The sequence below is a fragment of the Xenopus tropicalis genome, chromosome 6 (assembly GCF_000004195.4).
Source record: "Xenopus tropicalis strain Nigerian chromosome 6, UCB_Xtro_10.0, whole genome shotgun sequence".
Taxonomy (NCBI): domain Eukaryota; kingdom Metazoa; phylum Chordata; class Amphibia; order Anura; family Pipidae; genus Xenopus; species Xenopus tropicalis.
Genome location: NC_030682.2, coordinates 96,341,196 through 96,893,365, shown reverse-complemented (window position 1 = coordinate 96,893,365; position 552,170 = coordinate 96,341,196). Strand labels below are relative to the sequence as shown.

At 38.7% G+C, this 552,170-nt stretch overlaps 6 protein-coding genes across 14 annotated transcripts; 3 read left to right on the top strand and 3 right to left on the bottom strand.

Annotated features, from left to right (window-relative positions):
- Nucleotides 1–11,602: 11,602 nt before the first annotated feature.
- Nucleotides 11,603–21,390, bottom strand: c6orf62 (chromosome 6 open reading frame 62). Its single transcript, NM_001126806.1, is given in 5 exon segments — nucleotides 11,603–12,819; nucleotides 15,583–15,717; nucleotides 16,844–16,966; nucleotides 17,722–17,898; nucleotides 20,668–21,390. Coding segments are annotated over 5 exon segments (690 nt in total). The 5' UTR covers nucleotides 20,797–21,390; the 3' UTR covers nucleotides 11,603–12,693.
- A 14,002-nt stretch (nucleotides 21,391–35,392) lies between these two features.
- Nucleotides 35,393–40,248, top strand: gmnn (geminin, DNA replication inhibitor). Of its 2 annotated transcripts, none has more exon segments than NM_001039736.1 (7): nucleotides 35,393–35,413; nucleotides 37,113–37,175; nucleotides 38,194–38,295; nucleotides 38,373–38,511; nucleotides 38,609–38,691; nucleotides 39,068–39,178; nucleotides 39,740–40,246. In NM_001039736.1, coding segments are annotated over 6 exon segments (660 nt in total). In that variant the 5' UTR covers nucleotides 35,393–35,413; nucleotides 37,113–37,118; the 3' UTR covers nucleotides 39,908–40,246.
- Nucleotides 40,249–41,331: 1,083 nt separating this feature from the next.
- Nucleotides 41,332–129,114, bottom strand: ripor2 (RHO family interacting cell polarization regulator 2). Of its 3 annotated transcripts, none has more exons than XM_031903254.1 (23): nucleotides 129,025–129,114; nucleotides 97,447–97,573; nucleotides 94,919–95,074; nucleotides 94,289–94,367; nucleotides 92,392–92,415; nucleotides 86,871–86,924; nucleotides 84,620–84,769; nucleotides 80,059–80,122; nucleotides 78,918–78,961; nucleotides 77,445–77,570; nucleotides 76,756–76,904; nucleotides 74,928–75,057; nucleotides 73,747–73,893; nucleotides 71,767–72,456; nucleotides 65,827–66,011; nucleotides 59,235–59,403; nucleotides 57,591–57,726; nucleotides 55,136–55,297; nucleotides 53,888–54,046; nucleotides 53,080–53,270; nucleotides 50,732–50,815; nucleotides 47,020–47,110; nucleotides 41,332–45,255 (listed from the first exon to the last, which is right to left on the bottom strand). In XM_031903254.1, exons 1-23 carry the CDS (start codon nucleotides 129,092–129,094, stop codon nucleotides 45,155–45,157), a joined length of 3,288 nt encoding a protein of 1,095 aa, XP_031759114.1. In that variant the 5' UTR covers nucleotides 129,095–129,114; the 3' UTR covers nucleotides 41,332–45,154.
- Nucleotides 129,115–164,870: 35,756 nt separating this feature from the next.
- On the bottom strand, nucleotides 164,871–269,569 carry cmahp. Of its 2 annotated transcripts, none has more exons than XM_012965384.3 (15): nucleotides 269,448–269,569; nucleotides 220,628–220,834; nucleotides 204,410–204,501; nucleotides 203,945–204,054; nucleotides 203,000–203,190; nucleotides 200,783–200,930; nucleotides 199,180–199,261; nucleotides 194,220–194,357; nucleotides 190,671–190,806; nucleotides 185,636–185,776; nucleotides 184,544–184,718; nucleotides 180,422–180,538; nucleotides 178,671–178,786; nucleotides 172,371–172,498; nucleotides 164,871–164,988 (listed from the first exon to the last, which is right to left on the bottom strand). In XM_012965384.3, the coding sequence occupies exons 1-14, from the start codon at nucleotides 269,549–269,551 to the stop codon at nucleotides 172,387–172,389; spliced, it is 1,869 nt and encodes a 622-aa protein (XP_012820838.2). In that variant the 5' UTR covers nucleotides 269,552–269,569; the 3' UTR covers nucleotides 164,871–164,988; nucleotides 172,371–172,386. The 2 variants fall into 2 exon arrangements, with proteins under 2 accessions (XP_012820838.2, XP_002936491.2); XM_002936445.5 differs by lacking the exon at nucleotides 269,448–269,569 and adding an exon at nucleotides 220,923–221,000.
- A 52,229-nt stretch (nucleotides 269,570–321,798) lies between these two features.
- Nucleotides 321,799–484,925, top strand: carmil1 (capping protein regulator and myosin 1 linker 1). 5 transcript variants are annotated; one of them, XM_031903488.1, is made up of 39 exons: nucleotides 321,799–322,757; nucleotides 330,996–331,093; nucleotides 380,280–380,330; nucleotides 390,159–390,218; nucleotides 395,164–395,285; nucleotides 396,051–396,148; nucleotides 396,317–396,387; nucleotides 396,471–396,544; nucleotides 400,851–400,926; nucleotides 402,140–402,228; nucleotides 404,133–404,227; nucleotides 406,057–406,143; nucleotides 406,553–406,656; nucleotides 407,697–407,774; nucleotides 408,201–408,277; nucleotides 409,185–409,289; nucleotides 410,728–410,797; nucleotides 413,380–413,391; nucleotides 415,808–415,889; nucleotides 418,748–418,847; nucleotides 418,930–418,984; nucleotides 420,250–420,422; nucleotides 422,578–422,646; nucleotides 431,049–431,142; nucleotides 434,386–434,484; nucleotides 437,726–437,854; nucleotides 438,959–439,087; nucleotides 445,164–445,339; nucleotides 451,481–451,568; nucleotides 453,016–453,165; nucleotides 460,263–460,280; nucleotides 464,255–464,321; nucleotides 465,175–465,371; nucleotides 466,639–466,748; nucleotides 469,177–469,621; nucleotides 472,471–472,549; nucleotides 472,867–473,100; nucleotides 476,073–476,213; nucleotides 482,571–484,925. In XM_031903488.1, exons 1-39 carry the CDS (start codon nucleotides 322,718–322,720, stop codon nucleotides 482,732–482,734), a joined length of 4,206 nt encoding a protein of 1,401 aa, XP_031759348.1. In that variant the 5' UTR covers nucleotides 321,799–322,717; the 3' UTR covers nucleotides 482,735–484,925. The 5 variants fall into 5 exon arrangements, with proteins under 5 accessions (XP_031759348.1, XP_031759347.1, XP_017950310.1 ...); XM_031903487.1 differs by having other exon boundaries at nucleotides 321,800–322,757; nucleotides 482,568–484,925; XM_018094821.2 differs by lacking the exon at nucleotides 413,380–413,391 and having other exon boundaries at nucleotides 321,801–322,757; nucleotides 482,568–484,925.
- Nucleotides 484,926–499,066: 14,141 nt separating this feature from the next.
- scgn (secretagogin, EF-hand calcium binding protein) lies at nucleotides 499,067–533,123 on the top strand. Its single transcript, NM_001079314.1, has 11 exons — nucleotides 499,067–499,178; nucleotides 499,830–499,897; nucleotides 507,534–507,626; nucleotides 515,978–516,067; nucleotides 516,797–516,853; nucleotides 519,777–519,854; nucleotides 523,013–523,068; nucleotides 525,201–525,246; nucleotides 531,135–531,194; nucleotides 531,418–531,486; nucleotides 532,575–533,123. Exons 1-11 carry the CDS (start codon nucleotides 499,109–499,111, stop codon nucleotides 532,701–532,703), a joined length of 816 nt encoding a protein of 271 aa, NP_001072782.1. The 5' UTR covers nucleotides 499,067–499,108; the 3' UTR covers nucleotides 532,704–533,123.
- Nucleotides 533,124–552,170: the final 19,047 nt, after the last annotated feature.

Sequence of the window (552,170 nt, the reverse complement as noted above, 5' to 3'; positions counted from 1 at the left end):
AGGATATAAATGTCACAATATAAGGCTGATTTGTAATTAACACAGATGGTTACTGCATGGCAGCTCTGAAACCAGTGTAATTAGCATCAGACTTTAATCATCAGCTGGTTAGGATCAGCTTATATGACAGACATGATGACCCCCTAAGCTTGGCTTCACAACAGCTGCTCAGAGAGCACTGAGCATGTGAGTGTCGCAGACACTTCTAACAAGTGTCCAGCATGGTCACCCCCTGTGACAACTTTAAAGGACTGGATTATTACTACTATAGAGATGTTGAACCTTTAGGCTGGTTCAATAAGTTCATTATACAAAATATGGCATGTCTAGCCATATTCATTTTTGGGTTTAGTTCTCCTTTAAATTCTTACTGGCATTTCTTTTATCATGATTCTTTTTTTGTCAGATATCTCCTTGTAGATCATCTTGTACCTCCCTGATTTTTATGTCGGTTGTGCTGCACAATGCAAAATTATTACAGATGTTGCAAGATTTATCAGATTGGGGTTTAACTGAACGAGAGTTAAATATTGAGCCTCAAAAAGACAATCATAGATGTGGTGGAGCAGTATGAGGCTAGTGACACGTTTTCTCTACCTTTGTAGAAATGCAGATGGATAAAAGGCTTTGTTTTGCACTCCAGTTTATTTTATTTTTTCAATGTCATAATCGACTGGAAACTCATTAGACTGTCAATAACAAAAATGGCAACATTTTTATTCAACCAATTAAAAACTTAGTATATTGTTAGAATCACTGACCCAGTATACCAGATAGTTACTCCTTGCATTAGAATAGAAGACCTGTGACTTTGATTCAGATAAAGTAGCAACATTATTCATTGCTATGGATTTCCCTAACTTTTTTTTTTTTTTAATTACTATACAAATATAATTTTAGTTTCTGATTTCAGTTCCTTATTTTTCATGTGTGATAAAGGGCAGTACACCCCTTCAACATGGGTTCAAAGAACAGGGATGTGCTTTACTTTTTGCCTATTGTTTTAAATGAGTACTTTATGGACTTATTTCTTGAGCTAAACAGGGAAGTTGAAGTTACGCCTCTGCCATGGGCAACAGTGTGCCAGAAAATACCTTGCTAAAACATAGGATTTGCCCAAAATTATTTTTCATTATACAGTTGAACCCTGATATTACAATTTCAAGGGGACCCAAAAAAAACCTGTAAAGCAGGGTTTTTCTGATTGTTAAAAAAAAAGTTCAGGAAAACATACTAAAGATCGAGGAAATGTTCCCAATAAAATGCATTTGAACGTGAAGGGGCATTAAAAAAAAAAGGGAAAAATCCAGGTAAATGTAAACCGAAGGGTTTTGGTATAGACTGTACACATGTTTTACCCATGGCGATTCAGTAGGTCTAAAAGGCAAGGTATTCTTGGTCACTTTGTTGCTTGCAGGACAGGCAATGTCTAATATACCATTGCCATTATGGACACACCTATCTGTAATCTAAAACAATCACAACATAGGGTGAAGGGAGGAGATTGTTTATACGTAATGGCTGATTAATGGTAAGATAAGAAGTGTAAAGGCAAAAAAATGCTGTTACTGCTTTACAGTAATTTTATTTTTTTAAAAGAATGGGCAGAAGGCATTTTCAGCATAAGTTCTATGTGTATAGTTTATGTTGAAAAAGGTGTATTCTGCCCCATCTAAATATATACAAATATACAATTGGTTACTAGCTTTAAAGGCTTTTGGGACTTTTAGCTGCAGAAAATTCTTGCCATATTATGTCTAGTTACGACTGCTAATTTTGACAAAATGGATTTATTTAAAATAAACATTTTCAAATGAATGTGAAGGCTATGTTTTAATCTGAAGTAGAAATGCAGTGCAGACAATAGGTATTTTGTATAATGGCAGAAGATTCCATTGAAGTCTCAGCACAAATAGCTTGTTTGAATATCTTTTTCCTGTGATGCCTTTGCATGGCTAGGTAACTTATTTGACCCGTATGAACACTTGATCTATGAAGGCAGCATCCAAAATATGAATATGGGGGCCAGTGGAAAGGGATTTCTACATACAGCTGAAAAATACATATGCCTAGGCCAGGGTTCACAATTTTAATGTTTTAAGGATATCTTTGCAAAAGGGCAGATAGATCAGTGAGTCACAATAAATTGCCATCTGTTCTTAATTCAGTCAGATCTAGCAAAGAAATGTGCTTGCCAGATGCAAACTGAAGTAGTCCAACCAATTTGCCTGGGACCAAGAAATGCATCTTACAGTCAGGCTAATGTCAGCAACTGTGTTGTGTTATAATAACAAAGTGTTAATAAGTGTAAAATATTGTTGGGATTCTGCTATTCTGCAAAATGCATTTAACCTGTACCACCCACACTTCATAATATGCAGCTTTGTCTGTTACAATTTTTGTTGGCTTTGATGCCAAAGCTGTTTTTCCCTCATGTACCCACTGCTGTGCCACCTAAGCTTCCTTTCACTAATGCAGAGTTCTCCAGAAATGAGTTAGGAAGACCAGTCTTGCACAGTTTGATTAGTCACACTAACCCCTTTTTCATTAAAACTCTGACTCTTCCCTCTATTTAAAAATGGTACAATGTAATCCTTACCATGTGTTTCCTGGGCCTAGATTGTAAGCTCACAGAAGATATCATTATGCCATTTTGTTTGTGTAAATTTTGCCAGGTTTTCTCTTACTCCTAATTTTTCACTCTAAAATGTGTTGGTGCTTTGTAAATAAAAAATCCTATTTAGTTTTACACTCAAACTTTTTCTTCTAGCAGTGCAGTTCTGCAACTGGTTCTGGTGAATTGTGCTAGAGCACTGCGCAAAATCAATTTTTTATAGACCTGGATTTGCAACCCGTATTTTTACTCGCTCTAACCTGCTGCCCATCCTGACCTGAAACCCACTGACCACCATTAAACAGGAAGTGCTGCAAACCAGAAGTGCGTGGGATAGAAAAAACAAAAATGTTTAAAGGAATAATATCCATATTTCTTATATTACCTATAAGACCCGCATCCCAACCCATAACCCACTGACCTGCATCAGAAAATCCAACCCGTGGGTACCTGCTTTATATTTTGCGGGTAACCCACGGGTACCTGCAGGTATCTTATGCCTTCCTGTTAATTCCTTTAAACATTTTTTAATACAATTTCTGCTGTAATTGATTCTTGATCTTCAAGGAGATCCTGATTCATATGTACAAGAATTAGTCTCCTGCTGTGCTATGAGTAACCAATAACGTGAGTCTCCTTGTGGCCTTATTTAGTCACATAGAGTCCTATTAATCAAAATTCAGATTTGTGTAATTGCTGTATTTTTCTCCACTCTAACCTTGAAATGTATAAAAATGCAAATGTTACTTTATTTATTCAAAATCTTAAAAATAATGTTAAAATAAGTCCAAAAAACAGTGATTGGAAAAAAAGAAAAACTCTTATACCTAAAATTCATATTTTGTCCCTCATCATTTTTAAGGATTCGACAAACTAAAAAACAAATCCAAGAAAGCCATAAATGTAACAATTAGCTAACGTTTTGCCTAGGACAGCCCCCACTGACCTGACATGACCTTGCAAGCCTTTAGGGCTTGCCGCGCGTCAATTCTTCCTTGAAACGGGCGACTAATCTCCCCGAAATGCCATCCCACTGGCTAGAATGTAAATCGTCGGTGGGATAGCATAAGCGGTGGTGCAATTTGCCAAAGTTGCCGAAGTTACCTTGAGAGGAAACTTCGGCAAATTGCACCGCCGCATATGCCATCCCACTGGCGATTTACATTCTGACCAGTGGGATGGCATTTCGGAGAGATTAGTTGCCTGCGACTAATCTCCCTGTGTGTCACAGCCTTTAGACGCTGAAGTTTTACTTGGGGGAAAAACAATATAAATGTTGATAAGTAACTCCCTTAATCTTCTTGCATCTCAGACACACACAAGAAATGAGTTAATGGAACTGCTTTACTTGGGTGGAAATCTTTTAGTGATTTTTTTTCAAATATACAAAAGTCTGGTGCTTTGGTTTTTATACAATCATGCCAACAAAATCTACTTTTTTAATTTTTATCCTTCATGTCCCATACTGCCACAAGCTTGGTGTGCTGTCCATGCCTAAGGCTGATACCACGAGGGACTGATTCTTTGCCTGTGGAAGTAACAGAGGCTGAGAATCAGCCGCCTTTTTTTACCTGCCGGCACAGGTGAAGGATATCTGCACAGAAACACATTTCAGCCTAACAGTGCATTTCACTGTTTTCCTTTTCACTGATTTCCATTGAGGGGACACAGGCATTGCAGGCTTAATTCCCTCTCTTTACAGGAGGCAGGGCATTAAAAACAAAACCTCCAAACCTTATGTAATCCAGCCATCTATTTCCTGCATCCCTCAGTGCCTAAAAAAATTAATAAAAACCCTCAGTGCTTACAAAGCCAATAAAAGAGACTACCTATTGGAGGCAACATACATAGGACAACTGGAACTAAGCCAAAATCAGCCAAGGCCAGCAAGTTCTGCCTGGGGAGAATAATTTAATGGTGAGGGAAACACAGGCAGCCTGGCAACATCTTAAACCACTCTGTTACATCCAAAAAATGTTATATACCAGTGCTGTCAAAGTTCTGTGGTACTGAGGGCTGGAATTTTTATGGCCTACGTGGTGGAGGGATGATAACGGAAGCCTTTTTAAACCACACCCACTTAAAAATATTTTTAAGACCATATCCACATTAAATGTGGTAAAACACTGTTTACTACAGGGATATCACCCACTCTATGGAAAAAAATTAATTGCCATATTAAGCTGTACCCTTAGGGCAGGTAGAGCATTGCAAACACAGAGCATGGCACACAGGCAGCAGAAGGCAGGCAGAGCATAGCACACATAGGCAGCGGAGGGCAGGCAAAGCATGGCACACAGGCAGCAGAAGGCAGACAGAGCATGGCACACAGGCAGCAGAAGGCAGGCAGAGCATGGCACACAGGCAGTGGAGGGCAGGCAAAGCATGGCACACAGGCAGCAGAAGGCAGACAGAGCATGGCACACAGGCAGTGGAGGGCAGGCAGAGCATGGCACACAGGCAGTGGAGGGCAGGCAAAGCATGGCACACAGGCAGCAGAAGGCAGACAGAGCATGGCACACAGGCAGCGGAGGGCAGGCAAAGCATGGCACACACAGAGCATGGCACACAGGCAGCATTGATCTGAGGGGTGAACAATGGGAGGGGCTTACAAGTGTGAACAATGCAGCAGGGCCAGTTAATCTCAGTACTGATACCATTTAAAGCTTACTCAAAGGTAAGCAGTTACAGCACCCAGGCTGAGAGGGGAGGGGGGGACAGCATTGTTATAGTATAATGTGGATAGATAGACATGTTGTTTTCTTGCACAACTGTTCCACCAAAGTCACCTTGTATGTTTCTGGCAATAGGATCCTTTACTGGCACCAGCTTGGCGAATGATTAATGAACCCAACTATCTAAAGAACTATAAATTGTAAAGAAAACTTCAAAACCCTGACTGGGTCTAGCAAGTGAGGCACCTTTTTCAGATTTTGATGCTAAACAGGAGGATGGAAATATGGACACCGTCTTAAAATAACATGAAGACCCTGAGAACATTAAAGTATTAGGGGAAAACCAGTGCGGTCACATCTTGAATGCGTGCACTCCTCCTGTGTAAGGATCATGAAACTGCAAAGAACACCGCTTTTACTTTCAAACTTTTGTGATTACCCGTGACACCATCTGTATCTGTTCCTGGTTGGTCCCATTTTCCCATCAGACACCTTTGAATACAATTGTATCTGTTATAGGAAGTCTGCTGCCCTGATCTGTATCCTTGGACCACCCTCTATGACCACTTTAGGGTCTGCTCCACCACTTTCATTGCTGCCACACTGCACATCCCTCCTTGATGATTTATGTGCTGTTGTGTTGTCGGACTTTGGTCTTTACTGCTGTGGGACATGCTGCAGGGAGCAAAAAGACATGTTAAATAGAACAAATCTCTAGGACATTTATAGGAAGTTGGGCTGCCTATGTTGACCCCTGTCTAAAAAACTGCTCCCCAACATGAAAGGCTGGCATCTGTCATGATCAGCTGCCACTCAGATGAGAGAAGCATCCTTTCATTCTAAAGTCCAACCACCACAGAAAGGGTTGTACAGGGAACATACACTCTTGTCGTACTCCAGCTATATCTTCATTTTTAAGCTTCCAAAGATGAAAGCGAACTCTCTCCATTAATGAGACCATCAAACCTCCTGATCTTGGCTGACTGAACATGCTACCTGAACTTAACATATCATCACTTGCCTTAAGTCTAGTAGGGAAAAAATAATTCTGAGCATTTATAGGTTTTAGTACCCATCCTAGAGAGTGTAGGATTTACATCAGTGACTTCAGGTTATTCCCTGCTGTCTCCTGATGTGTTTCTTTCATCAAACAGACACACCCATAAATAGTGAGTCTACTACAGTGAAGACCTTTGTGAAAACTCTAGGTAGCAATGTGAGGAAAATTAGAAGGGGCCAGACCTGGTGTAATCGCAGGCCGAGAAATAGCTGAACCACTTGTCTCTGCTTTCGCCTGTGTCTGTAATAAGGACACTGCCACATGGGGCGCATTCTCTGCCTCACGTATGCAGTTCTGCACCAAAATCCAATCTGTTCCTGCACCCGGGCCGACACAATGCAGTCACATCAATAAGCTTTTTGAAGCATATGGGCAAATGCAGGCCAAGGACCCACGCCATGTGGCAGTGCCCTAAGAAGCATTGTTGGCTGACACATGGAGCAGATATTGGCACACACCAAAATCCGTTCCATCTGTCCGCACTGAACAGAGTGACTGTACTTAGATCTGTGTAGGAAACTAGAATGGGAGTAATACAAAGTATTATCCACAGTGTATCTTTTAGCCTTGTATTGCAGTGTATTATTGGATATTTGCTTGGATAAATCGTTGCATGTTTTCGGCTGTAGCTGTGTTTATCACATAAAACGGACACATACAAAGCTGTATTAGGAATCTGGCACACGGGGAGATTAGTCGCGACTAATCTCCCCGAATTGCCATCACCTGCTATCCCACCGGCGAAAATGTAAGTCGCCGGTGGGATGGCACGCGCGGGGGCGCAATCTCGGCAAATCCCCGAAGTTGCCTCGCGAGGCTTTTTCGGCGATTTGCCGAAATCGAACCGCTGCGTGTGCCATCCCACCGGCGACTTACATTTTCTCCGGTGGGATGGCAGGTGATGGCAATTCGGGGAGATTAGTCGCCCACAAACAGGGAGTTTTGTGTGCCAGAGCCCTTATAGTGCAAGTCAAGTTACTCACTCTCTCCCTCTCAGCATTCAGTCTCCCTTCACTATATTGTAGGGGAAAGGGACAACACATAAATGTATTTGACCTGTCAATCAACATCTGACTCCAACTCCAGCACACAAAGACTGATTGCTGAGAGGGGGTTAGTGAAGAGTAGCTCATTTCAGAAACAGTACAGAATTTGTTTATGTTTAGAAAGATAATTACACATTTTGAATACCAGAATGTGTAACGCATATATTTCTGGGAACTTACGTGCAATCTAAACTATTCTGGTACTGCTACTGGAAATTCAGTAAAGCACCTCTGTTTTTAAATCTTTGCATGGCAGAAATTCCAGGCATGCCCTGGAATAATGGGACTTTCCAATTCAGTCTACAATTTTTGTTTTGTTTTGTTCCATGGAATGCCCCTAAAAAGAGAGCACAAAATACTGAAAATGTATTTGCAGTTGAACTGCATTTGAAAAAAATCAGCTGTCAGTATCCCTTCTAATAAAAGTTCATTCTAAGCAAACAGTTTGGCACCTGTATGTCCCCATCATAAACTTTCCATGCACAATGCCTGTCACATCCTTGGATTCTGGTATTGGGAGGCTTGGAGACACTCACTTCCCTAGAAGTTGGGCATGTCTCCCCCACCGAAATGGCATTATTTGTACTGCATATATCCCCTCCACTTGCCAGCACCATCACATTTTCCTAAAGCAAATAGCAGCTTGCACCCGATGGCCATTGTTCCTCTGATACATGTAAAACTGCAAACAGCACAAACACACAGACCCTTATTCAGTATACATTTCATCAAGAATACAGGCTCACACAGGCACAACTGTCTCTGATAAAAGTTCTGCTTTGTTTGAGCTGAGCTCAGGAGAGAAAGTTAGGAGAAAAAATTGAAGCGAACAGTGAGAGCTGAGTTTCTATGGAAACCAGCAATGTCACCTCTTCATTGGCTGCTAGACTGGAGGGCGTGTTTAGTAATCTGATCTTAGAGCAACTGAGCATGCCCACAAGCTAGAAGTCAAAGCAAATTCCTGAGGGAGGGGGCTGAGGAGAAGGAAATCTAAGTGATTAAGAGGATGCTACAGCCTTACTATTAACCTCTGGACAACCAGTGTGGCAGTCATTGAAAGATTTAAAATAGGCTGTTCACTGATTAAATTTTTGTGTGTGGAATTTACATGTACTTTAATGAAGAACTAAAGCTCAAATTAATCCAGACATGTCCCACCATGTTTCAGGCTACTTAACCAGCCTATGGCCACAACAGCTTTTAGGGCAATGACACATGGAGCATTTTGTTGCCTGTTGGAAGCCGTTCTCCCAGTGAGTGTTTTAACAGCTTAACATACCTTCTCGTAGACTAACATGTGAATTGGTGCTTCCTAGCCAATTAAATCTTGTAATTGCACATAAATGTTTCCCTCCCCATTTTCATGTGATGCTACTGGCTTAGAAGCACCGTATTAAAGGTTAGTCTTATGAGAAGCTATTTTGGGCAGTTTTGCTACATCCTGGGAGTGCGATTTCACAAGGGCACTTGTGCCTAAAGCGTTTTTTTTTTTAATGTTGGTTAACAGCACATGCTGGGATGCTCTTTTTTGACCAATTTATATTATATTGTACGCATACAATGTAACACTCATGAGGGCTTAGGCTGATTAATAATTCCTTTAGATTAACATAACAAAGCAGTAAGGTCAGTATCAATGAATACTCAATGCTGGAGCATCAATTACTATTACTGATGTATGCTAATATTTTCATGATTTTTAACAACCCCTAAGCTTAGCTTCTGTAGAGCCATGGGCTTGCAAATATTAGCCTAACAGGATGCAATTTTAGGAGCTGATATTAAGGGCTAAACTCCATAAGTGCCTTTGTCAGATCGACATAACTCATGTCGGATGGGTCAAACTATGATGGGATGATCCCATCCAATGTGTAAACTACATGTAACTCTTGCCATCAGACACAACGCGCCTGTTGGGATGTGAAGGTTGCATACTGTGTCACTGAAGAACACAGATCAGAAGAACTAATGGTGTAAGAAATACTTTTTTCATTTAAATACATCAGACTTTATCTGATCAAACATTACAGTCTGTTGGAGATCAGACTTTGTCGGCTTCTACAAAATTGTGCTATTGCGTGGTAAATCAGATAAAATCTGGCCCACAAAGGTTTAGCCCTAAAGGTGGAACAAGAATTTGTATGATAATCACCGAGTGCATGGTGGGAGACTAGGCGATATAGATATCAATCTGTGAAGGTGCACAAACATCTCAAACATTAATGCTGAATCAGCAGATAGGGGTAAGAATTCCTTTGTTTTTAACTGCATATCCGACTATTCACCTCTTAACATTAGTAGAGTGGATGAACAAAATTTCCTATGACCAATGGTTGTGGGGAAGATTGTAATTGTCGCGTGTATGGTCACCTTAAGAGCTTAACACTGTGGAAGATTTATTAGGTGTTGGATTAAGAGATCACATCCTACAAGATGTAGTTGCATGGGTTAAAAAAAATGGGACAAAGGAAATCCTGATGTGAAAACTACTTGGAACATTTGCCATCCGATGCAACACGCCTGGGAACACTGCATGCTGCATTTGCATCTGACCAGATAAAAACAGATGGTGCCTGAAAGACTTTTTTCTCATTGAAATACAAAATGATGAAAATCTCCCATGAAGTTTAGCCCTGGCTCAGCACATCAATAAGCTGTTTCTTGATATCCTCTGATACAATTTAGTGCATCTTCAAGCTGTCCATATTTTAATAAACATACCATCTATAACAGATTTCGGTGGTGTCAGATCAATAAGACCAGAAAGCACCATTATCCTTATTAAACTCTAAACTCACTGAATTCAGAAAATGTGAAGAGGGTAAAAGCCCTGTATGTAAAGGTAGAACCACTCATCCTGGTTATCATGGTTTAGATTAGCTGCACTAATCCTGGCCTTTATCCAGCCTTGAGGAATGCAGCATGTGTATTTTATGTATGCAGCAGCAGCATTACTTTGAATGCTCTGGCAACCCTAGCTGTAAATCTACAGCTATTATGAATAATCCTTTAAATGGCTCATACGCAGAACTTTACAGAGATTGGTCTCTACCATGCATGCACACATGGGCGGGGGAGGGTCAATTATTAACAGTGGTTGCCATGGGTTTTTGCCCAACCTGTTGCTCTGTAAATTTGATTACCCCCAAAAGTTTGACTGTCCAGTTGTATCTTGTACAAGCAACTGCATTTAGTAGAATGAGATCAGTCCCACTTTGAGGCTTGCTTTTGGGCCTGGCTATGCCACATTAAACCACAAAAAAAGCAAATGGCACTCAGGGCTGCAAACAAGGGTAAAACCCTTTAAAAGTTTATTGCGGAGGTGCAATGTTTCAGGGCGACATGACCCCTTTATCAAGGTTAAAGGGGTCACGTCACCCTGAAACGTTGCACCTCCGCAATAAACTTTTAAAGGGTTTTACCCTTGTTTGCAGCCCTGAGTGCCATTTGCTTTTTTTGTGGTTGTACTGGTTTTGGAGGGTGCCGATCCCTCCAGCAGTGTGCACCGGGCATATAACTTGAGTGCTAGGGTGTGCGGATAAGGTCTCTGTGGTACTATGCCACATTAAACACCTTAGTGGCAACTCCCAATTAGCATCTAAATATTATATTCTCGTTGATAACTGTTTAAGAATGTGAAGCTTAGGAACTACTGTTCTCGACTAGGATTGTCCAACTTTTTTACTGAAAAGTATTAACCATCTGGTATATGAAACAGGTCTCACGATACTTTTAAGTGTAGTTTTGCCTAAGGTCTATAAAATCCCTGGGGAACCGTTAAGCTGGTCACACAGTGAGATCTGCTCATTTGGCCACTTATGCACTGGGCCAATGCCTGGATCATTAGAACAGCCTAAAGGGGAAGTGACAGATGAGGACTGCATTAATACACCGATGCGGCCCTCGTCTCATGGGTATTTCTAACCTGCCCAATTAAGATATCTGTCTGATTTTTAGACAGTGATTGGATCTGGCAGTCCCTCCCAAAGAGCTCCAATCCAGTCTGAAGGGGTTAGATAGGCAGCTTTTATATTATCCCTTTAATTGCAACCTTTACAGGCTCCCCAGTTGGAAACTCTTTGTTCTGGTCAGGTAACCAATGAAATTAGAAAAAAAAACCATCGACCAGCCATGCTGCGCAGTCACTACATAGCACAGGCACAGCTTAAAATGCTCACTGGTATAGAAGGTAAATATTGCAGCGTGATCAGATTTCAACTCATTTATTTTAATTTCCAATGTAATCCAATTTCAAACAAAAGCTAGATACAATTTTAAACCAGGTAAGCACTAGTATTAGCCAAAGGGAATAGGCCTATACAAGTTGATTCATAAAAGGTACTGAAACCTTTTAGAAAAGCCTTCTCTTAAACAATACAGTAGTCAACCTTATCATTGCACAAAATAAAATGATTCTTTGAACCAAATTTCACACTTCAAACTTCTTTTACAATTTGTAACGGTGTTCTGACATTACTTTATTGAAACCACCAAGGGTTTTTCTTTTTTCTATAGAAATATTACTTCATTTTATGAAAAAGTAATATTTGCACAAATCACCAGCAGGTTTCTATTTCAGTTCCTATCTTCAGAAACATGGTTTCTGAGGTGTCAACGAATTTTAAGTCGTTTTCATATAGTTACTGCAGACTCCTAGACTTATGTCAGTACCCACAGGTAGGGGAACTCTGTTATGCAGCAACTGGGAGAATATACCAAAGTGTAAAAGTGCCATTACTCGTTCACTGCCCTGCAAGCTGAACTACGATATGAAAGCAAATGCTGAATAAAGTTTCTTTTTCAATACATCTGAGCCAGTCTTCATTGTAAGCCAACATAGGGTATGCTTTAAGAGATTCAGATAGTGCTTTCATAATACAGTGAAGCAGCAAAGCTATTTATACAACTTACATTCATTTTTTTTCACCCTCAATACTGTCATCTAAATGATGTTAGGGGAATGACCAGTGCAAATGGGAAGACCACTAAACAAAATACCTTGTCATTTCAGATACATTTGATTCAGTGTGCCACAGTCCCATCAATTCACATTTTGAGAATCTATAACAAAGATGTATTAAACATCCTCTCTTTTCACAAGGTCCACACACAACAAAGTAAAAAGCAAAAAAAAAAAAAAAAAAAAAAAAAAGTTCTGACACAAAATGAGGAAAAAATATCCAGCATGAAGATTCACAACATACAAGTGTTCTGAGCATGAGTCCATGTTCTTCTGTAATTTAGAAGAAAATAAATTGCTGCTAATAACTGATCTTCCCAGTTTGGCTGGTCAAAACTTTATTCTGGCATGTAAGGGCGAAGGTGATCCTCAATAGTGCCAACCACCCAATGAGTGAGTTGTTCCTGTGGCAGATAGAGACAGATGCTGCATAACTTGAAGATTGTGGCTTTGCTTTTAGGAGTCTACAAAACAAAAGATAAAATGTTTATTAAAGAAAATATAATTAATGTAGTAACTGTCAGATTTTAGTATACAGATTAATACAATTTGAAAACAACATTTCTTTAATCCATGCTGATTCTGCCTCTCTACAAAGGAAAAATGTTAAATGCCATTTGGCTCCTGGTATCAGTGACCCTTGCAACCAGATATCAAAAATGATCCTGCCCAACCCATGCATTTCTCTCTCACACACTGTCAAACCAGGCTGATGTGAGCTGGAACATATTTAATATAAGTCCTGAGTGTGTATAACTATGATTTTTACAATAAGCCAGCCATTAAACCCCCACAGAAAACTCTCCTTTAAAGCAAAGTTTTTACAAAAATTTCAAACACATTGAATTATTAAACATTAAAAGTGCTTATTCCCATTTTATTTTGTGCTTCCACTTTGTTCAGTTTCAAACTCAGAACATACAAACACTGTTTATAACTATGCATGAGCAATACTGTTAGATCACTCATGACAAGGTACTTAAAAGGGTAAGGAAATGTGTTCGCAACCAGTAGTTATTCACAGCAGTTCCCCTGACGTAACATTCTAACTTATTTTGACCATCTGGGTGCCTGGAATTCTCAATGACTATTGCAAGTGTTGCCTATTACAGCCCCTAGTTTGCATGTGAGCCAATCAAGACAGCAGTTATACAAATGCAGGAAAGATCATGGTGGATGCAGCTCTCAACCAGGGCAACCAAAACAGGCTGCTGTGTGTAACAGTATTTCCTTCTCTTCTAATAAATGGTTAGTGCAGCCATAAATCATGGAGAAATACAGTAAATATGAGCAATGTATTTGCAAAAGTTGCCCATATCTTGACTGCATATAGGTAAAATACACAAGACACCCTGCCAATAATATCCTTATAATTTACAAGAGCCATGCATAGCCGGTAAATGATATCGTTACAAACAGTGCAACTAATTTCATAAAGCAAGCAGTTCTTAATGATGTAATTAGCGTAACATGACTCAGTTTATTATAATAATTGAATACTACCTCCTGTTGTAAAATAAGGATAAGGCACAACAGCCTTTGGTCATGAACTGCTTGGTGACATTTTATAATAGGGGTACATTAATTACTGTATAAACTGCACAGACATATCTAATCCTGCTACAGCTGTGGCAAAAAAATATTCTGTCATCTCCCAGAGAATATAAATGAAAAACTAAACCACCACTTCTGCTTCCGGCAGCCTTAATTCCCACTAAAATATCATCCACTTATACTCATAGGCTTCTCTGCACCAAAGCCACACATGCATAAAGGAAATGTCCAAAACATTAGATCACAAAGCCTTGAAAAAAATCTAAATGTGTGCAGTGTGGAAATCTTTCTATAGATTAAAGGAATACCGTCATGGAAAAACTTTCAAAAAACAAACCATTCTTAATATTTAATTTTGAAATTTCACATGGGACTAGCCATATTCTTCATTCCCCAGGGTGCCACAGCCATGTGACCCATGTGCTAATAAACTTCAACAACACTACTGCTGAGCTGCAAGTTGGAGTGATTTCCCCCTTTCCAGCAGCTGATCAGCAGAACAAGTCCAGCTTGGGACTCCTCCAGTTACATGGGAGTAGAAGAAACAGTGCAATTTAGAAATAAAAATACACCATAAAAGTCATGTTCAAGTTGTACACTTGCTGGAGACTTTTGGCAGCCCTAAAGATGTTTCCAATATTAGACCAATCAACAACATGTTCTTCTACCAATGGGTAGATCAGTGTCCCAAATGTTTGAACTTTTTTTTTTCATGTTTCCTGGCAATGCCCAGTTTTACAAGGGTTCCGGTAGGAAATCTTAAGAGTACAAAGAAAACACTCTCGCACTCCCCAACATACTGTTTGCAAGCCATTGTTAATGAGGATAAGGATTTTAAACATGAGTAATCATTCCACCCTCCCTGTCATTTTGGAGGAAACTAAAATGATATATTACTACCTGGAAATGTTTGACGCAATTTGGGGTCCCTGGATGAATAAAACTTGCCTAAAATGAGTATACTTTGACTTCCCCTAGATGTGATAACCCCCAGGCTCCTTTTCAGCTTTCTTTTCTCTACTTCCTATTCTGTTCTTGTTTTCTCCTGCTATTTACAATGTTAATTTGGAAAACTTAAAAGAAAAAAATTAAAGATTTCTGTTAACGCTGTTCTGTATATTACTGAACTGTATCAACAGCCAGATTGGAAACAAAAGTGTGCACCTGTGTGTAAAATAGACGGTGGGTGAAAATACAATAGGTTACTTTACAAGGACCTGCGTAAGTCAGTTTTAATTCTTGGGAGAAATGTTATCTTTCAGCTGAACAATGACCCCAGGCACATGGCCAATGTAACACTAAAGTGGATAAAAAAAAAAAAATCTCAATGTCTAGCAATCCCAGTAAGAGTTTCAATCCAGTTACAAATCTGTGGAACTATATGGAAAATGAAGGTACACAAGCATCTGCAAACAGCATATTTTCATTTCTTTACCAAAATTAAATGTCACATTAAAAAGTCTAAGTGGCTCACTCCTCCTAAAACAATTCTGTCTGGGTGACATAACATTGTAGGCAAAAACAGGCTTAGGCACAACACAGGACATGCAAAAAAATATAAATGTAATCAGAAAATGCAATCAAATAGCTAATTCGACAAATGTTTTATCAAGTGTCAACAAGCACTGCTGTTTATAGGTAACAATATATAGTATAGTGTAATGTCGAATTACCTGCAAATGTTGTCTATCAATAAATAGAAACACTGACTGGCTAGGATTGTTTAAAACAATACCAGTCTTGTCTTTCCGGCTCAGAATGTGCAGAAGATGTTTTTCATAATCGCCATGATGAAATTCAAACTTGGCCTAAAAGATCAAAAAAGTCCATAAGTGGAAAACATGCTTGACACAGAATACACTTTGAAAAATCAAAACTAGTTTCTTCTGATGCAACCCCCCAAATATAGATATGGTATGCCCCCCTGAATAGTGTCATAATATTTACTGAGTTATAAGTCAAATATCTAATAGTGTTTTGAAAACATTGAGGCTATCCACCCTTGTGGAGCATGCATGTACTTCTTTCTCCCCATTCATGCCAATAGGAACACAGGTCAAAAAATGTCATTACAGTAATGATGCTTCATTGTTATTTGTATATGACAATAAACTTGAATAGCTGCTCCTATGTTTTCCAAATATTACATTGCAATAGCACCAGTGACCCTTACTAATTCCCTTCATATTTACAATATGCAGTCTTACTTCATCTGAATGTATAATCAATGACTTATTTAACATGTCATTTTGCCTTTTAAAAATAAAGGTGGCAGCATAGTTTACAGCCCCAAAAGTCATACCACCAGTTAAACAGATATGGGATTTGTATCCAGAAAGCTCAGAATTATGGGCCATCTCCCATAGAAAATTTAATAATTTGCATTTTTAAAAATTAAGCATTTTGGACAACAGGTCCCATACCTGTACTAACCAACTGTACACAAAGGCGCTAAAAAAAAAGCAATATACCAATCTTCCTTTAAAGGTTCAGTAAAACATGGACTGTTATATTAGTATGAATACAAGTATCCAAACTGGTTGAACTGAGAAAAATAATCTCAATCATGGGGCCACATTAATGATATACTTTATATTAATAGAGTGAAACTAGAGTTTTTAGGGATTTTTAGAGATATTTATTGAAGGGTAAAGTAACAGTTCTGCCTGTGATAAATATGCCCCTAAAAATCCTATAAACTTTAAGAATTTCACTCAATGTGACAATTATTTCTATTACCTCTACTAGACTGTCAGGAAGGTGCCATTTTTATTCCAGCATTTGTTTTTTTGCCAAGGTATTTCTTTTTGCATATATAGAAGCATTCACAAGTTTCTCAGTATGAATTCCCTTATGTAGGAGTTAAGTACTTTTTCAGCTTTCCTTTTTTTTGTAAAACTGGCTAGAAAAAACCCTTTTCCAATCTTTATTTACCTGAACTGGCCTGTAGGGCTCTTCAGATCCCTTCCATCTTGAAAAAAGAAGACAGACAATCTTCTCGATGTCGTTCCTTGGCCAAAGAATAAAGTCCATCTCTTGAGTGCATCCAATAACATCCTACATTAGGAGGTACAACATCAAAAACCAATTAAAAAGTAATTAAAAACTTATCACCAAGAATCAATATATATGAGAAGCTTTAAAGGAGAACTAAACCCTTAAAATTATTATGGTAGAAGTTTGTGTGTGTGTGTGATATATGTGGGTGCTTACGGCACCAGCCTAAAGTTTCAGCTTCTCTATGCAGCAATGATCCTGAAAGGAAAATAGGGGCTACTGGGGGCATCTTTGGAGGCCCTGCTAAAGGGCTGTGGGTGCCTTTGGCTGGTACAGAAGCCCAAAACATAATGTGCAACATTTCTGCCCTACTTGGTTAGTTAGGCTTTAGTCTCCTTTAAAGTCTGCAGTATCCGTTTTTAAGGCCTATGAGCAAACTGCAACATGACGTAAGGTTTCTTAAAGGATAGCTCACAGTATTACTTAATAAGTCCAATCCTATGCATGTTCAAGTCTCTCAACAAAACCAGAATAGTTGCTAGGGTAAAAGTGGACCATATCAACCAGATAACGGCCGAAAGTCCAAATGTAGAACTGCCGAATCAAATGCTAATTCTAATATGCTAAAAAAATAAAAAACAATTGCAAGTTGTCTAACCACATAATGCTAGAAGTTAAAGCTGAACTACACCTTTAATGAAAAACTACGCCTATTAAAGTTGCAACTCAAAAAAGTTTGTTCTATATGTAATATACAAAAGAAATAAAATACATACACACAAAATATATACCATAGCAACCAAAGTTTTTTTTACCCTGCGCATGGACTGGTAGCGAGGTGCATGAAGCTGTACTATATCCTTCTGTAGAAGCTCAAGGGAACTTTCCAGGGAATAGCTGGAATCTCGCACACCTTTCAGAATATTCTCTTCATAGTTATTGGTCATAACTGGAATCACGTCAGCCACCTCAAATAAAGCTGACTTCTTTTTCTACAAAATAAAAAAAAACACAAAACATATTTCACTATATATGCCTGACTCATTTGCAGCTTTTTTTTTTTTTAACTTCTATACAGTTTGCTCAAGTTATAAACAAAGCAACTGCCTCGCACCCAACTTTATTAATAAACTTTTGAACAAGGTCGTCTTTACTACGTTTTAAAGGAGAAGGAAAGGCTAGTAAAGAGTTAATCTCAAGCTGCAGGCATACCTTCAGTTGTCTCAATAGTGCCCTTAAGTCTCCCCATATTTCACCTGTTCAGAAGATCTGAAGCCAAACAGGAAGAAAAAACGCTGAGCTGTGTAAAGACAACTCCCAGAATGCATTGCTCCTGCACTGACACTACGACCAGCTAACAAGTAAGCGCATGCGCACTGAACATACCCTGTGAGTGCACTTTCCATGTAACAAGCTTGGGAAGAGTAGGTCGGGGAGGGAGAAGGTTCGCGCATGCACGTTTCCTTACGCGGCGCCATGTTGGATATCCAACATGGCGGCCGCAATAGAAGTGCAGGCAATATACTGGCTTTCAAGGTAATAAAAGGTAGCGATCAGCTACAGGGACATGAGGCCTTTCCAGTTATATGGGGGGGGGGGGGGGTGTCGCATTATTAACCCTTTGCTTCTCCTTTAATCCATCAGTTTATTGCTTACACCAACATTGATTGTACAACATGGGAGATAGTCAGCATTTTATAAATAAATGTTAATTTTAGAAGTTGCTAGGTACACATGAAAACTGTCCTGACTACAGATTAAATCTCAACAAGGATATTCCTGCAGTCCCCCTGGTTTTTCAGTATTAACCAAGCACCTGCCAGTGGGCAAGTAAAGATTCGGTCATAATTTTTAATGTACTTTTTATTTCTAAGTTACTGTCCACATCGCAAAGAAATTATTCTATAATTTCAAATTTTATTCTTGAACCAAAATATTTTTTATTTGTAATATTGGGGTGCATTGTGCCTGAGTCCGAGCTTTCTGAAGGAGCCAGCGCTACACATTAGAACTGCTTTCAGGTAACCTATTGTTTCTTCTACTCCCATGTAACTGGAAGATTGCTATTCTACCACTTTTAGCAATATAGGGGTCAGGGAGCGGCTATCTTGCTTTCCCACTGTTCGGCTGCTGGGGGGAAAAAAGAGGGGGGTGATATCACTCTAAAGTGTGGCATTTTAAAATTAAATATAAAAAATGTATTTCCGCTTTTAAAAATCATATTTCAATACAGGATTCTGCTGGAGAGGCTCTATTAACCAATGTGTTTTGAAAATAAAGATGTTTTACCATGACACTATTCCTGTGGGGGGGGGACAAATAGCTATGGGGAAAAAATGAGCAGTAGGAAACAGAAGATGAGATTAAAGGATGAGCTGAAGAAACAGTTGCAAGAGTGAACTATGGAGAGAGGAAAACACACAATAGAGGAAATAAAAAAAGCTGTGTAAAGAGCAGTACAGAAACAAAAAGGTGTCTGACAATGAGGAGTAGAAGAAAAGTGGTGAACACAAAATAAGGCAAGTGGTACACTGGGAGAATTGTTGCCTGCTGTTAGATCTGAGCTACCATGGGCAGCAAATTCCCAAAAATGACATGCCATAGTATAATATTATGATCACTACAATTAAAACAGTACTTACAGCGGATCCAGCTTAATTGTGTGAAATTGCTTCCCTTCACATTTTCCTATGACTAAGTCAGATCTCTACAAGAAACCTGTTTTGCTTGCAATACTAATGTTGTGCTAGGGCAAGTAACTTTCAGGACATTTTGTTGCCGGCATTTGTGCAGATTTGCCCAACAAATCGAATGTGCCATTGCCATAAAAAAATAGCAAAAAAGGGAAAGGAGATATGAACATAAAGACAAAGAAAAAATGAAAGGTTAACACTGGATAATGAAAAAAGTGAAAAAACAGAAGGTGAAGAACAGAAAACAGCTAAAAAGTGATAGTGAGCGGTCCACTGCTGTGCACACCTTATAGCCATGTTGTTATGTACCTATCCCTAATATTGCTTGTTGATGCAAGTTAACTCTTAAAAAGCTTTTTCTAAACAGCACCTTGGAAAAGTAACACCAAAAAATAAAAGCATAAAATATAATGTACTGTTGCCCTGCACTGGTATAAGTTGTGTTTGCTTCAGAAACACTACTATAGTTTATATAAATACTCTGCCGTGCAGCCATGGGGGCAGCCATTCAAGCTGGAAAAAAGGCACAGGTTTCATAGCTGATAACATAAGCTCAGTAGAATATAATAGGGCTCTCGGTTATCTGCTAAGTAACCTGTGCCTTTTCTCCTTTGAATGGCTGCCCCCACACTTCAGCAATCAAATCTCTCAAACTGGAGTAAAGAGCCCCTTGAACAAATCTGGATCAGACTGGAAATTTCAAATGCACACGAGCCAGCACCATTTTAATTAAAAATTAATGATTAGCCCACTTAGGTCAACTTTGGATTAACCTCAATATTATAACATTTACATTATCTTTTGCAAGCAAACAAATGCAAAGTCATATGACACAATGGACTAATTCCCAATTGCAGAGAAACCTGTCATTTACTTACGTAGAATCCACCTGTCACTGCTAGTAAGATTGCCACTGAACTAAATATGATGCTGTACAGGCCATTCTGGAACTTAATCGCTTCTGTTTTATGCCCTATCCACTAAACATCTTGCTAGTGCAGTTATCAGTCAAGAGGTGCAATTACAGGACAAATCTTATAGCCTTTTGCTCTATACCCCTGTGATTACCTTGTCCTTGAACACAAAGGCGATGTACATCTTGAATTCAAACTGGTCAGCTAAAGACTCTTTCTTCTTCCGTAGCTGAGAGCGCAGTCTGTTAAGAGCCTGCTTCTTGCGAGAGTTTGGGTCCCCCATATTTTGTTTTGAACAGCTGGTGCAAACGCTTAGAAAGCTTGTTGCTAATTGCGGGCAATTTTTGTGCGTTTAGGACACCAGTTCAGCAGAAACAAGCCATGTTACAACCTTTTCAGTGATTAAATCAACTGGGCAGAACAACCCAAAGCACTTTTCAGACAATGTGTGTTAAGCCTTACTATTAGGGTCAGGAAATATAAAGGGCTGTACAGCCATGACATACTGGGTGGTGTTTTCTGATGGAACTAAAAGAGGCATTTTTTTAAACATAAAAAGACAAACCAGTTAAAACACCAGGGTATAATATTGAAACAAAAATATAAATGTATTCCCTGCCACTAACCTGTACCATAAACTCAAAACCCATCCTCCACAGGCATGTCAAGTCTCCCTGCCAAAGAATAAACTCCAGACTAAAACTTAAGCCATCCTCAAGCCTGCATTACAAACTCCAATGATGTCAGCTCGCTTTAGGTCAACAGCCCCTAGCTCCCCGTCTACAGCTTGTATACCGTGAGAATCTATATTATTTATCTGTGTGGTAGGGGGAGAGGAATTGTTCACAGCACAAGTTGAGTTTCCCCACGATTCCGGGGATTTGGCCAGAGATGGGGACCATGTTGGAGTGCAGCTGACAGCCCCTGGGAAGGGACACCATGATGCCAGTGAGCAAGTGCTACAGAAGTATACTGGGCCGAAACAGGCTTGTACCACTACGCAGTTCCCCTATCACTAGTCACTGACATGTCCGCCCTCCCATTATAAAGCTTAGCGGCGAGTTGGAGCGATCATGTCGCCACACGTGATCATTCCGAACTCTAGCGCTAAAGAGAAATCCTAAGTGAGGAGGAGATACTCTGTTCGGGGGTGGCTGTTCTGCTGTCCTAGTCGCGCTGGCTGCCTGACATGTCTGTCCGGGTGTCTATGAGAGACTGGGTGTGGGTATTAGGGAACCGGGGCAGCTGTCTCTGTAGGGGGAGGCTGGCGGTGGTGAAGGTGAGTGCTCCAGGGGGATCCATGTCAAGAAAAGACCAGGGACCCCAACGGACCCCACTGCGTCAGACCTGCACTGCTCAGTGGGCTGCGCACCCTAATACACCCCGACCCACCCATAGTCCGGACTGGTGCCGCGCTGTGACGGGGTAAGGAGATGACGAGAACGATGAGGCTGATAATCAAGAGCAGGCGAAAGGCCTCGGTTCCACGCAAACGTTCAACCCTTAAACACAACAGCCTAAGCACAGCTAAAGCCGACAGGGAGCTTGCAGGATAACCGGCGCACACTCCGAGGAGGCGGCGGGTGTAGCGACCGCACGGCCCTGGCACCTCAAACTACCACCTTGCGTGCGCACAGAGACAAGATGGCGGCGGCTACGTCACCAAATAAATTATCCCGCCTTAAATTCTCAGGGTGGATCCATTTAACAATCAGTGGGTAGTGCAAAAAAAATGCTGAAAAACATTGAAATCCCTTCTGTTACTATTTTTTGCGAACGTAGCAGAGCTATTTTTCTGTGTTTGTTAGAAATAAAACCAATGCACACGTCGAATTGCTATATAGTACTTAGTCAATGACTTTCCTCCCCCCCTACCCTATAGATGGTTTCGTCCATTGTGTAGCGAGAGCTTGGAACTCCCTTTCGCGCACATAACGTGTTGTGACGTTAGCTCACATGACGCCTGGTGCAACTCCTGGGCGTTGCTGCCTAGCTTTCTTGTTTTCCGTGGAAAACTTTATTGTTACTCGTCAAAGTGAGCAAACTGAGTGTTTAGCCTCTTGCACTTCTCTAACCAGGGATGGGCTACGAAATCTTTTGTTGCACAACACGTGACCCCTAAAAATAATGGCAAATTATATTTTATTTTAGTACAGACCGATAGTTAATTACCTACATTGTTTTTGGTACACCTTTTGTTAGGATTAGTTTTTAAGGTGTGTGCCACAAGGTGCGTGTTCAAAGTGGTGGCTTTGCATGAAGTATTTAGGGGCTGATTTACTAATCCAAGAATGGTCCAAAGGCGTCAGAATGCATTTTTCGTAATGATCGGTATTTTGCGATTTTTTCGTAAATTGTCGCGACTTTTTTGTAGCCGTTACGACTGTTTCGCAAAATGTTGCGACTTTTTCGTAGCATTACGACTTGCGCGAATTGTCGCAACTTTTTTTGTAGCCTTCGCGCTGAGTACGAAAGTTTCGTATTCATTCAAGCTTCTGTATCGTGACTTTTCTTGGGCCAGGTTGGAGCTGCAGAGTGCCCCATTGAGTCCTATGGGAGGCTTCCAAAATCATGCTAAGTCTGAAAGTTTTGCCCGCAGTTTACGAGCGCTCAATACGAAAAAGTTGCGACAAGATACGAGCAAATCGTAACGGCTACGAAAAAGTTGCGACAATTCGTGCAAGTCGTAATGGTTACGAAAAAGTCGCGACAATTTACGAAAAAGTCATAACGGCGACGAAAAAATTAAAAAAAAATACGAAAAAGTCACAAAATGTTCGTTTTCCAATCGGAATTTTTCCCATTCGGATTTGGATTCGTGGGTTAGTAAATCAGCCCCTATGTGTATATAAATAAAAACCTTTCTTACTTGTCCATACATTTATGTAGGTACTGTCACCATGGAATATGTACTGCAGATCGTTAAACTTTGGTGTGTTCAGAAACAATGCTCTTGAATGACTGCTTTCCCAATTTTTCTTTTAAGTTATTCCCCACACTAACATCAACCTCATATTGAGTTTTGCACTATACTATTGAGTTTTGCACTATACTATTTTGAATACCATTGTTCTTTATTACTCATTTATGATACTTGTGATTGCTGGATTCCTGAATTCTAAATAAAAGAGGTTATAAAAAGAATCTATGTAGGCCCCAAGCAAACCTGTGCATCACATAGCATAGGTGCTGCAGCTGAGCATAGAGATGCCCTGTTTGGAATCACTGTAACTTGGGTAGCCACCTTCTCTGGAAAAAATAGCAGTCTTACTATATACTGATGCTTGATCAATTCCGGATTACCCATTTGGTGCTCTAGGCACTAGCCTGCTTAGTGTTAGCAGCCCGGGAACTCAAAATTTAAATGAATGTTGCGGATGTGATCAGAGCACCGATTGGAATGTGTCACTTAAAAGCCCCACCTCTCCAGCCTGCATCATTATACATTAGTAAGGCAATTAAGGCTCTGGTGTTTTAAGCTGAGCACATAAAGTACTAGTTTTATTGAAAAATTGGCTGATGTCCTGTATAATTTATTCAGAGCCTCACCTCTTCAGCCTGCATCACTGTCATACTTGACTGATTATACATCAGTCAAGGTGCGTGCCCAAAAACCACTAACCTGCCAATGGATATGTCTGGTCTAAATGTTGGGAGGTATGGCACTGTGCTTGACAGGAATGCAGGGAGTTATTGTTTCAACATTGTGCTGCAGTCTTCAGCCCTCAGCTTATGATAGGAATTTTAGTTCAGCATCTGGGGACTGGTATAGCAGTCATGGAAGTGGTCTTAAAGCCACTACTAGAGGCTCATATAACCTGTAACCTGATAATATTCTACAGCTGAATTATATACAGTCTTCTTCAGTTCCAGCATTCATTTTTTTACTATCCCACACCAATTGCGATGTTCTTCATAGTTCTCATGATGTCTGTGTGCTTGTGAAATTATGTGTGTCATAACTTGTGCCCATGCATATGAGAATACTCATAAAGGTCAAACCAAAAGGAAATAGTATTATTATTTGCTTAATGTATAATACATACAAAATCGGTGCAAATTATCCTCTAGTGGCCAAAAAGGAAAATATTAAACAAACATAAATCTGCACCAATATCAAAGTTAAAATATGTTTGCTTTATTACAATGCATTTAAAAATTATTCAAACCCCCAACATGTTTCATGTTTACCCAGCACTTAGTCATGGGCTCCCATGCATATGAGTGCACATACTGGAGTAAATATCACACTGGCCTTATAAAAAGCTTACAGATATATTGAAACATTGTCATAGCAGTCACCCTACTATAGTTCCTCAAGTATCCACAACAGCAAATCAAGCTAATTATACATGATAAGACCACTCACATGTTAAATTTGTCAAACCAGTGGATCTTTGCCACAGTTTGAGGGCTAAATTGATGGGCCAAATTGCCATTAAAGCCAAACCCAATTACAGCTTTGGGTCTACCTTGGACTGGACGCATCCCTACATTTTGGGAATCTATGAAACCGACTGGACTGCTGATTCAGTAGTACTAGTTACCTTCCTTTCCTTATTTTAAAATGTGCTTAATTCTAATGTAACGGAGTGTCTGTAAAGTATATATGTGTAATACTATATAATGCCAGCATGTGGCACTATTCCTGTACACATGCATACCTTTAGCAACACAGAAATTACAAATGAAAGCCAAAAAGCTATGCAGTTAGCCCAGCTCACAATCAATTTACAAGTGGACATTGGAAATCTATTAACCATGTGTTGATTTAAAGCAGAGAAAGACAATATAGTGCTGCAGGACAGCCTAGAATTATGGGATTATATGGACAGCATGGGAATTGAAGGTACGTTGTATGGGCTGCAGAAGGGAAAGGAGAGAGTGTTAATTTTCCCTCCTAGCCAGGTAACTAGGTGGTAGCCACACCTATGGATTCATCCTTGTATGTGAGAAGGAGAGACAGCTCTTCTTTGGGAGTAGGACCAGAGGTGTCAGTCAGGGGGATAGTAAAATCGGGGAAAACTAAAAGATTACCCCCTCGTTAGTAATGTTACAAGTAGAGACGTAATTGCACACAGGCACTGCAAGATGTGCTCATGCTCAGGGTGTATTTAGGTTTGGTGCCGCACTAGGCGTGACGTCAAGTTGACGGAGTTGACTTGTCTGTAGGGCACAGGGTAGAAAAGCTGCCTACCTGTGGAGGTAAAACCCTTACAGGGTTGCCACCTTTTTGTTCACCTGATGATGTGGCGGGGGGTGGGACCAAAATGGGATGGGCCTATGACATGAATAGGGGTGAAGCTGTTTTACTATCAGACAAGTAGGGAGAATCAGAGAGGAGGCAGGGTGAAAGAGTTAATGGGCAGGATGGAGGTTGAATGCCCCCCCCCCATCCCCTCCATTTGCCAGCACCATCACTTTTTTGTAAAAGAAATAGCAGCTTTTACCCAGTGGCCATTTTTCCTCTGATACATTATCACTGTATATAGCATATGTACACAAAGACCCTTACTCAGCCTAAATTTCATCAAGAATGCAGGCTTGCACAGGCAGAAGTGTCTTTGTTTGAGCACTGTAATGGTCAAACTGAGCTCAGGAGAGGAGGTTAACCAAAAAATATTAGAGCAAACAGCTAGAGCTCTTTCTTCATTGGCCCTAGACTGCAGGGTGTGTTTAGTAATCTGAGCTGAGAAAAACTGAGCATGCCCAGGAGCCAACAGTTAAAGCAAATTCCCGAGGGGGGGGCGAGTGGGTTACAGGAGGAAAAGGAAATCTAAGGGATTAAAGGAACAGTAACACCAAAAACTGAAAGCATATAAAATATAATGTGCTGTTGCCCTGCATTGGTGCAACTGGTATGTTAGGCCCTGAAAGACTACTATAATACTATAAACAAAGCTGCTGTATAGCCATGGGGGCAGCCATCAAAGGAGAGAAGGTACAGGTAACTTAGCAGATAACAGATAAAACCCCTATTATATTCTACAGAGTTTATCTGTTATCTGCTATGTATCCTGTGCCTTTTTTCCTTTCTTCCAGCCTGAATGCCTGCCCCTATGTCTACACAACAGCTTTGTTTATATAATCTATAGTAGTGTTCCTGTAACAAACACACCAGTTTTGACAGTGCAGGGCAACAGTACATTATGGGGCACATTTATCAAGGTACGATTGCTTCCGAATACAAAAAAATCATATTTTTTCTAAGTTTTTGTACTGTGCGTATTTTTTGCGACTTTTTCGTACCTTGCGACACAAAGGGGCTGATTTACTAATCCACGAATCCGAATCCGAATGGGAAAAATTTGGATTGGAAAACAAACATTTTGCGACTTTTTCGTATATGTTTTGCGATTTTTTTCGTCGCCGTTACGACTTTTTCGTAAATTTTGTAATTTTTTTTTCGTATTGAGCGCTCGTAAACGGCGGGCAAAACTTTCAGACTTTGAATGCTTTTGGAAGCCTCCTGTAGTACTCAATGGCACTCTGCAGCTCCAACCTGCTCCATGATACTGAAGCTTGAATGAATCCGAAACTTTCGTACTTTGCGCGACAGCTACGAAAAAGTTGCGACAATTCGTGCAAATCGTAATGGCTACAAAAAAGTCGCGACAATTTATGAAAAAGTCGTAACGGCTACGAAAAAGTCGCGACAATTTACGAAAAAATCGCAAAATACTGATCATTACGAAAAAAACGCATTTGGACGCCTTCCGAGCGTTCGTGGATTAGTAAATGTGCCCCAAAGTGTGAAAATTTGTGCGACAAAATCGTATTTGTCGCGCCGAGTACAAAAGTTTCAGATTCATTTAAGCTTCGGTATTGTGACTTTCCTTTGGCCAGGTTGGAGCTGCAGAGTGCCATTGAGCCCTATGGGAGACTTTCCTTGGGCCAGGTTGGAGCTGCAGAGTGCCATTGAGTCCTATGGGAGACTTTCCTTGGGCCAGGTTGGAGCTGCAGAGTGCCATTGAGCCCTATGGGAGACTTTCCTTGGGCCGGGTTGGAGCTGCAGAGTGCCATTGAGCCCTATGGGAGGCTTTCCTTGGGCCAGGTTGGAGCTGCAGAGTGCCATTGAGCCCTATGGGAGACTTTCCTTGGGCCAGGTTGAAGCTGCAGAGTGCCATTGAGTCCTATGGGAGACTTCCAAAATCATGGAAAGCATGCACGCCCAGAACTGAACTTTGACTTGGATGATGGTGTTAACATCGGGAGAATGTTTTCTACAGGGAGAGAAGGCCAAAGTGGGTAACTCCCTGAAAAATGGGGGGAGGGGATTGACAGCGTTAAAACCCACACTCCTGCCTGATGCTCCTGTTAATCTGATCTTCATTGTTACTGCTTAAAACGTATGGTACGGGATCTTCTATGTAAATTACATAAGTTGCTAGGCAAGTTACAGAAGGTCCCCATGCACGGGCCGATTCTAGCTGCCGATATCGGTCCCTTAATCGGCCCGTGTATGGGCACTACCGATGGGCCTTCCCGACCAATATATGGCCTGAAATCGGGCAGATATCGATTGGGCAGGTTAAAAAATCTAGTCGGATCGGGGACCGCATTGGCTCGTTGATGCGGTCCCTGAACCGACTGCCCCATTGCCGCCAATATAATTCGATCGTTTGGCCCTGGGGGCTATTGCCTAATCGAATTAGCCTACACGTTTCCCAATATCGCCCACCCGTAGGTGGGGATATCGGGTGAAGATCTTCACGTGTATGTGAAGTGTTAATGTACGTTAGTGTGTTAATGTACGTTTATTCGTAAGTTATACAACTTATGTAACTTTACGCTAGGTGATCAGGCCCCCCGTTGTATCAGAAATGACTGGACTCGGTGGCATAATGTGCTTACAAACTTCAATAACCAGAAAGGCCCAACCACCTTACATTACCTTGTTTTTGTCTGTTCTGTTTCTGGGGGAATTCTCTTTTTTTAACCAAACCTAAAAAGAGTGATTTGCTTGAGGACAAATCCTTAATTTAAATGTATGAAAAATAAAGCCATTAAAGGCTGCAAAGGTGTTAGAGAGAACAGAAGAAATGTCCTGAGGGGATAAAATGGCATAAAGAGATCATTTAGCAACTCAGCTGGAGGTCCTCTAGCGAATAAGAATACTGAACAAACTTGAGGCTTTTTGACGTTAACACTTTATAATGTATAGTAGCTATTTACATAACTTATGTACCTTCACACATAACACACACAGGGAAATGCAGTAATAGGCCTCTTCCTAGGACCTTGGGCTATAAGATTTTTAAAAGGCTTTATATAAAGCTTTCACATATACTAACATCAAAGAGATGTATATCTTAACTTATATGTTTGTTCAATGAAAGGGATGTTTTGATTTTATTAGTAAAATTGTACAAGAGTCAAATGCATTATCAGCTAAAAGAAATGCAAAATAAAGGGGCACATTCATTAAAGTACAAATCCGAATCACAAAATCCGATAATTTCTGATGATTGCAAAAGTCACAAAAATTGCGTTTGTTTGAATACGAAGATTTCGTACTTACGATCCAAAATTTTCGTATTGAAATGATCATTTGCGAATGGTGATCCGATAGTCACGAAATTTTCGTTTCCGAATGATCGTAAACAGCGGAAAACCTTTCTGACTTTGATCCTTCAGTGCATGATTTTGGAAGCCTCCCATAGGACTCAATGGCACTCTGCAGCTTCAACCTGGCCAAGAAAAGCTTGAATGAATCCGAAACTTCCGTCCTTGTTGCGACAAAGTAAGAAAAAGTTGTGCAAATTAACAAAACTTTAGAAAAAATACAATTTTTTTGTATTCGGGCCTGTCGTACTTTAATGAATGTGCCGCATAATGTTGGATGTATAGATTTTGTGACTAAATACAAATAATTATAAAAGGGATAACTATATTACACAAAGGAAGAAGAAACCCAAATACTTGTTGGCATCATTTAACAGAAATGATATACAGAGAAGATTAGATTTAGGGGCACATTTACTTACTCACGATCGTTCCGACGGCGTCCGATTGCGTTTTTTTCGTAATGATCAGTATTTTGCGATTTTTCGGAAAATTGTCGCGACTTTTTCGTTGCCATTCCGAATGTTGTGCAAAATCTGGCGATTTTTTCGTAGCGTTAAAACTTGCGCGAAAAGTCATGACTTTTTCGTAGCCTTCGCGCCGAGTACGAAAGATTCGGATTCATTCAAGCTTCAGTATGGTGACTTTTCTTGGGCCAGGTTGGAGCTGCAGGGTGCCATTGAGTCTTATGGGAGGCTTCCAAAATCATGCTAAGTCTGAAAGTTTCGCCCGCCGCTTACGAGCGCTCAATACGAAAAAGTTGCGACAAGATACGAGCGCATCGTAATGGCTACGAAAAACTCGCGTTTTTTCGCGCAAATCGTATTGGTAACGAAAAAGTTGCGACAATTTCCGAAAAGTCGTAAAGGCGCCAAAAAAAAATCGCAAAAAATACGAAAAAGTCGCAAAATTTTCGTTTTCCAATCGGAATTTTTCCAATTCGGTTCGGATTCGTGGGTTAGTAAATGTGCCCCTTAGATTTGGGTTGTTTAATTTATCTGGGTTGTTGGGTTGGGTTGTTTAATTTACATATTACAATAATGATTGTTCCTGCAACCATGGCCAATCAGCAAGATGACCGATATTGGTCATCTCGTCAACCCACCATGCACGCACTGAACATACCTAGCATACATGCACTGAATATTGCACAAAACCTTGTTTCGTACGATAATATCAGTGAGTTTAAGGACACCATACACGTTAGAATAACGATCTTTACTGTGACCACTGGTTGCAGAAAAGATCATTCGTCCACTTCACTAACATTAAGAGCTGAATTGTCAGATATGCAGGTAGAAACAATAGAATTCCACCCCTACCTGACAATTCAGCATTAACCTGCTATTGATAGCATAGCTTTGTATAGACATCATTTGGTCTATTTGGCATTTTGTACTTGCTATTTGTATTTGTTTGCTTATCACACAGCCATTCAACCTCTAGTTTGCCATAAAAGTGGCTCAGTGCATGATTTTGCACCTCTTAGGGCTCATGCAATTGCATCTGGGCTATTAGTAAATGATTCCTAAGGCCAATGGCAGGGGGAGAAAAAGCCACACCATTGTATTCTGCTACATATGTGTGCAATGACAGTTGTGGAACTGGGGTGTCAGGGCACACAGGGCAAACTTCAGTGTGAATACTTTTATTTCCAAGCTGAAATTCCCCCTTCTGCAGGGTATGCAAAGTGGGGCCTACAGCCCTTAATGGCTGCTTATTGCTGCACAGGAGCTTTTATTTGTACAGGTAGAGGACCAGTAGGGACAATCATGCTTATACAGAAAAAAAAGCTAATGCTTGGTCACTTTTATTTACTATGAAGTATCCAAGTGAGATATTTCTGAACTGTGCACAGTAACTTATGCTGTGATGAGCAGCCTATGCATGAATATATGATTCCAATGCTTGCTTTATATTATGCTATAACTCATTGCTACCTAAGGGGGTGGCCATCTGCCCTAGGAGCTTCTTCTCAGTTTGGACATTATAGAGCTCACCAGGAGCATTTTCTGGCTCAAAAAGTATTGTTTCCCCCAACTGTATTAGTCGGCACCTTCAGTGGGGAATAACATTTTCCTGTAACAGGTGATCTTTATTTAAATACCCCCACTTGATTATTAACACACATGCTAAAGGCATATTACAATTTTGCTTAATTTACTTTTTGAAAACATTTCTTATTAAAAATCTCTTTAATATATAATTATTAATAATGTGTTTCTTCTTGTCGAGGGGTCAAATATTTTACATACTTCCACATAAGATAGTCTCTGTCTAGTAGTATTTTCTTCACTTCTTTCATGTATGACAGCTAATGTAATTTCCTCCTTTAAGTACTTGTTTTGTAACCTCTGTTTTTCACCGTTTTCTCGGTTTGCCAGTGATACCACTTAGATATACATCATGCCTAACAACCTGTTATTTAAAGCAACTTACCCTTCACATCAGCACATATGTAGACCAGCTAGCACTCCAAGGGGTCTTTTCATCAAAGTACCAGTTTGAATCCCGAATTGGGAAAAATTCGGATTAAATACGATAATTTCTGATGATCACAAATATCACGAAAATGCTTAGGAAAAAATAGTATTAGTCACGATAATATCGTATTGGTGATCCCAAAGTCACAAAATGTTCATATCCGAACAATCGTTAACAGCAGGAAAACCTTTCTGACTTTGATTCTTCTGTGCATGATTTTGGAAGCCTCCCATAGGAATCAATGGCACTCTGCAGCTCCAACCTGGCCCAAGGAAAGTCACGATACTGAAGCTTGAATGAATCCGAAACTTTCGTACTCGGCGCAACAATACGGTTTTGTTGCACAAATTTTGCCGCAAAAATACAAAAAAGTTGCAGAAAATACGCGCAGTATAATCAAATACAAATTTTTTGTAATTCGTACGTGTCTTACTTTTAATAAATAGGCCCCCAAGTTTTGCTTGTGAGACTGCCCATTTGCAGTGATCTTAATTAAAGTGATTTTTCACCTTTAAATTAATTTTAAAGACAATAATATTCTGAGATAAATTGCGCTTCCCATTTTTAATTGATTAGATTTTTGTTCAGCAACTCGCCAGTTTGGAATTTCATATTGTCTATGTACAGTAATTAACACTTTATATTTTGTACAATAATTTGTCCACCAGAGTGCACTGTTTTCTAGGAGTTTATGAATCAAATTTCACACTTCCTCATTCCCTGAGCAGCGTTGTTAATACCATTAATATTAATAGCAATAAGCAGACAAATAAACAAAATCAAGCAAAATCAATCTTATATTTTGAGAATAAAAGTGAAAGTAAAAACCCTCTTATATAGCATACCATTTCCATATGGGATAAAGGATTCAGTATTGTGTATAATGTTTTGCAAACTGTTTTGTGGGGTATAATGATCAAACAACATTTTTGTGCATATAAGCTTATCTGCATATCTTTGTTATTTTTGTCTCACACACCATGTTAATATACTCATTTGCTTAAAAACAATAGGATGCAGTGTTCTCCTTAAGTATCTATTGACGTGGAAATACAATAGGTTTCTGTAGGAAATGCTGTTCCCTGAAACCACAGTTCATAGTTGCTTTCTGTCTCACAATATGTTGGTACAGCAGGGACATTCTGTCTAAGGTTGCCATATTTTCTGGAAAATGTTTTTCCCTATTAATAATTTTGGCGTCCAGCGCCATTTTTCTATCCAGGCTAGTAAAATACTGGCCAGGTGACAACCCTATTTCTGCCATGAGGAAAGGGGAGCACTAGGGAAACGGCTCACAAATGATCTGCACTTGCCAGGCACAACACATTTGCTGAAAATACCTTTTCCTTAACCAGCATTGGGATCACCGCATTAAAAACACTTTACATGCAGTGACTATCACAGGGAAATACCCTCTGCATTTTATTGAACTCTTAAAGGAGTAGGAAAGGCTAAGTCACTTGGGGGTGCTAAAGTGACTTTAATCGCTTACCTCATACCCTGGGCTGGTGCCCCTGTTAGGAGAAAACAGCACCAGCCCGGGGTACCTGCGAGCGAGCGCTTCCTACTTCCGGCTTCGTTTCACTGCGACTAACACAATAGGCGCATGCGCAGTAGAGTGAAAAGCCGACTTCTCTCGATACAGGAAGGAGGAAGCACTACAGGTACCCCGGGCTGGTGCTGTTCTCTCTGAACAGGGGCACCAGCCCGGGGTAAAAGGTATGCGATTCAAGTCACTTGGGGGTGCCTAACATTTTGGCACCCCCAAGTGACTTTGCCTTTCCTTCTCCTTTACGTGTTCTACATGTGGCAATCACCATGGGAGATTTGTTGCTCTTAAATAGCACAGATGTGAGTGGGCCCTTATGGTTACCACACCACTTGGCCTTGTATGCCAACATATGGCCATTCTCCATTATTGTGTAGCACACCCGTGAGTGTTGGCTGAGAGATATTTGAGCATGTGTGTGATTTGGGCTGTGCACAATTCTGTAGGCCTCCTGAATGGCAACTCCCGGGACCTTGCTGCCCCTAAGTGAGCGCTTACCAGGTAGCTGGAGATCCGCCTAGGGAGGAATGACCAGGAGATTTGAGATCGCTGATAAATCCAAACGAAACTTCATTATTAACTCCAAGCAGCATTCAGTAGTATTATATGCAAACACAGGTATCTCTCACTGATATCCAAACCAGGAACTTCTTTTACTCCAAATAATCTCCCCTCTTTGGGAATATGCTGTGACCTGAGCTAACTACTGCCAGTGTCAGGCTGGGGTGCCAAGGGCCCACCAGAAAACCTTAGGCCCACTCTCCCCTTCTCTGTTCACTCACTTTCTTTAGTCTTCTAATTACTTCTTTTTACATACTATTTTCTATCCTTTCCTCCATTTTGTCTGTTTCTTCTCATATAGAGTAATGGCCATGGTATAGGCATACAAGGCAAATGGTTGGGTGAGCAGGAGGGCCCACTGACATCTGGGTCCACCGAGTGTTTTCTGGTATCCTGGTGGGCCAGTCCCGACACTGACCACTGCATTTACCTGAACTACGGCCAGTAATGCCTGGAGGTAATAACCTCACTAATCCTCGCAGGGGCCTGAAGCTGCCCAACTTAATAACCCTGTCCTTTCACTCCTAGAGTGACTCAAACATATCTAAGTGAACTATCTAAACTGGCTCCTGTAGATACCTCTCAGTGATGTGAAGTCCCAGGAAGAAGACCTCATGAACATGTGAGTCATCCACTTTTATATTGGAGAACACCTCCACCTAGTGGTCACTCCTGAACTGCAGGGGAAACTTTCTTTTAACCTGGAAAGAATAGTTATAGTAAGCACATTATTAGGACCACCTTTAGGTGTCCACATCTAAATAATCACTTGCTTTAGGGGAACATAAGTAAAGGGACTTGAATCTTAGGGTCCCTACAATTGTATGAGCCTTGTGGCGAATTAAGACCATGTGCACACCTGGCGCAGTTAGTACAAGAGATACTTGAACTCATTTGTGCTCTGATGGTGCAGAACCTAAACCATTTTTAGAACATTTACTACTGGATTTACTTTTACAATTATTTCCACCAGTTTTGGAATTGCACATTTAGGGCGAGATTAGTCGTCCGCGATAAATCGCCCTTGTCGCGGGCGACTAATCTCCCTGAAATGCCATCCCATCGGCGAAAATGTAAATCGCCGGTGGGATGGCATACGCGGCGCCGCAATGTCACGGATGATTAGTCTCCATGTCTGCCACAGCCCTTACAAAGCTTCAAAAAGTTTATAGCAAACGAAAAGTAATATCATAGTAGTCCTCAGTGTAGTAAGAAAAATATTGTTGGAAGTTGTAAAATGTCATTAACAACCAACAATTTCAACTGAATATAGGAAAATACAGGAAATACTGGGATTTCTGAGATGTCATTGTGGTAGAGAATGGTGTGAAAGGATTATGAATTCTTAAGAAATTAAATCTTACTGAAGTTGACTGGGAGTCAAATGTTTTTGAAGTTTAGCAAACAGGCAAAACTGGAAAACATTCTTAAAACTACTTACTACTCTTAAAAATAGTCACATAAAACAAACAAGATCCAGCAAAATGAACCCCCTCTGTCATTTGGCACGTTCCTGTAATTATCATCGGTTTTATTATTGCAACTTAGACATTCGTTTCTTTTCCCATAGCCTTCGCCACAAATGTTCCTGGCAGTGTAAGGGTTACAATACGGTAGCCGCTCGCTGAGTGGGGGAGGCGATTGGCAGGTCACGTGGTGAGTTGGCGCTTTACTATAAAAGAGGCGGTGCGCGGGAGTGGAGGGAGCAGTGGTGCGCGGGTTTGTACGTGGAACAGTTGAGGTGAGTTGGTGGGCACGGTATATTTGCGCTGAGGTTACACACGTATAGACCAAATGAATTAGTGGTTAATGTTTATTTTTCGCCACTTTTAGTTTCAATGGCTGCAAAGTGACTTCTTGGGCTTTTACCAATTTCGGGATAATGTTAATATGCTATATAGCGTACGCTAAATGTACTGTGCCTGTTTATATTAGGGATGAGCAGGCAACAGCTAAACCGTCATATTCTGGTGTTCTTATTTTAATAGAAGGTACGACATTAGGTAGAGGATATATGTAAACGCTTAATCGCTTAACTTGGCTGCAGTGCATTCGCCTCGGTTTGCTTTTTGGCGGTCTGAGCTTGGCGTGCTGCTATTGGCTGGCGCGGCTCTCGCCCCGCCCTGTTCCTACAGTAGCCCCTTACAATTAGTCCCACGTTGCTGCTTTTTTGTCGTACGTATTTCTGCCTGCCTTGTCGGTGGCTTGGATACACCTGTCTCTTATTTACCGTGGGCAATACGAATTATAGGGAAAAGCGTGTGATTGAAATCACTGGAAAGGTGAGCGGATTCACAGTACAGTGTAGGGCTTGACTTGTAGCGAACAGAACTTGATTTCAGGGCTGCCTTATGTACTGCGTAGTTATCGCTGTAATATGGGTGGCTGGCACCCTTGGCACAGACTTTCATCTGGCTTGGGCGATGCGTTTCTCTCCTCCTGTTGCTGTATGGCTGGGTAAGCAGGGCGCCATGGCTATGCAATGCTTGGGCCTCAGGCATACGGGACTGCACAAGGCGCCGATTTTACTGGCTGTAAATCCTGGCATCTGCTGATCCTAAAACTCCTTGTGCTGTGGGGGCTGTTTGCTTCTGAGGCTGTATAGCTAAAGCACTTACAACTTCTGGTATTTGCTTACTCTGTAGCTTTATTTCAAAGGGTAACTCCTGCTGAGTACATAGTAAGCACTGACTGTGCCCCATGCATTGGTGTAGGCTGCAGCTCTGCATTGATACAGCTGTTACACAATCTGTGTCCTATAGGCACCAGTACTTATTCTATCTCTTCCTGGGCACTAAATAAAGCATGCCTATCTGTTAGAGCTGCTAAACATGTATTGTAACTGATATATATATATATATATATATTACAGCTCCATCTTTATAGGTTCACCCTCTTGTAGGTTGTCTTAAAAATATCAAATGACACCATTACTATTTAGCAGCAAATTTTCCAAGATTTATTGTGTACAGCTGCTTGATATTGACTGGAGTTCTATTTTATAGAACAATGTGTTCTTATGGACAGCTAATATGTAATTAGTCAAAGGCTTGATAATGTCTGTTACTGAATAGTGAACCCATAAGTCACATGTGAAATATGCCTTTTTTGGATTATAAAATGTACCCCTGTATTTTTACCTTACTTGGCCTGAAGCCGCACAATGTGGAGAAGTCTGGTTTCTAGCACTAGTGTAATATAAAATGGGCTATAGTATTCTGTGTAATAAGGCAAGGAAATGGCTGCTATAGATACCTGCAGTTTTCCTTTAGTGGGGAAATTCTATAACTTGTGGTTATCTGGATCCAGCTGTGGCATTTGTTAACAATTCCTGTATTTTAAGTGGCTAAGCTTTTTAGGGTTGTCTTTAATAGTTCATAATACTAATTAGCATGCTTGCTTTTGAATTTCTCTGAAGTAATTAACTTAACTTATTGCAGGCTAATATGAATACCAACATGAAGCAGCGATTGGATGCTGAGCAGCCTACCATGTCTATTAAGGTAAATCTCATAATACACCTTGGACTTCACACGTCTAGACTTTTTTTTTTCTGTACTGCACATGTGCAAGGGATCCCTGGCAAAATGTGGTGGCACTTGCACAGGGCCCTAGTCTGGGTTAACATCATTCTGCAGAGGTGCACCAGCTGGGGGGGGGGGGCAAATAGCAATTTGCCACTTGGAAGGCACTAACAAATTGTCCTCTAGGCTGCAAGTTGGGCATCTTTATAGTTGGTCCTTAATCTGTGCCTTTTGAATCTTGTGTAAATTGTGCTATATATATATATATATATATATCTATAGGGACCAGTACTTGGTTGGTCTTTGCATCAACTGCTTTTATGTTGGAGACTACTGGTAAAGCTAGTAGAGTATCTCATACAGTAATGTTGACTTTTTTTTTTTTACACCTTTTCATATCTACAGATAAGTTAATCGGTGTTCTCTAAAAGGTATCTTAGAAAAGCTGTTTTCCCAGGCAATAGAGGCTTATAGAAAATGTACCTGTTATATGAGCCATTGGTGTCAAGTGTTGAAATTTAATGAGAATGCAAACTAATCCATAACTTTGAAGGCTTGGCTGTTTAGCAATACTGGTTCCCACAGTCTCTGGCATTTGTTCTGTGGAGGGACAGTGAGATTACAATCAGCAGTAAAACCTGACCGTGGGAAAGCTGAGCTCCTGTCATGTGAATGTGTGAATCAGTTACTTTCTCACGGTATTGTAGTAAAATGTTTCTAGTCTTTTTCTGGCTATCTACTACTTGTTTGCTATTCCACAGTTGCAGTGTAGTGAACAATTTAAATTCAACTGGCTATTGAACATAATACTTGTGTTTACATTGTAGCATGGGAGTTGGGTGACACTACGCAAAACAAAGGCTCTAGTTTGAGGTTAAGTACTAGAGGGCACAAGAATAATACAGCCTTTATGCCTGGGAATCAGTCATAATATAATATAGCAAATATTGTAGAACTTAAAATCTGCCAGTATTAATCTAGACTGTTCTTTCCGCAGAGCTACTTAGTGAATAAAACAAACGAGGCGCTTGCACCAAGAAGAACACTTAAAGTGATTCAGCCCTCTGCATCTGGGTGCCTTGTTGGAAGGACCAAAGAGGTATTTTTGTGGCATTCTCTAATAAAGCAACACTTAAGTGCTGAACTTTATGTTAAACAAATTGTTCTTTATTTCAGCCTGTCAAAAACTCGACAAAAAGAAAGCTATGGAATGATCAGCTGACTTCAAAAAAGGCTAAAGTTGAGGTGGCTGTTGATCTAGAGCACAGAGAAAACAAAGATTGTTCATCTGAAGCTTATGACCTTATGATAAAAGGTATGAGGAACCTACACCTTGGCTCTTTAAGTTTGAAAGGGGCTGCAGCCCATTTTGGCATTTTACATATTTATAATTGTGTTTTTAACTATTTCAGAAACCCCTACTTATCTCTACTGGAAGGAGGTTGCAGAGGAACGAAGAAAGGCCCTCTATGAAGCATTACAGGAAAATGAGAAGGTATACATTGGATAAGATGTTGCTCATACAGTTATGGGACCTGTTATCTAGAATGCCCGGGACCTGGGGTTTTCTGGATAAGGGATCTTTCTGTAATTTGGATCTCCATAATTTGAGTCTGAATAAACCCATTATGATTGTTTTGCCTCCAATAAGTATTGTCTTAGTTGGGATCATGTACATGGTACTGTTTTATAATTACTTAGAAAAAGGAAATCATTTAAAAAAATTAGAATTATTTGCTTATAATGGAGTCTATGGGTGATGGCCTTTCTGTAATTCGGAACTTTCTGGGTAATGGGTTTCCAGATAAGGGATCCTATGTGTACTGAAGTTCTTTCCAGGCTGTAGCTTATTAAAATTTTTTATTTTTTAGCTGCATAAAGAAATAGAACTTAAAGATGAAGAAATTGGACGTTTGAAACAAGAAAATGATGAATTAATGGAACTTGCTGGGCATGTACAGTACATGGCTAATATGATTGAGGTAAGATGTTTTTGTAAGATGTGTGTTTTAACTTTAGAAAATGTTTTCTCATTCACCATCTTATGATTCTGTTGCAATTTTTGGGTGTTTAAACCTCCCATGGCCTAATCCACTGCACAAAGACCAATGGGGCAATTAGTTGCATAACTAATTGCTGTGGCTGTAACAATGCTGCCTTGTCCTGTGCAGCATTTTGCATGCGTATGCTTGTACATTTGTGTGTGGAACTGGCTTTTGTGACAATTGACTGCCCTGTTGCCCTTTAAAGTACTGCAGGTACTAGTTACAGATAAGCTTTTAGAAAATTAGCTATGACTGCTTACCCTAAAGCATTTGTGTTATCTGTACTGACCATCCATTTAAACTAGCAGTCCATGCTAGTTGATGCAAGGACAGCATCCTCTGCAGTCTAGTTGTAAATCATATCTTGTGAGCAGCAGGGTTCACTTGTAAACTTTTTTTACTTTATGTATCAAAGAACCTATTCTAGGGTATGACTTGGTCTAACAACTCTAACAAACTGAGAAATTTATTAACTTGGTTTTGACCTGTACTCTTCAGAGACTCACTGGAAATGCACCACGAAGCCTTGAAGACTTAAAGAATCTGGATTTAGAAGAAGCAAGGTTTGAAGATGAAGCAGACATGGCAGACGGAAGGCTTGAAGATGAGACAGACATGGCTCAGCCCTCAACTTCTGGTCAGAATATGGATGAACAAACTGTCTAGGCTGTGAATTACAAAATTTGAGACTTTTTTAAGAAGTGGCCTGTAACATTTCTAAAGATGTCCTGATCAGTGGAGGGTGGGCAAAGTGTCCCTTTGTATTTGTCCATGCTGTTGGGAAGGGTTTCTTCATTTCAGTGAAACAGACCTTAAACTGCAAGTTTTGGCATCTGATGAAAGAAAGTTCTGTATCTTGCTATATCTAGCTGCTTGCCAATTTTTTTAAAATTGGTCACTTGTCTAACAAATACTATGTATTTCTTTATTGTAAATAGTTTTTAACTTGCCAGCCTTTTATGTGAGGTGATTGTACATACTTGAATAAACTTCAGTTTGAACATGTGCTTTAGCTACCTTAGACTGAATCCATTGAAGTGGAAGCCTAATATGCTGTCCTGGCATTTGAATAGGGTAGTTGGTATGGGGCATCTGTAGCAACAAATCTGCAGAGGCAGTTTACTGGTTCTGCTTAAAAAAGGGATTGCTTTTTTCATGGGTTAAAGGAGACCTATTGGATACATTGGGGGGGCTGATTTTGTAGATAATTACATTTATGGTGCTGGCTTGGCTTTGGGCTAAAATTGAATACGGTCTGCAAAAATGGCCCCTTTATTGGAGCTCCCTATAGTTCCTCTGGCATCAATGTTCAAATGAAAGGTGGGCATGTCCTAACAGTTCCTGACTGAAGCACAGTAGGGGGCAGCCAATCACAGCCCTGCTATCACACAAGCAAAGGCAGGGTTCAGTTCCCCATCAGTTCAGCGTAGCTGCTGATTAGTTCCTATCCTACAATGCAATGTATGGAGAGCTGCCGGCTCCCCCTGCACATCCAAAGAACTCGGCCAACAGGAAGGGGAATGTGTGGTTTTTTTAAGTTTTATGTATGAACAGTAGAAATAACTAAAGTAAAAGCTTAAGCTTTAAAGCACATTCTGCCGGTCTACACACCTAGGGGTATATTTATCATGCTGTGTCAAGTAGAGTGAAGCGTTACTGGTGTTGCACAGGGAAATTAGATTTTAACAGTTAGCAGCCAATCAGATGCATTACTTTTCTATGAGCAATATCACCAGTAATGTTTCAATCCACTTTTTACAGGGTATGATAAATATACCCTCAAGTCTGGTAGGTGACATGGACCTTGTCCGTTGGCAACACTTTGCCTGGACATGGTCCCACCAGACGGAGTTACATTTTGAATGGACTGCAAATCCCAAAATGCATGGTAAGGACATGTCTCTTGCGTGCGCACACACACTGGCATACCATGCAGTAGTTAACCATTATCTTCAGCAAATGAATGTTCCTCTAAACCTTACAGTTGCAAACTCTTGTGTAATGCCATTCTTTCATTTAGCTTTCCCATTTTAAAGCTTTTAAATACAACCTTTTAAAGTTGTAACTTAATGATACAATGTACAGCTAAATGTAGTAGTTCAAAAATAATCTTTATTGTTACTTTTACACAATGGAACCAGGCTTAGTTTAAATACAGCAAATCTAAAGAAGGCACAATAGCACAGGCCAGTCCAACAAGGTAAGAACCATCTCATGCAAAAGTACAAGACACTGGCTGGAATTTGTTCATCTGGGGGCTGGAATGGTCCTCATTTACTCAGAACTGCAGAATACCAGGACCTCCAAGTGTTTGTTTTGGCTAATTAGCTAACAACTAGCACACAACTGACCAATCCTTGAGAAGCAATAGGTCAGAGCAGTATTTGTTTTACTTACTGTAAGAATCTAAAACAATGTTTATTATGCTAGTGCTAGTAAACAAATACACATTTTTGCTTCCTACTCATTAACATCTGTGAAAAATACTGGAATATATTAATATTGGTATGTGCATATTAAAGGAGAAGGAAAGGGTTAAAAGTGCAACCCCATAACTAGAAAGGCCTCATGTCCTTGTAGCTGATCGCTACATTTTTTTTTACCTGATAGCTTGTATATCGCCTGCACACTCTGACTTTCATAAAAGCTATATTTCCCCTATTGTGGTTGCCATGTTGGATATTTAAATTAGTCCAACATGGCACCGCACAAGGAAATGCGCAAATTTTCTCCCTTCCCCCTAGACGTGAGCCTCTCCTGCTTGTGAGATTCAAAGCGTGCTCACAGTGTATGTTAAGTGCGCATGCGCTTAATCAGGAGCTGGTCTTGGTCTCTGTGCAGGAGTGAGGCATTATGGGATCTTTCTTTACATAGCTCAGCGTTTTTTCTTCCTGTTTGGCTTAATATCGGGAGACTTAAGGGCACTATTGAGACAACTGAAGGTATGCCTGCAGCTTGAGATTAACTCTTTACTAGCTTTTCCTTCTCCTTTAAGGACTATAAAGACTTGCAAACGCAGTTGTTGTTTCCACATTAATCGCAGTATTTGCAAGTCCATAGCTTCATGGATCTGTAAGTCTTTAATTTATGTACCCAGGCATTTTAAAGCCTTTGTATTCTAAATTTAGCCTAACATTGTATTCTAAGCAGCAAACTAAGCTGATACCCTGCTGACTGTGCACATACTGGACTTAACAGCACTTCAGTTATTCCTAGACAAATCAAAAGTACTAAAACCATTTGTTCTAGATTCAAGGTGCGAGAACCTGATGTAGCTATCAAAGGATTCTGATTTTTCAAGGGCACTGCTCTCGCATAAGAAGCACTCACTCCCTCTTACTGTCATGTGTAGATGACAGGTGGGCTGAATAATATTTACATTAAAATTACATCATACTATAGAAACACTTGAAAATCCCTGAATCAATGGAAACATAATGAAGATACAAAACAGTGCATTTTTAAGAATTACAGTTAATACAATTTTATCTTAAAGCAGATAAGGCTAAATTCTGTAAACACATTTAACAATATCTAGGTATTTATATATAAATATTTTCAGGTTTTTAGAAAAAACTTTTGCTTAACTAAGTGCCATAAAACATAGAATAGGGCCGATCCTATAGATTCTATTTTTTCCGGTCGACTGTTAGATCTATACAGCATGTTTGTTTCCAAAATGGCGTAAAGAGTCAGCTGATGGCACACAATGGGTTATAGCATTGAAGTGCTTTCATCAGTAATGTAATAGTATAATCCAAATAATTTATTTACATAAAAACATTTTATAAAATGCATTCATCTAAAAGGCTATTTACAGGCTACTGTTAAAGAGTATCACTTAAAAGATCATTTAATTCAGAACTTTCAGTAACTCGTAAAGGAAAAATGAGCTAGGCCTGATAAAAGAAAATACAATTTTTACTTTAGGGCAAGCATGTGTTATTTCTTATGTAACTAATGTTACTGTACCCAACTGACTGATTTCATAAGGCCACTTATATATAAGACTAAATGACACACTATGAATAGGTTGAGTTAATTAAGCATTATATAGTTAGCAGTGAATCTGTGCTAGGTTAGAATTGCTTCATGTAGCTCCATTTATGTAAACATTCCAGTAAACCCCCCAAAAAAGGCACACCACAAGCGTTCTCTACTTTATCTGGGATTTTATAGCTCAGCCCACACTTCATTACTGCCCATTTTGTACATAGCATTCCGCATGTGCTGATATAAAAGTGTAGCATAGTAAATGAAGTGATTAACCAGATTTATAAAATGATTTTTTTAATGCCTTGATTCCAGGATGATGCAGCAAAAAGCAACTTGGGGTAAAAGAAAATCATTATCAAATCTTTATCGATGCACCCAATCCAGGATTTTATAAAATCCTTGCGCTTTATGCAGAATTCAAACTTGCCTGAACCCTACATTTTAAGCCACACCAAATTCAAACCCAAAATATCAAAACGCTTTAAAATTGTGGACGATTGAAATCAAACTTGAATCTTCAAATAAGAGCTTGTATTTGCCAATTAAATCTTTCTTTTATGATATAACATTACATGGAAAATAAGGTTTCATGGGAAACCATTCACCAAGCATATAGATTCAATGAAATGGATTAGTAAAATAAGTCATCAAAATATGTATGTGAAACCCATGTTTACAAAGATATTGGTTGTGATTATGTGAAAGGGTATTTGATTGTGTATCTAAATCAAATATATAACTTTTAGGCATCGGCTACTCACATTTTAGGTACAATGTATATACTGTATTCAGTACTCATTACTTCACAAACAAAGCAAGACTATACTGAGAAATAGGAGTGCATGTATATACATGGGGGAAGTGTCCCAGGAAGGGAGAGTTCCTTTGGTGGCAAAATTGTTTTTTACAAATCCTTAGATTCAATATGCTCAAGTGACATCAACAGAGAAGCATTATGTAGTATTAGAACATCAGGTATTATCAATCTATCAGACATACAGAATCATATGGCAAATGCAATGTTTCATAATTTTCTGTAAAAAATAAGGACATAATGGTCATTATGGCGAAAGTGAATAACAGTTGCCCATGAATTCAGATTGGCAAATTTCTGTGGGTGGATACTCACTTGTACGTGGTGGTGAAAACACCCAACTCCATGTACTATTTCTGTACTAGATTTAAGCACAGATCATGTATGTTTACATTGTCACAATATGAGTGTCTACTGTGTATCACCATAACCTGAATAAAAATGGTTATTTAACTGTTATTTACTACAGACTACATAGTAACATAGTAAGTTGGGTTGAAAAAAGACATACGTCCATCACGTTCAACCATAATGCCTATATATAACCTGCCTAACTACTAGTTGATCCATGTATTATAAATTCAGTTATGCAACATCATATTTTATATACAGCAGAGATATGGTTCTGATAATAGAACCGGTAGGGTTTCCTTAAGGTATGTGATGCTTCAGAGGTCTAGATAGGTATTATTCTGAAGACAGAAAAGGTTTGTGTTCGAGGCTGTGCATTATTGGACACGTTTCTACAGGTAAGTTACTGGGAGGAATAGCACTTACCATGGTGTTACCAACAAACAGATCTATTAAATTAATAATACATAAATATGGCCCATAATATCCTATTTTTCCAGAAGTAATAGTGATCCATTTCTCCAAGGTTCATTTGAATTGTGATGCAGCCAAGGAACGTGATTACTAAACGGTCAAGCGGAGTAAACTTTTTGATAAGTTCCCAATCCTGAAGCTTTCCTCCAAAGTTTCCATATCAAAGTCAATAAATGTTACCATTATGTATTAAAAATGTTTTTTTTTGCCTGACTTTGTTCTTGATGCCTGCAAATACAGTTCTTAATACTGTCAACTTTTATAACGTCATTAGGTTTCTAAAAGGCAGTGGCGACAGCAGCTGCTTGGTGATCTCCTTCACAGGAAATCTCCTTGAGCGCTTTATCAAGTTTTTCATATGCAAGTTGCCCATCTTCTCCTTGATGTAGATAAAAAAGAAAAGTTATAAACTACATACACAATTGCTTGCTGTCACAGGGGCTACTGACTAGGCACAGAAATGTGCATATGAGCTTAGTTTCTTTCTATGGGGTTTAAGGAAAGGAACTCTTCTATACAAAAATACCAAACTTAATACTTAACATTTTTCAGTGGTGAAAACAGTTATCCCAAATGAATTACCCTCTGCTTGCAATTTCCATTGGGGATTAATAATTTGGAGGGGTATTAGAAATAAGGAGCGATGGTGTTTGACTGCTCATTACATTCTTCTAAATTTACACATTCATGTTCTTTAATAAAAGCATCTATAGTAGAACCACAATTTTACATCCCGGAATTTTATGTTTTTCTGAAATTTACACACTTCTTCTATGGATGTATGTCTTTATTTATGAAACGCTACTTATGTACACAGCACTGTAGATTAATACTTTAATAATGCTCTGTAAAGGAACAGAGGAGTCACCAGGAACGTACAGAGACACGAGGGAAGAGATGTAGTGAGGAGCAGAGGAATGGAGGGCTTTGAAGGTTAAGTGAAGGAGTTTGTAAGATATTCTTTGTTTAATGGGAAGCCACGATAAGGACTTTAGCAGGGGAGGGGCCTGGACTAAAGGAAGAGAATTTTGGCAGCAGTACTTAATATTAGGGATGCACTGAATCCCGGCTTTTTTTTAAGGATTCAGCTTTGGCCGAATCCTAATTAGCATAAATTAGTGTATGCTAATTAGAATTCTGAAAGGGTTAAATTGTCAGTGAAAAATTTTTTTTAACCCCTTTCGATCATAATCAGCATATGCTAATTAGGATTTGGTTCGGGATTCGGCCGAATCCTTCAGGGTGGGTTCGGGGGTTTGGTGCATTAGGGAGGCCGGTTAGTAGCAGGTGACAGTAGTCAAGTCGGGATAGGATGAGAGCATGTATGAGCAGCCTAGCTGTTGCAGTAGAAAGTAAGGGACAGATTTTGTCAATATTGTGTAAGAAAAAGTGACAGGTTTTGAGAGTGGTGTTAATATGGTCAGAGAAGGAGAGACAGGAGTCAAAGATCACCCCCAAACAAAGCGTGCCATCGATAGAGATAGTAAAGGGAGGGGTAGGACCAGGCTTAGACGGAAATATCATTAGTTCAGTTTTTGTTAGGTTCAGTTTGAGGTGGCGTTGGTTCATCCAATTGGAGATAACTAGGAGGTAGAGATTTGAGACTCAGTTTCAACTGTTAATGAAGGGGTCGAAAAATAAATTTGGATTTTATCAGCATACAGATGATATTTAAGTGGAACTGGAGATGAGGTTTTGTTTGCATAGGAGACAGCAAAGGATCAGTTATAGAGGTAAGAATAGATCCAGGATGCAGCCTGACTAGGGATACCAATCAAATGCAGAATTTGCATCAGGAGGGAGTGGTTGAACATATCAAATGCAGCCGATAGGCTTGACACAGGCCTGTTTGAACAAAGAGGGAAAACTTCCAGAAGCCAGCGAAGAGTAGAAGATGTGAGTAAGAAGTGGAGTAAGCTCAGCAGCACAGTGTTTCTCATGTTCCCATATAGACGAGCTGTGTTTTTTTCTTTCCTGGATTTGTTTTCCTGGAGTTTGATGGGTTCAATTTGTTAGGTAAAACTGGGAAACTATTGCACTAACTAGAAATCCCTCTGGATTTCCCAGGTGAATATTTAATGAATCACTTAACAATATGAATAGCTGATCTATCTCCCTTTGTAAAATGTTTAAATTAACTTACCAAGCGATAATAATGTTTCTGAGGCAACTTTCCTAATTCCTTCATCATCTGAATGACATAGAGTAACAAGCATTTTAATACTTTCTGTAGCCTAAAAGGCAAAAAAAAATGAATAAATATACTGAGTTTAGCAGTTAATCATATATGAAATATAGTTAATATTAATTAGTTTTCAAGACTCATATTCAAGAATGCATATACTGGACTAAAGGTAAGATTAGTAGTCTTAACATGACTGATTTATTAGCATTATAATTTTTCAGTTACAATGGGGAAATTTTGATGTGTATATACTTAGATCTCATATTAAATAAACTCAATAATTACATTAAGTAACTCCACTACATTGTGATATAACAAAACCAAATGCCATGCAGCAAAGTATTTCAGTCAGTAATGGAAGATGATGTTTGTGGAGCAATTTTTCCTAAATTATTCTAAAAACCTCAAATATATAACATATATATAACATAAGATCAGTAATGTGAGACTAGAAAAATTTTACAATCAGTTTGTATTTGGAATGCATGGCCCAGAGTGACGGTGCCTGTTATACCCACAGGATGGATTTCTTTATGCTAACAAAATACAGCAACAGTTTGCAGATAATTTTACAAGTGTCTTGTGGATACTTGTCATCACCACCTGGTCTGGTAAAGCGGCAGACAAAAGAAAAACTGAGCCAAGGAATAAATACCTAACAAAATTGGAGCCTTTGATTTGGCAATCAAGATAAGCCAAAAAACGTTAACTGAAAATGGCATGAACTCTTAGCTTTTGAATGTGTCTAATTTGTGCCAACTAAACACAGATGGCTTTGAGAATGGCTATACAGCTATGGAAGCAGAAAACTGATGACTGGAAAACATGCCTTGGTTTGGGTGTGTAAATAGTAGGATAAATGGAATCTCTGCTCTCTGAAATTAGCGTTTTTACACAATGTATTACACAAACTTGTTCTTAAAGTTTCTGTACTTTAAGAACAAGTTTAATATAAAATAAACATTTCTAAAACTTTTTCATTTATGTACTTGAGGAACAAGTTTACTTTAAGTTTTTTAATTTAAAAAATATTTCTAAGCCTTTTTCATTTTTTTCTGCTCTACCAAACAATTAGAATTTTTTGGGGCATTTATTATTCTTTCCAGTGATTTATCTCTTGTATGGAAACAAGACATTTTTTTCTGCTAAATGCAAGTTTCTCATAGAAGAGCATCTTGAGATGTCTGTCTCCATTTTTGCTGACCGCAACAAGCACATTTTTTTCGAAAAACCGAACTGTCATATGAACTGATGCGCAACATAAGAAGGGTCAGTTCGAAACTACAGATCTATACTGATCAAACCAAAGCATCTTCAAGGGTGCTCTGATCATTATTTAGGGTTACTGGTCGGTTGTGCAGGAATCTGGCCTATGTGTCACAACCATTCCGTCTTATAAGTACTATCTTTTGAGTTTGGACTAATAGCAAACATGAACCCTAGCAATTTGCTCTTTTGTGTTAGTAGTTCTGAACCCATTGTTTTGCCTTAAGACCATATTAGCTGTTAATGTGCCATTGGGCAAAACGAGAATGCCCAGAGTATTTGGTTGCTTGGCCGTTGGGCCTAATAATTCCATCAAAAGGGGAACATGGGCCATGGAAGACTACTGCATATTTTTCTTTATTTTTAAATATATATATATGGTACACAAAAGCAGGGATAATTGAGTCATCAGTTATAAACGCTGCCTGTTGCCATCACTTGTGTGACCCATGAAAACTTATGATCATGTATCCCCTGTTTATGAGGCTATTGGATTGCCATGACCCATATAAAACACTTGGCCTGTGGCTCATACCATAGACCTCAGTTGACAGTGTTCAGTAGTTGCGCTTTATTGGTAAATAAAAGTCCAACCCAGACCAGAAAACCACATATAAATAGACTGGAAAGATAAGTTGTTTTTGTTCTAGTCTCTGAAGGATATAAAGAATGACAGCAACTTTTAGGTGCAGGTAACAAGGTTATATTTTTCATCAGTTTTGTGGCATTTTCTATATAAGTGGTTGCTGGGTAATATGCATAATGAGACAGAGCTGCACCTTTGAACAATTTCAGAAATTCACATCCAGCACCTCAAGGCTGGTTTCCCACGATCTTTACTCCATTCTTTCAGTTGCACTGTAATCCTACATAGGGGAAATTGCCTAGAGCATTAAAGTAATTGTATGTGACTTCATTACATGCCTTACCTTTGTTTTGATTGCTGATTATATTTGCCATCACATTGCTACTTTTTGTCATAATATTTTTTGTAATACAAAAATAACTTGTTCAGAAACAAATTCTACTACTCAACACACATTCACTTTTAGCACTCGTTTATAGCAATAACAAGAATAATTAGCTGTACTGTTTAAAATATTAGGTACTCGTTTTTTTAATTTAATTTTATACATAGCTGTGCAAAGAGGCAAATTTAGTGGGTGACTGGCATGAAGATCTGCAAAAAAAGTGCTATCCTCCATGTGTTTTATCCACAGTGGAACATTTCACCCAGAATTACAATGCAGTTGCACTTACTGTACTAAATAAAGTACGTGAGACTGGTTTAGGGATGTGTGCACAAAATTTGCAGCTTTTTTTTATAATCAGGCACATGGTACAGTAGCTACAATGAAGATATGCTAGTGCAGGGATCCCCAACTTTTTATACCCGTGAGCCACATTCAACTGTAAAAAGACTTGGGGAGCAACACAAGCATAAAACATGTTCCTGGGGTGCCAAATAAGGGCTGTTATTGGCTATTTGATAGACCCTATATGGACTGGCAGCCTACATAAAGTTCTGTTTGGCAGTACATCTGGTTTTTATGCAACCAAAACTTGCCTCCAAGACATGAATTCAAAAATAAACACCTGCTTTGGGGCCACTGGGAGCAACATCCAAGGGGTTGGAGAGCAACATGTTGCTCACGAGCCACTGGTTGGGGACCACTGTGCTAGTGTGTATGAAATCTACAACAATTGTGCTCAATTCAGATGGCACAAATTATGTGTTCCCCTTGCTGTATCATAAATAAGTGAATGTATTATTTTGTACTATCTATTATGTTGTCCTAAAGTTTATCACATTTTTTATTTGTTTGACCTCTTTTCCTTTTATATTTCAATACAATATTTACAGGTTTTGAACTACCTTGAATTTCTTACTTGAATATTGTAATGTCCCTCTCCAGCCAGTTTAGTCATTTCATTCCGTAAATCACACATAACTGAACAACTGAGTAATCTCCACTGAAATTGACCGTATAACCACCCTCTTTCAGTAACTAATACCTCTTCTTGCTATAAAAACTAGGTTTCTGTTTGTTTTTCCCACTGCTTTACTGCATTGCTTGCCTAACTGTCAAGACAGCTGAAATTATGACTCTTTAGTCCTTTCCCTCTGCAGTCAAATTCAATATGTCATTCTCCTCCCTGTCAGTCCACAAACAGTAATAAATGCTTTGAGAAAAATGTATGGAAACATTTACATAGAGCTGACAGTTTTACAAGGTTCCCATTTTTATAAATAAAATGTTCATTTGAGTATAATTATTGCCTTAAATGTTTGCTATTCAGTTCTCTTAAGTTACTTCTCTTATTCAACAATGCTTAAAATGTGTTAAGTAAAGCATTCTGTCATGCCTTGCTACTTTAGATTTTTTGACTAAATAACACTGACCTGAAGGCAACGGAGAGCCATGCATGCTGCCTTTTGCAGAGGAGCTTTAGAGTGAGTTAATGCCTTGCAGTAATATAATAGAGCCTGGAAAAGCAAAAGGGAATATTTTTAATTAATAATTGTCAATGCATTACTTGCCACCATGATCTAAGCTTCTCCAAATGCTTTTGAGCATGTACACTATACACCTATCACGTGCCTCTCACATGCCTGTACATGGACAGATAAAGTTTAGCTGTGGACATATATTTTTTACAAAAGACCATAGGGTTGATTCACTAAAGCGCGATAAACGTTATCGCATGCTTTTTTGCGTTAAAAGTATTATCACATGCGTTAAGTCGCATATCGCATGCGCTAAATAACACATGATCGCAAGGCGTTAATTTTAACGCATTGCGTTAATTCTTGCTCAGAAATAATACTAACGCATGATTCACAAACACATAGACGCGCTAAATATCGCATTAGTGCGAAAATTAACACCTACTTGAGGCAGGCGGTAAATATAGAAAAGTACAGTTCATGAGCTTTTGGCAATAAAATATGGACTTTGCAGTGTGATTGATTCAAGTATGTGTTGGCCCTAGAGTGATGCAGCCTCCAGTTTGCAGGGAAATGGTTATTTTCAGAACAGTAGTTTTACTAAAGTAATGGTGTGTATGGCTAATATGCTGTGCGTTTTTTCGCACGCGGCAACTATTTGTGCGCAATGCATTAATTAGCGCGCGTTGTGACAAATACTGCACGAAAATAGTCTTTGCGACTTAAATAACGCAAACAGCATCGCATCTAAATTAACGCAAGTATCCTTTTAGTGAATCATGTGCTGGTGAAAATCTTGTTTTTTCTGCAAAAAGCTCACACAAAAAATCCACGAAAAATAAAGACGCAATAACATTTTTAACGCATGCTATAAATAGCGCTCGTTTTAACACACTTTAGTGAATCAACCCCCATTCCTTCTAAATTACTGCCCACTCAACTGCTACTATTTTTATAGTGTTACCAATTATACAACTGTTGCTAAATACAAAGTGGACCCCTACTGCACTATTTTTTTTATAGTATCATTTTTATTGTTTTATGAAACAAAAAGGAAGGAAAAGGGAGGAAAGGGGGAGCAACAGAAGATACAATAGTTTAGCACATGTCAAGTTTACATACAGTGATATGCATACTAATACAGGTATGGGATCCCTTATCCGGAAACCCGTTATCCAGAAAGCTCCGAATTATGGAAAGCCCGTCTCCCATAGACTCCATTTTAATCAAATAATTCAGAATTTTAAAACTGATTTACTTTTTCTCTGTAGTAATAAAACAGTACCTTGTAATTGATCCCAACTAAGATGTAAATAATCCTTATTGGATGCAAAACAATCCTATTGGGTTTAATTAATGTTTTATTGTTTTTTTTAATAGACTTAAGGTATGGAGATGCAAATTACAGAATACCCTTGGTCCTGAGCATTCTGGATAACGGGTCCCATACCTGTACACAGTGGTTTTGCCACTAGTCGAATTTACATTCCGTGATTTACATAGTAATAGGCATTTGCTGTGGGTGCCATACTGTATACCTTATACTAAGGTGATATACCCGTTGGCTTAAGATGCATAGATTAGTTGTCTAATGGCCTTACCCCACCTCCGGTACAGCAGGATTTAGCTCCAGCCATGGGGACCAGATTTTTTCGAATTTTGCTTAGACCAGAAGTTTTGGATTAATGGGCATTCCCAAGCTAAGTATAGAAAGGAGGACCCTGTATTTTGGCATCTGGGGCATGTTACCCCTACTGCACTATTGGTCCTTCCTTCTAAAGTAGAAAGAATATAATGACAGGGTCATTTAAGTTCAGGTTTATACAATTAGAGGCCCATTTATCAACATTCTCACATTTGTTGTTTTAGAGGTTTTTGAAACCATGAAAAAATTAATTTTAAAAAAGCAAACAAAAATGCAGAAAACATAAAAAATTCTATTTTTTCTTTTTGTCACACAAATAAAAGCATAAAAAACCCTGAGAACCTCTAAAAAAGCACAGGGCAAAGAAAAAAGGCCAGCTGCCATTGATATCACCTCGGCAACCTTGAGATGGTGTATTTTTACTTTCTAATTTGTCAAGTTGTGACATAATATATGGTGAAAATCTTGTTTTTTCTGCAAAAAGTTCACACAAAAAATCCATGAATCATGTAAAAATAAATTGACCGTTATTCAGTTTTTTCCCACTAGTTTTATGGTGACATTACCCATTTGTATATATCACAACATGACTGGAAAGCTTAGATTTCCTTTTTATTTTATTTATTTATTGTATTGCAGCTCATTCATTTTAACCCACCTTTTCTCTGAACTGATCAGATTTGGATGCAGTGGAGGAGAGTAAGGTCAAAGCTTTATTGACATCGCTGTCATTTTCAGTAAGGAGCAAGGTCAATGCTGTTAGGATTTCCTGCCAAGGAGGTGAACTGAATGAAGATAGATCTTCCACTTTGAATGAAATTGCATCCATAGATGTCTGCACCACTGATGCTAAGAAAACGTATTTATAAATGTTTATTTTAACTCATTTAATAATGTAATTGTTTAGAAACTTTTAAAGATACATTTCAGTTATTGCAAGATAATGAAGATAAGCACACTAGACTAAATGCAGTGCTAAGCCAGAAACACTGACCATATAAGTAAGAATTGAATATCACAGCAAGAATAGTTATTGGCATGGTAAGTAGAAAAGGCAGAGACAATTGGAGACAGCTCATTATTACAACACTTTTCATGTAATGAAAGTATGATATGGGCTTAACATCTGTATATAGATTTATTAATGTATGTATTCTGTATTTTTCCAACATGTCATTAGCTTACTTTGAGTCTATAAATACCTTATTCATTATTTAAAAATGGGGGCTTGGGTTTACTAAATTCACCTAAATAAAACAGAGATTGCAGCTCAAAGTAGTTATAATTGTACAAATAGTTGTACTGCATATCATTCCTCAAATCACACAGTATATCCAACATGATTTGGATCAACCAACTATTAGCTGCTCAAGGTACAGTCAAAGCAAAAAGCTACAAGATGGCGAAGACACAGAGGTTTAATTGCCAATAAAACAGTATTAGCTTGATCATAAATAAATATTTACCTTCCTTAGCCAGCTGAATCAAATAACTTTTAAATTCACCAATATTATGGCTGTTGAAGAAATCATAGTACTGGAACACCGTGATGGTTTCTGTGGACAGGTTAGCGGACAGAATAGCCTCTCCTTTGTCAAGAATATGAGTTAGCAGCATTCTGAAAACTACAAAAACAACATAAATGTTGTGCAGAACTGCAAATATCCACACACAAACATTTAAAATGTAGGACTTTTGTTTTGATCAACAGGCAGTTAGATCAAATGCAGGAGTATATTTTACCCATAAGTACATTGGAGCATTTTTTATGTTATTATGAGAAAATATATACCTGCTTGTTTCAGGATGCTTACTGCAAACCACCATGGCAGCTTCTGGCAATATTTTTCCATTTATGTGGGTGTGATGACCTAGCTCCTAGTTCTGAATTTGGGGTGTAAATCAAATGAACAACCCTTTGTTTGCTGCCCACAGCACCCTGGCTACAACAGTTGCAACAAGCTAGAAACATAGCCCATATATAATTGGCATGTATTCTTTAAAGGAATACTGTCATGGAAAACATGTTTTTTTCAAAACACATGAGTTAATAGAGCTTCTCCAGCAGAATCCTGCATTCAAATCTGTTTTTAAAAAACACAGATTTTTTTTTTATTTCACATGTGGCCAGCCGTATTCTTCATTTCCCAGGGTGCAGCCATGTGACCTGTGCTCTGATAAACTTAAGCAGTCACACTTTATGCTGAGCTGCAAACTGGAGTGATATCCCCCACTCCCAGCATACGATCAGCAGAACAATGGGAAAGTAGCAAGATAGCAGCTCCCAGTAGATATCAAAACAGCACTCAATAGTAAGAAATCCAAGTCTGACTTGGGACTCCTCCAGTTGCATGGGAGTAGGAGAAACAATAGGTTACCTGAAAGCAGTTCTAATTGTAGCGCTTCTAAAAAATCTGAAAGCTCAGACTCAGGCATAATGCACTGAGATATCACACCTACACACCAATATTACAACTAAAAAAAAGAATAAAGAATAAAATTTTAAATGATAGAGTGAATTATTTGCCATGTAAACAGTGTAATTTAGAAATAAAAAGTATACCATAAAAATGACAGTATCCCTTTAAAACATTTTTTAAGACTGTGTGATCAACCAACTCTAGTTCATTACCTTTATGGGCCAAATAAAAGCATACATTAATATAATAACTCAAAAGAGAACATTTTTAAGAGTATTAGCACTATGGGTATACCTGTTTCTGCATGCCCAGGGCACTCCTTGTTAATCGTTTGGCCAAAACTTGCATCCAACTGCTTCATCATCCTTTCAGCAGACGTATGGTATGTGTGTCCAGGTGTACAGCATTTTATCCACAAGGATAACAAATAAGGCATGCTTTTAAATCCAGGGATAACTTGAAAAAAGAGCAATAAACTTGTCAAAGCCATATTTCTAATTGTTTGTAACAGAACGCAGAAAGAATGGTTTCACTTCTGTTTCATTTGTTTAAATGGGGAGTAAAGTATAATTGTTTAATATTGGACATGTTTATAAATATGCAAATGAAATGTATATGGGCATCTGTGCATGGTTGAGGGTACAGTAGGTAGTTTTTGCATGGGTTCCTGGAGTGGTCAAGTTATGCCCCTGTGTATCTAACTGAAATGTACACTGCAGCAGCAGCCACATTGTCGATCCTCATACTGTACAGGAAAATCTTTTAATGAAATAGAGGACTTTTTTACAGATGTAAAGCTGTTGTCATTTTGTTCATTCAGTGACCCTTACAAGTGAACTAAAGCTTAAGAAAGAAGTAGGCTAGAAATGCTGCACATTGTATGTTGCGATCCTCTACCAGCCCAACATGACCATGTTTCTTTAGCAGATGCCCCAGTAGCGCCCCATCTTCTTTCCTGTTAATTCACTGCACATACTCTGTGCTGCTGTCAGTTACTGAGGTTAGGGACCACTTTAACAATATAAGGCTGATTATTAGTCATTTTTTCAGATCCTCATTACATTGCAGCTTAGAAATCAGTACAGTTAGCATCAGAATTTAAATAATCAGTCCTGTAGCATCAGCTTTTATGACAGCAAATGTCATTTTCTTCCTTAAGCTTAACTTCTCAACAGCTGATCAGACCACACTGACAGGGCCGGAACTAGGGGTAGGCAGAAGAGGCAGTTGCCTAGGGCGCAATGATTGGGGGGCGCCAGGCAGGAGCCTCTCCTGCCTACCCCTAGTACGCGATCAGCAGTTGTGCGCTGCGCTACTTTGCATCGCACACACCGCGCCTCCCCCACTCCGCCCCCCCGCACGAACTGCGCATGCGCGTCAAAACACAACACATAGGGGGGGGGTCCCGGCCCGCCCCTGCACACTGAGCATGTGTCATTGACATTCCAACAAAGTCCAAGATGGTGACCCACTATGCACACTTTTGAAGGCCTAAATCATTACTGTAATTAAGATTCTGAAGCTTTATGCTGGTGCAATATGTTCATTATATAAAATACAGCATTTCTAACCATATTTGTTTTTATTGGTTAGTTTTCCTTTAACTGCACTGGCCACAATGCACCTTTTACATTGCTGTCTATAACTTGTAAATGTTGATTGATTTTTTTTATCTGAACTTAGGAGTCTACCCTTTTATTTAACACTCTATAAGTAAAAATAGGCATTGTATTAATCCCTAAACCCTGGCTGGCTTTTGATTTTCTATGGTATGGATGACTGAATACTATACTGCACCCCCACTTATTCTTTAAAACCTAACTGTGTGTGCTTGGAGAGCCAGCTTTTGTTTCTGAATCATTTCACATGACGCTATATTTATTTAGCAACTACTGAAGTTTAGAAGAGACCAGAAAAACAAAAGGCCCTTTGGAAAGTGAATCAGCAGCTTCTGTCCTTGTGAAACTGTGCATGGAAAACCAGTGATGGAAAATAGTTACTGAGAGTCAGGCTATAGCCCCGGGCTATGATCAGCAAAATTACATTGTTAAACAGAAGTGTACCACTGAGCGGGGTTGCTTGCATGTGACGATGCAGAGCTTTCTTAATGGGACAGCATTAAACAATGTTTTCCCTTTCTACAGCCTGCAGTACTATGGGTCACCTCTTATAGCATGAAGATTTGTATAAATTCTGCTGCATAAGCAGCATGTGCAATAGCTTACAGGGGCATTTAATTAAAGGGTTAATCACAAGTTACTTATCGTAAAAGATACAGTTAAAGTAGATGTAATTCCAATATGTTAAAGAGTATATGGAAACAATTAGAAGTATTTAAGTTTTAGTACTGAAACAGTAACTTTAATACATGTCATGCCAGTGCTTCTAGTTAGATTACCTGCATTGACACTCTTCTTTTGCAGTATTGCTAATATTGCAAATATGGGCTAGATTCAATATGATGAGAAAAATTGATCTTATAGAATTTCAAATTCTCGGCAGTAGTGCAGACTTACCATGGGTGACAAATCTTACCATCTGCCATTGCCCTAAAATTCAAAAAAGCAAGCTGTCCTGCCACATAATTACTACCCATTAATAAAGATAAAGATTAAAGGTTGTATGTAGAGTTATCTGTATTTTTTGCTATCTTTTTGTCTGTCCCATTAGAGTACTATCTTCCTGTGCATAATTATAAAACACCAACATGCTGTTCTGTGTAGAAGGCAATGCTGATGCTATTACTTACCTTCCAGAACTGAGTTCATGTTGCCCATAGAGTCTCTGCTGATTTCAGATAGCTGCCGCAGGATTTGACTTTGCTTGCTTAACTTCTTCAGTAGGTCTTTCAAAACAAATAATATGGAACTAGAAAGTACGATTTGCTGGTAAATGCAAATAAGAAATAAGCATAAGAAACATGCAGCAGTATGTATGGCATAATTAGTCTAATAATTGTCTTTCCCCTTGCCAGTCACTCAGAGCTTTGTACCCAAGCAGCACTGAGATTCCTATCTCTAGTGTTCTAACCATGGCACTGACAAATCCCTGTTGTTTTTAGCTTGGTCATAATAGAACAGAACAAGTATCTTATAGGAACTGCTTCAGCAGTTGTACCTGTAGCAGGTGCTTATGTACTGTAATGGTATTTTGGTAAATTTCTGTATATACAAGGTTGGCTCTGCATATCACAGGGATGTTCACTGATTTTTCAGAAAATATTTTATATGTTATGATAATATGTGCTAAAGGACAGAGTATGTGCCTGAGCCTTCTTGCTTCCCTTAATACTTAACTCCCTTGGAAACTTAAGTATGAAGTTCTCAACAATCTCCCGCAACTTTCATGTGCTCTAATACAAATTTGCTTTGATTCTGTTATAGCGAGACTGTGTTTGTTGGCAAATATTGGCTGAGTGTGCCTGCACTCAGGCAGATTCAATGCTTCTGGGTGCAGACACAAGCAGAAGATTTTTCAAGCATATGGGCAGATCATCAGATCAATCCCTCTCATGGGGCCTCACCCTATTGGGACAGTGGGCTGTTTATGCCCCATCAAGGAAGTAGAAGATTCAATATTATATCAGGACTATAAAATCACGTGACCTCTCAACAGATAAATGCAGCTTTAATCTAGTGAATGTACAATATAGGACCATGTGCCCAATTTATTTTACTGATTGTACTCTTAAAGTAGCAAAATCATATTCTTTAAAGCTGGCCATACACGTGGCAATCTGATGATGTTTCGTGCGACCATCGGTCGCACGAAACATCGTCAGATGTGCCACACACCATTCAGGGCTGAATCGGCAAGTAAGGAGGTAGAAACAATAGGATTTCTACCTCCTTCTGCCGATTCAGCTCTGAAGGGAGATTTTGATCAGGCGCCTTCTATGGCGCCCGATCAAAATTTTCCAACTGGTCCGATCGGCGAGTCGGCCGATATCAGAAGCTTCCTGCGATATCGGTCGACTCGCCGACATACCATACACGCACCGAATATCGTACGAAACGAGGTTTCGTACGATATTATCGGTGCATGTATGGCCACCTTTATAAACTAGTTTTGTGTTAAGAAAGATGAATTAGTGATCACTGAAAGTTAATCATTTGCTTCTACATAGCTTATAAAGCTGGCAAAGACTAAAAATACAAGATAAAGACACACAAGCTAGATGACACAAACAAACATACAAAATTATATAGCTGAGGATTATGGAGTTTATTGTGCAGACAAGGCTTGAGGGCTGTAAAATGTAAGGCTATTTCTGCAAAAACAAACATCGTTTTTTAAAGTAGTGTTTTCACATAAAATCCTAGTTATATGCCTAAAAATTAAACTCCTAAAGAAGGAAATAATTACAAATATTATAGTTCATTTGCCATCATACCTGAATAAGTTCAGAGCAGTGCTGTAAATGTTTGACCAGTGTGATATCAAGGCTTTCGTTTCCTGTAGTGAGTGGCAGGGGGCTGCTTGCAACACTGGTACCAACCCCAGTATCTTCTGTTAATGCTTCACTTAAATGACCCCTTGCCTCTGGATGCCCAGCTCTGTAACTGTAAAACAAAGACCTGATTAAAATGCTGTAGGCTATACTGTGGTTAGTTTGTATGGAGAATAGAATAGTATAAGCCAGTAAGTTTTCTCTATCATGCGTGCATATGATTAATATATCTTCAAGTACCGTGTTAGCCCGTCAAAAATTTATATGTTAAAACATTTGATATGAAACATAAAGTGGCGTAAAGGTAATACCTTTATTGGCTAACTAAGATAATCACAGCAAGCTTTCAAAGCATTTCAGTTCCTTTTTCAGAGGTAATCAGCTTTAAAAAAGGAACAGAAAGCTTGCTGTGATTATCGTCTTCGTTAACCAATAAATGTATCACTGCTTTTGTTATGTTTCATATCAAATGTTTTACCCTATGGCAAATATATTTGAATTAATCCTTACTAATCTGAATTTTTACACTGATCACTAAAAAAAATACAGTTACTTAAAGAGATGGGGAACTCAACAATGACGTTTCAGCATGCTGAAGATATTAGCTTTCTAAATTTCATTAAATTATAAACACTTTTCTTTTTTTAAATATAAAACATATTTATACATAAATATGAGTAATTGGGGTAAATTCAGTTATATATTACTGAGAATAGCAGCAGAAAAAGAGTATTTTCCTTACTTACCATTCATGATTTACTTTGAAGCAGGAGGAAGCCAATTTATAGAAAATAATCAATGTGTAATGTGAAAAGAACAAATTAGTGTTTTGAAGGAAACCATGTACATCAATAGATGTGATCTTTTGAGGGAAAGCTTGTGAGTGTGTACTTTGAGATAATGCTGACGTGTTTTATTGCAATACATCCTTTGTTTGTTCAATAGGCAGTATATTTCGTACATGCTATAATGGATCAGTGGCTGCCACAGAGCCAGAAGACTTCAGCATTCTGGTGTGCCATTGTCCGTATAGTTGTTTAGTTTTAAAGTGACAACATTTAGCCTGTGATTGTATTATTAGAGGGGGCAGAAATGAAGATAACCACAACAAATAGGGATGAAAAGATTTCTGAAATATTTTGGGTGGTGATTAAAGAGAGCTAAGTTATGGTTCATAAAGGAGAGATAACTAGCATCAGCATATAGAAGGGTGCTATAGAAAGCTAAAAATTGGCTAGGTGGTCAAGGGAAGCAGTGCAATGCTAAATATACCAATGGAAAGCACTTGCAAAATCACATATTTTCGTTGTGCTAGGGTATGCAAACATATACAGGTATGGGATCCCTTATCCGGAAACCCATTATCCCGAAAGTTCTGGATTACGGAAAGGCCATCTCCCATTGACTCCATTATAAGCAAATAATTCTAATTTTTAAAAACGTCCTTCTTACTGGCATTAATATGAATTGCATAGTAACCTGAAGTTGCCTTGCCAGGAAGCATTTGCGATGCATATGTTTGCCCACCAGCAATTTACATTAATACTGGTGGAAAGAGAATTTTGGATGCTTTGTTGCCCACGTGACATAGGCAACCAAAAGTAAAACAGGTATCCATATAAATAATTTGAAAATGAAGTCACAAGGACTGATTTATTAATATGGTGCAAATGTACAGTTGTCCTTATAAATTAATTTGCTTTCAGTTCCATAAATAAAAGACAATTGCTGGTGGGTTGCTAGAAATTATTTCTCTGAAGCTGTTTCTTAGCTAAGGTGGCAAATAAAGGACAAAATCCATCTTAACACCTAAAGGTGGCCATACACATACCAATTACGATCTTGACGTTCAGGGCTGAATCGTCAGATATGGAGGTAGAAACGCAGATTTTGCTCAGGCACCTTTAACGGCGCCCGATAAAAAATCTTCTGTCCTACCCGATTGAGGAGACAACTGATTTTGCGCCAATCCGCCATACACGCAACGAATATTGTGCAAAACAAGGTTTGGTACGATAACATCGGTGCGTGTATGGCCAGCTTAAGGACTGCATCGAGCATTCGTGTGGGTAAGCATGGCAGTCAGAGACATGCAGTTTCCAGGTTCATTTTATATATTACTATGTTTTGTTCATGCAGTAATGTTTTCTTTTCCTCCCTTACTCAATTGTCTCGTCTTCATGACCTTTACAATTCCTATATAAGCGTTTCAAAATAAATAAACACCACAAATATAATAGCAGAATGCTAGATATTATTTTGTTTCTGTAAGACAAGTATCCTAAAATAGAAATGTTATATTTTACAAATACAGCAAATGTGTCATTCTTTATATTATAAAGTAAGTATAGATTATTTCTGAGCACTTCTTAATTGACATACTAGCCTGGTCTTTTTTTTTTACAAATTTAGGGTGGTTTCTTTGCTGGTATGCCACCCTTTATACTTTATGCATTAAATAATGAAGACATGGGAAGAAATGATTTTTCAGGACTTACGTGTGTTATCACATTTAGTGGGAAACGTCTGAGTATAATAGCAGCTGAAAAAACTGTATTTCTTATCTTTAAATGTATTGTACTTGTTATTACTCAGACCTACAGGTACACAATATTGTACTGATTGCAAAATGGACAGTCATGAATACATGGTGGTTTTATGCATTCATGAGCATGAATGTAATAATCAATCTCATACAGCAAAGTATTTTTTGCTAATCTGTTGGGACTTATGTACTTTATGGGTTGTGTTATATGAAAGGTGTAAACAGCACTCTGTGAAGTTATATATCCATTTAGTAATATTTGACTAGCTTGATGTTAACATAGGGTAATGCAAGACCGTGAGAAAATTACACAGTATGTTTTCCCTCCACAGCTTGAAGTGTGTATTGTAATGCAAAGTGCTAAAGACACGCCCAACAGAAAACCTACTAACTCAGAAAGGTTTATTTTTTAACAATATACTTGCTGTTAATTGGGTCCAGTGGAAAATCATTTATTATATATAACCATTTCTATTGATTCTATGTTACTTATTCAACTCTTTTACCAATAAAGCAGGGATGCCTAAAATAATCCTTCACTGTCAGGCAAGACTTTACATCTTGAAAATGTTTAAGAAATATATGTTTTTATGTATTTCTGTGTGTGTATGTGTGTGTATATATATATATATATATATATATATATAAAACCAATAATTTATCTCAATATTTTTGATTTTTTAGAATCATTATCATCGCATTTTTGGTAACAAGTACATTAATATTGCTCTGTAAAATGAACATTACGCTAAAGGGCGAATGTAAGGTGACTTGATATGCTGACTTGTGTCCATTAAAATATGCCTTGAACAATATTGTGCTGCTGTGAGTTAATGCTTAGCCACTGCCATCGTGATAGTTCTCAGCAGGGGCGGGCCAAGCCAACCGGGTGCCCTAGGCAACCCGGTCGGCCAACTCCGCCCACCTCCCCGCCCCCCGAATGGCGCATGCACACCAAAGCACAGGAGGCGGTGCAGGGGGGGGGGCGGTGCGATGAGATCGGTCATTGCCTCCGCTGCTAATGACAAGCGGCGGAGAAAATTACAAAGTAGCACTAGGGGTAGGCAGGAGAGGCTCCTGCCTGGCGCCCCTCAATCGTTGTGCCCTAGGCAGCTGCCTCTTCTGCCTACCCCTAGTTCCGGCCCTGGTTCTCAGGGAAACTGATTGAACCAAGGGGTGGTTTAGGGTAACCATAGGGCATGAGGTAAGAACATGGATCTTTTGCACCCTGTGGCTGACAGTGCTTGCTAACTTGGACCTCTGAATGACTCCGTGCCTGTCCCTGATAAATACAGTGCTACCTGTGTTTAGCATAAAAAAGTGCTTGAAACATAGCACTTCATGGATATTATTTTGCACACTGCAACCTGCACCATTGGCAGTAAATTAGACTTCTTCTAGCAGTTAATTGTACAAAAAAAGGTATTTTCCAAGGTCTGGAAGGATGTTCTTTGCAGGGAATCCCCAGTTAGTAGCTGTGTGGGAGGCTGTTCCTCTCTAGACAGAGCTACCGTTTAAAAATTCTGGAAGCCTAAGGTTTCTCAAAGCCTGGCAGGTAAGGAATGGATCATTTCAAAGTGTATATAATGGTCAGAGAATGTACTGGTAGCCTCTTTGTAAGCTCAGTTTGATAAGTGGAACTTTCAAGGGAGGTGGACAACAATAAAGAAGTTACAAGATCTTTACAAGATGTTGGACCTTTTATCTGCATTTGATATAACTGACCACTTTCTCCTCAGCATATTTTGCATTTTGCGGTATCAGTAATCAGGCTGCATCATAGAATCATAGCTCTCTTCTTACTTTTCTAACTCTGTACTTGGTCCATTGTTAATCTCTCTGTAGACTCTTCTTTGGGAGATCTCATACACTCACATATATTAATCAGTCATTTATTAACAGCTGAGATTGAGAAATCAAATCTCAAAATTCCTAGCAATCTCCAGCTGGATGAACCAACCAACTTAAACTTAACCTAACGAAACCTGAACTGATCATCTTTCCACCTAAATCTGGGCCTACTTTTACTAGTTCTACTGATGGCATGCTCATTAACCCTGTCAACTCAGCAGGGGCTGAGGTGCCATGAGTTGAGTTATCAGGGGCCAGCAAAAAGCCTCTCCTGGTAACATGAATAAAAACCAAAATTCCAGTTGAATCCAGCTTTTCTAGTGCAAAGAGTGCTATTATACTCTCTGTGATAGTGATGCTCCTCGACCCCCTCTGTTGCGAAAAAATTAATGTGGGGGTAGCGAGGGAGGCAAAAACAACTTGGACCCCTGGGGCAGAGCTGCAACCCAGCAAATTGCTGGGGCTAGTCTTTTACTTCTACTTCTTTGACCATATTAACCACTATCAAAACTTCTTATGCAAAAATTCAAAATCAGTCTTTCACAAGCAACAGCTAAAATGCTCATACATGCGCTCATTCTATTCTGTCTGGATTACTGCAACCTGCTACTAAGCGACTTCCCAAACTCCCAAGCTTCCCAAATTCTCCTCTCCTGATTACTGCTGAAGTCCTGAAATCATGACTTTCCATAAAACAAAGAATAACTTATAAACTCCTCATACTCTTCAACGCCTTTTATTATTATGCACCCCACTACATCTCTTTTCTTGTATCTCCATATACCCTGTTCAGAGCAACTGCTTAAGCACATCCCACATTACTACTGCTTTTTCCTGACTTAAACCTTTCTGCCTCTTTTCTTACATTTGGAATGCCTTCAATGAATTCCTCTGGAGAGTATCCCCCCTCAGTCTCTTCAGAACTAAACTCAAAGACTGCCTCTTGTATAACATTTGACCTAGTACTGGCATTTAAAATGCAGTGACAACCAGTGTAAACTGCAGCACTTAATATCCTATTACCCACCCAGATTATAAGCTCTATGTGGCATAGATCTCCTTACTCTTGTCTCTTTGACACTTAGGCGGGCATTTACTAATGGTCATATTTTTTTTCACAATTCATTTTCTTGTGTTAAAACTTGATATTTTCGTGAAAAAAACAAGTTTTTCCCATTAATTATGCGTCAAAATCATGAAAAACACTAATACAAAATGTCACCATCTAAAAGCTGTCAAGGTCATGTAGAAGTCAATGGGAGTTGTCCTAGGCAAATTGTGTTGTTTTTTTTTTGTTTTTAAGTCCACAAAGATTAATTGGAAAACGTTTTTGTGTTCTTTTTGCTTTTAATTTGTTCATTCTTTTTCAATTCGGATCTTTTAATAAATGACTAGACATTGGTGTTTTTCAAGGAAAAAAACACTCTAAAACCACGAAAATCAGAATGTTGATAAGTGCTTGCTACTAATGAATCTGAAAAATTATATTTAATGGTGACATTACGTCATGTATGAAATGTAGAGATGAGGGTTTTGTCATCTTAGTGATTACTAAGATAATTATCTTGAGTAAAAAACCATACAAACTAGGTAACCATGCATTTACATCTGTGGCTGCTTTGGACCCTTGTTTAATAAGCTTTAGATACATAACAAATGAAATGAATATCACAGCATAAAACAAAGTTAAAAAAACTAAATGAAAAGACTATCAATAAACTGATGCCAAAATGCTGCTTATTTTGGTCCTTTTTGTTACTGAGAGTTTATTCCACTGCAAATATTCATCATGCTAAAAAGAAAAGACAGAGAAACAGAGAAGACAAAACATGAATATTAGTAGAATACTCCAGGTACATACAATTTCAAGGAAGATTAATTATCAATTTTATTTAATTTATTTATTAGTGACATTTTGTCGAAATGTGAGTAGCCCAAAGTTTAGCCCTAATTCAACAAGGGAATAAGAAAATATTGCATATTTTGCTGTTCAAGGATTTCCCCTTGACTTTCCAAACAATGCAATCAAATGTTAACAAGGACATTTTTGGGATATATAGATTTCTTCTTCCTTGAAAAGAATGTGAACCAGGATTATTTTATACACGCCATGTTTAGCACTCCTTACATAAAACCTACCTGGGCTTCTCCACATCTGTGTCTGAAAACACAGAGTCTGCACCTCCACCATTACAAATCATGTCATCATCATCAACATCATCCTCATCAAAGTCAGAGGTGTTCAGGAAATCAAAGCTTTCTAATGCACTCTCAATAGTTAGACTTATACTCGAAGACCTGCTTCGGTTTACAGCTGGCTTGCACTGCAAAAGTAGAAGGGACTAGTGAAGACCAAGGCTATTTTTCAAAAAAACAGACATCAGTGGATAGTTGATCTGTTTCTAATTTGTGAAGTGATTTTGGGGTGTTAGTAATCTTTTAATTTTCTTCTGATTTAGTTTACCAGCATTTCATGTAATGTTGGCCAAACAAGCATAGATGTTTGTAGAACTTGGCAACACTTGTGAAATTGCACTGAACCATGTTATCAGCCTACAAGTTGGAGCAATATAAGGCAATGCAATCTCATTGAGATCCAGATCATCCTCTGACCTCAGATATATCAAAATGCACATTATTGTTTTATATCACAAAGTTGAATGCATGAGAAATGTTTTTCAACTTCCTTAGCTAACACATCTTTCTCAATTTTTTTTAAATTGTAAATGCTCCTAATAACAATAATAACATTTTCAGAGGAATATGCAAGGCTCCCATAGACTTCAATTGTGGGAAAACTAAACTACCAAATATTGTCTGTTTAGTTTTTCATTTTTAGTTAAACACGCACACACACAGATGTAGCCATTGGTTTAAATAAAACTCGGTGTAGACGAAGTTTGAGTGCACCACACACATATGCAGTGATTTGCAGTTCAAAACTAGTGGTATGCTGGGTAGCTAAATTAGTAAGTTGCAAACAGTATCAAAAGAAAAAAGATAAACACATGCTGACACCTCCCCACATAGTGTTTACTAAGTACTTATTGAGAAAGCAGAATTTAGTACTATAAAATTTAACTTTTAATGGTCTGCATTAGAAACAGCTATTTTCTCCCCTAGTGTCCTTTTAGCCCTCAAGTATATTGCTGGCTCTCTATTGTGCAGTTGCTCACACCTCAGTCACATCTGCTACCACTAAGTACCATTCGATCACTACTCGGGCAGTCACTAAAATCCCAAATTTTTGAGCTGAAAGTAATGTTAAAACTTCTTTAAAACTTGTAAAAAATCCTCTTTATTTTTCCCAAACAGGAATTGCTCCAGCAGCCATTTTAGGAGCATTGGCACTCATTCTTGGAAAACAATAATGTGTTGTGAAATAGAAAACAATGATGGGATTTACTTCCCCTTGAAAACATATGAAACAGAAAACAATGAGGGGATTAATTTCCCTTGAAACTGGGTGAAACAGAAAACGATGAGGGGATTAACAATGAGGGGACTCAATGGTCCTCGAAAGATCAAACCTGACAAATTTTTTTTGGACAAAAAAAAGTTAACTAAAAATCATGAATCATGAATTATGGAATTTATTTTTGAAAATTTTTTTAGGGAAAATTTCCGAAAAACTCAAATTTTTGGAGAAACAATATCAGAAAAATTGAGTACTGACAAAAACTCATTCATTAATGTCAAAAATATCCAGAAGTAAAAAAATCGACTTTTTCTGAAAATTGATTAGTAAGTGTGCCCCATAAAGATAAAAAAGCTTTATCAAAGGCACCATGCAGCTGTCAGTATGGCTTTAAATGCACCCAGCCACACCTCTTCTGCTGAAGCTTGCCAATTGGAGTCACAAATAGCTTAGTTTGAAACAAAAGGGCCAATGTATAGTCAGTAATTTAAATAACAGTCAAACCTGCACATTATGTTCAGTGAGAAGTGACCTCCCCTTCTCTTGGCAGGTTTCAGATCATTTTTTTTAACAATAAAACTATTGAAAAGACGCATGAAATAATCATGAAAAATTTCAGTTAGCATAAGAAAAGTGATTTTTTGTCAAAATCAGATTTATTTTCTCACTTTCACCTTTGATAAATATATCATTATGGGCACTTAACTATGGTACAATTGCATCTTTCCATTATGGGCACTCAACAATTATTCAATTGCACCATGCTTTCATTATAGTTAGCAACTGATTAAAAAGTGTATTTGGGTTATGTTATAAAAGGTGGCCATACATGGGCCGAGTTGCTGGATGGGCTTGGGGACCAAATCTCGTACATATCCACTCATTTAGCATTCTCACCAAATTAGCGGATGTAGCAGTGTATGGCCAGTTTGCCCAGGTAGAGTAATCTATAGTGGCCACTAAGTAGGTTACATTTACAGTACTAGCCTCCTGTTTAAAAACAAACATTTTATTGGTTGCCATGGGTTACTGCACCTGGGTAAACTTAGTGCCTTTTAATACATATTACTGTGTGATGCATTTATTATTTATTAAGATTTGTGAGTTTTGTTTTTTTTAATATTTTTGCATGTTTTTGGAAAGCTTTACCACCTGTCACAATTATTCATCACTTCAAAACGTTCCCCAGGCCCTGATATTCATATTATTAGTAACTATGGTAATCTAACTGCATTAAATTAGTAATTGCTAACTACATAGTGGTAACTGTTTAAAGCAAAGAGGGTTGGAGAGGTCTTCTCTCAGTTTCATTTGGAAAGTCATAAGGTAAATTAATAAATCACACTTAAAGATGAAGATGAATAGAAAAATATCAAAGTAATTTTATTAATCAAACATAAAAACATGTATAGGAAAGAAATTAGAGATTGTTAGATAAAAATGACAGTAATGTTTAAAAATGGATCTTATATATATTATTGAGCATGCTGTAATGTAAACAGGCAGTATTATATTTGAGATCTTTGAAATGATCTTTGAGGATGAATAAGTAGCATAGCAACATATGGTTTTCACTTTGCCCAGGAAAAGCTTTGCAGGGGTCAAACAAACTGTGAGTGTTAGAATGTCAACATGTTTTAGAGAGGAGTATCATATGGATATAGTTTGAACATAGGTTAGACCAGGTTGGATCATTATGATGTTATTTGATATATCAAAGTGGGAAGGAGGAAGTGATATGGAATAATGATAACGGGCCAGATTCAGTTTAGTGAGAGAAAGTTATCCAATGATTTATTGCATAAAAACTCATTGACGAGATTCAATTCTTTTTCCCATAGACTTGAATATAGTTTTCACATGATAAACCATTAAATAAGTTTTTCTGAATTGCATTGCATCTGAAATTGAATCCTGACATGATAAAGCTTTTTATTACTGAATTGAATCTATTCCAAAGTTGGTGGTAAGAAAAGTGAGAATTTGATTGGGAAAAAAAAACTTGCAGTTTTTTGGGTTGACCAGTCACACAAGCCGCTAAGGCCTTCCATACACAGGGCTGTTTTAACCAGCAGCAGGCTAGTGTAAAATAATACGGAACAGCCCAATAAGGGCAGAACTGGTCTGCATTTGGGAATCCAATCAGCATAGTGTCCCGGCCATGATTAAAACCCAGTAGGTGAGGTTTGGACTTTAGGGAATTCCATGTAAATACAAATTCCTTCTGCTTTGCATATGAGTGAGGAAGTCTCTCCTCAACAAAAATGATTTTCTGGTGGATCCACTTTGCCACATATACTGATTGCAAAACCCTGCATTGCACTGATAAGCTCCAATAAGGGTGAAATCGGTCTGGATTTAGGATTTCACCATACATGCCCTCACCTGTGGGTGAGGCATGGTCTTCCTTTCCAGAATCCCTTCAGATATTAATTAGGTTGACTGAAAATTCCATTGGGCAAAGACTGGATCAATCATTGTATGCCAACAGCTCTGCACAGGCCCTAAATGTGATCTGCTTGTTACCCTGGTGGCCAGTTGATCAGATCAGCCTGATTTGGCATAACTGGATAGGCAAATCAGCTAAACATCTGCTTGACTACTCATATGGTAACCACACAAAACAAGTAGCTCATCTCTTTCTGTATACGGTAAGCTTAATACTGTAGAACAGGCATGGGATCTATTATGCAGAATGCTTGGCGTTTTCCATAATTTGGATAACCATACTTTAAGTATACTAAAAAACATTTAAACATTATATAACCCATTTGGATTATTTTGCCATCAATATGGATTTATGCAGCTTAGTTCCCACAAGGTACTGAAAATGGAAATAATTTAAATAAATATTTGCTTAAAATTGACTCTGTGGGAGATGGCCTTCTTGTAAATCATAGCTTTTTGGATATCTGGTTGCCCCTTAGAGCCCTTTCACTTTACATTGCTCATCCTCAATGCAAGTTTGTTCTTAATTTCACTTGGTGCTTCTACGTTATGTATCCTGAATATGCAAGGTAGGGGTATGCGAGTGGACAGTTAGGTCCCACCCACCTGCCGCTCATATTTATATATATATGTATATACGCTTTGGGTCCCACGGGAGAAAACGCTTTACAAATGTTTGTTGCAAACAGTGTTTCAGTGTTTGCATTCAACTTTGTGAACTTGTGAACTCAGTTTGTTTAAATCATTGCTGTACTTAATTATGTATTATTTTGATAATATTTTTCACTCATACATTCAATAAATATGTACATCAAAACAATTTTCCGAGATAAATATACAAAGAACTATATACATAATACACATATACTAACAAAAAAAGTCTTCATGGTGGCACTTTGTTAATTGCCTCAGAGACTTCCTATTATTGACCTATTTGTGATTTGGCAAAACATCAAGGTTGTTTGGTCTTGCCTGCTCCAATGTAAAGAGTGAAGAGTATTTGGGTATTTTAGCACTACAGAGTTATCCCATACAACAGCATGCAAGCACAGGTACAAACAAGTGCAACGCAGTTGCCAAAAAGGAAATAGTCACCAGCTACAACGGTAAATATATTGCTACCTCCAAAATTGTTTGCAGGAGTGCTTTTAAGGTGCAGAGCCGATTTTATTAGTGAGGCAAAATATGTGGAAAGTGTTATGGGGCACAGCTTTTCCTTGTGTCAAAACAAACACTACAGAGGATAATCTTAGAGAAGCACATAAGCGGGTGGTGACCACTGAACCACGAACATGTCAATATTGGACTTATGTCCTGTAATGGTTATGGGGAGGAACTGAGTGTTGTTAATTTTCAGGGACATGATAACCTATCATTGGAGACAAATGAAGTACATCTTAGGCAAGATTATTTTGCTATTTAATATAAGCCTAATCGATAGGGGCTATTTAATTAAGGTGTATATTTCTGACATGCTGACATGCTTCTGTCCTCTACTGCCTATAGTCTTATATGTCTACTTTAGTTTTACTTAACCCACCATTCTGTTTCTAGGTTTTCCCTGCAACCTAGCTTTGCAATACTTATTAAGGATTAAAACCCTGGACATTACCATGAGTATGAATGAGTTTGAATTTATTTTAATTGTATTCATCTCCTAAACGAGTATTACTGACAATTGTTGGTCTTCAAAAAGCTCTGACACTCTATGATAAAAGCAACGTTCTTTTATACATTTATTTTAGAGATCAATGTGTGTGGATTTAACCCCTTTTTACCAATGCAGGGAAAAAATAAGTTGAGCTCAGAATAGTTGAAAGGCTATTTGTTCCTAGTGCACTTTGATTTTATGAAGTAGCATAAAGGATTTCTCCCATCTGCAGCTCTTAGATTTTGCAGCTAAAATTCAGTTGACTGCTTAGTTGACTATTTGGAATTGGTTACCATAGGTTATGTGGCGCACAGCATAGATTTAAATTGCTTGCACTTTATTCTTAGTAATTCAGTCCCTTTAAATCATCATCGGTCCTAGCTACTAAATCTAGGTTCCTGTGTAAACCAACACATGGAGATAAAATTAAAACCAGGATAACCAAGATCTCTACTCTCCACCACATTCACACACATTAAGAGTAAAAACCGGTTCATTTATAAATGAAAAAACAAACAGTTGGTCACTTGGAGTTCACTTACTTTACATGGCATTCACTTACTTTTAGAACATCTTCTAGGTGTGTAATTTCATGGTACAATTCCTGATATTCTGTATAGTGGTCTTTACATGGCTCAAGTTCTAAGAGGAGCCCTTGCAATGACTCTTCTAAGCTCCCATCTAAATAGGACCTACTGGCTTCGGTTTCACTAGCAATGGAGCACTCAGACTGTAGTCTGTCTGCTGTAGTACTGATTTCACTTGAGGTTAGCCTCTTTACCAGCTGCTTGGTAATATTTCCTTCACAAGTGTCCAGCTCCACAGGCTTCAGCTCAGAAGCCTCATCTGAGTCTTGTAGTATTGACACTGACACATCTGAATTTCTAAATAGGTTATTAGTCCCACAGAATGTGGGATTTTGGCAAGACAAGTCTAACTTATTTTCTGATGAGGTTTCTTCATTTTCACCAGTTTGTTCTATGTGGGACTGAGAGTCTGGAGAGTTAATACTTGGATCTGGAGATCCTCTAGAACTTGAGTTATCCATAGATGGATCCTCTGAAGATAGTTCACTGAGATTATGCTCTGGTGGTGTAACAGTGATTTCAGGGTTTGAATAGCCAAGAGAAGAAGAGGCTGTTGATCTGGGTGGAGTACAGTCACCATTGGGCAAGTCTTCAAAACTAAGGGAGAGGGCCCTCTTTTCAACAGAATTCCCACCATTTTCAAAAATGTCATCTTGCAAATTAGACTGCAAAAAAAAAAAGCAAACATATTAGACAGTGATTGGTACAATTAATTAAACGTTTAAAGGATGTCAGAATGAGCCCCAAAACTCTCATATGAAGAAATTATAAAAATAATGGGGTTATGTAATAAAAGGTGCAAATTTTGATGCAGGTCTAGTCGCCTATAGCAACTAATCAACAGGTAACATTTCCTGGTTTAAAACCAGATAGTGGTTGTTATTAGTTACTGCACCTGGCCAGTGCATTTCATTACATTTGGGGGCAATCGCCCAGTCTTAAAACAACTTGTTTTAAACCTGCATATTTACACTTGAAATGGCAACCGAACAACAATAAGGTTGCTATAGGTTTATCTAATTGCACAGGGTTAGGTTATTCAGAAGTATGTACCTAAATCCCTGTTTGGATGTAAAGTCTCACCCCAATATATGATGATGGACCTGCGCAAGCTCCAGGTATTTTAGACTGCTGCCAATGTCCAGTTTGCATTAGCTAAACTTATTAGTTAACACAATGATTGTTGACATGTTTACCAATGGCCTGGTTAAATGAAAGAAGTTTAATGCAGATCAATATGTTTATACATAAGGCTGCTTTACCTTCAGCTATGTACAGACACATTTTATCTCTTGAGTTTTAATTGTTCTTTTTATCATTTAAAACTTCTTTTGTGTACTGCAATCAGGCCCAGATGGATTCAAAATGGGCCCTGGCATTTCAAGTACAAAGAGCCCCCCCTTGGACTGCCTAGGCCATCTTACTGCAGCCCCTCTGGCATTTGCCAGAATCCACAGATTGCCAGTTTGGGCCTAACTGTAGTCCAATGTGCTTAAAGCAAAGCTCTCAGAATGTTGATCCCTGACATAATGGTTTTATGACTAAATAAAGTAAAAATAAAACCTGTAAAAAGCTAGAAATATCTGTATATATGTATATCTGTAAATACAGAGATGTGATTTAAAAAGATAAATACAGATTCCAGTCTCTGAAAAGGATATGGCAAATTAAAACTAATTACAAAATAGCAAATGAAACAAGTTAGGAGAGATGACAGGTTAAAAAAATAACAGAAACAAAAAACGGTCATTTCAAAAAGAAGACCTAAATACTTTTATTCTATTTGTATTGCTGTGACGACATTCAGAATACAAATATCTGCTTTTTACCAGCAGCTATTCAGAGGATGGAGGAAAACAAACACTGATAGAACAGAAAGCCAAAAAGGTCATGCATAAACAATCACACAGCTGGTGGACTCCAAAAGCACACACATCTGTCCATGAATAACTCACATATCTCCCTTGCCCTGATCTAGGCCTCAGCCTGAGAGAAGGTAGGTCACTAAAAGAGCGACTGCGCCGGAGCTTGTCAAAGAAAGTCTCCTGAAGCGCATCCATAATTGACATTCGCAGCCTGTCTTGTGGCGGGTTCAGCCATTTCTTTAGAGGTTAAGAGCACATGGTATGTTAGTAAAAGCAAATTATATATCAGTGACAGTTTTACCGTTCTGAAGGATGAGGAATTAATAGCTGTTGGTTGTTACAGATAGAGGAAAAAGAGCGATAAAGAAAATAAACAAAGAATAAAAAAAGTGGCCTGGAGTGCAATTTTAATTTATATCAGATGATACAGGTGCACTCTTTGGACCAGATTCAAATCAATAAAAAGATATGTTAAAGGTATGTTATGATTTATCACGTGAAAACACGGACGAGATTCAATTTGAGGAGAAAAAACTTTTCTTCTAATTAAGCTTCAGTTTTCCCTATAGACTTCGTTTTCAGAGATAAGTCTTTTTCATTTAATAAAATCTGGCCGATAAACTGAAACAAGTGGTAGTGGGCATTTTAATAAATCTCATGATAGGCCTATAACTAAGTTTACAATAGGGACATGAAACACATGGTCACTAAATAAATAATAATTCAATTCTATGTGGAGGTTAGCTTGAGTGTCTGCTATCACTTGTTTCTTTATATAGCAATGGAAAAAGATTGCTTGTTTACTGGCTCATTTAAATAAGCCATGAATACTGAACTATAAAAAAAGGAAGGCATTTAAGGAAAAAATAAAAAGTATTAAAGGGCAAAACCTAGTATAAAATGTCATGTTGTAATATTCCAGTGAAGTAGAAAATTTCTTCACATGAAGTAGTTAAGCATTGCCATATAACCATAGTAATCTAAAATTCTAAAACTCAGTAAATCAGCAAATTAGGAAACTAAAATAAAAATTCAGTTTGATGAAGAAAAAAACTGATTTTAGGGTATATGAAGTAAACATTCAATCAAATCTATGGGAAAATCTGACACTGAATTGAGAGAAAAGATTTTCTCCTCCAACTGCAACTGGCCCAATGGAGCAGATTTAGTTCTATGATATTGGTAAAGTTAGTAAGTAATACGGAAAAAACAATAATAATACTGGTAGATTTTTTCAGTACAAACATCTTAATGATATCGCAAAGACTTACGAAGAAGGAATGCTCTTTAAAGGTTGGGGTTTCTGGTGTTCCTTGACTGTATATGGAGACTCTTCTTTGCAGGGCTGTTGCTTTGTTTATATTGCCAGTGGATGGAGTCAGATCCTCTGTGTCAAATGGGCTGCCAGTCAGTAAAGATTGAGTTACATTACAATAAATCTAAAATTATATATAATCTTGTAATCAGGCTTAAGATCAGATTTAATTTGTATTACTATTACTATTATTTGCTTATGCTGCATACAGTATATAAAATGACAGGCTTTTGCTCATGTCTTTATTGTGAGAAGCACTTATAAACAGATCTTGGGATAATCATCTAGAAGGACATTTACCCAATTTTTTTGTTTCTGGACTAATACCTGTATTCTTTGACTTGGATAGAAATTCTTAACTAGTGCAATGCTCACTATTTTTATACACAGCCTATACCCTATAATGTTACATCTTTTTCATACAAAGCATCACAACTAGCAGTGCTATTGTCATGTCCATAAGTAGGTTTTTTCTTTTTGTCCATTACTGTGGAAATCACAATGACCAAGGACTGTCTCTTTTTTCCCTCACTATTTCTTAACGGAATGGGTCAGGAGATGTTATTTCATTTAATTTTTCTTTTATAAATACACATATTTACCATTTTGGCCACTTACATTGCCAATTAACACAGTGACACTGTGACACTGGTGTGTAGGCAGCCATCTCAGTGCATTGTGCCTGATTCTGAACTTTCAGAAGGAGCCAGCACTGCACAATAGTTTCAGATAATCTATTGTTTCTCCTACTCAATGTACTCAGTGAGACTCAAGTCATATAATACCAAAACAGGGTTTCTCCCTCTTGGATTCTATTCTCACGTCTACCACTATGTGGCGCATGGTTTAGCAATGCAAACGATTTCTGAGTTTTGATGTCTGCGGTCTCCAGCCTTCAGAAGGGAAGGGGTCAGGAGAGCAGAAATCATTGCCTCTCATTGTATTTCATGTATTTGGGGCTAAAGTTCACACTGCTTCTTACTGTATTTAATGGATTTGTGGTAGGAGAAACCTGCACTGGCACATGGAAAAGCTACCTAAGCACTGCCCCGGCAGTGAATACTGTGTGTATATATCTCCATCTCCTTTACTGTACAAGCTAATTCAGGATAATGACATATGGGGCAGTTATGGGACTATGTATTTTAGCCTGAAGTCACCCTAGATTATTGGGAGGCAGTATAGACAGTTATGCCTGTTTATCCACTTTTTATAATTCAGGAGTACCAGTAGTGCTATTAGCCTATGGAGGTACTATTAGTTCAGGCAGCTGAATTCTTCATCAGAAGTGTCAAGGAGCTGCTATTTTGCTACCTGCCCATTTTTCTACTGATTGGCTGCTGGGGGGAAAGGGAGTGGTTGACATCACTCTAACTTGCAGCACAGCAGTAAAGAAAGGTTGCAATGTATCAGAGCACAAGTCACACGGCTAAGGGCAGGGTCAGACTGGCCCACTGGGAGCTTAGGTTAGGGTCAGATGTGGGTCAAGTTTTACTCTACCTGCACATCATTAAGGACACAGTTGCTGATGTACAGCTGTATAATCTGTGACACAACAGTTACTGCCTTGCACTGTAACATGTATTTTGGTGCATGGGAACCAGGCCATAAAGTGACTCAGGTCACAGACATCTGACACTCTGACCTCAAACAGTTTTTTCTCTTTGTCCCATATTTATTTTTGAAGCAGAAAACTGGTTTTCCACTTAAATACACTGGAAAAGGTTTCAGGGCAGGTACATGAGTTATGAACTGTCAGAGTGTGTTATGTTAATGGCACTTACCACCATGTTACTTCAAGGTTAAGCTTTATAGTGCCAAGGTCATTGATATCAACAGCCACGGCTTGAGGTCTGGCAGCGAATAAGTCCTTTGTTTCACAGGTTACGCTTCCAACCAGGATATGAGTGGCAAGCCCTTTAAGTTCTGTAACCTGCAAGCACAGAGTTTATAGCCATAAATGAATTGACTCTTTAGAATTAGTAAAATGAGCATATCTATGGATTACTGTGCTTCCAAAACATGTTCAGCTACTGGCTATGGATTTAACTATGTCTTGAGAATCTAAAGTTCACTCTGTTTTTGCAAAAAATTAAATAATAAATGTATACTGTCAAACCCTGAAGTCCACCTTTTTATGGACAAAAGGCTAGTTCTGTGCAGTTTTCTTTTGCTAAAGATATCCAGATATCAAAAAGCTAATGCTCTATTGACATTCTGGCGTAATTCTGACATATGCACTATAATAAATAGACATACCAGAGATTTAAAATATAGAATTTACTTGCTGTGTATTATACATTCTACAGCTTTATTATATCCATTTTTTTCAATAAATATGCCCCCTTCTGATTATTTGAACTTTAAAATAAACCGGCCTCAAAATTAGGGAGAGAATATATTCATCTGCCTGTTATCTCTCTGTGCTTTGCTGTTGTCAATTACACTACTTATATAAGAGTTACACATTTACCTTAATTGAAATCAAACTATTAATTAAAGGGAGGAAGAACATCTCCTCTCCATCCCAGCTTTGCTTGCCATTAACTTCTATTTTGCCTTTCAATTTCCATCTCTGGCGTCCATATCGCATGAAAATCTTCAAAGAAAGGAAATATTCAAATTGTTACTGTATTTAACACACTAAGCTCAGCAGTAAAACAGACAGATGCTTAAAAAAAGGTATTTTCTAGGAAAAGGCTGTTTTTTATCACAAAGAGATGGAATACATAATAAGTTCAGGCTACCGGCCATTGCCTGGGTCCCATATGTTGGAATATATATGTGGAAAACTAGAGCAGCTAATATTTAACCAGAGTTGCCAAGTTTAAAAAAATACAGCAAAATTTTGTACTATTGTGTTGTATTATCATTTAAAGACAAACATTCCATAGCACTGTAAATGGCAACATCATTGCAGTGTATTTTGGGCAAAGGGTCCTGCAAACAAGGAATATGGGGCTCTAATGAAAAAAAAAACTGACCCTTGGATATATGGCCACACCCCTGTCCTACCCCAGTCAAGCTCATCATACCAAGATCAAGATTACAATCCCCCTCAAATCAAGCCCAGCCCCTTCCAGACATGTGTACTTCACTTTTACCTTTCTTGGGGCTTCTGACTGTAGTACTTTTTGTACCCCCCTGCCTCCACTAATGTAATATGATGTACAGTTTGGTATGTGGGAACCAAATTAAAACTGCTGGCCCATTTTGTCAGTAAAGTAGAGCTACTGTATTTTTCCCCTTATCTCCAGTAAATACATGCTGGGTTCTTAGCAGATTTAGATGTCAGAATGTAACCACATCCTTTATAGGATATTCTTTCTATATATAGGAATTTCTGTGTTTCCTGCTTCCAATAAGGATTCATTTGCTTTAGTTGCTAACTAGGGTGATCTAAGTAAAATGTCTGCTTGTGTGTTATTAAACACCCACACCACATTAATAAATGTACTTCATTTTCCTGTGTTATTAATGGTAGTGATTCACTGAGCACAGAGCTATTTCTGTCACTTTGATTTACGTGTTGCACAGGGTATAGCAGAGAAGGCAGCAGTAACTTATGTGACATTATAAAGGCACAGGAAAAGAATGCAATGTAAAACTGACAATTCAATTACCATTTTTAAGGCTCATTAACGATTTGCGATTTGCAAAGTAACATAGAATTCTGTACATAAAAATAGACTACATCTTTTAGTCAGCAAAGCACATGTGATTAGTTTATTCTATGCACAGAACATTTATTTTCTGCATACTTTTATGTACATGATATATACCGATACACTTGTATGAGCATTCACCTGGAGCAAGGAATATGGTCACTACCACTGCATCAGTACAAACGTGCAGAGAAAGAGTTATTAAGGTGCTACAAAACAATTTTTTTTTTTTTGTATTTTTTAATCATGATTACAATGAAGATAAAAGAACAAATGCTAACCTCATATTGGTCTCCTGGACAAAGTCGGGCAAAGCCTGCTAGACCTATGTAAAATAATACAAAATTATGAATTAATACATTTCCAAGGTCCATGCAATTGAGGTGGCTATAAATGGGAATACAGCAGTGTCGGACTGGGGTGACAAGGGCCCACCAGAAAACCCTTAGACCTTAGGCCCACTCTCCCCTTCTCTGTTCACTCACTTTCTTTAATCTCTTAATTACTTTTTTTTTACATACTACTTTCTATCCTTTCTAGGCGCCTAGGGCCACCTGGCATCCTTGTGGGCCAGCCCGACACTGGAATACAGTGCATTTCTGCGTAACTCAGGTTGTATGTAGTCTGCATTATGCATTTGGTTACAATTTCAGTTTCAAAATGTTCTAATATTTCCTTAAATTAATAAATATTACAGTGGGATTCTAAGATACATGGGATAACAGTGCTTTTGATTTCTTCTTGTCTACAGGTTCCACAATAAAGCAGATACATGGTGATGTATACTTAAGCATTCCTATGAGTGTTCATGTTACATGTTATGCAAGGCTGTCCCTGTTCATGTGCTTGCTACACCTCTGTGGCATTGATGTGTGCTATAATTTGTTGTCCTAGTTACAAACAAAGTACACAATAGGCTCCTACAGCTGAATTCCCCTTTGGGCTCTGGGCAATATAGTTAGACACTGTTTCAAGAGTTATTTTATGTGGTAGGACAGTAAATATTTTAGAAAGAGAACAATGTAAGCTTTCAGACTCTCTTATGTCTTCTGTAAGCATGTGATCATCATGTGTTCTCTAGATGGCAGCAATGATTCATAGACAGAGGTTCCTAACATACAGTATATGCAATACTTTTCATAAGTACTTAAGGTTACCAAAGTATAATATTTTCAGCTTGCAGCTCAACAAACACAGTGCAAATTAAAACATATGATCAAAATCCTATTATTACTGTTTGCATTTTTAAATAATTTTTTTATTGGAATAAGCACAATCGCAACAGGTAGATCATACATCATAAAAAATGAAGGTATTTAAAATGTATTTCTTTTTGATGGACTGACTTTATCTTTATTTAATCATAATATAGAAGTATTTGATTTAGTCAAGACAAAAACAAAGTATTTTACATTTATTTACCTTTCATTTTGATGTAAAATTCTCCTAAAAGGTTTTCCATCTCTGATTCAACAGTGCACATATTCTGTGAATTTTTTATAAAACAATATAGTTAAAGATATTATATTGCCAAACATTTCAGATATTAAAAAGCATTTGCAATTAGTCATTGTTGGACTGGCCTGCTGGAATATCAGGATTTTGTCCAAATGTACCCTGGTCTGGACAGGCCCTTTGACCCTTTGCCCTGGAGTATTTAGCATTAACTCACTACTACCCTTTCTCAGTCCTGTTTGTGTTTTTATGTAATTCCAACAGTGAGAAGGATAGGAAAAAGTTATGGTGGTCAAAAATGGGCCAATAAAAGCGGCCGACAGAATCTTCTAATATATTAAGCTTTTTCTGTACATTATAAAAAAGCACAATATAGTTGGAACTGCACTTAACATAAGAACATTATGGAACTCCAGAGAAGACTAAGTTAATAAAGGATAAAGGGTCCGAAATAAGGAGTGATATTTATAGCATGCGTTAAAAATATTATCACTTCTTATTTTTTGAGACTTAACGATCGATTCACTAAAAGGACACGTGTCATAATTAAGAAGCGATGTTCTTGTCGTTATTTATCTGCCGTTGACCGATTTCAAACATTATTTTCCGCCGCGTGAGTTGTTTTCCACCTCGCCCGATATATTTCGCCACGTGCGATATTAACGCACGATATTACGCATGTAACCATTACTTTCTGAAAACTACTGGTCTGAAAATTACCATTTCCCTGAAAACTCCCTGCATCACTGTAGGGCCAACACATACTTGAAAAAATACGACTGCCAAAAGCTCACAAACCGCAATTTTCTTTAAGTACTGCCTGCCCCAAGTAGGTGTTAATATTTGCACAGATTAATGCGATATTTTGCGTGTTTAACGCTTCATATGCTTTTGTGAATCATGTGTTAGTACTATTTCTATTCACTAATTAACGCAATGTTTTTTGCGCATGCGATATGTGTCTTAACGCATGCGAAATGACTTTGATGAATTGGTACTTAATTATCACGCACTTTTTAATGCAAAAAAAGTAGGAGATAAATGTTATCCACCTTTAGTGAATCGGCCCCATAGAATTAATTATAAACATAGGCTAGCCAAGCTGGGGTTGTTTAGTTTGGTGCTTGTATGATGATATGATCACTATGCATAAATATACAGTACAATGGCACCATACAATTAATTTTTGTGTTCCCTTATGAATGTGCTCTGGTATGTATCTTCAACGCAGTATGACAGGCCAAGGGCTCCTCAGGATACTTGTCATTACCATCATGGGAAGCAACTTGCTGTGGCAACAGCGTGTGAACCATAGGATCAAACATATTTTATTCACAAAAAATATCAGTAGACCTTTTATTGAACTCTTACTAAAAAAGGGTAATTTAATAGCAGTTCCAGCTCTTAGCAATTTTCATGTGAACAACATAGCACCTATGTTTCCAGGTTCAAGGTTACTCGACGGGAAAAACACACTTTTTCGCACAGTAACCTTAACCCACAAAAAACACTGCTGGGGGACAGGTTCTTAAACTATAATGTATCCAGTAAAAATCAATAACTAATTACCTATGTTTTGTTGTTGTAATTGATTCATTTCACAGAAAGATCAATGAATTAATCTGTTTATTGATTAAACTCTGATTTGATTAATTGAAACGGTAAATTATTATAAATAGCACTTGTTAGTGCCTACATAACCTCCAACCCTTGCTTGAATTGGGGCAGGATTGGGCAGGATGCCAACATGCTACTTTTTAAAAACAACTACTTTTCATACTTAAGCTTTATTTTGACTTTTTCTTTAAAAGAAGTGTCAGAATTGACAGTACAAGGCATAAAAAGGGTTGTGATTGCAAGTAATGAAAAGGGAATGGGTCTGAGAATTAAACAATAAAAGCAGAGGGCTGTAAGAGTTAATAAAGCAGACCAAGGTATTCAAAAATCATTCTGCCAGATACCTGAGAGGACTCTCTCTTTATTACGGTCTCGAATCAGCCATATGTAAAAGTCTCGCAACTAGTGATCAGCAATTTTTTTTTCCAAGGCATGGATTCGTTATGAAATTCCGCATTTGGCTATTGCAGATTTTTTTCATTAAACTGCTATGGAAATTCGCATGGTAGCCCCAATTTTTCAATATTTTGCAAATTTTTAAGCATTTCTCAATTTTTTTAGCCAAGCGAAATGGGACAGATTCGCTCTTGAAACCTATGATGCCTGGTTCTAAGCCCTGGCTGATAACTGAATGATAAGCCATATGGCTATAAGTTTAATTTAATATGGCCTAGCTATGATTTGGTCTAAACATGACTAGCTTATTATACTCAATTTGTCAGTATATTGGCAGGACACTACATCGATGTTTAGTGTGTATGGAACCAATGAATTTAATCATCTCTATATTATGTTTTATAGTTATTTTACATTATGTCCTTTTTGTAAAATCTTTTGGTATTACTGCACTGTTATACTTTTTATAATATTAAATACAGGTATAGGACCCATTATTCAAAATGCTCGGGACCAAAGGTTTGCCGAATAAGGGGTCTTTCTGTAATTTGGATCTTCATACCTTAAGGGGCTGATTTACTAAGACACGATTTCGAATCCGAATTGGAAAAATTCCGATTGGAAACGAACATTTTGCGATTTTTTCGATAATTTTTTCGTATTTTTTGCGATTTTTTCGGCGTCTTTACGATTTTTGCGTAAAAACGCGAGTTTTTCGTAGCCATTACGAAAGTTGCGCAAAGTCGCGATTTTTTCGTAGCGTTAACACTTGCGCGCAAAGTCACGCCTTTTTCGTAGCATTAAAACTTAAAAGGTGCGACGTTTCGCGCAAGTTTTAACGCTACGAAAAAATCGTGACTTTGCGCAACTTTCGTAATGGCTACGAAAAACTCGCGTTTTTACGCAAAAATCGTAAAGACGCCGAAAAAATCGCAAAAAATATGAAAAAATCGCAAAATTACCGATCATTACCAAAAAAAACCGCAATCGGACGCATTCGGCCCGTTCGTGGGTTAGTAAATGTGCCCCTAAGTCTATTAAAAAATCATTAAAACATATATTAAACCCAATAGGATTGTTTTGCATCCAATAAGGATTAATTATATCTTATATAATTATATCTTATACATGGCACTGTTTTATTATTACAGAGAAAAAGGAAATCAATTTTAAAAATCTGAATTATTTGATTAAAATGGAGTCTATGGGAGACAGGCTTTCTGTAATTCTGAACTTTCTGAATAACAGGTTTCCGGATAACGGATCCCATACCTGTATAAAATTTAATATGTTTGTCTTTGATGCTCTAAGAGAACCTTAGCCCTAGCGTGTAAATATGTGCCTTAGTCCTCTGCATTTTGCATGGGGATTAACCATTTGACTATTGGTAGGAAGAGTGTGCTTATCAGTTACATTAACCCTTTAACTACTAGACTGCTTGGCATCTCTCATTGCCAGTGTGAAGTACAGGAGTGGTGGCAGCATATTTTATGTGAGTTTTGTAGGTAATGGTTGATCTTTGAGGTGCCATGATGCTAGTCTAACCTGTGTAAGAGACTGAGCAAGTGACCCCAATAGCCTGGAAGTGACATATTTTGTGACAACTGAGTTTCTTAAAGGGGGGGAAAAGTAGAAAAGCACATACATGGTGAAGAAATAAAAAATGGTGGGTGGTAGAAAGGGTGAATATTAGAGAAAAAATTAGCTAAAAGATATAAAAGGGGAGGAAACAGGAAACAGGAACATATGATGAATGTGGAGGGGTTTAGCAATTAAATTTTGGAGGGTAATGAAAGCATAAAAAGTTGGGAAAAGTAAGGGATGACATAAAGGAAAATTAAAATAAACAAAGGGTTAAAAAAGGGGCTAGGGGAAGGTGGGGAGGATAAAGAGACCAGAAACAAGTAAATAAGAGATTATAAGCAAAAAAGATAGCAGAAATGGAGGAGAACAGATAAAAAGGGGAAAGAAAATCGAACAGAAGATAAAGGTATAGGGTTATAGAGAATGAAGGATACAGTAAGTGAAAAGAAAGAGGAGAAGAGAGAGAATTTAAGTGATATACAAGAGGTTTGAAAGTACTGAAAAATATAGAAAATGAAAGAATAGAAGGAAAAGCAGAGAGCATAGGACAACAAAAGTTAAGCATGGTGTTGCCATTTTATCTACATCTGTAATGTTATATAGTTGTAGTCCTGTAACCCATTGACTGACAAGCAGAACATGTTGGTGGGCGAGGCTTATTCTTGTCATACATATAACATAGAATCCCTCCACTTTTTTCAACCCAATTCAAGCCCTGCCTCTAATTTATGTCATTTAGTGAGTACAATGTCTAAAACAAGTTTTTAATGTTAAAAAGAAAATAATATTCTATTCTATATTTCTTTAAAAAATCAGGTGGTGAACTAGGTACTTTTTTTTCAGTAAAATGAACCCAGAAGTCATTCTTCTGACAGCAGCCCAGCATATATAATACCCATTCAAGAAGCTAAATGGTTTTTGTTATACATACCTCAGTATATTCTTTATAACTTTTATTGATTTCACACAAACTCTCTCGAGCTGCCTTACTGGAAGGTGATGAAGCAAAAGCCTGCTTCATCTTACTTGCACCCTCCCGGAGTCGCCTCTGAATACAGTAAGCTTCATACAGCTCATCCACCTTGCAGGAAACAGACAGAAGATAAAATATTGATTCAGAACATTTCTTAAAAATACCACTGAATTCATTCATAGCGTCATCAACAACAGGAAAGCAGTAAAAAGTTTTTGCTAAATCCCAACATTTTTTAAGGAATCTGATTGGGCGAGTCCTTAGTATCCATCAAAACTGCACCCAAACCATTAAAATCAGGTGACTTTAAAGCTTTGGACAACTTTGAAATGCAAAGTTTTTCTTCAAATCACAACACAACATTAAAGAAGATTTGATATTTGCATTGCTTGTAGTGACAGTGAATGGACAAGGGTCAGCAAAGCCCTGTATTGTGGCAGCTGTAACCCTACTGCACTGAAAAATACTCATACAGAACTTTATTTATTTGTGTAAATAAAATCATTTAAAAAATCTAATGGGGAAAAGAAATCATTTTTGCAATATGCCTTTAAAGACCCTATTTCTGTGGGATCATTGTAAGGATGTCTACACAAATGTTTTGATACGAATAATGTCAAAATGCATATAAACCTTTCATTCAGGCCCATTAACACACAGCCATGGTATCTACATTTTCACCATTGCCACATCTCATTTATAGTGTGCAGTAATGTGTACATTGCTATTTGTAGTGACAGTAAACGGTCAAGGAAACATCAGTAAATCCCTCGTGTGAATTGTGGCAGCTGCAATCCAGTTGCACCGAAAAACACACATGCATATCTGTCAGTGTACGGCCCATCGGTTGGCTCAGTCACATCCACAGTAAGGAAGTTGTGTATGGCACACTTAGAACCATATCTAATTTTCTTCCCCAAAGTGCTAATTTTGCAATGAGCAGCTCAATTCACAATTTCGTGAACAGGATTAACCTACACGAATAGATATGTACTGTATATGGCAACAGGTGGCACTGCAGAACTAGGAATATGCACTGTGTGCCTGAACATGAACGAGCATTCGGCAGCTGTAAATTAAACCCTGGCATTTATTAGAAAAATGTCATCTATTTATAGGACCACTTTACCATGGAATTAAAGGGTTGTCACAGGGGATCAGCACAAAGGAAGCAGCAAGTACATTTTGTAGAGTTTCTTGCTTACCAATCTATTACATTTATTGCATCTGCTGGAGAGGAGATAATCCTATACTTTTTGTGTCCACATCAAATGCAGTGACGCATGAGCTCTCCTACTATTTTAAACTGGCAAGAGAATGCAGTGTTTTGTATAGCAGTGGCTGCAGGGGGCAATAAACAAACTGAAAGCAACTTCGTTTTATATTTAAAAGCAGACTCTAGCTAAATTCATTGTGATAAAACCTAGATATCAAGAAAAACACATTTTCAATGGAGATAACCTGGCACCAGGCAACATCCTGATATCAGAATGAAATTTCTCTTAAATTAGCGTCACATTACAGGACACACAGCGTCGTCATTCACAAATAAGGAAATGCAGCAAAATATCAGGAAGGTGCCGTTGCAAATATACACAAGATTAAGGGAGTATGTACTGTATTGATAAGAAGATTTCCTCTTCTTTAATGTCAGACAATAAAAGATAAATAAAAAAGATGTTGTGCATACAGAAGATACTTGCCAGCAGATGCCAACAATATGGTAGCTTACATTCATATAGGTGAATTTAGAGAAGGAATCTGATGTGGCACAATATTCCTTCATCATTTACAGACATGCAAGATAAAATAGCTATCAAAGTATATGAAATATAGTACAGACATGCTTAAAGCAATGCCATCACAGATTCAGAAAAATATAGTAATACATGGTGAAATCAGTCTGTTTGGTGTGATTTGTGACCCATTTGGCCGCCCACTCACTGAGCCAAATCAGGCTAACACTTATATACTATGGTGCCTTCTATAATATAACTTGAATGTAACAGAGAGTGGTCAGGTTCATATTACTTCCTTTAGTTAAAACGCTTCATATCATCTACGGATCATGTTAAATACCAAGATCTTATGATCCTCCATTGCCCCATGTCTAAAGTTATGTACTTGTTATACAATTTATGTTGCAGTTGGATTTGAGAGCTTTTTTCAGCATATACCACAGAGAGATCATATTTGCATCTCTAATTACCTTGCTAATGTGAAACTCCAGTCTTCGTATGTACCTTTCAATCGACTTTATTTGCTATAAAAAAAAAAAAGAAGTTAGCATATTACATATCATATAGTAGGTATATTAAGCATGAAAAAATAATGGTGTCAAGATGCTTGATAAATATGCTATATTACTGGCAATCTTGCCAATCTTGCTATTAACTCCCTATTTTTATGAGCTATGGAAGCTAGGAGCATTTTTGAGACAAATATCACCTAGAAAGTACTGGCACAATGGTTTGTTAGATAATGGCAATGCAAGCAAATGAGAGCTGTTTACCTGCTAAAGGGAATTTAAAATTAATTAAAGTAATTAAAGAGAATTACCTTTGAAGAAATGTTTAAATATTACAGACCCTGAAAGTTTCTTTCATTCCCCCATCCTGCAATTGCTTCTGAACCTGCCCACGTAATGCTAAAGAAGGAAAAGCAGGTATAAGGGTGAAGACACACAGAGCTACTAGTAGCAGCTGCTTGTCATGGCTACTAAAATAGACAATGCTGGTCAAACTGTCTCCAGGTGTGTTTTAGCAGAGGGAATTCTCAGTATTGTCTATGGAAGGGTATTTTCTGGCATTTAGTTGCTGTGACAATTAGCTGCTACTAAGTAGCTCCGTGCGTCTTCGCCCTAGGGGGTTCTGTGCATGAACCTTCCATTCTGCTTCATTTGCATATCTTTAATGAAATTGGTTGGCAAGGTTCAGGAAATCAGATCAATGACACTGTTTTTGGCCCACATCAATATGCTGTACTTCATGTGCCTTATACAACTGTGCAGATAAGTAGCTTCTCAGCCATGAAACATGCTTTGTGAGAAAACATGGGACATGTGATTACACCTCCCTATTAAATTACACCATGAACATATATTTTGGTGCTACTGGATTTTTATATTGTCCACTTGGTCATTGTCTTAAGATTTGGATGGATATTCTTGTACAACAGCAAGAAAGTGTGTGTACGTTTTTATATTAAGAATCCATAGGAAAAGACCATTATTAAAGGACATTTAAAGCCTACATTTGCCTACGATGTATATCAGTTGGGCATGTCTCCCCCACCCAAATGGCATTATTTGTACTGTATATATCCTCTCTGCTTGCCAGCACCATCACATTTTCCAAAAACAAATAGCAGCTTTTACCGGGTTGCCATTTTTCTTCTGATACATAATCAGATACATTTAAATCTGCAAACAGCATACACACACACAGACCCTTATTCAGCATACATTTCATCAAGAATACAGACTCACACAGGCAAAACTGTCTTTGATAAAAGTTCTGCATTGTTTGAGCTGAGCTCAGGAGAGAAAAAAATTGAAGCAGACAGCTAGAGCTGAGTTTCTATGGGAACCAGCAATGCCAACTCTTCTTTGGCTGCTAGACTGGGGGGCGTGTTTAGTAATCTGAGTTTAGAACAACTGAGCATGTCTGGCAAGCCAGAAATCAAAACAAATTCCCGAGGGGGGGAGCGATTGGGTTTCAGAAGAAGAAGAAAATCTAAGTGATTAAGGAAATGTTGCAGCCTTACTATTAACCTCTGGACAACCAAATTCAAATTTTTGTGCGTGGGGTTTAAATGAACTGGTCTTACACTGTGTTATAGATGTAGGTGGTTGATTAAAAAGAAACTGCTAGGCTAAGTATCTAGAGCTTGAAAGGTACCGTATTTTTCGCCATATAAGACGCACTTTTTCTTCCCCAAAACAGGGGGGGGAAAGTTTGTGCGTCTTATAGGGCGAATGCGTCTTCCTCTATGTGCCGCGGCTCTCTGCCGCATCCTCGCTTTTATAAGGTTGTGCCTGTGCGTACTGATGTCACACGCACAGGGCGCAACCTTATAAAAGCACAGACGCAGCTGGGAGCCGCGGCACAGAGAGGAAGACATCACGGAAGCCGGAGGCCGCTGGGGGGAAATGGAAGGTGCCCTGAGGGAAGCTGAAGTATGCTGGGGGTGCCATGGGGGAGCTGGAGGATGCTTGGAGGCCCTGGGGGACGCTGAAGGATACTTGCTGGGGCCCTGGGGGAAGCTGAAGGATACTTGGTGGGGCCCTGGGGGAAGCTGAAGGATACTTGGGGGGGGCCTGGGGGAAGCTGAAGGATACTTGGGGGGGCCCTGGGGGAAGCTGAAGGATACTTGGGGGGCCCTGGGGGAAGCTGAAGGATACTTGTGAGGGGGGCCTTGGGGGAAGCTGAAGGATACTTGGGGGGGGGGGGCCCTGGGGGAAGCCTCATTATGTGCGAGCCCAGAGACAATTAACTTTATACAGTTGATATAAAATATTTTACTAGTATTTGCTTCAGAATCTTTTTTTTCTAGATTTTTCTCCTTTAAAATTGGGTGCGTCTTATATTCCGGAGCGTCTTATAGGGCGAAAAATACGGTATTTGATGATTAACTAAGCCCATTTTAGAATTAGCTAATAATGTGTGTTCTTTATGAAAACGGAAGGCTGTCTGTCATAATTTCCTTTGCCATATGAAGATGTTGCAAGCAGCAGAATATACCCAGATACTGCTTGCTTACTTAAAAATATAAGCACGTCATCAAGTAAAGTATATGATTTCTTTACAAATCTATTTAGAATGGCAATAGCTCTGTTATAATCTAGAACCGGATGGATCGATTTCTTGGTGTAGCTCTCAGATATGCTTGGAAGGAGCTTTTGGGCAGGAAAGGGCTGGCCACAATTGTAAAAGGAACACCCAAAGTTTTTCACATACAAGTGCTCACATTTTAAAGAGGGACAGAATCAATTCAAAGATAAATGAACTCTCAATTTTCTCTATTAATAAATTAATGTTTCTTGGTAAGGGGTGTTTCTATATTTTTATCTTGCCAATTAAGCCTGGCTGTTAATTGAGTTTTGGTCACACATGCAACAATATTTCATACATTTTTAAAAAATTAAGACCAAACTTTTTGGTTAATACTGTGTCTGTGACTAAACTAAAGAATAAACAAAACTCTGCTGACCATGCATGTATCAGTTGATTGCTTTTTTTATGCACAAATTGGCCCAGCTGGCAAACTGGCACATTGTACTAGTATAGATAACAAATGTGAAAGATTTTACCCCCATATGTAGTAAAAGGCACAATGTTTGCCTACAGCTAGTAATCCATTGATTGGTTGCTATGGGTTACTAGACAAGTAGTAAATAAAAGTGGGAAGACAGCCCTGTCTCCCTAACTTAAAACATCGAGGTAGCCCATTATTGACCCTTATTTTTAATAGTTTAATGAAGGCAAAAAATGCTTTCTTCTCAAATTGAATCTTGCTCATAAATTTTCATGGGATAAGGCAGTGATCCCCAACCAGTGGCTCAGGGGCAACATGTTGCTCCCCAACCCCTTGGATGTTGCTCCCAGTGGTCCCAAAGCAGGTGCTCATTTTTGAATTTCTGGTAAGGAGGCAAGTTTTGGTTGCATAAAAACCCAGTATAATGCCAAACACAGCCTTCTGTAGGCTGCCAGTCCACATAGGGGCTATTAAGTAGCCAATTATTGCTCTTATTGGCACCACCAGGAACCTTTTTCATGCTTGTGTTGCTCCCCAACACTTTTTCAATTTAAATGTTGCTCACGGGTATAAAAGGTTGGGGATCCCTGGGATAAGGCATTGAATAAAAAATTCTCATAAACATAATATATAATCTTTAGCAATGCTGTAGGCCCTTATTTTATTCTGGGTAATGGAATAAAAAGGAATAGCAACTCTGGCACATAAGGGATGGTAGTGGTAGGGGGTTGATAGAAATGCTGTTTTAATATATATAGGTATACTGATATACAGTGTATTGTATATCTAATATAAATGCATTATTCACTTACTGGAAAGAAAAGCAAATATTTGCTGATTTTGTAATTCTTGGCAGGCAAGCAGTGTACATGACAAAATGGACAGAACTGGTGTAACACTATAACATTAGAAGGAATGTATGAAGGACTTGTGAAGTTTTGATTACAAGGAAATACTGCAATATACTAGAAAAGGAACATAATCAACACTATAACAGGAACTATCCTCAAAAATAAACAGTACTATTTTTGCCTAGAAACAACGTGTAATTTTTTGTAAAATAGAACAGTACTAGAACAAGAAATCTCTCAAATACGTTTGACTGCAGTTTTACAGCTTACACATGGAATTTTGCCCTCTGTACCCTGCACCATTTTGGATTTTATCTTGTGGAATACCTCTAGCACATGAGAAATTAACATAAGACATTCATCTCTAGCCCATTCTTTTATGATGAGCCAAGAAAGTGAAGGCTCCCTAAGCAAATAACAACAGTAGAAGACAAAGGATTCCATCTCCTCATTGCCCACACCAATAACTTAGAGGGTACTTCATACATGAAAATTACAGTATATATGTAGATGAGACTGACAGATTTAAAAAGCCACTGTAAGAAGTAGAAACTGCAGCGGAAACACAGGCAAAACTTCCTTTTCCAGCCTTGCTCCTAGCATCCACTTTCTTTTAACCAAAGGATGGCACAGGCTCATGCCAAAATTGTCCTAGTCCTTTCACAAGTACATTTCCCGAGTGTTCTATTGTGGGTCCTACAAAAGAGATAAAAAATTGTTCCATTCTGCCCCTCTGATACATCTCTAGTTGATTTCTGTTTAATACAGAATGGCTTGTTGGGCAGACCTAGATTAGATGGTTCACCCATGATTTATATACTTTACTTTGTTTATAATCTGAGCTATAGGATGTAATGGACTTTACAATCATTTAAGAACAGCACTCTGAACTGATTAGAAGATTCCTTTCTGTGGGCTGTGCCAACTCTGTATGATAATCATAAGGTCCAGGAAGGTCTCTCACACTCCACTGATACATCTAATGGAACAAGGCTGGGTTGTCCCTACCTTTCTTGTTTTACTGTGTGGCCATTTATTAGGCTATTATTATTATTATCATTTTAACTTTAATTTATATAGTGCTGAAATATTACATAGAGCTTTCCAGAGACTGAGAGTAATTCAAGTTCCTGTCCCATTGGAGCTTACATTCTAATTTCCTTATTACAGTCACACAACACATACTAGGGCCAGTTGTACCAGCAAACAATGAGCCTACGTGTTTTGGAATGAGGGTAAACACCAATGCATAAATAGGCAAAACATATAAATACCTCCCTGGTCAGAACTGAACTCAAGGGACTGCAAGGCAACAGTGATAACCACTGAGGCACCCAATCTGCTTTTATGCGCTAACCCCTGCAGCTCCATTACAAGGTCCTGCATCAGAAAATCACCTTATCCAACCTTATTCCAACTCATATACAAAGGAGAAACCTACACTTTAGTAACATTCAGCTAAATTAAAGAGAAATTAAATGGCAGCAAAATAAAATAAAGTGGTAATTGTAAGCTGTTAGATGTCAGGATAAATATCTTCTGACTCTAATTGGTTTGATTGATTAATAATTTTTGCAGTCCAGAAAAAAAGAAAATATAGGAAATTTTGATGAATCAGCTTACCTTGTCAAGATCATAGAGGACCCCCTGCATTAAAAATAAAATAAATATATATTATGAGGTTTGCAGATATTTATCTTTAAAAACAGCAAATTTCATCACCAATATTCATATTTCTGTTTCTGATTATAATCACCTGATACCTTCAATCATTGCTCCTGTTAGCAGAAGACCAAACCTTCCTGGCATACTTTTCATCTTTCCTCTCTTTTCTGTTTCTTCTTTTTTCAGTAACCTTGGTCCAATGCATGCATAATACAGTGATAAAGCCATCTTTTTTTTTTATTAAAGGGATACTGTCATGGTTTTTATGGGACACTTTTTATTTTACTCAATTTTTTTCACTCTATTTTTATAATCTCAGTGCATTGTGCCTGAATCTGAGCTTTCAGAAGGAGCCAGCGCTACACATTAGAACTGTTTTTTAGATCACCTATTGTTTCTCCTACTCCCATGTAACTGTAAGTCCCAAACTGGACTTGGATTTCTTACTATTGAGTGCTGTTCTGATATGTACTGGGAGCGGCTTTGCTACCTTCCCATTGTTCTGCTGATCGGCTGCTGGGAGGGGGGGATACAACTTGCAGCTCAGCAGTAAAGTGTGACTGGAGTTTATCAGAGCACATGTCACGTGGCTTTGGCACCCTAGGAAATGAAGAATATGGCTAGCCCCATGTGAAATTTCTGTGAAATCTGTGTTTTTAAAAAACAAATTTCAGTGCAGGATTCTGTTTGAGAAGTTCTATTAACTGATGTGTTTTGAAAAAAAACATGTTTTTCCTTTAAAGTTTTTACTCTACATATGCACACTTGACAAAGGAAGGGAAGCAGGAAGAGGATCGCTCCATAGTGCTAGCTGAAAAGCTGGTGCTCTACTCCTGAAGTCCCTACCAACGGTTGAGCGATATCGGGCAAATTTAGGCTAATTCGGTTAATGGTAATGGGTGCAGTCGGTTCGTGCACAGCATCAAGGAGCCGTTGCGGACCCCGATCCGACTAAATTTTTTAACCTGCCCGATCGATATATGGGCGATTTCAGGCCAGATGTTGTTAGGGCAGGCCTGTCGTTGCTGCCCTTACAGGGGCCGATAAGCTGCCGAATCGGTCTAAGGGACCGATATTGGCAGCTACAATCGCTCCGTGTATGGCCACCTTAAAATTTGGCAGTGATCTTTCCTTCTCTTTGAAATGGAGGCCCAAAAATACTGCACTGGGGCCTTTGTCACATTAATTTTACTAAGTTTGTCTTTAAAGCCTGTGACAGGGCATTATATTTAATTTTATGCTTTTAATTGAATTTAGTCTGCATTAACTTTAGCATTACCATAATATTTTTCACCAAAAATAAATACATTAAAATAAAAATGAAATTGCCTAGTGTAATGTGGTGAGGTTACAATTAAGGCTATCCTTTTTCATTTGTAGGCTGCATAGTATTAATGCTTGTTTTTTTAAAAGTGTACCGCAGGTACATATTGCTGGTATAAAAGGTGATTTGTAACCTTTGGCCCAATAAGATCGTTTTTTAATGATCAAACCAACTATGCTTGTCTGTCCCTTCTGCCCTTGCGCAGATCTGTCCATTCTTGACCTATGTAAAGATTTGTTGAGTAAAACCCCATAAGAAGGGATTGCTTAGTGATATTTCATGACCCTCCCCTGTTACACACATACTATATTGGGTGAAATTCAGTCAGATGAGAAAGTAGTCTTTGTATGTCTATTATGTTGAAACTGAATTTGGCACATTCTTTAAAATCTTTAACATAATAGACTCTCTGATACACTTAGGCTCTATCCGTATTATGCCTACACTATAAAGCAAAAAACCTTCTATAACCTAAATATATATATATATATATATTTTTTTTTTTTTAGCTAATTTTGGAAGTCTACTTACCAATCTTGAGTTTCTTTTCATGTCTTTTAATTGGGAAGTCAGCTTGTCTAGCTCAGCTTGGTGAACTTCTAGATATTCACTAACAAAACAAATCAAATACAGTAAGAAGACATCCAAACACAACTGGAGATCCAAATTAAAGGCGAAGTAATCCTTTTATTTCAAAATCCCCTAAAATTACTCTAAAAGCCCCCCAGAATAACATACCTTTCTCCCTGTATATGGATTTATTTTGTTTCTCTATTTCAAACAGCTGAACTGCAGCTCTTTTACTGACTTCCTTGTCTAGCATTAAGCTCTGCCTCATTTTGCTTGAGTCATAGTCTTTCTGACTATGATGACCTTAAAGAGGTGCTTACTGGGCATGCTTGCTGCCTCTGCATCAATCAGTTAGGCATGTGCAGTAGGCAGCTCTCTGAGGAATTAGGAGAAATGTTTTCTCTCCTTGAATTGAATCTCACCTATAAATTTTCACATGATAAATTGCAGGTCTCTCCTGATAAAGGTAACTCTACATTTATCTTTTCATCTATGGATTATTTTAATTACTTACAGACTAAGTAAATGTTATGACCGTATGTTAAAAAGTATACTTGCAGATGCAAGAAGGAGAAAGGGGAAAGTACTTACTCAAGTCCATTCTTTAAAGCTCCATATATTTCTTCCACCCTTTCAGGCTGAGGCTCTTTAGACGTGCTATTACTCTTGTGAACTAAGTTATGCATTTTCTTCTGCTTTGCTTGAGGCTTCTTGGGTACAGAAGTGCTTCCAAGGAAAGAGTTACATCTTAATGAAAAAGAAAATGTATCACTGCAAATATAATTCTACAAGATTTACTAACAAGTATAATTATTAGGAAAAACAAGCATTAATTATCATGGAGTATAATAGAACCAAATACCTAACATCTTAAATAATTTAAGGGTTCATTTACCAAAGCAAGTGCATTTTGAGTGCAATTTGCCATGTTTCCCCATAATGTGAGCATAATTGCATCCATGAGGTGGCAATGTGCCTGATGCAACTATAGCTGATGTAATACATAAGCATCATTGTAAACAAGAACCGTTGGTTGCTACTTAGGTACTTGGCACCAAAAATCAAGTTTGCTGCATTTGTTGATCAGGCAGCTGTGGGAAACCTGGAGCTATCTGCAATAAGCATTTCAATCAGGAATTACATGCCTATAACTTACAATAAAATATTCCCTCTTGAAATGTTGGTATGCTTGCCTTTATTCTATTGCATAGGGAATTTTGCACAGTGAATGGTGCTGTGAGAGGCTTATAGCACTTTACAACTGCAGCAGAGTTACAAGTCATTGAGAGCAGATACATTTGTTTGGTGGCTGTAGCTCCAGGCTTCCCCGAATCAATAGACACCTGAGGCTGATTTATCAAAGTCCGAATTTCGGATGTTTTTAAATACGATTGGCAAAATTATTAACAATAATTTCAGATGTGCGTTAATTGTGCGAAAATTTGTATCGTGGTCGTACAAAAATATCGTGGTATGATCCAAAAGTTCCGAAATTTTCGTATCTGACCGATCGTAAACAGCACAAAAACCTTCCTGACTTTGATCCTTCTGTGCATGATTTTGGAAGCCTCCCATAGGACTCAATGGCACTCTGCAGCTTCAACCTGGCCCAAGGAAAGTCTCCCATAGGGCTCAATGGCACTCTGCAGCTCCAACCTGGCCAAAGGAAAGTCACGATACCGAAGCTTGAATGAATAACGAAACTTTCGTAGTCATTGCGACAAATATGATTTTGTTGCGCAAATTGACGCAAAGCACGAGAAAGTTGTGAAAGTTAACGAAAATACTGGTCCCTGCTATGGCAGCCTTGGTTGGCTAGGCTGGTGAAACACTGACTAGGTGGCAACCCCAACAGTGCTGTGTGTACAAGTAGCACCATATTAATAAAACTATATACATACATACATACATCATTTCATTTTTTTAGTCATTTGTAGTCAGCTGAGCAAAGCTACCTGCTAACTAATTACAATAGGCAACTTCACTAGTGCAATTTACCATGTATGTCAATAAATGAGACCCACTGCTGTTGGATTGCCAGTGTCTATGAATTGAACTTTTCTCTTGTTGAAAATTAGGGTTACTACCTATCTGGTTTTGAACTGGACAGTATAATTAAGAAATCATTTTAGTATGTAACCACAGTAGATTAACTTACCAGTAACCACTTACCAGTAACCATCATAACCTATGATTAAGTGCCCAGTGCACAAAATGCATTAGACCTGTATGTGGTCAAAATTAAGATGGATCAGTAGGTGAGTAGCCAGCTCACAAGAATACAAACACCTTTAGGGTTAGACCAATGTCACAGGTAGGATCTGCCAGACAGAAGGCCTTGCTATCTATTTAAAGTAAAGGTGAGCTTATTTGCGGTGTACAACTGTAGCAACTGAACAGTACAACAGTATGACTTTCTAATGTAATGTATTTGGTCACAGTAAAAAAATGTCAAAAATTTTCATGAAAAACTTTTTAGTTTACTTTTAATTTTATTAATTATTTTTTACTAGTGTTCAAAAATGTGGATTTACATCATACATTTGCAGACCTTTGCCATATTCTTGGTATAACTGTATAGGTATAATGGGAAATGAGCCAATAATAATTTCAGCTTTTTTAAAGTATGCATGAGAACCACAAAACTGTTTGTAGAAGAACTCAATTTTGATTTGGAATATTACAAAATAATACATATACAATATACAAATACACATTTTATCAAATTTGCTTCCATACAATGTTATAATGAACTGAATGTAATGCAAAAACAACAACTAACATTATACAACACATAATGTTGTATAATGTTAATGGTCCCTTTTGTGCTGCGTTAATAAGAACTATATAATGGCTGCACAAAGGGGGTTCATAATAATCTTTGTTAGGGAATTTTACAATTCTACAGGACAATATAAGATGGCCCTTTCATTAATGTGCACAATTAGGGAGTTATTATAATCTGAGTAATTATGTTTAAAAGGTACACATATTGCTTTACATTTGTCAGCTACAGTCATTGGAGCAGTTCATCATTTAAACAATGTATATATTTGTTACAATCCGTACAGAAGTTCACCTTATATCCCTGGATTAGCTCAAGCGTAAGAAATTCTTACCGAGATCTGCGTTCTGGAATCCCACTAAAACCAGCAAATGACTGACTTCTAAGAATTCCATTAGGGCCTCCAGGAGGAATGGACTGTGAACCTATAGACATGATATCTGGGGTCCTGAAAGATCCGTCTGCAAAAAAAAAGATAATAATATGAGTTACTGGACCATGATAGTCTGGATATTATCATGTTGCAAATGAGATGGCTATTATGCTGGCTAGACTGTATATTCTGGGAAATTAGGTATATTTTTATCGGTAAAATGAATAATATAATTTGTCTAAATATGATAAGAAATGGTAACAATAACAACATATTTTAGTGCAAGATTATAGCATCAGCAGTTTCTTTTTTGGTGCAAGAAAAAAAAACCAAATAAGAAATATTTGAAAACCAGTCTCCAGCATTCTGTGCTTAGAACCAGAACTTGGCCTAGAAAAAACCTAGCAGTATTTTGTTTGGGCTACCTTTAATGCAGATATATATACATGGCCATCCCCCAACATCTACAAATAAACTATTTCTTGACAACAAATGGTAACAAAACTTTTATGTTATATGTAAAGCTTTCATTCTATAGTTCTGTTATGAGGCATGAGAATGAGATATGACTCCTGTTTACCTTTGTGCTTTACAACTAAAACCATTGTATTCAATCCAGCGTATCCATTATCAGCTACTTAAATATGTACGCTATATTCCTATTTCTTCTGCCCCATGGCTGAACAGCAGTTTATTTATTGAGATTGTAGTAGGTTTAGCAAACATACAATTTTTAACAGTGTTTGTTAACAACTTTTGAGTTTTAAAAACACCCCATTTGTTCTTTGTTTACTCAATGTAAACTGAAGGACATATATTTATATATATATATATATATATATATATATGCTTTCTTGTATTGCACAATAATTATGGGAGATAAAGAAAAAGTAAAAAAAATAGTATTCTTTTCAGCAATGTTTGCCTTAAGGATTGCTTTTCTTCTGTATAAAATTTAGTGTGCCAAGTGGAAAGGTTTCCATGGCAGCAACCACTACACCATATTAATCAGAACCTGCAAGCGCCAAGTCAATTTCTATTTGGATTTAAAGTATAAAAACCACCAAGATTAACAAATTGTGGTACAGGCTGAACCTTCATTGAGAGTAGCTAATACTTATATATATATGTGTAGCCCACTTTTGTGACAATGCTGCTACTGCTGATACTTTTGCCGCTACAGGAGCCCTATGCCCCCGCTTACTATGGGGGAACAGGTATACTTTGCTGATTGGCGTGCCTCCACCCAGGGTAAGTATAGGTGAAACTATAACTCCCATCCCTGGGAAACTTGGTACTGTACTATACTCCTTGGACAGGGACTCCCTGCAACTCCCGGCACCTTGCCCCTCCCTTTGGGGTAGCTGCTTACCGAGCAGTTGAGGATCCTCACTGTATGAAGAGACCAGCACACTGGTATAATGTTGAACCACAAGAACTTATTTATTGCAGACAGGCAGGATATTCAGAAGCACACTTAGAAATCAGGGTACACACTTCTCTTTTGGAGAACCTCTCTCCCTGGGGCTACTCACGGTACTCCCGCCAGGTGACCCTCCATGGGAGATCCCCCCAGTACTCACGCCAGGAGACCCTCTCTAGGGCCCACCCCGGTACTCACGCCTGAGCACCCACTGGATTAGGAATCTCCTAACTGACCACTATTACTCCCTGACTCCAGTGATGTAGTACTGGGGGATCTTAATCCCACTTGCTCCAGTTGGGGCTATGTCTGCCCAGCTAATTAACCCTATCTATCACTCCTAGAGTGATCTCTTATCACCCACTGCTATTTGAACGCAGGCCTGTTATTCACCCCTCCACAGAGGGAGGTCCCAGGCTGGAAAAGCTAACAGCACATGGCTGCATTCCCTTTTATATCTTAACACACCACCCAGTGGCTGCTGCCTGAACTACAGGGAAACTCCTTTTTAACTAATTATATCCCAGACCACCTTAGGTGTCCCAATACTACAGTGCCACCCTCTGGGGCCTATTCTAGAGGAACACATCCTAAGGGGCCCAATTTTGGGGATCCCTACACACATATATATATATACAGTATATATACTTTTAAGGAAGCATTTGGTTCCCAGAAAAATAGATGTGGAATTAGACCATATTTCTATAGGAAGCATCCAAATGACACCACTTCAAAATGCTTGTTTTGAACATTTCTTCCTATATCAGGTCCTCCCAAGGCTTGTGCCAATCTGCAACACAAAACTTTTATTTTTCCATGACCTTTGTCTGTTTCCTCATTTATCTGATTCAAATTCTGTACTGCTTATCTTCCACGTTTTTCTCCTGATTGCCTGTTCTTATCCCAATGCTCTTATTGCCTGGTTTCCATAGTTACACAAAGCCGAAATCTCAGCTTCCGATTCCTCTGTTGTTTATAATTCCAAGATGAGTATACTCTGGCTTCCACTAATAAGAATAAAATAGTAAGTATAATTACAGGATACATTTACAGATCTTGAAGTAATTAGTAAAACAGCCAGACCTGGTAGATTGCTAGCTGATATCAACATAGATTGGTCAATGCAATCATTGGTAGCTCAGATTTTCCAACATAGCTGATAAATAGGGGGTTTCCATACACCTCCAAATTAGTCATAAGACCATCAGAGCAATTATATGTGTGGTAACCCCTGCATGTTTTATTTGGGGAAAAGAAATGTTTCAGGGGCACATCCATCAGGCATACAGCTCAAAGAATGGTAACACAATTTAAGGGCTAATAATTTACATAATTAATTAATAGGGTACAAGGCCCAATGAAACCCTGGTAAACACAATGTTTCTCTGAAAGGCTGTGCCCCTGAAATGTTGATTTTTATTAAATAAACCATGCAGGGGTTACGGTGGCCATACACGGATATAAACCATTGATTCAGGCCCTTTAGACCAAATCCAGCAACTTATCTGCCCATGTATGCGGCCCTATGGTGGGCCTATCTGACTATATGTGACCAAAATCAGATATCGATTGGGCAGGCTTGATTTTTCTCTCAGACTGAGGACTGCATTGCCTCATTTATGTGATCCTCGCTCCTACTTTTCCTTTCCCCTTCAGTGTAATGCTATTGTTTGGCCAAACAATTGCATTAGCACAATATTGCCCATCCAAGGTGGGCATATCAGGACAAAGATCTGTTTGTTTGGCAACCTTGCCAAACGAGCGAATCTTACCAGTTATTGCCACCTTTACTCTACTCTGATGTGCTGGTATTGAGAGGTGGCCAAACCTCCAGACTATGCACCAAGCAGTATCTGGGGGAGAGGTTGGGTGTGATGGTAAGTTTTTACCAAGTTTCTTTACTGCTGCCATGATCATTTGTATAGGAGGGGCAATTAGCTTGCAGATGCAGAGATGTAGTTATGATGATAGATAGAAGCTCAGTGGAGGTTGGTGCACCACAAACACCCTAGCTGTGTTGGATATAAAATGTGATATTGTGGTAAAATGTGGTATTGTTCTACAATGGTGTTTTCATGCATTTGCTACTTCTGCTCAAAAAGTGATGCTGCATGCAACACAGTAGGTTTAGATTTTGGTTACTTAAATGATAATACAAATGCTAATGCAAATGGTATACTTTACAGCAGTCTAATTACCTCTTATAAATCTTAAACAATTCATTTGTATTGTTGGTACTTTTCTACTGCCTGGCGACTTCCTGATCCTACTGGCCCCACACACACATGTTGCTCATATGTTTCTTGCCTTTAGCTTTACATAAGTCAAGCCACACCAGACCTTTTGAAGTGAGTCTCTAGTAATGAATCTATATTCTGCAAACAATCCACATTGTAAATAGTAGAATCATTTGAAAACTAATGTACATAATTATTTAACCCTATACTAATGGTTTTGGATTGTCTATTTGGATACATTGCTTGTCAATCATTATCAGATATCTGCACTATGGATGCAATACCTTCAAGGACATTTTGAGCAAATCTGAGTGTATACTCAGACTGAGAGAGAATTGAGTATTTTCTGGCATAAATAATCTCCCATTTGCTGCTAAACTAAAAGCCCATTGAACTCTCAATTTACACTGCCAGCTTTCCATGTAGTTTCATCCAGGGTTCCTCAAACTGTTCCAAATTTCACTTTTGAGCACAGGTTCAAAGCATTAACCCCGTTTAACAAGATTCAATGCTGTAAGGAGCCATAACATAGTGAGTAGAGAAGAGTGCTTTGAAATGAATAATTCTAAGCAAGAAGTACTACAGTTAGTTTATTTGCTGTACTGCAAAAAATGTTGAATATTCACTACTGACAGACTAGCTATATCTTACTCTTTATAACTTAGACATAGTTTTCTAAATGTGAAATATGAACAATTCTTAGTGAAAATGAAAACCAAATACAAAGTAAATAATCCAAGGATCTATGTGTATTCACTCCATCATTAAAATAACACATTGGAAAAAAAGGTGATGCATAAATAAGGGATTCTATTGCTATAAATATTTATTGGAACACTATTTAAGCCAACTCTGGGCACTGTTCTATGTAAATGGAATGTTTTATGATGAGTGTTTTAATAGAACAGCTGCAGTAACTGTTGCAGGATACTCGGGAAATATTACACTCCATCTAAAGCTAAAACTGACATAATCTGCAACAACGCAGTAAATGATGGCAATTTAATGTGGATGGGTACAGTGTTTGTAGAGAGCCTGGTTGCTATGGCTACAGTTGCTACAAGAGACAGCAGAAGCAGTTCCAAAAGAGCGAGAGAGAGGGAAAGCCACACTACACATAATGCTACACGGAGGGATTGGATCATTTCTGATGAGTGTTACAGTAAATGCATTGCAAGAGATTTAATACATTTATAAAAAATGTTACTTGGTTTTCCACACTACAATATCCTACTTGAAACCTAGAAGCAAGCTGGGACAGCGGAGCAGTCTCTTGTGATTCAAATGGTCGTGCACCTTGAAAGGAATCAATTAACTCTGCTTAGAGCAAAAATAAAATCTAGTTATAGTATGCCATCTGCCCAAACCTAATGGCTCCTTTTTTAAAGATTGTGCTGTGATTCAATCATCTGTCTTTTAAAATACTTTGTCCTGAATGATAGATTAATGAAATAATGTCATGCCCTCAAACTTGTTTCCAGCATGGACTTTCCTATGCAGAATCAACCTACTTGCCATGTAAAAAATAACATTGGTTTTGACAAAGCCTTGAGGTCGTTCTGACAAATTAATTGTTCTCAATTTTAATCTTTGGTGTGGAAATGACTGCAACATTCAAACCCTCAAAAGGTCATGTGCTTGGAGGAGTTATCTGTGTTGCAAAAATGGGAGCCCCTTGGACAGCCATAATTAATTAGGTGGCTGACTCCTTTAGTCAAAGTCACTGCCAGTCTGTGTGGGCATTTGGGTCTGGCAGTTCAAATACTTTAGATGTGTGGCTGTGCACTCTTTACACTTTAAAGTCTGCACAGATTCCAAAAAGATGTCACTTTTAATTTGTTTCTTCCTCTGTGAAGCAAGGAAGCTGCATGTGCCAGTATTTGTGAACACTATTGGGAAGGCAGTGTTGTGGTTAGGCCAGGAAAACAACATAAGACGACTTAGAAGGGTACTCATTAAATGCCTTTGGCAACCTGTAATATACAAATTGTGTGTTATTATTATTACAACAACAACGTATTCCTCATTGCTTTGCACAGCATGCAGAATTCATTAACTTGCTCTTGCTCCAATGGAGTCTACATACCACCAAAGAAACACTGTCCTGCCCATTTCTAGCAGTATTCCGCTCTCTGATCCTACCTGAGGGCAGCCCATGACGTATTTGTGTAGAGATACTCTCCCTCAGGAATTTGTTCTCATAACCACTGAGTAGATTCTTTGCATCAGTGAAGAAACTGTCCATTAATAATGCATAACATCACTGTAGTGTCACGTACTGGGCCTCCCAACATTCCTCTTTAAATAGATACACTTATGAAAAATACATCATGTTTGTCTGCGCACGGCTAATGAAATACACCTAATACAGAGCTGTGGGAAATTGGTCCTCATACAGCATACCTATAATAAGAGCAATTTTAAGATCTGGTGTCATTGTAAAAAAAACTTAAAATTATATTTATATTTTTAATTTGTAATTAACAGGACAGGGGCAGGACGTGTTGCCCAGAATGCTTGGACCCTGAGGTTTTCAGGATATGGGGTCTTTCCATTATTTGGATCACCCTTCTCTAAGAGGTAGATTTACTAAAACTCTAACATTTCTCATTTTTTGAAATTTGAATAAACTAATTTCCGTGTATAGCTGACATTTACTAAAAAGTCTGAATTGAAACATTTTCGACTGTTGCACCGAAACATTTTTCGAATTGTCGCACAAAAAAATCAGCATCCAAAACCTCTAAAGTTTTTAAGCAAAACAAGGATCCTCCAAGAAAATGAAGGGACACCTGCCATTGACTCTTACATGATCTTGGCAAGTTTTAGCTGGCTATCTGTCAGATTCAAATTATTAGCCATTTTCAAGTAAAAAGTTGAATTTTTTTGTGCCTTTTAGGGCTAAAAAATTCGACATTTACTAAATGGCCCCTAAGTCTCCAAACAATCATTTAAACATTAAATAAACCCAATAGATTGTTTTATCCCCAAGGATGAATTATATCTAATTACAGAAAAAAAGGAAATCATTTGTAAATTTGGAATTATTTGATAAAAATGGAGTGTATGGGAGATGGCGTTCACATAATTTGGAGCTTTTTGACAAACAGTTTTCTGGATAACGGATCCTATACCTGTATCACCTTTATAGCATTTTGCTATTTAAATACATCAAATGTGTTTAAAAAACAAAACAAAAAAGAAATAGCGATAACTTTTACATCATACAGCAACTCAATAGATTTTGCAAAATCCACACTCAACACATAATAATGTTTGTCCCTCCCACACACTAATTCAAAGGTAAATGAACACACATAATATATTGTTTCAAAGCCTCACATTCAGGTTCTCTGCCATTCCTGCTGTTTCCACCTACATAATGTTTCCTACGCTCTCCACTTTTTATAAATCTGTGCAGGCACTCTTCTATATTCTGCCCTGACTTTGAAAATATTAATTCTCTATTCATTTGGCTACACTTTTAGATATTAAATACTTTTTTTCTTAAATCAGTAGGACATCACAGATCAAACCTTAACAGCAAATTCTTGTCGTAGCTTAAAACGAACAATATCCGAAAAGAGAAGAAATGCCCATCAAGGTCAATATCTCACTCATATTCTCATTTATAACTTTAGGGTGATCCAGAAGGCAGCCATAAGATATATGAAGAGGTATATGTCTACTTGAGATAAATATGACAGTTGCACCAGTGGGAGAATGTTTTGTTGTAGCAGCCACATATACATTATAAAGGTATCTTAAGTGTTCCCTCATCTAGACCTTTTTCTTTCTTCCTATACCTATATTCCTATATTTCTTTCTATACCTGGCTGCACTTGGCAACCTTCCAGTTGTGTTTTTTTTATTCCATGTGAACCCTACTGCATCAAAAATTAATTTTCATTCTACTTCCTGCACAAGTGCGTAATACTTGACTCTTCTAGGTCAAAATACTTTGCTTATCATTTTTACAGGTACCTTCTCATTCCAAGTCATGGTTCTCATAAGGCCTCCAAAACACAGTTAAATTAGATGTGGAAAAGCCTAGACAATGACCTTAGGCAAACTGAAACTGGGAAAAAGCCAAGTGGCCTGAAAGGGGCCTTTGAGAGTGAGAACAGGGGGAAAAGTAGGACCTGCAAAACCCGAGACCCTGTGAGTTATACTTTTTTTAAGAGAAAAGGTCTTGAAGGGTTTTTTGTAAGGGCTTGAGCAATAGGCCTTTACCCCATTGTAGACAGGGAAACCACCTGTGCATTAGATAGAGCCAGACAGGCTTTGGATTTTATTTTCTGTATTTTGTATTCTTTTTTATCTTTGGAGCCTCAAATAAACTGGCCAAGGGCTACTAATTTTGCATTGAACTGTCTGTGCATCTGTTTTGGATGTGTGAAAGTTTATGCAAAGGTCTATCTCCCAGTGAGACCACAGTCCAACTACCTGAAATCGCTACAACATTAAGACAAGAAATATTTATGCTCACAGTTAACAATGTAATCAGTGTCTTCCTTAAGTTTAAAACAGAATGTGAAGTGTCTTGTAACATTTCCTACCATCAATGTTATAGAAATGTTATAGAAACAAAATCGACTGAAATTAAGAAAGTATATAGCAATAATTATGAGTAGAAAAAACCACTCTGTATTGGATACCATATTTTAACAAGGTCAACATAAGATTTATACCTTTAAAATGAAAGTCTTTTGGACTAGAATAAAAGTATGAAGATGCTACTCTCAGCTGGCTGAGTCCTTGCTTATGCCCTGAAGCCAAGAGAGGGAAGAGTGCTTCTTTGTGCTTAGTGCTGCTGCATTTAAACTTAAGAGAGTGTCTCCAGGCCATAACAGTCTTCGCATGAGCTAACATGAAGCAGTGCATTATGCAAGTACAGATTTTCATTTGCTTTTAAGACAATGTAGTACAGTTTTTTTAAATTTTAACTACAGTTTGTTCAGATGTTATGTAATTTATTTATTCAAGTATATATCTATATATATATATATATAGATAATATAGGGGCACCTAATGCTTTTATTTATATTTCTGCTGCAACCTGCTTCTATTCTGCTGTCCACAGCATGTACAACTTGTAGAGAAACATAAATGTGTAGGAAACAGGCACAAAACCCCCAGAAACTCTACTATAACATTTTTATTACATGCACAGCATGTTTTGGCTTACAGGTTGTGCATGTAATAAACGCATTATGGCAGAGTTTAACTTACTTCATACAGACTGAAGCTCTGTGTAATTTATGTGAAAGTGCCCTATACACTGTATCTTTCAGATCCACCCACTCAGCCACCCTTCTCCTGTTTTTATAGTGTGCAGCCCATGCATTTCATGCAGGGTACTGGGCATATTTGATTGCAGGATAAATATTGAGTATACTTAATAACTGTCCTAACAGGATGTGATCTTAATTTCTGACACAGGGTTTCGTTTTTTTAGTGTTTTTTAGCATACCTATTATTTATATGGTGCAGAAAACATACAAGTAATTATTGTCAAAATAATTCTACTTTCTATGAATGGTTTTTAAAAGGGGCCTTCCAACACACACATGTTGAAATTAACATTTGGACAACTTGGAGTCATGAGTTTAGTAAATTTGTAATAACATCAAAAAAGAATAGTCAGACAAGCCTTTGGGCAACAGTACTCTTGGAAGGACTGGACAAAGTTCCATGCTGTTTTCATTTCTGCTGATCTCATACTCTTGCAAGTCCAGATGGGCCCCCACTTCAGAGTGAACTGAGCCTTGACCTGAGTGTTTTAGATTTCTGTAGCATGACAGAATGGATTAGACATGAAATGCATTGCATTTAATGTAGATGATCAGTCCATTTATCAGCTATATGACTGCCTTAGCCTGTTACTTGATCAAACAGATAATACTGACATTGGATACTAGTGACTTGAGCTGCAGAATATTTGTGTGCAGTTAAATGCACAAATTAAGTGGCTTGGAATCTAAATTGTTCTTATAACAAATATAATGGACTTGTGTTATGTGTTAATATGTTATTGATTTTACTGATTTATGGAATTAATTTGAAAATTGTGTATTCTGATCAGGGGCGATTCTGGACATATCGCCGCCCCCCCCCCCCGCTCCCCAGCGCTTACCTTCTGAGCAACCAAGCAATGGTTTTAATAAGAGACTGGAAAAGGCATAGCAGAGGGACTAAATATTCAGACTACTAGTCATTACAGTCAACAAAAAATGGCAGGTTAAAAATAAAATAGATAACATAACAATATTTTTCTATTAAAAATGTAACAGGTTGCAAGAATTATCATTATCATAACATATAAGTTAGGACATTTATACAATTGATTGGGAAGTCACAATAAGTTATGATAGTGGTGCAGTAAAACATACAAGTCAAGCCCTTTCAAGTCAGAAAATGATTCGGACGTCAGACAAGATATCTAGCAAATGCTTGCCTCATTCTCTGGTTTTACGCAGAACTACTCCTCATGTTGAGCTTCCAATCATGTGAGCTACGTCATTCTTAGCGTCACCTTATTTCTGAAAAACTCTGTCTCTGTCAAGCAACGTTACCTTCAGATGTCATACATTTAAACATATCAGAACAGCAAGGATTTTTTTACTCATAAAATACTTTGTCTGATATTGAGGTATTTTTTATTGCTGCTAAATGTTAAACTGTTCCTAATGCTGCCTTATTAGCATTCACCTACATTTTGTTGCTTATCCACATACTGGGATTGGCAGCCTTTTTTAACCTTAATACCTGCTTCTGCTACAAATCCTGTTTAGCTTATTTTACAGGAAAAATAAAATTGTGGGCATTCATATATAAGGGTTTTTAGTTGGTTTCAATGCTTCACGCCAGTTGCTTTAATACAGTTGTTCTTGGCTTTAGGGGAACAACAGTAATGTTGTACTTGTCTACACCAGTGGGTATCTAAGTGGGAATCGTCTAATCTTTTAACTTGCAGGTAGGTTGTGGAATGAGTGGCTTGTCCTTCCAATCAAAATGTTTGCTCTAACATGACACAATAAATTGTACAACTAAGTTATCACCTCATCTTATACTTGATCTCCCCCTTAATCACTCAAATTTGCATCTTTGACCAACCAACTTGAATCTGCCCCTGAGCCTTAATTCCACATCCTGCCAAGTTACCCTTTCACCTCTCCTCTGGGCTCTGGTCCACATTGGAAGCAGACTCTGGAATAGTCTCTTACTCTAGAGCATTGCTTTGCAACTTTTTACATGTACTTGGGTAGCTACTTGTCATTCCTCATACTTCTCATTTGAGGACTGGATTATATTATAATGATGATTATGTAATGCATTACAAAGAAGTCTATAGAGTCCTTGAGTAAACTGGGGCCTTGATTGCTATTGCTGCAGGAGTGCTTCCTGAGTTTAAGTTTTCTAATCACCTCATATCTGAAACCCCTAGTTTTTCAGTTCTGACCAACTAGGTTTAATTAAAAGGGAACTCACTGTAGTGTAGCTCAAATTTGTCACCCAAGGGCCAACATTCAGGGGCAGATTTATACATTTTCAGTTTTTTCAACAACTATTTGTCCAAACACAGATGGGTGAAGAATTAGGAAACTGCTCCTTAGTGTCAGCAAAACAGAATTCTAATGCAGCACAATATTATTCTGATATGCTAAATCCCTGTAAATTAGAGTCTCATTCTAAATTCATCAAGCATTAAAAAGTAAGGTATATACGGCAAAAGTGAATATTTCTTATGAGCAAAAAACTGCTTTAGTGTTATTATCAACAGGTTGGAGGAATGGGATTTAATCTGTGCATTTCACTTCCTGTCTTGTGCTGCCATGGTTAATTACAGCCTCTTGAACAGAATGTAAGTATCAGCAATTCGCTCACAGTTTATCTGTGTGTGTAAGAGAGGTTGAGTATATGTATATTTGTGCCATAAATGTTCAGTTCACAGTCTTGTGGCTTTTGTACAACCCCCATTATACATACAATATATACATATTTTGGCCGAATGCATTGAGTAATATTTGTGTGTTAGTGAAAAATTTGTCACAAGCCTGGCAGTCAGAGGACTGAATGCCTGCTTGTACTAACTATATGCACACTAGCTAAGCACTATGCTGAGAAATACTTGGGGAGTCACAGATGACCCAGTGACTTTGTACAGACATTTTAACATTTTACAGTTGTATTATATTAAACATTTGATTGATGGGATCCCCTAATATGTATTATTTATCACATAACATTTTCTTTAGTCTTACTCCCAGTCCTGTTAATCCCTATAAAATAGTCATCCATTGCATTCCAGGGCAAAGAGAAAACACAAATAAATGAACAGGCAACAATGCAGCATTGTCAAGCTATAAAGTGATTAACCCAACTTATTGGTATGCTCTTACCTTATAGGGTGTGGGTGGGTGGCAATTGCCCCAGTTTAGCTTGGTAGCTTTTTATTTATCCACAAAGCTTCATAGCAACCCCTCTAGATCCATTGCATCTGATTATACTTCCAAAATGCCTGGGCTACCCAGGCTTAGCCTTAGTGCCAAAGAAAGAGATCAGTCAGCAGCTTGTCTTCAGTTTGTGGCTGGCATAACGCACATTGCTAGCAGCAGCAGCTATGATGTTTAGAGGGAGAGAACTGAAAAGCTGAGGGAGCGAGAGGAAGGAGGGGGAGAGTGAAGGGGGCTGGATCTCAGCCTGATTCTGGTGTCATCTGTACTCACAGAAGTTTGAGAACCTCGCTTACAAACAGCTGTTTGCCTATTAATGTCATAGTGCATTTCCACCGTCAACTGTGTGTTTGTTTTTGTGCAATGTGCTAAAAACTTAGCTTTGTTTTTGGTATGTGTTTTCACTTATTCCTATTGCTTCATTATTTTGTAGCAAAATGCCTCTTGATATAAAAGGGTCTTTTTTTCAAGTTATCAAATTATAACTATAATGTATCAGATTCATCAGAATTGATCTTGATCGAAAAGAAGAAACACAATGTACATTTTTTCCAGTTGTGTCGTTTTGCTACATGATCAAGTGACAAAAAAGATGAGAGCAGGGACTTCGAATCACTCAGTGTAATGTGTACAGAGGTCCCAATGGATTTAATGGAGAAACTGAATATCGTAACATATGGGAAGCAATCTAATAAAACTGTCTTGTTTTTGCATGGACATGAGCTGTGGAGCACTTAGGTTTTAACTGATCAAGCCCAAATTGGTTGATACTAGCTTTCTAGATAGCACACGTAACAGAATGAAAACTTGAGGGCTAATTTATCAAAGGTTGAAGGCTTCAGGGCTAGTTTAGAAAAGGTCAAGATGAAATAAGACAATGCTTCCCAACGTTTCTAATATGCAAGATTCAATGAGAAAAAATCCTGGCAGCCAGGAAAGTGTTTTATCAAACATTTATCAAAGCCTTTTGGATTTTTTAGTGTTTTGGATCATCATAACTGATTCTACAGCTTTCAACTAACAATTCTTTATCATAAGGAGTTCTGTGGCATCCAGTTAGTTTGGGAAGACCCCATGAAAACACAAGTATTGTGTTAATCTGCAAGCAATGCAAATCTTTAAGGGACTTGGTGAATCAGTACAAATTATTTTCTTTGTTGCTATAAATCATTATTAATGTAGAAAATAACTAATACAATTGACTTTTTTTTATAGTAAAAGCTATTAAGCAAGGTGCTCTTATCGTATTGATTATTTATTGTATTTATGTTTCATGTATACACCCTTTCCTCTATTCTTCAGTGCTGTGAAATATGTTGCTACTTTATAAATACTTCATTATGCTACTGCTACTGATAATAATAAAAGTTTAGCCCATGAGTTAAACTAATACATTTGCTTGCCTGGCCTGTGCTCTTTTATAAATCAGACAAGGTTCTTTGTAGGAATTTTTGTGTGAGGCTGCAAAATCCATGTTTTTTGGTGAGAAACAATAAGGTTATCTGTGAACTGTATTCATTAGTTATAATCAGTCCAGGGACATCCATCTAATGGTCAGATGCTTCTAATGGGTTTCCTGACAGCTTGATAACTGACTTACAGATTAATGCCCTTTATTGTGACCTGTCATTTGTAAGGGCTTGGCTAGCTCTCCATGGGCAACGTACTGTATGTGCCGTCCACAGAAAAAGCTCTTTAAAAATAGCATTGCCTTTAAACAGAAATTCCAATTACAACTATATTTTAACTTATATTAACTGTTTAATTAAAAAATGATAATCCAGAAATTGTGTTCTCCTTTATTTATATAGCACTAGCATGTTTACACAGTGTGTTACATAAATTGCTCATCATTTACAAAAATCCCTGCTCCTAGAATCTTACAAAGTATTGAAATAATAGCAGTAATTAAGAAATCATATAAATAACATTCTGCTTGTTTTCATGAAAACATATTTAACTTCTTAATAATGTCCCTTTGATAGGGAAGTGAATATTCAGCTTCTACGGTATTAAATTATATGGCTTTGGCGTTTTGGAGAAGGCTTTGCTTTTTAAACTATTGATAAACATGTTAACCTGGAATAAGTTGCAGGGCTCTTGCAACATGGTTCATAGTGTTTAGAAAATCCCAGTGGAGAAACACCTCAATCCTGCTAAGAAACCTATCTTATTACAAGTTCCTCAGCTAAGTTATTTGCTTCTCCATAGGCTCAGATATACACCCTGTGTGCAACGAGCCTAGAGGATTGCATGGTGGATTGTAGAAATATTATCTGCATTTTATTGTGACAACATAAGGCACACATGTTCACACTGAACTAATGTATATCTAAAGCAGTGCAATCCTTTCAATGGCCTTAAACAAACATTCTGTCCATTTTAGCCATGCTCTTCGGACACATTAAATTATACTGACATCATGTCTGCTACAGAAAGGCTCAGGATTTTTCCCTGTGTATCTTGTTTTGCTAATTCAGTGGAAATGCCAGATAATGCTCCCTCGTTCATTCCATAATTAGACAGGCATAAAAGCTGCATTGTCTTGTTGTTGTGATAGTGCTACATATAAATTATTCACTCTATTGAAGTGCAATCTACTGTGGCCTTCAGAAGCAGGGTCCAAATTAAGCAGGCACAGCAAGAGCAAATCTCAGAGCCACACCAAGTCCTGTTAGTATGGAGCAGAAATACAGTATTGGCCCTTCCACCTTACAGCTACTGAAATACAACAGGTACCATTGCCAATTAAACATCTGCTGCCTATGGATTCTGGGAGTTTTAACTCAAAAACTTGAATATAAACCAAACTAGGGAGTTTGTTTCATTCTGCTAATTTATTTGTTATGGGAATCTATTTAGAATGAAGGAATAATGATGCTTAATCAATGATTTTAGCATAAGCATCACAATTTCTATAAGACAAGGCATAATATCTACATGAACTCATAAGTAAAATAGTGGTAGCATTTTTTGCTTTGTTCTGCCATCACCTTAACTTTATTTAGACAACCAGTGAAGAAATGAGAATAACAGGTACTGTTTTATAATAGAATTATACTGTCTTATAATAAATTAAATCTCTTAGAGTGTTAATTGACTGTGAATCCAACTACTGGAACAGACTGGAGCACCCATTTTACCTGCTTGTGAAAAGGAAGCAATTCAACTTTTGTGTGAGCTGGTCCTACTTGCATTTTTTATTAACAACATGCAAATACAACTTTATTCTTTGTAAATCTGCCCCTCCCTATATTCTCCCTCACTTTCTATACCCAATATCTGTCTCCCCTCCCCCCTCATTCCCCCTTTCTCATGCCTTTGTTCTAATCCTGCCCTTTTTTCACTCTGTCACTTTAACTCTTTCTCCAGTTTCCCTTCCCCCTTCTTTATAATATGTTTTTCTATTTAAGGCATTAAAATAAGGAGAGTAGATATTCGATTGATTATTTGCTCAACTTCCAGTGGTGGAATATGAAAAAAACCTTAGCTGATATAACGTTTCAAAAGTTATATTTTGAAAAAGTTTCACCTAAAAATCACCTACATTTTAATTATGTTAATATTTATATTGGCATTACCATGTTACCGTGTCAGTACCATAAATGCCAAACATAATGTATTGAAGGAGTACAGTTTTAATATACATATTGAATAATAAACCCCACATTGTAAAATATAAGGATAAGTCACAGATGAGTTCTATGACTATGTAAAAGCACAAGGCTGAGGTGGCTACTAATAACCTAATATATAACAACAGGGGGTACATTATTTATTACAATACACAAGTTTCAGTGAGTCATGTGATATATTTTACATCACTGGGCAATGATTATAACTGATGACAGCACTAAGCTCTGTTTATAAGGATATTCATGGTTCTTGTGTATTATATGAAGATATAAAACAGAGCCTCAGTTACTAACTTGTATATAGAACAAAAAAGGTTTAGTTTAATCATGTCTTTTTTTAAATGATCTGTCATTTGGAGGTCACTTTTTGTAATGTTGCAGGGCTGTCAGTCATTTCAACGTCTGGTAGCCTTATCCACTGATCTGGTGATATTCATTAGTGATATCAAGAAGCAAGTTTTCTCTTCAGGCTTTTTGACTACTCAGCCGGGAAGACATGGCAGTGAAAGAAATCTTGTGATGTCAGATACAGTTACACTGTTACAAATATCTATGCTTTTCCTTCTGAGAAAGGTAGAACAACCTGAACAATTGTTTGGCTCTTTCAAATGTTATTGCAGGAATGGCATTTTCTGTATACTGTTATTTGTATATTATATATATACTGCTCACTGCTTGCAATTATGAGTCTCCTGTCAACTCCCTTGCTATAATTGCTATTTAGTGGGCTGATGGGGGACTGTTTGGACCTCTGTACTTGAAATACCAGGGTCTATTTTGAATCCCAGTCTGGGCCTGACAGTGTTATCATTTGGGGCTCGCAAATAGTCAAATATGGGCTCCCTACAGACCACTGCTAGTTTATTCATTACCATTCAGGTAGGAATGCCACAAACACAAAAAAAAATCCTCTTTTGCACCCCATTTGGTTCTAGCCAAAGTAATAAATCCCAGTTCATTTGTGTGTCAAGAATGCACTTGTGTTTGTATCTTGCTCATGTCCTGCAATCCATAGATGCATTCAGCCCTCTGTTTTTAGTTTGAGTAAGCTATAGAATCCAGATTGGTGCCTGGCAACCAAGCCATGCTAAGCGATCACAGGCTGCTTCACTTTACATTCTGCTGTCTTTTTTTTGTGCTACACAAAGAGACTATGTTAAATGCATGTACAAGCAATTACTAGGTGACTGTTCTTTCCTGATAATTTCATTCCTCAAATAAATAAATAAATACAAATGAAGTGATATGAAGGTTGACCTCATGCGGGGTGTTATCAGGTTACAAAACAAGTTCCCTGCGCCTATGTTATTTATTTTTAATCCTGCCCTCCCCCAATGCTTTGTGCTATGTGACTGACAGAGGAGGTATTCAGTGTTCTCTAGTGTATATTCCACAATCCCACACAGCTGAATCCAGCTCAGAGGGTCAGTGCTCCTGGGAAGCAGATACATACATGCGCTCTCACAAGTATTCTCACATTACATAAGGCATTACGCTGGATTTCTCTGGGTTTTTGCCATTAGTAACCTCAGCAATCCATAATACCCGATTAGTGAATCTTAGGTAAAAAAAAAAAAAAAGGTGCAAGCATTTCCTTGTTTTTTTATTTAGCTTTAACTTTAGATTTATAAAATGGAGAAATGGAGACAATATAAAATCACTCCAATATATGTATTTCAATAATGCAAAATAATGTTGTATTGATTCTTTTAGGAAAACATTGATAAGAATCTACTCAGAAATGTTATCTGTATTAGGGCTGTCCCCTTGACATTCTTATGGCCAAAATAAGCCACACTGGCCAACCAAATATGGACGTGTTTGGCATGAATAGCCAGATTTAGATCTGTACATGGAATGCAATAGTTAGTGGAGTAGTTGTTAATAATGGTATCTCTAGTGCATATACTATACATATGTTTTTATATAAATGAAGCAAGCAATAGGTGGAGAAAAAGTATGGAAAAATATTTTGTAAATCATTAATTTTTTTTTACCCTGAAATGTTTGGTTATTAGACTTGGAACCCAGCAACATGACTTATCCTTGGAGAATATTTAGCATAGTTCCTTTGAGAATAGATATGTTTGCATACAGATGATAGCGCTTGTATGGAAAGAAAACATACAAACACATTCAGACAATCATAACAGCACAACAAAGATAACTGATGTTGGTTAAATGTCTGTTGCTTTGTCCTGCTCCTTGACTTTACTGCATATAACTTCATTTACAAACTAATCTTCATTTAAATTTGGATTTTTACTGCACTGGCAAGCTGTCAGGTTACAGTTCATATTTGTTTTCAAGCTACACAAAAGCTTGTCAGCTGGTTTAATCCAGCAATGTAACTGGCAAGGCAATGGAATGCAAAATATGGCCTTCCCAATAAGCCCCTTTAGCCCCACGCCTCAGCCTGTAGCTAGAGAATGCAAACTTCTAGCCCTTAGATGCCAGCCACTCCCAGAAAACTACAAACAATTATGACGTTGACCCTTATAGCAGCTGTTCTCTTAATAAAGTTTTCCCCACATTCACAGACAGATGGTTCATGCCAACGACTCATGTAGCTTGGTCGCTATCCAAGCCCCCTTACCAGAAAAGTGCCAGAATTCTCACTTTAGTTTGTCTTTGTCGAAAAACCACATTACAAATTATTTTTTTTAAAGATCTGAAAATTGCTGTGTATTAACTTTTGCTTGATTTACCCCAATTTGCTTTGCTGTCTTCAGCAAGGCATTTTAATATAAGAAATGGTCCATTTTGGGCAGTTTCTTCTTAAAACAGGGCAATTGGACAGCTCTAAAAATGTAGGAAACAACTGCCACATATTAACCTTGCCTTTTTTTCAAGTATATATAGAAATTAGAACAATGTAATCCTCTGTTTTAATTACAATTTTTACCCCCAGCTGCCTAATTCAATTGTCACAATGTTTTTTTCCACCTGTACTCTGGTTTAATTAGATTAAAACAGGTGACATCCAGACTTTCTAAAAATACCTTTTGCACCTGAAAATGTTGAAATAGAGACCATGGAAGGCTTAAATATCACGCAGTACATAAAGTGAACCCTCACTAGTAAACTAAAACTACAAAATGCACACACTTTAATTTGGAATCTTTTGGTTGAACTTCATTAATGGCTTCATATACTATGTATTTATGTAACCGACGGACTCCAATCTCGGCAACCATAATACACACATAAAACTATACATACAATGCCCATTTTAGTTCTGTACTCTATTCTCATCTTTCAGGCCAAGTTAGCTCTTTGAAACAGTATAGCCAATAATGAAAATATTATTCAAACATTATGCATGATTCTGCATTGAAAATGAGAAATACTCCCATAAGTACACCAATAACTGACAATCAAGATCACAATACTGCCCTGATTATGCTTTTTTACATAGGCTCACATGTGTGATCCTTGCTAGGATGTTACAATCCAAGAGTAGAGTGGAAGTAAATGCAATGAGGATAATAACAAACAAGACAGACATTATGCGGGTCCCACAGATAACAGAATACGAGGGAGTAATTGACAAGGCCTTTGGATTATGAAACAGAGGATACCAAGAGGCATAAGGCAGCAGTTAGCTTTGAAGGCTGAAATGAGAAACCCAGGAAAATGAGTTGTTTTGCTGTTGCTCAGTTAGCAGGCTAGCAAGCCAGTGCAACAATGTAATAGCATTCCTGTTTGAGTTCATTTAATTTTCTTTGTTTCTATGTTGGCTCCAACACAATAAATGTTTTGAAGAGAAACTTTCCCCCTTGTTCTGCAACATCTAAACCACATATAGGCTGGCAGCAAGCACGACCCCCAAGGGCTATTCTGTCACAAATGCTTTGTTAGGTAACTTTTATGTATGAATTTCTTTGCTTTGCATACTCTTTGCACCAAGCACAAAAATAGCCAGTCCAATACTGAGAGACGTTCTCCTGTAGTGATAAACTAGGCGCTTTCAGTTTTCACACCAGAGCCAAGAATGTCCCTCGCATCCCAATGATAAAAGCTGAAAGGGCTGTAAACAGCCAGCGGTGTGCTATGCAAATGTCTGTTCTACTTGTGCCACGACTTAGTACAAAATGTTCAATACTTCTGAAAGGAATGGACTAGGGGATTCGGTAACTTGGACCTTAGGATAGATGAACTTTGTTTTATATTTGCACATAAATGAGAATTTATTTTAATCCCAATTAAACATTTTATTTTACTTACAGGGATAATAAACTGGCTCTAAATTTACACTTTTAAATGATGGAATAAAGAACAGTGGATAACACATACTGGGCCTCCCTGTAAAATCTTTTTAGCCCAAGTACCCATTAAATTGGGGAAGATGGTTTGTTTAGCACTTATTAATTGGAAATAGGCATGAATCAGCCTGGGCCTTCTGCTGTCTCTGTTGTTACACACCTGAAAAGACAACTTATTTGCGAATGCCATGATATGTGCTAAGTGCATGTGCAAATTGCCATGTTTTTGCTCTTGTATACTTGTATTTGTAAATGAGCCCTGAGGTTTTACAGAGGTTTTACAGAATACAAAGATCAATCATTTTCCACTGTGAAGAAAGAAATCTTTTCCCCTGTGCCCGAGTTATTATCAGAGGCAAGACATAAATGAATATGTGATATTTATATATTTTGCTAATGAAAGAAGCAGTGGCCTATTAGATTATTGCATGATGTATATTTATTCTATCTTTCTCATATTTTTAGACATTGTTAATGAGTATAAGGATGAACAAGAAATGTAAGACATTCCATGAACCTACAATTATCAGTATAATTACATTCTTTTCATTTACTTAAAATGGAGTGGGTGGCTTTCGTTGTAAGATATTAATCTTCACTAGCTATTCACTTCTGTTAAAAACTGCCAAGTACTGTAATATCAGCTGCATTAGGAGACATGGCCTGAGATAGGCACGGGATAGGCAAGGTTATTCATGTGTCACCAACAAGTTAATGTGATTGGTTATTCACAGGTAAATTAATCTAGTAATGTGGCTTCAAACACTTATACTAGACCAAAACTGTAGGGTTGGCCCCCACCAGGGAGCTCTGCTTGAAGGCCAGTTCCGACAAAAGTTTGGATATCGGTCATATGTTTAAATGCAGCGATCTAAAACTAAAATTCAGACTGAAATTGTAGGATAAAGCCCTTAAAATACAAAACCAAGGATGTTCTGAACATTAAATAGTTGGCAGACACCAAGGGGCTGATTTACTAACCCACGAATCCGACCCGAATTGGAAAAGTTCCGACTTGAAAACGAATATTTTGCGACTTTTTCGTATGTTTTGCGATTTTTTCGGATTCTGTACGAATTTTTCAGATCCAATACGATTTTTGCGTAAAAACGCGAGTTTTTCGTATCCATTACGAAAGTTGCGTAAAAAGTTGCGCATTTTGCGTAGCGTTAAAACTTACGCGAAAAATGCGCAACTTTTCGCGTAAGTTTTAACGCTACGCAAAATGCGCAACTTTTTACGCAACTTTCGTAATGGATAGGAAAACTCGCGTTTTTACGCAAAAATCGTATTGGATCCGAAAAATTCGTAAAGAATCCGAAAAAATCGCAAAACATACGAAAAAATCGCAAAGTACCGATCATTACGAAAAAAACGCAATCGGACTCCATTCGACCCGTTCGTGGGTAAGTAAATCAGCCCCCAATTGTACAAAAGCAACTTCCATTGTAGGTCCCCCAAGGATATCGTCCGATACACAATACATGCACAGATTTTATCGTTATCTGACCAAAATGTTCTAACCTGGCCGATCAACTAAACGAGTTATCACCATGGTATGAAAATTATCGGGAAGATAACATATGGTCCGATTTATCTGGTCCTGTTTGTGGTGCTGTTAGTGAGGCACAAGCGCTGTAAGTGCCCTTGGCAAAGATCTTGGCACCACTTTTCTCACCCCCATTCCAATCAGCCCTTCCCCCTGTTCCACCAAGGATCCCTGCTCCACTGTTTTTTAAGAATATGAATATTCTATGCTTTTCAAGACATCGGTAAATTAGGATTTGGGTGCAAATTACTCACAGTGAGTGAGTTACTGTGGTTGACCAGATGAATGGGGTTAAATTAAGGCAATGATCTCCAACCAGTGGGTCGTGAGCAACATGTTGCTCACCAACCCCTTGGATGTTGCTACCCATGGCCTCAAAGAAGGTGCTTATTTTTTAATTTTTTGCTTGGAGGCAAGTTTTGGTTGGATAAAAACCAAGGGGCACATTTACTTAAATAACCACAATAATTTCTGAAGTTCTAAAATGTCTCGACAATGCTTTTATCATTGATATCGTTGATGAAAATATCACAATTGCGTTCCTAAAGTCACAAAATTTTTGTGGCGAAAACTTTGTTATGCCACGAAAACCTTCCATGTCTGGCTTTGGAAGCCTTCCATAGGACTCAATGGCACTTGACAGATCAAACCTTGCGAAAAGATAGTCCAGAGGAAAGTGTAAGCAAAGCATTAACAAATTCCGAAATGTTCGTAATCTTTGCACAAAGTACAATTTTTTTGTGGAAATTTAATGAAAACCATGAAAAACTTGTGGAATTTTAACGAACTTTTTGCATACATTCCGAACTGTTCTATAAGTTAGAAAAAATACGAAATTATCTCAAAATTGTTTAGTAAATGGGCCCCCGTGTGTATTTCCAAACAGAGCCTCATGTAGGCTGCCAGTCCACATTGGTGCTACCAGATAGCCAATCATAGTCCTTATTTGGCACCCCCTGGAATTTTTTGCATCCAATCCCACCTGCCTGAAAACATATCTTTCCACAGATATAACTTTTGCACCGTTTATGATTTACACATAAACTGTAAAACATTTGGAAGGTGCAATTATGTTAGAATATTGGCCGGTGGGAATTATGGCATAATGCACAGATTTTCTTGGACTTATCATTTGTCCAGTTAATAAATAAAACTAATCAAGCATTCAATGCAATTAAATGCTTACCTATATCAAAAAGTCCCACAGTCACACAGCTAAACTCATTTAGAAATTCATTAGGTGAGCTCTTCTCAGGTAAGTTTTTTGCACTCTGCAGATCTGACATCTGCTAGGTGGACCATGCTATATTAAGCAACATAGTCATTAACTTTTAAAGGTCAATTACAATTTTTCATTATCACGTTTATATATACAGTATAGTTCCCTTTTAAATCTATTGTGCACATAGAATTAACTTCCTTCTTCATTTAGTAGTTAGAAGACTAATAGGAACTGCTGTAATTGTTTTTCAGCAGTAATAACATAACAAGTACACACGCCTTTCATATAACAAAACACTGTGGTTAGAGTGGGAAGAGAAACTTGTTACTGTTTAGGACCACACCCAAGCGTATAACAGACCTCAAGGTAAATCAACGACAAAAATATTTTTTAAAGTGTTGTATTAAATATTGAACATATACATATAAGGAATACATTAAAATTTAATGATTAAAATTTCTTGATGCAAAGTAATCTGTTATCTGAGAGGATGCTGGGTATAAGAAATTATCTATAGAGCAGTAACAGTTATGACTTTATAGTCTGAGATAATATGGGCTCCTTAGGGTGATAATGATCCAATCAGTATTGCTGAGACTATACTCCATTTAGGTATTTTAGGTTTTAAAAATGCTAGAACTGTATAATTATTACATAAATGCAGGGATTTTTAATCTATGGGTCAGAACCTATAAAATTGTCCATGCTATTTAGGGTGGGTTTCTATGATCCTCTTAAATAATGTGAAATGTCTTTCTACAATAGGATACAGTTATTAGAACAAGTCACATATCTGGTTCTAAGTCAATTTTGGGGTATGAAGCTGATTCAGCAACTTAATTCAGGTCACCTTAGAAATAAGGTTTGGAAACACTGTCCTCATCATATGGAATTACATGGAATCACATGGAATCTCTGTAACACATTAATATCATCTAAAATTCTTTGCATGCTCTCAAAGATTGATATGTCAGCAGAATAAATTAAACTATATGTATCTGTTTGGGGGTGCAATAATTGCATGGTGTTTCTGGTTGGAGATGGCTCAGCTTGCAGTTTCTGAACCTGAAGCAGAGATAGAATTGGCATTTTTATTTACAGTGCTCTAAGCTGGTCAAACTGGTCAGGCATATGGCGATGACGTCACTGAGCCAATGCGCTCTGTGACATTGACGCATGTCCTCTAGACACCAGGGAAGAGGATTCTGGATGCAACCATATTACAAAAAATTGCTCTGAATAATCCTATTTATGATCCTAATCCTGTTTTTGCCTCATGCCTGTCTGACCATACCTGTACACTGTCTGCCCTGACCTGTCACCTGTACTTTGGTCTATGATCCATGTTAATCTCTTTCTGTGCCTTGGATTTGTCTTTCCTGCTAGTAACCCTACCTGTGTCAGTGCCTACATTCTGCCTTGCCATGTATTTGCCAATGTGTCAGTAATGTTGTTCCAGTTTGCTAAACACCTGTGTAGGGAGGTAGTGCTGGGTCCCTGCACTTACCCCCCTCCTGCTGCTGTTCCCTGTAGGGGAGCTGGCACTGAGACTTTGTGCTGTGAGCTGCTGCCTAGCAACAAGGTGAACAGCAAGCTCAGGGCTGCCGGAAGTTGCAAAGCAGCCTGGGAGAGGAAGCCAGAGGGAGGAGACAGAAAGTCCCAGAGCTCCAGAAGCTGCACGTGGGCTCAGAGAGAGGAGCTGCACAAGAAGAAGCTGGCCTTTGGAACAGGCTGGTACAGGGAAGGCAGACCCTGTACCTGGAGAGACAGAGATCCTGTGAGGAGTCCTGACTGGGGGAAACAAACACCTGCAGGGGAATCCCATCTGAGTAGCTAAAGGGGCTAGTAGTCGCACTGCATGCTGTGAGTGCTGGACTCGCCTGAAGATTCTGTGTGAATCACCAAAAGAGATCCCTGGAGTGAGTATCCTTAAAGTGAAAGTAATAAAGGAGCGCTTGAAGATTTAAACTATATAAACTGTTTCTTTTGGGACTGAGCTAAAGGACTGTACATAGTTAGTGAGATAGCTTGCGCTGGCAAAGCTAGTTAGTAAGGCCCTTATTGCCACTTGGATAGGAGTGTTATATGTATTAGTTTCCTCTTTATTTCAGATAAAAGTTATTTCGTTTATCAAGTACTGTGTGTGCATTATTATTGTTCCTAGTGGGGCCACCCGTAGGTGCACTCCCGGATCCCACTAGGTGGAGGCACTGCGCTAATAAGTACCAGGTACCCAGTCTCTCCCAATACCACTGCGGAGTGATTCAGGTTTGTCCCGTGCCATCAGGTAAGCGCCACACGTGGAGTGTAACACTGTCAAAAGTGCCAGAAGTGGTGAGGATAGGGTTACATTTTGGAGGCACTGCTGAGATTCGGCTGGGACCTGGTTGCACAGAAAGTGAAACAAAATGGCGTCATCTACTGAGAGTCCCCAGAGTGTTCTGGACTGGTGCAAGAGTTTGGGCTAAACCCGAAAAGACTGCTGTAGTGGGCCCTATGATACCAAAAACTAAAAGAGGAATTTATTTACAAGATCCTAGATGCAGATGGATCTATTTATAGACCTAGAGTGGTAGCTTCGCGACGAGACCCAGATGGCATCCTCTTAAATGTGCTTGTGGATAGTCCTGGTGAGATTAATAGAGAAACATGTGCACGTGGTGTACAGGCGGAAGACCCATGATTATGGCAAATTGTCTTACCGGATGTCCCTGAGGAGAAGGAACTTAGTGACAGTGAGGATGAAGTGGGAGGCGATCTGGAGAATCCAAATCCCTTGTGCAGTGGCACCCACAGATACCTGCTGCTGGTCACAGCCCAGTGACTAAAAGACTGTTTGATGTGATACCTGAGACAAAGTTGAAATACACTGCATCATGTGAAAGTTTGAACTCTGCTGGAGGAGCCGACCTCTAAGTGATGTTGTTGAGGGCAGCTCAGCTGGTGGAAGTCTTGGCCCAAGTCGGTGAGAATTTGAGACAGCTGGCATACAATGGAAATTATAAGAGACTAAAAATATTCTCAGGTATGGAACCTACTCCTCCAGGTGAAGAGACCTTTGAGGCCTGGAGAGATGCTGCTTTGGTTTGCTATTACCGATTGGCCTGGCTCTGGTCCTGCTTTATGTCGCAAGATCCAAGAGAGTTTGCGAGGGCCTGCATTGGACCTAATTAAGCTCCACCGAGAGGTGTGCCCACAAGATGGTCCTGAGAAGTTGATAGAAGTACTGGAAGATACATATGGACCGGTGGAAGATGAAATTGAAATGTTGTACAAATTTCAGTCTTGCATGCAGAAAGAAAAAGAGAATCTGTCTGAGTACTTGAAGCGACTGCAGCAAATGCTAAAATTACTTGTTTGCCGAAGAATCATTGCTAACAGATCGTGTTGATTCTATGAGGCTACAACAGTTATTCAGAGGGGCTTTATCTATGGATCCCACAGCTGTGATGTTGAGATCTTTCTACAGAGGAAAGAAAGAACCAACTTATCAGGAGCTGATCCGGGAGATCCGAAAGGAGGAAGTTAATGTTCTGCGACGAGAGAAGAAAAGTCGTGGTTCAGAAAGGACATCCAGTGATTCGCAGAAAGCAGAAGAGATTGCTGAGTTAAAAAAACAGGTTGCTCAGCTCAAGGCTCGTGTGTCCGAAAAGGAAGAGGGGTCAACTATGTCTAGAACCTCTTCATTTCCTAAAGCAGGTGGTGCTCGCGGGGACCCACCAAAGTGCTTCCGTTGTGGCCGGTTGGGCCATATATCCCCACACTGTCCGACGCAACGTGAAAATGCTGCAGCTACAGAAGTTATTTCATATGGCTGTGCTGTGAGGAAGCCACCCCAAAAGAGGTATCGGAAGAGACGTAATCAGGTGAGGTGTTACACCTGTGGTTGGTACGGTCATACTTCCCACACCTGTGACTGGGGACGGAATGAAGACTTCACTGATGTATATGTGACATCTTTCCCATGTGAAGTGGATATTTGTGAAGAGAAATCCTGTGGCACGAGGATGGTCTCTGAGCACTCTGGCACCCCCAATAAAAGTAAGAGACTGGGCCTGGGAATGCGTAGACCTTCAGGCAGGGGAAGTGTCAGGGCAGTTAGTGAGAAAGCTTTCCCCTGTGTATCTCCCCCAAAGGTTAGGGAGAATAAGAATGGTGAGAAAGGGCAAGCGAGGACGTTGCCCATTCAAGCAGGGGGAGAATGTAGGGAGGTAGTGCTGGGTCCCTGCACTTACCCCCCTCCTGCTGCTGTTCCCTGTAGGGGAGCTGGCACTGAGACTTTGTGCTGTGAGCTGCTGCCTAGCAACAAGGTGAACAGCAAGCTCAGGGCTGCCGGAAGTTGCAAAGCAGCCTGGGAGAGGAAGCCAGAGGGAGGAGACAGAAAGTCCCAGAGCTCCAGAAGCTGCACGTGGGCTCAGAGAGAGGAGCTGCACAAGAAGAAGCTGGCCTTTGGAACAGGCTGGTACAGGGAAGGCAGACCCTGTACCTGGAGAGACAGAGATCCTGTGAGGAGTCCTGACCTGGGGGAACAAACACCTGCAGGGGAATCCCATCTGAGTAGCTAAAGGGGCTAGTAGTCGCACTGCATGGCTGTGAGTGCTGGACTCGCCTGAAGATTCTGTGTGAATCACCAAAAGAGATCCCTGGAGTGAGTATCCCTTAAAGTGAAAGTAATAAAGGAGCGCTTGAAGATTTAAACTATATAAACTGTTTCTTTTGGGACTGAGCTAAAGGACTGTACATAGTTAGTGAGATAGCTTGCGCTGGCAAAGCTAGTTAGTAAGGCCCTTATTGCCACTTGGATAGGAGTGTTATATGTATTAGTTTCCTCTTTATTTCAGATAAAGTTATTTCGTTTATCAAGTACTTGTGTGTGCATTATTATTGTTCCTAGTGGGGCCACCCGTAGGTGCACTCCCGGATCCCACTAGGTGGAGGCACTGCGCTAATAAGTACCAGGTACCCAGTCTCTCCCAATACCACTGCGGAGTGATTCAGGTTTGTCCCGTGCCATCAGGTAAGCGCCACACGTGAGTGTAACACTGTCAAAAGTGCCAGAAGTGGTGAGGATAGGGTTACATTTTGGAGGCACTGCTGAGATTCGGCTGGGACCTGGTTGCACAGAAAGTGAAACAAAATGGCGTCATCTACTGAGAGTCCCCAGAGTGTTCTGGACTGGTGCAAGAGTTTGGGCCTAAACCCGAAAAAGACTGCTGTAGTGGGGCCCTATGATACCAAAAACTAAAGAGGAATTTATTTACAAGATCCTAGATGCAGATGGATCTATTTATAGACCTAGAGTGGTAGCTTCGCGACGAGACCCAGATGGCATCCTCTTAAATGTGCTTGTGGATAGTCCTGGTGAGATTAATAGAGAAACATGTGCACGTGGTGTACAGGCGGAAGACCATGAATTACTGGCAAATTGTCTTACCGGATGTCCCTGAGGAGAAGGAACTTAGTGACAGTGAGGATGAAGTGGGAGGCGATCTGGAGAATCCAAATCCCTTGTGCAGTGGCACCCCACAGATACCTGCTGCTGGTCACAGCCCAGTGACTAAAAGACTGTTTGATGTGATACCTGAGACAAAGTTGAAATACACTGCATCATGTGAAAGTTTGAACTCTGCTGGGAGGAGCCGACCTCTAAGTGATGTTGTTGAGGCAGCTCAGCTGGTGGAAGTCTTGGCCCAAGTCGGTGAGAATTTGAGACAGCTGCATACAATGGAAATTATAAGAGACTAAAAATATTCTCAGGTATGGAACCTACTCCTCCAGGTGAAGAGACCTTTGGAGGCCTGGAGAGATGCTGCTTTGGTTGCTATTACCGATTGGCCTGGCTCTGGTCCTGCTTTATGTCGCAAGATCCAAGAGAGTTTGCGAGGGCCTGCATTGGACCTAATTAAGCTCCACCGAGAGGTGTGCCCACAAGATGGTCCTGAGAAGTTGATAGAAGTACTGGAAGATACATATGGACCGGTGGAAGATGAAATTGAAATGTTGTACAAATTTCAGTCTTGCATGCAGAAAGAAAAAGAGAATCTGTCTGAGTACTTGAAGCGACTGCAGCAAATGCTAAAATTACTTGTTTGCCGAAGAATCATTGCTACAGATCGTGTTGATTCTATGAGGCTACAACAGTTATTCAGAGGGGCTTTATCTATGGATCCCACAGCTGTGATGTTGAGATCTTTCTACAGAGGAAAGAAAGAACCAACTTATCAGGAGCTGATCCGGGAGATCCGAAAGGAGGAAGTTAATGTTCTGCGACGAGAGAAGAAAGTCGTGTTCAGAAAGGACATCCAGTGATTCGCAGAAAGCGGAAGAGATTGCTGAGTTAAAAAAACAGGTTGCTCAGCTCAAGGCTCGTGTGTCCGAAAAGGAAGAGGGGTCAACTATGTCTAGAACCTCTTCATTTCCTAAAGCAGGTGGTGCTCGCGGGGACCCACCAAAGTGCTTCCGTTGTGGCCGGTTGGGCCATATATCCCCACACTGTCCGACGCAAACGTGAAAATGCTGCAGCTACAGAAGTTATTTCATATGGCTGTGCTGTGAGGAAGCCACCCCAAAAGAGGTATCGGAAGAGACGTAATCAGGTGAGGTGTTACACCTGTGGTTGGTACGGTCATACTTCCCACACCTGTGACTGGGGACGGAATGAAGACTTCACTGATGTATATGTGACATCTTTCCCATGTGAAGTGGATATTTGTGAAGAGAAATCCTGTGGCACGAGGAATGGTCTCTGAGCACTCTGGCACCCCAATAAAAGTAAGAGACTGGGCCTGGGAATGCGTAGACCCTTCAGGCAGGGGAAGTGTCAGGCAGTTAGTGAGAAAGCTTTCCCCTGTGTATCTCCCCCAAAGGTTAGGGAGAATAAGAATGGTGAGAAAGGGCAAGCGAGGACGTTGCCCATTCAAGCAGGGGGAGAATGTAGGGAGGTAGTGCTGGGTCCCTGCACTTACCCCCCTCCTGCTGCTGTTCCCTGTAGGGGAGCTGGCACTGAGACTTTGTGCTGTGAGCTGCTGCCTAGCAACAAGGTGAACAGCAAGCTCAGGGCTGCCGGAAGTTGCAAAGCAGCCTGGGAGAGGAAGCCAGAGGGAGGAGACAGAAAGTCCCAGAGCTCCAGAAGCTGCACGTGGGGCTCAGAGAGAGGAGCTGCACAAGAAGAAGCTGGCCTTTGGAACAGGCTGGTACAGGGAAGGCAGACCCTGTACCTGGAGAGACAGAGATCCTGTGAGGAGTCCTGACTGGGGGAACAAACACCTGCAGGGGAATCCCATCTGAGTAGCTAAAGGGGCTAGTAGTCGCACTGCATGGCTGTGAGTGCTGGACTCCGCCTGAAGATTCTGTGTGAATCACCAAAAGAGATCCCTGGAGTGAGTATCCTTAAAGTGAAAGTAATAAAGGAGCGCTTGAAGATTTAAACTATATAAACTGTTTCTTTGGGACTGAGCTAAAGGACTGTACATAGTTAGTGAGATAGCTTGCGCTGGCAAAGCTAGTTAGTAAGGCCCTTATTGCCACTTGGATAGGAGTGTTATATGTATTAGTTTCCTCTTTATTTCAGATAAAGTTATTTCGTTTATCAAGTACTGTGTGTGCATTATTATTGTTCGCTAGTGGGGCCACCCGTAGGTGCACTCCCGGATCCCACTAGGTGGAGGCACTGCGCTAATAAGTACCAGGTACCCAGTCTCTCCCAATACCACTGCGGAGTGATTCAGGTTTGTCCCGTGCCATCAGGTAAGCGCCACACGTGGAGTGTAACACTGTCAAAAGTGCCAGAAGTGGTGAGGATAGGGTTACACCTGTCTTAACTGTTTCCCAGACATCTTCTTCCTTGGTCCTCAATTCAAACCCTTATGGGAGGCAGGACCCCTGGTGGTCTGTACTGGCACCTTGTCCCCTGACATAAGGGAACATTTACTAATGCACAATTTTTCGGTTCAGATTTTATGATGCCAAAGCCCGATTTTATTTTGCGTAAAACAATGCGATTTTGTCACAATTTATTATGCAACAAAACCATGACAAATCTGAATGCAAGCATACACTATCTTTCATTCCAAAGCCGGAATAAGGAAAGCATCCACAGTAAGTCAAAAGGGTATGTAACAGAACCTACAGTACAATGTTCCTCTCTAGAATACCTTGTAGTTCATTTAATCGGAATTGTAATTTTTATATTTTTGGATTTTAGTAGTGAATCTACTTTTCCTTATGTCTGCAATTTGCACTCCCTACATGCTCAGTAATTCAATACTGGTAACTAGGGAAAGTGCTTTTGCAATCTGGTACAAGAATCAACTGCCAGACCAGCACTTACCATAGCTACTCAGAAACTGGGGCATGAAACTCTGGTCCAGCCTGGAACCATGGGTCTCAAAGCTAATGTAAACCACATCCAATCTTATTTAGGGCCATATCTAAATCTGATTTAATCGTAATACTCTCCTTCAACAGACTACTGGTAGTGCTACCTTCTGATTCACATCTACCACATATGAATAATAGAGGGGATGTATTGCAATCCATAATGTATGCAGTTTTATGAAAATGAAAAAATCTAAAGGTATTCCAAATTAATGTATTTATGTAAGCAAACATTTCCATATAAAAATAGTTAAATAAATGCAGATGTCAAATCATTCATTTCCAGTTTTGTTATCACGGGGAAGATATCAATATGGGAGCAAAATATACAGTGTATATTCTGTCTCCCTTACAAAGACCTGAGAAGATCATTTACCTTCACAAAAGACATCATCATCTTCTTCATTTTCTTCTTGAAGGTGCATATTGTTCTCCGGACCCTGCATCTTGTCTGCAGCTCAGCAGGAACAGTATCTGAGTCAAGTGCTCACCCACATTTGGAGGAGGAACATATCGTTCAGCTAACAGCTTCCTGGCAGCATCATCATCCGCATATGTTCTTAAGATAACAGTTTGATGAAAAAAGTCTTTTCTTTCAGATGGTTGTGGTAATGATTAACATGCCAATGTTCGCGCTGACAGTTGTGACACTAAATTAGTTTACAAAAGGGATTATAATGAGTAAAACCAGTGGAACTGATTAAAATATAACCCACCTTTAGCAATGTCCCCTTTTATTTAATTCACAATGTAGCTTTTCAGCATTAGGGGGAAATAATTACAGAAGAAAACACAATCTCTTTGTCAAAAAGCTACACTAAGGTGGAGATTTACTAATCCACGAACGGTCCGAAAGGCGCCCGAATGCGTTATTTTCGTAATGATCGGTATTTTTGCAACTTTTTCGCCGACGCGAAAAAATCGGATTAGTTTTTCCACCGGTTACAATTGCTCAATACGAAAAAATCGCGACGGCGCCTAAATAGTCACGCAAAATACGATAAAGTTGCGGCACCGACGAAAAAGTCGCGACAAATATGAAAAAGTTGCGACGGTGACGAAAGGATGGCAAAATTTTCGTTTGCAATCTGAATTTTTCTCTTTCGGGATTCGGATTTGTGGATTAGTAAATCTCACCCTATGATTCAAAAAATCTCCCCTTTTATTATTATTATAAAACAAGAATAACAAATACATTATTCTTTATAGGTTCACTGGTATCTTAGGGCTCATGTATGTCATGTACAAAATGTGCACCTTGCACTTTAGTATAGCTGTGCTTGGAGCCAGTCGGTCCTTCCTGCCTTCCATTCTGTATTGAGCGCTCCGGAAAATAAATCAGCGCAATCGTGCCCGATTTGCAATGAAGTGCACCCACAGTTCCATTAATTTTGGCACATCATGGAATTGCTCCATATGCACTGAAATTGCATCAAGCGCATCACCCTTTTGCAACCGCAATGATGGTGGAATTTTGGGAGGAACAGGTCAGGTGATTTTGACGACATAAATAAAAGATGATATCTGATTCAGTTATTAGTCTTCCATATCTCTTATTAGAGAGTGGGTTACTAGGAAACATGTAAAGCTTTTGCTAACCGGGAGTTTTCTACAAGAACAGTGAACAGTAAGCATGGGACAGTCCCTATTTTAGCAGCTCACTCAGCCCGCAGTCTGGGATTCTTATTAAATTGCCCCCCATTCCCCTTTGATTGCACTGAAAGCCAGAAAAAGATACAAAGTTCTGGAACTAAGATAAATTAGATAAGTAGGCTTTTGGCAGAGAGCCCAGAATATTCAACACCTGCACTTAAGGTGGCCATACACGGACCGATTTTTTACTTACAAACGACCGATTCCCGAACAATCCGATGCTATCGTTAAGTTATCGTATAGTTGGTGGTGTACGAACGATCGTCGGCCCACTAAACGAGCCGACATTATCGTCCCCAAAATCGATCGGCCAGGTTTAAAAATTTTGGTCGGTTAACGATAAAATCTGCCAGTTGGTGTGAGTGTCAGACATTTGTCTTTCAACGATTGTTCTCTGCGCATGTCACGATTGCCAGCAGCGGAAGTCAACGACATTCGATCGTACGTAGATGTACGATCGTACGTATTTTACGATAATGATGCGACGAAATCTTTCCCGAATTATCGTTGCCCGTGGATGGCATATCGTATGGGAACTCGATCGCCATACGATCGTTTGTCAATATAATCGTTCATCGCACAACGAGCGAAATCGCCTCGTGTATGGCCACCTTTAGATACAATTGTAACTAATAAGATAAGCAGGTCTCTTGGGGGAACTGAGATTTGCATCTTAAAGGAGCATTTTACCCTCATTAGCAAAATTGTAATAACCCCAAGAAATGTGTTCAAAGGTTACATAACCTGCCAAATTTAGTAAAATGGATGTGGTATTTAGGAGGTGTGGTCACAAAATGGGCATGGCCAAAACATTTAGCTTTTTATCCATCTTTAAATTTTCTAAAGGTTGGGAGGTATGAGTAAGTACAGTTCCTTGTGAGGAACGTTCTGGTGACTTTGGAAAGCCAAAGCAACACTTATGTTTTCCTACCAGGTATTTAAATTCTTGCCAGTAGGAAAGCATTTCAGGAGATTAGTCTCCACCACTAGAGGAGATTAATCACAGGGTGACTAACCTCCTTGTGTGTCATTGGCCTAAATGATCCAATAGACACCGTGAAGCTCAATTATTTTATAATCACAACATCAAGCATAATGTTTACTAGCACCACTTGACCTATTACATGACTACACGCGGGGGCCTATTTATTATGCTGTGTAAAAAAGACTAAATTTGCCACACATTGCCAGGCTTCACCACATAGAAAAGGCGTCATTTTCTAACATGTTTTTTTTCTTCCGCTGGAACTTACATATGTTCTCAGTATACATCCTTTAAAGGAGACATATCCTATAAAAATTAATAATGTACCAGAGAATTATACTCCTCTAGATATAGAAGGAATGTGCTTAAAAAAGTTGTATTTCAGACTGATTTATTGAGAAATTCCACCAAAACCCCACTAGTCCTGCCCACTTCCTGCTGGCTGAATTCTCTGGATGTGCAGGGGGGCCGGCGGCCCTCCGTACACTGCACTGTAAGATAGGGAACTGAAGCCTGTCTTTGCTTGTGTGAGTGCAGGGCTGTGATTGGCTCTCCCCCCTCCTACTGTGCGTCTGGCAGGGACCGTTAGGACACGCCCACTCTCCATTTCAAACTCGGACAGAGAAGTGATAAGATCTATAGGGAGCTCCAATAAAGGGGCCATTTTTACAGATAGTATTAATTTTTAGCACAAAGTGAAACCAGCACCGTATATTATTCATAATTGCCTACAAAATTAGGGTTTTTCCCATTTATCCTATATGTCTCCTTTAAAGGAGAATGCAAGTCAAAATGTAAAAAGCATACTGCCCAATAGTCCTCCTATTGTTTAGTAAAAACGCCACACTTTTGGCTCACCTAATCAAATATTTACTCAGTCACACTTAAGCTGGCCATACACGTGGCGATCCGACGATGTTTCGTACGACCATCGGTCACACGAAACATCGTCAGATCCGCCACACACCATTCAGGGCTGATGTGGCAGGTAAGGAGGTAGAAACAATAGGATTTCTACCTCCTTCTGCCGATTCAGCTCTGAAGGGAGAATTTTGGTCAGGCGCCTTCTATGGCGCCCGATCAAAAATTTCTACTTGGCCGATCAGCGAGCCGACCGATTTCAGCAGCTTCCTGCGATATCGGTCGGCTCGCTGACATGCCATACACGCACCGATTATCGTACGAAACGAGGTTTCGTACGATAATATCGGTGCGTGTATGGCCACCTTTACTTACTTCACATTTTCTAGAACAGGCAGCCATCTCTAAAAAGGTATTCTCCCTTCCTTTCCCTCCTTGCTTCATACTGCACATGTGTTTCATTCCCTCCCCCCCCTCCCCTCTGCCAGATCCGCTTCTGATTGGCTGGTGGGCATGTGTAGCTCAGAACAGGAGACCGGATCAAGTTACACACATGCTCAGAGAATAGGAAGGTTGCTGCTGGCAGCCTACAGGAAGGGAAGAGAGATTTCAGTGATGTCACTGGAGTCTTCACACTGCTGTAGGCTGCCAGCACCATATCTCAGAGAAGCAAGCAGGGATCTGGGAATTTAGATATGCAGTAAGTACTTAAAAAGAATGCCTTTAGACTTACTTTTAATTTATAATAACCTTTCATTGTCCTTTAAGTGTAAAACAGAAGAAATACACAAACATTACAAGGATACACAGATGTTTGGCAGGTATGAAACATATTATAATTTGACCCCTAAAAACCAGGAACCACAGAGTTCTTATTTCTGCTCTTTATTACTGTCTCCTGCTGAACACTTGCTTTCATTTCCCAACTTGAGTGAATGTTTCTCTTTCGAATTAGCTGACCTAATTGTTGGTCATTAAGGATTTTTCACCAATCTCCTATATGGCAGAACTCATCAGCTTTGGTTCCCAATGTGAAAATACTAAACAAAAAGACTAATAAGTCTTCCTGGGCTATGGCCCATAGGTATTCCATATGGACTACTGACCTACTACCTTCGGCTACCTTGGCGGTCCTGGTAATCTTTAAAAGTGACTAATATCACATTAGTATTATTTGGTAAAAGAAAGAGCTAAATAAACACAATAATAAGCTACAGCTATAAGGGCCTTAAACATTATTTATTAATTCATACGAGTGGCCTACAAAGTATTTAACCATCTTTATTACAAACTATGCTACTGTACAATATGTTTTTGCTTTATCCAGCAGGGAAAAACTGACAGCTTCAAGAGATGTATTACTGACAGTGAAGCATTCATCTGCAGCTGTATATTAAACTTCCAGCAGCCAGTCAATTGTGGCTTGTTGCCTACAGATTTCAAGGGATTGATAACTGCGGCCAAGTAACAATGGCCAGACAGATGTACAGGTTTTGTTACAGTCTTTTTATGTCCTGTTTTGGAGTTCAAATAATCCAATGTTTTTAGCATTCAGTATAGTCTAATAGCACCTAAACACTAAGGCCTTACATATGTCTTACAAATGTATACTCCAACCCCAGACAGGCTGAGAGTTTAGGGCTGAATATAAAATCTTTGCATCCCTAGGCCAGGCCGCCTCTTGCCACCCAACTGCTGCTCCCTGCTACTACTGCCACTACCTACTGCAACTAGCTCAGAAGCAGTGTCTCCACTTTACTGTTAACCCTCCCCTGAACCGAACCTGTGTGTCATTCTAAAGAAAAAAAGGACAGGATATTTGGCAGGTAGTGTAGTTCTTAGTGCAGCTCCCTAGCAATATTGCAGTCAGATGGCATTCTGCCCCTCACACATCTGTGTCTGACTCTAATGGCATGCATTACTAAATAGATCATCAGAATATTTGCCTGGTGTTTTGTGTACAGATTGTAGCCAAATATTGCTTCTAGCTGCTATATAGCCTTTAAAACAAGGGACTAATTTCAGGTGTATGTTAATGAGCTGGGGCTTAAAAAAAAAACCCTGCTTTCTCTAGTGAGAAGGGTAAGTGCAACATGGTCTCACTACTGTTTGCTGGGGGACTCTAACATACAATGAGAGGCCTTGATGTAATACATGAGCTTACATATTTTGCCCAAACTGTGGTACTGACACCTTATTTTTTGTAAAAATTATGAGTGCTGGCAATTTTTTGTACACAAGTACTTTGCATGTTCAAGCCACAATAACCTTTTAGTTCCCTTGTGGTTTGGCTTTTATTCTCCTGTAAACTCATTGTGAACTTGGGCTAGTCAAAAGTTGTCCTTACATGCAGTGAAACACTTGTGCCACTAGCCCCTATTCATTGGACATCCCCGAAACTGTTCCATGTATGTAAAATCTTACAGCTGAAGAAATTGTCATTTTGGGGGGGGGGGGGGGGGTCCATAAATTCATACCCTTACAGTCACAGCACTACTTGATGTACCTTATAAACACTTATCTTGGAAAATATAATCCACACACATACCCATACATGAAATATGAAAATGCTGAAATCTTTTTGACATCTTGATGTACTGCAATATTCTTACATCACCCAATGTACTGTAAAAAGGAAGGAAATGCAACATTGCACTTTTTTCATTTTTACTCGTTTTTATCCTAGAAGTACCTTGGAAGCTACACTTCCTTAAATCTAGGTGTTAACTGAAAGAGTATGATAAATGTTGTCTACCTTTATTGCATACTTGTGTATGTATATATACAGTATATATATATATGTGTGTGTGTGTTGGTATATACTGTATATACTGTATGTTGTTATATATACTAAAGTTTTGGTTCCCTTGTATTCATACTGCTGTTAGCTTTACCTACCTTAACCTTATGGATCTCAACTTTGGTAAAAAAAAAAAACAACTCTCCAAAATGAATGCACATTGAGGAAAAAAAACCCCTAAAATGTCAATAAATAGCTAATTTGACTGAAGCTGGTTTAACTTGATAATGCCTTTTCTGTCTGTATCTTCTACAGCCAGAGAGATGTGACACATTCTGTGTTGGTATATGTATATTGTATTTTATACTATTCTTTATTTTATATATGCAAATTATTCATGGTTTTAATTTGCACTATATTTATTCTATAATTTATTCAATAATTAGGCACTTTTCTTTTTTATTATTATCATGAAAGTTGTATCATTCACATCACAATATGGTGCCAGATTTGCCCCTTTTTTCCAGGCCACTGGCCAAGCAAGCAGGTCATTGCTACTTTACAACCTACATGGATGGCAAACACTTGGCATTTAATACTTAAGGTTCGATTCATTGGGAAGCAAGCCTGTCCATGTATGATCTCCTTAAGCCCTTTAGTCACACAATAACCTTTGTTAGCTTGTTATTAAACTGTAGTTTTAACTTTCACAAAACCACAAAACCAGTCCCTGATGTTGCATCCATAGTTTCAATTTCATTGGACTTGATGCATTTACATATCCATCTTCTGTAAGATCAACTTATTACAAGTCCCAAGAATTATATTCTGCAGAGCATCCCAGTGGGTACAGGTGCATTTAACCCATATTGGTGCTAAAGAGTGACTGACTGAGTGCTCTGCATTTATCTGAATTTTACCTGAAGCAGAAGTTTTAGTTCACACAATAATAGCATATGATAGCTATTCTCTTACGTTTGTGAGGAAAGTTTCAACATTCAGGTTTACTTCTGCTTTTTGAGAAACCACATTAGATGGCAGAGAGCTTGGGAACGGAATCTGTGGTTTGTAAGATCCCTTTACCAGGATGCTCCACCTAGCACTTGTTTAGCTACATATAAATAGCAAGGATTCAGTGTTCTTTGTCAGAGATTACATTAGCACATTCCCCTACACTGAAACACATATATACAGCACACACTTCTGCCTCACACTCAGTTCTGCGCTGCCTCCTCAAACCAGGAAATACTTTATTTCTCTGCAATAGATGCTTAAACAGCAAGGATTCAGTGTTCTTTGTCAGAGATTACATTAGCACATTCCCCTACACTGAAACACATATATACAGCACACACTTCTGCCTCACACTCAGTTCTGCGCTGCCTCATGGGCCAAGTGCTCAAACCAGGAAATACTTTATTTCTCTGCAATAGATGCTTAAACTTGAAGTTCAAAAATAAACTTGTGGAGAATGGAGAGAGCATGTCACTGATGTGGGACCTTTGACTCGATGTACTGTTAAAGCTAATTATAGCAATGCAAAAATAATATTACATGTTTGTATTCCTCAAGGAATCCAGTATCTTTTTGTCCTTTTCATGGTTTCAAAAACATGTGGCTAATATTAGCTTATTTAAGAACTGGAAGTAAATAAATTGCTCTTTATAAACATTAACTAACAGACTTACATTAAAGCAAACATTTCCTTGTGCACTGGTCTGATATCATTTATCTGAATGTTAATATGTTGCTATGGTTGTGGAAAAGCCCTTTTGTATTAAAATGCATTACCTCCCATTAACTAACACTGAAAATATAAGGTACAATTAAATCAGGAGGGTAAGGCACTGCCACAGTGCACAATAATTGAGCTTAATACTTGGTTTCTGTCAAGTGTAGCCCATGTATTTGCATATATGGTTATACCATGTGATCTTGGCCTGCACCTTATTCTTGTCTAGCTCCAATCCTGCTCCATCCATGCTCTTGTTCTTCAGCCAGTGCCTTTTCTAGGCCTCTATATTTTCCCTTTCTTCAACCTGATTCTCTGGTTTGGCTTTACCATATCTACTACCATGCATGACTGTGAACCTGTTAATCTTTGGACCCAACTTATTCACCAACAGTTTTGTCCCTCCCTCATAATTTCCATCAAATTATTTGTCTTTTCTTGCAAGAACATCATTTATTTAAACGTGAAGACACCCAAGCAGCAAAAGAAGCTGACTGTTTCTTGTATAGGTTACCATACAGACAATTAATTCAAGGGAGATGTGACCCTGACTTGCTTTAATAAACAAATGAAAGTTCTTAGAACACCTATGTTTTCTCTCACCAGTGATTTCATCCAGTTACAGGAGAAACAGTGATTTGGGTCCTTTACCATATTAACCCTAGAATGTGTCGACACTCAAAAAAACTCCAAAGTACAAAACAAAAGTGTGAGAATAAAAAAATCTTTATTGAAACAACATGTAGAAAAAAAACAGATTTATGTGTTTCGTGCCTGCTTATAGCCTATGTTTTGGGGCTTGGCACCTAAACCCAATGTTTGGTGAGAATCTACTTCTTGAAAAACCCAACATACTGTTCTTCGACTTCAGCTTATTCTTCTTCTTATTCTTAGTGCTCCTCATTTTCTAAGCGCTACTCCTTCTACAGTTTTAGGGGTACAACACCCAAACTTTCCACACTTCTTCACCCTATAGCGGAGCAGGTTGCTTGTGCTTTTCTAAGCGATACCGCCCCCCCCCCCAGGTTTTTGTGGCGGCGCACCAAAATTTTTCAAACTGCTGCCAATCTTACAGCTTTGAGGCTACACTCCCCAAACTTGAGTCACATAGTCATGGGGTCAGCTTGAATGAAAATATGATGATTATTTGATGCCCAAAAGTGGGCGGAGCTGTGAACAGCCAATCAGATTTTACCTATTGACTTGGCGTAAATCTAACCTGCTGCCATTCTCACAGTAATAACACCAGGGTCCCGAAACTTTGCAGAGTTAGGCACCAGGTAACTGCGAATTCAAGGTTAGAAAAAGTGGGCAAAGCCACCAAAGGCCATTCAGATTTTACCTATTGACTTTCAATGGGGAAATTCAACCTGCTGCCATTCTCACAGTATTAACACCAGGGTCCCCAAACTTTTCACAGTTGATCACTAGGGGACTGCAGTTTTAGTTTTGAAAAGTGGGCAGAGCCACCAACAGCCAATCAGATTTCACCTATTGAATCTTATTGGTTTGATGCCAGGGTTCCCAAACTTTGCACAGTCACTGGGTGACTACGTACTCAAGGTTAGAAAAAGTGGGCGGAGCCAACAAAAGCCAATCATATTTCTTTCATTGTTTTCAGTGGGGAAATTTTAACTGCTGCCATTCTCACATGTTTAATGTCAGGGTCCCCAAACTTTGCACAGTTTGTCACTGGGTGACTATGATCCCAGTAAGTTTAGAAAAGTGGGTGGGCCAACAACAGCTAATCATATTTCACCTATAGACTTCATTTGTTTAAATTTAAACTGCTGCCATTCTTTAAATATTAATACTAAGGTCAGTAGGGGACTGCATTTTTAAGTTTTAAAAAGTGGGTGGAGCCACCAATAGCAAATCAAACTTCACCTATTGAATTTTTTTTTTAAAATGCTGCCTTTCTCACACTATTTATGTTAGGGTTCCCAATTTTGCACAGTCAGTCACTGGCTGACTATGTATTCAGGCTTAGAACAAGTGGGCGGAGCCACCAACAGCCAATCCATTTCCACCCATTAGATTTCTTTGGTTTATATTTTTTGTTTAAAATGCTTTAATTTTCCTTTTTTCAAACAAACAAAAGTGTAAGAAGGAGGGGAGAAGAGAGAAAAGAAGGGGGGAATGAGAAGAGAAGAAATGGTAGGGAGGTTATATATTTGCTCACATTGAAGTTAGTGAGACATAGGGGCTCAGTATGGTGGGTCAGGAGTGTCTCCTGTTCTAGGCAGGGGGTCCCCCTCAATGTCCAGCCATGGTTGCCATATTTTATCAAACTTTGCTGGGCATCCTCTGGCAAGGTATGTCAGTTTGATGGAGGGTAAGGCTCCATTAATAAGCTTAATCCATTGTTTTTTCCGGGGGGCTTAGGTCACATCCAGCGGAGAATGATACACTTTTGAACATAGTAGAGTAGGGATCGGGCAAACAGTCTAGAAGCAGTGCTTCCTACTTGATCCTCCAGAATGCCAAGTAGGCAGGCGTGTGGTGAGAGGAGAGGAGGGTAGGCTAGCTGAGCTGACATATGAGTGGTAATATCTTTCCAGAAGTCCTGGATCATGGGGCAGTTCCAGACCATATGCAGAAAATTTGCTTGGTCTGCTTGACACCAAATTGTTTGATGAGAAATTGCTCTACATACGTTTCTGGGTGCTCTCCTTCCTCCTTTTCTGGTAGGCCCACAATACGTATGTTTCTCCTGTGGCAAATTTCCAGGTCTAAACAGCACAAAAATACCGGCACAACAGGTCTTAATTTAAGCGGAATAAACCCTGCTGATTTTTAATAGTAGCAAAAAAATATAACGTTTTGGGGGCATGCCCCTTCGTCAGACATACCAACCAGTGTAGCAGTGCAATATTTAAAGTGCAGCGGCAATGACATCACACATTTAATTAACTCAGTTGTTCCCAATAAAATGTCTAAAAACTAAGGGCTTAAGTAGTAATTAAGTAGTAATTTTCCAGGTCTTCCAGGTGGGCCTGGGTCTGTCTAAGTTCTTTAAAGGGGAAGGAAAGGCTAAGTCACTTGGGGGTGCTAAAATGTTAAGCGCCCCCAAGTGACTTTAATCGCTTACCTCGTACCCCGGGCTGGTGCCCCTATTAGGAGAAAACAGCACCAGCCCGGGGCACCTGGGGTGATGCGCTTCCTCCTTCCGCCTTCGTTAAGCCTTGACTGTGAGTCAGGCGCATGCGCAGTAGAGAGAAAAAGCCGTTGACTTTTCACTCGTTGACTTTCAGTGGGAAAATTTAAATTGCTGTCATTCAGACACTATTTAAACCAGGGCCCCCAAACTTTGCACAGTGGTTTTTACTATTTACCCATTAATGCCCCTTTCAGAAACTGTTTTAATACAGATACAAATGAAGGACAAAATAGGAGCTGCACATATATGTTGCATTTAAAAAGGTGCTTTACCCATTTATTTGGCTACCGTTCCTCAGGATACACCCTGAGGTGGAACACCACCACATACAGTAATTAATACTTGTACTAGACAGTATAAATGCTAGAGGAAAATCATAAAGTAAAAAGCCAACATTAATCAAATCCTAAACAGATTGTTTTTTTGACCTATTTTATTGCAACTGTAGCTAAAAGTTTTAATATGGGATATTTTCAGAGAAGGAATGCAATTCATTTAATCTCACTAGAAAAACAATCCTCCTCTCTATTCAATTCAATTAAAAAGGATTACCTCCTTATTAACCCTGGGCAATAGGAATGTTACAGATATTATTTATGCACGAATAGGCCCTGTCATCCAAAATGCTTGGGACCTGGGGTTTTCCAGATAAGGGGTCTTTCCTTAATTTGAATCTCCATACCTTAAGTATGCTAAAAAATCATTTAAACATTAAATAAACCCAATGGGATTGTTTCCTTCAGAAAGGATTAATTATATCTTAGTTAGAACCAAGTACAAGGTACCGTTTTATTATCACAGAGAAAAAGGAAATCATTTTTTAAAAACTGAATTTTCCGATTAAATTGGAGTCTATGGGACTATGTAATAAAACAGTACCTTGTACTTGATCTAAGCTCCAGGGGAGGCTGTATCACTATTATGGAGAGCACAATTGCGTTCCATTTTAAAAAACAGAATTTCGGCTCTTAAAGTTACCAGGAGTGACTTTTTGCCGCCTCTGGTATCTTTGGGGTTGCTGCCGCCTGAGGCGAGTTTTTTCAACTCGCCTCATGGTAACACATACACTGGCTGTATCTATAGTTAATGCTTGCTTTTATTTGATTTTTTGTAAGGTTGTTTTCCTTTGGTTTTGCATGCACTTCTGGTTGCTATGGTAATTAATGGGATTCCTATTTTGATGCCATTTTCTGCACGGGGGGGGGGGGGGTAGATTTCTTAAGGGTTTGCATTACTTACACTCAAGTTTGTTTTTTTACTCGGATGATGTGATCGAAACATTGACATTTCTTTTGTTTGTTTATTTAGTGTACCCGATGTATACCAGCAATGCCTTGGTGCTCAGGAAACCCTATATACCTGTACATAGTTATAGTGGCTGAGACTTTCATTAGATTGATGCATAGACTATAACAGTTATAATTAGTGCTGAGCAAGGTTTTTCATCAGGCATGGATTCGCTGCGAAATTATCATGGGCAAATATTTTTTGCAAAACTGACACAATTAAGTCGCGGTCACTACAAAAAAATTGCATGCATCGAAGAACTTTTCAGCAATTTCGCTGATAAACGGTTATAATCTCTCCCAACCACACATTTTGCCTAAAATCACATGGATTTGATTTTAAAAAGATGTCTTAGAGAGGGCATTTACTAACTTTGATGATTCAGGTTTTTTTTGCACGCAAACTCGATTTTTTTTCATGAAAAAATCTCTATTTTTTCATAATTTATTAAGTATAAAAGCCAGGAAAAACAGTAATAAAAATCTTTTGTATCTAAAAGCTGTCGAGGTCATGTAGAAGTCAATGGGAGCTAGCCCAGGCAAATTGTAACAATATTTATTTAGTTTGTGCTTTTTGAGGCTTTTCGGATTTTTTTCATTAGTAAGATTTGTGGAAACACATACAAACCACAAAAATGTTGTGGTTTCCATGCTCTTTTTGTTTTCATTTTACATTTAAATTCATTTATGATTTTTGAATATGGATATTTTAATAAGATAATACTAGACATTCATGGTTTTATTGGAAATGAGTTTATTCATTGTTTTAAAAAGATCCGATACCTGGAAAATTAGAATGTTGATAAATGGGCCTGTTAGGTTGTCATGCTGTTTTACTGATCTAAATCACTTTTCCTGAAAAGCCGACCTGACATGTCATTCTGTACAAGTGAGAAGTTTCTGCCTTCAGTGATAAAACTGCTGGATAATGCCATATTACAGTTATGTTCTCAGCTTATTTAACACCACCTGGGACATACATTGTCAGATATTTCCATGTTGACTGTTCCATGTTTACTGTATGCTAACATGCAAATCTACTTATAATTATTTATTATTGTTCACTTGCTTCATATTTTTATTTTGTTTAAGAAAATTACTTTGAGCTTTCCATATCAGTGAAGAGAGATTGATACTGGCTATTATTAGGTATATATTGCAGAGAAGCAGCAAGTGTTTCAAGTGTTCAGCTAATCAGGTGATAAATATGACAACATTTTGCACCTTTATTTAAGACACAGATTTCTTATAAAAAAGATTATCCAGAAAAACACATTTTTGTGCTTTAATAAGATAATTGTTTCAATGAATCAATCATTTTTTGGTGCCAGCATTTTACATTCGAGTTTTCGGATTGTTTCCCCTTAATAAATACTAGTTGTTCGATTTATTAAACCATAATTTGAATTGTGAAGTTGCAGACCTAAAGAGCTCAAACCAAAAAAAACCAAAAATGCTGAACTCAACTGTTGATAAATCACCCCCATAAACTGCATCTATCACCCCTATAGTGTTTCCCCCAGAGGTGCGGGCCAGATAGGGGAAACAATCGTTTTTAAAATATAAACTGCTACCTACGCCGGGGGCCAATCTGAGTAGACACTCCATAGAGGATCCCTAGTACAGGTTTGACCTCTATTTAGGAAATAAATACTTCACTAGTGGAATCTGGTGAAGAGCCACAAAGTCACTAAAGAAATGAAGGCTGGTCAATTTAAGAGTCACTATTTTGGGACTATAAAGATGCTGATCCTTCCTAGTTGTCTTGAGAAAAATTGACACATTTCTTTTTATACATATGTGATTATAATCCTGACATTAACTTTATTAATGCAATCAGATAAAACATTTTCAAGGCCCTCATATTTAATTTACAGTGTAATTATGCAAGCTAAGAGTTTTCTCTTCCCGATGTGTATCATTGCAGATCTGGTTAAAGCTAACTTTATCTAATTATAACAATGTCTACCTCCAGTCTCGGAAATGAGCATTGGAAAGTTTTTATCAACTTTGTATTAATTTTAAGAAGCTTCATTCTACTACAGTGAACCCCTTGTCTTCGTCTCTTGACAGCCCCACACATTCATGTGTTCCTGTAGTGCTACTTGTGCTGCAGCTGCTTAGACAGCCATAGCCCACCTAGTTTCTATAAACAAATGAAGACCAGATAAATTTAAGTATGGGGATATTGGAAATAAAGTAATAATGACAGTTAATGCATAACTGAGGCTGCCACTAATGTATAGTATGTAAACAATAATAAAACCTGGCACACCTGTTTTCTGTTTATTAAAAACAAACGTAAAAAAAGACTAGTAGGTTATTCCAATAAGGTATTGCTTTGGACAATGCACTTAAAATGTTTTTTTTTGTTTCTGGATGTTGCTAATTGTCCTAATTTTGCTTCCATATTGGCACCTGTCCCAGCATTTTTAAGGCTATTTTTATATAAACTACATAAACTAAAATAAAAACTTTATATTTACTTTCTCTTCACCTCTTTGAGACGGGGGATAATGAGGAGGTCCAAAGGCACCAACTTTAGGAGGAGTGGGTGCTAGTGTAGCCATCTGGCTGGTACTTTACCTGCCTAGTCCAGTAAAATACCAGCCAAGGCCAGGGAAGCATTACAAATTTATTGGCAATGTACTGGCAACGGCAATTGGCAGTATTGGCAATGTTGGTAAATTTGTAATAACTAGTGACTTCAGTCCCAGCACACCTTCGATCCACCCCCAGCCACCCCTTTCTTCCCATTTTAGCTTTCATACTCCCCAAATCCTCTTTGGATCCCACACTGGATGATGTGTCTCAGACTCCTTGATGTTGTTGCTCCGCCCCTATGAAATCATAATGCTTCCCAATTGCATTACAATCTGCCCCCCCATTTGTGCCCGCCCTATCCCCTGCTAGTATATCTATTATAAAAAGGTGCCCAAGCAACCAATATGATTATGGAACAGTAATGGTATTGGTTTAATAAGGGGGATTCATGTCTGCGGTAGGGTATCACTCTGATTATTCCTGACTTTTTTGAATGTATGTTAAAGCAATATTTTATCCCTATTAAAGAAAAATACAGTTTATCACAGAACATGTACCTTAAATAACTATTATTGGGGAGAGTGTAGCTTTATTCTGTGCTTCATTCTGGGCCATAGTATCATTGTTTGGGAGCTGGATAATATAAACTCCTAATTTTAGCCCCTACCTCTGCATGTGACATTCTTAACACTTTCAGCACCTCCAAACAGGCCAGTGGAATTCATAATTTTAACAGTTAATGTGAATCCGTTTCCATAAATTTATAGTTAGAATTTAGTTTCAGCAGTGAGGGTTTACTCATGTTTCTTGTACAATTATGCAATGCTATACTATATTTTGCTAGTTAATAGTTCTCCAGTATTAAATTCAATTGCATTACTATTATATAATAAATGTGGTCAGAAATTTGAACCAAGGTCTCAAGGCCAATTCTAAAATATCACCAGGAAAACAGTTGCAGATATTAACAATGGATCTCTGTTGCAATCGTGGATATAATACATAGAACAATCCGGTTTCAGAGAGACGGTTACATAAGCAGAGTGCACCGTACCAACTGCATCCTCTGAGCAGGAGCAATATTGTGACCTAAATAAAGGTGAGAATACGAGACCTGGAAAGGTGGAACAGTACTGAGAATACCTGTAAAAGATCCTCTCTACATTAACCTTATAACTGAACTACACTTCTCTTCTTAGGTACATTGGGAAAATAAACATCATAATGCCACACTAATATAAGACTAATAACTAGTAGCATAACTATAGAAGAAGCATACATTCTGGGGGACAAAGGGGGTGGACCATGGGGTCTGCTTTCTTTATAGTTGTAGATATGCCCCCTGCCCAGACACTCTCCTGCCTAAAAGCAAGCGGCAAGCAAGCAATGCAAGAGGGAAGGGGATTGCTGTTGCTATGTTCACCAGGACCCTCTAAATTCCAGCTACCACAATGTCGCTGGAATTCTGGGAAAAAACTATTCTTGGAGGAAAATGGTAACTACACTTGAAATTGCACTTTGCTCACTATACTTGTGGACTTACATGAACCCTTATAATCTATTCTTTGATTTATGGGAAACCATGATTAGGATTTCAGCAGAGGAGGGGCCTGTACTCTCTTGGATTCTAGCTGCAGTATTTAATACAGACTGTAGTGGGAGAGATGGGAGTTAGGGAGGCTGGTTGGGATAGGATGGGGGTATGCATGAACATCTTAGCTGTTGCTTGTGAAAGAACGGGACAGATTATGGCAATACTGGGTAAGAAAAAGTGGAAGGGGTGTTAATATGGTCAAAAAAGGAGGAGTCAAAGATTGCCCCCAGACAACATGTTGACAGGGTTAATGAGCATACCATCACTAAAGATAGTAAAGGCGAGAGTAGGACCAAATTTAGGTGAAAAGCTTTAAAAGCAGTGAACAGCACCAAATAAGTTCAGAATTTTTTTAAAAAAAGCCTTTATTCCATCATGGCAACATTCTGGATAGTAGGTAAAAGCTGATCAGTTCAGTTTTTGCCAGGGTCAGTTTGAGGTGGCACTGGTTCATCCAGTTGGAGATTACTAGGAGGCAGTCAGAGATTTAAGTCTCAATTTCAGCTGATTTGGATATCATCAATGCAGCTAATGCATTTCCATCTCTGTCACAATTCATTCTAGCTTAGAATGGACATAAAACAGCAAACTAAATTATATTAACACAAGAAATCCTGTTTATATACTATGGAACCTCTCAGCGGCTGATGTAGAACTGGTGTATTTTTATTACAGAGAAGCACAAGCAGGTAGATGCGTCAACCAGTGGTTTTAACTTCCACATTTTTAATGGAGAAAGAAAGTTATAATCCCTGGGGGTGTCTGCAGTAGTACCCCAGGGCTGAGCACTATTCAGCAACCAGGAGCACATGCCCGGGGTACCATGTAAGCACAAGACAATTTTTTTTTGCCGCGCTACATTTTTCCCAATTTTGCATATGTTTTGAAAGATTCACTAATTTTTCGGCAAAGTGAAACGGGACAGATTCGCTCATCACTAGTGGCAAAGATACACTCTTAATATACACAACACAATTGTCTGCTGTCTGTTACCACCATACATAATGTATTATTATCCAAGTAAATCCTAGGAATTGCTAGAAACAGCTTATTGGGAAAAAAAAGTTTCACATGTTATAAAGAAAATGAAGTTATTTGCCAAAATATTTGTCCCACAAGATAGTTGCTGCTTCTTATTAGGTGTTTTACATATTGAAAGTACTATCTCTTAGGGTGGTATAGGCCTAAGAAGTTTGAACGTTGATAAGTAAAAAAACAATGAAAAATATACTTTGATTATTTTGTAAACAATATGGCCAGTTGGCTTCTCGTATAATTGCTTGTGAATCTACATTAAGAGGTTTACAATAGTATAGTCAACAATAAGTGGTAAATGGATACTGAAGAAATGCAAGGTAACACTCTTGAAAATCCCCATGAATAATTTAAAAACAAAAGCTCTTAGGAAGTTTTTATTACAAACGTTGCAGTACATATAGCTTTCCTCACAAGAACATCAGTCTGCCATGCTTCACTATCGGTATTAGTTGCACAACATTCATAGTTTCCTATAAATACGCTAGGTCACCCTCAAGAATACAGTGATTCCAAACACAGATGGCTCTGTATTTTAAGGGCAGCTGAAGGTCCCTGTGCTTTGACATTGAATGCAGAGACCTAGTAGTGTACCTTGGAAGCCCCCCAGCCCACCCCAAAAAACTGGCACAAACAGTCCTTCCTTCTCCTCCCCCTCCCCCCTCCCGGTACGCTTGCTACCTGCTTGCGTCGCTTCAGTACCTTTGGCAAAATTCAAGTAGGAATGGTGCCAGGGAGGGGGGACTACAATACAACAGACCCCCCCTGTCCCCTGAGCCCCCCGTGACTGCAGGGTCTGCTGTATAGGTAGTTACACCTCTGCAGAAACCTATGGCAACTCACTGCAGCTGAAAGGCATGGTGAACTGCACTGGTTTTTGCACTTGCACCCTGCCTTTCAGTTTGTAAACTATAATGTTTGATAGGAAACTAAACTACAATTTTTTTTATGTTTCAAGTTACTTTGCATACAGATAAACCTTAGTGGAGCTTTTCAATAACTGAAGATGTCTTTCCATAACCAGGAACATGGAAACAGTAGTAGAAGTATATAGACTCTTTTTCTTAATATACAGGTATAGTATCCATAACATTTGAATCCTAGCAGTGTTTTGAATACAGGCCTCTCTGTATTGTGGGGAACCATGCATTAAGGCTAAGAAAAGCATTTAAACAGAAGAGACAAAAACAAATAGGAATTCTTTGCCGTCAGCAATAAATTCTATATATGTGTTAATAATACTAATAATGTTCACTGATAACATATACATTTAAAAATGCTGTTAAATATCAACCGCAGGCTTAACTGTTGGAAGTGGGTCAGCATGAGTACTTACTGTTAAAGTGCATGTGGCTGGCTCTCTTTCTCCAAAGTCGATTTCGGATCCATTGTATTCGAGAACTAACTTCCATGGTCTTTCAAAGTATCCACTAATAAAACCAAATTAGAAAAAGAACTGCCATCTAGTAATGATCTAGTTCAAACAAAAAAAGCCACAAAACCTTTATCCAGCTGCAATGAAATGTTCCTCGTCTGTCATGTTTTAAACCGCTTTCGATGACACACGATGGTATCAGCAACAACTTGTGACAGCCAGTCTTCAGGTACCTGGATCCTGGAGACAGATGTTTTATGCATGAGAGAGCATAATTTCTTCCATCAAGGCTTCATCATGATTAGGTCTCACTGTGAAGACTAAAATGAAGGTTAAATGTAATACCAATTAAGGTGGAGTCTCTGGAGACACACAATATTAATGCAGCCATTTATTAAGCCAGAGTATGACACACTGTGGGATTAATTCAGTTCTGATATGGGGTTATTGTCCAAAGCACTGTAGTATTCACCAACATTATTTATTCATGCTAATTAATATTGAAAGCCCCAGCCTTTCAGACAGAGCAGGGGGTATGTAATAGGTGTCTGCAATAGCAGAAAAGTAGAGCTGGGTGGAACTCTCCTTTACTGAGTGTTATTTAAATGGGTTTCGACTTTATTTACTAGGCTAACTGTCTCCGTTGAATTATACATGAAAATGTTCAAGTAGAGACATTTATTTTATTATTTATTTATTTATATTAAAAAATGGCATGAAATAGACACAACAATAAGATTCTGATTTTTCAGTAACAAAACTGAATGTTTAAATGTATTAACACTCAGCACATATAATAGGGGTGTAACATGGCTAGCTTGTGCACTACAGCAAAGTATATTTCTGGGTTTGTGAAGGTTCTCATTCATTTAGGTCATGGTATATCTGTAGTAACAAATCAATTCAGCTTGGACTTGAGTGTTTTTTTCACTAGTCATCCGACTGTCTTTCTCTGTATTTCTGGGGTTTTCCACACCTTAGGGCTCTGGCACACAGGGAGATTAGTTGCCCGCGACAAATCTCCCTGTTCGCGGGCGACTAATCTGCCCGAATTGCCATCCCACCGGTGACAATGTAAGTCACCGGTGGGATGGCACACGCTGCGCAGGCAATTTCGGCAAATCGCCGAAGTTTGCTCGCGAGATATTTTCGGCGATTTGCCGAAATCGCGCTGCCGCGTGTGCCATCCCACCGGCGACTTACATTTTGCTGGTGGGATGGCAACTGATGGCAACTCGGGGAGATTAGTCGCCCGCGAACAGGGAGATTTGTCGCGGGCGACTAATCTCCCCGTGTGCCAGAGCCCTTAAACTGTAGATCCCCAGCTACCTCCCTAGGTGGGATTGTAGCTTGCTGGGGAAACACAGGACCATACCAGGTCTTGAACTGTTGCATGGCAGTGGATAGCAAAGAAATAATATGTAGATGTTAGGTGTACTGTATCCCCCTTGGGAAAATAGGGTGAGCAACTCACCCACCACCTTCACCAGTTGTGTCTCTGTGCAATTCCACCATAGATGATGAATAAACTGGAGGTCCACACTTACTGCGGTTGAACTGCCAGCACAATCTTCTCTCAATCCTTCTCACACAACTTGATGGTTATAGTTCCCAGGCGGCTGGGCCCCAGCCTATCCTGGGGCATCTCTCATGGTTCAAGGACACCACAACTCTTCACAGACTTTCAGTATAGGAGGCAGCCTGCATACCCTAATTCCTGTCTCATGGTTCCCTAACTGGGCGAGTCCCGCCATGACACTGGTCCCTCACTTTCTCCTAGTTGGAGCCTCAACTGCTCGACTCACTACCCTACTGCTAACTCTCACTAACTGCAGGGAGCTCCACATGATCTTACCAATGGTATATTTCTTATTCTTTCCTGCCAGACAATTACTGAGTTGGTCAACCCCAGGTTTCCTGGTGTCATGTGCTATTCCCTTCTGAAAAGAGGAAAAGCACACTAATGCACTGTCTTATATAGACTTCCAGGCAACTTGGCAGCACCTGCTGGCTGGTCCAACCCCCAAGTTAAATTATTTACATAAGCAAACCAAATTTTTTTTAACCCCTCTACATAGAAATGTATTCCTACTCTTACACCTTCATCCTTTAAACATGTTGAATAAGATGAGATCCTAAATAGCCTTTGACCAAGCTTTACTAAAACAATTTATTAACTAGAATTTACAATTGAATTCAAAACTTGGAAAAATGAACATTTTTAGATTGTGGCCATGTCGTCTACATTTGTTTGGACTTTCCTTTTTATTATGTGCCAGAATAAAGTGCTTTGTAGACTGCTTCCCTTTGCGAATAGTCTTGGGAATTGACACCAGGTCTAAAACAAATCTTTTTTTACTGAAGATGTCCATTCAGTATAAAAATATTAATGAGTCCGTTCAAACATACTTGACCTGAAAGGAGAACTAAAGCTTAACTAAAGAAGTAGGGTATAAGTGTTTTAAATATGTTTTGGGCTTCTGCTGGTATTTGGTAGTCTATACAGAACTAAATCATATAAAAAACATCCAATAAAAACAACAGATTCATAGGGTATTATTAATATGTATTTGTAAAGCTTCAACATGTTCCACAGCGCTGTACAATAAACATTTTAAAAGTAGATTCTTTTATCCAAAATAATAGGTACCAATTTAACCGTTTAAACACTTTGCAGTCAAGAAAAGACTAGGGCAAGGAAACTCTGCTGACAAACAGCCTATGACCCCTGCGCCCCCCCCAACTGAAAACGACTTTCTTTTAGCTTTTCTAATGTCTATATTAACATGCAGAGTGTGAACAGAAAGACTGAAAAAGTAACACAATGCTACATCCGTTGCATTATTAACAATAGGGTCTCAATCCCTCTTTATTCATTTGTTCATTATTAGGTGGATTACTGCAAAGAACCGGCTTGCTCTTCAGTGTGTGTCTATGCAAGCTATGCACTTTGTCACAATACATAACTTTGTTAGGGGAATTAGGCAGTGTGCCCTGTATTGGAGCCAGTTATAAGGAAGATTTTACTACGTCACACTAGTGGGCAGATTATAGTTGCTATGGGAACTGTTAACATTGAAACCACAACCATACTGATCATCATCCTTCTATAATGATAGACAGAGTTCATGTTTGGTTTGAACCTGTCACAATATGAATATGATCCTGTTACTTTAATATTTATACCCATAATGTTTTGTTCACATAATACTTGAGAAAGGGCTAGACCCTGATACATGGATTGTGCCATCAATGCTTCGATTACATTTGCAGTTGGAATCACTGTGGTTGTACTGGCCGAATCCTTGTTCATATATCTACAATTCAGAAGTCACTATATTGAGCGGCAACATTGCAGATTGCAAATATATTATGATAAAACAGATATTGTGTTTTGCTATAATTTCATTGGTGGCCCAAAAGATTACTGGTTTACTCCAAGAACAATGGGATTTAGAAATCAAGGGACTAAAAAAATTGAGAAATTGTAAGGAAAAGTTGCTTTGAAAAGTATGAAAATATTTGGCAGTTTGTGAAATAAAACGCTTTAAATGCAGAACATTTAGAAAGTAAGTATGGGAAATGTTGAAATGTATGGCTTCCTCAAGGGGAAGTTAATGGTGTAGCCGACAATATTGCTCTAAGTACACTTTCTACATTATTTGACATCATTGCCTCCCATGCATCTCATTATCAACACCCAGCCCTGACCTTGAAACATAAATTAAAACTAAAAAGAAAGAAGACAAAACAGAAAAAAACCAACAGTATAGTTACTTACATGAATATTGTCTCAAAAATACTAAATAGAACTCTTTTTCCTGTTTAATAGAATTTTATTTGGATATCTTTATTTGACCCCCAGTGGGGTTATATTGAAAATTGCATGCTAAAGTCTTAGAGCATCTAGTAGAATAAGGGCTCTGGCACATGGGGAGATTAGTCGCCCACGGCAAAACTCCCTGTTCGCGGGCGACTAATCTCCCCGAGTTGCCTTCCCCTGCCATCCCATCGGCGACAATGTAAGTCGCCGGTGGGATGGCAGACGCGGCGGGGCCTAATGCCGCGGGCGACTAATCTCCCCGTGTGCCAGAGCCTTTAAGTCTAAAGCAACTGGGCTCTGGGTTTTCTCGAAAACGCTTCACCTCTCATCCGAGTGGCTTCTAAAAAACGGATGAGTGGTGAAACATTTTCAAGAAAACTGAGAAAGTCCAGTTGCTTTAGACTTAATTCTACTAGATACTGTATATCATGACCTGGATGAATGAGAATCTTCATAGATATGGCAAAGCCTTGTCTTTATACCCAAAGGCAACTTAACTGACGATAAATTCCATCAATGCATTTACCAATATCAACAAATTAGCTTTCATCAGACTACTAAAAGTAAAAAAGCTGATTGTTTGCTATAGGTAACTGCAGTGGTGCAGTAAATTTAGTAAATCAGTCCCACATTGTTCTAGATAAAGAAACAATGTGGGAATGATTTCCAGTATGTAAGAAGCATTACACACCATGCAATGATTTACCTAAAATAACTTTCAGATCAAATCTACATATATTTCAGGTACCACAGAAAGGTGACACTACAGAAGCAGTTCAGCTAAAATTATCTTTTAATATGATGCAAAACAGACAACAGTATTCTTAAGATAATTTGCTGTACATCTCCATTTGTATTTTTTTATGTCTTTCTATCTGGTTGACATGGTTTAGCTACCATAGCAACCATTCTGTGGAGATTAAGAAATGACCTAAAAAGAAAATAAGTGATTAATAGTTAGAATAACACTCAAATTAATTCCGTTTGAAGCAGGGGGTCTCTTTCACTTTATAATAAGTTCTAGGTTAGTAAAACAAACTTAATCCCCATATTATACACCTGGGACATTATTATCTAGCAATTTTACTGTTCTCTCATATTACCATCTGGTTCAAATCTGCAATATAAACATTACACAATTCTTTCCCAAACAATCCCACACACCATCTGACAGCTCCACCAAAGCATTTATTTGAACAAATGCTCTTCACTAAAATGCAGTACTGACAAGCATTGTTGGTTATGTCTTTTACTAGTCACAAATTGTAAAGCACTGAAAAGCTTTTTAATGTACATATTATGCTTAAAGCCAACTAGCAGGCAAGGATTATATTCATACAGAAAGATGCACAAATGGTAACTGAATCTGGCTCTTTTGTTGCTGTTGCAAAGTCAACCTTCACCCGGGCACCTATGAGATTTATTAGGATGGACCACATTGCTTGTTTAGATGATTTTTTTGGCTTTCCAGCTTCTATTGTACTACAACACCCACAAAACTGCTGATAATCTTCCTCCATTAAAGGGATCTTGGCAGCAATAATTGTAAAAAAATCCGTTTTAGATGCACTATAAGAACAATATAGATGTAATAATCAAAACATAGATCTATAACTCTGAATAAGGTGGATCAAAAAGGATATATATACACAAAGATCACACAATACTTTTATATAAATTTGTTTAATAATACCAAATGCTTGGCCCAAGTGGGGAACAGAATTGTAACAAAAGGGTCTAGAATTCCTAAAAAAGGGGTTAGATTTTGGCACATTGGGCAGGGTTTGGGCAGATTGGGGGCATGCCAGGTGAGAATATGGGGCCTTGTAAAAATATTCCCATCAAGGGATTATATGTTCATTTTATTTTATAGACTTTACAAAACTGGTGTTTATAATCAACTGTAAAACTGTGAAACGTTTACTAACTGGTCATTGATCCATACCCAGATTTTAAGTACGATATAGCAGGCTCAAGGGACATTATTTCTTGTTTAAAAATTTATTGGATTTAATTTCTCCTGTACGAGATGGGGGCACATAATACTTTCTAACACTTCCATAAAAAAAGTCATCAAGGGTCAGATCAAGGGTGTAGTTCACAAGATAGTAGAGACAAGAGGACCATGAAGGTGCTGCTTTATTAATTGGACAAACAATAAATTTACTAGGGACACCAACACATTATGCAGTGCTTTACAGGAATTATTTAACCCATATAAGTTTTAATGAGCTTGATTTCCTATGGGAAGTGTGGAAGATACAGTGACTTAATAAAATAATTTGGACTTTAGTGTATTACATGTTTTCCATATAAGAACATGGTTCACTGCATCTGTCACAGCTGATTCTATATCACCCACTCCCTATGCAACTGCAGCTCTTATATAGATGCCCTCGGCCATGGCGTGCACTGTTTCATGGTTTGCAGATGCTGCTGACAAAGGTCATACTGGAAATGCATTCAAGAGCTGTTTTACATGCTTGGTAGGCTTGGGAAAAGAATCAGAGAACATAATCAAGTGAGGATTAACATAGATAAGGCTACCTTTATTCATCTAATTGCTGTTGGCTATAATACACAATTTTGTCTATTGTCCGTGAACTTGAAGAAGACACCTGGATGCAGAATGTGTATTTGATTAATGTAGGGACCCTACTGGGTCACTAATCTGGTGTGCAACCCTGTCTGTTTGATTAAATTAACAGTGGCCACTTGAGTGAATGAAAGTCAATCCAATCCAGCTTCTTACCAACCAGAACTTCAAGAACAGGGCACTTGTACTAAAGGGAATTGGTAATTATGGTAACACTGACCCATGTGCTCCACTGACAATAACCTGCATGAATAAAAAGAAGCACAGAAAAGCTAATTGCAATGAAATCTAATAGGTTATAATAGAATCCACCCGATGGAGCTCAGGGATATAACTGTAACAACACAGAGAGAATATTAAACTCAAATTTATTAGGGGTGGTGCTACAAGGCCACAATAAAGTTGAAGACCTCTTTTTTTGCCAATGGGAACACAAACACAACCTGACAAATATAGATTGGTAGTAAGCAAATTTTGAAATGGATATTAAAAAATGCAATTCAGAAATATATTCTAGATATTGAAATGATAACAGAGAGTCAGCATAGCTATTAGTTATTTGCTAAATTTGATTTGCTTCTATGGTTTAGGGAGAATTAATCACCATAGTATAGCCCCCCCAAGGTCTCCACACCCCTTCTGGAGGCCCCTGCCACCTGCCCAACCCCCCCGAGCATGCATACTTTATTGTTAGCTTAGGTGCGTTGGGAGAGGGGGTTCTGCAAGTCAGGGGAGTACTGGTGGGAATCGGGTCTGGGCTGGCAGGGTCCACCAGGGCCAGGGCCCACTGGGTTTTTCCAGATGCACCACCAGCCCAGTCCAATCATGTCTCATTGAAAGCCATATATTAGTATCCTCCCAGGGGCACTTCTACCATGAGGCAATTGAGAAACTCACCTCAGGCGGCAGCGCCCTCAAAGTTACCAGGGGCAGCAAAAGTCGCTCCTGGTAACTATAAGAGCCAAATTTCCATTTTTTAAAACAGAAGTTCGGCTCTTCTAGTGTAGAGAGCACAATTGTGCTGTGATGGTACCCCCCTGGACCTCCTCTGGTTCTGTAAAGGTAAGCGCCGGGGGGCGGCACTGTAGGGGTCTCCTTGGGCGGATCAGGGGGCTGAATACACCCTTGTATCCTCCCCAAACAAAACTTTCACCCTTCTCCTGTGCACCTTTGAGGATATAAGTAGTAGTGGATCAGGGCACTGTTGTTAATGTGAAATATTTAGATTTTGCTAAAGCATAGGCATTGCACTTAACAAATCATTGCTTTAGGTCCAGTTAAAAAAATGTATTATAAACCGGTGCAAATCTGGTAAGAGGGGTAGAATAATGCTGCACACTCTTCTTATTAATGACATGAAAATAACATGTCTGCCTTTGTAGATGCTACAATTTTCAGAGTGGGGGAATCTAAGCTTAACATGCTGTCAGTGCCAGAAGATTTTGATGCAGTGCAATAACCTTTGCCATTTTTTTAACCCTGTTAATCACATCTGTCCTGAGGTGCCAGCTTTCAGTTACACCATGCCACTCACTTATTTAAGTTTATTTTCTCAGTTTGAAGTGAAGCTGCTTTTACCAAGTCTCTGTTACAGAACGATAGTGCATTTCAGAGGCTTTTTTCATGTATAGTAGGGTCTTAGCTCTAAATGAAAAATAAAGAACAGTATAGCATCAAGGCTTTATAACATTAACCACATCAAACATTCAGTGAGGTGGCATAGCTAGAACTTACTGGGTCCCACAATCATTTCGCCAGCCCTCTCTAAAGTTCAGAAAAACTATACTTTTATTATTGAAACTGCTCACTATCCAGGGCATGCTGCGGCAGCCATTATTGTTAAGCCCCCAAGGCAGCATATACTGTAGTGTAGGCTGTTAACTCAGTATAGAAAAGTAATGAAAATGTAGTACCACTTGTGACCATTAGATGTCAGAATGATTCCTACTGTAGTGCAGATAAAATATCACCCTTAACAATGTAAACATATTAGGGTTGATTCACTAAAGTGAGATAACGCTTATCGCATGCTTTTTTGCGTTAAAATTTATGTGAAAAAAAGGCGTGATTCGCTAAAGTATTATCGCACGCGTTAAGTCGCATATCGCGTGCGTTAAATAGTGCGCAACTGAATGTGGTAATTTTACCGCATTGCGTTAATTCTCACGCAGAAATAATACTAACGCATGATTCACAAACACTTAGACACGCTAAATAGCGCATTAGTCTATGCAAAAATTAACACCTACTTGGGGCAGGCGGTAATTATAGAAAAGTACAGTTCATGAGCTTTTGGCAACACAATATGGACTTTGCAGTGGGATTTATTCAAGTCTGTGTTGGCCCTAGAGTGATGTAGCCTCCAGTTTGCAGGGAAATGGTCATTTTCATAAAAGTAGTTTTACGAAAGTAATAGCATGTATGGCTAATATGGCGTTTGCGCGAAAAGTAGCGCGCTGCGTTAATTAGTGCATGCTGCGTCAAATACCGCACGAAAATAGTCTTCATGACTTAAATAACGCAAACAGCATCGCGTCTAAATTAACGCAAATATCCTTTTAGTGAATCGTGCGTTAAGACGTGAAAAATAAGATTAAGTTAAAAATGTTATCGCATGCTATAAATAACGCTCGTTTTAACGCACTCTAGGGAATCAACCCTATTGTATAACAGCAGTGTATCTATATTCCCCCACATAAAATGCCACAGTTTAGCTAATAAGGACAGGTACAATGAAATACGCATGCTGCTGATCACTTTTTTGTTGTAAATGGTGCCTTGGTATTTATAAAATACCTACATATGCAGAACTGTGTAGTGTGGGCATGAAGAGGGCACAGTTTGCTAGTGTACCTATTCCCTTAAAGGATATATTTTAAATGGAAGCAGCAATCTAATCAAAGAGCATTATTAGCTGAACATAAACATTTTTTTAAATTGTTAAAAAAATATCTTTTTTTCTATTACTTATCTTTCTGTTTATGTAGTCTCCAGTGCATTCTTCACTACTTGGACTGACCAAGGATTTGTAGCTGATACAAATGAAAAATGGTTAAAAGTTATATAATATATATTTTATAATATTTTCTTTTACTTTATGTACAAAATGTGGTAGTATTATTCTGACATCTAATGGCCATCTAATGGTACTGCAACTTTTCATGTTTCCATTACCCTTGTATGGAAACAATTAGGGCCTAAGGGCAATGAGAAGTTAGTGGCCCTCAAGCAGCTGAAGAAGACCTTGCCTAGGCCTGACAATCAAAACATTTATGCAGTATAATACTGGTCCAATACGGATCACTCACAGAGCAATTCAGAAGAGCTTAGGGATACTCCAAGGTTAGGAATATACTGAAAAACGACATCAACACCAAGAAAAAGATCCCATAAGCCATTGCCTAGACAAAGGAGAGGTGGACACAGAATTAGACCCACCAGACACAACAAAGAGATTGGTGAGATACAAAAGATCAACATGTTGGTAATATTTGACTCATTGGGGGATACCCCTCCAGATGATTATGCTAATGATAATTGTTCCGGGGATTTGATAAGATAGAGCAGGGGCCCCCAACCTTTCTTACTTGTAAAAAGACTTGGAGAGCAACACAAACACCATAAAAGTTCATGGAGGTGCCAAATAAGGGCTAAGATTGGCTATTAGCATACCTCCAAACCGTCCCACTTTCAACGGGACTGTCCCGATATTTATAGCACTGCCTGCTGTCCCAGATTCATTGTTAGATGTCCCACTTCTCAGCATTGCCATTTAATTGATTGCCGTGCCTGCTCTGCTCCGGGGAAAAAAAGCCCGTCCCCTTAACTCTTGAATCTCCCCTGTTACTTCAAGCTCACAGGTTTACCTTGATGTTTAATTGTCCTGGGAGGAGCATTTGTGACAGGCAAGGGTCACCTATCGGCATTGGCTCACATTCCTCTCCTTGCTCCTGCTCACCGGGTCAGGGGCTGAGGGTGCGCTCTGTCTTTTATCAGGCAGAAGAGGCTGCTGTCTTTATTTGTATGCTGGGCAGTTTCACCTTCCCACCCCTAACATATATCTCACTCCTGGGAATCTCTGGCAGAGCATAGCATGTAGGAGAAGACAGAGGTATTGCTGATCCGGTTCATAAAATATAGCAGACATTTAAAGGGGGCCCTTAGGCTGGCCTTGTTAATATGGCTAGAAATTCTAGTGCTAAATTAATATTGTTTTGCTTTCAACTGATTAAGAATGGAAGGAAATAACAGATTTATGTAATACTGGAAAATGCACAGTGTTGGAATGTCTGAAGTTGATGCCCTTTATCAGTTTCATTTAGTAATTTTACTGGCATGTCTGGGGTTAATATGCCCTTTATCAATTTAATGTATTCATACTGGCACCTTTGAAGGTAATATGTCCTTTATTCTTTTTATTTAGTGATTATACTGGCACATCTGGGGCATGTAAAGTGGATGTGGCATGTGGGGCGTGGTCAAAAAAATTTTGCCGCACTACCCGCGTCACATATTTTTGTCCCTCTTTCTCTTAATGAAATGTTGGGAGGTATGTATTAGGTAGCCTCTATGCACACTATCGGCTTACAGGAGGCTTTATTTTGTAGTCAATCTTGTTTTTATTCAACCAATACTAAGATAGAGGATATACATTTTGACTTTCAAAATGTGATTAATTTATCTTCTCATATTCTAATGGATGATGAATTAAGACTTTTATCTAAATTTTGTGCCGGAAGCTAGCTATGACTATATATTTTTTTCAGTATTGGACCTCAGTAGATTTATACACATGTTGAGCATCCAGGGCTGCATTAAGGTCCAGTGCTGAACTTCAAAGTCATCAGTGTCACTTTCCATAGGGGATCAGAGAACTCTTCCTCTTCACCCTGTTAAGCCTGTGATATCATTCAGCCCAGTTACAGGCAGGGGAACGATCAATTGGCAAGGAAGAAGGAGAAAGGCCTGGTGCTTACTGGGAGCTGGAACATTTGGGAAAAGGAGGACCCAGAGAGAGCCAACAAATGTTGCCAAATCCACAGGCTGGTCCAGCAGAGGTTATAAAGAATTCCCTGTTGCAGCTTCCAGGCAAAGAGAGAGTGAGAGAGCTGCCCAGGAACACTGACCCCAACTCTGTGAAAAACTGTAGTGAGGACAAGTCTTTGTTGTGAGCCTGCTATAAGGGAGCAACAGCCTTGTCCAAAGAAAAGGTACTTTATAGCTACTTGGGGTGTATTAAGTGCTCTTGGGGAAGGAACACATTGCCAGGAACTTAACCAAAGCAATAACATTATCCGTCCAAAGTGGAGTGCAGGAAGTCTATTCAGAATTTAATATTTGTTGCTCATTCATCTTTATATAAAGTTTATAATTGTTTTGTTGCAAAACTATGTGTGTTTTAGTTTCCTAGTATTCCCCTATGTTGTACTACACTGTGCTGTAAATCCCAGTTTCCAATATCTTTCATAAGCAAAGGCTAGGTCTGCTGCATTTCCAAACACCATTTAAAAGGAGTGTGATCCGATTCTACAGGAGTGTGTCGAAAAAAGTGTTACATCAGTATGATATATATATATGAATGTATATACATATTTATATACATAAAATACATATTTTTTTAAAATTAAAAGTTCCTATGTTGCTGGTCTTTTTGTGAAGTCTATGCCTCTATGCATATTTAATCACCTGGCAGGGGAATTTTGAAGCAGTGTGCCACCCTCTGAACATATATATATATATATTTTTTTTTTTACTCAGGATACCAAGATGCCAATTGTTGAAAAAATTATACTCAGAAGGAATACATTTTTATATAAATAAGATTTATTGGAGACACATTTTTCACAAATATTTGAATGTGATTACCACATATTGATTGCATCAATTTAAATTAATATAACATATTAAATGACACATTGTAAATTACATCAGATGATAAAATACAAACTTGATTGAAACCAGTAGGACTACTTTACTCAAGTAGGTGAAAAGTTACTCAGTCTCATAAATTAAACATACCCAAAATATCTCAAATGATATAAAGAAGGGAGAGGTTATCTAAAAATATCTTGATCTGTAATGAATGTAGTGCAATCTTCTCTTTATTAAATGCTTGCCTGCTGCAGCCACTGAGGCTTAGAGATTTGGGTCTTCAACTATCATTAAAGGAGAAGGAAAGGCTAATAAAGAGTTAATCTCAAGCTGCAGGCATACCTTCAGTTCTCTCAATAGTGCCCTTAAGTCTCCCCATATTTCTCCCGTTCAGATGATCAGAAGCCTCATAGGAAAAAAAAAACCGCTAACTCTGTAAAGAAAATTCCCATAATGCCTCTCTCCTGCACCAAGACCAAAACCCCTGTAGATGCAGTTTGTAAGACTATGAGGAAGCTTCCTGCTGATTGGCTCAGATCCACATTCCTAAGGGGGGGGGAGTGAGTTCTTAGCATGAGGGAGGGGGGAGCAGGAGAGGGGAGAGAGGAGAGAGCTGCATGTCTCTGGTACAGGAAAAAAAAAGAGACAAGAAATTATTTTTCTTTTGATAGAGGACTCGTGCAACGTTTCTGTAAGTGCTTATGGCTGTATATATTTTAAATAATATCATTATAAAGTTATTTAATTAAAGCTCTATTAAAAAATCACTAGTTACAAACAAAAAAGTCTCAAGTAAATAACAGCAGCAGATTTTATAGCATTATGGTATGGGTAGTGCAAATCATGTAAATAAATTAGGTTTCAACACAAGGCAAAATTTGGATGAAATCAAGATCAAGATCATAGAATCAAGTTGAACTAAAACATTTGTGACAAACTATTGTAACTCAGACAGACAGACACAAATAAACAAGTGATAAATCAGTTTCATAGTCTTTTCCTTACAGTATTTGTGATATTGTACAAAAATATAAGAGCACATTTATGTCTACGACTGCAAAAATGTACGCGAAACAGCGACTGTAGCCCCAGGGTTCCGCAGCGGCTGCATCAATGAGGCACCTAAGAATCATACGCAGACGCCATTTTCCCCTGAATGTTATGAAATCCCTGCACCGAAAGTCTTTTGCACAATTGTGTCCGATTTATTAAAATGTGCACATGGGGACTGCATGCGTTTCGAGACAATTTCCATCACTTCATCAAACGCAACTGCACTTGACTGCAGTTATGGAATTGTGGGTAAAAAATACTTGTGTATGAAACTTGCACTACAAATGTTGTAAATGTTCCCTAGTCAGACACCTAAAGCAGAAATAATAGATTTGGTTTCATTATTCTTCCTGCTACAGGTATAGGATCCGGTATCTGGAAACCCATTATCCAAAAAAATCCAAATTATCGGAAGCCCATCTCCCATAGCATTATAAGCAATTAATTCAATTTTTTTAAAATTACTAATTTTTAAAAATTTCTTTAAAAATGTCCTTTTTCTCTGTAATAATAAAACAATACCATGTACTTGATCCCAACTAAGATATATTTAATCCTTATTGGAGTCAAAACAATTGGCTTTCATTTATGTTTAAAAGATTTTTTAGTAGTCTTAAGGTATGGAGATCTGCATAACAGGCCCGATACCTGGTATAAAGTAATTAGCAGTAAGCAGCAACTACAAAGGGGCAGAGCACTAATGATCTGGTTGCATAAATCAATAAATAAAAATGAATGAATGCAATTCCACTGCTTCTGCTACAGCTCAGAAATACAATTTTCAGAGCTGCATTTTCCCTATTAAAGCCACTATTGCTTTGTGAGGCTGCAATTTTATTGTTATTGTCACGTATCCTTCTAATCAGACCTATTCATTTTCCAGTCTCTCATTTTGAGTCTGGTTGCTAGTGTAATTTGGACTCTAGCAACCATATAGTTGCTACAATTCCAAACTGGAAAGAAATAATTAAAAAAACAAAAATCAAAAATGAAACCAATTGCAAATAGTCTCACAATATCACTTGCATCATAGTCCAAATGTATTGTGTGAGCAACCCATACCCCCCAAAAAGTCCCGGTTTTTAGAGCACATCCCGCTGTCCCGGATAGTTCCATGAATGTCCTGCATTTCCGTAATAAATTACGGAAATGCGGAACATTCATTGACTTATCCGGGACAGCGCGATGCATTGGCGATCCTTCTTCCCCAGCGGCTCCTCAGTGTATGCGGATCCTTCTGCGGCGGTCCCAGGCCCTTTTATAAAGTTGCGCCTGTGGGTATGTGTGACGTCATTACGCACGGGCGCAACCTTATAAAAGGGCCTGGGACCGCCGCAGAAGGATCCGCATACACTGAGGAGCCGCTGGGGACGAAGAAGAAGGGAGCGCTGTGTATGCGGGGGGAGGGGGCTGTCTCTATTGGGGGCACTGTGTATGGGGGGGCTGTCTCTATTGGGGGCACTGTGTATGGGGGGGCTGTCTCTATTGAGGGCACTGTGTATGGGGGGCTGTCTCTATTGGGGGCACTGTGTATGGGGGGACTGTCTCTATTGGGGGCACTGTGTATGGGGGGGCTGTCTCTATTGGGGGCGCTGTGTATGGGGGGGCTGTCTCTATTGGGGGCACTGTGTATGGGGGGGCTGTCTCTATTGGGGGCATTGTGTATGGGGGGATGTCTCTATTGGGGGCACTGTGTATGGGGGGCTGTCTCTATTGGGGGCACTGTGTATGGGGGGGCTGTCTCTATTGGGGGCGCTGTGTATGGGGGGGCTGTCTCTATTGGGGGCACTGTGTATGGGGGGGACTGTCTCAATTGGGGGCACTGTGTATGGGGGGGACTGTCTCAATTGGGGGCACTGTGTATGGGGGGACTGTCTCAATTGGGGGCACTGTGTATGGGGGGACTGTCTCAATTGGGAGCACTGTGTATGGGGTGGGACTGTCTCAATTGGGGGTACTGTGTATGGGGTGGGACTGTCTCAATTGGGGGTACTGTGTAGGGGTTGGGACTGTCTCAATTGGGGGCACTGTGTATGGGGGGAACTTTCTATGGGGGGAATTGTGTATGGAGGCACTGTGTATGGGTAGTACTGTCTTTTAGGCTATTGGGGGCACTGCGTATGGGGGGGCAAACTGGTACATGGTTATAACTCACTTATAACTGACTGCCTTCTCCCTATATTTGTATTTTATATGTAGGAGTTGCTATATTGTTTCCCTTAGGTAGTACAGTATGAGGGTATAGCACATTTGCGTCTGATCCCGCCATTTCATCTATATAAAAGGAGAATTAAAAAAAAAAAAAAAATGGATGGGGTGTGGTAATTGGGGAGTGGCCACAAAAGTGGGCGTGGTCAAAAATTGCCGCGCTGCGCGCACCAAATCTTTTTGTCCCTCTTTTCATTTTTCAAATGTTGGGAGGTATGCAACCCCTTTAAGGTTAAAGAGAAAAATGTGTTTTTTAGGAGTACCTAAAGCTTACAACCAATCAAGGATCAAATTCAAGGTGTTGCTGAATTACAATACCCCTGCAAGCCAAGGTTATGCAGGAGACTGTAGCGATAGTTGTCATATAATATAATAAAGAGGCACATTCCCATTGTTAGGGGGGCCCTTTATAGAAAATATTACTTTTTTATGTTAAAATTAGGGCTTGAAGAGTTAGCCCTATTTTGGACATTTTAAAATATTCAAAGCAGCTTGAGTTACCCCTTTTTACCCTAATTAAAATTATGAGGCACATGATCACCATTAAAATATGAATTTGAATGATAAAATTAAATAGGCTGTAAACCTGAGAATGTAACTGTATTACAACAATACACACTCTATGCGCCTGCAGTTTATATGTGTTTGATCTTAGGGACCCCATGAACAAAATAAGGCTTTCTGTGAAGGAACATACCTGGAACAAAATTCACAAAAGGGGAGTTGATCCAAATTTATACTGTGTTTGCTGTTCCGAAAAGTCACCAAATTCATGTCCTCTTAACATCAGTGTCAGATTTTCTTTTTACCCTACACTATTTTACAAAAGTTGGAGTAACAACGTTTCTACCAATGTAACTCTTTGTTTTTCTATTTATCACTAACGTCAGCAAAATGGAGTTAATAAAATAAAACGTCAGCAATTTTAGAATGTTGTAACTTACATGATTTGCAACTGGTACTCCAAAGTGATGAACATGGCACACAGAGAGGCACACAAACACAGTGTTCTTGAACTAAGAGTGAGAAAACAATGTTTCTTACACTATTAAAGGAGAACTAACCCCACCAGACAAAAGCCCCCATAGCCTGCCCTTAATCGCCCCCCTGCTCCTTTCCCGCAGAGTCTATTAAAGAGAAAAGTGTCCCTGTTTGTAAAGCTGACCTATCTCATAGGCGCCATATTCTGGATCTTTGGATCCTCTTATTTCCCTTCACTGAGAGACAAAGCTTTCTGGCGCAGGCACAGTTAGAATTAATCCCAGACTCGCCCAACTGCGCATGCACCAGAGAGCTCTTGCTGAAGAAAATCCGAAGATCTGGAAGATGGTGCCTGGGAAGTACCTTGTGCTACTTTGCATCTATAGGTCACTTTCCAGACAAAGGCATTTTTACATCTAATAGACACTGTGGGGAAGGAGCAGGGGGAGGGGCAATTGAGCACAGGCTATGGGGGCTTTTGCTTGTGGGTGGGGGGTAAGCTCTCCTTTAAATTTCTTTAGTCCTAATATTATTTCACTCCATCTTTGTGAATACCCCCCCTGGTAATTAGATAAATATTGGAGGTGATCAGTTCCTGTTGAACCAGAAAGACAATTGCTTTTTGAGATTCTAATTTGAGCTGTTAAATGAGTATGCCATTCAAAGAACTTTTACCAACAATGCCCCTATGAATTTTTAAAATGATGTTTCTGGTTTTTTTTTTCTTTGTTTTAACAAGTTGAGGTATTGAGGTTCAGGTATTTTAAAATAAAACTCTTTACATCCGATGTTTCATTCCAAATGTAGCCAGTCGAAGTGTTGCTTACTTGGCAGAGGGTTCATCTGCAAAAGAGTAACATTTTATTTATTCATTTAATCATCAGCAACTTGCCATTCTGCCAGTAGGTGTCAGTAAATCACCACTAATTCCCCTTGTCTATTATGAAGAAAGGCTGAGAGAGGTTTACTTTATTTTGGAATTTACAGGGAGCATGCCACTATCAATGATTCCCTAGCCTGTATGTAGGGAAATGTCTAAATTATTGGTTAACATCAAACTCTGAGTTTTGGATGTAGTTTTGGACTCCAATTTATAGGCTGTATAGACAATTGTATCTTTACAAGATCAATTAAGGCAATGGCAGAGCTGTCAGCCAACCCCACAAGGGAGATAATGATCCAGGCCTGTTGTTTAGGCCTGAATTCCTCTTTACACTTGGGGGGCAAATTTATCAAAATGTAAGTATGTGTGGAAAAAAATGTGGACGTAAAAAAAACAAAACGTGACTTTTCTTCTCGAATGAGTGCCAAAAATTAAATTGTTCCATTCCTTTTCAATGAGGTTAAAAACATAAATGCAGGGTCGGACTGGGCCGACGGGATACCGGGAAAAAACACGGTGGGCCCCGGCGGCCCAGACCCGATCTCTCTTACTGCTCCCCTGGCCGTCTGAGTCCTGCCCTGATGCGTTCCACTTAAGCGCGTTCAGGGGAGGATGTCGGGCGGGTGGGGGGGCCCCTGCGGGGGGTGCAGGGGACACGGCCAACGGGGGCATCTTGGGGGGTGCTGGGCCCTTGGGGCGGCAGCCCCAGTGGGCCCTGCATCCCCTAGTCCGACCCTGCATAAATGTTTTAAAAACTGAAAAAATAAAGTTCTTAGAGACAATTATCATTGACTTCTGTTGAACCTCGTCAGCTTTTACTTGCTGAGCATTTTCTGGCAACTTTTCACAAAATATTTTCTTTAATAAATACAGACTATTCATGGTTCTTAAGAATATGCTCATGCATATTCACATGTGTGTTTTTTCTCGAATCATGTAACAAGCACAAACTTGAATTTTGATAAATTGGCCCACAAATGATAACATGAAAAAAGGTCTCAAAAGGCCTGGAGTGGAATCATTATCTCCCTCATTACATGAGGTTCATTTACAGTTCTGCAATGGATAAAAAAAAGAACTTGACAAACTGGATTTGTTTTCTTAATGAATAGCTTTCCTGGAAGATGTACAATAATGATACATACACACAAGGCCAGTACAAACATTTTAGCACATGGGTTGGCATGGGTCCAAATGAATGGCTTCTCTGTGGTCAGAGGAGCAACTCTGTGTGACATTAATGGACATGTAAACCCTACATTTTCCTCACATTTCCCCCCACCCAATCCATAAAATTTGTACTGCATAATTTTTTTTATACCTGACACTTTATATTTTCCTGCCACTCATGTTGATCAAAGGTTAATTCTTAAGGTGGCCATACACGTGGCGATCTGACGATGTTTCGTGCGACCATCGGTCGCACGAAACATCGTCAGATGTGCCACACACCATTCAGGGCTGAATCGGCAGGTAAGGAGGTAGAAACAATAGGATTTCTACCTCCTTCTGCCGATTCAGCTCTGAAGGGAGATTTTGATCAGGTGCCTTCTATGGCGCCCGATCAAAATTTTCCAACTGGTCCGATCGGCGAGTCGGCCGATATCAGCAGGTTCCTGCGATATCGGTCGACTCGCCGACATACCATACACGAGGTTTCGTACGATATTATCGGTGCGTGTATGGCCACCTTTAGGCTGCAGCATCCCCTTAATCACTTAGGCCCTCCGTTTACCAGCACCATCGCATTTTCCTAAAACAAATAGCTTTGACTCTCACACATCATCAGCAACATTTATTTCTGTAAACATCACTTGCGCTGTGAAGTTCATACAATAAAGAATGCAGGCTTATGTAACACCTGTTTGGCCAGTAAAGGGTAAATACAGGCTAGTATTAGGCAGGGCATGTGTTACATGCGACCCCCCTTTCCCAGGATGGGCCTCCGCTAAATGGGAGATGACCTTTAGGAGCTATTTTGTATATGAGGATGGTGTTGAACTACACCTCCCTGATGCTGTATGGTGTAAATGTAGTAATTAGGACGCCAGAAGGTTCTTTGCTGAATAACTGTAGAACGTTTATTGTCACAGACAAGGTTGAGTCAGGGTAATACTCACAATACTGAAGTAGATGGTACAGCAGTTAGTAACAGTTGTAGTTATGCAAGGCAGGATAACACCACAGTGGAGGTAGATAAGAAGATGTAGGCAACCCTAAGGATGATCACCTAGTACTGGGCCGGATCCCTACAGCAACGGTGGATCAGGGGTAGATACCTAAGACTGACTGCGGTCCCTACAGTAAGGCAAACAGAGCCTGGGTATTGCTAAACCCCGTTACTTTCTCCTATGTTGGAGCGAATGCTGCTCATGCTAGATAGCCCTGACTATCTCACACTATATAGAGTGTGCTATTACAGGATCTATCCTTCTACTAACTTCACCTCATTCACGGGGCCCTGTCCCCGACTTTCACTAGAGCACCAAGGGGCTACTCTAGGGCAGATGGCTTTACTGGGGCCTATTCTGATCCCAGGCTCGATGGAGATGTTCCCTGAGAGTCAGAAGGCAGCCAAAGAGGAAGCCACCCCTCCTTGCTAGACACTTTATCAGTCTGCAAGGGGAGTGGTCATCCTAACTAAACTAATAAGGCACAAGATAGTATGAACTAGATACATGGTGCTTTGCCCAGCAACAGCACTAGGAAATAGGCAGTAGGGATTTAAAGTCATAGGGACGCTAATACCTATGGGTCCCTACACTTACATAGGCCGAACTTACTTTGATAAAAAGTCCTGCTTGGATTGTGCCCTGTAACAGTTAAACTCAGCTCAGGGCAGGAGGTTAGGAGAAAATACATGTTTCTCCAGCACAGCTAGTGTACAGCTAGGGCAGATTTTCTAGGGAAACCAGCAGTGCCATCTTTTCATTAGCTGCTAGACTGGTGGGTGTGGTTTGGTAACCTGAGTTGAGAAGAACTGAGCATGCTCACTTAGCCAAGAGCCAAAATCAATTCCCAATGAAGGGGTAGAGTGGGTTAGAAGAGGAGAAGCAAGCCTAAGTGATTAAGGGGTTGTTGCAGCCTTACTATTAACCTTTGAGTGAAAGGTATTTAAAGACAATTCTTTTGACGCGGGTTACAATTTTTGGACGCACGCAAATCCATGCCTTCCGCAACATTTTGCCCGTCACTATGTGCAACTAATCTGCCTGGCTAGGAAACATTAGGATATCTTGCAAAACTGAAGAGTTTCCTAGCCAGGCAACTTTGGGCAACAATTTACATTATAGCTGGTGGTAAAACATTTTCAAGAGATTAGTTGCCCACGGTAGAGGAGATTTACCATGGCTGACTAATCTCCATATCTTGCCATCACTCTTGCTTTGTCTAATCTATATTTCTCACTCCTGGCTTTATGGATTATTATAATTATGCTGCCCATCCTGTCTCAGCCTGGCCTTACAAACCTAACCATGCCTATGTGTTACCATGAGAAAGGGCTAACCCCATGCAACTTTATTCACAATACGCATTCCCTACCACTTCACCACTGTGGATGCATTCCATGCATGGCAAATTTCGAATCAGAATCAACCACAGAAAGGGAGAAAATACATTTTGGCCATGAGACAAGGGGAAAACCTTGCCTCGGGTGGCATTTTGAAAGGGGTGGCAAATAGTGATCTGTCCCAATCTTTTCCACCTTTCACAAATTTTTCGCTGTTTCGCAAATCTGTGACACTGACACTAAAAAATGACTCCTCAAAATATGAATGTACATAAAAAAGTTGCCTATAGGTCATGTTGATTGATTTTTGCTGAGAGATTTGCTTTTATAAATAATTGTTACTTGAAGTTCCTAAACCTGACTGTTTTGCCAACCTGACTGTCCCTTCCCAGCCTGTCAGTTATAGCTTCTAATGCTAACAGACTCCTGCTGGACAAATATGGCAGCCCCCTTATAGGAGAACATGGGGGATCAGACAGGTAATATAAAAGCATTGGGTAAATACTTTTATGGCAAAAATGAAGGTCATGCAAAGACAATGTTATGATAGATGTAAAAAAAAGGTTTAATTTCTGGTGTCAGTATCTCTTTAAAGTTTTGTGGATTTTTCGCTGAACAGAAACGCCAGAAAATTAGCAAAAGAAAGCCCCAGGAGCACCCCGGAGAAAATACTTACACACCAATGAACACACCAAAAAAAAGTTAATGGAACAAGTTTATTTTTTTAGGTAATATGACTTATAAAGGGAATATAAAGTCCAAAATCACAAATCTTGTGTGTGTTATTTAGACCAAATGAAATAAATATGCAATTAAAAACTGCATGTTACCCTATTCCCATGATATCTCTGCTCACAGCTCCTGTAAACCTACACAGCCAGTGGCTGATATGAAAACAAAGCAAGGGACTGCTCTCTGCCAGACTTGAACAAAAAAAACAAAAGCAGGAACTGTCCTAGAACGAACTTGAGAAAAAAAGCCCAGAACTCTGTTTACTGGTGCTTCATTGGTCTGTTGCTGATAAGACATACCCCCCAACTGTCCCGCTTTTCACGGGACAGTCCCGCTTTTTATGGCGCGTCCCGCTGTCCCGGATAGTTCCATGAATGTCCCGCATTGCGGGACATTCATGGAACTAGCCAGCACAGCAGGATGCGCTGGCTGGAGCCGGACGTTCCGGCTTCTACTGCGGCGTTGCTCGTTATGTGGCTCCTTGTACAGGGCGCAGGCCCTTTTATAAGGTTGCGCACCGTGCGTACGCGTGACGTCATTACGCACGGGGCGCAACCTTATAAAAGGGCCTGGCACCGCCGCATAAGGAGAGAAGTCGTAGAAGAAGGCAGAGCGCCTGTGGGGTACTGTGTATGGGGGACTACTATGTATAGGGGGCACTGTTTATGGTTGGGCTACTGTGTATGGGGGACACTGTTTATGGGGGGGTACTGTGTATAGGGGGGCTACTGTGTATAGGGGGCACTGTTTATGGTTGGGCTACTGTGTATGGGGGACACTGTTTATGGGGGGCTACTGTGTATGGGGGGGCTACTGTGTATAGGGGGGCTACTGTGTATAGGGGGCACTGTTTATGGGGGACTACTGTGTATGGGGGTACTGTGTATGAGGGGGCTACTGTGTATAGGGGGCACTGTTTATGGGGGGCTACTGTATATGGGGCTACTGTGTATGGGGGGCTACTGTGTATGGGGGGGCTACTGTGTATGGGGGGGCTACTGTGTATGGGGGGCACCTGTGTATGGGGGCTACTGTGTATGGGGACTAGTGTGTATGGGGGGCTACTGTGTATAGGGGGCACTGTTTATGGGGGACTACTGTGTATGGGGGTACTGTGTATGAGGGGGCTACTGTGTATGGGGGGCTAGTGTGTATGGGGGGCTAGTGTGTATGGGGGGCTACTGTGTATGGGGGGCTAGTGTGTATGGGGGGCTACTGTGTATGGGGGGGCTAGTGTGTATGGGGGGCTAGTGTGTATGGGGGGCTAGTGTGTATGGGGGGGCTAGTGTGTATGGGGGGGCTAGTGTGTATGGGGGGCTAGTGTGTATGGGGGTACTGTGTATGAGGGGCTACTGTGTATGGGGGGCAAAACTGGTACATAGTTATAACTCACTTATAACTGACTGCCTTCTCTCTATATTTGTATTTTAATGTAGGAGTTGCTATATTGTTTTCCTTAGGTAGTACAGTATGAGGGTATAGCACATTTGTGTCTGATCCTGCCATTTCAACTATATAAAAGGAGTATTTTTGTTTTTAAATGGGGTGTGGTAATTGGGGCGTGGCCACAAAAGTGGGTGTGGTCAAAAAAATTGCCGCGCTGTGCGCACCAATCTTTTTGTCCCTCTTTTCATTTTTCAAATGTTGGGGGGTATGGATAAGAGAATGTCAGGCACAGATAAGGAAGTGAACACACCCACTGTAAGACACTGAGGAATACAGAGCTGTGTTTTAACCCTGTTTTTACTGCTTTGACATCTAATTTCTTATTAGGCTTTTTCCACACGGGGCAGATTCTTGGCCTGAGGAAAAATGCAGGTAGAGAATCAGCCCCTCCACTGGCATCAGCCTCCTACCTCTCCTGCACCCAGAGGCATTGTGTCTGCCTGTCTGCCTGGGTGCATGTACATGGGGCAGATATCAGCTTGAAATGCCCGAGAATCAGCCTCATGTAGCATCAGTGTTATAGTGCTTTCCTATCTCAGGGCTATATATAAACACTGAGTTTACATTTTGACTTTACATCCCCTTTAAACAAAGAGAAAACCTGAGAATGAGCTACTTTTTGTCTGTTTGCATATATTTTACAAGGTTATGGTTGTTTTTTTTTCTGTGCTTGATAATGATGTCACAGAAGGGGTGGGGCCTGTTTGAAGCTAGTTTGTAATCTTTAAAACCTGTTGCGTGTCTGATCCCTGCTTAGAGAACCCAGGCAGTATATACATACTTGCTTCTTGGTGTACTCACACAGCAATATAACATTCAAGTACTATAACATTCAGATACAAGTATGGCATCCCTTATCTGGAAACCCATTTATCCAAAAGTTCTGAAGCAAGACAGATTTACTAAAACGCAAACATTTCTCATTTTTTTTAATTTTAAAATTCAGATAAACTTGTTTCCTCAAATGTCTTACATTTACTAAAAAGTCTGAACTGAAAAAGTCAGCATGAGAAAAGTTGCAGAAAAGTAATGAAAATCCTGAATTTTTCAACTTGTATGAAAACCATGACTTATTCGAATCGTTGCACATAAACCAGTGTAAAAAATCCGAAAACCTCAAAAGTTTTGCAGAAAAGAAGGATCCTCCACGGAAGGGAAAGTGATATCTGCCATTCACTGCTACATGAGCTCAGCAAGTTTTATCTAGTGAATTGGTGGATTTGGATTTTCAGCCATTGGATGCATAGTAAATCTTTAAAAAAAAATTTCCCGCGACTTTTAGTGCTAAAAATCCAAATCGGGAAAAAAAAATCCAATGCATAATAAATAGCCCCCATAGAGTCCAGTTGTAATTTTTTTCAATGAATTACCTTTTTCTCTGTAATAATAAAACAGTGCCTTGTACTTGCTGGTAACTAAAGCCGCATGAATTTATATTGGTGGTAAAACAATCCTATTGGGTTTATTTAAAGTTCAAATGATGTTAGCAGGTCTGGTGATCCAAATTATGGAAAGACCCCTTATCCGGAAACCCTACGTTCAAAGCATTCCGGATAATAGATCCTACACTTGTACTTTGAAAAGCATAATGATGTACAATTGTCAGTGCTGTGTGCTTATAGTGCAGAGATACACATTTGCTCTTTAACTTACCCATAAATATTCAGATTTACATGATATTGCAGTTTTGCAGCGTGGCATCATTTGCCTTCTCTTGATCCAAGAATACTTCCCAGTCAGGAGGAGTTAGGGGCAGCTTAATTTGAAAGTGGTTCCAAAATCTAAACAGGAGAATATATTTGCATTCAGTACTGTATATTACATTTACTGTATATGTAAATAAATTAAGATACTGAGACAAATTTTTGTTTTTTTCACTGTGCATGATGCTTATCAGAAGTATTATTAGAACACATCCATTAGAGGAACAGAAGGCTGCCCACAGTGAGCTGCAGTGTCAGGATGTTACCCACCCAAATCGAGTTTCATGTTGACTCTACACACTTTCTGCCTTATCGTTTGTATATCTGTATAAATTGCAGTTCTTGCTTGCGCATTGCTTGTTTAAAAGGACTTAAGTTAATTTTTTTTTGGCCATATTTTACAGTACTGAGGATTTTTTTTGTCACTTAATTGAAAGTACTTGCAGTAAAATGAAATCTTATTACACCATATTCTTTCTGTAGTTAAACAGGAAATGTTTACTGAATTCAAACACCAAAATATTACTCTATATTCCAATCACCTTCATGCTGATGTGCCAATGGCACAAAACTGAAGTAAACTTCCATTTAAATACATTTACTTCTTTGCTTTTAAGGTAAATTATACGTGGGATTTTGTAGGATGGGTTTAGGTTGGTACTCACTGATAGGACTAATTTAAAAAAAAAATCTACATGAAATATTTGCCATCCGATGCGACATACCTGTGATGTGAACGCTGCGCCTGCATCCGACAAGATAAAATCTGAAGAGAGGTGTCTCTCACTGAAATACTGACTGTTGGAATTATAATATATATAATATATACAGCGCCTTGCAAATGTATGAACCTTGAACAATTCCAATATTTACTGTATAACACATTTTACACTGAAACCTTGTTCATTGATATTTACATTTCAAAGCACTGAAACTCAGCTTTTTATGTGACATTATTTTTGTGTTAGAAATAATGGTATTATTCAAGCACCACATTTAAATATTTATCAATATACTAATATTTAGTGTAGGGACCCATAGGGTTAAGCTCCCTATGGTGTTATCCCTTATCTTTATCTAATCTGTACTGTTATAGGGCAGAGCCCTCTGTACTCAGCTGAAACACTATCCCTAATAGGTTTAGTGCAGGTTGACCACTCCCCTTGGCAGACTATATAGTGTCTTGCACAAGGAAGTGGCTTCCTCTTTTGGCCGCATACCCTAGTAATAAGTCGGGGACAGGGCCCCGTGAATGAGATAAAGCCAGCACAGTTAGTTATATGTAATAGCACCCTCTAGGAGTGGTGAGCATAGATAGCTTATTTAGTAAGGGCAGCACTAGCCCCATCAAAGGAGACTGTAAGGGTTTAGTCTAACCCAGGCTTTGTATGCCTTGCTGTAGGGACCACAGTTAAGACGCAGGATTCAGGCAGTTCCTTACCCTGAACCATAGTTGGCTGGAGGGGATCCGTTCCAGTAAAGGGCATCCATTCCTGGTATACAGCTAATACTCTGCATATCCTATCAAGTGGGTTATACTGTTCCTTAAGGGTCACATCTGCTGTTATCCTCTGTGACCATCCACTGCTGTGTCTGTGAGTATAATCCCTGCTGCACTACTACACTGTGCCTTTGTCCAAATAAACTTGTAATATAGTTAACTATAAAGAATCCTCTGGCGTCCATTATTCTCTATTTGCACTACACACCTCAGCTAGTTGTAGTTCAACTACACCCTCGCTCCACCTAATTCTCCCATATAGCGGAGGCTCACTCCTTTGTATTAAGTGTCGCATGTAACACATGCTCTCCCTTATATTACTAGCCTGGATTTGTCCTTAAATAGGCCAAATAGGTGTTACATTTGGCGCCCAACGTGGGGCCCGAAGGGTTAAATCCATTTTGAAATTTTCGAAGCCATTACCTGAGGGGCTGAGTAAAAGTGTGTGTGTTGCTTTAAATTTTGCTGACAGGCACTGCCGGACGCGATAGGCAAAAGGCGCCTGCAGTCCTGATCGTAAAAGCATAGTACTAATTGGCCGTGGGTTCGGGCTTGAGGATTCCCCCGTGTAATCCCATTGGTCGGTGGAGTTGTCAATCACCGCCCCTAGATTTTGGCGCTCTTTTCCTACGAGATCCCGCGAGAGGCGGGTTGTTTGTGAGATTTGGCCGCCATTTTCCCGAGATCGTGACCTCACGGCGGCCATCTTAGGTGTGCTTCTCATAGAGACCGGACGCGTGTGCTATCACTCTCCTACTCCGGTACCCTAAGCTCACCTTGTGAAGTGCTGTGCGGCTGCCAGTACCCTCAAAACTCTATCCTGCGCTACCTGTGTTACTACCTACCACTGCGGCTGCAGTTGGGACCGACCATTCGTGCACTTCCAGGACCAGCGGCTGCGGCCTGGGTGACGACGCACGGGGTGCGCAAGGCACCGTGAGTATCCTACGGTTGTAGATCACCGGTTATCTGCACAAAGTGTCGGATCGTGGCTGCGACCGAACAAGATAGCAGAGACTAACACACATTATAGGTGAACCGCCTAAACTACCGGACCCTACAGGGGCCAGATACCATAAACCCTGTACCACCAGCCTAACCCGGATCGCGGCTGCGACCGGGCTGTATTAACCACTACTGTACAAGTAAACCCCATACAATAGACTGGCCATTGATCCTTGTGAACGGTTTCAAACTGTTATTGCCTTTTGGGAAGCGCTACAGCAGGGGCTTGAGCTACATTGCTGCGGCTGCAGCCACATTTTTGCTTGCCCCATTATGGCGACCCGTGCGGAAAGTCCACCGCCAGTCAAGAGATATATGTGGTTGGGAAGTTTTGGAGTGCAGTATGGGGATGAAGGAGAGGAGATTGTGGTGCCCTACTGTGGATGCTGCGGCGAGGAGGTATATGAGGCTCTGCAGGACATAAAATCTAGTTGCCCTGCATGCACAAACAAATGCTGGACTGACCCTATAGTGAGGGTGGAGACCCCCCTCCGAGCTGGGGCTGGTTCCAGTCCCATGAGACCGTCCACTCCAATCCCCATCCCAAAGCCAGAAGGGATTGTTTCACCACCCCAGGCAGAATCATCTGGGGACATATTGTTATCTTCCTCTGACCATTCAGGGGAAGTGTTGGACAATGCTTCTGAAGCAATATGGCCATACAACAGGAAGTCCAAATCTACTACCAGTTCTGTGGGGGCTGAAGTCTCCACAGTGGAAAAACAATTGCAACTGCTGGGGCTCTCTGCCAGGCTGGGCAGAGGCCGTTCTGCCACACCAGAAGGGGCCAGTGGCAAGCCTATCACCAGGTGGTATTCCCAGTACCTGGACAATCTAGGGCGGCAGATACCCCAAGCCAAATGGGGTGCTATGGGAATCGGGGCCCCATGAAAGCTAAATCCTCAGGGAGAGGAAGTTAATACCCCTCCACAGTTGCCTCCACAGGAGCCTGAAGCTACAATCGGGATGCCGGATACCCCGCCACCGCCATACAGTTTCAGCAAAGATGAGACCTGCTGGGTGGCTCCAGGCCGTGCAGATCCTGAGAAGTATAGGGTTGTTTCCCGGGTACAAAGATTAATAAACACTAAAGTTTATGAACTTTGGCAATTTTATATGCCATATGCCCCAGAGTGGGTATACGATGAGGTGGACAAGCACCTTGATGAGTGGATCTATGGGGAACTGACCCGTAGAGAGAAAATTGGGCTTGGAGGCCTGCTTTCCACAAATCCACAGAGACGCCACCAGGATGTGGACTATCTGTCAAACATCGCCCGAGAGTGGTGGTTTGGTCGGACCGTCCTTAAGCACCGGGTCCGGTCCTGCGGAAAGTACCAGGAAGACCGAAATTTTTCACTGCTATCCGACCTCCCCAGTGGAGGCAAGATCGACAAGCCCCATCCGGGCTACTACATTTCTTACGAGGCTACAAAGGCCAAGTTTGACCGCAACCTCCATTAGGTGGGTAGAAAACCCCATGCGGTTCAGGATGCTCCCTACCTGATGGGATTTTCCCCCGGGTGGGAGGTGGGTGCAGTCCCTAGCTGTTACAGGGATTACCCACCGCATTTTGGGCACATCACTTAAAGACTGCCGGTATTGCTGCTATAGGGTGTGACCCGTTTCTTCAGTTATATCCACAGTGGTGGATTTGTTGTTAAGTTTGGGACTCTCCAAATCCTCCAGGAGAGACTGTAAAGTTACAAGTTGGGTGAACAATAAAAAGACTGCTGTGCCCCATCCCACTACAACTTCTATTTTCATCAACCTCATCAAGGGTAGGACCCATTGCCTAATCCACACCTACAGAGTGCATGTCGGGAGATTCATGAACACTGGGTTAGGGTGGAAGGCCTGGACTTAATAAAGTTGATGGGTGGGAATGTGTCTCAGTTTAAATTGTGCCCAATAACAATTTCTTTACAGCCAAGCATGTGCCTGGGGACACCTGAGTGAAGGCAGGATCGTTCCCATGTGTAAGTGTATCTGTTATATCCCTGTTGCAGGTTACAGGTGGTGTAGCAAGGATACCTAAGTGTGTGCCTGAGCACCCCTGTTAGTGGTCAGGAAGGTGACTCAAGATTGTTCTAAGTATTGTGCCTGTTATACCTCTGTTGCAGAGCCAGAAGGTATCTCAAGGATCTTTATAAGTAAGTGCCTGAGTGATCCATAGTGACACTCATGTATTGTAAATGGTTTACAGAAACGTAACTAGTAACGAAACAGTTAATATTTTCTGTGCCTTATCATTTTCATTTTACAGCTATCCAATGTACCGGATACTCCTCAGGAGAGGGTATCAGAAACGGATGTAAGGGTACTGTATTTTTGCACTAAATCAATGCACTACTGTTATTGCTTGAAAAGTGTACTTATTGTTATTTACCATTGCTGGGTCGGAATGGATTCTTCCCCCGGGTGAATGTAGAGACCCATAGGGTTAAGCTATGGTGTTATCCCTTATCTTTATCTAATCTGTACTGTTATAGGGCAGAGCCCTCTGTACTCAGGTTACAGCTGAAACACTATCCCTAATAGGTTTAGTGCAGGTTGACCACTCCCCTTGGCAGACTATATAGTGTCTTGCACAAGGAAGTGGCTTCCTCTTTTGGCCGCATGCTGTGTTCTGGACAGATCCCAACTGAGCCTGGACCAGAACATAGGCCCAGAAGCCATTTGTACCCTAGGGGACCACATACCCTAGTAATAAGTCGGAGACAGGGCCCCGTGAACGAGGTAAAGCCAGCACAGTCAGTTTATTAATAGCACCCTCTAGGAGTGGTGAGCATAGATAGCTTATTTAGTAAGGGCAGCACTAGCCCCATCAAAGGAGACTGTAAGGGTTTAGTCTAACCCAGGCTCTGTATGCCTTGCTGTAGGGACCACAGTTAAGACGCAGGATTCAGGCAGTTCCTTACCCTGAACCATAGTTGGCTGGAGGGGATCCGTTCCAGTAAAGGGCATCCATTCCTGGTATACAGCTAATACTCTGCATATCCTATCAAGTGGGTTATACTGTTCCTTAAGGGTCACATCTGCTGTTATCCTCTGTGACCATCCACTGCTGTGTCTGTGAATATAATCCCTGCTGCACTACTACACTGTGCCTTTGTCCAAATAAACTTGTAATATAGTTAACTATAAAGAATCCTCTGGCGTCCATTATTCTCTATTTGCACTACACACCTCAGCTAGTTGTAGTTCAACTACACCCTCGCACCACCTAATTCTCCCATATAGCGGAGGCTCACTCCTTTGTATTAAGTGTCGCATGTAACACATGCTCTCCCTTATATTACTAGCCTGGATTTGTCCTTAAATAGGCCAAATAGGTGTTACATTAGCAAAACCACATTTTGCAGCAATATCAACTTTAGGTTAGGCAGATGATTAGTGATGAGCGAATCTGTCCTGTTTCGCCGTAAAATTAGATTAGTAAAAAACGCAAAGTGGGTCCCGCTTGTCTTTTTTGCTGCGGGCAACTTTTTTTTGACGCATGCAGCTGTTTTGATGTGACTGCATCCTTCTTGACACAGCTGTGCCCTTTTTTTTACCATGTATTTAGCAGCCATATACAGTAGGTGATTTGCTAATATAAAAACCCTCTCTTGGACATGCCACCTATCTTGATACCTGACAACTTGACCTCTGCAATGATGCACAGTTAAGTTAATCCTTCCTAAGGAGCAATACATTACAGTTACATTAATTAAAATAGATCTGTAACAACTGGGAACCTACTGGTGGTGGTAGATATCTGGATTGCGCTGAATGCGCGTTTGGAATCCAATGTAAAGATCATCCCACAGAAGCCCATGTTTCACCACGTGCCTCATTACAGTAGCTCTGCTGCTTATCTGTAGGGAAAAATGTACTTTTAAACATTCATCAAAAGCTTTGCAATCAGGGTCGGACTGGGGGGTGAAGGGCCCACCGGGGCTCCCGACCCAGGGGCCCTGCAGGTGTCCCTGCCGGCTGTGTCCCCTAATTGCCCCTCCGCAGAGGCCCCCCTGACCGCCCTCGCAGGGCCCCCCACCCGACGTCCTCCCCCGAGCACATGTAATTTAACGCATCTGGGGAGGAGCGGTCCAGACAGGGGGAGTGCAGGCAAGGGTCGGGTCTGGGCCACTGGGGCCGGGGATTTTTCTTTTTAATCAAAAAAAAAAAAACATTTACAAATAAAATTGTATACCAATAATTTGGGAGCCAAAAATGTGCGCCGACATTTAACCCTTCCGTATCCTAATTAGCATATGCTAGGATTCGGTTCAATATTCTGCCAAATCCCTTGCCATGGATTCGGGGGTTCATCCGAACCCAAAAAACTGGGTTCAGTGCATTTCTATATTTCAACATGCTTCTTTGGTTCTGCCTAGGGTTGCCACAAATTTACTGGCAATGTAGCTACGGGTAAACCTGTAATATCCTGAAGTTCAGCCCCTGGCCTGCCCCTTTAAGCCCCTTATCCACCCAGATCCAGTCCCAAACGTACCCTTCCTCTTCTCCTTCCGAGATCCTCCTTGGGATGTCTGTGATATCATAGACCTGCCCCTTTCATCTGCCCCTCCTATGTCACAACCCCTTTTGTTTTTAGCCCTCCCCTCTACTGACCAGTAAATTTATTTTAAAAAGGTGGCAAACCTAGTTCTGTCAGCCATTTCGCCAAATCTTATAAAACATATTATCCTGTGGTAATATAGCCTCAGGTTTTATTTTGAAAGCATATCAGTTACCAAGCTTGTATATTAGGCACTGTTCATATATACTAAATATATATTTTCTAAATACACTAAATAATTTCCAGTAATACCATGAAAATAACAGCAGAAGCAAAACACCTTAATAAATACATTTCATGGTATTGCTGTTAGAATTATTGCAACCTTGAATTAAATAAATTAATATTTAATTCATATTAATAATTATATATATATATATATATATATATATATATATATATATACAGGTATAGGATCCGTTATCCGGAAAACCCATTATCCAGAAAGCTCCAAATTATGGAAAGCCTTTCTCCCATAGACTCCATTTTAATCAAATAATTTAGATTTTTAAAATTGATTTCCTTTTTGTCTGTAATAATAAAACAGTACCTTGTAATTGATCCCAACTAAGATATAATTAATCCTTATTGGAGGCAAAACATTTTTTTTTTTTTATTACAAATTAATGTTTTATTGATTTTTTAAAATCAATAAGGTATGGAGATCCAAATTATGGAAAGACCCCTTATCCGGAATACCCCTGGCCCCAAGCATTCTGAATAATAGGTCCTATACCTGTGTATATATATATATATATTGCTCAGTGAGGCTACAATTTTATTGTCATTGTTACTTTTTATTACCAATGTTTCACTAATGTAGTTATAGATGTAAGCACTGCCCCCTGACTCTCACACACACATTGAAGCAAAGCCTTTGCAAGCCAGTCTTACCTATATGATTTATTTAAAAAATGTATTATTAAAACCTTACTTCTTCATATGAGTGTTCACGTTCTGGTCTCTCAGTAGGGAATGACAGGTCCATAAAATCCACCAAATAATTGTATCCTTTAGGCAAAGGGACGAAGTGTTCATCTGTTTCAATCATCTATAAAAAGCAGATTAGTTATTAAACAGTAAATAGGTAGGCTCTAAAAGTTAAATGACAATTAAGGCTGAAACAGAATTATTGTCATTAGTGAGGTTTCAATAATGTAATATATTTGAAATTACCTTTCTGTACAATGAGTTGTTTTGCTTTTTATCTGTATTTCTGAATCTGATAAGTGTCTATTTTCTATTATTTCATTAAAATGCCTTAATTCACATATATGGCTTTCATCTTGAGTTTATCTTTTAACATTTACAATGTATGTTTTTTTTTGGCCAGATGTGTATTTACAATAGACATTTCAATATTAACATACTAATTCAGTTGCCGCAGGTGGCATGCTTGCTATGTAAACTTCCTGTGGTTGCTAGGCAGCCATTTTTGGTGCCAGGAAATTGTGGGGGTTTAAATTCTGTCACACTACTGTGGGTCTGGTTGCACTGTTTTACTCCTGACGAAGCTCCCTGTGGGGGGTTGAAAGGCTAAGCAAAATAAACCTTTGGAAGATTTATTCAGTAAATCCTGTGAGTGGTATTCTTCTGAATTATTCTTATTATTTCTTCTTAATAACATTTCTAAATACGCAATTAGATTAACAAATTAAGTTACAGTTTGTCATTTCCCATGAACCATGATTACTGCATATTCTCTTATGAAGAATACCAATTGATTGCTGCGCATTAAATACAAATGTTTGTATTAAGCAATACTATATTTACCTTTTCCATAAGATGCTTTTTATTATTAAATATAATATCAATTACTAACAATACATCTCCTTTTTTTACAATAAGTACAATATAATCATTTTATATATGCCTTTTTTAGATCGTTCTTTTTCTTTTACACACAGAACTAATGAAGAAAGGGTACCAATCTTTCCAACAGTGGCAATATTTTCACTAATAAAATGTTCTTATTTTGATATTATAGCAAATAAAAATAAAGCCTAAATAAAGATTGTTAACACTGGTGATTGTTCTCTATACAACCCACCATCTACTTAGAGACAATGATCTGAAACTGAAAATTAACAGCATGTAGAACCAACTCAGGGTTCATCTGCTCAGTCAACAGAAGGGAGTAGTAAGGACAGATAGGGGGCTAAAAGAAATTTAAAGATGACCAATTTGACTAAGGTAAAAAAGCCCAAGGAGGTAGAATATATGAGGTATGTTCAAGCAATATGTATTTTCCTAAAGATATATAAGATTTATTAAATGTTTCTATACATAGGTCTTTGGCAACAAGCTTTGTCTGTATGGATCTAATGGTATTGATGTACAGGTGTGAGGAGACCTATTTGTCTTGTGCTCAGAGCTATACAGATAGCCTAAGGTATAATACGGTGGCTTTCTTTGCAGCCAAACATATGATTTGTTGAAGAGTTGAAGGAGTTGAAGAGACGTGACACAGCTAATCTTAGCCTCCCTAATGTGGCCAATTTTGACCCAAAAAATAGCTATACAGGTATGGGACCTATTATCCAGAATGCTGATGAGATTTTCCGGATAAGGGATCTTTCCGTAATTCATATCTCCATACCTTAAAGGAACAGTAACACCAAAAAATAAATGTGTATAAAAGTAACTAAAATATAATGTGCTGCTGCCCTGCCCTGGTAAAAGTTGTGTGTTTACTTCAGAAAGTCTACTATAATTTATATAAATAAGCTGCTATGTAGCCATGGAGGCAGCCATTCAAAGGAGAAAAGGCACAGGCACATAGCAGATAACAGATAAAACACTATTGTATTCTACAGAACTTATCTGTTATCTGCTATGTAACCTGTGCCTTTTCTCCTTTTTTCCAGCTTGAATGGCTGCCCCCATGGCTACACAGCAGCTTATTATATAAATTATAGTAGTGTTACTGTAGCAAACACACCAGTTTTACCAGTGCAGGGCAACAGTGCATTATATTTTTATTACTTTAAAGCTCTTCCATTTTTTGGTGTTACTGTTCCTTTAAGTCTGCTAAAAAATCATTTAAATTATGAATAAACCCAATAGGATTGTTTTGCATCCAGTAAGGACTTATTCTATCTTAGTTGGGATCAAGTAAAAGGTACTGTTTTATTATTACAGAGAAAAAGGAAATCATTTTCAAAAAATAGAATTATTTGCTTATAATGAAATCTATGGGAGATAGTCATTCCGTAATTCAGAACTTTCTGGATAACGGGTTTCTGGATAAATGATCCCATACCTGTATAAACATATAATACAGTCTTTATTTAGGACTGAATCATAATTGCTGTGAAAAGAAATAAGGAGTTTTTTTTTGTTTTTTTTTAAATTGCCATTTGCATTAAAATGCAGCTTCTTTTTTAATTCCTTCTAGAGACTCCAGACAGTCTGGAGCCAAGAGAACTGCTCTATGATATTTATGAAGAAAAGCCCTTTAAATAAACAGCAGTACACAAGTAATAAAAGTGTGTAAATAGAGAGTGATGATGAAAGTGATGTGCTCCAGATACTAATAAAGATTGTAACTCAATTTACAGAAGCATATTCATATACAAATATTTTTACAGTGATTGCTTGCACAGAAACGCGCACGATATTCATCTAGTTTACTAAAGAAGCGCCTGTAAATTATCTCAAAACTAAAGGAGGAGGAGGGCTGAATTCTTAAAGAAGCCATAGATAATCTATACAGCTTTATAGTTGCAGGGGAAAGACCAGCAATTTCATTTACCAACAACAATAGTTGACCTGACAACCATCTTCATCATTTAGCATCTGGTAGTAGCTACTTCAGTTCTTCTTCTAGATTTATCAAGACAGTGCTGCCTACATGTTCATTGGCCAGACATCCCACAAATCCTCCTTATAAAGCTCACTCTTTGATTACAGCCAGTGCATTAATGGCAAGAAGCTTGATCACCCTATGGCTCCCAAAACATACAGGTTAACTGACTCCAAATAAAACTGACCAGCAAATGTAACAGGGACCTTAGACTGTAAATTCCATGGGGGAAGGGCTTCAGAATACAGTCTTGTTATATACATAAACAATAATCTATCCATACATTGAATCAAGATCTTCCTTTCTAACTGGTCCAGGTACACGTGTGATGAATAACCATGAGAACAGAACATTATGCCCAGATCATAATATGTTGTTAAAAGCCATCCTTGATTAGTGATGAGCGAATCTGTCCTGTTTCGCTTCGCCATAAAATTTGCAAAACGACAAGAAAACTTACGAAACGGCAGAAAATCCACGAAATGCATTTGTTGTGCAACTTTTTTGTCACCCGCGTCTTTTTGGCACTCATCACTAGCCTTGATGTAACAATTCATTCCTAATGCCACAGCAAGGGTTGTCTGACAAGACTGTGGGGTCTCCAAAAGGCACAGACAAATGGGCAACAAAAGCCAAGTCAGTGTCAAGTGTATAATGTAAATTATGTGTGAGTTCATATAATGTAACTCAATGAGTGAACAGGGGCCTTTAGACCATGATAACGGAAGGCCCATGTTTTTGATATTAAAACATTTCAGTAAGTGTCTTGCTTTGGTTAAGCACCAGACAGGCCTCCCAGCCTTAACATTTTGAGTAATTATCTCAAGACACGCAACTTTATGAATGCAAGTGCAAAATTATGTGCACGTAACTTAAATTTAGTATGATATACACACCTATATTCCAAGACAATTTGCAACTTGCATCTATGTACAGTCCTATATACTTGCACTATACCTCAGATGCTTCCACTTTTCTCAATAATATGCAATCTGCAAAGCACAAAGAACATTAACACAAGGGGAGCCCTGGATTAACTCTTGTCTTCAGAAGGTGTCACTTCCAAGGTAACACACCCAACTGACTTGCACCTAACGAATTGCACCCAAAAGTCATTTTCTGTACCACATACATTATTGTGCAGGAAATGGCACTAACCCAACTCCCAATAAGGCATGGAATAAAAATATCAAAATATCATAACTTGACCACCTTTAAAACATTTGGGTAATATGTAAACATGCTGCTTACCCTCAGCACAAGGTTATAGCCCTTAAAGCCAGCCCATGTGAAATATTCTTTAATCCAAGAGGGATAACGAAAAATCTCATCATCAAACGAAGAAGAAAAGACACTAAGGTATATATCAAAGTCCCAGGATTCTTTGAATATTTTGGTTCCGGGGGGTGGATCAATAATTCCATTTCTTGGTAAAAAATGAAAATACAGAACAGATAATTAGAAATGTTAAAACAATGCAAAATCTATAATTGACTGAAATGTTATTCATTTGTTCAGTGTAAAAATCCAATGTATAAATAAATGTAATGAATTTAGAACTACAGATATAACTAGGTATTATTGTTGTTTTAAAGCTTTTCCATAGTACAGCTATACCATAAAGCTTGTAAATGGTGTGCAGATCAATATATTGAATATGTACTGCAAATAGCATTTTTGCTATTAATTGAGACAATGTTATTTCAAGGCAGGTAGCTGAATTGTAGGGAGAGAGGTTGGTAGCTCAATGCGCAAGCTAGAACCAGGAAGCCTCAGATAAGAGGGTCTGACATTTTTTTTTGTAAAGAGTAAAAATAACTGTAATTTGGTGCCTGGTTTATTTAAGGTGGTGGCAATATTCAGCACACATTACATGGGTTTGTCAGCGCAGTTACACTGTACCATAATTATGCACTGACCTGCTCAGTTATTATTCTGCCTCTCTCTGGCCTGCAACTAAAATGTCAGAGATGTCAGCTAAGCCAATATCATTAAGTTGATAACGACCCACTACAGCTATTTTTGGGATCTTAAAACCATTAGTCAGCTGCAACAAGAATGTAAGCTAAATTTGGACTGGCTTCTTTAAGTCCTCATACAGTAGATTCAAATTTGTGCCAGTTTGGGGAATTCCCACTCTAGTCATGCATGCTCATCTGTGCAAACATAAGTGCGAATGTACACACAGAGCTGCCCTACATAAACATTTACGTGCTCACATATTCTCACAAAACTCTCATTTCACACCTGTAACCTGTAAAGTTTTGTGTAATCACAGAAGGTATTTGTGTAATCACAGAACATGTAATAGTAGGGCTTTACTGTAGTAAGAAAAGAACATACTGATCTGTGGGGTCATTTAATAAACTTCCAAGGTCCAGTGTTGCTCCAGGTTTGGGAGTCCATGTAAGAACATCACTTGAATTTCCTATTAGCTTATTCAGTTCGTTTGGATCATTTTTCAAATTAGTCTCCTTTAAGTACCTTTGGTAAATAAAAATTCAAGTTTTTAATGAAAGATTACCAAGAATATGTTTTGTTCAAACAAAAATAATATTGCTGATGATCTTAGGGGTAATGTCAAAAAATTGTGCTACAGGCCTAGTAACTCATAGCAACCAATCAGCAGCTAGCATCTAATGGTAATCTGTTTAAAAGACGCAAGCAAAGTTTGAACCTTTAATTGTATTAGATTCGGCAACTGGCAGTGAGTCAGTGACAATTCAGTGTATTATGCATAGTTAATATTATGTATTATTATTTTTATTCAATAGTTATTACACAACATATTTCATATAACAGTGTGCAGTCTAGAACAGACAGTATAAAATGAATCCGATTAATAAAGGTAAAGTATAGTAGGGTTTAACCAGGAAAGTTCTTCTAGAAAAACGTAGACATTTTTAAACATTCTTAAACATTTTTTCAATGGAAATAACCTTTAATCTGCAATTTATACAGCAACTAGTGTCATTGACCCCAGCAACCAATGCACTATATACCCACAGAAATGAATTATATCTTTTGACCAGCATGTTCTATCAATGTCCAGATGGTGTATTTGATATCATGCCCCACGAACATCTGGTTTCTAACCTGTTGTAGTGAAGTCGTTTGCACATGGATAGGAAACTGGCTACAGTATTGGGTACAGAGGGTGGTTGTTAATGGTAATTCTCTACTTGGAATAAGGTTCTCAGTGAGGTCCCTCAGGGTTCTGTACTGGGCCCACTTTTATTTAACTTGTTCATGAATGACTATGGGGACGGTATTGTAGATGATGTATCAGTGTTTGCAGATGACACTAAACTCTGCAGCCCAATTAATTCCATCCAGGATGTGGCATCCTTGCAGCAGGATCTTGACAAACTGGCAATCTGGGCAGCTAAGTGGCAGATGAGATTTAGGGGCACATTTACTAAGCAATTTTGAGAAAACTGTTTTTTTTACGTCTAGATATTTTCGAGATTTACAAATGAGTTTTTGCCAATACTCGATTTTTCTGATATTGTTGCTCAAAAATTTTTTCCATGAAAAATTAGAGTTTTTCTAAAATAACTCTCATAATTTGTGGTTTGTTAACGTTTAGTTAATTTTTTTTTTGCCCAAAAAAAAAATAAAAAATGTCAGGTTTGATCTGTCGAGTACGGTTGAGTCCTATGGAGGCTTAAAATAGTAGAGGAATAGAATAGTCAGTGACAGTGATTATTGTTTTCTATTTCACAACAATAATGCTCCTAAAATGGCTGCTGAAACAATTCCTGTCTGGGAAAAATAAAGAGGATTTATGGAAACAAATGTCTGTTTAAGTTTTTCTTTTTTTAACAATAGGTTTGCCTCGAAAAATTTTGATATTCTCACGGAAACTCGACATTTCTTACAACCAATAACAGCATTATCGTGACATTTATAAATACAGTAATGATTGAGTTTAATTCGAAATTATACCATGGCTAGTTTATGTGACTTTAAAGGCCACCTTGGGATGTAAAAATATGCAGCCACTTATACCCTTAATGGGACTACAATCCATAATGGAGAAGGACTTTGGAGTACTTGTAGATAATAAACTTGTCTGTAGCAAGCAATGCAAACAAGGTTTTGAGCTGTATTAAAAGGGGTATAGATTCACGGGAGGAGGGGGTTATTCTTCCCCTTTACAGAGCGCTGGTAAGGCCCCATCTAGAATATGCTGTTCAGTTTTGGTCTCCAGTGCTCAAACGGGACATTACTGAGTTAGAGAGGGTCCAGAGAAGGGCAACTAAGCTGGTAAAGGGTATGGAAAGTCTTAGTTATAAAGAAAGACTGGCCAAGTTGGAGTTGTTCACACTGAAGAAGAGACGCTTAAGGGGAATATGTGATAATTATGTATTAATATATAAGGGGATCATACAACAATTTTTCTAATGCTTTATTTACCAGTACAGTGTCGAACTATGGTGCCAGAGGCCCACCAGAAAACCTTAGACTGTGAGTGGTACATTATATAGCTTCAAGAAGGGGTTGGATGACTTTTTAGGAAGTGAGGGAATACAGGGTTATGGGAGATAGTCCTTACTACAAGTTGATCCAGGGACTGGTACGATTATCTTGGAGTCAGGAAGGAAATTTTTTTCCCTCTTTGCCAAATTGGAGAGACTTAACTAGTAGTTAGTTTTTCTGGATCAACTAGCAGTTAGACAGGTTATATTGGCTTCAAAGGTTGAACTTGATGGACGTGAGTCTTTTTTCCAACCTAAATTGCTATGTTACTATGTATGTGCTTAAACGTCCAGATGGTATGTGTCTAGAGCGCAATGGTGGGGGGACACTGGGCATGTACCTCCTATGGCTGCCTAACCCTAGTTATGGTCCTGGAGGATCTCAAATGCTGGTGGTTGTCTTCCCCTCACCACCATCATTATGCACCTGCCCGCACTCACTCGGCCTTCTGCACATAATCATGCAGGGGGTGGGCAAAACTGAGGATGTGTTGCCTTCAATGCCCCTTTGAATAGGCTTGGCCCTGCCATATTCACAAAATGGATTAAGTTTTTTGTGAATTTGATGTTCTTTTAACTCTGATTTACCCCCTATAATAATTAATAAATACCGCATTAATCTGTGCGAATATTAACACCTACTTGGGGCAGGCGGTACTTAAAGAAAATTGTTGTTTGTGAGCTTTTGGCAACACAACATGGACTTTACAGTGGGATTTTTTCAAGTATGTGATTGCCCTAGAGTGATGCAGCCTCCAGTTTTCAGGGAAATGGTAATTTTCAGAACAGTAGTTTTCCGAAAGTAATGGTTACATGCGTAAAATCGTGTGCTAATATAGCAAGCGCCGAAATATATTGTGCGCAGCGGGAAATAATGCACGCGGCGGGAATTAACGCAAGAAAAACACTCATCGCGAGTTAAATAACACAAAGAACATCACGTCTTAATTATGACACATGTCCTTTTAGTGAATCGAGCGTTAAGTCAAAAAAAATAAGAAGCGATAAAATTTTTAACGCATGCTATAAATAGCGCTCATTTTATCGCCCTTTGGTGAATCGGCCCCTAAGTGTTTTATTATATCAACCATGCATTCTGTCAGGGCCCTGTCTGTGCATGGATATTCAGACAGCATACAGTGCAAAATTTGCTAGTGACAAGACACTGCTTAAGGTAGGGTAATTACTGAAATGTCTTATTAAATGACATGGGAAAACCCAATTTACAGAGTCAAACTGGGTCACCAGGAAAAGACCGAGCCGGGCCAGACCCTGAAGCCACCGATCTCCCTCCCCCGACACGCTGAAGGTAAATTTAATTCATGTGCGCTCGGGGGAGGGGGCCGGACGGGTGGTGGGGACACATGCATGGGGGGGGGTGTTTGATGAAGGACGTGGCGAGGACCCCTTGGGGGTGCAGGGGCCGAGGCTGCAACCCTGGTGGGCCTTGCACCCCCTGGTCCGACCCTGCCAATTTACGCTGCATTATGAATGGAAACCAGCATGTTATATGTTTTAGTATAACTAGTAAGAATAGGGGAAATTTTGTGCTTACTTATGTAAATTTGAAATTTTGATTTGATTGATGTTTTCCCTGTCAGTTGCATAAGGGAGAAGAAAGAGAATGATCACATCAGAAAGCTGTCTTCATTCCCAGTATAACATCACAAGCACATATACAATATGATTATGGTACATCAGGAAATTCATCAGACATCTTGTTTCATAAAAACATTCTCATTACATTTTTGTTAAAACATTCCAAGAGAGGATTCTAGTTGGGTTAGACAGACTTGAGGTGCACCATGGGCAATTCCATTATGAAGAACTTATATGAAAAAGAAAGTCCCCGATACATATCTTATCCTTATATATGCTTGCAATAAAAATAAAAAAACATATTCCTTGGATTACTACTATCTGTGCAACCTGAAGCCATGAGGAAATCATTCTCTACCCTGAACTAAGATTGGCAATCCTAACTGGCATTGTACCTGTTGGGGTACTAACCCAGACTGCCCATTCTCTCTGGCCTCTCTGCCTTTCACAGCTGCAGTGAGCTATTACAGAAACTATCCTCTATTTTTGTTACTACTCTTCATGCCAAAGATGTAGGCTCCTGGCAACCTCACAAGTGATATCCCTCTGGCCAAATGTATCTTATATAATTAACTGGACACCCCCTTTTTATCGAATACTGAAAGGAGTCAGTGGTGCAAATACAACCCTTTGAGCCCCACCCTGGCCTATCCTCCTACCGGGATCTATTGAGCACAATAGAGGAGGCGCGCCCACAAGTACCTGCCATTCTCACACTGAGAAAATGTCAGTGATTAATGGCAGTACCATCCCAAAATATTGCACAATTAATTTATTGGCATTTAAAGGATTTTATTCCAGATGAGTTCATTTAAATGTTGTTTGACATGAGCAATGTGGCGTCATGCAGCCCATTTGCACAGATCACTATTAGAGGCAGCATGTGTTTACATGTTCTTACAGTGATTATTACCCTGTAACAACATTAACTGTATGAACTTGCCCAGAGATACAGACTTAGGGGGACATTTACTAAAGGTTGTATTTTTTTTCCTGCAAAAATAGAATTTTTTTCATGGAAAAAAGCAAGATTTTTTCACCATTTATTATGCTAAAAAACAGCAACAAATCCGAAAGAAAACATATGCCATCTAAAAGCTGTCGAGGCCATGAAGAAGTCAATGGCAGGTGCCCTCTTTCTTTGCTTTGTGGTTTTAAGGTTTTCGGGGGGTTTTTACGCGTTCATTTGTGCGACAATGAATAAATTCTTTGTCGTGGTTTCAAAAACCTCTAAAACCAGGAAAATGTGAATGTTGATAAATTAGCCTCCCTGTTTTGGAAACCAACAATTAACATACTTATCTGATGGATGCGCTTCAACAAAATATCCGGCAAAAGGACAATAGATTCGAGGGTTCAAGTCTTTAACAAGCTGTGCTTTATAGTTAAGAAGCTTCTTTCTTTCAGTTTTGATAAACTGTGATTTCCATTCCTCTGCCAACATAAAAACATAACATCAGTGGCGTGCAGTTTGGGTTTCCTACCTTCTTCACTACTAACACCATTATCTATTTACTATTTAAGAGAAACACGTTCTGTATCAGATGCAAACACATATAGCAAATTTTCCAATTGTACCACATTTTCCACAAAATGAAAAAATCTTTTGCTTTTCTGTTTCTGTTTCCATGGCAATTGCTGTTCTAAATTCTGAACCTGCCAAACCCCATCCAAGGTTCTCCTATGTATATGTGCATGGGGTTTGCATTGGACCTATTGCTTCGTTTCATATTTGCATTTATACTGAGGGGCAGATTCATCAAAGTACGAGTTCGTATCCCGAAATGGGTAAAATTCGAATTAGATATGATCATTTCTGATGATTGAAAATGCTTACGATAATATCACGATAATATCGCACTGGTGATCCGAAAGTCACAAAAGTTTCGTATCCGAAACCTTTCTGACTGATCCTTCTGCGCATGTTTTTTGAAGCCTCCAATAGGACTCAATGGCACTCTGCAGCTCCAACCTGGCCCAAGGAAAGTCTCCCATAGAACTCAATGGCACTCTGCAGCTCCAACCTGGCCAAAGGAAAGTCTCCCATAGGGCTCAATGGCACTCTGCAGCTCCAACCTGACCCAAGGAAAGTCATGATAATGAAGCTGTAATGAATCCGAAACTTTCATACTCGGCACAACAAATACGATTTTGACGCACAATTTGTTGTGCAAATTGTTGAAAGGTACGAAAAAATCGCAAAAATTAACGAAAAAGTCACAAAAAATACGCACAGTATGAAAACTTACAAAAAATTTGATTTTTTGGTATTCGGATTCAATCGTACTTTAATGAATGTGTCCCTGAGAGCGGGAGTTGGGAAAGACATCTTTAATAACAGCAACAAATTAAATATTGTTGCATATTTATAACCAATGGCCCACATATCTGTGTGCGTTGAATGAACTGGGGCACTTAACACCCAGCCACAGTTTTATTATTAAACTTGTATCTTTCTCATGCACAATATTATACATGGAAACAGTTCATTTGGGGGTACAACCCCCAAAATATAATACTACATTCCATTTAAAATTCACATTACAATGCAAAACATTGTGTCCCAATTATAGCAATTCATGTTTAATGTCCAACGTCATATCTGCTGAGATAAACGCCCAGATTTTCCACTGCCTTCTGGTGCTTGCAAATCGACACAGGTGTCTGCACTTTGTTTTGAAACCCAGAGACTTGTGACTAAGTCCATGAATACAGGAGTAACTACATTAGTCAGTGCCAAATTGATGAGGTACAGGAGGGGAAAAGGCACATAGGCATCATTCAGACATGCAAGTTATGGAGTGGCATGAGCCCCAGACTGCTACTGAGCCCTATCCTTACAACGTGCCCTATGGCTGGTGATAAGGGCTGAACTATGCCTCCTTATACTGCAAATTTCTGGAGACAGGAACAGAATGTAACATTCTCTGGGGCGCAAGTGCTTGTTAGATGAGCACTAAGTGTGCTACTGTGTGTTTTATTGCTCTGGCACATATGCACTAGGGAAAAGTAAATGACCCCTAATGTCTATCCATAGTCTAGGAAAAGTCCCATGCTGCTGTAAGCAGTGATACAAATGAACCAAATATAGTGGGGAATGTAATAAAAGTAAAATATTTGCAATGCAAAAATGTATGCCTCAGTGCGAACAAATATGACTTTGAGTGAATTGAATATAGCTTTTGTGAAGCAGAAACTGTTTAGCAACCACTTTCAACAGTGGAAGAATGTTTGCAAATGTTATAGCTTGCCACAGTGTATGTAATAGAAGTTTGCAATGTGCAATTTAAATTCACAATGCAACAACAGCATAATGAAGAATATTACATTGCAAAATATGAATTTAATCTTATTTGTGCAAATATTTTTCTGTTTATGATTTTTTTACATTCCCCGTAGAACTTGTTACAAAAAGAAATGTAGCAATTACCATTTAATAGTCAGGTTTTTGTAGTTTGGACCTAAGGCTAATGCCACACGAGGCGTAGGGCGGATATTTTCGGCAAGCGCAAAAGCGCTTGCTGAAAATTCCGCCCTACGCCTCCTACATGTACCCGCACCCGAATGAATGAGATATGCTCGGGTGCAGGCACATGTAGCCGATATATGCATGAAAACGTGAGATAATGCAAAGTCTCGCGCTTTTGCGCTGACCAAAAATATCCGCCCTATGCTTCGTGTGGCATTAGCCTAGACAAAAAAAAAAGAAATTGTTTCCAATACAGGTATAGGACCCATTATCCAGAATACTTTGGACCACCCATGGGTATTCCGGATAAGGGGTCCTTCCGTAATTTGGATCTCCATACCTTAAGTCTGCTAAAAAATCAATAAAACATTAATTAAACCCAATAGGATTGTTTTGCATCCAATAAGGATAAATTATATCTTAATTGGGATCAATTACAAGGTACTGTTTTATTACTACAGAAAAAAAGGAAATCAGTTTTAAAATTCTGTATTATTTGATTAAAATGGAGTCTATGGGAGATGGGCTTTCTGTAATTTGGAGCTTTCTGGATAATGGGTTTCCAGATAAGGGATCCCATACCTGTACTATACCCTCCTCCTTCCCTGGCAGTAAGCATAACTGGATTTGCTTGTGCTCAGGTACTGCTCTGGGGGTGGGGGGAAGGGTGACAAGCAGGTAAATCTACATTTGTGTGTATGCCTCCTGTCACAATTTGCCTGTTGGTTATTTGTACATACTGCTGCAGAATATGGTGGTGCTACATACATTTATTAATAGAACATATTTGTGATGCATATTTGAAAAATGACATGTAGTTCCAAAGTTCCTAAAGCACTACTTAATCATTTTATGCTGCTTAGCTCTTGTTGCACAAATAAATCCTAACTACTATTGTTACTATTCCTACTACTAAACACTTCTTGAAAACCAGGACCCGGAATTAATATGGTATGCTGGAGCATGCTGGGTATGTGAGATTCCTACATGTGCTCACACTTCCCTTTTCATTATTTCTGGTTTTGTTCTTGTTACTAAATGTAGTTTACTTGTAGATGTACATGGGACATGGGACATGTGGTTACTTGTATATGTACCATGATGTAAGTACCCACACTGAGAAAATTAGTCTAAATAAATTTCCCTTCAATACTTTTATACCACTTGAGAGTGCTTGTTTCGGCCACAACATAATATTTCTAACTTATATAAAGGCACAAGTGCTTGACTGCATTATCCCTTAAACATACATACATTCCGTGGATAGCTAGACAGATAAGCTTTATTTTATGGTAAGTTTGGTTTAGCAGAGGTTTTTATAAATCAACACATTGTACATTTTTTGTGGGAAGGTATATATGGAACCCCATGCTCATACCTGTAAATTTCCCACCACTGAATGTCATTGGAAATCCAGATGCTCCCCCAGCAAAGTCACTCATCATAAGAGCAACATTTGTGGGTAACTTGCCACCATTGGGTCGAGTACAATCTACTGTATTTAGGATTTTATTACCTGGGGAAACAAAGCAGATAAATGAAGAATCCATGCACTATAACATTCATCTGTAACTCTAGCCTTTATACAAGCATATTTTTGAATAGCGTAGCAGTACCCTGTGTGGAGGTAGGGAAGCTGCTGTGGCGCTGCGGATATTGGCTCAAAATGCAAACTAAAAAACCGCAAAATTGGCTTAAAATGCCAATATGTGCCACCTGTGCCTTCACCCTGCACACAGTGCTTCTGGGTGCAGGAAAAGTAGGCTGATGCCAGTGTAAGGGGCTGATTCTTGGCCTGTGTTTTTCCGCAGCGTGAGAATCAGCCCTGTGTGGCATCAGCCATAAAAGCTGATTTTTAATACTGCAAGGTGGTAAACAGTATACGGGATCTAACAGGCTTATTCAAGTGTTTAATAACTGTTGTTTACATCATACTAAAAGTTAAAGGGTTCCTCCACCCAAATGTAATTCTAAGCAACTTTCCAATATGCATTTAATACACATTTCAAATAGTTTTTACGTTTATAAATGTAATCGCTATTGAAAGCAGTATCAGAGGAAATAAGCAGCCACATTTACCTCTTTGTTCATAAAATGCATCTATCCCAGGCACTTTTCCTCTTAGCACAGTACTGCCATATTTTTCTGGTGTCCAGATCTCCACTGTACTGGGCACATGTGCAGTACAGAAACTGCCAAAGAAGTTCTATACTGCACATGAGCTTCACAGGGTGACAGTGGTGATGTCTGGAACACCAGAACAATACATAGTGATGAAAAAGTACCCCAGGCTGGTGAATTTTTTAAAGAAGAGGGCAGTTCACAGGGTAGGAAGTAAGCAACTAGGATCACCAGGGGGCAGGTAGCAACATCTAATCACTAATATGTTTGGCTGACATATTCTAATATTAATTCATACAACTGATCTCAAAGTAACAACCAGTGATGAGCAAATCTGTCCTGTTTGTGAAACCGCCAAAAAATTAGTGAAACAGTGAAAGAATTGGGAAATGTGGCTATTGAGTGTTTTTTTAATTCCTTTGTTGCGCCAACTTTTCGCAGCTGTTTCACAAAACAATGGTGAAATACTTGGCAAAAAAATCACTCACTATTAACAACATTTTTTTTTTTCTATAAGCATGCAATGGCTTTACATTGTTTATTAATTGTTTAGGTCATGTATTACTTAACTGAACAGACTATACAGTAATGTGTAGGTATTTTAACTGACTAGAACCATGTGTGACTCATGAAACAGGTTCTTCAGCAATAGACCAACTGCTGACATTTGGTTACAAATTTGCAAGTTACAGCTTTATATAGACTTCTTGTCTATATTTTAGATTTCATTCTCAGATAACACCAGATGCACAGAGTTACTCATAAAAATGTGAAGTGAATTCACCCAAAATGTTCTGTGTGTACAGCATTTAAATCATGGCATGATAACTGCTAAACTGCAGGGTCGAGATAAGGACAATTCAGCTTAGTCATCTTTGGCTCTCTACGCCTTATGTGTTTACACAAAATAACATATGTAACAATTTGTTTTATTACAAACTTGCCTTAGGTTGTCTTTATAGGGGACTTAGGTGACTTTATACAGATCTCCCCCATCATAAGTGAGTGTCTCCATCAAATGTTAAATGTTTATCTATATGCCTATGAGTAAGTGTGTGCGCGCACGAAACGCGTCAGGCGTCTAGCTTTTAGATGGAATAATAAAGACCTGGTTTTAGCAGCATAACGTGTCCGGAGATGTTTGGAGCTCAATTGTGTGTGTTTATCTATATAATTCATAATTTTATTTCTAAATGTATGTTTAAAGTTGAGCATGTTGTTATGTTAATTGCTTCTTGTTTTAGAGTGAGCATTTAACCCTATGGTAATCAAGGTTCACAGTGTAAGAAAGAACTGCTATGTCTCCTTTTTTCTTTTCTAAAATGTAACTGCCAAACCCAAGCTCTTAGTGGAGTGTCACTTACTGTTTGTGTAAGTGAAATATGGTTGCCACCTATCTTGTTTGGACCCAGGCAGCCCAGACTACGGAAGGGCTGTGCGGGTCAAAACTGAAATTAGGAAAACCGGGCAGGACTCAATAAGACTGACACAGTGATCGGCCAATCACAGATCACTGTGTCATAGCCCTGCCCAGTGATGTCACTGTCTTGCCGCTTCCTCTCCCCATGACGTCACAACCACGCCTCTCCCTGCCCATGTGACACCACCGCCTGCCACCTGTACGGCAAAAAAAGAGAGCAGAGGTAGCAACCCTAAAGTCAAGTGTTCTAAATAATTATTTTATTCCCGTGGCACTGGCAGCATTAGCTATTATTGTATATCAGAGTTATTATATATATGCAGTTTGTGTATATGCTGTTATTTTATAACTGTGTTATAACTCTAAGGATTTAAGTTGATATCTAGGCCTGTGTTTTTAGTTTTATAAAGCCAGGTATTGTATTTGCCTTTGTGTCAGTGAGTAAATCACACGCTCCTTCTATAATATTTATATGGACATTTTATGCATAAGCCATAGGCTCCCCGCTCCTGTGGACAATTCTCAAGGCCTGGATCATTTCTGTTATAGGGGCTGCTGAACTGCTGGGCTGGTACAGTAAGCTTAGTATATAAAATACACAATTTCTAGGCTTTACTTTTACATAAGTCTTGAATGTAACAGTCTTGAATGTAACTGTATTTTAGATTTGTTCTATTAATTTACAGAGCTAAAAATGTTGAACAACAAGGAAATGTTTATAAAAAGCGACTCTGGGCAGAAATATTTATCAGGATGTACATTTTGTGTGCTTAGTGTCAGTTACCGACATTTCTCATGAACATAAGAACATTTCCTAAAGCTAAAACTGTATTTATACAATGATAGTGCACAATAGATATTATTCGTCATAGAGTGATTTATCTGCAACACTAACATAAATATAAGACATACACACCCAAAATTTTCCACAAAGGGGATTTATAAATTAATTTATCAACTTACTTGGAGTGGTCCTCTCAGCGCTTTTACACATAAAGTTTCTGCATTTAGTGCTTTATAAACCATTTCAGAAAATTAGAGTGTCAGCGACCCTAAATATGCACTTTCTGCTGTGTCTCTGACCCTCAGTGCTCTTGAGCCTAGTGTTTGCAGTCTAAAGTTGCTCATATCTTATTTTGTTAATAATGAATATATATTGCTCAGAGAAACATTTGGGTAAAGTCACATGAATTTTTTGGGGGGGGTTTAGATTTTTTACCCACGCCTGCCCCTAACCTGCACTTTGTGAAATTGCACCCAACCCTGCCAGCTGTGCTGATTTATGTACCTTCTCCTATGTCATTGGAGGAACAGGGTGAGTGCCTGTATATAAAAGAGCACAGGCCTGGTAGTAGTGGGTTTGGCGTGGTGCAGAGAGAAGTCAGGGAGTCGACAGGTGGCAGTGAATTCAGCCTGAACAGTTGGCCTGATACCTTTGGGACTGTTGTCAGGTGAAAAGGAAAGCCCTGGAGCTATAAGCGCAGGGGCTGCATGACAAGGGATCCAAATAACCAGCAGCCAGATTACACTGGTTTATGTTTAGAGATTGGCAGAACCAGGTTCAACTGTGATTAGGTGAGAAGGAAAGAGTTAAGGCAGGAGAAGGCTGAACTGGGGGGCGGAGAAAGAGAGGGATGTGATGTCAGAAAAGCACTCACTTCCTTATCTTCTGAGCAGGTAGAAACATCCCACCCTCCCTCTTTTTGCATATTTTGCAAAATGTCAGGAATTTTGGTTCTCATATTATCTATTAATAACTGAATGTGGAATTTTTCCTGAATGCATTGTTATATTATGCTTTCTGTATCTTTATACGGTATAAACTTGAAAGTCAGCTTTGTGTGTAATTCATGTTAACAATGATTTCTTGATCCAGGGAATGTTTCTGATCGCCATGGGGTCAGGAAGGAATTTTTTCCCTCTTGAGGCATAATTGGCACAGGCTTCAGGTTGGGTTTTTTGCCTTCCTCTGGATCAAAACAGTGGATATATGATAATATATTTTAAGTTTTATTTGTCACAGCAGCAGTAGAAACTTGCCAGAGTACTGCACAGATAATTTTAGCAGAGGGAGAAAGGAGGTTCTCCCCTGTGACTGCACAGTGGATTGATAGATACAGACGCCACTACTGCTTGTGCTAGGTGACAGCCTACTTGGATTTCCTATCATTGAGACACTGCAGATCCAGGACCGGCAGTAGGGCTGCTGAACTTCTCTCATGGTTGGTAATGCAGCTCCTCCTGGTAGCAGAGTTTGGGGCCATCCTCTCTGTAGGTAGAGGCAGTCTAATACTCATTCAAGTCTTCAGCGAGGAACGGGAGAGCATAGTAGCGACCTCTTATGGAATTATGGCTTTAGAATATTGCCTTGGGTTAGGCTGGCAAGGTCCTATTTATTTGATAAAATGTGAATAAATGCTGTGCCCATTTTCTCCACCTCTGTCTCCTGGTGTTTTCATTAAGGTAGGTAACAAGGGGGCTCAGTGGGGTGCCTCAAGGCGAAGGGTCAATTGAGGAGTCCCCTTGTCATGTAGTAGCAGTCTAATTTTTATACTTTGCAACCTCAAGTTAAATTCATCCTGAGGGCAATGTGTTATTTATTAACATCTCCTTGTACCCTCTCCTGTTATTTTCCATTCAACCCCCTGCCTGTCTGCTAGGGTTTGCAGTAACCTTATTGCCAGGATAGCAAAAACTATGTATGGCAAAAAAAAAGAAATAGGTGAACATATCCTTAAGTTACACTTCTTATAGATTTATAAACAATAATGGGAATATAGTATATTGTAGTAGTTACCTTTGTATTCCACAATAATACATGTGTCCATTTCAGGGTGAACACCATCCATAAGAATCATGAACCTTAGGTTTTCATCTACCTAAAATATCAAGACAGTTTTTTTAATTCTGAGATGTCTATAAATATGTTAATCATTGTGTGTTTGCTCCTCTTTGGGTTGAGGTAAGTAAGGTTAGCAGATCAAAAGCTTTTAATGAGTGATACATGGAATCTTCTGGTAGTTTTGATGTAAAAAATTGCTGATCAAATTACTAATCTTGAAGTGAAACACTAAAATATGGCTATGCCATTTGCAAAGAATTGTGGGAATCTTGCCTGTAGAAGAGTTGATTTTTCCGAATCGTTGTTTTTGTAGTCTGGCAAACTGAGAATACATTAAGGACAGAAGCTTTTTTTTAAATATGATTTCATTAAAACATCCAGGTAATTGTAGAAGCTGGTGGTAGGGATAGGGAGGTCCCAAGGCCAAGAAGCAGATCACTAAGGGAGTTCAAGGGGAAGTGGGGGCTGCAGGGTACCCTCCCTCTAGACTCCAGTTCTACAGTTGGGCATCCCTTGCACTTAACATTTAGGAACAATGTTTGTGTTTAACTAAACTGCCTGGAATCTGGAGATGGGCACCGTAAGTGACTGCTGAAAGACTGGAAATCACATACTGGAAGAAGCTATGATGCACATTTGGTTTGGTCCCTCAAACTTATTTAGAAAGAAACTTTGGTGGGATTGCTGCTTGGGGGAAAGGTCAGTGCCACGGATCTGAGCTCCTACTTAGCATTTATATTTTTGCCAGTTAAAAAGGGAAATTTTGCTATTAAATTCTGCTTGTGCTGTTTTCTGCCTGTGTGCTTCTTTCATGTCCATAATCCTGTCCTATGCTCAGAGATGTCACACTGCTGATGAAGTTTATAAATGGATAGTAATCAAAAAGCATTTCTTTTCAATAAATGTATAATTCCTCCCCATTGGATCACCACTGCATGCCTGCCATATAAACATTCACAACCCACCCACTAGAGATCTATAAGCATCTATTTTACATTAACACTTCTTTCCACGTGGCAATAAACCTTGGCTCAGTAATTACTTTAAGACATAATTTTAGAGCTAGAGTTCATGTAGAAATTATGGGCAACATGGTGACTCTGTGGATAGCAAATCTACCTTACAGTACAGAGGCCTTAATTTGATTGTGGTTTGGGAACTCTGCAAGGAGTTTGTATATTCTCCCCATGTCTATGTGGGGGTTTTCAAGGCTCCTCCCACACTCCAAAAACATGCAGACAGAATATTTGGCTTCTGATATAACTGACCATACTATGTGTGAAATTGATAGGGACCTCCAGTGCAGGGAATGATGTACAATCTTTGTAAAGTGCTGTATAAAAGTGTTAGCACAATATAAATACAAGGAAATATGAATCTTTGTGGAATTAATTACGTGGCATTATTTTCTGCATATTAGATAATGGCAAAAAGATATTTTAATCCCAGAATATTCCTCCCACAAATTGATCACAAACTGCCTACTTTACCAGACACCGTAAAAAAGAATTTGCCAGAATCTTATTAAGGAAAGAAAAAAATGACAAACGTATCTAACCTCTTGCCAGGTTCCAAAAGGGACAACATTGATATTGGTAAGTTTAACTCCACTTTTGTTCAGGTACCAGAAGACAGGGCGTTCAGTCTTGCCAACATATATAGGAATATCTGGTCGTTTTTCAGAGAGCTTCCTGAGTGTAGGATAACTATATAAAGAATGATAATATAATTAATTAATGTGGTTTGCAAATCAGGAGTATAAACTGTATACAATACAATGTAAAAATGTAAAGGTAAACAAAGGTCCAGGACCGGATGGGATTCATCCCAGGGTATTAAATGAGCTGAGCGCTGTGATTGCCAAGCCTCTTCACATAATTTTTCAGGATTCGTTGAGGTTTGGCATGGTGCCGAGAGACTGGCGGATTGCTAATGTGGTGCCGTTATTTAAAAAGGGATCTCGTTCTCAGCCTGAAAACTATAGGCCTGTTAGTCTGACATCAGTAGTAGGAAAGCTTCTGGAAGGGGTAATAAGGGATAGGATAGTTGAATACATTGCAGTTCACAATACTATTAGTTTGTGCCAGCATGGTTTTATGCGTAACAGATCTTGCCAGACTAATTTAGTTGCCTTTTATGAGGAGGTGAGCAGAAACCTTGATGCTGGAATGGCAGTTGATGTCATCTACTTAGATTTTGCTAAAGCGTTTGATACAGTACCTCACAGAAGGTTAATGATCAAATTGAGGAATATTGGCCTAGAACATAATATTTGTAATTGGATAGAAAACTGGCTGAAGGATAGAGTACAAAGAGTGGTGGTAAATGGAACATTTTCTAATTGGGCCAGTGTGGTTAGTGGAGTACCGCAGGGGTCAGTCCTTGGTCCTTTGCTTTTTAACTTGTTTATTAATGACCTGGAGGTGGGCATAGAGAGTACTGTTTCTATTTTTGCTGATGACACTAAATTGGGCAAAACTATAAGTTCCATGCAGGATGCTGCTGCTCTGCAGAGCGATTTGACAAAATTGGAAAACTGGGCAGCAAACTGGAAAATGAGGTTCAATGTTGACAAGTGCAAAGTTATGCACTTTGGTAGAAATAATATAAACGCGAACTATCTACTGAATGGTAGTGTGTTGGGGGTATCCTTAATGGAGAAGGATCTAGGGTTTTTGTAGATCACAAGTTGTCTAATTCCAGGCAGTGTCATTCTGTGGCTACTACAGCAAATAAAGTGCTGTCTTGTATAAAAAAGGGCATTGACTCAAGGGATGAGGACATATTTTTGCCGCTTTATAGGTCCCTGGTAAGGCCTCACCTTGAGTATGCAGTGCAGTTTTGGGCTCCAGTCCTTAAGAAGGATATTAATGAGCTGGAGAGAGTGCAGAGACGTGCAACTAAACTGGTTAAGGGGATGGAAGAGTTAAACTATGAGGTTAGACTGTCTAGGTTGGGGTTATTTTCTCTGGAAAAGAGGCGCTTGCGAGGGGACATGATTACTCTGTACAAGTACATTAGAGGGGATTATAGGCAGTTGGGGGATGTTCTTTTTTCCCATAAAAACAATTAGCGCACCAGAGGTCACCCCTTTAGATTAGAGGAACAGAGCTTCCATTTGAAGCAGCGTAGGTGGTTTTTCACGGTGAGGGCAGTGAGATTGGGGAATGCCCTTCCTAGTGATGTGGTAATGGCAGACTCTGTTGATGCCTTTAAGAGGGGCCTGGATGAGTTTTTGAACAAGCAGAATATCCAAGGCTATTGTGATACTAATATCTACAGTTAGTATTACTGGTTGTATATATAGTTTATGTATGTGAGTGTATAGATTGGTTAGTATAGGTTGTGTGCTGGGTTTACTTGGATGGGTTGAACTTGATGGACAATGGTCTTTTTTCAACCCTATGTAACTATGTAACTATGTAACTATGTAACTATTTCTAAACTATTCCTACACAGGTTAACTATGTAACAATACTGCTAATTACTCATAAAAGATATCACATTTCTTAAATAATCATATATTTATGGCACAAATCCAGTGCTCTCTAGTCATTATTGAGAAGTTATATTCTTTTTTGTGTGTTATATGTTATATTATATAGCATCTTATTTGTCAAAGCCAACACAGGAAAAAAGTTCCAGAGAACCAGATGTGAGATTATGAGATGCTTTAATTAGCAATTGCCACTTCTCAAAACAATTTTGTTTGCAAATAAAAGCTTATTCTCCATTCTGAATTGCTGAAAAACCTTTTGCATTTGTATATACTCACCTAAGATGATCAGAGTGCATGTGACTTATATAAATCAAGTCTGCTTGGCACAGTCTTTCTAGCCAATCACATGGAGGCTCGTGAAGTAACCACCATCCCCGAGCAAAAGCAGGTCCAATTAACCAAGGATCAAACACCATGCGCTTGTTTCCAAGCTTCAGATCCATGCATGCATGAGTAAGATATGTGACCTGCCAAGGTACAATGTACAGCTATAATTCTATTTGTGTTGTACATTTCTTTAAAGGAGAAGGAGAGGTATAAACTAAGTAAGCTTTATCAGAAAGGTCTATGTAAATACAACCATAAGCACTCAGTCCTCTATCAAAAGAAACACAGGATGTCTTGTCTGCCTTTGTGTAAACATGTTCTTTGGTATCAGACTTTCTCTCTCCTAAAAATCCTTCATTCTCAGGGCCAGAGTCTGCACAGCTCTCTCTCTCCCTTCTTCTGCTCCCCTTCCCATAATAATTCATAATAATTCACTCCCCCTCTCATCAGAATGTGTGATCTGAGCTACCAGCCCCAAGAGCTGCAGCACGAAAGCTACAGAGACCAAGCTAAAATGGCAGCTGCTATCTTAAACAAACGGAGGAAATTAATCTGTACATGAATCGGAAGTACTACTTCTCAGTTCAAGCCCTACCAGGGACCCTCAGCTATTGTTTTTGGCCAATAAAACCCTAAGTGATATTTTAGCTGGTCTTGTACATATATCAAGGTGGTGCAAATACGCAATCTCCCTATTTGCCTTCATGCTAAGACTCATGCTAAGACCCATTGTCACTGCTCCAGGTCCTCAACTGGGGGTCAGCTCCACAGTTTGGGAACTACTGCCCTATTTATCAAAACAGTTATATATTCTTTGCTCAGCTCTGCTCTGCCTATAGGCCTAGTTATTTAACAAATGTGTCTCCAGATCATTAGGGCTGCTCCAGATCTTACCTGGACCTCTCCTTTTTCCAAGCATACAACCATACGAGGATCAGTGTCCCAAGGATTTGGAGGACTTAATTCAACAAGTGAAAAGCCATTTTCTTCATCTCTTTCAATTACTACAAAAAAGTATGATATAATCTTTTAAAAATCATACTTCACGTATTTGCTGATCAACTGTAAGTGCAGCCTACTATCCATTTAATTGAGAATCAGAAAAATAAATCACAGTATTTTCAGAGCAATATTGGTCAGTTCTTTGCATGGAAATCTTGCAGCACTGGATAACAACTTTGTGAGTGAGTCAGAAACAGGTCAATTTAGCTTTCCCATCCCACATGCAATGAACATGCATGCTTTGTATAGAGGAGAAGGAGCCCATGGGAATTCAAACCCTTGGAAGTTGTACAGCTGCCAACTGAAGAGCAGCTTTTGTGTGAAAACTGTGTGGAAAAAAATATCTAAATCAATTACCCAGCTCCTCTTGGCAGAAACTGTCTGGTGGATTCACATATTTCATTGAACTTACATCCAGCTTCCAATTATGTTTTGTACAGCGCACCGTCCTGCATCGAAATAAAAGCAAATATACAGCTTTAACAAGTTCAAATCATCATCTACATTGATTTAATTTATTTGTGTCTCTTGCATTATAATATACTTATTCCAATGCAACTTTAATTCAGAAATATACAGTATCTATTATTGAAAATTCTAACTCAACGAAACTAAATAATCTCAAAACCGTTTCTACTCTAATTCAAGTAGCTTTTTCGGTTTAACTGAAAGGTAGGGAATGCATTGGCATTTGAAACCATTAAGGACAATACAATCACTGGAATTCCATTACAATGGGTCTATTAAACTTTGAGGTGTGAAATTGTGATCCAGTTACAATATTACATAAATCATTGAGGCAGGTGCAAAGTTTGCGTGACTAGGAGTATCAATTGTTGTGAAACTACCAGGATAAACAAGTCTCACAAGTCCCCTCCCCTCTTTTTAGAAGTGGTTATTCAGCTTGACATGATTGCCCCATTTACACCTATTACAAAACAAAATTGAGAAACGAACATTCACCTCAGTGAGATTCATGAAGACAGTGTGACTGACTCTTTCACTTGATACTGTAGTATTGGGCCATGAGAAGCAACCACATGGACTGACAGTTTCTAGCACATTTGAAATGTATGATACAATAAAGAGCTCTAAAAATGGTTAGTTTTATTTCCCCCACTTCAGCTTCTTGACAAAAGTCATGTTGATTGCAAAGCAAAATTACTATTGATACATTCTGAGTTTGCAAGTGGACCCCTCACAATGCGTAGATCCTGTGTTAAGGGTGGAGTAGCACAAAGAAAGTGAGGTGATAAAATGCCTTACACAACACCCAGGCATGATTCTGTGTACAGAGCAATGTGGTTGCTGCATATTTTAGCGTATATTTCTCTGCTTATCTTTGGCAAGCATTGTTCATTAATCTAATGGGATCTTACAAAAATGAAATACACTTCTGAGCATATTTGTTTTGTGAGTTCTTTATTGGAAACTGTATTGCACTGTTTTATAACTCCCTCAAAATAGCAGGGAATGAAAAGTGAACACCTTACTATATAATAAAGCTTTCTATTTTTCTACTTTGTTTTGTACTGGAATTCAGATTTTATTTGTATTGTTTCAGCAACCTAATAGGCTTTATAATTGGCTCCTCTAATGTGCAAAATAAAAAAACAACTTTATAGATATTTAATAGATACTATGCCACTACTACAACCATATAGTATTTATTTTGCCATACCTTTTTCAGGGAGTACACATACACAGGCAGTGGCGTAACTACTCTGCACTGCCCAGCAGCTGCTCTCCTACCTGAAAGTCAAGGGGGAGGATTTATATACAACAATAGAGAAACCAGACCCCTCTATTGTTACGCCACTGTACACAGGGAAGAATCAGCCAATAAGAACTGGTAACAGTGTCTGCCAATGATCCTCATTATAGGCAATGTAGGGCAATAGATTGATCACTTTGATATTGCATGTTTGAGCAAATATGAAAAAAAACCTGGAATCTCCAGTGGCGGATTAATTAAATGAGGGGCCCCTAGGCTACATTTGCACAGGCCCCCTTCTAGTCAAAGACCACAACAGGCAAAGGCACCAAGGTACGCATCCACCCAAGCTCTCAGCTCTTGTCACGCACCGCATGCTTTGTCTGCCTGACTTCTTCCAGTGAGGTGCACCCCAGCGACCCGACCAGCACAAATAATGGTTAGATGGTCCCCCTGATCACATGAGCCCCTAGGTGTTAACCTAGGTAAGCATAATGGTTAATCCGCCCCTGGGAATCTACATTAACTGGCTAAAGCAGCAGTGCCCAACCTTTCTTACTCATGAGCAGACATGTAAAAAGACTTGGAGAGCAACACAAGCACCATAAAAGTTCATGGAGGTGCCAAATAAAGGCTAAGATTGGCTATAAGGTAGCCTCTATGCACACTATCAGCTTACAGGAGACTTTATTTGGTAGTAAATCTTGTTTTTTTTAACCAAAACTTGCCACCAAGTCAGGAATTCAAAAATAACTACCTGGTTTGGGGGCACTGAGAGCAACATCCAAGGCACTGGTTGGGGATCACTGCCCTAAAGTATAAGTAAAACAGCTTATCACCCAGCACATCTGCCATCTGTGTCAAATGAAGTACAAGTCATAAATTTTAATTGGATGGAAGAACTATATCACCTATATAATCGTGGCATGGGGTGTAGTAAACATTTATTGCAATAAAGTGAATTAAGGGCAAACCATGTGCTAATATTTGTTCTATCTTTCACACCTATTGTAAAAAAAGTGCAAATAGAGGCAAAATATGCATGTGCTTTGATCCATTATCCTGATATTGTCATAAGACATAAAAGGCATTGACACAAAAACAGTAGCAATTTTTAAAAACAGGCTTTATTTTTTAACATTGCATAGCACATTCCACCTTTCCCAGAAAAGTATATCGTATTTCGGCAGTCAATATATCACTCTTCTGCCTGTTTATAAGGTATATTAGAGACTGAAACAGATGTTCCTAGGTATAAAAGTGCCTGCTCTAACATTTATTTATTTCTTCATTTTATTATGAGTCTCTGTAACAGTCTGTACAGACACCACTTCAAACTGCTATCCCTGTGTTGAATGATGCACCCTCTATTTAAAATATCTTTATATTAATGTCACTTGTAGAACTTTGTTGCTTATACATGGCAAGTATTGCTATCTGGAAATACAGCCTGCATGTTTTATGCTTCTCTAGGTAGACCTTGTTGGCAGTACCTATGTTCTCTGAAATGTTTTGTTGAACACCAACACCTAAGGATAGTCTTGTTTTATGCAGTATCCCTGGTATATTTTGTGATTTTGCCGTTTTTAGGAACTGATAAACCTATTAATGGACTATAAAGGATTCACAAAAGAACACAAATTGACACTGACCATCACTTTAAGAAGGGGGGTTGGGGGAAGGTTTTTGTTCCATACAAAGATAATTAATCCCACAATGCCTTGCACCTGTACACTTGAGAAAGGGCTCACCTCATGGCAGCAATGCACCTTGCTGGAGGTGAAAGGATGAAATTAAATTAGAAATTAGCTCTGGAATTTAGAGGATAAAGAAGAAATTAGATGAGAGAAATGCAGTTTTGTAAGCAATAAAAAAGCTCTGTGAGTTTAGCTGAGAGATTCTTTGCAGATAGAAAGTTGAGTTAGTGTGCCAATGTTTGGTTTTCAGTGGACAAGTGTGGTGGGAGGAGTAAGCTGATGGAAGGACATCATTATAAGGGTAAGAACCCATGGTGCAAGTTAGTCGCCCAAGATTATTTGAATTACTGTATTGTAAAAGGTTCCAGGTTCAGGCAGCCATGTTGTGGCACTTGCATGTGCATAATGAGCATGTGGGGAGTCTATATTATTATGTGCATGCACGCTAAACAACATGGCTGTCCGCATTGGCAGCTCCCTTCCGGTGCAGGTGGTCTAGCAGGTCTAGCAGGGACTGTTTTTTTAAATAAAAACTATGTTCACTCTGTTAACCCACACCCATGGTGGGGAAGCAAATTTAGTGATGGGTTTCCTTTAAAGGACAATGAAAGGTTAATATCAATTAGAAGTAAGTCTAAAGGCATTCTTTTTAAGTACTTACTGCATATCTAAATTCCCAGACCCCTGCTTGCTTCTCTGAGATATGGTGCTGGCAGCCTACAGCAGTGTGAAGCCTACAGTGACATCACTGAAATCTCTCTCCCCTTCCTGTAGGTGCCAGCGGCAGCCTTCCTATTCTCTGAGCATGTGTGTAACTTGATCCTGTCTCCTGTTCTGAGCTACACATGCCCACCAGCCAATCAGAAGCGGATCTGGCAGAGGGGAGGGGGGGAGGAAATGAAACACATGTGCAGTATGAAGCAAGGAGGGAAAGGAAGGGAGAATACCTTTTTAGAGATGGCTGCCTGTTCTAGAAAATGTGAAGTAAGTGTGACTGAGTAAATATTTGATTAGGTGAGCCAAAAGTGTGCGTTTTTACTAAACAATAGGAGGACTATTGAGCAGTATGATTTTTATATTTTGACTTGCATTCTCCTTTAAGCCTTGAGTGATTTGTTACATCTTTTAATAGCAAAAGCCTTCAGTTCTATCATTTAAGTGTTGTCCTATTCTTAATGACCAACTCATTTTACCTACATTCCACCCCTTGATTCACTGATGTGATACTGATACACGTTATAATTGGGTAATACCTGATGCTTGATAGATATGGTACTAGCTTTCATCCATCTTATCAGTTTCACTGCAGTATATAATGCGATTTTCTTCCCAAAATACAGCCCATAACCCATTTACAACAGATGAAAATGTAAGTTGGTTCCATTCAGTTTAGTCCATGCTATAGGTGCCTAACAATTGGAGTAATTTAGCTGCTTTGCAGTCTGTATGAGCGGTTGTAATATGAAATGATCTTTCTACAAGCCAAACGCTGTATTACAGCAGAGAAAACAAACTGTCAGGAGATACTGGATGAGACCCATGATTTCTGGTTATTGTTCCTCTCTATACTGTGGGGGTTCACTCGCTGGTAGGCTGCAAATGAGGCAACTTCACACACCAAGACCGGTGTAAGGGCTTCCTGCCCGCGTTTATTTTTCAGCGGTTGCAGAAGTTTCCCCTCGCAGGGGGTATAAAACAACAGTTGGAACAGAAATATCAAGCCTCCTGGCTAACACAAAAGTAAATGCTTCTCTTTCTCCTGAAGCTGAGCAAATCCAGCAGCGTGTCTCTCTCACACACACACAGGCTCATCAGCTCTCCTGCACAGCTTCAGGTGTACTACAAATAGGCCTAGGGCCTCCTGAAAAACCTGGCCTATGGATTTGGGAATCCACCCACCCTGCTCTTGCGGATTCCCAGTAAGATCAGCCCCGGATCAACAATTTAAAAAACTGCAGAGAAACAAAGTGTTTCTATGCCCCAAACACTGCTGGTCTCACCTCAGTAAAAATGTCTGAGAATCCGTGGCCCAACATACCTGTTGTCAATCACTTTTCCCCAGGAAACCGGGGACCTTTTTGTCACCATACCACAATACATACACAGATATCAACCTGTAGATGGAAGATAAATAAGATTAGTATCTCTCATAAAACCAACAGGTTTTCTTGGTCCTTTAACAATTATTTCTCCACTCCTTGACTTTATGAACCCTTTTCTTCTGTAGGAACAATCCACACCCTATGACCTGGTAGGGGAACCTGTATTTTTCTCTGCGCCTTGTTTTTCTTTAAGCACACATACAATTATATCACAATTATTTTTGCCCTTGTAGTACAGTAGTTTATTACTGCCCCCTGCGCATACAAATGTCTATTCACCCCAGTTGGAAAAGTTTCCTATTTTACATTTTCATCACATGCCTGAAACACTCATTGACTTTCAGGATTAATTTTCATGATTTGTGTGTATCATCTCCCCCCTAGTACTTATGTCAATGCTTATAGGAATAGCATTGCAAGTTGCTGCATGATAAGGGGCAGTTACTGTCACAATGTCAGTGTTAACCATAGCTTTACCCAACATACTGTACATTATAGTGGTATCAGTGTACCCTGTACATAATGCTTTAATGTAGTGCCGTCCAACTTCTGTGGTAGCAAGGGACAGAATTTTTCTGGCCTATGTGGTGGAAGGCCGATAATGGAAGCCAGTTTTTACATACACAGCTACAGGTATCAACCTGTGGACTGGAAGATACGTAAGATTAGTATCTCCCTCTCATAAAACCAACAGTATTTCCTGGTTTTAACAATTATTTCTCCACTCCTTGACTTTGTGAACCCTTTTCTTCTGTAGGAACAATCCAAACCCTATAACCTGAGTAGTGGTGTGCTGGATTGCCACTCTAAAAAGATGTTATAGTAGATTTTAATTTTTTCTTTTACATACACAGATATCAACCTGTGGACTGGAAGATAAATAAGATTAGTATCTTCCTCTCATAAAAGCAACAGGTATTTCCTGGTCCTTTAACAATTACTTCTCCACTCCTTGACTTTGTGAACCCTTTGCTTCTGTAGGAACAATCCACACCCTATGACCTGGTACAGGGACCTGTATTTTTCTCTGTGCCTTGTATTTCTTTGCGCACACATACAATTATCCCACAATTATTTTTGCCCTTGTAGTACAGTAGTTTATTAATGCCCCCTGCGCATACAAATGTCTATTCACCCCAATTGGAAAAGTTTCCTATTTAAAATTTTTCATCACATGCCTGAAACACTCATTCACTTCACGAATTTCATGATTTGTGTGTAATATCTCCATCTGAGTATCATCTCCCCCCAGTACTGGTTATGTCAATGCTTATAGGAATATTATTGCAAGTTGCTGCATGATAAGGGGCAGTTACTGTCACCAATGTCAGTGTTAACCATAGCTTTACCCAACATACTTTACATTATATTGGTATCAGTGTACCCTGCACATAATGCTTTAATGCAGTGCTGTCCAACTTCTGTGGTAGCGAGGGACAGAATGTTCCTGAATTGTGGTGGATGGCTGATAATGGAAGCTAGTTTTGACCACTCCCCTTTTTAAACCACACCCACTTTAAAACACACCTATCACCCATCACTCATATGTGAAAGAAGTTTATTAAGTTGTCCTCCCCTGTGTGTAGCACAGCAACCCCCAGCACATGAAAACACACCTTAGTGACCCCTAACAACTATTTACACATGCTGACAAACTCCCAGAACAAACCCCCACCAGGTTCACCACCAACAGGTAGCATAGGGCAGGTAAAGTATACACACAGGCAGCATAGGGCAGGTAAAGTATGGCACACACAGGCAGCATAGGTCAGACAAAGTATGGCACACACAGGCAGCATAGGGCATGCAGAGTATGGCACACACAGGCAACATAGGGTAGGCAGAATATGGCACACACAGGCAGCATAGGGCAGACAGAGTATGGCACACACAGGCAGCATAGGGAAGGCAGAGTATGGCACACACAGGCAGCATAGGGCAGACAGAGTATGGCACACCCAGGCAGCATAGGGAAGGCAGAGTATGGCACACACAGGCAGCATAGGGCAGACAGAGTATGGCACACACAGGCAGCATAGGGCAGGTAAAGTATGGCACACACAGGCAGCATAGGTCAGACAGAATATGGCACACACAGGCAGCATAGGGAAGGCAGAGTATGGCACACACAGGCAGCATAGAGCAGACAGAGTATGGCACACACAGGCAGCATAGGGAAGGCAGAGTATGGCACACACAGGCACCATAGGGCAGGCAGAGTATTGCACACACAGGCAGCATAGGGCAGGCAGAGTATGGCACACACAGGCAACATAGGGTAGGCAGAGTATGGCACACACAGGCAGCATAGGGCAGGTAGAGTATGGCACACACAGGCAGCATAGGGCAGACAGAGTATGGCACACCCAGGCAGCATAGGGAAGGCAGAGTATGGCACACACAGGCAGCATAGGGCAGACAGCGTATGGCACCCACAGGCAGCACAGGGCAGGCAGAGTATGGCACACACAGGCACCATAGGGCAGGCAAAGTATGGCACCCACAGGCAGCACAGGGCAGGCAGAGTATGGCACACATAGGCAGCATAGGGCAGGCAGAGTATGGCACACAGGCAGCATAGAGCAGGCAGAGTATATCACACACAGGCAGCATAGGGCAGGTAGAGCATGGCAGAATTCGGTAGGTATGGTGTTATCTGGTAGTTAGCCTTAAATTGTTTGTGTAATAATTTCCAACAAATTATTGTGTTTCTGTATATCAGATTGTTTATTCCATTGACGGTGTAATAGATCAATGATGTGTTCTTTAGATTCTGTTGAGTAGTCAAGATGGAAATTGATATATGTCACCTTTATCAATCCATTCCAGGACATATCTAGTCAAAGCTGAAAGACTGAAGTATCTGAAGTCACTAAAATCAAGTCCACCTCTATCCTTGGGTTCTCTAAGTTTATGTAAAGCAATTTTGGGGATTTTATTTCTACAAATACATTTTAATAGATTTGATTCCAATGTTCCTTGTATTTGATTAGGAGAGAAAGGTTTATAACAGGTTAAATCAATTTTGGAAATATGAGCATTTCTACCTTTTAAATTTATGGGAACATTTATCCATTTTTTAATTATGTTTTTAATTGCCGTAAAAAAAATTAAAGAATAGAGTCGGTTAAGGTCCGCTGGTAAGCAAATACCTAAATAGTTGATGAATGACTTGGACTTCTCTATCTTCAGATTATTTAAAATCTTTGGTGAAATTGAATCATATATATTCATTATTTCTGACTTGGAAATAGTTATTTTAAATCCAGAAATGTTCCCAAAGTTTGCAAAAATTTTGAAAATATCTGCAAGATGTTTGTTAGGGACTCTGACAATTAGCAACATGTCATCTGCAAAAACTGTTAGTTTGTTACATATTCAATTAAGTTTCAAGTTTATTGTCATATACAAATAACAATGAAGCATCATTACTGTAATGAAATTTTTTGACCAGTGTTCCTCCCAACAGACAAAAAAAAAAAAAAATACAAATATTAAATATAATAAAAGTGTGCAATAAAGGTACATATTGTTTACCAGTCCTGGTAAACAATCTGCCTTAGATAGAGTTCTTATTAATGGCTCTAATGACAAGTTGAATAATGGTGACGTGTTCCTCTGTGAATGATGAATTGTTTGCAAAGTTCTCCTGCTGCTAAAATTTGAGCTTTCGGTGAAGAATAAGAGAGTTAATCAAATTCATAAAAGGACCAGAGAAACAAAAAACTTGTAGAGTGTCTCAAAGATGATGCCGACAAACATTATCAAATGCTTTTTCTGCATTGATGCCCATTAATGACATGTGAATTTAACGGTTGAAAGTCTATTAGCCAGAATCCTGGTTAAGATTTTGATGTCCTTGTTTATTAATGATATTGGCCTGTATGAATTCATAAGCATAGGATCTCTTCTTTGCTTGTGGATAATCCTTATATAAGTATGTAAACTTGAAGGAAGAATTTGACCATGAAATAGAATATCATTCAAAACCATCAGGTCCACCTGCTTTTTCTGTTTTTAATGAAGAGATTGTAGTGATAATTTCCTCTTCTGAGATTGGCAAATTTAAGAGATCTAAATCATCTTGAGAAATGACTGGAAAATTTTATTGAGCAAAAAAAGATCTCCTCTCTGAGTCATTAGATTCTGTAGGTGAATAAAATTCTCTGAATGTTTCCACTATTTGAATGAGTCTCTTATTATTTTCTTTTCTTTAGTTCTTATGGATGTGATGGGATAATATCTAGTCCAGGATTTAGTAATATTTGATAATAACTTATTTGCTTTATTCCCAAAATTGAAGTATTTGGATTTGAAATATGAAATGTTCATTTTATGTTTTGCATGAAGCCAAAATTTTACGTCTTTTATGGAGTTTTCATAAATGTTTTGATTTGACCTACTAGGATTAGATGTAAAAGAAATATAAGCATCTTTTTGTTCTTTGCTCAGCTTAACAATTTAGGAATTAATCTTTTTTATTGAAGTTGCTTCGAAAGGAAGTAATTTCTCCTCTAATGGTAGCCTTCCAAGTATCCCAGAGTAACATAGGATTATGTTGTCGAATTGTCCAATAAAAATTGTTCCCACTTTTTCTTTATCAACTCTTGAAAATCAGATCTACTGAACAGAAGGCAGGAAATTTCCAGGAAATATATGGTTTGGGAATATACTACATTCTTAGAGATATACTGATAGGAGAATGGTCCAAGTATGTGACCAATTTCAGTATTTTCTGTTGAATTAATAATATTTGTTGAGGCAAAGATGTAATCAATCCTTGTGCCTGAACCATGAGGATGGGAGAAGAAAATAAAATCTATACTTGTAGGATTAAAGATTCTCAATGTATCTTTCAAATTAGTTTGATTTAATAAGTCTATAAGAAATTTGGAATATTTGTTAATCAGGATTTTATTGGGACCAAATTTATCCAGAATTCAAGAATTAAATTATTAGAATTTAGTGAACTAATTCTTTGTGTTAAATTCTGGTAAAATTCAAATGCATTATCATTGGGTGCACAAATGAAACATACAGTATATTCCAAGTATTATTCTGTATTAGTATTTAGACGTGTATAAATCTTCCCTTCTCGTCTTTGTTGGAGAAAAGAACTTCATATTTTAGTCTTTTATTTAGTAAGATAGCTACTCCTCCTTTCTTTTTGTTTGATTCTCAATAGAAGATCTCTCCTATCCAAGATGTTTTCAACTTTTCATTTTCTAAGTTACTTAAATGACTTTCTTGTAATAAGGGTATATCTGCTCATTTAAAATTCTGGATCTTTTAATTGGCGAATTTAAGCCATTTCCATGGGATAATTTTAATTACCTCCATTTATGGAGGTCTAAAAGTATGATACCAGTAAAGATTCAATAGCATCATACAGAATAAGCAAATATAGAAATGCAATCCAGCACATTTAACCAATATATTTTCAAATATAACCTTAACAATATTATTTACATTCTTTGTCATAAGGAAAATATGAAGTGGTAAAACAGTAAAATAATGTTTAGGTAAAACCTACTGACTTCTCTTTTTTCCTGAGGTAGAAAAAAGACCAAATATCTCTTTCAATAAAAGAAGTTAAACCTAAAAATGAATACACCTCCCCCTACTGAGAAAATATCATAGAATAACACATTCTGCAATGTTAATTCCGTGTTTTTAAAAAAATGAAAAAAAAAGAGAAACTTTATTTTAATGGATCATGTCTGCTTCCGTTTGAGGTGAAATGTTTCTCCTAAGTTGTGATCTGGAATGTTGCAGAGCAATATTGTGCTTATTGTCTTTCTGTTGGACTTTCCTAGAGATGTGAGGCCCATGCTCATTAGCGATTTTTGGTTCTTTGCCACTGGAGGAAACTGCGTGTTGAGTATTGTTATGTCTTTCTAGTTTGAGTACAAATCTTTCCGCTTCTATTGGATTGTTAAAGATTTGTATATGTGTCTGTAAAAATACTTTAAGCAAGGCAGGGTATATTAAAACAAATCTTATATTAAAGCAAATCTTATTTCTTGTTGAAACAGTACTTGGCATGCTTTTGAGAAAAGACGTCTTTTGTTAGATCATACGATTGAATAATCCTGAAAAATCAGTATTTTGTGACCATCCAACAGCAAACTATTATATTTTTTGTATGCTTGCAAGATTTTGGACTTCACTGTAAAGTCTAGGAATTAAGCAATAACAGTTCGGGGTCTCTTACCACTGTAAGGGGTATATTTATCATGCTGTGTAAAAAGTGGAGTAAAACATTACCAGTGATGTTGCTCATACAAGCCAATCAGCTTTGCTTTGGTTTTCTAACTGTTGAAATCTAATTGCTGATTGGTTGCCCTGGGCAACATCACTGGTAATGCTTCACTCCACTTTTTACACAGCATGATAAATATACCCCTTAGATTGCAAAGTACCAATTCTAAGTGCATGTTCAATGATGAATTAGATATATCCTTTTGTATACGTAAACCTTTCAGTAACCAATTGATGAGTAGATCAAGTAAGGAATCATTGTTATCTGACTCAACGTTACGTTACAAAACATAAATTACTCCTCCTTGTTCTATTTTCCAAGTCATCTGTTTTATTCTCCAATTTTTTTCTCTAAGTTCTGAATTTTTTGAACCATATGTGAGGATTCATCCTCTAAAGTGGAAATTCTCTCTTCAGCTTCAGTAATCCGTGTATCATGTGAGGTAAGTAAATAAGAAAGTTTAGATATATCTGTTTGAATTCTCCCAACTGCCTTATCTATAGTCTTTTCCAGGTGAGGATTTATTAAATTAGCAACTGCTGTTGCTATTTGTATGTAATTCAGAGCGGTATATGTGTTATTTGCAGAGTCGGCATTGGACTGCAGTGGACTGCAGCAGTGACAGGTAATGCCTTAGTGTTATATTTTACTGACTCTGCGGCTCTGGTGCAGGACTTGCTAGTGGGGGGAGATGGAGCTCTGCTATACCTTCTAGGTGCCGGAACCTGAAGTCATACACAGGGCATTTTTTACAATGTCTTTAGTTATTGCAGTTGTTAAAGGTATTCCTTTGTGATTTGCTTAACCCATAGTACCTTTAATTCCTTGATGCCCAGATTGTTTATGTGTCCATTAAGATGTACTCAAAGTTCTATTTCCTGTTCTTGGCATTTCTGTATCTATGCCAATTCATCAACAAATTCATTATTTTGTTGTCCAGTATGGGCATCCACATGTCCCACTTGTATGTCTCTTCTTTTAACAGTTTTTCATACTATAGACTGCTTTATGGAAGAATATCACTGTACTGATCCAGCTAGCTGTTGAAACTTACTTATTTTGCGATGCTGTAAGTCACTGAATTGATGCTGCTTACAATAGGCCTGAGTGGTGCTCCATCTTTATGTATCTTGGGGAGTCCATATAAGCATGGTGTAGCTTCTCTGGGGTACAGGCGGTGGTATAAAGCTCGATCATTTATATTTATACTAGATATACCATGACCTGGATGAATGAAAATCTTCATAGACATGTCTATACCTGTTACTCAGCTACTACATGTTTTATCCCTCAGGTAAAAGATCAGCAGTGATACTAGACATGCATCCTATTGCTTTCAGTCTTTGCATTCCCTCAGTTGTAGTTAACCAGGGAGTCTGATCTTTCAGTGTAAAGATGTGCTGTGCCTCTACTATATAGTCCAAAACCAGTTGTGAAATACTGTAACTTTGATTGGGCCAGTCCATATAATGTCCATGAAAGTCACACTTTAAGCCACTTCTTAATATACAAACTGGTAAATGCATCTGCCACGTGTTCCAAGTGTCAAAATTTCTGGCACTCCTGCAGTCAAAAGAGACACTACATTATTCAGTCCTCTGTAATCAATGGTTAAGCGCCATGAGCTATCTGACTCTTTTACTGACAACACCAGGGCATTGAATAGACTGACTGCTGGTCTAAAAACTCCCACCTCCACCAACATCTGAATAGTTTCTGTTATCTACTTTTGATCTCCAGGAAGGTAGTGTTATTTCAGGAACACAGGATTTTCTGCTCATGTTTGCTATACATTTAATGTATGAGAGCATTAGGGACACAAAATTCTTTATTCTTGAACCAACAAATGTATTTTTAGTAGTAATATTGGTGTTCAGGCAGCCATCATAGTGCATTGTGCCTGAGACTGAGCTTTCAGAAGGAGCCAGTGCTGCACATTAGATTCAGATAACCTATTGTTTTTTCTACTCCCATGTAACTGGAGGAGTCCCAAGCCGGACTTGGATTTCTTACAATTGAGTGCTATTCTGGGAGATGCTATGTCATACCTCTCAACTGTCCTAATTTTAGAGGGACAGTCTTGATTTTAACAGCTCAGCCCACAGTCCCAGATTCTTACTGAAAAAGGATACAAAGTTTCTCAAACTTAAATAAGTAGCTTTAGGCAGAGAGCTGTGAAAGTACAAGTTTCGCCATTGGTGCATTGTTTAGCGAAAAAAAATCAGAAAAAATTACAGAAACCCCTGGTCCCAAGCATTCTGGTTCTGGGCTTTAACTGTATTTAAGTATATATAAATATATATACCTATAAAAAGGACCAGCACACCAAATCACATCAATATCTTCTTTTTATTCACCGTGCAATCCCATGGTGAATAAAAAGAAGATATTGATGTGATTCTGTGTACTGGTCCTTTTTATAGGTATTTACTGTACATGTTTTGACCTAGCACCCACTTTTTGCACCTGTTTAGAGCGCGGACACATAATTTAACTTTATAAATATATATATAAGCATGTGCTGTGCTTTTGGTACCAAAAAGTGGGCTGTTTTACCCACAGGCTCATACAAGTCTCATCCATCCTCTACAGTGATTTCTGCTTAAAATACAAAATGGACTTCTCAGAGCTGATTTATTAAAAATCATGATTGCAACTTTGATTTATCGATCAAAAAAATAAAAAAAAATCTGCAACACTCTTCATCAGAAGGACATTTTTAGTGGATTCATTCATATAATTGCATACAATTAAAATGGCCAGAACCAACACAATAATGCAGTAAGTTATATACAGTAGTTCAAAAGGTATCTGCATTTCTAAACTTGGGAATGAAATCCCTATCTTAATTTAAGGAAGAGTCCAAATAAATTGGCTCCAGTCCATTACAGGCAGATCATTCCAATTTAATTGAATTAAACCCTTTTTTCTATAATAAAAAACAGTAGTTTGTACTTTATGGTAGCTACGCATAGACACATATAATCCTGCTTGGTTTATTTAATGTTTAAAGACAAAAGTCAAACCCTCTAATTGACCCCCCAGTGCATATATATATATTTATATTGCTATACTACGTATATATTTATATAGCTATACTACTGATTTTTTAAGCACTGAAAGTTGCAGGAAAAAAAGCTGCAAGTTTTTCAAGATTTACTATGCAACAAAATGGCTAAAAATCAGAATCTGACAATTCTCCAGCTCAAACATATGAGCCATGTCAATGGCAGATGTCTCTTCCCTGAAAGATCTTTCTTTGCTTCAAAACTTTAGAGAATTTAGGATATTTGACACTGGTTTTGTGCAACAATTTGAATAAGTCACAGATTTTATGCGACAAGTCGAAAAATTATCTTTGCCACTTTTCTGCGACTTTTCCCACACGTGCCTTTTAATTTTAGATTTTTTGATAAATGTCAGACACTCATGGAAATGAGTTTATTTGAATTTGTAAAAATAAAAAAATGAGAAAAGAGTTTTAGTAAATCTGGCCCTACATGTATATGTTCAGATCACTATTTCCTTGGATGCTCCAAGAAGTCATCCAAGTCTAAAGGGGTGGCCTTAGGTTCTATGTTCTTTTCATTTCCCTGCTATAATGCCAACCAACATGTCCCACAACTCCAACCTTCCTTGTCTATTTCCATAGGTTTACACTTTTTACATTCCTTTTACCAGTTTAGCTGCACATCTTCTGACTACTATTACTAAACAAGTCCAGTTGCTTCAAATTTATTTATACTAGATATTCTGACTATTACATTTATATCCTTCTTAAAGGAGAAGGAAAGGCAAAGTCACTTGGGGGTGGCAAAATGTTAGGCACCCCCCAGTGACTTTAATCGCCTACCTTGTACCCCGGGCTGGTGCCCCTGTTAGGAGAAAAATAATGCATTGCGATAATGCGCTTTTTAACGCATGTGATATGAGTGATAACGCATAAGAAATAACATTGATGAATATGTACTTATTTATCGCATGCTTTTTAACGTAAAAAGGTATGCGATAAGCGTTAACAACCTTTAGTGAATCGGCCCCTAAGTATCTTAATAGAAATTTGGCCCACGACTTAACCTGTGTTTTAGATTTTGACCCCTTATGTCAGGGGTAGGGAACCTTGGCTCTCCAGCTGTTATGGAACTACCAGTCCCACAATGCATTGCAGGAGTCTGACAGCCACAGTCATGGTTAACTAAGGAAAATGCTTGCTGGGATTTGTAGTTTTATCACAGCTGGAGAGCCAAGGTTCCCTACCCCTGCCTTATGTGATTGAATTTGACACCCCTGGTCTAGGCCTTTCCCTGCTTTTCTTACCACTACTCAGGGCCCCCATCAGGGGGGTACAGGGGTTACAACTGTTCCAGGCCCCATAAAAAATCTTCTTTCTTAGGGGGGCCCAGTCTCGTCACAAAGGTTACGCAAATTGCATATGTTACGCAAAAAATGTTGCTTGTGTTCATGGGGTGCCTCATATACTGTAAACGACTTGTACGGGACCCCAAAATTTCTGATGGCGGCCCTGCCACTACTACTACTAGAGAGGCTGTTTCCTAGCTGTTCAGCCCAATCTAAAACTGACATTCTGATTCCCACTGTCCTCGTACAATATCTGCTGGGATGCACAAACCCCAGATCATCCTCCCTTTAAACCAATCAAATGCACATTTTATGGCTTAAGGGAAACTTACTGTAGCCTACGGTATGCATTTCAACTGACTTGCATCAGCGTACCTACAGTTCAATGCATTAAAACCACAATGAAAGGATAAAAAAGATATAACATATATACATAATTACCTGTTCCCGAGGTCCTCAATATCTTTAATAAATGTCCCTCCCTGGTGCTTACACAAGTTCTTGCAGGCTCGTAGTTCTTCTCCATTTTTATATATGATAAAGTTTTTCCCACTATCCTTGTTACGTAGAAAGTTGATTCCTTCTTTTAAACTCTCCTCTTCTGAAGTTGCAAGTTGCAAAAGTGTATGAGCTGTTTGGCCATCATTGCTAAAAGTAAAATAAAAAATAGCCTTATTAGAACTGAATTCTATGCACAGCAGCGGATTGTAAGAAGAAGTCGGGCACTACAAATTACCAGGTAAAAACTGCAGGCATAAAATGTAACTTCACCACCAACATCAGATTCTAATTGTAAACAGTTAATGGTTCAAATATGAAGCTCCTCCTAAGCAGTTGTGCAAGAACAGGGTTCCTTTTTTCTTGGGATATCAGCTCCCAGACACACGGTTACATCAGCATCATGTTTCCTCTGATATCTGTTACTATTAACCACTTAGTAGGAGAAAATTAGTCAAACCCTGCTGCCCTGATGTGTGCATAGTATTCCTTCCTTTCAACAGACATGGTAATGGAAAATTTTGTGTTACTCTCTTTTCATTGTACTGCCCGAAACTTATAATTAGAATGTATTTAAAGCATTATCCATAGAGGAATAAGAAGCAACATCATTTTTAGACTTTATATACTGTATAAAGCAACAACTCTCTTTTATAACAAAAATACTAATGTATTTTTATATTGAACTTACAAATAAAAACAATTTCTTTATGTTTTTTATTTATAGGTTTTTATTATTTTTGCAGTGAATTAAAATGGCTGTAATCTGGTTACCAAGTGCTGCTGGAAAGCATTGTAAACTCCAGGAGGATATTAAAAGCCCACATAACTAAACTAATGCTCATGCTACACAACTGAGAAGTGTTTAAAATTGGCAGTACATCACCAGGACCAGTATTTCCCAGACCCAAAAAAGTACATTTTTGTAAAAAGTCCAACTCCAATACCTAAAAAATATTCAAGTACAAGTACGAGACCTGTAATCCAGAATGCAGGGGACCTGGGGTTTTCTGGGTAAGATGTCTCTCCGTAATTTTAAAGTCTCCAAAAAATAATTTAAACATTAAATAAACTCAATAACATTGGGGATGGGAGATGACCTTCTTGTAATTTGGAACTTTCTGGATAACAGGTTTCCAGGCAACAGATTCTATACCTGTACATCACAAGCTGTTGCTTACTAGAGGGTATCAGCCTTCAAACTTTAAACAAACATTCTGAAATTAGCAATTAATGGGCTGACTTAATATCCTCCATTTTTTAGACATATAAATAATCCCACAATGTAAAAACACATATTCTTTAGTAAAAGCAAAGTGTTGAGAGTAGTGATGAGCGAATCTGTCCCATTTTGCTTCGCCATAAAATTCGCGAAACGGCGAAAAATTTGTGAAACGCATTTGTTTGATGGCGACGTGTTTTTTGTCGCCTGCATCTATTTTTTGACGCCCATGGCTATCTCTTGTCGCCCAATTTGATGCGACCGTCCCCTTTTTTCCGCACCCAATTTCATGCGACCACGCTCAATTCCATGCGCGACAAAAAAAATTCTGCTCGATGAATTTTTCCAAGCAAATTTTCGCTGAAGTTTCGCAAAACAATTCGCCAATGGCGAAATGTGGAAATTCGCTGCGAATACATGCCTGGCAAAAAATTTGCTCATCACTAGTTGAGAGAACTTCCCTAGGCTATATATAGAGGTGTGCAAGCTGGCTGAGGACTAGCTGTTACCTTTGGCTAAAGAGATTTTATTACTTCTTGGCCTTTTGAGGTGCAGCATGGTGTTGTCATGATGGGTCACCAGAATATTTATGCCCCTTCTTTGGGCACTTCTTCAAAGCCTAATTGTTACCCCTACCTTCCCTTTCTGCGCTTTTCCCACTGTTTTCACTACCACCACTGGTTTTATGTCACCCTCTACCTCTGGTTTTAATATGCAACAGGCTGGTGTTTCTCATTCAGCAGAAGCAGCTAAGCAGAGTATGGCAGCTTCCTTATCAGCTGTGTCTGCTGTTCATTCACAAGCTGAGGGCAGTTTGGATTTGCGTTAAGACTCGAAAAATTAGATGCGATAACATTTTTAAACCTATTATGTTAGTTCTACTGAAAAAACTGATTGCCGAACTTCCTGCAGTGACGTATCAAAAACAAAGGCAGGGGATTTGGAATTTTGAGCAGTTTCACTAATAGAAGGAAAAGTTAGGATAGTTATTAAAAAATCAGATCAGGAGGGTAGAGGTAAGATAGTATGGATGGAAAATTTTCATGAGGCTGATTTATGTCCAGATAAATTATCTTAAAGTTTTTTGTGAAGAGCGCTGCAACACATGTCAATTAATTATTCACCAAGATGGGAATTTTTTTTCAAAATATCAGTTTTTACAAATTTTAAAGAGATACCTGCTAGCAGCTTAAGTATGCAGAGACCAATATAAGTTGCATTCTTTTAGAATAGGAGCTGCAACACAAGCAGCTATCTCAGGTTTTGGGGAGGATTTCATTAACAATTTGGGAACAAGTCAGAACAAGTTGTACATTGGGTCTTCTTTAGTTGATTCTTTGTAATGTATTACAGGTCAAAAGCTTAAAATCCGGATCACAGGACACTGGGCCAGGGTAAGGGTTAAACTTAGATTTATCTTTTGACTTATTTGAAATACATTGGAAAGCATTAAGTGCAAGATGGTGGGATATCCTGATATCCTTGTAATACACATGGGGGGAAATGAGCTAGGGGAGAAGAGAACCATCAACCTCAATAGTGAAGCTAAGATTTTGTACAGATAAAAAGCATGCTACCAAAAGGTGAGTTTTGTTTGGTCAGAGATTATTCCATGTTTATGCTGGCTGCAAGAAATTTGAAGGCTTTGGTAAAGTGTAGGAGAAAATGTAATCATAAAGTTTCTGGGCTTGCCAGTGCTATCAATTTAATAGTTCAGAGGCAGTGGAGACAGGCCTTTATAGAGCAGATCAGATACATTTATCTGATATCGCTTTGGATATCTTTAACATGGGATTTCAGGATGGATTGGGAAGAATCAATACGTGGAAAGGGTGGAGGAAAGTAGAGAGTGCATTTAGGACTTCATCCCATGGCTGGGAATAAAACCCATCCTCTGGAACGCTCTTCCCCGTCCCATTAGGTACTGCCAGACTCTCCAAGCCTTTAAATGGTCTCTTGAAATTCACCTTTTCACTCAAGCCTATAACCTAAACCTCCCAAATATTCACCAACCACTGGTTTTCACCTCTCACTCTGCACTTACTGTCACTTTACACACCTACATGAACTCTAACGCCATGCTAGTTACCCTGACCTCATGTCTCAGCCCTCCCTTTTAAAATGTAAGCTCTTGCGAGCAGGGCCCTCCCCCTTGTGTCACTGACCCTTTTTGTGCAAGATAAATGTGGCCATTTTCAACATTTTTTTTATAACCAATACATTTAGGAAAGCTTTGCCATTTGCTATTTTGGAGTAGAAAGATATATTTACCAATTTTGGATTTGTCAGAATGTATACTTTCCAAAAATATATGGTTTTTAGGGGGTCACTTTTTTGCAGCTTTTACCACACATAAAACTGGCAGTGTGTTTATCAATTAGTGTAAATGTAAGCCATGAAATTAGTTTGCAAGGTATATTTTGGGGTCTCTACATGCCATCTATTACAGTAGACCTAGGTATGTTGTGCATCAAACAGTTATTAGGATCTTTTATCGTGGTACCTTACGGTATGTGAAAAACAAGATGCTGCAAAGTGGTAAACCTATTGTTAGTGGAATTTTTGGCCTCAAGCATTGCTTTGGAAATTTGGTTTTGTGGTGCCCTGAGTTTTTGACCTATACAAGTAAAAACCAGCTGGCTCAGAACTACAACCCTGACAATCCTGTGCAGGAATCCTGCGTCACCCAGTCACATGATCCCTATTTCATGTTTTTCTCCTCACAGCAGAGACATCCTGATTCAAGATATTATTGCACTCCAAGTGCAACAATAACAAAAACTGATTTATTAAGGTTTAAAAACATTTTACAAAGACACGGAATAGCAAGCTTGTAATACTGTATGAATTCAAATCCCATTAATACTTTATGATTTAGCATTATTTTAAAATAATAATAAATTATAAGGAATTAACTGTTTTTTGTGTATTGATTAACTTTCCGATTAAATTGTTAATGTTATTTACACTTGAAAAAATGCGATAGATGAACACTATATTTTCACATAGCATATTCAAGTGGCTGTTTCTGTTTACACTGGATTTGTACACAGAGGTCACAATTACTAAAAAAAATCAATACACAGCTTGTTAAACCTTGACCAAATACACAACAAATCACCAGGCATCAGTGTAAACAAGGTATTTAGTCGCTGGTTTTTTTCAGCATTTAACTGTATTTCAGACCTTTTGTCTGACCTAGTAATACTTCTCTCATTCAATACAACTGTTGTTCAAGCCTTTATTTGTTTGTTTAGACAATGAGAGGCTGATCATCCAAAGGCTTCTTTTGATACATATAGACAACACTGACAAATGTTATTTATATCATGACAAATAGCACATTGTCCATTACAAGGCTGAGAACCACCTGCACAAGTCAAAAAGTTCTCATGGAACTTAATCAAATGTAGCATGGGTGGTTTGGGTGCTGTCATCCTATCCTGCTATGTATTATTATTGACTACATCCAGACTTAAGCTAGCCATAAATGTAAAGACTTTTAAAGGTACATTTACAAAGGGATGAACTCTCAATTTCACCTATTGATAAATATGCTCCACAAAATCACATAGAAATGAATGGGAGTGGTGAAACTTCACACAGGTGAACTGTGCAAGCTCTAGTTTCACTCTTTGATAAAAGTTCCCTTAGACAGAGTGGCTTCTTGGGCAGAGTCGACATCATTTTTTGACCATGCATGACCCCTTTATTCTTACAGGCTGGAAAGTCGACATAATAATAGCAACTGGGTTAGCTCAGAGCAGTTGCAAAACCTGTTCTTGTCTCTGAGTAGAGAAAACTACACTGCTTAGATATTATCAATGTGGATAATAGAAAATTGTATTGTTTCCTTGTTTAAATTGTCTATTGTAATTTTTTTACCATGCCACACCTATTTAGTAAGAATTAGCTACATTAATTTATTACCACAATGGTGATCGAGTAGGGTGTTTACTCTGACAAATGTCATTAATAACTTACCCTTGTATCACCTATTGTATATACATACCTGGTTCAAGGAAGTTTATAAGACAGGAACATATGCTGACACCCACAATCCAAACATATTTTATAACCTAGTTACAAAACTTTTTTGAGAACAGAACCTACAGGCAAGTAGCAACAATCCTTCATCTAGGATTCTGTTGTTTGCAACATTCAGTAAAGGAAGAAAGCTAGAAAAAGAGCTGTGTTTTCCAATATGATAGTCATAATTAACACAAAGGAGTTTATCCTTTATCAGTGATAGCTAAAGTAAAAGTGTTTCAGATTACTAGTCTTTCTCACATTACTTGTATATAGATTAAGTAATAAATTATGCATCAGACTCTCCTTAGCTAGATTATAAGACTAGTTGTCCTTTGTCTTGCTCAGCTCTTGCGTTTATCCCTTGTGTTTATTGACAATTCTTCTGATGTCCTTTCTATGGATAGCTGCTAATGTAAACATTCTTTTCTGTAAATGTATGTGACTTAAGGTGGCCATACACGTGGCGATCTAACGATGTTTCGTACGACCATCGGTCGAACGAAACATCGTAAGATCCGCCACACACCATTCAGGGCTGAATCGGCAGGTAAGGAGGTAGAAACAATAGGATTTCTACCTCCTTCTGCCGATTCAGATCTGAAGGGAGAATTTTGGTCAGGTGCCTTCTATGGCGCCCGATCAAAATTTTCCAACTGGTCCGATCGGCGAGTCGTCCGATATCAGCAGGTTCCTGCGATATCGGTCGACTCGCCGACATACCATACACGCACCGATTATCGTACGAAACGAGGTTTCGTACGATAATATCGGTGCGTGTATGGCCACCTTTATCCTCTGTTGTATCTAACAGTTCTCCCAGCCTTATTATCAAAATTTATGTTACACATTTTGTTTTTATTTTTACAGAGAAGGAGCTGTTTCTTTTCTTTAGTTGCTTAAGATTAGTGAGTCTGCTGCCAAACAGGCAGTGTTGCATGGACCTCTTTCTGTTTATGTGGAAGCCAACAGGTGACGTTATGTTGTATTAGATGCATATCCACTATATGTTGATGGGTGATTCTCACTGCCAATAAATTATGAACACTGTCTATCAAAGGATGAGCCCAGGGTTAGAAATGTGGAGAAAATGAAGCAGTGTTGGATTAGGGTGCCAAGGGCCCACTAGAAAACTTTAAACCTTTAGAGGCCTGGGTTTACTCGGATGGGTTGAACTTGATGGACAATGGTCTTTTTTCAACCCTATGTAACTATGTAACTATGTAACTATGTAACTATGAGGCCCACTCTCCCCTTCACTGTTCATTCACTTTCTTTAGTCTCTTAATTACTTCTTTTTACATACTATTATCTATCCTTTCCTCTATTTCTTCTGGTTCTTCTCATATAGAATTGAGTAATGACCATGGTATAGGCATACAAGGAAAATGGTTGGGTGAGCATGAGGGCCCACTGACACCTAGGCCCACTGGGAGTTTTCCTGGTATCCTGGTGGGTCAGTCCGACACTGAAAGGAAGGATTTAGATTAAAGGAACAGTAACACCAAAAAATTAAAGAGCTTTAAAGTAATAAAAATATAATGCACTGTTGCCCTGCACTGGTAAAACTGGTGTGTTTGCTACAGTAACACTACTATAATTTATATAATAAGCTGCTGTGTAGCCACGGGGGCAGCCATTCAAGCTGGAAAAAAGGAGAAAAGGCACAGGTTACATAGCAGATAACAGATAAGTTCTGTAGAATACAATAGTGTTTTATCTGTTATCTGCTATGTGCCTGTGCCTTTTCTCCTTTGAATGGCTGCCCCCATGGCTACATAGCAGCTTATTTATATAAATTATAGTAGACTTTCTGAAGTAAACACACAACTTTTACCAGTGCAGGGCAGCAGCACATTATATTTTAATATATTTTACTGTTCCTTTAAGCAATAAAGCCCCACTGCTGACCTGGGCTGTGGGACTTGTTTTGGGAAATGCAGATATAAGTAAAATCAGGTTATATCTAGTAGGTGTTTCATTCCCTGTCCTGTGGAAATCAGTTTAACAATACTTTATATCCAAAATTCATGACCAACATAACATAGTTTCTTCTAGAAATAGGAAATTCATTTAAAGAGCAAATAATATTAAACAAAAGTTTAGCAGTCAGCAGAAGTAAATGAGAATCAGTTATTTTAGGCTATTTTTTTTATTAGGAATGCACCAAATCCAGAATTCAATTTGCAGAATTCGAATTCAGCCAATTCCTTATGTGTTTTCCATCATTATAGAAAGGCATGAGGCTAGGGGGATAGAGGGGACATTATTTAAAATAATACACAAGTTTTAGCAAGTCATGTGATAGAAATGACTGTATATGACTAAGCACCAATTATAACTGATGATATCACTAAGCAAGGTGTTGGGTCCTGTACTTAGTAGTAGGTTCCCCACGTAATTCCAGCAGAGTCTTAGCAATTATTTCATCAGAGAAAGAAGCTTTATTAGTCAAGCACATAATACAGAAGCATTCGGTAGCTTGGAGACCTCTCTCTGGCTGGACGTTACAATGTCTTTTATCATCTCTTATCCTATAGCAACCTACTGTATGTATCTTAATCTTATTGGATAATAATCACTTAGTCATTATGGTTACACAAAATAGTCTCTAGGCAAACTTTATTTGAAGCAATATCTTATTTCTAAAGTTTGTTCTAAGAAAATAGCCAGCATTCGTATCTTAATTTCCTCTTATGTATTTTTAATACTGTCACATAGCTAAAGTACATTTCAAAGCTGTTAAAATCAGTTTTGCTAATAGATACATGCAAATTGCATCATTTTTATCATAAATGCTATAATGCTATATTAATAAATTGCCATCTTAAAGGGTTTATGTGGGCTGCGGCCATTGGGCTCTAACAAAGATTTATAAGGATATAATTTACAGGATATTCATTGAAAATTCCATGAAATGTACCATTGAATTCAATATGCAGAAAAGTAAAATGATGGTAAACATTTCTGGAGTATGTCAAAATACAAATCTGGATTTTGGTGTAAAACATTTTTCATAGCTTAAAGCAGCAACATGAGTGCAATGAAAAGGGCTTTTGTTGAACAAATATTTTGCCTATTGTTTTAATCACAAAAAATGTATAGATTTGTTATTTCTTGAGTTAAACAGTGCAAACTTTATGCTTATTGCACTGGTTTCTGAGCTGCTGTGTACTGTGAATCTGAATGAATTACTAATCAGCCTTATATAGTGACATTTATATTTTATGCATACTGTATATTGTGAGTCGGTCCCTAAGCTCAGGTAAGTGACAGCAGCACTGAGCATGTGCAGTGAATGAGCAGAAAAGAAGATGGGGAGCTACTGGGGCATCTTTGGGGGCACAGATCTTCCCTGCTAAAGGGCTGTGGTTACTCTATTTATTTAGGTAAGTTTTAGTTCTGCTTTCACCTGCTCTTTGTTATAGCTTCTGAACTTCACTGGTACCAATGTGACAATAGTCAGAACACAGTGTTATAAGAAAATAAAAAAATGTTATCACCTTTAAATAGGAACAGACCAGTCAAAAACCAGGAATAAGCGGATCCCTTCAGGGTCAACAAGAAAAGAAACTTGTTTCCTGATAAGTCCAGGGGCTGCCAGGCTCCAGAAGTGGAACAAAAGAATGCAGTCAAGCAGACAAAGGGAGAGAATTTAAGGAGACACCTAGGAAGGGGAAAATTCAAATTTCAAATTTTCAAGTGCTGAGTGTTACAGAGACAAGAGGAAGAGGAAGGTCCATACCCTGTACATCTTATAATCTAAGTGTGTAAGAGGTTGGAAAAATGTTTAAAAATATTGTAAGGTTTTAATTATACACGTGTGAATTATTATTGAAATGTTTGTCTATGAAAATGTTTGTGAATTTGTTGTAATGTGGGAAAAGGGTGATTGTGTTATATAATGAGTATGGAAATGTAGGACTCCAACCACCAGGGGAAAGCATAGTGCAGAAGGTATAAAAGGCTGCTGCATAGGAGACACAAGGTCCAGACCCAAGAGCCGTGGCAGGAATTAACATCACCTGCAGGGGGGGTGAGTTGGACCCAGTCAGAGAGACAACCACAGTTAGTTAGGAACAGCCAGAACAGGTTAGCAACTTTTATAGCATACACTAGATGTATGAGGTAGTCAGGAATATAGAGTATGAGCAGTGGTCACTCCATCTAGGAGGAAGTGGGATTGGTTCCCAATGGATACTCCATCAGTTAGGGACAAAGTGCTAGACCAGGACCAGTTAGAGGTTCTGTGGGCTTTGGGTGAATTCCACCAGCATGGAAAAGTCCAGTCCTGTTAAGTAAGAGAAGCTCTGGAAGAGAAGAATGCCAGGTGGGGAAATTGGTGTCCCAGTATTGTGGTGAAAGGGACTAGTGATGATCTAACGGAGGGGAACTGTGTTTCTCAGAAAACTCCTATGGAGAATAGGGGACGAACTGTATGGAAGGTGATGGGATGTATAATTTTACTGATGTGCCAAAAGTTAATAAAACGGAAATCAAAGTGCTTCCCTTCATTTTGGAAGATACTGGGATGCCTTAACAGGAGGAAGACAACCATAATTAAGCTCTCTGCACTATTAATACATTAAAAAAGGGAAATTTGGCTCTTAACATTATTAGTAGAGGCTTTGTGACAGCCCTGATAAAGTACCAACCAAGGTCCCATTCTCACCTTGTCTTATGGCTAAAATGGCACTGCAGTACAAACATACTTATTGTTACTTAAAAGATATTACAAAAATCCTATAGTGAAACAAAACCCAGAGCTTGCCTTTAATTTTGAGGTTTGAAACAGCGACCTAATTTGGCACTCAGTCCATGAGGCCAGCTATTGTGCTATGCAAGGCATTATTACAACATTTTATTGAATATACCCTTAAGAGCAAGGGGCAACTCCTCAATATATACTTTTTCAGTCGAGACAAGGGGGATTTACTGCAAGTATCTGCAAACTAATTACAATCCATCTAACTGGATTTTCTAGAAATGTCCTAAATGTTTCACATGAGCTGAAACTCACAACAATTGCTACCCATTCAATGTCAATCATTTTCTGTAAAAAAACATTGTCAAGACGAAAATCTACAAGAAAGATCTATAATTTTATCACTGACTGCTACAGATAATATTTTTTAGCAAGTATGTGAAGTGTCGCTCACTTCCTTATCATAGTTGTAAATGTTTTTAAATAATTTTCTGCTGTCTGTAACTATTGTGGACTGGTCACTGGAGAAACATTTTAAGGGAGAAATATTTCCCCTAGGTTCATCTCTTACAACTAGTGATGAGTGAATTTTTTCGGCAGGCATTTATTTGCAGAGTATTTCCGCATTTCGCCACTGGTGAATTGTTGCACAGAAATGTTTTTATTGTGCGTCAAATTGGGCGTGGTTGCATCAAAATAGATGGGGGCGACAAAAAAAATTGCACGACAAATGCGTTTCGGGAATTTTTCGCCATTTCGCGAATTTTCTGCCCATTTTACAAATTTTATGGTGGAGCGAAACGGGACAGATTCGCTAATCACTACTTACAACCTTATGTACAGTGGTCCTGAGTTGGTTGATTCCCCTGCCTATTTGTGTCTGTAAGTTACCCTCCCATATAGACTGTAAGCTTTACGGGGCAGGGACCTCCATCCTCTTGTGTCTTTGACTCTTAACTTATTGTAACTGTATCTTTTATTTATTTGTGTTTATTGTAATACTTTGTATTTGTCTATTATCTTAATAACCCCCTGTTTGTATTAATCTATTCTACTGTACAGCGCTGCGTACATAAGTAGCACTTTATAAATAAAGATATACATACATACATACATACAAGTCTCACCAGCCCAGAGATAGTGGGGGTCATTTATAAAATAAGTGCAGCGCAGAATTATTTGTGCACTGAACATATTTGCCATTGTTAACCAGGGAACAATAAGCTGCTGTTTAGTCACGGGGGCAGCTATTAAAGTTGGAAAAAAAAAGGAGAAAAGGCACAGGTTATATAGAAGATAACAGATAAGCTCTGTGTAATATATTGTTTTTTTACAGAACTTATCTGTAGCGATGAGCAAATCACTGAAAATTTTGCGAAACACATTTTTTGCGCAATTTTTTTTGTCGCCCATGTCTTTTTTGATCGCCCACGTTTTTTTTGTCGCTCGTGCTTTTTTGACACGACCGAGCCCTTTTTTGACGTGACCATGCCGACTTTGATGCAACGCACCCTTTATTGACGCAGTCACGCCCCTTTTTTATATGACCGTGCCCAATTTGATGTGCGACAAGATTTTTTTTCACAGACAAGCAAAGGTGTTATGTGGCCTGTGATGCACCATCTATAATGAATTTAAAGTTCTGCCTGTCATGCACACGAAAATTGTCTGGTGAAACTACTGCTGAACCTCTAGATATCATGGCTCGGATTAAGGAGGCTGGGGGAAACAATTTTACAGTCTTGTAAAAAAACAACTCCGCCCATGTGTGTTGGGCTACCTGCCCTGGGAGGGAGCCCCCGGTACAGGCAGCCATGTTGGTTGGCGCGAATGCGCATAATAATATCCCTGCTTGCTTACTATGTGCCTACACCTGACGTAGGAGCGGTGAATGTGAATCACCCTACTTCGTCACACACGTGCGCATAATGAGTGAGTTGCGCCCCAACCTGGCTTCCTGCGCAGGCGACTCCCTCCCGGTGTGAGTAGCCCACCGGGCTCCCTATGGAGTGCGTGCTCTACTAGCCAGCACCTCTGGTGGGGGAAACAATATAGGGGTGATAGGTGCCCTTTAAGGAGTCTTCAACATCAAATATGCTGACATGAGGAAATCTTGCCAAGAGAGAATTCTCCAGACATGGGAATTGTCTGTGGGAGTAATTTCAGAGGAAAAAGAATAGTAATGAGTGAATCTGCCCCATTTCGCTGCACCAAAAAATTCACAAAACTGGTAAGAAAAATTCAGTGAAAAATTTGCAAGATGCATGCCTGCCAAAAAAATTCACTTATCACTAAAGAAAAAGAACTTGAGGAACAATTTTCTTCATTTAATTTTGACTTAGTAGAAATGTTAATAAAAGCAGTAAGAAATGAGTTGTTACTGACAGAGGAAGGAACGCTACTGCCTTCTACAAGCAACCCTTTTAAAGCATTAAAGGTGAGTGTCACTTTTTCACTTCATGAAACAAAGATACTTTTTTGCCTATGGAGTGGGAAAAGGCAGATGTGAAATTCCCTATACAGATGAAAACACAAAATCTGTATCCTCTTGCAAAGCAGACAGATACATTTTGGAAGAGACCACCTAAAGTAGACGTGGTGGAGGCTAAACTGTTTTGCCAGTGGATGATGCATCAGCTCTTTTTCATCCAATGGATAGGAATCTGGAAACCTTTTTACAGAAGAACTATTAAATTACCTCAGCGGTGTGTACATTGGTGATAACACTTACATCTGTGTCTAGAGCCCTACAGTCTTGGATTAATAATGTTGACAGAGCTTTAAGATAAGGAGTGGAAAGTATAATTAAAGCACTTGCTTTAATTAGCAGCGGATTTGTAGCCAGTTGACCTGGCCAAGGCATCCTCTCGGGCAGTGATCCCCAACCAGTGACTCAGGAGCAACATGTTGCTTACCAGCCCCTTGGCTGTTGCTCTCAGTTTCCCAAAACCAGGTAGTTATATTTGAATTCCTGACTTGGTGGCAAGTTTTGGTTGAATAAAAACAAGATTTCCTACCAAATAAAGCCTCCTGTAAGCTGATAGTGTGCATAGAGGTTGCCTAATAGCCAATCTTAGCCCTTATTTGGCACCTCCATGAACTTTTATGATGCTTGTGTTGCTCTCCAAGTCTTTTTACGTTTGACTGTGACTCACGTGTAAGAAAGGTTGGGGATCACTGCTCTAGGGCTTTAGTTCTGTCAGTGGCAGCTAGAAGAACTTTATGGTTAAGATCATGGATAGCAAATAAAGCTTTAAAAAACAATTTGTGCAACATTCCTTTTGAAGGTGAGATGTTTTCAGAAAAAGAGATGATCAAGAAAGTTACAGGGGGAAAAGTTTTTTTCTTCCACAGGAAACAAGGCAGACTTTTCAATCAAGTAGCTTTTAAGATAAGACCAGGCAGTCCTTTTGGAACAAGTCCTCTTTCAGGGAACAAATATACTATAAGCCGTGAAAATAATATACACAATCAAGATCCTGGATACGGGTGTCAGAGTAACTTGTTCAAGAATAACAGAGGTAGAACTACTGTCGCAAAGAGTGCAAGGAGGCCACCCTGACTCCTTCATCACCCAGACCCCAAAGATTACCGGGAGGTTGGTGAATTTTGTGGGACAAATTCAATAATGTATTTATGGGTGCTACAGACTGTAGAACAAGGTTATCTTTTGGAATTTAATACAGTTCCAGACCAAAATTATCTTTTAGTATCTTGGGTGCCAAAGGACAAGTTGATGAGACAAATTCTGTCAGATTATATAATAAAGATGCTGGAGCAAGAAGCAATTGTGCCGGTGCTGAAGAAACAAGAGAGGAAAGGCTTCTACTCCTATTTGTTCACGCTTCAAAAGAAAACAGGGGGTTTTTGACTAGTGTTGTATCTGAGAGGAAGATGGAGTTTATGAATACATTAATTCAGGAAATATTTCCAGGAGATTGGTTGCTTTCAGTCGATCTAAAACATGCTGAATTTCACATCCTGATATTGAGAGCACATTAGGAGTTTCGAAGATTCTGAGAAGGCTGACATCAGTTTGCAAAAATATTGACAACTTTTTAAGGAATTCAAGTATATTATTATTTGGATGACCTTTTGGTAATTTCAGGGTGCCCTCAAGGATTGTTGCAACACAGAGATCGGGTGATGACATACTGTATTTACATAGTCACGGATGGGTTGTGAATTTCAGCAAGAGCCAATTACAGCTGACTTGAGATCTGGTATAGCTGTATCTAAGAGCCAGGTTCAAAACGGGTTTTAGTTTGGTTCCTTGCCCCAAGACAATAATGTTTTCTGGGTGTTACTGAAGTGTTACTGATTTTAAGAAGGTCTTCATGTTCGGCAATACAAGTATCAAGTTTTTTGGGCCTTTTAAGTTCCACCATACCAATAGTACAGTAGGCAAGGAAGAATATGAAAATCCCACAGGTACAATTCCTAGAACAGTGAGATGGATTGAAACAGAGTTGGAATCAGAGGATTTTTCTTTCTCGAACTTTAACAGAGGCGTTGCTTTGCTGGACGAAAGAAGAGAATCTGTCAACAAGAAGAAGATTAGTTGTGACACAGTGGAGACTTCTAAATATAGATGCCCGTTCCACATGTTGGGTAGCTATTTATGGCCTACATGCAACTCAGAGCTATTGGAGGGAAGATTAAAGTTTTCTCTGTACATATGCCCCTAAAACCTTTGGGGCATCTCTTTGTAGGAAAACCATTAAAAATAAAGGTGGAAAATTTTGCTACAGTTTGTTACCTAAAAAACCTAGGGGGCACACAATCAGCTGATGAAGGAGCTGGAGACAGTTATGAAATGGGCTCAGACAAATCTGGAAGATTTGACTGCTTTGGTCCTTCCTGGAAAGGAAAAAAGAATAATGAATTTCTTAAACAGAAATCTAATAGTCATGAATGGGGATTGGATGAAGAAGTCAGATAACTGAGAAATGGGGTTGCCCAGCAAACGATCTGATTGCAAAATGAGAACAAAAAGGTGGAAATTCAGACAGGACAGAGCTAAAGTAATAACTATTCTTCCAGACTGGCCAAGAAGACCCTGGTATCTGTTACTGAAGAGGTTGCCAATAGTGCCCCAAGTGTCACTACTATTAATGCCACAAACAACAAAACAAGTAGGACAATGCCCATTCCAGTACAGACCACTTTTAAATCTACATGTTATTCACTAGATCAGCGTTTCTCAACCTTTGGGTCGGGACCCCTTTGGGGATCGAACGACCCATTCACAGGGGTCGCATAAGACCATCGGAAAACACATATTTCCAATAGTCTTAAGAATAATTTTATGTCTGGGGGTCACCACAACATGAGGAAATGTATTAAATGGTTGCGGCATTAGGAAGGTTGAGAACCACTGCACTAGATTAAATGTCATGATTAGTGATGAGCGAATCTGTCCCAGCTCCGCCGGAAAATTCGTGAATCTTTCAAAAGATTTGCGAAACGGTGAAAATGTCGCACGTCAAAACAAATTGTCGCCCGCGGCTATTCTTTTGTCACCCAGCTATTCTTTTGTCGCCCACGGCAATTGTTTTGTTGCACGACTGTTGTTTTGTCGCCTGGCTATTGTTTTGTCACCCGCGGCTATTGTTTTGTCGCCCGCGACAATTTTTGAACGTGCAGCAAATTTTTCTGCGGCAAATTTTTTCATCCATTTCGTGAAACAATCCGCCAATGGCAAAATGCGGAAATTCGCCGCGAATCCATGCCTGGCAAAACATTTCGCCCATGATACTGTACTTTGTCCTGTCTGCAACATTAGTTTATACAGTGACTCCCATAAACATCAATAAATGACAAAGTGGCCCCAACAATATAAGACACAATGGCCCCAGCATTTTATGACATAATGGCCCACATTATAAATTATTTGGCGTAGATGGCTCACCATGTCCAACTGTGTCACTCATTTGAAATAGTTGACTACAATACCCATTTCCATTGACAGGGTGTGATATGTTAACTCCTGGAGTCATGAAACAGCGAGAGGATAAATTAGTATCTAAAGAAAGAAAGCTAGCAAAAGAAGCTGGCTGGGTTCTCCACTCTTATTGTTATAATTTACCACTGATAGCTGAAGTAAAAGTCTTTCAGATACTTCTATATAGATTAAATTATAAATTATGCAGCAGACTTTCCTTAGCTAGTTAATTTGATAAGTTGTCCTTTGTCTTGGTCTGCTCTTGTCACAGGCACACATAGGGGTACATTTACAAAGGCACGAAAGCTCGAGTGTTCATGTGAATGCTCCGAGCGTATTTTCGCCGATTTTTTCGGGCGTCCGCACAACTTTTTCGTACGGCGCACGACTTTTTTGGACATTTGCACGAAAAAATCGGAAAGGTTTTACCGCTGTTTACAATTGTTCGGTACGAAAATTTCATGACTTTCGGATCGCCAATACGATATTATCGTGACTTATATGATTTTTTCGTAAGCATTTTCGTGATATTTGCGAAATTCCGAAATTTTCGTTTCCCATACGATTTTTTCCCATTCCTGATTCGGATTCGTGGATTAGTAAATGTGCCCCATAGATTATGGTTCACTTCTCTCCACCTGTGTTTTGTAGGCAGGCAGAGAGAAGTGGATCTGCTGCTATATGCTCCTGTGTGTCGCTTTACTGCCAGGCACATGGAGTGAAGATCGTCCTGAAATTGCATACTTTCGCCACCTACACACAAAGCATATAGGATCGTACTCCTCTCTCCGCCTGGCTACAACATTGATGTAGAGAGCAGCAGAGCATTCACCATGTGTGACTGTTGCCTAAGGATGAAAACCCATATAGGATAAAAAATACTTATAGCACTAAGCACTAAAGCATACACATAGCACTAACAAGGATGAATACACATATAGCACATTGCTGTGTTTTCACCCCCTCCAAAACACAGTGTCAAAAATACAAAATTGTGCCATTCAGGCACAAGTTAGAGGGAAGCATTTTGACACATTAGGCATTTAGTTATATAGGTCCTGAAGATGTACAGCATCTTGAATACCTAATCAAATATGCTAAGCACTACTAAACTTATATATGGCAATATGTATACACTTTGTAAAATATGCCTCTTCATGTACTTATGAAATTAAGCTATAAGACCTGTCTTGAAAATATTTTGCATATTACATATAGCACTTGAATGCTCCAAATACTGGGTAGGTTATGAACAACCATATATCAGTTCCCAAAAGGTTGCAGAGTGTTGTGGAGATTTTTTTTTTTAAAGTGGAAAACATGCCCCTGTTCCAGCCTTTTTTAAATGAGTTGTTTGTATCAAATTCAAAATCTATATTTTACATAGTATCCCAACTTTTTTGCAAATGGAGTAGTAACTAACTCTAAGAGATACATCATTTAGAAATAGGGACAATTCATTTAGTAGAATGAATGATCTACATCTATATAGATATTATCTTTATCTAAATTATGTTCTGGAGAAAGGCATTATGAGCAGTAATCAGCATGGCTTTATGAAGGCTATGTCATGTCAGACCAATTTAATTGCTTTTTATGATGAGGTAAGTAAGAAGCTGGACAGTGGGGATGCAGTACATATAATCTATTTGGATTTTCCAAAGCATTTGTTACAGTGCCCCACAATCACCTGCTTTCTAAAGTAAGGTCTATTGGTCTTAGTTAAGTAGTTTGCACATGGATAGAAAACTGGCTACAGGGTCGGGTACAGAGGGTGGTTGGTTGTTATTGGGACATTCTCTTCTCGGAGTAATGTTCTTAGTGGGGTCCCACAGGTTTCTGTGTTGGTTTCATTAACTTGTTCATTAATGACTTTGGTCGAGGTATTGTAAGTAATCAGTGTTTGCAGGTGACACAAAACTCTGCAGCCCAATTAATTCCAGCAGGATCTTGACAAACTGGCAATCTGGGCAGCTAAGTGGCAGATAAAATTTAATGTCGATAAATGTAAGGTCATGCACCTGGGATGTAAAAATATGCAAGCCACTTATACCCTTAATGGGACTGCACCAGGAAAAACATTAATGGAGAAGGACCTTGGAGTCCTTGTAGATAATAAATTTGGCTGTAGCAAGCAATGCCATGCAGCAGCTGCAAGGGCAAACAAGGTTTTGAGCTGTATTAAAAGGGGTATAGATATAGAATATACTGTTCAGTTCTGGTCTCCAGTGCTCAAACGGGACATTATTGAGTTAGAGAGGGTCCAGAGAAGGGCAACTAAGCTGGTAAAGGGTATGGAAAGTCTCAGTTATGAAGAAAGACTTGCCAAGTTGGGTCTGTTTACACTGTACAAGAGGCAGTTTAGAAGTGATATGTTAACTATTTTTAAATATATAAGGGGATCATATAATAACCTCTCTAATGCTTTATTTACCAGTAGGTCCTTCCAGCAGACACAAGGGCCCTGATTTTGATTAGAAAAAAGGAGGTTCCATCTGAATATTCAAAAAGGGTTATTTACAGTGAGAGCTGTGAAGTTGTGGAATTCCCTCCCTGAATCAGTTGTACTGGCTGATACATTATATAGCTTTAAGAAGGGGCTGGATGGCTTTTGAGCAAGTGAGGGAATACAGGGTTATTAGGGATGCACCAAATCCCGGATTCAGCCGAATCCCAGCGTTTTTTTAAGGATTCGGTTTCCTCCGGATCTGCGGTCCCGGCAGAACTGAATCTGAGTCCTAATTAGCATAAATTAGCATATACTAATTAGAATTTGGAAAGGGTTAAATGGGCAGTGAAAAAATGTCACTGTGCGCCGCGTACGCGGCAATTGTTAACCCCCTTCCTATCCTAATTAGCATATGCTAATAAGGACTCGGATTCGGTTCGGAATCAGGCCGAATCCCACTGGGTGGGTTCAGAGGTTCAGCCGAACCCAAAAAAGTGGGTTCAGTGCATCCCTATTATATATATATAGTCATATAAGGTTAAACTTGATGGACGTATGTCTTTGATCAACCTAACATACTATGTTACTATGCTATCTACAATGCTTCATCTATCTATTTTTGTAAATGTATGTGATTTATCCTCTTTTATAGGCAACAGCTCCTCCAGCCTCCTTATCAAGCACACTTCTTTTCTATTCTTAATATCATGTAAATAAGATTTTATTGTTAATGGATTAAAATTTGAAAATGAAAGACATCCTTTTTAATAACTTTCAGTCATGATCTGCTTTTATGTCAGCAGTAATATTAGAAGTGGTTGTTACCCCCCCAACAGGATACTCAGGTGTTTGGTGGCATGTTGACTACTCTAGGCTTCAATGGAGAGTTGGGTTACTTAAATATCACAAAGAAAAGGAAGAAAACCACAACTGTTACACATTTTATAAGTGTCTGAACAATAATAACTTGTTCCAGGAATAATATCTTTTTGTTAGGTGATAGTGAGCTTTCATCAGGAGCACTAACTCACGTAATTCGGCTGATTCACTAAAGGCCGAAAAAACGAGTGTTATTTTCAGCATGCGTTAAAAATATTATCACTTCTTATATTTTGAGAATTAACGATCGATTCACAAAAAAGACACTTGAATTAAGAAGCAATTTTATTGTCGTTATTTATATTGCAATTACATATTTTTAAGCAATATTTTAAAGCATGCAATATATTTATGCGTAATTTCGTAGCACGCGATATTAGCTCACAATATTACGCATGTAACCGTTATTTTCTGAAAACTACCATTCTGAAAATGACAGGTTTCCTGAAAACTTGAGCATGCATCACTCTAAGACGATTACATACTTGATCCTCTTCTTTACAAACTAACAAAAATCCAACTGCAAACTTCATCTTGTATTCACAAACGCTCACGAACCGCAATGGTTTTTTTAGTAACGCCCACTCCTATTAGGTGTTAATATTATCACAAATTATCACAATATTTCATGCTTTTAATGCATTTTAAAATATGTCTGTGAATTATGCGTTAGTATTATTTCTATTAGATAATTATCACAATGCGATGGACATAACTGAGATCTTTGCGCATGTGATATGAGTAGTAATGCATGCAAAATTACTTTGATGAATCAGTACTTAACGAACACTTTTTAATGCATAAAACTATGTGTTAAGTGTTAACGACCTTTAGTGAATCGGCCCCAATGTGTCAAAAATTTAAAGAATCATTAATGAGTCCATATTTTTGTCCATGGCAGGAATAGTCCACAGTTCAGTGACATTACAAAGTTCATATCTAAATAAACAACAACAACAAGTTGAGCAATTTGTCATAGAATAGAAACATACAAAGTTGCCCAAAGTTTCCTGTGCAGGAAACCCGTTATTCAGAAAGCTCCACATACAGTGGCTTGCAAAAGTATTCGGCCCCCTTGAACTTTTCCACATTTTGTCACATTACAGCCACAAACATGAATCAATTTTATTGGAATTCCACGTGAAAGACCAATACAAAGTGGTGTACACGTGAGAAGTGGGGTGTGCATAATTATTCAGCCCCCTTTGGTCTGAGTGCAGTCAGTTGCCCATAGACATTGCCTGATGAGTGCTTATGACTAAATAGAGTGCCCCTGTGTGTAATCTAATGTCAGTACAAATACAGCTGCTCTGTGACGGCCTCAGAGGTTGTCTAAGAGAATATTGGGAGCAACAACACCATGAAGTCCAAAGAACACACCAGACAGGTCAGGGATAAAGTTATTGAGAAATTTAAAGCAGGCTTAGGCTACAAAAAGATTTCCAAAGCCTTGAACATCCCACGGAGCACTGTTCAAGCGATCATTCAGAAATGGAAGGAGTATGGCACAACTGTAAACCTACCAAGACAAGGCCGTCCCCCTAAACTCACAGGCCGAACAAGGAGAGCACTGATCAGAAATGCAGCCAAGAGGCCCATGGTGACTCTGGATGAGCTGCAGAGATCTACAGCCCAGGTGGGGGAATCTGTCCATAGGACAACTATAAGTCGTGCACTGCACAAAGTTGGCCTTTATGGAAGAGTGGCAATAAGAAAGCCATTGTTAACAGAAAACCATAAGAAGTCCCGTTTGCAGTTTGCCGCAAGCCATGTGGGGGACACAGCAAACATGTGGAAGAAGGTGCTCTGGATAGATGAGACCAAAATGGTACTTTTTGGCCAAAATGCAAAACGCTATATGTGGCGGAAAACTAACACTGCACATCACTCTGAACACACCATCCCCACTGTCACATATGGTGGTGGCAGCATCATGCTCTGGGGGTGCTTCTCTTCAGCAGGGACAGGGAATCTGGTCAGAGTTGATGGGAAGATGGATGGAGCCAAATACAGGGCAATCTTGGAAGAAAACCTCTTGGAGTCTGCAAAAGACTTGAGACTGGGGCGGAGGTTCACCTTCCAGCAGGACAACGACCCTAAACATAAAGCCAGGGCAACAATGGAATGGTTTAAAACAAAACATATCCATGTGTTAGAACGGCCCAGTCACAGTCCAGATCTAAATCCAATCGAGAATCTGTGGCAAGATCTGAAAACTGCTGTTCACAAGCGCTGTCCATCTAATCTGACTGAGCTGGAGCTGTTTTGCAAAGAAGAATGGGCAAGGATTTCAGTCTCTAGATGTGCAAAGCTGGTAGGGACATACCCTAAAAGCCTGGCAGCTGTAATTGCAGCAAACGATTCACTATAAGCACACTTGCATTAATTTACGTGCAATACTGCATGCGATATTTTAGTCGCGCTAAATAACGTGCACGCTACTTTTCGCATGCATGCTAATTAACGCACACGCGGTATTTTCCTTACTGTCTTTTCTTCCTTTTTGGCTTCTTTCCTACTTACTTTACTTGTAGGTAATGTATGTATGTATGGCATGCCTATTATTATGTGCGCAACTTATGTCCTCAAAGCTGTGTAGTGCAACATCAAATTAGGCCAGTAAATGGGGGGGGGGAGGTGCATTTAAGAATATTTAGCCAAATACTTAGGGGTCCGTTTACTAAAGTGGCTTAAATTAAGTGGGAGATTTTAGACACAGAATAAATGGCAAATATGTTATGGGCACTTTATTAAACGGGGACAAATATAATATTGCAATTATTCTGGCAACAAAACATTGGATTGGCAGTTATCGCCAGAAAATACGCTACGTACTAATTAACGCAAGTTTTACTATTCAGCAAAATGGGCTAAAGACAAAATTGTTGGCAGAATATTTGCAAAAATGTAACCCATATAACATATTGATGCTGTTACTGATAAATGTAAGAGTGTAGGAGAAACTACATGAAAGTATAGAATACCATATCAAGGAAGGCTAAATAATTAGACATTACTCAGTTCAAAAGTAAAAAAATAAAACAACTTTTATTCTCACAATAACATTTTTAAAACTATAAAACTATAAAAATATAAAAACTTAGGGCTTGCTGCCCATAAATATATCCACTTTCTGCTCCATTCTGGCCAACTGGGCCTTCATGGAGGCAAGGTCCTCCTGTATGGACCGAAGAGTCAGGTCAATCCGGGGAGGTGATGTTTGGGTCCTCAATTCTTCAGTCGGAGGACTTGCCTCTTCCCAGTCTTTGGCCAGGGGAGCAAATCGGCCTGGGGAGAGTCCGGGGCCTGGGGAGAAAAGTCCAGGGCCAGGGAAGAGGAGGCCTGGGGAGAGTCCGGGGCCTGGGGAGTGTCTGGGGCCTGGGGAGTGTCCGGGGCCTGGGGAGAGTCTGGTGGTGTAGCCGGGGGGGGGCCTCTGCAGCCTCGTGTGCCGCTTGAGCCTCTGAGACCTCGTGTGCCGCTTGAGCCTCAGGGCCTCGCGTGCCGCTTGAGCCTCTGGGGCCTCGGGTGCTGCTTGAGCCTCTGGGGCCTGGGGTTGGGCCTCTGGAGGGAGAAGAGGCGCTACATCCAGCTGCAGTTCTGTGAGATAGTATTGCAAGATGTTATTTAAATATATTATACATATATATTTATATACATTCATACACAGAGGGCCACCATCATAAATAACGGGCCCCTCACAACAACATTTTTTGGGCCCACCTCCTCCCACGCCCGTATGGCCCCTCCCCCTGTGAACCCTCACATCAATACAAAGGACACACAGATATTGTTAGCCAGGGCCCCCTAAAACATTCGTGGCCCTTCCCCAAATGACTCACACTATGGGCCGCTCCCTGCTGCTTCCGCCCTGCTTTAAATGTATTTTTTTTTCAAAATGCCACAACATATTTAAAATTCCCTCTTTATTGTGTGTTTTTGAAAAAACATGCATATATACATATATATATAGAATATACATTTCTTACATTTGTACTTTTAGTTCAAATTACTTGCTAAATCTTTTACTGAACGTATTCTGTAAAACCATAATAAAGTACAATAATTACCTTCCGCTATTTCAGCGATCAGATCGAAATTCCTGCACTTCAGGTCCGACCATATCCGCTGGAGCAGGCGGAGGTCCATTTGAAGGGCAAACCTGTGGCGCAACCTGTCTAGGAGGTCGCGCAGGATTGCCCTCTTCCTCTCATGGACCCCTATGGGCCCCAGTGGCAGCCTGTCATATCCTGAGCACAGGAAGACGCGCACAATGTAGTACCTCTCCTCCGGTAGCAGGTCTGAAACCTCAGGCATGCTTGCTCCTGTGATGTTCCTGTAGGCTCACCGTGTGACAGCAGGCTCTATGACACAAAATGGCCGCAAGTCGCGCGCATCACGAGATTACAATGTCGCGAAAAAAGACTTGCCAAAATATACCTAGTAATGTATTTGTGCGATTTATCACCAATATACTTGCGTTTATTGTAAGGGTTCGTAAAATTATGCGCTCAAATTAGTCGCATATTTGCATTATAGGAGTTGAAAATACAACACCCTAATAAATTCTCATTGCCCTATATGATAACTTTATTCTCTTTGATGTAACTTCCAACTTTGCTTTCTTTTAGAGGAAAATGAGAAAGTTGAAAGTAAACAATTATGAAGATTTGATTTCACAGAGAAGCTAAAAATAGACATTGGCATAGGGATTAGCAGAAAACATAGCACTAGGGACTTTAACGCCATAAAAGTCAACTATTTTAGAGCAAGAATAGTCGCAAAGTTAATTTTGTCACCAAAATATTAATTTCTATAGTAGCGATTATTATGACGACTAAATATTCACCGCTATAGTCGCGAATATTATGGCGAATAAATATTCACCGCTATAGTCGCGAATATTATGTGAATAAACGCACGCCATGTTAGCCATACAAGCCAATACTTTCGTAAAATTACTGTATTAAAAATGACCATTTCCCTGCAAACTGGAGGCTGCATCACTCTAGGGCCAACACAGACTTGAATAAATAACACTGCAAAGTCCATATTTTATTACCAAAAGCTCATTAACTGTACTTTTCTATAATTATCGCCTGCCTCAAGTAAGTGTTAATTTTCGCACAGACTAATGCAATAGTTAGCACGTCTAATCATGCGTTAGTATTCATTTCTGCGCGCAAATGAACACATGTGGTAAAACTAACGCATGCGATATGCAACTTAACGCACTCGGTAATACTGTAATGAATTGCGCGCTAATTGTCGCGTCTATTTTAATGCAAAAAAAAGTGCGATAAAACTTATCGACCTTTAGTGAATCAACCCTCTTATCTCCTACAGGTCATAAAGTAACCAAATAAAACACCCAAAATATGAACGCCAGGGGTCCACTGAACAGTTTGATGCCCAATATGTATAGGTTTACCTAAGTATGTGGCATGTAGGGGCCCCAATGTGAACATAACCCCATATGATCTATCATTTCTGTTATTTCAGCTCCAGCAAAATCAACACATTTAAGTCATTTATGTGGGATAAAGCTAGTAAAAAGTATGCTCACCCCAGAAAGTCATATATTTTTGGAAAGTACACATTCCCCCGAATCTAAAATGGGTACCCATGTCTTTCTACTCCAAAGTACCAAGCCACACAGCTTTTCTAAAGTTAGCAATTTTGATGACATTTCCAAAAATCCCCTCAAAGCTTCCACTTTGTAGCATTAGGTACCAAGATAAAACACCCTAAATTTTAACACCAGGGGTCCTCTGAACAGTTTGATGCCCAATATGTATAGGTTTACCTAAATATTTGGCATGTAGGGGCCCCAATGGGAACATACCCCCATATGATCTGTCATTTCAGCTCCTGCAAAATCAACACATTTACATCCTTTATGTGGGATAATGCTACAAAAAAGTACACTCACCCCAGAAAGCCATATATTTTTGGAAAGTACACATTCAAGAATCTATAATGGGTACACATTTCTTTTTGCTCCAAAGTACCAAGCTGTAAAGCTTTCCTAAGTCCTAAGTTTATAAAATGTCAGAAAATCGCATAAAAATGTTGCAATTTGCCGCATTTATCTCTCACAATTTCTTGATAAATATCAGATAAAGGCAAATCACCCCAAATAGGAACACCTAGGGGCACATTTACTAATCCACGAATCCGAATCACGAATGGGAAAAAATCGTATTGGAAACGAAAATTTCGTAAGATCGCAAATATCACGAAAATGCCTACGAAAAAATCGTATTAGTCACGATAATATTGTATTGGCAATCCGAAAGTCACAAAATTTTCGTACCGAACAATTGTAAACAGCGGTAAAACCTTTCCGATTTTTTCGTGCAAACGTCCGAAAAAGTCGTGCGCCGTACCAAAAAGTCATGCGGACGCCCGAAAAAATCGTCGAAAATATGATCGCAGCGTTCGTGCTTTTGTAAATGTGCCCCCTAAGGTCTACTGAACAGTTTGATGCCCAATATGCATAGATATACCAAAGTCTGTGGTGTGTACTGACCCCAAAATGAAAATAGCGCATAAGGATTTCTCGCCTGCCAACTCAGCTTTTGCACACAGAGCCCCCTGTCAGTGTATTATGTGCTGTAACACCCCCTAACTATACACAGACCCCCAGAAAACCATATATTTTTGGAAAGTGCACATTCTGATGAATTCAAAATAGGTAAAGTTATTTTTGTACACCAAAGTTACACATGGCAAAGCTACGCTAAAAACAGATTAGGAATACTAATACAGGGATAAAAATGTGATAAAACAACAAAAATTGTGCAAATCAGTGAAACAACAAAATAAGTCACATGACAGTGTAATTAGAATATCTGATCCAATAGTCACGCTGTCAAAATAAACAGTTTTTAGGGAAAAAGAAACTAAAAACAAAGTGGTAAAATGAAAAAAACCAAAAAAAACCCCAAAGTGTTTGTGTATACATGTGTGTACATGTGTAAAAGTTGTGTGATAGTGTGTAAGTGTGTATATGAGTGTATATAAGTGTGAAAAATGAAAAAACAAAAAAATAAAAACTGCTGAATTTTGTGCTATAAGTGTGTGTAAATGTATGTAAGTGTGTATAAATGTATGTAAGTGTGTGTGTAAGTATGTAAGTGCAAAAAAAAATCAGACAAAAAAAAATTTGGGGTTGGGCCTCTGGAGGGAGAAGAGGCGCTACATCCAGCTGCAGTTCTGTGAGATAGTATTGCAAGATGTTATTTAAATATATTATACATATATATTTATATACATTCATACACAGAGGGCCACCATCATAAATAACGGGCCCCTCACAACAACATTTTTTGGGCCCACCTCCTCCCACGCCCGTATGGCCCCTCCCCCTGTGAACCCTCACATCAATACAAAGGACACACAGATATTGTTAGCCAGGGCCCCCTAAAACATTCGTGGCCCTTCCCCAAATGACTCACACTATGGGCCGCTCCCTGCTGCTTCCGCCCTGCTTTAAATGTATTTTTTTTTCAAAATGCCACAACATATTTAAAATTCCCTCTTTATTGTGTGTTTTTGAAAAAACATGCATATATACATATATATATAGAATATACATTTCTTACATTTGTACTTTTAGTTCAAATTACTTGCTAAATCTTTTACTGAACGTATTCTGTAAAACCATAATAAAGTACAATAATTACCTTCCGCTATTTCAGCGATCAGATCGAAATTCCTGCACTTCAGGTCCGACCATATCCGCTGGAGCAGGCGGAGGTCCATTTGAAGGGCAAACCTGTGGCGCAACCTGTCTAGGAGGCCGCGCAGGATTGCCCTCTTCCTCTCATGGACCCCTATGGGCCCCAGTGGCAGCCTGTCATATCCTGAGCACAGGAAGACGCGCACAATGTAGTACCTCTCCTCCGGTAGCAGGTCTGAAACCTCAGGCATGCTTGCTCCTGTGATGTTCCTGTAGGCTCACCGTGTGACAGCAGGCTCTATGACACAAAATGGCCGCAAGTCGCGCGCATCACGAGATTACAATGTCGCGAAAAAAGACTTGCCAAAATATACCTAGTAATGTATTTGTGCGATTTATCACCAATATACTTGCGTTTATTGTAAGGGTTCGTAAAATTATGCGCTCAAATTAGTCGCATATTTGCATTATAGGAGTTGAAAATACAACACCCTAATAAATTCTCATTGCCCTATATGATAACTTTATTCTCTTTGATGTAACTTCCAACTTTGCTTTCTTTTAGAGGAAAATGAGAAAGTTGAAAGTAAACAATTATGAAGATTTGATTTCACAGAGAAGCTAAAAATAGACATTGGCATTGGGATTAGCAGAAAACATAGCACTAGGGACTTTAACGCCATAAAAGTCAACTATTTTAGAGCAAGAATAGTCGCAAAGTTAATTTTGTCACCAAAATATTAATTTCTATAGTAGCGATTATTATGGCGACTAAATATTCACCGCTATAGTCGCGAATATTATGGCGACTAAATATTCACCGCTATAGTCGCGAATATTATGGCGAATAAATATTCACTGCTATAGTCGCGAATATTATGTGAATAAACGCACGCCATGTTAGCCATACAAGCCAATACTTTTGTAAAATTACTGTATTAAAAATGACCATTTCCCTGCAAACTGGAGGCTGCATCACTCTAGGGCCAACACAGACTTGAATAAATAACACTGCAAAGTCCATATTTTATTACCAAAAGCTCATTAACTGTACTTTTCTATAATTATCGCCTGCCTCAAGTAAGTGTTAATTTTCGCACAGACTAATGCAATATTTAGCACGTCTAATCATGCGTTAGTATTCATTTCTGCGCGCAAATGAACACATGTGGTAAAACTAACGCATGCGATATGCGACTTAACGCACTCGGTAATACTGTAATGAATTGCGCGCTAATTGTCGCGTCTATTTTAATGCAAAAAAAAGTGCGATAAAACTTATCGACCTTTAGTGAATCAACCCTCTTATCTCCTACAGGTCATAAAGTAACCAAATAAAACACCCAAAATATGAACGCCAGGGGTCCACTGAACAGTTTGATGCCCAATATGTATAGGTTTACCTAAGTATGTGGCATGTAGGGGCCCCAATGTGAACATAACCCCATATGATCTATCATTTCTGTTATTTCAGCTCCAGCAAAATCAACACATTTAAGTCATTTATGTGGGATAAAGCTAGTAAAAAGTATGCTCACCCCAGAAAGTCATATATTTTTGGAAAGTACACATTCCCCCGAATCTAAAATGGGTACCCATGTCTTTCTACTCCAAAGTACCAAGCCACACAGCTTTTCTAAAGTTAGCAATTTTGATGACATTTCCAAAAATCCCCTCAAAGCTTCCACTTTGTAGCATTAGGTACCAAGATAAAACACCCTAAATTTTAACACCAGGGGTCCTCTGAACAGTTTGATGCCCAATATGTATAGGTTTACCTAAATATTTGGCATGTAGGGGCCCCAATGGGAACATACCCCCATATGATCTGTCATTTCAGCTCCTGCAAAATCAACACATTTACATCCTTTATGTGGGATAATGCTACAAAAAAGTACACTCACCCCAGAAAGCCATATATTTTTGGAAAGTACACATTCAAGAATCTATAATGGGTAAACATTTCTTTTTGCTCCAAAGTACCAAGCTGTAAAGCTTTCCTAAGTCCTAAGTTTATAAAATGTCAGAAAATCGCATAAAAATGTTGCAATTTGCCGCATTTATCTCTCACAATTTCTTGATAAATATCAGATAAAGGCAAATCACCCCAAATAGGAACACCTAGGGGCACATTTACTAATCCACGAATCCGAATCACGAATGGGAAAAAATCGTATTGGAAACGAAAATTTCGTAAGATCGCAAATATCACGAAAATGCCTACGAAAAAATCGTATTAGTCACGATAATATTGTATTGGCAATCCGAAAGTCACAAAATTTTCGTACCGAACAATTGTAAACAGCGGTAAAACCTTTCCGATTTTTTCGTGCAAACGTCCGAAAAAGTCGTGCGCCGTACCAAAAAGTCATGCGGACGCCCGAAAAAATCGTCGAAAATATGATCGCAGCGTTCGTGCTTTTGTAAATGTGCCCCCTAAGGTCTACTGAACAGTTTGATGCCCAATATGCATAGATATACCAAAGTCTGTGGTGTGTACTGACCCCAAAATGAAAATAGCGCATAAGGATTTCTCGCCTGCCAACTCAGCTTTTGCACACAGAGCCCCCTGTCAGTGTATTATGTGCTGTAACACCCCCTAACTATACACAGACCCCCAGAAAACCATATATTTTTGGAAAGTGCACATTCTGATGAATTCAAAATAGGTAAAGTTATTTTTGTACACCAAAGTTACACATGGCAAAGCTACGCTAAAAACAGATTAGGAATACTAATACAGGGATAAAAATGTGATAAAACAACAAAAATTGTGCAAATCAGTGAAACAACAAAATAAGTCACATGACAGTGTAATTAGAATATCTGATCCAATAGTCACGCTGTCAAAATAAACAGTTTTTAGGGAAAAAGAAACTAAAAACAAAGTGGTAAAATGAAAAAAACCAAAAAAAACCCCAAAGTGTTTGTGTATACATGTGTGTACATGTGTAAAAGTTGTGTGATAGTGTGTAAGTGTGTATATGAGTGTATATAAGTGTGAAAAATGAAAAAACAAAAAAATAAAAACTGCTGAATTTTGTGCTATAAGTGTGTGTAAATGTATGTAAGTGTGTATAAATGTATGTAAGTGTGTGTGTAAGTATGTAAGTGCAAAAAAAAATCAGACAAAAAAAAATTTGGGGTTATAGTTCAGCACAAATAATCAGAAACATACAGCTGCAGATTCCAGGTGTCTGTGAACCACCCCAACAGTATATCATAAGATCAAAAAGCAAAAAGGAATCAAACAGCTCCAGGCAGCAATTGAAAACTGCAGTGAGTTTTATAGCAGTGTCAGACTACATCACACTTGAGAAAGGGCTCTGCCCGAAACACGTAGGGGCTGATTTACTAATCCACAAATGGTCCGAAGGCGTCCGTAATGATCGGTATTTGGGATTTTTTCGTAAATTGTTGCGACTTTTTCGTAGCCGTTACGACTGTTTCGCAAAATGTCGCGACTTTTTCGTAGCATTACGACTTGCGCGAATTGTCGCGACTTTTTCGTAGCCTTTGCGCCGAGTACGAAAGTTTCGGATTCATTCAAGCTTCAGTATCGTGACTTTTCTTGGGCCAGGTTGGAGCTGCAGAGTGCCATTGAGTCCTATGGGAGGCTTCCAAAATCATGCAAAGTCTGAAAGTTTTGCCCGCCGGTTACGAGCGCTCAATATGAAAAAGTCGCGACAATGTACGAGCAAATCGTAACGGCTACGAAAAAGTCACGACTTTTCGTGCAAGTCGTAACAGCTAGAAAAAGTCGCGACAATTTACGATAAAGTCGTAACGGCGACGAAAAAATAGCAAAAAATTTGAAAAAGTCGCAAAATGTTCGTTTCCAATCCGAATTTTTCCCATTCGGATTCGAATTCGTGGATTAGTAAATCAGCCCCATAGTGTGCTGACGCTGCTATTAAACTCACTGCAGTTTTCAATTGCTGCTTGAAGCTGTTTGATTCCTTTTTGCTTTTTGATCTTACAAAAAAATCAGCCTTATCTGTCCTGAAGATCAGATTGCTGCTCTGTCCTCCATGCTGCAGTGCTGGACCAGGAAGTCAGTAGGTCGGCGCTGGGAGGGAAGAAGGAAGCAGAAACAAGCAGCAGACACAATGTGATCACGTGCCGCCACTGCAGAGAGAATCCTTTACCTGCCGACGATGTATGAGACATGTCGTTGGCAGTTAAACCCTTTTTCTGCCACAACGTATCCCATACGTCGTTGGCAGTAAAACGGTTCAGTGGTATCAGTACTGAGATTAACTGGCCCCCTGCATTGTTCATACCTCAGATTCAAGCTGTAAGCCCTGTATTGCCCACACCTGTAATGCCTTGCAGTGTTCACACCTGTAAGCCCCTGTATTGCTTACATCTATAAGTTTGTGTGTTATTCACACCTGTATGTCTTTGTATTGTACACACCGGCAAGCCCCTGTATTGTGCACACCTTCATGCCTCTGTATTATTCACCCTCTGCATTGTTCACAACTCAGGCTCAGACTGTAAGCTCCCATATTGTTCACCTGTTCATACCTTAGACAGACTGTAGGAGCAGTGCCAGCATTGTGTCACTGTATGAACTGTCTGCCCTATTCTGCCTGTGTGTGCCATACTCTGCCTTTTTAAGCTGCCTGTGTGTGTGCCATACTCTGCCTTCCCTATGCTGCCTGTGTGTGCCATACTCTGCCTGCCCTATGCTTCCTGCGTGTGCCATATTCTGCCTGCCCTATGCTGCCTGTGTGTGCCATACTCTGCCTGCCCTAAGCTGCCTGTGTGTGCCATATTCTGCCTGCCCAATGCTGCCTGTGTGTACCATATTCTGTCTGCCCTATGCTGCCTGTGTGTGCCATACTCTACCTGCCCTAAGCTGCCTGTATGTGCCATACTCTGCCTGCCCTATGCTGCCTGTATGTGTCATACTCTGCCTGCCCTTTGCTGCCTGTGTGTGCCATACTCTACCTGCCCTAAGCTGCCTGTATGTGCCATACTCTGCCTGCCCTATGCTGCCTGTATGTGTCATACTCTGCCTGCCCTTTGCTGCCTGTGTGTGCCATACTCTGCCTGCCCTATGCTGCCTGTGTGCGCCATACTCTGCCTGCCCTATGCTGCCTGTATGTGTCATACTCTGCCTGCCCTTGCTGCCTGTGTGTGCCATACTCTGCCTGCCCTATGCTGCTTGTATGTGTCATACTCTGCCTGCCCTTTGCTGCCTGTGTGAGCCATACTCTGCTTGCCCTAAGCTGCCTGTATGTGTCATACTCTGCCTGCCCTTTGCTGCCTCTGTGTGCCATACTCTGCTTGCCCTATGCTGCCTGTATGTGCCATACTCTGCCTGCCCTATGCTGCATGTGTGTACCATGCTCTGCCTGCCCTATGCTGTCATACATGGCAATGATGAAAAGCGATGTGTGAAATAAAGAACCAAAGTTCAGATTGTCTGTGCATTTAGCTATTTATTATTTCTATTTTTTCTTTTCTTATCTTATGTGTTATAAATGTAAATACTTACCTACATGATACTAAAAGTTTTATTCTCAAATCAACTTCCTCATTGAACAGCACCTGACATTGAAAAGATTCTCCCACTGGAGGTATGGACTTTTAGAGCACGCACTCCAGTTGGAGGAAACTCTTTTTAAATGCCCCTGTGAGCACATAGCACCTGCATTGAGAAGATGCTATCAGTACAGGTTGCCATATTTAGTGATGCACATGTACATTACCCTCCCGGCACATGCACATGGGACACTTTGCTTGGTGTTGCAACATGGCCGCCCTTGGCCCTAAGTGGCCAATCTATTAATATTCAGGGATGTTATTGCTGTCAAGTGCACTTTTGATTTTTAAAAGGTGAAAGGTTGGTCAGGTTTTAGGTGACAAGATTTAATTTTTTTGAAATGTAATCAACAATGCAAAAAACTGATTGTACAAAAAAACTGCAAAAAAAAAAAAGAACACAACAGTGTTTTTTTAATGTCTATTTCTCTTTCTTAAATATTAATAAATTGGCATCCAAGTTAATTGTTCATCATTAGTGATACAAAATATATTTATTGTTATTTAACCCATTTTTTTTATACAAAATATATTTATTGTTATTTAAGTAACCCATGATTTTGAGTTATGAGTAACATCTAACAGTACTTACACCTGGTGTCTTCCTCTTGCTTGCTGTTCCCTCTACCTCCAATGTCCTTGGGCTGCAGTTGTTTCACATTCACCATAGACAGCCACATCCTGTTCTATCTCACCTTTGACTTTCAGTATTTACATCCCTAACATCAAAACCCTTTGCTGCCATTTATTAGTGAAACCCACACATTGTATGCAATATAGCATTTAACCCACTACATCCAGTCTAGCTGGATTTTCTAGGAGTATGCTTGATGTTTCACATGATAGGATGCTCTCTCAGTATATAGTAGTCTGTATTTCTGCAATTGTGCAGATACTATTAATAATGTTTTTTTAACTCTAAGGGGGAGAAACTCACTACAATTCCTACCCAATGTCCATTATATTCTGTAGAAATATTGGCAAGAGGCAAAGCCATGTTTAACATTTGAGATTTTATCACTGGCTGCAGCGTGTTTATCTGTGAGTTATATTTGACCCTTGGCAGTGGGATCTGCAGCTTGCACCTGACACTACAAGGTATAGTGAAGCAATATCTACACTCTCTGTACCTACATTATCTGCCTGGTGTAGCTTCTATACCTTTACAAATGTTTCAACAAGCAAGTCAGGAACAACAACTTTGTACATTTGCATATAGTGCAACTGAAGCTTCAAAGATAATTGAATCAAATAGTACAGTTGAGTAATAGTGCTTTTTTTAAATCTCCATCGGATGTGAATCTGTTTAAAGAGTACGAAAGGGAGAAGCGCAGACTCATAGGTTTGGATCGGCATGCAGCAACTTTAACTGAATATTACAAAGTGGGATGGATCCCCAGAGGATTGAGGGTCAATCTGCACACTGCAATCTTCAAAGATAGATACTTTACTGATAAATACGAAAGGATTGTCAACAAGTGTGCATTTGATGTCATCTTACTAAACATCCTAAAAACATGAGCTTTTGCAACAAGAAATCAAAGAAACTGAAAAAACAGACTGCAGTACTGAGTGAAAAATTAAAGCATTATTAAACGTTACTATTAGGTGACAAACCTACCAAATAAGTAAAGTATCCCAAATACGGGGTGTCCGATTATTTAACAGATACTATTAAACCTAATTTCCAATAGGACTTAACCCCTGCTTTGATCATGACAAAAATAGTAAAAGCAAAAAGACTTTATTATTCCACTAGCAACAAATGAAATATTTGAAATGCACAAACCCCATAAAAACAAGGTGGCAGGATATTTATGAATTGTGGGCAGAGAATTCTGAGAATTATATTAGTCTGCCTTCTTATAAAAAGAAGTCCTCTAAATACCCAAGTATTAGTGAAAATAACACCATTGAATTATTTGTATGCAAAGTCACTCATGATATTTGTACCATGCCTAGAAGAGAACAACACCACTAAAGCTGAATGGTGTAAGTTGGATAATTTGAGATCTATTCCTGACATCATTGTAAAACCTTCTGATAAGGGTTGAAATACAGTAGTAATGGATACAGACCAATATATTCGGATATGTCTAAAAATCTTGCATAATACACAATGGTATCAACCTATGCTTTTACCTCCTTTATTGCAATTCAAGGATAACTTTTATGCAAAAATAGATCAGACTTAGATAGGGTCTAATTAGTTGTATTACTTGCACATACCTAAAAGTACAGAAACCTAGAATTCCAACTTATTATGCCCTTCCAAAGGTACACAAGTCGAGTGATCCCCCGGGTAGACCTATAGTATCCATGTGTGGATCACTCACCGAACCTATTTGTGAATTGATTGATGCAGTCCTGCAACAGCTTGGACTACAGTTAAGCTCATACAGTATGTGGCTGACACCCACCCAACTACTAAGGGTAATGGATGGGCTTATATTTGATGATGATTGCTTATTGGTAGGACTAGATGTGGAGGCTCTATATATGAGCATTTCACATGATTTCAATTTCAGATCAACATAATTTTATCTTACAGGCTTTAGAATTCTTTCTTTACCATAATAATAATTTTCTTTTATCTGCAAACACAAGGGGTGGCAATGGGTGCTAAATGTGCCCTGAGTTATGCAAACCTGTACCTAGGGGAATGGGAACGACTATGCGTTGGCATAGATACATAGATGATATTGTGATCATTTGGCAGGGCCCTCATTATTTATTGGATGAATTACTTGGTCACCTTAATGATAACCAGTTTAATCTGTCCTTTACAATTACATGTAATACTGAACATTTGGAATTTTTAGATGTTTGTTTTGATAAAAATGAGGCTGGAATATTGGATACTACTCTATGCCGAAAAAACACAGCCAGCAATGGGCTATTACATGCTTCATCCATGCATCCATCTAAATGAATTGAGGGTATTCCCAAGGGTTAATATTTGAGATTAAGGAGAATTTATAAAATCTTTAAAAAATATTTAAAGCATGTGGGATCAGAAGTACAAGATTACATAGAGCCTTTCAATAGGCTCTTGCCCAAACCAGAGAATCTTTGTTATATACCCCTGGCCAACAAAAAAAGACATTAAAAAAGAATGTTAATAGAACTGATTTATTATGACACATAGGGCCCGATTCACTAAAGTGAGATAAAACGTGCGCTATTTATAGCGTGCGTTAAAAATTTTATCGCTTCTTAATTTTCGCGACTTTTCGCGGTATTTTCCGCATGCATGCTATTTATCGCATGCGCTAATTGTCGCGACATTACGCAAGCGACAACCGGCAGCATAAAACTGGAAACATTTTGCCCTGGGAGAGCACAGAGTGCTAGAAAGGTGCTGTATAAATGTTTATTTGCAAAAAAAAAGTCCAAAAACCAATAAAAATATATATTGGCGTGTATGGCTAACATGGCGTGCGTTCATTTGCGCGACTATTTATATGCGGCTACAAGTGATGAAATGTTTCGCCAGGCATGGATTCGCAGTGAATTTTTGGATGTGTGGCGAATTTTTCTGCAGCAAATTTTTTCATGTGTTTTGCAAAACCATCCGCCAATGGCAAAACGCATAAAAAAATTTGCCACGCGAAAATTCCCCGCACATCCAAAAATTCGCTGTGAATCCATGCCTGGCGAAACATTTCATCACTTGTAGTCGCATATAAATAGTCGCGCAAATGAATGCACGCCATGTTAGCCATACACGCCAATACTTTCGTAAAATTACTGTATTAAAAATGACCATTTCCCTGCAAACTGGCGGCTGCGTCACTCTAGGGGAAACACATACTTGAATAAATAGCACTGCAAAGTCCATATTTTATTGGCAAAAGCTCATTTACTGTACTTTTCAATAATTATTATACCTAGTAATGTATTTTGTGCGACTAAAGATTTACCTTTATAGTACTGTATATTTTGGCGACAACATATTCACCGCTATAGTACTGTATATTTTGGCGACAAAATATCCACCGCTATAGTACTGTATAATATCGCGACTAAATATCCACCGCTATAGTACTGTATAATATCGCGACTACATTTTTACCACTATTGTACTGTATATTTTGGCGACTATATTTTTACCGCTATAGGATTGTATATTAGTAGCGAAATTCCATACATGCCAAGACTTTAGTAAAATTGAGTAAAAAGACACATACTTGAATAAATAACACTGTAAGTCCATATTTTATTGCAAAAAACTCATTTACTGTACTTTTCTATAATTTTTCGCCTACCTGTAGTAGGTGTTAATTTTGAGTAAAATTGAGTAACAAGACACATACTTGAATAAATAACACTGTAAGTCCATATTTTATTGCCAAAAACTCATTTACTGTACTTTTCTATAATTTTTTCGCCTGCCTGTAGTAGGTGTTAATTTTCGCATAGCCGAATGCGATATTTAGCGCGCAAAAGTTATAGTGAATCATGCGATCATATTCTTTTCAGCGCGGAAATTAACGCATGCGTTAAAACTAGCGCGAGAAATAACGCATGAGAAAATGGCGACTTATCGCACGCGAAAATAGTATGGTGAATCGTGCGCTAATTATCGCGACAAATTTAACGCAAAAAAGCGTGCGATAATTTTTATCGCACTTTAGTGAATCAGGCCCATAATGTGAATAGTCATGAAATATGTTTAATAATTAGGAAACATTTGGATATATTATCTAATGATCCCCAAGTTGGACGTCTTGTTGATCCTTATCCTAGATTTACTTTTAGGAGACATACCAGTATTAAAGATTTACTTACATGGAGCCACTTTCGGAAGAAATTGTTTGGAAATTGTTGCAAAAATCCAGGAAGTTTCTATTGCGGTAGTTGTGAACAATGCAATCTAATAAAACCATCTGTCCCTTTTGGCAATATGACATATCAGTATGATATGGTTCACTATGTTAATTGCAAAACCATATATGTCATTTATTTATTTATGTGTCATTGTGGACAGTTATATGTTGGGAAAACAATACACCCTTTAAAAAGGAGATTTTATGAACATAGTTTGGACATACAAAATTGTAATTTAAAATCTATTATTGCCAAACACATTTATAGTTTTTATAATGGTCACTCATGATTCTTATTTTCAAGGCACTGATCACTTGCATGGTGACCTTAGGGGAGGAGATCTGGATAAAAAAACTCTTACAGTTGGAAACTTCCTGGATTTTTAAACTGGATACATATAAATCGAAATTTGGACTAAACGGTCATTTAAATTTCCAGGCCTTTATTTAAATATTTTTTTTCTTTTATTATGATATAATCTTGAATAGTTTGATTTTGGAGATAAGACAACATTTGGTACAGTATATTTGTGTACAGTTGTGTTTCTTTTATGGGGTTATCTGTTATAATTTTATTTTAATATTTCTATGATTATAGCACATATATATGAACCAGGTGAAATATAATAAGGTACACTGGCTGGCACATAGTGAGTGTGAATATTGGGCGCCGAGTTGCAGTATAATAAACTTGGGGATTGTTGTATGCAAGACACTTCTCTAATGTATACCCTTGAAATACGTCACACATTTCCCCTTTAGAAGATTGTCACTTCCAGATGTTCGGCCTCTTGAGAAAGCTATAGTTATAGCGAAACGGTTGACGAGGCTTCCAGCAGCTTTACCTGAAAGTTTGGGGGCCCCCTCCTCTGAGACACTCGATGTTTCGGTCATGGACCATCTGATGGTGTCGTGTTGCCACTTTGTATAATGATTCGTATGGAGTTTTTCATAGATCTACATATGGGACTGGATGGTGGACACTAAAGATGGCTACTATTTACATTAATCTCTGAAGCAGGAATGATAAGTATTTTACAAATGCATGCGTCAATCTACCACTTGAGACACCTGTTCCATTATCCACGTTTGGATGTGCACTGATGCCTATGTTATGTGATACTATAAACTAATCTCATGTGATTGGATTGAAATAATGCTCATGGTGTAGGAGTGGCCACATAATATCCATTAATATACAGTACCATTACTTTTAAGACTGTTGGAACTTTCTTTAATATCTGAAACTATCTCAGACGGACAGGCACCTCATTGAGTGTCCAATACATTATTCATTTTTATGGCCTATTCCTAGCAAAATTCAGCTAGGATATTTATGCACATTTATTTGTGGCAGTGTGGTGATATTTTGCCAGATCAATACAACAGAATAGCAGTCACATGTATGTGCTATAATCTAAAGCATGACAATTTGCTGTATTGATGTGTTATATATGATATTTAGGGACTTATTTGGCCCTAGGTGTAAATGGAACAGCAGCTGGTATAAGGTATAATTGTGCACAGCAGAACTAGGGTTAACCATGGGCACACACAGGTGTTTTAGATTAATATTAGTCTTTTAGGCAATTATTCTTCAGTTGGGGGAACTAGTAGGCTATGAGGTGATAGGCTGATGGGTGTTAGGTAGGTCAGGTGGCACAAAGGAGAATGGTATAAAAAGGGGAACAAGGTCAGGATATTTACCTTTCTGCAAAGGAACTGACTCAAGGCATTCTTCCCACCCACCCAATAAAAAAAATGGAGAAAAAGATTTTTTTTTGTCGCAGTGGAGAGGAGTCTTTTGTTATGGAAAAGAATGTGGTAAACAATATTAAGTTATATGCACTGTAATTGAATTTAAGATAGGTGGCTTGTGAACGATAACAAGCTAGCAAGGTTGTTCTGCATATGAAATACTGCATATGAAAGCTGTGGCTTTTCTCCACTCAATCTAAGCGTCGTGTTGTTCTTTGATAGGTTAATAAATATCCAGCTTGCGTGTTCCATGTGTATTTATGTATAAGAAGGTCATATACGTGCATTACACCATTCACTAGGAGGTGTTTTATATATATATGGAGGGGGCCCTCCTTCTATTACTGCCGTCTTGTTTTTATGGGGTTTGTGCATTTGAAATATTTCATTTGTAGGCAATAAGATAATAAAGTGCTTTCACTATTTCTGTTGCCTTAATGATCAAAGCAGGGGTTAAGTCCTATTGGAAATTAGATTTAATAGTATAAATTAAAGCATTACCCACAAGCAGATGGAGAGTGGAAAGAGAGATTTCAATCCCTGGAGAGGAGTATGAGTAAATATAGAGGAGAGATTGAGGAGAGAAAATGCTCCAAATTTGGATGAGATTAACCAATTTTAAACTTGCGGATAAAAGGGGTGTTTTAGTAGTCCTTGATAAAGATTATTACACAAATTAAATCTATTCTCAATTGAATGATGAGAGTGTATATTATAGATTGGATGGTGATTCTATTTTTAGTGATTTGGAGATAGTAGTCAGCATAACACTTTGTTTCTAGTCTGTAGCAGTGCAGGTTCCCCAATGGCAGGGCCAGAACTAGGGGTAGGCAGAAGAGGCAGCTGCCTAGGGCGAAACGATTGAGGGGCGCCAGACAGGAGCCTCTCCTGCCTACCCCTAGTGCTACTTTGCCATTGCCTCCGCCGCTTGTCATTAGCGGCGGAGGCAATGACCGATGTAATTGCACCGTGGGAGGTGGGCGGAGTTGGCCGACCGGGTTGCCTAGGGCGCCTGGTCGGCTTGGCCCGCCCCTGCCCAATGGCCACTTTCCATCGGCATATCCAGGTACAAACAATCCGGAACAGCACCTCTTGTATTTTTAATTAAAATGCCTTTATTTCAAATTTTCGGGGCATACAGCAGCGTTTCAGCCCATGTGTGGCCTTTTATCAAGCACAAGAGGTGCTGTTCCGGATTGTTTGTACCTAGTGATTTAGTGATAGCAATCTGTCCCGTTTTGAAACGGCAAGAAGATTCTCAAAATGCTGAAAAATTTGCGAAACGATTTTTTGCTGCCCGTGCTTTTTTTGACATGACTGCGCCCAATTTGATGCAACCATGCCCTTTATGATGCAACTGCGGCCCTTTTGACGTTACCATGCCCAATTTGACGCATGGCGGAATTTTTTTTACACGGGGCAAATTTTCGCAAAACAATTCGCTGCAAGTACATGCCTGGCGAAAAAATTTGCTCATCACTACCTATTTTAGGTATACAGAATGAAATAGATTTTCTACTTAAAACGGCCTTGGAGGATGGTATTATCGGTGACAATTTGTCGCAATTTCTTCGCCAACAACATCCAGTGATTCTGGTGTTTTATACACTACCAAAAATCCATAAGGACTTATACCATTCTCCAGGCTGTCCAGTAGCTGTATCTGATGTATTGGAGAAGGAAAGGTAAAAACTAAGTAAGATTATCAAAAAAGTTTATGTAAATAAAGCCATAAGCACTCACAGAAAAGCTGCATTTTCAAAAGAAATACAGGATGTCTTGTCTTTTTTTGTGTACACATGTATTTCGGTATCAGACTTCCTCTCTCAGAAAAATCCTTCATTCCTGTGCAGCTCTTACCTCTCTCCCTTCTCCTGCTCCCCACTCCCCGCTCCCACAAGAATGCATAAGAACTCCCTCCCCCTCCCATCAAATCCATATTATAGTGTTCTGGGAGGGATCTGAGAAAGAGCTTATATTGTTTCATTCAATGTTAAATGAGCTGGTACCCACCCTGTCTTTTTCATTGACATATGATAAAGGGAGGGTTAACTTTTTGGACATGGTTTTATTGAAAGTGGATACATCCCTGAAAACTGCTCTGTACAAAAAAGACACAGATTGTAACAGCTTGTTACACTATACAAGTTTTTATCCACCCTCATTAAGAAATGGGTTGCCAAAACACAATATATGAGAGTGAGACAAAGTGTTACCCCCTAGTGGAAGAACAGAGGATGGGGGAAATGCAATTACAGTGTGCCCAAAGGGGTTACCCTGTTAACAATTTAGAGATCCAATAGCATTTGTTAGCAAATTCTCAGTGGCCAGTGACTCAGTTAAAAGAATAATTAAGAAACACTGCTATATACTACAGACATGCGCTTCACTTGTAAACGCATTTGCAGAAATACCAGTTATGGATTATCGGTGTAATAGGAATTTGTGAGATATGTTGGTAATAGCAGATTTTGGCCCCTTAAAAAAGAAAAAACAGATGTTTTTAGGTCAACCTAAAATGGGTATGCTTCTCTGTCTCAATTGTACCCAGTGTAACAATATTACAAAGGAAGCTTTTTTCACCCATCCTCACCGTGGACGTCAGATTGCCAGAAGTATTATACTTGTATGTATGTATGTATATCTTTATTTATAAAGCAGTACTTATGTATGCAACGCTAGAATAGATTAATAAAAACGGGGTTATTACAATAATAATAAATACAAAGTATAACAATAAACACAAATAAATACAAGGTACAGTTGCAATAAGTTAAGAATCAAAGAGACAAGAGGATAGAGGTCCCTGCTCCATAGAGCTTACAATCTATATGGGAGGGTAACTTACAGACACAAATAGGCAAATATAAGTGCTGTAGGTTACAGTGGGTGACACTGCAATATAATTATTATTATTATTAACATTTATTTATAAAGCTCCAACATATTCCGCAGCGCTGTACAATAAGTGGGTTACATACACTGGACATACAGAGTAACATATAAAGCAATCAATAACCGATACAAGAGGTGAAGAGAGCCCTGCCCAAAAGAGCTTACATTGTATTCGTCATTATACGGTGAGGGTGAGGCTTACCTATCACTCCTCTTAACATGTATTTAAAGGTGTTTTATTACACAGTGTGTAGGCTTGAGAAAGGGCTAGTGCCAGAAACGTTGCCTGGTTTGTTGGCACAATAAACACTTTTCAAAAGAATCGGAGTGCTGCAGCATGTTCATCTTTGAAATGTTATCACTATCACTTTGTTTGCTAAATATATAAAACATAGAAGCATAGTAAAATAGGTTACAAATAGACACACATCCATCAAGTTCAAACTTTTATGTCTATACAAAACCTGCCCAACTACTAGATGATCCAGAGGAAGGCAAAAACCCCATCTGAAGCCTCTCTAATTTGCCGCAGAGGGGAAAAAATTCCTTCCAGACTCCAAGAGGGCAGTCAGACCAGTCCCTGGATCAACTTTTTCAATAAAGAAATTTTCAATAACCCTGTATTTCTTCACTTGCTAAAAAATTCAACCCCAGGGTAGTGTTTAAAACAACTCGAAATGTAATTCCATTCTGCCTGCAACTATAACTGGAAAGGGAAGTTTGAGAACAAACTTCATGTTGGTTTGAAAAACATGAAATCACTGAATGAAATCTGATTGGCTGTTGTTGGCTCCACCCAATTTTTTTAACCTTGGACCACAATTATATAGTAAAAACCACTGTGCAAAGTTTGTGGACCCTGGTTTTAATAGTGTCTGAATGGCAGCAATTTAAATGTCCCCACTGAAAGTGACATCAATGAGAGACATCTGATTGGTGGTTGGTGGCTCCACCCACTTTTTCTAACCTGAAACTGCAGTTACCTAGTGACTAACTGCAAAGTTTAGGGACCCTAGGATTGATAAATAGTGTGAGAATTACTGCATTTTAAATTTAAACCAATAAAATTCAATGGATGAAATCTGATTAGTGGCCCAACCTACTTTTCCTATTCTTGAACTGCAGTCAGGCCATTGAAAGCAAATAGGTGATATGTGATGTTGGCTCCATCCACTTTTTCTAACTTTGAACGGTATATACCAAAATGAAATGGATGGATGGGTGGAAACGGAATGGCTGTTGGTGGCTCCACCCACTTTTCCTTTCCTTTAACCTTAGTCCCCCAGTGACAAACTATAAAAAGTTTGGGGACACTGGCATTAAACTTGTGAGAATGGCAGCAGGTAAAATTTCCCCATTAAACTCAATGAAAAATATATCTGATTGGCTGTCTGTAGCCCCACCCACTTTTTTTCAAACCTTGAATTATTGTCACCCAGTGACACTCTAATTTTGGGGACCCTGGCGTAAATAGTATAAGAATGGCAGCATTTTAAATTTCAACTAAAGCTATTTAATAGATAATATCTGATTGGCTGTTGGTGGCTCCACCCACTTTTTCAAACCTTAAAATGCAGTCCCCTGTAAAGAGTTTGGGGATCCTGGTTTTAACACTGTGGTAACGGCAGCAGGTTGAATTTCCCCATTGAAAGTCAATAGGTAAAATCTGATTGGCTGTTGGTAGCTCTGCTCAATTTTTCTAACCTTGAACCACTGTTACCTGGTGCCTAACCCTGCAAAGTTTGGGGTCCCTGGTGTTATTACTGTGAGAATGGCAGTAGGTTGAATTTCCACCCACTTTTGGGCATCCAACAAATATCATATTTTCATTCAGGCTTACCCCATGACTATGTTATTCAAGTTTGGGGAGTGAAGCCTCAAAGCTGTTAGTGTGTTAAATTTCCCCATTAAAGTCAATGGGTGAAATTTGATTGGCTGTTGTTGACTTCTCCCACATTGGGTCATCCAATAAATGTCACTGTTTCATTCAGGATGAGCCCATGATTATATTATTAAAGTTTGGGGGGGTGCAGCTTCAAAACTGTAAGAGTGGCAGCAAAATCTTCCCTGACAAATCAATAGAAAAATTTGGGTGGTCAGAGCGGTGCCACAAAAAGATGGGGGGCGGGATCGCTTAGAAAAGCACACGCAACCTGCTCTGCTATAGTGCGAAGAAGTGTGGAAAGTTTGGGTATTCTACCCCTAAAACTGTAGGAGGAGTAGCGTTTAGAAAATGGGGGGTGCTAAGAATAAGAAGAACAAAAAAAACAAAAAAGAAAAATAATTGCTATTTTTTTATTAGAAACTAGTTTTGACTTGAGGGTGAAATATTTGGAAAGCATTTCACATTTGTCTATTGACATGTACAGTATAATCCTGCCAGATCTAGCTCATAAAGAGAAAGACATAATTAACCCATTAAGTGCCAGCAGAATTTCACATTTCATTTGGATTAAGTGCCAGAGGTTTTTTGAAAATGTTGTGCTCTCTCACTTTAGGGGCATTTGCTGGGGGTGGGGTTAGTTTACCCAAAACTTTACATAATTTTTTTTTAACCTGAGTTTTTGTTTATTTCCACTGGCAATAAAAATCACAAGCACTGTATAAAATTGTGTTTTTGTGAATTTTTACAGCTGCTTGCAATGTAATACTGTTCACTAAATATTTATTACATTGCGAATGATTAACATTTATTACATTGCGAATAATTAATACCTGCTTGAAGATGGCATAAATCTTACAATGAAAAAGGGTTACTACTAAACCTACTGTTGAAAGAATTGCAAAGGGTTTGCAAATGGTATTTTATTAAATACCAAACAAAAATGACAAATAGTGATTTTTCGTGATATATAGGGATTTATACCACACAAATATTTTATTTATGCAAAAAAATTCTACTATTTGGAAAGCCTCATGTCTCTCAAACGTGTCCATACCAGATATGTAGAGTATAGTTTTATGGAGATTTCTGACTTTTTTAGTTCAAATACTCCCAGAAGTAAACTACTGAGTTTTCAAAGCACTACAGCAAGTTTACCCCAGGAAACCACACATTTCCTGCAGAATCCAAAATGGGTAACCATGTCTTTCTACTCCTAATAACTAAACATCAAGGATTTTCTGAACTTTGAAGTTTCTATACAAATTGATGAAAATTCTAAAACAATCACTTTAAACTTTACATTTTCAAGTTAGTATCTCCCACATAGCATTAGTACCAAGAAAAAAAACATCCTAAATATGAATGCAAATGGCCCATTGAACAGTTTGATGCCCATTGTGCTTGGGATTACCAAAGTATCTGGCAATTAGAGACATACAAATTGCCCTTTAAGAGATACTGACAACAGAAATTAAACTTCTATCATAAAATTGTCAATGTATGCTGTTTATAATTTTGCCTTAAAAGTATTTTCCCAATGTTTTACATTACCTATCTGATTCCCCATGCTGCTCTGTATGGGGGCTGCCATATCTCTTAGCAGTAGAAGCTAAAAATGATCAACACATCAGCTACTAAATATTTAACACATTTGGGGTAAAACATGGGGTAAAAACATAAAAAACCCCAAAAAGACCATATATTTTTGAAAAGTACACATTCGGGTAAATTCAAAATGGGCATCCATGTCTTTCTACTCAAAACTATCGAGTCACAATGCTTTCCCAAAATTGGCGGTTTTGATGAAATGTCTGAAAATTTCAAGCATCTTATCTCCCACAAAGCATTAGGTACCAAGAAAAACATCCTAACTATGAATGCCAAGGGTCCACTAAACAGTTTGATGCCCATTGTGCATAGGATTACCAAACTATCTGGCAATTAGAGACTAGGGATGTAGCGAACCCGCGCAAAAATGTTCGCGAACCCGTTCGCGGACTTTCGCCAAAACTCGCGAATATTCGCGAACTTTGCGAAACCCCATAGACTTCAATGGGAAGGCGAACTTTAAAACCTAGAAAAGCCATTTCTGGCCAGAAAACTGATTTTAAAGTTGTTTAAAGGGTGCCACCACCTGGACAGTGGCATGCAGGAGGGGGATCAAAGGCAAAAACTTCTCTGAAAAATACTTGTAAAAAAAACGCCAAAAAAAGCGCCAAAAAAAAAAAACGCAAAAAAATAACGCAAAAAAATAACGCCAAAAAAAAAACGCAAGCTATTCCTATGTATATGCATAGGCGATAAAATGAAGCGAAAAAACGCGGCGGAAAAACCAAGGCGAAAAAACGCGGCGCCAAAAAAAAACGCGGCGAACCCAAAGTGGCGAACATCAGCAAAAGTCCGCGAATTTGCGCGAACGCGAACACCCGATGTTCGCGCGAATTAGTTCGCCGGCGAACAGTTCGCTACATCTCTATTAGAGACCCCAAAATGAAGTTAGGGCATAAAATTGCCCCCAAAATCACATCAGCTACTGAAAATTCAACTTATTTTTACTGAATTATTTGTGGAGTAAAACCATAAAAAAATACATTGACCCCCCTAAAGTGATCCACTTTCAACTTTCAATCATCTTATATCCCATATCATTATGCACAGGATCACCAACGTATCTAGCAATTAGAGACCCCAAAATGAAGTTAGTGCATACAAATCACCTCAGCTACTAAAAATTCAAGACATTTACTGCATAGTTTGTGGCAAAAACAAAAAAATATATGGACCCCCCCCCAGTCATATATTTTTGGAAAGTACACATATAGGTGAATCCATGGTTAACCACACAATGCTTTCCTAAAACTGTTTTAATGAAATACCTGAAACAGTATGGAGACCCTAGAAAATCATATATATTTTGAAAGTACACATTCTTTTTATTTTTTTGAAAGGTGCATTTTATTAATTATCATACAGACAACAACATAAAATAACACATTTTACAATGCAATAAGGAAAACGCACTGTTCTTTCTTTTTCAGATCTATCTCTAAAGTTTGTTACAAACGTTAAAGGGGTAGGTGTAACATTACAGAATATGAATGTGAATCTGGCAGCAGTTCCAGCATATTGGGTCTGTCAACTAACTGAACTTGGTATTCAGGATGTGGTAGAAACCTCACATTTCATAACTTACCAACATAAAACATTCTAAAAACCTCTGAATATGACTGCCAGGGGTCTACTAAACAGCTTTATACCCAATATGAATAGATTTATCTAACTATGCAGCTTACAGAGGCACCCAAATGAAAACAATGCATTTGTATTTTCACAGAATTTACGATCTGTGGGACATAAAGGATAAAATGTATACTATTTTCACTTGCGGTTGGCCAGGGCTGTCATTGTGCCTGGCACACAACTTTTTGTTATGGAAATCACACCCTATAGAGGCATCTGTAAGAGTACTCCCATGCTTCTCACTGGTAAATTCTGTAAAATTGTGCTACTATCTGCACACAGTTGCCCTCTTATACTTTGTACAAGTGAGACCTCTTCTCACTTCTTTACTTGATTATTTCTCATTACATTTCAGGTTAAATTTAGGTAAGAGCTATTTTTTGGTTCAACCATTATTTGTTTTGAATTTATAAGTATTTCTTCCCAGTACAGGTATGGCATTACTTATTTGGAAAGCTCTGAGTTATGAGGAGGCCATCTCCCATAGATTCCGTTTTAAACAAATCATTCTAATTGTTAAAAATGATTTCCTTTTTCTCTGTAATAATAAAACAGTACTTTGTACTTCATGGCAACTAAGCTGTATGAATCCATATTGGTGTAAAAACAATACTATTAGATTTGTTTCATGTTTAAATGATTTTTAGCACACTTAAGGTAAGGTGAGCCAATGTATGGAAAGATCCCTTATCTGAAAAACCTCAGGCCCCCAAAATTCTTGTTGTTACATCCTTTATCTGTGTCGCATCCACTCAAATCCTTTTAAACCCTGTTATTGTATTTCAGTTGTAATGCTCTTTCTGCACTTAAAATCACAAGTGCAATGTGTTTTGTAAAAGTCCCCCTGTTACTGACCACAACAGTGTATGTAGTGCCTGAATCAGTTATGCAACAGGTCAGAAACCTGTAGAGGGGATCCCTATAGAGGGATCTGTAAGAGTACTCCAATGCTCCTCACTGGTAAATTCTGTAAAATTGTGCAGCTACTATCTGCACAAAGTTTTGTAAAAGTCCCCCCTGTTACTGACCACAACAGTGTATGTAGTGCCTGAATCAGTTATGCAACAGGTCAGAGACTATAGTACGTAAAAAGGAAAGAGGGGGACCTATGCATGTCTGAGACAGCACAATTTATTTCTGGATATTTATTTTGTTTCTCTTTGCCACAGCTAAAGTAATGGTGTAATAGAGGAGAATTCAATTTGCTCTTTTGTGCTCAAAAAGATAAGCAGCAAAGATTTCTCACACATATAATCTGCAGTCCTGCAGTAAATGTATAATGACTGTCCTCAGAGTTTGGACAAATTACACATTGATAACAAAAAAAATGCATAAAAAATATATTTTGTTCAAACAGTATAAAAATATGTACAATGTCTCTAAAATAATATATACCCTGTCTGAAAATGAGAGGTTAATTTTTGCCCCTAACAACCTGTGTGGAGTCCTACACAGGTTGTCATTATAGAGGAGAAATAAATCATTATAGCCATAAGACACTATAGTAAAAGCTTTTACATAACAGATGTGGTTATAGGTAGCTACTTTTGAAATGAGTACATTTGTGCTGTAACTGCTTTTGGTGTTTTAAAAATATTCTTACTCCAACAAATGTTACCTCCAGCTGATTTTACCAAAGTTATTCTAGAAAGAATTCTGGAAAATACTGTACAAAAGAGTGAACTCCAACCTACCTCAGTTCCATAATATGGAAGGTGCAGCTTATGAAGAAGTCAGAGCAGTTAGAGCAGCTTCTAAGCTTCCACTTTGAGTACGGTAAAAATGAACGCCAGTGCATAGTGTCTGACTTTATAAAGAGAACTCCACCCTTCCTTGTGTAAAGCTGTATGAGACATCATTTGCACAGCAATTATTTCAATGAATACAAGTAAGGAACCTGTTATCCAAAATGCTCTGGAACTGGTTTTTTTCTGGATATTAATTAATTTAGATTACCCTACTTTAAGGGGCTGATTTACTAAGACACGAATTCGAATCCGAATTGGAAAAATTCTGATTGGAAAACGAACATTTTGCGTTTTTATCGTATTTTTTGCGTTTTTTTCGGTGCCTTTACGACTTTTTCCTTACCAATACGATTGTAAGCGGCGGGCGAAACTTTCCGACTTTGCATGATTTTGGAAGCCTCCCATAGGACTCAATGGCACCCTGCAGCTCCAACCTGGCCCAAGAAAAGTCACCATACTGAAGCTTGAATGAATCCGAATGCTACGAAAAAATCGCATCATTTTGCGCAACTTTCGGAATGGCTACGAAAAAAGGCGCGACTTTTCGCGCAAGTTTTAATGCTACGAAAAAATCGCCAGATTTTACGCAACATTCAGATGGCAACGAAAAAGTCGCGATAATTTTCCGAAAAAATCGCCAAATACCGATCATTACAAAAAAAACGCAATCGGACGCATTCGGCCCCTAAGTCTCCAAAAAAAATTTAAACATTAAATTAACCCAATAGGATTGTTTTGCCTCCAATGAGGTTTACTCATATCTTAGCTGGGATCAAGAACAAGTAACTTTTATTATTACAGAGAAAAAGGAAATAATTTGTAAAATCTGAATTATTTGATTGAAATGGAGTCTATGCAAGATGGCCTTTTAGTTATTCTGACCTTTCTGGATAACAAGTTTCTGGATAATGGATATCAGACACCTGTGTATAGTAAATGCATAAATTAATATAAATAGCATGTTGGTGTGTAAATGACTGCAGAAACTATAATTCAAGAGCAGAATATAACAAAAATAAACCTCCTATTTCAGTTGGGAATCCTATATAATGATCAGGCAGCATGCTTCTGTGACATGCTTCTATAAGAAGATACCATACTCGCCGTTGTATGATTTTACAAATCAAACATTAAAAGACAGAATGGGGAAACCTCCATGTCTCTCACCCCTTATATATACAGGTATAGGACCCGTTATCCAGTTATAATCAATAAAACATTAATTAAACCCAACAGGTTTGTTTTGCATCCAATAAGGATTAATAATATCTTAGTTGGGATCAACTACAAGGTTCTGTTTAATTATTACAGAGAAATTCTGAATTATTTGATTAAAATGGAGTCTATGGGAATTCAGATCTTTCGGGATAACGGGTTTCCGGATAACGGATTTCATACCTGTACAATGTTGCTGAACACAAATTTCACAGTATGAGCTATTGTTTTTGCAAAAGCAAGGACACTGACATTAAATTAATGAAGTAAACTATAAACCCCACTTTTATGAGTTAGGTTTAGAATTCTTTCCCCAAAAGCATTTACTTTTATTGTCTGATGTACCTGTATAACCTTATATATAGATACATGGCATTCCAAACTTTTTTTTAACATTTTCAAATTATTTCATCCATCCTTACTTGAGACATTTATGGCATATTCAAGTACCTTCTCATGTTTTCTAGTAGCTGCTGAGGAAGCCACTACATTGACATCCTAAGCAAAATGATACATTAGTTGCTCAGTTGTAGCAAAAGCTTTTCCCCTACTGAGCATGCTCCATGAGCTTTACTAAAGTTTGTAAACATGTTACAAAAACTGACACTGTAACACATTTATCTGATGCTGCTGAGTAATGTATCAACAAATGTGTCAGAATTTAGGCTGGCAACCAACACTACCTTATAGAGGGAGGAATAGTAAACAAAATGTTTACATTTTTACATTTTCACAACAGAAGGGACTAGAAAAGAAAATCTTACAGTGTCAAGAAAAAATTGTAACCCCATAAAAAAAATAGAATACTACTTTAATATTGTGGCACAAATAGATGACTAAGAAGATTTGAGAATAAATTATAGAGAGCAGTGAATTTTGGATTGGGTGAGACAAGAAGTGGGAAGAGCTAGTACAGGTAACTGAATAAATCAAATAACCACTGTATATCAGATGTCGCATGAAACACATGAAAGAAAGGAGACTATACAACTGAAAGAAAAACTTACCAAATCAGCAAAGAATGTTAAATGGAGAGTGGAATGTGACCTTAGAGCTTGTGTATGCTTGTGTAGGTTAAACATGCAAGCTATCACTCCTATAAAAAATCAGGTTGAACTGCATATTCCAGAAATAATCTCCCGTTCCTGTCTGTTGGGGCACTTGTGGAAGAAAGCAGCAGGTGGGGGGGGGGGGGGTAGAAAGCAGCAGGTGGGGGGAGAAAGTGGGTGGAGGATATGAGGGCAAAGGTGCTGAGGGGTCACAAGACTTCCAGTAACAGTTTTGCTGCCATACTTTGCAAGTGCTGTCTTCTTGATGTATACACATTGGGGGGTTTCTAGTTGTAGTCAGGCTAAAGTAGGCCTTTGTGTATTAGCCTGGAAATTTTATAGTCCCCTCTTTATTTTTTGCCCACTTAATACCCCTTAATATAATGTTTGACAGTAAGGGGTATAGTATTCTCTCTCTATGTATATACTGTATACAGTATATACGCAAACAGGCAAGGCCACAGGGGAGACTTCCACATCGAGGAATGAGAACAGCCTACGGCAAATAATTAACCTCTCTAAACATCAGCTTACTGCAGCTGAGATAAAGGTTTTACCTTGGGGGACTGTCATTTGTGCCTTCAGCAATAACACACAAGTTTTGGATTGTAGTGGATAACTACAAATTTACTTGTAATTTGAGACTTAAAGAGCACTTTAAGCACTCTGTGCCCAAATATTCAGTAGAAGGGGATGCAAGTGTATCTTTTAAAACTAAAAGTGACTTTGATCCTGGTACAACTAATACATCATTACATACATTTCTAGGATTCTGAATGAATCTGTTACCCATCTCCCTAGTTTGGTAGAACATAGGGGTAATCTCACCAGGAAAGAGCGGGCTGTATCGAAAGCCTTACGAGAGAGGTTGGATATTATAATCAAGCCAGCAGATAAGGGTGGAGCCATAGTGGTCCTGGACTATTAGACTATAACACAATTGTCTGACACAAAATGTTATCAGCTATTAACTTTTGACCCTACTAATGAAAATACTGGACAATGCTTGCATGGTTGGATAAATGAAGGCATGCGGTATGTGTGGAAATATTGATAGTGTGGACTCAAACAACTTGTCTTTTATTTTGGTTACCATGGATGTCCATAGCCTCTACACCTGCATATCACATAATGCAGGTGTAGAGGCAGTTAGGGACTTGATGAGTGATAATGAATTATATAATCAAGTGAATTCATATTAACATTATTGGAGTTCATACTGTACAAGAACTATTTTAAGTTTGAGAATTCATTTTTTCTCCAGCTTACAGGGACCACTACAGGCTCAAATGTGGCCCCTTCATATGCAAATATATTTATGCATCAATTTGAAACTCGATACATTTTGGGACACCACCTTTTTCGTAACATGGCAGCTATTATAGACGCTATACAGATAATTTGTTTTTTTTTTGTGGTATGGGCCTGTGGAGGAACTATTAAGCTTAAGGATTTAAACAGCAACTATATGGTTTACACTGTATTATGACAATACATCTATCCAGTTCTTGGATGTAATGGTTTATAACAGTGCTGTGCAAGTTCTGTAGTGCCGAGGGCCAGAATTTCTCTAGAATGCATAGTGGAGGGCCACTAATGGAAGCCAGTTCTGATCACTCCCCTTTTTTTAAACCGTGCCCACTTTAAACCATGTTATCAAAAGAGCTTTCATTTCATCATTTATATGTGAAAGAATTATATTATGTAATATTAAGACACACCCTTAAATCCATATGCCTCCTCCTCCCCTGTGGATAGCACAGCAACACCCACCACATAATTACACACCATTGCCAAATGCTAACAAACTCCCTGAACAAACCCCTGCCAGGTTCACCTCCCACAGGCAGCATAGGGCAGGCAGAGTATGGTACACACAGGCAGTACTCTGTCTGCCCTATGCTGCTCGTGTGTGCCATAATCTACTTGCCCTACCCTGCCTGTGTGTGCCATACTCTGCCTTCCCTATGCTGTGTGTGTATGATATACTCTGCCTACCCTGTGCTGCCTGTGTGTGCCATGATCTGTCTGCCTTATGATGCCTGTGTGTGCCATATTCTGCCGGCCCAGGCTGCCTGTGTGTGCCATACTCTGCCTGCCCTATGCTGCCTGTGTGTGCCATACTCTGTTTGCCCTATGCTGCCTGTGTGTGAAATACTCTGCCTGCCCTACCCTGTCTGTGTGTTCCATGATGTCTGCCCTATGCTGCCTGTGTGTGCCATACTCTGCCTTTCCTATGCTGCCTGTGTGTGCCATACTCTGCCTGTCCTATGCTGCCTGTGTGTGCCATACTCTGCCTGCCCTACCCTGCCTGTGTGTGCCATGCTCTGTCTGCCCTATTATGCCTGTGTGTGCCATACACACAGACAGCATAGGACAGGCAGTACATACTGTGACACAATGCTGGCACTGCTCCTACAGTCTGTGCCTGAGGTGTGAACAATGCAGGGGATGAACAATGCAGAGATTAAAAGGTGTGAACAGTACAGGGGATTACATGTTTAAACAATACAGAGGGATTACAGCCTGAATCTGAGGTGTGAACCATGCAGGGGGCCAGTTAATCTCAGTACTGATTCCATTTAAAGTTTACACATAGGTAAGGCATCAAAGCAGCACTGGACAGCACTGATTTGCAAGGATTTGGTGGGCAACAGATTGCAAACAAAGATCTATCACAAGCCCACGGATAGAAATGTTTTACTCCATTATACAAGTAGTCACCCAAAACATCTTTTGAACTCCCTTCCTAGGTCTCAATTATTGCAGGCAGTGCAGATTACTAGTGATGTGCAGGAGAGAATTAAGGCAATAAATGAAATGGCTTCACAAGTGAGACTAAACACTGGGCATTTTCCTTGGATCGGGCTGATAGTACACATGAAAATGTAACTAGTGGAAATAAAAAAAATCTATTTTATTATACCACCACATATGAGGCCGCACCCTATTGATTTAAACCTCTGTGTTACAGCATTGGCCTGTTATAAAAAAGACATGGAATTGACTGCAATAAACATGGGCAGGATCCATTTAAACATAGAAGGAATAAAAATCTCAAAGAGTTATTCTTGCCCATGGTTCTGGTAAGCAAATATACTAATCTACAACAGAGAATATAGAAAAAAATTATCTTTTTAATATGAAAACTGTGAATTACAGTTGATAATTTTTTTCATCCACATAGTGGAAGGGCCTACAACATAAAACACAGACTTACCTGTACATCCCATAATGTAGTCTACATAATCAAGTGCCTTTGTGGACTTATATATTGTGGCAAAACTAATCGACAATTACGGGAAAGGGTAAGCACCATATGACACTTATGAAAATTAGGGCTGCTTTGGAACCCAAACCTAAGCACGGGGTCTGAACACTCTGTTGCAATTGAACTGTTTTTTACCTGCTGGTTAAGGGATGTAGTGCACAGACTGTGAGGAACTGCATTTTTCCTATACATCTGCCTATTTATTGATTTTATATGTTTATGGATATTTAATAAGTGTGGGGTATATGGTATAATATGTTATGTACCAATCCAGCTTTGATAACTGTGTTAAACAAATGATTATGCTATGTATTTAAGATATGAATATCAATTGGTGCTTGAAAATTCAATGAATAGCTAGGATTTAGGTAGAAAAATGGGGGCCGCCATATATTGTGCTAGGGAAGTATATTGGTGTGATACATGTAATTATCCATTTTGTGGTTCAGGTATTTTTATTGTTTTCATCTTTGCCCTGTGAAATTTTTTGACACAATACATGAGGGTATTTTAATTTTATTTTTTTACATATCTGATACCAAAATGGTTGTATATGTTTACACAGTACAGGTATAGGACCCATTATCCAGAATGCTCGGGACCAAGGGTATTCCGGATAAGGGGTCTTTCCGTAATTTGGATCTCCATACCTTAAGTCTGCTAAAAAATCAATAAAACATTAATTAACCCCAATAAGATTGTTTTGCATCCATTAAGGATTAATTATATCTTAGTTGGGATCGATTACAAGGTAAAGTTTTATTACTACAGAGAAAAAGGAAATCAGTTTTAAAATTCTGAATTATTTCATTAAAATGGAGTCTATGGGAGACGGGCTTTCCGTAATTTGGAGCTTTCTGGATAACGGGTTTCCGGATAAGGGGTCCGATACCTGTATTCTAATCACCTTTCCAGATTGTTGGCTTTTAATGTATTTTTTAAAAGTTAATTGACTTAGCTTAATTGGCACTAGTCACTTTGCTCATGGTGATGTAATTTCCCTAATTGATGGGTTATCACTTGCTATTTCTGCTTGCTATAGTGTGAGGTGTGGTTGCCTTAACCCTTTCACTGCCAGCCGTTTTGGTCAAAGCGGAACTTGTATTGCCAGACAGTTTTTGAACATTTTGCACTGTTTCACTTTAGGGGCCTTTCCTCAGGGGGACTTTTAGTTTACCCAGGAAAACAATATATTGTTTTTTTCAGGACAACCTACGCTTTCAAAATATGGTAGATTGGTATTTTGGTGTAATTCCAATTCTGTAACAAGATATAGGCTTCTAAATGTCTAAAAAATTTAAAAAAATCACATTTTCCATAATATAAACACACATACCAGAAACAAAAATTATTTTATGCACAAAAATACAACTGATTTGGAAAGTCCCATGTCTCCTGAATGTGTCAATACCAAATATATATAGTTTTATAAAGATTTCTCACTTGTATAGGTCAAAAACTCCCAGCCGTACACTACCAAATTTCCAAAGCACTGCTCCAGAAAGCTGCATACTTTAGATTTCAAGGCCAAAAATTCCACTAACAGAAGGTTTATCCCAGAAAATTACACATTTCTGGAAAGAACAGATTCTGGGGAATCCAGAATAGGCACAACTGTCTGTCTACTCCAAACTATCAAGGCTTGGTTTTTATCAAAATTTGTGAAATTTTTAAAAAAATCACTTCAAAGCTTACAGTCTATAGTATCTTATCTCCTATAGGTCATAAAGTAACCAAATAAAACACCCTAAATATGAACACCAGGGGTCCACTGAACAGTTTGATGCCCAATATGTATAGGTTTACCTAAGTATGTGGCATGTAGGGGCCCCAATGTGAACATACCCCCATATCATCTATAATTTCTGTCATTTCAGCTCCTGCAAAATCAACACATTTACATCATTTTATGTGGAATAAAGCTAGTATAAAGTACGCTCACCCCAGAAATCCATATATTTTTGGAAAGTACACATTCTCCCGAATCTAAAATGGGTACCCATGTCTTTCTACTGCAAAGTACCAAGCCGCAAACCTTTTCTAAATGTAGCAATTTTGGTGACATTTCCAAAAATCCCCTCAAAGCTTCCACTTTGCAGCATCTTATCTCCCACATAGCATTAGGTACCAAGATAAAGCACCCTAAGTTTGAACGCCAGGGGTCCACTGAACAGTTTGATGCCCAATATGTATAGGTTTACCTAAGTATGTGGCATATAGGGGCCCCAATGTGAACATACCCCCATATGATCTATCATTTCTGTCATTTCAGCTCCAGCAAAATCAACACATTTACATCATTATATGTGGGATAAAGCTAGTAAAAAGTATGCTCACCCCAGAAAGTCATATATTTTTGGAAAGTACACATTCCCCCGAATCTAAAATGGGTACCCATGTCTTTGTACTCCAAAGTACCAAGCCGCAAAGCTTTTCTAAATGTAGCAATTTTGATGACATTTCCAAAAATCCCCTCAAAGCTTCCACTTTGCAGCATCTTATATCCCACATAGCATTAGGTACCAAGATAAAACACCCTGAATTTGAACGCCAGGGGCCCACTGAACAGTTTGATACCCAATATGTATAGGTTTACCCAAATATGTGGCATGTAGGGGCCCCAATGGGAACATACCCCCATATGATCTGTCATTTCAGCTCCTGCAAAATCAACACATTTACATCCTTTATGTGGGATAATGGTACAAAAAAAGTACACTCACCCCAGAAAGCCATATATTTTTGGAAAGTACACATTCCCCTGAATCTATAATGGGTAAACATTTCTTTTTGCTCCAAAGTACCAAGCCGTAAAGCTTTCCTGTTTGCCGATTTTTATGACATTTCAGAAAATCGCCTAAAAAGGCAAATCACCCCAAATAGAAACACCTAAGGCCTACTGAACAGTTTGATGCCCAATATGCATAGATATACCCAGGGGGCTGTCATCGCTAAAAACTCTCTGCAGAAGCGGCAGATAAAGCCTTTTACTGCAACAACATACGCCGTACGTCGTTGGCAGTAAAAGGGTTAAAAACGGTCCCAGGGAGGAACGAAACGTCACGTTGGCAGTATATGTACATTTATATATATTTTTTGATATGCACAGAAATCCCAGAGTTGCTGGTCTTTTTTGGATGGTGTGTTATTGTTTTACCGTGCACCTGGGTGCCACGCTTTTGGTACTATCTATATATACATACACAGAGAGAGACAGATTATCTATTTCCTCTGGGAAGCAGAACCTACATCTGTGAAATCTGCAACCATGTGAGAAGTACAGATTCTGTTTTGTTGTGGTTGAGTAAGTTTTTTTAGTAACTAGTGAGAATTTATTTTGTGGTTCTGCTTATTTTGCTGTAATCTGCAAATTTGATAGAATTGACTGTCACTTACAGGAATTGTCAGGGGCATGCACTAGTGCTAACATTTCCTAAGTGCTAATTTTTGACAGTTGCTAGAAATTGGCAGTTAAACAGGCAGTTCCATGGAACTAACTCTACCTTTTCTCACTGCTACATGTAATTCTGCTCATCTTTGTAACCCTCTGCTTTATAATGCTATTGTAACGATACCTGGTGGTCTAGTGGGGAGGCGGGGACACCCGCCATCTTCCTTTAGGCGCGCGTGCGTGCCTCGGTGTGCCTTTTAACGCACATGCGTGCTCTTAACACACGCGCATGCGCGCTCTTTGACGCGCACATGCGCACTCGCGTTCTGTCGCCCTGCGTGCGCATGACGTTATTTTGGCACGAAATTCAAATATTTAAAGTGCTCTCTGTCCTGTATTTCTTGCCTAATGTAGGGCTACTTCCTGTTAGTTCCTGGGTGCGTTCTATATATTGTTTTGCCGTGTTTTGACTCCTGCCTGTCCTTGACTATCCTTCTACCTTTGCCTGTTTTGACCACTCTTCTGGATTTCGACTTTGTACCGCGCTGCCTGATTGTTACTGACCTGTCCCTGACTATAGGCTGTTATAGGCAGAAGCGTTAGCCGAGACCGGACCCTTGGCGCCTGTTCTGAGTTTTGGGATACCGATCGTGACATTACGTTGGGCCCAATATGGATGCTGAAGGGGCTGCCGCGTCCCCTCCTTCCTTCCGGGCAAATCTCCAGCGTCTTGGGGAACAAGAAGCCCAGCAGGACCAGTGGCTCCAGAGACTATCTGTAAGGTTGGATGCGCTCCAGCAACAGTTAGTCGCTCTCGCTCCTGCTTCACTCCCAGGAAGCCAATCTCTACACACAGCTCCAGGTGTCAGGACCTGCCTGTACTCAAACTCCGGACTCTATGTTAGGCAGGTTCTGCATTACCTCACTGAGCCACAGGAGACCTTGGGCATCCAGCCCTAAACATTATGTTCACCCCTCTTTGCTTCATTGTTCAGACTCGCCTCCTCCTCCCTTAGTAAACCCAGGTGGTTGCAATTGGACAATTAACGGGCTTTATAAGCCAGTTACAAGCAACCCCTGGTTGCTAGTGATGGGCGAAAAGTTTCGGCAGGCATGGATTTGCGGCGAATTTCCGCGTTTCGCCATTGGCGGATTGTTTCGCGAAACGGATGAAAAATTTCGCCGCCTGTTCCTGCCCAACTTCTGCCTGTGTTCCTGCCTGTTTCCGTTCGCTTCACCCCGTTCCTCATCTCCTGTCCCTGACCTTTGTTGGATCTCCCGGTATTGACCTCGGCCTGTTTAATTGACTGCTCCCTGCCTTCAGCCTGCCCCTGACCACTGCCTGTTATTCGGACCCTCCTTGCCTGCTGCAAGTCCTGACCCTCTGCCTGCTTAACGGACTTGTATTGTTTTGCCGCCTGCATCTGACCACTGGCCTGTTGTATGGACTTGTATTTCTTTTGCTCAATCCTTTTAATAAATGTCTCAGCATCTCAACATGCTTTCTGCTCATAAACAAGCGAGGTACCCTTTATATCCGTTTTACACAGCATATAGGCTCCTACCTGCCAGCCACCCACCTGTGGCTGTACCTGACACCAGGAATGGCCTAAGGTACCATTCCCTGAAAAGTTTTCCGGGGAGCGAAGTCAATTTTTTGCCTTCCTGGAGGCATGTAAATTATATTTTGGGTTCCTCCCTCACTCTTTTCCCACTGAAGAGCTCAAAGTTAATTTTGTTAAGATCCTTCTGCTTGGGGATCCACAGCTATGGGCCTCTGATCCAGCCCGTACATCCCTTAATTCCTTTTTTAAGGCCATGGCGATAATCTATGACAATCCTGATTGTTCTGCCTCTGCTGATTGTGCTATTCGTAATCTCAGGCAAGGTAAAAGAAGGGTTGAGGATTATTGTACTGAGTTCCGCCGTTGGGCAGTAGAAACGGGCTGGAATGACACTGCCTTACGAAGTCAGTTTATAGTGGGGCTATCTGACACTGTAAACAATAGCCTAATTAATTTTCCCAACTCTGTCCTCCCTAGACTCCCTTATGCATCTTCAGATTGATAGGGGGCATAGGGAGAGACACCAGGAGAGAATTCCTGCAGCTGCCCCACAAACCTTTCCTGCAGAGTTCTTATCCAAACCCAAGGGTGCCTCTAGGCCCCTAAAAGAACCTATGCAATTGGGCTCTACCCACTTATCTTCTGAAGAAAAGGGTCGTAGGCAGGCTAACGGGTTGTGTTTGTACTGTGGGGATAGAGGTCACTTCCGTGACACCTGTCCCAAAAGGCCGAGAAATGACAGAGCCTAAGCAGATCTGGGGAGTTCTGCTTGGGCAATGTCATCTCTACTCCCCAACAATATTCTTCTAAACTCATGATTCCGGTTCTTTTGGGATGGGATATGGGTTGTGTGGAAAGCTCGGCTTTCATCGATTCTGGGGCGGAAGGGAACTTTTTAGATAGGAACTTTGCCCGCAGACTTGGTATACCCACACTTCCTTTATTCCCCTCAGTCAAATTATTAGCTATTCATGGTACCTCTCTAGGTAGTGGGGTTATATCTTTCAAGTCTATAAGTTGTTCCATGTCTATGAGTTCTTTCCATGTGGAACAAATTTCCTTTTTCATCATAGATTGCCCACATACCCCAGTGATTTTAGGTCTCCCCTGGTTGCGTAAACACAATCCCCAAATTGATTGACTGACTAATAAGATACTTCAGTGGGGAACGGATTGTCAACGGTTATGCATAAAGCCCGCCCAGGTTCTAGCTGCAACCTCTTTACAGGGGTTACCTTCCCCTTACTCCCCTTTTGCGGACGTCTTCTCTAAAAAGGCTGCTGAAACTCTTCCTCCGCACAGACCTTATGATTGTGCCATAGATTTAATTCCTGGTTCCTCCCCTCCTAGAGGTAGAACTTACTCTGTATCTCTTCCTGAGACCCAGGCTATGGAATAGTATATTCAAGAAAATTTGGAAAGAGGTTTTATAAGGCCCTCCTCCTCTCCTGCTGGTGCTGGGTTCTTCTTCATAGAGAAGAAAGATGGGAGTCTTAGACCATGTATTGATTATAGGGGTCTAAACAAAATCACGGTCAAGAATCGTTTTCCCTTGATTTCGGAACTCTTTGATAGAGTAAAGGGAGCCACTATTTTCTCTAAGCTTGATCTAGGAGGCGCATATAATCTAATACAAATCCGGGAGGGGGAAGAGTGGAAAACGGCTTTTAACACCCGAGATAGGCATTATGATTATTTAGTAATGACCTTTGGGTTATGTAATGTCCCTGCCATCTTCCAAGAATTGGTAAATTACGTTTTCCGTGATCTTCTAGGTTGATGTGTAGTAGTATACTTAGATGATATTTTGATTTATTCAAATAGTCTGTCTGATCATCGTGCCCATGTCCAGGAGGTTTTACTTAGATTAAGGCAGAATCACTTGTATGCCAAAATAGAGAAATGCATTTTCGAAGTCTCTTCAGTTCATTTCCTTGGGTATATTATTTCCCATAAAGGTCTAGAAATGGACCCAGCTAAGGTTCAGGCTATCTTAAACTGGGTACAACCTTTGTCTCTCCGAGCCATACAAAGGTTCTTGGGTTTTGCCAATTTTTACAGACAGTTTATTAAGAATTATTCTACCCTAATGGCTCCAATCACTGCTCTCCCTAAGAAAGATGCTGACCCAAGTATCTGGTCGGAAGAGGCCTTAACAGCCTTCAAGCTTCTTAAGGAAACTTTTATTTCTGTTCCTGCACTCCTGCATTCAGCTCTCCCTTTTCTGGTAGAGGTGGATGCTTCTGAGGTTGGGGCAGGAGCGGTCTTATCTCAGCGTCACCCCATTACTAATAAGGTTTACCCATGCGGTTTCTTTTCTAAAAAGTTCTCTCCTACGGAGATGAATTATGATATAGGTAATAGGGAATTATTGGCCATAAAATTGGCATTCAAAGAATGGAGACACATCTTGGAGGGGGCTAAACATGTGGTTACAGTGTTCACAGACCACAAGAACCTCTTGTATATTGAATCCGCTAAATGCTTAAATCCTAGACAGGCCAGGTGGGCATGATTCTTTTCTCGTTTTAATTTCATTATAACCTATAGACCTGGTGAAAAGAACGTCAAAGCAGATGCCCTGTCTAGAAGTTTTGTCTCCAACCATCTAGAGAGATGTCAACCTGACCCTATTATTCCTAAAGAAATTATTGTAGCAGCCCTGAGTCCGGATTTACTGTCTTCCTTGACTGAAGCCCAGGTTAACTCTCCTCCCAATGTACCCCCAGGGAAGTAATTTGTTGCAGAAAACCTTCATGAGGCGGTTTTCTTAGAAGCTCATGATTCTAGGGTAGCTGGGCACCCAGGCTGCAACAAGACCTGTTCCCTTTTGTCTCGCACTCTCTGGTGGACAACTTTAAGACAAGATACTGAAAAGTATATTGATTCTTGTCCTATTTGCCAATGCTCTAAACCTTCTAGATCCTTGCCTCAGGGGCTGCTACAGCCACTCCTTATCCCTGAAAAACCATGGACTTATATTTCCATGGATTTTATTGTGGATTTACCCCCTTCCAAAGGGAATACTTTCATATGGGTGGTAGTGGACCGCTTTAGTAAAATGTTTCATTTTATTCCCCTTCCCGCCCTCCCATCTGCAAAGTGCCTTGCTGAATGTTTCTTGTCTGATATTTTTAGGCTCCATGGTGCTCTGCTGAACATAGTCTCTGATAAGGGGGTTCAGTTTGTTTCAAGATTTTGCGGGCCTTCTGTTTACTGATGGGTACGGATTTGTCCTTCTCGTCAGCTAATCATCCACAGACCAATGGGCAGACGGAGAGGACAAATCAGTCTCTGGAACAGTACCTCAGGTGTTATGTCTCCAGTAACCAATGCCTTTGGGCTGATTTTCTTCCTTGGACTGAGTTTGCATTCAATAATTCCACTCACTCATCCACTGGAGAAATTCCAATTTTTGTTGTCTTTGGGTGTCATCCCAGAGTTTTCTCTTTTTCCACCTTGTCTTCTGATGTGCCTGCTGTTAATTCTTTAGTCAATCAGTTCTCTAACATTTGGCAAAAGGTTCAAAAGTCATTATCCACCACAGTAGCTGTTCAAAGAAAGCATTTGATAAGCATCATAAAGCATCGCCAGAATATCAGGTTGGTGATAAAGTTTGGCTTTCTTCTAAAAATGTTCCTCTGAAGGTTTCCTCTTCCAAATTTGCACCCAAATATATTGGTCCTTTTTTTGTATCTGAAGTTATTCACCCCAACACAGTCCAATTAGAGCTCCCTCCCGAACTCAAAATTTCTAATTCTTTTCATGTCTCTTTGTTAAAACCTGCTAGAGTGGTTCGGCAGAGGTCTCCTCCTCCTCCTCCCGTTTCTGTTGAAGGACAGCCTGAGTATGTGATACAAAGGTTAGTGGACTCCCGCCTCTCTAGGGGTAAGCTACAGTACCTGATACATTGGAAAGGTTATGGCCCCGAAGAGAGGTCGAGGGTTTCAGCCTCTGATGTTCGGGCAGATCGTCTTGTACCGGTGGCCCCCTCTGGAGGGGGGGTAATGTAACAATACCTGGTTGTCTAATGGGGTGGCGGGGATGCCTGCCGCCTCCTCCGGTGCGGGGATGCCATCTTCCTTTAGGCGCACGCGCCTCGGTCTGCCTTTTAATGCGCATGCGCGCTCTTGGCTTTTTAACTTTTTGGGCTCTCTGCCAAAAGCCCACTTATTTTAAGTCTGAGAAACAATGTATCTAAGTGCAGGTGAAGCTTGTTAAGATTTCTGGGCTCTCTACAAAAATAAAGCTACTTTTTAATTAAGTTTGTATCTTTTTTAGCATTCAGTGTAGGAGATCAAAGGTAAATGAGGGACTTTTCAGTAAGAATCCAGGACTGCGGGTTCAGCTGTTAAAAGAGGGACTGTCCCACGAAAATTGGGACAGTTGGGAGGCATGCATGGCACTAGTGTTACCATTTCATAAGTACTTATATATTTTACAAGGGCTAGGAAATGGCAATTAAACAAGGCAGTTGGATAAGGCAATGGCAAAGCTGAAGGCACTGGATAATCAACACTAAACAAGGTGGATTAACAAGAAAACAACTTTGCCTGCACCTAGTAGTTTGTTACTTCCTCCCTTTACTCTTTAACTGCCAAGTACATACAACATATGTGTTGTTAGAAAAAGGCTCTATCTGCCAAGCACGTACCCCATATATTCTTGGGCAGAAAGAGGCGGCTTGAGTCAGGAGCGATGACAGCACACTGGGCAAGGAGCCAGGGGGACTGTAATGAATGCATCACAGGACCAACCTTAAAGCAGCAGACACAATTGCATTGTGGGGGCCACTGTACAGTTAGGGGGTCTTACGACACATAATATGCAGTCATAGGGCCCTTTTTGCAAAAACTGCAACGGCAGAGATGAAAATTCATATACACTATTTTAATTTTGGGTCTGTACATACAGTGTCAGACTGAGGCAGTGGTGGTCCAATAGGGCTTACGCTTGAAGAGCCCCTATTGCAGTCTCTCGCAAAGGAGGGCCACTAACTTTGCAGATGGTATTTTGGTGTAGAAAGGCATCTTTACTTATGTTTGATTTGTCAGAATGTGTACTTTCCAAAAATATATGGCTTTCTGGGGGTCTCTTTATAGTTATGGGGTCTTTCGACACATAAAATGCAGTCATTTTAATTTGGCAGGCAAGAAAAATCTATATAAATCCTCCTAAGGAAAGGCCCCTAACGTGAAAGAGCACAAAATGTTCAAAAACTGACAACTGGCAATAAAAGTTCTTCACGTGACCCCAGTGAAAGGGTTAAACATGTTATCTCCTGTATTTCCCCTCTTTGCACTTTCATGTTTATTAAAGCATTTCCTGCCAGTTCCTCACACAAACTAGCAAGGTTTAGAAATCACAGCCTCTCTGCTTTCCTCTCTGCTTTGATTCACATCGCTGCCATATACCGACCTCCTGGACCAACGTCACAATTTTTTGACAACTTTGCTGCTTGGCTTTCTTATTTCCTTTTACCGGATTCCCCATCTGTCATACTAGGTGACTTTAACATACAGTACCTGTTAATAATCCTAATGGCCCTATTGTCTCTAAACTCCAGTCACTAACATTCTCCGTTAGTTCATCTCTGTGATCAGATTCCCCCTCTCTAATGGTAACTCTCTGGATCTTTTATTCTGTTTAGTTTCAAACTTTACTAACTCCCCTTTCTCCCTCTCTGATCACAATCTGCTCACATTTAAATTCTCACAAACTACCTACACACCCTCTGCAGTTCCCCAAACATGCACATATCGTGACCTGCAAACACTGGACACATCTCTCTTCTTCATTTGACTTTCTTTACTCTAACATCTCAACCATCTCCTGTCCTAATCATGCTACTGTACCTTAGGGGTATATTTATCATGCTGTGTAAAAAGTGGAGTGAAACATTACCGGTGATGTTGCCCAGGGCAACCAATCAGCAATTAGATTTCAACAGTTAGAAAATCAAAGCAAAACATCTGATTGGCTGCTATAAACAACATCACCGGTGATGTTTTACTCCACTTTTTACACAGCATGATAAATATACCCCTTTGTCTACTATAGCACATTTACCACTGCCCTTAAAGGGGTGGTTCACCTTCAGGATAACTTTTAGTAGGCTATAGAATGACCTATTCATAGCAACTTTTCAATTGGTCTTTATTTTTAATTTTGAATATTTTTAATCTTTGCAGCTTTTAGATGGGGGTCACTGATCCTGGAAGCCATAAAACTATTGCTCTGTGAACCTGCAATTTTATTGTTGTTGTTCCTTTTTGTTACTTATCTTTTTATTTTGGACCTCCTCTATTCATATTCCTGTCTCTCTTTTAAATCACTGCCTGGTTGCTAGGTTAAATTGGGCCCTAGCCACCAGATAGCTGCTGAAATTCCAAACTGGAGAGCTACTGAACAAAAAGCTAAATAATTAAAAAACACAAATAATAAAAAATTAAGACCATTTGCAAATTGTATCAGAATAGCATTCTCTACATCATATTAAAAGTGATTGTAAAGGAGAACAACCCCTTTAATGAGCTTTCTCCTGCCAAGACAAAACACATTAGACCCAAAGAGCTTCAACCCTGGGACACCGCTCACACCAAAGCTCGCAACAACATTCACATACACTTGAGTGTAACTGGTGAAAATCCCAGTCAGTATAAGATTTCTACCTTAAACTTTCTGCTGTGCCCTTCCCTAACCCCCTTTCATGTCCCTCAGTCACTGCTCAAGATATCGCAGAACACTTCAAAAGCAAAATCAACACAATCAGAAGTTACATTACACAACGAAATCCCTCTAACTACTTCCCTCCACACTACCCTGTCTCTTCTGAGCTCCTTCTCCTCTGTGACTGAAGAGGAAGTCTCAAAACTTTTGGCTTCCGTTCACCTTTTACATGCCCACTTGATCCCATTCTTTCCAAATTTCTTCACAATGCCAGTACCTATCTAATCAAAGCCTTAACACATCTATTTAATTTCTCTCTTTCTCTTAAAGGAGAAGGAAAGTCATTTTGGCATTTTATTGCCAATAGATTTGCCACATTAGTGCCACCTAGAACGCTATATTTATTCCACAGAAAGTTTTACTATACCTGAGTAAAGAGCCCTAGAAGCTCCCTCTGATAGCAGCTGCCATTTTAGCTTGGTCTTGGTAGCTTCCTGCTGCAGTTATAGCCGTTGGAAGCTCAGATCACACATTCCTAAGGGTGTGGGAAGTGAGTTCTTATGCATTCTTATATGAGGGGGGAGCAGGAGAGAACTGAGCAGACTCAAGCGACTCAAGTGTTTCTTTTGATAGAGGACTCGGTGCAGTGTCTCTGTGGGTGCTTATGGCTGAATTTGCATAGACCTTTCTGATAAAGCTTACTTAGTTTTTACCTTTCCTTCTCCTTTAAGTGGAATCTTTCCCTTCTGACTAAACAAGCACTTGTCACTCCCATTCCCAATTTTTGTAACCTTTGTCCCATCTCTCTGATACTTTTGTCACTAAACTACTTGAGTGCCTAGTTTACAACTGACTGTCGCTATTCCTCTCTGCCAATAACCTGCTGGACCCCATCCAATTTGGTTTTAGGCAACAGCACACCACAAAAACTGCTCTTACCCAGCCAATGCCTGTTATCAAAAACTAAAAAACAGTTCTCATTACTAATACTTCTTGGTCTCAAAAGTCTCTATCTCAATTAATAATTCCACTATCACCCCATCTCCCCAGGCGCAGTGCCTTGGGGTTACCCTTAATGCTGCACTGTCCCTCACTCCTCATATCCAGTCACTCATTAAATAATGTCACTTTCATATAAGAAATGTTTTCAAAATATGATCATTTATCACTCAATATGCTAATTCACTCTCTAATCATATCATGGCCACGTTGCGGATCCCTACACTGGCAACCATGGAGAATAAATTTAAAATACTGACCCTCACAGTCAAAGCAGTTCATAACTCTGCCCCAACCTACATCTCTGAACTTATCCCCAACTCACCCAACCACTTGTTTCTGTATGCTCCTCTACTGACCTGCTCCTCAGCTCCTCTCTCATTGCTCCCTCACACACTAACATTCAAAATTTTACAAGAGCTGCACCCCATGTCTGGAATGCACTCCCACAGTGTGTCCAACTTTTTCCCGGTCTTTCTGCCTTTACAACATCTCTTAAAACACATCTTTCACCTTTGCTTACTTTTCATCTTGTGTCTCAACTCCTCCGCTGTATGCTAGCAAATGCACAGCTTCTCAGGTAAATTAGGAGAACTGGAGTCTATTGAATGTATTGAAAATTATGAGACCTGGTGGGATGATAAATGTGACTGGGCTGTGAATTTAAATGGTTATACACTTTTTAGGAGGGACAGAGAGATTAAAAAGGGTGGAGGGGTTTGTCTTTACGTAAAGTCAGACTTAAAGCCATGTAATAAAGACATTACCAATGAAAACGTCGAATCTCTTTGGGTAGAAATTTCAGTAGGGCTGAAGGTCACAAAGAAAATGATCATTGGTGTATGTTATAAACCACCCCGTATAGATGAGGGGGATGAGGCCCAGCTATTGTTGCAAATGGAGGAGGCTTCAAAACTGGGTCAAGTTGTTGTTATGGGGGACTTTAATTATCCGGACATTGACTGGAGTAATGGGGTGGCTAAGTCAGAAAAAGCTAGTAGGTTTGTAAATATGCTAAATGACAACTTTTTATTTCAGGCAGTTCAAGAACCCACTAGGAATGACGCTATTTTGGACCTGGTGATTTCTAATAATAATGAACTTATCTCTAACATTTGTGTGGGTGAGCATTTGGGGAACAGTGATCACAACATGGTCTCCTTTGAGATAATGCTGCAGAGACAGCGCTATAAGGGAGTAACTAAAACACTCAATTTTAGACGTGCAGACTTTGCCAGTATAAGGGCATCTCTGCAATGTGTCAACTGGGAAAGGCTTTTCATGGGGTTAGGCACAGAAGGAAAATGGAACATCTTTAAAACATTGCTTTGTAGGTATACACAACAGTATATCCCCCTTGTAAGCAAGGAGAGGCATCGCAAAGCAAAACCTTTATGGCTGAATAAAAGTGTTATTGTCGAGGTTGGTAAGAAAAAACGTGCTTTTAGGGCATTCAAGTTAGCTGGGACAGCGGAAACTTTCATCAGGTACAAGGAAGCAAATAAAGCATGCAAAAAAGCTATCAGGCAAGCTAAAATAGAGATGGAAAGGGATATTGCAGCTAGGAGTAAAAAGAATCCAAAATTATTTTTTAATTATGTGAATAGTAAAAAAATGAAGCAAGAAGGGGTGGGAACTTTATTATCACGGGGGGGTACGTTGGTTGATGAAAACGGGGAAAAAGCTGAAATTTTGAACTCTTATTTTTCATCTGTCTATACATCTGAGGAGCCAGATAATGAAGGCTTCCCTTGTAATATGCCCAGTTCTAGTAATTTAGCTACTGACGCATGGGTCACTCGGGAGGAAATTCAAAAGAGACTTGAACATGTAAAGGTAAACAAAGGTCCAGGGCCGGATGGGATTCATCCCAGGGTATTAAATGAGCTGAGCGCTGTGATTGCCAAACCTCTTCACTTAATTTTTCAGGATTCATTGAGGTCTGGCATGGTGCCAAGAGACTGGCGGATTGCTAATGTGGTGCCGTTATTTAAAAAGGGATCCCGTTCTCAGCCTGAAAACTATAGGCCTGTTAGTCTGACATCAGTAGTAGGAAAACTTTTGGAAGGGGTAATAAGGGATAGGGTACTTGAATACATTGCAGTTCACAATACTATTAGTTTGTGCCAGCATGGTTTTATGCGTAACAGATCTTGCCAGACTAATTTAGTTGCCTTTTATGAGGAGGTGAGTAGGAACCTTGATGCTGGAATGGCAGTTGATGTCATCTACTTGGACTTTGCTAAAGCGTTTGATACAGTACCTCACAGAAGGTTAATGATCAAATTAAGGAATATTGGCCTAGAACATAATATTTGTAATTGGATAGAGAACTGGCTGAAGGATAGAGTACAAAGAGTGGTGGTAAATGGAACATTTTCTAATTGGACCAGTGTGGTTAGTGGAGTACCGCAGGGGTCAGTCCTTGGGCCTTTGCTGTTTAACTTGTTTATTAATGACCTGGAGGTGGGCATAGACAGTACTGTTTCTATTTTTGCTGATGACACTAAATTGTGCAAAACTGTAAGTTCCATGCAGGATGCTGCCGCTTTGCAGAGCGATTTGACAAAATTAGATAACTGGGCAGCAAACTGGAAAATGAGGTTCAATGTTGATAAGTGCAAAGTTATGCACTTTGGTAGAAATAATATAAACGCAAACTATCTACTGAATGGTAGTGTGTTGGGGGTATCCTTAATGGAGAAGGATCTAGGGGTTTTTGTTGATAACAAGTTGTCTAATTCCAGGCAGTGTCATTCTGTGGCTACTAAAGCAAATAAAGTGCTGTCTTGTATAAAAAAGGGCATTGACTCAAGGGATGAGAACATAATTTTGCCCCTTTATAGGTCCCTGGTAAGGCCTCACCTTGAGTATGCAGTGCAGTTTTGGGCTCCAGTCCTTAAGAAGGATATTAATGAGCTGGAGAGAGTGCAGAGACGTGCAACTAAACTGGTTAAGGGGATGGAAGATTTAAACTATGAGGTGAGACTGTCGAGGTTGGGGTTGTTTTCTCTGGAAAAGAGGCGCTTGCGAGGGGACATGATTACTCTGTACAAGTACATTAGAGGGGATTATAGGCAGTTGGGGGATGTTCTTTTTTCCCATAAAAACAATCAACGCACCAGAGGTCACCCCTTTAGATTAGAGGAAAGGAGTTTCCATTTGAAGCAGCGTAGGTGGTTTTTCACGGTGAGGGCAGTGAGGTTATGGAATGCCCTTCCTAGTGATGTGGTAATGGCAGATTCTGTTAATGCCTTTAAGAGGGGCCTGGATGAGTTCTTGATCAATCAGAATATCCAAGGCTATTGTGATACTAATATCTACAGTTAGTACTAGTGGTTGTATTTATAGTTTATGTATGTGAGTGTATAGATTGGTAGGTGTGGGTTAGGTGTGCTGGGTTTACTTGGATGGGTTGAACTTGATGGACACAGGTCTTTTTTCAACCCTATGTAACTATGTAACTATGTAACTATGAAACAATTGGTATTACTAAAACCTGGTGGGATAAAACGTGATTGGGCTGTGAATTTAAATGGTTACACTGTTTTTAGGCGGAGCATCTTCCTTCTTCAGGTAAATGCTAACTGATACTTGACTGTTATATTCTGATATATATATATATATATATATATATACAGTGGCTTGCAAAAGTATTCGGCCCCCTTGAACTTTTCCCCATTTTGTCACATTACAGCCACAAACATGAATCAATTTTATTGGAATTCCACGTGAAAGACCAATACAAAGTGGTGTACATGTGAGAAGTGGAACGAAAATCATTCCAAACTTTTTTTTACAAATAAATAACTGCAAAGTGGGGTGTGCGTAATTATTCCGCCCCCTTTGGTCTGAGTGCAGTCAGTTGCCCATAGACATTGCCTGATGAGTGCTAATGACTAATAATGCACCTGTGTGTCATCTAATGTCAGTACAAATACAGCTGCTCTGTGATGGCCTCAGAGGTTGTCTAAGAGAATATTGGGAGCAACAACACCATGAAGTCCAAAGAACACACCAGACAGGTCAGGGATAAAGTTATTGAGAAATTTAAAGCAGGCTTAGGCTACAAAAAGATTTCCAAAGCCTTGAACATCCCACGGAGCACTGTTCAAGCGATCATTCAGAAATGGAAGGAGTATGGCACAACTGTAAACCTACCAAGACAAGGCCGTCCACCTAAACTCACAGGCCGAACAAGGAGAGCACTGATCAGAAATGCAGCCAAGAGGCCCATGGTGACTCTGGGCAAGCTGCAGAGATCTACAGCTCAGGTGGGGGAATCTGTCCATAGGACAACTATTAGTCGTGCACTGCACAAAGTTGGCCTTTATGGAAGAGTGGCAAGAGGAAAGCCATTGTTAACAGAAAACCATAAGAAGTCCCGTTTGCAGTTTGCCACAAGCCATGTGGGGGACACAGCAAACATGTGGAAGAAGGTGCTCTGGTCAGATGAGACCAAAATGGAACTTTTTGGCCAAAATGCAAAACGCTATGTGTGGCGGAAAACTAACACTGCACATCACTCTGAACACACCATCCCCACTGTCACATATGGTGGTGGCAGCATCATGCTCTGGGGGTGCTTCTCTTCAGCAGGGACAGGGAAGCTGGTCAGAGCTGATGGGAAGATGGATGGAGCCAAATACAGGGCAATCTTGGAAGAAAACCTCTTGGAGTCTGCAAAAGACTTGAGACTGGGGCAGAGGTTCACCTTCCAGCAGGACAACGACCCTAAACATAAAGCCAGGGCAACAATGGAATGGTTTAAAACAAAACATATCCATGTGTTAGAATGGCCCAGTCAAAGTCCAGATCTAAATCCAATGGAGAATCTGTGGCAAGATCTGAAAACTGCTGTTCACAAACGCTGTCCATCTAATCTGACTGAGCTGGAGCTGTTTTGCAAAGAAGAATGGGCAAGGATTTCAGTCTCTAGATGTGCAAAGCTGGTAGAGACATACCCTAAAAGACTGGCAGCTGTAATTGCAGCAAAAGGTGGTTCTACAAAGTATTGACTCAGGGGGCTGAATAATTACGCACACCCCACTTTGCAGTTATGTATTTGTAAAAAAATGTTTGGAATCATGTATGATTTTCGTTCCACTTCTCACGTGTACACCACTTTGTATTGGTCTTTCACGTGGAATTCCAATAAAATTGATGTGACAAAATGTGGAAAAGTTCAAGGGGGCCGAATACTTTTGCAAGCCACTGTATATAAGCAGGTAAGAATGTCGGCACTCTTAGGATTTCTACAATAAAGCTTTATTGTAGAAATCCTAAGAGTGCCGACATTCTTACCTGCTTGTAGAATTTTTAGCTCTGGCACCAAGGTTTAGGACTATCGTGTGGTGTGCTCCCCATTTTGGACTCATATATATATATATTCATATATCTGGATAAAATTTAAAATGCAAATAAAAACTACTGAAAAGAAAAAGGATGAAGCAGTTTGTCTTGTAAAGTTAGAATAAAAGCATGCATTAAAAACTTACCAGGGATAGCATAGAGGAGGGTGTGCAATCTCTTTGTGTAGAGATTTCAGCAGGGCTAAAGATTACAATTATAATTGGTGTATGCTATAAACCACCCCGTATAAGTGAGGATGAAGCCCAACTACTATTACAAATGGAGGAGGCTTCACAAGTAGGCTAAGTTGTTATTATGGGGGAATTCAATTATTCGGACATTGGCTAGAGTAATGGGGTGGCCAAGTATGAAAAAGCTAGTAGGTTTGTAAATATGTTGAATTGCAACTTTTTATCTCTGGTAGCTCAGGAAGCAACTAGGAATGCTTCTCTTTTGGACCTGGTAATAACTAATACTGAGCTTATCTCTAACATTTGTGTGGGTGAGCATTTGGGGAACAGTGATCATAACATGGTCTCCTTTAAGATAATGCTGCAGAGACATCTCTAAAAGAGTAACTAAAACACAAAATTTTAAAACGGTGCCAGTATAAGGGCATCTCTGCAATATATCCACTTGGCAAGGTTTTTCACAGGGTTAAATACAAAATGATAATGTCTTTAAAATGTTGCTGGATAAATATGCATATCAGTATATTCCCTTGTAAGCAATGAAAGACATTGCAAAGCAAAACCTTTATGGTTTAATAAAAGCTTTGGTACAGAGGTTGGAAAGAGAAAACATGCTTTTAAGGCATTCAAGTTAGCTGTGACTACTAAAACTTTTATCGGTTACAAAGAGGCCAATAAAGCATACACAAAAAGCTAAAAATAGATGGAAATGTTTTTTTAAATATGTAAATAGTAAATAAATGAAGCAAGAAGGGGTTATTTTTCGTCTGTTTACACAACTGGGGAACTAGTTAGAGAAGGCTTCCTTTTTAATAGGCCCCATTGTAGTAATATAACTATTGATGTATGGGTCAAATAAAAGGTCCAGGTAAACAAAGGTTCAGGACCGGATGGGATTCATCCCAGGGTATTAAATGAGCTGAGCGCTGTGATTGCCAAGCCTCTTCACTTAATTTTTCAGGATTCTTTAAAGTCTGGCATGGTGCCGAGAGACTGGTGATTTGCATGTGCGTTGCCGCTATTTTAATAGGGATCCCTTTTCAGCCTGTTAGGACTCTGACACACGGGGAGATTAGTCGCGGGTGACTAATCTCCCCACAATACTATCCCACCGGCTAGAATGTAAATTGCCAGTTGGATGGGATACGCGGCGCCGTGATTTGTCTAAGTCACCGAAGTTGCCTTGAGAGGAAACTTTGGTGACTTCGGCAAATCGCACCACCACATATGCCATATGCTTTAAATTCTAACCAGTGGGATGGCATTTTGGGGACATTAGTCGCCCGCAACAAGGAAGATTTGTTGCGCGGCAACTAATCTCCCTGTGTGTCACAGCCCTTAGTCTGACATCAGTGGTAGCAAAGCTTTTGGAAGGGGTAATAAGTGATGAGATATGTAAATACATTGCCAGTTACAATACTTTGAGTTTGTGACAGCATAGTTTTATTTTTTTAGATAAGTTGTCTAATTTAAGGCAGTCATTCAATGCCTAATAAAGAAAATAATGCTGTCTGGCATAAAAAAGCCCATTAATTCAAGGGATGAAAACATAATTTTGTTTATAGGTCCCTGGTAAGGCCTCACCTTGAGTATGCAGTGCAGTTTTGGCCTCCAGTCCTTAAAAGGGACCTGTCACCCACACATAGTTACATAGTTAGTTACATAGTTACATAGGGTTGAAAAAAGACCATTGTCCATCAAGTTCAACCCATCCGAGTAAACCCAGCACACAACCTATACTTACCAATCTATACACTCACATACATAAACTATATATACAACCAGTAATACTAACTGTAGATATTAGTATCACAATAGCCTTGGATATTCTGCTTGTTCAAAAACTCATCCAGGCCCCTCTTAAAGGCATTAACAGAGTCTGCCATTACCACATCACTAGGAAGGGCATTCCACAGCCTCACTGCCCTCACCGTGAAAAACCACCTACGCTGCTTCAAATGGAAGCTCTGTTCCTCTAATCTATAGGGGTGACCTCTGGTGCGTTGATTGTTTTTATGGGAAAAAAGAACATCCCCCATCTGCCTATAATCCCCTCTAATGTACTTGTACAGAGTAATCATGTCCCCTCGCAAGCGCCTCTTTTCCAGAGAAAACAACCCCAACCTCGACAGTCTAACCTCATAGCTTAAATCTTCCATCCCCTTTACCAGTTTAGTTGCACGTCTCTGCACTCTCTCCAGCTCATTAATATCCTTCTTAAGGACTGGAGCCCAAAACTGCACTGCATACTCAAGGTGAGGCCTTACCAGGGACCTATAAAGAGGCAAAAATATGTTTTCATCCCTTGAGTCAATGCCCTTTTTTATACAAGACAGCACTTTATTTGCTTTAGTAGCCACAGAATGACACTGCCTGGAATTAGACAACTTGTTATCTACAAAAACCCCTAGATCCTTCTCCATTAAGGATTCCCCCAACACTCTACCATTCAGTAGATAGTTCGCGTTCATATTATTTCTACCAAAGTGCATAACTTTGCACTTATCAACATTGAACCTCATTTTCCAGTTTGCTGCCCAGCATCCTGCATGGAACTTATAGTTTTGCACAATTTAGTGTCATCAGCAAAAATAGAAACATTACTCTCTATGCCCACCTCCAGGTCATTAATAAACAAGTTAAAAAGCAAAGGACCAAGGACTGACCCCTGCGGTACTCCACTAACCACACTGGTCCAATTAGAAAATGTTCCATTTACCACCACTCTTTGTACTCTATCCTTCAGCCAGTTCTCTATCCAATTACAAATATTATGTTCTAGGCCAAAATTCCTCAATTTGATCATTAACCTTCTGTGAGGTACTGTATCAAACGCTTTAGCAAAATCCAAGTAGATGACATCAACTGCCATTCCAGCATCAAGGTTCCTACTCAATTCTCATAAAAGGCGACTAAATTAGTCTGGCAAGATCTGTTACTCATAAAACCATGCTGGCACAAACTAATAGTATTGTGAACTGCAATGTATTCAACTATCCTATCCCTTATTACCCCTTCCAGAAGCTTTCCTACTACTGATGTCAGACTAACAGGCCTATAGTTTTCAGGCTGCGAACGAGATCCCTTTTTAAATAACGGCACCACATTAGCAATTCGCCAGTCTCTCGGCACCATGCCAAACCTCAACGAATCCTGAAAAATTATGTGAAGAGGCTTGGCAATCACAGCGCTCAGCTCATTTAATACCCTGGGATGAATCCCATCCGGCCCTGGACCTTTGTTTACCTTTACATGTTCAAGTCTCTTTTGAATTTCCTCCTGAGTGACCCATGCGTCAGTAGCTAAATTACTAGAACTGGGCATATTAAAAGGAAAGCCTTCATTATCTGGCTCCTCAGATGTATAGACAGATGAAAAATAAGAGTTCAAAATTTCTGCTTTTTCCCCGTTTTCATCAACCAACGTACCTCCCCGTGATAATAAAGTTCCCACCCCTTCTTGCTTCATTTTTTTACTATTCACTTAATTAAAAAATAATTTTGGATTCTTTTTACTCCTTGCTGCAATATCCCTTTCCATCTCTATTTTAGCTTGCCTGATAGCTTTTTTGCATGCTTTATTTGCTTCCTTGTACCTGATGAAAGTTTCCGCTGACCCAGCTAACTTGAATGCTTTAAAAGCACGTTTTTTATTACCAACCTCGACCCTAACTCTTTTATTCAGCCATAAAGGTTTTGCTTTGCGATGCCTCTCCTTGCTTACAAGTTGTCATTTAGCATGTTTACAAACCTACTAGCTTTTTCTGACTTAGCCACCCCATTACTCCAGTCAATGTCCGGATAATTAAAGTCCCCCATAATAACAACTTGACCCAATTTTGAAGCCTCCTCCATTTGCAAAAGTAGCTGGGTCTCATCCCCCTCATCTATACGGGGTGGTTTATAGCATAAAAAGCTGTACAATAAAAGTCCTTTAAAAAACAAATATGAAATCCAAATTCTTTTTTTAATTAAATCATCCATACCTGTTATAAATATATTTAAAAATCTAAGATGTCAATCATATATTACCTTCAGCTCAGATTTTTAATTATAATTACTTTAACTTTCCATTCAGAACTTCCTAGATATCACCTAGATGGCAAATGCATTATATTTCAGGTTGATACAAAGCTTGCCTTACTAACAGTGTTCACAAAATGGCGCTTGTCTGCTTGCTGTGACTGTAAATTCCAAGACTGAAGGGAAAAAATATTTAATAATTTATATAGTGTAAGTAAAGTTTATTTTGCTTAACTAACATGATAGAAAAGGATTTGGAATAATTTTTTAGGGTGACTGGTCCTCTTTAAGAAGGATATTAATGAGCTGGAGAGAGTGCAGTGACGTGCAGCTACCTTGGTAAAAGGGATGGAGTATTTAAACTATGAAGGTATACTGTCAGGGTTGGGGTTGTTTTCTCTGGAAAAGAGGCGCTTGCGAGGGGACATGATTACTCTGTACAAGTACATTAGAGGGGATTATAGACAGATAGGGAGTGATCTTTCTTCCCCATAAAAAAAATCAGCGCACCAGGAGCCACCCCTTTAGTTTAGAGGAACAGATCTTTTGAAGCAGCGTAACTGTTTTTTCACGGTGAGGGCAATGGTTGGGGAATGCCCTTCCTAGTGATGTTGTGCGGTAGATTCTATTAATGCCTTTAAGAGTGGATGATTTCCTAAACAAGCATAATATCAAAAGCTATCATGATACTAAAATCTACAATTAGTATAGATATTGGTATATATAGTTTATATATGTGAGTATATAGATAGCTTGGCAAGGGCTCGTACTCACAAGTGCTCGTTCCCCTGTGGTGCATTCCATTCTTTGGTATGTGCCTGTACTGACACAGATGCATGTAACTTGATTAGCTTTGGGTTTTTTCAACCCTACTTAACTCATCATAATGCAGTTGTGGCCTGTGCCTTTTTCTGATAGCTGACCAAAAATATCCCATCTATTAAAAGTACTTTAACATGTGCTCCCTGCAGGGCCGCCGCTCCCTATAAGCAGAGTACTCAGTCTGCATAGGGCACCAACTCCCAGGGGGGCACCATCCCAGCTGCTCCAAAAAAAAACATTTTTCTATATTATAACATACCCCCCAACACTGTCCCGTCGGTTTTTATAGCGCATCCCGCTCTTCCGGATAGTTCAATCAATCTATGGGGGCTATTGGGGGCACTTACTATGGGAGCATTGTCTATGGGGGCAATAGGGGGCACTGTGTGTGGGGCCCCTATAGTAGGTTTTTTTTTTTTATTATTTTATTTTTACTTCCATAATATTTGGGGGAGGGGGCACAAAAGTAAATTTCTGCTTAGGGCACCCATTTGGCCAGCAGCAGCCCTGGCTCCCTGCACTTCAATTCAGTTGTGCTTGGCACTTCTGCCTTCCCCCTGCCTGCTGTTCTAAATGAAGCACTATTGCACCTTTTAAAGCAGGCAGCTATGGGGACCCTGGAGCTACCACCAACTCTGAACTAGGCAGTAAAGCAGAGTTGTGCAAAAAAAATTAGGGGCACATATCACTTTCACGCCAAATGCTGGAAAATTCATCAACCAGAACATTTTCAGAACAATTTCTTATAATTTGTTTCAAAGTGCAAGTGTAATTGCATGCAATTGCATTAAGCACATCTCCCCTGGCAACTCCAATAATGCTAGGATGAGGGGGAACAGTGTGGTGATTTCACTCCACGTTGCATTTAGCTCACTGCGGTTTGTTAAGTAAATGAGCCTAAGGAATATTACAAAATTGGACCCCAAGGTAATTGGCACAGAAGAAAACTGCTAAAGTTTGCTAATGTTAAAAAGAAGGAATTTAATCATCATACCCAGAGATCAGAATCCACATATAAGATATAAGAGTATAGAAAGGGGTTCAAACATCAAGACACAAAGTCAGATACAGGACAAAAAAGAAAATCAATACAGTCACAAAGTCAGATACTGAACACCTACAAGAAACACAAAAAAAAACTATAAGGAATCAAAATAACAAACCCAGGAAAGTATGCTAAATATGAAAAGAATCACTCAACAGACAAATGTACGGCAGAACAGATTTGCACTGTTACAGGTGAGTTAATCAAATTGGAAAATGAAAAGTTATACCAGAAATTACAGAAACGTGAGATTGAAATGACTGGCGCAAAGCCAAAATATTAAAGAGGGGAAAATAGCAGGAAAAAAACATATAAACCATCAATGAGAAGTAGATTACAAGACCCCCTTAGACAAAGGAGTATTCAATTTAATTAACAAAGACATAAAAGAAGCAGGAAAAAAGAGTCCTTAAAGGGGTAGTTAACATTTAAATGATATTTACCGATGATACAGACAGTGATATTCAAAGACAATATGTAAGTCAGCTTCATTTTTTGTGGTTTTTAAATTATTCAGTTTTTTATTCACCAGCTCTCCAGATTTTATTTCAGCAGTTATCTGGTTGCCAATTTACCCTAGTTACCAGGCAGTGGTTTGAATGAGAGAATGCAAAATTATTGGGGGGGTGTCTTGAATAGAAAGATAAGTACCGTATATACTCGAGTATAAGCCTATCCGAATATAAGCCGAGGTACCTAATTTTACCTAAGAAAACTGGAAAAAACTACTAACTCGAGTATAAGCCTAGGGTGTCACCAGTAGGGCTGGTGCGAGCGAGCCAGCACACAAAGGGGCACATTTACTAACCCACGAATCCGAATCCGAATTGGAAAAATTCCGATTGGAAAACAAACATTTTGCGACTTTTTCGTATTTTTTGCGATTTTTTTCGTCGCCTTTATGACTTTTCGGAAATTGTCGCGACTTTTTCGTAACCATTACGACTTGCGCGAAAAAACGCAACTTTTTCGTAGCCATTACGATCGCTCATATCTTGTCGCGACTTTTTCGTATTGAGCGCTCGTAAGCGGCGGGCGAAACTTTCAGACTTAGCACGATTTTGGAAGCCTCCCATAGGACTCAATGGCACCCTGCAGCTCCAACCTGGCCCAAGAAAAGTCACCATACTGAAACTTGAATGAACCCGAATCTTTCGTACTCGGTGTGAAAGCTGCGAAAAAGTCGTGACTTTTCGCACAAGTCGTAACGCTATGAAAAAGTCGCGACATTTTGCGAACCAGTCGGAATGGCTACGAAAAAGTCGCAACAATTTTCCGAAAAATCGCGAAATACCGATCATTACGAAAAAAACGCATTCGGACGCCGTTGGAACGTTCGTGGGTAAATGTGCCCCAAAGTGTGCTCACACTTTGGTTTAATTGAGTATCCCAAAAATTGCCCCCTGTCTAGCTTAAGAAATATATATAGGGTATAGAGTGTTTTAGACAGTGGTGGCCTAAGAAAGGTACTAGAAAGGGACTAGACATGGTGGAGTGGGCAAAGATCAGGAGAGACTGGAAAAGGCAAAGAACAGGAACAACTGGCCTGACAAAAAACAGGACAAGCAAAAGCAGGATGGAACATTTAGATAATCCCCTACTCAGCATTATAGCATTTACATTGCTAATACCAGGAATATATTGAATTCTTATCACTACTTTATATATATAACTTTATATAAATGCCCATGCCTCAGCTTGTAACAACCATAATGACTTGTATGGACCTTAAATACCATAGGCAGGGCAAACATTGGGCCTGTACTCCAGTATGACTTGTTCGATGTGCCCCCCCCCGACAGACTTGTGTCCGTGCGTACATGCGCGCGTGCGCCCGCGCTCTTCCTATGCCAGCTTCCCAGAACCGCCATCCTAACTGTGCGCTCTTGTCCTGTGTGCTCTCTTCTCCTGTGCACGCTTCTGATCTGCTTGGCGCCGCAGTCGCGCCAGTGACGTCACGCGCCCCCTTCAGTTACTCATGGCCTGATCTTACAAGGTCTAAGATGAGGCCATGAGTAACTGAAGGGGGCGCGTGACGTCACTGGAGCGACTGCGGCGCCAAGCAGATCAGAATCGCGCACAGAAGAAGAGCGCACAGGAGAAGAGCAGAGCGCACAGGAGAAGAGCGCACAGTTAGAATGGCGGTTCTGGGAAGCTGGCATAGGGAGAGCGCGGGCGCACGCGCGCAGGTACGCACGGACACAAGTCTGTCGGGGGGGGCACATCGCCACATCCATACCATATACTCGAGTATAAGCCGAGGGTTACTTTTTGAGCACATTTTTAGTGCTCAAAAACTCGGCTTATATTCAAGTATATACGGTAATAAAAAGTAACAATTATGGGCACATTTATTACAACTTAACTTTTTTTTAATTTTCAAACTAGACTTAGCTCATTTCCTCAAATATCTAACATTTACTAAAAAAATCAGATAGGAGAAGTCTGTGCTAAAAAAGTTGCAAACATTTAAACATTTTTGAGTTGTCATTCCGAAACTGCAACTTTTCTGAATTGTCGCACAAGAACCAGTGGCAAAAATTTGAAAACTCTAACGTTTCGAGACAAAAGAAGGATCTTCCAGGAAAGTGAAGGGAATCTGCTCAGCAAGTTTCAGATGGCGAATTGTTGGATTTGGATTTTTAGCCGTTTAGATGCATAGTAAATTGTGCCTTATTTTTTCAGTGACTTTTAGCGCTAAAAAAATCAAACTGAGAAAAAAAATCAGATGGTCAGTAAATGGGCCCCTAAAATTATAGCCTCAAAGAGCAATAGTTTTTTAGCTGCCAGGGACAGCAACCCCCTTTCACGTACCATGGAAAGAGCAGACACGTCTTGGAGGAAATCATGTGAATATTAGCCTCTCCTACACCTCTTACAAGTAATTAGCCACCGAATGATGAAACAGGGCTACTACAATTTAAGAGTGGCAGAAGTGCTGTAAACAGTCTAGTCATCAGAGTAAAATCAGTGGGCAGGAGTGTGAGGTCCAAAAACAGGCAGAGGGTCAGTGTAGGCAGCGAGGATTCCAATACGGAAGGTGGGCCGAGGTCACAGCATAGCAAATCAAGCAGCAGAATAAGGCTACAAACGATAGTCACTTTGCAATGCTAAAAGACCACGGTGTCCTTTTATTTGCAGGGTGCATTCGAGAATTGGCAGTCCAGACGTAAGTCAGTGCCACCACGTTCCATGTATGTATGTATATCTTTATTTATAAAGAGCTACTTATGTAAGCAGCGCTGTACAGTAGAATGCATTAATGCATTACAGGGGGTTATTAAGATAATAATAGATAAATACAAAGTATAACAATAAATACAAATAAATACAAGATACAGTTGCAATAGGTTAAGAGTCAAAGACACAAGAGGATGGAGGTCCCTGCCCCGTAGAGCTTACAATCTATATGGGAACTTACAGACACAAATAGGCAAATATAAGTGCTGTAGGTCACAGTGGGTGACACTACAATATAAGTGCTAGTTTCCAGATCAGGTGCTGGGCGAGTGCTCCAAAACGTAGTCTTTAAGTTTAGTTTAGTAAAGAAACTGAGAGAGGATTCTCTCCGGAGGAAATCAGGGAGGGCATTCCAAATGTAAGGGGAAGCAAAGCAGAAAGGTAATGTGGCAAAGTTTACATGTGACCTTGACGAAATGCACGCATCTGAGCCACAGAGGAAAATGCCCAAGTCTGAGCCATGATAAAGCCTTTCTAGAGCATTTATGACACCCCCATCTGAAAAACAGAAGAGAAAGGCAAATACATTTTAAAACCTATGAAAAAAAATAATGAAGACCAACTGACAAGTTCAACAGAGAAGTAATTTTAGATCACCATGAAAGGAATTACATTATCCAAAAAGATGGCAGTGCTTTACTTACCCAGTGTTAATAGGCAACATTCATCAGAAAAGGAGGAATGGACATATTGGTGATTATAAAGAACTGCATATTGGGACTGAAGTACCTTAAAGAATTGCATCAATGTGCACTTTTTTGTGTGTTCATCAGGTGCGTTCCTAAATGACCCCTATAGTCTCTCTCATACACTGATACACACACACACACACACACAGATAATTTAGTCTTTCTCACTTACATTAAAGGAAAAGTAACACTTAAAATTTTTAGCTAAAAAATCGATTCTACCCTCCCCCAATAATTGCCCTATCCTGAAAACCATTTGTTATTTTGAATGTTTTAGTAGAAAATACCTGTAAAAAACTTCCGGTCATTTGAACAAAGGTGATACGGCAATGCAGGGAAAGTTTCAGGGGAAGCGTCCACTATGCGGCAAGTTTAACAGGTATTTTCTAATAAAGCATTCAAAATAATAAATGGTTTTCAGGATAGGGCAATTATTGGGGGAGGGTAGAATAGATTTTTTAGTTAAAAATTTTTAGTGTTACTTTTCCTTTAAAGCAGAACCATTCTCATACATACAAATATAATCTACAACTGTTGTCTGGCAAAGGGACCCTGAAATGTTACATGGAATGGAGGAAGAAAAGCAACAGTTGCTTAAATCTTAAACACATTAAGAGGCTCTTGCTCTTAGTCTTTTTTATTTGGAAACTCCACACTGACCTAACCTGTGGATGCCTATGCTGGCAGCTGCACAGTTATCAAAACAGTTAAGGAAAATCTACTAGGTGCCGCCTTCTCTTGTCAAATTACAATCTTGTGGTTCAACTGACAATGTAAATGGCTTAGCAGTTACCAGTCCTAAAAGAATAAAATGTTAGTTTTATGTAAAAATGCCTTTTTGTGGTGTTCCCTTCCTATATTCAACAACATGTTTTTCAATTAAATTTTTATTTTTTTCAAATAATAAGAGAAATAGCTGCAGAATGAAGAAAATGTGATGGGAACAGAACAAAGAAAAAGAGAATAGTTTCACATCGTAATACAAGATTCAACATTTTGTCTGAAGTCCCTCCCTAGGGGTCGATCTCTAAAGATCTGCAAAACAAGTCAGCTAAACAGGATATGAAGTGGAAAGCCATATGAAAAAAACAACATATTTATAGAACTCTAGAATTATTTGTGTTACATGGTGAGGACGTAGCAACAGTTATTCTGATAAAGAAAATGAATTTAGACACAGAACCTAAGTTACTGGTTTGCTGCTTCTTGTCAACTAAAAAAACAGCTCTCTGTGTCTAAACTACATCCTGGCATAGGTTTATGAGCGACCTCTAGTGTAAATAGATATCCAAGGTATATGTTACTGACCTCTGGTCTGATGCACAATAACTTCCTTTCTTTTGTATTGTTTTAAACTGTATATACTGTATATACATTGATATTTATTCATGTAAATGTGACCTTATATTTACTGGGGTAACATATGTTATGATGGTTTGTTTGAAAAGGTAAGATGGACTTTTTCAACCCAACTTAAAGGGGACCTGTCACCCTAAGAAATAATTCAAAATTCTTTTCTATTGTGTTTGTTAAGCAAAATAAATTTCACTTACACTATAAATGTAATATAAATCTTGTTTCCTTCAGTTTTGGAATTACACAATCATAGCAAGTAGGCAGGCACCATTTTGTGGACACTGTTATTAATGCAAGATTTGTATCACCCCAAAATCTTGTGTATGTGCCAGAATCCGAGGACCAGATGCCCATGCACTGGCTACACAATTAGATGGTTAGGAGGGAGGGGGAATGTGAGAGCTGAATTGAAAGTCAAAGTACTTGTTTGCTCCGCGTCTATGCCTAAGGCATAGAGGTGGGGCAGGCAATAGATGATTGACAGCTGGGATTATTAAATGCCTTTACAATGTGTATGACAGGTCCACTTTAACTATGTAACTATGCAGTAACCAGGCGTAAAAAAATGGTGTAAAAAAGTTTAGTGATTGTAAACATCCTTTTTACTGGTCTTTGTTTCAGTTTGCCGGCATATGTACATTTATGAATAACTAAAAGATCTTTTACACATGGGATTTACATGCAAGGGAAGCTTGTAACAGGTACGAAATGTAAGGAAACTTCTTTCTCACATAGAACCTAACGCATAATGAGCAATTTCTAATAACAATACATAACAAGCAAAGTATCACATGACAATATATACAAAATCTAAAAGGCTTCAATCAGGAACACTTTCCACTCTGCACTTCCACTCTTAAAAGCACACAATTACTCCTTCTACTCGTATGGCATGCTTTATAGTGAATTTTTTAGTGAATTTATAGTGAATTTTCCACTATTTTGCTAAGTCTACATTAATAATATTAATTATTAAAACAAATGATAAAAATTTAATTTATAAAAATTACTTTGCATATTTTGCATTGACCAGCTTTTCACAAAACTCTTTAAAGGAGAAGGAAAGGCAAAGTCACTTGGGGGTGCCAAAATGTTAGGCACCCCCAAGTGACTTTAATCGCATACCTTGTACCCCAGGCTGGCGCCCCTGTTAGGAGAAAACAGCACCAGCCCGGGGTACCTGGAGCGCATCGCTTCCTCCTTCCTACTCGCGCTGCTGCTTTTTGTCCGGGACAGGCGCATGCGCAGTAGAGTGAAAAGCCGACTTCTCTGTTAAAGTTCAGCTTTTCCTTCTACTATGCATGCGCGCACGCAGCGAACCAGGAAGGAGGAAGCGCTGCAGCTACCCGGGCTGGTGCTGTTCTCTCTGAACAGGGGCACCAGCCCGGGGTAAAAGGTAGGCTATTGAAGTCACTAACATTTTGGCACCCCCAAGTGACTTTGACTTTCCTTCTCCTTTAGAGAAGCCAAATTCTCCTACATGTGCAAAACAACAAAAATATGTTTATATGTTACAGTGCCACCTTGTGCTCAAAAAGAAAATCTTGATGTTTTAACATTTTTTCAGCAAATCTAATAAGATACAATATTCTATTTTATGTTTTTTCAGGGGACCAGGAAAAATCAGAGCAAAATGCGCTAAAACTTGTTCAACACATACTCATAGAATATAAGCACAAGAGTCAGATTTACATTGTAACTTCATGGGCTTATTAATCAGTTTTCGAGTTTGAATTTGAGTTTGTTTTTCAAAATCAAATAAACTTGCATAGCCAATGCTCGCTTATTTATTAAGGAAAATTCATTCAAATAAAAAACTTGAATACTTCACATTTTTTAAGTTTATAAACTCGAAAAGCTCAAAAATTTGAGTTTGAGAATATGTTTTTTGAAATATAATTTGAATTCGGGTTTTTTTAGTGTAAAAAAACTAAAAACCTGAGAAAAATACAAACTTAAACGTTGATAAATGGTTAATGACAAAGCAGTGCAGCATTAATGTTGCACTGTCGGGGGCATGTGCAAGTCCTCTGAATATAGTTACATGCACAGCCTAAAGCCTGCCATACCTGCATATGCCTATCTGGATGGCCACCTTTATTTACAGACAGAACCATTGCAAAGTATGCATCTGTTTAGTATTTTAAACCTCTTAATTTCACTAATAATAACATCCACAATGCACAAACAGCCATTTTTGGGAACATCAGGACAAACTGTGAGAAATCATTATGTAAAATCAGAGAAAAGCACACATTGAAATACATATATAATTGCATATATATTGGTGGGACCACAAAAAATGCAATGTAAACAGGAAAACTTAAAAAAAGCAATATAAACACTAAACACTGCTTCAACAAATTGACAAGAAATGTAACTGCTTCAACAAATTGACCAAAAGTGTCTTTCATCTTACTTAGCCAAGGTTGGGAATGGGATACAACCAAAAAAGAGAAAAAAAAGAAAGACAGAGAGGGAAAGGGGGAGAAATGAAGAAAAAGTAAAAACATTATAGCGCAATACATTGATTTACCATGCTCACTGTCTTGTGGTTTATGCTTTATATAAAATGCTTAGTGCAATCAAAAGTAAATAATTTTTTCACTAAGCCTTAAACACCTCAACACCTTAAAAACATCAAACATTTAGTGCAATAGTGATTCAAATATAATTCATGTGATAAATATTTCCTTTTAGGAGATTCATAATCCACTTAAAAACATTTTCCAAACAGAACTGAGATTTCCCTACATCAGTATTCATTTTAACATTGGATGCTTGTTTTAAATTTGTTTGTGAAATTGTGTACAACTCATAAACGTTTTATCTTAAACCAGATTTTATACATGTAAATTGTTAGCGATGTGCAGGACCAGCCAGCATGTGGTGTCAAGTCTACCTGCAGATCCTATGTAAGGCACTGCTTTGCTGAGGCACTTCCTCCTCTGGCCTGACAACATCAGCAGAGATGGAGAGAGAGAGACACCACTGAGTAAAACTAGGTGGGCACCCATTCCTTGTTAGGATAGAGACAGCTTGAGTCCCCACGAGGAATCAGTATTTTGGGGTAGAGCCCTGAAGGCAATTGTATGCCAGACAGGTATCGTGAGTGTGTAAGATTAGGGTAGCGGCCTTGTAGTGCAAATGTAGAGCGAGACAGCTCGGGTACAGCTTGGAAACTATAGGGAGACAGGGGTTCTGGAAGCTTCAAGGGAGATACACTGTATTAAAGTAAGCACAACTCAACCTAGAAACCTGAGAGAATTTCCTAGTTGGTTTACTCCAGCCTGCCCTACTCTGTGTTGTGAGAAGCCTGCAACTTCATTGTGGTCAGGACTACAGTTCTCAGCAAACACCTAAACTGGTCCAGAGAAGAAAAGGTAACAGCCTTGGGTACCAATTTTACACACCTGTATATATACGGCATCTTCTGAGCAATTGCTGGACGACAGTCTCAATCATCAAACCCACAAAGGGACAGACGGCATTGTTTGGTGTAATTTGGCAAGGGGTACATGGGTTGCCTCTTTTTTCACTTCAGAGTGTTGGGATGTGTGAGGTAATTATTGCGTTTAAACAAAGAGATCACCATATGGCTTCTAAATAAGCAAATTTTTCAAGCAGCTATTAAACTAGACAAATATGGATTTCAAGTTCTTCTTTCTCTGGTATATCTCTAATATGCTCTTGTACATATATGAAGTATTCTAATTATCAATTTTGGGCACTAGAGGGGTATTTTGAGTGTTTATATGTTATCACTCTAGAAAAGAATCTTAATTTCAGATAGGTGACACAATTTTTACACACAATTCTGCCATGTAAGACTAGAATAAATAATAGGCTAGGCTAAGGGCACACAGGGCCAATGAATGATCATAAGCTTTTCTCTGCCTCTGTTTTGTTTCAGGTGGAGCTAATGCATTCACATTAAGGTTGCCACCTGCCCAGCTTTGACCTGGACAGCCTCTTTTCGGGAGGGTTGTCTGAGTCTGGGTCCCAGTCCAGTTTTCCAAATCTGGGCAGAACTCTATTAAACTGACAAGGTGATTGGCCAATTTCTGATTGCCACATCATTACCCTGCCCCTGACATCACCGCCCCCGCCCCCCCTTCCCGCCTGGGTTTTCCTTCAGTCAGAGTTGGCAGCTGTTGGCAGAGGAGGTCTTTATGATGATGACACAGGGAATACTCAGCACAGCAACTTTTAAGAATGTATTAGTAAATCTCACTGGGATAAAACATTTCACTGTGTGGAAAACCAAGAACAAAATATGGTGGAAAGAAGAGAAACAGAAAACTAGGGATGCACCGAATCCACTAATTTCAGATTCGGCCAACCGAATACTTCAGGCGAATAACAAACCGAATCCAAATATTAGGATAAGAAAGGTTTAATGAGAACCATGCGTGCAGCACATGGCGAAGAATTTTCAACGTTTATGTGACAAACAGTCACTTGATTTTAAGGATTCGGATTCGGTTCAGCCAGAGGCATGAATCTGGCCAAATCAGAATCCTGCTGAAGAAGGCCGAATCTTGGCAGAATCCTGAACTGAATCCTGGATTCGGTGCATCCTGAGAGTGCAGTAACACAATAGTATAAAATCAAGAAAACACATTAACAAAATGCACAGTGTCACCCTGTGGCCTTTTTTTATATAGTGCACGCTGTTGCATATACCAGCAACAGCAACCTAAATTGGTTGGCCAGTGATATAGTTTCTTACAAAAGTATAAAGCAATAAAGTTGATTAAAACAAAAGGGGATAAAGGAAGGATATAGTGAAAGTGAGGCGGTCATTTTGGTAGTGTGACAGTCAGGGACAGAAATCTATGTGAAGGAGAGAATAGGATGAAGTGTCTTGGCTGCATGTTTTTCAGGAGGCTGACTTACTTGAGTTTTACTTTCTCCCATCTGTTCCTTCTTGGTACACTGACAGACACGGCTTCACCCAAAGTGTAGTACCAAAAAAGGAGCAGATAGGAGTATATTGGTTTTTCTCTACCTGTGTAGAAAATGCATGTCAGCCCAGCAAGGACTGCACAGTGGACCAATGCTGGAATTGGCATAGAAATATTATAGTTTGGAATATATATAGGAAATCAACCTTTTCCTACTAAAACTAGTGAAGGTTGGATGCAGAAAGAAAGCTAAAGGCTGAATAATAATAATAATGGAAGAGTAAATTATACCAGTTTTACTGACCAAGTAATCCTCTCCAAGTTAATATTCAGCAATAGTCTGTTGGAGGAAAAAATTATTTTACATCAAGTCAGTTCAGTGGGTCAGAAGATAAAATAAATCATGCACAGTGCAAAGCATTACTGGGGAATCTACACAGTTTCAAACAAATTAGCAGATTCCTTCCTATGTTCTATTAAAACCCTAGGTACTGAGCTGTATTTTTATATTTTACAAACTGATGTGAAATTTCATCATATTATAAAATGCCTGTGTACAAAGTTATATGTGGGGCAAACTTCACAAGAAGGGTCAGACTGGGCAGACCCGATCCCCACCAGAGCTTCCCCGGGCCACTTATCTTGGGTGGGTGGCAGAGGCCCCTGCAGGGGTTGTAGGGGATGCCTGGGCCCTAGGGTGCAGTAGTAAGGACCTGCTGCTACAAGATAAGTTAATTCTCTATATAATGGAAAAAGGGATTTTATCCATATGAGAAAGCAGCTTTTGAGTCCTGTTTTCCACACAGATTTCATCCACATTGTGTTTATTTGGAAACTGCCATATTGGTTGCTGTAAAATCTCTATGTATATAATGTTTTCCATAACCTTCAGTGGACTGGCACCTAGCTGGCAACTTCTTTTGAAGTGCCTTCTTGGCTATATTATTTAGTTAGAATTGAACAATACATTTTATATGGAAATACAACAAACAGAAAACACACGAGATAGCATCTGCTCACACAGAATTAGCCCTGAATGTGTCTATTTAGTGGGGGACGGGGAAGCGGCATCAGTGGGCGGAGCGTGACAACGCAGGGGCATGTCATCACCGGGTGGGGCTATGATGTGCGATCTGCGATTGCCCCATCAATTTGGAGAGTCCTGACCAGTTTTCCAAATTGGGAAAAATGGGCAGGCAGATTTGACCCGGACAGCCCTTCTGAAAACCTGGCTGTCCAGGTATAAACCAGACAGGTGGCAACCCTAGCGCCACCACATTTTGCAATGTTGTACAATAGAAGGTTGTATACATCAACTGTATGTCTTACATACAACTATTGACTAAAACAAGAGATGAAGTGGCCCCTGCTCATTAGAACTTACAGTCTAAAAGGAGACACAAGTCAGCTGATGTGCACAGGGCTGTGGAGTCGGTAGATTAATTCTCCGATTCCGACTCCGACGTTTCTGATACTTCCGACTCCGACTCCATGACTCCGACTCAAAGTAAGTTGGGTTGAAAAAAAGAGATACGTCCATCACGTTCAACCATAATGCCTATATATAACCTGCCTAACTACTAGTTGATCCAGAGGAAGGCAAAAAACCCCATCTGAAGCCTCTCTAATTTGCTGCAGAGGGGAAAAAATTCCTTCCTGACTCCAAGATGGCAATCGGACCAGTCCCTGGATCAACTTGTACTAAGAGCTATCTCCCATAACCCTGTATTCCCTCACTTGCTAAGAATCCATCCAGCCCCTTCTTAAAGCTATATAATGTATCAGCCAGTACAACTGATTCGGGGAGGGAATTCCACAACTTCACAGCTCTCACAGTAAAAAATCCTTTCCGAATATTTAAATGGAACCTCCCTTCTTCTAAACGGAGTGGGTGCCCTCGTGTTCGTTGGAAGGACCTACTGGTAAATAAAACATTAGAAAGGTTATTATATGATCCCCTTATATATTTATACATAGTTATCATGTCACCCCTTAAGCGCCTCTTCTCCAGTGTAAACAGACCCAACTTGGCCAGTCTTTCTTCATAACTGAGACTTTCCATACCCTTTACCAGCTTAGTTGCCCTTCTCTGGACCCTCTCTAACTCAATAATGTCCCGTTTGAGCACTGGATGACTCCTCTGTTTTTAATATGCTAATGTATTTTATACATTCATTGAAGGAAAGGAAGGAGACATACATGTCATTTAACCACAGAACTACTGGGACATTTAAACTTGCTTTATTTTTTTTTTTATTCCCATTTAAATTTAGTAGGAGTCGGAGTCGGTTAATTTTTTGCAGACTCCGACTCCAGGTACCCAAAATTGCCTCCGACTCCGACTCCACAGCCCTGTGTGTGCATACAAGAAAAATTCTGAGGGTTGGAAGAGATCTAGGTAAAGTTTGCTGTGAGATGTAGAGGAATGTGAACGGAAAAACATGCATAGGGGTGTGAATGAGACTTGCAGAGGAAAATACATTGAGATATAGTAGAGGTGCTACTATTGTGAAACATGAACATGAAGGGCTGGATATAGGAAGCAGAGCATAATAGTGCCACATGTAGCATTTTTAGTGTGGAGTTTTATTGTAAAAAATTCTATAATGGATTGGGCTGGCCATCCCCATAATAGGTTTTCACATGAATGGGAAGTAAGACCACTGACACAGATGCCATTTCTTCTTTACATCTCCATCCAATTGCAATGGATGCCCAATACTTTAAAAATGACTATATACACATTAGGCACTTTCAGCTCACCACACAATGGGGCTGATTTATAAACACTTGACAAATTTGCATCTGGGCAACAACCATTTAGTTGATATTGCCATGTGTTACTGCCCAGGTACAAATGTGTCTAGTGTTTATAGATGACCCCCCAATGTCTCAAAGGAAGAGGACTGCACAGTCTCAAGTTCTCCCCAGCTTCTGTACTGTACCCTAAGAAATAGCAGTGAACAGCAGTGCAGTCTCCAAATAAAAAAAGAGTCCTTATTTGCTCAGTTTAAAACAAGGTAAGAGCATTACGTGTTTTGGGCACCTCAGCCCTTAATCATAGGACAAATACATACAATCTTGACATAATGCACCAGCGCCATCTTTTGGCTACATTTAGTGGAAAATAAATAGAATGCAATTTCCAAGAACCCTACACACATAACAAAAAATAAATCTATATTGTCAATAGGGCCTCAGACTGTTTGGACTAATTAATATGCCTGAATAAAAATAGTTTAGAAATATTCTACAATTTTGGATATAATATAGTTCCTTTGGATTATTTAACAGTTCAAATTGACTGTTTTAAGCCCTTTTGACAATATAGATTAATTTCTGGTTATATGTGGGTCTAGGATTCTTGGAAAGTGCATTCTATTTCTCTATTTTACATTTTTATCTAAAGTGATGTTTTTAATGTAGCCACAAGATGGCGCTGGTGCATTATGTCTCGTATTCAGGTTTACATTACAAAGTGTAAAAAAAAAATAATAATAATATTTTAGTGATATTAATACTGATTGTTTGATTGATTAACTGACTGATTTAGAGAAAGTGCTTATACATACTTGGCTTGTTTCATTTAATGTCCAAAGAAACTTAAAGGGTCACTATTTGTTTACATTTTTCTACAGCATAGTGCCCTGTACAGTGATTAAATACCAGTCCTGTGTTTTATATGTCTCTGCAGGATTTTTGTAAACTCTAAGGTTCCTCCAGGTAGGGTTTCCTCCTGGCCCAGTATTTTACTGACATGCAGTGGTGTAAATTTTGCTTAAAGTTACTAATAGGAAAAAATAGCAAAAATATAGGAAGGCTATTATTTTGTTCCAGAGAAGGTGGTAACCCTACCTCCAGGTAAGAACATGGAGGATTCCATCTTTGGCTGTTTCTGTCTATGTATGCTCCCAATGTCATACCAAGTGCTATTTAACTAATAAGCTGCCTGCTTTTTGTCTCCATCCTTGTCTCTGTAATTCCTGTGCCAGAGTCTGCGCAGCTCTCTTCTCTCTCACCTCTCCTGCTTCCCCCTCCCTCAAGAATGCTAAGAACCCCCCCCCCCCCAGAAATGTGGATCTGAGCCAATCAGCAGGAAGCTTCCTCATAGTCTTACAAACTGCACATGTACAGGGGTCTTGGTCTTGGTGCAGGAGCATGGCATTATGGGAATTTTCTTTACAGAGCTCAGCTTTTTTTTCCTATGAGGCTTCTGATCATCTGAACAGGAGAAATATGGGGAGACTTAAGGGCACTATTGAGAGAACCGAAGGTATGCCTGCAGCTTGACATTAAATATTTACAAGCCTTTCCTTCCCCTTTAACTGTTTAGGTAAACTGAGTTAGTTATTGTTTCAAAGAAAGTATAGAAACAATGAATGCCATTATTTGCCAGGTTATAGAAAATAAAAAAACACACAGAGTTTGCTACAGTAATAAACTTTATACTGAAAGGAAAAAATTAACTGCAGCAGGAATCTAATACAATGTAACACTCCTGCAATGGTGACACATGGGGGTCTGTGTGCCTCACTAGTAGGATTGCCACCTGGATGGTATTTTACCTTGCTGGTACAAATGTTACTTTATGCCCATGTTATTAATATGGAAAAAACAAAAATTGTTTAGGAAGGCCAGAATTTGTTTCAGAAAAGGTGGCAACTCTATATACAACACTAGTATAATACAAACTGTCTTACCAATGCAGCACTTCTAATATAACAGTCCACAGTTACACTCCAACAGGGATTAAAGAAAGCACAGTTCAGTTCTTTGCATAAAGTCCAATAAATTACAATTGACAGTAATCTGCATTGTCATTTAAGTGCTCTTTACAATTTGTTTTAAAAATTCCGTAAATATTGTCCCTTCAATGCTGCCGCTGATCTCTGGTCCAATTGCAAATCTAATTGATTAAATTCCTAAGCCAAATTACTAATTATTCAGTCATTTGTGAATGTTCAGATACCAAAGCCGAATGACATTAGTTGTCATTTACTATAATACAGAAGAAAATAGGAAGGACACATACAGACATTTTCAAGGCCCCTACATGTAGAGGCAATGCAAATAATTAAAGGAGAAGGAAAGGCTAATAAAGAGTTAATCTCAAGCTGCAGGCATACCTTCAGTTGTCTCAATAGTGCCCTTAAGTCTCCCCATATTTCACCTGTTCAGAAGATCTGAAGCCAAACAAGAAGAAAAAACTCTGAGCTGTGTAAAGAAAGTTCCCATAATGCCTCACTCCTGCACAGACACCCAGACCAAGCTGAACATGCTCAGTTAGTAAGACTATGAGTCAGCTTCCTGCTGATTGGCTCAGATCCACATTCCTAAGGGGGGGGTGAGTTCTTAGCATTCTTGAGGGAGGGGGGGAGCAGGAAAGAGCAGAGAACAGAAAGCTGCGTGTCTCTGGTACATGAATTACAGACACAAGAAATCTTTTTTCAGAGAAGCCAGTGCAGCGTTTCTGTGAGTGCTTATGGCTGAATTTACCTTTCTGATAAAGCTTACTTAGTTTTTACCTTTCTTTCTCCTTTAATGGAAGAGGATTTGGAGAATAATATATAGCATTTGAAAGCCAATATAAAGTTAAGATGTAAATATAAACCTTGGGTGTACAAAATGTGTTCTACAAAGATGCACCAAGTAATAGGTTGTACACTCTCAGATAGTAGTGTCCAGGGGTGAATAATATCCCAGGCCACCCTGAGGGGGCTCCTGCGATGCCACCGCCCAGGGCTTACCTTTCCTGCACAGGAGAAGGTTCGGGGGTGGGGGTGGCCATGGCTAGTGCAGACAGCATAATTGCACTCTCTGCACTAGCAGAGACAAATTTCTTGTTTAAAAAATTGAAATTTGTCTTTTAAAGTTACCAGGAAAGTTAAGGGAGCACTATGGGCCCTGTTGCAGGCAAAGAAGATGTGTCTAAACAAGGGATAAACTGTGGTTTCTGGGAAAGCCTTGGGGGCTGCCATAAGAGGCCATAGACAGTAAATATTTATTGGGCTGGTGGGGGACTGTTTGGGTCCTGTGTGTACTGGGAATGCCAGGGACTATTTTGACTCCCAGTCCAGAGCTGGTTGCCACTGTTGATCTCTGTAATAACTGGAGAAGTGGTTGACCTGATGACTTTATGGAAGGTGGAAACTCTACATCAATAAAATAAGGAAAATTACTTATATAGCTTTTTCTGGCACAATATGGGCTTTCAGGCACACTATTTTGTAATTTTTCTGGAGCCGTAACCAAAATGTTGGGTAAAATATAAAATATTTCTTAATATTTTGAGTTCATTTTCTATAAAAAAAAACTAAATTTACCGATAAAAATATTATTGTTTGTAAAAACTCTGATCCTCCTAAGTACAGAGACAGCAAATATGTATCATTTACCAACTTCTTTTTGTCTAGGGGACACCCCAAAAATAAAACAGCATTTTGTAGAATTTTAAATGTAAACACAAGGAATTTATTTTTAGAAACAACATACCTCCAGGTTTTACAGGAGGCTAAAAACCCATGCAAAAGGACATAGAAACAGCTATACAATCACAGCCACATTTGTCAGAATTCAGGCCCTCTACAGACCACCATAGGCCTTTGAGTTTTAGTGAGAACCAATGAGGATGCTGAACTGGGAGACATGCAGAGCAAAAACAACATTTTTTATCCTACAGTCACTAAATAACTGAAATCTTACACAACTGAAATAAATTAATTTTATGTCTCATATACATGTGCATATCTTACACCCACCTTTGTTTCAAGTTAGTGTAAATTAAGGCTCATAGTTTTTGATTTAATGCTTCAGCTCTCACAGGCATTTAGCAACAGAAAAGTATTTTGCTAAAAACATAGGAATTTGTAGGCTTGATGCTTGGTATCTGCCCTATGAATCCGTCACTCCATCTGCTCTCTGTTTAATATTTAATAACTGAGAAGTGACAAAAAAAACAAACGCATGCGGGGGGGGGGGGGGGGAGAAAAATCCTAACTATACCAGCAGATGGCTCCAAGCCTCAGCCCACAGAGCAGCTAATATTGGGTCAGAACTGACACAGCATATGGCACAATGGAGAAACACTACTACTTTATTTTTTTTCTAAATATACTTCAAGAACATTCTGAGATCTAAATTAGAGCAGGGAGGTGTAGAAGCCAGCTGTACCAAATGGTTTAATATGCTCATTATGTATATAAATGAAGATTAATGTTTATAAATATGATTTCAAGCCAAATTTACAGATTTGCCACATTACATCAAAAACTGGTAGAATTACTAAAGAATAGTTTAAACCTATACCAGTCTTTCTTTATAATGATAGATAATTCATTTTGGTAATTAATTACATTTTTAGCACCAAGGGTGCATTTAGCAGAAACTCACACACTTTTTTCTGTGAGCCACTTGAGGCTAATGTCCCCTTTGGTTTATGATGAGCCCCATAAAGGGCCATAGGGCAATGGGGGGACAATTTGCAATCTGCTACATTGGGAAATGTAAGTTTGCCACCTTTTCTGGAAAAGAATAACAGCTTTCCCATGTTTTAGGCTGTTATTAATACTGGCATAAACCATGATTTCATGTCAGGGTGTGTATTTGTAGGAAGGCTGCCTGGGCCCCGGCCTAGGCTGGTAAGTCATTAGGGGTATTACCAGGCTTCACAAGTAAAATGGGATCCCCATGTGCAGTGCTGTATAGTGGATGTTTGTTCACCGCAGGGAGGCTATTCCTTCTTCCCTCTTCAAATTGCTTGCACATGCACAGTAGACTAATAGTAGAACTGTAACTAATAAGCCGAACTTGCGCCGGGCCCCCTTAGAAGATTTTGCAGGGGGGCCTGGCGTAACCAAGTTGCAGTGCTGTGTGTTACATAATACTCTTCTCCCTCAGGTGCATTCGCTTACTATTGAAGAAAGGGTTAACCACTAGTGATGAGCGAATCTGCCCCGTTTCACTTTACCCAAAAAATTTGTAATCTTGCAAAAGATGGCGAAGAAGTTGTGAAATGGTGAAAATGTTGTTCATCAAAAAAAATTAGGTGCATATATGATTTATTAGATGTGCACGATTTGTTGCCCATTTCACAAAACTTGCCGCAAATGGAGAAACTCAGAAATTTGCTGCAAATCCATGCCTGCCAAATTATTTCACCTATCACTATTAACCACCATATTTTTCCACCACAAAACAGATTCTTTAAACAGTTGTTACTTACAATCATAGTTGTAGTGTTCACAACACCCAATGGTATTATTGCCTGCTTTGGTGAAACAATCCCTGGTGCCAGGGGAAGCTCACAGTGATGTATTACTCCAGGAATCTATCTATTCCTAAACCTTACCACTCAAGTCCCTATACTGGCAGCATTGGCACCACAAGGTACTAACCTGTAATAGCCTCCTCATTGGAGACTCTGGCTGCTCTACTAGCTACCCTGCCTCTCACTCTTAGGGGCACATTTACTTATCCACGAACGCTCTGACTGTTCGCTCGATCAGTCCAATCGTATTTTCTGCAACTTTTTCGACGCTTGCGCGACTTTTTCAACGCTTGCGCAACTTTTTCGTATTTTTACTGCGAAAAAATCGGATCGGTTTTGCCATGTTTACAATTGTTCGGTACGAAAATTTTGTGACTATCGGATCGCCAATACAATATTATCGTGACTAATACGATTTTTTCGGAAGCATTTTCGTGATATTTGCGATCTTCAGAAATTTTCGTTTCCTATCCGAATTTTTCCCATTCGGGATTCAAACTCATGTTTTGATTAATCTGCCCCTTAGAGTGAGCTATTACAAAATTATCCTGGCACTTCACCTACTGGGACCTACCTGCATTGCAGCACCACTTCACTCGCTCCAGCAAGTGTGCAGACCTAAATAGCCTGAGGACATGTGATCTTCCTTTTTTATAAACTAGGAGCTTACTCCCCCTCCCAACTATAATACAGGCCCACACAAAGCTGGCCAAGAAACCTCCTGGGGAAACTAATTTCTATGGGATATAGACTTTCCTTAATTCTCAGCTTTCTAGATAAGAGTTTAGAGTTGTCACCTTTCAATACAATGGGTCTTGGCAGGGGGGCAGGGTGATGTTTGTGGGGTAAAGCATGTCATAGAAAGGTTGGTGATGTCAGGGGGTGGGGCTATGTTGTGGCAATCTGTGAGTGGCTGGTCGCTGCATTATTTACCTCAGAGCAGGGTTGCCAGGTTGGTGGGTTTTCCGCCAATTGGGCTACTAATTTAAAGCCCAGGCGGGTTTCCAAAGTACAAACCCGCCAAGGAAACTAGCCAAAGTTTTTTCCTCTGATATGCCCATCCCAGTGCATGCTGGGTAATGTAGTTTGTATCTTACAATTAGCCTTTAGCTAATATAAAACTACAATACCCAGCATGCAATTATAGACAGAAGCTCCCTTTTCTATTCCTTTTTGCTGAACCTGAAGCTGCAAAACTACTATAACCTGCATGGACTAGGCACAGAGGGCAGGGAAACATCAGTCATCCAAGTAACTGGATAGGGGGCACAGGGCATGGGAAGTGAATATATGTTCTAAAAAGGGATATTTTCCCATATATACATATATTTAATTTTTTTTAGAAAAAAAAAAACTCATTGCGCATATTGGGCTATTTTTGAGCTACTTGCAGAGTGGCTTTTGGCTAGTTTTAGGCTGGTTTTAGAACTGACTTTGGCTGGTTTGGAAAAATAAATCTGGCAACCCCGCCTTAAGGTCCCCATACATTATAGCTTCCGATATCGGCCCCTTGGACCAATTTGGCAGCTTATCGGCCCGTGTAGGGGCAGAACTGAGGGGCCTGCCCAACCGATATCTGGCCTGAAATGACATAGTTAGTTACATAGTTACATAGGGTTAAAAAAAGACCAGTGTCCATCAAGTTCAACCCATCCAAGTAAACCCAGCACACACAACCCACACCTACCAATCTATACACTCACATACATAAACTATAAATACAACCACTAGTACTAACTGTAGATATTAGTATCACAATAGCCTTGGATATTCTGATTGATCAAGAACTCATCCAGGCCCCTCTTAAAGGCATTAACAGAATCTGCCATTACCACATCTCTAGGAAGGGCATTCCCCAATCTCACTGCCCTCACCGTGAAAAACCACCTACGCTGCTTCAAATGGAAGCTCCATTCCTCTAATCTAAAGGGGTGGCCTCTGCTGCGTTGATTGTTTTTATGGGAAAAAAGAACATCCCCCATCTGCCTATAATCCCCTCTAATGTACTTGTACAGAGTAATCATGTCCCCTCGCAAGCGCCTCTTTTCCAGAGAAAACAACCTCAACCTCGACAGTCTCACCTCATAGTTTAAATCTTCCATCCCCTTAACCAGTTTAGTTGCAGTCTCTGCACTCTCTCCAGCTCATTAATATCCTTCTTAAGGACTGAAGCCTAAAACTGCACTGCATACTCAAGGTGAGGCCTTACCAGGGACCTATAAAGGGGCAAAATTATGTTCTCATCCCTTGAGTCAATGCCCTTTTTTATACAAGACAGCACTTTATTTGCTTTAGTAGCCACAGAATGACACTGCCTGGAATTAGACAACTTGTTATCTACAAAAACCCCTTGATCCTTCTCCATTAAGGATACCCCCAACACACTACCATTCAGTAAATAGTTCGCGTTTATATTATTTCTACCAAAGTGCATAACTTTGCACTTATGAACATTGAACCTAATTTTCCAGTTTGCTGCCCAGTTTTCCAATTTTGTCAAATCTCTCTGCAAAGCGGCAGCATCCTGCATGGAACTTATAGTTTTGCACAATTTTGTGTCATCAGCAAAAATAGAAACAGTACTCTCTATGCCCACCTCCAGGTCATAAATAAACAAGTTAAAAAGCAAAGGACCAAGGACTGACCCCTGCGGTACTCCACTAACCACACTGGTCCAATTAGAAAATGTTCCATTTACCACCACTCTTTGTACTCTATCCTTCAGCCAGTTCTCTATCCAATCACAAATTGGCCAGATATCGATCGGCCAGGTTAGAAAATCCAGTCAGATTGGGGACCACATCGGCTCGTTGAACCGACTGCCCCATTGCCGCGTGTAGAATTCGATCATTTGGCCCCAGGGCCAAACGATCAAATTCGCCTACATGCTTCCCCGATATCGCCCAACCGTAGGTGGGGATATCGGGTGAAGATCCGCTCGCTTGTTGACATTGCCAAGCGAGCGGATCTGCGCGTGTATGGCCAGCTTTAGAGTCCTGTCCAGATTTACGAAATCAGGACAGGCAGTGTTCACCCACACGGTCCTTCCAAAAAACTGGCTGTCTGGGTGAAAACTCAACAGGAGGCATATATATTGTATAAGGCTAAAGAGCAAGTGCTATACACAGGTCATGGAATTCCGAGGTGAATTCTAATATCCTCATACTACACAAATGTCACGTGACACAAATTACATCACTGAGCACCTGTACATACTGTCACGGCCAGGCCAAGTTAACTAAGCAGCCTAGGCAACCCATGTGCAGGAGTGCGTTCAGGGATTTAAGAATGGGGCGCCCAAGGCCACCCCCTTTCGATGCCCGTCCCCCCCCCGCGTGCATGCATAGTGCTTCAGTTGCATACAAAACAGTGGGGAGAGGACATGCTAAAGTTTCTGCGCATCCGGTCCTTATTGCTCTGTATGAGCAAAATTACAATGCATCTGGACGGCATACCGCCCCTACATTTCTGCCGCCCTAGGTCTGGGCCTTTGTGGCCTCACCACAAATCCAGGCCTGAGTTCACTTATGGTGCAAAAGGAGGGGGGGAGGACTGCAGGGGATTGCTTAATGTGTCTGCATTTTAGATCCTCCGGGGCCTGAACTAACATAGTGCAGGCATAAAAGGTAAGCGCCCAGCACCCCCAACTGTTGCGCCTTAGGCACCTGCCTCTTCTGCCTACCCCTAGTTCCGGCTCTGCATACTGTTAATTATATCCCTTTAAACAGTTGGTTCTGATATCAGAATGTGCACTTTATAACTTAAAGAGAAGCCCACACTAGTGTCTATGCCGTGTAATAGCCAGTTGCTGTCCCGCTACAACCAAATTTGTAGGTGTTGTTTCCAACAGGTAGCACTTGATAATATTTCAAATAAAATCTAAATTAAATAAGGTGTTAGGATGAGATTGCTTTAGGGGCCCAAAGGTAAAGGGGAGCGAGAGTTGGTTGTGGTTATAATGTTATAAAGTGACACCGTAGATTATAAAATGTAATTCAGCCCTTACTAAAATGTTAAAAGCTATAAGAACCTTATCTGCGATATACGCATCTGTGTACCCATGCCTAGGACAGCTCATTTAGAGGCCCTAGCATTGCCAGTGCCACATTTTATTCCTGCCTATACTTGCTAAGGATGAAGGGGGTGGAGCAGATAGGGGCAGGGTTTGGGGGCATATAGGGGGCCAGAAGGGGGGATCAGAGTAGACCAGTATTTACAAATCCACTGGCAAGTATTTTACCTGTTAGGCTGGTGAAATATTGACTAGGCGGCAACCTATAAATTATTTTGTATAGAATATAGTTATCACTAAAACCTCTTGGTATAATATACATTGCTCCAACTGATTGCTGACCTTCAGTTGTTGCTGAACTACAGCACACGCATACAGGCTATAAAGGGTTGTACGCATTGGTATGTAAATTGAAAGTTACAGATCGAATGTAGATTCGGGTGTTATTTAAGTCTTATATACACAACTTGTTTAATGGCGTCCAGGCTACTCGGTTAGTCATGCAGTTTGCACCCTGAGGTAATATCTTTTGCTTGTTTTCCTTCCCACGCTTCTAACTCTCGCGAGCCATGGAGTGCGTGTAGGTGAGGGATCAGCTCAGGGTGCCGCCGCCGCCGCCCCTCCCTCCTCTCCGCCAGCCCCGCCAGCCCCCAGCCCGCCGCTCACTCCCTATGGAACACACATGCACCTTCAGCCTGTAGGTGTGCAGCTGCGCCTCCCACAAAAGCGAGGAAGGGGGCGCTGTTGCGAAGAGAGAAGGTGCGTGCGTTTGTGCGAGCTGCAGCCCAGAGAAAGAGAGAGACTGCTGAGGAAATCCAGCTTCAGGGAAGAGAGACAGAGAACTGCTGTTATCAGCCTCCCCTCCTCCTATCTGTCTTTCACACCCCACCCCCCCCTCTCTCTGGCTCTTTAAGCCTCTCCCACTGAGTAGTCAGTGCAAGGGATTTTCTGAACCGGGATACATTGTATTTCCTGCTTTCTGCTAGTAATCTGGGGCATGGGAGGCTGCTGCTGGGGGCATGTACAGTACGCAGTAACATCACTTGCCTCTTGTGCATCGGATCTGCTGTCTGAGACCTTGCTGTGGGATCTGTGTGGTGGAGCAGCTGGCTGCCTGGCACTGTTCAACCATCAAAGACAAGAGGGGCTGAAAAAATGACAGAAGACAGCTCAGAGGTCCCCAGAGAGTTGCTAGGTAAGACTGCTGTTTCTGGATGTATCACATTTAGCAACCCAGTTACCTTATAGCACAAACTAAATGTATGTATGTATATAAATATATAGGACTCCTCTATATATATATCTATATCTAAATATCTATATATAGAGAGAGGACAATTTTGTTGTATGAATTAAACTCCAGTCAAAAAGAGGTTAATGTGCATGTTGGTGCAGCTGGCATCTGTTTACTGTCTTGCCTGGCTAGAATGGCACACCTGTAATTAAGCCATTTGGCGGTGACAGCACCGGTAGTTGCACCTTTCAGCACCCAGTGGGTTACTGAGGTGGGAGTGACTCCTCGTAGTTGTATGTTTGAGGCTAAAACCTTGCCAGTGTTTGAGTTCCATGGAAGAAATGTATTGACAGCACTGTAAATGTACAGTAGTAAGTGCATGGAGTTTATTTTGCGATCAGAATGGATTTCTGTAAACATAACAGTCTCGGCACCCCATGGGGATTCCTGCTAATGGCAGTTAATAGCAGTGCTGTGCAGCTCCATGAGGATAATGGTGTGAGTGTATTTTATCCTGTGTGTGTAGGAAGATTCTGCAGCAAATAAATTACTGGCAGAAATCCTCTATAGATTATGCATCCTCAGCAAAGAAGAGATTCTTCATTAAGCGATATACAAGCTCTGGCTTTCCAGCTGTTGAGCTTGAACTTCCCATCATTCCACAACTGGGTATTGTAGTGCGACAGTGACTGTCACACGCAGATCATTCCTGTTCTACACAGTAGTATTAGTAATGGGAAATTAAGTGTAGGAATATCAGATTCCTTGTTGACATTCATCTAAATGATTTAACATAGGCATCTTGCTAATTCAATTTCTTACCATTTGGGCACAGTCTCATTACCAGGCCCTGTTTCTTTACATTCATAGTTGTATTTCTGTGATGTACGGGACAGGTATACGAGTCCCTGGGGGTTAATGTGAAACAAGTCTCTTGCGAGAGAATGCTCTCAAGCCCCTAATTATTGTTGGTTAGGGACTGTTTGGTGACATTTTCTTTAGTGACCTAGGCCAGCTTTTAACTGCTAGACATTTATGCCTATTGTAAGGTGACCTGATATCCCCTTTAATATATGATGCAAAACTATGTTTGTGTATACATACTATACATTTGATCTTAAAAGGTGTATAACTGTTCAAATTCTAAAATTCTGCTTGTTTTTTCTCACTTGATCAGCACACATGAGAAATGAGTGATTCTTACCTTTTTTTCTGTATATAGTGCCAGCAAGTTATGCAGCGCTTTAAATGTATGTATAATGAACAGGGGTCTTACAGTAGTTTAACAAACAAGGTTTACAGAGTAAAAATAGGATCAGAGCAGTGGCATAATAGCAAGGCGTTGCACCCCCAAAAAATCTTCGGGGGCACAGTTTGCACAGTAGCCTGGATTGCACTCTCCCTCCACCCAGGTAAGAGAGCGGTTGGGGAGGGGGATTTTTTTTATGCTTGACAAAATCTCTTGCGAGTAGGGCCCTCTAATCCACTGGCATAACTATTGAGGATGCAGACCCCTTTGGTGCAGGATCCCCTGTCTCCCTGGGCCCCACTCTTCGACCACGGGGTCTGCATCCTCAATGGTTATGCCAGTGGATCAGAGGGCCTTACTCGCAAGAGATTTTGTCAAGCATAAAGAATTACATTGTGTGCATTTTTTATAGACTTTAAAAGAATACTGTCTTAGGAAAACATGTTTTTTTCCCCCAAAACAATCAGTTAGAGCTTCTCCAGCAAGATTTGTATTTAATTTTGAAATTTCACATGGGGTTCATATTCTTCATTTCTCAGGGTGCCACAGCCATGTAATATTTAGTCACTCTTTACTGATATCACCCCCCTTCCTTTCCCCCCCAGCAGCTGATCAGCAGAACAGTGGGAAGGCAGCAAGATAACCGCTCCCTGACAACTGTATTGCTAAGGGCTCTGGCACACGGGGAGATTAGTCGCCCGCGACAAATCTCCTGTGTCTCGGGCGACTAAGCTCTCCGGATTTCACTGAAATCGCGCCGCTGCGTATGCCATCCCACCGGCGATTTACATTTTCGCCGGTGGGATGGCAATTTTAAAGGAGAAGGAAAGCCTAAGTCACTTGGGGGTGCCAAAATGTTAGGCACCCCCAAGAGACTTAAAGGAGAAGGAAAGGCTAGTAAAGAGTTAATCTCAAACTGCAGGCATACCTTCAGTTGTCTAAATAGTGCCCTTAAAGGAGAAGGAAAGGCAAAGTCACTTGGGGGTGCCAAAATGTTAAGCACCCCCAAGTGACTTTAACCGCTTACCTTGTACCCCGGGCTGGTGCCCCTGTTCGGAGAAAATAGCACCAGCCCGGGGTACCTGGAGCGCAGCACTTCCTCCTTCCGCCTTCAGCTTCCTAAACTGCCGGTGGCCGGGCATGCACAGTAGAGCGAAAAAGCCGACTTAAATGTTTAAGTTCGGCTTTTCACTCTACTGCGCATGCGCGCGCAGCGAAGCCGGAAGGAGGAAGTGCCGACAGCTACCCCGGGCTGGTGCTGTTTTCTCCTTACAGCGGCACCAGCCCGGGGTAAAAGGTAGGCGGTTAAAGTCACTTGGGGGTGCCTAACATTTTGGCACCCCCAAGTGACTTTACCTTTCTTTTTCCTTTAAGTCTCCCCATATTTCACCTGTTCAGAAGATCTGAAGCCAAACAGGAAGAAAAAATGCTGAGCTGTGTAAAGAAAGTTCCCATAATGCCTCACTCCTGCACAGACATGCAGTAAGTCCATGAGTCAGCTTTCTGCTGATTGGCTCAGATCCACATTCCTAAGGGGGGAAGTGAGTTCTTAGCATTCTTGAGGGAGGGGGGAGCAGGAAAGAGCAGAGAACAGAAAGCTGCATGTCTGTGGCACAGGAATTACAGTCACAAGAAATCTTTTTTCAGAGAAGTCAGCGCAGCGTTTCTGTGAGTGCTTATGGCTGTATTTACATAGACCTTTCTTTCTGCTTTAAATCGCTTACTTTGTACCCCGGCGTGCCTCTGTTTAGAGAGAACAGCACCAGCCCGGGGTAGCTGCGAGCGCTTCCTTCCTCCACGTTGACGCACTGCACATTAGAGTGAAAAGCCGAACTTTAACAACAAAGCTAATGCGCATGCACCGGCCCAGGGAATTCACTGCAGAAGAAACGCAGAAGAAGGAAGCGCTCGCTACAGGTACCCCGGGCTGGTGCAGTTTTCTCCTAACGGGCACCAGCCCGGGGTACAAGGTAAGCGATTAAGTCACTTAGGGGTGCCTAACATTTTGGAATCACTTTGAGGCTGAACTGCAACTCCCAGTACCCGATCTAATTAGAAGGGTGCCGTAGTAATTTGTATACGTTTGTCCTGGGAGTACTGGGAGTTGCAGTTCAGCCTCACAGTGATTCCAGCGCCCTTTCTTCCTTTCTTTGCACACTTGTTGCATTTTATTATTTCACTGGGATTTCCCACTCCTTTTACACAGGGTGATTCACTTCTCTTGCACTTTCTACTCGTTTTTTTATGGTGTCCTTTGTGTTTGTTTTATTCAAATTGTGTCTGTACAGTGTCTGGTGTTTAGACACGCCCACTCTATGATGTCATCAAGCCTTGCCACTGCTGGGTTTATCAGGGGGGTTTGATTGCCACATCTGCACTTTTTTGTTTTTTGCATCTAAGACCTGTGTATGCGGCATATTCTTTCTAGTTTTGTATGCTCACTTTATACTGCACCCAGGCAAATTAGTACTTCGTTATACGTGAGTGCCTGCTTTGACCTGGTCCTATATATATATATATATATATATATATATATATATATATATATATATATATATATATATATATATATAAAATACTCCAATACTGAGGGTATAACATCGTGAACAAGGTCCTAGACCAGGACCGAAACGTTGATGTAACAATCATGTAATTATCTACAATAAAGTATTGAAAATTGGAGTGCGCATAACTCATGGAGTATTTTATACATGGAACAACCAGATGCAGCACCCATAAAGACTACTAGACACGTGAGTGAAGAGGGAGTGCGGACCGATTGTAAACTATATATATATATATATATATATATATATATATATATATATATACTCACCAAAAGGATTATTAGGAACACCATACTAATACGGTGTTTGACCCCCTTTCGCCTTCAGAACTGCCTTAATTCTACGTGGCATTGATTCAACAAGGTGCTGAAGCTCCCGTTCCACCACATCCCAAAGATGCTCTATTGGGTTGAGATCTGGTGACTGTGGGGGCCATTTTAGTACAGTGATCTCATTGTCATGTTCAAGAAACCAATTTGAAATGATTGAGCTTTGTGACATGGTGCATTATCCTGCTGGAAGTAGCCATCAGAGGATGGGTACATGGTGGTCATAAAGGTATGGTCAGAAACAATGCTCAGGTAGGCCGTGGCATTTAAACGATGCCCAATTGGCACTAAGGGGCCTAAAGTGTGCCAAGAAAACATCCCCCACACCATTACACCACCACCACCAGCCTGCACAGTGGTAACAAGGCATGATGGATCCATGTTCTCATTCTGTTTACGCCAAATTCTGACTCTACCATTTGAACAACAGAAATCGAGACTCTTTAGACTATGCAACATTTTTCTTTTCCAGTCTTCAAGTGTCCAATTTTGGTGAGCTTGTGCAAATTGTAGCCTCTTTTTCCTATTTGTAGTGGAGATGAGTGGTACCCGGTGGGGTCTTCTGCTTTTGTAGCCCATCCGCCTCAAGTTTGTGCATGTTGTGGCTTCACAAATGCTTTGCTGCATACCTCGGTTGTAATGAGTGGCTATTTCAGTCAAAGTTGCTCTTCTATCAGCTTGAATCAGTCGGCCCATTCTCCTCTGACCTCTAGCATCAACAAGGCATTTTCGTCCACAGGACTGCCACATACTGGATGTTTTTCCCTTTTCACACCATTCTTTGTAAACCCTAGAAATGGTTGTGCGTGAAAATCCCAGTAACTGAGCAGATTGTAAAATACTCAGACCAGCCCGTCTGGCACCAACAACCATGCCATGCTCAAAATTGCTTAAATCACCTTTCTTTCCCATTCTGACATTCAGTTTGGAGTTCAGGAGATTGTCTTGACCAGGACCACACCCCTAAATGCATTGAAGCAACTGCCATGTGATTGGTTGATTAGATAATTGCATTAATGATAAATTGAACAGGTGTTCCTAATAATCCTTTTGGTGAGTGTATATAGATTGATTGGGGCTCTCTTCACCTCCTGTATCGGTTATTGGTTGCTTTATATGTTACTCTGTTGTACAGCGCTGCAGAATATTTTGGCACTTTATAAAAAAATGTTAATAATAAATATATGTGTTGTATATTGCTGGTATCTATGCCAAAAGGCTAATTGTACAGGGGTATATATGCCTTGAGAAAAAAGTAATTATTTTCATGCCGAAATCTGCTCTGTGAGTGTGCTGACAGGCTGATTCTGTACCTGTCAGTACACATACACGAAAGTTGCGGAAGGCAGCAATAACCTAACACCAGTTCTGCCTTCAGCTGAACAATTAACCATGCATGACTATTGTACAGTGTAGTAGCAGTAGTGTTTTTCGTGAATATATTTCAGCCCTCAGAGAAATGATCAGTACTCCTCTCTGCCATTGGTTTTGCAGCTCAAAGGAACTGCTTTTCTTCTACAAAATTTAAATTTGCTTGGTTTCAGGGCAAGAAATGCTGTTCCATTTATGTAAATGACACACCGCACAGAGAGGTATCAAATATTTCTCCTCTAGCTGAGAAGGCCCAACAGAGGTTTTTGGCTAAACACAGGTGCCCTCTTTTGGTCTTCTCCCCTCCAAGCTGTCATATGCTACAATAAAAAAATACCCTCTGAAGCCAGACAAATCAACTGTACTATGGGAGCAGGTCGCTACAGCACTTAAGCACTGATATAAGTAATAGAGGATCTTCTTAGTTGCATGTTTGGGAATAGATGCAAGTGGGGACTTTGTCTGTGTAGAAAAGGGTTGCAGATATTTGAATATAATTGAATCCCTTTCCAATAACTCTTCTGCTTGCCCCTAGTTTTAGCACTGCTGGCTTAGTAATGCTATATAGCCCAGCAGTAATTCTGTTGTCAGGTATTCTGCTGAAGGCAAACATGAGCAAGGGCTGACTCATAATTTGTGCCTGACTATGAAACTCTTCAAGTGTCTTCAGACATCTAAACATTGCTGTGACTTCCTAAGTAAAAGACTTCCATAAGTAATAAGTAATAAACATAAATATTTAAAACCAATAAAGCTATTTTCAGAATTTACTCAAGGGACCACATACCCCCTTGTTTAACGTGAGTTTAATGAATAGGCCTTGGGCTGAATTCCCTTTTTGCCTGTTGTTATAATTGCTAAAAATCTTTGGTTTTGTTATTTATTGAGCTAAACAGCGCAAACAGATGGACTGCAGCTTCTCTATGTTTGTTTGTTGCAATGTAGATTACTAGATTACCACTACACAGATAATTCCTCTGCAGGAGGAGGGTTGTATATACAGAACTCAGTATCACAAGGTAAACTAAGTAAGTTACTTAACGGAAAGTGTGAAAGCAAAATAATGCTTTATATTAGGACACCTGTATAATTTACTTCAGTAATCTTAGACAAGAAGTCAGTCATATTATTTTTTTTTTGTAAGGCACTGTGCATGGGACATTCTTAAAGGTGTCTTAAGTAATCCTAGAACTCATGATATCCCAGGCAGGCAGAAGTGATGGTGATTAAATGCGTCAAGAAAATTGTTCTGAATAAATCACTTCAAAGAGAAAAGGCTCATTAACACATTTCAAGTGCCAACGCCATCCACAGGGAAAGGTAAACTCCTGAAGATATTTGTTATTCTTCAATCAGTGTCAGCAAGTGCAACAGTTTTTACATACAGTCTATTAATATTGTAAATTGAACAGGTTTGTCAATGAACAACTAGAAAAAAAATAATGTCTCCATTTGTGTCATATAAAAAGCTGTAAACCATTATTTGGCTTTGAGCTAAAAATAGATACCCACCCAATATACATTTTTTTTCAGGCGATTGGTGCTGCACGGTCAGGCACAGTCACCAGGGGTGAAATAAAACAACCAGAAGGGCTGTATTCGGCTTGCGGGCCTTGTGTTTGACACATGTGGTTTATGTAATAAAAAAAAAAATTATGCTGCATTTATAGTAACCTGTATTAACTATTCAACAGTTTACTCATTAACAAGTGACCAGTAAATGATAACACCTAGATAATGCAGTACAGGTATGGGACTTGTTATCCAGAATGCTCAGGACCATGGTTTTCCAGATAAGGGATCTTTCCGTAATTTCGATCTCCATAACTTAAGTCTACTAAAAAACATTTTAATATTAAATAAACCCAATAGGGTTATTTTGTCTCCAATAAGGATTAATTACCGTATTTTTCGGACCATAAGACGCACCGGACCATAAGACGCACCAATTTTTTGGGAAGGGAAATGAAGAAAAAAAGATTCTGAAACAAAGTGTCCTAAAATATTTTATGTGCATTAAAACCCAACCTGTACCAGCAGCACCCAACATATTTCACCCACCTGTACCAGCAGCACCCAACATATTTCACCCAACATATTGCCCCCATCTGTACCAGCATATAGCCTACCGATATACTTTAAAAAAATGTTTTTACTTGCCCGTGTGGTCTCCGCAGGGCCCTCCTCTATTTACCGGCGCTTAGCTCTGGCGCATGCACAATGACGCGCATGCGTATGGGCATGCGCGTCATTGTGCATGCGCACAGCGCCATAGCTAAGCGCCGGCAAATAGAGGAGGGCCCTGCGGAGACCACACGGTCAAGTAAAAACATTTTTTTTAAGTATATCGGTAGGCTATATTCGGACCATAAGACGCAGGGACTTTTTCCCCCCACTTCTGGGGGAAAAAAAGTGCGTCTTATGGTCCGAAAAATACGGTATATCTTTGTTAGGATCACGTACAAGGTACTGTTTTATTATTACAGAGAAAAAGGGAATCATTTTTAAAAATTAGAATTATTTGCTTATAATGAAGTCTATGGGAGATGGCCGTTTCCGTAATTTGGAACTTTCTGGATAACAGGTTTCTGGATAAGGGATCCCATACCTGTACTTTATTACATGTTGTTAAAACAGCTGTTTTTATTTTAATGTTATTTCATGTTGTGCTTTCCTCTTGTAGAAAGCATCCGGGATGTAATTGGAAGAAAGATTAAGATTGCGGTGAGGAAGAAAGTGAAACTTGAGCTCAAGGGAGATAGAGTTGAAAATAAAGTTCTGGTAAGTATTATTAATTGCTTTACAAATGTAATTTTATTTCACTAATTTTAGTATTACATAAAAAATTAAACCTGCTTTTGGCAATTAGCCAGCTGTGCTTCAGTCACTTGTGTTATTTACAACATAGTATGGAATTAGGTTTTATATTCTGTTTGTGGTTGTTCATTCAGAAAGGAAAATACACTTCTATTAAGGAGAAGGCCGCCCGCAAGGGTATCATCAGATACACAATAAATGTGCAGATCTAATTACCACCTGAAATATTCTAACCTGTCTGATCGACTAAATGACAGATTGCCATGGTATGAAAATTATGGGGACGATAATTTGGAGCCCACACGCAATCCGAAAATTATATCTGTTTGTGTATAGCCAGCTGTAATCTGGAGGAAAAGTTTCAGTTGAACAAGTGCTACAAGCTACATCAAATAATGCGCATGGTGCTATGCATGCTATTTTTGCAGCACTTAATTCATGCTTTATAAACAGAGATGTCGGATATCATCACATGTTAAAAAAATTGAAAAATATTATTTGGCAAACTGTTCTTTATAATTCAGGTATTATGAAGAGCCTATAAAAAAATCAAAGTGTTAACAGTATCCCTTTAGCACAGACAAGAGAAGATCTATCTCTTTAAATGTGTCATTTTTAATTATAGCAATCTTCAAGAACACTGTATGTCCACTTAATTTCGTGGTAGGGTAGGTGGGGTGTAGGAAACTGCATCTGTTATGAGCGAAGAATATATTCATTATTCACTTTAATAAAGCTCATTGTCCTAAAGAAAAATACACATATGGTAATCAATCAATGAGATAGTCAACAGACAGATACTAATTGCTTATTTTATTAAAATATATATATAAGGTGTTTTGTAATCTATATAATTATTTTAAAAAAAATTCTCATGCTATTTTAGGGTTCATTAGACATTGATTGAAGATATGCAAACCCCTTCATAATTTTAAGTTGCTTTGAATGCATCTCTGAGCACTTGTGTTAGAATACAGTTAATTTTATTCAGCATATCCTTTGTTTTCTGTACTGCAGAGCACAACTAATGGTTAACGTTAGCATACGGGAAGCTTCCCCATGCCTACTGCATTCTGTGTGCTGCTTCCATTGTGGGGTGGCTTGTGTTCTGCAGGGTCTGTAGAGCCATTGCTTACCTCTAGTTCTGTAGCAGTTAATCTAGATAAAGGAGCTTCCTTGATGTCTCTATAAGGTCCGATTCATAATTGGCTTGATACTTTTACAGTGGAATCGAAAAACAGTGCGGAATACTAAAGCTTATTTCATTTCCCTACTGTGAAATTTTACGATTATGCAGTAGTGAATATCTTGCAGTTAAATAGCTTTCAAAACGCTGTAAGCCAGAAATGTAGCTTTTGGCAAGTTCTGAAAACTTACATTAAAAAACTTGAATTTAACATCAGTAAATATTAGCAATGCATTTTAATACTGGGGCCAGGATTACTACGACTTGGAAGGAATCTGGGAAAGGATCAGGTGTGTGAATTTTCTTTTCTAGGACTAAGATGTTCAGATTTTTCATATATGAGAATATGTTGTAGTATGCTTTAAGAACAAGAAAACCTGTTTTCTATTTTTTAATTAAATGATTAAGTTATTTAAATGGGAATCATTTTGAACTTCAATACATAACAAATATGCCTTTCTAGTTCGGAAGTACTATATACTAAATTGTTGATAAATTCAGGAGTCAAGGATGGTGATGCAGTTTGGATTCTGGTTGCTGCCCACACTAGAGCTCATTTAGAGTCTTCTCATTTGTATTGAGTAAGTGCAAATGTTTGGAATGTCTTCTGTGCAGCAGTGAGGCGTGTGTTTGGACATAATATTTGTAGGGACATGGGCAATAGGGAGGGGGACTAGGAAGCTTTGGTTGCTTTGCACTTTTTTCTGAGCTTTTTTTTTCAGTGTCTATGACCAAATCTGCCCCTATTATTCCCCATGGGAATCACAAAAAAGTATTATTATTGTTATTATGGTTGTTATTATATATATCTACTATTAATTCATAATAATATAGCGCTGGCATAATGTAGTAGCAGATACACTTTTGATGCAACTGATCACTGAAAACACACCTATACATCGGAAAACTATCCATGCTTACCTGCTCCTTCTTTGTTTGAGTCTGCAGCATCGGATTCTTTGCATAGTTCAGACGCCTCAGGGTCTGTATTGGTACATGTGGCTTAGGTTTAGAATTCATCATCTCTCTATTTCTGCCTAGTTAAAACAGAATTTTCTGTTTGTTAAGGCAGCAAAAACGCCAGGCAACCTTTACCTGATGTTTCAAAAGCATAATTTTTGGTTTCAGCTGAATACTAAATACTTCATGAAAGATTGGGTGGCGTACCAAACCTGTAGATTCAAATTACAGAAAAAAAAATGACATCAATTTGGAACAAAAATGTGTTGCAGTTAATTATGCAAAGTTGAAATAGCACATGATTCAGTTTGACTGAACTTTTGGGATTTGATTGTTCCTGCAAAAACTGACTGAATTCAAATTAAGGATTTGCATCCCTAATTTTTTTTTTTTTGCAGCCGGTGTTTCACCTATTTTTTTTTAAAAACTGCACCAGTACATCCATAATTAAGAATCTTGTGTAGAAAGATGGGTAGGTCTGAGCAGGTGCAAAAGAGATTAAAGAATTATTAAATAATAATGTTAAATTCTTTCCAAAAATCACAAATGTGGCAAATTAATATTTTTAATATTTTAACTGTAATCTATTAAATAAAGAGCAGTGTCATCTGAAGGTGTAATGTCTGTACATTACACCATGACAATTAAAGTGAACTGGTTAGGCTGAAAATGTATCTTGCTTGAAATACAGGTATGTTACCCATTACCCAGAATGCTTGGGACCTGGGGTCCGGATAAGGAATCTTTCAATAATTTGGATCTCCTACCTTAAGTCTACTAAAAAAATTATTTCAACATTAAATACACCCAATAGGATTGTTTTGGCTCCAATAAGGAATAATTATATCTTAGTTGGGATCAAGTAGACGGTACTGTTTTATTATTACAGAGAAAAAGAAAACCATTTTTAAAAATGTGAATAATTTGATTAAAATGGAGTCTATGGGAGATGGCCTTCCTGTAATTCAGAACTTTCTGGATAATGGGTTTCCACTTAAGTGGTCTGACACCTGTAATATGGTATACTCATACATCAGTGCTATTATCAATCTTTCCTTTAAATATTAATACAATTTTCATGGTTGTGCCATTATTAGATGTTTCACACAAGAACATGAGATTTCAAGGTTATGAGTTCCAGGTTGTTCCCTATAGACAATTTGGATGCAACTGGGAGAAACAAAGTGAAAACTACACACAGTTTGTTTTATGTATATATGAAAAGTTGTTGTAGTATGCAATACCCTATGGTTTAAGCCTCTGTTGTGTTACTAAGAAGTGAGAGGGAGAAAGGGGAATGTTACTGGAAGGGAAAATCATGATGGTACAAGGAAAATAAGCAAGTCCTAAAGGGAAATTGATATGGTTATGTGTCTCCACTTGTCAATTTTACTCCCACATTCCAGCCTTCTCGTGCTGTCCCTGAAGTACAATATGCTGTTTTGTGATACATTCTAAGCACTCCTCCACAGGTGTTATGAACTACAGCAGAAAAGCTTTGAAATGAATCATGAATTAATGCATGTGCTGGTAATAGAACTGTCACTTGTGTTGCTTAATTTGTACTGATGGTATTGCTTCTGGAAATCAGGCATGCACACTGTGTAAATGCTGTGCATAGTGATACCCTGCGTCTTTAACTCACTAGTTCAAGTTTATATTATTGTAAACAGATCATATTCTTGTTGTTAATAATTTTCCTAACCTCTGTGAAGGTATTATTATCTTACCTTGCTGCAGAGCAAGTGTTTCTGTTTTTTTGACTGCCACTTCAAACAGTGACCCTCGGAACACCCGCTACTTGCATCATGAATAATAGTTCGCATGTAAGTACATGTTTTTGGGTAAACAAATCTGTCTCCCCAGGCAAGTTGCTTCCAGCACAAATCTTATGAGAGAAATGCTAAGCAGCAATCATTTTAAAATTGGACAATGTACCCTTTAGGGTGCCTACATTACTGTCCATCAGCCAATCGGGTCATGACTATACCATTGAATGCATGGGGCCTGCGCATGTGCGCTAGTGCTTAAAGATTTTGCTTTCCTTTGTGAAATTTTTACCTGCTGGTGATCCCTGCTTATTGACATTGAGGAAGCATACATTTTAAGTGTAAATATCATTGGAACAATCAATTTTTGTTTTAAAGGAACAGTAACACCAAAAAATGAAAGAGCTTTAAAGTAATAAAAATATAATGCACTGCATTGGTAAAACTGGTGTGTTTGCTACAGTAACACTACTATAATTTATATAATAAGCTGCTGTGTAGCCCTGGGGGCAGCCATTCAAGCTGGAAAAAAGGAGAAAAGGCACAGGTTACATTGCAGATAACAGATAAGTTCTGTAGAATACAATAGTGTTTTATCTGTTATCTGCTATGTGCCTGTGCCTTTTCTCCTTTGAATGGCTGCCTCCATGGCTACATAGCAGCTTATTTATATAAATTATAGTAGACTTTCTGAAGTAAACACACAACTTTTACCAGTGCAGGGCAGCAGCACATTATATTTTAGTTACTTTTATACACTTTCATTTTTTGGTGTTACTGTTCCTTTAACTACTAGGAAAAGTTTTTCTTTTTCAAAGTGCTACCACTTTGGAAGGACTTTTCAAAAGGTGAACACCCAACATAAAGGGGCTGATTCACCAAAGGTCGATACCACTTATCGCATGTTTTTTCACATGCGTTAAGACGCATATCGCATGCACAAAAAAACACACGTTATTTACCTCACATTGCGTTAATTAGCGAATAAAATAATAACACATGATTCACAAACACATATGAAGTGTTAAACGCGCTAAAAATCGCATTAGTCTGTGTGACCTACTTGGGGCTTAAAGTTACTTAAAGAAAATTGTGGTTTGTGAGCTTTTGGCAACAAAACATAGGGGCTGATTTACTAACCCACGAATCTGAATCCGAAAAATTCCGATTGTAAAATTTTGCGACTTTTTCATATTTTTGCGATTTTTTCGTCGCCGTTACGACTTTTCGTAAATTGTCGCGACTTTTTCATAACCATTACAACTTGCACAAAAAGTCGTGACTTTTTCGTGGCCGTTACGATTTGCTCGTATCTTGTCGCGACTTTTTCGTATTGAGCGCTCGTAAGCGGCGGGCGAAACTTTCAGACTTAGCATGATTTTGGAAGCCTCCCATAGGACTCAATGGCACTCTGCAGCTCCAGCCTGGCCCAAGAAAAGTCACCATACTGAAGCTTGAATGAATCCGAATCTTTCGTACTCGAAAAAGTCGCGACTTTTCGTGCAAGTCGTAACGCTACGAAAAAGTCGCAACATTTTGCGAAAAAGTCGCAACAATTTTCTGAAAAATCGCAAAATACCGATCATTACGAAAAAAACGCATTCGGACGCATTCAGCCAGTTCGTACATTAGTAAATGTGCCCCATAGACTTTGCAGTGGAATTTTGTTGTAGTGTTGGCCCTAGAGTGATGCATCCTCCAGTTTTTAGGGAAATGGTAATTTTCAGAACAGTAGTTTTCCGAAAGTAATTGTTACATGCGTAATATCGTGTGCTAATATAGCATGTGGCTAAATATATTGCATGCAGCACAAAATAACGAACGTGACGGGAAATAACGCAAGAAAAACACTCATCGTAAGCTAAATAATACAAAGAACATTGCGTCTTAATTATGACGCCTGTCCTTTTAGTGAATTGAGCATTAAGTCGCAAAAAATAAGAAGCGATAAAATTTTTAACACATGCTATAAATAGCTCCAGTTTTATCCTTCTTTTAGTAAATCGGCCCCAAAAATCTGTATTATAAAAGTCCTTTTCAAACTTAACATAAAACCAAATTCTTTTTTTAGTAAAACATCTATACCTCTTATAAATGTATTATAAAATTTGACCTGTCAATCATATATTGCCTGCCCTGCCTCCTAGTTAAAACTAAGATGCTGTATAGCATTTAATAGGTTTCATGCATTTTTCACACACACGCACAGTTTTTTTATTAATAAGACAGGAAACAATTGATTCAAAGCAACACAGGTTCTAAGCTTATAAGAACCCTCTCAACCCACACCTAATCAATAAGAAAGAAGATGCTGCTGGGATTCTTGAGGCTTCTCACATTAGTAGCTAGTTCACACTTTTTATTCATTGACTTTTTTGCAATTAATGTTGAAATGCAGGTTGTCCTATGTTCATCATATTGCAGTGATTGTAAGTTGCTCTTATAGCTAATTTAGATTACAGGCTGCAGGAGTGCATCAATCACTTTCCACTTCTTTTATGTACTATTCTGTACATTTCAACCCTCTATATCAGTTTTGTATGATAGTCCTTATAATACTAGAGTTTTTACTGAATTATCTAGAAAAGCAGCTGGTGGAAATGTGAATTATTGTTGTCTATTATGTGAGTATTAGACAGTACAGTAATTTAAATTGGCTTCTATCTGCAACACAATGGGGTTGTCATACATTTATAAGGGGTTCTTTAATGCTTAGTAAATTAAACAGGATCATATTTAGCTGCAGTTCCTGTCATTTTACCTAAAATGATCCTGTAGTACAGACATAATGCAGGTATTTTTGTTAGTTGGGAGAAATGCTTAAATGGGCCTGTTTATGGTCTGTAGTATAGAAAAAAGATTGGTGCCAGTCCTAAATGTTAATACTCTTTCTGCATTTAGTGCAGGTGGCTATTCTCTTGGAAAAACAGATCAATTTTGCACACACACATACATATATATATATATATATATATATATTTTACATACATATATATATATAGTGGATAAAGTAGCCCCTACTTTAATTTATAAACATATTATTAGTCACTGAGGAGTTACAATATGTGACCATATAATACCACGAGACTGCAGGCCTTTATAGAAATAATTAGGGGGTACATTATGTATTATAATCTACAGTTTTTGTGCAGTGTCTTACTCCCTAAAAATCTCTGGCTTTTCTCTATGTTGTACAAAATGCCAAATTTTGTACAAGTGCAGTCTCCAGCTTATAAACGGCGCATACTGACTGTATGCATACATACTGTAGGAACATGCCAATTATAAGGATATATTTTACAGTTTGGTCCCATAGGGAAATGACCAAACTGTAGGTTATAATAGGTTAGGTTATAATATATATATATATATATATATATATATATAACTCCAGTGACTATGAAAAAACAAGACTTTGTTAAGAGTGAGAGGTTTAAAACAAAGTCTTGTTTACTCTCCTAAATACTCTTGAAACTATTGGTGATACAATATTTTTTATTTATCTGTAACCTTGTCACGAGGTTGCCAAGATAATATTGCATTAAAAAAGGAACTTGAAACTAAAAGTCTGATAATCACTGCTGAGCAGGGTTTTGCAGATTTTGTTGGTATATAAATACCTTAATAGCTCAAACACTAGATATACTATGGGCTATAAAGTTTTAAGACAAACAACTTTTGACAATAATAGAATTCAAAACACAAACTGTAACTGCAGGCTACATAGTGATGTGAATCGCTGTGTTATATTCAGGATTTCAGGACAGGCAATAAAAAATGGTAATTTGCTGCTCAAGCACAAAGTTAACATTTTTTTCCAAAACAATAAAATTGTTTTTAGGCAAGCAATATATTCATATATTTTGTAACGTATGTGCATATGTTTACAAGATTACCACTGCTGAACTCCTATGTGTCTCCAGTTAGCAGTGCTGCAAATTTAGTGAGCAATTTAGATAAAGTGTATATTATTGTTCTTGGTTTTATGGAAAATTAAGAGCCTGAAAATATATTCTAAGAAGCAAGACTAAGCAGAATCAAATACCCTTTATCTAAATTAGTGCAATCTACTTATTACTTGTAGTTGACTGATTATTTCTAATACAGAATATTTGAGAGCTGTATTATTATAAAAAAGTGGTTGTCATACAGTAAAGTTTATGGAGCCCTTGAGTAGATTTGAGGGTCCAAAAAAAATTATTTGGTGAGACACATCTGGCTGTTGGTCTCTAGTTGCACATCTATGATCTAAATGGCTTATTAAAATCTACTACACCGCTGCCTGGACATGCATATGGCTTTTTCTGTTGTAGAAAGGAAACTGAAACAACTCACTTGAACATATGGAAATTGAATGTTCTATGCAAGTATACAAAACTGCAACTGGCATCTAAAACAAGACTTTTTTTTCTAAAAGTGTACTACTTTATGCAATATAACATAGTTTTAGGAAAAAATAAGCATGTTATCTCAGACACTGAATGATAATTAGAGTTAAAAAAATAGGTGTTTTCCTTTAGCTTTTGCTATGCCATGACCTTTAAAGGAGAATGAAAGGCTAATAAAGAGTTAATCTCAAGCTGCAGGCATACCTTCAGTTGTCTCAATAGTGCCCTTAAGTCTCCCCATATTTCTCCCGTTCAGATGATCAGAAGCCAAACAGGAAGAAAAAACGCTGAGCTGTGTAAAGAAAGTTCCCAGAATGCCTCGCTCCTGCACAGACACCCAGACCAAGTGAACATGCTCAGTTAGTTAGACTATGAGTCAGCTTCCTGCTGATAAGCATGTCTATTGCTGGTCTTTTTATCAGAATAGACTAGAATATGCCTTTATTGTATATTATCACTAAACCCTAAAAACCTTTGCAAATAAAAATTCACTTGAAGCAGCTGGAGTTAGGCTCTACTGACCTATAGATGGTTCTTGGTAGTAAATGGCATGCTATTACACCTGCAAGCATATAAAGGCTTGGTTAAAAATATAAATACCTTGGTTAAAGTACATAGTAGAAAGTACAAGTCAGCATTTCTACTAATACTTGTTTTTGTACAGTGTCCACATGAGCTTATTATGCCTTTCATTTGTGGAAAAAATATAACTTGGCAATTTCAAGCACCCCAAAATATATTTGCAGCATTAAACACTTGTTGCCCTTTCATTATGCCTACAAGAGCTACAGTCGGGGCTTTTTGTGGCTAAACCTGTCTTAGATGGTGTTCTTCAACACCTCATGGCAGCTGAATATCAGGAATACAAAGCAGCTTTGCAGTCAATTGATTTGCTGTTTAACTCACACATTACTTGGTAGCATTTTTTTAAAACATAATTTTAACTTTTTAGAATGTTCAAAGAAAAGTAATAAGACTATATAACTAGATACCGTTTCAGATTTCAACAAACTTTTTAGGTTAAAAAAAAAAAGCAAAAACAGGTACATTTTCCTTTTAGGTTTTTTTTTAATGTGTTGAAAATAACTTTTCTTTTGTAAAATATACTTAAATTTTGTGCTGGTCTGTCTTGAAGAAACAACTGTTCATAGTACATAAAATGACTGATTTATTATTTCTTGGCAAGGTACAAAGAACATGTATGTAGTGCTGGCATTACATGCCAGTTCTGCATATACAGATGCAGCCACCAAGTGTTCACATTTTGGGGCACATTCATTGACGAATGAGTACGAATGAATCCGAATACAAAAAAATCGCATGCCGTATTCATTTAAGCTTCGGTATCATGACTTTCCTTTGGCCAGGTTGGAGCTGCAGAGTGCCATTGCGTCCTTTGGGAGGCTTCCAAAATCATGCACAGATGGATCAAAGTCAGAAAGGTTTTCCCGACGTTTACGATTTAGTGACTTTCGGATCGCCAATACGATATTATCGTGACTAATACGATTTTTTGCGGAAGCATTTTCATGACATTTCCGATCATCAGAAACTATCGTATCTAATCCGAATTTTACCCATTTCGGGATTCAAGCTCGTACTTTGATGAATCTGCCCCGTTGTCTCACCATGTCCAGGCACCATTTTTTTGTGTTTATTTTTCAGTGCAGTGTTTGAATGTGGCAATCTGGAATGAATTTTTGCTCACATGTAGTGAGTCTGTTTTTTCTCATTGTCCTGAAGGCAGTCTGATAAATAATTTGTGATGCTCTATGAATACTTTGTCAATGACAAAGAAGCTGTTTTTTTTTTTGTTTTTTTTTGGGAAGAAGCTGTTTTGCATTTAAAAGTCTTGTTGCATGTAAGCATACACTTTTTAAACATATAAACCCAAAACACTAAGAGAGGCAGGTTATTATTTCCTTTCTTAATGTAATTTAAAAAGACCAATACAAGCAAGACATTTCCTAGTTATCAGCAGTAAAGGAGCAGGATATATACCTGATCACTGTGGATTCGTATTGAAGTAAATTGCGTATCTAAAAATGTCCAATTGAACTTAACTGGATATTTTATTACCCTTTCTTGTTAGATTAAGCTTCATGTGTAATGTTCTGATCAATCCTTTATTGTTTGTGTGTACTAACAAAACCTTTGTACTGTAAGTGCCAAAATATAAAAAATGCTTGAATGGAGAAGTGTAATAATACCATAACCCAATACATACCAATAATTAGACCCATCTAGTTAACACTGCTTAACAGTTATTTTATTGCTTAGTGCTTTTAATTTATAACTGGCAGTTATGGAAGAGAGATGTGGTTTCTGGTTAATTCTGTCTTTCTGAAATACTGAAATGCATGTGTTTTTTTTTTCCAACCTAGCAGGAAGAAATTTTACTTTTGAAAGGATTCCTTGTTAGGATTTAGTGCTGTACAGTAGTGAAGTAGTAAAGTACAGTAAAGTACAGAATACAATTTCAGCCAGGTAGAGACATGCCTCCTCAAGGCTATTCACACACAGGCATTCAGAAACTATTGAGGCAAGTTAAACAGAACATTTATTTATGTTCCTAGCAATCTTCCTAGATTAGGAAAATGTTCTTGTAGGGCCTCCTGATCTAGAGCTTGACCCAGACCCAGAACAGTGCTGCACCACACCCCTAGCATTAGTACAATTTGGATGTCTAAAGGCATGTCCAAATTGTATTATATATGACCAGTTGGGCAATGGGTCAGTCAGTAGGTTAAATGAGAAACTGACCCCTGTTCTGCAACCTTTGATGCCTCTGCCTTATATATGTAAAGATATTTAATTTCAAATATTTGTCACAGGTGGAACAGGTACATATAATCTATTACAAAAATACTGTATAGTTCTTCAACGCAAACAGCAGATATATGTCTAGCAGAGGCTCTTGTATTTTATTTATTTGTTAGGTCTCCCTATACATTTGTAAGAATCCTTACAGTTGCCTGTCACTGATCCATCATTGCCTCAATGGCCACTTGACAACTCAAGGTTAGGATCTGAAAGCAGTATCAGTGCTCCTTTATTCTTGTCATTGATTTACACTTTTGGCATTGATATAATAATTCCCATTGTCACTGAAATACAGTGTTTGACTCATCGTGAACCCTTCTTTCAGTTTTTAAAAAAAAAAAAAAAAAAGACAAACTCAGATCCTTTTAGAGCACCTTTAACTCAGCTCTGGGCTTGTTCTAGCGTGTACTCCCATAATTTAGTAGCCGAGCCACACTTGAAAAATGTGTGGTTTCAGGAGATGAATAGAGTGGTTGGCACAAATCCAAAGACCTAGCTGAGCATTGCTTTCTCTTTGTTCATAGACAGCATTTCTCCTTGTCTTATTTGCTTATGGTTCCCAAATGCATTGAAATGCATCAATACATGCTGGCAGTGGTATGTTGTTTTCCTCTAAAGATTGGAATAGCAGCTATATGAACAACAAAAAAACAAAAAAATAAATAAATAAAATGTGTGTGTGGCATTGTTTTAAGAGGTCTAATTGAGGACATTATCGTAAGACTAATGAATGGAGAGAGTAAAACCAGGCATATAGCTGGGGTTTATCTAATGAGAAGGCCCTACGGGTGACGTTTACAAAGTGAAAGTGGTTTATAGTTCTTTTTTATTTTATATCGCACCTAGGTCTATTTTTGCTATTTTATAAATCCTTCATCAAAACCTTCTGCTGGTATTGAATAAATAGTTTGATTGTAAGCCCCTGCTGGGCAGGGACCGCCCGCCTACTGTGTCTCTAACAATATGACACTAATCTCTGTATACCTATGCGTTTTTTATTTATTTTAGTGTATTGTTATACAGGTATAGGACCCATTATCCAGAATGCTCGGGACCAAGGCTATTCCGGATAAGGGGTCTTTCCGTAGTTTGTATCTCCATACCTTAAGTCTACTAAAAAATCAATAAACCACTAATCAAACCCAATAGGAGTTTTCTGCCCCCAATAAGGATTAATTATATCTTAGCTGGGATCAAGTGTCAAGTACTGGTTTATTATCACAGAGAAAAAAGAAATCAAGTTTAAAAATCTGAATTATTTGATTAAAATTGAGTCTGTGGGAGACAGGCTTTCCGTAATTTCTGAGCTTTCTGGATAATGGGTTTTTGGATAAGGGACCCCATACCTGTATAAATAAAGTTATTGTAGTTACTACATATTATTCTCGTTTATGTATATACTGCATGTCTGCACATTATAAGGAAACATTTCTTTTGGGGTATGTGAGAAATCCTTTCCAGTTCTTACAGGAGTTGCTGTATATTCCCACCTATTCATGCATTATATCCATGTGAGTATGTGTAGAAAGCATTGTAACAGGCTTTAATCAGTGGGGCCAGTTGTATGAATTAAGACTCTGTTAGTGGCCTCCTTTCCCAGAGCATAAACAGGAAGAACTGGCTCAAGCATCAGACTATCCTGTAATGTCTGGCAGAGCCTGAGCGGGTTGCTTCAATAGGCCTTTTCTTTATTTCTCTTTTTTAGTGTTTCTTATTCATAACCAATGGCAACAGAAATGACTATAAATGTGCAAAGCAATGAAGACAGACAATGTCACGTAATACCTTCAGAACTGAATGTGTTCTACTGAAAAAAAGCTGTATTTTCTTAAATTAACTCTGATCAAACAAGGAAGGTATTAACCTGTTGTTAAAAAAAAAATAGTTCTGTCAGAGTTGACCATGTGACTGTATCAGAATAAACCTATTAACCCGAACTCCTGGTTTTGTAACTATTAAGACTTTTTTGTGGTTTCTGCACTGGAATAACATCCAATACATTTCTACCACTGTAGAAAAAATACCCTTCTGTTTTGTGTATGGTGGTTCATATTTGTATCGCTATCGCTAACTCATTTTAAAGTAACCACAATTACATGGTAGCCTTATTCAGAAAGATTGTGTAAGTCATTAAGAGAGTAATAACTAGAGAGTAATCTCTCTCCTGAGGGAGCAATATGCAATTCAGTAAAGGGAAGCATTTGCTGCACTGTTGTGTCTCATTGCTAGAAAACAGTACTACTGAAAAACAAATATGGTTAGTATACACTAAAATGCACCAGCCTAAAGTTTCAAAATCACTATAATAGTACTGATTCAGGCCTTTTGAGTTGTGCACAGGAAGCAGCAAGATTGTGCCCCTTAGTTCTTACTTGGGAAGCAGGTGCGCCAGCATGCTGCTTTCAACTGCATTAACAAGCCAATGCATTTCTTGCACAATAAGATTTACCTTGCCAACAGAAGATTTTTAGCCAGATATCTATTGATACAGCCATTGGGAAGGACCCATACATGGACTGATAGAATTCCAACTTGTTCTGAAGAGACTTTGGGGGCATCTAAGCCTGTTAGCACTGACCTCATCTAGTTCAGTCTACTGCATGTGAATTAAAGTGTACATAAATGGTACATTATAATTTAATATAAAATTCCCCAGAGTGCTATTATAATCACATTTGCAATATAGATTAGTTTTTTTATTTAAATATATTAAGCACTGAAAAGCTGGTCTTTTGTGACTTTTCCCCAAAGCAGAGTGCATTAATATGATGGCTAGTTGTATGTTGTATTCTAGCACTGCTACTGGGGAATACAAGCATTTAGGACACATGTTGTAGTGGGAATTTTTACAAGATGCAATATATATTTAAAGCTTGTGTAATTTACAAAAGTGGAAGACATATAAAGTAAAAATTAATATTCTGCACAGTCCAACTTTAAATTTATAAATTTAAAAAATTGTCTCTGAACTCTCTACCACCTCACATAGAACATTAACATTTGGTTAAATGCTTTTATGCAATACACTGAGAAACCAAGCCATATTGTGCCCTGTTAGCAGCACATTGCTATAGAATATGAACAGAGTGGTTATTAGCTGCATTTGTTTTATTGGGCACTGTACAGTGGTCATTAATATATAATGAATGGGAATATATTACTTTGTATTGCTATGTACACCTATATTACCAAAAGTGTCCAGGCACCTACCAGTGGGCCATTTTGTTCTGAAAATAAGGGTATTAATATGATCTTTATGCTCCCTTTGCTGCTTTAACAGTGTATTCTGGGAAGGTTTTCCACTAGACATGAGCCTAGTGGGCTGTGAGCCACTTTCTTATAAAAGAAGTATTGGGGAGCAACACAAGCATGGAAAAAAGTTCCTGGGGTTGCAAATACATAGTAACATAGTAAGTTGGGTTGAAAAAAGACATACGTCCATCAAGTTCAACCATAATGCCTATATATAACCTGCCTAACTACTAGTTGATCCAGAGGAAGGCAAAAAAACCCCATCTGAAGCCTCTCTAATTTGCCGCAGAGGGGAAAAAATTCCTTCCTGACTCCAAGATGGCAATCGGACCAGTCCCTGGATCAACTAGTACTAAGAGCTATCTCCCATAACCCTGTATTCCCTCACTTGCTAAGAATCCATCCAGCCCCTTCTTAAAGTTATATAATGTATCAGCCAGCACGACTGATTCGGGGAGGGAATTCCACAACTTCACAGCTCTCACTGTAAAAAATCCTTTCCGAATATTTAAATGGAACCTCCCTTCTTCTAAACGGAGTGGGTGCCCTCGTGTCCGTTGGAAGGACCTACTGGTAAATAAAACATTAGAAAGGTTATTATATGATCCCTTTATATATTTATACATAGTTATCATGTCACCTCTTAAGCGCCTCTTCTCCAGTGTAAACAGACCCAACTTGGCCAGTCTTTCTTCATAACTGAGACTTTCCATACCCTTTACCAGCTTAGTTGCCCTTTTCTGGACCCTCTCTAACTCAATAATGTCCCGTTTGAGCACTGGAGACCAAAACTGAACAGCATATTCTAGATGGGGCCTTACCAGCGCTCTGTAAAGGGGAAGAATAACCCCCTCCTCCCGTGAATCTATACCCCTTTTAATACAGCTCAAAACCTTGTTTGCCCTTGCAGCTGCTGCCTGGCATTGCTTGCTACAGCCAAGTTTATTATCTACAAGGACTCCAAGGTCCTTCTCCATTATGGATTTGCCTAGTGCAGTCCCATTAAGGGTATACGGGGCTTGCATATTTTTACATCCCAGGTGCATGACCTTACATTTATCTACATTTATCCACATTAAATCTCATCTGCCACTTAGCTGCCCAGAGCTATAATGGGCTATTTGGTAGCCCATATGTGGACTGGTAGCCTATAGAAGGCTCTCTTTGGCTATACACTGGCTTTTTATGCAATCAAAACTTACCTTCTAACCAGAAATTTAAAAAAGAGCACCTACTTTGAGGCCACTGGGAGCAACCTCCAAATGGTTGGTGAGCAACATGTTGCTCACAAACTAAATTAAAATAGTTCTTTGGGGATCTCTTTGATAATGATACCTGCCCTCATGCAAAAGAATGAAGGGGCCTTTCCTATAATGATGCCACAAAGTAGGAAGCACTGAATTGCAAGAATGTCATTGTACAGTGTAGCAGTAAGTTTTTTGGGTTTTTTTTCTTGAACCAGGGGTGCTAGCCCCACATCCTTATTACTTTTTAGTGAACCAGTCTTCATTACACATTCAACCAAGTAGTGTTCACCATCTACCAAACCCAGACATTGTGTCCAGTTGAAAAGACATTTTAAAATTCAGCAGTGACATTTCTGGTACTCAGCAGTTGGTGTTCGAAATGAGGAAGTCATTTTAGAAACGTGAAATGTGTCCATATGCTTTTGAACATATCGTGTGTCCTGATACTTTTGGTCATAAAGTGTTGTGTCCAAAAACATATCTGTATTAATTAATGTAGTACGTTAAGGCTCTATTAATTGACTGCAATATAATGTGCCATATTTGAAGAGCAACTAAAGGCCAAGATTTGCTGTTTGTAGTTAGCAATTCTCCCTTTGTTTTGAAAACAAACTGTTTTAGTTCATCAGTGGGTGGGTGGCATTGCAACAATAAATAGTTCACAGAGATTAGCATTCCCTCCCTCTAACAATCACTAGTGCACTATTTTTGTGCCAAAATATTTCAGTAAAAAATATATCTACAAATGAAATATACAGATTATGTAAAATCTAGTTGAGAAAGATGCCATATATAAATGGGTTCAATTTCACTTTATATTCCTATAAATGCTTGGTAAAACATGTACTGAGTAAATAAACTATGTCCCCAGTGGCCGCATTTTTCTTTTTAGACCACAGTCTAAAAATTCTGTTGGGGGGGGGTGTGCCCAGGTTTCCAAACTCTTGCCTCAGGAGGACACAAAGGAAATTCCTAACTTGGTAACGTACATAGGGTTTCTCTGTGTTTTATTCCCTTTTATTTTATTTACTGTTTGCTTTGTATGTGTATGTCTCTTTTTATTATATCTTTGTATATGCACTGTTTACTTTTGTAATATTAAATATAAAATTTACGTCCTTGGCTCTAAAACTCACATGCTTGTATGAATGCTTGGGCCTAATGTATGAACCTCTTGTCTGTAAGTGTAGAGGGAAAGTTGTCTGTGTAAATGCTAATAACTAGTTGACTGCTAGCAGGAGAGTGTGTTTGACTGTAATTTAACCCTTTGGCTAGTTGAGTGCTTGTTGAATTAGTAGAAGCTAACTACAGTAAGAGAGAGAGTGTGATACATTTGTGTATTGGGAAATAGTACCTGTTGTAGAGAGCAGGGAGATATTCAGATTATGTTTCTGTCGCCTGTTAATGAGATGGTGGCGACGAATAGTAATTTGGGACAGTGGTGTGTTTACCAAGTGGTACAACTACATCAGTTTAACTGTAATGAAACATGTTGTTCCCAGCAATAAAAAGGGAACAGTCCAATGGCATTATTTGTAAATCAAATTTAAACATTCACAATAAATTGAATAAACCCAATAGGATTGTTTTGCCTCCAATAATGATTAATTATACCTTAGTTGCGATCAAGTACAAGGTTCTGTTTTATTATTACAGAGAAAAAGGAAATCATTTTCAAAAATTAGAATTATTTGCTTATAATGGAGTCTATGGGAGATGGCCTTTCCATAATTCGGAACTTTCTGGATAACGTGTTTCTGGGTAAGGGATCCAATACCTGTAAATATTATGTTTAAATACCTTGTCTTTTCTTTAATCATAAAAACTAGGGATTTGGTAATACTCAATGTTTATTATGTTCAGACATAAGCTTTCTACTTGTTAATGATTGTGATACTGCCAAAGAAAACAAGCAAGCCAGACTATTACATGTGCTGGATATTGTTTAGTAACAATAGCACCAATATTGGCTGGCAAGATAAATGTGAATAAAGCACTCTGCTGAATGAGTCATTTTAATGGAAAAAGAGGAAGCATCTGGAAATAAATATCCTTTCTATTTTATACATACAAGCACATGCTAGAATAACTGTTTGCATTTAGGGCAGTGTCCCATGCAGTTTTGTTTCTTTGAGTATAGGTGAGTGGCAATGGCAACTGTTAGTGATACTAATATCAGCTTTTACAGGGATATGTTAGTATAATTTTAATAAAATCTTGCTGATACCAATACCCACCAAAGTCCTAGGTCTGAGCTGCAGCAACCATAGCTAAAGAATTGTTTCTGGTTAGTAACAGGTTGAAGCTTGTGTAGCTTTAACATATCCTGCCAGTGCCAGCAAGCTTTTTATGGTGATACTAACTGGATCTGGAAGATCTCTATGACTTTAAGGAGAAAGCATTACACCATTTTGTTTTTAATACAGGTATGGGGCCTGTTACAAGAATAATCTGGGTTTTCTGTATAAGGGGGCTTTCCGTAATTCGGATCTCCTACCTTAAAGGAGAAGGAAAGGCTAAGTCACTTGGGGGTGCCAAAATGTTAGGCCTGGTCTGGGCTGGTGCCCCTGTTAGGAGAAAAAAGCACCAGCCCAGGGTACCTGTAGGAAGCGCTTCCTCCTTCCTTTTACTTCTTCTGGCGAAATCCGTGGGCCGGCGCATGTGCATTAGAGTGAAAAGCCGACTTTCTTGTTTAAGTTCGGCTTTTCACTCTACTGCGCATGCGCATGCAAGCGAATAGGAAGTAGGAAGCGCTTGCTGCTACCCCGGGCTGGTGCTGTTCTCTCCGTACAGGGGCACCAGCCCGGGGTAAAAGGTAAGCGATCTAAGTCACTTGGGGGTGCCTAACATTTTGGCACCCCCAAGTGACTTAGCCTTTCCTTCTCCTTTAAGTCTGCTAATACAATTATTTAAACAGTAATTAAACCCAAAAGGATTGTTTTGGCTCCAATAAGGATTAATTATATCTTAGCTGGAATCAAGAACAAGCTGCTGTTTTATTATTAGAAAGTAAAAGGAAATAATTTTTAAAAATGTGAATTATATGATTAAAATAGAGTCTATGGGAGATGGTCTTTCCGTAATTTTGACCTTTTTGGATAATGGGTTTCCGGAAAAGGGGTCCCACACCTGTACAAACCCCCTGATTCACTAACACTTCTAATCAGTGGTTAATGATCACCTATCTTTAAAAAGCTATAACTTGAAGTTATACCAAGCTTGTCTTTAACAGGGAATCTCTTCTGACAATTGATGTAATGTTTCTTTTAAAAAGACCATGATAGTGACAAAATACCAACTATTAGACATTATTCTAAGCTTTCACCTGAATTATAGCTGAGAGCATTTACTGTAACAGGATACCCAGTACAGATGGAATATTTCCCCAAGGCGAACAAATATATTATTGTGTGTGAGTTGTTAATGGTTATTTATCACATTAGAGTGGACAGGGTTAAAGGCTTCAAGATACACAAGTAGATATCATGTATATGTAAAATCAATAAAGGTCTCTTTCTTGTCTGATTTGTAATATTATTTTTTAACCATTTTAATTTATTTTAATTATAAAGACATATGCATTATGATTTTTTAATTTTGCTTGAATTCTATTTGTTTTTAACTTGCTTTTTTTTTTCTGAGGTGTCATTCCCACAGCAGTTTTAGCAGTCTGTATGTTCATAGGTTAAAAGCTTCCATTAATACTATAAAAACAAAATTCAGATTTTTTTTTTTTGATAAACAGCAACATTGAATTGTCCTGCATTCAGCATACTATAAAGTGTAGTTGTCCTTTGCTTGTGGTTGAACACAGAATGTGAAAGAGAAAGCAGCAGAGTAACTGAATACTGGGGGCTAATGTTGTGTAAATTGAGATCCCACTAAGAGAATAAAACTGGGTTACTGGATACTAGGAATTGCTTACAGTAAAAGGGCCTCTACATAGATAATGTGACAGAATAGCGCAAGCCAAGATTTAGGAGGGTAACTAAAACCAGTGATAATAGCACTGTCCAGACTTCATCATAGTATGTCATTGCTGAAACAGATTTTTTTTCAAATTGTATGTATGCAGTTTAAAATGTGTGTGTGTGTTTATATATATATATATATATATATATATATATATATATATATATATATATATATATATATATATATATATATACAGTCCACAAAATGTTATATATAATATATATATATATATATATATATATATATAATATATCTTTACCAATGTATACATAAAAAAAGCTTTCAGTTTCCACAATGCTGGCAATAGCATCATTTTATTATATATATGTATGTATGTGTAAATTAATATAATACTAACATGTCTGGGTGCCACTGATATACAGGTATAGGACCCTCTATCCAGAATGCTCGGGACCAAGGGTATTCCGGATAAGGGGTCTTTCCATAATTTGCATCTCCATACCTTAAACCTACTAAAAAAATCAATAAAACATTAATTAAACCCAATAGGATTGTTTTGCCTCCAATAAGGATTATTTATATCTTATTTGGGATCATGTACAAGGTACTGTTTTGTTATTACAGAGAAAAAGGAAATCAGTTTTAAAATTCTGAATTATTTGATTAAAATGGAGTCTATGGGAGACAAGCTTTCTGTGATTCGGAGCCTTCTGGATAACGGGTTTCCGGATAAGGGATCCCATACCTGTACTACTGAATATCTATTTAAGAATTAAAATGTTATACGTTTTTCGCACAAAGAAGCGTTTAAAGGAGAGTTCCTGAGTTGTGGTGATTTCTATGTTATGCATTCAATAGTCCCACAAAGTACAGCACTCAACAGGTTTTTTCAGCACACCAAAAGTGTTTTTTATTGGTTTTGTACTATGTGACACACAAAGATTGGTAGCAACTACAGAATGCCTCTGCTCGGTCCAGTCCATACACAATAAGTACTTGGTGAGATGAAATTCTGCCCAAAAACTGAATAGAATTCACAGAACAACCACTCTTCTCTGCTGTAATGAACCGACACTTTGGAACCATATACAGGTATAGAACCCATTATCCAGAATGCTTGGGACCAAGGGTATTCTGGATAAGGAGTCCTTCTGTTATTTAGATCTTCATACCTTAAATCTACTAAAAATTCAATAAAACATGAATTAAACCCAATAGGATTGTTTTGCATCCAATAAGGATTAATGATATCTTAGTTGGCATTTAATACAAGGTACTGTTTTATTATTACAGAGAAAAAGAAGAAATCAGTTTTAAAAATCTACATTATTTCATTAAAATGGAGTCTATGGGAGATGGCCATAATTTGGAGCTTTCTGGATAACGGGTTTCTGGATAACGGATCCCATACCTGTAATGTGATATTCACATGGATACTGTATGTTTTGCTGTATATTAAACAACACAATAGAAACATTTACAACAGTATAAGTTTAGTAATTTTATGCTTGACTTGTCATTTTTTCAATATTTAACTTGACTAGTGAAATTTATTAGCTTATTACATTTAATGGTATTCTGTAATTGCCTAAATAAATCAACAAATATTTATTAAAGATAAAACAAACTTCTTAGTTCAGTCTGTGTAAAACTGTGAAAGTGAGAAATCAAATGTATAATGCATTCTTCCTGGTGCTAGGAAAAAGCATATGCAGTTCCAACACTCCTAAAAGAAACATTATAGCTGTGGAAATAACAAGGAAGACTGTGGCCAGACATTCAGTGAATGCTGGCTTTCACACAGCATGGAATATGAATCAAAAACATCTTTACAAAAGCCAATGCATGACCATTATTATCATATGACAGCACAATAGAAAAATAAGGAAATAATAGCCCTTCAGATGGCTTCCCAACTTTTGTTTTTGTGATATTGGACAAAGAAGGTCTGCTATACCTGGTAAAAGTATGGAAATTCTCAGTTATGAAGAAAGACTAGCCAAGTTGGGTCTGGTAAAGAGGTGCTTAAGTGGAGGATATGATAAATATTTATAAATATATAAGGAGATCATATAATCTCTTTAATGCTTTCTTTTGTAGTAGGTCCTTTTTTAGCAGACACAAGGGCATCTTTTCCGATTTGAAGAAAAGAGATTCTTCAAAATTACATTTTTAAGCTGCACATTCAAAAAGATTTTCATTTTATTTAATGTTAATGAGTAGTTTTGAAATGAAATGTGCCTTTATTTCCTTCCCACACCCTAGCAAATCATAGACACTTATTCATGTTTTAAAGAGTGACATTCTTTTTTCCAGTTCGGCTTTAAGGGATACTCCCTAATTTTTTCCTAGTAATGGCACAAGTTCAAATACACCTGCCTTACTTATATTTAGCATACTCTAAACCACAGGAATGTTTTCTTCCAGTAACATGTACTGGTCTCTTTATATAATAAATATATTTTGCTGAAATATTTTCATGTTCCAGCATCCAGTTAGTTGGATGTGGGCAGAACTGTTGAAAAATGAAAGCTGCATTTACTTCTCATGTAATTGGCATTGCAGTTCTTGGCTTAAGGGCAGCATAATATTGCACGTTTTACAGTTTGCCAAAATGTGTGGGTTTATAAAGTTTGTCTGAAGTCTAATATGTAAAAAAATAAACTGCCACATACCTGTTTTGTCAAAGTAACTTCTTTGGTTTAAGAAGCAATCTTTTACCTTTTAAAGGAATGCACAATTTATACATTTGTAGTTAGTTAACTTTTCAGTAGACTTGTATACATTATTAGTTTTTGCAACTGCATGAATAAATATCAGATTCTCCACTTTAATGTAGTAATGTAGTCTCTATATACATCTAAATAGAGAAAAAGTAGCAGTGATTGAACCTGTCCAACTAGAACACTTTCTAATTCAAGTCTAAACAAACCTATTTGTTTTCTTATAAATATCTAAGCCTAGGATGTGTATCGGGGCCTGCACTGAGATTCAAAATAGGCCTGGCATTTTATTCTCACTGACCCAAACAGCCCCCCTACCCCAGAGGCCCACTAAATAGTGACTGTCTAAGGCATTTTACAGCAGCCCCTCTGGAATTTGCCAGAACCCAGAGATTGCCAGTCTGGGAACTGGAAGACAGTGTGCAGGAAACATTGAAGTCAACCATTTTTGGATTTTTTTTCTTTCCAGCTTTTCCAACTTCATTTTGGAGCACAGAGACCTATGGCCACAGCTATTAATACACACCTTCCCCATTGGGGTCACTGGTAATTTTTTTTAAGGGAAAGGCTTTAATTCTAGCTTTACATACAGAAAAACTCCTCCACCCTTTCCAGTCCCTCAGTAAAGTAAAATAATTCTCCTAAATCAGGGATCACCAACCTTTCTTATTCATGAGCCATGGTCAAACGTAAAAAAGACTTGGAGAGCAACAGTAGCACCATAAAAGTTCATGGAGGTGCCAAATAAGGGCTAAGATTGGCTATTAGGTAGCCTCTATGCACACTATCGGCTTACAGGAGGCTTTATTTGGTAGAAAATCTTGTTTTTATTCAACCAAAACTTGCCACCAAGTCAGGAATTCAAAAATAACTACTTGGTTTGGGGGCGATAAAAGCAACAGCCAAGGGGTTGGTGAGCAACATGTTGCCCCTGAGCCACTGGTTGGGGATCACTGTCCTAAATTAAGTTAGTCTTGCGTTTTTGGGCAACCCCTCTTATAGTACAATTATCTTGTATAAAGGAATATGTTGTTTCACTAATTGCAATCATTGATGACTGGAACGGGATAGACTGGACTTTCATCTCATGGCCATCAACTATTAAGCCTGTATTAATAAGAAGAGTATCAGGTGTTTTTTAGCAGTAGAGGTCATTCAGGCTATTTATTTAGTAACATAAAATGGCCCTTTCCCAAGAAAGCCTAACAGGCTGCCACTTGGCCATGTACTTACTGCCTGCCAGGGCTGGAACTAGGGACAGGCAGAAGGGGCACCTGCCTAGGGACCAACTATGGGGGGGCCCCGGGGGGTGTACCTCTCCTGCCTACCCCTAGTCTTTGCTCCCTTATTACCTCCACTGCTTGTCATTGCACAGCGGGGGCAATGACCCCTGAAATGGCATTGCATACGCACGCACAGAGAAGGGGGAGGTTGCCTAGGGCACCCAGTCAGCTTGGCATGCCCCTGCTACCTGCTCAATGGCTAATGGTAAAAACAGGTCTGCCTTTCACTTGCATGCACTGGGGCTGGATGTTTTTTTTTTTGTTGTTTTGTTTTTTATCCACTATGAGGTACTTGGCACAAGTGCCCTTTAGATGTGTATAATGGGGTGCCCTTTAGATGTGTATAATGGGGTGCACTTTTTTTGGCACCTAGTGCTCTTGCGTGTGTGAGCCAAATGAGTGAAATAAACACATTAGGTTTTGATAGACCTAGATAGGTTTTGGTACAAAGATTAACAAAAAAAGCCAAACGAATATATTACACATCCGGTGCTTGCTGGTATGCTGAATAAATATACGGTCATTTCCTTTAGGTATGTTGTTGGGTAGATACTAATTGGTTCACTAAGTAGAGTTTGCTGCACAAAATGTATTTCAAGAACTTGTGTTATATAACTCTCTTTTTAGCAGAGCTACTTTGTAATTAATGTTTCATGCTTTCACAGATGTACCATCTTGTTTAAGTAATCCTAAAACTTTGGATTGCCGATACCTTTTTTTAGAAACATATCTTTGCCCTTTTGAGAACTATGCAGTTTACATTTTTAATTATTTCAAAAAGCAACAATGTAAAAATAGCAGGCCGTGAAGCAATTACACCATTACCATGTACAAATATCAGTGATAGCATTCGACCCTTATATCAGTTCATAGTGCTTATTAATATATCAGTTTTAACATCCTTTATATACCCATGTAATAATTTTTACGCACTATGAAATTAACTTGGTTTGGGTTGTAGGGAGGTATGGGCGTACAGTCTCAAACTGAGTTAAGTAAGGTAGAAGGGTATTCAATTTATAATATGATTTAATAATGGCTCTAGGGATAAGGTTTTACCATATGATGCTTGCTTAGATGCAAAGAAGTATAAGACCAAGTGGAAACATGAACCAAAATTCCTTCTCTAACCATGCTAACCTTTCAGAAACAAAAAGTTTTCTGTTTTAAAGGGAATATGTAATAATCCGCACGTTTGGCATCCATAAAAATGGATGGTTTTGTGCCGTTGTAAAATTGCAGGGATCATAGATATATTTTTTATTTTTGCTAAACAAGGTTTAATTACAGGAAAATTAAGTTACTGTCATTTCAGCCTGCAACAGTGATAATAAAATTCTAAGTACACCATCAAATTAAAATTCAAATGCTAGTACAAAATAAAAGACTAATAATGTATACCAAACAAGAACAAATCCCGGCATACTGTCATTACTCCAATATGTCTTGTCTCCTGTGGTGAAAGAGGGGATGTGCTGAGATTGAAAGAGAAAAGTTATCAACGTGCTCTACAAGTGAGTTAATGAGAAAAAGAAAAAAAAATGCTTTAATGTTTTATGCTTCTATATGGGGCCCAAACTTTGTTTACTAGTACATTAGCTGGTGAGCTTCTCCGAAATTAGAACACTGTCCGACATGACTTTTACTGATTGGACATTCAATATCGGTTTTTCATTCATTTGCTAGAGTTCACTTTGCAGCAGAAAATATGTCACTAGTTTCCAAAGATATTTATTTCCTCCAGAAATGTTGTTTATTTAAGAGAGCCTTTGCACTGTCTTTTCTCAGTGAAGGTCCTGTGACATTTGCAATTAATGCATATATCCTTATCCAGAATCTCACTGCTCTGGGGCATTCCATTGATATATTTTCCCTAAGGCTGTAGTGTAGAGCTATGAACTTCTGTATGAAGTTTTGTAGAGTAATACTGTGCACTAAAATAATTGTCCCTTATTCCTATTGAAGACTAGCATAATGTATATGTCATGAGGTAAACTTTTCCAAGCTGTGTTACTAACGTTTAGTTAGTAACTGCAATCTGAAGTGTGCTAAATTTTTTAGCACACTAGTAATTTCCTTGGGGCATAAATGTGGTGGCAAAACTCAATATCAGCAGATGTCTGCATCTGCATATTCTGAATCGATGTATTCAAGTGTGTGGGGGCTGGCTGGAAACTACTTTTTCATTATTGCTACTGTATATTGTGAGTTATGTTTTTAACCTTTGGATTTACTCTTTATTTGCTGGGCAAAAAGATGGAAAAAAAACATTAGTGCTTTGTAAGGAGATCTAAATCTAGAACCATTATACCAAATATGACAATACAAAAGGTTGCAAAACATCTCCAATAGCATGATCTGTTCTTAAAGTTTTTGTATTAGTTTTCTGTATAACTGAAAACCACTCCAATCTTGTATGTAATAATGAAAAATTCATGGTGCTGGTTTAACTCTGGGCTAAATTCACTTTATTGGAGCTCGCTATCGATCCTCTTTGGTTCCTGATGGTGTTTCAAATGAAGGAGGGAGTGTCCAAATGGGCATTTCCTGCTTCCTTGCCAGAAGCAGAGCAAGAAGGGGATAGCCAATCACAACCCTGCAGTCACACAAGCAAAGATGGGCTTCATTTCCCTATTAGATCACTGCTAATAGGTTCATATTCTAGAGTGCTGAGTGCGGCTAGCTCCCCTGCATAGTCTGGGAGTGCAGAAATTTACAATAAATTACCTCAAAAGACAGAAGGACATTCCTTATATATTTATAGGGATTCTGTCATGATTTTTATGGAGTACTTTTGATTTCGAAATTATATAGCAAATAATTTACCATTTAAACTTTTATTGTTGAACCAACAAATATATTGTTTTAGTTGTAATATTGGTGTGCAGGCAGCCATCTCAGTGCATTGTGCCTGATTCTGAGCTTTCAGAAGGAGCCAGCGCTACACAGTAGAACTGCTTTCAGGTAACCTACTGTTTCTACTACTTCCATGTAACTGGAGGAGTCCCAAGCTAGACTTGGATTTCTTACTATTGAGTGCTATTCTGATATCTGCTTAGAGCTGCTATCTTGATATCACTCCAGCTTGCTGCACAGTAAAGAGTGACTGAAGTTTATGAGAGTGACACCTTGGGAATTAAAGAATATGGATAGCCCTGTGTGAAATATCAAATCTAATATAAAAAATCTGCTTGTGCTTTTAAAAAAGAAAGCTTCTCCAGCAGAATTCTGCATTGAAATCAAAGGCTAATGTCCCAGATCTCTGCTACCCTGGGTGACTAACCGATCCCAACAATAGGAGTCGCCAGTGGAAATGCCTACGCATCACTTTGCCTTTCCAAAGTCATGTGAAGTTTCCTCATGCAGGCAACTTTGCTGGACTTGGGAAAGCCGAAGCAATGTGTAGTAGGCCTTTCCGTAGAATACAATGGGAATCCTTGCAGCGTATCTGTTATCTGAAATGTAATCTTTGCCTTTCTCCTTTTTTACAGTTGGAATAGCTAACCCCTATTGGCTACACAGCAACTTATATAAACTTTAGTAGGGTTTCTGAAGCAAACACACACCATTTAGTACCCAGTATATTAATTACTTAATTTTTTGTTGTTGCTGCCATATTCTCGTTATTTACACAGCATGTGTCCTTTAACTTAAAACATGTTGTTATATAAGTGTAAATAGCCTGCATAGATGTTTATTATTATTGTTGTAGAGAAATGGAAACTGGAAAATGTTGTTGATAAACCCCAATCAAGTTTGTAAATGTAAAATGTAATGTGTTTACTGTTTTAAGGGGGTGGAACCCAGACAGCATCAGTTTATTTAGTCTTATTTATTTGTCGAGTTAATATCAGGGCCTCAGTTGTGCCTGCTGCCTTGGTCATTTGGTGTGGCCCCAAGATTTCCTGTGGTGTCCTTGCTGCTAGATTTTAAATTCAGCAGAAGGAACCAGGCTATTTTAGCACTGTAATGCTATTAATATTATGATGGGTGTAGGATACTTGATAAGTAACCAAGCTATTTTAGAGCTGTAATACTATTAATGTTATGATGGGTGTAGGCTGCTTGATTACATTACTTAAAGTAGCCAAATACTATTTTGGCTTTACTGAACCAAACAAAGAAATATATTATGGGTGTAGGCTGCCTTTGCCTTTGATTCCAATTAGCTCTTGGTTCTAAGATTCCCCTTTGAGCCAGGATAATATATGTCTGTTACACAAGTTTAAAAGATTGTGCGTTTTCTTCGGCTGAATAATATATAATATACCTTTTGGAGAATTAAACTATGAATGTCTGATTCTTCGCTAGTCCTGCCACATTATTACGTGAATAATATGGCTCTTTAACTTTTTTGTCTCTAACTTGTTTGGACTATCCTTAAATGCTTTTTAATACAGGTATGGGATCCATTATCCAGAAAGCTCCAAATTACAGAAGACCATCTCCCATAGACTCTATTAAAAGCAAACAACTGTAATTTTTTAAAAAGCCTGGCTTTTTCTTTGTAATAGTAAAACGGAACCTCATGCTTGATCCTAACTATGATATCATTTATATGTATTACGGCAAAACAATTCTGTTGGGTTTAATTTATATTTAAATGATCCTTTAAGTAGACTTAAGTTATGGCGATCCGAATTAACGAAATATCGCTTATCCTGAAAACCCCAGGTCCCGAGTATTCTGAATAACGGTCCAATACCTGTAGTATTTACTAAATTAGTAAAAAAGAAAATGTAGTGGTACAGCAGTAGAGATTGTAATTGCAGTGTTTGCAATGTTATGCTACTAAAATTACTTTCCAGTAGCTGCTTATCATCTTTGTTCTAAAAAGTATAATTTTTCACCAACACCCAATTTTTTTTTTTTCCAACGTAACAGCCACTGGTTTTCTGGATTGATTACATAGTTTAGTACAAAGGTAGTAGGTTTTAGTTTATTGCAAAACGTAGTTTCCTTTGACCTTCTAAAAGGTAACTTAATAAAAGCTTTTAATTTTCAGTACAAGTTTATTTTCAGTTAAATTTCCACTCCTTACACAGTCACACATGTTTATAACTGTCAGTTGCATTAGTTGATGGCCTGCAAGATTGCAGTGTTATTAAAAAACGTACCATGTCTCTGTGTCATGTGAAACGAATACATCTTAGTTCAGCAAAATTCTTGCTGTCAGCTCCAGCTCTGCTGATGCCAATGCATAGTCACTGATCACATGCAGTTAGTAACCTAACTATTTTACTTTCTTTACATATATTTCTTTAAAAAATGTGTAGGCTTAAGAGCAAGGGTCCACTAAGTGTAGGATCTGCCCTTGTGTGTAGCTGCACTGACAGGCACAGTGTTGGCCTGAGTGCAGCTACACAGAGCAGAGATAGGACCAAATAACATGTGACTAAATCGTGCATTTTGGGGCCAATCTTTGCTCTGTGTAGGTGCAATCAGGTTGACACTGCCTGTCAGTGCAGCTAGACACAGGAGCGTATACGAGCTGATCCACTTTTCTCCACTTGCCTAGCAAACGCGAGGAGTGCAACTACGGTTATTGTGCCCTTGCCATAACAAGTTTCCAGAGTGAATCTTTTGAGCATTCTGTCCCTGGCATACATGTCTTTGTAGCCCTGAGCTTAGGGTTTGAGAGCTTTTTTTGTTCAAGCTTCAATTTCTGCAGTTTTAATGCCCTCTTTTATGTGCAGTGCATATAACAGTGACACAATACAGGTCCATTTTTATTTTTAGCTTTGATGGTCTCTGTAAACATATAGTGGGAAACATAAGACTTTTTTTCTGTACTCTCCTTCCTTTTTACTCCCCCATATAATGAACTTCATTGGACTAATTCTGCCTGAGAAATAGGCAGGACAAATCAAAATGGCACATTGGACATACAGTCCACCAGTTTTTCAGCTAAAGGAAAGCACCTGAATCCTGTATGCTGGCACATCTCAAAATGATAATATTCTTGATTTCCATTACAGAAAAAAATGTTATGTGTAGGGTTTTTCAGAGCCAATGTGCTTTAGCTTCCATGCTAAATGCTGCCAGATGTAGGCCTGTGGTTCTGCACCACTGCAAAATGCCAGGGGTAGTGGGTGAGTTAAATTCCTATTTCAATGCAAGCTAAGAAAGTCTCAACTGTTAACTTGAAACATATGAAGTTCTAGTTTTATAGTCAGCGTTTAACACAGACCTGTTGTTGTGCATCCATTCATTTCACTAATACTTTGCTGCCTGATCTGTAGATAAGCTTAGCTCCTGCGCAAATGACACAGCACATTTCATTTTTACTCTTAAAGGGGTCCTCTACCCATAAACAATTTTGGCCTAAATAAAGAAAATGTAATTTAAAGAAACTTTCCATTATACATTGATTTTAAATTTTAATTGTTCAAATTAAAAATGTAAATTTTAACCATTTGAAAATGTCATTGCAATTGAAAGCAGTGTTTTTTTTTATCACTTTAAATTCAAATCCAGTATAACCGGAATAAGTGCTCCTCTATGTCTGATAATCAGATGGCTTCTGCTACTTTGTTGCGGCAGTCACAACTAGGAGAATGCAAGCAACAAAGATGCTGCCTTCAATACCAATTCCGTTTACAAATAATTTTAAAACCATTGCAATGCATGTTTAATGAACATATATTGGAAAGTTGCTTAGGATTTTTTTTTTTTTTTTTACTATGCAGAAACTTGTTTTTGGGTTGAAGTCCCCTTTAATGTAACATGTGCCCCCTGTCTGTATTTATGTATGCATTTGAATGCATATTTTACCAATTTCTGAGGTTTGCAAGGAGGATTTCAGCCACTTTAATTTTAAGCTTTTGAAAGGAATGTCATTCCCTGAAGCCACGTCCTTTCAATGAACATGTGATTTTTATCTAGTGTCACTTGTTTGTGTTCAGGGCTTGACAGCTGTTTTGTTGTAAGCTGTATTTTCATGCAGTGATGGTGCTAGGGTCACTAGGTGCCATCATGAAAAGATCAGCACAAATCCCCTTGCTGTCAGAAGATCCAGTCATAGCACTGCTCAGTGTGCATCAGCAAACAACAAGGACAGAGATTGATAGCCTGGGTTGGTATGATGTTTAGTTGCAGCACAGACAGGCCGCTTGTTTACAGTGGCTCAGGACTGTATCCTTCATCTGTACAGTGCTATTACTTTGTAAAACCTATAAAATTTGGCAGGCAGCTTGCTTATGGCCCATGTCAGCTCTAAAATACTACGTGCTTGTGAAAATATACTTAGGAATGAATGTGCTGTTGCAGAAATCTTAATAAATGGATCATTTCCGTAGCTCAGAGTTCTGGATTTCTTGCTTAATGCACATAATGATTTCCAGTACTTTTGAAGGATTAGCAGTGTCATTCTGTTTCTTTATCCCTAGCATTTATGAAAGAGACATGGCAGTTTAACAGAACAATTTGTGGAATTTAATAAGGAAAAGAACCATTGTATAAGGAAATGTACATCTACCACCAGCTTATATATAAAAACATTTTACTCACATCCTTAAAATTGCTGCAGTTATACATTTTGAGCTGTTTACTAATGACCCATACCCAAGAGATGTAATTTTAAAACTGTATGGCCTTGTGAAGAAAAATAAGATTCAAATAAGAAATTTACTGCTCTTAAAATACCTACATAACTTGAAATATAACATACACACAACACAAAAGAATAATTAAAAAAGATCTGCACCGTAAAAACATATTAATTGTATCTAATGAATCTAACCTTAATTTCTATAGTTACATTGAGTCCCCACTAGTACAAAAGACACACTATAGTTCTACTGTTCTACTGTACAGCGCTGCGTACATAAGTAGCGCTTTATAAATAAAGATATACATACATACTATAGTTAGTCTAGCATATCTGGTACCTTCACACTGAGCTGAGAGAACAAACATAAATTTGTTAGCATTGTAAGTCCAGTTCCAGTTTAACAATCATGAGTGATATAGATAGATTGACATGGAGACTGCAATGCAACCAGAATTATGTAGGCTGGCTGGTACTGCTGAAACAACACAATGTTGTATAATTTAAAATTGTACACCTGCCCACTCCTTACGTAACTAAAGATATGTGATCTTTTGAATGGGTTAATAGATGGAGCATTCCAACATCAAAATAGTGGCTGGAGGGGAATTCATGTACTGTTAATCTGTACATAGAGCTAGTGAGTTTGAGTGTGACTGAATTACATCCACACTCACTACTTGTGTTTGCCAAACAGCCTGTTGTTGATGTTGCTATGAAGGCACAGTTTTTCCTTTTTGTATTTTATTATACCTGTGCAGAGTTGACCTATGCCGATATTTTATTGAACTGGTGCACAGTATAGTGATGGGCGGCACCTCCCAATCTACCAGTAAAAAAAAAAAAAAGTATTTCAACACACAGATAACACATGTAGTTTTTTCAGCCAACTCCCAGCTAAGCTTAACAGGAAAATGTTTAGTTGCAAATAGTAGAAAATTCATTTAGGGGAATTGACACTTTCTAAAAGTGGTTTGCTGTGATTCTGCAGGTCTGTGTGTCCTCCCAAACTGAAATGGATTAGTAGTATGTAATTATATCATTATATAAACACACAACACTGACCTCTCCCACACTATTTCTGTTCCTGGATCATTCTGTAGAGGTGCTGAGAACTATAATGTAGTATCTGTTTTACTCATATTCATAAGTTAAATGTTTGATGTTACAGAAACATAGGACCATAAATTTTTCCAAAAAAGCCAAAAAGTATGCCCTGCAATTGCTTGTTTGCTCTAAAGTTCTGTCGTACTGGCAATGTAATTCCACCATTTGAAACCTTTAAGGGTAATGGTACATGCTGCATTTTGTCACCTTCAGATACCTCCTGAAATCAACTCTTAAGGTGGCCTTACATGGGCAGATTTAAGCTGCCAAAACGGGCCTCCCTGATCAATATCTGGCCTAAAATCAGCTTGATTTTTCCAGCTGCATCGACTCATTGATGTGGTCCTTGTTCCAACGGTTCTTATCCCCTTCATGTTGTGGTGACCCCCAACCATAAAATTATTTTTGTTGCTACTTCATGACTTACCTCCAATACTGCTTCTTTCAACACAGTAGCTTTTAACAGAGTAGCTGCTTTCTACACGTGTGACTGGTCCGCATAAGTACATAATGGCACCAACCCTGTCGCGACCCCTTTGAAAGGGTTGTTCAACCCCAAAGGGGTCCCGACCCACAGGTCGAGAACCGCTGCCCTAAGGCCAAGTGATATATATATGGGCGGGGGTGTGAATCTTGTAGTGTATGGCCACCTTTAGTCAGAGGAAAGTTTGTGCATCTAGTCCTTTCAGCAGTGAGTGTAGTTGAGCTCTTGGGCCTCTCTTTGGCCCAGGTATTTCATAGCTTAACCATATTTTAATGTTCAGAAATATTGACCAAATATTACTGCTGGCATTTAGCTTGTAGTTTGGATGCTATTACAAGTCAGTTGCCAGTTAATCCTTGGGGAGATAGCAAAGTATTTAAACTTCCCTAATGTTTGCAAAATGATTTGTCAGTGAAGCGGGGCTGTGCAGAACAGGCAACTGAGATTGGACTGTATGAGCTTTGGCAGAGGTCGTGTTTGTGTGTTCCACAGAGATAATTTATAACAGAACATTAAACATCAAAGATGTATAACTTATCTGACATGCACAGCATTTGATCACCACTACTTGTGTACCATAAATCTGAATTCTAGATTATTTTTATTTTTAATAGTAATGCAAGATACTTTTTAGCATTCTTTAATTGATAACTTGTTTAATATTTTTATAAAAGCTACTTTCATATGAAATGTAAAGAGAAATGTTGTAATTAATTAGGACATCTAGCCAAATTAGCTTTGGATGCATGACTTATCAATAGAACATTGTTTGCTTTGTTTTTGTCTCATGACTATTTCCTCCTGCTGACCCATTTTCTGTGTATTTATCTTTAATACACAAAAGATTTTGCTTCTGTAGGCTGTATTTAATTATAATGAAATGTGTTAATTATGTACATATGTGTATATTTGCAATGTACATTTGTACATTATTTATAAAAACCAACATTAAAAAAGAGATGCTATATTTATAAGTGTTTTTATTTTGCAGTTTCATTTCAGACATGGGCATTCTGTATTGTCATGTTATTATGTAATTATATGTGGCAGACTTGTAATATGAACAGTTTGCTAACAGAGGCAAAGCAAAAAGCATCTGTCATTATGCCTTGTGTTTTTACACCACAAAGGTTTTTTTCTGAGTAAGTATGCACCTATGCTTTTACTCCAAATTTTGTCACATGTTGGATGAGGCATCGGCAGATGCAAAAGTGAATAAAGCCACAGTTTTCTTATTTTGCCTCAGATCTACTTGTGTGACCCAGTAGCCCAAGAAAACACTATTTGTATATCCTTATGGATATTGAAATTGCACAACATCCCTGTTACAAATTGTATTAGGACTGTTTTTTTTTTTTTGCTCAAGAACCCCTTTTAAGTTTGGGGTCCCCATTAGGTCATTATAAGTTTAAAGCATTGGTTTTATATATCTTTATCAGCCATTTAAGAATATAAATAGGACATAAGCACACACTCAAAATCTCAGTCAAGCAGTATTTTAACCGTAGAGGATCCTGGAAATGTACTATTTTAAAAATAGCCCTGTAGTCCTCCTTCTATGTTGTATTTTAAATTAGTTTCCTGAAGTCATGGGCAGGCCTGCAAAGCATTTGTATTTTCTTGTGGAATTTCTGTAGCCCTGTAAAGTAAAAACATTTGCTTAAAAGCAGTGCAATTCCAGACATGTCCCTTTCCACACATTGTACCTGATATTTAATCCAAATGTGTGTAATGATGAAAACAGAGCAAAACAGATTAACATGTGCAGAAAAGGTTTAATTGTGTACATCATTTAGTGGTATTAATTTGCCATTTACTGAATTAAATTAGTTAATATGTTGCCATTTTCAACATGTGGCATGATGTAAGGGGCTAATGACTAGCAAAAAAAAAAAGTAAATGTGTAGAAGGGCAGGGAGGGGTGAACTCTGTAAGCAGAAGGCCTTTCTAATCTATGCTTTTTGTATGGGGTCATAGCACTGCACTGGGTTTTTGAGGAACAGTGAAGAGTCCCCCACTATAGTGATTGGATGCCTTTAATGCCGCACCACCCCGATTGTAATGTGTCCATGTAAGTGACTCATCCATCCAGAGCTCAGCACAGTGCTATTGCAGCAGTGGAGGACGGGTGCACTTTGCAGAGGCCTTCTGCCTTGATAGCCATGCCATATAAATTGTCAGAGTAGAAACATCGTTTAAAGGGGTGGTTTACCTTCACATAAATGAAGCTATTTTAGCAGATTAAAATATGTAATGTAAATGAAAATTACCTCTGAAGATAGTGTTTCTGTATAGGGTAGGAGTCAGTGAAGGCACCAGGGGAGTGGGTCGCCGACCCCTTTCTGCACAAGCCTGTGTCAGCATATTGAAGCTCTGTGTAACCCTGAGTACTGGCAGTAGGAGCTTCTACAGCTATTGCACATCTGCTTCCTTTCTCATGAAGACAGCAGCCAATCAGAGGAGAGGCATGTCGTAGAAAGTTACAGGCAAGGTAACATGATCCCTGCTGCTGTTTGCTATGAATGTTCAGGAGGGAGCAAGAAACGCTCCTCCCTGGAAAGTTTCTACCTGCCTCTGTGTGAACTTGTTAACTGCTGCTATTACAGTAAGTTTTCAACCGATTATTCAGACACATAGATACACAAGGGTTGATTCACTAAAGTGCGATAACGCATATCGCATGCTTTTTTGCGTTAAAATTGACGTTGAAAAAAACGCGCAATCCGATAAAGTATTATCGCATGCGTTAAGTCGCATATCGCGTGCATTAAATAGTGCGCAACCGCATACATTAATTTTACTGCATTGCGTTAATTAGCGCGCAGAAATAATACTAACGCATGATTCACAAACACTTAGACGCGCTAAATATCACATTACTCTATGCGAAAATTAACTCCTACTTGGAGCAGGCGGTAATTATAGAAAAATACAGTTCATGAGCTTTTGGCAACACAATATGGACTTTGCTGTGTGATTTATTCAAGTCTGTGTTGGCCCTAGAGTGATGCATCCTCCAGTTTGCAGGGAAATGGTCATTTTCAAAAAAAGTAGTTTTACGAACGTAATGGTGTGTATGGCTAATATGGCGTGCGCACGAAAAGTAACACAAACAGCATTGCATCTAAGTTAACGCAAATATACTTTTAGTAAATTGCGCGCTAAGACGCGAAAAATTAGACGCAATAAAATTTTTAACACATGCTATAAATAGCGGTCGAAATATCGACCTTTAGTGAATCAGCCCTACAGTCTTTGCATGACATATATTATCATTCTCAGGGGAACATAATCTATCATTTTTTGGGTAGCATTGAGAAAAAGTGTACAACACTTTTAAACCCTAATTTTCTCAAAAATATGTTCATTCAAAAAAATGATACTAAATTGCAAAAGTGAAGTGAAATTGCACAGTGAAGAACTTTGTGCATGTTTAATTTTTGAGTCTTTAGTCCCCCCTTGATAGATGCTCTGGCTAAAGCTGAATCAGTGATTTGGCAGTTCCTTTAATTTAGTGAAAGGTGCTCCTATTTTAAATAGCTGTGCAAAGTATATGAGGCATATTTGTAAAAATGTGTGAAATATTTTACAGCAAAAACCCCCACAAAAAATGTCTTCAAACGAATGGTGTTTTTATGAAGCTCTGTTGTAGTATTTGCTTAAAATGAACTATATAGTAGATTTTGTTATTCTGGACATCAGGTTTCCGGGTAAATGCTCCCATAGCTGTACTTTCTATAACATTATTCTTTCCTCTAAGAAAATTTATTGTAAGTTATTCTTATAAATGGGAAATATTCTTTTCTATTTGGCAAATACAAAGAAATACTTTGGAATCTAAATTATACCCTCATCTCCTGGTTTTTGTAGAGCTTTAGGTCTTGGTTTGAAATTCCATTATCTAATATTTGCAAGGCTTATGTGTCATGGCTCAGGAAGTGTTGTGTAATCAAGTTAAGAGAACACTGATATAAGTTTTCAACACACTCAGAGTCTGCATCACAAGAGAACATCCTGCCACTGTATGCAGAATTATTATTCTTTTGGGAATTGTACATGTCATTGATAAATAACCTGACTTTAAAGGTCACACTTTTAAAAAAAGTTCCACTGTGACTTTAATTGCTTACCCCATACTATAGGGCTGGCACTCTACTTACTTAAAAACTGGCCCTGCATAAAAGCATTTTACATGTCCTGATTGTTGCAAGCATCTGTGGAAAAAGAGAAGGTAGTTAATCTAATTACCACTCCATAGATACATATATTATGAGCTCCTTATCTAAAAGCCTGGTATATCTTGCAGCTGGGAGATGGGTGGGGTTTGCATATGTAGTGCCCCATTATCTCTTTTTAACAAACTAGCCTCATTACAAAGGTAGAGAGGTCGAGGAACTTGAAGTAAAAAAAATAACAGTGATCTGTTCGTGGTTTATAATAAGAAAATAGGGTTTTTATTTATTTTTATTTACAGAAGTCCTTATTATGTTTGAACAAAATTCTGTATAGATGAATGCTACCCTTTGAACTAGCAGTGTCTAGACTACAAATGTGTGATGTTTTGTTATGGCTTTTATAAGTATACTGGTTACTAATTAGCATTGTTGCTGCCAAGATGGCCTTTCTAAGGGATAGCTGAAGTGAAAAGAAGCACAGAAAGTGATAAATAAATGATAGCAGATTAAAATTCAGAGCAGTCCAACACATCCATCTCTAATTACTTTTATAACTGGTAACGGGAATAGGCCAACTCTTGTACTGCAGAAATCAAACAAGCAAATATGATATGGTGATTTTATATATAATAACAGCATGTGATGGCATGTGGTGATGTATTCCTTAAATATTTATTAACATCACAACATTTACAGTTTTGTTTTATAGTAGTGTATTTTTTTTACCCTGTAAAGCAGGGTAATATACCATGTGGGATCTGGTTTGACTATAGAACCTTTTCTATGTAATTTGACTGACCATTAGTATATGAGGCCAAAATGATGAGCTTAATATTTATTTAGAACAATGTATGCATCATGTAACTGGAGACTGGGGAAACCTTGTTACCTCATTACACCATCAGTCCATGTATGCAGATTGTATAGTCACTTTTATTTAGAGAAATTAGTTGTAGACCCCTGATTAGTTGCTGTATTTTAGAGGACTAGGTAAACTACATGTTTGTACATAACTCTTAAACAACATATTCAGTTTATAGCATCTGATGGTTTAATGTACAATGTGTTGGGGAACATGTATGCATAGGCCCCTAAATGGTAGTTTGTTGGGGGTATCCTTAATTGAGAAGGATCTGGGTTTGTATTGGATTAAAAGATGTGTAGCGCTAGGCAGTTTTATTCAGTGGCTACTAAAGCAAATAAAGTACAAGCTGTAAAGAGTGTTAACTTGTGGAATTACAACATCATTTTGCATCTTTATAGGTGCCTCTGATAAGCGCTTACCTTGAATATGCAGTGCAGTTTTTGGCTCCAGTCCAAGGGTCAAGGATTGGGTTGTTTCTCTGGAGAAAAGGTGCTTCTAAAGGGGACATGATTACTCTACATTAGATTGAATTATAGACAAATAGCGGGGGATTTTGACGCATAGAAAAGGTCAATGCACCATGGCCAACCCTTTAGATTAGAGCAGTGCTGTCCAACTTCTGCGGTGCCGGAATTTCTCTCACATACATGAATATAAATTTGATATAAAAAAAGATATCTTGTGGTTTACATGCCGTTCTATGATAATAACACTATTAGAATGTTACTTTTTTTCTTGCACTTGCATGTTCTAGACACACTTCCAAATCTCTGTTACTAATCCACTCATTAAAAACTATATAAACAATCTGTAATTGCACTAATTCTCTTTGTACAGGATCAATCATTTAAATCCAATACATAGATTTTTGTACATCTGACTGCATTTTTTCTAGGATATGCTGGACTTCATCTATTACAGGTATTTATGAGAACAGAGAAGGCTAAATTTTAAGTGTTGTTGTTTAATCATGAAAAAATTGAGGTCAGAGAATGCACACCTAAGTGCAAGGTGACTTGATGAAACTTTATTTACAATGGGGAAAAGTAGTGTAGGTGTTAATATTGTTTGCTTAGGGATAAAGTACACCCTAAAAATGCCATATTTGATATACTGAACATACTGCACCAGCCTAAAGTTTTAGCATCTTAGTAGCAGCAAGTTTCCTGTACTTCAAACTTGTCACAGGGGCTCCCCAACTTGGAAATTGTCTGCAACACTTACATGCTCATTGTGCTCTGAGCAGCTGCTGGGAAGTTAAGCTTAGGGGTCATCACAAATTATAAAGCAGAAAATTAAGCTGGTCTGTCATATAAGCTACAGGGCTGATTATTAAATGTGGCTACTGCCACCACTCATTCAGTTGAATGTTTTTTTTTTCAACTTAAAGCCCTTACTAGACTAGTACTGGGCTAAAACCCAGTACACTTGCTGTTTTGTTTTCTGTTCCAGTAAATATTATGTGTCAATGGCAACTTGTTTTTTTCTCCTGTGGCTAGGGTTGCCATCTGGCATGTATTTTAAGGGCCTGGCCAGTAAAAATGATGCTTGATGCCAATGTTATTAATAGGGAAATAACCAAGTATAGGATGGCCAGTATTTTTTTCAAGAAAAGGTGGCAACCCTACCCTACCAGCATTGACATATGATTTCCCAGTGGGAAGTGGCGGGCTTTTTCAGGGGCTCATCTACTGAAATATACTAGCAAAAAAAAATTGTGTGCTAGGAGCGTTAAAGTAGTTGTATGTAGGAAGCTGCATTTTCAAATATGAAAATAGTGAGCATTCCCAAAGTACAGTTATTGTCAAGTATAATAATATGGAACGTACTGGCAATGGGTTTAAAGTTTTGCCGAAACAAGTGATTTGTGGCAGAACACCTATAACAGGTGATCTTTCAGCAATGACCCCCACCTTTTTCAAAGTGTGATTACAGCCATGCTAGAGGCAACAGAGATCCCTCCCTGCATCATCATTTGTTCATTTCAGAAGTCTCCCTGTATCCTGACCTAGCATAAATTTGCAGACTTGGCAGCGGAATTCAAAAAGGCCATCTTCCCCTGCTTTTTGATCCTCTTCTGTTAAAGCGCTGACAGAGATTTTGGAGGAGCGTGTGCAGTTGAATCCACGTCCATGATCAGCTTCAACTGCACATGCTCCTGTAATATCTGTATTGGAGGAATTACAGAAAAGGATCAGAAGATGGTGCTGTTAAAGTTAGTGCGGATGTCTGTAGATTTATGAAAGGTTAGCACACAAGGTGACTTCTAAATACAATAACTCTTGTGGGGGTGGAGATTAAAGGGGGGGCAGTGGAGGGGAGGCTAAGAATGGGTAGAGTTTAGTTCTCCTTTAATGGATTAAGAGGAGAAGATATTTTCCAGCACTTTGTCAACCATGAGAGAGGAGATTTCCTGCAAGTAATAAAGTGTCCTGTCTGTAGTTGCCCTTACGTTACGTACAAAAAGACCTTAAAGGAGAAAGAAAGGTAAAAACTAAGTAAGCTTTATCAGAAAGGTCTATGTAAATACAGCCATAAGCACTCACAGAAATGCTGAACTGACTCTGTGAAAAGATTTCTTGTGTCTGTAATTCATGTGCCAGAGACACGCAGCCCTCTGCTGTCTCCTCTCTCCTGCTCCCCCCTCCCACAAGAATGCTAAGAACTCACTCCCTCCCCCTTAAGAATGTGGATCTGAGCCAATTAACAGGAAGCTGACTCATAGGGGCTGATTTACTAACCCACGAATCCGACCCGAATTGGAAAAGTTCCGACTTGAAAACGAACATTTTGCGACTTTTTCGTATGTTTTGCGATTTTTTCGGATTCTTTACGAATTTTTCGTTACCAATACGATTTTTGCATAAAAACGCGAGTTTTTCGTATCCATTACGAAAGTTGCGCATTTTTCGTAGCGTTAAAACTTACGCGAAAAGTTGCGCATTTTTCGTAGCGTTAAGTTTTAACGCTACGAAAAATGCGCAACTTTTTACGCAACTTTTGTATTGGATACGAAAAACTCGCGTTTTTATGCAAAAATCGTATTGGTAACGAAAAATTCGTAAAGAATCCGAAAAAATCGCAAAACATACGAAAAAATCGCAAAATACCGATCATTACGAAAAAAACGCAATCGGACTCATTTCGACCCGTTCGTGGGTAAGTAAATCAGCCCCATAGTCTTACTAACTGAGCATGTTCACTTGGTCTGGGTGTCTGTGCAGGAGCGAGACATTATGGGAACTTTCTTTACACAGCTCAGCGTTTTTCTTCCTGTTTGGCTTCTGATCATCTGAACAGGTGAAATATGGGGAGACTTCAGGGCACTATTGAGACAACTGAAGGTATGCCTGCAGCTTGAGATTAACTCTTAACTAGCCTTAAGTCCTTTAATGTCCCTTGGCAACTAGAAAAGAATTGAAGAACTGTTGGCAGGCTGGAATCTTTTTATTTCTACATGGCAGATTTGAACCTAGAAATTGCTTACAGACTTTTTCCTATCTGTTTATAGAGCCTATGGGCTAAAACACTGGATGATGACATTTTGACATTGGGTTTTCCATTGTCCCTTAAATGGTGGGGTCTAAACAGATAAATTATGCCAGGTATCAGGATACAGGTGGCTGAAACCTTAGAAGTGCTTGATTGGCATTGTTTACTTTGGAGGTGCATAAATTCCATTTAGTACATGTTTAACTGCTGCAGCTGTGGGTGTAAGTTGGCACCACTCCACATGCTGCTGTGCAGTGGCTTTTGGGGACCCCTCTGTCAAAAGTCTTGGAGGCATTAAAGTATTTTTATCCTCCTATATTTTAACCTTACTGGTGCAGCTTTTGTTAAAGAAAGAAATGCTTGTATAGTTGATATGCTTTTTAGGTCAGATGCTTTTAATATTCATTATAGTACAAGCATCCTTTGTTCTTCCATATAATTACAGTAAGTTTTCCTTGCAGGGGTGTGCTTCAAATCCATGCTACCTTTCCACTGGTCAAATAATAAAATATAAGTGAACACGCAGTTTGCTTTATTTCTTCTTTGGCGTAATGGAACAAACATATCTGATTAAATGATTCTTAAGACATTAAGGACTTGGATGACTCTTTAGAAGAAAAAGGCATTTACATTTAAAAAATTAAATAATTTTATTACATTTAAATAATCAGTGATTGATATTGAAAATTAAAAGGTTTGCAGTTTTGGCCTTTTGTATGACAAAAAGTCAGACAGAGAAGCATCATTCATTCAGGATATAGAAAGGGCAGAAATGCTGATTTTGCCACCGGTATATCGGCCATCAACGTCCATTAAACCTTTGTAGAAGAGTTGTGTGAAGGGTTGTACAAGTGTGATGGAACCATCTGTTGGGCATCAGTCCAAATCAGTTTTATTTTAGTCAAGTGATCCTGTTAAATACTTGATGGCAAAGCACCAAGATGTTCTTGTATATAATTGTCTGATCTGTAGCAAGTAATAGCAGGAGCAGGGGCAAGGTATTGCCCTGGTTTAAAATGAGCTTAAATCACTGGTGGAGAGGGCAATAGTGTCTCATAAAATTTTATGTACCATGCTTTAACCCATAGATTTTAATACATTCTGTACACTATAAAGATGCACTTTTTATGCAGTCTTTAATTTTGTATTTCTATAAATAAATGTGTGTATATTTTTTTCGCACTTCTACATTATGGAATATTTTTTGAGTCATCACTGTCTCACCTAAATCAGGACCGTGGGATTTATGCTGTTTAATGTACCTGTACTAATGAAACTACAGTTTCACATATTAATACAGTGTTTTGTATTGATGAGTGCCAAAACAGAATGCCATTTAGAGATTCAGTAAGTAATGTAAATGTATACTTTATACAGACTCAATAAAGTAGCTTTTGGTTTACCTGGCCTACCCTTTAGCTCCAGTGCCCTTTTTTCCAGCCTGCATATAAATGCTCTTAAAATCTCTATTTTGGTGACTATAATTATATCTAGGGATGCACCAAATCTGCTTTTTTCGGATTCGACCAAACCCTGAATCCTTTGTGACAGATTTGGCCGATTACCGATCTGAATCCTAATTTGCATACACAAATTAGGTTCCAGAAGGGTTAAATGTCTGTCATTTTAAGCATTCAGTTTGGCCGGAAGTGTGGACGAATCCGAATCCTGCCGAAAAATGCAGAATCTTGACCAAATCCCTAACCGTATCCTGGATTCGGTGCATCCCTAATTATATCTGTATTCAGATGTCACACTTTTCACAGACAACACACGCAGATCGAGGAGCGCAAACAGTTGCCACGTATATGGTTGGTCAGTTTAACAATATGTATTTTATTCTGTTCTGTGGACTACTAAGAGACTCTTCTTCATTCAATACTATAGTGAAAAATGTATTGTACAGCTTAAAAATTCCTTGATGATATTCCTCGATGATATTTTCTGCCAAAATGTGAGAAACAGAAGATTCTATTGGGATTAGCATGTTTATTGATTTCTAGTAGAGAATTTCATGAGCTCATTGAATTACGATATGGTTCTAGATCTGACATGTTCAAGATGGCAATTTGAAACCAGCGGGAGAGACTAAGTGGATGTAATGAAGTCAGCAAGCTGAGCTTTATTTGAGCAGACAGGTTACTGATAACATTGTTTCTACAGACATAATGATGTTCTGGGCTTCATTTTCTCTAGCATTTTGGCAGGCTTTGCATTCAGCTATAGTTGAGTATGCAAGCTTAATGCTGTTAAACTCTGGTGCTGCCATTTATAGGTCTCAAAAATGTCAGAATTGTAACTTATGCAATGTCTGATCCAACTGTATGATGGGTTTTTGGTTTTAAGGTGCAAGAAAGCAAAGTACTGAACAGCATTGGAAAAGGACCATTAGGTGTTGAGGCAATAAATACAAACCCACAAAGAGTAAAAAAAAAAATCACTACACTACAGGCCATAATTTTTATTCCAGCCCAAATACAAGCATGGATTCTGCATCCTTGAGAGGAATCCTATTTAGAAAGTTTGTACAGTTAAAAAACACTGCCAATGTATTGTAACATCAGAGTGAAGTTTAATTTAAGTTAAAAAAGGTATCTTTTTTACTATCCTAGGGCATCATTTTAAAGTAATAACTTGGAAATGAATTTTGTTTACCGTATCTAATTAATATTGATCAAAAGTTTACATATACCAGGTTGCCTGTCTCTTTAAACAGTCACGCATATCCCAAATTGTGATGTACTGACTTAAAGAAGTTTCTGATTGCCCAGCTGTCTTAATTATTAGCTAAATGGGAGTGCAGCTGTGGCTGTAGATAGGGATCTTCCTAAGTCACTTTGTTTGCCCTTGATACCATGGGAAAAGCATGCTAAGACCTTTAAAAAAAAAATAAATCATAATTTTATCAACTTCAAAAAATCTGTTCCCACAAGCATCTGTACAAACAATTACTTATATGAAATATAAAAAGCTTGGTACAAAACTCTGAACGTTTCACAAAAAAAGGCTTAAATTAACTGAGGGATGAACAAACTTTGCTTGATCCTTTTAAGCTGAAGGACACCGACCAAACTGTGAAGCATAGATGTGGAAGCATCATGCTGTTTGGGAGTGTTTTGCTGGAAAAGGGACTGGTACACTTAAAAAAATAGTTTGCATCATGCGGTTGAATGGTCATGTAGAGATTAAGAAGCAAACACCCCAAGAAATCAGCCAGAAAGTAAAACTTGGTCACAACTTTGTCTTCCTGCTAGACCATGATCAAAAGCATACCAACAAAGCTAAATAGCAAAATAGCTTAAAGGAGAAGGAAAGGTAAAAACTAAGTAAGCTTTATCAGAAAGGCAAGAATGCTAAGGACTCGCTCCCCCCACCCATAGGAATGTGTGATCTGAGCTGTAAGGGCTAGAATGCAGACAGGAAGCTACTTAAAATGGCAGCTGCTATCTTAAGCTAATGGATAAAGTTGTTTACTCAGGTATGGTAATGGTTCTGCAGAATAAATATATTGTTTTAGGTGGCACTAATATGGCAAATCTATTGGCAGTAAAATGCCAAAATGACACACAGTGAAAGTGCTGGAATGGCTATCAAAAAGCCCAGACTTAAATGCCACTGAAAATTTGTGGACTGAAAATTAAATTGGCCTTTAAGCTATTATTTTAAGGTAACCTCATGTATAAGAACTAAGTAGATACTCCATTTAACTTAAGACAGGCAATGCATGGTTATCTGATAAACCTGAAGTTATTAAGAAAATCTTTAGCATTATTGATGGGCGAAATGTTTCAGCAGGCATGCATTTGTGGCGAATTTCCATGTTTCACCATTGGCGGATTGTTTCACGATAAAAAAAAATTCCGGGCTTCAAAAGAATAGCCGCGGCCAACAAAAGAATTACATTTTTAAACAATACAAGGGTATTATAGCCTGAATCTGAGGTGTGAACCATGCAGGGGCCAGTTAATCTCAGTACTGATACCATTTAAATCTTAAACAAAGGTAAGCCATCAAAGCAGCCAGACAGGTGGGGGGGGGCCACACAGAAGGGGGTCGCGGGCCGCCAGTTGGACAGCACTGCTCTATAGCATAAAGTGACCCAGATCAGGGACTTGTCTGTCATATGCATGTTGCACGGCTTAACTCCTCCAGTTACACTGAGCATTAGAATTAATAGCTTATCTGAAAGCAGTTGCATTGTAAGGTGCTTCTGAAAGCACAGAATCTGGCACAATGCACTGAGATGGCTGCCTACACACCAAAAAAAGGAGAAAGGCACAGGTTACATAGCAGATAACAGATAAACAGCATAGATTCCCATTGTTATCTACAGAGTCTATCTGCTATGTAATGATGCATTAAAAAAAAAAACATGAGAAAAACACACAGGTATTAGGCTGCTTTTGAAAGCACAGATGCACTGAAATCACTGCCTACACACCGGCATTACAACTAAAAAAAATACATTTATTGGTTGAAGAATAGAATAGAATAGAATAATGGTAGAATTAATTATTTGCAATGTACACAGTATAATTAAGTAATAAAAATCATGACAGAATCCCTGTTTTTATTCTAGTAAATTAAATTAAAAGTAAAGAAAGGCACATTAAGATTTACAAAGTAATGTAATCAGAGCTAAAACTTTTATTAGATAAAAGTCAGATGGACCTGTTGCTCATTTATATATGAAATCCTTGGTGCTGTAATTGTTCTTGGATTCCTTCCAGTATCAACTTTCAGGCTTTTTACGTTTTCTAGGCATAATCTGCATTTGCTAGTATTTAATAGTTATGTGAAATATTTATAGTTATGTTTTCTAAATTGAATCTGGCAAAAAAACGCAAACCTTTATGTTTCCAAGGGTTCCTTTGGCACACAGTGATCTACTGCAAACACCATATTTCCTGAGGCCATGCTGCACCTGGTGACTCGTGGTGGGGATTTCTGCAGGTCAGACAGGATTACTGGCTCTGCAAAGTACAATGTATGAGAAACACCAGGAAATAAAAAAAACCCTAAAATTATTTATATATAATTTAATTCATACAGGCGTCAAGTGATGCAGGTACCTTGTTAATGCCATGGCTGCAGGTTTGTTTTCATTCTAGATAGTTTCTGTTTTTTTACAGTATATTTATGGTGAAGCTGCCAAATTCAGGAATATACTGCACCTTAAATGCTGGTAGATATATGAGTCGGCATAGGTCCTTCTGCTACTTGGTTGTTACATTGCTAATAAGTGCAATAAGGAAAAATCAAATCTATCACCAGAAACATGACATTTGGCAGCAAAGGGCAAGCAGGCATGGAAAGGTCTGTTTGCAGGTTTTCAACAGGTGCAACTGAAACACAGGAAGTTATTTTACATAAATATGTCTTTTGATTTGAGGGAGGACACACAACTTCCATTTGCAATATGATTTTGAGGATCTTATCTGAATGTATTTTTTCTCTCAAGCACACTCTTTATAACCTTCAGAGCTTGAGAAATGGTTGATGCGGAGAAGAAAGTTACAGAAGTGCAGTAGGGATCCCCTGAATCCAGGATTCGTTTCAGATTCGGCCTTTTTTCAGCAGAATTTCGATTTGGCCGAATCCATGCCTCTTAAAATCATGTCAATTTTTGTCACATAAACACGGAAGTTGCAAATTTTCCACCACGCAATTCACGCTGGGTTCTCTTACTCTTCCTTATCTTAATTTAGTGGTATCCTAATAAATATGCATATATTTGGCCAATTCCTAAATTAGTGAATTTGGTGCATCCCTACCCTCTAGGTTACTGTCTGACTTAGCATTTTAACCATCTCAGTTGCTTTTGGTCTAAGATTTTAATACTTTTTAAAATCTAGTTTTTAACATATATTAAAACATAAAGTTCATCATTCTGCTGAAATAGCTGAATTTGATTTAGTAAAAAATTTGGACTTCATTGAAATGTAAATGTAAAACATAAAAAAAATGTTTTTCTACCAGTTTTACATTTTTTAGTTAAATAAATTTCTATGTAGTAGAATAACTAGAAGATTCTAGACATTACAGGAGAATCTTCTAGCTCCATACTTCTGCGCAAACCTTGTACTTTAGGAACCCCCAACAACTGGAACAGTTGGAACAATGTTGCTATGCTAGAGTTTCTAAATGATAACATTGCTTTAACATAGTGTTTGCTTGCTGAGTTTTTCATTGTCTAAAAAAAATGTGGCATCAAAGAAATGCCCCTTGCCACCCCCATTAGTGAGAATGTTCTCAAGGCAAGCCATACGTGACAAGATATGATTAATCACATTCAATTGATTCTAGGATTTCATTTAGCATAATTCCTATGACAGTGATTTGGTTTTCTATGTGACTATAAACAAATTGTTCTATTTGTTATATAATACAGTAGTTATGCACAATTTTCATATAATAACCTTTATCTAAAGTCCCTTATTTGCTCACAGCACAGCTCGAGGTCTTGCTAGCTAGCTAAACCTTTTGTTCGTAGGAAGATAGTTGGGACTCTTGAAAGTCATATTTTAGTTTCTGTTTTTCCAACAGGAATCACAAAGATCAGTTCTCTATTGGGATGTTCTCACTCTAATTTTATTATATAAACTTCCTTTTTTTCTGCAGTGCCCTGCTAGCACAATAATACAGCTTCCTCTTATGTAATCCCTGCTGTGATGGATTAGGGCAATTTTTCATAATTAAACATGTTTAGCCTTTGTCAGTGGATTAAAAGTTATTTACTTCAAATAGGAAGTGAACAGTGCCATAAATAATCAAGCAGAATACATTTTACCAGACCTTACATTACATTGCATACATAACATTACAGTTTACATTTGGTTACAAGCCCTATTGACTAGTCACTCCGACCAGAGTAAGGGATCAAATGAATAAAGTCGATCTGACTTAATTAAGTACACTTTTCGAAGGGATAGGAGCACTGTTTTCTCTCCTTAGTCAATGAAAATGTTCTTCTCTTTATGTGTTAAAAATAACCTTGCTAGCCCCATAGATGTAAGGGTGCACTAGTAATGTCAGTTGCTGCTGAATTATAGATATATTATAGGGATATTTCTGTAATATGCATCGCCATACTTAAAATCCATTTAAATATTAAATATACCAAATAGGATTGTTTTGTCACCAATAGGGATTCATTCAGCTTAGTTAGGATCAAGTAAAAGGTATTAATACAAATCAAAATAAATAATTTTTAAAAATATGAATTGTTCGCTTAAAATAGAGTCTATGGGACATGGCCTCCCTGTAATTCTGAGCTTTCTTGATGGAGTTCTGGATGGGTTTCTGAATAACAGATTCCATACCATAATGGATTCATACTTCATATCTGTCTGTGCACAGACAGTGCAATATATAGCTTTCTAAAAAATGTACATTTATAAATATCTCACATGAACTAACAGAGTAATAAATAGCAAAATTGAATTTTAATTTGTATATTTTAAAAAACCCAGTCTGTATGACTACCTTGAACTATATTTCAATAAAAATGCACAGAACATGTTCCACTGCTTTGATCTGTGAAACACATTCATTTTCTGTAGTCAGGGCATCTCAGAAGCAGCACTGAGATTACTAACAGGGGGGCTGCTGCAGTGCTGCCACCAAAGTTACTAGGGGCGGAAAAGAGCCCCTGGTTTGCAAACCAGAAACTCTTAACTGCTGTTCTTCATTACATTTTACTATTTAAAACAATGTAGCAGTGGTCAACTACTGTTTTCAGTAGTAGCTTAAGGTTAAAACAAGTTTCAATCAGTTAATATTATATATTTGAAGGTTGTTTAGAAGTAAATGTTTAGAAGTAAAAATTAGGGTTTGTTTATTTCTAGAAAACAAGTCCTAGGTGGTATAAGTAGGAATGTACTTTAAATTCTACTTTCTCATGTTTTGCAGGTTCTTGCATCATGTCGCGCTTTTATCCTGACAGCACGGGTTCCTACAAAGGTATGTATTTGCATCAGTGGGAAAAATATTTACACCAGCACACCCTTACCTCCTCCAGAGAATTACTACTTGGTGCACAGCCTAGAGAGTCGGCACTCTCCACGCAGTCCGGTCAAAATATTTCAGCCAGCACAACAAGTAAAGTGCCTCAGTCAATCTGCATCAGTCAATCTGCACTGGTTTATAGACCCTTTCTGTATTTTGAAGAAATCCAGTATGTTTGAGTTCAGTCAGACACTGAACTATCTGAATAGCAACCTGAGTGGAATCTTACTTGACAAATTTAAAGGAGAAGGAAAGGTAAAAACTAAGTAAGCTTTATCAGAAAGGTCTATGTAAATACAGCCATAAGCACTCACAGAAACGCTGCACTAAGTTCTCTGTCAAAAGAAACGGGATTCCTTGTCTCTTTGTTTTCTTGTGCTAGAGTCTGCGCAGCTCTCTCCTCTCTGCCTTCTCCTGCTCCCCCCTCCCTCAAGAATGCTAAGAACTCTCTCCCCCCCTTAGGAATGTGGATCTAAGACAATCAGCAGGAAGCTTCCTCATAGTCTTACAAACTGCACATGTACAGGGGTTTAGGTCTTGGTGCAGGAGCGAGGCATTATGGGAATTTTCTTTACAGAGCTCAGCGTTTTTTTTTTTTCTTATGAGGCTTCTGATCATCTGAACAGGAGAAATATGGGGAGACTTAAGGGCACTCTTGAGAGAACTGAAGGTATTCCTGCAGCTTGAGATTCTCTTTATTAGCCTTTCCTTCTCCTTTAAAAATAAATAAATAAAAAATGCTGCATCTGTTGAAGGAAAATTGTCATTACATTTGCAATAGAACATTAGCATTTGGTGGATCTTCTTCATTTTATACATCATATAATACAGTATTTAAAATGGTACTGATTTCATTTAAAAAAAAAAACAACAACTATGTCTCTATGTCATCGTTAGTATCAGATTTATTTGGCATCGCTTTTTCTTTTTTTTAACAAACTACTGCTTTTTGGCTTTTAAAACTGCCTGAACTTCCAGGCTCTCTAGACCACTAGGTATTAGTGTGATTTCCTTTTTGTTTAAAGTCAAAGTTCAGGCTATACCACAGCTGGTGTACTTGCTGCTTTCCTTTGGGAAACCCAGGACATAGGGTTTAGGGGGATAACATGTAGATGTTGTTTTAAATTGTGTCGGTGTGCCGTTAAATTGTATTATGTGGCCACCAATGATAAATATGATACTTTTAAAAATGACACTTTTATTGGAGCTCATTATAGGTAATGTTTGATGGTTGCCCCCCAAAAACACAGTAGGATACAGGTAGCCAGTTATAGCTTGCCCTCAAAATACACAGCACGTTCACAAAGCTGCTGGCTGCCTATCTACCAACCAGATTGACTTTTTACAGTGCTGAGAGTGCCACCAACTTCTTACTGAATATATTACTTGAGTTTAATTCAAGGACCCCAGCCTTTTATAAAAAGACTGTTCTATTTTTGCAGTACAGCTGTAGGAAACGCATTATCCAGAAAGTTTAGAATTACAGGCCATCTCCCATAGAGTACATTTTAAGCAAATAATTTAAATGTTTTAATCATTTCCATTTTCTCTGTAATAATAAAACAGTACCTTGTACTTAATCCTAACTAAATTGCATGAACCCATATTGGTTTCAAAACATTGCTTTTGGGTTTATTTCATGTTTACATGTTTTTGGTAGGCTTGAGGCCATTTAATTGCTACCATGTACAGGTATTTTAACCTATTATCCAGAGTGCTCTGGATCTGGGGTTTTCTGGATAAGGGATCTTTTCATAATTTGGATCTCCATGCCTTTAGTCTACTAAAAAATCATTTAAACATCATATAAACCCAATAGGATTGTTTTGTGCTGTTTTATTATTACACAAAAAAGGTATCATTTTAAAACATTTTCTTATAATGGAGTCTATGGGAGATGCCCTTCCAGTTATTCAGAAGTTTCTGAATAACAGGTTTCAGCATAACAGATCCCATATCTGTACATTCTCTCATGTTTGATACAAGACATACTGCTTTTATTGTTGTCTTTTGCTCTGCTATGAATGGTGTAGAAGGGAAAACATAACTGTACTGTATTCTTTTCCCCTGTAACCTACTAAAATGTAACTTTTCAAGATCCAAGGATTAGAAGGATAACCAACTTTACAGATGGGTGGACTTGTGATAGACCAAGGTCCTAGTTGCCTTAAAACATATTTCCATGTGTGGTAGTGCTGAACCTCAATAGCCATTTTCTTCTGAATTGAAGGTGAATTAAACGTCACCCAAAAAAATCATTGTAACATTGCTTTTCTGAGCACTTTTGTGGCATCTTCATGATATTAGCAGTTTTACACTGCTTATTATCATGCTTACTCTGTGTTGTTCTTCATTGTTTTTATTTTTGCTCTCTAGCTTGAACTTAAAAGGCTAAATGAGAGAGGAAGAAAATTATACAGAGCAGTGTCATATTTCAGTGTTTTAGATTAAAAGGTGGATCATTTAGCTCTAGCCATCATACTTCTGTCTCACATAGCACTATATTTTCACATAACAAGTAGTTAAAATCTCTTTCCCTAGTATAAACCTACCTCAACCCCCATTAGGGTAGTTATTTAGGATCCAAATACAAGGAGCAGTATAAATTGTGAAATGGAAGCACCTTACAAAAACACATATGTGTATTCACAGTTGTGGTGAAGCAAATGCTCATTAAAGCTGTTATGCTTTACCCAGTCAAAATGTACATTAATATACTGCTGTGCAATTTTGCTGCTATTCATAGTTCATGCTTGGATGGTTCCTATAATGGGGATATACAGTATATACCTGCCTTTTATTTTGTATTTGCCTACAACATTTCAGAACTATGTTGTCCCCTTTACAAATTAAATTTCTATCTGAAGCAAGCCATGCATAATAATTCATTCAGTGTGAAAGTGCTGCCCATAGATTTTCGTGCAGTGCAATGAATATATGATTCCTTTCGGAGTCATTGTTCATAATTTGTGAAGTTTGACACTGCAGAATGTGAATGATTACCACCGCTTGTTCATCCTAATGCAGGCTGATATACATATTTAGTTTAGCTTTGTGATAAATTGGAAAAGACTGCAGTAAGATGAAATGGGAATGATAAGTTGTTCTTCTTGTCTGACATGTTCGCTAAAATCTTTGTTAAAACTGTGGAATAACACAGTGTTTGTTAGACAATAATACCTCTTTTCCCCAACAAAATAAATACCTGGGCTAGCTACAGATGTATGATGTCAACAACTATGCTTCTTATGACATCAGAATCCAGTGCAAAGACAGAAATATGAGAACACATATAAAAGAAAATGTAGATTGATCAGTGTTTTTAATCTCACCCTCAGAGGTCTCATACAAAAGAGTTCCGGAGTGCAGCTGTTATAAAATATGCATTATAGTATTCTTACCAGTAATATCCAAGATATAAATGCATCCCAAAGTATGTTGCCAGTATCAGTATTACCAAACTATCAATATTTTATTAATGATTTATGAATGAAATGATCATTCAACATCAAAATCTATTTGTGTCTTTGCTTGTCGGTATATTAAAAAACACCTATTAGAAAATGACCTATGACAAAGAACCATTAAAGTTCACATTATGGAGAGCAGTGATTCAAAATGTTTTATTATTATGATTGTACAGCGCTGTGTACCCTTGTGGCGCTTTATAAATAAAGTTATACATACATACAGTGGCTTGCAAAAGTATTTGGCCCCCTTGAACTTTTCCACATTTTGTCACATTACAGCCACAAACATGAATCAATTTTATTGGAATTCCACGTGAAAGACCAATACAAAGTGGGGTACACGTGAGACATGGAACGAAAATCATACATGATTCCAAACATTTTTTATAAATAAATAAGTGCAAAGTGGGGTGTGCATAATTATTCAGCCCCCTGAGTCAATACTTTGTAGAGCCACCTTTTGCTGCAATTACAGCTGCCAGTCTTTTATGGTATGTCTCTACCAGCTTTGCACATCTAGAGACTGAAATCCTTGCCCATTATTCTTTGCAAAACAGCTCCAGCTCAGTCAGATTAGATGGACAGCGTTTGTGAACAGCAGTTTTCAGATCTTGCCACAGATTCTCGATTGGATTTAGATCTGGACTTTGACTGGGCCGTTCTAACACATGGATATGTTTTGTTTTAAACCATTCCATTGTTGCCCTGGCTTTTTGTTTAGGGTCGTTGTCCTGCTGGAAGGTGAACCTCCGCCCCAGTCTCAAGTCTTTTGCAGACTCCAAGAGGTTTTCTTCCAAGATTGCCCTGTATTTGGCTCCATCCATCTTCCCATCAACTCTGACCAGCTTCCCTGTCCCTGCTGAAGAGAAGCACCCCCAGAGCATTATGCTGCCACCACCATATTTGACAGTGGGGATGGTATGTTCAGAGTGATGTGCAGTGTTAGTTTTCCGCCACATATAGCGTTTTGCATTTTGGCCAAAAAGTTCCATTTTGGTCTCATCTGACCAGAGCACCTTCTTCCACATGTTTGCTGTGTCCCCCACATGGCTTGTGGCAAACTGCAAACGGGACTTCTTATGGTTTTCTGTTAACAATGGCTTTCTTCTTGCCACTCTTCCATAAAGGCCAACTTTGTGCAGTGCACGACTAATAGTTGTCCTATGGACAGATTCCCCCACCTGAGCTGTAGATCTCTGCAGCTCGTCCAGAGTCACCATGGGCCTCTTGGCTGCATTTCTGATCAGCGCTCTCCTTGTTCGGCCTGTGAGTTTAGGTGGACGGCCTTGTCTTGGTAGGTTTACAGTTGTGCCATACTCCTTCCATTTCTGAATGATCGCTTGAACAGTGCTCCGTGGGATGTTCAAGGCTTTGGAAATCTTTTTGTAGCCTAAGCCTGCTTTAAATTTCTCAATAACTTTATCCCTGACCTGTCTGGTGTGTTCTTTGAACTTCATGGTGTTGTTGCTCCCAATATTCTCTTAGACAACCTCTGAGGCAGTCACAGAGCAGCTGTATTTGTACTGACATTAGATTACACACAGGTGCACTCTATTTAGTCATTAGCACTCATCAGGCAATGTCTATGGGCAACTGACTGCACTCAGACCAAAGGGGGCTGAATAATTACGCACACCCCACTTTGCAGTTATTTATTTGTAAAAAATGTTTGGAATCATGTATGATTTTCGTTCCACTTCTCACGTGTACACCACTTTGTATTGGTCTTTCATGTGGAATTCCAATAAAATTGATTCATGTTTGTGGCTGTAATGTGACAAAATGTGGAAAAGTTCAAGGGGGCCGAATACTTTTGCAAGCCACTGTACATACATACATACATACATATTGGGATGCACCAAACTCATAGTTTTTGCATTTGGCTTTTGGATTTTGCTTCTGAAAAAAATTCAGCCAAATACCAAATTGAAACTTAACCCTAGTTTACTTATTCAAATTTAAGGAAATACAATCCATCAATTTTTAATAAAAATGTGTGATTTATATGCTTTGCTAGGATGAGGATCCCAAATTTGCAAATGAATTGCAAAACTGGGTCTTATCTTAGCAGAAGAAAAAAAAGGGGAAATTATTTTTCTTAAAAAAGACTGTGATTTTGAAGTGTCTCTCAATAGCAATGCTACTTTAAAGGGGAACTAACCAATTAAATAATCAGTGCTTCTTATCTTTGTATGGAAACTTACTGGAAATGAGCGTGTACATGTTTACATGTGACACGTGACTTATTTGCCTTAAATAAAGGGACTCTAAAACCAAAAAAATTATTCATCTTAGTTTTCTTAAAGTGGTCCTTTGAGCACTATTGAAGTTTACATTAATTTTGTGTTTTAATGGTTTCTGAGATATTTGCAGTTTTAGGCAGTGTTGTGTTTAGGTCATTATGCCTCACCCCCCCCCCCCCCCCCCCCCCCCCAGTTCTGCCATTGGATTTAGACAGCAAGTGTAGGGACCCATAGGGTTAAACTTCCTCATTTCTGCTGTAGCTAGGCAAAGACCCATGTATCAGTCTGCAGTTATGCACCTGTACCTTATTGGTTTATTTGGGTTGACCACACCTCTTACACTCCAATATAGTGGGAGGGTGTGTCTTCCTCTTTGACTGCCTCTGTGTCTCAGGTGAAGGTCCACTGAGCCTGGTATAAGAATAGGCCCCAGTAAAGCCATTATTGCCCTAGAGCCACCATTTGCTCTAGAGAAGTCGGGGACAGGGACCCTGTGAACGAGGACCAGTTAGATAGTTACTCTTGTCAAGCACTTTCTAGGAAAGTGAGATAGAGAGGGAAGGAAGCAAGAGCAGTTTCGGCTCCACCAAGGAAAGCCGCTGGAAGTACTCTTCCATACAGGCACTGTTGCCTCAGCATAGGGCCACGGTTAAGACATAGGAGGCAGTACCTAAACCCTGATCCACAGTCGGCTGTAGGACTCTTAAAGCTAGAGGTATTCAACCTGAGGACTGAGGTATCTATCCAGAATGCTTCCATAGGGGTGCCAAGCTGACCAGGTGCATTTACCCTGCCCAGACAAAGGAGGTGGGATATACTGGTGTGCATCCTCTCTTTGCTGTCCTCAGGGAGTACTATCATATAACATCTGTATGTGAGTATATTGCAATAACCCTGCACATTGATTGTCTTTAACCAGTTCTATTGTTCAACTGCAAGAACCTTCTGGCATCCATCTTTACTAAATCTTTACTGCACACAGCTACAGTGAGTTGTAGTTATACCACATCCTAGCTCAGCAGGTCACTTCCATATAGCAAAGGCCTATCCTGAAGGATTGAGTCGCATGTACCCCATGCTCTAAACCAGTGCAGTCCAACTTCTGCGGTGCCGAGGGCCGGAAGTTCTCGCGCATACATGGTGGAGGGCCGCTAATGGAAGACACTCCCCCTTTTAAACCACACCCACTTCAAACCACACCCATTTTATCACAATGGTGGTAGTGCAGCAAAAACCCAAATGCTTGGTCCTCACTGCAGGGATATCAACCATCATTCATATTTGAAAGAATTATATTATGTCATATTAAGACACACCCTAAAATCCATATGACTTCTCCTCCCCTGTGGATAGTACAGCAACCCCCAGTACATAATTACACACCTTAGGGACCATTTACTGGCTATTTCCAACTGCTAACAAACTCCCAGAACAAACCCCTGCCAGGTTCACCCCCACAGGCAGCATAGGGTAGCACTCTGCCTGCCCTACGCTACCTGTGTACCATACTCTTCCTGCCCCATGATGCCTGTGTCTGCCATATGCTGCCTGTGTGTGCCATACTCTTCCTGCCCTATGATGCCTGTGTCTGCCATATGCTGCCTCTGTGTGCCATACTCTGCCCTACCCTGCCTGTGTGTGCCATACTCTGCCCTACCCTGCCTGTGTGTGCCATACTCTGCCTGCCATATGCTGCCTGTGTGTGACATACTCTGCCCTACCCTGCCTGTGTGCCATACTCTACCTGCCATATGCTGCCTGTGTGTGCCATAGTCTGCCCTACCCTGCCTGTGTGTGCATACTCTGCCCTACCCTGCCTGTGTGTTCAATACCCTCCCTGTCCTATGCTGCCTGTTTGTGCCATACCCTCCCTGCCCCATGCTGCCTATGTGCCATACTCTGCCTACCCTATGCTGCCTGTGTGTGCCATACCCTCCCTGTCCTATGCTGCCTATGTACCAAACTCTGCCTACTCTATGCTGCCTACACACAGGCCTGAGGTGTGAACAGGAGAACAATATGGGTGATTACAGTCTGAGCCTGAGGTGTGAACACTGCAGGGGGTAAACAATGCATAGATTAAAAGGTGTGAACAGTACAGGGGATTACATGTTTAAACAATACAGAGGGATTACAGCCTGAATCTGAGGTGAGAACCATGCAGGGGGCCAGTTAATCTCAATACTGATACCATTTAAAGCTTATACAAGGGTAAACCATCAAAGCAGCTAGACAGGTGGGGGGCCACACAGAGGGGGGTCGCGGGCCGCCAGTTGGACAGCACTGCTCTAAACCTATTATAGCCTGGGTTTGACTGTTTTACAGCCAAATAGGGGTTACACAAATATCCAATGGCAGCTGGTACGATTTTTTTTCTCAAAATATACTTTACTGTATAGACACCCAAGGCCCCCCTAAAGCTGGGTTTTAGTTTGGGTTTTAAGCTGTTTAAGACTTCCAATACCAAGATTTTGGCTCAACCGCTCTTTCGAAGGTCAGAGCATCAGTGACCCTATCCATACATGGACTGTATAGTCCCTTAACCCTGGGATACTGAAAAGCCAGAAGCTAGTAGTAGTTTTAGACTGCTAAGGCTACAGTGGATATAAAAAGTCTACACACCCCTGATAAAAATGTCAGGTTCCTGTGCTGTACAAAAATGAGACAAAGATAAATAATTTCAGAACTTTTTCCACCTTTAATGTGACCTATAAACTGTACCACTTAATTGAAAAACAAACTGAAATCTTTTAGGCGGAGGGAAGAAAACCAAAAAAACTAAAATAATGTGGTTGCATAAGTGTGCACACCCTTAAACTAATACTTTGTTGAAGCACCTTTTGATTTTATTACAGCACTCAGTCTTTTTGGGTATGAGTCTATCAGCATGGCATATTTTGACTTTGCAAGATTTGCCCACTCTTCTTTGCAGAAACACTCCAAATCTGTCAGACTGTGAGGGCATCTCCTGTGCACAGCCCTCTTCAGATCACCCCACAGATTTTCAATCGGATTCAGGTCTGGGCTTGGCTGGGCCATTTCAAAACTTTAATCTTCTTCCGGTGAAGCCATTCCTCTGTTGATTTGGATGAATGCTTTGGGTCGATGTCATGCTGAAAGATGAAGTTTCTCCTCATGTTCAGCTTTCTAGCAGAAGCCTGAAGGTTTTGTGCCAGTATTGACTGGTATTTGGAACTGTTCATAATTCCCTCTATCTTAACTAAGGCCCCAGTTCCAGCTGAAGAAAAACAGCCCCAAAGCTTGATGCTGCCACCACCATGCTTCACTGTGGGTATGGTGTTCTTTTGGTGATGTGTAGTATTGTTTTTGCGCCAAACATAACACCTTTTCCCACATGGTTTTGGGAGACTTCAGATATGTTTTTGCAAAATGTAGCCTGGTTTGGATGTTTTTCTTCGTAAGAAAAGGCTTTCGTCTTGCCACTCTACCCCATAGCCCAGACATATGAAGAATACGGAGTTTGTTGTCAAATGTACCACACAGCCAGTACTTGCCAGATATTCCTGCAGCTTCTTTAATGTTGCTGTAGGCCTCTTGGTAGCCTCCCTGACCAGTTTTCTTTTCGTCTTTTCATCAATTTTGGAGGGATGTCCAGTTCCTGGTAATGTCAATGTTGTGCCATATTTTCTCCACTTGATGATGACTGTCTTCACTGTGTTCCATGGTGTATCTAATGCCTTGGAAATTCTTTTGTACCCTTCTCCTGACTGATATCTTTTAACAATGAGATCCCTCTGATGCTTTGCATACAATGTGATTTCCTGAATTTTTTGTGAATTTCAGACCCCTCCATGATTTCTAAGTGGGAGAACTTGCAAAATCACAGGGTGTTCAGATACTTATGTTCCTCAATACGCAGTATGAATTTTGTTAACTATCTCTCTCTATATATATATATATATATATATATTGCAAGGAGATGGAGCTAGGTAACACAATTTATCCAAGAAATGTACAGCCTGTTATGGCTTGTTTACTGTAGCATTTTTTTGATGACGTTCTGTATATTTGCATATTTTCAACATCAAACTGTGTTTTTCTTTTAACAGCTTGAACTAACCTTCAGTTATTTGGAAATTCAAGGGATGATTTGCAGTAAACCTGGCCATGTAAGTATTTGCTTCCCAAATTAATTGGCTTTTGGTTCATGAAGAAATGAATGACTACTTCAGTACTAAGTGGCATACTCTTTGTGTAGCCTGACAGGCAGTTTTAAGCTTTGGGCAATTATAGATAATTGGAATGGTTCGATACTGTGTGAGTAGAGTTTCTTGTTGCAGTAGAATCATTGTGAGTCGGGCTGTCTTTTCTGACATAGAAAGTGCGAAATTGGGGATGCCTGGCATAATAAAACATGCTGCTTCCTTTTCTGTTTGTGCTGACTATATTCATTTTTAAATGGATCATCACTCACATGTTACCTTTAAGGTTTTTAAACACAGTTAAATAAGCATTCCCACCCCATTGGGAGCACGTGTTGTACATTCTTGTTTAGCTTGCATTTACGGCACTTTGCTGAACTGCCAAGCAGTAGTGCATGTTGTGTCTCACCTGTAGATGTATAAAACCTGACATATATAAACATGTTTTAATGGATTTCTAAGTCCCTGTTATATATTCTAGTAACATGGAAATCTGTAACCTTTGTCTCCAGACCCCACTGACCTCCAGTTCTACTTAACTAATTGCTGCCCCCTGTTACCCCATTTTACTTGACTGTGTTAAATCTGGTTCTGTGTGCACGGTTTGGTTTCTATTCCCATTGCTTTTCATCTGAAATATACTTATTAACCTATGAATGGTAACTTAAAACTGAATTATGCGTGCGTCGTATATGTGAATCTAACCGTATGCAGTATTTGCTCCTGTCTTTTTCTCCAAACTGCTATCTAGTATTTCTCTGTAGGAGTAAACAATGTATAGGATGATAATGCTAATGTATGCAAATCTCGCTCAGTTCTCTTGCCTTCAAACATAAAACAACATTTTATATATTCGCCTCCAACAAAATTATTTTATTTTGAGACTATTCCCTAATGTGTTGATTTGCTAGACCAGCTGCCATAATGACTGACAGGAAGAATAAGCCCATTTATAGTACGTCATTCTAGAACTCTTGAGATGATTATTTGTTGCTGTCTGTTTGATCCCATGACACAGCTCTCTTTCCTTCTGTTTTCTGTCCTTCTGTTTTCTTTTTGCACATTCTAGCAAGATAACTTGAGAGAAATGTAAATGTTTAAGCAGTATTTTGTGGACAGAAATTGTTTACAAGAAAAACTTTTATTTAAGAGACTTTTTTTATTATGCATTTTGGGGCAGTTTTCTAAATAAAGGATTGGCATTATTGCCACAGATTACTCATTTTTCAACATTCAGTCACATGGAAGCCCTGCCTTGTAGGAATGCACTAAAATCTATGACATTGTACTGAATCACTAACCTTTAATACAAGCACTTATGCAATGCTAATTCCGTTGCACTTTGTACTGCTTTGCATCAACTAATAAAAATGCTAAATGCAAACAAAGGTGAGGTAGCATGTAATGGAGTTCTAAGATTGCCACTGTCCTCAAAACTAAGAACACCAATCTCTGGTATATAGACCCTATACAGGGGTCAGTACACTTTATTGCCAGTGGGAAAGCATTGGGGGGAGATTTTTTTTGGCTACTATAGCCCAGATTTAACTGCAGGCAACAAATTTGGCCGTGTGCCATTAGCCACAGGCTTACCAACAGGGCCTGATTAGTCTCAGCTGCCTAATCTGTAGGATTAAAAGCCCTTGCTGGTCAGTCTGGACGACAGTGGTAAACAAGACACTCTGAGAACTTTGGTTATGTATACTCTGCTATTACCTACCTTAAATAAGATGTGGAGGGGACCATTATGTATTCCATTATGCCCCTTTAAAAAGGAACTGAACTCTAGCCCATCATCAGCCTCCTCCACTTCCCCGCTCCAAGCTCCAATCCTGTAGCATATGTTCAGTTCAAAAGATTCCCTGTGTGTCGACCGGCCATAAATCTGCAGAGCTGCACAGCAGAACTCAAAGGCACCATTTCCCCGTCTTCTGTTCCTCCTCTGTTAGACCATCAGTACAGATCTTGCAGAAGCATGTGCTGTCGAATGTAGGTCCTGAATCAGCTTTGACTGCACATGCTTCCACAAGATCTGTATCAGAGAACTGACAAAAGATGATCGCAAGACAGGTGATCATGGCGCCTTTGAACTCTGCTGCCATAAATCTGCAGATTTATGGCAGGTCGGCACACAGGGGAAGTTTTGAACAGAATAGATGTTGTGGGGTGGGAGCTTGGAACGGGGTGGGGATGGCTAAATTTATTTTGCCTGTACCGCAACAGGCTAAAATGAAAGCCACTTTTTCTTTAAGAGACTTGCCATTGTGACTAGTACTCTACAGGGACCTTCTATACCTAAACATTAGGAAAATATATCCAATACCTGTATTTCTAGAGGTGTGTAATGCAATTGCACATACTGGTTCTTCACGTAACATGTTTTATCTTCTCGAAAATAAAGAACATTTTCATCAGCATAGTCAATATGGCTTTTTTTGCTCTGGGCTATTGTAATCCTGATGTGACTGTGTTCTTTCCTAATTGGTATCACCTAAAAAGTGCTGTAAAAAATATTTTGGCTTTCATAGCTTATATAAAAAAAAGTGCTCAATATGTTTCTAACACAATTTTTTTATTGAATTTTGAAGTAAATGCTCCCATGTGACTATCTTTGTGACCTACAACTAAGCAAATTAACCCCTACTGAAGGCACCAAACGTTTATACTCAAATGTTCACAAGAAACACAGGTTAGCATTATTGTAGATGATGAAGGTTTAGCGATAAACCTTCATCATCTACTCTCAGAGTGAGAAATGTATATCCTAGGGATGAATGTTACTTTAATAAAGATGTATTATGACTAAAAAAATTAAAAACAACTGAAACATTGGTATACCTATGTTTTGCCATCTGTAAAATTATAAGAATATACCGTCTCATTTACTATCATGTTCTTTGCAATCTACTGCTCATACTGAGCTTAGGAATGTGCGAATGCCTTTTATGATATTAAAAATGACAGAACAGATCTTAATAATGAATCCAGTGATTTAAACAGTGGAGAGTTGTGCAAACGGTACAAAAGAAGTGGATTTTCCTTTGCAGCTTAGCATTATTGTAGATGATGGAGGTTTAGCAATAATATATAGTGGATAAAACTATATATAAAAATTATCTCATTCCTAAATTGAATCTTATCAAAAATATTGCCTTGTGAAATATAAGCTAGCTTTGAGACCCCAAGCTCTCAGCGTAAGAAATGTATATCCTAGGGATGAATGATACTTTCATAAAGATGTATTATGACTAAAAAAGTAAAAACAAGCAGTGTTGTTAGGTTAACCTCTAACAGTGCCATAGAAATTTAAACTTATTTAGATTACACATAGAAAATGCAGTACATAAATGCAGAAAGGTCAACGTAGATCTGTTTAGATCCAGGTGTGTCTTGGGCATGCCTATTCCACACCACAGCCTTTTCCATCCTGCCCAGGCCACAGTGCTCCCATTGATTCAGGTGACTACTGCATTTCAGTGGCGGAGGTAAGCTGAGATTCAGGTGAAAATTACAGACAGACTGGCTGCCTTCTGTGGGTGGTCAGATAACAGGATTTAAACTAGAAAGGGAAGTTTGAGAACAAACTTCATGTTGGGTTGAAAAATGTGAAGTCACTGAATGAAATCAGATCTGTTGGTGGCTCCGCCCCCTTTTTGTAGCCTGGAACTAGCTCTGCAAACTTTGGGGACCTTAGTATTAATATTTAAAGAATGGCAGTAGTTTAAATTTAAACATATGAAGTCTATAGGTGATATCTGATTGGCGGGTGATGGCTCCGCCCACTTTTTCTATCCTTGAACCGCAGTTACTTGATGCCTAACCCTGCAATGTTTAGGGACCCTGGTGTTAATACTGTGAGAATGGCAGCAGATTGAATTTCTGCTAAGTCAAGGTTAAATCTGATTAGCTGTTCACAGCTCTGCCCACTTTTGAGCATCCAACAATCATCATATTTTCATTCAGGCTGACTCCATGACTATGTGATTCAAGTTTGGTGAGTGAAGCCTCAAAGCTTATAAGATTGGCAGCAGTTTCAATTTCCCCATAAAAGTCACTGGTTGAAATTTGGTTGGTTGTTGTTGGCCCCTCCCACTTTGGGGTCACCCAACAAATGTAGCTGTTTCATTCGGGGTGACCCCATAATTATGTTATTCAAATTTGGGGGGTGTAGATTTAAAGCTCTAAGTGTGGCAGCAGTTTGAAAATCTTCCCTTTCAAAGTCAATGGAAGCATTGGGGTGTTCGGAGCGGTGCTACGGGGGGAAGGATCGCTTTGAAAAGCACAAGCAACCTGCTCCATTACAGGGCAAAGAAGTGTGGAGAGTTTGGGTGTTGTACCCCTAAAACTGTAGGAGTAGCGTTTAGAAAATGGGGGGGGGCGCTAAGAATAAGAAGAAAAAGCGTAAGAATAAGCTGAAGTCGAAGAACAGTATGTTGGGGTTTTCAACCCAACCCATTAAGTTGATATGGCTATACATCCCTCAAGTCTCATTTTTTGTAATGAGACTTTTGTGAAGAAAGAGTGATCTAAGGCTACACCTTACAGTTTAGGCTTAGTAATCACCAGACCAAACTTTACTGGTAGATCGTGCTGTAGCTATTGGTCAGGACCAGTTTCGTTAGAGTGTATCCAGATAGCATGGTTGCAGCATACCTTTACATATGCCTTACTCATACAGATTGTAAGCTCTACGGGGCAAGGACCTCCATCCTCTTGTGTCTTTGACTCTTATCTTATTGCAACTGTAGCTTTTATTTATTTGTGTTTATTGTAATACTTTGTATTTGTCTATTATCTTAATAACCTCTGTTTGTATTAATGTATTCTACTGTACAGCGCTGCGTACATAAGTAGCGCTTTATAAATAAAGATAAACATACATACATACTCTTTTCTTAAACATGTCTTGCAGCTGATGGTTGAAACTGAGAAATGCAACTTGTCGATGAAGATGTCTTCCTCAGAAGATGTTAATGAAGTAGTAGCCCATATAGGCACATGTCTACGAAAGATATTTCCAGGATTGTCGCCAGTGTAAGAAAAATAAATAAATTGTAAAACTAGGGTTGCTGCAAAAAAAAAAGTTTGTGTTTGTGAACATATTATTCAGATGTATTCAGAATGTATTATAAATTAGAACAGTTGACATTCAGTGACACCCCTCCTAAAGCTGCTCTAGAGATACGTGAGAACATGAAAAATTAAGCATCTTTATTAGGAAAAATGGACATAAGTTAGTTACTAGAACACCAGCCTAATAATTAAAGCTATTAACACCTTAGGCAGCATATTTATCTCTGAAATGTAGACCACATAGGCAACAGCATCCACTTGGACACAAGATACTTAGGAGATTAAACGCCCCCTGATTAATCTCCTCTAGCGGGTCAACTAATCTTAAATGCTTTCCCACCGGTGAGAATGTAAATCACCGGTAGGAGAACATATGTGCACTTCAGCTTTCCAAAGTCACCCACAGTTGCCTTGTGTGGAAACTTCGGAGGACTTCAGAAATCCAAAGCAAAGCTCATGTTTTCCTAACGGCAATTTACATACTCGCTGGTAGGAAAACGTTCAAGGAAATTAGCTGCCACCGCTAGAGGAGATTAATCGTGGGGAAATTTAATATCATGTTCTTTGCAATCTACTGCTCAAACTGAGTTTAGGAATGTGTGAATGCCTTTTATGATATTAATAATGACAGATCAGATCTTAATAATGTATCCAGTAACGATTTAAACAGTGGAGAGTTCTGCAAACAGTAGAAAAATAGTGGATTTTCCTTTGCATTTATTTCAGAAAAATTATAAAGAAGGTAACCATGGAACCACCAGACAGACTAGCAAATCTGCAGGCTCTGTGGGACAGCCAGACTGTGACAGAAGTAGGCCCGTGTGGTATGTAACTAGACTGTTGGAATGGCAATTCAGTAATAATGGAAAAGTTAAGTGTATAGATGGATTTAAAATAAAATGCAGGCAAATGTTCCCTTAGCCTGTCTGAATAGCATACCTGTAGGATTCAATAAAACATACCAATTATAGCTCTGTCATTTTTCCCATTAGGAGGGTTTTCCCAGATGTATGCTTGTGTCTGTGACTGGCTAGGGTTGCCGTACAGAGAAGAAGTGCAGTGGGTAAGCATAATACTTTCAAGGTGTCAAGAATGGCTTTCCTATCCACAAACCACCAAATTACATTTTCTTCCTTATATCTATAGGATGTGGACACAATATATTTAACACAAGATACCAGGGAGTTAAACTTGCAAGACTTCAGCCATCTCGATCACAGGTAAAAATCATCTTAACCTCTCTTTTTTTCAAATGATTAAAATAATACACTAACTACTATGTAATATGTAATAAATGACACTAAGGCATCCATTTACAGGTGCGAAAGACAGCTATAATGAAAAATGCAAGCGCAGGTTTACTAAAGTTCGAGCACTTTTGTCATTGCAAATTTTCTGGCACACATAAATATTATCGCCTGTTATCGCATTCATGCTACGTAAGTTGTCTGGCAAGGTTTACTAAAGCTTATTGCCATAATTGTCACCAAATATAGACAAAATTGTCGCCAATTTTTATCACCATATCATTATAAAGTCAGTTTTTAAACATGAGCAGCAAAAATTAGTGATTGCACTGGGGAATAACTGCTACTCATGTTTAAAAACTGACTTGTAATGCTCCCACTATACCGTTTCTGCCTTTGTTTCTCATAATGCCACACTCCAGGTGGTGATAAAAATTGGCGACAATTTTATACTTATAAATGTAATATTATTGAATTAATATAATGTGAAAATAATTGATTCCTAAATTACTTTATTGGCCTTAAGTATATTTAATAATACATTTATAAATTGCTAATAAATACTATTTTATAAAATTTATTCATGAATGTGGCCATTGGCAGTGGGAAAAAAAATATCTGTAAGATTTATAGCAGATAATGCAGTTAACCTAAATGAGCGCCAAAAAACTCTCAACTCCCCCCCAAAAAATGCAGAAACTAACAGCTATGCTTGAGTAAATATCACCACTCATTGCAAGACAAATCTGTCTCATTGTACTTTAGTAAACATGGGAGCAGCATTAATTTTGTTGCAATAATTGCAACAATTTTTACGAACTTTAGAAAACAGACGCTTAAGTTTGCCCAGTAGCGGTAAACTATAGCAACCAATAAGATGCTTGCTTTTAAACAGGTAACCAGTAAATTCTGCCTGCTATGGGTTTTTGCTCCTTGGCAAACTTAGTGCTTTTTATTACCTAACCCCATAACTGGGTAATATAATAAAAGTGGCAAAGCTTTCACGTGATTTAGTAACCCATAGCCAACAATCATTCTATTTTTCTGTTATTTAAAAATCAGCAATTGTTATTATTTCTTGGGCTGATTTTATATTCTGTTCTTCCGAGCTATTGCCTATGCATGCTTTAACATAAACAGTTCGACTGACTATTAGAAGAAATCAAAAGCCACTGCTAATTTCAGTACAAACCCAGTACAAATTTGTTTTTTTTTCTGTATTGTGATTTTAATTAGAGCTGAGAGCTCCAGGGGCAATTCCAACTGTTTAGTAGTAGTGAGATTCGCATCACACAGCTATAATGTTGCATATTTTTTCTTGAAACCAGGTAATTGAATATGTCCATGTATGTAAACTAATTAGTGGAGCAAGGCCATACACTTCACTGTATGCACAGCAAGTTATCTTCTATGTTAGTAATATCTTTAAAAGGGAGGTAAAAACCACACTAGTCAAGGTTGTATCAGCCTGATTAATATTATTAACAAATACATATAAAGCATCATCATATTCTATAGTGCTGTACAACCGAACGGTATGTGTATGCATCACACATAAAACTTGCATCCAAAACTGACTGATAGAATATTTACAGCACAGTTAACTTGGTTCATACTTATTCCAAACCAGAAGAAATAAAGTACAATTTATATTGCGCGAATCGTAGTGTAGTTCATAATTCTGCAATGCATTCTTAAGCCAGAGAAAAAAACAGCATGTAAACACATTGGGTGCTTATAGATTTCTAAATATTACTTTGCCTGTTAAATGATAATATAACCAAGACTTGTGATGTGATGAAATGTTCATATCTAGTGTTACTATGTTTTGTGCATTTGGCAGTATTTGTGTGTTTTTACCTAATTAGGAAAAGCTATGTTGCTTTCATTTCCTCTTAACGCCAGTCACAAACTCCCATTCTGGTGAACCTCATTCAGTTAAGGATATTTGTATGCTGTGCATGTGTTGATGAAGATATTAAGGCTCCCTGCCACAGCTGATCTATCTTGGGCAAACACATTAGGATTAGAAAGCTCTGCAGGAAGGTTGTTTTTAATGCTTTTGAGAAACAAGTTGTTTGCTTCAGTGTTTAGTGATTACATTTTGTAATTTGTAGTTTCCTCCATCATACGCAAGCTTGTTAGCGTTTGTGTATATTACTTTACAGAGCATAGCATTTGAACAACACAGTGTGCATCACAGTATATTTCACAGTTTCCTTCCAGCCGAGATAAATGAAATAAAAAGAGCTCATGTTTCTTTTTGATCTATATTGGATTTTGCTTCATGTCTGCAGCCAGCAGAGGCATCTTCTATAGGCACTTTGTTTCTAATTCAGCTGAATGGAATGCAGCTTTCAACTTAGATGGGCATTTTGACAGTAAAGCTGGCCATACACGCACCGATGATATTGTACGATCGTATGTATCGTACGAATATTGGTCGACTTGTCGGTCGGCCAGGTTTAAAGATTTTGATCGGGCGCCATTGAAGGAGCAAAATCTACGTTCAGGGATGAATCGGCAGAAGGAGGTAGAATTTCAATTGTTTCTACCTCCATATCTGGCGATTCAACCCTGAACGTCAGTGGAGGGTGGGAAATTGCTACATGTAAGGCCACCTTAAGCCATTGGAAGTATGGTGCCAGTCTAGGAGAATAGACGCTACTGCTTGTAACTGCCTAGAAGTAGGTTTCATTGTCATATAACATACTGCTTTTCCCACTGAAAACAAAGGAACCTATCTCTAGTAGCCTACAAGTAACAGCAGCTTATCTCTTTGTGTGACGTTAGCTTTTGGTAATACTAATACAGTTAATGCAAAATTGATTTTTTTTTTTTCATGAAAAGTAGTTTTAAACTGTTTTAGATGGATTCAGACCTTCCCAACTGGAATTTACAATTTAAAATCCCTATCATATTCTCACAACACACTAAGGTCAGTTTTTTCAAGAGACAGTTTACATGTTTTTAAATTGTAGGAGGAAAAACACACGGACAGGAAGAACAAACAAACTCAGTATAATAGTAAAGAGTGCTTGCATCTACTACCAGGTATCCTGATCTGTTGTTCTATGAGGACAGTTTGTCGCAATTTGTGTCACTTTTTTTTATTTGATCATATCCTGCAACGCTTCATGCCTGAAAAGCTTATGCTAAACATAGCAGATCCTCTGGATCAGCGCATTTCTGTGTCTGCACCCAGAACCACTGCATCAGCCCAGGTGCAGGCACACAGAGCAGATTTTGGCGGCAAAGTGAATATTGAACCACAATATGCTGCAGCAATGACTGGTTTATATCCCTCCCATTTCCACTGAAATATGGAACAATATCAGACATTCCCCTCTAATCACCTGTAGCACATCTAACCTGCACTGGTTATGCTTTTTTTCTAGCAAAGCCCAGTAGGTAAGTTTCTGACCTACCAGGCAATATATGTGAGCACGGCAGCCAGCAAACTTTTTTCTGTGGAAACAATTGGGGATTGATAGACCCATTTTCAACATTGTATTTTTAATATTGACTTGTGTGTTTCTTAAAGGAGAAGGAAAGGCATTTTAATTCCAATAGATTAGCCACACCAGCTTTACCATATCTGAGTAAACAGATGAGTCCCCAGTGCTGAAGCTCTACCTGCTGGTGCTCAGATCACACATTCTGAAACATACTGAAGAACATGTTTACACAAAGGAAGACACAGTGCAACTTTTCTGAGAGTGCTTATGGCTGTATTTACATAGAGCTTTCTGATAAAGATTACTTAGTTTTTATCTTTCATTCTCCTTTAGGGCTCTGGCACACGGGGAGATTAGTCGCCCGCCACAAAACTCCCTGTTAGCGGGCGACTAATCTCCCTGAGTTGCCATGACCCGCCATCCCACCGGCGAACATGTAAGTCGCCGGCGGGATGGCACACGCGGCACACGCGCAAGTCTTTTTCGGCGATTTCGGGAAATCGCGCCGCCGCGTGTCCCATCCCGCCGGCGACTTACATGTTCGCCGGTGGGATGGCGGGTCATGGCAACTCGGGGAGATTAGTCGCCCGCGAACAGGGAGTTTTGTCGCGGGCGACTAATCTCCCCGTGTGCCAGAGCCCTTAAGGCTAACTTTGTTTTATATTAATGTATAGGATTTTGTGCAATCAAATATAGCTGTGCCAGAGCTTGTGATTTTACTCTGCATGCATTAGCACCAAACTTACTGAAGTTTGTTAATTCTAAGCTGGAGTGAATTCACTAATGAGTTGTTGTGACTGAGATAGCTCTTTGTTTCATAGAGATTTAATACCAATCGTTGCTGCCCTGGAATACAATCAATGGTTTACAAAACTATCAACAAAGGATCTGAAACTGGTAAGTAATGTCAACAAAAATGCTATATTTACTCCTGACACTTAAGGCTCAGATTGTCTCCTTGGTTATAGCACAGACAGGATTGAAGTGGAAATGGAATATTTTGAGAAGAAAAAAATCTCCTGCATCTTGACGATTCTCATGCATTTCTAAAACAATCTGAAAAAATATCTCTTCTTTTTTGCTGACACAAAATGCATGGTGACACTCTGGGTGCCATAAGCCCAAATATGGTTTCCTTGAGTGCCTGGACGTGACAAGATGTGTCCGAAGTGCATTAGACTCACAAACAGTATTTTAATCCATCTGCTGTGCCCACCTAGCCTCCTCACCAGTTTGGTGGTGCACATTTAAAGTACATTTAAACATGCTGCAAAGTAAATACATTACATTACATTATATTAACAGTTATTTATAAAGCGCCAACATATTCCGCAGCGCTGTACAATAAGTGGGTTACATACATTGGACATACAGAGTAACATATAAAGCAATCAATAACCGATACAAGAGGTGAAGAGGGCCCTGCCCAAAAGAGCTTACAATCTACAAGTACACTCATAACATAAGAAGTGAGCATGTGTACACCATTCTCTTACATTAACTATAAGCAGTACATCATTTATTTTTTCACTCACTAGCTCTGTTAGGTACAGGTATCGGACCCCTTATCCGGAAACCCATTATCCAGAAAGCTCCAAATTCCGGAAAGCCCGTCTCTCATAGACTCCATTTTAATCAATTAATTCAGAATTTTAAAACTGATTTCCTTTTTCTCTGTAGTAATAAAACAGTACCTTGTAATTGATCCCAACTAAGATATAAATAATCCTTATTGGATGCAAAACAATCCTATTGAGTTTATTTAGCGGTTTATTGATTTTTTAGTAGACTTAAGCTATGGAGATCCAAATTACGGAAAACCCCTTATCCGGAATACACTTGGTCCCGAGCATTCTGGATAACAGGTCCTATACCTGTACTCATTTCCTATTCACTCTGTGGCTATGTGTGCTATAGGTAAATTTCCATCATCTGAGTCTGAACCTGCATAAAATCACTTAGAAAGTAACATTTCATACCATTGGTGTAGTTTTCATGTGAGTAAATCATGAAGTAAATTTGAATGCACAACTTCCGCTTTAGTAGTCCATTTGATGCAGCACAGTACTTTTAATTCTTGTAAAATGCCTCTTTGATGTCTACATTCCAGTCTGCTGATGTCTGTGAACAGATTCTGCGGGTGGTTAGCAAGTCCAGCCGGTTGGAAGAATTGGTTCTAGAAAACGCGGGGCTTAGAATGTAAGTCTCATAAAGTTTTGAGGTATTTTTAATTAGTGAATAGTATCTTGTAAAGCTGTTGCAAAGGATTTAAATCTTAACCGGACTTTTCATTTCTTTTCAAATTTCTTTCATTTAAGTAATTAGTGGACATTTAAGGGCCAAACCATTATTTTTATGTATATTTTGGAGTTTCCTTCCTCCACTTTCTTCTCTCATTCGCTGTTCTGAGTAATCCTATTACGCGCTGCCATGATATTAGGAATTGATTATTTTACCAACGACATCTGAATGCTTTGTTATAAGGATGGCTAGAATCTCAGTCATAAAGCCAGATGGAACTGCTCCTTTATGAGACAGGAAAAAGGCATTTTAAGTTTGCAAACACAAAAGGAACCATAAAGTGTTCCAAGTAAATCATGTTTCAAGGATACTCTATACTATTTAACATTATTATTTTCAGTCCCAAATAGAAACTTCATATGGTGTGTTTTATCTGTGCGTATGAAAAAAAAGGTCTGAAATGCAGTTACATACAACTATAAATATATATAGCATGTCTTGGCTGAGCTAATCCTGACAAATTTGTGACACCTGGGGGGGATTCTCAGAAGGAAGCCCTAGTATCACTCCTAAAATTTCCATCTTCTTGCAGTGCCCTATAAGCCAAAGTTCATGCACTGTATTTAACAGGACAGCCACACCAAGTGCAGATAACTGCATCTACAGACAGGAGACAATTTCACTTCAAGGGGCCCATTCATTAAAGCACAATGATCACAATTTGGAAAAATTCCTTTTTTTTTCCTAAGTTTAGATCTTTTCATAATGACCACAAAAATATCATTAAAATTATGTGACTTTTTCACATTTTGCGTAAATTTGCACGAAAAAGTCGTATTTTTTGCAGTGATGACAAACATTTTGGAATTCATTCAAGCTTTGGTATTGTGACTATCTTTTGGCCTGGTTGGAGCTGCAGAGTACCATTGAGTCCTACACTCTGCAAAGGGAAAGCCATAGTAGAATTCTAACAAAAGCATTTTGTCAATACAAATGGTATTGTCTGATATATCATTATAATGGTGTGAGTGCTGAGTAAATAGATGTTTGCAATTCCTTTAAATTCTTCACTCAGCATACCTTGATAGATGGTTACCATCAGATTATTAGACAGTTGGTTCATTTATTATAATATTCCCTTTAACATTCACCTAGGCTTGGATATTTCATTGCAGTAAAATACATACCTTATATATCTGATTATAAATAAATAGAAAATGCGGGATAGTACTACTGTACTTTGGTCTCATGTTGGCTCAAAAAAACCTTCACATTTCCAAAGTTTCATTTTCCTTCCTCTGCTGTTTCAGCAGCATCCTTTTTAATGTAGAGAACACCAAACACAAATGTTCCAGTTAATTTATTAGACACAAAAAATCCTTACACAGAGTAGACCCTTACTGATAGGTTGTTTCAGGTAATTCATCATTTTTGGAAAGCTTAAGCAGCAAATATATAAATGATTCTAGAGTTAGGTGCCTTATGGAGAATTATTGCATTGATTGCTAGGCTGTGAAAAAACCTTTTAGAGCTGTACCCACAATAATAAGAAAATGTATTTATCCTAAAGTACAGCTGTACATTGGTTAGTTAGGTTTATCATGTAGCAACAAAATCTATGTCATGCTATCTGAGGTATTGCAAATTACCAAATATTTCCTGTGATTTTGCTTTACCAGATAATGAAATTGACATGATTGTCTTCAGTATGTGTTTGTTTGTTTTTTGGTTGGGGTGAATGCACAGCTTAGGTATCACTAAGGTGTGAGGGGGCAATGAAAATATTTGGAAAGAGAAAATGTAAATCTATTGCAGTGTCTTAATTGGTTTGTGTACTAATTAAAGGGATTTCTCCTTTACAGAGATTTTGCACAGAAGCTGTCCAGTGCCCTTGCACACAATCCAAACTCAGGACTTCATACTATTAATCTTGCAAGCAACCCCCTTGAGGATAGAGGTAATTGTATTTTTTCAGTTATACTAAACTGGTAAGTGGATTTGTGTCTGGAATTTGATAGAAAATAACTATTAGTTTGTCTACAAAAGTATGTGTACCTTTTATGAAAGTGGTCTATAGATATTTTGGATGCCACCCTTAGCTGTTTCTCAAAATACAGAAAACATTATTGTAGCAGCCATAGTTCCAAGAATTTCACCCTGGTTGACCTTTAAATTGGGCTTCCATGTGTGTATAAGAGAATAAATCTGCTAGCCTTCAGGCTGGCCCTCTGACTTACCTATCAGAAATATTCCCACAGTCTGGGAACCACTGCTTTAATGAATCAGAAGATCACTACCTTTCTGCATTGTTGGTAAAGGGAAAAAAAAACTTTAGCCCAAGGCATTGTAGGAGGTTGTTGAACTTGATAAATAAAGCTCTCTAATGAAGTACTGTTTTTAGCTCTTATTTCTCTCCTTTCTGCCACATGGTCAGTAAATTTTGAATGCAGGAAAATGCATCTATGTCATCTGATATACCGCATCAATATTTATACTGGGATCTACACTGAGTCTGCAGAGAGCATAATACAGGAAGGTAGGGGGAATAGGCGCCAAATACTAAGATTGTGAGGGAAGGGAAGCAGGAGAAACCCATGGGAAAAACCTGTAAGTGTATGGAGATTGGTAGGTGCTATGGAGATTGTGTAAGGGGTTATGAAGGCATTTCCATTGGTGGAGGAGGGGACTGCAAGGAGATCAGACAATAAGTTAAGATGTTGGGGAAAGCAGGGGTAGACAAAGGTGTGGCATTGTGAAGATTGGGGAAAAGCTGTGGAACAGCATAGAGATTGATGATGGAGGGTCTGTGACTATAGGAAAAATAGTTTTTAGGGTACTGAAGTCAGGATGGCTATAATTGTATTGAGATTAGTGTAGGATGAGAGATTTGGGGGCACACAGTAGTCAGTGAAGCACTTGAGGATTATGTGCATGTGGATCTGTGCATCTGTGCATGGGGTATTGAGATGCAGGAAGGATTATGAGAAAGCATGGAGATTGGTAAAAGAGTAGGACCGCACAGAAATCAAAGAAGTAGCTGAGTGACAGCAATAGTATTACACCTCAAAGCAAAATTCTGTTTGACATGACCTGGGTATCTTAGCTTATTAAATATAGATAGAAGCCATTTTGAGAATGCTAGTGACCTAAGCAATATGGCCAATTAGGACTGGCAGAAAAATTTTATGAATTGTTTCAGTTCTTCTGTCACAGAATGTCTTTTCTGAAATATTTCATTTGTCACTAATTGGTATGAGTGTATTGCACCGTTACAAGGTTTCTTGAATACAAAATGTGATATATAGACAGAGATAATCAAACTCAAATATAGATCTATAAATGTAAAATAATTATTTTTGTTTCAGCCCCAGTGAAAATGTGAACATTTACTAATTGTGTCATTTGCCACAGCTAATTGAGTGCGTCTGACAGGCAAATGAAATGCACATTCACACTGAGCCTACCCCATGATTTCCATTTGCACTCAACAGATGTACAATATCATTGTCTTAGAGTGAACTGATATTTTACTGGGTGTGCATATATCTTTTTACATTAGTTGAATGGGAACGGTAATTTTATTATCTAGATGTCAGAAGTAAAATGTAATACAAATTCTTCCAGGTTACAGCCACACCTTTTCTTTTGTACTTTTGTGAAATTCAGCATAATAACCTCATTTATTTTTTGCATGTCTCAAACCTAACATTTGGTATTTTACTTTTCATAGAATTAACATAAAGCTTGTAGACTTGGTGTATCACATATCTGTATTTTGCTTTTTAGGTGTGCATTGCTTAAGTATTCCTTTTGCCAAACTTCCTAAGGGACTGAAACATTTAAACTTATCTAGAACCTCATTATCACCTAAAGGTAAAAATCTTGTATAAACAAAAAATCTTACCTGTCATATATCTATCCATAGGAGAGAGAATTGTGACCCAGGAGAGAATATATTCCAGTGGTAGTTTACTGGTCTATTTTTCAGTGTCTGTCAATCTCCCTGGGGTTTCTAAAACTGACACATTAAAACCTTTCTTAGGAAACCTGTAGGTTTTTAGAATGCAGCAAAGTATGGGCTTGTAGAAAAGCTAAATTGAATTTATTATTGAAGGTTTTTTAAGTGAAAGTTGGCAAATAATTATATTTGAGAATGTTCAGGGGCAGTTTGTCTTTGTTAGAGAGCTGAATAGTTCAATGATGTTTTGGTGAGCCCTATCATTTAATGAACAGAGTCCTACTTTTAATAATACAACGTGTATATCTGATTTTTTTTTTTTAGGGGTGAATAGCCTCTCCCAGTCACTAAGTGCTAACCAGACGATTGCAAGCAGCCTCACCCACCTTGACCTCTCAGGGAATGTTCTGCGTGGGGATGACCTTTCTGTATGTTTGCCCATTTTACTATGAATTTCAGACACTTCTCTTGTGCTTTGTCTGCTGTCCTTGTTACCTTTTTGAAAGTCCCAAATTTATACTTTTTGATGACAGAATAACATTTAAGGAGTCTGCAGTTTTTTAAACTACACTGTAAATAGGTAGTACAGTGCTTAAAGGGAAAATTATAGCTTTAGGATGAATGCTTATCAAACAGATAATTTATATCATAACAATCTATTAAAGATTCTCGCTATATTGGCATTTTTGTATAGTAAATATTATAAATATTGCCTTTTTACATCTTTTCCCTTGAGCCACCATTTTGTTATGGTCTTTGTCCTTTCTCTCAGAGATCACCTGACAGGAAATAATGTACCATTGTAACGAAGAAATAAAGGAGTAAAATACATAGCTCTTTTCATTCATTGGCTGATGAAACCTAGCGTATGTACAGTTAGGTCCATAAATATTTGGACAGAGACAACTTTTTTTCTAATTTTGGTTCTGTACATTACCACAATGAATTTTAAATGAAACAACTCAGATGCAGACTTTCAGCTTTAATTCAGTGGGGTGAACAAAAAGATTGCATAAAAATGTGAGGCATTTTTTTAAACACAGTCCCTTCATTTCAAGGGCTCAAAAGTAATTGGACAATTGACTCAAAGGCTATTTCATGGGCAGGTGTTGGCAAGTCCATCATTATGTCATTATCAATTAGGCAGATAAAAGGCCTGGAGTTGATTTGAGGTATGGTGCTTGCATGTGGAAGATTTTGCTGTGAACAGACAACATGCAATCAAAGTAGCTCTCCATGCAAAGAAGCCATCCTTAAACTGCGAAAACAGAAAAAGCAGCTGCTTCTGAGATGGAAGCTACTGCAGTTCATTGCATTATTTCAGGCATTATCTTTTCTTGTCAGTTATCTCCCATCTTGCTCTTTCCCTGCTAGTAATGTGAAACAAAAACTGTACTAGTTTATGCAATATATCTCTGATTGTATAGTATTATAATAATAAATGTAAGATATACATTTTTTTTTACAGTACCTGTACAATTTTTTAGCTCAGCCAAATGCCATTGTATACCTGGATTTATCAAACACCGAATGTGCCATCGACATGGTAAGTTTCTTAGTTATATAAACACATTATAAAGTATGCAACAGTTGAAGGGCGATATGCACATGGAGAGACTAGATAATATAGTGCAGTATGTTTAGTGTATTGAGCTTTTGCTCACTATAGTTAGGTTTGTACTTCTTTGGTCCTTTAGCACCTACAAACACATACAAGTCATGTCACACCTCCATTAATGTGGGAACCTGGTGGTAACCTTGTTCAACTGAATAAAACCTAATAATGTCAGTACTACCAGTATATTCACAACATATTTACACAAGACAAATACAAAAGAGAAGTTAAAAAGACCTTATCTCAGTTTATCTCGGTTTTTCCTAGAGATCTTTATATTTGCTGCTGAGAAAGTGTGCAAGCAGCAGCTCATTCACAATGTTGAATCCACTAACTTTTTATTGAATTGTGTTGTAGGTATGTGCAGCTCTTCTTCGTGGTGGCCTGCAGCATCTTGCTATGCTTAATCTATCAAGAACAGTTTTTTCTCACAGGTTTGTTAGATATTCTGCAATTTTCCTAAAGGTTCAATACAGCTACCTTTGCAGCACTTTACAGAGATTAAAGGAACCAATTAACCTTTGTAGAAGACAAAGACAAAGTTACTGAATTGCTGAGTATTTTAAAACTTATATTCCTTATACACCCTTTTTAACATCCTGTTGACCATCTTGCATTGCAAAGATACCACTTCCATAATGCACTGCACAAACACCCCACTATTATGTCCATGTTTCTTTATACATACCTAGTCATCCTTACATTAGACTAGACTGATAGTTCTACTACACCCCTCCATGCACATTGCATATTCACAGGCCCTGTGCCAATAGTGTGCATGTGTACACAAGACTATACAACTTAATACTTTGCTTGTATGTTGCTCATATATGAGTTTAGGTTTTCCATATGCTTTCTGTTTCATAAAGAAGTCTTGATGGGGGCAATCTATATATAACTCAGTTATACATAAACTGAGCAGTTGTGACAATATATTTAAATACAGATTGATAAGATAATAATAATGCCAGTAATAAAGATGCAAAGCTTGTTCCAGGTCTGGGGACATATAGCAATGAATTAGCATGTTATATTTATTGTCACTTGCTTAAAAGCATACATTCCATTGGTTGCTATGGGTTACTGCATCTGGGAAAATTATTATTAAATATTGGGACACGTGTTATGAGCACAAATTCTTATTTTTTCCAATAAGGTTTTTTGTCTTGTTTGTTTGGTTTTTTTGGGAAAAAAGGGATTTTACTATCTTAAATGTGTTGCTTTTTGCTCTGTTGCACTTGCCTAGTTTACACAGAGGTCCATATAATGTGTTATTATGCTCTGCTGTAATTTGTATTATATATATACATATATATATATATATATACTTTATAATTACAGAAAAGGAAAGGAAATCTCACCATCAATCAAGCAATTTTTCAGCAGCTCACTTGCTCTGACACACATAAACCTTTCAGGCACCAAGCTATCCTCGGAACCCCTAAAGTGAGTTGATTCTGCAATGTAGCAATCATATTTCTCTGGGGGTGGGATTTTAATAAAATATGCATTGTCATGCCTTAATGTATTTTGGTTTAGTCTTTAGTTATGTGCTGCATTTTTGCAGAAATCCAATATAGCCACAATAAACAGAAATGTAAAAAAACTAAGTCAGTTAAAATGCTTAAGACCAACATTATAAGGGTTTTCAGCGAAAAATTATTTATTAATCTGCATTTGCAGCCGGGGGAGGGGGCCATGTGCTCTGTATTGGCATTGATAAAAATTACAATACTGTCCTTGCCAGCTGAGACATTGATAAATGAGGCCTTCTTTATTTTTACATCCATAATTGAAGTTCATGCGAGTTTCTGCGCTCTGGTTTTAACATCACTTTCTGTAAGTATCACTTTGGAGTAATTTGTTTTACATGAACAAATAGCAATATTGTGTAGCAATGGCGAGAACTGTGTCGGAAGAGAATTGTCTGTTTTATTTTAGATATAAACACTGGAAGCATTTCCCTCCGTGCATGCTAATTTAATGAAATGTTATTTATATTGCGCCTAATTCTATTAAAATGCTTTAACAAAAAAAAGTCAACTGCATAGATGTTTTAGAAGGTAATTAAATATGGGCACATAATTAGATCTGTAGCTGACTTATTTGCATAAGCAATTTGTCCCCATGGTAATTGCATTAGTAAATGACCAAAGAAATGATCAATGCTTGCACAGTTCTGGGAAATCATACTTGATCTTTGGTGGCCTCATTTAGTCTTGTGCATATAGTGCCCTTTACAATGCAAGCATAGTTTAGACTAAGCAATCCCAGAGGGATTTGGAGAATCTAAACTTAGATGGCAATTGGAGAATTTTAGTATCAATCTAGTTTTTTTTAAATGTATTTCCTCTTTAGTTAACTTTCATTTTTTTCTGTATGAAAGGGTTTTATATTGTAATTGGTTTTGCACACATTTATTGACATTGGGATCCTTTGTACTCCTGCCCCCCTAAACCAGCCACTGTTTTCTCTATCTCTTGTTAAAGCGCACAGGTACTCGTGTAGTACACGTGTAATCACCCAATTTAGTTTTACTGTGATACAAGATTACAACAAAAAGTGTGTATCTATGTAAATGGTGGTAGCTGTGGCATGGGCGATGAAGGTCTGAAAGAGCACTTAATTTGTAGTTTGTTCATGTAAAGTATGTGTAATATACCATGGTTATGTGATGTACAGTAAATGCTGTAATGATTCATACTATCATAAAGGATACAAATTTTAGGATTAAAGCTATTATTTTTCTCTAGAGGTAATAAGATACCATATCAAAAAGCTCTCATGCTGGGTGTTTAACCAATAAGTAAATGGCATATGTTATCCATTAATTACTGTAAAACTGTGAAACACACAGACAGATTTCCATGTTGATATTTTTCAGGGCTCTGTTACTTGGGCTGGCATGCAACCCTAATCTGAAGGAGGTGTCTCTAGATCTCAGCAACTGCGAGGTATGATATATCCTGCACAAACAGATAAGAGATTATACAAGGCAGGAATCAATCCCATCCTACTGATAAATCTAGAGTTTTTACTTTCAATATTTTTCTCATTTCTTTAGAAAAGATACATTGTTTATTTTTCATGTTCTAAACATGAAATAGTTGACAGACAGAAATCATCTGAAAGTGACTTCCTGGAAATACATTGTAGGTCCCCCAAGGATAATGTCAGATTTACAATACATGTGCAGATTTTATCATTATCTGTCAGAAATTTCCTAACCTGGTCGATCGACTAAACGACTGATCGCCATGGTAATTTACATTATTGATCGCCAATAATTTAGATCCCACACATGGTCCAAAAATCATATGGCCAGCTTAAGTGTAAGGGTGAAGATACAAGGAGCTACTTGTCGCGACTACAGAAATAGACAATGCTGATCATTTACTGATAATTGTCTCTACATGTGTTTTAGCAGAGGCAATATTTAGTATTTTCCATGGCAGGGTATTTTCTGGCATTTAGTAGCCATGACAAGTAGCTGCTACTAAGTAGCTCTGTGTGTCTTAAATGTGTTAGCAGTCTAGTCTATATATGCTTGCTAAGGTATGACTGTTTTAATATTTGCTGGATCACAATATTGTACAGTACATGGTAATCTGATGTAGTCGCCTCCATGTGTACGTACCTAACTCTTTGAAGTGGCCAGTTGCACCACTTTCCTCCTTACGGTTTTGTTAAAAAATAGAATCTAAACAACTACTGATGCATCTTTCTTCCATTGTAATATTGGAGTGCCCCCACTTTCTAAACCTGAGCCTTGAAGGGATATGAAATAAACAAAGAACCAGAAAAAAACAATAATTGTTTATAAGCACATTTGCCATAACGTATGTGTATTATTCCAAAGCATAAGCATGGGATCCTTTATAAATAAACCTTTTTTCAAAGAAGCTCAGAAATAGGGCAGATGGCTATTTCCCCATGTAGTTCATGTGAACTAAGTTTGCATAATTACATGTTTATGGCAAAAATGCTATTGGGTATTTTTAACTTCAAAATGTTTTTGTAGCCTTAAGGTATAGTACACCCATTAGGGAAAGAATACCTATCTAGAAAACCTCAGATCACAGGCATGCTGTATAATAGATTACATGTGTATGTAAGGTTTACTATTTATGTAAAATACAATGTAGGACTTTACCATGTTTCTTTTTAGAGAAATATTACTATAATTTACTATAATTTTATTACACTGGTACATACATATTTTTATAGCTAAGTTCAGTTCATCACTAGAATCTATAAAACCAACTAATATTGGTCAACATGGATTACAAAATCTACCTTGCCTCAAGAAGTGATTTGGTTAGCACTGAATGCTTGCATTTGATATCTCATTTTTCGGTGCATATTTTTAACATGGGCCTTCTATAGATTTACATTCTATAGCTCCTGCTAGTCTATCACTACACACATTTCACATAAACAGCAGTTCCCTAGCTGTGACTTTTGCAGTGAATAGGTAGGCCCAGCCCAGAAGTTAGCATAAACAAATGATTATGCATCCTACTTTGCATATTTACCCTACACTTTCTGTGACTGCACTGCAATAATTAAAAATAAAGAAAGTAATCTTCATAGTATAGTAATTAGCTGGGTTAGCAGACATTCATTGAGATACACACTCATGTTTCTGAGGTTCCTTATACCTCATTAATAAAATACTCAATAAATGTCTGTTAACTGATCTTTTGATTACTACACTATGAGGAGTATGCTCTTCTTTCATTGTGTCTTTTTTAATTATGTTGCTCATCTTTAACAGAGGACTCTTATGGACGCTATGTGGAGTCACTAATTGATTAATTTGCTGTTTTGCATTAGCACATTTTTGTATTATTTGAAATATCTGTTTTTCTTGCACTTGATGCTTTTGACAACTCAATGCCAGCCTGCACCTAAAGTTGTTACCCATGGCTGACAAGGACATGATGTTTCTTGTGGCTCACAACTCCCTACCTTGCATAGTACTCGCTGGAAGAAGCACCAGCAGACTTCTTATTCCCTAAGCACATTTCTCTTTGACATAATTTAGTTCTGGTACTTATTTGCTTTATGAGGTCTGTATAAAGTGATACTACAAAGAGGAAACACAGACATTCTATTGAGCTACCGATGTTGCATGTTTTTGTACAACTTGATAGCATCGTGCATTGAGGCATTTGTGGGTTTCTGAAGCAAGGAGATACCATATAACTTTAAAAACTTTAAGTGCACACAGAAGTGTAATTAACAAAGCTCTGTTATCTTGCTGAAGCAAAATAAAATGTAATGAAGGGTAAAATGTGTGAAATACAGATATATTTTTAATAATCCTTGTGCTTTAGAGGGTAATTTACTAAGTGAACATGTTCTTGCAATTTACCTTATATAATTACCTTTATATAAAATAAATGATAGCTAATTAGCAGATTGTTTTTTATGGGTTGGGAATACATGTAATCCATTGAAGCAAGTTCTGCTTATTTGCATAGGTATCTGGTCTACTTATTTTATTTGCTTTTTTCCTGTAATGCATCCAAAGCTTGGTCACTGTGTAAGTACCATTCTTGCCTTGCCACAAGTGCTCAGGCATGTCTCAACAGCATTTCCTCTTTTATTTTTCAAAATTCACCTAACATTTTCACACATTAAACAACATGCTTTTTTTTCATCAACATAAACTTCCATTGCTGCTTATATCATGCATATATGACTTCCAGAGCCTTTCTTGGGAATACAGGTATGGGAACTGTTATCCAGAAACCCGGTATCGAGAAAGTTCCGAATTACGGGAAGGCCATCTCCCATTGACTTCATTAAAAGCAAATAATTCTAATTTTTTAAAATGATTCCCTTTTTCTCTGTAATAATAAAACAGTATATTGTACTTGATTTCAACTAAGATACATTTAATCCTTATTGGAAGCAAAACAATCCTATTGGGTTTACTTAATATATAAATAATCTTTTAGTAGACTTAAGGTATGGAGATCCAAATTTCTGAAAGATCCTTTAGCCAGAAAACCCCAGGTCCCGAGCATTCTGGATAATGGGTCCCATACCTGTACCAGCTTTTTTGCCTTAACGGAAATTTATTGTTCTTAAGGGCCTATTTAGTAACATTTCAGACAAACATGACGGGTGATGTTCCCTATAACAACCAAGCAGCAATTAGATTTGAAGGGTCACCTACAAGTTAGAAAACAAATATGTGATGTTTGTCTCTGCTGTTAATAAATACACCACATAGCATTTAAATATCCTATAACAGCCCATAGGAAAACAAAGCTGGCTGCCAGAGACAGGCATTGATTTGCTTATTTGATCAATGATAATAGAATAAGGAACATTTATTTTCTGTTTATTCCCAAAGTTTGAAAAGTTTTACAGTATGGGAGAAATATGTATAGAAGTGAACCACGTGTTTTTATTCCACATGATTTTATTCCTGGCTGTCAGTGTAGTTTTTTTACATTCTCAATGTATTCAGTTGGTTCCTTACCTATTTATGCTTGATAGAGCCAAACTCCGAAAATGGCAGTTCGGGAACTTTTATTCCAGCTGTTTGTAGTGATGCGTAAAATGTCTGCTCTCCAACGTAGATCCAAAGAAGAAATCAAACTGCCCTGTGCGGCCTAGTCCTAAACCTTCAAATGTTTATTTTGTCTGTGTTGGAGTTCTTATCTGTTCAACTCTCTTGGTTAAATTAAACATGAAGTCCTCTCCAGGCAACACAGCAATAAGGGCTCTGGCACATGGGGAGATTAGTCGCCCGCGACAAAACTCCCTGTTTGCAGGCGACTAATCTCCCCGAGTTGCCTTCCCCGCCATCCCACCGGCGAAAATGTAAGTCGCCGGTGGGATGGCACACGCGGCGGCGTGATTTCGCGCATATCGCCGAAGTTGCCTCGCAAGGCCTTTTCGGCGATTTGCGCGGGCGACTAATCTCCCCGTGTGCCAGAGCCCTAAGTGTTAATAAGCCTTTTAGATAAAGGCCAATCCTGCCCTGGGTTTTGTGAGAAACATGCTCTAATGTGTATTTAGAGCCCACAAGACAAATATGCTGTTTGCTTGAACAGAGATTGAAACAGACATTGGCATCAGGAAATGCTCATCCCAAGCAATGCCACAAAAAATATCTATCTCTGATGTAAATTACATTCCATTTTCTTTGCATAATTAAAGGAAAAGTAACACTTAAAATTTATAACTAAAAAATCTATTCTACCCTCCCCCAATAATTGCCCTATCCTGAAAACCATTTGTTATTTTGAATGCTTTAGTAGAAAATACCTGTAAAAAACTTGGCTTCCTGTCATTTGAACAAAGGCAATACGGCGATGCTGGGGAAAGTATTAGGAGATGCATCAACTATGCGGCGATCGATTGATCGAGCCTAGCCTGACTTCTAATATAGGAAGGAGTCAGGCTAGGCTCGATCAATCGATCACCGCATAGTTGATGCATCTCCTGATACTTTCCCGGCATCGCCGTATCGCCTTTGTTCAAATGACAGGAAGCTGAGTTTAACAGGTATTTTCTTCTAAAGCATTCAAAATAACAAATGGTTTTCAGGATAAGGCAATTATTGGGGGAGGGTAGAATAGATTTTTTAGTTAAAAATTTTTAGTGTTACTTTTCCTTTAAAGAAACTAAAAACAAAGGTCTTCAAATATCTATGTTGCGTAACCCTTGTTAAGAAATTAGGGTAAAGGCACAAAATGCATTTTCTCTTCTGGTGGAGATTACGCTGATGTGGCCTGCTACCCCATCTTCTTTGTGCAGTAAATGACATGAATGGCATCCGCATGTCACTGCACATACAGTGTAGATTTGGCGCAGAAAATGCACACTTTAGCAGATAATGCACAAAATGAGTGGTAGCAAGCTGTGTTGTCATACTTACCATTGTTGTAAGCTGAATCTGTAATTTGTGACCTAAATTGTTTCTTAATGTTTATTTTTCATAGTTAAGATCAGCAGGAGCTCAGGTTTTAGAAGGCTGCATAGCAGAAATTCATAACATTTCAAGTCTTGATATTTCTGACAATGGTAAGTGATATGCATCATTACTTGTAAATTGCAAAGGAAGTAAATTAGATAAAATTTATAAATGTAAGGTTTTCATGTTCCTTTTATTTACTTTAAAGGGTCACTTAAACTGGGAAATACAATTTCCAGAATAAATATATATAATGCTATGTTAATTTAATCTTCCCAAAATTCTCTAGAATTTCTTGAAAGCATAATACTTAAATTAGCCATAATTTCACATATTTTTCAATAAAACAATAATATTATAAAACATTAATTTAAAAAAAAAAAAAAAAAAGAGGTATGTGGAGATCTTAGCCATTTTGTGGAGGCAATGCAGTCTTTTGGAGAGCTACATCTAGCCGACAGGCCTCCAGGTGGACATCCCTGCGTCTATAACTGATGGCACATGGTTCATATTCTCTGATGGCTTTTTTCAGTTGGCAGAGAAACACCCAAATCCTGTCAAGGAGGCTTTCATTATGTGGCATTTCAACTTTTGACTGAAATCAAACTCTAACTGCTAATGACAGGTGGTTTCCACTGTAACTTATGACATTTTTTAAATGTATTTTGTTTTGCAATAACTACAAAATAAATCTACATTTGAGACAGAAGTTTGACCCTAATTCACAGATTATATATCTACATCCAGCAATATAAAAGGCATCTGATACAGAAAGTTAACCTTAGTTCAAGTATTATACATCAACATCCAGCATGGTACAAATAAAAGAAAAATATCCAATAAACGTGTTTTCCATCCCTTGCAGTTGTCTGTTTTGAGGCTGAAAATATATTCTTGATTAACGAACGTGTATACTTATTCCCACCTACAGTCCTTTTGTGTAACAATGCTTCAACTGGAGATTTCTGCAGTATAAGGCCTGTAATCATAATATAAATCCTAGTCCAGAATCTAGTCGAGTTGGGGCAATGCCACCAAATATGTAAAAAGGACCACAACCCCGAAAACATAAGGGAAAAGAGGATGGATAACATTTAGATAATTTTTCTGGGGCTAAGTGCCATTTATTCATGACCTTCTGGAATGTTTCTTGTTATTTTTATATAGTACTTTTCTTCCATGGGACTTAAAGAGCTTTACAGCAAGCAAGGCAGTCATTATAGGTGCACTAAATATTTTGGGGCACCGGAAGTAGAATGAAACCAGGATCTCTAGCATGAGATTTCTCATCTGAGCCTCTTAACCTGACCACTTAACCCCTAGTCCAACTTCTCTTTTAATATAGTTATTATTTGAATAATAAAAACAAAAATAATACTGGTAGAAACACTGTAGTTTATTTGCTAAACTTACTGTAGCAGGCCAGAGGTTCAAAAAGCCTATAACACTAATGATCCATGACTTCATTATTGTCCACAGCAATCTAACAACCATCTTGTTAGGCCATGTTTTTCTGTCAGTGATACTACACACGCTTGGTGTATTCTTGACTGCTGTTGAGAAACTAAGCTTAGGAAATTTGGTAACAGAAATTAATGTTAAATCGTAGAAGGTTATGCTGCAGGGCTGACTATCAATCTAGCAGCCCATAGCATATGCAGTGAATCGGCAGAAGAGAAAATAGCGAATCACTGGAGTAATTGTGGAGGCTCAGATTTTACTGCTATGGTGGATATGGATATGGTGCTAATTTGGATTGGAAGTCAACACATAAGGTGTAGCATTTTTTTTCTTAATCTCTGTTGAGCTTTAGTTCTAAAGGGCAAAGTTCTTTGCCCATAGGGCAAAAATAATGGAACTCTGTATTTGTTTGACAGTGGACAAAGCTCTGGCAATGGAAACAAGTCTCTGTTGCCCTCAACGTTTCACTACTCATCCAAGTGGCTTCTTCAGTTTGAAATAGATTTTCTGACATGCTAAAAGCATTGTTGGTGCTCTAAAATTCAAGCAATGATTCTGCTTACACTTATATATAAAGGTGACATATTAAGGAGAATTAAACCTCCCCATAGACTGCCCTCCATTGGGCCCACCTCCCTGCTGACTTCCCGCTGTCTCCATGCAGCATCTGTTAGCTAGAAAAGTGTCACTGTTTGGAAAGCTGACCTATAAATGCAGAAGTTTAGCGCAGCAGAGTTTATAGGTGGCATTTTATGGATCTTCAGTTTGGTGCATGTGCAGTTTGAGGTAATCCCAGACTCGCTCTAACTGTGCACGTGTCATAAAGGTTAGTGTCAGTGAACTTGCCGAAAAAGATATGAAGAACTAGAAGATGGCACCTGGGAAGTACGTTGGGCTACTCTGCAGCTATAGGTCAGCTTTTCAGACAAACACTTTTGCATCTAATAGACTCTTTGGGGGGGGGGAGTCTATGAGGGGCTTATGCCTATGGTCAGTAAGCAGTTCACAAATAAATCAATTGCTAATCAGTTGTGCAGCAAAGGCAGTAAATGTCAGAATTCCTTCCATTCTCCTCTCTTTGTCTCTCCCTTTTATCCCACATTTATCTCATCAGCTCTGCCCTCCCTAGTTCCTTCATTCTGCACTTTGTGTTCCCCCTTATCTCTGACATCTTATTAACTGCATGGTTATACTACATGTACATTTCCAAAATGACCTCACTGTGCAGTGATGCAAATGGATGCTTAGGGCTGGAGAATAACTGTCGTTCTAAACATACCACAAAGCCAGAAGCCTAAAAATGTTTACTTAACCTATACTACCATAAATGACAAATAGGGGAACTGTACACCATGTGAAAAGCTAGTAATCCCATTTATACTCAGTGTCTTAATTTGATACGTTTTCCTCAGTGGAATTAATCTTGGAAAAAACAAACTAAGATGTATGTTAATTTACAGTTATGTAGTTGGTTTACTTTTAATATATTATGTCATGTTTTTCTTAGGTTTAGAATCTGACCTCTCAACTCTTGTTGTCTGGCTCAGTAAAAATCGATCAATAAGGCATCTGGCTTTAGGAAAGAATTTCAACAACATGAAATCTAAGTAAGAACTTCTCTTTCTGTTTCAGGGTTTCATGTATTTTACAGTTATTTGCCTAAAACAGACTTTGCCTCTTATTCTGCAGAAACTTGATCCCTGTCCTTGACAATTTGGTACATATGATACAAGATGAAGAATCGGTGAGTGTAACATAAAGTTACAAAGGCATATCCTTCCAAAGCACTTAAACATTATTATTATTATTATCATTATCATGCATTTACAAAGTGTAAATGTATAACAGACATATGAGTGGGAACCAGATGATGGCCGCAGCCTTTGATCTCTTTGTCACTTGATGTTGAATTAGCACACTACCCAGTGAATTTTATAGGCTTGTTCTCTGTCTCTGGCAGTTAAAACTGATGTCTGGTCTCTCCAACCATCTCTGGTAAATATGGCTTGTCTCCTTCTGCAAGGCATTATTATTTTCTTAACCTTTTGTTGGAAATTTTCATATGATTTTATGGGACCAATGTGCCTTCATTTTTATTTTTTGCATTTCTATGGAAATATTTAGAAATGTATAAAAAAATAGTTCAATAAGCTTTGCTAGCTTCTTTGATGTTGCAGAATCTTCAAATTAGCTTTTGTCAATTTAATAATGCCCAAGAAACCGATGGATTTGGACTGGTGTTACATGAGGTATTTGACATAACTGGGGGAATGGTAAACTGAAAGTGGCCTGAAATACAAAGCAACACAAGTTAAAAATACATTATGTATAGAGGTGAATCAAAACCATAAGGGTCCATTTGCAACGCCCCATGCAGTGTGAAAAGTACAAAAAAACACCACAATCAGACAGCATTAGGCTGCACTCATTTGTAAAGGAGTGGAGGAGGCATGTAGGTATCAAACAATGCAAAAGTACATTGGCAAGCATTGTGTGCGTACACAGTTTAACAGTTTAACCCACAATGATTTCAGTAGCAAGGTTTTTTGGCTGTTGTGTTTCTGACAGTGACCACCTGTCTGTCACTAGAGGCATGCCCTACATGCCCTGATGTAGATATAATCTAAATTCACACTAGGATAAATCTTTTCAAAAGCCAACTTTAAGGAAAGTGGAATAAACCCACGCAAGCTTGGGCACATACTCTATCTCAGTAGGGCCCTGACTTTTAGTAACATTTAAATGGTTAATTCTACTGATTACTGTTATGCTGATGTGATAGGAAATTCAGATTAAAGTCCAGTATCGACATGTACTGTTGGGCAATGGAAAGTTTAAGCTACAGTGCAACTTCTTGCTAAGGTAGCTGTTCTTATCTCTGGAAAACGCTACTATTAATACAGTAAACCAAGTTATTTTGTGTATTCTATAAATTATTTGTTTCCATAACCAAAAATGTAATGTTTAAACATTTGCCTTCTTGAGACTATGTATTTGTTCTTTCCACAGCCTTTGCAGTCACTCTCTTTGGCTGACTCTAAATTGAAGACAGATGTCACAATTATCATAAATGCCCTTGGCAGCAATACGTCCCTGACCAAAGTAGATATTAGTGGAAATGGCATGGGGGATATGGGAGCCAAAATGTTGGCCAAAGCTTTGCAGATAAATACCAAGCTAAGGTAAGAAGAGATGTAACTCAGCTTGCATGCAATATGTCAAAACCCTTTTTCTGATTTCAAGACTGCAGTAAACTGTACACTGGCAGGAATAAATACAAATATGCAAATAAGTAACAATCCTACAGCATAATCACATACAGCAGTAGGTTTTAATAAATATTTCTAGAAAAATGTGAACTTAAACTGTAGAAAAATGTGCATTGTCCCTTTAAAGGGCTTATTTACATGTGCAAAAGCAGTAAGCAAAGTACATTTTTGAGTGCAGTCGCTGTATTTTTTTTCCCATAATGCAGCATTTTATTTTCCCAGAATTTCATTGGTGTTGTGGCCACAAGGGGGCCTTGTGCCAAACACAGTTGTGGTCACTGTGTTAAAATTAATGCAACTGCACTTTGCACTTTACCATAAATCAGTTGAATGTTTTCCAGGCCGAGTTGTTATTATTTCTAGCATGGTTAGACTGGCCCACCAGAGTATTTTTCAGGCCAGTCCCTGTTGAACCCTGCCTCCTGCCCGCTGCCCAGCTCCCAACTTCAGACAGATTCAAGCAAATTAAAGATGGCCATGCGTTTTTAACATTGGAATGCATGAACAGCAAATACATAAGCAGCAAAGCAGGCCTGGTGGTAGCATCCGACAGAGCGGAGAGCGGTAGTGGCTGAGTGGTGGACCCTTGAGTCGGGTACCCAGTGCACCTCAGCTCCCAACTAGGTACCCTAGTCTGACTTTGATTTCCGGTGTTCGTTGTGAGAGTGATATGTGTGTGATTCTTTCTATTGACACGGGATGCTTGATACAGAAGAACCCTGGAGCTACCACGTGGTGTGGTATTTGTGATAGCTCTAGGGTTCCTCTGCATCAATAGGTGCAACAATGCTTGATTTGGAGGCAGGAAGTACTGAGCAGCACAGAGCGTGACCATATGGAAATGCAAAAAGAACATTTTAAAGCATATACCTTTAATGAGTGGGGATTTATGCACAACTGACTATGGAGAAATTTATGCAATCATGGTAGAGGTTGTAAACGACCCCTTAAGTATCTACATGTGAAGTTACCGTTACCTGCAAATGTAACTAAATTTTGGGAATTTAGAATAGAATTTTTGGGAATTGAAAACCTTACCGTGTTTCACCATTCATACTGAAGTGTTTACATTATCTTTTATGCTAATTAAACAGTGTCTTGGCAGACTGATAATATGCCTGTGGTTATTATTAGATGTTTTTAGGCTGTGGCACTTTTAAATGTCAGTCTTGTAGTTGTAGTAGAACAACTATCCACATATGTAATAAGAGGCACTATGTTTGCTATGGGCTACTGCTCCTGGGCAAAATGAGTGCCTTATATTATGTAACGCCGATGGTGTTTTAAAGTAATAAAAACTGTGGCCTTACAAGCTGCTGCTTGTTTAATACTTGTTAAAGTGATACTGACATCAAAAAATTTCTTCTAAAAATATGAACCTACTTCCAAACCTACTTATAGGTCATCTTGACTGTTTTTTCCTTAAAGTCCTCTTTCTCTACATAAATCCTACTGAAGATCCTGAACCCGACTGTCTGGCAGCCCGACTGTAGCTTCTCAATCTGTCAAAAGGACTATGTCATAAACTGGGAGGATTCAGCTTGCCGTTTGCTCAAAGAGTTCTCCTTCCCTCCCTCCCTCGCATAGCATCGGATGGCGTTGTGAACTAGATAGCAGACAGGCTTGATCTTTCCATTGCCTGCCTACTTCAAAGGGCTGTGCCCCCTCTTCTCTCTTCCTACAAAGAATTAAATAGCAGGCCAGCTCAAGCTTTCCAGTGCCTGCCTGCTTCTAAGGGCTCTCCCTCCCCCCTCCCCATTACACATAGACAACGGAGCTGAGACATTAAAATTAAAACCCGGAAGAGGGGAACAAACATGGTTGCTCCGTGGGTCTGTAATTTGTGCTACCATAATTATGAAGCGAAAAAACTTTGCAGATTTAGTTTATAAGGAATTTAAAGCTGATGAAAATTAAAACACAACAGCAGGTGTAAAACAATTTTTTAAGTGGCTGTCAGTATCACTTTAACAGTGATAGAGCTCAGTGGGCACAGGCAGGATAATTCAAATTCCAGTATTTTGCTTTTTTGCAGTAAAGATTTTGTTGATTTTTTGTTTTATTGCAGAACGGTAATCTGGGACAAGAATAATATCACTGCACAGGGATTCCAGGATATTTCAGTAGCTTTAGAAAAGTAAGTTTGACCACATTAAATCTAGAGTGATTTTTTTCAGAACTTTTTCAAATTTAATTGGATATACTGTGAATGTTTTAATCAGCTTTTCTTTTCACTGTTTTTGTTTTGATAAATATCTAATTTTTCAATTTAGAAAACCATAACGAGGCTTATGTAAAATATTTAGAAGTGTACCTAGCTATGATATTTGCCTTTTGGTGCCTGATGCACTTCCACATATGCTTGTCTGATCTCTTTCTGTTGTATAGAAAATATTGTAGCAAAAGGGCTATATACAAAGTAGAAGAGACTCTATATACTGCTAACTAAGCTAAGCTCACTTTTCAGGCATTTTTATAGCTTAATGATGACGCTGCATACATTTTTGTTCATATTTTTCATGTATTATAGCATTTTTACTATACATGAGGTATCACCCCAGAGTTGCAAATTATTAAAGAACTAATATTGAAAGAAACAATGTCTAATTTCCATAAAATTTTGCTTACGTTTGGCCCAGATAACATAATGTTCAAAGGGTGTCTATGCTATTACTTGTTCATTTTTGTTTCTTGTTTTAATTAATCTGGATTTTTTTAATGGGTCAGTTACATTTTTAACATTGTAAAAACATTTAATCTCTTACTCTTCAGGCTGCAGGCACTCAGCCCCATATAAGATTATAGACATTGTTTTTGCATTGCTATGCAAGATTCAGAGTGCAGAAAACAGGAGGAAAGGGTGAATAATTTTTCTGCTTTGCACCATGCGCCTATTAAACATCTTGTACCCAACATTGCTGCAATCCAGCACTAGGTAGTGAGAGCATGCATTTTCCCAGATTACTTGACATTAAGGGGCTGATTTACTAACCCACGAATCCGACCCGAATTGGAAAAGTTCAGACTTGAAAACGAACATTTTGCGACTTTTTCGTATGTTTTGCGATTTTTTCGGCGTCTTTACGAATTTTTCGTTACCAATACGATTTTTGCGTAAAAACGCGAGTTTTTCGTAGCCTTTACGAAAGTTGCGTAAAATCTTGCGATTTTTCCGTAGCGTTAAAACTTACGCGAAAAGTTGCGCCTTTTTCGTAGCGTTAAAACTTAAAAGGTGCGAAGTTTCGCGTAAGTTTTAACGCTACGAAAAAAGCGCAACTTTTTGCGCAAGTTTTAACGCTACGAAAAATCGCAAGATTTTACGCAACTTTTGTAATGGCTACGAAAAACTTGCGTTTTTACGCAAAAATCGTATTGGGTACGAAAAATTCGTAAAGACGCCGAAAAAATCGCAAAAAATACGAAAAAATCGCAAAATACCGATCTTTACGAAAAAAACGCAATCGGACTCATTTCGACCCGTTCGTGGGTTAGTAAATCGGCCCCTAAGAGTAGAGGTTTTGCATTCCTTTTATAACTTTCCTATGGCAACAATCCCACTTGCTGCCTGTTCTGTGATGTTCTCACTCTGGGCTGAGACCATAACAAACATAGAGCTCTATGTGCCATTGAATGCAACCAGCTTAGATGTTTGATTGGGCAACTGTTTTACCTTGTTATAAACACTGAACAAAGCTAAAAATCAGGCAATCACAAGTATATATTTGTAGGGTTTAGTACATTGTTATCATAAAATTCATGTACAACAACCCTATGAGTAAAATACAACATACAGTTGGTTCCCCTAAAACATATCCCTCCTTGAGCTTAACACTTACAATTTCTATGTAAGAATTGCATTTTGCCTTGGGACTTGTGACTTAATAATAACATGAGCTTTTTATTATATTTCTCTTTATCTGAGCATTACTGCAAGGTTATGTTTAATTTCCATGCCCAAGTTGAATTATTGGTAGACGTTCTGTAACAGTCTCTGGTACCTTACAGACCTTTGTTTATTTACTCTGAAACCTTGCTCATCACTGACATAGATATAATGCATTCAACTGACTGTGGGATTTTATATAAATTTGGCTCCCTCAGCAAAGGGGATTATGGTGAGCAAAACATTTTGTGCTTTGTAAAAGAAAAAAAGTACATAATATTCTATTGTGTAATACTTTTTAGATATTAACAAGAGGAATATCTGATCCAGCTGTCCCCGAACATCTCCAGTAATCTCAGTTTTATGTATCTTTCTAGAAGTGGTTTGTAAATTTAGAGGAAAATGGAAATAATATATTCCAATCAATTAAGACAAGAGAAAGTACAACCCTGTCAAGGTTTCTCTACTGGTTATAAACAATCATCTTTTCAACTGAAAATGAATAAACACCTATAAAATATAAATAAAGTTATGCAGTTGTAAGCCCTTCTTTTCCTTATTCTTACCAGGCACTGAAAACAGAATATACTTGCTACAGTATATATCAGTGATCCCCAACCAGTGGTTCGTGAGCAACATGTTGTTCACCAACCCCTTGGATGTTACTCTCAGGGGCCTCAAAGTAGGTGTTTATTTTTGAATTTCTGCTTTGGAGGCAAGCTTTAGTTGCATAAAACCCAGTGTAAAGCGAAACAACCTTCTATAGGCTGCCAGTCCACATAGGGGCTACCAAATAGCCAATTACAGCTCTTATTTGCACCCCCTAGGAACTTTTTCCATGCTTGTGTTGCTCCCCAACACTTTTTACATTTGAATGTGGCTCACAGGTATAAAAGGTTGGGGATCCCTGGTGTATATGTACCGTGGCTTGCAAAAGTATTCGGCACCCTTGAACTTTTCCACATTTTGTCACATTACAGCCACAAACATGAATCAATTTTATTGGAATTCCACGTGAAAGACCAATACAAAGTGGTGTACACGTGAGCAGTGGAAGGAAAATCATACATGATTCCAAACATTTTTTACAAATAAATAACTGCAAAGTGGGGTGTGCATAATTATTCAGCCCCCTGAGTCAATACTTTGTAGAACCACCTTTTGCTGCAATTACAGCTGCCAGTCTATTAGGGTATGTCTCTACCAGCTTTGCACATCTACAGACTGAAATCCTTGCCCATTCTTCTTTGCAAAACAGCTCCAGCTCAGTCAGATTAGATGGACAGCGTTTGTGAACAGCAGTTTTCAGATCTTGCCACAGATTCTCGATTGGATTTAGATCTGGACTTTGACTGGGCCATTCTAACACATGGATATGTTTTGTTTTAAACCATTCCATTGTTGCCCTGGCTTTATGTTTAGGGTTGTTGTCCTGCTGGAAGGTGAACCTCCGCCCCAGTCTCAAGTCTTTTGCAGACTCCAAGAGGTTTTCTTCCAAGATTGCCCTGTATTTGGCTCCATCCATCTTCCCATCAACTCTGACCAGCTTCCCTGTCCCTGCTGAAGAGAAGCACCCCCAGAGCATGATGCTGCAACCACCATATTTGACAGTGGGGATGGTGTGTTCAGAGTGATGTGCAGTGTTAGTTTTCCGCCACACATAGCGTTTTGCATTTTGGCCAAAAAGTTCCATTTTGGTCTCATCTGACCAGAGCACCTTCTTATATATGTTTGGTGTGTCCCCCACATGGCTTGTGGCAAACTGCAAACGGGACTTCTTATGGTTTTCTGTTAACAATGGCTTTCTTCTTGCCACTCTTCTATAAAGGCCAACTTTGTGCAGTGCACGACTAATAGTTGTCCTATGGACAGATTCCCCCACCTGAGCTGTAGATCTCTGCAGCTTGTCCAGAGTCACCATGGGCCTCTTGGCTGCATTTCTGATCAGCGCTCTCCTTGTTCAGCCTGTGAGTTTAGGTGGATGGCCTTGTCTTGGTAGGTTTACAGTCGTGCCATACTCCTTCCATTTCTGAATGATCGCTTGAACAGTGCTCCGTGGGATGTTCAAGGCTTTGGAAATCTTTTTGTAGCCTAAGCCTGCTTTAAATTTCTCAATAACTTTATCCCTGACCTGTCTGGTGTGTTCTTTGGACTTCATGGTGTTGTTGCTCCCAATATTCTCTTAGGCTAATGCCACACGAGGCGTAGGGCTGAAATTTTCGGCAAGAGGAAAAGCGCTTGCCGAAAATTCAGCCCTACGCCTGCTACTTGTGCCTGCACCCGAATGAATGGGATACGCTCGGGTGCAGGCACATGTAGCCGATATACGCATTCTCGATAATGCGAGAGAATGCAAAGTCTCGCATTTTCATGCGTATATCGGCTACATGTACCTGCACCCGAGCGTATCCCATTCATTCGGGTCCAGGCACAAGTAGCAGGCGTAGGGCTGATTTTTCGGCAAGCGTTTTTCCGCTTGCCGACAAAATCAGCCCTACGCCGCATGTGGCATCAGCCTTAGACAAACTCTGAGGCTGTCACATGTGGCATCAGCCTTAGACAAACTCTGAGGCTGACACAGGTGCACTCTATTTAGTCATTAGCACTCATAAGGCAATGTCTATGGGCAACTGATTGCACTCAGACCAAAGGGGGCTGAATAATTACACACACCCCACTTTGCAGTTATTTATTTGTAAAAAATGTTTGGAATCATGTATGATTTTCGTTCCACTTCTCACGTGTACACCACTTTGTATTGGTCTTTCACGTGGAATTCCAATAAAATTGATTCATGTTTGTGGCTGTAATGTGACAAAATGTGGAAAAGTTCAAGGGGGCTGAATACTTTTGCAAGCCACTGTATGTATATATATATTTAGAGGTTCTTAAAAAAAAAACTAGGAAAAATACAGTTGTGGACTTTGGCTGATATCAGATGTTTCCAGTGGACACATGCATAAATCCATACGGTAGTTTACTGAAAACTACCTGGTAGCCCAAAAATCCACAGTGTCTTTAGGCCAAAAAAAAACACCTTTTACAGAAGTGACAGAAGGTTTCCAAAACCTCAGAGACGTGAGCGGTTTTGGGGGTTTTTTCTGTCTGCAGAAATATATTGCTAGAGAAACTGTATTGTCTGGCATTAGCCTTAAACTTTCTGTTCAAGAAATAGTTTTGCATATTTACCCAGTATTGTAGGGAGGAATTTATCTTCCTGTGTTGAATTGATGTACAAATATATGACCAAGAGAGGGGACAAACACACAGCATCCTGGTCAAGCATAAGTAAAAACACTGTGTTTTATGCTAGTGGCATTATTAGCCAATTGATTAAAAACCTGCAAAAACATTGCTTTTGTAACACCTAAATTGCAAGGACTTGCAGACATATTTATTAACATAGCAACATTAAGTGACCAGTGAGAGCAGGAAAAACACTGACATTTTCTTGGAAATTTGAGTTGTATACTTTAATGCATAATACATTTAGTTCTTCAAAGCTGTTATGCTGAAAAGAACAGCATGGGGTGGATTTATAATGGAGTGAAGCAAATGTGCTTTCAAATGCTCAGTTTGATAAATATGCCCTGCATATTACTGTAAAAAGCAATAATGAGCCTGATTGCAGTTATCCGTAAACAGCAGCAACATGGGCTTATAGTCACTCTGAGGATCCATAAGGGCTACAAAAAAAATTATTCAAAGGTCAGCCCATGACTAAGTGTCCGCAGGACACGAAACACATAGGGAAGTTGAAAATGTAATATAAAAATTTTAGTGCACCACGAATAAAAGTGACTAAATAATGGTCTTTATGCAGGAGCGTGTAGCATTGAATAACCTTAGCTAAAGACTTTGCTGATTCTAACAAGTTATAGATTTAATTCATCTGTAGTTGGACATTATTGGGTGGACTTTGCTGTCTTTCATACGCAAGAGATTTGGCACTGATGTTGGACAGTCATATATGGCTCACAGACATATTCTTAGTTTCCCAGGAACCCTCAGCCGTGTGACTCTGATAAACTTTAGTCAGTCTTTACTGCAGGGGAGTGCAAGTTGGAGTAATACCCCCCCCTCACTTTCCCCCCAGCAAGCCTATCAGCAGAACAATGGGAAGGCAGCAAGATAGCAGCTCCCTGATACTTGCAAGCCTGTCTCAGCAGACTGAGTAATAGATCATCTGAAAGCTGTTCTATTGTGTTGCGCTGGCACTTTCAGGGCTCTGGCACACGGGGAGATTAGTCGCCCGCGGCAAAACTCCCTGTTCGCGGGCGACTAATCTCCCCGAGTTGCCTTCCCCTGCCATCCCACCGGCGAACATGTAAGTCGCCGGCGGGATGGCAGACGCAGCAGACTCGCGAGTCTTTTTCGGTGATTTCCTGAAATCGCCCCGCCGCGTCTGCCGCCCCGCCGCGTCTGCCATCCCGCCGGCGACTTACATGTTCGCCGGTGGGATGGCAGGGGTAGGCAACTCGGGGAGATTAGTCGCCCGCGAACAGGGAGTTTTGCCGCGGGCGACTAATCTCCCCATGTGCCAGAGCCCTCAGAAAGCTCAGGTTCAAGCAAAATGACCTGAGATGGCTGCCTACACAACAATATTACAACAAAAAGTATACATTTATAGGTTTAAGAATACAACTTTAAATGGTAGAGTGAATTATTTGCAACATAAACTGTATAATTTGGAAGTAAAAAGTACACCATAAAAATAATGACAGAATCTGGCAACCAGAGGTTAGTGTTTCACTGGTGTTTGTAGATGAGGTCAGAGCAACCATTGCTTCCATGGATTATGAATAAAAAAAATCCCTTTAAAGGATATCCTGTTCCAATGCTAATGGGAAAACCTTACTTTTATAATCAAGAGTACATTTACCCATAAGTAAAATTAAGCTATTCAGTTCGTAGTTCATAAAGAGAGAGACTCGCACATCTCATATATTAGAATGACAATATCGCCCCTTCACAACTTGTACATATGTTCTAGGTTAAAGCATATAGTGAGGAATAATATCCAAAACCAGAATTCACTAAGACATTTAATCCACAATGTGAAATTAATTGGCGATGGTGTGTACTGTATTTGTCAGGGTTAAACTAACTCTACAGAGACAAGACTTGTAATTTCATTCTTCATTGAGCTCTAGGTCTGCTTCCACTACAGAGACAGCAGCAGATCTTTCATAGTGGTAGAAGTTTAACAGCTCTGCTGGCCATTCTGTAACTGCATGTAACAATACACAAAGGGAAGAGCTTACATTTTTTTCACTGAGCCCACCCAGACGGTACTCCGGCAAGGTCCTACTACTTCTGTTTAGAAAAAAAAATGTCACAGATTACTAAATTGCTGCATAAACTTTGAACAGAATTGATACACACATCATTTATTGAAGATGGACATTAGTACTATGAGGATAACTCTTCTCAAGTACTTTGTCATTCCTGTTTGATTCTGTCAGTCCCTGGGCTTAATTGGTGTGCTCTGGCTTTAGTTTATCAGGATCAGTTGTTGTGCTACGTCTGCACTAAAGGATCCAGGTCACATCTTTTATAGAACAGATTGAGGCCAACTGTTTGTAAAAATGTCTTAAGACATAATCTTTAAGCTTTCAGTTAAAAGTTAGTCTTTGACCTTGCATCCTCTCTTTAGTTCTCATGTCTCATGAACTTAGACAGCACAAGTGGCAAAATGAGGAGAGCTATGAACAATTAGGAATACCCAGATGCTTTAAAAATCAAACTATTTAATAAACCTGGGTCTGGGCATCTGTTAAAATGCCTTTGCTTTTTCTTACTTTAATTTCTAATTTATTTCTGTCAATGTTACATGCAGGGTTATAGCACCATGATAGCATTGTTTACTTTGTAATTATTTCATCTACCTAGTTATATGAATGGACATAACACAATATTCATTTAATAGAAATGCTGCCAAAGGATAACTTGAATTTTAAAGTGAAATAAATACATTTAAAGACAGGGAGGGTTGTTTTGATAAGTGGAAAAAAGGTGCACTAAAGCAGGGGGACCAAAGCATCCCCCTGAAAAATACACCTCATTTTAATCCACTGGTGGAGCTTAATAACACAACATTTAAAAGAAATTTGACTTTTTATTTTGTTTTCCCATTTTTTAATTATGTTTCATTTGCAACCATGACTGTTGGTCCATAGTGGTGTTCCTAGATCCCAAATTTTATTTTGGTAAACACAGACATTTACATGCAGGTTCATCTTTTTTTTAAGCAGTGCTATCACATATTTATGTTTAAGAAGGTTTTAATTTAATATGAATTACCAGGTTCTGTATTGAAAATGTAACAGATGTTTAATTTGAGAGGTTTTAAAATTGGTGTTCTTTGGAGCTTGAAATCTAGCCCAGGAAATGGACCTATGTGCAGGTTAGTGGACCGTATGTTTATACAATGTTTGATCTCTTCGTATTCACTTACAACTTCCCTAACAGCATTTTGCATCTATTTCACTTACAGCTCTTTGTCCTCAAGGTTAGCTAGTTTCTAGCCCGTATTCCTGGTTTATATGGTTTTGACCTGCTTTTTTATTTATTAACTGTACTTTCAGAGGGCTCAGTTTAAACTGCATTAGTTTCCTTTATAAAGTATCTTTAGTTTACAGTGAATATTGTTTTAGGAACTATACCCTGAGGTTTATGCCCATACCTATGAATGATGCTTCCCAGGCTCTGAAGACTAATCCAGAAAAGACAGAAGAAGCCCTACAAAAGGTCAGACATCCCTTTTGCCTAGTTTCTACTGCTGTACAGTAGATTGTATATTCTGATTAAGACTAAGTTGCATATCAAGTATGAGTCAGATCGCCAGTTAGCATCATCTTTGGGAAAAATATGGCACTTTTCTGGCATAGCAAGATAAATCACAATAAGCTTGGATTTCTATTACAAGTTATGGCAAAATATTTGTTTTAATTGTGTGTACGATCGTATTGTTGTCACTGTCACTATTTCTTCAATATGCTGTGCAGTGCTAATTTAACTTTATAGTTGGGACTCCGGCTTCCCCCATAGTACCTCCATCTGTTATAGACCTGTGTCACTTACATGCACAGTTTTTTGTATATTGGCATTCAAGAAAGTTATTTATTGGTGATTTTACTAATTTACATAAAAATGTGTCCAAGCTGACTTAGTATAGTTTAGGATTAAAACCTGTAAAATAATTAAATACCATTGCAACTTGTTTCTTCCCCTCAATTAGTACAATATTTAATGAAGGTCATGCATTAAAAGGACCTTGCAAACAGCAGTGAATTCGAATAACTGTTGTTGGCAGTTGCACAAAAGATAGCTTCTTGGCTAATATGTGTTGAAAATGTTTGTGTACTTGCTATTCAGGCACAAATCAATAACCAATATGGGGGAACTACAGTTATCTGTTTGCCATGTTGATGAAAGGCAGTTTTATATCATTTGCTCTATGAACAGCCTTTAAGTCCTAGTTATACATTTGGGTTTATTGTGATATCTTTCCAAATAAGCCAGGTTACACAATTTACAGGTATGGGATTTGTTATCCAGAAACCCATTATCCAGAAAGTTTTGAATTAAGGGAAGGCCATCTGCCATAGGGGCTGATTTACTAATCCACGAATCCGAATCCGAATGAGAAAAATTCGTATTGGAAAACAAACATTTTGCGACTTTTTCGTAAATTGTCGTGACTTTTTTCCGTAACCATTACGACTTGCGCAAATTGTCGCGACTTTTTCATAGCCAATACAAATTTCGTGAATTGACGCGACTTTTTCATAGCCATTATGACTTTCGTGAATTGTCACGACTTTTTCATAGCCCTTATGACTTTCGCGAATTGTCACGACTTTTGCATAGCCATTACGACTTTCGCGAATTGTCGCGCCTTTTTCGTATTGAGCGCTCGAAAAATTCGCGACAATTCGCGAAAAAGTCGCAAAATTCCGATCATTACAAAAAACCGCTTTCGGACGTTCGTGGATTAGTAAATGTGCCCCATAGACTCCATTTTATTAAAATAATTCAGATTTTTAAAACTGATTCCCTTTTTCTCTGTAGTAATAAAACAGCAGCTTGTACTTGATAGTAACTAAGATTGCTTAAAAAACATATTGATGACAAAATTATTGGGTTTAATAAATGCTTAAATGATTTTTTTCAGTAGACTTTAAGGTATGACAATCCAAATTACAGAAATAACCCTTACCCAGAAACCACCCAGATCCTGTGCATTCTGGATAACAGAGCCCATAATTGCAATGAATAGCTTAGTAATACTGAAAACAAAAACTGTAGTACCGTGTTAGCCAGTGTCAAAAATAATAATAAAAAAACCACAAAACACAAATACAAGAGTATTGTAGAAATGATACCTATATTGGCTAACAATAAAAATACATTGCAAGCTTTCGGAGCTCTATGGCCCCTTCTGTCCTATAGACAACCACCCAGTCTGAGGAAAATGATTGTTAGAAGTGCTCTTCCCCAAACAACTAAAGCAGGTACATTTCCCTGCAACAGCAAAAGATGTGAGACTTGCAAATACATCCTGTGCAAAGATCAAATTGCAATACCGAATACACAAAAAGTCTACACCATTCGGGACTGCTATTCATGTGCTTCCTCCAATGTTGTATACTTGATCATATGTACTAAGTGCCCTACAGGAGGAATGTACATTGGAGAAACAGGGCAAAAACTGCGCACAAGGATGAACCATCACAGACATAAGATCAAAACCAAAGCGTGTGATACACCAGTGGGACAACACTTCTGCAATCAGAACCACAGGCTTCAGGACATGAAGGTGTTAATTCTAAAAGGGAACTTTGGATCTGAACGAGAAAGGAAGATCTATGAATTCAAATGTATGGAGTTATTCAACACATTAAGACAGGGCCTTAATTTGGGGTCAGGTTTCATGTCACACTGTCTGATTTGACTGAATCCAGACCCCTGGACTATTTACAACCCACCCTAATAAACCTTAATTACTTTCACTATCTTCATGAGTTATCTCTATCTATCTGTAACTTCCTAATTTATTGCTTGTAAACACTTCTCTCAGATCTATCAGTATAAATGTTGTGCCATTTCTGTTATCATTTGTATTTTGCCTGATGAAGGGGCCTTAGAGCTCCGAAAGCTTGCAATGTATTTTTATTATTAGCCAATATAGGTATCATTTCTACAATACTCTTGTATTTGTGTTTTGTTGTTTTTTTATTATTAGTTATACTGCAATATCTTCATATTCAATGATGGGATAAAGTAGTTTAGAAGCAACATGCTGGCTTAAATGCAAAAGGCAGGTGGCAAGTACAGGGCTACTTTGCATCCTAAGAGGAGGGTTAGCAATATACTACAAGAAAAACTGCTTTTTAAGTCCCCCAGTTTAATGTTGCCCAGTAAAAAAAAACACTTCTTTACCCAGATGGATGCCAAACCTGCTGCTCTGGAACATCTTTTATAAATGTACCCTACATGTTAATTTTGTTTTTTTTATTGAGGGTGCAATAAAAATATATATATATATTGTAATACCGCAGTGTCTTCCAAAAACAGTAAACTAGGATGTAGTCTCTCCTGCTGACTAACCAATTACCTACTTAATTTGGGGAAGATTCTGTTTATTTGCTGTTGCTATTAGGTGTACGTTTGCTATAAAACATGAAATTCATATTCCTTCATAAGATTTTGCATAAATAGTACATTTAGGGTCAATTTCCAGCCCACTTGCTGTTACATTTCATTAGATTTAGAAATGAACTGTTAATAGAGAAATCAATGAGAAGTCATTAAATGCCTGTTTAAGCCTGCCATGCATGTTAAAAACCTTTTAGTTTTGGCATTGATGATTGAGCCTTTACTAATGAAGTTGAGAAATCAGGGAATAATGTGATCTTACAAATGGTCATATACTGTAACTGTAATACCATTACTATTTAGAAGTTTTCTAATGTTTTTTCCTTTTTTTAGATAGAAAACTATTTGCTGCGAAATCATGAAACAAGGAAGTACCTACAGGAACAAGCATATCGACTGCAACAAAGTATTGTTACTAGCACCACACAACAGGTGATTTAACTATCCAGTGGCTAAACTAGAGAAAGTATTTATTATTCACAAAAGATGTCAACAAATCTCTAAAATGGAAAGAACTTCAAGCACAAGCTGATTCATATTCTTAAAGTTTTATTACCTTCTTCCAGACAAAATACTTCTTTTTGCTATGTTTCTTATTCACTGTCATCCATTCTTTCTCGGCCAGTGTGCAACTGTCCTTGTTTTATCCTGTCTTACCCTTCCAATCTATACTGAGAGTTTGGTGATCAAAAGATTATTGCATCTTTTTAAAGCATTGTACAGCTATTTATAAAAAGGCCTCAGTATTGTTGTAGTACGATCCTACTACTACTGCTTAGGTAAACTTGTGACTGTATGTTTCTATATTTTTCCATTTCATATGCCAAATGTTTGAGTACCAAATTATAATGATATTATGATTTTATACAAAATGTTTTGTGGATCCCTTGGGCATGGGGGCATGAATAATCTCTTAGAGGGCCTTAAGTTAAACAACAATTAATAAAAGCACTACATGCTCATTACAGTTAAGATATTTTGTCACTGGTTACTCCATGGGTATTGAAAATGTCAGGAGCCCAAACCTGCCAGCTGCTTAGAAAACAATGGAAAGCTTGTCTTTTTAAAGGGACAGTAACAACAAAAAATGAAAGTGTAATACTGCCCTGTACTGGTACAACTGGTGTGTTTTCCTTAGAAAGACTACTATAGTTTATATAATAAAGCTTCTGTGTAGCCACGGGGGCAGCCATTTACAGGAGAAAAGGCACAGGTTACTTTAGTGCTGGGCGGTATACCGGTTTTTAAAAAAAAACGGTATGAGTTTTAAACATACCGCTATACCGGTATGCGCGCCTCCTGCTGTTTTTCTCCTATTACTTCCGGGTTGCGCCCGTGCGTATGTGACGTCGGTGCGCATGTGACGTCAGCGCGCACGCGACGTCGCTAGGACGCATCGCTGGAGCTGGAGGAACCACAAGTTGGGTAAGTTCTGCTGGGGGGTTGTGGTTGGGGGGGCTGGGGGGGTTGTGGTTGGGGGGGTTGTGGCTGGGGCTGGGGGGGTGGGTTGTGGCTGGGGCTGGGGGGGTTGTGGCTGGGGTTGGGGGGGGGTTGTGGCTGGGGTTGGGGGGGGGTTGTGGCTGGGGTTGGGGGGGCTGGGGGGGGTTGTGGCTGGGGGGGTTGTGGCTGGGGTTGGGGGGGCTGGGGGGGGGTTGTGGCTGGGGTTGGGGGGGCTGGGGGGGGTTGTGGCTGGGGTTGGGGGGCTGGGGGGGGTTGTGGCTGGGGTTGGGGGGGCTGGGGGGGTTGTGGCTGGGGTTGGGGGGGTTGTGGCTGGGGTTGGGGGGGCTGGGGGGGTTGTGGCTGGGGTTGGGGGGGCTGGGGGGGGTTGTGGCTGGGGTTGTTGGGGGGGGCTGGGGTTGTTGGGGGGGGGCTGGGGTTGTTGGGGGGGGGTTGGTGTTGGGGGGGTGGGGGGCCACCAATATTTATTATTTATTTTTTTATTTATATACCGTCAAATACCGTGATACCGATATAATTTTGAAAAATACCGTGATAAAAATTTTTGGTCATACCGCCCAGCTCTAGGTTACTTAGCAGATAACAGATAAAACCCACCCCATTATATTCTACAAAGCTTATCTGTTATCTGCTATGTGCCTGTGCCTTTTCTCCTTTTTCCCAGCTTCAATGGCTGCCCCCGTGTTGACATAGCAGCTCATTTATATAAACTATATTAGCGTTTCTGTTGCAAACTTACCAGTTTTACCAGGGCAGGGCAACTGTACATTATATTTTAATTACTTTAAAACACTTTCATTTTTTGGTGTTACTGTTCCTTTAAATTGAAAGCTTTCTGTGTACTTGAATATTTTCAAAAAAAATTCTTGTTCTCGAAAAATTCAAGCAACAAATGAAAAAGAGAAATTCAAAAGAATATTTTGATAAATCTCCCCCCTAAGGCTTCAAAGGCAAAAGCAAACCAGTCATTTTCTTTCTGTCTATTTAAATAAAAGATTCACATCATCTTCCCTACCTCAGCCAAGTATATTGTGGGAACGTAATAAATGGTATTAAAACAGAATAAACATTTGCCTGTGTATTTGCACCTAAATTTCTATTTTACCTTCTACAGACAACAAACTGACATTATATATCTGCAAAAAATATTCACACTTTTGTGCAATTTATTGCATTTGCCCTCTACAAATTCCTGCAGATGGACCCTTCAAACAAATGTCAAGTTGCCACCATTCTTGTTGAGCAGGTTGTGTCACTCACTATTACCAATTCAGTATCACCCTGCTTGTATACATTAAACCAACACAAATTTAATTGTCACTCAAATTATATCCTAATTTCAATCTATGCACTTGTGATAAGGCTTCCCTTTACACAGTCAGTGCTTACTGTGCAAATGGGGTGAATTTCAGCCAAAAAATGTTAATGGGCCAAAACTACCCCAAATGCACTGTGACGGGGATGCCATAGAGCTCACTTACTGTGAGCATGGAGAGGATTCGGAGGCCTTTTCTTTTGGTGAAGAAAACCGCTTTAAACAGCACATAATAGCACCCAGAGTCTCCCATTGCTTGCAATATGAGATATAAATCGACGAGGACCCTTTGGGTTAATTTTATTTGGAATATGGGAAAAAAATGGCAAAATACTGAAAAATCACTACCTGTCATACAATATCCAGTACATTTGCTTGAATGAAAATGTTAGTATTTTGAGAGACAATGGCTATACAAATCTCCCTCTATTTGTAACAACAGTATTGGATGCAATTCAATGAGCATGGTGTTTCAGTTTGACAGATCTGTGCTGTACTACCTAAAATGTTCTGTGTTCTGCCTTTCAGAGGTGAGAAACAGTGAAACAGACCTTGCTTATCAGTTGTAGTTATCAGAATACAGCAACAACAAAACCATTTTTGAAGTATAAAATCACTTTCTTATCATAGTCTCTTAGACAAGTAAATGTTCCCCGGCCATTGGGAACAAAAGCAATTTTGGTAGTTCTGTCTATTTTACCCTAGAGTTCAGATTGTTTCATTCTGTCGTTATGCTCTACAGAGCAGGGATTGATTGCACTGGTAATGTTCTGTGTATTGGCTTTATAAAAATAAGTGCTAAAGGACAATAAAAGTATATTTGTTATTACTGCTGTTTTAGTCACTGGTACTATTGCTTCTTTTTTGCTCAGTGTAAAAAAAATATGCTGCTTTTTACAGATGATTGACAGAATATGTGTCAAAGTTCAAGATCACCTGAACTCCTTGAGAAATTGCGGGGTCGATTTTGTGATTGAAGACGTGAAGTCCGCAGAAAGAATAATGCGAGATGCAAAGAATTCAAAAACTGTAAGCTTTATTGTTATTTTGTCAAAGACAGCTTAGCAGTATGAAATGTTGACTTTAGGAGAAGGAAAGGTTAAAACTAAGTAAGCTTTATCTGAAAGGTAAATGTAAATACAGCCATAAACACTTACAGTCCTGCTGCTCTGGGTCCTCTGTGGAAAGAAACACTGCATTTCTTTCCCCTTCTATTCTGTACACATGGCTGGTGGGATGGCTTACACGGCACTTTGTTTTCCAAAATTGCCCAAAGTTTCCTGCACAGTTAAACTGTTAAGAAAAATAGGTTAGACTTACATTTGCTTTCATTGTACAAAACATGGAATAAACATCCCCTTTAAACTGTCTAAGACTATACTTCATAAAACCCTAACATATTATTCATTGCTTTTAAAGGACATGTAAACTCTACATTTCCTACAATGTATATAAGATGGGCACATCTCCCCCACCAAAACCACTGCAAATATCCCCTCTGTTGGCCAGCCCCATCACATTTTCCTTAAACAAATATCAGCTTTCACCAGGCAGCCATTTTTCCTCTGACATCAGTAAAATTTACATCTAAAAACAGCACATGTGCACTGTAAAGTTCCTGCAATGAAGAATGCAGGCTTACACAGGCAGAATTTACTTTGACAAAGATCCTGCTTAGACAGAGCACTGTAATGGTTAAACTGAGTTCAGGAGAGAAGGTTAGGAGAAAAACCTGTTTCTTCAGTAGAGTGCACAGCAGAGTTTCTATGGAAAGTGCCATCACTTCATTGGCTGCTTGACTGGAGGGTGTGTTTGGTAACCTGAGTTGAGAAGAACTGAGCACTCTCAATAATCCAAGAGCCAATGTCAATTCCTAAGGGAAGGGGCAGAGTAAGTTTGTGGAGAAGAAGGAATCATAAGTGATTAAGGGGATGCTCCAGTCTTACTATTAACCTTTTAACAACTGGAGTGGCAGGTATTTAAAAAAATTCAAAGGGGCTGTTCACTGATTCAGTTTTTTTGTGTGGAGGGGGTTACGTTTTCATTAATATCAGTAATAGCTCCATACAATGTTGCTTGTATTATTGTTTTATACATTGTTGTCTAAAGCCAGTATATGTTTATACAATGCAGCTTTTGCCAAACCTTTACCATCTTGGTGGTGCAGCATGGGCTGGAGCCAACAGTTTACCCATTCCAATTCAAGAAACACTGGAATCTATGGCTGGAGAGGTCACCAGAGTCGTAGATGAACAGCTGAAGGTATATTTCCTATTTTATGGAATTTCTTATTGATTCATTTTTATTTCCCCTGGGACATGTTTGGAGCTGCAAATTCAGCTTTGTTTTTGTATATTAGCTGCCATTACAATTTTCAAGAAGAATTAAGTGCATGAAGTGTTTAAGTACATGCTGTAAATAGAGTGTGCATACAGTGTTGCTAAGCTGCTCATTTGTTACTGTATTATTTACTATTGCAACTGGAATTGCCAAAGTACAGAAAAAAACACCCAGTAAAAATGTAAACTGGAAGTTTGCATGCACTGCACTAAAATGGGGATATTTAGTTTTGACAGCACACATTTCACATGGCATATTATGGCACAGCGTGTCAGAATCCCTTTGACTGGAAAAAATATGGCAGCAATCTGTTTACATAGAATGACATGATGGGACATAGCAGGATATCTGAGTGAAATGTCTACTTATGTTTTCTCCGTCTGTAAATAGCATCATTCTCACAGGAAGGTGATTGCCAGAGTATGAAAAAGTATCACTTTGTTTACCTGATAAATGGCTTTTGCACCTTAAAACATTGGTGTCTTGGACGTCAGTGTCAAATGAACAAGCTTGGACTGCTTCATTCTTAATTGTGTGCAGGTTGATTTCTTTCATTTTTGCCTATTGCTTATTTTGTGACATCAGAATTACTGTCCTTTCAAGTCTTAAAATGATCATCAGAGCTGTAGGTCTGCTACTGCTTCATTTTTCCAGTAATGGTGAGACTAATTTGTATTGTGTATAGAAAATGTTGGCATGACACAGATCATTATGTTAAACGCAAGCCTGCTCTGTGAGTTGTTCTGTGCCAGTGCCCTTTTAGAAGAGAAGACCACCAAGCCCCTGGTTTTGTACATTAAGGGGCCCATCCATTAAAGTCTGAATGGGTACGAATGAAAAAAATTAGTATTTTTTCTACGATTTAGAACTGTGCATATTTTCTACGATTTTCTTTGTTAATTTCCGTGACTTTTTCATACTTTGTGACAATTTGTGTGACAAAATCGCATTTGTCGCAACGAGTACAAAAGTTTCGTTATTTATTCATAGCTTCGGTATTGTGACTTTCCTTTGGCCAGGTTGAAGCTGCAGAGTGCCATTGAGTCCTATGGGAGGCTTCCAAAAACATGCACTGAAGGTTCAAGTCAGAAAGGTTTTCATGCCGTTTACGATTGTTCGAATACGAAAATTTCTGAACTTTCGGATCATACTACTATATTTTCGTATGACCACAATGCGAATTTTCGCACAATTAGCACACATCAGAAATTTTCGTATTTCATCCAAATTTTTCCTTAACGTACTTTTAAAAGTCTGAAATTCGGACTTTGATAAATTAGCCCCTTAGCCTCTGATTTATGCAAATTAAGAGTTATCGGCATGGCCCTGTACTTTATGCCAGGACAGTTTTGTCAATTTTCACAAACAAACCCTGTTACTATTTCCACCTACCATTCACACACTCACACGAGTCAGTAACCCATGGAAACCAGTGTTACTTTTTTGCATTCACTGTTCTACCAGAAGCTTCCTGAACAAAACGAATCACTTATTGGTTGCAAAGTTGATGGTCCAGGAGAAGATTGTATTTAAAATGTATACACGGGAAATGCTTTTTGTGCTGTAACTTTAAATTCAGTTCATAGCTCTTCCACTGCCTTGCTCTGTATGTAGGGGATATTGGGTTTGGATACTGTGCTTTGAGATTAATTGACATGTAATTTTATAGTCTTTCCTTTCAGAATAAGGGCTGACAGCATTAATTTGCCCCAACTTTTTCAAGAACTCATTTTTTTATTCTGTGTTTTGCTTTGGGAAGTGGTTAGGTGCTGTGTAGATGGTTAAATCTACCATGTAACAGGTGCCTACTATAGCTATAGTCATGTAATAATGAGTTATCTGTCAGGCAATTGCATATGCAGGTCACATAGACCAGTGCTGTCCAACTTCTGTTGTACCGAGGGCCGGAATTTTTCCGACCTACGTGGTGGAGGGCCGATAATGGAAGCCAGTTTTGACCACTCCCCTTTTTGAAACCGCACCCACTTGAAACCACACCCATGTTATCACATGACCATACCCATATTAATGGTTGTAGTACAGCAAAAACCTGCCATACTCTGCCTGCCCTACCCTGCCTGTGTGTGCCATACTCTGCCTTCCCTACCCTGCCTGTGTGTGCCATACTCTGCCTGTGTGTGCCATACTCTGCCTGTGTGTGCCATACTCTGCCTTCCCTACCCTGCCTGTGTGTGCCATACTCTGCCTGTGTGTGCCATACTCTGCCTGTGTGTGCCATACTCTGCCTTCCCTACCCTGCCTGTGTGTGCCATACTCTGCTTGCCCTATGATGCCTGTGTGTATGGCACACACAGGCAGCATACAGTGACACAATGCTGGCACTGCTTCTACAGTCTGCACAATAACTATATATTAAAAAACTTTTTAATTGCAGTACCACCTCAGTATATGTTCTTTTTGTAGTGTGCAGGGATTATTTGTGGGTTTCTACTGCTCCTGAGGTGTGAACGGGGGAACAATGTGGGTGATTACAGCCTGAGCCAGAGGTGTGAACACTGCAGGGGGTGAACAATGCAGAGATTAAAAGGTGTGAACAACACAGGGAATTACATATTTAAACAATACAGCCTGATTACAGCCTGAATCTGAGGTGAGAACCATGCAGGGGGGGGCAGTTAATCACAGTACTGATACCATTTAAAGCTTACACAAGAGTAAGCCATCAAAGCAGCCAGACAGGTGGGGGGCCACACAGAGGGGGGTAGCGGGCCGCATGCGGCCCGCGGGCCGCCAGTTGGACAGCACTGACATAGACTATAAAACTGTAGAACAACGCACAGGCATTCATGAATAGGAGCTTCTTCAAAGCAATGCAAATATTCTGCTGTATATCAAAGAAAATGTATGATTTCAGTTATTTTGATAGTTGTGAAAGATTGCAGGTTTCTGTTTCTCTGCAGTGGTCCTGGGCATAGTACGTGAGGATGCTGTCTCTGTTCACTTACAGGAGGCTTGAACTGACTGCAAACTAGATGCTGTTTTGCATCTCTAGTGGGAAATAATGTCAGCCCTACTGCAGAGGTTTATATGCTTTAACTCAAGCAGACATTTTCTAAAGGTGCCTTTATTGATTATATTCTGGCAGCATTAGAAGGAATCTGTAGTCACTCTTTATTTATTTATTTATTTTAAGGGTTGCATCTGTGAGCAAAGCCTCGGGCTAAATGCTTTGTTATGATTTTCCATTTTAGACTCTGATATGCATATAATGTAAATATATATATATATATATACTCTACAGTGCATTCACACATGCCCCTCAGCTCTGGGTCCTATCATTCTCTCACAGATACTATAATATGTAGATTTAAAAACCCAGACAAGCGATGCCTCAGAGCTCTTTATTATTGGTTAATTTATAGACAATTTTGCAAGCACATAAAGGATCATGGGAATAATATGAAAAATATATTTTTGTATGAATTAGTTCTCTTTCTTCTACGTTTTCATCTTAAGTCTTCAAATGAAGTCCACATGAATCATTTATGCCACTGTGTGAATTATTCTATAAAGACCACACGCTCAAAACTGAATTTTAGACTGCATCCTCTTATGAATATAAAAAAAGAAAACCATTGAATTAATATTTCGATTGTGCTTTAATAAAATACATAAAAACATGCTTTAAAGGGCTTTAAAGGGTTTTTGCTAAAAAAAAAAAAACGAAAAAAACACCCCAAAACATGAATTCCTTTGCACAATAAATGTTTTTCAACCCCCCCAGAGCTTGTTAAAGCACATGCTAAAATCTAAGGATCTGCAGCCCATAGCTAAAATCAACAGCATCACCAAAAGTCGGCAGTTGTTATTGCTGTGTTCTTTAGAATGCTTTTTACTGATATCCATTTCAGTGAGCCTCACGTTATCCTGCAGTACCTAGTGTTTAAACAACAGGATTCTAACAGTTTAGGAATACCTCCTACATCTCTTCAGAAATAGCTAACCATACTAGAAACATTTTGTGCGCAAAATCAAGTTTATTCTGCAGGTTAAGCCTTTCATTGCAATCTCTGTTCTCATGTAGTTAGAGCTTTGGTTGTTTCAGCATCGGAGCTGATGTTCTTGAAGTTAAGGCACCTGAAGGAGCTGATTTGACTAGAGGAGCCTAATTTCTGTACGTTTTAGAATTCAGAGAATGACTGTTAAGATTTTCTGTAAAACTGAGATCAATTTTATTATAAAGCAGCATTATACTTTTTAGCCTCCTCCTGCCTTATCATCTAATATCAGAATCTCTGTTTGTTTGTATCTGTCAAAAGAATTCACATGTACATGTCTAAGGCCCAAATCAGAAATTTGGCTTAATTGTCTTCCAGAGAAACCCTTATCAAAAAGATAAACTGACACTTGGTCATATTTAATTAGTTTCTGTCTAAATATACAACTGCTTCTTTGCAGGAATTTTTACCTGGGCTATGCATAATGTCATTTATGGCTTAGAATTGCTTTATAAATGTAGAATGTATTATCTTATGACACATTAGTCATAATTACTCCAGGTAAAAGAGTTAGACCAATTTATCCAGTATAAATATTAAAGAGCAACATATAAAGGCTTAACCTTTATTGGCTAACTTAATAATAATAATCATAGGAAGCTTGCAAAACTCTGTTCTTTTCTGAACATTCCACATTCTTTTCAATTAAAAAATCATCTAGAGCCTTGAAATATTACTATCCTTATCATCTTGACCAATACAGGTATCACCTTTACATCTCTTTATATAATGTATGGTTATTTGCCATTAAAATGTCTCACCCGTTTACATAATGATTATTTCTATATACAAAAGTCAGAACATAAAATAACATAATCAGTATTAAAAAGCCAGCAAATTTTTTAAGTTAAGAAATAATTTCAAATTCCTTTTTATTGTTTGTCAAGCAAGATAAACTTCACTTATACTATCAAAAAACAAAAATTGTCGGTGAACTTTGTATAAAATACTTGTGAAAAAAGCTTTAGCTCCTATTGTTGCTCTGTGCTGCAGCTATATACAATTGTAGAAATCCAAAAAATAGGAAAAAAGCAGGTTTTCTGCAAAACATTTAGGGGCAGATTTATCAAAGTATGATTTTCGTATGTTTAAAAAGCATGATACAAAAAAAATGTATCAAATACGATTTTTTAGTATCCTGCTTTTTAAAGTACGAAAAATTTGTATTTGAAAATATGAAAAAATCGTATCTGATCGTATAATGGTCGAAAAGTATGTTTTTTTCGTGTCTGAACAATCGTAAAATGAAGGAAAACCTTTCTGACTGATCCTTCTGTGCATGATTTTGGAAGCCTCCCATAGGACTCAATGGCACTCTGCAGCTCCAACTTGGAAAGGAAAGTCATGATACCAAGGCTTGAATGAATCCAAAATTTTTGTACTCAACACGATAATATGATTTTGCAAAGTATCAAAAAGTCGCGCAAATGTATGGAAAAGTCACAGAAAATACGCAAAAGTTGTAACCTTTAAAAAAAATACAAATTTTTTGTATTCGGACCAGTTGTATTTTGATGAATGTGCCCCTTATTGTGGGTAGTGGCACACAACATATTTCGGGCCAATACCCTTTATCAAGTGTACTTAAACTATATAAATAATAAAAATCTTGTTTCCTTCTGTCTTGACAATCTCAGAAAGCAGACAGGTACCATTTTGTGGACAGTTATTAAGGCAAAAAGTTTTGTGACATTTATTTTTTTTCTGTCTGCATTTTTTTTCCACAATCTTGAATTTTGATAATTGTGCCCCAAAAGACTACTAGTCTTAAAACAGACCTGACCCGAAATAAATTAAGTTTTTCTCCAAAAGCAGAGTTGTGTGTGTATGTTTTGTCTATCTGCATTTTACAATAACAACCATTCCCTTTTTAATGAAAGACCTGATATCCAACAATAGAGCTTAATAAGAAAACATTAAAATGCCCTTTCTCACCCTCTCTCATACTGAAGCATTTTTTATTTATTTTATTATATTAGGACCTTCTGGAATCAATGGTTGATGCAGCCGAGAATCTGTGTCCAAATGTTATGAAAAAGTCCAATATCCGTGAAGACCTCATTCAAGCAAGCACTGAGAAAATATCCATTCCTCGAAATTTTGTAAAAAATGTTTTGCTTGAGCAATCTGGAATAGACATCCTAAACAAAATAAGGTATGGTGCAGTGGAAAATGCAAATCTTGGCATCAATATTTCCGTAATCTTTATCTTGCATTGTACTTTTCAGGGTAAGATTATGCACTGTTACATGAGAAAACACAGTGACATTAATTAATACAGGACTTCAATATGCTATTGTGTTTAAAACTGTGGTTAATCTTAACATTGTTCTGATGTGTTAGTTTAAATGTGTAAAATATTTCTGAACAGGAATGGCCCATGTGCAGTTTGTATGATTATACAGATCCACTGCAAGATAAAAAATTGAATCATTGTTTATGCCACAATTCTTTTAGGATAAGTTTCTTCTCATATAACAAACATATTTGCTTGGCTTAAATAAGGAACTATTCAATCATCAGTGTCAGCTTCTCTATAGTGCACAAGGCCCTCATTCATAGACCAGCAAATAATAAAATGTATTTAAAAACTTTCGTTCTGTCATGCAAGGGAAACTTTAACTTCTTTATGTGTTGATTATGCATTGTGATGTGATCAGAAATAATAGATTCCCCAAATTCTCTAAGTGTGCTACGTGCGGCGTGAGCGAGGGGGGCAGCATTGACTTAGCCAGTACCCCTGAGGCAGTGGTGAGGTAATGGTAATTATGATGCAGCGGCTAATGTTATTTGCATTTTATGTATATATCTTACATGGATATATCTCTAGAAGTATGAGCATATGTGTATGCAAAAACACTAACCAAGCAAATTGTTATAATAGTTTTCACTAAATTAGGATAAAAAACAGTATTAGTATCAATGTACTGTTGCCCTGCTCTGGTAAAATTGATTACTTTGTTTCAGAAACAATATTTTAGCTTATATAAAAAAAACTACTGTGTAGCAATGGAAGCAGTTTAAATAGGGTCTGATGGCACAGGTTAAGTAGCAGATAAACTATGTAGAATATAACGTTGTTCTACAGAGCATATCTGCTATGTGACCTGTGTCTTTTCAAATACTGAATGGCACCTGTGCAGGTGCATGGGCAGTACAACACATATTAAATGGCTGCACGCCAGCTTATTTATATAAAATATAGTAGTCTATCTGAAGTAAACACACAGTTGTTACCACTGCATGGCAGTGGTATATTATATTTTAATTACAAGTGTTGGACCTGTTATCTGGAAACCCATTATCCAGAAAGTTCAGAATTAAAGAAAGGTCATCTCCCATATAAGTAAATAACTGAAAATTTAAAAAACATAGATTTTCTTTGTAATAATAAAATAGTATTTTTGTAATTTGCTTGGGTTTGTTTAATGTTTAAATTATTTATTAGTAGACTTAAGGTAGGGAGATCCAAATAACGGAAAGATTGTGTGTCCAGCAAACCCCAGGTCTTGAGCATTCTGGATAAAAGGGCCCACACCTTTCAAACACTTTTTTGGTGTTACTTTTAAAGTATTTGTGGGTTATGAGGAAAATAGTTAGTCATTGCTGAAGCATGAAATATGATATTGGCTATATTAAGAATTTTATGTACAACATAACATAAAATGGACCCATCTATGATATATTTTATCACAAGCTCTATTTTGGCATATGTTGTATGGTATGTGCATGATCAGTATCCTTTTCGAGACCTAAATCAAATTTCAAGAAAGCTTAGATAAAAAGTAATATTAAGACATATACAGTATTCACTATTATATATGCATTATTTATAGCACTTTATAAAATGCGATCCTCTTCAGACCAGCTTAGTTGATTGCTGTGCTTTCTTGTGCTCACAGCAGGAGCCAATAATAAAGGTACTAACATTAAGCTAACATTACAGCTGAATTACAGCAGTTTTTCAAATGGTTTAAAGCTTCAGTCTTAAACTATTGACTATCCATGCTCTTCACGTATACAAGTATTTCTAGTCCTGCAAATTTTTTTTACTTAATTAGTTATCAGTTATCAGAGAGTTAGGCTGGGTTCACAGTGGGCATTGTGTTCCCTGTAACAGAGGAACACGACGCAGTGGAGCTGCCGCACCTTAACTGTGCGTTATGTCCCATTTAGTGAAGCATACAGTCAATGAAAAGCATGCTTCCTGGTCACTCAACGTGTTCGTTTATGCACTGCGTGCACTGCGTCATTTTTTACAGACTCCGACTCTAGGTACCCAAAATTGCCTCCGACTCCACAGCCCTGCACACAAAGACTCTTTTTCAGCATACATTTCATCAAGAATACAAGCTCACACAGGCACAACTGTCTCTGATAAAAGTTCTGCTTTGTTTGAGCACTGTAATGGTAAAGCTGAGCTCAGGAGAAAAAAGTTGAAGCAGACAGCTAGAGCTGAGTTTCTATGGGAACCAGCAATGCCATCTCTTAGTAATCTGAGCTTAGAACAACTGAGCATGCCCACAAGCCAACAGCCAAAGCAAATTCACAAGAGGGGGTGCCGAGTGGGTTACAAAAGATGTTGAAATTTAAGTGATTAAAGAGATGTTGCAGCCTTACTATTAACCTCTGGACAACCAGTGTGGCAGGTATTGAAAGATTTCAAAGAGGCTATTCACTGATTACATTTTTGTGTGTGGGGTTTACATGTCCTTTAAGGGTACTAAAAATAATGTATGTATATTGCAGTGTGTTAGAATCTCTGCACTTTCAGGGAAGCCTTTACATCCATTTGTGTCAATAAAATACAGGAATTATTAAAATTGCAGAAGAATGCTGACTTTATTTAGAAGGATGGTGAAGTTACCACAACTAACATATGGGTTAACCTATCAGAAAAAAACCCACAAAATAAACAGAAAGCACTTCACTGGTTAATGAGATTCTACCCAAAATATTTACATTAGAAGATAGAATTCAATTCACCTTGTCCTTTAGAGAGGGATTTGTAATGTGTTCTTGTGAAATATAATTATGCAGTGGATAAGTCACGCTATCTGATTTTAGTAACATGCATTCTTACAGCCTTTACAGTCTCTTGACTTCACAGTTAAAGAAAACCTTTTAGGGCTCTGGCACACGGGGAGATTATAGTAAGTTGGCGGGATGGCACACGCGCCGGCGCGATTTCCCAAAATCGCTGAAAAAGACTCGCGAGGCTTTTTCGTCGATTTGCGAGAAATCGCGCCGCCGCGTGTGCCATCCCGCCGGTGGCTTACATGTTCGCCGGTGGGATGGCGGGTCATGGCAACTCGGGGAGATTAGTCGCCCGTGACAGGGGAGATTTGTCGCGGGCGACATGTGCCAGAGCCCTTAGTATTTTTTGGTTTTGGTTATCATTAATAAAGGAAAGCTATACTTTAAAATGAATCCAATAATAATAAGTGACCAATAAAGCAACTTACTATATTGGAATATATATCCGTAAATATTGACCTTTTACATCTTTTTTCCTTGAGCCACCATTTTGTGATGGTTTTTGTGCTCCCCCAGACATCACCTGACAGGAAATAATGCACTCCTAACTTTAACAGGAAGACATATAGAAGTAAAAGACAGAGCTCTGTCCATTCATTGGCTGAAGTAGAATAGTCTGTATATGTGTGGTTTGTGTGTGAGTACAGTAAATCATATGAGTTAGAGGGCAAACTTTAGTATTTAAAATGGCAATTTTCAACAATTTTTAACTTGGTAGACAGAAGAGGCACATACCTAGGGCACAACAGTGGGGAGCCCTAGGCCACATACTAATATATTGAGCTGCTAATAAAACATACATATATATATATCGAGCCAAGGGTGGCACACCGCTTCAATCCTTGTCCCGGGTGCACGGTAAAAGAGTTTAAATATTGAAAAAAAGACCAGCAACACCGGATCTATTGCAAACAATATATAATTGATTGTTTGCAATAGATTCGGTGTTGCTGGTCTTTTTTTCAATATATATATATATATATATATATATATATACAGCAGCGAAGAGATCCGCACTCACAGGACTTATAGAATTAATCTGGTGTTTATTGAGAAGACTAACGTTTCGGCTACCTTTTGAAAAAGGCTACTGAGGTAGCCGAAACGTTAGTCTTCTCAATAAACACCAGATTAATTCTATAAGTCCTGTGAGTGCGGATCTCTTCGCTGCTGTATCTAATTCTTCACTTGGACCTGCACCCAGGCTATTGTGACCCAATTGACGTGAGTGCCGGCTCTCTCCTGATGCATATATATATATATATTATATTATATTATATTGATAAAGGTCTCAGATACAGAACGAAACGTTGGCCTGTCGCGTAATGTATTTATTATAATAAAAGGTATGTTTTAAATGATTCCCGGTGTGCACCAATATTCACTAGATTTTTATATATATATATACAGTGGTGTGAAAAACTATTTGCCCCCTTCCTGATTTCTTATTCTTTTGCATGTTTGTCACACAAAATGTTTCTGATCATCAAACACATTTAACTATTAGTCAAAGATAACACAAGTAAACACAAAATGCAGTTTTTAAATGAAGGTTTTTATTATTTAGAGAGAAAAAAAATCCAAACCTACATGGCCCTGTGTGAAAAAGTAATTGCCCCCTGAACCTAATAACTGGTTGGGCCACCCTTAGCAGCAATAACTGCAATCAAGCGGTTGCGATAACTTGCAACGAGTCTTTTATAGCGCTCTGGAGGAATTTTGGCCCACTCATCTTTGCAGAATTGTTGTAATTCAGCTTTATTTGAGGGCATGAACCGCCTTTTTAAGGTCATGCCACAACATCTCAATAGGATTCAGGTCAGGACTTTGACTAGGCCACTCCAAAGTCTTCATTTTGTTTTTCTTCAGCCATTCAGAGGTGGATTTGCTGGTGTGTTTTGGGTCATTGTCCTGCTGCAGAACCCAAGATCGCTTCAGCTTGAGTTGACGAACAGATGGCCGGATATTCTCCTTCAGGATTTTTTGGTAGACAGTAGAATTCATGGTTCCATCTATCACAGCAAGCCTTCCAGGTCCTGAAGCAGCAAAACAACCCCAGACCATCACACTACCACCACCATATTTTACTGTTGGTATGATGTTCTTTTTCTGAAATGCTGTGTTACTTTTACGCCAGATGTAACGGGACACGCACCTTCCAAAAAGTTCAACTTTTGTCTCGTCGGTCCACAAGGTATTTTCCCAAAAGTCTTGGCAATCATCGAGATGTTTTTTAGCAAAATTGAGACGAGCCTTAATGTTCTTTTTGCTTAAAAGTGGTTTGCGCCTTGAAAATCTGCCATGCAGGCCGTTTTTGCCCAGTCTCTTTCTTATGGTGGAGTCGTGAACACTGACCTTAATTGAGGCAAGTGAGGCCTGCAGTTCTTTAGATGTTGTCCTGGGGTCTTTTGTGGCCTCTCGGATGAGTTGTCTCTGCGCTCTTGGGGTAATTTTGGTCGGCCGGCCACTCCTGGGAAGGTTCACCACTGTTCCATGTTTTTGCCATTTGTGGATAATGGCTCTCACTGTGGTTCGCTGGAGTCCCAAAGCTTTAGAAATGGCTTTATAACCTTTGCCAGACTGATAGATCTCAATTACTTTTGTTCTCATTTGTTCCTGAATTTCTTTGGATCTTGGCATGATGTCTAGCTTTTGAGGTGCTTTTGGTCTACTTCTCTGTGTCAGGTAGCTCCTATTTAAGTGATTTCTTGATTGAAACAGGTGTGGCAGTAATCAGGCCTGGGGGTGACTACAGAAATTGATATTGAAATTGAAAATTGAAATTGATAAACCACAGTTAAGTTATTTTTTAACAAGGGGGGCAATCACTTTTTCACACAGGGCCATGTAGATTTGGAGTTTTTTTTCTCCCTTAATAACGTAAACCTTCATTTAAAAACTGCATTTTGTGACACATGGGATCCCTTATCCGGAAACCCATTATCCAGAAAGTTCCGGATTACGGAAAGGCCATCTCCCATAGACTCCATTATAAGCAAATAATTCTAATTTTTAAATCTGATTCCCTTTTTCTCTGTAATTATAAAACAGTACCTTGTACTTGATCCCAACTAAGTTGGGGGCAGTACAGGAAAACCCTGGGTCCCAAACATTCTGGATAACAGGTCCCATACCTGTTCTAATTATACAGAAAAAGGTAAAATCTGCAACTGTGATCTTTTTTTTTTTTTTTTTTTTTTTTTCTTAGCAAAAATTGAGACTTTAAAGCACTTTCACTCTATTTTATTCATTTGTACAGTGAAGTGAAACTGACCGTAGCATCATTCCTTTCTGACCGGATTGTTGATGAAATCCTAGATGCGCTTTCAACTAGCCATCATAAATTGGTAAGCAATTGTGTGCTTATAATCAGCAGTACAAGGTGCTTTATCATTCCCATCTTGCTTATATGTAATGGCAAACCTCAATAAAGCATGGTCAGTCATGCAGTGTTCATGCTTAGGTTGTTCTATGCCAACTATTGTTCTTAAAGATATATAGCACTGGAAAAAAATAATACCCATACTGGTTTAATGGTTGGCATGAGCATACCATCTGCTACTAATGGATTACCCAGACATAGTTGTCATCCTCCTATGGTTGCCGTTAGAAAGGTATTTTGGAAAGGTTAGTCGCCCACGGTAGCAGAGATCAATTGCGGGTGACTAACTGGCTTCTAAAACTGAAAATCAGCTATACATCTGAAAATAACTGTGTTTATTTATATTGATCAGTTTTATAATAGTGTTACAGGTATGGCATCTGTAAGCCGGAAACCTGTTATCTAGAAAACTCAAGCCCAGGGTATTTTCTAAGATTTTATTGCACTACCCTGTGCAGGTGCATGGGCAGTACTGCACATTCTTTGGGGCTTACTGTGTTGCATGTGCATTCAGCTTAAATTGGTACAAGGGTTCTTGAGGTTTTCCTAGGCTGGCATGCTTTTTAAAGAAAAGTTGTACCAATGGTGATTTTGATTGCGGAGGAAACTTTAAAATTATTAACGCCAGTGTTTTATGGGTTTTTTTCCCATAAGCCAATACCTTTATTAATTACTCCTTGTTTGTTAGACTTGTTTGTTAGGTTAGGGAGGGGTTAATTCTTCAGACAATAAACGTGTGTGGAAGACTTGTTTATTCGCTTTGTGCTACACAACCAAGTAATACAAAAAAAACCAATAATATAATCTTTACTGAAAACATGCAAAATGCATGTCCAACAGTTAAAGGGATAGTGCACCTTTAAATTTACTATTAGTTTGATGTAGACAGTAATATTCTGAGACAATTTGTAATGCGCAAGCGTGTGCATGGTGTCGATTCCACAGCATAGGGGTGCATTTAAGTCCAGTGCCTAGAGTGGCACCAGACCTAAATACATCCCTGAATATGAACAGGAGAGGGCCTAAATATAGAAAAGAGTAACAAAAACGATAAAATTGCAGTTTTGTTCTGTTTTTTAATGCTGTGGTCAGTGAACCCTAGTTTGAAAGCATGAAAAAGGTATAATAGGAAGTTGATTCAAAAACAACGCTAGCCACTTAGATACTGTTTGACCACGAGGTAGAATAAGATGGGCCCATATGGTTCAGAAACTATGTATTCAGTAGCCTGTTACCGTTGAGGCATGATATTAATTGCATGCAGAAAGATATGTTTTATATTTTATTTTCTTGAGTGCAAAAAATGCATTTACATACCAGCTTTGTGCATATTAATTTACTACTCTGCTAACATGCTCTCAGAGTTGCATCAAATAAGAATTATAGGCACTTACATTTCTACTTCTACAAAGGCTGATCATCTGACCAAGCGTGGCAAGCCTCTTCTACATCAAGATTCCATGGAAATTGAACCTGCTGAAGAAAGGCCAACCAAGCGATCCACTATTACAATAGAGGATTTTAGTGAGATGGACCGTCTAGAGGATTTAGATACATGTATGGTGAGTGTTACTGGTTTTTATGCCAGTATTTTTAATTAAAAATAATGCTGAAACCATAATCTTATATAATGCAACCCATTACGGTGTACTAAATGTATTACTTCACGTATAATGGTATGAGGTACCACTTATTTTAATAACAGGAGATGTGTAGATCCCAAGTTTTGCATTTTTAAAGCTATTTAAATGATCCATTATCTTGTGTTATTTTTTTAGTTTCCAGGCAAGAGAGTACAGTGAGAGTACAATTGAAATAACTTGTACATTATTGTGCCTATTATTTTAATCACAAAACAGTCTATGGTTTTAGTCATAGCATGAGGGAAACAGGGAATTTGAAACTTACTTTTTTGCTCCTTGTGAGGTAGATTATAAGAGTGCACAGATTGTCCTCTTGAATAATGGACTCCTGCTAACAATACAGTCATAACAAAGGGTTGAATGGAGGGGGTTGTGTACCACTAGTCTCATGATCTACCTTGTAAGAATCAAACATGGAGTACCTTCGCTTTCCCCCTTTTGCACAGTTTTACTCAAGAAATAAAGAAACATAAATTGATCCCAACTATTGTATATCAATAAAACCTTCTGTTGAGAATATACTTGATGTCGTGTCTTTGTATATATCTTCCACTCTGGGGAAATATACGCTTATCGTGTGTATTTAATGATATACCTAAATACGGTGCAGCCGATGCATAACTATTGAATATAACTATTTGTATGCGTAATATAAGGATTGTCAGAGTGATTATACTTACCGCAACTGTCCATCAAGCCTCTTCTTCTGAACAAGGGGTTAAAAGAAACATCCTCTACATATGTGCTCGATATGTTAAATTGTTACAACTTTGTTATTGCGATGTTTCTATGACCTTCTGGATTGCTACACTTTGCCTTCTTGACTGGTTACAGGGGAGGGGATACGCACGCCCAAGCTAACTTGCAACAGAGTAACAAAATCCAGAATCTGCTGGCTAGAGTATAGCCTGTAATAGTTCGCCAAAAGTTATAGGGATAATTGTGGTTTTAATACCTTTTTTCTTTTTCTTTCTTAATTTTAAAAGCCAAGATTTTAACTCAGACTAAATAAAAATTGTTTTTTAAAATTCCAAACAGGTATGCCTAGACTTTAGGGGTGTCTTTACTATTTCAGTGTATATAACAGAATCTCTCTGATCTCTCTCTCTGGAAGCCTGTAGCTAACCTCTTACAGAGGGGGGTCCCAGGACTAAGACCTTACACATGGTGTGTGTCATCCCTTTTTATATTGCAGCACACTGCCACCTAGTGGTTGCTGCATAGGAAACTCTCTTTTCACACACAAACAGCTAGGACCACCCTTAGGTGTCACCCTTAGGTGTCCATATCCCACAAGGCCACTCTCTGGTGCCTGTCTAAAGGGGAACCCAGACTAAGGGGCCCAAATCTTGGGATCCCTACATTATATTGGCCTGGAACATTATATATGGAATCTATCCTTCAGCCAATTCTATATCCAACTACAAAAAGCTGTGATAATAGGAACCCTTTTTTAAACCAGCATTTTTAGTAGAGTACCTCAGATTTCTGTCATATCACCCATAATTTGAGCTCTTTTTAGGTACCTGGTAAGGCCTCACCTTGAGTATACAGGGCAGTTTTGGGCTTGAGGCCTGAGGTAGAGAGAGTGAAGTGACATGCAACTAAACTGGTAAAAGGAATTACAAAATTTAACTATGAAAAAAGACAAGTACATTAGACAGCATTATAGACGGATATCAGGGGACTTTATCCAGATAGAAAAGAACAATAAACCAGAGGCCACCACTTTAGACTTAAGCAACTAAGCTCTCATTTGTAGCAGTGTAGGTGGTTCTTCACAGCGAGGGCAGTGAGGTTGGGGAATGCCCTGCTGGGTGATGTTATTGTGCCTTTAAGGGCTCTGGCACACGGGGGAGATTAGTCGCCCGCGATAAAACTCCCTGTTCGCGGGCGACTAATCTCCCCGAGTTGCCTACCCCTTCCATCCCACCGGCGAACATGTAAGTCGCCGGCGGGATGGCAGACGCGGCGGGGCGATTTCCGGAAATCGCCGAAAAAGCCTCGCAAGTCTTTTTCGGCGATTTGCGCGAAATCGCGCCGCCGCGTCTGCCATCCCGCCGGCGACTTACATGTTCGCCGGTGGGATGGCAGGGGTAGGCAATTCGGGGAGATTAGTCGCCCGCGAACAGGTAGTTAATCGCGGGCGACTAATCTCCCCCGTGTGCCAGAGCCCTAAGAGTGGCTTGGATGACTTCCTGGACAAGTATAATATCCAAGGCTATAGTGATCTTAGAAGCTACATTTAGTTAATATTGGTATGTGTATATATAGTTTATACTGTATATGTGAGTGTATAGTTTACTGGGGGTTTAGCTGCATTTTAAACAAATAGAACCATATATACCAGTTGAATCAATCAATCAATCTCAGATTTGTATTCAGATGGAATATTTCCAGTTATAGATGATAAATAATTTAATAAAACTACTTTTTACTGTTCAGTTTGGCTTCTCTGTAGTCTGTCTATATGTATTGCTGTCCAACAGTTTGCTGTCATTACATTAGATATCATTTCTAGGTTACAAAAAAAAGAAAACATTTTTATATCAGTCTGCATTCCCCATGCTATGTATTGTTCAAATGATATTCAGACCTAGAGGCAGCTGTTCTCTAGATTTTGTGGTACATTAAAGGGAACCATAGAGCCAGTGGCAAGGGTATATGATTTCATTAAGCAATATGATTAGCAAATCCCCATGCTCACAAGATGACAGCTGGAGAAACTGCACCAAGATTTCTTAAACCATAGGGACAGAAGGAGAAAGTTTGATGGGCATAGGCTACAATGCCTATGGTCTTTGTTGATACGCATTAAGGATTTAAGAAAGGAGAAATAGGTAAGCAGAATATGTAATTGCTCTCTGTTGTGTCTTATCAGTGGCTGATCCATACGTACTGACAGGCAGGGCTTAAGCACATTATCTTCCTGTCACAAGGCATTCATAAATAAGGAAGTGCATAGAGGGCACTCAATTGAACCATGATTCTGGCTGTTCACAGTAGATCATTTCAGTATTAAAAGGACAAAAATACCAAAATGTTATATATATGTGTGTATATATATATATATATATATATATTTATACCTACAAGATCCTGTATAGCCACCTCAGACTATAGACTATTTAAGTTTATATAAATGTTTTTGTTTAAGATTTTGTCTTTGCTTTAATACTGCAGCACATTTGATTTTTTGATGTTACTGTTTTTTTAACAAGAAAAGAAATGAATAGCCAAAGCAGCCAATCTCTTTCTTTATTTGCTTAGTTTAAAAACATCAGAGCCTTAATGCCTTATGCATTTTGGGTGCTACCACCCAAAGATCAACAAGAAAGCACATATTTGTTAGATATATACATAGTTAGTATAATGTACCTTGGCTTGGAAAATCCTGGACAGTAACTCATAGAAATCAGTGATTACCTTCTGCAAGTAGAACAATGAAAGCAAACATCTAATTGGTTACCATGGGTAACTGCGACAGGTGAAAATTTGCCCCCCCACCCCCCCATGCATAGCTTTGCTTTGTGCCCTCAGGTACTGTGGGTGATGTGGTTAGGCAAGGGGAGCAAGGGAAAAATATGTATGCCTTCCCATTATAATAATCCAGTATTGTATAATAACTCATATAAAGGGAAAGAAGAGTGTATAGTTCTATTAAATAGTTACATAGGGGTGAAAAAAGACCAGAGTCCATCAAGTTCAACACTTCCAAATAAACCCAGCACACACAAACCAATACTGATCTATCTATACACTCACATACATAAACCATATATACCAACATCAATATTAACTGTAGATTTTAGTATCACAATAGCCTTGGATACTATGCTTGTTCAAGAGCTCATCTAGGCCCCTCTTAAAGGCATCGACAGAATCTACCATTGCAACATCAATAGGAAGGGCATTCCCCAACTTCACTGCCCTCACCATGAAAAACCACTTACGCTGCTTTAAATGGAAGCTCCGTTCCTCTAATCTAAAAGGGTGGCCTCTGGTGCGCTGATCATTTTTATGGGAAAAAAAACATCCCCTATATGCCTTTAATCCCCTCGCAAGCGCCTTTTTTCCAGAGAGAACAACCCCAACCTCGACAGTCTAGCCTCATAGATTAAATCTTCCACCCCCTTTACCAGTTTAGTTGCAGTCTCTGCACTCTCTCCAGCTCATTAATATCCTTTTTAAGGACTGGAGCCTAAAACTGCACTGCATACTCAAGGTGAGGCCTTAGCAGGGACCTATAAAGAGGCAAAATTATGTTTTCATCCCTTGAGTCAATGCCTTTTTTTTATACAAAACAGCACATTATTTGCTTCAGTAGATACAGAATGACACTGCCTGGAATTAGACAACTTGTTATCTACAAAAACCCACAGATCCTTCTCCATTAAGGATACCCCAACACACTACCATTTAGTGTATAACTCGCATTTATATTATTTCTACCAAAGTGCATAACTTTGCACTTGTCCACGTTGAACCTCATTTTCCAATTTGCTACCCAGTTTTCCAATTTTGTGAAATTGCTTTGCAAAGTGCAAACTTATAGTTTTGCACAATTTAGTGTCGTCCGCAAAAATAAAAAAAAAGTACTTTCAATGCCCACCTCCAAGTCATTAATAAACAAGTTAAAAAGCAAAGGACCAAGGACTGACCCCTGCGGTACTCCACTAACAACACTGGCCCAATTTGAAAATGTTCCATTTACCACCACTCTTTGTTTTTAGCCTTGTTTTTGTGCCTTCAGTGATGTTAAAGATAGCGGGGCACATGATATAAGAGAGCTATTATAAAAAATAGTTTACAAAACATTCACGAGCTATGTGTAAAATGAATAGCTCTTTGAGGTTATGTAAAGTTTCCTTGTGATATATACAATGGATAATTTGAAGTGTTCTATCTAACTACTTGTAAGAGCACTTGTGGTATGTGCCATGTGAAATACCTTCCCTATATAATAGGGGGAACATTTGCGTCATCTTTTAAAATAATGTAAAAATGCTTACACCAAGAAAGGTTTATGGTACTGTATTTGTTGATCTTGTTTGGGATGGATATATTATTATGTTACATTTTCTCAAGTGTAGAAATTTGATCCTCTTACAATGGCACTGTTCAGAAGGAATCCATGTGTGCTAGAAATAACAGAACTTTAGGCCATGTGTGGAGCTAATATGGGATTTATATGTTGGTGGTGCTCCACCGCTTGTGGAAATAGTATGTACATATGTCACAATATTTCCAAATGGCACTCATTTAACTTGTTAGTGCTGTTTGGAAAAATTGTGACATATGGCAAGCACTGACATACAAAGTACTGTAGAGAAACATGCAATAATTTGTAAATAGCAGACTAAACTGTCCCACTTATTGTAACAAAAGTAGTGATTTCCTACATGCAACTCTGCTCTGGCAAGTGCTTATAACTGCTCTATGCAACATTTCCACAAAGATACACACTGTAGCTGTAGCAGCTCCACTTTTCCACTATTGGCTTTTGGCTAGATTGATAAAAAAATATATATTTACATTTTAGCAGTAGTAAGAAAAATCAAATTAGCTGTGAAAAATGCATTTTCCTATATTTATTCATTGTGTGAACCCACTAAAATTGCTTTATATGTTTATATAGCAGTATTTGCCAGCTTTTCTTGCTCTGGGTTTTATTAGTCCAGTAATACTGCAGTATTTGCCAGCTTTTCTTGCTCTGGGTGTTATTAGTCCAGTTATACTGCAGTATTTGCCAACTTTACAGGGGCATATTGCTTGAAAGCCAGTATCACCTTTACATATTGGCAGAATCTAGAATGTTGCTAGTACAAAAACTGACCAATCCACAGTTCTAGGGATATTTATCTATAATGAAACTACAGCATGGTTGATAACAGGATTGGCACACTGAAATCAAACATTAACATTGTATGATACAGTTCTGAGCTGTTGCAAAGTAGCGTGTCTGTTTTCTGCCTCAATCGACTGAGTAAGAAGAAGATTAATTTTAAGCTCTGATGATCCATAAGCCATTTTGCTGATACTTTTTTCACAGTTTGTGTGCCTTGCTTCCTCTGGATTCTGTATGACTGTGTGTGAAACCAAGAAACAAGAATGTAATTTAATAATCTTGCTTTCTTGTAAAGATACAAAATTTAGAATAGTGGAGGGCACTCCAGGCTAAGGTACACTTGCCCTTTAAAAACAATCCAAAAAGATATATATGGATATACAAAAATCCAGGTACTAGGATTATATACACCAACAAAACTTAAATAAACACTTTACATCAGAAAAAAATATTTCAGGGAAGTACTATAGTTAAAGAGACATTTTTATTTATCAGGTCATAATGTAGCAACAATATTGCATTTAAAAAAACATCATAATATCCGTCAATAAACAAATCAATACATACCACCCAGTAAAAAAACTGATAAAAGATATAAAGGCAGATACTCTGGATGAGAGAATACCCCAACATTTTGGCTCAAACACCTTTGTCAAGGGAGCTCCCTTGACAAATAAAAATATCTTTTTAACTATAGTACCTTCCTGAAATATTTTTTTCTGGTGTACAGGGTTTATTTGAAGGTTTTCTTGTAAAGATAAACAGAAGCCTACAGTTTTTATTACTGTATGACTTTGTGATGAGCAGTGTGTTCCAGTTGATGCAGGTGCAGTCCCATAATAATAACAACAATGTGTATTTAATGTGAGTATAGTGTATACAGTGTTGATTAGATCTGTACAACAGTCAGTGTCTAAGATCTGTTAGTCACACTGTAGGATTTACTGAGTGGTGTTGTTCATAAGGCACATATTCCCTGATTCTAAGAACATTATAATTTAGGAAAAGCTGAAGGTCAGAAGCAGTAGGGGCCTCCCTTCATTTTATTTACTATGTCTTTACTCTTATTTTATTTAATGTTTGTGGCTTCTCTCTGTTCTTTATTGATGTTTTCTGCTTCCTTTTCTTTTTATTCATATCCTGTCCTTTTTCTTTTTGCTGCTTGGAGACTCTCTGCTGTAGAAGTGTAAGTATTTTCATTTTTGGGCTTTCTCGTCTCTTCTTTTATACTTCTCTGCTTCATTTGCCTCTCTGCTGCATGACAGTCTCTTGGATTTCTTACAAAGGCTTTTTTCTGCTATTACTGAAAGAACCCCATTATTATTCATCAATATAGACTTTATGAATCTTGTGGCATCCTGTGTAGGTGGCAATATATATTCTGTCACTCTAAAACAGAGTGAGTCTTCAAGACTTCTGCATCGCGAACAGCTACCATCTATTTTCTCTATTTGCTAAGAGTTGACGTTCAAATCACTGGAGGGACAAGATATATAAATCTTTTCTATACATGCCTTGAAAGCCTTCTTAAAACAGAATGCACTCACATTTTTCATGCTGCACCTTTGCATTGCCAAAAAGCTGAGGCTTTTACCCTCATGGGAGGAGGCATTCAGATCACTCCTTCCTTAATGTGCCTGTGGCCAACTTCACCCAGAACTGTTGCTTTATTAGAATAGATACAGCATAGTAATTCAGAAACATATATATACAAACTTGCAGACAGCCTTTTTCAATATTCTTATCAGTGCAAGAGGGCTTCTGAGGGGTAGGACTTTGAGAGCACATTTACATATATGTAGAGCAGAGCTTCAAAGCCTATGGGAGATTAATAGGAGATGCATTAGTAATTCTAAACCTAATCCTCGGTTTCAAAGCTAACATTTGTACTGTATCTGACAAACATTTGTACTGTATCATTAAACCCTGATTATTAGACTATTATTAGAGTATTAGACTATTAATATTATTGTTTGATTGTTTGTTGACAAAACATTTTTTTACCATTTGAATTCAATGCTGACAGTATTAAAAAGTTGAGCTCCGTTTGTGGCTTCCCCATAAGAAAGGAGACTGGATTATGAATGCAGGGATTCATTTTCTTAATTATATATATATATATATATATATATATATATATATATATATATATATATATATATATATATATATATATATATATATATATATATATATATATATAATATACAGGAAATTAATGTAAACAATTTTCCAGGCATTTATAATATTCAGTGACTACACATGAAGAAAGTCACTTGGTATTTCCCCTATAATCACCAAGAGGATCTGCTTGTTCTCCTTTGGGATAAAATTGCTATAAAGACCTACTCCTGTTCATGTCTGATAAATAAGACCCAATACATTAGGTATAATCACAAGGAGACAGAGCATCAATGCCCTCTGTTCTAATGAGCTCAAGTTAAACTGGGAATATGTGCTTGATCTTAGTGCAGACATCCGTGGACCTCCGTTTTGTGGCAAAATATATGATGTGATGCTGCTGTCCTATTTTAAATTAGTCATGGACTTGTATGACAGGATAATTATGCACCAGTAGGAGTAAATCCATAAGATATTATGGAACTGAACACTGAGAAAAGTGAATAAGCAGAGAATAGAGAATTTCTATTCACTAATAGATTTCCCTGAGCTATGCTTTGCATTTGCAACCCATTTTTTTCTCAGACAATAGGAAAGAAAAGGGGGAGTCAGAGTGGCCTGGGAAGCTTGGGCTATAGCATAGCTGTTACATGAATAGGTAACAAACTGCTTAGAAAAAATATCCAGTATATATAAATGCCAGCTGTCAGAGATGGTTAAATAGCATTTATATAATAACAATTCCTGTGCACATAGGCCGTCTTGTGCGTCAGACTACATTCCATAGCATGAAAAGAATCAAGCTTATTGTCCAATCGACCGATAATTCGGAGCCCACACATGTTCCAAAATGTTTTATAGGATTATACTGGCACATGTATGGCCAGTTTTACAGCATTACAGCAAAACAAATGGCTGGCTGCACATTTATGATCATAATAATGGAGGCTACAGCCAAATATGGGGAGGGCTTGAAACCAGAGGCTGTAGACGATTATGCTACTCGGGGGAGCAGGAGGGCACAGCCTGAGGAGGTGCAGCTAGGACTGTTTTTACGGTCAGGACAGGGCCCAAAGCAGGCTGCACCCTCTGCTGTCCCATACCTTTCCTGTCGGAATAACATGCACAGTACAGGGGGGGAGGGGGGCGGCTATATGCCTTCCCGGCCATGTTATTTACTAATACAGCGCTGACTAATCCAGTCAGCACGGTTTTAGTGAAGAGGCAGGTTGTGGCTTATTTTGCACTTTGCATGCTGTTTCAGGTCACAAATGTGCCCTTCAAAGTAATTCTCCTAAGTTTATAGTAAGTTTAATTAAAATATGTCTCCATATTTGCAAATAAAGATGGCGTTTTTGTGTTTTTAGTTATCATTAATCATACCTATTGCCCTATCTTTACTGAATGAGGTGGGCAATATCACAGCATTACTAAATATTTTATTTTAACATCTATTCATACTTCTTAAGTCCAGAAATGGAATAAATTGCATCTCTGCCCTTCTAGCTCTCTTCCATAACGTATGCAAATGTGCAGTGCTGAGTGTGGATAAAAGTAATGTCTGTTTGTAAAGCCTGAATGGTTCAGACAAAAAATAAAAGGCCTCAAGGGCATCACAAAACCATGTCTATGAACTTGTGCATTAAATATGGCAAAACTACAGTTGCACGTTGTTATCCAGTTAACTCTTAAGTTTTTACTCTATATACTAATAGTGCAAAAAAAAAAACCCTGTGCTTTATATAGGTCGGTTTTAAAAAACTAGATAATGTTTATAGGAGAAAAAGGGAGATGTGTGAAACCCAGATGCTTAAATGTTTTTTACATCTGATTTTTTTAATGTTTTGTTCTGAAATCATTATACTGACAACCTAAGACTGCACTCTGGTATCCCCAGAGGCCCCTATTGTGTTGCGGGCCTGGATGCAGTCAATCCCTGCCCCACTGGTAGTTACACGCCTGCCAATTAGAATAATATTGGGGGAATGTATAAATTATCTTAACTAAAGATAAAGCACAATGCAAACTGTTTGTCCTTTATGCATATTTAGTACAAAATTTTGAGAACATGTAGTGCAGAGGTGGGAGGTGGACACATCAGAGAGGTATTCTAGAACTGAATATGATTACAGAGTTCAAAGCTGACTTTGTACCTGGGGTATGTTTGCCTAAAGCACTTTTTACACAAGTAAAACACTAAATTAACATTTTAAAAATGGTTTTAAGTCATGGTCAGGTCTAGGGGGACTCTATAAAATGTTCAAGGTGGATTTGAGACAAAAAAGTTTAAAAACCTTTCTTAATATTATATGTGTTTGTATAAAGGCCTTTGTTTGAATTAAGAAAGATGTGATGGAAATGTTTCTAGATTGAAGCACATATGAATAGATATGTTGCAATCATAAAATACTATCCAGTTCTAGTTTGCTAATGCTAATAATGCTATTTTAAGTGGAATTTAGCTATACTTGCCAATCTCTTACACTGGTATTAAGTTTGAAAAGGCCCCTTGCTCTCAAGAGGCAATTGGGCAGGCTGATCTCTATTTTAAAAGCAATATACATTATGGAGGCTGGACTAGCATCCGTTCTCTACATTACAATGAAGAGCCGCTGCTGCTCTCCAAGGATTAACAGGTCACAACAGAAAGCAGCCTGCCATGAATGCTATTCATTTCTGTGTTCCGCTGGATTACAGAGCACTCCATAGAATTGAAAGACTGGTCTCAATTAGTACTCCCAGAAGGCAGTACAACCCAGCCAGTGGGTCACCTTTGCCCTCAGTCTTGCACCTCTCAAAGGTGCATAATTAGTTCCCACAGTGGTTATTATTTATAAGTGGCCAATGTGAGGGTCAGAGTTTTACTGTAAGTGAAGCCTTATTTTTAATAATGCTATTCTATGAATGGAAAAAATGCAAACCTCAAATGTTATTGTAGCTCTGAAAGAAACAGTAAAGTATTTTCCTAGTGTTGCATTTTTCAGTATTTTAGCAAGCCCTTTCTAATAGCTTAATGACTCTTTACTGTGCTTTTCCCAGATGACGCCCAAGTCAAAGAGAAAGAGCATTCACAGCAGAATGCTGCGCCCAGTATCTCGAGCTTTTGGTATGTATAATGAACAAATGTCTGCCTAAATAATTCAGGAGCCAGCTAAGTTTGATGTGTCTTGGTCCAGAAAACATGCCATATAGTTTGCATTCCACTTGTAAAGAACAGAGATAAGGTCATTCCACAATCATTTCTGAAAAGCGCACAAGGCTGTTACACTTTCTTTCAGAGGGAGCTGGCAACTGCTCAGGAAGTTGTCATATTTCATGTAATGTGATTTTTATCATATTTTTATTATGCACTTGCATTGCTACAAGTACCATGGGGCTATATTAATAACATAGAAATAAACTGCATTTTTGCTTTGTACACAAGTTCCCTTTTATCTATGGAAAGACCCATCAGTACCCATTCATCTTTGTAGCCCTAGAAGGATTGGTCTCATTTGCTGGGTACATTTTGCAATCCAAAAATTACTTCTAATTTTAATTTCTCTATCTCTAGGTTTAAACTTTTACTAGCCTGGCAATAAATATTGTGTATTGTTATATTTATTTTGAAGTTGACAGCATTTGTTACTTGTCTTTTCTGGTGTGGAAAATGTTCACATTGGATATTTTATATTAGTGCACCTATACACGCACTTATAGCATAGGCATTGCATAGAGAGAGAAGGGCCCCAACTAATGGAGGCAAAAAATAAATCTGGTATTTATTTAGCCTTTTTAAAGGCATCATAGTACTGTACGTGCTACTAATTTTCTTTTTATATAGTCCTGTGCACCACAGATACATAAACTAATCATCAGTTTGCCCTAGAAAATTAGCTCTAAGCTTTTGCCTATTAGCCACAGGTAGTGTAGAAGTAGAATAAGGACACTAAGTATGACTTATGATATTTGGATTTTAGAGATGGAATTTGATTTGGACAGAGCTCTGGTGGATGTCCCAATACATATCGAGGACCCTCCCTACCCATCCAGCAGGCCAGACAAACGGACATCTGGTGGGATGGCAGAGTTACCCTCTGAAGAAGGCAAAAAATTAGAACATTTCACAAAACTGCGTCCTAAAAGGATGAAGAAGCAGCAACCAAGCAAATCCACAGTAAGATCAGATCTTGCACTGTCCAATCATTTCAAGAGGGACTAAGTAATGCCTTGTTTATTTAATTCATGAGGTTGTTGTAGGAGGATTGGCTTTTGGGGATTTTTTTTTTCTTTTTTGAGCAAAACAGACACGAAAAAAGAATGCGTCTTGTGCTTATTAGGATCAGAAAAATAACAGCCCTTTAATTGGCAATATTGTAGTATATTCTCTCTCTACAGCCCTTATTATCCAAACACAAATACATACATTTGAGCCACAAACTAAACATAATAAGTCTGCTACAAGTTTATTGACAGCGGTTCAGCATATACAATAATATAATAGCATGTAGCATACATAGAAATATATGATACATATCACCCTACAATAGAAAAAAATCACCAGAAAGCAGATACCTTTGGGCGAAGTGAGAATTACCCCAAAGTTTTGGCACAAGCCTTTGTCAAGCGGATTTCCGAGAATTTCCCCTTGACAAAGGCTTTTTCCCATAGCCTGGAGCAAAGTGCTTAACACTGGCAGTACTCAGTTCAAGAAGCATATCACAGGTAAAGGCATCATGCAGTGTACATGGGCAATTATGGCTTTATTTATTTATTTTCCCATTTCGTGAAGCTTTCTGAATATTGAGGACAAGTAGTAAGATATTTGAGGATAATAATATACTGTCTTATATATTCCTTAAGCTATAGGAGAGTCACATTTCCAAGTTATGACCAATTTAATAACCAAATATTTGAAGCAATATGTGGGCACAAACTGACCCCAAAAAGTTAAAAGAAAAATGAATAAAAATCTTTAGTTAAAAGAACTCTGCCTTCTATCAAGTAAAATGTACTGTCTTATTACAGGGGAAAATCAAATCAACCAGAAATAAACACAATTTGTTAAAATAGGACATTATGAGACATAGCATTGTCTTTATTTTGTAGGTTTTTTAATAATAGGTATCCCACACCTGTGTTGTAAGTATACACACACTTACAATTAATGTCTTTATTTGTGCACATAATAGTCGTTACATGACAAAATTCAACAATCCAGTACAAGTTTGTTGAGCTTTTTCTTTTTTTTTTTTTGCTAAGGGTCAGTGTAATAAATTGGAGCATAGATTGTGTAGCTGTTTCCATAATAACTTGCATAAACCAACATACATTATATGCTTTTAGTTTTTGTTTTATCTTGGTTGCAGATTTATACACTTTGAGTTAAAACTATTTGTTATTGAAAAACTTCTGACTCAAACACTTTATATTGTTTATTTTAGCAGCTTGGTGCTGAAGCTCCTACAGATGGTGAGCAGAATGGGCTCATGGCCAGGGTAGATGAAGGTGTAGATGAGTTCTTCAGCAAGAAAGTCACTAAAATGGAGTCTAAGTAAGTTAAATAAAAATGTAATATGTATATATGAAATATTTACTCTAATTATGTGTTAAATCCAGTCATTACTTTTTCTCTTCCAAATATTGTTGAGTCTACAGTTCTGGCACTTAAGGTACAGGTTTTGTATTTCTAGGTTCTTCTCTTCGAAGGGTCACTGGGGGAAAACACTCAAAATTGCCCCCCCCCCCCCCATTCACTTGTATAATAATAGCATTTAAACGCAGGTGCCCACTATTGCAAATGACTGCTGAGGGCTCCAGAGTTTAGTCCTCTGCCCATTGAGCTACTAATCACAAAGGGGATAAAATGGTAAGAAGCTTGCTGTGTGCTGTCACCTTAAAGGGGAAATTAAAAGAATACTTTACTTTAGACTGACATTGTCTACACAATGCCAAATTTAATTTTAAAATAATTTGTTATTGGTTATAATATCTTTTGTGGTTTTGAATCTATTAACAATTTGTTCTGCAGCCATCTAGTTGGGAATTTTCCTTACCTAACAACCAGGCAGGCCAGAATATCATATTAATTAAAATAACAGTAACAAAAAAATGTTGCCTCCCAGAGAATACTGTTTTGGTTGCTAGGGGTGGTGACTGCTGGAGAGAGGCAGAATAGTATGGCAATTAATCCAAAACCATAAAAAGTGACACCAGCTGAGAAGTTGCTTAGAATAGTCAATATAACTTTACCATACTATAATTATTGTCCCCTTTAAGTCACTTTAGAATTATGTTTAAAAAAAATGGGTGGGAAGAGGTGACTCTGGGACACATGGAGATATAAGGAACAACTTCAGAAGCTGAGATTTTGATAGGTCTGCCATAACGCAAATTTGATAAATCAGCCCTGTGCCTATAATGCGAGCCTTCACCAGTTTTGTTGTAGGCCTTTATTTGGCACTTAGACAGAGAATATTGAATGGTACAGTGTATGATAAGCGCTCATTGTTGCTGAAAGACTTCTCACTCTGTTGCTTAGTTACTTACTGAATTATTGGAAAATCCTAGTGCGGCGTAAATGTTTGTTTAATAATAAATGAGAAATGGTTTCTCATTTTAGCTAAGAACACACTTAATATTAATCAGATATAATGGGCTGTTATTCTTAGGAAAAGGAGTCTGAAATTGTAGCTTACTATATAGAAGGATATTAAGGCCAGGCTGAAAAAAACATTAATAGAAATATAAATTGATATTATAATATCTTTAAACACAACCTGATAGCTTTTTCATAATATGCTTATTGGTAATTTCTCCATGTGCTGTTGCATTTTATTTGCTTTAAATGGTCATACATATATAAAAATCCTTGTCATCTTTGTGCTTGGTGTGCTGGAATCCCTTTTACTGGTGGGTTTCAGGGGTTCATTAAGGGCAATCATAAACTACAGAAGCAGCTTGCTTATAGTGGTCACCTACAAGTGTTCATTCATAGCACAAAGCAGACTGAATTCCTTGAGAGGCAACTTTGGGCAACTTTGGGCGACTTTGGGAAACCAAAGCGACGCATATGCCATTCCACCGGAGATTTCCATTCTTGCTGGTGGGATGTCATGTCGGGGAGATTATTCACCCGCAATCGTGAAGATTTATTGAGGATGACTAATCACACTCCTTTGCCCTAAGAGAAACAAAATCTAATACATGGTATGGCATGGTATTTTGTGTAATTATACATAGATTTTTCAGCAGGTTTTTCAGCCCTTTTGTACCTTAAAGGGGTAGCCTTTAAGGGTCCTAAATACAAACATAAATAATACAAAAAAATCCAATAACAATAAATGTATAGCCTCTCAGGGCAATATATTGTCTGTCTGCTGGGATCAGTGACCCCCATTTGAAAACTGGAAAGAGGAAGGCAAATAAACTATAAAAAATGAAGACCACTTGAAAAGTTTCTCAGAATAGGCAATTCTATAACATAGAAACACAACTTGTCCATGCATGTAGCCACATACTGTTCCAGTATATACATGTAAGTGGTGCTCTATTTGGCTCCTGCTGCTCATAGAAGGAATGTATAACTCCAATCAACTATAATACATAAACCACAACCTACAGTGGTTTTGATGTTTTTTAATAAAATCTCAGCAATCTTACTATAACATAATATAAGTTAACCTGAAGGTGGACCATCCCTTTAACCATTGACTAACTATCTGTGTTGTCATTTTTCCATCATGCTGTTTTGCCTTCTACCAACTACCCCATGCTGCATCCTTCCTGCTTGTTGTTTATTGACTCTCACTCTTCCATTCTCCCCCATACCCACTCATATATTCCTGGCCCTGTTTTCCCTTTTTTTGTTCATTGTCCCCTGTTCAACCCCTTTTGTTCACAACCTTTTGTCCCTTTAAGTGCTAATGATACATATGATACATGGTATGAATTATGTAAGTACATTTTTTGTTCTTTATTAGGAAACACTCTTTTAAAAGTTTAGAATCTCAAGATGGTGGTGAGTGGGAAGAAAAAAAGAGAAGAGAATCTAGAAAGAGTGGCTTTCTTAACTTAATCAAACCTAGATCTAAGTCAGAACGATCACAGACTGTGATTATTACAGAGGAGCCCTCTTCACCCAAGGCCCCACTTAAAAGTCCTGCTCCTGATACAGCAAAAAAAGAGAAAGTGGCAGAGAGCAACGGGACAGTGAGCTCCAGTGCCAGTGCCGGCAGCAGCACCGAGAGATCAGAAGAGGTGAAAACGCCTGACTCTCTGGAGGAGAACCTCGACGATCTTACAAAGTCCGAACGAACTGACAGCAAGAGCAGTCCACAATCAGGAAGGCGGTATGGAGTCCAAGTGATGGGGAGTGGGCTGCTAGCTGAGATGAAAGCTAAGCAGGAAAAAAGAGCGGCTACTAAGGTAACAAATTTAACATATTGATCATTAGTGTAGCACACATAGATATGAGCCAGGGTACCACTGCACTGGGAGCATATAATTAGGTATAAATGTTGGTTTTCAGCACACAGGAGAGGTTTTTTACTTGCATTCTCCTTTCCCTGGTGAGGGACTGTTACATGTAGTATAGCAAGGCACTGCTTCCACGGTACATGTTTATTACTGAATTGTGCCTAATGTATAGAATGCAAACATCAGGCACATTGGCAAGAGGATGTCTTGTGTCAAATGCTGTTCTTTAAACCTTGTCTATATACACACCAGTGGTTATCATGGGAGCTGTTATTGGCTAAATCCAGCAAATACATTTTAGGGATGCATGAAATCCACTGTTTTAGGATTCAGCTGAATACCAAATCCACCACAAAAGATTTACGGGATGATAATAAGCAGCCCCCACGCAGTCTGAAAATATATCAGTTGTGTATGGCCAGCATTATTATATTTCAAGCTGCCCTACAATGGTGACAAAAAGACTGGCTTTTAATACTAGTGTTTACATAGCACCATCTAGTGGTGTACCATGGCATTAATGCCCAAGTCTTTTTTCTTAGGTAGCCTGTGCAGGATGAGCCAGTGAGCCACAGGGGCAACACTGCCACCAATTCTCACAAAAATATTTACCCAAATACTTTCGTACAGCTCTTCAGCATGCCAACAGGTCGCTTCCAAGCCACTGGTCAATGGCATCTTACAGCAGCCCGTCTGTCATTTGCCAGAATTCGCAGATTGCCAATCTGGGCCTGCTGCTACTTGTTGTTTTTTATTTTACAAACAAATCAATAAATAATAAGATGGCATGGCACGCAAAACAGCAAATTGCCCACCATAATTATGGCTGGTTGTCCCTGTCACGGTTAGTGGTATTGTGCTGTCTATGGCACAAGAAAGCAACTGTTACCAGAAAAAAATGTTTCTTATCACTGGCAATAATAAGTCAATTGATACACGTTCCTGATGCTTGTAACATTACTTGGGGAAATAATTTAGTTCAAAGGTTCATTGCCCTTCAGTATGCTGGAAGTGAGTGCTGCATGTTAAAGGAGGTCAGCACTTTGTTTTGTTAGTTAGTCTGGGGATTAATGTAGGAGCTTGTTCCTTTCATGAAAAAATTAATATGCTCTATATTCATTCAGGGTCCATGGATGCAACATACATTGGTATATCTGTGCACATAGAGCATCATATCACTCATTGTCATGTATGAGATAAATGCGGCAAAATTTCATTTTCTGAAATGTCATAAATACCACTAACTTTAGGAAAGCTTTGTAGTTTGATGTAGAAAGACATCTTTAGCTACTTAGATTCATCAGGATGTGTCCTTTACAACAATAGGTGGTTTTCCGGGGGTCTCACGACCAGGCCTGGACTGGGATTCAAAATAGGCCCTGGCATTTCAAGTACACAGGGGCCCAAACAGCGCCCCACCAGCCCACTAAATAGTGAGGGGTCCCCAACCTTTTGTGATTTAGAAATATGAGTAGTCTGGAGGAATCAGCAGAAAGTAAAGGCAAAGTTAAGTCGTCTTAATTTCTTTTACTTTGGAAACAGGTTTCAAGTAGAGTATGTATGTAGTTTGTCTTTGGGATGGTGCTTAATATTTGCTCTGCATTATAATTTATACAGATATATATATATATATATATATATATATATATATATATATATAATTATATAGTATAATTAATGAACTGGTACTGCAATTGCCATGACATGTTCTATGTTTTTTTGGGTTTTATTTTATTTAAGCTGACATTGCATTTATCCTGCCATAAGTTCTTGGTGTATATAATACATGAAATACTCGCTGTATTTACCCTGCCCTGTGGCCTTGGGGTATACTCTATGGTTGTGCAATTACCTTGCCCCGTGTTCTGTCGGTTTATATGTTAAACTGGCACTGCATTTATCCTTCCTTAGGGGGTCTTACGACCAGGCCTGGACTGGGATTCAGAATAGGGCCTGGCACTTCACATACAGAGAGGCCCAAATAACAGGCCACCATCCCACTAAATAGTAATGTCTAGGGCTGTAAATGGTTATTTGCAACAGGCAGCGTCAGACTGGCCTACCAAGATACCAGGAAAATTCCTGGTGGGCCCAGGTGTCAGTGGGCCCTCTTGCTTCTGTCTATTTAGCCTATTTCATGGTCTTTCCCTATTCCTGTATGGGAACATGAAAGCTTGATGGATGGAAGAATAGAGTATAGTATGTAGAGCAAAGAGACTAGGATGATAGAGTTTGAAGGAGGAGAGGAGGAATTCAAGTTTTGACAGTGGGCCCATTGTCCAGGGTTTTCTGGTGGGTCACTGCAATCTCAGTCCAACACTGTGCCTGCTCTTGCATTGACAATGTTCATAAACTCTCCTCTGAGACACCAGACTCCCTTTTTATCACTAAGCTAATGGAATCTTTACCTGATTCTCAGTATGAAACCAGGAAGGAGCTCTTCTTACAACAGAGAACATAAGCTTTTTTTTCTTAAATAAGCATTTTTTATAATGTCATCCTGCCATTATGGAATATACAGTTTATCAGGTTCCTAAAACTAAAGTGAGCTCTATTTATATATAAGTGCTCCAGGCGTAAGATTACTGTTGGAGGCCTCCTCAACTGGTTTATGTCCTTTCTCCTCTGTGGTACAGGGTGTGCTGGCTTCTCTCTTCTGCAGTATTTAGAACTGATCAGATTCAATAATGTGTTCTTGTAATGCACATTAGACACTTGTGCTTCAGGAAATAAAACAGTACAGTGACTTTGAAATGCCTTGCAATGTAGCATCCTAAGTCATTTTTTTTTATACACAGAAATTAGGAAACGATGTTGGCAGCAAAGATGTGTCAGATGGTCTGATTATAACAGAAAAACTAGAAGGGAGCGGAGCAGGTAAAATTGTGTGTGTGTGTGTGGGGGGGGGGGGTTACATATGTAAACTAAAATATTAGCAGCTACTGGTTTTTGGTGTGTATATCTAGCCAAAGGCATTATTTCCAACATAGTAACTGTATCTACTATTTATGGGCCAATGCTGTAAACTGAACATTTAGCATATTTTTCTTGTCTGTACTAGTTTTTAGCAGGGGTTTCATTTAACTAAATGCATAAATTCTGTTTTTAAATATAATCTAAAGTGCATGCACATTGCAGTAAATTATCAGCATGTTTGTTTGTAATGGAATGATACTGGGTTTCCATTTTTGCAGTTCCCAAATTCCATCAGCCTTCCACGGAGAGCCGCTTTCCTTTAGGTAGAGGAGAATGTGCTGCCTTAACAGCAGACAAAAACTTGAAAAGTGAAGTGAAGCCAGATGGCAGTGTAAGGTCCAAGAGTTCTTCCAGTACTCCAACCAGCCCAAAGCCACCACTTCAGTCCACAAAACCCGCCCTGACGGCACGTCCTTCTGTACCTCAGAAGCCCAGGAGCAGCTCTCGCACTGGTAAACAATTGCTTCTGGCTTAGTAACATGTAACTATATATATAATATATATGCCCAGACCCTAAAGGAATATATGTATTACATGTACAGAGAACTATGGATGTTTGAATAATGGTCAGAACCTTCTGCTAAGGATTTGTAGTAGCACTTAAATTGATTTAATCTGATGTTGCCATTCATATCCTATGTGGCCCTCCTGACTTCACACCTGCTGTTAACTGCTGCCACACACATTATGTATGCACTGACCTTGTCTGACTTTTGTTGAACTGGTTCAGTGCTTTAGTCATTCATTTTGTATGGACACTCACTATATCAATACAGGATATTTTATACTCTCCTGGAAGACCGGTGGCATCTTATTTATGGGTACTATCCTCTATTCCAGTCTTCTGTTTGCATGGGCCTTTCCATAAAGAGAGAGTGTTGTTAGCATTAGTAGAAATTAATTTTGTAGTTTGTAAAGGTATAAGATCTGTTAGAATGCTCAGGACCTGGAGTTTTCCCGATAAGGCATCTTTTCCGTAATCTGGATCTCCATTACTTAAGTCTGCTAAGAATTATTTAAATGTATTAAATTTAATTTAAGTTTATTTAAACAAATTAAACCCAATAATATTGTTTTGCCTCCAATAAGTATTCATTATATCTTGGTTGGGATCAAGTACAAGGGACTGTTTTATTATTACAGAGAAAAAGGTAATCATTTGTAAATATTTTATTTATTTGATTAAAATAAAGTCTATGGGACTTAATTCTAAGCCTTCAGGATTACGGGTTTCCAGAAAATGGGTCCCATAACTGTGTGTATATCTGGTATAAATAAATCTAAAGCAACTGGACTTTTTAAGTAATCGTTGAAGACGTTTCACTACTCATCCGAGCAGCTTCTTCAGTTCAACTGACTGGTATGGGAAGTTCTCAGCATATATACTCTTCCACTAATCCAATCACAATGATGCACTGAAACTCTTCAGAGAGGGGACACCTGAAACTCACAGAGGTGTGAATGCTTTGTTACTTTGTTACTTTGAAAAGATTACCAAAGTATTATGCAACTCATCGAAACAGGTGTTACTTGTTAGAGTTGCATGAATGGATATGTGAAGAGTTCTGGAACTGCCGAGGTACAGATGTTAGAACAGCTTTGTATGTAGCAGACAGATGGTGTTAAAGGCCCCCGCCTTTGTTTTGGGATGGATTCTCAAGTTTTTGTCTGTGTGTTGCTAGGTATAAAATACACAGGGATGTGGTGTTTGTTGAAAATTCTCCTGAGTTTCTCCGAAACTCCTGCTACATATGGGATGACTATATTGCGCCTACTCTGTCTCAGGATGGTTATTCCTTTTGGTGTTCCTGTTGAGCTTAGTTTCTGTTGTTTTGACAAAGGCCCAGTCTGGGTAGCCACAAGCTTTCAGTGCTCCTCTGAGATGTTTTTTATTTTTTGTCCCTGGACTCTGTTGTATCGGTTGTCACACTTTCCGCCCTGTGGTGTAGAGTTCTAATGACTCCCAGTTTGTGTTCCAGCGGATGGTGGGAATCGAACAACAGATATTGATCCATATGAGTGGGTTTCCTGTATACTCCTGTTTTGGAATTACCCCCCTCTTGGATGGATATCAAGCAGTCCAAAAAAAAGCAAGTTTGTTCTCATGGACATCCTCCCTCGTGAACTTGATGTTATTGTCCACTGAGTTAATGTGTTCTAAAAAGGCCGCCACTTCATTGGATCTGATTTTAACCAAAGTGTCATCTACATACCTGAACCAGTGACTTGGTGTACTGTAGTTCCATTGAATGTAAGTAAGTGGTCTTTTTTTGGACAAAGAAGACCGCTGGTTTGAAAGAGGTGTAAAAGAGGCTTTTCATGTCAAAGTGGAGAAACCATCCCTAAACAGAGGCAGGGGCCTTTGACACCATCTGTCTGCTACATACAATGCTGTTCTGGCAGTTTCAGAACTCTTCACATATCCATTCATGCAACTCTAAAAAGTAACACCTGTTTCGATGAGTTGTATGATACTTTGGTAATCCTTTCAAAGTAACTCCAAAGCATTCACACCTCTGTGAGTTTCAGGTGTCACATCTCTGAAAAGTTACAGTGTACCATTGTGACTGGATTAGTGGAAGAGTTCATATACTGAGGACTTCCCATACCAGTCAGTTGAACTGAAGAAGCTGCTCGGATGAGTAGTGAAACGTCTTCAATGATTACTTAACAAGTCCAGTTGTTTTAGATTTATTTATACTAGATATTAATATTGTGAAACTCTTTGCAAATACATTGTCTGTTTCAACAATGTGTGGAATTCTTTATAACAATAACAGCTTGTAGTAAAATGACAGTAGCTGCTTTGGTACATGGCAGAGAGAGAGAGAGAGAGAGAGAGAGAGAGAGAGGATTGTGCCTGTACACAAAGATCTTCATAGTCAATTTGAGGCACACATAGAACCTCTATAGTAACCAGTTTATGGAGAAATGTAATAAAAACTGTTAAAGGAATGATAACAATATTATATTTATGGGAACAAAGTTTCTTTGACACTAATTTAATATGAGATTTGAGAATCTGCAAAAGTATTTAGCAATTTATCTGCCAGAAGAAACATTTTATGCATATTATAGGTTGGGGAATATGTGAAAATGTTGTACTGGGAAAGTTGTTATTTTGGGACAAAGATTGTAAAATTCATAGTGTAATAACTCTCAATTGAACAATATGAAATGCACATTTTTACATCACACATGTTTGCACATTCATAATCTTTTACAATTTTTATTATAACCCCCATTATATCAGAACATTAAAAATTGTGGAGCTTTGCCCACTGAATACAGATGGAGTCCAAAGAGCCAAAGGATAGCAAATTAAATTTGAAGAGGGTATCCATTTTGTTACAACAGTAACAAGGATTTTATGATTTAGGGCAGTGTGATATATTTTGTTCTCATTTGCTTTGAATCTCTATAGATGATGTACCAGAATCCCCATCTGGGCTGTGCTCCCCAAAATCAGCCCTTATCCCTCCAATGCTGAAGAGAGTTCCGTCAGACAAGGAGAGAGATGGGCAGATGAGCACTTCTGCTGCTGCGAAACCGTTGCTAGAGGAAGGTGAGCTAGAATTTGCAGTATAATATGAGAATACGTAAACAAGATTCAAATATCAGATTACCAGTTTCTTGCATAGAACAAATATACTTCACTAATTTGTGGTTGTCTGGTTCTCTACTGAACTGCAGTCTGCATCATTTTCCAAAAGCCAATAACTGTGTAATACAGACAAGAAAAATAATAAAACAAAAGTATGTCTGGGTGTGGTCGTAAAAAAGGCAAAGGGGGGACAAGAAACACATGGGACTTGAGAATTGATAAGATGTCTTTAATTTTATTTTAGTTAGCTTAGTAGTGAGCAGCTGTTAGAATATAACTTGGAGAGCAAACTATTCTCTTTGGTTGGTTTATAATGTAAACACAGGGAGGTTACAGTTAAGCAGCATAAATATGTAGTGTCCAGCATTTGGGAAGAGTTTGAACTAGCATGATCATTGCTTAAAGGGTGAGGTAGCAATGATATTCATCATTCCAAATATTAACTTATGTGCAGTTTATAATGGAACTTGAAGCACTGGTGACATTGCAGTATTGTTTAGGTGCATGCTACTTCTATAGATGTTTATACTGTGAGTAGAAACAGCTGAACTCCACTAGTGAGTATGCTTTCCATAATCTCTTGGCACTGTGCTTGGGTTGTTGCCTGTTCTTTGAATGTGGGCCAGATTTGACTCCTCTTACCTCATTTTATTGCATTCTGGTCTAAACATGTAGTATAGTGATAATATGGTTCACTATATGGGAAACATTGGACAGCATTTCTCTAAATGTCCATGCACCCTGCAGTAGAATTTAATCAGATGAAGAATACAAGTCTTTTGAATTCATACTAGGCTGGAATTTCTGTTAATCTCCTAGCCCAGTGCTGTCCAACTGGCGGCCCGCGACCCCCCTCTGTGTGGCCCCCCACCTGTCTGGCTGCTTTGATGGCTTACTCTTGTGTAAGCTTTGAATGGTATCAGTACTGTGATTAACTGCCCCCCCCCCCCCCCCCCCTGCATGGTTCTCACCTCAGATTCAGGCTGTAATCAGGCTGTATTGTTTAAATATGTAATCCCCTGTGTTGTTCACACCTTTTAATCTCTGCATTGTTCACCCCCTGCAGTGTTCACACCTCAGGCTCAGGCTGTAATCACCCCCATTGTTCCCCTGTTCACACCTCAGGAGGAGTAGAAACCCACAAATAATCCCTGCACACTACAAAAAGAACATATACTGAGGTGGTACTGCAATTAAAAAGTTTTTTAATATGTAGTTATTGTGCAGACTGTAGGAGCAGTGCCAGCATTGTGTCACTGTATGCTGCCTGTGTGTGCCATACACACAGGCAGCATAGGGCAAGCAGAGTATGGCACACACAGGCAGGGTAGGGAAGGCAGAGTATGGCACACACAGGAAGAGTACGGCAGGCAGAGTATGGCACACACAGCCCAAGTTTGGCACAAACCAGCCAAGAATGGCACACACAGTGAAAGTATGGCACACGCAGGCAGGGTAGGGAAGGCAGAGTATGGCACACACAGGCAGAGTAGGGCAGGCAGAGTATGGCACACACAGGCCAAGTTTGGCACAAACCAGCCAAGAATGGCACACACAGTGAAAGTATGGCACACGCAGGCAGGATAGGGAAGGCAGAGTATGGCACACACAGGCAGGGTAGGGTAGGCAGAGTATGGCACACACAGGTAGGGTTGGAGAGGCAGAGTATGGCACACACAGGCAGGGTAGGGAAGGCAGAGTATGGCACGCACATGCAGAGTAGGGCAGGCAGAGTATGGCACACACAGGCCAAGTTTGGCACAAACCAGCCAAGACTGGCACACACAGTGAAAGTATGGCACACGCAGGCAGGGTAGGGAAGGCAGAGTATGGCACACACAGGCAGGGTAGGGAAGGCAGAGTATGGCACACACAGGTAGGGTAGGGAAGGCAGAGTATGGCACACACAGGCAGGGTAGGGAAGGCAGAGTATGGCACACACAGGCAGGGTAGGGCAGGCAGAGTATGGCACACACAGGCCAAGTATGGCACAAACCAGCCAAGAATGGCACACACAGTGAAAGTATGGTGCGCAGGCAGGGTAGGGCAGGCAGAGTATGGCACACACAGGCAGGGTAGGGTTTTTGCTGTACTACAACCATTAATATGGGTATGGTCATGTGATAACATGGGTGTGGTTTCAAGTGGGTGCGGTTTCAAAAAGGGGAGTGGTCAAAACTGGCTTCCATTATCGGCCCTCCACCACGTAGGTCGGAAAAATTCCGGCCCTCGGTACAACAGAAGTTGGACAGCACTGTCCTAGCCTATGAGGAACAGACACATCCACCTTTTCCTTCATTGGCAGTTTAACTGTGTGACAAGAGAGCCTCTTTATAATACAACATGCTTATATGAAATGAAAGCATTTAACTTAGTATTTGTCTGAACTTCCCATAAAGAATATGAATAGCTGTTATTTATAGTATTTAATGTAAGTAAAGTTCAGTGTCATACCTGTTGCTTTAAATGATAGGAACATTGGGGAAGTTGTGCTCACCACTACATTTCAGACCATTGGGCAGGGGTGCAATGAGGCTGTGACCACAAAATTCATACAGACAGAGATAAGAGATCCTCTGCATTCACCCATAATCAATATATATAGGACATTCTCCTCTGCATTAAGCTGCTAAAAATGCCCTCCTCTTTAAGCAAAAAAGGGATTGTTTGTCTATATATTGCAATATACTTCAAGCTGGCCAACTACGTCAAACCATCCAATTTATTAAAGGACATGTAAAGCCTACATTTGCCTACAATGTATATCAGTTGGGCATGGCATCATTTGTACTGCATATATCCCCTCCGCTTGCCAGCACCATCACATTTTCCTAAAGCAAATAGCAGCTTTCACCCGGTGGCCATTTTTCCTCTCATACATAATCAGATACATTTAAATCTGCAAACAGCATACACACACACACAGACCCTTATTCAGCATACATTTCATCAAGAATACAGGCTCACACAGGCACAACTGTCTTTGATAAAAGTTCTGCTTTGTTTGAGCTGAGCTCAGGAGAGTTGGTTGGGAGAAAAAAATTGAAGCAGACAGCTAGAGCTGAGTTTCTATGGGAACCAGCAATGCAGTCTCTTCATTGGCTGCTAGACTGGGGGGCGTGATTAGTAATCTGAGTTTAGAACAAATGAGCATGCACACAAGCCAGAAGTCAAAGCGAGTGGGTTACAGGAGGAGAAGGAAATCTAAGTGATTAAGGAGATGTTGCAGCCTTACAATTAACCTCTGGACAACCAGTGTGGCAGTCATTGAAAGATTTCAAAGAGGCTGTTCACTGATCAAATTTTTGTATGCAGGGTTTACATGTCCTTTAAGAATTTTACTGCTTCGTTATACATTTTACAAAGGGGCTGAGTTTTAACATTGGGGACCAACATCACAGGTTAGCAATTAGATATAAAGGGTCACCTACAAGTTAGAAAACAAAATAAAGATCTGATTGGTTGCTAGTGGCAACATCACCGGCGATGTTTGTCTCCAATGTTGATAAATACACTGGAGGGCTGGTGGAGGGCTGTTTGGGCCTCTGTAAACTATAAATGCCAGGGCATTTTGATTCCCAGTTCAGACATGGGCAATCATCTGGCCTTTTAATTGTCCCAGTAAGAGTGCTAATTCTCCCTTAGCACTAAGTTGAAGACTCAGCACACTTCTGTTCACCATAATTTCCATTTGTACTGAAGCCCATAAAAAGCATCATAATCTCCATTCCAACCACTACTTGCCAGGCTTGAAGAGAAAGCAAAATACGTGAAGTGGGACAATGTTATTGGGGAACCAGGATTTGAAGACTATTGGAACAAAACTGTTGATCAGCTAATGAGTTCAACTTGCACTTAACTGTGAATGTGTAGAGCACAAGCTCTTGTGTATCAGCTCAATGTGAGGGGATAGGTTCAGTTGCTTCAAACCATGAGGGCAGCAGCTTTGGCTGTAGCTAATCATTAAGTCTTGTATTCATGAAATCCCCATATTTAGCTTAAAAACACTGAATCATAAGCATCTTTTTTTTTTATTATCTTAATGCAATGTTGATATTTGCACAGTGACATGAATTATTTTTGCAATTGCTCTCATTTAGTTCCTTTGATTGAATATTTGCTGTTTCCACCTCTCCAAGCAGTAGGTGTCGCACTAAGCACAGCAGTGATTACTTGTATCAGAGTATTGCTTATTTATATAGCAGTCCTCTCATACTGAACCCCTGTACAGAAACATCTGCTGTAATACTGAGTTAGTAACTGTGATTTTACAGAATGCTAACTTGTTCCTTGTATATTTTGGTGATTCTTTAATCATTACTATGGCAACAAACAAGCCCATGATTCCAGCAATGGTATGTTCTTATTCTGATCATAATGCGAGCAGCTTTCCACATCTGTCAGTTCTATACTCCCCTCATCTTTCTGCTGTTCAGCTCATTAAGCTGAACTGCAGACATCTCCTACGTGCCAGCCAAATATATCATGTTTCTCAGGATAGGATTTCCCATCATTTAATGTGGCTTTGCTAGGAGTTCAGGAAAGATCATTGGGCATAAATAAGGTATTGGAAATGTAATGAGGTTTGCAAAGTCTAAAACCTTTATTGCATTACCCCATTAATATCCCATAACAACCAATCAGATATTAGCTTTGCAGGCTTTTCGTTTTGGGTTATTAGACCTTGTGCATTATTACATTTATTATTGTTATATTACCCCAAAGTGAAAGAGTTAAAGGGGCAGTTCACCTTCAAATTAACTTTTAGTGTGCTATAGGCATTTATATTCTGAAACAATTTGCAATTGGTCTTTATTTTTTATTTTTTTATGGTTTTATATTTATTTAGCTTTTTGTTCAGCAGCTCTCCAGTTTGGTATTTCAGTACCTATCTGGTTGCTAGGGTCTTATATACCCTAGCAACCAAGCAGTGGAAGAGTTAAAGGAGCAGTTCACCTTTAAATTAATTTAGGGTCTTATATACCCTAGCAACCAAGCAGTCAGATGAATGAGAAGTATGAAAAAGAATAGGAAGAGGGCCTGCATAAAAGATAGGGAATAAAAAGCAACAATAAAATTGTAGCCTCACAGAGCAATAGTTTTCAGCTGTTGGGCTCAGTAAACACCATTAGAGAGCTGGAAAGAGGCAAAAGAGTAAGGCAAATAATATTATAAAAATAAATAATGAAAATCAATTGCAAAGTTGCAATACCTGCCACACTGGTTGTCCAGAGGTTAATAGTAAGGCTGCAGCATCTCCTTAATCACTTAGATTTCCTTCTCCTCCTGTAACCCACTCGGCCCCCTCCCCCAGGAATTTGCTATGATTTCTGTCTTGTGTATATTCTCAGTTGTTCTAAGTTATATAGCATTTATTTAGTATTGATATATCACATTAAAATCAAATTAAAAACTTGGCTGGCCAGCCTACCTTATCCACAACCACATATAGTTACATCCATTTAAAACCATAAATGCACTGTATTAGATTGTTTAAAAACACAAAAAACCTTATTTCAAAAACCTTAAATAGCAAGAAAAAGGAGAAAAAGAAGAAGAAAAAAAAAAAAGTCACTAAAACTGGATATTCCTCTTAAGGAGAGAGGTATTGTGTTCTCTATGCAGGTTCCACTTCAATTATCCTGGTGGGGGTTGGTGAGAGGGAAAAGTTCTTAATTTGCAGAGTTAATTCCCTTTATATAGTCAAGCAAGATTTTTATAAAGACCAATGTCTCTTATAAGTGTCCGTGCTGCTGTATATAACAAAGAATTATTACCACAGTCTTTAGTGGCCAATATAGTTGCACAAGTTAGTGAATTAATTGATGTTACTTATATTTTTGTTTTCCACCACCACAGGGTAATTTTACTTCCAGCCTACAGCAACGACTACTATGGGGCATCCCCCAGTCGTTATATCCGTGTAACATAAATTTTATAAAGGATGAAAAAACAGAACAATCTCACCCAGTTTTAGCACGTTCTTTGCAGCACTCGCTTAAACTTCACCGCTTGCTTTCACTCGCATTAATGACCGTCTCCACCTGTTCACTTTCTCCCACCAGTAATGATGTTACTCGCTCCCACCTGCGACACTTCACCTCCTCTCTCCTTCATCCAAGATAGCACACCTTGTTAGTATCGTGTGTGTTCCAGTGGAACACAATAGCGTTTTCTCCTTCTCAAGCAATAGATAACTATAATGTGGTTAAATAAATTAGAATTGTGCTACGCGTTTCACTCAGTTATGAGCTTCCTCAGGCTTTTTCCAATTAATTTACAAAGTTTAACCACTGTTTATTTTGTCTTCTAAAGCAGCGCGCCCACCTTCCTCATCAGAAGTATCGCCAAAAAAGGGTCAGAGCCAAACTCCAACAGAGGGTCCAGAGCAGAAACCCAAGGCCTTAAGCAAAGAAGGTCAGCAGCGAAGCAAATCCTGCGATTCGGGAGAGGAAGTTGATAAAGAGTTTGTTTTTATATAATCATTCCAATATATAGAAAGAGATAATATCAGTTTAGATATATGTTTATTTTAAAGTTCAGCGTTTCTTAGCGTCATTTATGTGCGTTCTCAAAAACTTGTTTCTCATTGTTAAACCAGAATTTTTATTTTGTTCCTGTACTTGAATATGTTCAAAGTGATTGTTCTATATCAGACCTGTCAAACGTCCAGCCATTTAACTCTTTAAACTACAAGCCCCTGCATTCTCATTTACCCAACAGCTGCCTGGGAATTCTTGGTGTTTTAGTTCAGAACTGATGGAGGGCTAAAGGTCTGGCATTTCTCTGTTTCACTCAACAAAACCATGTCCCACCTAACCCTGAAAGTTGCACAGCGGTCCTTCAATAGCTCCAGCAGTGCAGAGTCTCTTTCAGTAGGCAAAGATGTCAAACCCCAGAACTTTATATAAATATATATGTAATGAGTCCATGAAGTTGTAGCAGCAGTGCATTGTAACGTTCCCTACCGGGTAACTAGGATGCAGTTAATATATAGAGAGTGCTAAAAGTTAAACAAGGCAAGAAAAGGACCAACCATCTATGTTGGGAAACACATGTTTTGTTACTTCCTGATTCCCTCAAGCAGATTTCTCTGCCAAAGTCTGAATAATGCTACTTTGGATAAATAAAGTCCCAATGCCGATCCCAATTGAATCAAAGAGTAGACTGTACAGATGCAGCACTCTTACATGAGGGGCTATTAAAGACTTCTAGGGTTGACTGCAGCATGGACAAAATTGTTGTACCCATAGAGTGCTCTTTATTAGTGTATGTGGCACCTGATTAGAACTGCTGCACTGTTGATATGTATTGGATACAAATTAAATGTTTTCACTAAATTATTTGGACAAAGGAGACCTAAGCTCTGGCAACATAGATATTATTATATATTATATATTAGTTGATAATATTCCCTGAGGGGGGAATGAGGAGAACTTAGATCTTGGTTTTAAATCAGACCCACAAGTGAGGAGCTGGAGTCTTCTTAAGCAATGAGAACTTTGTGTGTTATGCAGATTAAGGTGACTGGCTGCCTCTTTAATACTTTGAAATAGTAGCATTGTGCCGAGCTGCCCTGTGTGCAGTGTGCCCTTTACTGAATGCCTTTCATATGGATCTTATTTTCAAGGTGGGTCTAGAGATCTTAAGTATACCTATTATTTTACCTAAAATGACTCTAAACAGCCCCCAAAATGAAAAACCTCTCTCCTTACATTGAATTGATTCTAAGATAGAAGCGTATCTAGGGTAAAGTGTCCTTCTCCTTTAAATGGGAAGGTGATCTCCTGTACATGCTTTCTTCCTCCTGATCCAATGGAAATCAATCAGGCATGCGCAGTAGGCAGCTCTTTTACTTCCTATTCACACTGGAAGGAAGGCTTAGTATACTAAAGGGGGTGGAGCTTCACAGTGACAGGTTTCAGGAGCATCTTTAGCTTCTATCTTAGAAAGGACATCAGACTCAATGTAGGGAGAAAGGTGTGTCATTTTAGGGGCTGGTTAGAGTTGTTTAAGGGATCTTAATATAAAAAGGTTGCTAATCCTTTAATACATTGTAAAATCACCTACAGGCATTATTGTGACTGCAACTGAGGTAGCAAATAATATGTCCATGTCGACTTACATGTGACCGATACTACACTCATCCAAAAGTATCAGTATATGATTTTTTATGTATGCAATTGCACATTGTAATTATATTAACAGAGCACACTAATGGAAATTTGATTTGTATAAATGGTAAATATATATATAAAATCCTTTTCTCTATATATATTAGATGCTCGGATATAATTTCACATCCTCTGGTAGGAAGTCTCCTTTCTTTAGTTGTACATATGGATAATCCAGTTCCTGCACTTATCTCCAAGCACAAAGGTGACAGAATATTAATCAGGACCTCTCTTTGAATTTGAGTAAATCATTACTGACAGAAGCGATGTTATTATTAGTTGTGTATATTATGTGGCTCTGTCCGGTGTTACGTCATTTTTATTTCGCTTTTATGACATCACTTTGAAAGATAAAGTTGTTAACTTATGTAAATAAAGAAAGAAAAAAATGGTTTTGAAAACACAATAAGAAAACACAATAGATATTCATTTATATTACGGGCTACGAGGGTTTTATTCATATGTATATTTGTATCAATAAAACAGTTTTACATCTTTATTGGAATTCTCGATTCTTTCATTAACGCGATTGTCACACATGAAACAATCCATCCCACTTATTCTCAGGCCATGTTACACTCTCTGTAGCTTCAGAAGCCGATATTGGAGACCTTCTGGGACATTTTATTTACATATTTACAGACAAATGCATTCTATAGATACTCTATTTCAATTCAGAAACAGCTGTCCCTGTGCATGATGGTGTATATCCACTCATCCAAAAAGCTCATTATCCGATGTACTCAATGAAGGGAATTCTAATGACTAACAGGATAAAACACACTTTATTCAGAGAACTGAGGGTTTGGGCAGTTGCTGAATTTAATAGAAATGCAGAATTTGTTTTAAGTAACTTTCTTACGTGAAGTAAAAAAAAATGTAATTTTGAAAAAGCACATTAAAGGAGAAGGAAAGGTAAAAACTAAGTAAACTTTATCTGAAAGGTCTATTCAAATACAGCCATAAGCACTCACAGAAACTCTGCATTGAGTCCTCTATAAAAAAAAAACAGGATTTCTTGTCTCCTTCCTTGTCTCTGTAATTCCTGTGCCAGAGTCTGAGCAGCTCCCTCCCCTCTCCTGCCCCCCCCCCCTCAAGAATGCTAAGAACTCACTCCCCCCCCCTTAGGAATGTGTGATCTGAGCCAGTCAGCAGGAAGCTTCCTCATAGTCTTACAAACTGGGCATGTACTGGGGCCTTAGTCTTGGTGCAGGAGTGAGGCATTATGGGAATTTTCTTTACACAGCTCAGTGTTTTTTTCCCTATAAGGCTTCTGATCATCTGAACAGGAGAAATGTCGGGAGACTTAAGGGCACTATTGAGACAACTGAAGGTATGCCTGCAGCTTGAGATTAACTCTTTATTAGCCTTTCCTTTAAGATTTTTACTGCCTCCCACCCAAAAAGGAAAAAAAAACATTTGATCTGTAGATAAAGAATGTTGGTTTGAAAGTGTCAGGAAATATTAACTGTCACATTCTGTTCTAACAGCAAAGAGAAGGGGACTCTGGTGATTCCAAAGGAGAAAATGGTTTAGTTGCAAAAATGTTTTTAATAGCATAGCACAGATCAAAATCATATACCAAACCTGCACATCGCAGAGCTCATTTACTATTCCCAGGGCAGAGCATAAATTGATAAAATAGGTGCAAAGCTCCATGTTTTCCCACACTTTTCACCTTGTCCCAAAATAGGAGTGCAAGAACCTGCGGGAGGCAAGTAGGCTTTCCCACTCTCTACCCACCCCCTAGTTGCTGCATCATATTATAGCGCACAGGCACAGGAAGCAATGGAGCCTTGTACCTACCCTATGGCTGGCAGTAAGGACAGGGCCTGTGTTTCATGCCAGATTTTTAATCTGGGAGCAAGCACTTCTTGAATAAGCCCTAAGGGGTACAGTTTTGTGCTGCTAATTGCTCTTGTACTTACCTCTGTGGCACCAATAAATGACTTCTAGCATCTTTTAACCTTCATGCATCTTAAAAGAGCTAAATATGGAACAATGGATTCATAGGTGCAAGACAAGAATTTGGTTTTTGGAATGTATATATGATTTATAATAAACATGACCAATGCTAGAAGAAATGGAAATGAACAGATGTACCAAAAGGTGTTCCATTTTCATCTGGAGGGGCTGAAAGCAGTTGAGAAGAACTGAGATGAAAGAAAGGAAGACCAAACAGTGTTATTTAAATAAAGGATGTTACATGAACATAAAGGAATCCAGTTGCTGCTGGAGTCTGTAATGTTTCTGTACCAGTGATATCAGTGGTTTCTCCATGTCCTGCTGTATTTTTGCCTATTAAGTTTACTGTTTTCTCTGGTATTACTGATGGTCTACTAAACTCTGCAAACCTTTTAATCAAGTGGACTTAATGTGCTATTTATTTGCTTGATGTATATAAGAGTATTTTTAATTAGCTTCATACCTTAAGTAACTATACTCTATATCAGGGATTCCCAACCTTTTTTATCTGTGAGACACATTCAAATGGAAAAAAGAGTTGGGGAGCAACACAAGCATGAAAACATGTTCATGAGGGTTCCAAAAAATGGCTGTGATTGGCTATTTGGTAGCCCCTATGTGGATTGGTGGCCTACATGAGGTTCTGTTTGGCAGTACATCTGGTTTTCATGAAACCAAACCTTGCCCCCAAGTTAGGAATACAAAAATGAGCACCTACTTTGAGGCCATTGGGAGCAACATCCAAGGTGTTGGGGAGCAACATGTTCCTTGTGAGCCACTGGTTGGGGATCACTGCTATATATGATTAATTTGGAACCCGCAGACCAGTGATCCCCAACCAGTGGCTCACAAGCAACATGTTGCTCACCTCTCCCTTTGATGTTGCACCCAATGGCTGTAGGAGCTTATTTTTAGATTTCTGACTTGGAGGCAAACAAAAAAATGTTGTTTAGCTAGTTAAATGCACATTGGAAACCCAAGAAATAAAGTTAGTGTAAAGTAAACACTACATTAAATGGTATAGAGAAAACCCCCCCTATTGATCAATGGGGGGTAGAACAACTAAATTCTGCATGGAGCCTATGATTAAGTGCTGGGTAAGGATGAAACGCGTTTGGCAACACATGTAAGGGGTTACTGTTGTTTTTTAATGGATTAAAATAAACTTGTACTTTTTTACTAACTCTTTACTAACCTATACAGGCAGGAGTGGAACCTGACATGCAAAGACCTACATGTAGCCAGGGCTGTGCTTTTTTTATTTTTGGAATATTAAACACTTACTTAAATTGACTTATCTAGGTTTGCATAAAGAACAATTAATACACAACCACATATGCACACACAAACAATACCGATACCTTCATAAACTCACACCATTTTCATCTATTTTGGCTGTAATACAGGCAAGTCCAGCAAGTGATAGGTTAGAACACAGGGTACATTGAACTCTCTTTTAAAGGATGGGCCTTCGCTATGGGGAAGGATTGTTATAGATGATATTGTTGAACTACACGTCCCCCCACTCCCCAGCTGTGTGCTTGCAATCCCCCCTTCTGCCTGCCTGAAAGTGGGGGGGGGCTAACAAGTGGCAGCCCCAGTGGGCCCCTGGCACTCCAGTCCGACAATGGTACCCAGTAATGGTGAGTGGAGCTCTGAGGGAGGGGGGAATTAGACAAAAGACTTCCATGTGGCAGATTCTCATCCAAGACAATGGGGGGAATTCACAAAAGTGGAGATAGCCCTTTGTTGGAGTAAAAGTGGTGGAAAAAACTGGTGGTAAACAGTTTCTCCAGATTCACAAACAGAATTCTGCCTAAATTCTGACTCAACCACCACTTTTCCGTTTTTGGTGAAAAAAAAAAAACAGTTTACAGACACTTTTGTGAATTTGTCGTTTAAACGACCAATTCTAAGCTCTTCTGTTTTGTTTTGTTTCACCCAGTCTCCGTTTCACCCAGTCTCCATCTAACACATCTGGTAGGGGTCCCATTGGGGGATCATTAACATATTAATGGGGATTAGCAGACTATTGTTAGGGGTCAAGTTTCTGTCTAACCCTAGAACAATAGATGCAAAAAGTCTCATTAACATTTTATAAACAAGTAAAACACTAATTAAAAAATAAGTTTAATTTATATCTTATATATAAAAAGTTTTTACCTCACATTTGCATGATTATGCTAGTTTTAGCTTAAACAATGAGACAATAAGAACATTTTGTGTGAATATATTGTAAACATTTTTATTTAAAGGAAAAGTAAAGCCTCCCAGGCAAGTGTTTAGTTTTAGCAGCAGTGCCCCCTCTTTAATCACTTCACTGATATTTGCCCCAAATTATCTGTGCCCCCATAGCTTGTCCAGAACTACAGAGCTGCTTGACAGCATTGGCCCCCACCTGTTCCCAGCAGCCATCTTGGGGATCAGCAAACAGCACATGCACACTGGCACCCAAACTGGGATATTGGGGTACAGGGTTGGACTGGCCCAACAGGTTACTGGATAAAAACCCAGTGGGCCCTAGTCCTGTTGGACCTCTATTCACCGGGTATGTTGGTGTGTGGGCCGGATTGCTGCTGCCCAGTAGTGAGTAGGGGCTAGAGAAGAAGGTGTTTAGACCCTTAAATCTTGTTGCAGAAGTGGCATTACACAGAAATATAGAAAACATTTGAAAGCCCAGCTTGTCCTGAAAAAAATGATGTATAGTTTCCCTGGCAAATTAAAATTACCCCTCAGGAAATGCCCCCAAAGTGAAATGACAAATTGCATATGAAATGCAAAATCCCAAGGCTCCTGTAGCTGTGGGACTGGGTTTGATGGCACCGACAGATTTACTTACAGCTAAAGGCAAATTCATAAAAAAAGGTTGTGAATTAGGTGGAAAATCCGACAAATCTATCTCCACTTTTATTTTGTCTCAATATCACCACTTTTGTGAAATCTCTCAATGTCCTGTGCCACAGGCCTAGTTGTGAGTTGACATAAATGAGTGAATAAAACAAACTTTCTGCTGCCACTCAGAAACCTACACTATGGGGCACATTTACTAACCCACGAATCCGAATCCGAATTGGGAAAATTCAGATTGGAAAACGAACATTTTGCGACTTTTTCATATTTTTTGCGATTTTTTCGGCGCCTTTACGACTTTTCGGAAATTGTCGCAACTTTTTCGTTACCAATACGATTTGCATGAAAAAACGCGAGTTTTTCGTAGCCATTACGATGCGCTCGTATCTTGTCGCGACTTTTTCGTATTGAGCGCTCGTAAGCGGCGGGCGAAACTTTCAGACTTAGCATGATTTTGGAAGCCTCCCATAGGACTCAATGGCACCCTGCAGCTCCAACCTGGCCCAAGAAAAGTCACCATACTGAAGCTTGAATGAATCCGAATCTTTCGTACTCGGCGCGAAGGCTACGAAAAAGTCGCGACTTTTCGCGCAAGTAGTAACGCTACGAAAAAATCGCCAGATTTTGCGCAACATTTGGAATGGCAATGAAAAAGTCGCAACAATTTTCCGAAAAATCGCCAAATACCGATCATTACGAAAAAAAACGCAATCGGACACATTCGGCCCGTTCGTGAGTAAGTAAATGTGCCCCTAAGGGTTTATTTATCATGCTGTGTAAAAAAGCCGTAATCAGATCCGCCAAATCACAGTCTGATTGCTAGATATTGCTATGTAATAATAACGTGTATCAAGCTGTTTATTGATTTTAAAGTAAGTAATATTATTATAATCTAAAAGAATGGGGTGCTGCTTTAAATTAGTGCCTTGAATATAGGGGTATAATGCCTTCTATATGTTAGCAGGGCATTACTAAAGGATGTATAGTAAGGAAGATAATGTGGGGGCTGCATGCAATGTTTAATATAAAGGCGTTAGTTACATCTGCTGGGACGTGTGCCACATGCCCTATTCTGGGGGCAATTGTGTGGCATCTCCAGTGTTAGATGAACGTTATTTATAAGACATTACAATAATATTAATATTTATATGAATATATTTACAGGTTTGAATGATCTGACTGATGTTATCTGCCTTTATATCACAACTCTTGTTTTTGGAGCGAGGGTTTTGTATCTTGGTCCTATTGACTTACTTTAACACTCAAAGGAAAATCCAAGAAAATACAGATAAAGTTAAATAATAAAGTAAAGTGGTATATAGAGACTTCCCCCTAGTGATCAAAGGAGGGTAAGACAACTGAAATTAAATTACAAACTCCAATACCACCAAAGAATTATAAAAAATACAAATTTATTTTAATCCATTTAAAAACAACAGTGACCCCCTAAATACATGGCTTAATGGAGTTTTTCCCAGCCTAATACAGAACAAATCTATAGTTTCCTGATTAAAATAGACAGCATTGACTTTTGGTAACATTATTCCTGTAATACCATTGTGTAGAACTGCTGTGACATTTAACAGGCCTTGTTTAATATCTGTACAATTGTATGACTTGCTGTGATGAATGTCGGCATTGTATTGGGAGAGAGTGAAATATCTCATTAAGCGAGAAGCAAGGACCTGATCTTGCGCTGTTTGAATCTAATCTGAAGGTGTGCGCTTTCAGTTGTCTAAGGTGCTGTGTAATAAAAGTGCTTGTTAATAAGTTAAAGTGGGAACACGCTATTTTTTTCTGGCCTTTTATTTTCTGTAAATGCCCCTATTTATAACAGGATTTAAAAGGCAAGAAATGTCATTCTTTGGTCTCAATTTTGAGCTCATGAACTAGAATTAGATATTTTTCATGTTGATTTCTTCAAGCATTTGATCTCTTCACTCCAGGGATGACACTAATGGCACCAATTTGCCACTTGCATTGGGTGTTATTGTTAATCTAAGCTAAGTTCTTGTCAGCTTTCCAACAGCTTTAGCATCTAGTAAATACACAGGTCTGTGTCCCTCTGGGCCAAACAATCCATAAGGAGGCTGCTAAAATAAAAACAACTCTACGCCAACCAGTTTCAAAGGCAATGATCTTCTAGCCAGATCTTCTTAGTTTCATTATTATTTTTTTCGGCAACATTTTTACTTTCATGATACAACCACTCACTTTTACTTTCCAAGTCTTTTTTCATTGGGCAAGTTTTAGGCCCCAGAATCTGTAAACTTAAGCAACAACTTTGCAAATTAAAATGCCTTACACAGGGACTTATTCCTGTTAAGTTATGGCTCACATAGTCCCCTTTTGGCCTCTAATAATTCCATACCATGTACCCTTGGTCACTGGTCTGTAGAGGATTCAGACACTGCTGATAAGGGTTTAGAACAAACAGCCAGGGAATAAGGAAGGGTAACAAGGGTAACTCACCTTGAGTATGCAGTGCAGTTTTGGGCTCCAGTCCTTAAGAAGGATATTAATGAGCTGGAGAGAGTGCAGAGACTGCAACTAAACTGGTAAAGGGGATGGAAGATTTAAGCTATGAGGTTAGACTGTCGAGGTTGGGGTTGTTATCTCTGGAAAAGAGACGCTTGCGAGGGGACATGATTACTCTGTACAAGTACATTAGAGGGGATTATAGGCAGATGGGGGGTGTTCTTTTATTTGAAGCAGCGTAGGTGGTTTTTCACGGTGAGGGCAGTGAGGTTGGGGAATGCCCTTCCTAGAGATGTGGTAATGGCAGATTCTGTTAATGCCTATAAGAGGGGCCTGGATGAGTTCTTGAACAAGCATAGTATCCAAGGCTATTGTGATACTACAATCTACAGTTAGTATTAATGTTGGTATATATGGTTTATGTATGTGAGTGTATAGATAGGTCAGTATAGGTTTGTGTGTGCTGGGTTCACTTGGAAAGGTTGAACTTGATGGACCCAACTTAACTATGTAACCATGAAAGTGCCAGCTGAAATAGTAACAGTGTTGGAAAGAGAAGATAATATTTTCTTTAGACAAATTAAATGGAAACATAAAAATAGGGGTATGCACAAAAAAGTGTGCAATTTTTAAAAAGAGAACAGAGCATCCAAGTGGCTGTTTCAGTGTTTTCCTCTCTATCAGTATAGGCATTTGTTGAATGAAATAGGACACATTAAATAGATTGAAGCAAAATAAAATATCTCAAAAAGATATTTTCAGAGTATTTTCGTACTTTCAGCATCAAAGCATCTAGAAATTCGCCAGGATCTCCCAGTTGGAAGCAGATGAAGTTGTATTGCAAAAAGTAATAGGAAATGAATTATCCCTGTCGTAAAGAAATTGCCAGCCTCCTGCAACAGGTACTGTACATGTTTTTTCCATGCTGAAATGTTTACGTTGCTCAAGTAGGGATCAGATTTGATTTTGGATTGGGATGGATTTAGTATTCAGCGAAATACTAAACTTGTTTTTTCTTTAGTGTCTATAAAGTTAAAGCCAGGCAACATGGCAGCACCAGGTACAACAAAAATACTAAAGCTGTTCTAACCCCCAAGGTGAGGCCCTTGATGGAACTATCTGCATGGCGTTTGTATGGTCACTATGTCTGTGTGGGTTTCCATAACAACCTTTTTGTTAAAAAGTAAAAAATATTTAACTGCCAATAAAAACTGTGTATTTTGTCATGGGGAAACCATTTATCACTGATCTCTGGAAAGCCATTGGTTTTATACTTTCTCAGAAAAGTATTTCCTTTGGGTGTGGCAGTTTCCAGGGTTGGACTGGGGGGGGGTACAGGGCCCACTGGGGCTGCCCCCCCTGGGGCCCAACATCCCCCAAGGAACCCCCGCCGTGGCCCCCACACCCCCCTGCAGGGCCCACCACCACCTATTTGACCCCCTCCCCCGAGTGGGTGTAAGTTAAACTTACCTTCAGCCTGTCGGGGGAGACCAGTGGCCCATGGGAGCGGCGGCAGGGATCGGGTGTGGCCTGGCGGAACCCACTGGGTTTTTTCCCATTGCCCCCCCGGTCCATTCCAACCCTGACAGTTTCTCACACTAGCCCTCCCCATATAGACAAGGTTGAATCTTTCCTCAGTCTGATAGTGTCTTCTCCAGGTGGTTAATTCTATGCAGGGTTGTCAAATTGTAAAAATGCCATTAGCATGACAAATTCACAAAAGGGATCTAGTTTTTATAGATTTGTCATAATGCTGCCAAATATTAAAAAGTGTTATATATATGGTAAAAAAAATGTCTTTATTGCACTGTGAACATTTTCTTTGTACAGGCTTAAGCCAAATTAACCTATCGACTTTTTTTTTTTAAAAAAACGACAGGAAATTGATCTGTGAATAAGTCAGAGCACAAACATTACGACATTTTCCTTTACTAACAATTTTGTGAATTTGTAGTTTGGCCTGGTTTCTGACCTGGCTGTTTGTTACGTCTTGTTCCCAAGCTGATTCTTGACACCAGTGGTGCCTGACTACAGACTGTGTGCAACTTGCTAGCTCTCCTGCCTTCCTGTTACGGTTCTTGTCCTGTATTCAGTGCAGACATCATGAGCTAACTTATATTGGCTGAACTTCACTTCACATCCACTCATATATCACGGTACAGTACAGCCCAGGTATATTTTATATGATCTTATCAATACACCAAGATCATAAAAAATTACATGTATTAATGAAAAAACGAGGCTAAAATCTGATACAGGCCCAATAAGTCCAAGTGAAACCTGCCAGAGCTCATTTCTGTAACCATGGATTTTCTCACTTACTATGAAGAAATCCAGAACTTTTTTAAAATAACCAATGGTTGTTTGCGTATGAAAATTAGGATAAGGAAGGGTTAAAGAGAACCATGTGTTCAGTGTGCACCGAAAATTTTTCAACTTTTGTGTTTATGTGACAAAAAGTCATGTGATTTTAAAGGAGACACGTCCTGTAAAAATTAAGAATGTACCAGAGAATTATACTCCTCTAGATATAGAAGGATTGTTTTTAAAAAAGTTTCGGACTGATTTATTGAGAAAGTCCACCAAAACCCCACTAGTCCCGCCCATCTGTTCCACTTCCTCCTGGCTGAATTCTCTGGTGCAGGGGAGCCGGCGGCTCTCAGTACAGGCACTGTAGGATAGGAACCAATCAGCAGCTAGGCTGACCTGATAGGGAACTGAAGCCTATTCTTGCTTGGGTGAGTGCAGGGCTGTGTGTGGCTCTCCCCCTCCTGCTTTGCTTCTGGCAGGGATCTATAGGGAGCTCCAATAAAGGGGCCATTTTTACAGATAGGATTAATGCTTAGCCCAAAGTGAAACCAGCACCGTATATTATTCATAATTGCCTACAAAATTAGGTTTTTTTTATTTATCCAATATGTACTAGCAATTCCCTATGTTTGATGGGAAAAAGAGATGGAAGGATAGAGCAAAGGGACTTTGGGAGGAGAGGAGGAATAATAGTTTAGAAAGTGGGCCTATGATCCAAGGTTTTCTGGTGGGCCCCTGGCATCTCAGTCCGACACTGACCCCTACTCACGTGTAAGAGTCCTAAAACCATTCAAATATGAGGGAGGCTGTAGGGCCAGAGAATTCCTATAAACTATTTAAACCTTTGGCATAAGGAGGATAATGCTACCCATTCAGTTGGCTTTAATAATTTACTTTTGTGGGCTGCAAGTAAGAGCAGATATAAATGAAAAATAGTGTTGTATTGGCTGCCTTCATCTTTTATCAGACCACATGCGCAAATGTGTTTATATTACTTCAATCTCTAAACTTTATACATTATTGTGAAAGCCTACCACCACATTCCCAAAGGGATTTATTACAGACAAATGGTGGATACATTTACAGTCCCAACACATTGGACTTTCCTTAATATACAATGTTTTGTTCCTCAACTCTGTGATGCAGTGCAGGACACGCCTTCTGGTTATATCCCTCTATCAGGCATGTGTCCCTATAAAGAAATGATGGCTTGGTATTTTCATTACATATAGACAGCAACAAGGGGTCCTCTGCACAATATACTAAAGACATTAAGACAATCTGTGCATTAAGCTACCAAGCATTGCCCTCCCCTTTAAGCAAAACAGGGATTGTTTGTTCATATATTGCAATATACTTCAAGCTGACCAACTACGTCAAAGTCATCTCTTCTGGCCAGTCCTACACTTACTTATGTGATTCATTAAGAATTCTACTGCTTCAATATGCATTAAACAAAAGGACAGAGTTTTACCTGCAACTTGCTTGCCCTTTTATTTGCCCACTGGGATCACCTGACTGTAGCTGGGAAAGGTGGGAGCTACAACAAGGAGCTGGCCACTGCTCCTGTATAAACTATAGCAAAAAAGGGGAAAGTTGTGCTCAACCACTAAATTTTAAACCATTAGGCGGGGGTGCAATGAGGTTGTGGCCACAAAATTCATATAGACAACAACAAGAGATCCTCTGCACTCACCCAGTACAATATACTTAAAGGAGAAGGAAAGGCTAGTAAAGAGTTAATCTCAAGCTGCAGGAATACCTTCAGTTCTCTCAATAGTGCCCTTAAGTCTCCCCGTATTTCACCTGTTCAGATGATCAGAAGCCAAAAAGGAAGAAAAAACGCTGAGCTGTGTAAAGACAACTCCCATAATGCCTCGCTCCTGCACCGACACCCAGACCAAGTGAACATGCTCAGTTAGTTAGACCATGAGTCAGCTTCCTGCTAATTGGCTCAGATCCACATTCCTAAGGGGGGGAGTGAGTTCTTAGCATTCTTAATGGAAGGGGGGAGCAGGAGAGAGGAGAGAGCAGAGAGCTGTGTGTCTGTGGCACAGGAATTACAGACACAACTAATCTTTTTTCAGAGAAGTCAGTGCAGCGTTTCTGTGCTTATGGCTGTATTTACATAGACCTTTTTGATAAAGCTTACTTAGTTTTTACCTTTCCTTCTCCTTTAAGACATTAAGACATTCTGTGCATTAAGCTACCAAGCAATACCCTCCCCTTTAAGCAAAACAGAGATTGTGTGTCCATATATTGCAATATTAATAATGAATCAGATAAAAGTGAGTGTAGGACTGGCCAGAACGGGGATGACTTTGATGCAGTTGGCCAGCTTGAAGTATATTGCAATATATGTCTATATGAATGGTCACAGCCTGATTGCGCAACTTTCCCTGTTTTTTCTATAGTTAAAGGAGAAGGAAAGATAAAAACTAAGTAAGCTTTATCAGAAAGGTCTATGTAAATACAGCCATAAACACTTACAGTAATGCTGCTCTGAGTCTTCTATCAAAAGAAAGACAGGATTTCTTGTCTCTTTTCTTGTAAACATGATGTTCCAGTGTCTGATTTCCTCTCTCAGAAACATCTTTAATTCCCTGGGCCAGAGTCTGTGCATTTCTCTCCTTTCTCCCCTCTCCTGCTCCCCCTCCCACTAGAATTCTAAGAACTCCCTCCCCCCTCCCTTAGGAATTTGTGATCTCAACTATAACAGCTGCAGACTGCAGGCAGAAAGCTACTTAAAATGGCAGCTGCTATCTTAAACAAATGGAGAAAGCTTCTAAAGCTGTTTACTCAGGTATGGTAATGGTTTCTGTAGAATAAATATAGTGTTCTAGGTGGCACTAATGTGGCAAATCTATGACTTTCCTTCTCCTTTAAATACAAGTCCCATGAAGCCCATGCTGTATGCGAAATCAGTACTCCTAAAAATAGTTTTAGCAATGCAAAAGATGGAATATGTATACAGAGGCAAAATATTTTTAAGGTACCCAAGGTAACAAGAGATTTTTGAGTAAAATTCACTTGACTGACTTTCATATCTGAGTTTTGGCTAAATCTAAAATAAGTGAATATACATTTCTAAATAATAAAGTGATGCTGAATTGTTCCTATAAATGAAAGTAATTCATTTATATGAGAGAAGTGTGTCAGCATAAGTGATAAATATTGTACATTGTGCTCTCCTTCTCATGCTAATCTCAAGCAAACCAAACCCTCGGCCCAGTGTTACCCCAGGAACTGACTCTCCAACCAACCAAACTGTGCAGGGAATGGGGCATCTCATACCGACAGCCATTCTGGGCTGGAGCAGCACAATGCTTTGGCAGACTAGAGTACATTTTTCAGATAGAATAGAACCCTGATTTGACTTTTTCCTGGAATTGACACCATTTTGTCACAGTCCCATTCAGTCAAGTTTGTTTTTTTCCTTCTGGATTTAATGTTTTCCTGGAAATTACACCATTTTAACATGGTTCCCTAGAAAACATGTCTTCTTAGACAGACAGAAAGGCTTGTGTGTGTATATGTGTGTATGTGTGTGTATATATGTGTATGTGTCATGGATGCACCGAATCCAGTCCTTTGCATTCGGCTGAACCCCCAAATCCTTTGTTAAAGGATTTGGCCGAATACCGAACCAAATCCTAATTAGCATATGCTAGTTAGGTTTTGGAAAGGTTTTACGTGACAAAAGGTCATGTGATTTTTAGGATTCGGTTTGGCCAGGACCATGGATTCCCCCAAATCTGAATCCTGCTGAAAAAGGCAGAATCTTGGCTGAATCCCAAACTGAATCCTGGATTCGGTGCATCCCTAGTATGTGTATAGTAGTGTTATGCAGATCAGAAAAAACTCACCCCGCACCCTACCCTAACCCATAAAACCTTAACCCGCACCCAAGCCTAACAAGCAATATGTTGCCATTGTAGGACCCACACCCAACCCATACTCGTGTCTTTCCACACTGTAGGCTACAATTGCACACACCTTAGGTTCCAAGACAGGGAAAGTTCAGGAGCAGAGGAAGAGTGTACTGACCAGTCTGACCCATACCCAACACAAACCTTCAATGGTCGCCCAAATTTCAACCCTAACTAGCCTGACTCTAGGGTCAACTCACACATCACTAACATATACATATATGTATGGGTGCTTATGAGATAGATTTACAGTTTAAGCCTGACCAACCTTAAGCCTGACTAACCTTAATATCTCTCCAGATATTAAGAGAAAGAGAGTTACTCTTACATCAATGACACCAGGGCAGCACACTCAGTGGGGAGAACAAATGGTGTTTGGTTATGGTTGTTAGACTATTAGAATCAGCTATACAAAAAGCTACTCAATGCTGGATACCTCTGTAGACTTAAGGTGGCCGTACACGTTAAGATCCACTAGCTTAGCGAGGTCGCCAAGCAAGCAGATCTTCTCCCGATATCCCCACCTATGGGCGGGCAATATCAGGTGAACTCAGGTTGATTCAGTCGTTTGGCCCTTTGGCCAAACAATCGAATTAGAACGCTGGTAATAGGAGCAGTCAGTTCGGGACCACATTAACAAGCTGATGTGGTCCCTGATCCAACTAAATTTTTAAACCTGCCTGATCGATATCTGGCCAATTTCAGGCCAGATGTCAGGCAGGCAGGCCTGATGTTTGTGCCCCTACACGGGCCAATAAGCTGCCATATTGGTCTAAGGGACCAGATATCAGCAGCTACAATCGGCCTGTGTATGACCACCTTAAGTCTGCAGAGGGTTACACTCTCACAGAATTTATCTCAGTAACACACAATCTCTCTCTCACACACACACTCTTATACACACACACACAGTCGTTTACACACTCTCTCTCCTCTCTCGCAATTATACACACACGGTATAACCCAGCCTAGCGCAAGCACAGCAACAAGTGTTTCCTAGGAAGGAGGGAGGGAGGGTTGGTGGTAAGGAGGGAGGGAGCCGATATTGAGGCGCATATATAACCAATGTAGCACAAGAGTCAGGCAAGGATTTAGCTGCAGTCAGACCGGAGCTGCCTCTCTGTCGCTCAGCTGCGCGCTATTCAGCACCATGGACAGCGCCTTCCTGAAACTGGACGCCGCGGAGTTCCTGGAGATCTGGCAGCGCTTTGATGCTGATGGTGAGTAAATCGGACTCTGACATTTGGTTCTAAGTCATAAAAGTCAGCCCTCTTCTGTTATTTATTGTATTTGAAACTCAAATATTAAGAATTCTCCTGCTTTCTGTACTTCTCATCCCAGAATTATGTCCGTGTGCCCTGTCTGCCTTTAGAGCTAGGGATAGTCGGGCGTTGGCCATATTCAGCTAATTTATCATATAACACTACCTGCGACATGGGATTAAACTACATCAAATATATACAACGTTTGTAAAACTTTTCCTGAAAGCAGATTAGTGGATAACATGGCACTTTTAACACTAAATTGTGCCAAAAATACAATTACAGAAACTTTGGAGAATAAAAAAACATCAGCAATACGGCTACTAAGAAAGAAAAGAGTATTTTTTTTACATAGAAACTATATGAGATAAGACAAATAGCTGTGTTAATAACATCTTAAACATAAAAGGACACACTGCCATTCATATGGGCAAAAATATTATCTATATGATATTATTTCTTTAATATGAGATGAGAAGAAATATAGCACATTTATTGGGTGGGGTCTGGTTTAGGCACTGTGCTGTAATTACTGTTATGAGTAATTTGTTACTGTGTGTTATTCTCTGGGCGCACAGAGGTATAATAAATATTTATCTTTGTGTTTAGACAATGGTTACATTGAGGGCAAAGAGCTGGATGAATTCTTTTGCCATCTGCTTAAGAAACTGGGCGCAGTAAGTAGCACCCCCTGTTCCCTGCACTTCCATTATAATTCCCTTATTCTTCTTGAGAATGTAAAGTACATGGACTTGATGCCTTCTAAATGGAAGCCTACCTGTTATTTCTTACTTCTATGAAATGTATTATTATTTGAAATAAGCATATGTCATGCCTATATGATTTTATGTATAATTCTCAACATTTTAAAATGTATTGAGCTTTTTATTCAGTACATCACATCAGCTCATAAGTATTCATTTTAAGGTTTCAGATATCTAGTGTTAAAATAAAACCTTTCACTTACTTGAAGTACTGTTATATTTATTAGCAGTGGCCCAACTGTATAGAAAGCATATTCAATTATTTGTTGCAGAAGCCTATAAGCAACTCTTATATTAGCTCATGACAAATGCTAAAGCAAGCACCCTACTTAGTAATTGAGGAAATGCAAAGGTCTGGCTCACAATATTATATTAGTGTGTTGTGATAACAAGGCAGACGCAAAGAACAGAGGCATAATAAATTGTGGCTAAATGCTGGAGAGACTTATTTAACTACAGAAATCAGATCAAGCAGTGTAATGACATTATTGCTGGATGTGTAGTATAGAAGCTGGATGATCTGCAGGAGGCTGTCAGTTCTCACAAGGAAGCTACCAAAGCCTGTGTTACAGTGTATCTACCAACATCGATTCATGCATGTTGCCACCTGTGGGGCAGTTTGTTGGGGCAAATAAAATAATCACTAAACTCATTTTCTTGCTGATCATGAAAGGCTCCTTCTGGCTGGCTGCTTACCAATAACTCCAGACCAAGCCTCAGTGCCCATCTTTCAATCCATATCCTATGTTCAAGGCAGAATCTAAAAGTACTCATAAATAATTTTAATAAACTTGGGGAGCTCCTCGATAACATAAGTAGTGCACATTCATCTGTCAGCATTTTAATTAGGCATATACAAAAGCAAAATCAAAGGAGGTCTGGTAACCACATAATCACTTATAAATATCACAAGAGTTACAATTGCACAAACATTACAAAAGAGTTATAAAAAACATTCTGGGCCTCCATTACCCTACTGTACTGCTTTATAATACTTTGAAATAATATTTAACTGCATTGCCTACACCCAGTAGGAGTACATAGTAAAGTTGGGTTGAAAAAAGACCGAAGTCCATCAAGTTCAACCCTTTCAAGTGAACTCAGCACACACAAACCCACACTGACCTATCTATACACTCACATACAGACCCATAGTGACCTATCTATACTCTCACATACAGACCCATACTGACCTATCTATCCACTCACATACAGACCCATACTGACCTATCTATACACTCACATACAGACCCATACTGACTTATCTATACACTTACATACAGACCCATACTGACCTATCTATACACTCATACAGACCCATACTGACCTATCTATACACTCACATACAGACCCATACTGACTTATCTATACACTTACATACAGACCCATACTGACCTATCTATACACTCATACAGACCCATACTGACCTATCTATACACTCATACAGACCCATACTGACCTATCTATACACTCACATACAGACCCATACTGACTTATCTATACACTTACATACAGACCCATACTGACCTATCTATACACTCATACAGACCCATACTGACCTATCTATACACTCATACAGACCCATACTGACCTATCTATACACTCACATACAGACCCATACTGACCTATCTATCCACTCACATACAGACCCATACTGACCTATCTATACACTCACATACAGACCCATACTGGACCTATCTATCCACTCACATACAGACCCATACTGGACCTTATCTATACACTCACATACAGACCCATTCTGACCTATCTATCCACTCACATACAGACCCATACTGACCTTATCTATACACTCACATACAGACCCATACTGACCTATCTATACACTCACATACAGACCCATACTGACCTATCTATACACTCACATACAGACCCATACTGACCTATCTATACACTCACATACAGACCCACACTGACCTATCTATACACTCACATACAGACCCATACTGACCTATCTATACACTCACATACATACAGTAAACCCATACTGACCTATCTATATACTCACATACATAAACCATATACACCAACATCAATACTAGGGGGCTGATTTACTAAGACCCGATTTCGAATTGGAAAAATTCCGATTGGAAACAAACATTTTGCGACTTTTTCGTATTTTTTGCGATTTTTTCGGCGTCTTACGATTTTTGCGTAAAAACGCATATCAGTAATTCTGCATGAAAGATACATTTGTTCAGTTCTAGCCATGGTTGCCACTTTGTGCTTTTAAGCGCCCAGCATTTACTATCTATCCAGGGCCCAGTATTTTGCACTGGGACAATGCTTGTATGTGTCACTTTGTACTTTGGCCTTAGTACATTTAGGTGCAATTCCCCTGAGCAACTTTATATTCAAATATTGCAAAATATAACCATACCCTTATTTGAATCTCTTAAGGCACAAAGTTATTGGTAGACAGCTCTAGGGCTGGGAGGTGGAATTGTAATACTTCCCAATCCTAGCTTAAGCAGCCAGATTCATTTCCATAAGGATGCTGCTGATGAATCTGCTTGCCTTCATTTGGAGGTAATATATGCAGAAATTACTGATGATTCTTTATGCTAATCTAAGTTAACTAACAAACATGTCCCAGTGGGAAAAAAGAATTCAAGGTTTAAATTTTTTTTATTATAAATAAAATCATCTGATATTTCACCCACCAGCTCAGTTACTGAATCTCTGTTTATGCTGCAGCTCATATATCCTACCTGTAGGAAAGAATAAGTGATGCTTCACACGGATAATTCAGCATTTGATATGAACGCCTATATTAAACCTTTCACTAAATGGTTGTTATTCATAAAAACAAACAAACCAGTAATACACATAATGACTTTAGCAGTTTGTCGGAATATGGTTCATATTCTGCCATATATTCCCCCTATGTGCTTTACATAGGCAGAAAATAAAACACATAACAGATGCTTTCACAGATATAATGTTAAACTGACTTGTGGGTACAAGTTGATCTGTACTAATAAATAGTTGCTTCTAGCCTGTGTTTGGAGTGCGTACCCATCAAGAAATTGTGCTTGTAACTGCTGGGTCTCCCTTTGCTACTGGGGCGCTGCACCCAGACCATTGGATCAGTGTGGTGAGTGTCCATGAAAAACTGGGATTTATGTGATTTTTTAAGAAGAAATAGTTGAGGGAAAAATATTCCCTGAGTGAAGGGTCCGGGGCAAGGCACCTGAACCAACTTTGTGAAGGGGTGAGTGAATGCTAATTGAGACTGACTAAATTTAAAATCTGATTTGATGTGCTGGGTGGCTTAGAGCAAGTTTGGAAAACTGTATTTAGTTGAGGCTTAATAATTGGCCCAGACAGATAAACATGACTAAAAGAAAGATTAGAATAGGGACTCATACCCACATGAAATGCATCAAGTGCAAAATCCATTAACATCTTGTGACGTGTTGGTTATAAAGCTGCAGCAGTAATATGGAGCCAGGCAGGCGTGCCTACACTGGGTAAGGATTAGTTACAGGCCCCTGAGGGCTGGCTCCTCAACATGGCGATGTAGAACTTTGTGAGAATGTTGTTGTACATTGATATCTAGAGCAAAATTTAGCATGAGTGGCTTTTAATCTTTTACCAGGTAGGTCCGGGATCCATATGTCATTGTTACCATTTTTTACCAATCAATGTCTGTGCACCTGGGTATCAAGGACTCGTCTTCATTTGTCTGACACCCCCAGTCTATTCCTCAGTTTCATACGCAAGTTACTTATTGGCAAGCAAATGGCAGAACTTGTCTACTGCTGCTGTCATCTCCTGAGTCTTATTGTCACAGCATTGATATTAGACTACAAAAATGAATGAACATCCACATACTGTATGATTTCTAGCAAGACCTGTTTTAAAATAATAAACTGTTACAATTCAGCAATAACACAGCAAGAAACAATACGTTTATCTTTGCTTGACAACGCAGCATATGGGGTTTTCTAATCAGTGATCTGGAGTATCAGGTAAATTATTAATGCGCTGGTCAGTCCTTTCTGCTTATGGAAAAAGGAATATCTTCCCTGCAGTAACTGGGATTCTGCACTCTGCTCTTCCCTAGTGAAAAAACAAGTTGCTATTGTTGGGTATTTAGAGAAACTAGGGGAAAAGAAGCACATGGGAAATAATTATTCATTACATTTTTAATATTTGTATTAGACATTTGACAGTATAAACTGTAAAGGCGTATCAAAAAATATCAATATAAAGCGCATTATGAGGCAGTTTAATTTCATCTCTTCAAACATTTAGGGAAATGCAGAATTGCTTTTTGTTAAATTAAAATTGCCATGCAGTTATTGCAGTTATTTTGCTAGTGTTTCTCTTGTAAAATATAAATTAGGGGTTTAGTGCACCTAGATTTTTTTGCATGGTAGTCACCCATGAAGAAAGCCTTTTTAGCCATGACTCTTTCTTTCATTACCTCATTAACCAAGGTCCAACCAATGTTTGTCCTTGAGTCTGTGGATCAATTTCTCAGCCTTCCCTATGCTGTGACTGCTGATCGGTACATTGAGACATTTTAACGATGTCTGTGTGGATCTAAATGGTGTTAGGGTGGGAGGATACACTATATATGAGACTGGGGAGAAGTAAATGCACTATAGCATGGTCTCACTATATGAGGCTTGTATTTATGTAACATTATGGCCTGCAGCAAGTAAAGCTGAGGTACACAGGTACAAGTACAGGTGTGGGGTCTGTTATCTAGAAACTTCTGAATTATGGGACACCGTTATAAGCAAATAATTCCTATTAATTTCCTATTTCTGTAATAATAAAACAGTACCTTGTACTTGATCCCAACTAAGATATAATTCATCCTTATTGGAGGCAAAACAATCCTATTTATGTAATGTTTAAATGATTTTTTAGTAGACTGATGGTGTGGAGATAAAAATTATGGAAAGATTGAAATATTGGAAAACCTCAGGTTCCGAGCATTCTGGAAAACAGGTCTTATACCTGTACAGGTATGAGATCCATTATCCAGAAACCATTATCCAGAAAGTTCCAAATTACAGGAAGGCCATCTCCCATAGACTACATTATAAGTAAATAATTATCTTTTTGTCTGAAATAATAAAACAGTACCTTGTACTTGATCCCAACTAAGATACAATTAAACTTTATTGGAAGAAAAACACTCCTATTGGGTTTATTTAATGTTTAAATAATCTTTAGATGTGGAGATCCAATTTACGGAAAGATCCCTTATCCGCAAAGCCCCAGGTCCCCAAGTATTCTGGATAATCGGTCCCATACCTGTACAACCAGTGATATAGGGATAACTGGCAGTAATGTTGTTATTTCCACCACAGAACTGCTGTGCTGAAAAGGTGCTGTTTGACTTGCTGTACTTATATCTCTAAAAGGATATTTAATTCAGATGTAGGTATTGATGTAATATGTTTGCTGAGCAGACAGGATGAACAGTAGTGCTGGTAATGGACTTGAAAGGGGGGGAAGGCCGAGTTTCCTAATGTTTCCTGCATATCCTTTTTGAACAAGGATAACCCCACTCTTACAGAAAAACAATAGTTGTTTATTATAATAGTAATAATATACAAGGAGCTGTATTTGCCAATATTTTTTGCAACATTGAACTCTGCTTAGAATAATGAAAGAAGCAATCCAGCCTCCAACCACAGACCATTTTCTTCTGAGAAATAGATGTTATCTGGACAGTGCCCATGCAGAATTCGTTTCGCTTGGGTAATGGCACCGTATACAATACAATAACTTGCATCGTGGTTCATTAGGAAAGATTTCTAAATCTTACAAATGCTTGTGGGAAATCTGACAAATAAATATGCAGAACAATGTAGTCAGTTTAAGGTTTCTTCTATGAGACTGCACAGTATTGAGTGTGGAAAGCTCTCAGGCTGGAAGCCAGTCAGTATCTACCCGAAGGAACGTGGAGATCACAAAAATAAAACAGTTACTAGTGAACTCCTATAGACTCTCAGTGGTGTGTATGGGGCAACTCCCCAGAGAGACAGAAGTAAAGCTACAGTAAAGAACGTGGGGGATGGAAAACTTGCCTTTTATTGACTTTTATTAAATACATTGCATGAGTAATCCCAAACATATATTTTTCTACACATCGCTTTTACATTATGTGTTCCTAAGTACATGCAGTATAAATGTTATTACCCTTCATTGGCTGCAGTGTATTGCTCAAAATTCAGCAGAGCATTATCCTTTTTGTCTAATTATAGTCCCCTTTATTCTCACAATTCAGCATCCAATTTCCTATGTTCTAACCATTCTGTCCCACGCATTGTAACCATCCTGTTTAATGCCTTGTCACCACTTTCTGTTTTGCTTCCTAACTGGTCCGTCTCAGGCATTCTAAGTAACCTGTTCTGAACAATATAACCAGTTTGGCCCATGCATTCTAATGCATTACTAATCATTTAATCATATTCAAACCATTATATCAAATGTACTCTAACTATTCTGTTCTGGGAATTCTAATCACTAAATCCTGCATTTTTTCAGCATTGCCTTCTATTCAACACCATTTGATCGCACACAATCTAATCATTAACCATTCTCTTGCATGCATTTTACCATTCGTGACAGAGCCTAACACTATTCTGCCTAATGCATTCTATTCACCCTAATCATCCTCTGCATAATCTAAGCATTATTTCCTCCATATTATAAACACTCTTTCCATCACAACTATGTTATTAGAACTCATGCATTCCCACCACTAGAAACTTAAGGCGTTTCATTTGGCTAAAAATTTCACTAAACCATGAAAAAAAATTTTTTGGAATGTTTTTTTTTTTTGCTCAGCAACAGTATTACATTATGTACATTATATCTTTGGGCTTCTTTACCAGCCCAAGGCAACCACAGCCCTTTATTAGGGAAGATATGTGCCCTCAAAGATGCCCCAGTAGCTCCCCATCTTCTTTTCTGCCGATTCACTGCACATGCTCAGTGCTGCTGTCAGTTACTGAGCTTAGGGACCGACTCACAATATACTGTATATGTCAGGGACATAACTACAGAGGAAGCAGACCTTGGGGAGTGTATCGGACTTAATATGGCCCTAATTGATGAGCAGTTTTATTATTTCTTGGTAGAACTGGTCAACTTACCAATATTTTGGGGCTCTAAATTGAGCATGTGTGGAATTTTTAACCATATTCATTTTTAGAATTTAGTTCTTCTTTAACCATATTATATCCATTCTGCTGTGTAAATATCAGAATCAGAGCACTTGGAGACAGAAAATGCATTTTGCAAAAGTATATTTGGTGCCTTAGTTTTCACTTCTTGTCTTCCAGTCTTGTCAGATATTATCACATGTGGAAATGTGAGAAGCTACTTGCATTACTTGATTAGTTTTCCACCTTCTTTTCCAGATTATTTTCCCATGTCCATGTAATGACAAAACTAGTTCTAGTATGTTATTTTCTCAAAACTAAATACTAGTTGGGTGACGTCAGGGACAAATATATCTATGTGTTACCTTAACTGAAATATTTCTTTGGCTATTTTGTAGAATGCTATAACAGCTGAGAAGGTTCAGAGGGTGAAGGATCGATTTATGTCTGCGTATGACGTTACCGCTGATGGACGTCTCCAAATACAAGAGGTATTGATGTGTTCATTATATCATACTAACGGGGGGCCTGCAAATCTATAATGTAGTTCTTTGGGATATCAGTGAATATGAAATGAACTTCACTTGCACTAATATAATTGCTTGTTATATAAATGATGATTTTGTAACACAACTGCTCCACCCAGCACTGAGGATATTACCACCTATCCTAAAAGACCAAACCCACATAAAGGGTTTTCTTAATTCATATTAAAAAAGCAACTTGTAAATTACCAAGTCCATATCCTGGAGAGTAATACCAGTGGCTGCATGAAAGGCTCTTATCCATAATTATATTCTATCCCTGTGTATTATGTATGCTTTGAAAATGATCTATTCCTATTAACCTGTATTCAGGACAGGAACAAATGCCACGTTTGCTAATTAACAGAAGGAAAAGTATAAACATTGAATGAAATGTTGTGGTGTAATCTTTCCTAGAGAGCAGCTGTTCCCAACCAGATCCTGGCCCCTGAAAATGTGGCCCTAGCCTAATGCAAATCCTGCTGATGTTTGATTGTGAATACTTGGAGAATGCTTATATATTTGCTTGAGCTATACCAAAAGAAGAGGAAATATATATGCACAAGGAGCTCAAAAACTCCCAAATTCAAATTACGGTTTTCAAAACTCAAATGTTGGATATTTATTAAGAGCAAAAAATTTAATTCAAAGTCAATGAGAGTTGTCCTAGGTAAAATGTATGTGTTTTTCCAATTTGAGTTTTTTTTAACTTTTCAGTTAATTTAAGAGTTGGAAGACCTAGTGAAAATGACAAGAAGTATACAAATTAGATGCATTCAGGTTTTTTTCATAGTTTAATTTGATTTTATTTTCGTGTTTTTTAGAAATAAGCAAACATTTGAGTCTTGTAAAACTTTTCATTTGAATTGAAAAGCCAACTCTAAAATTCACAAATTCGAAAACTGTTAAATAAGCCTCCAAATGTTCCTGAGTTTAAACCTGGCTCAATACTTTTTTCATTTGAAATTTTCATAATGTAATCAATCTAATATTAACTCATTAACTCACTACCCTTATAGGTAATAAAACATGTGGGAAATTACCTCTTAGATAGGCACCCAAAAAATATCCAGACCCGGATTTGTGGAGAGGCATGCCGGCCCACCGCAACGATATTTCTAAACTTTGCTCCCATACAGAGCAATGGGGACCTCTCACAGCTGCACGCGGAGGGGGGGGTGATCGGGAGTTCGAGCATGCGCATGCAGGGGGCGATCAACGGGGGCAGAAGATAAATCCGGCGCTGAAAATACCTATATATATATATATGCTGCTTGGAATCTTTTTACATGGAATGATTTTGTGTAACTGCATGAAAATCACTGCTTCTGCATTTCTGCATAATTACATGGGATTGCAGTGATCCAAGAAGCAAAGGATGGGAAGGTATTTTTATGTACCTGTGGGAAAGGTGATTTCCTATGGGCAACAAAACCACTTGTGCACCACTGCCGTTATAGACAAACACCACGGGAACTTAATTTTATAACCAAAGAAATGGTTGCCAACTTGACCTTCCACACTTGTCTTCTTAATGTTCCTAAAATGCTTCCTTATATGTTCCTTATATGTTCCCTCAGAGGGCGTAACATACCCCTTACATATAGTATAGAGCATGTGGTACATTGTACAGTGCTAACATACTGCTGGCTAATATCACACTTTTCATAAGTATCAGTCCTGGGAGCATATATAGCAGTGTCATTCTTCTACACGCTCCATACTTACACACACCCATAGCCTGTTAGCTAATATAAAGGAGGTAGGTAACTGCTTCTGACAAAATTTCCTTAGAGAGATGTGTCATAATAGTAATCACTATGTATCCGATCACTGAGCAAAACAGAAAGTTGGCAGAGAAAATTTGCTCTGTATTTGGATTTTGCTCTGGGTCCTTAACTAGTGATTCTTTTGCCAGGCATGGATTCGCAGTAAATTTCTGCATTTCGCCATTGGCGAATTGTTTCGTGAAACTTCTGTGAAAATTGCTGCGGAAAAATTTGTTGTGCGTCAAAAAAAGTTGGGTTGCATAAAAAAACCACGAGCGACAAAAGAAAAGATGCAGGCGTCAGAAAACTCACATGACAAATGCGTTGCGCTAATTTTTCGCAATTTTCTTGTCATTTCACGAATTTTAGCGCAATGCGAAATGAAACAGATTTGCTCATCACTGTTCTCAACCACTAAGCATTGCCCACTCTCTGACTAAAATAACTGTCCCCAAGATTTGACTGTGTTTATGGCATTAACTCCAGTAATACCATGTGCATGTAAGTTAGCTTAGTTAACATCAGCCACATTGTATTGTTTATTACAGAGATAAATTAGTCAAAAATAAGGACATGTTTATTAAAGGGGTTGTTCAGCTTTAAAATAACTTTTACTATGATGTAGACACTGATATTCTGAAACAATTTGCAATTGGTTTTAATTTTTTATTTTGTGTGTTTTCTCAGTTTTTTAGCCTTTTGTCAACTGCAAAGTTAATAGGAACTGTACATTCTATACCATACTAAAAGTTAACTTAAAGTTGAACCATCCCTTTAAAAGGTATAGCATGGGGAATGTTATTGCTGTATTTCTGTATTTTATATGATCATTACCATCACGGTACAGCTTCTAGGAGCAATTGCCTTAAGACATGTGTGTTGTTTAATATGGCCTTTCTTTGGAAGAGGTGGGAAGGATATGTGTATAAACAAGGGCAGATGTTCTGCTGCACAACCAACAAAAGTGCACTCCAACCGAACAAAAGGGCCTTTTAATTATGATCTCCAGTTAGACTACAGGCCTGAGGTACAAAGGGATTTGTTTGAATAATAAAACCTAGGAGTAGAAAATTACTATGTAAAATGGATGACTTGGAAAGTACAAAAAGCCATCAAGTACATGAACAACAAAGGATCAAATGCTTCTGTTATCACTGACTGAACAATATTTAAAAGTTATGGGTAGTAAATTATGTTATTTAAACTTCCATAAATATACAAATAATGTGTATCCACAATCACAGCAGAGATGGGACCCCTTTCTCTCTCTCAGCTCTGCTGCTGGGATTAGTAGCAAGTATATATGCACCCATAACTACATGCTGCTAAAGCTGCCGTGCTTGGGCCCTAGAGGCCTGTATGTTAGATACAGCCCTGCCATCATTCCCAGAAGCTTTCAAATTCAAAATGGTAAATTGGTCTTCAAGTTTAACAAATGTGCTTTTTCATATTTATTGTGTTAATCCTTTTCCCAGTACTTAACTCTCTAGGTTTGGTTTCTGTTCTGGCCAAGTCATTTGATTGAGAGATCACATTCAAGGCTATTTTTTTCGGAAAACAGCATAACTGTTTGTAATCATCATGGTTTTATGTAGTAGCGCCAAACACAAACACCAGTGGAACAGCCTCTACCTGGTTAACAGTTTAGTGCCAGGGATATTTTTGGAGGAAAGTACAGAAAGCAACGATTCCATGTTTGAAAAAACAACAATCGTCCAATTGCCACTTTATTTTACTGCCAGAAGCTACTTGCTGTCCAGATTTTTCCCTGTTGACTTGAGTGGGTTACACCATAAATATAACGGCATAAAATATAGGCGTTAAATACAGCAATTGGGTTGTGTGTATGGAACACACAGCTTTATAAATATCCCATTTATTTTACACTGCAACAGTATTTACACCATTTAAACTGGCTTAGATCATTTTATCCATCAAGATGTAACTAAATAATGTAAATAAGGGACTTGATTTAGATTTAGCTGTATCAAGCAATTCCAGTCTGCCATTAGCCAGAATGAAAATGTGTCCCACACCAGGAGTGCAGGGTAATAGAGCCTGAACTGGGATTGGGGAAACAATACTACTTTGTGCAAAAGATGCAGGAAGCAAGTAATATGCTGCCCACACCAAGAGGGATCACAAGAACACAAATGCAGTTTAGTGATCCAGTTTGCTCATTATGTGATATCACACAGCTGGGCAGCTTTCACATTAAGCATATGCATGTGGTTAAACATGGCCGTCCTCAATGGGAGCGCCCTCCCAATCTAAGCAGCATATTGCTCACATTTTTTACACAAAATAGCATTGTTTCCCCCAACCGAAGTGCCGGTTTTATTAATAATTTTCCCCCAATAAGTGCTTTTTAAAGGAGAAGGAAAGCTACTGAGGCAGTTTATTGGCAATAAATTATCCACAATAGTGCAGGCTAGAACACTATCGTTATTCTGTAGAATGCTTTGCCATAACTGAGTAAAAAGACCTAGAAGCTTTCTCTGTTTGTTTAAGAAAGCAGCTGCAATGTTAGCTTTGTATGACATCACTTTCCTGCTTGCATCTCTCCTGCTGCCTAATCTCTCGCTGCTGCCTGGTAACTCTCGGCTCAGATTACAGCAAGGAGGGCATGGGAGAGGAGAGAGAAGGGAGGTGAAGAGGGTAAAGAAAGGAGCAAGCTGCACAGGATCATGCCCGAGTCCTGGAGATTTGAGCTGAGAGAAGGAAGTCTGATACCAAAGCCCATGTGTACACAATAGAATCAAGAGAATGCAATGTTTCTTTTTACAGAGGACTTAGAGCAGCAGTACTGGCCATATTTGTAGGGGCTTGGTATCAAACATCAAGAAAGCATTATGCACCTTAACAGAAGTAATACAAATGTAAATTTATAGGTATTACTTCTGTTAAGGTATATAATGCTTTCTTGACATTTGATACCAAGCCCCTACATATTTACATAGACCTTTCTGATAAAGCTTACTTAGTTCTTCCCTTTCCTTTCCCTTTAAATGAGGAACCCATGGTGCAGAGTGAAATTCCCCCCAATTTATGAACAAATGGTAATGCTCTATTTACAGTATTCTTTACATATGTGTCCAGTGCATAAAAAGAACATTTTGGAGCAAAAAGTGGAAAGATGGGCATCAATTATAATATGATACAGTCATATAATATCATGCAATTACCAATAGGAAATAAGTAAATCACTATAAACTTATCTTGATTCCATCTAAATCATGTGATTTGCAGAGTGTGAATCTCCTGATACATCAGATTACTACTTTGAATCCAGATAATACCTCTAAAATTAATTGACTAACCCTTGTTTAACTTTTAAACATTTTCCTCTTTGATTCCTACTTTGAGTCACCCTGAATCAATAAGAAACGTGTCGTTGTAATGTTCAAGTAAAATTTCTTCAGAGATTAACCTTGTTGTTTTCTAGTGTCAGATCCATAAACTAAGCCAATCAGTATCACAGTTCATGCTCTCAGAGTACAGCAATAAAAGCCCATGGCATAGAAATGATAAAAGATGGTGAAAAAATATAGCAAATATCTCCAAAACTATGTCTGCACTTTTTTTTAAGAGCATAATGGGCAAATAAATGTTTTCTTTGTGTCAGCGTTACATGTGATAAGGACAAACGAACACAAGCAGTATTAGAAATATGTCAAAAAGACCGGGGATCTGGTACGTTTGTCCTTTATTCAGTAGAGCATTCAGTGGTTTTACCCCATGGGGATAGAATGCCCAGCTGCTGGCATAGGATTTACATTAGGTTTTACACATAAAACACTTCCTGTCACTTTATGGAGCCTTTTCCTGACCTGCAATGTAATAGTGTATATGGCATGTTGGAGAAGGCAGCCGTGCTTTGTTTTTAGCATGTTTAGTAGTGCTCCTTTGCCTTTTACAAATCTTAACTCTGTCCTGTTGCTGTCAGTGCAAAATGTAAATGTTTGTTCCTGCTTGGCTAAAAGAGAAAAATGTTTCTGTGTGGGTCGTCCATGGGAGACATCTGAGAGATACACACTTCAGCAAGTGACAAAAATAGCAGAGTGGATATAATTGATTTACTTACTGAATACAAAATGCTGCAGTCTTCAAGGACACTGAGGCGCCTTCCATCCTTGTTACCTTGCCAGAAGAACAAGCCACTCTGCCCTCTTTACGTATTTCTTATCCAATTAAATCCTAATACCATTAATTATTTTCTCTAAAGGGAATGTAAAACTTGCAGTATTAGATAGCCTTGGTTTATTAGTATTATGGTGGAGGGTTGCATAGTGAAATATCCTGGCTGCCACATTCAGCTTGGTTGTCAACACATTGGGGGCCATTTATGTCCACAAGTGCAGTTGTCAAAATGCAATTTGAAGCGCAATTGCCATGTTTTTTACCACAACGCAGTGTTTTGTCCCAGTGCTGTTGTGGTCACATACGAACAGTGTGCAAATTTCACTTATACTTCACCATAAATTGATTGCAACTGCACATTAAGCTTTCCAAGTCTGCTTGACGTAATTTCTGGTGTTCGCAGCAAGAATGACACATGTGCCCAATTCTTAGATGCAAGTGCCCTGTGCCTATTGATGCAAGCACTGAGGGAACCATGAAGCTACCGCCTGGTCTGCGGGTGGTGGTTGTTCCAGGGATTCTCTGCGTCATTAGGTGCACATGTGCCCAATTCTTAGATGCAAGTGCACTGTGCCTATTGATGCAAGCACTGAGGGAACCATGAAGCTACCGCCTGGTCTGCGGGTGGTGGTTGTTCCAGGGATTCTCTGCGTCATTAGGTGCAAATGTGCTCAGTTCAGACCGAGTGGTGCCTAGCACAAGTATGCAGAAGTACAAGGAGAGCATTTTGATGCAAGTACCTTTAATGAGTGGGGTTTTACTTGTAAATGACTGTGTTTAATTTTCCTCACATGCAACTGTGCTTGTGGTTGTAAATTACTCCTAAAGTCTTTTGTTGCCCAACATGAAGCTATAAACTTGATGATCCAGTAGCCTTATGAATGTCTCCCAGTATCTGTGTCAAGCCAGAGTGATGTTTTTATTTGTGCTGCTCTTGCAGCATAAACAAAAAGGGGGCTTATTCACAAGGCAGAATAAGAAAAGAAAAGGAACTATGATGTAAAATGTGCCCAATTGGTCTTCATTTATATCTTTATAATTTTATGAATTATTTTGTATATGTAAACTGCTAGAACTATAAGATTAATGGCACCTGAAGTAATGATAAAACATATAGGAAAAATGTACCCCCTAATGTAAAACACAATTGTTATAAGACACCAAAGAGTTCTGCGACCATGTAAAGGCACGAGGCTGTGTGTTCTTATTCTGGGCATGGAACTGCTAGGTGATGTCTGTTAGAGGATACATTTATACCTTGTTATAGAGTTTCAATGGGTCATCATCTGACTCAAGCAACATCACTAAGTACTATTTAGAAAGACATATAATTATTCTCTATAATAAACAAGAACTACTATGAATATCCTATAATTAAATCCTTACATATGCTTAGTAATGTCATTTGTGTGACATGACTCACCGACACTTGTGTATTATTAAAAAAAAGTAATCCAATTGTGATATGTAATAATATATGAAGTTACCTTAAAGTTTCATGGCCTGTAAAAAAACATTTGACTTTAGTCTTGGGCCTTTATGGAACTCCTCAGTGCCCTCTAATATCCTTATATTTACAACAGGGGGTACATTATTCTCTATATACATTCGGGCTGGAAACAGCCAAAATTAATAGTAAATTGTGCAAAATGCACAAAATTGTAAATATATTACTTTCAAAAATGGCAATATAACATGATTCTCCCCTTCAAGAGGAACCTACTCTGCAGAATATCATAAGTTTGTACCAATGTGTAGGGAGTGTTCCCCTCTGACGGTTCACTCACCAATAGGGTTGCCACCTGGCCAGTAATAATAATGCTTGATCTCTATGTTATTCATAAAAAAATAGAAAACCTGGTATTTTTCCAGAAAACGTGGCAACCCAACTGGCAAGTGGGCATTTACCTCCAGATCTAATGAACAAAAGTTCCTTACAAATTCATTTTTTACTTGTATTTGTGCTATTTGTAGGTAATGGTCTTTCAAAAAAAGAACTAGGTACTGGTAGTTGTTTGTGCCATCTCCCTCCCCTCCACAGCAGATATAGCTGTACCTGTATTAAGAACTAGGTCATGGAGCAAGGCACCCTAGACACGGGGGCTTATTTGTGCCCCCTCCACAGTCCCACGACACCATTACTCCTGTCAAGAAGAATTTGTAATGGACACAAAACAGCTGACACCAATGAGCTGCTCAAATATTTTGCAGCTATAACACACATATGCTTTTGTTGATATGTGGCCCCAACCTTTCCAGAAATAGTTGTGTGCTATAAGGTGCCACTGGTACCTTCCCTTTGTTCTATGCCTGTGTACTGGAATCTCTCATCATGTACAGTATTAATCACTTCAAAACTACTCTCCTTTGCTGATTTCCCCTGAACTGATTCTTTTTGTAATTATCCAGCTTGCAAACATGATTCTGCCTGAAGATGAAAATTTTCTGTTGCTTTTTCGAAGAGAAACTCCTCTGGATAACAGCGTGGAGTTCATGCGGGTATGGGCAAAACAGCAATAAAGGCTTCTTTCTTTTGGTCTAAATTGTTCTGCTTTGGTGCTTGACCTGCTATAATACCCTGTGCATGTACCAGCAGCACTAGTACAGCAGGATGGCAAAAATGACTGTGACATTTATAAAAATATGAAATTCCCATTTTCGTGGTTTTAGTGGTTTTTGCAACGACATCTACACACATTTTCTCTAAAACTACACATGTTTAGTCATTTATTATAAGATCTGAATTGAAAAAGCACAACTGAGATGTGGAACAAACATGAAAATTGTGACTTTTTTATTGTCACACAAAAGCCAGTGTCAAAAACACCCAAAAACCTCTAAAACCACAAAGCAAAGAAAGATCTTCCAGTTGTAAAAAGGACAGCATCATGGGATTATGCATGAGCTCCTAGGGTCAAGTAATATACCATAATATACTTGTAAGCACTACTGTTTATTATTGGTGGTGCTTTGTAGAAGACCTTGAAGAGGCACAAGGCATTATTTCAACATGCAAAATTACATTAAACTTCTACACAGCTCTATTATGTGAGATCAATACATTAATTTAAATATATTCATATGAATTTCATTTTACCCAAGGGTTAAACAAAATAACACATTATTAGCAGTCATTTCTGGTATAAGAACACAATGTTCCCTTTTCATATAAATGAATAAGATATTATTGTACTGTATATTAACAAATTAAAATATCCTATGTTCCAGATTTGGAGGAAATATGATGAGGATAGCAGTGGATTTATCTCCGCAGTGGAGCTCCGGGTAAGGATGTAATGTGCCAGTTTAAAAAACAACAGCCCATGGCCACCTAGCCATGCTAGAAATATTGTATTAGCTATACGATTAGCAGTGGAGCTGTATGTACTATTACAGCAATCTTCATAAATATAGTGAACTATCTAGCATGTTAAAAAAGCAAATGCTAATATCATCAACAGGGGATAGAAATAGCAGACAAGCAGCTTTTTAGCTGCAGTTGGCCCTGTAGCCATAGGTGGCTTCAGTGCGGTGCCTGTATTGGTCAGACAGGTGGTTGCTGAATGCTAGTGGGTGGGGTGCAGGTATCAGTAGTTTCCAGATTGGGCTGTCTGGGTTGTTTAGACAGTCTGAAAAAGTAATAATGCAGGTTGCAGTTCTGGTCATGGCTCCAGCTCAAGTGTAAGCCCCAGGAGGTTTCTACCAGCAGCTGCACACTTTTGAATGCTGTGTAAAATTGTCTGTAAATAATGCATTTGTTGCGCCTGCATATTTATGGGACTCTAGTTGACCAGATATGGGCATTCATTTAGATGCCCTGTAGTTCATGTGATTTCATGGGCATTAAAAAAAGTAGTAGATGTAGCCACAATACATAGGGATCCCTCTACTTACCTCCTGCCCAGCACAGTGTGCTGATCCCTGTGCCCCAGTCACACTAATATCTGCAATGGGCACATTGCCAAAGGGCTCAGGCTTATAGCATTTTAACATGAACAAGTTTACACCAGCACAGCAGCCACTAATAATAAATGGTCATATGGTAATTGTGTCCAATCTAAGTCAAGCCACAAGAAAGGCAAAAGGTGACCCAGCTTGCCTGCCATATTTTTTTGTATGTGAGTAGGTTCTTATTAGTAATGCAAATGCAAGCTTAGTAGTTAGATGGCAGCCCCTGATCCATAAAGCTTGCAATATATGTTTATGTACCTAAGGCATTTATTACAAGACAAAAGGGTTAATTTATGAAAAGTCAACAGGGGTCATTTACTGATCTGTGGGGTGAAAGTGATAAGGGGAGCAAGAGCATGTCCAGAAAATGCCCCAGAGAATGTTGCACTCTGCACCGAGCACCGAACTTAGTGAAGGAAGCAGTTTCAGGGGGTGCTAGGGTGTTTGGCCAGCCTTCTCCTTACTGCCTGCATTTTGTACTTGTATTTGTAAATGAGCCATTAAAATAATTTATACATGATCAAGGCAGAATAAACAGGAAAAACAGAATTCTAATCATGTGATTAACAAACTAATTGTTCTAAGAGAGCCAAGCACTTTCGCTGTGTCCCCTGTGGATATGTGTTTTGTACATCCAGCACCAAAAAAAGAGATTTTTATAGGATTCTAATCAGTGTATGTTTAGCATTTGTATTGATATATTTGATCTAGAGCAGGTGTGTTTATTGTAATGTTAAATCATATTACACTGCATTACCATAGTGTATAACATAATACATCCCTAATAACTGCAATAAATGTGTTTGTTTGGAATAGAAGCCTATTGCCCAAAGGACCCATTAATGTCTGCTTTGTGTACTCTTTGTTACCATTAGCAAATGAAAATAAATGGAGTTCAAAAGGCTTGGAGGAAGGATAGGGAACAACATGGAATAAAGCCATTTCCAAATCAATATGATGTTCATTTTGTCTGTTTGCTGGGTCATTCCTTATGTATGGACAAAAGGTGTAACACTAGCTCTTATTAGTGGATTAAGTGGGATATAAATTCCACCATCGTGTGAACTACTCTGTTTGATTTAATTTCCCTTATCATAGTTTAATGTACAATGATATTTAAATGTAACCTACCAAAAACAAAACCCAGACAGATTTCATTACAGCAGAGCAAACAATGGGTGAACTATCTATTTTTGAGAAGACAAAACAGATATTTACATCTTTTTAGATATATTTTGATTCTTTTAACAGAAATGTTGGTGTGGTGACAAATAGAAAGGAAAAGATTTAAATATTTTCAAAACTGGAAAGACCTCAGGGGTCATTTATAGCAAGGAGGGCAGTGTCCAACCCACAGGGTTTATTTTTTTTGCACAGTGCCCCATCCCTGGCAATCTATTTTTACACCTTTAATGAATTTTGGGAATTGTAATCCCATGATCTACCCAGTGCCACTCCGGCCATATGGCCTCATTGGTGACAAAAACCACCCTCCTGCCACGCTTTTGGGCTTCTGGAGTGGGCACTGTTCTTTTAGCCAGCCTTGCTTAAATGCATATTTATCTACAGTAAACAGTCCGTTGCTCAACCGAAGCAGGAACAAGTGGTGCAGTGTTTATGGGTAAATGGGCCGTGGTACCAGTGGTAGTTTGCATAGTTGAAGATGGAGCTACAAGTCCCATAATTCACTTGAGCCATTTTGACCTTATACTATTATAGTGTATGACCTTGTATGCTTATATACAGAGAAAGGAATATATGAAATAAATACAAAATTAAAAATTTTCCTTCACCACCAAGTGGTCTCATACACCTTGCATTTATAAGGGGGCAAATGGTCGCTTGAAGGAGGAGGAAAGTTAGAATCCCTGTGGGGTGCCAACCAAATGTTATGCACCAACCCAACAATGGTAATCACTTACCTAATACCCTGGGCTGTGCGCAGTAGAGTGAAAAGGCGACTTTCTTGTTTAAGCTCAGCTTCTCCCTCTACTGTACATGCGCAAGCGGCGTGAAGGCAGAGGAAGAAAAGTATTGATTGGTCGCAGGTACCGCGTGCAGTTTTCTGCTAACAGGAGCACCAGCTCGGGGTATCAGGTAAGTGATTACAATTACCTTGGTGCCTAACATCTGGGCCCCCCCCCATTGATTAGACCTTTCCATCTCCTTTAAAATAGCAAAAAGACAACAAATTTATTACAGGATCAACAACAAGAAAAACAAGGAAATGCTTTTGAGTTGTGTTTGTTTTTTTCAGAACTTCCTGCAAGATCTGTTCCTACAGCACAAGAAACAGATTACAGGTGACAAACTGGACGAGTACACAGACACCATGGCAAGTACCTGCTATTGTAGCCTTTAACTTTCTGTGTGCTGATATTATATTGTTTATGTTAAAAGGTGATGGTGCTTAGTGTAATAACTCTAACAGAGCTGTTGTGTAAGGATCGTGACACACGGGGTAAGTAGTCGCCACGGCCGACTTATCTCCCCGCAATGCCATCACGGCGCGGCGCTACTAATCTTCCTGTGTGTCATGCCCCTAATAGAACATAATTGTATTACAGATTTGGAACCTGTTATCCAGAATGCTCAATCCAGATAAGGAGTCTTTCCATAGTTTGGATCTCTATACTTTAAGTCTACTAATAAAATAATTTAAGGGTCATGATTTTTATAGTGTACTTTTTATATCTAAATGACACTGTTTACATAGCAAATAATTCACTCTACCATTTAAAATTGTATTCTTGAACAAACAAATGTATTTTTTAGCTGTAATATTGGTGTGTAGGCTCCATCTCAGTGCATTGTGCCTGAGTCTGAGCTTTCAGAAGGAGCCAGCGCTACACATTAGAACTGCTTTCAGGTAACCTATTGATTCCCCTACTCCCATGTAACTGGAGGAGTCCCAAGCCGGACTTGGATTTCTTACTATTGAGTGCTATTCTGATATCTACTATGAGCTGCTATCTTGCTCCCTTCCCATTATTCTGCTAATCGGCTGCTGGGAGGGGGGTGATATCACTCCAACTTTCAGTTCAGCAGTAAAGTGTATCTGAAGTTTATCAGAGCACTGGTCACATGGCTGTGGCACCCTGGGAAATGAAGAATATCAGTAGCCCCATGTGAAATTTCAAAATTAAACATAAAAAATCAGTTTGTGTTTTTAAAACACAGAATTCAATGCAGGATTCTGCTGGAGAAGCTCTATTAACTGATGTGTTTTGGAAAAAAAATATGTTTTCCATGACAATATTACCTTAAACATACATTAAACCCAATAGGATTGTTTTGCCCCCAATAATGATTAATTATGTCTTCGTTGGAATCAAGTACAAGGTACTGTTGTTGGATAACGGATCCTATGCCTGTAATATAATATTGTGACTTTGCTACCAATAAAACCTATTACCATGGTGAATGTGGTATCAGTGTAAATATAACAATCAAGCAGATAATGTGGGGTTTACCAGAGTGGAAAACAGAACAAATCTATTGAGCACATTCCCAGTTGCCCACTAACCCCCAATGCCATTTTGCAAGATTCATCCCAGAAATTCTGCACAATAGATCCCTATGAATAGGATGTGATTGTATAGTTTTTGCTCTTCTTATTTGTCCTTTCATTGTTATTATTATTTTTAGCATACATTTATAAAGTTCCAACATATTTTGCATGGCTGTGCAATAACTTGAGAATCAAACATTTAGTAGAATGAACAAAAATTTGCTGTCTTAGACACTGTTGAAACAATGATAAACACCAATGTTCAATTGTGGATTTACATATCGGGGGCCACTAGGCCCCTATCACTGTTCTTGGCACCCGTCCCCTGCCCTTCACACAAACATGTGCAAATTTCTCTTGTCAGCTATGTAGCACTGGGATTGGCATGTGTTACATTCAAAAACTCTTACAAAAACCCCAGTGCTTCGGATTTGGATGTGGCTGAGTGGCATGCTCCCCTAAACTTTGTCCTTCCCACTAATCCGGGCCTGATTATGGATGTATGTCCTGAAGCCTTAGTCAGGACAAGTGGCCTGCAGAAATAACATGTCTAGGGGGGCCATTTACTAATGTTCGGATTTTTTTCTTTCCAGTTTGGATTTTTTAGCGATAAAAGACGCTAAAAAAGTTGCAATTTTTTTGAGATTTACTGATGTTGATGGTTTTCGGTACAACAAAAATTCAGAGTTTTGCAACTTTTCTGCAACTTTTTCTCACACAGACTTTTCCAGTTAAGACTTTTACGTAAATGTCAGACATTTGTGGAAATGAGTTTATTCAAATTTTTAAAAAATATAAAAAGAGTTCTAGTAAACGTGCCCTTAGGTCTACTAGGTGAACAAGATAGTGAGAGAGATGTAATAAAACAACACTGGGATTCAAGTGTGTATACTTAGGGGCACATTTATTCATTTATTAATACATTTTATTTAGAAGAATGCATGCTGCTTGTGTTTTTGGCTCTTGTCATTCAGCATTTGTTGCCATGATTTAAAAAGATAAAAAGGGCTTGAAAATGCATAAAAATACATTAAAATGACCATGACTATTTTCTACAAATATAGAATTTACTGTGGCAGGTGTATTTGCTGCTGTTCCCATGAATAAATCATTATTAACTGTTCAAGGACTACTGGTGCCTGAGTGATACTGAAACCAAACTAGGTGCTAAGCTGCAATCCATAGCAACCGATCAAATGTTTTCTGTGTACCTGCACTGAAAAGTACAGCTTCCGCTTGAGTTGCCATCTCTGCCTGCGTTTATCGCCGGGCAGGGGGCAGGTTGTGACATTGCAGGGGTGGGGAAGAGGCGGGGCCTCATTCACAGGGCAGGGAATAGGTGGGGCTGGGACATCATTGGGCAGGGCTATGGTGTGGCAATCAGCAATTGGCCGATCGTTGCGTCAATCTCAGCGAGTCCTGCCCTGTTTTATAAATTGACCCGGACAGCCAGGGACAAAACCAGGCTGGCAGTAACCCTAGCTTCTGCCTGAGAGCAGGTACACCCCTGTTTTCACGTTTTTCGGGCCGACTTTTGCTCTGTTCCACTCCGTGTACCTGCTAAGAAAAGCGTCTGAGAGACGTGGACCAAGCATTCCATGTGCCCAGGCCCTAAAGCTTGTTGCTGACTTGTTTCAACTGGAAACTGCACCTGTGCATTTAGCTTCTATGTTAGTAGATGATGTTCTAAGACTGGTAGAGCCTTCTACTTCAGTGCAAGGGGCCAGGGAAGTAACCTATCTTTTTTCAAACAATCAAAAGAATGTTACGTATGATGAAACAGGCTCCATAGTAAAACAATCCTGCAAAATGACAGACTTTCATTTAATGTAAGACTAGAAAAACAAAAATGCCACAAGGAATTATTTTATTTTATAAAGAAGCTTTAGCAAATTCCTGAATTACCCATAATTACTTATCCACCTGTATTTTGAAATCTTTTACACTACAAAAAAAATCTTTTCATATTTCTTTATTCACAGATGAAACTGTTCAACAAAAATAAAGATGGCCGACTAGACCTGAATGACTTGGCAAAGTATGTTTTTTACAAGGATTTTCTAATAGGCTCTTTATGGGTTATACAGTGTATCTGCGTCAGCACTAGTAGGAAGCCAGGGACGAATAATAAACATTATAAAAGGTTAATGACACAGCTCCTTGTTTGTTTTGTGTGGAAAAAAGACCATTATTTACTGTAGAGTGGATATGTTCTTACAACTGCAGACTAAATGTTTTTCATTGCTGGTAACCTTGCCATTTGTACTGTAAACGTATATGTATAAATGCTAAAATAGAACCTTCTATTTCACAAAGAACTGTACATAAATGAGAAAAAGAAATAACAATTTCTAAAAAAAACAAACAAAATGTAATTGGTTAACTGTTATCAGGACCCAAAAAACACTGCCAACCTCAGCTGTTTAGATGGCAAGTGTCACCTCTCTGGGGCAGCGGTTTGTGATGCTAGGGGGCACATTTACTAATCCACGAACGTCCGAAAAGCGTCCAAATGCGTTTTTTCGTAATGATCGGTACTTTGCGACTTTTTCGCGAATTGTCGCAAATTTTTTGAGAGCTCAATACGAAAAAGTCGCAACAATTCACGAAAGTCATAATGGCTAGGAAAAAGTCGCGACAATTCACGAAAGTCATAATGGCTAGGAAAAAGTCACGACAATTCACGAAAGTCATAATGGCTATGAAAAAGTCGCGACAATTCACGAAAGTCATAATGGCTATTAAAAAGTCGTGACAAATCACCAAATGTGTAATGGCTATGAAAAAGTACAAAAAAAATACGAAAAAGTCGCAAAATTTTCCAATCCGAATTTTTCTCATTCGGATTCGGATTCTTGGATTAGTAAATCAGCCCCTAGGTGTATCAGCTTTGGGCACTGCTGTGATAGTAGCACACATGACTTTGCTGTGGGTGTCATGACATCAGAACATATCAATTATATAGTGGTTCATTTACCCTGTACTGTCATTTATATAGGTCATTTTGTTATTAAAGGACATGTAAACCCCCCACCCAATAACTGAATCAGTGAACTAAACACTTTGAAATCTTTAAATACTTGGCACTCCTGTTGTTCATAGGTTAATAGTAAAGCTGGAGCATCCCCTTAATCACTTAGAATTGCTTTTTCTCCTCTAACCCACTCTGCCCCTTCATTGGGAACTGATTTTGGCTCTTGGCTAACTGAGCATGCTCAGTTCTTCTCAACTCAAATTACCCCACACACCCACCAGTCTAGCAACTAATAAAGAGATTGCATTACTGGTTTCTACAGAAACCCTGCTCTAGCTGTGCACTCCTCATCTCCTGTCTAGAGCTCAGTTACAGGGCACAATCAAACAGAGCTATTTATCAAAGTAAGTTCTGCCTGTGTAAGCCTGCATTCATTATTGCATGAACTTTATGGCCCACATGTGCTGTTTGCAGATGTAAATGTCACTGTGAGAGGAATGTCTTTTAGGGTGGTTTGGGTGAGGGAGTTGTTCCCAGCTTATATACATGTTATGAAAATGTAGGGTTTACATGTCCTTCAATATGGAAAAATCATGAAAATATAAGACGGCTTGTTTTTTTTACAGAAAAGGTGGCAATCCTATTAAAGCATGAAGGTGAATACTGAGTGCTTTTATAGAGGACATGTAACTCCAATGTCAGTTCTAATATCTTTGTACATTTGTGTTGGGGATACAGTACTGTGTCCAACACGTTTGTGTGCATTGCACCAAAACATTTGCTAATTATTATTTGCAGTTATCATTTGCATGCCAATCTACACAGCATAATAACAGCATTAGCTGACATTTCATTTGGCACAAGGCAGTATTAGATATTGACACAACCCACTAGTGGAGCCCTGGAACTGGGTTCCCTAGCACCTTGCGCAGCATTCATTAGAGAAGGCAACACAGTGCATTGGCAGTCCCTGCAAATACTCGCTGAGACTTTTTTGAGGGCAGCTCTTGCAGTTGCATTCATAATATTCATATGAGCCCTTATATACAGTCAGTTGCAAATTAAAGAGCTTTAAATAATATGACTGTGAAGATTTCCATTCATCCAGGTCATGGTATATCTGGTATAAATAAATCTAAAGCAACTAGACTTGTTATTTGCTTTAAATAATAATGATTATTTCATTTGTCTTAAAGGATATTGGCTCTGCAAGAAAATTTCCTTCTTCAGTTCAAAATGGACGTGAGTAGAATGAAGTATTAAGAGTAATAAATAGCAAGCATGCAGCAGAATATAGTAACTGAATATAGTAACTGTTAAGAATACAGGACTGATTTTAGTAAGCAAGGGGGCTGATTTATTATTTGTTTCTATTGCAGTTTTTTCTCTAATTTACACAAATCATAGCAAAACGCAACCAGTAAATAAATAAATCAGGCCGTAGGTGTTAACTTGCCCAAGTTCAGTTGCCTTTTGTAATATTGGCAAGTTAAAACCTATGTTTGTAAATCGACCCCTGTTATTTTCATGACAATACAGCTACATAGGACAAGGAACAACATGCTGAATGCAAGCCAAAGAATTAGGTGGATGTGGAGAAATTCTGGTGTAATATTATTATGTCATATTAACAAATTATAATCATTTCAGAAATATTATGAAAGTTGTGTATTTTTAACATATGAAAAATGATTTTGCACAAAATGTATTCTCTTTTGTTCATATCACACCATATGTGGTCAGACCAATTTAGTTTAATGGAGTTCTGTTCTTTTATTCCTCTGTATTTTGGCCAAGAATACACATGGCAAGTTGCCCTTGTTTTCTAACTTGAATGTCACAGCATATGTTCCAAATACTGAATGTTCCTCAGTCTATCACTATGCTATTAAACAAATCTGGCTTTTATTTGTATCCCATTATCACAGCTGTGTTTTTCCCGTTCTGAAATATTTGTTGTTAAATAGTAGCTAAAGTTGAAAAAAGACATATTTTCATCAAATTCCATCTGCTTCCCTAGTAAATTCTAAGGACAAGCTGGATGCTCATCCAACTGATCCAACTTATCCAACTTAAAATAGAAATAGCATTGTGCTACTCCATCACCCTAACCTGCTCCCGGAGCAACAGATATTAGTAGCTCAGATACTTGCAGCTACAGGCTGGGTAATAGCTCTACATTGGCTAGCTCCCTCCCTCTCTTTAACAGTGGTACTTAAATGTATCCAATTAATGCACTCTCTCTAAATTCTCTTAAATGATAAACTAGACCTACATAATAGCATTTGGCTACCATGGGATAATTACCTTTCAACTGAGATCCCCTCTTAAGGTCCCCATACATGGGCCGATCCGCTCGCTTGGCGATGTCGCCAAGCGGCCGGATCTTCTCCCGATATCCCCACCTACGGGTGGGCGATATCGGGAGAATCCAGGATAATTCAATCGTTTGGCCCTGGGGCCAACGACGAGTATAGGAAAAGTCGGTTCAGGGACCGCATCAATGAGCCGATCCGACTAGAGTTTTTAACCTGCCCGATCGAGATCTGCCCAATTTCAGGCCATATATCGGTCAGGCAGACCCGTCAGTAGTGCCCATAGAATCGGGCCTTTAGTCTGTATCTAAATTTTGGTCAAATTTTATCAACCCTGAGACATAACATCTAAAATACCTCTCACAATAATGTTTGTTCAGCTACGACAATTTTAACTGTCATTTGCTTGCTTTATTCTCTTCTTTGATTTGTAATATTAAAATTTTTTGTTGCACTTTGGTAACGTCTTTCCACTCTGTCTACTATATCAACATTGTGCTGTGTTGTGCTGTTAAAAAAATGATAAAGAGTTATAAAAAATACAGATTTTAAGTGGATTCAATACAGAATCCCACTATACCTCACTTCGAGAAATGGCTAAAGGTTCAGGTAGATTTCTATTTACAGAATGTATAAACAACACCATAAAGCTCAATAGACCTAAATATCGAAAGCAGACATTTAATCTGTATTGTATCAGAAGTCTTTGCAAAATCTACATAGACTATAATGCTCATTTATAACACAGAATGCAGGGTGCAAATTGCAAAAACAGGTATACTCCATCATTTTATTGGAATGAATTGGCACAGGTCTTTGGTTTACGTTAGTTACATCATTGGACATAATCCACTTGGGGAAATCTACCACATATTGTAGACAGGGTCAAGCCATCACCCTGCTTTCCTCATGGGGATGCTAAGTGATGTATTCGGGTTTCATATTCCCATTTCCAGTGGGATATATGGAACCTTTAAGAAGGTTTAAAGAAAGGTAGCGTCACCGGCGGAAACCCAAGGTTTTTTTAATTGCCTGTGCTGAAGGAATATACAAAGTATGTCAGCAAAATATTTTCCTGTCCTAAGGGCTAAAGGCACACATAACGGATCCTCTGCCAGCAGGTCTGTCAGGTGCCACTTGTCTAAAAGTATAGTGACACTTTTAAGAGGATTTTTTCATGGAAATAAAAAGTTAATTTGAGATAAATAATATTTTGAAAGCAAGCACGTTTAAAAGTTACACTGCTTTACTGTAAAATGATGAACCTACTTAGATTAATATGAATTTTTCCTTCCTTCAGAAACTCTAAATTCAATTTTGTGAATGTTAGAAATAGCTGAGTTTAGATCAGTTCAGGTCCTGAAAACTTTTCCTGGTCATCTACTGATATGCTTTTATATGCAGAACAAACAATTTTGTTTGCCTTCAGCAGGTACTTTGTTGATAAAGGAGATGTAGTTATCTTTGTCATCTATTTGTATATGCACCACACTACATAGATTGTTCATTATTAACATCAATACCTGCCTTCCCTGTTTATACCCCAGCAGTGTTTCCTGGAGACAAAAAGTCCATAGTCATACTGATATTTGCTCAAGAAGATCAATAATGTATTTCTAGCTACAAAGGGTAGATAATAATTTACTTATGGATATAGGACTAGAATAATACACACACACACACACATAGAAGTAAACATTGCTATGTATTCATTTCACTAAATGATGGCTGATGCCAGCCTTTGAAAAGGGTCAAGGCATCCCCAGGCCAAAGTTGCATTTAGAACTGTATTATAATGCCAGGTAGCAACAGCCTTCTGCAGGCAACTTCACACGATTTCGGAAAACAAAATGATGCATAGTCCTTTCCACCAGCAATTCCTTTTATTGCCAGTGAAAAGACTTTATGCTGTAGCAACTAATCTCCCTGTGGAATATTACCCTTACTATACCTGAATAAACAGCCCTAGAATCTGTCTGTTGGTTTAAGATAGAAGCTGCCATTTTAGCTTGATGTGACATACCTTCCTTCTCCTTCTCCTAGCTCTGGCCTCAGATTACAGAACGGGGGGGAGGAGTGAGAAGGATGGGGAGGGATAAGTAAGCTGCACAGGCTCATGCCCGTGCCCTGGTTCTTTGAATTAAGAGAAAGAAGTCTAATAATACCGAAGCCCATGTGCACACAATACAAACAACTGCAATGTTCATGGCTGTATTTACTTAATTAGTTTTAACTTTTCCTTCTCCTTTAAAACCCTTTTCATTTTTAGGTTTGTGCATAGGGAAATTGCTGAGCATACTTTTTTGCTATTGTTTTAATTAGGATATATGTATGGATTTTTGTTATTTCTTGCAAACAAAAATCTGAACCTGAAAATATAGTTATATTATAGTCCAGTCCTTTCAAGCACAATCAAAATACACTGAGAAGCCCTCTGTATAAACAACCCCCTCCTTCAGATACAGCCTGTTAAGCTTTAAAATAAAGAGCAGCTCATTATACAGATGGCTGTATAATGGACTGTTGATTTGTTTTTATTGAGTGCATAAAAACCAGAAGTAGTTCAATTTTAGACCATCGCCATTGAGTTTGCACCACAATAGCATACCTCTTTCTTAGTAGATATTCTTATTTTTCAGTGTACCTTGCAATACCTTTTCAGCCAGCTTTAGCCATTCCTTAATATGCTCCATCCTGGCACCCAGACAACAAAATACTTTATAAATCAGAAAGAGACAAAAATAATAATCTCATTTTGGCCATTTACTGTGCAGATTATTCCTAGTTAAATGTGACGTTTAGGGCATAACAGGCCCTTAGAATGGACCCATGATGCCCAAAACATGTTATGTACATTAAAATAAGCTGCATATTAATGTGTTGAACTGCATTTGTCTTTTCTTCAGCACCAGGTATATAAATTTTCAGTATGGCAGTCGTTTCAGTGTGGAAACTTGTTTCTGCTGTGATTATGATTTTTGTTTTGACAGTCTATAGGTATTTTGGGAATCTTATACAATAACTCCTCAAAATAACCTGTATTAATGCATCCCACAAGCAACAACAACTTCATACATCAGAATAAATAGTTATCATGAGCATTAGGCTTCAATATAGAGGGTTGGTGAGTTGCTATTTTTGGCTATACTTGGACATACTTCAAGCTTAGTAGCATAAGCTGGATACACTAATGCCAACTTATTGTCTAATAACTATTTTAGGTTCTTATGAGGTTATGTAATAAGACACTAAGGTTGGTCATAAGCAGTAACCCATAGCAGCCAATCAGCAGGAAGCATTTACTGGTCTATTGAATTAGAGAGGGTCCAGAGAAGGGCAACTAAGCTGGTAAAGGGTATGGAAAGTCTCAGTTATGAAGAAAGACTGGCCAAGTAGGGTCTGTTTACACTGGAGAAGAGGCGCTTAAGGGGTGACATGATAATGACTATGTATAAATATATAAGGGGATCATATAATAACCTTTCTAATGTTTTATTTACCAGTAGGTCCTTCCAACGGACACAAGGGCACCCACTCTGTTTATAAGAAGGGAGGTTCCATTTAAATATTTGGAAAGGATTTTTTACTGTGAGAGCTGTGAAGTTGTGGAATTCCCTCCCCAAATCAGTTGTGCTGGCTGATACATTATATAACTTTAAGAAGGGGCTGGATGGATTCTTAGCAAGTGAGGGAATACAGGGTTATGGGAGATAGCTCTCAGTACAAGTGAGGGAATACAGGGGTAGGGGAGATAGCTCTCAGTACAAGTGAGGGAATACAGGGTTATGGGAGATAGCTCTCAGTACAAGTGAGGGAATACAGGGTTATGGGAGATAGCTCTCAGTACAAGTGAGGGAATACAGGGGTAGGGGAGATAGCTCTCAGTACAAGTGAGGGAATACAGGGTTATGGGAGATAGCTCTCAGTACAAGTGAGGGAATACAGGGGTAGGGGAGATAGCTCTCAGTACAAGTGAGGGAATACAGGGGTATGGGAGATAGCTCTCAGTACAAGTGAGGGAATACAGGGTTATGGGAGATAGCTCTCAGTACAAGTGAGGGAATACAGGGGTATGGGAGATAGCTCTCAGTACAAGTGAGGGAATACAGGGTTATGGGAGATAGCTCTCAGTACAAGTGAGGGAATACAGGGGTATGGGAGATAGCTCTCAGTACAAGTGAGGGAATACAGGGGTATGGGAGATAGCTCTCAGTACAAGTGAGGGAATACAGGGTTATGGGAGATAGCTCTCAGTACAAGTGAGGGAATACAGGGGTAGGGGAGATAGCTCTCAGTACAAGTGAGGGAATACAGGGTTATGGGAGATAGCTCTCAGTACAAGTGAGGGAATACAGGGTTATGGGAGATAGCTCTCAGTACAAGTTGATCCAGGGACTGATCTGATTGCCATCTTGGAGTCAGGAAGGAATTTTTTCCCCTCTGCGGCAAATTAGAGAGGCTTCAGATGGGTTTTTTTTGCCTTCCTCTGGATCAACTAGCAGTTAGGCAGGTTATATATAGGCATTATGGTTGAACGTGATGGACCTACGTCTTTTTTTAACCTAACTTACTATGTTACTATGTCACCTGTTTTAAAGCAAACATCTTATTGGTGGCTATAGGTTACTGCTCCTGGGCAAACTTAGTGCCTTTTATTACATAGGAGTTAGTATTGATCAGGCCAGCCTCTACACTTTAGCTGTAAAATTCTGCATTCATTATTTCCTTTTATTTAAAAAGTTTTTTTATTTAAACGCTTAGATCACTTAGTGCTCAGTCTGCTTATGTAGCTATTGATTTGTGATTCTCTTTTAGGCAAGTAGCCAAGATGAAAGAAAGAGAGACTTTGAAACCATCTTTGCACATTACGATGTTGTAAGTATCAAATCGCATCTATTATCTGCAGCTCAGTTAGTATAAAAGTCATGGATTTTGTATACATTGCAGGAGCCACATATATAAAAATAGTATATTAAAACTAAATGTTTCACATTGTACTTAGTTTTTTGTTAATAACTTTTTTTATTTAAATGTACCCCTAAATCTTCCAGTTGTCAAAGTTTATGTGAGTAACAAAGATGCGTTGGTACTTTTGCAGAGTAAAACAGGAGCATTAGAGGGCCCAGAAGTGGACGGGTTTGTTAAAGATATGATGGAACTTGTGAAGGTGAGTAGGGCTGAGCCAGTTGCGCATGGTTCCTATCACAAACACATTCACATACCATTAGAGAAACAACAGAGAAACTGCCATGATTCATGTAGATAACTAATTTAACAAAAATAGATCTTTTAGATCTAATAAGGACATGTATATGGATATGTTTAAAGGAATGGTATTATTAAAATGAGAAACTGTTTGTTTTTGCCTATAAAACTAACACACACAGTTCAGTGAATGAGAATAACACAAAGAAAACTTTAGACCCAAGGACCATGCCACATTTTATTCCATATAGACATAGGACCAGTAAAGAAGAAGAAGAATGCTCATAAGTGGACAACATATATCTGCCATATATTTGCTAAATTATTTTATATAAATATGAAAAAAATATAATTAAAGGGGCATATATGGGTTACTGTAATAAGAAATCTAAATTTGCCCTTATTTAGCAGGCCATAGAAACAAATTAGATGTGTGGTTTTAAACAGCTAACCAGTAAATGCTGCCTGCTGGTTGGTTACTAGACACTTTTCACCATTAATTACATTATCACAAGTATTTACCATTGTCTTATACGACTCTAAAAAAACAGAGTTTGTGGGAAAGGACCATTAGTTCATGCCCACCCCTCAATTGTAATTCAGACCTGAACCCTTAATTGGATTTCCAATAACACTTTAAGGGCCGTGGCAGACAGGGAGATTAGTCGCCCGCAACAAATCACCCTTGTTGTGGGCGACTAATCTCCCCGATATGCCATCCCACCTGCTTGACTGTAAATTGCCGGTGGGATGGCATATGCGGCGCCACGATTTCCAGAAATCACGGAAGTTTCCTCTCAAGACAAGAGTGTCTTGTATTTGATGATAATAAAGATTTTTAGTATGTGTGGGGAGAATGTATCTCTGCTGGATCTAAAAATGAAGCCATTGTCATTGGCTTTCATAAGAGATTTTTTTAGATGAAAAAACTAGAACAGTTTAGGGTTAGGGACAGACATTTTTACATCCAATAAAGTGTATATTTTCCTAGTTTAATTTAACAAATGTTTATTTCTTAAACAACCAATAACATGTAATTGTTTCCTGTAGCCAAGCATCAGTGGCGTTGACCTTGATAAATTCCGTCAGATTCTACTAAACCATTGTGATGTCAACAAGGATGGGAAAATTCAGAAGTCTGAACTGGCGCTGTGCCTTGGTCTAAAACCACACCCGTGATGGCATTTCAGGCCGTTATTCCCACTTCCTTTTCCTGTCAGAACATATTGGTTTGAAAGTAGCCATGTTCTACTAACGATCTGTGTCTCAGTGATGATTGATGGAAGCATATATATACATATGCATGAATATTGCAGAAATGTTTGGAACATTTGACAAGCCACTGATGGTCCAGACAATGTGTTTGTAAAATTTATATTTTAAAACTGTTTTCTTTCAAATGAAATGCTCACAAAAACGGAAAAATTATTTCAGCCAGAAACAATGTTCTTAATTACTTAGATTTCTGTAAATGTTGCAAAGCTTTTAGAGTACTGTGATCAACTTACTATCCAATAATACTAAAGGTGCATGTGTTATGGTGCTGTCACATTTGCTTTCTTTGTTGATCAATAAAATTTTCTGTTTTTGCAAGATAAATCAGTGTTAAATCAATTTTTTTAATTTTGTTTTCGTTTTATTTTGTCCCCTAAATTTAACTGAATGACCTAGTGAGAGGCAAGAGCAGCAGAAGAAAATGTGTTATTTATATGCACAAGGCTTTACAAAGTAAACTCCCACAGCCAAGAAAGACAGGCTATCTTGCAGTCTCACTAAGTAACATATTCAAGCCTGGTGTCTCTGAATTTACTGACATGAAGAGACCCACATCTTGCTTATGAGCTTTGGTCCATATTGGTAGGAGAACCATCCTGGTGGTAATTTTTTTTTTGGTCATCCAAAGTGTGGAAACAGCCTTGATCTTGAAAACCCCAGGTCCCAATAATTCTGTATAATAAGTCCCACACTTGTACATTGTAAGCTCTTTGGGGCATGGACCTTATCCCAACTGTGTATTAAACAGAGTATTAAAGAGTTACTTATTTATACTATTTACACACAAAAAAATGCATGTTAGTTGTTTTGGTGTCTTACATTTTGTTGATGTGCAGGGAGCATGTATCTCTTCTGGAGCTAAAGATCTACTGAACAGTTGCTGAAATTCAAATGATTCTGTATAAGGAGTGATAAATGTAGGCAGCATGGGATAATATACATCTTTCAGTGTAATCAGATAGGGTTCTATGAATGGGCAAGGGCACACAGGGCGTATTGTCAGCCTGAGAATAAGCACAGGCTGACAACACACCCCTGACACTTAAAAAATCTTCTCGTTATACCTGCACCCAGAAGCATTGAATCCATGCCAAATCTTGTGTTTGTTGGTAGATATCGTCTGCGTTTGCCTGCACCCGGGCGGATTCAATGCTTCCTGGTGCCCATAGAGTACAAACCTCTTGCTCATTTTTGAGGTGGCTGAAACTCTTCCTATGTCTACTCTGTATTTGCAGCGTCGGATTTAAAATCCAGGCGCCCCAAGGCCGCCCCCCATTAGCGCCCCCCCGGCATGCATGCGCGGCCATTCAAATTTGTGTTGCCCTAGGTCCGAGCCTGTGTATTTGGACCACAGTGGTCCAAGATCCTTTATAAGGCTAATGCCACACGGAGCGTATTCTCGGCAAGCGTTTTTCAGCTTGCAGAGAATACGCCCCATGTGGCATTAGCCTGTGTACAGTATATCGGCTACATGTGCCTGCACCTGAGCGTATTTAATTCGGGTGCAGGCACAGGTAGGAGGATTTTTAAGCATATGTAGCATATTCTCGGCAAGCAGTTTTCGAATTGCTGAAAGAATGCTACATACGCTACATGTGGAATTAGCCTTAGCCTAAAACCCAGTGTTTGCATCACAGCCAGATGATGATATCTTCACAGTATTAATTGGCTGAGTGGAAGTCATTTAGAAAGTTTTGCAAGGCAAAGCAAACGCCTTCACTGTACAGCTGTTTTTATGTATTTTCTATGAACAGCACTGATTAGATCTGCATAGAAATGTAATAAAAACATTTTAGACCTTGCTATCCCTTTAACTGCATAACAGCTGAAGCTATAATTTGTTCTTGAGTATAATTCTCTCAGGCACTTGATAATCTAAAAACAAATAATACTGTATGTGGCAAAGTGGCAAACTAGAGAACCTTTTTTATTTGCTTTGGTGCCTGTACAAATGAGCAGTCATTGCTGGTTCGGGGTTTTAGGTAAGCAATTACACTCACAGGGAGGTAGCTAACATTTGTCACCCTCAGTGATTTCTACCTTTCCATCTCCTTCAAGATTTGCAGCAGAACAGTGACCAAATTAATTTGTTATATGGCAACCACTCTCCAGATAAGAATTTAAACGTGTAATTTATGCTTAAAGGAGAACTAAAGCCTAAAAACCTAAAAAATAATGAGACTATGAATGCGGTATTTAATATACTGAATTTATTGTACAATCTCAGAGGTTTATAAACTCTAACAACGTGTGCCACTGACACTGACCATGCTCTGGGTAGCTGTTGCTGCTATGACTAGTGATCATCAAAAGTTATTAAATCATTAGCAAAGGAAAGTGTAGTCACATTTGTCATAGTAACTAATGCTGCAATGTAACAATTTAATTAAGATGCAGAATATACTGGTTTCTACACTCACATGTAACATGAATCTGAATTAATTACTAATTAGCCTTTTATTTTATATAATATATTTGTATGGGACGGTCCCTAAGCTCAGGCAACTGAAAGCAGCTTAGAGCATGTGCTATAAATCAGCAGAAACAAAGATGGAGAGCATTTTCAAAGTCATATATCATCAATAGCAAAGGACTTTGATGACCTTAGGCTGATACAGAAGCATTGTTTGGTAAGCTTTAGTTCTGAATTAAAGCCTTGTCTCAAGCAGAGCTCCACAGAATGCTTCTTTTCATTTAAAGCACAGTGCTTAAAATCACATTTGTGCCCAACAATTTACCACCAAGTCCCCAGGACCGTGCCCAGTGGAAAGTGTTAATTAGGGCTGCCATTAGCAATTACACAATGGCTGTAATGCTTTATTTCCCAAAGTGGCATTTGTCCAAATTCTGTCTATGCTATAGCAGAAAGAAGAGTTACTAGAAGGTGCAGAAAATTTCCTGAAAAAAAGGCAGTTAGATTCTTTCCAGAAATCTTGATAGATTCAGGAAGTGTAAAGATTTGGTTCATGTTTGATCACCACATACAACTGTGCAATGGCTATAAGAAATTAAATAATGGGTATCTCACTCCTCTACTAACTGCAGATAACATACTACCAGGAAAAGAGTGTATGATCTGGAATTGAGACTGGTTCTGCATGCAGCACCCTGTTTTGACTGGGGTAATTTTTGTTGCCATCATTATCTAATATAAAGTAAATATTAGTTCATTGAGTGCCACTATATTAAAGAGGTTGTTTGCATTAATGCGAGTAGTAAGTATTTGATATTCATTAACATCTCATTGTACTCCAGCTTCTGAAGCAGGATATCACTCACATAAATCATCTTGAACAAACTCAATAGGATTTTTCTATGTAATTACACGTTTTACAAAAGCATAGCTATAAAAAGAACTTTTATATAGATTCTGCCAACTAACAGTCAAACACTATAATTTTTGACCTCCTTAACTGCACCTGCAATTTCCAGATTTCCATGAAGCATTATATCTTGCCGAGTAGAACAAAACCTTCTTTTTTTGTGAAATTACGGACACAAAGAATATAAAAACATTAGCACAATGGGAACCTCCTAATCTCACAACTTTCTTATTGACAGACCTCCACCATTTTATGCAGGTAAAAATGTATTGAACCCTGTGATATTTTTGCCCCGTATCATATTTTACCTCAACCATTTAGGAAATGGTTTTAGCATCATTGGTTTCTAAAATAAATGTAAATATACAGTAAAGAGTCCACAACAGATTATAACATGTATGCTATTAACCAGTATCAGTTTAAACCTCTTTGTACTTTACTAATGTTTGCCTTTTCCAGTTCCTTACCTGGTTAGTATATTTCTTCTCTGGATACTTTTCCTTTACAATAACCTGCAGATACTGTAAAAGAAATAGATGGTATTGATTTCTTAATGGTTGCTGATATTTGTCCAATGTATGGCACATACATTCGCAACAAAAAAGATGATTGTAATACAAAAAATATGTAACTATAAAGGGACTGATAAAAAAGTTGATTAATTGCTTTGCCAACTAATGGGAACTGTAAATCACAAATTATGTAAATAAAACCCCTAAGTTGCCACTGTAGTTGCTCTCCAAATGGGATGTCAATGAAACCTGAAATGTCCCTTAAAAATACTAAATATAATTTTTAATCGCTGTCACTGATGATCACTGTGACATGACTTTCAAAAAGTATTTTCACTGGACCAACTTGAGAACACACAGGCTGAATGTCCGGCAAAAGAACTGGAATGGATGATTAATTACATTTTCCTGGTATTTTTTTAAAAGCTGCAGCAACCGAGTTTGGATCAGTTCCCTTTATGGTCACTGGGAATCACCAGCCAGTATCATACTATGAGAGGTTGTTGGTTTGGACTAGTTCCAATGCCGTTTTTGGCTAGTAATGGCACCTGTGCACCATACATTCAACCCACAGCAATTGTTTATAGTGGGAGGTATTGTCTACTGAGTTGAACACCAGCTTTTCCAAAAAATATCTTTTCAGAATTTAGCTACGTTTTGATCAGGCTGACATGAAAATCTAGTTTGGTGGGACCATTCCTCTTACAACAGGTCTGCACATGAATGTAATGCTGTGGTTTAGAAATTATAGGACAGGGAACCAGATGTGGCCAATGTAAGGGCCAAGCCTCAAGACTAATAAGGGTAAAATTTGGAAGTAAATGTAAATTTACTGCTTTGGAACCATAGAATAATTAAAGGGATTGATCATCTTAGCAATAACTTTTAGAATGATGTAAGAGTGATATTCTGAGACAATTTGCAATTGGTCTTCATTTTTTATTATTTGTGGGGTTTTTTTATTTAACTTTTTGTTCAGCAATTCTGCAGTATGTAATCTCCACAGTTATCTGGTTGTTAAGGTTCAAATTACCTTATGGGATCTGCTATCTAGAAACCCGGTAAGAAGGTTTTGACATATGGGAAGGTCTTCTCCCATAGACTCCATTATAAGCAAATAATTCTTATTTTTTAAAATTATTGTCTTTTTCCTCTGTAATAATAAAACAGTGCCTTGTACTTGGTCCCAACTAAGCTATAATTAATCCTTATTACAGGCAAAACAATCCTATTGGCTTTATGTTTAAAAAGATTGTTTATGTAGAATTAAGGTATGGAGATCCACATTGTGGAAAGATCAATTATCTGAAAAACCCCAGGTCCCAAGCATTCTGGATAATAGATCTGTAAATATGACTAACATAAAACAAATACAGTTTATTTGGTTCAACCAGGTGCCAGAAGGGCTAAATTTGGTGGCTCCTGATTTTCTAGACAAAAAAGGAGCTAAATAGACAACAACTTTTGAACACATTAATGAAAGCAAAGGTACAGTGAAAATGAAAAAATCAAAAAATGATTAACTAACTATAATTTCTGAACAGGCTCTCCAGACAATGGCTAAGCATGTTGGTCTCAAATATAATATTTTATTCTTTCATTTTGTCAGTATGTCTGTGTATTGTTTTGATGCAGCACAAAGCACATGTTAAATAAATTAACTGAATGTTCTTCTGTTCCCTTATGGTGGTTATTAACTGTTGGCATTGCTCAACTCCCCTAACACCACAAGTATTCTGGTAACCTGAAATCTGAGCGCACTTAAAAGAAAAAGGAAAGACAGGCACTCCAGGGAACTGCCTGACTTTCACACAAATAGAAAGTGCCAGACAAGTGGAAAAGAGATGAATTACCAATTCTCTGTGCCATAGATGAAGATGAAAAGAACAATGTTTGGAATGTGACTATCTTTTTATTTTACTTTCTTTCTTGTCTGATTATAAAAGCAGTTTTTGTATATTTATTCAACTGTGAGTGGGAAACAAACTTTATAAGTTTGCCCAAACCTTGGGCATAGTCAAAAATAAAATGCAATTGATGAAGCTTGCAGCTGGAAAAAAAATATATTTCAAAAATATATTTTTGTTCATTGCTTACCTAGTGTTACTCTTAATAACAACCACAAAATAAAAACCAGATAGCCTGCCTTAAGGGTCATAATGGCACATGGCCTGTTTTAATACAGTCCTCACTATGAGAATCGCAACAGTCAAGATGTCCTTTACTGCCCGCATCTGCTCACCATTAATTTAAATAGCAAACAAGTTGCATATGGCAGACACCAGCACTGCACAGGTGTGAAAGTTGCACTTTTATGTCCCAAAGCATTCTCTGTATGATAGCACTAGCACCTGCCATAGGCAACAGTTTCCCATTTAAATGAATAGGAAACCACTGCAGACAGGAAAATAGTATTGACCTCCACTATTAAGCACTAAATTAGCCAAAACTCACCATGTGCCGTGTCTCTTAAAGACATGGGGAGCGATTATTACTATCTTTTGGTAACCTAATTTGTAAACACTAAAAAAGTTACAAATGAATACAGAAAATGAATTGGGTGTAAAATTTGATGATGTAAAGAATGAAATAATATGATGATTAACATAGCATTTCAGCATTCATGCTGTACATTCAGTAAGGAAAATGATTCATTTTTTTCATGAAAAATACATCTGTGTATAATGAGGGCAGCCAAATGGCACGATGTGTCAAAGGTACTTAGCTTACAGTGGCAAATCAAATTATAGTAATCCATTGAGGCTGCTTAATACAGCTAACGCTGTGTTACATTGTGATTAGCCAAGATCTGTGTTTTCTATGTTGCATCAGTTTCTGGCATTGTGGTTAGCCAATTTAAACCAGTTATTAAGGAGGTTGTTCTTCTACAGACAATGAGGCCTGTCAGATATCTGAACATGCCAGACAGCATACAATCAAACCAAGCACATATACACAAAGACTTTGGGAGGTTTGTTATAAATGTTGGAGAGCAGAAAATGACCTTCAGCAGATGTCTTATTTTTTTTTTAAGAAAAACCCTTGAAGATAACCATGGGGGGCTTCATAACTATCTGTTTTCACAAAACACATACTTATTAATTCTGTCTTCAAACTTGGTTTAAAACTTGAATAATGTATTGTCTAGTCTACAAACGCAGTACGCATACACAAAATGTGGCCCTCTGGCTTTAGTCGGACTTAGATGCCCCCTGTAGTTATACAGACCATTTTGTCCCATGCTATAAATAACCAATATAATGTCTGTTTTGTTTCTAAGCAATCTAGATGTGGGAGCGGTATGAAAACAAACACACATGCCAGCTACAAGCTATACTTTTCCATTAAACACATTTATGTTAAACATGACTCAAATAAAAAGCATGTACAAACACTTTATAGGAAAAGACCTATCGACCGCCAAATGTTCTTCCCTTGGTTCATACCATCAGGGACCCCTGCACCTGGATGTGACTGCAAGTGATTTGGTGCTTGCATAGTCCAAAGTCCTGTTTTATGCCTGGCATTTAGCATCATAAAAGAAGGCAATAATACATTTTCTTCTCACATCATTAATCATGCCTTATGCATGTGTTTTAGAACACCAGGCATATTGGCAAAACTCTTAGGCACCTAGATACCTGTAAGAACATACAGTGCAGCCTGACTGCTCAACAGCAAAATCACTGAGAGATATTTTGACAAAAGAACAATAACTGAATCATTACCACTTCTGGGACTTATTCCTACTGCATCACTCTGACATAAGAGCCTGGGGCTTTTATGGGAAAAACTATGTAATTTTGCTAAGGGAACATTATGGACTAATAACTAGCTGTAATGAGATTATCAGAGACATCATCTAACTCCATGTCAGTAAGATAACCATGAATACCTTGGTTTTGCTAAATGATGTATTGTTCTTTTATCACAATGGAATAAAGTCTTAAAATAGACATAAATATAAAGCTTTAAGGCACATGTTCTGACCTCAATATCCATTACAAACTTCTTTAAATACAATTGCACAATAGCAATTTGAATTCAGGCCTGATGTGATTTTCTAAGTGGATCCTTTTAAGGTCTCAACAAGTCTGGGACAGAACAATTATCTCACAGACAACATAGGGTTAAATAAAATCTCTGATAAAACCAGCAATGATAAATGCTTGAATTTATGGTGAGATTGTAATGTTCTGTGTGTGTACATGTGTGTGTATATATGTATTTATGTGTACAGGTAGGGGACCTGTTAACCAGAATGTTTTTTAAACAGTATTATTTATGCTGTATCAAAACACCCATTTATTTACTGTTATGTTGCACCATTATAGCTTTGCTGTGTGTTGATCAAAATGCTTAATATGCTGTAAGCAAAATGACGAGGGTCCCTTATGGTAAAATAGCCTAAATCCATTTGAATAGGTTCCAATAAATGATTTATGTACATTACTATTCTTTGCATTTCAGAATTTAAATGTAATTACTATGTGACATCAGAGCTGGAACTAGGGATAAGCAGATGGCGTATACTGCCTCTTTAATAGACACATTCTCTTACAGTACTGGTAGTAGGGTTGCTACTTTTTTCTGTCAATAATGCCATTGAGTTGGGGGGTCGGTCGTGACGTCATTTGGGGGAAGGGCTATGATGTGAATGTCAGAGAAATTGGAAGTCTAGAAAGCGCTGAAATAAATAATGAAAGTGCGGAGGGACTGTGGAGCCAGCTGTGGCCCAGTTCCCTCCGTGCTTGTAAGGGGTTAACTTACCCAGCCAGTGCAGTCAGGAACGGGCAGCCCCCCTTATTCGCTCCTCCTCCCTCCTCTGTGCCTGCATTCCCATGCTGCTGCTGCCACTCCGCTTCCTGGATTCCACCGAGCGGCATCCCCCTCCCACCCTCCCTGTTTAAGCACACTCTGTTTATAAAAATTAAAAAAATTAAAAAAAAATAAATAAAAAAAAATCATCATATCAATATAAATTTGTGGTTTGTCACAGCAAATGGCGGGGGGTAGTCCTTGGCCATTTAAGTTCTGATGTTGTCTTATGGCTTCTACATGCCCACTGCGTTCGCAGTGGCCGGCAAAGTTTGAATATACATGGCAAGGACTAATTTTGGACGTTGTATTTGATAATAAAGCTGTGGCGAACTCCACCCACACAACGGTGTCATTGCGTCTTTTGTCAGCTAGGTGCAACAGGGCAAGAGTGATAATGGGAGGGAACAAGTCTCCACAGTCTGGGTGGGGGAAAGGTGGAAGGGGCCAAGAAATGGATTGGGTTATAGGCAGAGCAGTGGGTGGCCCATGGTTATACAGGGTGATCGACAGTGAAGAGGGTCAGGGAAGGGAGGAATTTATAGGGCATTATAAATTGACCTGCAAGTACATTGCAGGTAAATTTGTAATAACAGAGCTAGCCTTAGCTGGTGATTTACCAGCTGGGCCCAGTGGTAGAACTACCAGGGGTGTAGAGGGTGTGATTGCACCCTCACTGGTGATGTTGTCCATAGCAACCAATAAAATCTTTGCTTTTGTTTTCTAACTTGTAGGTGACCGTTGAGTTCAATTGCTGATTGGTTGCTTTGGGTAGCATCACAGTTGATGTTTATGAAGCTTACACATTATAATAAATATGCCCCTTAATTGTAGGAATGGGGTTCTTTGAAGTATACAAAGTGTTAGATTTGCACTTCACATAAAGCTTTGACCAAAAAACTATAGCCTGGTCTCATCTGGCCATAAAACACTTATTTTCAAACTCCAGAGGTGTTTTACATTGAGAAATGGCTTCTTTTGTGTGCAAAACATTTGATATGGTTGCTCCTTACTTATGGTGAAATTATTATGATAATAATAATAGTAGTAGTATAATGCCGTTGGGCTGCTTTTTTCAGCAGCGACTAGGCATCTTGTTAAGAATGGAGCACAATACAGAGAAATTTAAAATACGAGAAGTAAACAGAAAGCTTTGGGAATATAACACTGTGGATTTCCTATATTTGCTGTTTGGAGTGACAAGTTAATCTCCAGGGTACATTCTGCAAGGAGTGTTTGTATGTTCTGCCTAGGTCTGTGTGGCTTTCATCTGTTTCCTCCCACACTTCAAAACATACAGATAGGTTAATTGGTTCCTGAAAAACCTTATATTGTAAGCTTCTCTGGGGCAGGAAATTATGTGAATAAAGGATTAATTTTAGCCAAGTGCTGCAGAATGCCAGTATAAATAAATAGCATCATAATAATGTGAAGAACGTATCTATAATTTTGGTGCATGGTGAGTGTGGTGCATTTCCAATATGCAGGTGTAACTTTGGCTCACACTTTTAAAAACAGGCACCTCTGAGCTTGAGCTATTACAAATAGACTTTAAGTGGTACTTCTGCACTATGTAACCTGATTTATGGGGATGCACCGAATCCACTATTTTGGGATTTGGCTGAATCCCAAATCCTTTGTGAAAGATTTGGTCAAATACTGAACCAAGTCCTAATCCAAATTTGTAAATGAAAATATAGAAGAGAAGAAAAAAACTGTGCGTTGTGCGGTGAAAAATTTTCAGCATCCGTGTTTATATGACAAAAAGAATTCGGATTCAGTTCTGCCAGAACCATGGATTCGGGCAAATCCGAATCCTGCTGGATAAGGGATCCCATACCTGTGTATATTAAAAAAGGGGATATTTACAATATCAGAAGCAACTTGACTGCAGGAGAAGAAGGAGTTTCATATGTTTATATACACACCTGCTCTTTTTTTGCTTATATACTTTGCACCATGTAAAGGAGGGGAAAAACTAAATAATGTATGTGTTTAAAGGGTTTCATTGTGCATTAGTTTGTTATTTTATTCTAATATCCTTTGTCTTCTGGTCATATACATTTCTGCACTGTGGGGAGACTATTTTTTGTGCAATACAAGATGTTTTTCAGGAGCTGAAATGGTAAGCTCTGTCTTGTTGGTAGAAGGTCATGTTTACACTGTAGTCAAGATGACTTACAGGCCTAAATGTATTTACTTTTTACTGCAGTTTCCATTTCAAGTAATAACACTTTTACTGCGCTGAACAGATAGGTCCAGTTCATTTTCAGAGAAACAGCTGAATGAACAGCAAACAAAGGGTAATGGCAGGGAGCCTAAGCAACATCTGTTTAATATCATGATTGTAGGGAAAGACCTGGCTATATTAAAGGGGACATACTGTCAAAACATAAAAATTGTAATACATTTTCCTCATAAAAAGGGGAAACTGCAAGTTGCAGACATAACTAAGTCCTATATAGTGATTTAAGTAATTTATGCTTAAATTATGACTTGAATATAAATAATAAAGTGATTGACTAGTCTACAGAAGGTAGAGAGTATAGATTCCAAACAAAGCCTCGGTGTAAAGGTGGCCATACACCTTCAGATCCGCTTACTTGGCGATGTCGCCAAGCGAGAGGATCTTCTTCCAATATCCCCCACCTACGGGTGGGCGATATCGGGCGAATCCAGGCTAATTCGAATTATAAGGACGGGTATAGGCGAAGTCGGACCGCATTAATGAGGTCCCCAATCAAACTAAATTTTTTAACCTGCCAAACCAATATCTGCCCAATTTCAGGCCAGATATCGGTTGGGCAGGCCCGTCGTTAGTGCCACTACACGGGCTGATTAGCTGCCGAATCGGTCTAAGGGACTGATATTGGCAGCTAGAATTGGTCCATGTATTGCCACCTTAAGACACGCACTGACGCCCTCCAGACACACTGCAAACACCAGCAATTAATTAGGATATCAAGAAGTACATACAAACCACAAGTAATACAATACATATTAATTAGTAGATTGTAAGCTCTTTTGGGCAGGACTCTCTTCACCTCTTGTATTGGTTATTGGTTGCTTTATATGTTACTCTGTATGTCCAATGTATGAAACCCACTTATTGTACAGCGCTGCGGAATCTGTTGGCGCTTTATAAATAAATGTTAATAATAATAATAATAATTAAGGATATAGATGTTAACACATAGATCCTTCATTAAGGCAGGTTCAGCTGTTCAGCTCATAAATTAATACCATTCATGACTCTGGCCAAGGGGGGTTATTAGCTTACCTTTCGCTATAACCTATGCTTATTTATTTAGTGGAGTTCTTGATGATGGATCAGGTTGATTAGAGATTTTAGGGCTGATTCACTAAAGTGTGTTAAAACGAGCGCTATTTATAGCATGCGTTAAAAATTTTATTGCGTCTTATTTTTCGTGACTTAACGCACGATTCACTAAAAGGATGTTTGCGTTAATTTAGACGCGATGCTGTTTACGTTATTTAAGTCGCGAAGACTATTTTCGTGCGGTATTTGCTGCAACGCATGCTAATTAATGCAGCATGCACAAATTGTCACGCACGCCATATTAGCCATACACGCCATTACTTTCGGAAAACTACTGTTCTGAAAATGACCATTTCCCTGCAAACTGGAGGCTGCATCACTAGGGCCAACACAGACTTGAATAAATCCCACTGCAAAGTCCATATTTTATTGCCAAAAGCTCATGAACTGTACTTTTCTATAATTACTGCCTGCCCCAAGTAGGTGTTAATTTTCACACAGACTAATGCGATATTTGTGTTTGTGAATCATGCATTAGTATTATTTCTGCAAGAGAATTAACGCAATGCGTTAATATTAACGCATTCAGTTGCATGCTATTTAACACACGCGATATGCAACTTAACGCATGCAATAATACTTTAGCGAATCACGCGTTTTTTTGCGTCAATTTTAATGCAACAAAGTATGCAATAACGCTTATCGACCTTTAGTGAATCAACCCTTTTGTATTGTTCCAGGACACCAAAAAATGGGTCCAGTCTATATAGTATTTTGCCTGTTGGTGTTAATAGTATGATTCTGTAGCATTGCTCTAAATTCAGCAAAAGCCACACTACACTCCAGCATATAAATAAATCAGAGACCCGCAACTCGGTCACACACAGAGCATGGAATGGTATAGAAAACAAATCACTTATTGTTCCTTAATAACAGCAATTTTCTGCTGAAACTTCACTTCTTTCCACAAATTATTATTCACTCTCTTATTGGCATGTTTGTATTCAGTCATAAAGTGGCCTGAGATCATTTATTAGGGTTTCTTTTTTGGTTGCATGACTGCATGAGTTCAGAGGGTTGCGGTGCTGAAGAATATGACAGTTGCTGAAACTTTAAAGCACCCTCAAATTAGCATGTCAACACGGAACACCATTTGGGCAGTGCACATATGTCAGCAAAGCTACAGTCCCTTATCCGGCACATCGGGGGAGATATAATAAAATGCCCTAATAAGCACTGGCTTCCCGCCGAGATGGGAGTGTGACACACATTCAGCGCAAACTGTTTCTGATAATCGGTTCCTTTTTTGGTGCTTACAAAGTTAGCTGTACACAGAGCCTAATTCAATCAGCAATTATAAGGGCATATGGAATTCACAAGCCAGCTGCATTAGAACACTTTAGCTTTATTTCATCCCCACCCACTGCTCTAACAGGAATCCCATATATCTTTTATCCCACTTATAGCTTTGTTAGTAATTTAAAGTATTGTAATCCATAAAGTGGTGAAAATTAGAGCTCAATACAGAAAAATCTACCTTTTTTTTTAAACTATATTTATCAAATGGTGAACCCAGTCCATGAACAAAAACTGTGCTCATTTAATCATTTATTTTAAAAAATGCAAATTCTTATTTCTACAACTAATGCTGGAAAGTTACTGAGATAATTCGTTCCTCTAAGCATTATTGTTGCCACTTATTGGAAAATATCTAAGAATAAGAAAATTATTTTAAATATTAATAACACAGTTTCCAGCTCTTTGTTGTAATGTCAGAGGAGTTTAGTAAATCAACTGGAAATCAAATTATGTTTTGAAATGCTGAAAAACTATTTAATGACCAAACTGTGGCCAAATTTAAAGTTTCCAAGGGAGCAGTACGATGCACACTGGGGGGATTTTCAGAAGAAAGCGCTTTCCTCCACAACCCCCAGTGCAATTTTATGATAAATAAAAAATGAAATAGCTGAAAATTGTTACACAAGAAGTGTAAGTGAAATATATAATACTGGCTCTGGCTATGAGTAATAGCAGGGCCATAATGTTGGTTACTGATAAAAGCAGCTTGTTGGAACTTACCAAAGCTAACATTGGCTATCAGCTCTAGTTGTTCCTTATATCCCTCACCTTTGCATGTTTTATCTTACCAGTGAGGTATATCAAGTAATACTTGGTGGAGGAACTGTGCCTAAAATCCCAGTTTTCCAGTCTTTCCCAGAAATCCCAGGTTTACCCAATCGCCAGCAGGTAAATGCCCTGTAGATGCTTGAGTGTTATCCTGTTCCACCAGAATGAGCCAATAAAGGGATACATACTTGTTTAATGGTTTGTTTTTGGACTTGCTTCTGCTGCTGCCCACCCTGACCATTTGCCTGTCTACAAATACAGTGGAGGAAATAATTATTTGACCCCTCACTGATTTTGTAAGTTTGTCCAATGACAAAGAAATGAAAAGTCTCAGAACAGTATCATTTCAATGGTAGGTTTATTTTAACAGTGGCAGATAGCACATCAAAAGGAAAATCGAAAAAATAACTTTAAATAAAAGATAGCAACTGATTTGCATTTCATTGAGTGAAATACGTTTTTGAACCCTCTAACAAAAAAAGACTTAATACTTAGTGGAAAAACCCTTGTTTGCAAGCACAGAGGTCAAACGTTTCTTGTAATTGATGACCAAGTTTGCGCACATTTTAGGAGGAATGTTGGTCCACTCCTCTTTGCAGATCATCTCTAAATCCCTAAGGTTTCGATGCTGTCTCTGTGCAACTCTGAGCTTGAGCTCCCTCCATAGGTTTTCTATTGGATTAAGGTCCGGAGACTGACTAGGCCACTCCATGACCTTAATGTGCTTCTTCTTGAGCCACTCCTTTGTTGCCTTTGCTGTATGTTTTGGGTCATTGTCGTGCTGGAACACCCATCCACGACCCATTTTCAGTTTCCTGGCAGAGGGAAGGAGGTTGTCGTTCAGGATTTCACAATACATGGCTCCGTCCATTTTCCCGTTAATGCGAATAAGTTGTCCTGTGCCCTTAGCAGAAAAACACCCCCAAAGCAAAATGTTTCCACCCCCATGCTTGACGGTGGGGACGGTGTTTTGGGGGTCATAGGCAGCATTTTTCTTCCTCCAAACACAGCGTGTTGAGTTAATGCCAAAGAGCTCTATTTTGGTCTCATCAGACCACAGCACCTTCTCCCAGTCACTCACAGAATCATTCAGGTGTTCATTGGCAAACTTCAGACGGGCCTGCACATGTGCCTTCTTGAGCAGGGGGACCTTGCGAGCCCTGCAGGATTTTAATCCATTGCGGTGTAATGTGTTTCCAATGGTTTTCTTGGTGACTGTGGTCCCTGCTAATTTGAGGTCATTAACTAACTCCTCCCGTGTAGTTCTAGGATGCTTTTTCACCTTTCTCAGAATCATTGACACCCCACGAGGTGAGATCTTGCGTGGAGCCCCAGAGCGAGGTCGATTGATGGTCATTTTGTGCTCCTTCCATTTTCGAACAATCGCACCAACAGTTGTCACCTTCTCTCCCAGCTTCTTGCTAATGGTTTTGTAGCCCATTCCAGCCTTGTGCAGGTCTACAATTTTGTCTCTGACATCCTTGGACAGCTCTTTGGTCTTTCCCATGTTGGAGAGTTTGGAGTCTGCTTGATTGATTGATTCTGTGGATAGGTGTCTTTTATACAGGTGACTAGTTAAGACAGGTGTCCTTAACGAGGTTGACTAATTGAGTAGAAGTGTCTAACCACTCTGTGGGAGCCAGAACTCTTAATGGTTGGTAGGGGTTCAAAAACTTATTTCACTCAATGAAATGCAAATCAGTTGCTATCTTTTATTTAAAGTTATTTTTTCGATTTTCCTTTTGATGTGCTATCTGCCACTGTTAAAATAAACCTACCATTGAAATGATACTGTTCTGAGACTTTTCATTTCTTTGTCATTGGACAAACTTACAAAATCAGTGAGGGGTCAAATAATTATTTCCTCCACTGTACATTATTGTCTGTTGCATGTGCTGACATTTTGCCTGCCTTTTGGTCATGTTGGTGCCTGCCTTCTGCTTTTTGAATAGTAAATATAATTTTAAGCAATTTTACAATATACAGCAATTGAAAAATATGCAGACTTGTCATGATTTTTAATGTAATAATATAGTTGGAACAGTTACCTAAGCCCGGTGTCCTGTTCTCCTGCTGATCTGCCTGATTATGAAACTGCCTTCAGCCTGCATCCTTCAAACCCCACAATTCCACACACAAGATGTCAATAAGGAATATCACAGTTCAATGCATTGTGTGTTATGTAGTTCCTACATCCTGTCTGTAAGCTGTGGAGAAGTTGTTACAATTTATAACATCAATATTTTAGTCCCTCCTTCCCTGCAAGAACTGTATTCATACTTATAGTAGGAACAAATTACAGTAATAGGTATATTAGGGGTTTCTGTGTTGGGTGGGGCTCTTTAATGAATTTTGGTTCAGAAGCCAGAGTTCCCCTTTAATTATAAAATCATTCTGCTTTACACTGTATATTGTTTTCAGTTTTCCTCAAGCCATTTCATGGCTACACACATCATAGATTCCATCATGTCAGTCAATAACATATGGTTCTTCTTGACACAGTAGATGCACACACCTTTAAGAGACATGCACCTTAAAAAACCCAAGCAGATGTTACTGTATTTCCCATATCTGGTAGCTGCATGTTTGACAGCATATGGCGCTGCTTTTTTTGTTATTTGTTTCCAACGTTAAACTGTTTTATAGACAGGCAGGCTTCTACCTTGAGTTTCATTGGATTCTTTTCTTTTTGAAATGCTTTTTCCTTTGTGCTGGACCACAATGTTAGTTTTAGTGTATAAAGTCTCTAAATATAATACTAAAGGAAAGAAAATGAATGTTTGTGGAAGGAAAAATGACTTTTCAGTGTACAGCTCAACACAATTAATTTTGTTTAATCCCAATGACTGCTACCACTGCTACATTTCCCAAGCTCAGAAATAAGTGCCAGTTCACAAATGATAAAAATGGTGTTTTAGACTTAGGTACATGTCATTTTTTAAAGTTTTAATTAGGAGCTATGGGGAAAAAAAGCTGAAAATATGTTACTTGGAATGTTTCTAGGGGAATGAATTTTGCCCTGTGAATACAGTTCCCCAAGCATTATTGACACTGAAAGTCATGTGTATTCCCTCTTACTGTAAGGTGGCAGAGGGAGATGGATGATAAATGGTTTATGGAGTGCCAAGACCAAGTTTTTTTCCAAAATCATTTGACAAACAATTGTACACTGATTTTACCTGCTTATGATTGGACAAGTTGTGAACAGATGGTACAGCAGGAAACTATCTGGTTATAAATGAGAAACAAGATAAAAATGGCTTACTGTTACCTGGAAAGCACCATGAGTGGCTTATCTATGAGAGCGGCTTAGCAAACAAAGCAATTCAGGCTAGTGCCACACTGCAGGGTTAAAAAGGGTTAATTTTGGCAAGAAAGCGCATGTATTTGCTTTTTCTTATCCAAATTCCCCCTTTTGCACAGTGACAGACAGATTGCATTCATTTCTGTCATAACATGGGATGGTGCAGGATGGATCTGCATTTTATGACTCTGCATTTCCATGGAGTACGTGCTATGAGCCTAAATGTTTAAAATATGGGAATCATTAACCTTTAATGACAATCTCCAAAGTATATAAAATAATGCATTGGATTACAAGTGATTATTTGATGGCATCTGTATCTGTTTCATTTTTCTATTTTTTATATTTTGTTCTAGCTCTGGACTGTCCCCCCATTAACAGCTCAGTAATGCCACTCACCCCTGCAAAGCCTAGTTTAGTACCAGTTCTGTTTTAAGGCCTTGATGATAAAGCCTCTATTCTGAGAACTACCCACCTCATTCGCTTACATCCATATGGATTATGGGCACATTAATCCTTTTCATGTCAGTAAAATCAAGGCATAAAATGGATTATGGGGACTTTAACACCAGACAAGAGGGTAATCATTGCTGAAAATATATTATGGGTACATTACTCCCAGACATACCAATAAAATAACTGCAATGGATTATGAGTACATTAATCCCAGACATGCAGGGTAAATCACTCATTTTTGTGACACAATTTGTACTGTATTATTCATTCAGTTTATGTGCTGGATCTGTAAATAAGTATGACACAGAGCCAAGGACCTATGGCACCCATTGCAAGGCTGGCGATCTGTGCTCCACCCCCTCGTTGTGCCATCGGACCACTACCCCTGTCTTGTAGAATTGGTAGCAAACACAGAATTAGATGACATGGGTAGGATAAAAAGAGACAAGGACAAATAGTGCTGCTACTGTGTTTTATTAAAAAAAATATTTTTAAAACCTTTTTGGTACCAAAAGGTAATTGAATTTGCATAATAAAACACATAGAATACACATTGAATAAGCCACAATATTCATATTCATTTTACAAAGGTAAAATTTTTGCATTGTACATATTATTCTATGAACAAATTTTATTATATTCTCCCAATGTTGTTTTCTGATGAACCTGCCAGTGGGTGCCTCACTGCCAGAAAACAGGATAAGGGCAGCATCTGCTGGGTGATTTGAGACATGCAGTTTTAAATACTGTATGTGCAAAATTTATTAATGTGTTCAAACCACTATAAAACAATGTTAAAAAAGAAAGTTAAAAGAAAATGACTGAAGTTTGGGTATAGGGTGGCAGATCTCATGGAAATTGAGGGACATGTCTAATAAATACACACTTATTGCATATAAATCAGTTCAGCCCTTATAGCTGGATTTTAATATGTTTCCCTGAAGTTTCAAGCGACACAGGCAGGAGGGAGGGCACAGGGAAAGGAGGTTCCTTTCTGGCCACCTTTATCCTGGGCCCTCCCCAGAGTTACATGGCTTTATGCTCTATAGCTGCATCTTTGTTTAAATGAATGGTGCAAACATACAGCAAACCCCCCAGATACCTACAGTATAACCAAAATTGGGATCAACTTAGATCAACTTTTTGGTCCTTACCTGGGACCTTTATCAAGACACTGAAGAGAGACAATGAAAAATAAATTAAAAACACACCCCCTTCTCAAAGATTGTGTGTTAACCCTTAAGTGACCTTAATATAAGAGAATAGCCAGTTTTGTCATTTTAACATTTTTGTAAAGACAATGAAAGTGCAAAGTAGTTTAATAAATACTCATTCACAAATATTATATAAATAGATAAAAACACATGATAAATATATCTAAAATGTATTTCTCCAGTGTACAATAAAATATACCATCTGCTTCATTAATATACAAACAAGGTTTCCTTTAAAACTTACATAATAAACAGGACTTACAATTATATTATCTGGAATCTAATAATAAGTCATTTTGTCTACAAAAATACATTCTGTTTAAAAAAAATATCTCTT

Coding starts and splice junctions, on each gene's coding strand:
- carmil1 (XM_031903487.1), top strand. CDS start 322,718: ATGACAGAAGACAGCTCAGAGGTCCCCAGAGAGTTGCTAG. Junction 380,331..390,158: donor CAGCACGGGTTCCTACAAAG/GTATGTATTTGC, acceptor TTCTTTTAACAG/CTTGAACTAACCTTCAGTTA. Junction 422,647..431,048: donor ATTTCAGTAGCTTTAGAAAA/GTAAGTTTGACC, acceptor ATATTGTTTTAG/GAACTATACCCTGAGGTTTA.
- scgn (NM_001079314.1), top strand. CDS start 499,109: ATGGACAGCGCCTTCCTGAAACTGGACGCCGCGGAGTTCCTGGAGATC. Junction 531,195..531,417: donor TCTTTGCACATTACGATGTT/GTAAGTATCAAA, acceptor GTACTTTTGCAG/AGTAAAACAGGAGCATTAGA. Junction 531,487..532,574: donor ATATGATGGAACTTGTGAAG/GTGAGTAGGGCT, acceptor TGTTTCCTGTAG/CCAAGCATCAGTGGCGTTGA.
- gmnn (XM_018094635.2), top strand. CDS start 37,119: ATGAATACCAACATGAAGCAGCGATTGGATGCTGAGCAGCCTACCATG. Junction 38,296..38,372: donor TTGTTGGAAGGACCAAAGAG/GTATTTTTGTGG, acceptor TCTTTATTTCAG/CCTGTCAAAAACTCGACAAA. Junction 39,179..39,739: donor ACATGGCTAATATGATTGAG/GTAAGATGTTTT, acceptor TGTACTCTTCAG/AGACTCACTGGAAATGCACC.
- ripor2 (XM_031903254.1), bottom strand. CDS start 129,094: ATGCAGGGTCCGGAGAACAATATGCACCTTCAAGAAGAAAATGAAGAA. Junction 59,404..65,826: donor ACAGATGTGGAGAAGCCCAG/GTAGGTTTTATG, acceptor TTTGTTTTACAG/TTACAGAGCTGGGCATCCAG. Junction 47,111..50,731: donor TGGCTCTCCGTTGCCTTCAG/GTCAGTGTTATT, acceptor TTTGCCTTTTAG/GCTACAGAAAGTATTAAAAT.
- cmahp (XM_012965384.3), bottom strand. CDS start 269,551: ATGCACTGGCGTTCATTTTTACCGTACTCAAAGTGGAAGCTTAGAAGC. Junction 194,358..199,179: donor TATTATTGTGGAATACAAAG/GTAACTACTACA, acceptor TTGTTTCCCCAG/GTAATAAAATCCTAAATACA. Junction 178,787..180,421: donor GTGAACACTCATATGAAGAA/GTAAGGTTTTAA, acceptor TTTTCCCTACAG/ATAAGCAGCAGAGCTACTGT.